This window comes from Bos mutus, chromosome 7 (genome assembly GCF_027580195.1).
Source record: "Bos mutus isolate GX-2022 chromosome 7, NWIPB_WYAK_1.1, whole genome shotgun sequence".
NCBI lineage: Eukaryota > Metazoa > Chordata > Mammalia > Artiodactyla > Bovidae > Bos > Bos mutus.
The window spans coordinates 39785893-40362608 of NC_091623.1; the positions used below are offsets into that span (position 1 = coordinate 39785893).

Consider the following 576716-nt stretch of genomic DNA (forward strand, 5'->3'; position numbering starts at 1 on the left):
GCACATACAGAAATGCTCAGTCTTTTTCATAATAAACATGGAATGAAAACCATGTTGAGATGTCAATTTCCCTCCAATCATTGGCAAACGCTGGGAAACTTATTAACACTACTTTTAAGAACATGCGAGTATAAAACTAGTACAAACTAGAACAGCAGTTTCTGGAAGGCAGTTTGACAATATCAGAATTACAAATATATGTACCCTTTAAGTAAGCAATTCTATTTCTAAGGATATTAGTATCGGTATTCTCATATGTGGAAAAAGATGCGTCAGCAAACGATGAGTCAGTTATTCAATACATTAGTGTCTGTAAGAGGAAAACATTGGAAACAATCTAAATATGTAGTCAGCAGGTGTCTGGTTCAGTAAATAATGGCGTAAGGTACGGTGAAATATTACTTTTTTTATTGGTGGAATAATTACCAAGATATGCTATGGGGAGATAAGAAAGGTATAGAACAATGTTGTAATTACGCTATTCTATATGTAAAATAAGGGGAAAATAATGTCTGATACTTGTATATGCAGAGGATATCTCTGGATGATGACAGAAGAAAGTAGTAACGTTGATTGCCCTTGAGGTGGGAAGCTGGGTGGCTGAGAGGCAGGAGTGGGAAAGACAGTTTTCACTGCGTGTTCTTTCACAGTTTTTAAATGTCGAATCTCATGACTACATGGCCTACACAAAAGTAAATAACAATAAACAGGAGGCTACAATTCCTGGCCAGGAGATGCGGTTGCCATGGTCACCTGCTGCAGCCGTCACATTGCTGTGGTCACCTAGAGTGACACTGGCTGGTCCTTTCCAACAGCTCTTTTAGGTCAGTGTTTTTAAAACTGTTAGTTGGAAAGTGGGCTATGAGATCAATTTAGTGGGCCCAACTAGCACTCAAAAATAGAAAAAGAAATAGAGTGTAGAATGACAGAATAAAAAACTTCAGACTTCATAAGCAGCAGCGAAGATAAGTCCTATTTTGTGATCTTTGTTTTCTTTTATCTGTATATGTTTGTATGAGTGTGTGTACGTGTTCTGTATATGTGGTCTGATATAACATACCTTTCTTCCTCTGTTCAAAAATGTTACAAAGCCACCATCCTCAGAGGTGACCTTTTTGTAGCTAGTTTAGATTTCCAGTTCTTCCTGAGCAACCACTATGCTCGCAGAGAAGTTCCCCCCATGGGGCAGGATTCTCAGATCGTGGGTGCGGGCTCCGAAGCCGCATAGCCTGGTCCCTCTGTCCGGGTCTCCATCACTGCTGTGCACAGGCTGTTCACGCAGGCGCCAGGCTGTGTGTCTGCTCACACGGAAGCACACCTGCTTTCTTTAGCAGAGCACACCCCACCTCACGAAATGCCGAGCCATCAGCAGGGCTGTTTGGAGTCTACATGGGGTAACTGGGACTGAGATCCAACCTGGAGTTCTTCGTGGAACCGGAGACGGTGACCCTGAAACAACTTCCCATCTCAGAGTGACCCCAGTGCCGCCGCACTCAGCAAGGCGCTTCTCTCCACCTCTGCTCACTCCAGTCTGGTTTCCTTCAAGTCCATGCCCAGAACTACTTCTTCCAAGGGACGGTCTGAATCCCCTCAGTCTAAGGCAGTTTCTCATGTAGCTGCCATGCACTCTTGATGGCAAGTGAATGAAACAGCGGTGTTAAAGAGGGGGAATTAGCTTAGTTAACTGAGAAGTTTAAGAACAGGTTAGGTGCGCAGGCTAAAAAGATACCATCAGGACGCAGTCTCTCAGTCTCTGCCCCTCCACCCCCTGCTTTCCTCTGTTTTTGCTTAATTCTTAAATAGACCCTGCTTTCATGGTGGTGAAATGTCTTTTAGGAGATCAATGGTTTTATCCAACAAGTTGAATTCCAAAAGGAGGAGAAGTCCCTTTTTTTTCATGACCCGCCATGTGTCCCAGGGATGTGGGTTCGATCCCTGGATCAGGAAGATCCCCTGAAGAGGGAAGTGACAACCCACTCCATATTCTTGCCTGGAAAATCGCATGGACGGAGGAGCCTGGTGAGCTACACAGTCCATGGGGTCGCAAAGAGTCGGACACGACTGAGCGGCCTAGCACACGCGCACACACACACACACACACACACGCACCCCCAAGCGTTCCAAGAGTGTGTCTCACTGGCCTAACCCGAGCCATGTGCCCAACACTAAGTTAGTCGTTGCAGCTATGAGATTAGAACCCACTGATTGGCCAATCGAAGATCACTACTCAGCCTGGAGACCAGCCAGCCCAGTTGTGGAGAGCAGCTACACAGAGTTTGGAAAAAGGATGGTTCCTCAAATATATGTCACACTTGCTGTCACCTGAAGGAGAAGACTGACAAGACAGGCAGAAACAATCCATGTCCTTGTCAAACTGGAATCTGTGCAGTGAGAACCCAGCCTCCTAAGCATGCTTTTCTGTGTTAATACCTTTCCTATGTGAGAACGAATCATTTAAGATAAAAACGTCAGGGAGGTGACATTAACATTTCAGTTACTATTGAGCCGAATAAGTTATCTCATTCAATTGTTTTTCATATTTCAGGTTTCTCCGTGAAGTGTTTTCCCTTAGGATTCTATTTAGATTCCCCCACTGACCAATCTATATGAAGAATTGAATAATTCATCAGCTTATAAAATCTATATCAATTATAAAAATATTGAATTTATTGGTTTTTTCCCCGTTAATTCTGTTCAAATATTTTAATCACAATTGAAATTTAAAATTTATAAAAGAAGACCAAAGCTCACTTTGAGGAGCACATATCTCACTTCTGCTTTTGCTCATTCCTTCTCAGGAAACAGAAAATGTTTCTAAAGAGAAACATCTTAACACATCTGGTGTAATTTTCTAGATACCCAGTTTAAGCCAAAAAAAAAAAGTGGTATCATCTGTTTTTTCTTTATAGGTTTTGAAACATGAGTCTCTGAAAGCTATTTCCCAACATATGTCAATTTAACATCTGCCAGTTCCTAACTGATCGCCAGAAACAGCCGCATTGGGAGCCCCGCAATGGTGCCGAGGCACTTCCATTGGAACGGTCTTCACTTCACTTCACTGTTGTCAGCAGCTTCTTTCCTCCGGGGGAAGCCTACTTCCTTAACGTGAAGGAGACATGTGATTGGAAGCACAGAGCAGGAGGAATAACTAGCGTGACGCATTATAGTTCTGTGGGGGTACAGCAGAGAAAGGCTTCAAAAAGAAGTGCTAGATGAGAAAGTCCATGTCACAGGTTACGGGTTAAACAGCCTCTGGCAAAGCATGCTGCACTATGCCACATCTTAATTTCTCCTTGTTATTCAACATCAAGAGGGTTTGCACGCGGAATTAAGATGTGTTAACCATATTTAACGGTACCCAACCATGCCCAAAACTTCTCTTACATTTTTTCTCCTTTTTAATCCTTTGATGGAATTTAATGTGCATCAGTGAGCTTCCATCTCTGTCTGGGAATTCATAATAGAAAGATATTTTGACATTTGTTTTGAAAGAGGGAGCCTAAGGGTCAGTCCTGGGAGAGGTCAGTACTTTTACCTGCTCCAAGATAGTCTGGGGCTGAATCTAGCAGCTCGGCCACGTGCAGACCCAGCAGTTCAGGGCCTCCCAGTGAGCGCCATCATTGTTCTCTTTAGCACGCGTTCCCCACCCGCATAACCTCACTGTACTCGGTCTCACTGGACTCGAAAGGAGAGGCGCCACTGTGGGCTCGTTAAGGTCACGGCTGTCTGTGTTTCAGTACTGCCATATTCTAAGGTCAAAGTCAGTGCTTACACAGTCCGTGTAGAATGAATGGATCAATCCCGTCCTGAAATTCTGAGATCCAACACTTTCTTCTAGAGTCTTCAAATTCAGGCATCTTGAATAGTCTTACATAAATCATAACACCATAACGTTGATTTTGATAAAGAAGAAATAAGTTCTAAGGCTTGGATTTCCACAGGAAAACTTCGATGAGATGTTCTCTCTAAATAAATTTGGGAGCTCACATGTAATCCCCACCAAATACCACTTACAGTAGAGGCCACTCAAAAACATTTCAGTAAACATACTGGTTTTGAATATAAGTGTGGGGGTTGTCGAAAGAGAAGGAGCTTTGGTGACTGATGGAGTTGAAATTCTGGATTCACTCCTTACAAAGTTATTTAACCTAGATTTCCCTATCTTCAAAATGGGCAGAACAATACTACCATGCAAGGCTGTTGTAATAAATTGAGCACAATAATAAAAACATGCTTAGTCAAGTGCATGGTATTTGTGGTAACTCGCAGACAGCTTATTAAAAATCAAAGTCATCATTTTGTTGACAAAGATCTGTCTAGTCAAGGCTGTGGTTTTTCCAGCAGTCATGTATGGATGTGAGAGTTGGACTATAAAGAAGGCTGAGTGCTGAAGAATTGATGCTTTTGAACTGTGGTGTTGGAGAAGACTCTTGAGAGTCCCTTGGACTGCAAGGAGATCCAACCAGTCCACCCTAATGGAAATCAGTCTTGGGTGTTCATTGGAAGGACTGATGCTGAAGCTGAAACTCCAATACTTTGGTCACCTGATGCAAAGAACTGACTCACTGGAAAAGACCCTGTTCCAGGGTCAGAAAATATAAATGTTACATATAAGCCCAAACTTTATAATTTATTAAGTTAAAGACAAACTCTGCCCAGTGCTATGCTCATCGGTGTTGCAGAATGGCAGATGGTGTTCCTTTTTCCATCATATCTTCAGCAGGAGGACCTAGCTAATGGGAGATGGCTAGTTAAAGTCATGCCATGAGACTGGTGTGGCTGCCCAAGGCAACATTAATGGTGGTGGGAGAAGAGGCGTGCTTGTAATTCAAACCATGCCTTCCCTGCTGGAATGACATCTCCCCAGTCTAGGACATATCGTGCTACACATACAAGTTTGTGTTTGCATTTTGTAAATCACAGCAGAGGCTGAGCGGAGCAGTCTCATGTTGTCTCCTAATGAGATGCCGAAGCGGGTCTCCAAGGGAGCCCTCCTTGCCTCTCCCCCTTCATTTCTCCTTTCCTCCTGAAGACTTGCCAGGCACCTTGCGTATAAGGAACACTTACAGTTGGCTGGATAGCAGACAAAAGGGATTCCGGTATTTTTTCTATTTTGAGCTACTTAGGAAAAGACGAAAGCCATTGCATGAAAAGTTAAGTGCTGTAAAAATACACACTCTTGAGTCACTAAAGAAATGCCATGAGTTATGTCTTTACAACTTTTTGATGCATGAAAAGATTAAGCATAAATAATTCAAATTTCAACTTCAGAGTCTATTTACTGAAATCTTTTTAAAATAGTTGCCATAATCCTCCCTTATGAAATGGATGGAATGCAAAAGGAATGAGTTGATAAAAGTTATGTATTCAAAATTATTTAACAGTGTGACCTAAAAGTGGAGAAGGAAATGGCAACCCACTCCAGTGTTCTTGCCTGGAGAATCCCAGGGATGGGGGACCCTGGTGGGCTGCTGTCTCTGGGGTTGCAGAGTCAGACACGACTGAAGTGACTTAGCAGCAGTGACCTAAAAGTAAGTGTAAAATTGTACTTCTACCAAGCTAGTAGGCTCATGCTTTTCCAGCAATAGTTTATCTCCAAATTTATTGATTAAAGTGACAATTTGCTTAGGGGTTTACCTACTTTTAGAGAAAAAAGAGGTCTTCATATGCTACATTGTAAGACTAAATAAAGTGTTTAAATGCAATCTACATATAGCATAATTCTAGCCAACACTTTAAATAGATATATCACTTGTTTATAGATAATATATATTGCTTTATCTGAAATAAAAGAATTCTCCCTTGAGATTTATTTTTGGGATTACACATTCTCATAAAAATGACCTCTTCAGAACACTGATTAGACTTACAAAGTATAGCACAGGGAATTATATTCAACTAACCTTTAATGAAAAAGGACAAAAAATATATAACTAAATCATTTTTCTGTATACCTGAAACTAACACAATATTGTAAATCAACCATACCTCAATAAATAATTTAATAAGACAACAATAATTTATCATTACTTTATGAATGGCTCTCAAATCTGCAACACGGGTAAGACCTAAGAGTGTCAGCTTTTCTCTGCTCCACCTGGTGTCAACTGGCGTGGCTCAGGGCAGTCCGGTCGTGCTGAACATTCAGTCACGCTGCTGGCGCGGGCTGGTGGCTGAAAGCTTAGCTGGGTTGTTGGTTGTTGCGGGGGGCGGGGGTTGCCTTTGTTCCTCTCCATGTGAATCTCTTTGCAGGGTTTCTTGGGTTTCATCACAGCCCAGACACTGAGTACCAAAAAGGATTGTTCCAGGAGACCCAGGAGGAAACTGCAAGACTTTTTATGAGCTGGCCTCACGAGTCTCAGTAAGACACCTCTGCCACATTGATCAAGCAAGGCACTAAGACTTTTGAGATTCAAGGAGAGGCCGGAGTCTCTTAATGGAAGGAGTAACAAAGATTTTGAAGGTACTTTTAATCTACCATGTCCTGTCTCTATCCAAGTTCTGCTGAATCTATTCTGAAGTGTGTTAGTCACTCAGTCGTGTCCTACTCTGTGCAACCCCATGGACTATAGCCCACCAGGCTCCTCTGCCCATGGGCTTCTCCAGGCAAGAATACTGGAGTGGGGTGCCATCTCCTTCTCCAGGGGATCTTCCCGACCCAGAGTCAAACCTGAGTCTCTTACATCTCCTGCATTGGCAGGCCGGTTCTTTACCACTTGCAGCACCTGGGAAGCCCTTTAGGACTATGACCCTCAGTAACGATGCCAATCTTATGAGGGAGAGGGATCTGTGTTAGCACAGAGCCTTATATGGAAAGGTTTCCAGGAACGCACTGTGGACAGGAACAGGGACAGTCTGTACTGTTCCAGGAAGAGAAAACAACACAACTACACATCTGAGGGAACGTCGAGAAGCACCCTGCAGCCAAGCACTGCATAAGGGCACAAGACAAGGGAAGGTTCTAATAGAACTTGGGGAAGAGCGCTAAATGGAGTTTGACATATTGCTCCCTAACTTCCCTTTCTTTACGTCTCTAGATCAAGACCAAGTGAAGTCGTTCAGTCGTGTCCAACTCTTTGCGACCCCATGGACTGTAGCATACCATGCTCCTCCATCCATGGGATTTTCCAGGCAAGAGTACTGGAGTGGATTGCCATTGCCTTCTCCAGAGGACCTTCCTGACCTAGGGATCGAACCCGGGTCTCCTGCATTGTAGGCAGACGCTTTACCGTCTGAGCCACAAGGGAAGTCTTCTAGAGGGGGCTAATTGTTTTCCTCAATCCTGTGACAGAAAGAATTGGAGAGGACAGGAAGGGCAAGAACAATTTGAGTCTTAATTTTCAATAAATGATTACTGAACTTCATCAAGACCAATTGAAGGAGATTGATCAAGAGGGCAGAGTAGGAGGACATGGAACTCACCTCAAAAACAGATCTACTTGTGGAACAATTCTCACTGAAATCTAAACTGGAAACTGGCTGAAACGCTCCTGTACAAACAAGGCTGTAGGAAAGATCCACAAGGCAAAGGGTGGGGAGGGAAGAGAGGTGATCCCGTCAGGACATCTGCCCCAGGAGGGTACTTAGAAGGAAAGTGAAATTACACAGCAGGAGATCCAGCCCAGAGAGGGAGTGGTTTGAGCCAAAGAGTGGGCCCATGATTCCTGGGGTTTCACTGAGGGAAGATGAGTATTTGGAACCCTCCCCTAGGTATTTGGGAGGGTTCTGGGAATAACAGGAGGGCTGGGGGAGGCCTGGACTCTGCCCTGACTTGTCTTTGAGGCAGAGCATACAGGGCAGACTGTGGACTGCTTCAGGGCTGCCGGCGTCCTGTACCAGCCCCAGCACATGCCCCTCCTAAGCTGGGCAAGTGCTCCAGCCCTGCCTACTTCACATCACAGCTCAGCACTGGGCTGAGGGCTATAGCATCTTGGGGGGAGCTTGGCCAGGGGACGCAGAGGTGGCTGAGACCTGGGAAGGCATCGACGGGATGGGGGCAGCCACTGCTGGAGCTGATGCAGGGAGGGCAGATGGCTGCCCTCTCTGCAGGCAGTCCATACCACGTACACGCTGGGAGCCCGTGCAGGGCCCCTGTCCCTCAGCGCAGGGGCAGCAGAGACAAGCTGGGGAAGTGATCCTTCGTGAGCAGCAAAGGAGACTTCAACCTCACGCCGCCGTGTGTGAGCAAGGCAGGGGCAGCCACTGCTGGCACTTGCACGAGTGAAACACTGGAGCCAGTCTGGACCTCTGTCTGCTGTTGGCCCACGACAGCCCTCACCCCTTAATCAGCCAAGAGCGGTACACACCCTTTTCGCTCCAATAACGCTTCCTCAGGGGCAAGGGCACTGGGGGAGGGGAGAGCATGCATTTGAAAGTGTCGGGGGAGTGTGTAATTTCCTCGGTTCTGTCTCATCATGACAAAAATTTGAAGCGATGGACCAGTGTTACAGCTCAGTTTTATTTCAAAAATAAAGGAAAATACATCCTTGAGGTTTGAGGGCATGCTGACCCAAAAGATGCGAAGAGAAGAAAGAGGCCCCGGCCCAACTTTGGCTCCTCTTTTTAGGTTACCACCGCTCCCACCCCCACCCCGGGCCTGCCCTGTGTAGACTGGGCCAGGAGTGCTGTTTACCTGAAGTCCTCACTCTGGTCCTTGTTTGCTCTATTTTCGCAGGCTTTTCCCTTCCTTAACTTTTAGCCACTGCCATTCTGGACTTCTTTTTCCTATTCCAACTACCTAACAAAAGGAACAGAGTTGGGCCGAACCTGACCCTCAGAGATTCTGTTCCATCAAGTTGGGATCAGACCCTACCCCCGGTATAGCAGTCATGACCACCGAGCAGCGGACAAACCCTGATCCACACTTGGCTTCAGCCCTAGCCCATCACCAGCCTCGCCTCCTACCAAGACGACAGATGCCAGTAAGCCCTGACCAAAGACATGACTTATTTTCAAGTCAAATCCAGGTCTCCCACCAAAGGCACTGGGGAGTGAGAAGGGTACAAGGATATTCCCAGATAAAGAGACGCCCTCAAGACCGCAACAGGTAACTGTTTTACCTAAATTCAGAAAGACAGAGAAAGTTAAGCAAAATGAGAAGATGCAGGAACTGATCTCAATTGAAAGCTCAACAGAAAACTCTTGAAAAAAATGAATAATGAAACAGAAATGCACAGTTTACTACATAAAGAATTCAAAGCATTAGTCATAAGGATGCTAAGTAAATTACAGGAGAGACAGGTGAACACAGTGAGAATGGTATCAGGGAAAGAGATATAAAGAACTAGCTTCAGAACTAAGACAAAAGAAGCAGTCAGAGCTAAGAATACAATAAATAAAATAAAAGTACACGCTGAAACAAAAACAAACTAGAAGGTATTAATAGCTGACTGAGGCTTCCCTGATGGCTCAGCAGGTAAAGAACCTGCCTGCAACGCAGGAGACACAGAAGATGTGGGCTCGATCCCTGGGTTGGAAAGATCCCGTAGAGAAGGAAAGGGCAACCCGCTCCAGGATTCTTGCCTGAAAAATCCCATGGACAGAGGAGCCTGGTGGGCTACAGTGCAAAGTCTTGTGAAGCGTCAGATATGACTAAGCACGCAGGCAGGGCAAGTGACACAGAAGAATGCGTGTGATCTGGAAGACAGAATAATGAAAATCACTGAATCAGAATAGCAAAAGAAAAACAAATTAAAAAATAGTTACATTCAAAGCAATCTATGGGATAATAGCAAACACATGAATCTTTGCATTATAGAAATCCTAGAAGAAGAGAGGGAGAAGGTTATCAAACATGCATTTGCCGAACTATGGCTGAAACTCCCCAAATCCGAAGAATCACACACACACACACACAGATACACACACACACACACACACACACACACAGATACACACACACACAGACACACACACACAGAGACACACACAGAGACACACACACACACAGACACACACACAGAGACACACACACAGAGACACACACACACACACAGATGTATATACACATATATATAAAAACCTGCCTGGCTCCTGTATCCATGGAATTCTCCAAGAATACCAAGTTGGTAGCCATTCCCTTCTCCAGAGGATCTTACTGACCCAGCAATCAAACCTGGGTCTTGTGCACTGCAGGCAAATGTTTTACCATCTGAACCACCAAGGAAGCCTGTAAAGATATATACACTTATATACAGATAAAGATATATCTCCAAGTACAAGAAGCACAGAGGATCCCAAACAAGGTGAACACAAACACACCCACAGCAAGATATGTTACAGTTAAAATGACAAGAGTTAAAGAGAATTCTAAAGGCAGCAAGAGAAAAACAAAAAGTCATATACAAGGGACCTCCCATAAGGCTATCAGCTAATTTTTCTGCAGAAACTTTGCAAGAGTAAAGGGACTGTCATGACATATTCAAAGTGCTAACGGGAAGAACATACAGTTTAGGATACTCTACTCAGCAGGATTACAATTGAGAACTGAAAGATGATTCAGAACTTCTCAAGCAAGCAAAAACTAAAAGAGGTCATCGATACTAAACCTACCCTAAAAGAAATGGTAAAGGGTCTTTTATAAGTGGAAAAGAAAAGGCTATAACAAGAAGGAAAAATCTATAGGAAAGTGAAAATTCCACCAGGAAAAGCAAATAAATAGTAAAGGCTAGGCTCAATCACTAAAATAAGCTGGTATGAAAATTAAAATGCAAAAATTGTAGCGGCAACTATAACTACGATAAACAGTGAAGGGATAAACGTGAAGATGTAAAATGTCACGTCAAAAACACAAAATGTGGGGATGGGAGTAAAAAAATGTAGATCTTTCAGAATGTGCTTGAACTTAAATGAAAAAGAAAGGGTATGAGAAAATATTTGAGGAGATTACACATGAAACTGTCTCTAACATGGGAAAGGAAATAGCCACCCAAGTCCAGGAAGCCCAGAGAGTCCCATACAGGATAAACCCAAAAAGAAACATGCCAAGACACACATTAATCAAACTAACAAATATTAAACACAAGGAAAAAATATTAAAAGCAGCAAAGGAAAAGCAACAAATAACACACAAAGGACTCCCCATTAGGTTAACCGCTGATCTTTCAGCAGAAGCTCTGCAGGCCAGAAGGCAGGAGCAGGATATACTGAAAGTGATGAAAGGAAAAAACTTATAACCAAGATTACTCTCTACAGCAAGGATCTCATTCAGATTTGACAGAGAAATCAAAAGCTTCACAGATAAGCAAAAGTTAAGAGAATTCAGCACCACCAAACCAGCTCTACAACAAATGTTAAAGGAACTGCTCTAGACAGGAAACACAAGAGAAAAGACCTACAAAAAAACCCCCAAATCAAAAAGCAAATGGTAGTAAGATCGTGTTGTCATTGTTCAGTCACTGTAAGTCATGTCTGACTCTTTACAGCACCATGAGCTCCAGCACAGCAGGCTTCCCTGTCCTTTACTATCTCCCGGAGTTTGCTCAAACTCATGCCATCCAACCATCTCATCTTCTGCTGCCCCGTTCTTTGCCTACCCTCAATCTTTCCCAGCATCAGGGTCTTTTCCAATGAGTTGGCTCTTCACATCAGGTGGCCAAAGCATTGGAGTTTCAGCTTCAGCATCAGTCCTTCCAATGAATATTTAGGGCTGATTTCCTTTAGGATGGACTGGTTGGGTCTCCTTGCAGTCCAAGGGACTCTCAAGAGTCTTCTCCAACACCACAGTTCAAAAGCATCAGTTCTTTGGCACTCAGCTTTCTTTATAGTCCAACTCTCACATCCATACAGGACAACTGGAAAAACCATAGCTTTGACTGGATTGACTTTTGTCGGCAAAGTAATGTCTCTGCTTTTTAATGTGCTGTCTAGGTTTATCATATCTTTTCTTCCAAGGAGCAAGCATCTTTGAATTTCATGGCTGCAATCACCATCTGTAGTGATTTTGGAGCCCAAGAATAGAAATTATATCACTGTTTCCACTGTTTCCCCATCTATTTGATATGAAGTCATGGGATGGGATGCCATGATCTTAGTTTTTTGAATGTTGAGTTTTAAACCAGCTTTTTCCCTCTCCTCTTTCACCTTCATCAAGAGGATCTTTAGTTCCTCTCCACTTTCTGCCATTAGAGTGGTATCATCTGCATATCTGAGGTTGTTGATCCTTCAGTTCAGTTCAGTCTCTCAGTTGTGTCCGACTCTTTGCGACCCCATGAATCGCAGCACGCCAGGCCTCCCTGTCCAACACCAACTCCCAGAGTTCACTCAAACTCATGTCCATTGAGTCGGTGATGCCATCCAACCATCTCATCCTCTGTCGTCCCCTTCTCCTCCTGCCCCCAATCTCTCCCAGCGTCAGAGTCTTTTCCAATGAGTCAACTCTTCACATGAGGTGGCCAAAGTGCTGGAGTTTCAGCTTTAGCATCAGTCCTTCCAATGAACACCCAGGACTGATCTCCTTTAGGATGGACTGGTTTGGTCTCCTTGCAGTCCAAGGGACTCTCAAGAGTCTTCTCCAACACCACAGTTCAAAAACATCAATTCTTCGGCACTCAGCTTTCTTCACAGTCCAACTCTCACATCTGTACATGACCACTGGAAAAACCATAGCCTTGACTAGACCGACCTTTGTCAGCAAAGTAACGTCTCTGCTTTTTAATGTGCTGTCTAGGTTTGTCATAGCTTTCCTTCCAAGGAGTAAGCATCTTTTAATTCCATGGCTGCAATCACCATCTGCAGTGATTTTGGAGCCCCCAAAAATAAAGTCTGACATATCAATAATTACCTTTAAATGTAAGTTATTAAATGCTCCAACCAAAAAATGCAGACTGGCTGAATGTACACAAAAACAAGACCTCTATATATGCTGTCTACCAGAGACCCACTTCAGACCTAGGGACACATACTGACTGAAAGTGAGGAGCTGGAAAAAGTTATTCCACACACATGGAAATTAGGAAGCAGGAGTAGCAACACTCATATCGGATGAAACAGACTTAAAATAAAGACCATCACAAAAGACTAGGAAGAACACTACCTAGCAATCAAGAGATCAATCCAAGAGGAAGATATAAATATAAATATATATGAACTCAACATAGAAGGACCTCAATACACAAGGCAAATGCTAACAACTGTAAAAAGGGACACTGACCACAACGCAGGAGACTTTAATACTCCCACTGACACCGATGAACGCATCATCCAGACAGAAAATTAATAAGGAAACACAAACTTTAAATGACACACTGGAGGAAGCAGGCCTAATTGTTATCTAGGACATTCCATCCAGAAACACTCTATTTTCTTAAGAGCACAAGGAACATTCTCAGGATAGATCACATCTTGGGTCATAAATCAAGCCTTGGCAAATTTAAGAAAATTGAAGTTGTACTAAGCAGTTTTTCTGACTATAAAGCTGTAAGATTAGATATCAATTATAGGGAGAAAAAAACTATAAAAAACACAAACACCTGGAGGGTAACAATACATTTCTAAATAGCCAAGAGGCCACCGAAGAAATCAAAGAGGAAAGAAAAAGTGCCCGGAAACCAATGACGATGAAGAGACACAGCTCAAAGCCTGCGGGACGCAGAGGATCGTGCCTGGTGTGCATTGCTGCACGGCAGAAACCCACACAACGTTGTCAAGCAATTTTCCACCGATTAAAAAATTCTGAAAAATGCCTTTTGCAAATTAATTTTGTTTGGTGAAGACTGATGACAACGTGAGAGAAGTAGCTCTTGCCATCTGATCCAAGTTCCTGAAGAACTGTGGTTAAGATTTTTTTCTACTTACTCAGTGTATAATTTAATAAGATTATTTGTAAATGGGGTTCAAAATTTACTACATTAAAATGGCAGGTAGTGGTGTGAAAGAGAATGAAGCGTGAGATGGAGGAATCTGGTCAGCAGAACAGATATACAGAACAGATGTTATACAATTATAATTTCTTTATCTTGGCTCTCTTTTTGATTGGGCTAAAGTAGGTGCAAGATGAGTGGCTCTGATAACCAAGCAGATAACAGAAAATATACTGGGTAAAAAGCTTCCAGTGATATTTCAGGGCTCTGGAAACAAAATTTTAATAGGTTGCATGCCTCTAGAGATAGAAAGATATGTTACTGCCTCTCAAAAAGGAAGACCAAAATGAAAGAAAATTTTAGTTCTTGTGAGAAAACGCTGGAAGTAATCATTAAAAAGCAAAAAACAAATAAGGACTTTCCTGGAGGTCCAGTGATTAAGAATGTGGACTTTCACGGCACGGGCATGGGTTTGATCCCGCCCCCAAACCGCCCCCCATCAGGGGGCTTAGAGTGCTCATACTGCATCACTACCACCCCAAAAATAAGCTGGCATTGAAAAGCAACTCTAACTGTAAGATAGCTGAACTGACAGGTCAGAATACTCTTATTCCCTTAAAAATAAAACTTGAATGTTGAAGGAAAATGCTTTGTTTATATTATGATATATTTTAAATATATAAGTGAATAATACCGATGTATTTGTTACCCATCTTATCAAATCTCAACATTTTCCCTATTTGTTTTAATTTTTTTTATAAATGAAATGAAACAGTGGACATTTCTTGTGTCTCCCTTTCCACCCTCCCCAGAAATAACATGATCATGAGCTTAATATTTATTGCTCTGAATTTCTTTATAGTTTTATAAATAAATAACTATCCACAAACAACTGCTTGCTTGTCACATTGCTAAATTCATGTGAACTGTTAAACAGTGTAGCACAATAAAAACCACACTATTTATCCATTCACCTTCCAATAGTACGTTTAGTTTTTTCCAAATTTTTGTTTTTATGAAATACGTTGCTTTTATAATATTCATTTTGAAGTGAAATTGCTGGGTAGTAGAAGATGAGAATCTTGACATTTACTTGATATTCACAAGTTGTCCTAGAAAATAATGACCAAGTTACATCCTACTAGGATGTAAACTGAATGCATAGGAGGTACAGTTTCTACACATTATCACAAAGCTAACAGCTTTTTAAACTTTCACCAGTTTGACAAGCGACTTTCTGTAGTTTTAATTGCGTTTCCTTAACAACAGTGACCCAGGTTTGATCCCTGGGTTGGAGAGATCCCCTGGATAAGGTAATGACAACCCACTCTAGCATTTTGTCTGAGAAATCTCATGGACAGAAGAGCCTGGCAGGCTACAGTCCATGGAGTCACAAACAGTTGGACACAACTTAGCAACGAAACCACAATAACAGTGAATTTAAACATCTTTTCCTAAGTTAATTGGCCATTCAGGTTTCCTACTCTGTAAATTGTCATACTTACATCAGTTCAGTTCAGTTCAGTCACTCAGTCGTGTCCGACTCTGCAACCCCATGAATCGCAGCAGGCCAGGCCTCCCTGTCCATCACCAACTCCCGGAGTTCACTCAGACTCACGTCCATCGACTTAGTGATTCCATCCAGCCATCTCATCCTCTGTCGTCCCCTTCTCCTCCTGCCCCCAGTCCCTCCCAGCATCAGAGTCTTTTCCAATGAGTTGGCTCTTCACATCAGGTGGCCAAAGTACTGGAGTTTCAGCTTTAGCATCATTCCTTCCAAAGAAATCCCAGGGCTGATCTCCTTCAGAATGGACTGGGTGGATCTCCTTGCAGTCCAAGGGACTCTCAAGAGTCTTCTCCAACACCACACTTCAAAAGCATCAATTCTTCGGTGCTCAGCCTTCTTCACAGTCCAACTCTCACATCCATACATGACCACAGGAAAAACCATAGCCTTGACTACACAGACCTTTGTTGGCAAAGTAATGTCTCTGCTTTTGAATATGCTATCTAGGTTGGTCATAACTTTCCTTCCAAGGAGCAAGCGGTCTTTTAATTTCCATCTGCGGTGACTTTGGAGCCCCCAAAAATAAAGTCTGACACTGTTTCCACTGTTTCCCCATCTATTTGCCATGAAGTGATGGGACCGGATGCCATGATCTTTGTTTTCTGAATGTTGAGCTTTAAGCCAACTTTTTCACTCTCCACTTTCACTTTCATCAAGAGGCTTTTGAGTTCCTCTTCACCTTCTGCCATAAGGTTGGTGTCATCTGCATATGTGAGGTTATTGATATTTCTCCCAGCAATCTTGATTCCAGCTTGTGTTTCTTCCAGTCCAGCGTTTCTCATGATGTACTCTGCATATAAGTTAAATAAGCAGGTAGGATTGTTTATTTTTAAAAACTTTACCTGTAGGAAGAATATATGCATTTGTGTATGCAATGTTGCAAATATCTCAGTTCAGGGCTTTCCTTTCCTTTTTCTTTGTGTTATCTTTCAATGCACAGAAGTTAATTTGGGAAAACTTATCACATTTTGTCTTGTGCTTTTTGTATCTTATTTAAAAAAGAATCTTCCTTATCCTAGGTTCTTAGTTGTCCTGGAATTTATCTCACTCATGTAAAATAAGATTTTTATTTTATTTAGATTTACTATTCTCCAGTATGAATTTGCTCTCCTTTGATTCCTGGACGCCACCGTGGGTTTGTTACAATTGGATTTCCACTTTGTTCCACTAGTCACGTAAGGCAAGTTACTCCCATGGGTTCTCTTTCAAATGGAACAGACTATGTATCGAGTCATGTATTATAATATGCAGATTTTGTGTCAGTTTCTTAACTTACACAAGCAACTGTATTAGTATTTTGATTGAAACTGTAATATATTGATGATACGTAGAGCAATCTGTGGAAGCTGACATCTTTATCTTATTTAGTTTTTCCGTCCATGAACATTGTATATCTCATCATTTTTAAGGACTTTTCAATGCTGTTTAATAATGCTTGATACTTTTCTGTGTAAAGGCCTCGCATATCTGTCCTTAGTGTTATTCCTGAGGACTTTATAGTCTTTGTACCTATTGTGAATGGGATTATCTCATGTATAAAGTTTTCCAGCTGGTTATTGTGAATATATATATAACCATGTTAGTGGTTTTTGTATGTTCATCTTAAGATGAAAGATTTTAAAGCCAACTTGTAACATTTACTAGCATAACTTTTTATAAAAGAAATAAATTTGGCATTCATTCCAATTCAGCTAAAATCATGGTTATCTGGAGATGAGTTAGTAATTACCTGCATTGGAGTGCTAAAACATTACACATCTTTTGCTTCAAGATCATTACATTATATTGGACCCAGTTTGGTAAGACTTAATGACCCCATCTAGTGGCAGTTTGAAATTCTAAGTGAACTGGAAAAAGCACTTAAATATTTTATTAGATAGCTATTTTTGTTTAAAGAATTATAATAGCAACAATATCCTTGCTGTAAATGTTAAGAAATAACAAAGATTAATTTGACATCAAAACTAATTATGCTTGTAGTCTTGTATTGCTGATTTTAAGATTAGAATGAGGTAGGCTTACAGAGAAAATTATGCACAACCTCCCATGCTGGAGCCAAATAGTGTATGTGGGGATTTAATTTTCAGGATTGCTCTTCAGGGAGTTATCATAGGTCATATTCACATAATGTTTTAAAAATGACATTACCAACAGCGGGCTAGTGTCAATCCATATGACCTTCATAATAACTTGATCCTCAGAGTCTAACCCATAAAAGGACTATTTTATAGTGAAGGACCCTTTAAAGTGAGGCCTAATTTTATATATCACTAATTAGAATTTTTCCTTTCTGTAGGACATAACAAAATTTTATGCATAATTGTACTCAATTTCAGAAAACACTGGGACAACATGCTAATAATTCAAAAAAGTATTTTAAACTCAAATGAATTCAAGATGTATTTAAAATGAAAACATACACACAATAACATTTTTAAAGTGTAACATTAAAATACTTGTGAAACTAAGTTTGAAGTAGAGAAGACCTTTCTAATGATACAACCTCTACGAGAAAAGGTTGATTAAAACCTTTTATAAGAAAATAAAAAATGAAAACAACACTGTCATATCTCTGGTAAAATCTTTAAAATGATGATTCCCTGTGTTAATACCGGTTAAAGATGAAAACATCAAAAACAGGCTTTCCTTATATTATTAGTGGAGAATATATTTGGAATAAACCTTCTCAAGTGAAATTTGACAAAGCATTAGAAACCTTTACCCCAGAAATTATACTACCCAGAATAATTATAGGCATACAACATAGAAATGATTATAAGAATATTCTTTATAGCAGTATTTAAAATATTTTCAGATTATAAAAAATAAATGTCTGTTAGGTGAATTGAGAAACTAATTAGAATATATACATAAAGTAGAATTTTATGTTACTATTAACCCTAATGCTACAAAATAACATTTGAAGATATTTGAAATATTTTTATATATTTAATTATATAATGACACAAAAGGGGAGATACTCTCAGAATAGTATTAAATGACAAGCAGAGACTTACCAATCATTTTCATTTTCCTCAAACTTTCTTGTTCTTATGGAAAAAAAACCCAGAATTTAAATATTCAACAGGAGTTATATTCTGAACTGTGATGTGTCCCCCCACCTTATGTATCAGTGTGAAAATATTTGGAGATGAGGCCTGTGGGAGGTAATTTAAAGTTAGATGAGGTCACAGGGCAGGCCTCTGGGGTGGTAAGAGGAGACAGCAGGGAGCTTGCTGGTTCTCTCTCTCTGCTCACCTCGTGAGGACACGGAGAGAAGGCAGGCTTCCGCAAGTCAGGAAGAGAGATCTCGCCAGGAGCTGCACTGGCCAGCACCGTGATCTGGGGTCTGCTCACCTCGTGAGGACACGGAGAGAAGGCAGCCTTCCGCAAGTCAGGAAGAGAGATCTCGCCAGGAGCTGCACTGGCCAGCGCCGTGATCTGGGCTGTCAGCTTCCAGAACGACGAGAAAACATTTGTAGTTTAAGTCACCCACGCTTAGCCTAAGCAGATATCAACAACCTCAGATATGCAGATGACACACTCTAATGGCAGAAACTGAAGAGGAACTAAAGAGCCTGTTGATGAAGTGAAAGAGGAGAGTGGAAAAGAGGGCTTAAAACTCAGCATTTAGAAAACGAAGACATGGCATCCGGTTCAGTCACTTCATGGCAAATAGATGGGGAAAAAGTGGAAACAGTGACAGACTTTCTTTTCTTGGGCTCAAAAATCACTGTGGATGGTCTCTGTAGCCATGAAATTCAAAGATGCTTGCTCCTTGGAAGAAAAACTATGACACCTAGACAGCATATTAAAAAGCAGAGACATCACTTTGCCCACAAAGGCTGGTCTAGTCAAAGCTATGGTTTTTCCAGTAGTCGTGTACAGATATGAGAGTTGGACGATAAAGAAGGCTGAGCACTGAAGAATTGATGCTTTTGAACTGTGGTGTTGTAGAAGACTCTTGAGAGTCCCTTGGACTGCAAGGAGATCCAACCAGTCCATTCTAAAGGAGATCAGTCCTGGGTGTTCATTGTAAGGACTGATGCTGAAGCTGAAACTCCAATACTTTGGTCACCTGATGCGAAGAGCTGACTCATTGGAAAAGACCCTGATGCTGGGAAAGATTGGGGGCAGGAGGAGAAGGAGGCGACAGAGGATGAGATGGTTGGATGGTATCACCAACTCAATGCATGTTTGAGTAAACTCCGGGAGTTGGTGATGGACAGAGAGGCCTGGCGTGCTGCAATCCATGGGGTCGCAGAGAGTCAGATACAACTTTAGTGACTCAACAAAAACAAAGCAAATAAGATCACAAGATGAGAAGTTTTCTGGATTTCCCCCCCTTTTTTGCTTATCTATATTTCTAAATTTTCTCTAATAAACATACTATATTTATAATTTTAAAAGACATTATAAAATATATTAAACAGTATTAGAGCATTTTCAGGGCATACAGATGGTTCAGTGAGAAAGTCATCATCAGTAAAATCAGTTCTTCATCTCTTGTTGTTCATATCATATTGACATGTCTTCACGAATTCTCTACATACACAAATTATTTGGCCTACAATTAAACTTAACAAAACAGATTGAATCCTTCTTAGCTACAAATGTCAAAGATTGATAAAGTTTCTAAATATATCACTGAAGGACAGATTTGTTTTCCTCCCATATAACTACTCTATAGTTATTATTTGGAAACATTGACCATATCAGTTACTATTTATCCAATTAGAGTGACTGATTAGCATTCTGCCTGAGGACCACTTGCCTAATAAAGATGGAATTATACATTTTTTGTATTATAAGACAGTTTTTACTTGTCTTACTTATCCACCCTGTTTCCCTCTTATGCCATCACATTTCTAAGAAACAATTTACTCCTGTTTCTTTTGCTACAATTACATATAACTGGATATATATTATATTATCCAACCATGGGCTTCCCTTGTGGCTCAGCTGGTAAAGAATCTGCTTGCAAAGTGGGAGACCTGGGTTCGATCCCTGGGTTCGATCCCTGGGTTGAAGGGAATGGCTACCCACTCCAGTATTCTGGTTGGAGAATTCTATGGACTGCAGAGTCCATGGGGTCACAAAGAGTCGGACATGACTGAGTGACTTTCACTATCCAACCATAGTTATCCACCCACTGGATACACCATAAACCAGAGGGGAGGTCATAAGTCACTACATGGCAGCATGTGATGTCCAATACGTCCACACACACACTTTTTAAAATCAGTTTTATCTTCATCACCACAATATCCTACATGAACACTGAGCACCCCAGTGAGGGAAGGAACGGAGGAAGCAGGGTGCGTGTTTCACGAATGGCACGTTCTGTTTGTGGCAGCAAAGGGTCTGAACCATCCTGGGATCTGAGGAATGTGGAGTCCATCTCCAGAGAGCTGAAAAATACTTGGCAGCGGGGAATTTCTCCCCAGGGACAGAAATCTGCAGTCAGTACATACAGAACACGCAAATGACCGGGCCTGTGATGCATACTCATCACTTGAGCTCCCTGCCGCGTTTAAGTACTTCCTTCATATTACGATAATTTCCTGCATTATATGTCTCACCTTCCCCAGATGAAACCTGCAAGCCTGCAATCCCAGACTCCCCGCATTAGGGGGCAGGCATGACCTAGCTTCCTCTGGCCCAGCTATCCTCGGAGGCAGAGCTGGAGGGAGGTGGTGAGGAGCCAGGTGCACCGAGGAACGTCCGTCTTCCAGCAAGCCAGCAGGTGGGAGGACCCAGCTCTGGGGGCTGGGGAGTCTGGACTCCTGTTCTGAGCATCTCAAGTGCCGAGTGCTAGTGTCTGGTATTTCTGCTCAGACAAGGAGCGACTGGCTACTGTTCATGGATGCTCAGATTTCTAGTTGGATCCTGTGGCCCCACCAGACATCCTGTGAACTGTCTAATATCCTCTCACCAGCTCCTTTTTACTCAAATTTGCAAAAGTGGATTCTGGAGATGACAGTTAAGATCTTTGCCTAATGTATCACCCCAACCATAACACTCCTCTCTGAAAAACAAAACAAGGCCTAACCTGGTAAAGTTCACTGCTCATTGTTTAATTACGACAAAGACCAACCGTATTTATAGATATTAATATGAAAAATTTACATATAAGTCAGGGCTCTTTATTTATTTACAGAGCGTCAGTAATTAAAAAGAAATAACTTTCCGACCAGAGCCCCCCTTTCTACAGTGATCAGTCAAATTCATTCTTCCTGTTTCCCCGGTTTCACAAATAGCAGGAGGATTCAAACAGAACCTGTGAAGTTTGACAACTTCCTCATTAACACATGTTTGATCTCTGAAAAGCCTCTCTGTTCATCTACTGGGTGCTTAACCGCTTATTTCTCTGTTATGCAAACATTCTGAAACTACTTCATATCACATGAAAACACCTAGGGATGAGCCCATGAATATTCTCAATGTAAACCTAAATGCCAGCAGGCGAAAATGTCTGTTAGGAGCCGTGTGTACCCAGCATGAAGGAGGGAAGGGGCGCAGAGGGATGCGGAAATTAACTCATTCCCACATGAAAGAGCTGTCGCTAGAGAGGCCACTGCACTCGGGCAAGGGCTGAGCATCACACTCAAGTGGCTGAAACTGGAATTACTTTTCCAGCTTCACTGATCTATATTTGCCATAAAATTTTGTGCAAGTTTAAGATGTACAACACAATGATTTGATATCCGTTTATGTTACCAAATGTGAAATTGGAATTTAAAGAGACTATGGGTACACAATAAGAATCTGATCATGTGTTAAAGTCGCTGTAGTTCAAAAATAACATTCATTTTCTATTTGATGGGATACCATGCCACTTAAACATTTCTATCTTCTGAAGGTTATTTTTAGTCAAAATGTATTGGACATTTAATAGAGGTCTAGCATTAAGACTTTGCATCCCAGAACACATTTCTTACTCCTGACAATACAAGGCAGATACGGTCAACCCTATTTTAGGGGCAAAGTGATTCCCAGAGAGGTTAATCACCTCAGGTAATGCAATTACTAAATGACAGAGGTAAGATATGCCCCCAGGTCTGTTAGACACCCAAACGCTCTACCCTGAATCGCAAAGGCTGTGCAGCAGCACTGACTTCGTGCTTATGCTTTTAAGTAAATGTCAGAGGGAGCGTAGAAAGCTGTATACACACCATGACGCAACTCTGAAACTCTATACACTCGTGGACAAAGGCTTGGGGGGAGGACACGTCCTGTGCTGCTCATTTCCGTGTCCAAGAAACCAAGAGAATGAGGAACAGAGAGTTCTTAACAGAAAAAAGATTGAGAGCGTGTGTGTGTGTGTGTGTGTATGCACACACCATGGTTTTAAGAAAACAAGTTAGGAAACTTGAACTCCTTTACTAAACACACAGATTACAGAGACAGAACTCACCGACTGTCTTCACTATGCAGTCCCGGACTGGGATTATTGTTTTTCCCATTATTTTTTTCAAATGTTCTTGAAAGCTGTTACATTGTTTTTAAAATTAAAAAAGAGATAAGAACAAGCAATACGCAGAAGGAGAAAGGTCCAGCCTTTCAGCGCCTGAGAAGTGCTGAGCTTGCAAAGGCTGAGGAAGCCAAGGTCAGCCCCACCCCTCTGCCCCAGGGCCACTGGGAGGCTCTGCCCAAAGCTGAAGCCAAGTCTGGATGGAGAGTCCACAAGGTCACTGAGCAAACAGCTTTAAAAGGTCACTGTCTCGCTGACAATCAGAGACCTGCAGGAAGGTAAACATCCCTTCATTCCAGGAGGAGAAACATGTTATCCTAGAATCCTAGGGATGAACCTTTCTGTGACTGTTGAGAAGTTGCTGGTTCTTTCTTGCCAAGTCTGTGATTTGGCAACCTTTTAACCCGTGGGGTTAGGGTCATCATGCCTTGCCAGGTAACAGACCTGATTCTGGGCCTACGTCTTTACAAACTTGTACCAAATGAGCAGCAGGTCGTACCTGCTAACTCACTGAAGGGTAAACAACGGAAAGAGAGAAATCAGGTGAAATGTCAGGGTCGCTTGGAGAAGACAGGAATGAAAGATCAGAGGCAGCGCCCTGAAAGAGCTGTCCCTGAAGTTAGGCCACGAAAAACAAAATGAATCCTTGGAGAAAGGGTGAAAAGCTTTCTAAACGGACAAGAATAAGCAGAGGGCAAAGACCCAGAGGAAAGAAAGTTCAGGCTGGGTTCCTCTGAAGATTCATCTGTTGGTGATAACCAAAATTCCTTTTAATTTCTCAAAAACTAGGATGACGAGCAGATGCTATGCAGTCAGGCACAGACATGTGATTTGAGTTACGGTAGTTAGTGTTTTCCAGTGGACATGCTCGGATTTATTTGGAAGAACAGATAGGAGCCATGAAGTATAAGCGTCTGGGAGAGGGTTTCTGCCACCTGTAGCTTCGCCACTTCTGGACAATCAGCCCATTTTGGGGGTTCTTTGATTCTTCACACAGAACCCCTCCTTCTTTCTGGTTTATTGCAGTAGTCAAGCTAAGCATCCACAAATTCAGCTGTACAAAACCCACAGCTTAAAGCATTCCACAAAGAGAGAATGGTATTAGGAAAAGAGAATGGTAAGTATTAATGCTTCATTTTAAAAACCCAAGTGGGGGAGGAAAGTGGCTTTCTCACCAGCGTTCACGTTTCTGACGCCTCCTCTAGAATTGCACACCTTGGGGCAGCTCCTCACGCTCTGCCCCCTGCGCTTGGCTTTATGCTGGAATGCTTTCGTTTGCTCCACATATAATATCCTCGCACCACTGTTTTCTGTAATTTATACCTCACGCTGTCCACTTTCTTGTACTCTTTTACTTGGTAAAGCACTTTGGATACCAGTTTATATGAAAGATGGTTTTGAAATGAAATTGCATTGCAAGCTCCACTACTGTAATCTCCTCCTTCTTGGGGCCTCCTTCGTCTTACCCTGTTGCCTGATGTTCGATGCAGGGCTGCGATGTAAATGAAGCGTGTTCGGAACTGACGCACACGCGTTACTTACTGTCTGCTGTCAGGGCAGTCCGCTACCCAGCGCTCAGTGCTCAGCGTCTTCCAGGACCTGCTCTGACGTCCCGCCTACTCGTTCCGTGGAGAAAATGCTCCCCGTGTGCACTGTTACAAGTTCAGCAGGAGTGGGCAGATCGTCTGGCTACGAGGAAACGCCTCACAAGGTACAACTTAGTACACCACACGTTGTGGGTCGTAGAGAATTTTGTCAGATCTCACTTATTTAGAGACTAACAGCCTTGATCTTTTGTTTCTGTTTTTTTTTTTTTCCATTCTGCTCTTTGCCTTTTATTCATTCCAATGATTCACTTTAGTACTTTTAAAACTTAAGAGGAAGGAAAATTTGAACGGGTCACTTGAATGACTTTTTGGCAGATCTTGATAAAGACTCAACAAAACAGAAGAAGAGATTACTTTGAAGACAAAGGTGTCTTTTAATTTGGTTTTTATTTTTTAACTTTTATGTTGGAGTATAGCTTATTAACAACGCGGTGCTGGTTTCAGGTTCCCAGCACAGTGACTCGCCATTCATACACGTGTATCAATTCTCCCCCTAACCCTTTCCCGTACAGACTGTCACGTGACGCTGAGCAGAGTTCCTTGTGCTATGCAGTGGGTCCTTGTTGGTTATCCACGTTAAATATAGCAGTGCACAATGTTGATCTCAAACTTCTGATTATCCCTTCCTCCTACCCTCACCCCCGGGAAGCATAGCTAATGCCTGAAGTCTACATATTCTCCTGTATTTGTGATTCTTTCTGGATTTGAATACATGCGCATCACATTTCAGGTATTCAATGAATTTTGCCTAACTTAATTTTGCTAGAAGGGCTATCAGTTCAGTTCAGTCTCTCAGTCGTGTCCGACTCTTTGCGACCCCATGAATCGCAGCACGCCAGGCCTCCCTGTCCATCACCAACTCCCGGAGTTCACTCAGACTCATGTCCATCGAGTTGGTCATGCCATCCAGCCATCTCATCCTCTGTCGTCCCCTTCTCCTCCTGCCCTCAATCCCTCCCAGCATCAGAGTCTTTTCCAATGAGTCAACTCTTTACATGAAGTGGCCAAAGTACTGGAGTTTCAGCTTTAGCATCATTCCTTCCAAAGAAATCCCAGGGCTCATCTCCTTTAGGATGGACTGGTTGGATCTCCTTGCAGTCCAAGGGACTCTCAAGAGTCTTCTCCAACATCACAGTTCAAAAACATCAATTCTTCGGTGCTCAGCCTTCTTCACTGTCCAACTCTCACATCCATACATGACCACTGGAAAAACCATAGCCTTGACTAGACGGACCTTTGTTGGCAAAGTAATGTTTCTGCTTTTGAATATGCTATCTAGGTTGGTCATAACTTTCCTTCCAAGGAGTAAGTGTCTTTTAATTTCATGGCTGCAATCACCATCTGCAATGATTTTGGAGCCCCCCAAAATAAAGTCTGACACTGTTTCCACTGTCTCCCCATCTATTTCCCATGAAGTGATGGGACCGGATGCCATGATATTCGTTTTCTGAATGTTGAGCTTTAAGTCAACTTTTTCACTCTCTTCTTTCACTTTCATCAAGAGACTTTTTAGTTCCTCTTCACTTTCTGCCCTAAGGGTGGTGTCATCTGCATATCTGAGGTTACTGATATTTCTCCCGGCAATCTTGATGCCAGCTTGTGCTTCCTCTAGCCCAGCATTTCTCATGATGTACTCTGCATATAAGTTAAATAAGTAGAGTGACAATATACAGCCTTGATGTACTCCTTTTCCTATTTGGAACCAGTGTGTTTGTTCCATGTCCAGTTCTAACTGTTGCTTCCTGACCTGCATACGGGTTTTTAAGAGGCAGGTCAGGTGGTCTGGTATTCCCATCTCTTTCAGAATTTTCCACAGTTTATTGTGATCTACACAGTCAAAGGCTTTGGCATAGTCAATAAAGCAGAAATAGATGTTTTTCTGGAACTCTCTTGCTTTTTCCATGATCCAGTGGATGTTGGCAATTTGATCTCTGGTTCCTCTGCCTTTTCTAAAACCAGCTTGAACATCAGGAAGTTCACAGTTCACGTACTGCTGAAGCCTGGCTTGGAGAATTTTCAGCATTACTTTACTAGCGTGTGAGATGAGTGGAATTGTGTGGTAGTTTGAGCATTCTTTGGCATTGCCTTTCTTTGGGATTGGAATGAAAACTGACCTTTTCCAGTCCTGTGGCCACTGCTGAGTTTTGCAAATTTGCTATACTGACCATGAATGATAAGAAAGATGACAATATTATTATTATCGTTATCATTTATAAGAAGATACATTCAGCATCTTTCTGGAGAAGAGATATGCTGATAGTGTAGACAGCAGGTAAGATCTCTCTGGGTTACTATTCTTCTGCTTCACTGCTTTAGTCTCTGAGTGTTTAAGCCAATCTTGTGGCTTAAGATTGAAGGTCACCTGCCCAGCCTGACTCTCAGAGCAGTTGTGGAGCCTCTGGCAGTGGATATTTATATATTATGCCCCAAACCAGAGCATGCACTCTGAGGGTGGAGAAAGGTTTTGGTTCATCTTTTATTCTTCCTACCACATGAAACAGGAGGTGTCAGGAAGTACTTTCATATCTAGACTTTTCTTTATTTTTATTCCAGACAGTATACAATTCACCAGTAAAAAGCTATTGATGTGTAGATAACGATAGATTCTCCCAGGCAGTCTTTGAACGGAGGGAAGATAGAAGTGGAAGAGACCTTAGAGAGCAACCGACCCAAGCCCGGGTCCCACAGCTGAAGACCGTGAGTGGAGGCCTACCTCTAGCATTTACTGTCAGCGTGCTGCAGGGCGGACAATTGCCAACTGGAATTTAAATTTCCTCTAGGTTAGAAAAGAGCAATGTTTGCCTCACACAGTTCTGTGAACCCTGAGTGAGATCCTGGATGCAAAAGAGCTTTGTCAGACTTGAAGTGCTCTCTCCTTGTCAGGTTGGGAGACGTTGCTTAGAGCAGTTAAGGGACTACTGCACAGAGGTTTCTTCGGCTGGCGCACAGTCAGGCTTCCGTAGGTGGGGCCGTGTCAGTAAGTGAGAACTGAACTTGGGGTTAGAAGGAAGGCACATTTCAAGCAGACCATGATACTACTTGGAACACACCCAGAATATCCCACTTTGGTTCATGCTAATTAGAAATATGAACAAAGTTGACGGTTTTGAAAAATAAAACTGACTTCAAGAGACTGTCGCTCCTCAGGTGAGCGAGTGGTGAAATGTAGAGGTGATGAGAGCTGCTCTTACCCAGCTTGTGCAGCTTTGTGTCTGTCAAAGGGGATTGTGCGTGTGAACGTGTCTGGTACACAGTAAGGAGCCGTGTAAATGTCATTATTATGGTTTTCTGCGTCCTCTGTACCTTTTTATTGTATTTCTCACATCAGAAAGGAGAAAAAATATTCTCTTGCGAATTTCACCTCAAGTCACTGGAATAGTTTAGTATAACATTTTGGGGCAATAACATTGATTGATTTTTTTTTCCAGAAAAATAAGCCCATTAAATCTTCCTTTGATGATACCCATTCCGATTTTTCAAAAATTCTTTATCTTATTTTCTTATTTTTCCCCCAAAGATTATTACTACATATTTGTCATTGTTTTTTTTTTTTTTATCCTGCCCTGTGTCTCCTACTACTAGTCATTTTGCATCTTTGTTTCTCATCATTAATTCTTTACCATATGCTGTTTTTTTTTTTTTTTCTAGTACCTGAACAACTCTCTCCCTCCCTCTACACTCACCAACCTTAAGGAGTCTTACTAATAAGGGCTCTGAATTAAGGCAAATTTCTTTTAGTTTACCTTTTGGGAAATGGTTGAGATTCTGAGATTGTGTTTCTCTTTAAGAGAATTACTATAAAAAAAATTGTCCTGTATCATAACTCTTACTACTCTCCAATTTGTGGAGCTTGCTCTGCATAAGAAAAGAATCCATACTGAAAGAATCACAAATAAACACCTAATAAAAGGAATTCAGCTCACATTAAAATACTGGAATACCAGATGGTGGAGTTTAAGTATTATTCAACTACTGTTTATCCTACCCAGCGCTCATTTTAAATTCAACATTTTTGAGAATTATTCATGGAGGCATGGTTGTATTTCATGCAGATAACAAGCTTAGTTTGAAGTGAACTACCAGAATGCACCCATAATTTCCATACTTCCTTGGTTATTGTTAATTTGGATTGCAACTATTAGTTAAAGTTGAGAGGCTTTCGAAAGCAAATCGACATCAAGCTATTGTGGACAATGATTTGTTCAGCAATTCGCAGGGAGGGGAAATCATTAAATTTTACAGGGTGGAGGAACTCACCAAAGAATGTGATGTTCCATCTGCCAAAGCTGAAAACACCACTGTTTGACGAGTGTGTTTCCTCCTCTGTAGCAGCCTGCCCACTGAGCAGGCAATTATTCTTGCTTTTATCTAATGGCTGTGGCATAACTTCTAAGTGAGTGTAAAACGCAATTTCATCTTCCAATACCTCTGCACGTGGATGGATAAAAGATCAACAGAGCTGGCTCTGGCACAGCCCAGCTCCCTGTGTAGTCACGGGGCCATGTGAGCTGATCAATGGGGCACACATTATGGAAAATGTAGATTATTGAGCTCCTCCCAACTCTGCCTTCCACCATACATCAGTATTTTATTCACATTGGTTTAGGGAAAATGACAAGCTTTCCTGCTCTGAGTCATTAAAGAAATATTAGGAGACCTTTTACAAGAACAACATTCATTCTAATGCTGAAAGCTAATGCTTTGACAGCTTAAAGAGTTTTCACCCCATGTTTAAAATTAATCTTTCAACAAAAAAAGTTGCATTCAATATGACACATCTCCAGTGCCTGAAAAAGCTTTTACATGGAAAAACAGGACTTAAAAATCTTCTGGTTTTTTTTTGGACAGGAAGTAAGATGCCTTGGTGGGCATAATTAAGGAAGGTCAGCCCGGAGGCTCTCACGAGTGCAGGGCTGTCGTTTGTCCAGAGGCCACGGTCAGGGGGAGTTTGACCCCACAGCCATCTGGGATGAGCTGCTTTGTGGTCACCACGTTTTCTAGTTCGTCCGCATTAAACTTAGTAAATCCCTGGCTCTCGGAGACGGGGCTCTTTCGGCAGCCAGGTAACCTGAGGTTGGCCCCGCGGAGGGCCGCGATCACCGGCTCCTGTCCTGCAGCTCGGTGTGGACGGACAGGATGACTTCGCCAATGCGGACTCTGCCCACTGTGTGCCCGGGGCTGTCCAAGGTCACCGCGCATGCCTGTCTGGAGCCTAGGCTGGGGCCAGCATGTCAGTCATGAATGTCCACTGGAAAGCGGTGTCTCCAAGGCAACCTGTGCAGGCAACAGGCTGCGTGCCCTACCAAGGAGGCCGCTGTTTGCGTCTCCTGCTTTGATTGCTGGATTCTCCCCATTCTGAGAGCAACAGAAGTTAAGAGGACTTTGCTCACACCCATCTCATGAGGCACCGTTATTGCTCTCTGTTGTTGAACACTTAGTGTGTGCCAGGATTCGGTCCTGGGAACCTCACACCATGACTTCATTTAATTGCCACGATGACTCTACAAGGCATTCCTATTTCACAGAGGAGGAAACAGTCTCAGAGGGGTTAGTAACTATTGAGCTAAAATTCCAGCTTGACGCAACCTGACTTCAGGGCTCCAGTTTTTTTCTATTGTGACATACTTTCTCAAGCAAAGTAGGTGTGAAGTTGTATTTGGAAGTTAAGATTTACTTTTTAAGAGTGACATCACAGAGAGGAAGCACAATTTATTTTTCAAAACACCTCCAGAAAATTTACCTTGGGTGCATCTTTACACCCAACCCACTCTTTGAATGGTTCCTTAAATTCACGCAGTCCTTTCTAAGCTTCAGGTTCTTCACATGTGAGCAGAATAACGGTAGCACCTGCATCATCTGCTCAGTTCAGTTCAGTCGCTCAGTCGTGTCCGACTCTGTGACCCCAAGGACTGCAGCACACCAGGCCTCCCTGTCCATCACCAACTCCCAGAGTTTACTTAAACTCATGTCCATCGAGTCGGGGATGCCACCCAACCATCTCATCCTCTGTCAACCCCTTCTGCTCCTGCCTTCAATCTTTCCCAGCATCAGGGTCTTTTCCAATGAGTCGGTTCTTCACAACAGGTGGACAAAGTATTGGAGCTTCAGCTTCAACATCAGTCCTTCCAATGAATATTTGAACTGATTTCCTTTAGGATGGACTGGTTGGATCTCCTTGCAGTCTAAGAGACTCTCAAGAGTCTTCTCCAATACCTCAGTTCAAAAGCATCAATTCTTCTGCACTCAGCTTTCTTTATGGTCTAACTTTTCTACCCATACATGACTCCTGGAAAAACCATAGCTTTGACTAGATGGACCTTTGTTGGCAAAGTAATGTTTCTGCTTTTTAATTTTTCATCATGCTGTGAGATAATTCCTGAACATCCTGCATTTCTACATGTCCCCAAAGTATAGGCACAGAATGCCTTTCTTTGTTCTAGACAAATGGTTCCAGGATGTCTGTACAGTAAATACTCTTAAAAAACAGTGACAGTCCCTCCCTTTGGATCAAAAATAGCCTGCTGTCTGTTTTAAAAGACTCAGGTCTCCTAACTTCAGGGCTCCTCTTCCATGATGCAACCCACTGTGTGTTCTTCATGGTGTCCTGTGGGACTGGGGCTTGGAGAACTGGCCCAGGGAAACGCTGGTACTCTGGGTTTTGCTATTTCTGGGGGTAATAAAGTCCTTTGTCTCTGACCCAAGAGTCTTATGTCTTCCACCAGCATCTATTAAACTATGGGAGGCTGTTTTGTTAATTTCCGAATAGGGTAAAATCTCAAGTTCTTCATAATTTTTGACATCTCATGAAGTGACAATTAAATGAGATAATCCATGTAACTGGATTAGTCACTGGCACATAAAAAGTACTAAATATATATTGGCCATTGATGTTACTATTGAATCAGAAAAAAACAATACACAATTGTTTCTTTAATAATACAGGTATTTTTGTATTTTACATCAATTAGCTTCAAACTGCTTTTTTTTTTTTGGTATGATAAACCATATAATAGCAATGTTCCTTTGTATATGCTAGAGTTAATGCTGTTGGGGCTATTGGAGGGTGAAATCAATTCTACAAAGACAGGATTCAAGAGTTTTTTTGTGTCTTACGACTAGGAAAGTTGATATAGAAATAATTTAGAAGGCATATTTTACAATGTAACTTGAATAAAGATTTTGAAATGTTATAAGAATGCTGAAGGAAAATTAATAAAATAATTTTCAACGAAAAGCATTCAATAGTCTTTCAAAGTTTAAGACTCAGAAACTCCAAAGTCCATGGCTCTTTATGAATTTGATCTAAGGAATACTGGAAATATGATTTTTATTTCATCTGTGAACCATGTAACTTACTGAAAATGAGTTAAGAAATACAAATAAGAATGCACCTCCGAAAACTACGGAATCTGTCTGGAATTCCTCCTATTTCTCTTCACATTTTATCTCTTCATTTTAGCTCTGTCCTTGAATTATTGAAAAGAGAAGTTTTTTGTTTTTTTGGGGGGGTATTAATGGCAAATTCTTTACTCTTTATGCCTTTTTGAGGGTGCTTTGTTTCATATGCTCAGTGGTTAGCATTTCTAAGCTCCTCTAGGATGATCGTAAGGGCCACCAGTCTAGTCTGGCTTTTGATTTCACTTGTAGAGTTCTCCACGTGCCTTTTCTTCAAAAGTGAGTTGCTTAGTGGGTGAAATTTAAGAATAAATAGGACGTTTGAATAATTTAAAAATATATTTTATTATATAAAATACTTGTTAATTATAAAGGGGAAAATAACCTTAAGGTTATTTAAATAACTTTAATAAATAACCTTAACCAAGATAAATCTCGGCAAAAGAAGACACATCCAGATTAGCTACCCCTGGTGTGACACAGCGGTGAGGGGCACCCCACCTCTGTGATGTTCCTTCTAATAATGCATAAACTCAAAGCGTGAGAAAGCATGAAACAAACCCAAACTGAGGGAGAGTCTGCAAAGTAACTGACCAGTGCTTGTCAAAAGCCTAAATTTAATGAGAGACAATAACAGGCGAAGGAACTGTCAGAGACTGGAGCGAGGGATGCCTGAGAAGCATGAGCTAGACCTCGGGACACAGAGAAAAGGACGCTGCAGAAGAACTGAGGCAGTCTGAACAGAAGTTCTTGTTTCACAGCATTGTACCGATGGTAATTTCTTAGTTTAGAGATCAGTACTCTCTATCTCTTCATTTGGGCTTCCTGGGTGACTCAGTGGTAATGAACTTGCAGGAGACATGGGTTTGATCCCTGGGTCAGGAAGATCCCCGGGAGAGGGAAATGGCAACCCACTCCTGTATTTCTGCTGGGAAATCCCATTGCTGGAGGAGCCTGGCAGGCTACAGTCCATGGGGATGCAAAAGACTCAGACACGACTGAGCGACTAAACCAGCAGCACCACCACCACCTCTTTGGTTATGTAAGGTGTCAACATCGAGGGAAGTTGAATGAATAGTGGGAAATCTGTACTATTTTTCAACTCTTCTCTAAGCCTAAAATTACCTAAAATGATAAACCCTAGTTTTATTTCCATACTGGGAAAGAAAGTTAAAAGGTGAAAGAATATAACAGATCAATCTTCATGAGTGAGGATAATTATGTAATATCACGGAGATGCAGGATAAAATGAGGTCATTTATGAGAGACATTCACTTTGCTTTGATCACTTTTAACGTGTAGGTGGGTGAACAGGCATAGTCTGCCACCCAAAATAGACTCTAAGATCTCCTCCGTTTATTTTTCCTCTGCCTGGATTGTATTTTTATGCACGCTAGGAGCTCAGTGGAGGCTTGTTTTGATTGTTGAGGGTGATAACCAGGCGCTCTCAGCCGGCGCGGGTCTCAAGTGTTCCCTTTTGTGGGTGCTGAATACCTGCCCTGGAGACTTGTCAATCACCTATTCAACACAAGTTCTGAGCTACCAATTTTTCTATATAAACTCAGGGAAAAAATGGTTTTTCTTTTCCTTCTAACTCACAATTTCTCTCAGCATTATCAAAACATATACTCAAAGAAGACTATAGAACACATTTTCTTTAACTAGTGACAAGAAAAATGTCTTATTTTCATTACTCAATTATGCTGAGTGTTCATGTCAGTGAGTTAAGGGTTGAAAGGGATAGACATAGTTCTATGTTTATAGTGATAACTTTGAGAGGCTGGAAAAAGATGCAGATTATCCTGACATTCATACAAAAGCATTCTTATTCTGCTATCGTCTCCTTCAAGTGTATTTTTTTCCTTGAAACCCCAACAGTTTTTCATCATTCTCCTCAGAAGATATTTTTCAAGCACGTTTTGTCCATGTCACTGTAACGGAGATGGACAAAAACACATAGTCCCTGACTACAGGATCTGATAGAGTTGAGACTTTAAAGTGTCCCACTAGAAACTCCAGCCTCTTTTCCCAAGACTATAGTCTTAAAATACATCCTGTATCAAACTGTCACTTACCTAGCATTTCATCACTGAAATTTCATCCTATGGTTTCTTCCTACTCAAATGCCACCAAAACTAAAAATTATATTACCCATATATTAATATATATCAATTATTAATTATAATTATTTTATTAAATTAAATTATTAAATAATTAAATTAAATATAAATAAACATTATAAATTATTAAATATAATTATCATATATTAATTATGAATTATAATTAATATATATTACCTATATGTTAAAATGATATCATTAAATTCCTTCTAACATGACAGCAGGTTGAAAATCAGTTTGAATTGAAGAGCTCAGAAAAGAGGGAGCACCAAGAAAGAAATAGAAATGGGGAGAAACCATTAAAAGAGGTTTAAGAATTAATAAGACAGAAGCTTACATTTTGGGTTTGTCATTTACTAACTGGTTAACTTTGGATATATTGCGTCCCGTCTTTTAGGTCCTTTCCTTCATTTGTTAAAGTGGGAGTAGGTAGCAAACCTCCCTGGAATACTGTCAGATTTAAATGAGCTAGGAAGTGGGAACACACCCAGTGTGGCACCTGAGCTGGAATAAATACTGAGGCTCTCTTGGGTTTTTTTATAACTGAGTGAAAACTTTGTCCTCTTCACAATTTTGATGGTGGGACCGAATTTTACTTAATTCAGAGATCTCAACTCTAGCCACAGAGGTTTAAAGATGGTATGGGAAACATCCTTTAAGCCTATCTCTGCATGTTTGAGTGCCGAATTCAAAGCTGAGAGCCAAAGAATTGGTGCTTTTGAACTGTGGTGTTGAAGAAGACTCTTGAGAGTCCTTTGGATTACAAGGAGATCCAACCAGTCCATCCTAAAGGAAATCAGTCCTGAATGTTCATTGGAAGGACTGATGCTGAAACTCCAATCCTTTGGCCACCTGATGTGAAGAACTGACTCATTTGAAAAGACCCTGATGCTGGGAAGGTGTCAGGGGTCTTCAACCCCTGACTGAAGGCGGGAGGAGAAGGGGACGACAGAAGATGAGATGGTTGGATGGCATCACCAACTCAATGGACATGAGTTTGAGTAAACTCTGGGAGTTGGTGATGGACAGGGAAGCCTGGCATGCTGCTGTCCACGGGGTTGCAAAGAGTCAGACACGACTGAGCGACTGAACTGAACTGCATGTTGGTCTTGGAGACGGTTCAGGATGTGCAGGCTGCATTACTCTGCCGGCGCAGAAGGCACGGAAGCAGCCGCTGCCTCCTTTCCACCCAGGTGCGCTCCAATAGTCCCCAGGCAGGCTTGACCCGGGAGGCAGTCGTGTTGGATGAAAGGCAGGAGTTACCAGAGATGGAAGAAGGTCTCTGTGCTTCCCTGCTGAGAGGGAGCACCCCTGCTGAGTCACTAATGATGCCCTTAGTCGGAGAGGCCGCCAAGGTGAAACTCCAGGGCATTTCAGAGGCTGCACAGGTTTCTAGGGAGCAGGGCCCCATTTCCAGTGAGTCTGGGGAGATAATTGGCCTTTTACACGGAGACCTGATGTAGGTCATCTGTAGCAGCTGTGTCTGACTTCCAACTACCTCCTCCCTGGGCTGGAAAGGTGTCACTCAAGTGTAGTTTGTCCTGCCGACATGCCAACGCTGTGAATACCCCTCTCTGTGTTGAGAACAATTTTTGAATAGCACTTTTAGACAGCAGTTGAAGGAAGCTCTTCTTGCAAGCTACTTTTAGAATCCAGTTGGGCTGTTTTTCAATAAAGGAGAACTTACAACAACAGCAAAATTCATCCTTATTTTTCCCTGAGGCTGTTCACTGAGGTTTACTTTATTCATCTGTTTATGTATTTACTTCAATTTTGTCTCATTAGTGTCTGAAATGGCGCTAACCGGCACGCACTTCTGTCACCATCTGCGGGCTCTATTCTTTGGGGATTTCTTTTAATGAGTGTCACCTCTGGATAATCTGAGAAAATAACCATCAGTTCGAAGAAGCCATCAGAGAAAATAGATAAACCCCACGTATCTGCCATTTGTCTTCTGTGACAGGGGTTCTCTGTGCTTGTGAATGAGGGTATAGCTGTGCTTCAAAGCCTGTTGGCAATACACACAATCAGCGTTGTTGCTTCATAGCCATATTGCTATGACTCAAACAGCACCACCCAGTTTAATGACTGACCTTATTTACTGGGTATTAATACAAAACTACTTTTTCTTGAAGTTTCAGAGGATATAATAAAAGATGAACTTTTGCAAAGTGGTCTCCAAGCTCAAAGAGATTATAATCTATGGGAGGAAGCATGATGCCTGGTGAGGAGTCTACTTTCAAAAGTCAGGGTTTGTCAATTTTGAGTGCATTCAAAAATATGAAATGTGGACTGCTGGTTACAGTGTCAGCTGAAGAGAAACTAGGTAGTAATGAGTTTTAAAAAAACATATTCTCATTTTTTCCCAGAAATTCTACCTCTAGAAATTAAAATAACTTCTAGGAATTAAAATTCTACCCCCACTGTAATAAATGTGCACAAAATTCATGTACAAGGTTACTCATTACAGTGTTATTTATAAAAACAAAGTATGGAAAACGTTAGATAAACCTGGCAATAAATTGCTGTACATCTGTTGAACGCTATGAAGCCATTAAAATGATAATGACAATAATATTTTAATGGTGAGGGGAAATGTTTATAAAATATTAATTGAAAAAATCAGGTTATAAAACATAGAGAGTGTTTCCAAATTTTTAAAACTTGTATATGGATATATAGATTTTAAAAACCTGGATTATATACCCAAACTTTTATGATTATTTTTAAGTGGCAGGATTAACGATTCTGTATATGTTTCTGTATTTTTCAAAGTTTTCAGTAAAAAGCATGGATGTCTATACTATTAGTAACACATTTTTTTAAAAGTATTTTGGCTTTTGAAGGTGATTACAGATAAATTTAAAAAGCGTTTTGGCTATATTTGGGTTATTATGTAAAAAGCTTCATGAGATGATGATTACTTGGCACTATCTCCACGTCTTATCAGTTTCCAAACAGATCATTCTACAAAAATGTATTTTATGTATTTGTTTAAATATAGGGAATATTTACCCAAAGAAAATAGCAGTCCGAACAATCTATAAAGAAGCATCTGGGCGCTTATTCTGCAGAAATCCCTCTGCTACATGTGGAGAAGAGTACAAAATGAATGAGCAACAGCTGGGCTGTCAGCGCTTGCAGAGTTTAGCTGACTTGTCCAAGGTCACCCCTCCATGTAGAGGCAGAGTCTAGAATTGACGAACGAGGCATGTCTGGAGGCCAAGAACGCTTCAGTCCACTGATGACCCCTACTGCGTCACATGCCTCCACTCTCCATGTGGTCATTGCACTCCTCGCTTCCCAGCGCGACCAGGCTGGAGACACAGAGATGCGCTGGGCGTCGCTCACCCCGACCGCGTTCCCCTGTGTGTGTTGCTCCCGAGGCCCGTCACTGCCTCCGCCCTTGCCCCCTCCCCCTTTTCTGTTTGTTGTTTAGTCGCCAAGTCGTGTCTGACTCTTCGTGACCCCACAGACTGCCGCACGCCAGACTTCCCTGTCCCTCACCGTCTCCCGGAGTTTGCCTGAGTTCACATTCATTGCATCGGCCATGCCATCTGACTGTCTCATCCTCTGTTGCCCTCTTCTCCTCCGCCTTCCGTCTTCCCTTTTAGGTTTCATGTTTATTGAGGTTGATCATATACAACATCTAAAGATTCCCGTAGTTGACAAGATTTGCTATGAAATACAGCGTTGCTCCAGTCCTTGTCAACTTTCTGTGCCCCCCAGAATTAATCACTTTCATCTCATTATGTGGTCAGAGCTTCGTGACTCTCAGGAGCATTCTTGCTGATTCCTGATCTTCCCGTCTCTGACAATGTTCACGGGCTTCTCACTGTGAAGTTCAGACTCGCATCTCCCTCTCTCTCTCCTCCCCTCTCTACATGTGCACATAGTCTTTCCATTTCCTTTTCTTCCAGTAGATTTATACAGTAATTTTGGTTAAATTACTGTTGTATATTCACACATTATTATGACTATGTAAATTCTATTTTTAGAATTTATTTTTAGCTGAGACATGTAGTAAATAATGAGCATCATTCCTTTCTTGAACAACTTTGTGTTTTACCCAGAGTTAAAATTGTTCTCATTTGCTTCATTTTTTTATTGGTTTCATCACCATTTGACTGCTCACTCCTCAACAATTATCTGAATTTTCTCTCTAGTCTTCTGAAAACTCTGAGTTTTCATCTTTAGCTATAATATTTTTCATTTGTAAATGCTCTTCTTAGCAGACTATTTCTCTAGTATCCTGTTCTTGGTTTTGGTTGCGGGATCACTCATCTCTCTGTAGATACTAATGCTGTTTTGTTCTCATTTTTCAGGTTTTCTCTTTCCTGCATAGTCTGTTGTCTCCAAGTTGCTTTAAATCTGTTTGTTTTGGACTCTGTCTGTCATGGCTTCCCTGGTGGCTCAGACAGTAAAGCGTCTGCCTGCAACGTGGGAAACCCGCGTTTGATTCCTGGGTCAGGAAGATCCCCTGGAGAAGGAAATGGCAATCCACTCTGGCACTCTTGCCTGGAAAATCCCACGGACGGAGGAGCCTAATAGGCTACTGTCCATGGGGTCGCAAAGAGTTGGACACGACTGAGCAACTGACTTCACTTCACTTCACTTCTGTCTTTCAAATTATATGCTGACTTCCAATATATGAGGACATTTGTCTTCCCATACTTTATAGTATTATTGTCTTCTCATATGTTTGAATATTTTATAAATAATTATGTATGCATATATATTGTCTGCTCATGTTTGACATATATGATCTTTTCATACTTTGTAGTATTTTAAACAGTTCACTGGCCACTGTGAGTGCATTAACAGGCCCTATGATTATGAATTTCATTTAGGGTGATCTGGTTGTGCTATTTACTTAATAACTTTGATGTCAGCATCTTTGGAACTTCCTGTTGAGTTGGTATAGGATTTCCAGAGACTTTTCATCTCTTCCCTGGATGGTTAAGGCCTGGCTACCAGCATATGGCATACCAGCATATACCACCCTTATGGCAGAAAGCAAAGAACTAAAGAGCCTCTTAATGAAAGTGAAAGAGGAGAGTGGAAAAAGTTGGCTTAAAGCTCAACATTCAGAAAGCTAAGATCATGGCATCTGGTCCCATCACTTCGTGGTAAATAGGTGGGGAAACAATGGAAACACCGACAGACTTTATCTTTTTGGGCTCCAAAATCACTGCAGGTAGTGACTGCAGCCATGAAATTAAAAGATGCTTACTCTTTGGGAGAAAAGTTATGACCAACCTAGACAGCATATTAAAAAGTAGAGACATTACTTTGCCAACAAAGGTCCGTCTAGCCAAGGCTATGGTTTTTCCAGTGGTCATGTATGCACGTGAGAGTTGGACCATAAAGAAAGCTGAGCACCAAAGAATTGATGCTTTTGAACTGTGGTGTTGGAAAAGACTCTTGGGAGTCCCTTGAACTGCAAGGAGATCCAACCAATCCGTCCTGAAGGAGATCAGTACTGGGTGTTCATTGGAAGGACTGATGCTGAAGCTGAAACTTCAATCCTTTGGCCACCTGATGCGAAGAACTGACTCATTGGAAAAGACCCTGATGCTGGGAAAGACTGAAGGTGGGAGAAGGGAATGACAGAGGATGAGATGGTTGGATGGTATCACCAACTCCATGGACATGAGTTTGAGTAAACTCAAGGAGTTGGTGATGGACAGGGAGGCCTGGCGTGCTGCAGTTCATGGGGTCGCAAAGAGTCAGACACGACTGAGAGACTAAGCTGAACTGAATCAGCATATGGAGAGTGGAGTGGAAGAATCGCTAAATTTACATAATTCTTCAGTTTTCAATATAGTACTCACACCTTCAGTTTTGTCCTTTTGCTCCCAGATCAAAAAACAAAACTCCAATACTCAGTAAATATAACTGAGATGGATTCAGAAATATTAAAAAAGATCAGAGTTTGTCCAAGCATGTCTGTCTACAAATCTTGTAACATTTTAAGAAAAACTGTGGCTTAGAATTCCTGAGGATCCAATAATAGTTTAATAAAAATAACATAAAAAATTAGATCAGATCAGTCGCTCAGTCGTGTCCGACTCTTTGCGACCCCATGAATCGAAGCACACCAGGCCTCCCTGTCCATCACCAACTCCCGGAGTTCACCCAGACTCACGTCCATCGAGTCAGTGATGCCATCCAGCCATCTCATCCTCTGTCGTCCCCTTCTCCTCTTGCCCCGAATCCCTCCCAGCATCAGAGTCTTTTCCAATGAGTCAACTCTTTGCATGAGGTGGCCAAAGTACTGGAGTTTCAGCTTTAGCATCATTCCTTCCAAAGAAATCCCAGGGCTGATCTCCTTCAGAATGGACTGATTGGACCTCCTTGCAGTCCAAGGGACTCTCAAGAGTCCTCTCCAACACCACAGTTCAAAAGCATCAATTCTCTGGCGCTCAGCCTTCTTCACAGTCCAACTCTCACATCCATACATGACCACAGGAAAAACCATAGCCTTGACTAGACGAACCTTTGTTGGCAAGGTAATGTCTCTGCTTTTGAATATGCTATCTAGGTTGGTCATAACTTTCCTTCCAAGGAGTAAGCGTCTTTTAATTTCATGGCTGCAGTCACCATCTGTAGTGATTTTGGAGCCCAGAAAAAGAAAGTCTGACACTGTTTCCACTGTTTCTCCATCTATTTCCCATGAAGTGATGGGACCAGATGCCATGATCTTCATTTTCTGAATGTTGAGCTTTAAGCCAACTTTTTCACTCTCCACTTTCACTTTCATCAAGAGGCTTTTTAGTTCCTCTCCACTTTCTGCCCTAAGGGTGGTATCATCTGCATATCTGAGGTTACTGATATTTCTCCCGGCAATCTTGATTCCAGCTTGTGTTTCTTCCAGTCCAGCGTTTCTCATGATGTACTCTGCATATAAATTAAATAAACAGGGTGACAATATACAGCCTTGCCGAACTCCTTTTCCTATTTGGAACCAGTCTGTTGTTTCATGTCCAGTTCTAACTGTTGCTTCCTGACCTGCATACAAATTTCTCAAGAGGCAGATCAGGTGATCTGGTATTCCTATCTCTTTCAGAATTTTCCACAGTTTATTGTGATCCACACAGTCAAAGGCTTTGGCATAGTCAATAAAGCAGAAATAGATGCTTTTCTGGAACTCTCTTGCTTTTTCCATGATCCAGCGGATGTTGGCAATTTGATCTCTGGTTCCTCTGCCTTTTCTAAAACCAGCTTGAACATCAGGCAGTTCACAGTTCACATATTGCTGAAGCCTGGCTTGGAGAATTTTGAGCATGACTTTACTAGCATGTAAATACAGAGCATCAACTAGACACATCAATTGTGATGGCTTGTATTCCAGACATATATGTGTGAGCAGCCAACTTCACATTAGATGGAAGTGATTACAGGTATTGAAGTTCTTGCTTTCTCAGTTCGTGACCCTGAGCATCCCATCCTCTCACAAGAAGCTGGCCCGGCAGGACACGTCACTCAAGGGAAACCTGTCAGTGAAATCGTATTAAACAGTGTGCACGAGCAGCATGCTCCTGCCCGTCACTCTAGGAAACTAAGAACGCCTTTTCCGACTACGGGTCTGAGATCAAGGTGAACTTTAAGTGTGAGAGTACACGTTTGTTTCTGACTCTAAAATAACATTTAATCTCTGGCATTTTTGTATCGTGGCCAAGTCCCTAAAGCATTCTGATCAACAGAACCTACCTATCCTAGAGCCCTATTTGGAAAGTAAAGACATCACAGAGTTGAGGAACAAAACATTTCTTTTCAACTACAGTATCGGGACTTCCTTCACGTTTTGAAAGATCTTTACTTTCATTTGAATTTGAATATGGTTTCCTTTCTGATGATATCCGACATTCAAACAGGTCTTGTTAATAAAATCTAGGCCACCTTCCACTTGACTAATTAGGCATGATTAGTTCCATCAATCAGCCTTTCTAACATTTTTCCCCATAAATTAAGCTTTGGAGCTTTGAAAAATACGAAACAATCAAATTACTGTTATTTGAAATAGATATAGTGTGTTGCGCTGCAGTTTGGTTTATAATGGGAGCTCATTACCATCCTCATTACTGTGAATTATGGGAGTTTCCTGGCTGGCCTTCATTAACCATCTGGCTTTAAACATTGATTTGTGGTTATGCATGTTATTTTTAGAAACGAGCACCTGAACATCTAGTGAAAACATTTGTTTCATCTTGTTCTACATATTTTTAAAGGCCATGAATCTCACTGTTGTGAAAATCTCGTACATTCTGGTGTGTCTTCATCTTTGAGTTATGTTCATGTATTATTTAGCCAATGGAAAGGCTAGCCAGGTCATCATGTCTTGATCCTATAAGCTACTCGAGAAACTTCCTAGCAAGTGTGATAGGGAAATAGAAGACAGACAAATCTAACCTTACAGATTTTCATTCCAATTTTATATATTTGAAAGTACATGAAGACGTTGATGTTGGAGTGCTTTAAACAAGATGATACTAAAAAAATCATTCACTGGTTTAGTCATCAATATCTAATGAGCAGTTTTTAAGGAATAGAGACTAGTCCAGGTGCAGGAGATGTTGGGCAAGGCTCCTACCGCATGGAGTTGGAAAACAAAGGAGAGGACCAATAATCAAGATATGAGTATGAAGGACATAAACTGTATTTCATAACAGAGAAAAAGTGGGGAAGGAATGCCTTTAGAAAAAGTAGGATAAGTCTCCCTGAGGGTGTCACGAGGATGACCGTGCGAACAACCCGTGAAAGAAGCTTCTCGGGAGAAGATGCCGTGAATCCAAACGGCACCAGTCTGCAAAGAGCCGGATGCGTCGTGAGACGTAAGATCTGAATCGAGAGCACAGGGCAGCAGGCTGAGGCGGGAGATGAGCTTGGAAGAGCTGGAAGGACCCAGGCCCTACCGAGTCTAAAGGAGTCTAAAGGTCGAAAATCTAAATTTAGTTGCATTGTGACTTACATTTAAAACCATTGTGGCCCTGGTGTAGAAAAATGCCTCCAGGAAGGCAAGAGGTGGGAGATGGTGGCCTCGCAGAAGGCAGCCCTGACAGCCAGTGATAGCTAATGATGACCGATGCTATGGTCAGGACAGAAGGGACGTGAGGAACAGACAGGGGTGGTTTTGGAGATGGAGCCAACATTACGCATCTATGCACCGAATGTGAATAACCCGGGAGCGAGGGCACAATCTTCAGTGGTTTATCATAAAATAGGCTTCGTGTTAGATGATTCTGTCCACCTGTAGGCTAACGTAAGTGTTCTGAGCACAGTTAGGGTTAGGTTGAGCTGTGATGCTCAGTACATTAGGTGTATTACATGAGTCTTCAAGGTACAATATTTTCAGGTTTTGGTGGGTTTATTGGGAGAAAATCCTATCACAAAGGAAGATCCCTGGCACTGTACATATGGTCTTGCACATGAGTGTGAATATATCTGCAAGAAGAGTCCTAGAGATGTGTGTGCCTTACGAATCTTTCTGTGTTCATTTTACATTTTGGTAGATGGCTCCAAATAGATTTCCAAGAATTTAGTTTCCAAAGAATATAGTTTAATTTAACTTAATTTAAGAATTTAATTTCCAAGAATATAGTTCCAAAGACTTTTATCAGTTTTGATTCCCATCAACAACAGCACTTTTGCCCTCGTGCACCCAATAAGCCACAGGAGTCTGAGTTCTGCTCGGTCTGCCATATGAACATGGTACATCACTATGGTTTTGTCTCTTCTTTGTCAGAGAGGTCCAGTTCCCTTTCAAGTGTTTAAAAGCACTTGCTTCTCGAGTGCATGTGAACTCTCAGCTCCTGTCCTTTGCCCACTCGCATTGGACTGCTGAGCTTCTTTCTGTAACGAGTTAATTACTGCTTGTCCTCTCCAGCAAACCCTCAGAGCCAGTGATGCTGCTCACGAATGGGAAGGAGCAGGGAAGACACCCATCTCTCGCCCCGCAGTAGACTCTTACTGATAGCTCTGCTGCCAGTTTAGAGACTGCAGCGGTAACCGTGGTTTCTCCCTTGCACTCTGCACTGGGAAGTTGACACAAAATGTTTTCAGTGGGGGGAAACCGAGAATCAGTCTCTATTCTCCCTCTGCCTCCAGATCCTAAACCCTTGGCACAGGGCTGAGAAACATCCTCTCCTTACCATACCTTGGATTTTCAGAGAAAATCCAAATGCGAGCATGGTGAGAGACTTCTTTTTAGTTTCATGTACTGTTTTGCTTGACACAAACTGCAGAGGTTCTTGTGGAAATCTGTTTCATGCTGTACTTGTGGCTGGATGAACGTGTGAGAATGTGTCTATGACACAGTCTGTGGAGTTACAGCTGCGAGTAATGGAATCCTGCTGCTGCTGCTGCTGAGTCGCTCAGTCGTGTCCGACTCTGTGCGACCCCATAGACGGCAGCCCCCCAGGCTCAGCCATCCATGGGATTCTCCAGGCAAGAACACGGGAGTGGGTTGCCATTTCCTTCTCCAGTGCATGAAAGTGAAAGGTGAAAGTGAAGTCGCTCAGTCGTGTCTGACTCTTAGCGACCCCATAGACAGCAGCCCACCAGGCTCCCCCGTCCCTGGGATGCTCCAGGCAAGAACACTGGAGCGGGTTGCCATTTCCTTCTCCAATGCATGAAAGTGAAAAGTGAAAGGGAAGTCGCTCAGTCGTGTCCGACTCTTAGCGACCCCATGGACTGCAGCCCACCAGGCTCCTCCGTCCATGGGAGTTTCCAGGCAAGAATACTGGAGTGGGGTGCCATAATGGAACACAGACATGCGTAATCAGGAGAAGAATACAACAGAGTACCTCTCTCAAAGTCATCCTGCAGCCCCCCCCTCCCTTGGCAATATTTAGTCACCCATTCAAACACTTATATACAATTATATATATATATGAAGCAGTGTTTGCCATGATTGTAAAATAGGAATCAGAGAGCATTTTTCCTTACTGCAAATGATTAAACAAAGAGAGTAAATGAAGATGAAATATAAACTTTAGAGTACATAATTCTGGAGACCACACAATCACACATATGGAATATTTTTTCATAGCAAAGCCCCTCCCCACCCCAGTTGCCATCATTGTAAATAAGCAGAACAGTCTCGGGTTTACCTAAATCCATTCCCATTTTCCTAAACTTACTGACTGTATATGCTCTATCAGATAAATTTGTGGAGAGACTCCGAATGGGGTTGGAAAGAATGTTTATAAAAAGGAAAAAAGTCACCTCCAGGCATTTCAAAGGTTTTCTTTAGAAATACTGTAAATAACCAAGGGTATCTGCAATAAGACAGCCATCCTATAAAATTTAGAGGATTACTAAGTGTTAATTATCTTACAAGCTCTCCATTTTACTTCTTGCCCATGTCTTGCTTTTAATTAATGTTTCTCTTTGAGCTAGGAGAGCAATAATTTTCTTGGCTGTTTCTTCACTGAGAGATTTGCTATTCTTCCCAAATCTTGATATGTAGCCTTATTTTCTACTAGGAGAAGCCCAGGAGAAAAACAACACACAGCATCAAAGATAGGGATTCTAACTAAGCTTCGAGATGTTGTTAAAATATTGTTTAATCACAGAACTTTTCTGAGCCAGTGCTGAACAATGTTTTTCTATCTCTCTGTATCCCATGGCTATCATTCATTCATTGATTCTTCTATTTGATCATTTGTCTATAGATTTATCTGTTTATGCAACATTGGTTGAGTATACTTTGACTTCCAGGCACAGTTAGGCTCTGAAACTCACAAAGTTGAACAAGACTCAGCCTGTGGGTGTTTCACTTATAGAAGAGACACAGGAATAAATGATAAATAAGTGTAATATAAGTCCTTTATTCCATTTGAACCTCAAACTGGCCCTGTAAGTTAGTGCTACTGTCTGAAAGTCTGTGTCCCTCCAAAAGTCAAATGTGGAAATTCCTACCTTTTTTATTGGTCTGGCGTGTGAGAGGTGATTAGGTCAGGAGGGTGGCGCCCTCCTAAATGAGATCAGTCCTCTTATAAAAGAGGGTCCAGAGCTCCTTCTTTCCTTCCTCCATGTGGGAATACAAGGAAGTCTGAGACACGGAAGAGGGCCCTCGTCCAACCATCGTGCTCCTAGACAGTCAGTCTCTGCAACCATAAGAAATAAATCTCTGTTGTTGATGAGCTGCCTATCCATGGCATTGTGTTGTAGCAGCCTGAATGAACTAAGACAGTTCAGTGGGATGGTTGTTGATAGTCTCGCATTATAGGTGAAGAAATGGAGGCTTAAATGGCAGTTAAGTAAATTATCCAGGGCCTACAAATGTAGGACCAGGACTTAACTTCAGTTCTAATTCCAAAGCCACATTCTTCTGCCGTGCTACACGGCGCTGAAGTCCTTCCTTGAGACGCTCCTGGAGACAGCACTCAGCACGGCTGGGAAACAAGCTCCTTTTCCTCCGTGATGCGGCCACTTTACTGACCCTTGCCACCTGAGCCATGAATCATGAAGTATGCCCTCAAGCTGACAAGTTCACTAAATAAACAAGGACTTTATTCCTTTTGTCTGTTGATAACAGAAAGACAAGCTTGTACTACGCACCCACGTTTCCCACATCTGTCCTTCAGCAAGAGCAAACTTAAAATCCAATTAAGACCCAGGCATGGAGGAATGAGACTCGTCCCTGAAAGCAAACTAACACATCTTCCCGGTGATGTTATCGACAGACATTTTCCTTTCCTGCAACAAGTCAAATTATCATGGTGTTCCCTGCAGAGCCAAATTATAATATATAGCAAGCTATGTTGCGATAAGCGTAAGAAAGAGATAAAGCTAGGTGTGTGTCACTGGCATAAAACAAGCTGACTGTCTACTTCGGAACGATTTGTCCAAAAGCAGAATTGAAACATGAATGGTAGGGAGGTGGGCCTGGACTTAGAAGAAACACATTGCTACAGTGATTGTAAATAAATAAGGTCAGGTTTGGTAAGACTTCGCTGGCCCACGTACCCCTCCTGGATGTTCAGATCGCTCCTGGGGTGACGAATGATATGACCCAAAACTGTCCCAAAAGAGGCTTCTGTGTCCTGGCTGTCACTGGTCACATGACCCTAGCCAGACCACTAAGACTCAATTTGTGGATTTCTGTTGGGACAACAGGACGCTCCTTTTTCTCCCTCCCTCCCTCCTTCTTCCTTTTTTTTTTGTTTTTGTTTGATTGGAAGCTGGGAGTATATAAGTCTCCACAGAGCTTATAAGGGGCAGAAGATGGAAAGAGCCTGTCTGAGAGTCAAGCCAACACAGAGAAAACTTGACTTAAAACATGAAGGAAAAGTGAGTCCGAACGGTATCGTCTCGACCAAGCACACACCACGCCTGAACTGAGAGCTGCCCCCGCGCTGCTCTGGTCATTAAACCTACAGATTCCTTTGGGTTTCCTGTCTCCCCTCTCCCTTGCTGTTTCTTGCTCTCCCTTTTTCTTCTTAGGCCAGTTTGATACTTATTTCTGGTACTTACTACTAAGTTCTAACTGAGGGAAACAGCAAGCAACAATTCTTCCCAGTGATTCTGTATTTCTTTGTCTGAAAAGCTGTAGATTATTAGAGACAGCAGCCATTCAGCCCCACAAATCCTTTGCTGTGCAGTCCACAAGATTCAGCCTTGTCCCTTTTCTTGATTTTTAGTGAGCAACCGAAATAGGTTTTGTAAAAATATAGCCTTAGAATGATTAAAAAAAAAATTTTTTTTAATTGAAGTATAGTTGATTTATGGGGCTTCCCTCGTGGCTCAGACAATAAAGAATCTGCTTGCCATGAGGGAGAACTGGTTTCGATCTGGTCAGGAAGATCCCCTGGAGAAGGGAATGGCAACCCACTCCAGTATTATTGCCTAGAGAATTCCACGGACAGAGGAGCCTGGCGGGTTACAGTCCATGGGGTCACAAAGGGCCCTACACGCCTGAGCAACTAACACACACACACACGAAGTTAATTTACACTATTGTGATAGTTTCAGGTGTACAGCGAAGTGATTCAGGTTTTTGCAGATTATGTTCTACTATAGGTTATCTAAAATATTGAATGCAATTCCCTGTGCTATGCATTAAGTTCTTCTTGCTTATCTGTTTTATGTGTAGTAATTTGCATCTGTTAATCCCATACTGCTGACTTGCCTCTTCCCCCCTCTCCTTGATAACCATGAGTTTGTTTTCTCTGTCAGTGAATCTGCTGTATACAGATTCATTTTTAATATTTTTAAAGATTCCACATATAAGTAATATCACGTAGTATTTATCTTTCCCTGTCTGACATAATACTTTATTTGTTAATGGAAAGCTAATTTTATTATGAAATCCTGAGACCAGAAACAGTTCAATGCTTGCATGGTTAATGACATTTTCTGTTGGTATAATAAAATGCAATCTTTTATTTTAAAGATAATAGCCATTTAAAATGATCCGATAAACATGGTACACTGAGTTCATCATAAGGCTTTTTCTCTAGTTCCTTTCTCATTATCTCTTTAATCCTGCCAGATCCCTCTGAAAAAAACACCTTGGTTTCCATGAGATTCCATAAGCACATAGTTTTGTATGGTTTCTGTAAGCTGAAAAAATAAGAATGGTTTCTAAAAGTAAAGATCTCTGGGGCCCTCCATCTGAAATCCCCATGGCAGACATCATGTCTCAGTAGGTTTTCCTTCCTCTATTTATTCCTCATTCAACAACAACCATGACAGCACATGAGTCCTGAGGAACTGAAGACTTTGTACACACAGACTAGCAAGACACATTCTCGCTGTCTGGGGTGGAGAGGGAAAGGAAAACTCGTACGGAGCTTTCTGTTTCCTTTTTTCTAAAAATCACTGTACTACTTTAATGCTTTTATTTGAAAAGTCTAGGCCCCCAAAGGGAGAAGGCAGTGGCACCCACTCCAGTGCTCTTGATGGGAGAAGGCAGTGGCACCCCACTCCAGCACTCTTGCCTGGAAAATCCCATGGACGGAGGAGCCTGGTGGGCTGCAGTCCATGGGGTCGCTAAGAGTCGGACACGACTGAGCGACGTCCCTTTCACTTTTCACTTTCATGCATTGGAGAAGGAAATGGCACCCCACTCCAGTGTTCTTGCCTGGAGAATCCTAGGGACGGGGGAGCCTGGTGGGCTGCCGTCTATGGGGTCACACAGAGTCGGACACGACTGAAGTGACTTAGCAGTAGCAGTAGCAGACCCCCAAAATTAGATTGAATTTTTTAAAAGGATAATTAAAAAATGTTTAATTGAAGGACAATTGCTTTACAATGTTGTGTTGTCAGAAACCATAACAAGCAACCCTTGTTGAGTTTCTGCTGTACAACAACATGAATCAACGATAGATATCGCACGCCTCCTTCTTGAACCGCCGTCCCACCCTGCACCCCTTCCCAGCTCTCCCCGTTGTCACAGAACACGGGCTCCGTGTGTCATAAAGCGCCTTCCCGCTGGCCGGCTGCACTGCTCACGGTAGTGGGTGTGTTTCAACACTGCCCTCTCTAACAGCCCCGCCTTCTCCTTCCCCTGTTGTTTCCCCAAGTCTGTGCTCCGTGCTTGCATCTCTATTCCTGCTCTGCAAATAGGTTCATCAGCGCCATTTTTTCTGCATTCCACATGTATGCATTAATATATGATATTTGTTTTTCTCTTTCTGACTTAATTCACTCTATATAAGAGGCTCTGGTTTCCTCACCCCAGTAGAACTGACTCACATTTGTTCGTTTTTAAGGCTGAGTATATTTCATTGTATATATGTACCACAGCTTCTTTATCCATTCACATAAATTGGATTTTGAGTAAACAGTTTAAACTTGAAACTAGTTTATCAGGCAAATATGTTGACTTGTCTGGTTTTGGTACCATATATAAACACAAATACATTATATGGGCCTGGGGGTGGGCTAAGGTTTAAAATAAAACATGAAATAAAACATAAAATAAAAGCATAAAATAAGCCATAAAATAAAACATGAAAACAACTTTAATACTTCCAATAAAAGTGAGTGTGTGTGTGTGCACGCTCAAACATGTCTGACTCTTTGCGACCTCATGGACTGTAGATGCCAGCCTCCTCTGTCCGTGGGATTTCCCAGGCACGGATACTGGAGGGGGTTGCCATTTCCCTTTCCAGCAGATCTTCCCGACCCAGAGATTGAACCCAGGCCTCCTGCATTGGTAAGCAGGTTCTTTACCACTGAGATATCAGGGAACCCAAAAGTCAGTGTGTAACCGACGGCAAACGCTGAAAGAGGTTGTAAAGAAACTAACACTCATTCTGCTCTAACGTGATAAGCACTTTTATAATAAGTTTTCTCAGTTACTTCTCAGAACCTCCTATGCGGCTGGCACTATCATCCCTGGGGATCATTCTGCCCTGCCTCCTCCCGGCAGGTGCCGTCCTCCAAGAAGGTTGGAAAGGCTGGGAGAGCCCTCCGGGCAGGCCTGGGTACACCAGCCTCTGCAAGCAGGCACCAGGGGGGTGGGCATGGGCCATTCCCAGGCCTAGGGCTCCCGATTCCGGCGGTTCCCTTCCCAGCAGCAGTCTGATTAGACTAAGCAGTGCAGTGCAGATGTGTAACTGTACCCGACTGATGATCACCTCTGACTCACCCAAGTCAGCTCCGAGGAGCAGCAGGTCCTCCATAGCAGATGCTCTCCGAGGTCAGGCAGGAGGTGACCCTTTCCTGCACAATCATATTCTCTGTTGTAACAGGAAGTTTTGGCTGTCACCTAATCCCCTTTCAAACTACCTCCCAGATAATTCTTAAGGAAACATTTATTCAATTACAAGGAATGGTTTTCTTTGTAATGTTATTATGTTAAAGCACAGATCCTATCATCAGGGCAACCTCATGTAGGGCATAATTATGTCGTTTTGACAGAGACCTTTGTTCCTACCTTGCCAGAGTCCTTTGCTCCCTAGATCCCCACCCTATGGTTACAGGAACGAAAATCCTGTCATTGTTCTGCCTCCTTCTCACCTCATCCTGCAGTTTTCTCTCCCTACGCTGTGGTTGATCTTCACAGTCCCTCCTCTTTCTTAGATCAATTTCTGCTTTTTCTACTTGTCATTGTTCAGTTGTTCAGTCATGACCAACTCTTTGCAACCCCATGGACTGCAGCACGCCAGGTTCCCTGTCCTTCACCATCTCCCAGAGCCTGCTCAAACTCATGTCCATCAAGTCGGTGATGCCATCCAACCATCTTATCCTCTGTCGTCCCCTTCTCCTTCCACCTTCAATCTTTCCCAGCTTCAGGGTCTTTTCCAAGGAGTTGGCTCTTTGCATCAGGAGACCAAAGTATTGGAGTTTCAGCTTCAGCATCAGTCCTTCCAATGAACACCCAGGACTGATCCCCTTTAGGATGTACTGGTTGGATCTCCTTGCAGTCCAAGAGACTCTCAAGAGTCTTCTCCAACACCACAGTTCAAAAGCCTCAGTTCTTCAGTGCTCAGCTTTCTTTATGGTCCAACTCTCACATCCATACACGACTACTGGAAAAACCATAGCTTTGACTAGATAGACCTTTGTGGGCAAAGTGATGTCTCTGCTTTTTGATATGCTGTCTAGGTTGGTCATAGCTTTGGAAGCAAGGAGCAATGTCTTTTAGTTTCATGGCTGCAGTCACCATCTGCAGTGATTTTGGAGCCCAAGGTAAATAAAGTCAATCACTGCTTCCACTGTTTCCCCATTTATTTGCCATGAAGTGATGGCACCGGATGTCACGATCTTAGTTTTTTGAATGTTGGGTTTTAAGCCAACTTTTTCACTCTCCTCTTTCACTTTCATCAAGAGGCTCTTTGGTTCTTCTTCACTTTCTGCCTTAAGGGTGATGTTATCTGCATATCTGAGGTTACTGATATTTCTCCCGGCAATCTTGATTTCAGCTTATGCTTCATCCAGCCTGGCATTTGGCATGATGTGCTCTGCATATAAGTTAAATAAGCAGGGTGAAAATATACAGCCTTGAAGTATTCCTTTCCCAATTTGGAACCAGTCTGTTATTCCATGTCTGGTTCTAACTGTTGCTCCTTGACCTGCATCAGGTTTCTCAGGAGATGGGTAAGGTGGTCTGGTATTCCCTTCTTTTTAAGAATTTTCCAGTTTGTTGTGATCCACAGAGTCAAAGGCTTTGGCATAGTCAATAAAGCAGAAGTAGATGTTCTTTTGGAACTCTCTTGCTTTTTCGATGATCCAACAGATGTTGGCAGTTTGATCTCCGGTTCTTCTGCCTTTTCTGAATCCAGTTTGAACATCTGGGGGTTCTCAGTTCACACAGTGTTGAAGCCTGACTTGGAGAATTTGGGGCATTGCTTTGCTAGTGTGTGAAGTGAGTGTTGTTGTGCGGTAGTTTGAACATTCTTTGGTATTGCCCTTCTTTGGGATCGAAATGAAAACTGACCTTTATCTACTAGTTAACCCTCATTATCCTCCTGGACTGCAGATGACTCCTCTGAGGTCTCTCAATAACTTTCATTTTAAATTCAGACGATGAGGTTCAGAAAAGTCAGTTACATTACTGGTAACACTAGAGCAAAGATTTGAATTCAAAGCCCACATGCTTTACTCTGGTTCTTCTCACAATTGCTTCATTTGTGTTGATTTAGAAAATTAAATAGTAACAGAGTAGAGTTTTTGGAGTATTTAACATGAATCATCCCCTATGGCCAATTATCCTGCTGTTGAACATTTTCAACAACACATAAATAAAATGTGTATGTTCACACATTATAATATTTTTAGTATTACTTTTTCACCCAAGGACATTCTAAAATTGATTTTTATCCAGATTTTTAGTAATAATTGATTGTATCCTATAACCTTGCACTTTTAAAGAAAATTATATTGCTTTTACCTAAAGCTCTTGTGAAAAGATATTCTTCAAAGGAAAAAAATGAAATAAATAATATATAAAGTTAAGTTTAGTTTCCTCAAAATTGCCCTTGGTTGGATTTGTAATGCCAATCTTGTTGGTGTTGGTATGTGTAAAGATAACTGTTGATGAAGTTCCTGTGCCAAGTTCCAAATGGCCGATCATTATAGTTAGTCCAGGAAGTTGAAAATATTTCCAAGGTTATCTATACTTTGAAGTTTTGCTTGTGGTACATTTTATGCAAAGTTCTTCTTACCTGATGGGTAAGATTTTATTTTTTTTGAGGGTTTTTAGGGCAATGTAATCTCATAAATAATTATTATTTTGGACTGTAAAATAGAATATATCCTTGAGATTCTGTTTCTTTTAGATATAAATTATTGATTGCTTGGGCTTCCCTCGTGGCTCAGTGGTAAAGAATCTTCCTGCCAATGCAGAAGCTGCAGGAGATGCAGGTTCACTCTCTGGTCTGGGATGATCCCCTGGAGAAGGAAATGGCAATCCACTCCAGTATTCTTCCTGGGAAATCCAGGGCCAGAGGAGCCTGGAGGGCTACAGTCCATGGGTCGAAAAAGAGTTAGACACAACTCAGCATCTAAACAACGATTGATTGCTCATGTTTCTAAAAGTAATACCATGTATGAATGTTGGTTATTGGCAATAACTTCCACAGTCTTGTTTTACTTCTGTCTTATGCATTTAACCAGCTTAATCTGCTAACGAGCCAGACTATGAAAGGACTTTGAGACAATCATTTATTCACTCACTCATTTAAACAAATGGTTTGAGTGGATGCTGAGGGTCAGGCACTGTGCTGGATCCTGAGTGAAGTATCACGCAGGACAAGACCTCTGCCCTCCAGAGTCTAGTTGGGAAGACAGACGGCCGACCAGTGAGCAAGTATCTCACCTGTGACACACCTTGTCGGGGCTACAGAGGAGAACGTGAAATCAGAACCTGGCAAAAGCAAAGGCGGAGAGCAGGAAGCTACACTGTCCAGGTCTGATTGATTCACGCTTCAGAAATATTTCCTTGGCTACATATTCCTATATATTTCTGAATCTTGACCATAGTATTTTTGCTGTGCTGCCAGAGTAACACTGTCTTCCTCAAGAGAGTGGTAAACTTGAACTAGTGAAGATCAGGAAGCAGGTAAAATCGGCTCTACTTCTTTATTTACTTAGCCACCCACTCCACTAAACATGCATTTCATTCTGTTAGCTTCTTCTTTAAAAAATTAAAGTACGGGTGGTTTATATATTTTATAAGTTTTTTTATAAGTTTTTATAGACTTTCCTCCATTTAAGGTCATTATAAACTCCTGGCTCTCCTCCCTGTGCTGCCCAGTGTAGTCTCACGGTTCATTTGTTTTATACTCAGTAGCTCCTACCTCTCGATCCCCGACTCCTGTCTTGCTCTTACCCCACCCTCTTCCTACTGGTAACTACTGGTGTGTTTGCCATATCTGTGAGTGTGTTTCTGTTTTGTTATATATTTTAGATTCTACGTATAAGTGATACTAAACAGTATTTGTCTTTTTCTGAATTATCTTGCTAAGCATGATATCCTCCAAACTCATCCAAGTTGCTGCAAGTGGCTAAACGTCCTTCTTTTTAACAGCCAAGTAACATTGCGCTGTGTGTGTGTCTGTGTGTGTGTGTGTGTGTCTGTGTGTGTCTGCGTGTGTGTGTAGAACACACATTCTTTATCTGTCATCTGTTGATAGTCGCTGAGGTTGTTTCCTGTATCTTGGCCGTTGTTAAAAAGTAAACCCGCTGTGATGTTGGGTACAGGTAGCTTTCAAACCAGTGTCTTCACTTTCACTGTATATCTACCTGGGAGCGGAATCGTTGGATCGTGTGGTAGTTTTATTACTAATTTCTGAGGAACTTACATACTGTTTTCCATTCGGCTGCAGTGTAAATATATCACTCGACTCCCTTCTAGCCTACAGGGTTTCTGCAGAGAAGGCAGCCGATTGCTGTGTGCGGCTCCCTTGTTTGTGATGCTTTGTTTTTCTCTTGCTGTTTAAAATTCTGTCTTTAAACTTGGCCATTTTAATTATTATATATCTTGGTATGGATTTCTTTGGGTTCATCATCTTTAACAGTCTCTGTGCTCTCTGTGGCTGAAAATCTGTTTCCTTCTTCAGCTTCAGGGAGTATTTCAACCAAAATTTGATCAAATACTTTTTGACCTGTTTCTCTCTATTCTTCTGGGACCCGTATAATGTGAATGTTGGACGCCTGATGTTGTCCTAGAGGTTCCTTAAAATATATTAATTAAAAAAAATTTTTTTTAATGTGGACCATTTTTAAAGTCTTTAGTGAGCTTGTTACAATATGGTTTCTGTTTTTTGTTTTGGTTTTTTGGCTGCGAGACATGTGGGATCTTAGCCCACATGTATTTAACCAAACACGGATTGAACTTGCACCTCCTTCGTTGGAAGGTCAGGTCTTTACTGGAGCATCAGGGAAGTCCCAAAGCATCCTTATCTCTTTAAGTTTGTGTTTCTTCTTCTTGTACTGATTCCACAGTTTCCATTACTTTGTCTTCTAGATCACCCGTGCATCCCTCTCTGTCGTCTCATCTGCTGTCAGTTCCCTCCAATCATATTTCTCGTTTGTTGTATTCTTCAGTTCTGACCACTTCGGTTTTTATATTTTCTAGTTCCTTGTTAAAATTCTTATGTTTATCTGTTCTTTCCCCAAGGTCAGTTAGCAGTTTTGTTAGTAATGTTAGGAGATATTTATCTGGTAAATTATCTGTTTCATTAGGCTTTTCTTCTTTTCTTCTTTCATCTGAAACAAATTCCTCTGTCTTTCCATTTTGTTTAGCTTTCTGTCTCTCTGAAATTAGGCGATGCAGCTATGGATCCAAGTCTCACAGGGGTGCGCTTGGTGGGGAGCGTCCCTATGGCACCAGGTATGCCAAGTGGCTTTGGTGGAGAGCTGGAGCCAAGGCGAGCAGGGTCGCCTCCTCGCCCCGGGTGTTTGGCAGCTGTCACCCTGGTGCGCAGGGCTGCAGATGGCGGGCGGAGCCAGGCCCTGTGTGAGCAGGGGCTTCTCCTGCTCAGGGGTCGCTGCCCCCGTCCGGGCGGGCCTGAGGTCCAGGGCGCTGGAGCAGACCGCCCGAGGGTCGGGTCAGAGCAGGCTCTGTTCCCTCCCAGTGTGTGCCCTCCCCACCCCGACGGGCACTTTGCTCTAATGGCGAGAATACCAGAGCAAGAGGGTCTCCAGTGGTGCCCGGCGCGAGTCTAACGTGTGCTTGGCGTGCGCTGGGATGGTCCCGCCAGCCGGTGGGAGCCCGCGCAGTGGCCCGCCCAGCGCCTCTGCGCCCTTTCTGGTGACAGACGCCCCGCTCCGCTCTGAGGCCGAGCCGGCGCTCAGCTGACTCGGCTTCTTCCTGTTGCATGCATCCCCCTCGACAGGCAGTGGCCTCTTCTCCCTGGCGGAGAGCAGGGTCAGGTGAGTGGCTGGCGCAGGGGTGAGTGGGGGCCGGGGATCCGCTGGGGGGTCTCGCGCACCCCCAGCTCCAGGCCTCAGGGCGACGGCCGCCTTCCTCTTGCTCGGCCGCAGGGCTGCTCCGGGCTGGCCCGGCTCCACGCGTGTGCGCTCCTTGGCACCGGCAGCCAGCCTCCACCCTGGTGCAGAGTGGAGCCACTGCAAGAGGACCTGGAGCGGGCACCCGGTTCAGGCCAGGCTTTACGCGTGGCGGTCACGGGACCGGCCAGGGCCCCCGGGCTGTTTCCAGTTTACTTGTCCGCCTTGTTTCGGGAGCAATCAAGCATGCTCGGTTCTCTTCTCCATCTGAGTCTCGGCTCCTTTTAGCCTCTGGGAAGCTCCATTGGTTTTCAAACCAAATGCGAAGACCTGAATCCTGGTGTTGGATCCCCAGCGCCGGGGCGCCTAACACGTGGCTGGGACTTCCCCCCCAGGAAGGATCGGTAGGTCTGTGATACCCTCTCTTCTCCTGTGCCCCCTGTTGGACGTGCGGTCCCTACCTGATCGCATCTCCTCCTTCCCTTCCTGACTCTGTGTGGATCTTGTTTTACAGCCTTGGTTCGGGAAGAGCCTTTCTGCCAGTCTCCAGTTTGTTCTTGGTGAGACTTGCTCCATATTTAGATGATTTTTGATGTGCTTGTGGAGGGTGGTAATCTCTATGTGCTTCTACTCTACCAGCTTTATCTCCTTCCACTTCTGTTAGATTTTCCTGGAAGGCCAGAGTTGTAAAGATGCAAAATATGTGGAGGAGGGCTTCTGCTTCTGAGCAGGACCTGATAGGCCACTACTCTTACTTGAATAACACAATATTACAGAAGTCATTTTCAAATCATTAGAGAGCTGTGAAAGCAATGAAGACCAAAGGAGTCAAACTTCTAGAGAGGGAACAACTCTGAGATTACCTCAAATGGTTGGTATTTTTCTCTTGGGGCGTTTGTCAGTCTTAGAGATGGAATGATACCTGGGTTGGACACATGTGCAGGGACTTTGCTGGAAGAAGAGAAACCAGCAAAGCTTTTATAATCTTCTGCAGCACTGGTAGGCTGCAGTCCATGGGGTCGCTAAAAGTGGGACATGACTGAGTGACTTCACTTTAACTTTTCACTTTCATGCATTGGAGAAGGAAATGGCAACCCACTCTAGTATTCTTGCCTGGAGAATCCCAGGGACAGAGGAGCCTGTTGGGTGCCGTCTATGGGGTCGCACAGAGTCGGACACGACTGAAGCGACTTAGCAGCAGCAGGAGCACTGGAAACTTGAAGAGCCTCAAATGAATGCCTGAATCTCCGCATTGTATTGAAATCTCCCACGGTCTCACAGAGCCTAGAAGCAAATTCTCATTAAGAAGAGATCTGTCTCAAATACATGGCCAGTCTCCCACTTTGGACATTTGTCAAATCTTGAAGTTGCATGGGACGGGAAGCCAAAAAGTAAGCTTAAAACTTCTGAAGGGCAGAAATGTGTCTTTGCAGGCTTTCAGTAATGAAAAGGCAAAGAATCACCATGCCTGAAATGAAAATAGTTATGGGATAGTTATGAACAAGGACAGTGATTAAGCCAGAAATAAACTGAATCTTACTAAAACTTTATGCCAGTCCAGTTCCTGGTTGGATTTAAGTGATTAGCCCGCATTCTTCTGCCCAGTAGTGGTGTATTAGTCAGCCTGGGGGCTGGACTGCCCTGGCAGTCCAGTGGCTAATACTCTGTGCACCCAATGCAGGGGACCTGGGTTCAAATCCCAGTCAGGGAACTAGATCCTACAAATAAATATAAATAAATATTGGGCTTTCCTGATTGTTCAGACAGTAAAGAATCTGCCTGCAATGCAGGAGACCCGGATTTGATCCCCGGGGTTGGGAAGATTCCCTGGAGAAGGGAATGGCAACCCACTTCAGTATTCTTGGCTGGAAAATTCCATGGACAGAGGAGCCTGGTGACCTACAGTCCATGGGGTTGCAAAGAGTTGGATACGACTGAGCGACTAACACACACTTCAGTCAGCTTGGGCTGCCGTTACAACATACTACTGGTTGGTTTAAACACTGCAAACTTTATTTGTCTCAGCTCTGGAGCCTGGGAAAGCCAAGATCGAGGTTTCAGCTGATCTGTTTCTGTTTGAGTCTTTTCCTGGTTTGCTGACGGTGGCCTTTTAGCTGTGCCCTCTCCTGGCCTGTCCTCCGTGTGTGAGAACGGTGAGGGGTGCAGGTGGTAAGCACGGCCACTGATCCTGACAGATGAGGGTCCTACTCACGGGATTTCATTGAATCTTAATTACTTCCTTGACGGTCCCATGTCCAAATATGGTCACATTGGGAGTTAGAGCTTCAGTATAAGAATTTTGGGAGGACACAATTCATCCACAGCAAGAAGACACAGAAAACTTTTTTCTTATGGAAAATAGTAATTGGAACTTCTCTGGGTCTTTTGTACAAAACATCCTATCTGCAATCAAGGATTACTAGACATGTGAGGAGGCAAGTTCATATGACTAGCAATCAAGAGGAACAATCAACAATCAAAAATCAAAATCAACAAAGGCAAACAGATGATCCATGTAATTGAAGTTAGCAGGTAAGAACTTCAAAATAGCTGTTACTGGGGCCTTCTGGGTAGCTGAAGACAGCGACAGCTGCCTAGCTACTCACCTCCTGATATTTCTTCCTCAAAGGATCAAGCAACAAGACAGGATATCCAAATCTGTATAGAACCATGCCTTCAAGATAACTTCAAGACAGAGAATGCCAAGACTTTAAAAACGACTGTGAATTAAAAGAGAAAAATCACCACGTCCCAGCGCGCGGTCTCTTGTACTTGCTGACGCCTGTGTGACCGGAAGACTCTAGTGGGTAAAGGCAAACCGAGAAAACCCAGCAAAGTAAGAAAGGGAAGCTGGCAGAGAGGCCTGAGCTCACCCCAAACCACCGTCTTCAAGTCTGAAATCGCCTTCCGTGTGAAAATGCTATCACAGTATCCAGGCAGAGGATAGCATGGAAAGGGCAGTCCTCGCCCTGTGGAAGCAGTTATTTAAAGGGCGTCGTTCAAAACACTACTTCAGAAGACAGAGAAGGAAAGGAGAGGACAAACATCCTTTGTAATTGGGTCATGAAGAGAAAATGAAAGAAAAGATAGAAGTTTTAGGGTCCTATAAGGTCAAAGAGAAAGAAAACATTGTGTGGCTTACATTTCTTCCCCCTGCTACTAAAAAAATGAACACAATAACCCCTAAAAACACATGGATCTTATAAATTCCTGAAAGATGTATCCATTAAGTCAGGAACCTTACAAAACACTACAATACCATAAAAATAAAAAGAAATGTCAACAAATTCATATAAAGTTGTTTCAAAAACAATCAGGAAATTTTTTTTTATATATATCAACTGAGTAACAACCTACCTCCCATGAGAAGCAGAAGAAAATTGTAAGTCAACACTCCAAACAGAATCATATATACTCATCAAAGCATTTGAAGGTATAAAAAAACAACCTCTGAATCAGAAATTTAAAAAAATAAAGGAACATAAAAGGATAAAAACTTGAAGAAATACACAGAGTTAATTGAATTCTGGAAAGAAATGGATTAAAAAGACAAAAAATATGATAAATAACAAGAATATAAGGTGCCCAAGGGAAGAAAAGACATAAAAATCTCATAGGCATATAAGAAAGGCAAGAAAATAAATAAGAGAATAAGGTAAAAGAAAATAAAAACACAAAGAGAAAGTAGAGGAAGAGAAGAAAGGCAAAGAACAATACAAAAAAGAAAACTACTAACCAACATCCTCTTGGTATTGATGCAAACACACTAAATAAATATTAGCAAGTGGAATCCACATTAAGAAATACACCACAACCAAGTGGAATTTATTCAAGGAACACAAGATTTGTTAAATATTAGGAAAAGCATGAATATCATATACTATCTCAACTGTGCTAAAGAAAAAAAATCACATGAGTATCTATATGGATGCTGAAAAGACCTATGACAAAATTAAAACCCCATGCACAATAAAAACACTAACAAATAAGAATTATGAAATAAACAAATGGGACCTAATCCAATTGAAAAAAATTTTTATAGCAAAGGAAACCATAAACAAAATGAAAAGGCAAACTATGGGCTGGGAGAAAATATTTGTAAATGACGTGACTGGCAAGGGGTTAATTTATAAAATATACAAACAGCTCATATAATTCAATAACAAAAAAACCCAATCAAAAAATGAACTGAAGACCTAAATAATAATTTCTAAAAAGAAGACAGATGGCCAACAGGCATATAAAAAGATACTCAATATTGCTAATTATTAGAGAAATGCAAATAAAAATTACAATGAGGTACCACCTCACAGCAGTCAGAATGGCCATCATCAAAAGCCTCCAAGTAAAACATGTTGGAGAAAGTATGGGGAAAGGGAACTCTCCTGCGCTGTTGGTGGGAATATAAACTGGTGCAACCACCATGGAAAACAGCATGGAGACTCCACAAAAACTAGAGTTCTGTATGGTCCTGCAGTCCTACCTCTAGGCGCATATCCAGGGGAAACTCAATTCAGAAGGACACACGCAGCCCAGTCTTCACTGCGGCAGCACTTACCACAGCCAAAACATGGAGCAAGTGCAGCGCTCGGTGGCAGGTGAGAGGATGAAGCAGATGTGTTACACTTACACAACAGAACACCACTGGGCCCTAAAAGAGTGGGGTGGAATACTGCCATCTGCAGCAACAGGGGTGGATCTAGACATGACCAGACTAGGTGAAGCAGTAGGAAAGAGAAAGACAAATGCCATTTGACATCACTTATATGTGGAACCTAAAATATGATACAGGTGGACAGGCACAGACACAGGCAACAGATTTGTGCTTGCCATGGGTGGGGGTAGGGAGGTGGATTAGGAGTTTGGGATTAGCAGATGCATATTATTACATATGCATATAATATATGTATATAATTGGCTATATAAAAAGGCAAAAAGATATGACACGGAAACATAAACTCCTCAGGTCGGTAGGTGCCCAATATGCCTCGGGAGAAGAGTGGTGAAATAACTCCAGAAAGAATGAAGAGACGGAGCCAAAGCAAAAGCAACTCCCAGTTGTGGATGTGACTGGTGATGGAAGTCTGATGCTATAAAGAGTAATATTGCGTAGGAACCTGGACTTTTAAGTCCATGAGTCAAGGTAAATTAGAAGTGGTCAAACAGGAGATGGCAAGAATGAACATTGACATTTTATGATTCAGTGAACTAAAAGGGACTGGAATGGATGAATTTAACTCAGATGACCATTTTATCTACTACTGTGGGCAGGAATCCTTTAGAAGAAATGGAGTAGCCCTCATAGTCAACAAGAGAGTCTGAAATTCCGTTCTGTTCAGTTCAGTTCAGTTGCTCAGTCGTGTTCTACTCTTTGTGACCCCATGAACTGCAGCACACCAGGCCTCCCTGTCCATCACCAACTCCCGAAGCTTGCTCAAATTCATGTCCACTGAGTCAGTGATGCTATCCAACCATCTCATCCTCTGTCATCCCCTTCTCCTCCCACCTTCAGTCTTTCCCAGAATCACAGTCTTTTCTAATGAGTCAGTTTTTCCCATCAGGTGGCCACAGTATTGGAACTTCAGCTTCAGCATCAGTTCTTCTAATGAATATTCAGGACTGATCTCCTTTAGGATGAACTGGTTGGATCTCCTTGCTGTCCAAGGGACTCTCAAGAGTCCTCTCTAACCCCACAGTTCAAAAGCACCAATTCTTTGGCACCCAGCTTTCTTGATGGTCCATTTCTCCCATCCACACATGACTACTGGAAAAACCATAGTCTTGACTAGACTGACATTTGTTGCAAAGTAATGTCTTTGCTTTTTCATATACTGTCTAGGTTGGTCATAGCTTTTCTAAGGAGCAAGCCTTTTTTTAATTTCATGGCTGCAGTCACCATCTGCAGTGATTTTTGAGTCCAAGAAAATAAAGCCTCTCCTCACTGTTTCCACTGTTTCCCCATCTATTTGCTATGAAGTGCTGGGACTGGATGCCATGATCTTAGTTTTTTTAATGTTTTTAAGCCAGCTTTTTCACTCTCCTCTTTCACTTTCATCAAGAGGCTCTTTAGTTCTTCTTCACTTTCTGCCATAAGGGTGGTGCAGTCTGGATATCTGAGGTTATTGATATTTCTCCCGGCAATCTTGATTCCACCTTGTGCTTCACCCAGCCTGGCATTTCTCATGATGTACTCTGCATATAAGTTAAATAAGCAGGGTGACAATATACAGTCTTGACGTACTCCTTATCCTATTTGGAACCAGTCTGTTGTTCCATGTTCAGTTCTAACTGTTGCTTCCTGACCTGCATAGAGATTTCTCAGGAGGCAGGTCAGGTGGTCTGGTGGTCTTCATCTGTTGAAGAATTTTCCACAGTTTGTTGTGATCCACACAGTCCAAGGTTTTGGTGTAGTCAGTGAAACAGAAATAAATGTTTTTCTGGAACTCTCTTGTTTTTCTATGATTCATCTGATGTTGACAATTTGATCTCTGGTTCCTCTGCCTTTTCTAAATCCAGCTTGAACATCTGGAAGTTCTCAGTTCATGTACTGTTGAAGCCTAGCTTTGGGAATTTTGAACATTACTTTGGTAGTGTGTGAGATGAGTGCAATTGTGCAGTAGTTTGAGCATTCTTTGGCATTGCCTTTCTCTGGGATCGGAATGAAAACTGACCTTTTCCAGTCCTGTGGCCACTGCTGGCATATTGAGTGCAGCACTTTCACAGCATCGTCTTTTACGATTTGAAACAGCTCAGCTGGAATTCTATCCCTTCCACTAGCTCTGTTCGTAGTGATGCTTCCTAAGGCCCACTTGACTTCACACTCCAGGATGTCCAGCTCTAGGTGAGTGATCCCACCATCATAGTTATTAAGATCTTTTCTGTACAGTTCTTCTGTGTATTGTTGCTACGTCTTCTTAATATCTTCTGCTTCTGTTAGGTCCATACCATTTCTGACCTTTATCAAGCCCATCTTTGCATGAAATGTTCCCTTGGTATCTCTAATTTTCTTGAAGAGATCTCTAGTCTCTCCCATTCTATTGTTTCCTCTATTTCTTTGCATTGATCACTGAGGAAAACTTTCTTATCTCTCCTAGGTATTCTTTGGAACTTTGCATTCAGATGGATATATCTTTCCTTTTCTCCTTTGCCTTTCACTTCTCGTCTTTTCTCAGCTATTTGTAAGGCTTCCTCAGACAGCCATTTTCCTTTTTGCATTTCTTTTTCTTGGGGATGGTCTTGATCACTGCCTCCTGTACAATGTTAGAAACCTCTGAGCATAGTTCTTCAGGCACTCTGTCTATCAGATCTAGTCCCTTGAATATATTTGTTACTTCCACCGTATATTCGTAAGGGATTTGATTTAGGTCATGCCTGAATGGCCTAGTGGTTTTCAGTCGTGTCTGACTCTTTGTGAGCCCATGGACTCCACAGTCCAGGGGGTTCTCCAGGCCAGAATACTGGAGTGGGTAGCCTTTCCCTTCTCCAAGGGATCTTCTGAACCTAGGGATCGAACCCAGGTCTCCTGCATTGCAGGTGGATTCTTTACCAGCTGAGCCACAAGGGAAGTCTGGTTTTCCCTACTTTCTTCAATTTAAGTCTGAATTTGGCAATAAGGAGTTCATAACCTGAGCCAGAGTCAGCTCCCAGTCTTATTTTTGCTGACTGTATAGAGCCTCTCCATCTTCACCTGCAAAGAATATAATCAATCTGATTTTAGTATTGGACAAACCTACACAGTGTTTTAAAAAGCAGAGATATTATTTTGCCAAGAAAGGTCCATAGAGTCAAAGCTGTGGTTTTTCCAGTAGTCATGTATGGATGTGAGAGTTGGACCATAAAGAAGGCTGAGCACCAAAGAATGGATGCTTTTGAGTTTTGGTGTTGGAGAAGACTCTTGAGAGTCCCTTGGACTGCAAGGAGACCAACCAGTCAATCCCAAAGGAAATCAGTCCTGAATATTCAATTGGAAGGACTGACGCTGAAGTTCAAGATCCAGTACTTTGGCCACCTGATGCAAAGAGCCATGTGATTGTAAATGACCCTGATGCTGGGTTAGATTGAAGGCAGGAGGAGAACAGGATGACAGAGGATGAGATGCTTTAATGGCATCACTGACTCAATGGCCATGAGTCTGAGCAAGCTCCTGGAGATGGTGATGGACAGGGACGTCTGGTGTGCTGCAGTCCACGGGGTTGCAAAGAGTCGGACACGACTGAGCTAGTGAACAACAGCAACCAATACATGCATGCCCATCCAGGTGTGTATATCAGCACACATTCCACACACATGCTGTGCTGCGTTGGGCCAGTCTTAATCGTGTCTGACTTTTTACAGCCGCATGGACTGCAGCCCTGAAGGCTCTCTGCTCTTGGAATTTTCCAGGCAAGAATAACGGTGTAGGGTGCCATTTGTACACTTCACATGTATAATAAGCTCCCTGTCCTGTAAGAAAGAAGGGCATGAGAAAATCTGCTTATTTGTGCAAAAAGAAGGAAGTATAATCCTAACGTTGAGGCTTCCCTTGTGGCTCAGCTGGTGAAGAATCCACCTGCGATGTGGGAGACCCGGGTTTGATCCCTGGGTTGGGAAGGTCCGGAAAGGCTCCCGGGCCTGGAAGGGATACTGGAAGGCAAGGCTCCCGGTCCAGTGCTCCGGCTTGGCTGCAAAGAGTCGGACGCGACTGAGCGACTTTCACTCGTACTAGTGCCAGCACTATAATCCTAACGTTAAAGAACTGGTTCCCTGTGGGGTGGGGCGGGGTGGGAAGGGGTACAAAGAGCAGAGAAATGAGGAAGGAATAGGGTGAGAAGAACGTGACACCAAGTCCCCTCAGTGTTGCTGTTAATATCTGAACCCGTGGGCTTCCCTGGTGGCTCAGCGGTAAAGAACCCACCTGTTGGATAGGACCGCAGGGTCGGGAAGATCCGCTGGAGGGGGGCGTGGCATGCAGTCCAGGGTCTTGCCTGGAGAATCCCATGGACAGAGGGGCCTGGGGGGCTGTCCATGGGGTCACAAACAGTCGGACACGACTGAGCAACTCAGCACATTTGAGTCCATGGTCTGCCAGTTGGTTAAGCATAGAGGCCAGGGGCCAGGGTTTTTTCAGAATTGGACACAGGAGGCCAGCAGAGATATTCATTCCTTTACTTTTGTGCTTTTTACATTAACTATATTGCTTTCTGTACAAACAGCACATCATTCTTTGTTTAGATTTTTTAACCTTAAACTAACACTCCGTTTAGAGCAATGGTTAAAAGCAAGATCAAATAGCAAAGAGATAATTTTATTTCTGTCAATTATGCAGCAACCACTGTCTTTTTTTGACAGCCACAGGGTACCCTAGGCAATTTTCACTACTCTGGACAATCAAAATCTTAGCTGGCTGGCTTTACACAGGGGTCAATTATCTCCTTAACACATTCCTCTGTCTCTCTCAGCACTAACCGCTCTTCACTACCTTCCGTTTGTGATGAGATAACTGGAGACGATCAGGGGAAGACTGGGAACTCTGGTTTTTTCATTTTGTGTGTGGGTGAAGTAAGAGTTACTCAAGCAATTACTAAGCCGGTTCAGAAGCCTTTTCTTTTCACCCACCATAGCTCACATTTGCTACAAGAACACGGGGTCACCATAAACCATATGTCCTGATTATTTTGATGTAACTCTATTTAAATCTGCACTTTTTAATTTAAGGTGCTACTGTTCCTTAGCTTGTTTCCTTTCCGTAGGATAAAGAATTAGCATTGAATTTGAATTCTGACTCCTGTTTACCGACGTCAGGCAAATCTTTCTGAGTTTGTTTCTTCTATTTGTGAAGTTGTAGTAATAATAACTGTATGTAGTGAGACCTAAACCACAGCACCAGTTACTAGTAACGCTCAGATAACCGTAGCTTAATCTATTTAAAAAATTAATCTCCCTTCTGTAATCAGCACGGACTCATTTTCTACCACTATTTCTGAAAGCAACGCAGAACAGTGTTTCCCCAGGTCATTTGTTTCAGTCAGGGTTTGATTTGTGATCGCACACAAGAGAAATAACGCTGGCTGGTTTGAGCAGGAAGTTATTTAATTAAAGGCTTTGGATAGATCACAGAACCTCCAGGAGAGTTTGGGAATCAGGCTGGGAGGCCACGTCACTGGGGAAGGAGCCGCACGCCGCGCAGGACTCTCCGGAGCCACAGCCCTGCAGCTGCGGTGGGCGCAGGCGGGCAGCGCTGCCCCCAGCGCCGCAGCCCCTGGAGCAGGGATGAGCCACGGGACCGCAGAGCCCGCGGCTGCCCTGCTCGTGGCCTTGCCAGACTGCGTCCTCGCAGCCCCGGATTCGACTCGTCACCGCCTTTGGAATCGTGTCTGGGGCAGGCTGGTCAGACCGGACAGGCTTAAGTCTTGTGTCTGTGCAGTGACCACAGGGGAGACTGGGAAAACGTCTCTTAGGTGTCTTCCTCTTCAAGGGGGAGGTTGAGTTTATACCCTGGTTTATACCCTGGGGGTGCCCCCAAAGAGGAAAGGGGTTCAGGTACTGGTTGGTCAAAAAAATGACAAATGTGCACCAGAGGATTTGAGGAGATGCAGCAAGCACTTAGGAGAAAACGAGGGCAAGTCCTGCACACCGACAAAGCAGGGGATGCCCTTCCTCGTCTCTCTTCCCCCTCCCTACCCCCGGTTTTTACCTTCACGGCACAAAAACTTGCCTCATTTCTTAGGCAACTTCTCTCTCTCACCCAAGAGTGTGTGTGAGATCTTAGGAAGGGGCAATGACATTGGGCTCAGGATAATCTTGAATCCTCTCTAGTTTAATAAGGAGAAAGTGAAGTGAAAGTCGCTCAGTGGTGTCAACTCTTTGCGACCCCATGGACTCTACAGTCCATGGAATTCTCCAGAATACTGGAGTGGGTAGCCTTTCACTTCTCCGGGGAAATCTTCCCAACCCAGGGATTGAACCGAGGTCTCCCTCATTGCAGGAGGATGCTTTACCAGTTGAGCTATGAAGGAAGCCCAGTATTAAGGAGAAAAGGGGAATTGATTCTGAAGTTTGGCATTTATTATTATTAGCAAATATAGTAGACTACGGTGGATTTTGATACATTATGAGTCATGACATTATGACTAAAGCACGGTTTAGGCAAAACAGTATCAGAAAAACATGCTGATCAAAATGTGCAGGTTTGGAGCTTGCTCTGTGATCAACATTAATTTTCAGCCAAAACTCTCCTGGGCTTTGCTCCGTCCCCTCCATTTCTTTACTTTCTATTGTGTACAGCATGGTATGCTGTTGCTAATGTTACTTTGTTGTGGTGTCCACTTAAGCTTCCTGTATCTTTCCACATAATCTGCAGTCGATTCTCAATAATTACAAATTTAAATAAAACCGTGTAACCAGCCAACACATTAACTGCTGCTTTCTTCAGTTACAAGGCTTCCCAAACAATTAAGTCCACAGGCTAGTTAATGTACAGTGCTTTCAACCCTAGCCAATTATGTCAATCACAAACCATTTTGTGGCGTATGGGAGTGTTGATTTGTGAGTTGCACCATCACCTTATTGAACTTTTATCCTGTTAATGACCCTTCTGCCACAATCCTCACATCATTCAATATAAATTAGCTGTGTCTCCATGCTCATGAATGGAGAAGAATGTGTGTGTGTGTTTGTATCTGTATATGTGTTTCTCTTCAGAAAAAAATCTACTGTTTTGTTAATAGCCCAAATGTATCTTACTCAATGATCAAGTTGAGGGTATTGCCAGCGACTGATCAGCGCCTTTAATGCCTTGAGGGAAATCCCACTGTATGAAAATCATCATTGGCCCTCACCTCTAGAGAGACATTTATCTAAATTTAGCACAGAAGTCCCACGAGGCATCCTATTCTCTTCAATCCAGCCTGTTTCCTCTGGTTTTGTCTTTCATCCCCTTCTGTAGTTTAAATTTCTCCTTCTTACTGGAACGGTTCTTGGTATCTCACTCTGAGCCCCCGTTCCCAGTCACCTCCTTCCTCAGGACTCTCCTTGGGTTTTGGATGAAATGAACACCAAGTCTAACCTCCCAGCTACTGTCTTGGGATGTTCTGGACCTTGCGTGTTCCCGGCATTCATTACCCGTGACGGGAGACGTGCATGTCTGTCCTGGGATGTTCTGGACCTTGCGTGTTCCCAGCGTTCATTACCCGTGACGGGAGACGTGCATGTCTGTCCTGGGACGTTCTGGACCTTGTGTGTTCCCAGCGTTCATTACCCGTGACGGGAGACATACATGTCAAGACACCGCTCATTCCACTGACAGTGCTGGTCTGGGGAAATGCGAAATGATCCACCTCTATCTTTTCCAGTCTTCCTCTGACAGTGTTTCGAAAGTATAAGAAATGAAGAAAAGGGAATCAATAGGAGAGAAGAAGTTGGAAATTGCTTGTATAATCCATAGACTACATGTTTCAAATTCCAGATACACAAAGGATGGCTTAGAGACATATTTATAAACCTTAAATTGTTCCAACTTGTTTTTAAAACCTTAAAATTTATCACCTTTCAATATGTCAGGCACAGTGCTAGGTTATATTTGAATATACAACATAATGTGTTGTAATGTAATATATTGCCAAGTAACATAAGTTATATATGATATTATTAATAATATATAAACATACACACATAATTTACTTCTTACAACAACCCCATGGCACAAGGATTATGGGAAATAGTAATTATCTGGTTCAAGGCAATCAATTTGCCTATCTGAAAAATTGGTCATAATTTGTATTTGATGCTTGTGTCTGAATTACTGCTATAGGTTTTATTCTTCGAGATCCCCTAAAGGAATTAAATAATGTTAGGTGACCTCCTAGAACGGCAGTTCTGCTTCTACTAGCAGAAAATTAGGCTAGAATCCTCCGGAGATTTGCCGGCAAAATTAGCAGCAGAGGGTATAAAAGCAGCAACTAATTCTGCTAGAAAATGAACAGAAGGGAAGTCACTAATCTTATTAGCAGCTGTGTCATTAGTCAAAACAGCAAGTATATAGGAATGAAGTTTTGAAGACTAGTTTCTTTTAAGAGTTCTATTTAAGAGTCCCTGTTCTTATTTCAAGACCAGTGAAGGATAAAGAATAATGGTAACAAGATAAATTTCATAGAGGTGAAAAAGTAGAGTTCTGCTGCATACTTCTGCAAAACCTGGACAGGGCTTAAGAGGGCCTTCGGGCAGCACAGCGCTGACTGCTCAGACGCTGCACACCACAGTTGTCAGCGTGCTCCAAGAATACTGAAAGCTTTGCAAACAGAGTCCCTTGGTGGAGGGTTAGCCTGAGCGGGTTGGAGAAGGCAATGGCATCCCACTCCAGTACTCTTGCCTGGAAAATCCCCTAGACAGAGGAGCCTGGTGGGTTGCAGTCCATGGGGTCGCTACTAGCCGGACACGACTGAGCGACTTCACTTTCACTTTTCACCTCATGCATCAGAGAAGGCAATGGCAACCCACTCCAGTGTTCTTGCCTGGAAAGTCCCAGGGACAGCGGAGCTTGGTGGGCTGCCGTCTATGGGGTTGCACAGAGTTGGACATGACTGAAGCAACTTAGCAGCAGCAGCAGCAGCAGCCTGAGTGGGTAGGCTAACTGGATTCAACTGTGAAGGACATGCACCAGGCCCAGGTATTCCTCACAGAAGACAGGCTGCCTTGGGCTGTCCCAGCCCCCAGTCCAGAGGCCGTAAGGATGGGCACAGACCGTAGCGGTGTGTTCTGTTCACTGACTTCTAACCACAGAGCCTACACGATTGTGCACGTGGCCCATCAGTTGGGGGCCCATCAGTTCTCCTTTTATTCAGTGTAAAGTTACAAGTCAACAAAAGGGTTTGATAAGAAACCTACATTTCTCAAAGAAAAAGGACCCAGAAACTATATAAGAACAAAGACGGTCTCACATGTGACCAGCACGATAGACCTCATCTTAGATGACGACTAGATACTCAAGCTTGCTTGTCTACATAGAACTTTTTCCCCTGATGTGACTGACCTGAATTTTATCCCTAGCTTTCAGGGTCTCTGGTCTCTAACCAGTAAATTCTCCAAGTCTTCATCTAGTGTTAACACTCAAATTTTGCAACTGGTCAAGTCAGACTCATGACAACAGGGACAGTTAAACATGTAGACACAAGTGTTAACATGAAGTCTTGTGAGGACATCAAAATACGACTAGATACTCAAGCTTGCTTGTCTACATAGAACTTTTTCCCCTGATGTGACTGACCTGAATTTTATCCCTAGCTTTCAGGGTCTCTGGTCTCTAACCAGTAAATTCTCCATGTCTTCATCCAGTGTTAACACTCAAATTTTGCAACTGGTCAAGTCAGACTCATGACAACAGGGACAGTTAAACATGTAGACACAAGTGTTAACATGAAGTCTTGTGAGGACATCAAAATATGGGACTTCTGAGTCACCAAATCTCAGGAATTCACCTAATTTCCACCCAGACACAATTTCTGGTAATGTGAAATAGGACCAATATGAAGTTAAAAATATAATTACTTTCCTATTTCCATATTCATTGTTGAATTGATAAAATATTCATTTTTAAAACCCTATCTGACTGTTGATTTTTCCTGAACATAATTAAGGGTATCAGTATAGTAATTCAGGCTGAATGACATACAATCTCATGTGATAACTTTCAAAGGAAACTGTGGTAAAGTCACAAGTAGTGCTGCAGAGGTGAGTAAACCACCCCTGGCTCTTGTTTCTGGTACTAGAGAGCTCACAAATGTCACTTCTCATCCCTGCTCCATACTGTCTGGTTTCCCCCTATGGTTTTCTAGGACACTCCATAGCGCCGTCCTGCTGGGGAAGCTGGCCTGTTTTCCAGCTGAAGGGTGGAGCCTGGGCTCCCACATTGGCATGCTGTTGGTTTCTGTCTTCCCACCTCTACTCTTATTTTTTTTTCAGTAGTACCTTAATTTTCTTTTGGGAGCCATTCTTTCACGACTTTCAGCCTATGAGATTTAGGTGGCTGCTGTTAGAATGGACCCGTACCTGGCTAACCAGCAAATTCAAACACAGAGATTCATTCTTACCTCAGGTTACCTGGAACTCATCTGTCATTGAACTTATTGGTGATGTTACAAATTCCACTTCTTAAAAGCCAAAAGAATTCTAGCCTTCTTATCTCAGAGCAAAGTCCTTTGCTCTCCACACAGGCAAATTCTGTTTGTGTGGCCACGGTGCCAGTAAGGTCAGGACATTTTTCATAGACAATGACAGCCCCATATTCACCTACTGTTTTGATTTTCTGAGCTCTGCTCAGGATAAGACATTATTGATTTTGAAGGTCAAAAAGGCTAATTCTTAGAAAAGAATACCAAGAAATATGCAGTTAGGGCAGAGCTAATAGTGAGTGAGTGGAATGTAGGAACAACCTTTGTTTTTTCCCCCTCCAAATAAGGGCAGTGAGCTTTTCCAAGGAGAAAGAAGACAAAAAAGCTTATTCATCTATAAAAGCCCACAAGAGTGCGGGGAAACGGAAATCAATGGCTGTTGTCATTGTGTACATCACAATCAGTGAAGGAGAGAAAGAGCGCTGAGTGGCAGACAGATGTCTTTCTCGAGCTTTTGACTCTTACGAGAGGTCGCGCAGCTAAGGTCATGAATTTCGGGGGGTCAAGTCGCCCGGCCCCAAATCCCATCATGGTCATTTAGTAGGTGTGCCGAGTCAAGGAGCCTGTGCCTCCTCTGTGCCTTACTTTCTTCATCAGCACAGTGGAGATGAAAGCCATCACACAGGTTTTTGTTCTAAGGAATCAGTGCATACTGAAGACTTAGAGCATTGCCAGGCCTACGGTAAATGCTGTGATGCCCTGTTCTTGGCAGGTAGCCCTGCACTGTCCTGTTATCGTCTGCTGTTTATACTCTCAAAGTTCAGGATTGCTTCCCAGCTCTTTGACCTGTATCTCCATCTCACCAAATCTCAGAGCCTCTCCTCAACTACCGTATTTCGGAAAGAACTGTCTCCATTCTGGTCTAAACCCAAAGCTTTGGATAGTCTCAAGCACTCCTCCCAATGTGGTGGATCCCAGAGGGGTAACTGTACCAGATTCCAGCCAAGGCCCAAACAGGTACGCCTCCCATCACAGCCGACGGCGTGACTTGGCAAACGTGCCTGTGCGCCTCCCTTCTGTAACACGGATGAAACGGCTCCTGTGGAACCTACGCAGGGCTGATGCTGCAGTCACCGCCAGGCCCTACAGGCAGCCCTGCCGGTCTGGGGGAGGCCAGCCTGCGTTAGTGGGTCCCTGGACGCGGAGCTCCCTGGACTGAGTGCACGCCACACCCTCCTGTGCATGGTACCCCCGGTTCCGCCAGGGCCTGATACTGAAATACACATTTGTTAAATAAGCAAGGGGTTTAGAGATGAGAGCAGCTTCAGCTCTAGGGAAGACAGCTGTGTTATTGCCTCAAGATGAGTCACTCACGGATTACTCCCAAGAACCACATTTTCAGTGGGCAAAAATTTAGGCCATACTGTGTTTTTTAACTCAATTTTTATTTTAGATTGGAGTATAGCTGATTTATAAGTTGCAGATGAACAGCAGAGTGATTCGGTCATACATACACATAGAGCCATTCTTTTTCAGATTCTTTTCCCATACAGATTATTACAGAATATTGAGTAGAGTTCCCTGGGCTGTAGAGTGGGTCCTTGTTGATTATCTGTCATATATATAGTCATGTGTATATGTTAATACCAAACTCTTAATTTATCATGTTGGTTTATGGGTCTATAAAACTGCTAATCCTAGTTACTCAATTGTCCTAACTGAAAGCTACACTTTATGTGTTTATAATAAGGTTTTCTTTGTTTTAGTCCGGCAGGCTTTTTTTATGTCATGGATCAGAGCTGCACAAAGACATATGCTTTTTTGTTTGTTTTAAAAATTTATTTATTTTTAATTGAAAGATAATCGTTTCACAGTATTGTGTTGGTTTCTGCCAAACATCAACATGAATCAGCTGTAGATACACATATGTCCCCTCCCTCCCCATCCCACCCCTCTATTTCTTTTCATAGAAGTTCATGTAAAAAAAAGGTAAAAAATAAAGTTGCTTGAACATGGTTCAGTAGCGAACCATGACATCTTTTGGGGGGCACCCTATGAGTACTTTGATAATAGTTCTTGTGCAGTCACGTTAAGGAAAACATATTGGCTTTATGTGTTACTCTTTCTTTGCTTTTAATCTGTTGGAAAATTTAGAACCACCTTTGGCAATCATAGGTTGTATATATAAAGCTAGACTGAGGCTTCATTAATCACTGTATCATGAATTTATATAAGGTTTAGGAAATCTTGCGAACATTTATAACATTTAGTTTTTCATTAACTTGCTAGAAGGAAGTTCGTGAATAATTTGTTAGTTGAGACATCTGTGAAAACAGATTCGGTTAATTTTTTAAGGAAGTAGTTGCTACAGTCTCTCAGAGCAAAACCTTCTTCCCGGCTGCATTTACTGAGCTCTACCCCTACTATGTGAACCTGAGAACTAGGCCACTTAAGACCAGAATTAGAAAAGACTGTGGCAACAAACTGGACATTCGTATGGGCATTCATTTTCTCCAGCATTAACTTTTAATGGCAGACACTTGTTAACTTTGCTCACTTTCTATAACTCTTAGAAGTAAATCCAGTTTTATTCAGGGCAAGAGCTGATGCAGCTGGAGGGAGGATTTTCTTCGTAAGTTACAGAGGGGCTAAGAGAGATGCTGGGGTGTGCTTGCTGTCATTCCAGGGGGGATTCTGCCTCTGAAGCAGCTCATGGCATGAGACAAGCCATCTCATATATAGTGGCTTGTCATAAATTAAGTTGACCTCGGGACAAAAAAATATTTTTGGAGAACTTTTCTCTAAGAACAAGGCCTCTGGCTTATCAGATAGTTAACAAAAGTAACTCTTTTAATAAGTCTTGGCATCTCAAATTCAGTTTGGTTTCAAGCAATCCAGAGAAGAGCTCTGTTTACTGTATATCTGTGCCTAAGCGCAGTGCCACAAAGCAGACAAGGAACTGCAAAATGCTCTCGTGAGTTTCACTGTGAATAATGAACAACATAAACACAACTAAGAAAGGCACCCTGTCCATCCCCTGAGCAAATAGTAAATGTGAACTCAGAGCTTCCCCATCCATCCACTGAGCAAATATTAAATGTGAACTCAGAGCTTCCCATCTCTGCAAAACATGGAAGAAAATGCAGGAACCAGAATGGCTGATGTTATGGAGCCCCAGTCTGATTTGCTACTGGTTACATAATTAAAGTCCAATGTAGGCAAAACACAGTGGGACTCATTCATTCACCTGACACGTATTTTCACTCTTACCATAAGAAAAAGCACTGAAGTGAGGGCCTGACAAGACCCAATGCCTATCCTCAAGTTATAGAGCAACTACCTGGTGTAGAAAAACCATGCAGATGCCTGAAATGAACAGTTTTATTCCACAAACCTGAAGACCAGATCACTGCATCCCCACTTGCCCCTTCTGCTGCACGTGGTCCGAGTGGTAAAAGCCCCTGCAGGGGGCGGCAGTGTGCCCGATTACGTACTGGGGCCATTCACGTTCAGCGCAGTTTACCCGGCTTCCCAACGCAGTGCGCCTGCCCTGCTGGGGTCCCCCAGGGTCTGCCCAAGTGAAGTGAAGTGAAGCCGCTCAGTCGTGTCCGACTCTTTGCGACCCCATGGCCTTTACCCCGCCAGGCTCCTCCATCAGTGGGATTTTTCCAGGCAAGAATACTGGAGTGGGTTGCCATTTCCTTCTCCAGGGGATCTTCCCAACCCAGGGATCGAACCCGGGTCTCCCTCATTCCAGGCAGACTCTTTACCCTCTAAGCCACCAGGGAATCCTTGGAGGGTCTGCCTAAGAAGAGCTCAAATGCATTTAAAAAAATAGACTTCAGTCTCCAAGAAGCCTGTTCAGCCGGTCGTAGAGGCGGAAATCCTAGCCATGGACTGTGGCTTTGGTCACACTCCTGAACACTGGCCTCTGGGCTCCTGTGCACTCAGCCACAGCTTATGAGCCATATCAGCTGCTTCCTGCTTTCTTTCCGGTCCTGACTAGCCCTGGCAAGGAGCCGACACTGAGTTCTGTACCATCGCACCAGAGGCCACAGCACATCTGCCCTTAGCTCAGCCCCATCGGCTGTCCTAACACGGGGCTCGGGAAGGCGGGCTAGGACGGGCTTGCTCTGGGCCTCAGATGAGCATTCTGACCCCTCTTCTCTGCTTACAGAAGTGCGAGGTCTTGGACAAAATAGTTAACCCTCCTAGACTCTAAGACGTCTACTTCAAGGCAGAACATAGTTTTTAACCTCCTCTGTTAGGAGGATTAAATGAGATACTGCAGGTAAAGTGCTCAGCACGTGACTGTGCTAAGAAGGGGAGGGCTAGCACTTCTCTCTCAGACCCTCACTTTAAGGAGCCAGCCTCCACTCGTGCCTGACCTAATATTAGCCAGCTTAGCTCTTGAGTGTTCATTCCCCACATTTGGCAGCCTGTCTTATCCAGGCCCTCCATGGAGAGCCCAGGTCCCTTGCCCACTGCCAGGCAAGGAAGGGGACAATCCCCCTCATCAGCAGATGCTGCAGTGTCTGTGAAACATGGGGTTCCCACAGACAGTTCATGCCTCACCTGCGCACAGTGATGCTTCAGATAAAGAGATGCTGAGTACGGGAGTGAAGGGCTGAGCTGGGGCCAAGCCCCGTTACTCCTCGGGAGAATCCCGGGGAAGGTCAAGGGGAGGGAAGAGGCTGTCCTTATTTCTTTTGGGTCCCTGTCCTATTCCTCACACCCAGGAGCGAGCGTGACGTTGTGTTTGAAGGCTGCCAGAAATCCTAGGGCCAGACTGCCTGGGTTCAAGTCTTGATTCTACCATTCGCTAGCTGATGACCTAGAGGGAGTTCCTTAACCTCACACCTCGGTTTCCTCAACCACAAGGCAAGGACAGTACCTACCCGATAGGGTTGTTCCAGGAGTCACTGAGTTCAGTCCTGGGAACTGCTTAGAACAAGGCTTGGGACCCAGTAAACCCGATCCAAGTGTTTTTAAAACAGAGCACATCTACAATGCCAGGTGTTGAACCTGTCCCTGAACCTTGAAGGGCGCATGCACGCACCAGCTCTTCCCTTTTGCCTCAGTCACACGCGGGAGAGCTCTAGTGAGGCCGCCGATGAAAACCCTGTGGGTGCTGCTGTTGCCACGTTTGCTCAAAAAGCTAGAAACGCAGCCTCAATGCGCTCCACCCTTTCTTCCATCAGAAAGTGAAGGATGTGGGCTTCGTGAAATTAGACGAAGTGATTGCCCTTGAATGGGTTATCCAAGGCTTCTATTTGACTAAAAAAATAATGCTCTTTGTATATAAAATTTGAAAAAAAAATCTCTGGAGTAAACATGCCACTTAACGTTGGGGCAAGCTGGATGGCTTTTAATGGTAAAGGTCATACATGCTCGGACCTCTGATTGCTTCCTGTCTCCCCCTGAAGAGTGCATCATGTCACATTTGTGTCCCCAAAGCGCTCCACTCAGCTTCACGCTGCCACGCTGCCTGCCCTCGTCTCTGGAACGGGGGAGCCCGCTCCTGCTCAGCTTATCTTGTCCCCTTTTGCTTGATACCCTGACTGAGCACTCACCAGGTCCTGAGTGACACGGACGAACAAGAAACACGTGGGATAGGTGGTCCTGGGACTTCCGATTTTGAGAATAAGAACTGAGTTTTTCTTGTTTTGTGACTCTGTCTAAACAACTGGTAAAATGGTTTTCACTTACATGGACATTTGATTAACTTAGACTCCAGGAGCAGTTAGCAGAGAGACAGGAGAATAGGACTCTGTTAGAAATAAGGCTGTGTTTTCTTGGATAATGACTTCCATGTCTGGAGTTTCTGATCCCTTAACTGTGCGATGTTAGGGTTGGCCTGCCTTGTCTTCAAAGGCTCCTGCCTCCTCTGAATGTCACTAAATTGCGTTTGTGAAATGTTAAGATAACTGCAGGTGGATACCCTAGTGTTAGCTGCCTTTTAAGTGAGGGGGTTGGAATTTAAAAATAAGATAAATTACCAAAACATCTGTGAAAGAAGCATGAAAGTTTCTAAGATCAGTTTCATAGGTTGCTTTTGAGTTATTATAACATCACTATTTAAGACAGCTACTGGGGAGCTGCTGTACGTCAGCACCCTGTGATGGCTTAGAGGGGCGGGATGGGGCTTGGGAGGGAGGTTTAGAGGGAAGGGATATATGTATTCATATAGCTGTATAGCAGAAGCTAATACAACAGTGTAAAGCAATTATACCCCAATTACAAAATTTAAAAAATAGCCTCACTATTTAGATTTTTGTTTCAAACTAGAAATATAATAATAAAAAGAGAATTAAGGTGATACTAGGTAAAGGATGGAGTTAGCACTGTATCTTTTAAAACAATTGACAGGAAATTTTAGTTTCAACATAACTGGTGATAAAGTCTCTTTTCTCCTTGAGGGAGGTAAGTATCTACTTATCCAAAAGTGACTGCACAGGGGGTGAAATTATCCACAAAACTTAGCTCAGTGTGAGTCTGAAGTAATGACTTCCATGGGCAATTAGGCTTATGAATCCAGGTTCTCTGCAAATTGTATGTACTTGTATTTACAGTTTGATCTGTATACATTAAATGACTGATGATTAAGAGGAAAGAAAAGTTATACAATCCATACTTCTCTGATTTTTTAAAAAGCAGCCTGAATACCACGATAGTAAATTTTACTGAATGTGAAATGTCAGGGAAAACATAAGTCCAGTACTTCCTTATATCAATAATTAATGTTGGGTTATACTCATACAGGCCTCTAAGATCCTAAAAGATGATTCATTCAGAATCTGCCATTTTGCAGAAGCCTAGGGAAAGTGATCTTCCCAAGGTCACTCCATGAATTAACAGCAGAGCTGGAAATCTAACCTTTCCTTTGTGGATTAACCCCACAGACTCTGTCCTCTGTGTGTGGAGCAAATGGACACAGATGACATCTGCTACCTATCTTTTAAAGATGCTCAGTTTAGAAGGCTCAGAACATCCTTACAAGTCTGTTTTAGCTGTTTATCTTAGTCCAGTTGCTTATTATTAAGCTAAACCTCTCGTTTATCCTTATAACATAAACATTTCTTTTAAGAGTCCCCCATTTTCTCCTTCTTCTTCTTCTGGTTCTGTATTTTGTATAAAAGGGTTTCCCAGTGGCACAGTGGTAAAGAATCTGCCTGTAATGCAGGAGATTTGGGTTCAATCCCTGGGTGGGGAAGATCCCCTGGAGTAGGAAATGGCAAGCTCTCCAGTATTCTTGCCCGGGAAGTTCTATGGACAGAGGAGCCTGGCGAGCTACAGTCCATGGGGTCGAAAAGAGTCAGACACAACTGAGCGACTGAGCACACACACACACACACACACACATTTTGTATAAGCTTACCTTCGCTTGCTTTACCTGTAATCTCACTCAACTGGGTCTAACCGTTGGTGCAGCCCTTGAAAAGCTCTATAGCTTTTCCATTTAGGATCCTTAGAAGGATTTTACTTTCAATTTTGAAAGCTGGCACATACACATTTATATCTGGTATTTCTTGTATTTCAGTTATTTTTGAGCTGCTTATCGAAGATTTAATGTTGACTATGTATGCTTTCTCTCATCTGACTTTGAAGATAACTTCCTTCATCCTGGGTCATCCTAGGGAACCACACCATTAAGTCCTGGATAGAATGCTAACTATTACTTGACCCGTATGTTTGCTGTGGTAACCCATTAGAGGGCACAGCGGGTGGGGCAATCAACATAAAATGGATGAAGGAGGAGTTAAGTTTCGGTGCTACTTAGGCAAAGAAATTGTTATATCAAGTTTGCACAGGTGGTTAAGTCATCAGCTTCTTTCATTCTAAGCTGGTAAAACACATTTTCCCGGAAACACTGGAGAGAGAATCCCTCTTCTTCACCTCTGCTTCTATAGGGAAAGAAAGTCATTTCCCACATCTATGCGAACCTATATACTTATAATGTCTTAGCTTCCAGTATAGACTAATTGCTAGAAAGGAAACTTAATCTCTGAGACTGAGTTAATATGATGCTTCTAAAATTGTCAGTGTGAAAAACTGATGGTGAGGAATTCTGCTTTTGATTATGTCAGACTAGCTTATATATCAGACCAAACCTCTCATTGACTAAAATCATGAAAGCTGCATAAGGAAAACACCTGAAGCCATCCAGGGGCTTCCAAGAACCTTTCCTTTGTGCTTGAGGAGCTGCGATGCTGAAGAAAAGGGAAGCCAGGGGGAGCCTGACATTTGGTCGAACGTTTCTCCTGAGCCATTTGCTGATTTGTCAACAACAGATGAAGCGAATAAAAACTAAGCAGAATTTCTGGCAGGTTCACAAGGCTGATGAGACAAAAATTTGAGTTTAAGCCCCATCAGAGATGAGGGCTGATAAAAACTCTATACTTTCAATGAGCCCCTATGAAGGCTTCAAGTGGAAGTGAAAGTTGCTCAGTTGTGTCCGACTCTTTGCGACCCCAAGAACTATACAGTCCATGGAATTGTCCAGGCCAGAATACTGGAGTGGGTAATCTTTCCCTTCTCCAGTGGATCTTCCCAACCCAGGGATTGAACCCAGGTCTCCCACATAGTGGGCAGATTCTTTACCAACTGAGCCACAAGGGAAGCCCAAGAATACTGGAGTGGGTAGCCTATCCCTTCTCCAGAGGATCTTCCTGACCCAGGAATCGAATAGGGGTCTCCTGCGTTGCAGGTGGATTCTTTACCAACTGAGCTATCAGGGAAGCCCACGAAGGCTTAAACTTTAGGGCAAGAGGGAACATACCTGCCCTCACAAAAGTCGAAACCATGGTTTGAGTTATCTCAAACCCCAATTAGATTAAAATAGTCTGCTCTAACCTAATTGCCTAACAGAAGCTGAAGTATATTCTCTCGAGGAGGAAGATGACATCACCCAGAGCCTCAAATTATATCTACAATCTTTCAAAAACAAGGTCTGGAATTTAATTTTTAAATTACCAGGAAAAAATAGAAGAAAGTCTTTGTGAACTTAGGTTAGGCACAAATTCCTTAGCCATGGTAGCAAAAGCTCAATCTATCAAGGAATAAATTGATATATTAGACTTTCTCAAAACTGAAACCTCCTATTCTTTGAAAGACACTTTCAGGAGAACAAAAAGAGAAGCTATAGAATGATGGGAAATATTTGTAAATTATATTTCTGATAAAGGACTTGAATCCAGAGTATGTAAAGATCTCTCAAAACACCCAATAATAAGAGAACATATCATTCAATTAAAAATGAACAAAAGAGTTGAAAGGAGACTTCACCAAAAACAACATACACATGACAATTGAGTGCATGAAAAATACTCAACATCCTTAGTTATTAAGGATGTGAAAATGTAAGTTAAAGTCACAATGAGATGCTACACATTCTAGTCGTAATGATGAAAGAAAGAGACAAAACCAAATACTTGCAAAGATGTACTAAAAGTCGCTGGCGTTCATATATTTCTGGTGGGAATGGAAAGTGGTACAGTCAATTTGGGAAATAAAAGGGTTTCTATTTCTTATAAGATTAAACATCCATTTAAACTAAGACCTAGCAATCCTACTCCTATTTATTTTCCCAAGACAAATAAAAATTTACGTTCACACAAAACCCGTATATGAATGTTCAAAGTCACTTTATTTGTCATCACCTCAAACTAGAGACAGTCACAGAGGGCGGTTCAGTTACGTCTCTCAGTAACAGACGGAAGAGGCATGCACACTTCAGCTAGAATATAGATAATTTAACAACATGGTTTACAAAATGGAACTTATTGGTATATCTAGGAAACTGTACCCAAAACTTCAGAATATGAATAATATTCTAGTGCTTTTGAATTATTTACAGATTGAGCTACACTGGACCATAAAACATGTCTCTACACATTTCAAATGACATAATAGTGAGCATATTCTCTGGCCACAGCGAAATGAAGCTAAAAATCTATCTAAAAAGTAGGAAGCCACCAAATGCCCCCAAATTTGGAGTTTAAACAACTAAAATCTGTTGTTTAAAGAGGAGAGATCAATAAAAGTTATAATATATTTTGGACTGAAGTGTAAAAATAGAATATATCAAATAAATTCTAAATATATTCTAAATATATAGATATATTCTAGATATATTCTAAATATGTCAAATAGAATATATCAAATCTTGTAGAAGACAACTTGTAGAAGACAACTTACATTAAAAGGGAAATTTATAGCTTTTAGTGCATATATTTCAAAGAAGGAAAGACAAAATCAATTATCTAAGCATTTGCCCCAAAAGGTAAAGAAAAGAAAACATCAGTAGAATTACCAAAAGTAGAAGGAAAAAATAATATATAAAAGTTCAAAAAAACAATGAAATAGCATTAAATCCAATAATGAGAATAAACAAATGTAAAAACTAGTCCCTTTAAAAGTATAAGAAAGATAAACCCCTGACAATAATGATGGGAGAGAAAGAGAATTCCTAACACCACTTGTAGAAATGATGACATCACATAAATTCTTCATCTGTTACAAAACATAGCAGGATAGTATTAACTTTTTGCCAACAAACTGAAAAGTCAAATAAAATAGGCAAGTTGATTGAAAAAACACAACCTTTTTCAAAAAATGATATAAGAAGAAATAACATATGTCTATCACTAAATATTGCTGAGTCGGACACGACTGAATGACTGATCTGATCACTAAATATAAGTAATCAAATTTCTATTTAAAACTCATCCCATAAAAAATTCCAGACCAAAATGACACCATTAATGAATTCTCCTAAACATTAAAGGACAAAATAATATTAGTCTTATACAAACACTTCCAGAGAACAGAAAACAACAGTCAGCTTGTTTTTTGAGGCCACCATAATCTTGAGAACAAAAGCCTATATGAATATTACAGAAAAAAAATTATAGTCAATCTCTTTCATGAACATAGATGTAAAATAATCCCAGACAAAATGCTAGCAAGCCAATCCAGTGATATGCAAAAAAGAAACATGCAGCATGGTTAGTGATGTACGTTTGGCTTAGTTATACAAGAAACAATCAGTATAATTCATTGCATTAAAAGAACGAAGAAAACATCATATCTCATAGAAGTGTTTAAACATTTGATGAAATTTAATACCCATTCAAAAAAACAAAAACAAAAAACCTCTCAGCAAAACAGAAATAGAAGGAAACCGCCTTATTTGACCAACTCTATTAGAAAGATCAAAACAGAAATAGAAGGAAACCGCCTTATTTGACCAACTCTATTAGAAAGATCAAAACAGAAATAGAAGGAAACCGCCTTATTTGACCAACTCTATTAGAAAGATCAAAACAGAAATAGAAGGAAACCGCCTTATTTGACCAACTCTGTTAGAAGGATTTCTCTGTTGGTTCAGCAATAAAGAACCCACCTGCAATGCAGGAGACGTGGGTTCCATCCTTGGCTTGGGAAGATCCCCTGGAGAAGGGAATGGCAAGCCACTGCAGTATTCTCGCCTGGGAAATCCCATGGACAGAGGAGCCTGGCGGGCCACGTCCACGGGGTTGCAGAAGAGAGGGACACGACTTGGTGCCTAAGCAACAGCAAATATAAGAGGACTAATGCTTCGCAAGTTGTTGAATGTAAACAAATAACCAGTTAAATACGTATAACTAACAGTAATTTTCTGAAATTTTTTCGTTAACCCTTTTATCACACTTATTTCATTCTTTATTTAAATCTTCTCTTGAGATTTATTTTGTGTTCATAGTCCTACATAGTCCAAAGAGTCGGGCGTGACTTAGAATAAACAGCAACAACACCATCTATTTAAAAAGCCTGTAGCTAGCTTCAGAACAAATAGTGAAAGAAAGAAAGCACTGCCTGGAGGTTGGGAATGAGACCAGGACACGTGCAACCTCTACTGTTATTTGACACTGTCTCAGAGGTTCTAGGCTGGGCAATAAGTCAAGAAAAATAAGAAAAAGATGTCAGGATTGGAAAAGGTACTGCCATTATCCACAGTCATAATAGTCCAAACTTGGAGACAACTCACAAGCCCATCAACAGAGGAATGGATGAATGCATTGTGGTATTTTCATATAAAGAAACAGTATGCCGTAGTAACAGAGAGCAGAGGGCTGACGCACGTGAAAACGTGGATTAATCTCACAGATGTTTACGTTAAGGGACAAAAAAACAAAAACCAAGTAGTATATAATTCCATTCATACAAAACTGAAAAACATTTAGGACGAATGTGTGGTATCAGTGTGAATGGTGGTCACCTTTAGGGTCTGCAGTGTTGGCGTCTGGCAGCGTTCCTTCTCTTGTGCAGTGAACGTTCTGTCTCTTGACTTCTGTGGTGACTACAAAGCCATATTCATATAACAGAATTAATCAATCAGAACAATTACGGTTTTTACATGTTTGCATAGACGTGTATTACATCCATAAAATTTTGTTTGAGTAGAACTAATGGGGATCAGACAGAAGCACTTCCCACTTAAAGGGATTGCAGAACAAGATTGTTTTCCATTTCCAATTTTTTAACCCCAAATAATAAATAGCATAATTCTGACAGAATTAAATAATGGAAACAGACAACTTTGTATGTTTGTATTTCTTTCATCAGAAAGGCAGGGTGTAAGCTAATAGCATGTTATAGGAAAATACTTCATCATATTCACATTTCCTTTGCTCTTTATCGAGTTTCTTAAATGTATATTCAAGGAGGCTGTGACTATTTCCTTGGGAATACTATATTCTTAAAAGGAAGCAAGGAAGTATTTCTGGTTCAGTCACATTTGTGATGCTACTGAAGAGTGTCCAGTAGATAAAAATTCATATGCCATGGAGATAAAAGCATTTGGTTTGCTGTAAAACAAGCAAACGAGAAATGCATCATTTTAGAATTAGGATTTAAATGTCCCTGAAACTAGCAGGAGCTTTCTAAAACTGGTTAAAAATGGATAGCAAGAACTGAATGATAGGAATGAGGCAGGTGAAAGGCTTGAGCAAGCATGAAACACAAAAAGAACGAAGAAGAGACGCTTTCTTTCTCCAAAAATGAAAAAGAATACAATTTTGGGACAGAGAATGTAGATGGTATACAAAGGAATAGAAAGAAAACAAAAATCATCTACGGTCCCCCCACCCAGAGGTCAGCACCTACCTATTGTTAGAACTCACTCTCTCGGTTTTATTCAGCAGGCTCTGCTGCGTCGTGACAAGCTTTCCACTTCATCTTCGCGCTCGGAACACATCCCCACGTTGTTCGATGCTGCCCTCTACTTAATGGCTTTAAGTTCTTCACACAATGAATCGCCTGTGTGGATTTTAAAAATAGAGCTACCTGGATCTTACTCCCAACCTACTGATTCGGTTCTTTCCTTCCAGAGACCTAGACGTGGGCCTTTTTAGAAAGGTTCCCACTAGATCTCAATTCAGAACCAGGATTGAGACCATTCTTTGTCTCCTCTTTTTCTTTTCTTAACTGGAATATGGTTGCTTTACAGTGTTGAGTGTTTCTGCTGTACGACACTGAGCATCAGCCGCGTGTACACATCTGTCCCCTCCCTCCCTCCCCCTGCCCCCCAGGTCATCACGGAGCGCCGAGCTGAGCCCCGTCCACGCAGCAGCTCCCCACTAGCTGTCTGTTTCACACGTGGTGCTGAATACGTGGCAACACTACGTTCTCATTTCGTCCCTCCCTGCTTCCCACTCTGCGTCCACAAGTCCACTCTCTACATCTGTGTCTCTAACCTGCCCTGCAAATAGGTTCTTCTGTACCATTTTTCTAGATTCCACATATATGCATTAATAGACTCTTTTTCTCTTAATAGATGCATAGATTTCTATCATATGAATGTACCATATTTTAACTTGTTCTCATTATTATTAGACATTTATGGTCCCCTCTTTTTGGATATTAGAATACTGTAGCAAGTATCTATGGCTACATCTCTGATTATTTTCTGTGATTAAATTCCTAGAAGTAACCTGCTGGTTTGTTTTAACTGAGGGCTTTTCATTGCCAAATCATCCTGCAGAAATGTATTGCCAAAGTATTCTAACATCAGCATGTAATGAGATTCCCTGCTTCTTTGCATCATAACTAAATATTTGTAAATATTATAATTTTAAAATATTTTGGCTAATTTTATTATTTGGTGTATGCATTTCTTTGATTATCAGTCAGGTTGAACAGTTTTTCATCAGCAAATTGCTTCTTTATATCAGAAGCAATTCTTACATGGGAGAAGACTTAAGGAAAAGCTGAAAATTTCAGTGTAGAAATGAAAATGACTTGGTGTGTTCAATGTTCTAAATCAGGAACTAAAGCAAAATTTGAAGAGTTTTTATGGAGAAATCTAAAGGTAATGTTTCTTCTTTAAAGTTAATAGAAAAAACTAAAGACCTCGAGGAAAGATTGGTTGGTGTTTATATCTCCCTAGAGTCCTACTGACCCTGAATCAATGTCTATGGAATAATGTTTATTATCCATAAAAAAAATAGATCCAAATGCATATCTGGACCATCATTCCGTCTCACTTTCTATTTAAACACTTACTGAACTTTGTATCAACTGGAGTTCCAACAGGAAATAGACAGTTGGCACACATTGGCATAATCTGAGGAGGGTTTATTCACAAAGGACGGATTACAAAGACGGGGGCGTGGTAACGGAGGGCTCAGGAATCACAGCTCTCCAGCCTCGATCCTGGGGGAAGACAGAGTTAACTGTATCAGGTAGACCGCTCTGAGAGATCGGGGATCTTTGACAGAAAAACCCAGCCACTTTATAATCATTTCACAAGGAAGGTGCCAATGAACAAATCCCCCGAGAACAGCGTCTTACAGGACCTCAGCTGGACTCCCCAGCCTTATCTCCTACCATTTTCCTCACATCTCTGCAGCCGAAATTCCTTCACTTCAGCTTGCTATCTCCCTGAAGGTCGCCTCACCAGGGAGGACTTCCCTGGCAGGGCAAGTGGCCAGCAGAGGCTGGCCTGCCTCCTCCAGCTCGCCACTCTGCTTCACCTCAGCTTATAAACATTAGTGCTGCCAGCTATGCCCTTTCCCCTTACTGCACTGGTCGCCCCCATCTTCAGAAAGCAGGCTTTGCCAGGGCCCGGGCCGTGTCTCTGCCACGCCGTCGGTGTCTTCAGTCTCTGCCAGGGCCTGGGCTGTGTCTCTGCCGCACCATTGGTATCTTCAGGCCCGATGAGGGCCTGGGCCGTGTTTCTGCCGTGCGGTCAGTATCTTCAGTGCCTAAAACAGTGTCTGGCTCATAGCAGGTGCTCAGTATTTTTCATCTTTGAGAAAATGCTTAGTAAACGTCCAGGTACCATGGAAACATGAAATGGCATCTATTATAAATTGCATATAACACCACGTAAATACACACTTTTTTGGATTATCTCATTTTCATCCACGTACCTTTATTAGCACAAATGACAACTTTTGTATCCACTTATACTCCCTTAGAGTCTACCTCCAGTACGTATCTCTAGCCTATCCACCTCTCTCCATCTTTACTGACATCTTTCAAGACGAAACTACCACCTCTCACTTGAACAAATACGATAGCCAACTGGTCTCCAAGCTCTGTTCTTTCCTGTTTCAATCTTCCCACACCCAGAAGCCAAAGCTGGCTTTTAAGCACCTGGTATCCCTTTCCTGCTTAAAAATCTTCAAAGGCTTCATTTCACTCTCCTGAAAGCATGTAATCCTTTCAGCCTACTGCAGAGGAGCCTACACCATCTAATCTACCTGCCCCTCCACTCAATCCTGTCCTCTCCCATCAACTCCGCGGCCCTTCCAGCTCACTCTGTTTCTCCAACACCCCAGGGCGCCCCTGCCCGAGGGGAGCCACACAGCTCTCCTCCACCTGGATGTTCTTCTGCTGGCCTTTCCTGTCTAACTCCTGCTCGGTGTCACACCGCAGTGTACGGGGACTTCCTCACTCAGGGCTTCCCTGACCTGCTCATCTCAATAGGGGTCCTGGGGCCTCAGTGCTGAGCACCTGTGTGTGCTAAGTCACTTCAGTCATGTTGACTCTTGCAACCCCACGGATTGTAGCCCTCCAGGCTCCTCTGTCCATGGGACTCTCCAGGAAAGAACGCTGGAGTGGTTGCCATTTCCTTCTCCAGGGGATCTTCCGGATCCAGGGGTCGAACGGGCGTCTCCTGCATTGCGGGCAGATTCTCTGCCATCCGAGCCACCAGGGAAGCCCCAGGTGCTTAGAGCACTCCGCAAGCCACCAGGGAAGCCCCAGGTGCTTAGAGCACTCCGCAATTCCAGTTCCCACAGTTTTTACAGTAGCTGTGTCATTATTTGTGTGACCACTCGTGGAGTCTGTCTTCCCCACTAGACTACAAGCTCCAAGGAGGTGGAACTGCACTTGTTTCGATCCTGTTATCTCCAACAGTTACGGTGATGTCTCAAGCGTAGTGACTTAATTTCAGTGTTGAATGAGTAATAGAGTTCATGTCTTTAAAATCCTCACCTTTAACATTTCAAAATGCATTGTCCTTGTGTGTGAAAATGGCATCCAAAACTCAATTCCGTGCACAGCTGCTTCTTTTTCCTATCAGGGCGATGAACACTGTTGGAGAGTCCATGAACGTGCCTGAATGAGAGGCGCACTCCTGTTGTCTAGCTGGAGTCTTAGCTCCCCAGGTTAAAGGTGATGGCACGCGGCCCGGGTTGTTGGATGGAGCCACACAGTTTTTTTCTGATGGCATTCTTGTGCCATCCCAATGTCGAATGGTGGGATGACACAGCTTTCCTGGCTGAAATGGGGTTCTGAATGAGACAGGTTGTGAGAAATGACGCCAGGGGTGCGGCTAACTCAGGTAACTCATTGGTAGCTTTGAAAAATGTCCCCCTTCCTCAGGATACTTTGCTTCTGTTTGCAATTGTCATAACGTATTGCTGATTTTGTTGGAATCTTACTGCCAAACTCTTCTAATCATTACACAAGTCTGCAACATCCACCCCGTGAGTGGCATCCCTCGGTGGTGTCACGGTACCCACACAAAGGTCACGGTAGCCTTGGGAGGCACAACAGTTACAGAATATAATACCGAAAAGTGCCACCCACTGGGTACTTGGGCCGTGGTTTTTCTTCACTAGTATAGTAAGGATAGTAAGTGTCAAAAATCTTTCTTTATGCTCATTGGATTTTTCTGAAGCAAGACTGTAACCTCATAGATAGGCCTTAAATATTAGACTTTCCTGCTCTCATTTCTTCCTCGCAAACCCTATCGGTTTTGCTTGATTCCATTTTGCCCATGTCACTCTGACTGACCTCTTACTTCACTTGTGTGATAGACCTTTAAATTCACTCTTTAAATACATCCCAGGGGGCAGCGTCCTTCCTGCCTTGAGGAAACAACAACCAGCAACTCAGGCGGTCTGCCGGAAAGCTTAGAGGGAGACGCAATTAAATTTTAAAGTAGCTGTTATGTTGGCATGGATTTTCGCATTTGGAATGAATTTCACTCTCTCATCCTACATTTTCTAAAGTGGTGTTCTGTAGGATGCTAAGCAGGGTTGGGAGGAAAGGTATCCTATACTGTAAAAACCAGGGGACCTCTGGCTTGTCACAGTTAATACATTTTGTAAGTTTTTCTAATGGTTTGGGTTTTGATAGTTTTCACCTAGATCTTTAAGTCAATGCATATTTGAATTTAAGGTGTTTTGCAGTTTAACCATAAACTCTCAGCAGCACCAGTTAATAAACCCTGGAAAAGGTTCTGCAGAATATAGGTTTGGGAAACCTGTATTGCTTTATTGATGAGTTCATCTGTGTGTGCTCTTAGGAAGAATCCTCCTGAAGAGGAAAGGCATTGACTAACAATGAGTAGACCTAGTTTCTAAGCCTTCTTTCTATGAAGTAGTTATATACCTTGGGCAACGAACTAAATATTTCTATGTCTAGTTTTCCTCTCATTGAATATTTGTTAAAAAATATGTCAAGTCAAAATGTGGTCAAGACAGCAGAGTAAGAAGACCCTGAATTCACCTCCCCCCACAGACACACTATAATTACAACTGTTTAAAACAGTTTTCTTAGCAACTACCTATGAAAACGGGCTGAAGACTATCAGAAAGGGTTTTCCCACGACTGAAGACATGAGGACTCCCAGTGATGAGAAGGAAAGGCAGAGAGGCGGTATAGACAAGACCTGTGCCCCTAGGCAGGTGGCCCATCAACGGGAAGAGCGTCAGAGCATCGTAAGTGCAGAGATGCTCCTGAAGGGGAGGCGGTCCCGGCCCACCCTCGTCTCCCTTGCCCGGGGGTCTTGCAGGCTAGACTGATTCTGAAGGCCGGTGGGGCTTTCGCTGGTGGCCTGCATACAGAAGAGCTCAACATCTGCAGGAAACAGAGACTCTCTTCTTAAACGACGCACACAACATCTCACGTGCTCCGAGTCCCAGCACAGGGGCAGTAATTTGGAAGAAGCCAGGGTCAAACCCACTTGCTGGTCTTGGAGAGCATCAGGCAAGGCGGGAGGCAGCGAGGACTCACTCTGGGGACACAGACGTTGGTGAGAGCCTCTTGGGGAGCTCGGTCCACCAGGAGGCCCCTGGTGCTGGCGAGCTCCATTGGGATCCTCCCTCTGGCCTCCTAGCATCAGGGGATTGCTGCCTGCCAGCGGGCAGCACCTGTCCTGGGACTTCCCTGCTCCTCTGCCAGCCCTGACCTTCCCACCAGGGCCGGCCACCAGCCCTGAGCACCACCAGGCCCCGCAGCCTGTTACCACCTGGCCGGAACTCAGGCCAGGGCATGTCCGCCTGCAGGAGCCCCCGCAGGCATTGGCTCTGACTCAATAGAGGGGCCCAATGAGCCACAGGGTGAGCCCTCCCAGAGTGAGTCCAGCTGGTGACCGACGGGAGTCTGCTGATCGGCCCCACTGAATATCCCTACAGAAGGCTGCTTCTCTAAGATGTGAAAAGATGACCAAACCATCTCAGACATCAAAAGAAAAGCAGAGAATTGGGAAGAATGGGAAGACAGGGATATGTTCCAAATGAAGGAACAAAACCAAACCCCAGAAGAAGAGCTAAGCAAAGTGGAAGTAAGCAGTCTACCAGGAGGAGCTCAGGGCGGTGATTGTAAAGGTGCACAGTGAGCTTGGAAGGATGGGTGAACAGCAGGATTTCAGCAGAGTGACCAAGTGTAAAGAAGAGCCAAAGAGAGCTGAGGAACACAATAGCTGGAAGAAGAAGAAAAACACTAGAAGAAATCTATGGTAGATCAGTTGATGCAGAGGAACAGATGTGCACAGATTCCTGCGGGAAATCACCCAGGCTGAACAGAAAAAGAGGGAAACAGTTACAGAAAGGAGGACTGTATAGGGGACCTCTAGGACAACATCGATTCACGTTACAGAGGCCCCAGAAGGGGTGGGGACAGAAACCTTACTTGAAGAAATAATGGTTGAAAACTTTCCTAACTTGTGGAAGGGAACAGATATCCAGGAAGCACAGTCTCAAACCAGACGAATCCAAACAGGTCCATGCCAAGATACATTACGATTAAAATGGCAAAAATTAAAGATAAAATAGGGAATCTTAAAAACTGCAAGAGAAAACCACTGAGTTACATGCAAAGGAATGCCCATATGAGTACCACCTAACTTTTAGAAGAAACTTTGCAGGAGTGGCGTGATACATTCAAAGTGATGAAGGGAAGAAAGCCTACAATCAAGAACACTCTACCTGACAATTCAGTCCAGTCACTCGGTCGTGTCCTACCCTTTGCGACCCCATGGACCGCAGCACGCCAGGCCGCCCTGTCCATCACCAACTCCCGGAGTTTACTCAAACCCATGTCCATCAAGTTGGTGATGCCATCCAACCATCTCATCCTCTGTCGTCCCCTTCTCCTCCTGCCCCCAGTCCCTCCCAGCATCAGGGTCTTTTCCAGTGAGTCAGTTCTTCCCATCAGGTGGCCAAAGTATTGGAGTTTCAGCTTCAGCATCAGTCCTTCCAATGAACACCCAGGAATGACCTCCTTTAGGATGGACTGGTTGGATCTTCTTGCAGCCCAAGGGACTCTCAAGAGTCTTCTCCAACACCTCAATTCAAAAGCAAGGCTATCCTTTAAATTTGAAGGAAAGATAAAGTTTTTACAGACTTTAAGCAAAAGTTAAAGGAGTTTATTACCACTAAGCAGCTTTATAATAGATTTTAAAGGGATTTCTATTAGTAGAAAAGGAAAGACCACAACTAAATATGAAAATTACAAAAGGAAAGCTCTCATTGGTAAAGGCAAATATACAGTAAAGGTAGTAGGTCAAACACTTATGAAGATAGGAAGGGTAAAAGACAGAAGTGCTACATGTCCACAATAAGTAGTTTTCATGGATACCGAAACAAAAGAGATGTAAAGTATGCTGTCAATACAGATGGCTAACAGCACATGAAAAGGTGCTCCATGTCACTAGTCATTAGGGGAAGGCGAATCAAAGAGACACCGTCCACACCTATCAGAAAAGCTGCATCAAAAAGACAAGAAGTAACGAGTGTTGGTGAGGATACGGAGAAAGCGGAACCCTTGTGTACTGTCAGTGAGAACACGAATTTTACAGCCAGTATGGAGAACTGCATGCGGGTTCCTCAAAAACTGAAAGTAGAGCCTCCACACTCCAGTATTTCTCTGGAGAAAACAGAATCACTTATTTGAGAGATGCATTCACTCCCATGTTCACTTCAGCATTATTTACAACCAAGGTATGGGAACAGCCTGTGAGCCCATAATGGATAAAGAAGTGGTATGTATACACGACGGAATATTACTCAACCGTAACAAGAATGAAATATTGCCATTTGTGCGAACATCGATAGACCTACAGGGTATTATGCTAGATGAGATGGATCAGAGAAGAACAAATAGACCACAGGGTATTATGCTAGATGAAACGGATCAGAGAAGAACAAATACTGTACAATTTCGCTTATATGTGGAATCTGAAAAACAAATAAATAAACATAAAACAAAAACAGAATCACAGACACAAAGGACAGTCTGGGGGCTGCCAGTGTGGAGAGGGACCGGATGAGTGGCAGGCGTGAGGGAGACTGAGAGGTTAGAAAGCACACAGCTCATGGGGATGTAGTTCAGTGCACAGGGAATGAGGTTATTAATACTAACTAAATTTATAAGGTGACACGTGGTAACTAGACTTGTGATAACTGTAATGTACAAAGATACTGAATCACTATATCGGGCACTTGAAGCTAACACAGTATCATGTGTCAATTACACTTCAATTTTTTTAAAATGTGGCAAGTCAATATTCTTATTAGTTAGCCATGTATTAGGCTGCTGTAACAAAATATCAAAAACCAGGTGACCTAAAACAATAGAGACTTTCTGTCTCGAAGCTCTGGGGGCGAGAGGTCTGGATTTACGGCTCTGGCAGGGCCGTGCCCTGTGACGGCCCTGGGGAAGGACCCCGCCTGGCCTGCTTCTGGTGTTTGCTGGCAGCCTCGGTGCTTGCTGGCTGACAGACGGACTGCTCCTGCCACACGGCCGCCTTCTCTGTGTTTGTTGCACACCATGCATGTCTATCTTGTGTCTGGATTTTCCCTTTTTATCAGGACACTAGTCATATTGGATTAGATCTCATCCAAATGACCTCATTTGAACTTGATAACCGTGGTAAAGACCCTATTTCCAAATACAGTCACATTCTGAGTTGATAGGGGTTAGGATTTTGACAGTATCTTTTTGGAGGGCAATTCAAATTGTACAACAAGCAGCCACCATCAGAGTGTGCTTTTTCAGCTGAAACACAGTAAATTCGCAGACTGCCTCGGCTAGGAGCTATACTGCCCCCTGGTCCTCTGCTCCCCACTCCAGCTAGCTTTCTAGTTACCTGCTTTGCCTCTTTCTGAGTTGGCCTGAGACTCTGCTGCATAACACACGATCCCTGTACCAGCAGCATCAGTATCATCCAGAAGTTTGCCAGAAATGGAAACCCTAGGTCTCATCTCAGAGCTCCTGAATCAGAATCTGCATCGTAAAAGACCCTCAGGGGATTCATATGCGCCGTGTTGAAGAATGAGCTCCCCTGAGAACATGGAGTCCTGAAACTGAAGTAGGAAACTGCCTCTTCCCTTAACCTTGTTTGACCCTGGGAAAGACTCAGGTGTTCTCTGCAGGCTGCCTCCTGCTTTCTCGTCGCCTGTCCCCCGACTTGTCCTGACCGTGAGCGCTCTGTCGCATCATCTGGTCTGACTCACCCCTTGGTGTCTGTCTTCCTCATGAGTCCTCCCTAAGTCCTTCTCCTTTCCTGGACACCCACCTTGGGCTTCTGTTCTGCCGCTGCTGCCTAAGCCCCAGCGTGCTATAAATAATTGTAAGTCCCACTGCACCTGGAGTGTGAGGAGTTACAACAAAGCAAGTCAAAGACCATCGAGCAGATGTGTTATCATCTCCTCAAACGACACCAGAACGTTGGGTTCATTAGTGTATCACAGTGTGTATGATAGCGCTTTTCTCCGTTACTAATGTAATCCACAAAGCTAAAACAGAAGCTGCCCACCAGCTGGCAAAGTGTATGATGTAAAGCAAAATCAAAATATTGTGATGTTGGAGTTATAAATGTACATATTAATTATGCTGGCCCTACCTTGCATTGGACTCTCTCTGAGGCAGAAAATTAAATCGCTTTCATTTGATGAAAAGGTAAAATTCCATTTATACAGGATACCATTTGTTGCAGAAGTTCATTTAGATGAAAAAAAAGTGACTGGCAGAAAAGCAATCAATAAACTATAGGAGACATGTCATTTTTATTCTATATGTAAATTTTAGTTCACTAGTACGAGGGGAAAAGGAATACTAAATGTATTATATTTCATCGTTGTTACTTTTAATAAAATTTTAGGCTCAATTACCAATTTTTCTTTTTTAGAAAATTACTTTGGATCATCTTGATCACTACTGACTGCATTAAGATAGGATATTACTAACCACTTATGAAAAGGATGCATTTTTTCTATTGCTATTTACATATGAATTTTTATGTCTCATAGAGCTGACTTTTTTAAACCAGGAATACATATTCCCCATTTTTTTTATCCAGTCTTTAGTAGAAAGCCAAATAATGTCTTACATTTAATGGTATGTTACCACTATCCACATGCAATATATGAAATTAGCTTTATTTTTAAAATCTATATACGGTTCCTTTTCTTAAGGCAATTTTTAAAAAATGTGATTAAATGTTTTAAATGGAGTTGTTTGCCTGAAACTTGATCAGTAACAATTCTTATTGATGCCATCCAGTTAGATTGAGATGCTAGGATTCAAATGGAAAATATTCAAGAACAAATGCTATCTTCCTTATACAGGACATGTCAAGCTCTTCTAGGAAATGTGTTTTTGGTTGGGCATCCTAGAAAGAAAACATTTATGACCAGGAAAGTGCATGCACTGAAAAACGAAGCAGGTCGGACAGAGACTGACATTTCTCACGGAGAAAGGCGACGATCGGCTCGGACGAGACAGAATCGGATCGTGTTTCTTGCTCTGCTAGTAAATCACTTCCATGGCTCTGGGCACTCAATTAACCTCCCCGGCCCTCATTTTCTGTCTATACAGGTAGGCCTCTCCTTACTGCAGAAAGGCGCTTTTGAGATGAAAAATGGAAATAAGCTAAACAGAAACAACCTGAGTAAAACTACTTTCCTGTTCAATAGTCATTAAACAAACAGCTTGAAGCCCTATTTACAGGCGACATCGCTGACTTGAGGAGCTGACTCGTGATCTAAGGAATGTATCACATGCAGAATCGAGCGCATGGATAGTGCTGCAACAGAAGCAGGATCTATCTGCTTGCTACACGGGCAGAGTCAGGCTTCTGCGTCCGCAGAGCGGTGCGGGGTTGTACAGATGTGCCCTTACTGACTCTGCCGGGCCTGGACGGGTGTCCCGCTAGAGGGGCAGAGCTGCCAGTGCGGTGCAGAGGAGGGATGGGGACGGGATGAGGTCCCGTGGGAGAGGGTAGAGGAGCGACCCGATCTGACGATGACCGCGTGCGAGCGGCGCCACCTCTCCGCCCCGCGGTTCGGCCTCCGCGGTCTCTAGGGGTCATTCAGAGGAGGCTATGAAGTGACAGGTCCGCACTGAGCACAGTGCCCGCTACACAGGACGCGCCCTGCAAGGCAGCCATTCTACTCTATCATCATCGCCCCGTCACCGTCTTATTCTTTCTTCCTTTCTCCAGGATCAGCGCCTCTGGGACTGCTCGCTTCCAGAACTCTACAGTCAAAGCTACGCCTGTAGCCAGGGTTTCCTGGCTGACAGGATGATGGCTTTAATTAATGTTCTGTATCTCTCAAAGATAATCTCATGTTGTTCGTTATCTACTGAGTCTCTCAGGCTCTCTCAGCTTTTCCCCCTCTGTTATAAGGGGAAACGTGGCCATATTTTGCTCTGTACCCGCCATTAAAAAATATTTTCGATTTGTGACTCAGCTTCCCCTGTTATTGTGTCTATTGCATGATTTTCAGGACTTTTACCTTCTCAGTCTTGTCACGATTGTATCTTCTTGATCTGAATTTCTTTTGGAATCATTCTTCAATCAGCTCCAGATATTGTCTTTGGAACAGTTAAATACAAGAAAGTGCAGCTTTTGTGTTATAATTTTAACATTTAGAAAAAGATGCTTCTTGTAAAAGCTAGTGATTTAATAAAACATTTTCATTTTATTTAAATAGTATTTGTCTATGCCATACTTCGGAGAAGGCAATGGCACCCCACTCCAGTACTCTTGCCTGGAAAATCCATGGACAGAGGAGCCTGGTAGGCTGCAGTCCATGGGGTTGCTAAGAGTTGGGCATGACTGAGCGACTTCCCTTTCACTTTTCACTTTCCTGCATTGGAGGAGGAAATGGCAACCCACTCCAGTGTTCTTGCCTAGAGAATCCCAGGGACGGGGAAGCCTGGTGGGCTGCCGTCTATGGGGTCGCACAGAGTCGGACACGACTGAAGCGACTTAGCAGCAGCAGCAGCATGCCATACTTGTGTACTTTAACTGTTAAGGGTTGATTATGAACATTTTCATTATTATTTTATTAATATAGAAAATAGCCTATGTTCTCTTTATCTTTCTGTCCCTGCTAGAGTAAGCAGCAAAAATTTGAGTGAATAAATAAGTAAAGGACTTTTATGCAGGAAAAGGATTTCAGTAGTTATGTTTATTTATGGTAGAGAACTTATGAAAAAGTAAAGTGAAGCTGTATCAAAGAAAAATCTAAGCAAAAAAGTCAGAGATTAATCTTTACATCATAATTATGACTTAAACACTGATACATCCAGTGGCCTTATCTGAAAGTGTGAGTACTGTTTTCTGCAGATAAGGTGCCTGTAACAAACAAGAATATTTATTCTGCTACAGAATTCTGCAGTTCAAATGCAAAAAAAAAAAAAAAAATCAGGTATAATAACTTTCCTTCCAGAATCTTTTGCTCACAGGATATTTAGAGATAATTCTCTAAAAATAGTAAAGTTATACGCAAAGAAGAATAAAATACTAAACTGCTGAGGAAAGACACCCCATTGAGGAAACATTTGTGAGGGTCTTGGCTCACATTTCTCAGTGACTCAGTATTCTTATCGTAGCTATCATTCACTTGTATACTATAACTTTAAAACTCCCCCCAAGTGCAGCCAGTTCAGTTCAGTTCAGTCGCTCAGTCGTGTCCAACTCTTTGCAAATCCATGGATCGCAGCACACCAGGCCTCCCTGTCCATCACCAACTCCCAGAGTTTACTCAAACTCATGTCCATCGAGTCAGTGATGCCATCCAGCCATCTCATCCTCTGTCATCCCCTTCTCCTCCTGCCCCCAATCCCTCCCAGCATCAGGATCTTTTCCAATGAGTCAACTCTTCGCATGAGGTGGCCAAAGTATTGGAGTTTCAGCTTTAGCATCAGTCCTTCCAATGAACACCCAGGGCTGATCTCCTTTAGAATGGACTGGTTGGATCTCCTTGCAGTCCAAGGGACTCTCAAGAGTCTTCTCTGAACTGAACTGAACTGAACTGGCTGCACTTGGGGGAAAGTTTTAAAGTTATAGTATACAAGTGAATGATAGCTACGATAAGAATACTGAGTCACTGAGAAATGTGAGCTAAAGACAGGGAGGTTTACTGGAGTTATTTACTGAAATCAGTATCACGTACATAGTCTTGAACACTAAGATAACCCAGGATTTGTTTACCAGGTTACAGATCATAGGATTCTGTGATTGAAAGTATTTTTTGTATAGTGATGGCATTAGTAGTAACAATATTCATTACAAAAACTTAGAAGGTAGTATAACTAGTTTTCAAGATACTATTTTCTATCATTCTGAAGGAATTAGGAAATTATATTATAGTCAAAATTTTCCAGAAAGAATCATGGAAACTCTCCCAAATTCAAGTAAAAGGATTACTTATCACCCAAAATAAGAAAGGGAAGAAGTAGACAGAGGATGCTTGCAATCCAGTCAGTAAATAATGAAAATAGCCAACAACTGCTTAGAGCCTATTACATGATGAAGACTGATGGACCCTCACAAGAATCCCACCAGGTAAGCACTATTCAGTTCAGTTCAGTCGCTCAGTCATGTCTCTTTGCAACCCCATGGACCACAGCACGCCAGACCTCCCTGTCCATCACCAACTCCCGGAGTCCACCCAAACCCATGTCCATCGAGTTGGTGATGCCATCCAACCATCTCATCCTCTGTCATCCCCATCTCCTCCTCCCCTTCAATCTTACCCAGCATTAGGGTCTTTTCAAATGAGTCAGCTCCTTGCATCAGGTGGCCTAATATTGGAGCTTCAGCTTTAGCATCAGTCCTTCCAATGAACATCCAGGACTGATCTCCTTTAGGATGGACTGGTTGGATCTCTTTGCAGTCCATGGGACTCTCAAGAGTCTTCTCCAACACCACAGTTTAAAAGCTTCAATTCTTTGGCACTCAGCTTTCTTTATAGTCCAACTCTCACATCCATACATGACCACTGGAAAAACCATAGCTTTGACTAGACAGACCTTTGTTGGCAAAGTAATGTCTCTGCTTTTTAATATGCTGTCAGGTTGGTCATAACTTTCCTTCCAAGGAGTAAGTGTCTTTTAATTTCATGGCTGCGGTCACCATCTACAGTGATTTTGGAGCCCAGAAAAATAAAGTCAGCCACTTTTTCCACTGTTTCCACATCTATTTGCCATGAAGTGATGGGACCGGATGCCATGATCTTCATTTTCTGAATGTTGAGCTTTAAGCCAACTTCTTCACTTTCTGCCATAAGGGTGGTGTCATCTGCATGTCTGAGGTTATTGATATTTCTCCCAGCAATCTTGATTCCAGCTTGTGCTTCATCCAGCCCAGTGTTTCTCATGATGTACTCTGCATATAAGTTAAATAAGCAGAGTGACAATATACAGCCTTGACGTACTCCTTTTCCATTTGGAACCAGTCTGTTGTTCCATGTCCAGTTCTAATTGTTGCTTCCTGACCTGCATATAGGTTTCTCAAGAGGCAGGTCAGGTTGTCTGGTAGTCCCATGTCTTTCAGAATTTTCCACAGTTTATTGTGATCCACACAGTCAAAGACTTTGGCATAGTCAATAAAGCAGAGATGTTTTTCTGGAACTCTCTTGCTTTTTCAATGATCCAGCGGATGTTGGCAATTTGATCTCTGGTTCCTCTGCCTTTTCTAATACCAGCTTGAACATCTGGAAGTTCATGTATTGCTATTATTGTATCCATTTTACAGGTGGGGAAATTGGAGCACAGAGACATGTTGTAAATTGCTCCATGTCACACATTTGGTTAGTGAGACATATGCAAGTTGAATTCTGGCAGCCTGCACTCAGAAACCAGACTCCTATATTCTGCACAATACTGTTTTCCAGAGAGCAAAACCCCAAAGTACTCTTCATTCTGAAAAAGATACATGTTTAGATCTTGGTGCACACATAAAGCATTTTCCACAACATAACTCAATTCAGTTAACAGCATTAACAGTCTTATTTTAAGAAATCCAAATTCACATAAATTAGGTTTGGTTTTTCAATTTGTCTTTGTTAAAGGTCTCCAGCCTGGGGGTCACACTATGAATTTTGTGTACACAGTCATGAATGTTCAGGCCACCTGGGAGAGAAACAAGATGCAGGGAAGTTTTCAGGCCTTGCCTAGGAGGAATCTCCCAATATTGCCTGGGACCCAGTGGCCCCAGATGGCAACTAAACTCCTACTCCTATGCTTCCAAATAGGGCCAAATCCCCCCTGAGATCAGGAAACTATGCAGTTACTATACCTTTAGCTGACTCAGCTTCACTTAAATAATTAACAAAAAATTTTTTTCTGGCTTAACAAGAAGCCCAAATGTAGGGATCAGTTCAGTTCCGTCGCTCAGTCATGTCTGACTGTTTAAGACCCCATGGACGGCAGCACACTAGGCCTCCCTGTCCATCACCAACTCCTGGAGTTTATTCAAACTCACGTCCATCAAGTTGGTGATGCCATCCAACCATCTCATCCTCTGTCATCCCCTTCTCCTCTTGCCTTCAATCTTTCCCAGCATCAGGGTCTTTCCCAATGAGTCAGCTCTTCCCATCAGGTGGCCAAAGTATTGCAGTTTCAGCTTCAGTGTCAGTCCTTCCAATGAATATTCAGGACTGATTTGCTTTAGGATGGACTGGTTGGATCTCCTTGCAGTCCAAGGGGTCTCAAGAGTCTTCCCCAACACCACAGTTCAAAAGCATCAATTCTTCGGCCGTCGGCTTTCTTTATGGTCCAACTCTCACATCCACACATGATTACTGGAAAAACCATAGCTTTGACCAGACAGACAAAAGATAGGGATACTCCAAGATTAAATTCAGTGGCTCAAGATTATCAAGAAGGATCCAGGCTCTTTCCATTGTCACTCTGCCATTCACAGTGAAGTGGATTCGTCCTGTCATAAGCTAGGAGGTGGGGCTTTGCCAGTGGCTCAACGGTAAAGAACTCGCCTGCCGATACAGTAGACATAAAAGACGTGAGCTCAATCCCTGGGTCAGGAAGATCTCCTGGAGGAGGGCATGGCAACCCACTCCAGTCTTCTTGCCTGGAGAAACCTATGGACAGAGGAGCCTGGAAGGCCACAGGCCATGGGGCTGCAGAGAGTCAGACACGACTGAAATGACTGGGCATGGCAAGCTCGGAGTTAGTGTCTAAAGTCCATGGTGGAAACCATGTTTGCTAGACCGTTTCTCATGGCTTGTTACCAGCTCACGTTCCCACCCTGGGCCCACACTGGCGAGGGGAATGGAGCTGCTGTGACTGGTTGACCGTGGCCTTACAGAGGGGACAGGTTCCCTTTCTTTAGGCATTTGGAAGAAGGATAGAACCCCAGATACCTTGCTCTGCCAACATGGTAAAGGAGAAAAGGTTGGGGATGGCCTCCAACTGTGTGCACTGTAGGAGGATCACTGCTCATTTTGAGACTGTTCACCTTTAAGATAAAAAGGGAAAGAAAAAAAAAACTACCTTCAATTTCAAAAGCTATACTTATAATATTGTCCATCTTTCTGGTTATGAGCAAGGTTCATTGTGTTTTGTACACTCAGAGACATTTTTCATATTCCTAGCTCTAATTTAATTTTAACTTTGCAGGGAAAATATTATGCAAATAAGACACTTAGAGACAGCAAAAGCACGACACACTGTCTAATACTTTGGTTGTTGAAGAGTGAGAGAAGAACCTGAATTCACTTAGTAGACGGATCAGATAACCCTGTATTGGACTGTCTTTCTTTCCTATGAAAGTTTGCATTTTTATCCCAGCTAGGGGATGGGCGAACGGTGGGAGAAGCTCAGAGAATTTAGGATTTCTCGTACTTAAGTCCTGGCCTGCATCCAGTGTGCTCTCAACTGGCACTAATTTCTCTCTCTCCGTTGGTAAAACGGGGGTATTAAAAATCTACTACAGGTTTACCATGGAGCTCAAATCAGATACTGTCTATAAAAGCATATCATCAGTTAGAAATACTTTCAGCTACAAGGAATAGGAAATTAAAATTCTAGTACTTGAAACAAAAAGAAATTTATTTTGTGCTTGTAACAAGACATTTGCAGGTGGATTGGCAGGTATAGCAGCTTGATGATATCACAGCGTCTCAGGACCCGTTTATCTTAACATTCCAACTTCCTTAGCAAAGTGGGCATTACACTTGAGGCTCAGAGCCTGACTGCTGGGTCTCTAGATGGTCCCAAGTGACCCAAGAAGTGTGAGTGAGTTTTGTCTGTACCTGTCTTCTCAGAGCCCTCTCGGCAGACTTCACTTATATTTTATAGTCTCTAGAACTAAGGACTAGAAGGATTGGAAGGACTGATGCTGAAGCTGAAACTCCAGTACTTTGGCCACCTGATGTAAAGAGCTGACTCATTTGAAAAGACCCTGATGCTGGGAAAGATTGAGGGCAGGAGGAGAAAGGGACGACAGAGGATGAGATGGTTGGATGGCATCACCCACTCAATGGACATGGGTTTGGGTGGACTCCGGGAGTTGGTGATGGACAGGGAGGCCTGGCGTGCTGCGGTTCATGGGGTCACAAAGAGTCAGACACGACTGAGCGACTGAACTGAACTGAGCTGAGAACTAAATGGCACAGCCACATCTACACCGGGAAGGCTAAGCAAGTACTTGGTGTTCAGCCTCTACAGCGGGAGAGAGCTGGGCAGAGAAGGAGGTTGGATAAGATCATCAAGTGTCTGCCGCGAGCATCTTGTCAAGTGCTGACTCTGGGCCAATGTTAGTTACGAGTGTCCTAGGTGAAAGCTTCCTGAGAGTAAACGGTCACTGAGTAGATGGTAGACGAGAAGTAGGAAAATATATAAGAAGAAGAGAAAGTTCAAAGCTCACTCATTTAGTAAGCCTGGTTTCGTCTTTATCTCTGTGGTAAACCCCGCAAGGTCACCCCTGTTAGCTTTCTTACAGGAAGGTGTGTGCAAAACAGGCCTCCCAGTGAAGGCTGCAGAAGGCTGGATAGACTGGGCACCATCTCCTCCTCTCACCGTCATGTTTACAAGCAGATGAAATAATCGGTGCCCTTTCCCAGCCCCCTTTCAGCGCTTGTCAGTAGAATGGAGCCTCGAAAGGACTTACAACGCCTGAAACATTCAGGAATTACAACAGTGTGCCGTAGTGCCGTGACCTTTGCAACAGGCCGGATCTGCAATTGTTCAGCCATTCCTCTCGTTCACCTCAAGTAGGGAGTGCTCACAGTAGCAAAACAGCACGTCATTAAACCAACCTGGAGGCAACCCCGCACTGTGTCAGTGGCGGGGAACAAAAGCGGGGAACTCCGTTCACAAGCCTGGGGCAAGGACGCAGAAGCGGCCTCACCGAGCTTCCCCCAGCGCGCTCTGCAGGCACCCTGGTCTGCACGCAGACGTCGCTGAGGGATCAGTGTGTGACCAAAACCGGCCACACCCCCTGATGGCACTGCCGTTCCGCCTCTCTGAAGGGAAATAGCTGCTTCTGCGTCATGACAGCCCCGCGACATCCATTGGGAGCAGCCTGGCAGGGACCTCCAAGCCCCTCCTCCAGGTTTCCTGGCGCCCGGATGTGTCGCCGCGTAGGTATCACGACGTGCAACTGCAAGTGTCCATTTACCCACTGGTTTGTCAGGTAAGCGTGATTTCCTGGGCACCTCGCACACGCCTGGGACACGGGAGGAACTCACACGCTGTGGCCTAATGAATGCACCCTGTGCCCCGGAGCGGAACACACCTGCCTTCCCTGCCGCTAGCCAGAGCCATCTCTGCCCAGACCCGGGGAAACACGAGGCCCATGGGATGTGTGAGACCGACCCACGTGCCCCAGCTTACCCCAGAGGTGACTCGGTGTGGCTCTCCCAACTCTATCGAATTAGGCTGCCGGAGAATCCCGCAGATTAAGCAGCTATGAAGCCATTCAGCTACTTTCTGACAAGAGACAGAAAGTGTCCTCTAGAAGAGGAGACAGGTATCACTTTTAGGTAATAACGATCATTTCAGAAATCAAAATAAAATGTAAAACCCCAGTGCCTCACCCTTGCATTTTAACCCTTCTCCTTTCTGGCTTCATTCCCCAGAGGTGAGGAGCTTTAGGAACAGAAGGATGGCTGGGGGTGATGGGGAAGAGCTAATCTCACACACGGGTATCTGCTCCTGCACACAGGTAGCTGTCTGCACAGGGCAGGGGCCGGCGCATGGGACGGTATGTACAGCAAGGGAAACCGTTCTGCTAATGCTGTTAAAAAGGCTGGGATGGGAAACATGTAACACGTGTAACAGCGAGTGATAAAGTGTGTTCTTGGTCAAGGGGGAGGCCACTGGTGGGAAGGATGGAGGTTCAAACCCCAGGCTGCCACTCTGCAGCTGTGTGCCTTGGTTACTTAACTTCTCCAGTCTTTATTTTCCACCTGTGAAGCGTGAAGCTAGAATGGGGATAATGCTAGTGTCTGCATCTCACGGCGCTGTCGGAAGAATGAGCCGGATGCTCTTTGTGTGTCCTCTGAGAGCATTAGCTGTGAAAGTGGGCTACTGCTATGCGGCAGTGCCTACCGTTGCTCTTCTAGGAGGCTGAACGCCTGCAGCAGAGCAAGTACAGGGGTCAGAAGACTGAGCTGTAGGCTCAGCTCTGTGACAGCTCACAGACGCCATGCGGGGCAGGTTGTGGGACCTTGGGTTACTCGTCTCAGAAGGAGGAGGTTTTGGATGAATCACTTCCTACCTGATTGTTCTGAAAACTCTGGATTCTATGATATAACCAGTACAAAACGATCTAAAGACTTAGTTCTGAGTGTTTCCTGCAAGTTTGGCTACAGCAAAGGGGGAGGGCTCCCACATAATTGCAAGCAATTCTCAGACACCAGCAGCGCGTCCAAGAATTCAACTCCATGCTGACACCATCTTCCCAGAGATAGCATCAGATTCTACAGGTTAAGGGCTCGGTCTTGTAAGATGTGACTCGCTTCTATTCCCAAGCTCAGGTTGTCATCTGTATTTGGACACGGCCACACATCAGAGTTTCTGTTCACTCTCTTCTCAGGTTCGATCATTTGTTTGAGAGGCTCACAGAACTCAGGGAAACGCACCTACGCTCATCAGTTCAGTAAGGATATGATAAAGAACACAGATGAACATCCAGTGGAAGAGATGCGAGGGATTTTGGGAGGGCTGCAGAGTCTGCATGCCCTCTCTAGGCCCCCTGGAAGCTCTCCCAACCCAAGTCTCTTTTTATAGAGATTTCATTACACAGGCAGGGTTGATTAAAATATTGATCATTGGCAACTGATTCAACCTCCAACCCCTCTCTCCCATCCAAGAAGTTAAGGTTGGGACTGCAAGTTCCAACCTTTTAATCACACATTGTTTCCTGGTAAATCAGCCCTCATCCTTAGGTGCTTCCTAAAAGTCACATTAATTTTGTTACGTCATTAACATAACAAAAGATTCTTTTGCTGTTCTCAAGTTGCAAGAGTTTTAGAAGCTCTAGGCGAGAAGCAGGAAACGTGAAAGTGAGCGAAAGTCGTTCCGTTGTGTCCAACCCTTTGTGGCCCCATGGACTGTGGCTTTCCAGCTCCTCTGTCCGTGGAGTTCTCCAGGCAAGAATACTGGAGTGGGTAGCCATTCTCTTCTTCAGGGAATCTTCCTGACCTAGGGATAGAACCCCAGTCTCCCGCATTGCAGGCAGATTCTTTACCATCTGAGCCACCAGGGAGAAAGACTAAATACTAGGTATATTTCTTATTATAAATCACAATATCACAGCTACCTAAGTCCTCCCAGGCTGAAATGCCTATTTTCCTTGCCCAAGGACACCTTCTGCTGCTGCTGCTGCTGTTGAGTAGCTTCAGTCGTGTCCGACTCTGTGCGACCCCATAGACGGCAGCCCACAAGGCTCCCGCGTCCCTGGGATTCTCCAGGCAAGAACACTGGAGTGGGTTGCCATTTCCTTCTCCAATGCATGAAAGTGAAAAGTGAAAGTGAAGTCTCTCAGTCGTGTCCGACTCTTAGCAACCTCATGGACTGCAGCCCACCAGGCTCCCCCATCCCTGGGATTCTCCAGGCAAGAGCACTGGAGCGGGTGCCATCGCCTGCTCTGAGGACACCTTCTAGTTATGCTTTAGCCTCTAACTCTGGTTCTAACGGGCCTCCCTTGTGACCCAGGTGGTAAGAATCCTCCTGCAATGCAGGACGCCTGTGTTTGATCCCTGGGTTGGGAAGATCCCCTGGAGTTTTCTGGCCTGGAGAATTCCATGGACTGTATAGTCCACGGGGTTGCAAAGAGTCAGACACGACTGAGTGACTCTCACTTTCGTTCCGTCAGTGCTTTGCTGGTATGCCTGCTCCAATCCCCTGTTCCTCTGCCACCAAACTCTCCTTCAACGCTTTACAGCTCCTTTTCCATGGCCAAATCATAACCTACGTCCTCAACTTCTTCAAGCGGCCTTCCTTCAGTCTTTGCCCCTGCACAGACGTTTGGCTATCACCCTATGAAAGCCCTGGGCCTGCAAGCGTCTCGAGTGGAGGCTGTGTCTCCTCCTCCACACGTTGTGTAGATCAACACCGCAAGTAGCGTGTGCAGCCCATTACTCTGGCTCTCGTGTCTGATAAAGGAAAGCTTCGGTCTCTGAAGCGCGTGACCAGGGACCACTGGACGAATCCTCACCCTGACTAGCTCCCTTGTCTCCCTCCCCAGCCCCTGCGGCTGTCCTACAGCACTCAAACGTCCACGGCCAGCCTGCCCAGCGCTCAGCCTCCTGGGCCTGTGGCTGCTGTCTGTTCAAACATCTTCTCTCCCGCTGTCAGCCGGTGCCGTGTTAGCATCCTGTACCCTGTCATGACCTGAAACCTCGCCACGTCCAAATCTCTGATTACACCATCCTACGCTTCAATCACAGCTCCTGTTTTTGAAGACTGACTATTCATTTACTTTCTCTATAATTGATCATCCATATTGTAAAATAGCAGAAGTTGACCCCTCTACGTTCTCTTCACTCATGGGCCTTCTCCAGCTTGACCCCCTCCTAATTAAGCTTAGATATCATAGTCCACAGTTTTGTAGCCACCCGACAAAACCTCAACCCTGGATGAATTCACTCCCTGGTTTTCACGCCTATACTTGAGCTGCTGAGACAGCTGTAGAAAGAGAAATGACATAATCTGACAAACCAATATCAGTATAAGCCCATGCTTTCTACCAGCCAGGATAGACCAGGTCATGTTGCAGTAACAACCAACATGAAACGAGATGAAGCAAAGCAAAACATAAACAACAAATCTCAAACATCGATGGCTTGATATAACTTTGTGGTGGAGGTGGTTTAGCACTAAGTCATGTCTGGCTCTTGTGACCCCATGGACTGTAGCCCGCCAGGCTCCTGTGTCCATGGGGATTCTCCAGGCAAGAATACTGGAGTGGGTTGCCATTCCCTTCTCCAGGGGATCTTCCCCATCCCTGAATGACAACCCACTCCACTATTCTTGCCTGGAAAATTCCATGGACAGAGGAGCCCGGTGGGCTTCAGTTCATGGGGTCACAAAGAGTCAGATGCGACTCAGGGACTAACAACAACAGCAACAACCTGAGTTCAAGGCTGAAGTGCAATCTTGCCATGTGCCAGGAAGGATGAGAAACAAGCGTGAGCCTTTATGAACAGCCAGTGGCTGCCGCGGTTACCAACTGCAGCCACTCTGGCATCCTTAACGTCCTTCCAGTCAGCTTCCTCTCTCCCTGGTGTTGATGCTGAAGTTCTTCTACCCCGTTCAGCCTCTGACTCTGCCTTATTCTTGTGCTCACACCGCTGTGCACTTTGCAGAGACGCGAGACGAGCCCTCCGACAGTGGCTGTGAGACCTATCATCCAGTCTCCCCATCTGTAACACGGAGGTGGTAACCTCTGCCAAGCTTATTTCAAGGCCAAGGGAGTGTAAAAATTAACTTGCATTATATCTGAAAGTACTTTGAAAAGTCAAAGACTATATTTTATAAAAGTAAATTAGTATTATAATTATTATTTATTTCAGAATATCTAACATGCAAAAGAATACAAAATTGGGCCATTAGTGTTGCAATGGTGCAGAATTTCAGCTCCACGTGGACTGACGTTTCTGTCTGGTCACTGAGATATTCTCAATGCACACAGTGTCCAACACACGAGAGGCACTCAGTAAACACTAGTGAGTGAAGCTTTTAAAAATATGTGGTCTGATTTATAAGATAGCATCACTACTGTGAGGTGTTAAATACTTTGATCTAAGTTCATATACTAGGAACTATTACCTAGTTCTATACAACAATCGAATATTTTCTTGTTTATCCAGTATAAAATTAGGACAGTGGGTTGGGAAGTGTAGGTGGCTGATTATCTCAAAAAAATAAAAGCAAAATCCTATCTAAAAGCCCTATCTAATTAAAGCAGAGACATTACTTTGCCAACAAAGGTTCGTCTAGTCAAGGCTATGGTTTTTCCTGTGGTCATGTATGGATGTGAGAGCTGGACTGTGAAGAAGGCTGAGCGCCGAAGAATTGATGCTTTTGAACTGTGGTGTTGGAAAAGACTCTTGAGAGTCCCTTGGACTGCAAGGAGATCCACCCAGTCCATTCTGAAGGAGATCAGCCCTGGGATTTCTTTGGAGGGAATGATGCTGAAGCTGAAACTCCAGTACTTTGGCCACCTCATGCGAAGAGATGACTCATTGGAAAACACTCTGATGCTGGGAGGGATTGGGGGCAGGAGGAGAAGGGGATGACAGAGGATGAGATGGCTGGATGGCACCACTGACTCGATGGGCTGAGTCTGAGTGAACTCCAGGAGTTGGTGATGGACAGGGAGGACTGGCATGCTGCAATTCATGGGGTCGCAAAGAGTCAGACACGGCTGAGTGACTGAACTGAACTGAACTGAAGGGCATTTTGAAAGAAAAGTTTTGCTTGCTAACTTATCCATATTCTAAATGCTATTCAAATTCATATGAGTTTTATATAAGCATAATTAAATATTATCATTATCATAAATTTAAAGTGCATTATTTAACATATGTGGCAAATGTTTGCCAAAAAATGTTTTAATTATATACTAGACAAGACAAATACATCACTTAAATTATGGCATGATAATTTAACAGGAAACATTCACAATTGATCTTTTTTCTAAGCAAGTTGGACGCAAGTCAATATTTACTCAACAAATTATCAGTCATTTTTTAAGTTTATATAAAATAGTTCTTGTCTTCATTTTTTTAAAGTTACATTTTATAGCAGTAGTATACATGAGTAGATATGCAGTTACTATTTATTTGGTTTCCCTTATAAATGCACTGCTTACTAATATTTGTAAAAACAACTATTTTGCAGTTCTTAATCTTTGAAAACATTTATAACTTTGAACATTTTTTCTCAAGTTGCAAAATTCAAAAAGCAAGTCTGTTTCTTTAGCCTTTTATTCAAAGCTTTCTTTCACATACTATGCTTCTTTTTCAGAGTGGACATTTCAGTGATGTTTAAGGTGGCCCCCGTAGGGGAGGAGCCTTTCTGAGAGTGGCCTCCAGCAGGGACAGTCCAACAGTTGCTTGGTGTTGCCCAAGCAGAGCCCTGGGCCTTGCTGTGACCCTGAGCCACAGATATCGGAGGAGCCTTCCTGAGAGTGGCCTCCAGCAGGGACAGCCCCACACCTGCTCGGTATTGCCCAAGCAGAGCCCTGGGCCTTGCTGTGACCCTGAGCCACAGATATCAAGCAAGCCAGGTTTACTGTGTTACCAAACGCCCAGACACTCAGGGTTCTCCCACACCCCTATTCTTGCTCAGAAAGTGAGCTGCTCCACTGAACCTCTGAGGGCAACATTGATAATCTCTTTTGACCCAATTTCCTTATTAAAATCATGTCTTAATGTTCTCTACCTTTAAGTCTTAGGTGATATGTTGCCACATATCTAATAAGAGAAACAAACTAAACTCTTCATGAACACTTGACGTATCTCCCTCCAACAACTCAAATCATGTTTGAACATCTATTATGTACAAGTGATATGATAGGCTCTGCTTGTTTATGAAAAGAGTTGGGGAAAAAATCTCAAGCGTAGGCAATAAATCTGACATAAATCATATCCATGTTTTCTTAGGTCAGTCTCCCAAGGCAATAGAAATAAAAAATAAATAGATAACTGGGCCCTAATCAAACTTATGAGTTTTTGCACAGGAAACCATAAAGAAAACAAACCCATAGAATGGGAGAAAGTATTTGCAAATGACACAACTAACAAAGGCTTAATTTCCAAAATATACAGACAGATCATACAACTCAGCAACAATAGAAAAAATTCCAATCTAAAAATGGGCAGAAGACCTTACTAGACATTTCTCCAAAGAAGAGATACAGGTGGCCAATAGGCACATGAAAAGATGCTCAATGTCATTAATTATTCAGTTCAGTTCAGTCGCTCTGTCGTGTCTGACTCTTTGCGACCCCATGAATCGCAGCACGCCAGGCCTCCCTGTCCATCACCAACTCCTGGAGTTCACTCAGACTCACGCCCATCGAGTCAGTGGTGCCATCCAGCCATCTCATCCTCTGTCATCCCCTTCTCCTCCTGCCCCCAATCCCTCCCAGCATCAGAGTGTTTTCCAATGAGTCATCTCTTCGCATGAGGTGGCCAAAGTACTGGAGTTTCAGCTTTAGCATCAGTCTTTCCAAAGAAATCCCAGGGCTGATCTCCTTCAGAATGGACTGGGTGGATCTCCTTGAAGTCCAAGGGACTCTCAAGAGTCTTCTCCAACACCACAGTTCAAAAGCATCAATTCTCCGGCGCTCAGCCTTCTTCACAGTCCAGCTCTCACATCCATACATGACCACAGGAAAAACCATAGCCTTGACTAGACGAACCTTTGTTGGCAAAGTAATGTCTCTGCTTTTGAATATGCGATCTAGGTTGGTCATAACTTTCCTTCCAAGGAGTAAGTGTCTTTTAATTTCATGGCTGCAGTCATCATCTGCAGTAATTTTGGAGCCCCCCAAAATAAAGTCTGACACTGTTTCCACTGTTTCCCCATCTATTCACCATGAAGTGATGGGACCAGATGCCATGATCTTAGTTTTCTGAATGTGGAGCTTTAAGCCAACTTTTTCACTCTCCTCTTTCACTTTCATCAAGAGGCTCTTTAGTTCGTCTTCACTTTCTGCCATAAGGGTGGTGTCATCTGCATATCTGAGGTTATTGATATTTCTCCCAGCAATCTTGATTCCAGCTTGTGCTTCTTCCAGCCCAGCGTTTCTCATGATGTACTCTGCATATAAGTTAAATACGCAGGGTGACAATATACAGCCTTGACGTACTCCTTTTCCTATTTGGAACCAGTCTGTTGTTCCACAAATGCAAATCAAAACCACAATGAGGTACCATTTCACACAATTGTCAGAATGGCAATTATTAAAAAGTCTACAAATAGCAAAATGTTGGAGAGGGTGTGGAAAAAAGGGCAGGCACCCTTCCACACCATTGGTGGAGAACGGAAGTTGGTACAGCCATTATGGAAAATAGTATGGTGGTTCCTCAGGAAACTAAAAATAGAATTACCATCTGGTCTAATCCCACTTCTGGGTGTATATCCAGACAAGAACTGTAAGTCAAAAAGATACATGCACGTCTATGTTCACAGCAGTGCTGTTCAGGATAGCTGAGATGTGGAGACAACCCAAATGCCCACTGGCAGGTGATGGACAAAGATGTGGCACATGCACAGTGGAATGCTGCTGAGCCACGAGAAAGAATGCGGTAACGCCATTCGCTGCGTGGATGGACCAGAGATCGTCATACCCAGTGAAGTAAGTCAGAGAGAGACAGACAAATGTCATATGACATTCTTATGTGTGGAATCTAAAAACAGGATACAGATGAACTTCTCTACACAACAGGAACAGAGCTACAGATACAGGAACAAAGTTGTGGTTTCTGGGGGTTGGGGGAGGGATAAACTGGGAGATTGGTGCTGACGTACACACACTAGTGTATATGAAAGACAGAGCTTATAACAACGTCCCACGGAGCACAGGGAGCTCCACTCAGCGCTAGTGGCCTGCATGGGAGAAGACTCTGAGAGAGTAGGTGTGTGTGTGACCGAGCCACTTGCTGAACAGCTGAAACTAATGCCACACTGTAAATCAGCTATACTCCAATAAAACTTAAAGAAAAAGATCTCTTTAAGGATTTCTATCTACAGAATTAGCCAATACACAACTGTATTAGATTGTTTACATCTAAGTCAAGCTAACCAAAACTTAAATGAGAAGGTGTTGCAGGCCAGTCACTGTGCTGGGCTATGTCCATAGATTTCTCCCACGCCCTCAGGGAATTCACTGTACCGGAGGGCAGAGCTTGCAAATTGCTGCCTGCAGGCCCACTCCGGCAAACTGCTGTAGCAGCTCTGAGACTAAACTTGAAATGGTGAGACTTAGTGTAAAAACCTCACTTTGCAGTTTCTAGAGTAAGATCGTGACGCCGGGCACTACTAGTCCGCCTTCCTGGTTGGTCCGACCCCCTGGCCCTGAACGGCAGCCTCCTCGTCTCATCAGGGTGTGAGCTTTCCAGTTTGCCGTGGTCTTCACCAGTCCCTCTTTCTTCCTGACACTAAGGGTGAGTCTTAGTGCCCATTTACCAACGAGCTTGAAAAAAACACTAGGGAAAATTTTTTGTGGTCGAAACGATCCCATTTTAAGAAAAATAGAGGAGACAGTGTCCCACTAGAGAAGTGAAAATAACCCAATGCATTTAATATGCAACTGGTAGACCTTCAGCATTCATTTAAGTCATCTGCTTCACCTCTTTGAGCATGTGAATGTGGGGCCCCTGTTTTAGGGGATGTTGGTGTAAACTGGGAGGAACAGATAGAAGAAATTGCATGGGGTGATAAGACACAGGAAGAGAGTAATGATAACAGAGAATCTGAAAGGGCTTCAATGCCTTGGCGGCACTGTGGGCAGCGTAGAAAAGGTCACTGAGAGGAAAGTGTCGTCTTGGACCAAGTCCTGGAGGGGAGAGCGTTTAGTGAGTACGAATGAAGTAGGCGGCAGAGTGAGGTGCTGTGAGGGCAGGGGTGAGTGGGTGGTAATACTGAAGTTGCAACCTCCGATGTGTAAAGTATCGTGCTTTATCTGGGCTTCAGGAAGACTGATATGTGGATGCAAAGAGCTGATGCGAAGACTAGTATGCGGATGCCACCTGATGGGAAGAGCTGACTCACTGGAAAAGACCCTGATGCTGGGAAAGATTGAAGGCGGGAGGAGAAGGGAGCAACAGAGGATGAGATGGCTGGATGGCATCACCCACTCAGTGGACATGAGTTTGAGTAAGCTCCAGGAGTTGGTGATGGACAGGGAGGCCTGGCGTGCTGCAGTCAATGGGGTCACAGAGTCAGACACGACTGAGCGACTGAACTGACTGAACTGAATACGAGGACCTCTATCTCACCCTTTTGGTGGCTCCTTCTAACAGCCACGGTAGACCCTTTTCATCCTACTTCTCCAGGCTGCCCCTGAACATTAAGGTGAAAATGTAGCACCACCCCAGTTCTGGATTGTGCCAGTAGGCCTTGCAGAATCCTCTCAAAATTAGGCCCAGTTGTGGGCGTTTATCAGCCGGATGATCTCGGGGCAATGCCATCAAGGACTGCACGTGTGGGTCAAGGCAGAGCTAACAAAGACACCGGAGGAGAAGCCACAAGAAGCTGAGCCAGCTGCTCACACAGCTTTTCCGTCTTCGAGCCTCGGGGAGCGTGGTCTCGTTCATAAACTTCCACTCGATTCTGGAGCGATGCCGCCCTATGCCCACTGTGGCTCAGTGAACTCAGCAACTTCCAGCTCATGACCGGCAGCTCAAGCCGTGCCGTTGCGTGAATGCTGTGTCATTCAGTCTTTACTTGGATCCAGACTTATTCCAAGAGCTATTTCTCAAAAGAGGAATTGTCTGTCGAAGAGAGCATGTTTCGCTCGAAAACCCCGACGGTTGCACTGTAATTCTCTTATCTGGCTTTGTCAGAGGCTTAATACAGAATTTCCATTTGCCGCGAGTGGCCTTCGTGCACTGGTGCAGAGAAGAAAGCCTTTGCCAGATCAGTAGCGGCATAACTGGATGCCAGAGGATGTGTTAATTTGCTCCAGAGAAGATAGAACGTTTGAGGCAGGAGTTGTAATTAGTGTCACAACCTGATTAAGTTTATGATAATGTACTGTTTTTCTCCAAACTTCATCTTTCTTCTGCACAAACAGGAGAGATTTATTGGAATGCGATAGGAATCATCACCCCTGCATCTTTCAAGCCTTTGGTGATCATATTAATCTCTAAAGGTTCCCCAGGGTTGTAGCACTATTAATTTACTACTTTTAGAAAGGGGACAGTTCCAGGGGCTTCCTCTTGGCCCTTCCCATCATAATCACCCTCGAGTGAACAGCCAGGAAGTGAGAGTTTGACCAGTTGCCAAATATGCTTTTGGAAACTTGGGAAATAACCACAAGGCTGGGTTTACAGACCCTCTGAGCTCTCGGGAGAAAACCTCAAGCTCCACTTCCATTCATTATCAGCATTCCTAAGTCCCCACACTCACTGCTGGAACCTAAAATTCAGGGGTCATTTCAGAGCCAGTGTCCAAAATTCTGCAATATCTGGAGATCTTCCTTTCTCCAGAGTATATAATCACCCTGATAAATGAATGCATTTCCTTTTGGGAAAAGTTAGCAGAAAATTTTACAATTTTATGTTTTTGTTACAATTGCACTGGGTTCTTCCTCAAAGGCCCCAGCCTCCTCTTCTTTTAAGGGACCTTGTAAACTAGCTTAGGTCTGAGGACTAAGTCCATGACTCTCTACTGTGAATATTTAAATCAGATACCTGGTCAACTAGATTTAATTTTTTTACATTTTGCAAATGAACTAAGGATTTATTAGCCTGGCAATCCATTTTGGTCCCAGGGACACTATGATCAAAAGTCACTGCCAAAGATCTCTGTGGATAAAGTCCTTCAGGTTAGAACTTTGGCCTGCTGTCCAGCACAATGATCTTGTTATTTCTCTGGCGGCTAAGTGCTGTGTCAACGGCCTCTGCAATTCCCAGTAATCCTTTTGTTATTATTACACTTTCATGTCTAATCTGAAAAGGGACAAACATCCTTGAGATGTTCAAGGATGCTGGTGCTTCCCTTACTAATATACTTTTCAATAATTTCACGATGGAATTGTCCTCTGGACTCTACTCAGGACTCTGGAAAGGGGTGGATGAGCCAGTGAAAAATGGAATACCAGTAGTTCACAGAAAGCAGTGGCAAAATAACTATAGTTTTCTGGAATGAAGTGTTTGTTTTGAAGAAAAAACCTTCAAGAGACTACTAACTGCTACAAGATGATTTTTAGAAGGAATAAAGGATATGGGCTGGACTGTAAGGAGATCCAACCAGTCCATCCTAAAGGAGATCAGTCTTCAATATTCATTGGAAGGACTGATGCTGAAGCTGAAACTCCAGTACTTGGCCACCTGATGCGAAGAGCTGACTCATTTGAAAAGACCCTGATGTTGGGAAAGATTGGGGGCAGGAGGAGAAGGGGATGACAGAGGATGAGATGGTTGGATGGCATCACTGACTCAATGGACATGGGTTTGGGTAAACTCTGGGAGTTGGTGATGGACAGGGAGGCCTGGCATGCTGCAGTCTGTGGGGTTGCAAAGAGTCGGACACGACTAAGTGACTGAACTGAACTGAGCTGAACTGAAGGACTAGTTTCTTCTAAATAAAAGGGTAGGACTTCAGATTCTCAGTTCAAGGCACAGAGAACCAGAGATCTAAGATGGCCCTAAAAATATCTCATAGCCGTGTGGCTAGTGTATAAATATTTTTTATTCTGTAGGTTGCACAATTATAACCCAAATAGAATTCACAGACCTGCCAGGGGTCTTATGTAAAAGTTTGGGGATTGATTGAGAAGGAGCAAAAAATGAGGACATTTGGGGACACTGGGTGGATTCCAGTGACTCTGAGACCCACCAGCTACTAAGTCCCACTGAGCTGCCCTTCCTCCCCAGCCTAAAGGTACTGATGATGCACCTTTACCAGGGATCCAGATTCTCTTCCTGGCCCAGCTCCACTGGTCCTTTATAACGAGGGTCGGAGCCCAGCAGATCCTGGGAGGATCTCAGAAACCTGAAAAACATTACTGGGAATAGGAACTAATTAACGGTTTTAGATACGAGATGGAGAAAGGTCATTCTGAGTGCAGGCAAGTGTATTAGCACGTGTGTAATTACCACAGTACCAACTGACCGTGGTACCAATAGTACCATAGCTAGTCTAGATTCATGGTTTAGTTTGAGTGACTGCGAAGAGCTCTAAAAAGAGTTCACCTTACTGGTTAACTGAAGTAAGGACCCAACAGTGGTCTTCATTAAAGAGAATTTGTATAAGAAGAAATTCAAAGAATTAAGAAGATAAAATTGTTGGCATGGATTAATCATCAGTCCTTATTCCCTCTAAACATCCTATTGTAACAGCAGTCTCTTGAAGCATTTTCTGCAAAAAGCACTTCATTCCAGAAAACTACAGATAATTATTTTACCACTGATTTCTATAGACTACTGGTATTCCATTTTTCATGGGCAATGAAGTCTTAACTGCTTTCTAATCTAAGGAAGTCAGAGAACTAATCCAAGATTCCTGTCTTTGGGGTTCTGCATCTGGGAACTCAGAAACCAAACCCTGCTTTATCAGTCAAGTTTCTGCCAGGGAAGCACTTACCTCTTCAGTTTACAGAAGAAGGCATGATTTAATATAAAGGGAATCACAAACTTACAACATTTCTGGGAGAACTACAGGGCTCATGGAAACACACTGATGGCTTTAAGGAAATTTGGAAATCCGGGTATGACAGTAAGTGACTGGTGATTACAGCCCCATGAAGTATCCAGATAGAAAATTCACAAGAGCTCACCCAGAAGCATCTGTAAAGTTCATATCCACTTTACAGCCTCTCAGGGGGGAGAATAATGGCTGTCTCCTCTTTCACCTTCCAAATTTTATGCAAGATGCCTTTTATTGGCAGAATCTAAAGGAGGCAGCGAGGGAGCTTAAGCATTGTGTTGTCCAGACTTCCAGGCATTTTAATAAAGGGAAGACTTTGGATGGATGGAGATCATGCTGAGTATAAACAGTCAGTATTTAACACAACGTATAACCACCAGCTTCTCAAAAAGACTTTAAATGTGGCAACAAAAATCAGCATATGAACTTTCAACTTTTACAACTGCCTTTCCAATAAACAGAGGATTATAGCTTTCCAGTGATCTGTTTCTTCTTTCTCCTCACATTTCTGAACCAGTTATTTTGAGCCTTTAGGATGAGTCTAAGTAGGTAAGAGGTAGATAGAGAAGGATTAAAGGATCACGGGCAGTTACCGGGGAGGGAGACTTCGGGAGGTTGGAGAGGAAGGCTCCAAAGTAGCAGCAATATGAGAGCTTGGGGTGGAAGGAGAAAAGGATCTTTAGAAGCATTTAGTGGAATATATGTGCATTTCGCAACTTAAGTATTTTAATCATTCTGAGATTCCTCTGTCTGCTGCATTTTGTTTCTATGCTTGTTTACCGCAGAGACTCTCCAAGTGAGGTCCACAGACCCCTGAAGTTCCCCAAGAGCTTTTCAGCGTTATTTTTGTAATGACACCAAAACATTGTTTGGATTTTTCACCATGATGAAATTTCTACAGATGTGCAAAAGCAACGGTGGGTAAAACTGCTGGCAATGCAGCAAGATTCAAAGCAGGGCACCAAGCTGTTCTTGTCTGAGTCAGTATATTCTTCACCACCATGTACCCACATTCTAAAAATGAAATTCAAATGCCACTTTCACTTAATAACGTCCTTGATGAGGTAATAAAAATGTTAATTTATTAAATATTAATCCTTGCATATATATCATTTTCTTATGCTGTGCAACAAAATGCCAAGTGCATCTGGAAAGTGCTTCTGCTGCACAGAGAAGCATGATGCTGTCTCGAGGAAAAGCGCTTCTGTCACTGACGGTGAGCTGAGCTAACCAGCGTTTTACACAGAACATCATTTTTACTTGAAAGAATGACTGACAGACCTTCATTATTCAGACTTGAGTGTTTGGCGGATATGATCTCCAAAATGAACAAAATGAGCCTGTCACTTCAAGAAGAACAATTTACACTGTATGCTGCCAATGACAAAAATTCAAGGCTTTATGTAACAAATAACACTTTGAAAATCTTTACTCTAAACCATGAACTTGGTAGTTTCCCAATATGTATTTAAAGACTTTTCTAATGTAATTGGTTGGGGGAAAAAAAAAACTAAAAAACAGGTAGGGAAAACCACTAGACCATTCAGGTACAACCTAAATCAAATTGCTTATGATTATACAGTGGAAGTGAGAAATAGATTTAAGGGACTAGATCTGATAGACTGCCTGAAGAACTATGGACAGAGGTTTGTGATATTGTACAGGAGACAGTGAGCAAGACCATCCTCAAGAAAAAGAAATGCAAAAAAAGCAAAATGGCTGTCTGAGGAGGTCTTACAAATAGCTGTGAAAAGAAGTGAAAAGCAAAGGAGAAAAAGAAAGATATACCCAGTTGAATGCAGAGTTCCAAAGAATAGCAAGGAGACATAAGAAAGCCTTCCTCAATGATCAATGCAAAGAAATAGAGAAAAACAACAGAATGGGAAAGACTAGAGATCTCTTCAAGAAAATTACAGATACCAAGGGAACATTTCTTGCGCAGATAGGCACAATAAAGGACAGAAATGGTATGGACCTAACAGAAGCAGAAGACATTAAGAATAGGTGGCAAGAATATGCAGAACTGTACAAAAGATCTTCATGACCCAGATAATCACGGTGGTGTGATCACTCATCCTGGAATGTGAAGTCAAGTGGGCCTTAGGAAGCATTACTACAAGCAAAGCTAGTGGAGGTGATGGAATTCCAGTTGAGCTATTTCAAATCCTGAAGGATGATGCTGTGAAAGTGCTGTGCTCAATATGCCAGCAAATTTGGAAAACTCAGCAGTGGCCACAGGACTGGAAAAGGTCAGTTTTCATTCCAATCCCAAAGAAAGGCAATGCCAAAGAATGCTCAAACTACCGCACAATTGCACTCATCTCACACGCTAGTAAAGTAATGCTCAAAATTCTCCAAGCCAGGTTTCAGCAATAGGTGAACCGTGAACTTCCAGATGTTCAAGCTGGTTTTAGAAAAGGCAGAGGAACCAGAGATCAAATTGCCAACATCCGCTGGATCATGGAAAAAGCAAGAGAGTTCCAGAAAAACATCTATTTCTGCTTTATTGCCTATGCCAAAGCCTTTGACTGTGTGGATCACAATAAACTGTGGAAAATTCTGAAAGACATGGGAATACCAGACCACCTGACCTGCCTCTTGAGAAACCTGTATGCAGGTCAGAAAGGAACAGCTAGAACTGGACATGGAACAATGACTGGTTCCAAATAGGAAAAGGAGTATGTCAAGGCTGTATATTGTCACCCTTATTTAACTTATATGCAGAGTACATCATGAGAAACACTGGGCTGGAGGAAGCACAGGCTGGAATCAAGATTGCTGGGAGAAATATAATAATCTCAGATATGCAGATGACACCATCCTTATGGCAGAAACTGAAGAAGAACTAAAGAGCCTCTTGATGAAGGTGAAAGAGGACAGTGAAAAAGTTGGCTTAAAGCTCAACGTTCAGAAAACTAAGATCATGGCATTCAGTCCCATCACTTCATGGGAAATAGATGGGGAAACAGTGGAAACAGAGGCTGACTTTATTTTTCTGGGCTCTAAAATCACTGAAGATGGTGATTGCAGCCATGAAATTAAAAGACGCTTACTCCTTGGAAGGAAAGTTATGACCAACCTAGACAGCATATTAAAAAGCAGAGACGTTTCTTTGTCAACAAAGGTCTGTCTAGTCAAGGCTATGGTTTTTCCAGTGGTCATGTATGGATGTGAGAGTTGAACTATAAAGAAAGCTGAGCGCTGAAGAATTGATGCTTTTGAACTGTGGTGTTGGAAAAGACTCTTGAGAGTCCCTTGGACTGCAAGGAGATCCAACCAGTCCATCCTAAAGGAGATCAGCCCTGGGTGTTCATTGGAAGGACTGATGTTGAAGGTGAAACTCTAATACTTTGGCCACATGATGCGAAGAGCTGACTCATTGGAAAAGACCCTGATGCTGGAAAAGATTGAGGGTAGGAGGAGAAGGGGCGACAGAGGATGAGGTGGTTAGATGGCATCACCAACTCAATGGACATGGATGGACTCCAGGAGGTGGTGATGGGCAGGGAGGCCTGGCGTGATGCAGTTCATGGGGTCGCAAAGAGTCGGACACGACTGAGTGACTGAACTGAACTGATTGTGTACTTTTATACTCATACTTTTTCTTAACCTCTTAATTTTAATTTCCTTATTGTAGAATAGAAATAATGATACAGATATATGGGAATTAATATGTTTAAGCAGAATTATGCTTAGGCTAACATGCTTAAGAGTGTGATAAAAATTATAGGAGTTCAAACAAGATGAGTTTGTTTCTATCTCTGTTAAAAGTCTAGTTGGTCCAAAATAACTAGATATTTCTGTCCAACACAGAGAGTCAGGAGCCCAGATAATTTTCATTGTGCTGCTTCTGCATTCCCTGGGTTCTTGTTCCATATGTGTGGCCAAGCTCATTTATGGACACATCTGTATGTCATCCAGCAGGAAAAGGGCAAGAGTGAGACAACAAAGGATAAGAATATTTTATTTAAGTGATGCAGAAATTCCACATTGCACTGCTCACATTCTTATAAAAAAAGAACTTAGTTTCATGGCCACCTACCTTGCTTAAGGTAGGCTGAGAAATATTCTCAAGGTGGTGTCTGTGCTTGTCTGAAACTTCATTACTATTGAAGAAGGAGAGAATACACTAGAAACCAACTATCAGTTTGCAGAGGCTAATTTTTGTTAAATACCAAGTATAGCACCTGGTAATTCAGAGGTGCTCAGCAGTTAGTGTCGATCTTATTATAAGAATAATAGTATAAATAAATATTAATAAGTTAAAAGATCTCAAAGAGCTTTCCAGCAAAGCCTTAAGCAGAAACAGAACTTGGCATAAATATACATTTCTTGTCTTAATATGAAGATTCATAGCTTTAGGTTGCGCTTCTTGCATTCTCTTGCAATGTTTGAAAATTTTGCCATTGGGGTCTAATTTCTTTGAATACATGGGGAGTGAGCATTACAATGTTATTATGAGCTATTACCATCTTTTGCCTGTCCCACTCCCTGCCCTCTTTCCCTGTATTCTTATAAAAGTCCAAAAGAATATATATGGAGAAGCAAGAATTTCCCACTTGGTAGGAGAAGTGAGGAAAGTAAGTACAGAAGGCCAGGACCCTCTTTATCAACTCAAGGCGGGCACCTGTCAGAACAAGACAGGAGTGAGTCTTAGTGGGAAGCGGGGAGACTGTGTGGCTCTGAGCCATGGCTCAGCCCTTAGAGGGTATGTTTTAGCGAAACTACATGAGTGTTAGGCACAAATGGCTAATTGGCACATGAAAAGATGCTCAACATCACTAATCATCGGGGAAATGCAAATCAAAACCACAATGAAATACCACCTCACCCCTGTCAGGATGGCGATTACCAAAAAGGAAACACATGAAAGTGTTGTAGAGGAGGTGGAGAAAAGGGAACTCTCGTGCAGAGTTGATAGGAATGCAAATCGCTGCAGCTACTATGGAAAACAGTATGAAGTTTCCTCAAAAAATTAAAACTAGAACTACCATATGATCCAGCATTTCCTACTTCTGGATATTTATCCAAAGAAAACGAAAATGCTAATCTAAAAAGATATGTGCACCTCCATGTTCATTGTAGATTATTTATGAAAGTCAAGATACAGAAACAATTCAAGTGTCAACTGCCGGATGAATGCATGGATAAGACGTGGTGTGCACACACACAGCGGAATATTGCTCATCTACAAACGGAGAATGAAATCTTGCCATTTGCGACAACACGGGTGTACCCTGAGGGTATCATGCTAAGTGAAATAAGTCAGACAGAGAAAGGCAAATACCGTATAATTTCATTCATGTGCAGAATCTAAGAAACAAAACAAATTTACAATCAAAACAAAACGCACAGACACAGAAAACAGAACGGCGGTTGCCAGGGGACTGAAGATGTTAGCGGGCAGGAGAAGAGGGTGAGGGGGGCAGGACGTGTAAACGGATGATAAAGCAAAGGTCCTGAGGACGCAGCACACAGCACGGCGACTGCAGTCATTACACTGCACCGCCTTACTTTCAAGTTGCTCAGACAGCGAATCTTAAATGTCCTCATCACAAGAGAAAAAATAGTTTTTATAACTGTATGGTGATGGACAGTAACGAGACACTGTGGTGGTTTTAGCTATGTGTATATATATGTGTGTGTGTGTGTGTGTGTGTCTATGTATATATAAATAATCATTATGTGGTACACCTAAAAGTAATATAATGTTATACGTCAATTATACCTCAATTAAGAAAAAGAACGTCAGGGGCTCCTGAGGGGAGAGAAGGCAACAAAAGGGGATCCTAGAGGTGCTGAAATCAAAGTAGCTATTTCACGACTTTTTCCCCAGAGACGGTCATACCTCAGAGGCTTTGCTGTAGCTACATTTAACTAGAGACAAATAAGGTATATGAAAGCTCCCAGGGCTTCGAGCTCTTAAAAAGCTTGTGTATTTTCGGGTTCTGCAGTTATTTAATTATGGCAAGCAAGAGGGTTATAAATTCAACAACTTTGTGATTGAGATTAATGTGCTTAGAAGTTAACCCTTGCCTTCACAAGCAACTGCAAAGTGAACAGCAGACATTCAACACTCTCTAAATTAATCTGCCTGTGTGGTGGCCTAGAACAGAACATGGATCCTAGAATTTAACCTTTCCAATGGCTGATGCCAGAGCCAGATTAAGCGGTGGCCAGTTAGGATATTATCTAAGAGTTGAAATCTGTAAAGGGTGGTAAATCATTAGCAATAATGCAACAAAATGGGCAAACATGATTTTGCATTTAAGCAAAATTTCTTTCAGGAAGGTTATTTGGTTATTACAAGGAATAATTTGAATATGCTATGGAGGGTTGATGTCAATGCCAAAGACTTTGCTCAGAAGTCTTTCTGTCTTCATTTAAACTGATGCTTCAAAAACTGAGACTAAAGCAACAGGCTGCAGGTTTCAAGCTGTGTCCAAAATAAAGCACTAAGCCTGCGTGTAAAGAAGGCCGACCAGTGTTGCAGACAGGCACGCATGTGGGGATATGAGCAAGTCTGGTGAAGATGCTGGGGAAGGGCTGCTGTGGTGGGAGAGTCGTTGGAGCCCTAGGGCCTCGTATTCAGTCATGCTGGGCTGCACCGCTCCTCTACCTCAAGAAAGAACTTCAGGAAAACTACTTAAAAGTTTAACTTATATCCTGAGGTTTGCCAGGAACAGAGACTGGAAAAGTATAAAGATGAGAGAGTGTGGCTGGCTTGTTACTGTCCAGCAGTTAAGCAGTCTCCGGGTAGTGGCAGGTGGGCAGGAGCCCTAGGGTAACCATGGAAACTGCTAGATTGGCTTCCACACTTCTGAAGATTTGGCTGGTAATGTGACAGTGAGCCCCAGTGGACTCAGGTATATAGATTCTGATTGCACAGCAAAGTCAGGGCCACCATGGTGTCGGTTCTCCATTCCTCTCTCCCGCAGGACAGGTGGGAGATGATACCAAACAAGAAGGGTGGTGTAGGTAGTGGCGTCTAATGCTAAGGAGCCAACGCTGAACCATAGCCAATCAGTGTTATGGACTAACACAGGAGAGTGAAAAGGCTGGCTTAAAACTCAACATTCAAAAACTAAGATCATGGCATCTGGTTCCATGACTTCATATCAAATCGATGGGGAAACAATGGAAACAGTGAGAGACCTTATTCTCTTGGGCTCCAAAATCACTGCAGATGGTGACTGCAGCCATGAAATTAAAAGACACTTACTCCTTGGAAGAAAAGCTATGAGGAACCTACACAGCATATTAAAAAGCAGAGACATTACTTTGCGGCAAAGGTCTGTCTAGTCAAGGCTATGGTTTTTCCATTAGTCATCTATGGATAAGAGAGTTGGACTATAAAGAAAGCTGAGTGCTGAAGAATTGATGCTTTTGAACTGTGGTGTTGGAGAAGACTCTTGAGAGTCCCTTGGACTGCAAGGAGATCCAACCAGCCCATCCTAAAGGAAATTAATCCTAAATATTCATTGGAAGGACTAATGTGGAAGCTGAAACTCCAATACTTTGGCCATCTGATGCAAAGAACTGACTCATTTGAAAAGACCTTGATGCTGGGAAAGGTTGAAGGCAGGAGAAGAAGGAGATGACAGAGGATGCTATGTTGGATGGCATCACTGACTTGATGGATATGAGTTTGAGCAAGCTCCGGGAGTTGGTGATGGACAGGGAGGCCTGGCATGCTGCAAAGAGTCAGACATGACTGAGCAGCTGAATTGAAGGAGGGAGAAGAGAAGTGGGTAGAAAGCACCAGGCTTGGCTGAAATCAGGATGAGAAACAGTCTCATGGAAGTTTCTCACAAGATAGGAAGGCAGATGAAGAAATGAGTTGGACGGGTCTTCACATGACTGTTTATCTCCCCTTTTTCTGGGAACCACAGGGCATTCAGCCAAAACTTGGATAAGACTGTGATCAAGCCTTGCCCATGCGGCCCACGTGAAGAACAGGCCGTCAGGGTGCTGAAGCGAAGCTTACCCAAGTGTGCCTTGGTATGACACATATAAGAAGGCTGCTTTGGGAACTTCTTGGATTTTGCCTAAAAAGACAGCTTGGAGGATGGATGAGAGTCCCAAGAGTGGAGATTAACTATGTGAAAATGACCAGGAATCATGAGATGCAAGTAGGAAGAGACTCATCCCCAAATTAAATGAATAGGCAGTTGGATATTTTCAGTATGTAAATATCAGAAAAGCATTCAGAAGCACCCAGCAGGGGAAAAGTCAGCTCTGAGCATGAAGGAAGCCCAGAGACCACACAACATCTTATCAGAACAGCAGCAGCACAGACCTTCGCTACCGCCTCGTGTTTTTGTCTAACCCCACCCCCAGAGCAGAAGTCAGAGCCAGGCTGACTGAATTGGAAAGCTTTAAAATAAGAATAAGTCAGAGAATAAAGAGACTGATCAGGCATGCATTTTACCACCATCGGCATTCAGCTGGAAGGAGCCCAATATACAGAGGAAGAGAAGCTTTCCATTTGATTGAAGTTTTCAGCTTTGACTACTATACTGGAATAAACATTTTAATTACTGATATTGTGCTTTGACTAGAAGTTCCTGGAGAACTTTTAAAACATTGTCTTCAAGCGAACATAAAAGCCAAGATTTCATCCACTGATAGGGAAAGAACTAATGCATACAAAGGGTTTAAGGGAACTTGAGGGGAAAAAAAACACTGTTTTCTCTTCATGTCTTATTGGGTTCTACCTGTTTTAGCTTCAAGGCTATATCCAAGAGAATGCCTGAGTAACAGCAGATGGTGCAAAGTTGACTTTAATACAAGATAGGTGTCCTTTTGCAGAGTTGGGTGTGTAAGTTTGGGCAGGGATTGAATTGCCTAGGGAGACTGAGGAAGAGCTGAGTCTGCCCCCAGCCCAACCTTGTCCACCTTTCCCCCAGTAATCTTCAAACAAAGAGGAAAATGATATGTAAGAAATACAGATTTGATCAAAACTACAATGAGATGTCATCTCATACCAGCCAGAATGGCTATCATCAAAAAATCCGCAAACAATAAATGCTGGAGAGGGTGTGGAAATAAGGGAGGCCTCCTACTCTGTTGCTGGGAATGTAGCTTGGTGCAGCCACTATGGAGAACAGTATGGAGGTTCCTTAAAACACAAAAAACAGGTACCATACGACCCTGAAGTCCCACTCCTAGGCTTGTATCTAGAGAAAACATGATCTGAAAGGACACATGGCCAATATTCAGTGCAGCGCTGTGTACAGTAGTCAAGACGACGAGGCAACCTAGATGTCCGTTGACACAGGAATGAATAAAGAACACGTGGTAAGTATATACAGTGGGATATCACACGGCCATTAAAGAGAATGAAAGATGCCATGTGCGCGAATGTGGATGGACTAGAGAGAATCACGCTGAGCGAGGTGGGTCAGACAGAGAAGGAGGAATGTTGCACGACGCCCCGTATGTGCGGAGTCTAGAGAGAAACGGTACACGTGAACCTACTCGCGGGACGGAGACAGGCTCACAGCCTTAGGCGGCGAGCCAAGGCTTCCGGGGGAGGGTGGGGGAGGGGTAGTTAGGGCTGTGGGGGTGGAGAGGACACGCTGCTGTATTTAAGGTGGATAACCAGCAAGGGCCTGCTGTACGGGACATGGAACTCTGCTCAGTGTTTGTGGTAGCCCGGATGAGAGAGGAGTCTGGGGGAGAGTGGATACATGGATGGCTGTCCCTTCACTGTTCTCCTGGAACTGTGGCTTCCTTTGTTCGTCAGCTGTACCCCAAGACAATATTCAAAGTATGAGAAAAGAAACACAGATTTGAAGGAGCGCCAGGTTGTTAGTTTGTCAGCTGCAGCACGTAAACTGGTCCAGCACGGGACCAGGACTTTTCCTCCGAGCTAGGCTGAGAATCTGGTGGCTACGTGGAATAAGAGCCAGAGCCCGTCCTTGTGCAAACCTTGCTGCCTCTATGAACAAGTCACCCGGGCTTTCAGACACGCAGTGACTAGTGCTCTCCCTTGGCAGGCCGCAGCTCCGTAGAGAGACGGTGTATTATATGGGCACATGGTGTCCTGCAGGTTTCGGTGCTTTTAAGAATATGAAACAGCTGTTACACACAGCTTCAGGTCTCACATAGAGATATGGTTGACTGCTCTGAAAAGACTATTTGTTTAAACTTAGAGAACCATTTGTTATAATCAGGCATCATTTAATGGCTCTTAGCTCTGGAAAAACTTGTGCCTAGGTAAACACTGATAGGTGTTTCATGGCTGAATGAAAACCTTTTTTTTAAGTTCTGAAATCTATTTTTAGGTCACTAAAATAGTGTTTACAAGTCTCAAAAGATCTTATCATTGTCAGCATGCTTTTCTCTTCATCCCGTATAACCAATATAACTATTCAACATTCATTTTCTAAATGCCAAGACTAATATACCTCAAATAAAATAGAAGCTAAATATTGACACAAATTTATTAGAATATTAGAACTACAAAGAGACTTGACTCATTTGTTTGGTTCATGCAAGTGAATGCCCCAGACCAGGAATTTTCATTTATTTTTGTGACATCCATTTAATTGAGGGAATCACAAGGGGATTTCAGAATATACTCTAATTTAATTAACTTTAAAGAGACATGCCTTAACACACTGTTAGCAGAATGCTTTGGTATAATGAAGTAACGCAAACAGAGAAGCATCTACAGTCCAAGAGTTGGATCTTAGTGTCCAAAACCTGCCAAGGTGGAAAGTTATCTCCTATGGTTTCCAGAAGACTAGAGCCAAGAGGTTCCTTCAGTAGCCCCTGCTCGTGATTCATCAAGTGCCCACTGGAAAAGCAGGTAGCCCCCGCAGTGGGTGCTTTGTCGAGTCTCCCAAGTTCTGCCCAGAGGAAAGTGCATATACTCCATACAAATACAGTGGGGCCAGGCAGACTCCTGTTTAGGGTGTAATAACTCAGGGCCACCACCGCCCTTCTAAGTGAGGATGGAGGGGCGTGGCGGCGACGGCTGGACAGGAGGTGCGTAGAAGGGTCCCCAAAACTTGTGTTCACAAAGGTAGCGGTTTGGACACGAGACAGGCTGGGAGCTGGGAGCTGGGACCCCTCACTGGAGCACTCCTACCTAAACAAATGCCTACGTGAGCAACAGAATAAAAAGAAACTGTGAGACACTAAAATAAGACACAGAATGCCAGAAAGCAGGGTAGACCCCTGCACACAGCACCGCCAAGAGGGCGGCCCTGCCGTTCTCCCGCCGTCAGCCCATTCGGGGACCCGGCGGCCTTCCCCGGGGAGGGGCAAGGGAGACCCCGTGTGTTTGCTCCCTCGTGTTACAGCACGAGTCCCAGTAAAGCCTCGCCTGATTCCTCATCAGTTTATACAGATTAAAGGATCCAAGGACCCACGTCAGTAACAAACACACAACACCCATCTACTACCAGAGTGAACCCCAGGAGACCCCATCCTAACGTCAGATCCTGCTTACATTCGTTCAGACGTGTCCTTGATGTTAATACGACTGTTACTGTGTGAACACTGTTTAGGCCCTGAGTCCCTGGATATTGGTTCTGGATCGGGACTCACTTGGATCACTCTGGACCTCTTCCTACCTGGAAACAATTACAAGGAAAGAAACATAATCACCTAAACTCTCCCCAAATTCAGGGTCTTTCTCCTTGTTACTGGAAGGCAATTGTAACTCACCTAACGCCTTATCACCATATTCGCAGAATCCACACAGTCCCAACTGTATCTCTCTAGGAATCCTCTGAATTTCCCTTCGGAATCCTCGTTGGATGTTTATACTCTGCTTGCTGCACCAAACCGTCACAGAGCCACTTCTTTCTGACTTCTGCAAACCCACCCAGTATGTGATGATTCGGGGGGGTTTCCTGAAGACCCGTGGGCCCTGAGGAGAGAACCATACTCACAGCTGGGGCCATCCCACGCCCTGCACAGCCCCCGCCCTGCTTGGTCAGCTTTTTCTGAGATTCTCCTCTAGCTGTCACTCCCAAAGCCCGCCTTCCTTCCGGGACACACTCCCTCCTGCATGGAGCCCGGGACTAGCTCTAGAGTCCTCCACGCCCGTTCTGACTCCTTATTCTCCGTGGCCCTCTCTTGTAGTAATAGTGCCTCTGTCTCCCTTCCCGCACCCACTGCAGGCCAGTTCAGGCCAGCCGTCCATCACGGCGCCCTGGAGGCCCTGGGCGGAGAGCCTCGGAGCTCGGCCGGCCCTTCAGCCACCCTCCTCCGGTGTCTCAGGCGGCTGGAGCGCCTCCTCTGGAGCTGCAAACCCGAGAAATCGCCCGTGAGGGGCTCTCCTTCCTTTCCTTTCTAATGCGTTTCCCCCGCATTCTCTCAGCTCCCCATTGACTCCCTTTCTACTTAAGTCACTAGTAAGTCAGTAAGACTCCAACCGAAGGAACCTGGGCGATACCAAAGCAGTCTCTACTCTCTTGCCTCACTCAGATGCCTGGCAAAAGCATTTTCTCTGGAATTCTGTCAACTTTTTTTTTTTTTTTTCACTGAAGTATAGTTAATTTACAGGCTTCCCTGATGGTTCAGTGGTAAAGAATCCACCTGTCAAGCAGGAGATGCGAGTTTGATCCCTGGGTCAGGAAGATCCCCTGGAGCAGGAAGTGGCAACCGGCTCCAGTAATCTTGCCTGGAAATCCCATGGACGGAGGAGCCTGGCGGGCTCATGGGGTGCAGGGAGTCAGGCACAACTTAGCAACCAAGCAACAACAGCAACATAGTTAATTTACAACATTAAGTTCTGCCGTGGAGCAAAGTGCCTCCGTTATGCATATAAATATATATTCTTTTTTCATACTCTTTCCGTTATGGTTTATCACAGGGTATTGAACACAGTTTCCTGTACAGTAGGGACCTTGCTGTGTATCCATTCTATATATAATAGTTTACATATGCTAACCCCACACTCCCAGGGAGTTTTGGGAGTCTGACAAATATTTTTTTCATCTTGTTATATAAATATCAGGAAAATTATCACAGTTCTCAAAATTAGCAGGTCTTTTTCTTAAAGAAGGATAAGAGGAGAAAAATCCCTCAACTATTATTTATGAGCTTTCAGGGGAGAGGGAAGGAGTAAAAGCTGGTATACAAACTACAGGCAAATATGTTTAAAGTTGCCCACAGGACTTTAGTATTTGTCCAAGGTGGGCAGATACGCAACTGACAGGTACCCTAAAGACATGATTCACTGAACGATGGAAAGATTTTCCTGGAAGTTAAACAGTGGTTTGAACATAATTGTTCTTTTCTACTTGAGGCCTCAGCCCGCAGGCCCCCATTACTCTGAACAGCCTTCCTTTTTGTCATGAGATTAATCCGAACAACTTAATTGCACCTTCCTCTCAGCCAGGAAAGTGCATTGTTAATATGTTAATGACTTCATTGTCCTCGATATCTCTCTCTGTAACTAGATTTCTGAGTAGAAATTATCAATCAGGTTAACAGAAAATTGTGTTCAAAGAAAATATTATGCAACTCTCATCAAAAGATCATCCACTTTTCTTGCAAGAGTTCTAATACTAAAGCCAGGTTTTCATTTGGTCTTGCATAAAAATACACTGAGGAACTTAACAGAATTCCAAAATTTTGTCCTGGCAAGTGTCATCAAGGAAATATTTCCAAGAAAAAGAAATGTTTAAGCAATATTTATCCATGAGATGTGGTTGTGCATAAGTGGTGAGATGGCAGTTGAAGATGAAGCAAGTTATTTGTGTTTTCACATAAGGTGAAAGGTGTACTATGAAGAGAAATTATTAAAGTATGATATACTCAATAAAAATGGAAATTGGCTTGACTTATACTTCAAGGTGGTCTAATACTGTGATTGATTATCTTGACTGTAACAGAACTGAGTCTTATGGAGTTAAGGCATACTAAAGCAGTCTATACGTTGCCATGGAAACTCACCAAAATATATTCCAACACTACTTGGGGGCATTTCCGTTCTTCCAATTGACAAGTGCCTGATAGAGAAAGACTGTTTAGTCAGTGGCTTACCAAAGTAGTTTTGGATTGGACCTCAGAAGAAAAGATAATTAAGAATGTATATGTTACTTGCATTTTTCAAACTATTTAAGACACTCAAGTTTGACATTCTTCAAAAAACTTATGAAGTAGGTCAATACTATGACTGACCTCTTTATTTAGCTGAGAAAACATGGAAAAAATAGAATTGTGTGGCTAGAAAGCATTTTCAGGCCATGGTCCTTAGGCAAGATTATAATTAAGTCATCAGCAATAAACCATCCGGCATTTTATTCTGAGAAATTTCTAGCTTATTCACAACATCCTAATTAAAAAGAATTGTCCTTAATTATTCAGTCTGTATCTTTCCAAGTAAAATGTAAGCACATTTGTTAACAACAATAAAGGTAAATAATAGAATTTCCGTGTTCTGAGCGCTGTGGATGTGTTAAATAACCTGCTACACCCTTCCTCCGTTGTATTACGTTTGTCTTACAGAGTTCTGCGGAGCAGGCCTTGTTACTGCCGTTTATGGAAGCGAAATCAGACACAGAGAGGGTAACTAATTTGCCCAAGTTCACGATTAAGTGAAAGAAGCAAATTTGAAACCAGATCTGATCGGCTCCTAAGCCTCCTGAGAATTTAATCATTTTGCCCCATTTTCTGTTGCCATTTTATAGTTTCATTGGAAACGCACTTGCTCTGCATCGCACAGTTACAGGCAACACATGTATAACGTCTTCTGAAAGAGCAGCGGGCTGAATACAAAGGCGCTGGGGTGAGAGCGCTCTGGGTTCAAACCCAGACAGAAACCAGTTTGTACTTATCGCTCGCTGATTACGGGAAGGATTTCATAAAAGGAAACAATGAGGTCAGCCTCAGGGCTTAGTGTAGGGACTCGGAACAGGTGAGTGGTCAGCCATCCTCCCCAACTCTCACATCCCCTAAGCCACTCTTGGCCCTTCAAGTAGTAAGCCAGCCCAAAATGCAAACCGTCATTCATGCATTCGTTCCTTCATTCAGCAACGCTTACTGAAGTCTTACTGCCGGACACTGCCCTAGGCGCTGCTGATGTGATAGTCAACAGCTCAGACCAAACTCTAGCTCTTCCAGGGCCGTTTCCCTGCTAGAAACTTTCCAGGGCTCCACCTCACCTACAGGATAATACTTGCGTCCATCAGCAGGGAACAGTGAGTCATTCCTGACTAGGGCTCTGGAATGCAGAGATTTACAATAAAGCCCATCACTGACTCGATGCGCATGAGTCTGGGTGAACTCCAGGAGTTGGTGATGGACAGGGAGGCCTGGCGTGCTGCGGTCCATGGGGTCGCAAAGGGTAGGACACGACCGAATGACTGGACTGAACTGAACTGAACAATGAAGTCTGGGGAACGTGGAATGTCGGGAGGAGGTAGGTAGCACATGAGAGAACCAGAAGAAACGCAGGCGTCTGCACGGCTTGGCAGGACCGCGGGCTGGGCTGAGGAAGTGGACTTCCGGCCCCCGCAGCGAGCTCCGCCAGCCCTCCCCTTCCGGCCCAGGCTCCCTACACGCCGCCAGCGCCAAGGGAAAGGACGGCGCCGTGCACCCTCACCGGTGCCCCTAGGCCCGACCCAGGCCCGCACATAGGAAGCGGGTCATAGACCTTCCGGCACAACAGTCCAAAGGATCTGTGCAAACTTAAGCTTCTAAGTCCAGTTTGGGTCAGGTTTTTCTCCTTTGGAAATGGGGTCATCTAGATTCTTGCAACACCAGATATGCCCAGAGATAGGCAGCACTGGCTACCTCTTGTTCAAAATAAAGACTCCCAGGTCTCACCCAGAACAACTGACTCAGAGTCTGCGTTCTAACAAGATTCTCAGGTGATATATAAGCACATTAAGGTCTGAGATGTGCTGGCCCAGATCATGTTTATAACTGATTATAATTTTAAGACAAAACAGAAGCAACTCTATAACATTACACTCCAGTAGTGCCCACTGTTTTCCATAAATATCAGGGGATAAATACAAGGCCAGGGCCTTCCAAAAGCTGCAACAGGGTAGATTCTGAAATCCTGTAAACCTCCTCGGAAATATTGGCACCCAAGAGGGAAGGACTTTATAGCTCCTGACAAAGTTAGGAGGCTGTAGACAGAACATATTGCATTTGTCAACCTGGAAACATTAAAGAAAGTTTGTTCTTTTGTGCAATCATTTAGCAATAAGGTAAGGCTTGCCAGCTAGATTTATTGGGATATTGGATTTTATGTTTCTTGTAGCGAATAATATTTTTTACATTGTTTATGTCTAAATAAATCTGTCTTCTATTTTACATTGCCCTATTGTATTGCTGCCTACAGATAAAGGGTTCAGGGAGCATAATTTGCTCTGCCCTTGGGACATGCAGCCGTACATTAAAACCCAGTCACATGGCGACTGCAGCAGAGAATTTCAATGTGCTCTGAAAAGTTGCACAGAGATAGTGAGGGAATAAACCTCAGTGAGAAGATGTGGTTTCTGATCTTGTCTATCTAGTCTGTGCCTGGCAGACACTGATTATCAGCAATATTCACATACAAACATGATCATTTTAAAGTAAAATGCAAATGTGCTAAAAACTGCACTTACGATCTAATCCTCGAAGCAGCTGCTTTGTGACATCCATGGCTGTATGACCATCAGTACCTCTGTGGTTTTGACTTTTTTTTTTTGGTATATATACATGAATTGAACCAGTAAGCAACTGTGAACATTAAAAAAAATATCAGATTAGAGCTTTAAAATTACTTAGGATATTGCAAGAGAAGTCATGACTATTGTGAGGCAAATTAATGTAGGCCCTTCTTTGTGCTCATAAAAGAAATAGAAATATGCTCTCATCGTGAACAGACAGGATAAAATATGTCCATTTGTGTTATAGTCTTTATCCGTTAGTCTGCTTTATGATTTGATTTCATGTTTTCATTGTTCCAGAGCAATTTTCCAGATTGAATCTTAAAAGGATTATAAACCACAAAAGTCACTTTAAATTCCACGTGGACTTAATACACCTACTGCAATTCTGTGCATTTGTCTTTTAAATTTTATTAAAAATTTGTTGACACTTTCCCTTTCACTTGTTTCTTACAATCCATTTTGTGTAAAAAATCGTCAAACACTGATGGCTGTCTTATTTATATGTTTAAAAATACATGCCAATCAGCGCAATTTCAAATGTCAAATATGCTAGAGTTTTACATTTTTTCTATATTAAAATACTACCCCAAATTGAAATCATTTGGTTTTGCAACAGAAATAAACAAAAGCCTAAGTTCAGAAAATGGTGTCTAGAGGATTCTTTTTTCTCTCCAAAGTCTCCTTCTGACGAAAGGATGGCTGTGTCTTTCTTTCCCATTCTAAAGTAGAGCCACTGTTGACAGCACTGGGGAATTTAATGGACCGGTCTTCTTGGGCCCCTCTGAAAGACAGTCTATGTTTGAGCTGGAAGGGGAAAACTAAGAGTAATGAATTCTTCCATCTGGAGAAATAAGAGCAGGTATAATAGCTTTTCAACAGACGTAGAACATTTAAGCAAGTTGGCTAAGAGGTGCACTAATTTTTAAACTAAAAACTTAGCCTTTTCAAAATAAACTGAATAACCAGTATTTCCCTCAATTATTCTCCTCTCCAGAATTCAGGCACAGGAATTCATGACTCAGTTACTCGCCTGTTCTTACCGTGTGGCTGAGTCCCCAGTATAAGAGTCCAGGCCGGGATACCTGGGGGGCTCAGCCACGTCCAGGAGGCGGGTGGGCTTTCCAGAGGAAGTACCGGAGCCTCTGGGGGCTAACTTAGTTGTGAACGGACAACGGTAGAACCTTCATGCGGAGGACTCTGCGGGAGTCAGCCCTGGGAGCACACGTTGCCGCTGAAGACAAGTCTCACAGGAAACGGCACACGTGCGTGCACCATTGAGCCTGTTCTCTTGCCGTTCCGACACTGGCCTCCAGCCCTGTGTCTTCCCGAGGTTTATCCAAGGCTCCAGGAGGACACAGCCCTCGGGAGGATGAGGGAGCTGTGCCTCCAGCTGTGGTGCGGAGGAGCACCCAAACGGGAGCAGGGCATTTTATTCTCTCCAGGTAAGCCGGTGTTGGAGGGTGGTGACGGACAAAGCAGAACACTGGCCGTGAGTTCAAAGTAGCAACAAGCTAGGTCTTTTTTAAAGAAAGCCCTTTGAATGTTTATTTATTGGCTGTGCTGGGTTTTCGTTGTCGCTCAGGCTTGTCTCTAGCTGCCGTGCACAAACCTCTCGTGGCGATGGCTTCACGTGCTGCAGAGCTCAGGTCCTAGAGTGCAGGCTCACGAGATGCGGCGCACAGGCTTAGCTACCTCCTGGCACGCGGGATCTTCCCAGAGCAGGCATCGAATCCGCGTGTCCTGCGCTGGCAGGCAGATTCTCTACCACTGAGCCACTAGGGAAGCCCAAGCTGTGTCTCTGTAGTGGCCGAAGGTCCACGGAGCCAGTGTCAGAGACAGAAGCGGCCCGTTGAGCTTCCGTCTCATTTTAGAGCTGTAGATTTACATCTCTTACTTGCTAGCTTGTTGAACACAAAAATGCAGTAAAGCCAGGTATTCAGTCTGCACGCTGCAGTTCTCAAAGCCAGTATCTTTATAGGGAATAGGTGGGCTAGTCCACTGTGGATTCTGTTACCCTTGGGGAAGAAAAAAATCCTTCAGGAATAGTGTTAGTTTATTTGTGACTTTATTGGCCTGTATTCAGCCTTCGGTGCAGAAGACAGCAGATGGTTTTTTAAGTATAATGTAGAAGCTTGATTATTGATACAACATCTGCATATTAACACTGCTCTGAGAGTCAGAGTTGGTAATAACCTGTTATATAAAACAAAAATTTCCAGTAGAGGAAAATACACGTGTGTTCTGTTCTTCTGTCTCATCTTCCTTTTAATTTTTAAACACCCTGTTTGCACGGATTCTTGCAGGCCATGTAAGAGGATGCAGCACTTCTCTGATCTTGGGAAGAGACAGTCATCAGCCTCCAAACTGATACCCCAGTTGACACATGCCAGAAGCTGGCTTTCGTTCTGTGTTGGACGGGATCATTCCAATTTTTCCAGCCCCCTTGATGGACATTTTTCTCACCAGTGCTACTTGTTGTTGTTCAGTCGCTAAGTCACGTCTGATTCTCTGCGACTTCATGGACTGCAGCACGCCAGGCTTCCCTGTCCTTCACTGTCTCCCAGAGTGTGCTCAGACTCATGTCCATTGAGATGGTGATGCCATCTAACCATCTCATCCTCTGCCACCAGTGCTTCTACTGGTGTCCAAATAAGTCCCAGCAGATTTCGCAACTGAGGCGATACTGTCTGGGATAGGATTATGCAATAAGTGTTTTCATTTGATGAAGAATTTATCAAATAAGCAAAAATCAGAGCTTATTTTGTACTTTGAATTTGTACCTACTAATAAATACATTGTTTTTCTCAGATACTAGAGACATTTTTTCTGTTTTAAAATAAAATTTAAAATTAGAGCAGTTGTAGGAGTAACCTTTTTGCTATGTTTTCACAAAAGATAAGATTTTTCTAAAAATATGAAAAGCACAGTCAAAATATTGAACTCACTACTCACGTTCTTATACTCCCACACTGTTCCACATGTGTTCAGCCCTTAAATTTGCCCTTTCTCCACAGGACCGAACTGGGGGCACTCCTTTGCACATGGTTGGCACGGATGATGAGGGGACCAAACGCGAGGCTCTGCTGGGACAGGCAACTGCCTCCAGCTGGCACACCTCACTGCCACCCCCACTGCCGGATACCAGGGTGAGAGCTGGCACTCGCCAGCATCACAGCCCCAGGACCACTGGGAGGCCAGCCTCTGTGCATGTGGGAGATGATGAAAAGTGTTTTTCATCCACAATTAGACACTCAGGAGAGCGTGTGGTTGGTGCTTCCTGCACAGTTAGGAGACTTGAGGTCGCCCTGCTTTAAAGGCGGGCTGTAAGAGGAAGCCGCTTCACTTAATGTAAGAAAGTCATTCTTCACCAATTAGCAATGATCTCATTTTGTTTAATGTCTGAGGACAAGACTGTGAATATTTTCCAGGAAGCAGAATCATCTCCTACAGAGTTTCCATGGTAGAAACTGTAAGAATAGACATCAATCTGACTGTCCAGCTCCCAGAGGCACCATCATGCCGCAGCCTTTTCCAAGGGAGATGGCTCTCAAAAAAGGACCTTAGTATAGGTAGCATTTTAAAGCTAGGGCGAGAAGGATCTTACAGCTTATCCAGTCTTATCCCTTATTTTACATCTGAAGAAACTGAAGTAGTATAGATGATCAAATAAGGTAATTCATGTAGATTGCTTACCATCCTAACATGTGCTCAACCAATATTAGCTATATAATTATTATATTGGTCTGCAATTTGCTCTCTCTTTAAATATATATCCTTAAGAATACATATCATGGACTTTTTTTGATCTATTTCATTTACTTATATGAATGCATCACCATTTTCTAAAGTAGTTCTTAACTGATGAGCATTTATGTTATTTCTGATGTTTTAAATTTCAAACAATGTGTAATGAGCATCCTTAAAGCAGTATCTCTCCATACCCATGTATCACTTCTGCAGGCTAGATACCTAGAGGTGGGATTCCATAATGTGTGTACTTAAGGTTTTAAAATTATTGCCAAATATTTCTCTAGGGCTATTGTTACTTTCTCTTCCATCAACCATGTGTAGGAAGAATCCACCACAACCCTACTTGCACTGGATATAATCAGTCAGCCATTTAAACTTTTTTTTTTTTTCAATCCATGGCTAAAAAAATGATGTTGCTTTAATTTGTATTTCTACCATTATTCCTAAGATTGAGCCTCTTTCCATGTATTTGCAGACAGTGCTTTTCCTGTGTGTTTCCTACCCTACCCTTTGCTTATTTTTCTGAGGCATGGACAGAGGAGCCTGATGCACTACAGTCCACAGGGTCACAAAGAGTCAGACACGACTGAGCGACTGAGCACAAGCTCACACGTCCTTTTCTTATTCGTTTGTAGAAGCTATGTATTCAATAAATACGTATTGGGCATCTGTATGTGCCGAATACCCTTGTACTGGGGAACAGGAACAATGAGTACCATACCCTGAACACTTACTGTACACCAGACAATGCTCGGTGACTCTCAGAGAAGTGCTGTGAACTCAGTACTCCTGCCATCCCCACCGTGAACTCAGTACTGCTGGCATCCCCACTGTGAGCTCAGTGCTGCTGGCATCCCCACTGTGAGCTCAGTACTGCTGGCATCCCCACTGTGAGCTCAGTACTCCTGCCATCCCCACTGTGAGCTCAGTACTGCTGGCATCCCCACTGTGAACTCAGTACTCCTGCCATCCCCACTGTGAGCTCAGTACTCCTGCCATCCACACTGTGAGCTCAGTACTGCTGCCATCCCCGCCATGAATTCAGTACTACTGGCATCCCCGCTGTGAACTCAGTGCTCCTGCCATCCCCGCCATGAACTCAGTACTCCTGCCATCCCCACTGTGAGCTCAGTACTCCTGCCATCCCTGCCGTGAGCTCAGTACTGCTGGCATCCCCACTGTGAACTCAGTACTGCTGGCATCCCCACCATGAGCTCAGTACTCCTGCCATCCCCACTGTGAACTCAGTACTGCTGGTATCCCCACTGTGAGCTAAGTACTGCTGGCATCCCCACTGTGAGCTCAGTACTGCTGGCATCCCCGCCGTGAGCTCAGTACTCCTACCATCCCCGCCATGAGCTCAGTACTGCTGCCATCCCCACCGTGAACTCAGTACTACTGGCATCCCCGCTGTGAACTCAGTACTCCTGCCATCCCTGCTGTGAGCTCAGTACTTCTGGCATCCCCACTGTGAGCTCAGTACTCCTACCATCCCCGCTGTGAGCTCAGTACTCTTGCCATCCCTGCTGTGAGCTCAGTACTGCTGGCATCCCCACTGTGAGCTCAGTACTCCTGCCATGCCCACTGTGAACTCAGTACTCCTGCCATGCCCACTGTGAGCTCAGTACTCCTGCCATACCTGCTGTGAGCTCAGTACTGCTGGCATCCCCACTGTGAGCTCAGTACTCCTGCCATGCCCACTGTGAACTCAGTACTCCTGCCATGCCCACTGTGAGCTCAGTACTCCTGCCATCCCCACTGTGAGCTCAGTACTCCTGCCATCCCTGCTCTGAGCTCAGTACTCCTGCCATCCCTGCTCTGAGCTCAGTACTCCTGCCATCCCTGCTCTGAGCTCAGTACTCTTGCCATCCCTGCTGTGAGCTCAGTACTCCTGCCATGCCCACTGTGAACTCAGCACTCCTGCCATCCCCGCTGTGAGCTCAGTACTCCTGGAATCCCACTGTGAGCTCAGTACTGCTGCCATCCCCGCTGTGCTCTTACCCTGAGACACGGAGAGGCTGCAGGACATGCCCAGAGTCATGTAGCTTGTGAATAGCAGAACCAGAGCTTCCGCCCAGACCTTGTTAACACTCTTCACAGTCCCAGGAACTCTGGATGCAGACAGACTCAGGAACTTAAGAAGGGCTGGTGGCTTGAGGGAAAGCATTCTCCATGGTAAGGGCCTCAGTTTGAAACTGATGCTGAGGGCCATGAGGGAGTAAAGCGGAGCACAGTCCAAGTAAGAACATTAACTCCTTGTTAACAATGGCCACAAATATTTCCTCCCAGCTGTGCTGTTTCAGCAGTTTGGGGGGAATTTTTGGATTATTTTTGGTAAAGATGTAAATTAAAAAATTGTATCATCATATCTATCAGTTATTTTCATTTACGGTTTCCAGATTTTGCTTCTTTGAAGAGCATCTCCCAAATTCAGATTTTAAAAATTTACCTAATTTCATTTTGATACTCTGTTACTTTTTTATGCATAGATATTTAATTCATATGGCATTTATTTGGGGGATGACTCCAGAGAATCCAAATAAACATTTTTCTAAGTGGAAATGAGTTCCGTCTCATTCACTGCCTTTATTACTTGTAGTTGCTAAGTTATTTGCTGCTTAAAGAATTTAAGGTTGAAAGAAAGGCATTGGTAAAAAATTCTACCTCAAAGAATTTTGATATTGCAGTTTCTTTGAGAAGATTTTGATATGTCTTTCTACAGCTGGGCATACTACTGAATACATGTAGGAAAGTCTAGAGATCAGCAACCAGTTGATTTCTTCTTGGGCCAATATGTTGAAGAAAACAAATTTGGACTTTGGAATCAGACAACTGAGTCCCTTGGACTGCAAGGAAATCCAACCAGTTCATCCTAAAAGACATCAGTTCTGGGTGTTCATTGGAAGGACTGATGCTGAAGCTGAAAGTCCAATACTTTGGCCACCTGATGCAAAGAGCTGACTCATTGGAAAAGACCCTGATGCTGGGAAAGATTGAAGGCAGGAGGAGAAGGGGACGACAGAGGATGAGATGGTTGGATGGCATCACCAACTCAATGGATATGAGTTTGAGTAAACTCCGAGAGTTGGTGATAGACAGGGAGGCCTGACATGCTGCAGTCCCTGGGGTCGCAAAGAGTTGGACACAACTGAGAGACTGAACTGAACTGAACTTGAGTTTAAATCCTGGCTACAGAAGCCTGGAGTGCTGCAGTTCATGTGGTGGCAAAGAGTCAGACACAACTGAGCGACTGAACAGCAACATTACTTATTGGCCAAATGACTTCTAGGAATTATTTAACCTTTGTGTGCATGTGGGCTCAGTCGCCTCACTCATGTCTGACTCTGTGTGACCCTATGGACTATAGCCCGCCAGCCTCCTCTCTTCATGGGATTCTCCAAGGCAAGAATATTGGAATGGGTTGCCATGCCCTTCTCCAAGAGATCGTCCCAATCCAGGGATCGAACCGGTGGAGTCTCCTACATCTTCTGGATCACAGGCAGATTCTTTACCACTGAGCCACCTGGGAAGCCCAGAAACTCAATTTCCTGGCCTTCAAAAATAAGGTGGGGGATATCTACTTTATGAGATAAAGATAATTAAGATAATGTGGAGGAAAAAAAAAAACAGTTCAGTACTTAGGCAATAACAAGCCCCTCAATAAACATTTGTTTGGTTATATGTTGATTATTAGTTTGACAAAGTTGATTGTCATATTACATATAATACAGAAATATTTGTCTCCTAATCCACTCAAATGTTTTTGTCGATTAGACAAGGACATTGGCTATTACACACTTAATCAAATAAATGATTCCACACACATATATCTTATTTAAGTGATAAAAAAAATCAATACCAACTTAAAAGCTCTGGTGCTATAAACAATTAGCCTAGTTGACACATATATAACAAATGTGAGGGGGAACCCATTGGAAGAGAGGCGTCAGCTAAGTGGTGAAGTAAGGAAACCAAGACCTTAGGGAAATAAAACACATTCCAAGTCATATTGTTAATGTCTAAAGTAACTCCCAGGGATTCATACAAAAGCTAGATACAAATGACCATATCTCAGGCTTTCAACAAACTGTACTCAAGGGTGAAGGGCTAGGTAATCTGTCAATTAAACGAAAATAATCAGAGTAGATTTAAAAAGAAATGGTAAAGGCTTCCACTTTCACCCAAGATAGACTAACAGAGACCAGAGTTACTCTCCACATTAAACAACCAAAAAAGGGACAAAATAAATGAGAGAGTGGGTTGAAAGACTCTGGATGTACGGTAACCAAGGACAGCAATCCTTGAGAGATGGGAAGCAGATAGGCGAGCCCTGCAGCTGCCCCAGCTTACTGCCAGGAGGGTGTTTCCAGGCTGTGGCACAAGAAGGGGGCCCCAGTGAGACTCCAGGGGCTTCCTGGAGTTGAAGAGATGGAGCTGGGAGTCCGGAGGCATCAAGGTGATCAGTGGGTGTAGGAGAGTGTGCCCGAGGAGAGTTGCACAGGTGGAAAGTCCAGAGATGTGGAGAGGATCTGCCTCAGAGGAGGTTTGAGCAGGGCATGCTTGTGCAGAACTGCTTGAGTGAAGAGAACTATTCAAAAAGATTAGAAGAGACAGTGTCTGGCACTCATGTAGATGTGAAATAGTGTCTGTTCTTATTAGCCAGATTGGAAAACCTCAGAATTCATGGAGAACTAAACACAATACACAAGAAAGCCTTGCCTCAGTAGTGGGGAACAAATATCCCTGGAGTGGACATACTCTAGTTCTGTCTAATAAATCTTAAGAGCAAGATAAGAAAGGATCAAACAATTGCCAAACAACTACATTCCAGAATAAAGTTCAAGTATTCTTATAAGTATCCAAAAATATCCAGTACCCAAAAAGATAAGTCATGAGATCTGGCATATATACAAAACTTCCAGGCATAAAAAAACAAAAACAAACAAACAAACAAAACAGAAAAATACTATCCATATACTATCCATAATACAGAGAAAAATCAATCCCCCTAAACTGACACAGATATTAGAATTAGCAGATGGGAACATTAAAACAGGTATAATTCTATTCCATATGTTCAAAAAGTTAAGATACAAAAAAGACCCAAATCTAATTTCTGGAGATTATACTACAATGTATAAGTTAGGAAATACACTGGCTAGGGTTACTGGCAGATTAGACATCAAAGAAGAAAAGATTAGTGAACCGAAAGATCTAACAATAGAAACTATCCAAAATGAAACCCAGAGAAAAAGGATAATTTTTTTTTTAAATGAGCAGAGCATCACTGAGCTATGGAATAACTTCAAACAGAGTGATATTTGTATAATTGGAATCTTGAAGGTGGAGGTGGAAACACAAAAATATTTGAGGAAATAAGGGTTGGAAGTTTTCTAAATTTAATGAAAATTACAGATCCAAGAAGTTCAATGGACCTCAGATGAAAGAAACATGAAGAACATGATACCAGGACACATCATTAGGGATTTGCTCAAAAGCAGTGATAATGAGAAAATATTAAAAGCGGCCAGAAGAGAAGGTACATTATGTAGAGTGGAACAAAGACAAAGATAATAGAGTTCTCATTGGAAATAATCAACTGAGAAAACAGGGGAGCCACATATGCAAAGTACTGAAGGGAAAAGAAGAAACCATCAACTTAGAATTCTATACTCAGTGAAAAAATCTCTCGAAAGCAAAGGCAAATATTATTATTATACTACATACAAAAGCTAAAAGTATAATATTAACCTGCAGACATACCCTGAAAGAAAATTTAAAGATAAAGTTCAGGCAGAAAGCAAATGATATAACAGACCCATCACAAGCACGGAAATTGAAACTGTAATCAGAAATCTTGTAGCAAACAAAAGCCCAGGTCCAGACGGCTTCACAGCTGAATTCTACCAAAAATTTAGAGAAGAGATAACACCTATCCTACTCAAACTCTTCCAGAAAATTGCAGAGGAAGGTAAACTTCCAAACTCATTCTATGAGGCCACCATCACCCTAATACCAAAACCTGACAAAGATCCCACAAAAAAAGAAAACTACAGGCCAATATCACTGATGAACATAGATGCAAAAATCCTTAACAAAATTCTAGCAAACAGAATCCAACAACACATTAAAAAGATCATACACCATGACCAAGTGGGCTTTATCCCAGGGATGCAAGGATTCTTCAATATCTGCAAATCAATCAATATAATACACCACATTAACAAATTGAAAAATAAAAACCATATGATTATCTCAATAGATGCAGAGAAAGCCTTTGACAAAATTCAACACCCATTTATGATAAAAACTCTCCAGAAAGCAGGAATAGAAGGAACATACCTCAACATAATAAAAGCTATATATGACAAACCCACAGCAAACAGTATCCTCAATGGTGAAAAATTGAAAGCATTTCCTCTAAAGTCAGGAACAAGACAAGGGTGCCCACTTTCACCATTACTATTCAACATAGTTTTGGAAGTTTTGGCCACAGCAATCAGAGCAGAAAAAGAAATACAAGGAATCCAAATTGGAAAAGAAGAAGTAAAACTCTCACTGTTTGCAGATGACATGATCCTCTACATAGAAAACCCTAAAGACTCCACCAGAAAATTACTAGAACTAATCAATGATTATAGTAAAGTTGCAGGATATAAAATCAACACACAGAAATCCCTTGCATTCCTATACACTAATAATGAGAAAACAGAAAGAGAAATTAAGGAAACAATTCCATTCACCATTGCAATGGAAAGAATAAAATACTTAGGAATATATCTACCTAAAGAAACTAAAGACCTATATATAGAAAACTATAAAACACTGGTGAAAGAAATCAGAGGACACTAATAGATGGAGAAATATACCATGTTCATGGATTGGAAGAATCAATATAGTGAAAATGACTATACTACCCAAAGCAATTTATAGATTCAATGCAATCCCTATCAAGCTACTAACGGTATTCTTCACAGAGCTAGAACAAATAATTTCACAATTTATATGGAAATACAAAAAACCTCGAATAGCCAAAGCCCTCTTGAGAAAGAAGAATGGAACTGGAGGAATCAACCTACCTGACTTCAGGCTCTACTACAAAGCCACAGTCATCAAGACAGTATGGTACTGGCACAAAGACAGAAATATAGATCAGTGGAATAAAATAGAAAGCCCAGAGATAAATCCACGGACATATGGACACCTTATCTTTGACAAAAGAGGCAAAAATATACAATGGATTAAAGACAATCTCTTTAACAAGTGGTGCTGGGAAAACTGGTCAACCACTTGTAAAAGAATGAAACTAGAGCACTTTCTAACACCATACACAAAAATAAACTCAAAATGGATTAAAGATCTAAACGTAAGACCAGAAACTATAAAACTCCTAGAGGAGAACATAGGCAAAACACTCTCCAACATACATCACAGCAGGATCCTCTATGACCCACCTCCCAGAATTTTGGAAATAAAAGCAAAAATAAACAAATGGGACCTAATTAAACTTAAAAGCTTCTGCACAACAAAGGAAACTATTAGCAAGGTGAAAAGACAGCCTTCAGAATGGGAGAAAATAATAGTAAATGAAGCAACTGACAAACAACTAATCTCAAAAATATACAAGCAACTCCTACAGCTCAACTCCAGAAAAATAAATGACCCAATCAAAAAATGGGCCAAAGAACTAAATAGACATTTCTCCAAAGAAGACATACAGATGGCTAACAAACACATGAAAAGATGCTCAACATCACTCATTATCAGAGAAATGCAAATCAAAACCACTATGAGGTACCATTTCACGCCAGTCAGAATGGCTGTGATCCAAAAGTCTACAAATAATAAATGCTGGAGAGGGTGTGGAGAAAAGGGAACCCTCTTACACTGTTGGTGGGAATGCAAACTAGTACAGCCACTATGGAGAACAGTGTGGAGATTCCTTAAAAAACTGGAAATAGAACTGCCTTATGATCTAGCAATCCCACTGCTGGGCATACACACTGAGGAAACCAGAAGGGAAAGAGACACGTGTACCCCAATGTTCATCACAGCACTGTTTATAATAGCCAGGACATGGAAGCAACCTAGATGTCCATCAGCAGATGAATGGATAAGAAAGCAGTGGTACATATACACAATGGAGTATTACTCAGCCATTAAAAAGAATACATTTGAATCAGTTCTAATGAGGTAGATGAAACTGGAGCCTATTATACAGAGTGAAATAAGCCAGAAAGAAAAACACCAATACAATATACTAACGCATATATATGGAATTTAGAAAGGTGGTAACAATAACCCTGTGTATGAGACAGCAAAAGAGACACTGATGTATAGAACAGTCTTTTGGACTCTGTGGGAGAGGGAGAGGGTGGGATGATTTGGGAGAATGGCATTGAAATATGTATAATATCATATATGGAACGAGTCGCCAGTCCAGGTTCGATGCACGATACTGGATGCTTGGGGCTGGTGCACTGCGATGACCCAGAGGGATGGTATGGGGAGGGAGGAGGGAGGAGGGTTCAGGATGGGGAACACATGTATACCTGTGGCGGATTCATTTCAATATTTGGCAAAATCAATACAATATTGTAAAGTTTAAAAATAAAATAAAATTAAAAAAAAAAAAGAAAGCAAATGATAATGGATGGAAGTACAGATGTACAGAAAGGAAGCAAGAACACCAGAAATGATAATTATGTGGGTAAATATAGAATTTATTTCCTTATTTATATTTCTTTAAAAGATAAATACTTAAACAAAAATAATTACAATATATTGTGTAGCTTATACAAGAAATAAAATGTGTGCCAACCAAAGCACAGGGACCAGAGGGGAGAAACGGAAGTGTGCTGCTTAAAGGTTCTCATGCAGTCTATGAACTGGAACAATGTCAGTTGCCAGTAGACTGTGACAAGTCCAAGACGGGCACTATAAACCCCAAGCCAACCACTAAAATGACAGAATAGAGCTATAGCTAAGAATGTGACTAAGGAGACAAGTCAAAATCATAAAAAAACTTAATAATCTACCCTAAGGCAAAAAAGAAGGAAAAAGAGAACAAGAAGAGATGGTAAAAATAGAACACAAATTACAAGATGATGTACGTGAACCTAGCCATGTCAACAATCACATTAAATACTCCAGTTAAACGGCAACGATTGTTGTACCTAAATAAGTGTTACCTTACAGGAAACTTACCTTAAATATAAAGACATGCATGAGTTAAACTTAAAAGGACAGGAAAAGATATACCAAGATTAAAGCTATACACAGAAAAGTTGGAGTAACAACCATCTACTATACTATATTACTATCAAGTGAGGTGGATGTCAGAGCAGCAAAACGCTACTTGGCATACTACTAAGCTCAGTTTGTAATTATAAAGAGATCAATTTATTCAGATGACACAACCATCCTAAACATGAATGAACCTAATTACAGAGCATCAAAATACATGGAGCAAAAACTGATAAAATTTCAAGCCAAAATAGAAAAATCCAGTTATAGTGGTCATTTCAATATCCATCTTCCAGTAATTGATGGAACAAGATGACAAAGTATTCAAAATATTTGAAAACAGTATTAACCAACTTGACCTACTGACCTTTGTAAAGTGCCAGAAAACATATTCAGGACTTGTAGGCTATATTCTGGGTCATAAAACAAGTCTCAGTAAAGTTAAAAATGATCCAGTTATACAAAATATGACAGAATATTTCTGGAAATTCATCCCAAAATTTGGAAATTAAGTAAAAACAGTTCCAAATAACTATGGGCCAAAGAAGAAATCAAAAGGAAAATTAGGAAGCATTTTGAACTGAATAAAAAAAGAAAAACTACAGTTTAATCTATGTAATTTCACTTCTGGGAAATTTATGGCATTAATCATCTATATTATAAAAGAGGAAGTGTAAGGTGATGAATATTAAGTAGACTTGTTGGGTGATCATTTTGCAATGTATGTGTGTGTGTGAAATTCACTCAGCCGGGTCTGACTCTTTGTGACCCCATGGTCTATACAGTCCATGGAATTCTCCAGGCCAGAATACTGGAGAGAGTAGCCTTTCCCTTCTCTAGGGGATCTTCCCAACCCAGGTCTCCTGCATTGCAGGCAGATTCTTTACCAGCTGAGGCACAAGGGAAGTCCAAGAACACTGGAGTGGGTGGTCTATCCCTTCTCCAGGGGATCCTCCTGACACAGGAAATGAGCCAGGGTCTCCTGTGTTCCAGGCAGACTCTTTACCAGCTGAGCGATCATTCTGTAATGTATACAAATATGAAACGACCATGCTGTATACATGAAGCTAGTACAATGTTATGTATCAATTATATATCGACTTTACTTCTAAAAATAAATAAAGGGATACACAAAGAGGGAAAAGGGGGTATAAATTCAAGGATCAGTGTATAGGGTAAGCTAGTTAAAAAACATAAAAATGCATGTATTTGTTAATGAGCCAGATTGTCTCCAGTGCCTAAGTAACCCTCTAATAGGAAGTTAGGTGTACAGGGCTGAAAATCATCTTTTTCTGGCCATCAGAGTCCCATTTAGGGACTCTCTAGAAACCCGGCCATAACTGCAGTGATGCACTAACTGCCCAGAGTGAAGCCAGTGACTCCCTGGGGATTCAGCACAGCTCCCAGGGTATCCGATGCTCAACCAGAGGTTTCAGCAGCCTGCGGAGAGAGTGACCTGGAATCCTCAATGCTCTGTCCCAGGGAGACCCTGTCCTATCTAAAAAACATGACCAATTTCCCAGGTTCCCCACCTGTGTCCTGGGCTATCTCTAAGCCTGCCCACTAGGCAGAGTGAGTGACAGAGAGGGGCGTGGTGACAGGCCCGCACTGCCCAGCGTGTACTGAGCACCTGTCCCGTCCCAGCTGCGCGCGCACAGCTCAGAGCACAGCCTCTTCTGAGCAGGTGTGGGGCCGCAGGTGACCACCTCTGCCGCGACCCCCCAGGCGGAGCAGACCCCTCGTCACAGTGTGGTGTGCTGAGACAGACCCTGGCTCCAGGCACCTTGTGACTCTTTTCTTAGCCAAGTCTTTCTCAAGGTTACAATACAGAAATGTCTTAATACTGAGCTTATCTCCTTGTCTCAATCTATCCTGCCCATTAAAATGACTTTGTCGCTGTGTGTGTGCAATTTGGATATCATCTATTGAGTTTTTTCATGAGTCAGACACCATCTTGAAAACATAATGTGGATTAACACATTTAATCCACATAGGAACTCTATGGAATAGTATCAGTAGTAGTATTGTCCCCATTTAAAACGAGGAAATTGAGGCATAAAGGGGCAAAGTAATCTGTCCAACTTTGCAGATTTGGTAAGAAATGATGGAGACAGGGTCTGGATCTAGGTGTTATAACTCAGGAGCCCACACGCAGCGCATCAGAAGACCAATGACACTGGACAGGGCTGAGGACATGACTGGCCGAGAGCCAGTTGACTTTGCCAAGTGAGAAATAGTCTGTTTTGTGGGCACAGAGTCCTTAAAATGTTTGTTTATTGGTGACAAGCGGTATCAAGTCAAGGAGATAGAATGGTTCGTTGTAAAGCTGTTCTGATGGCTTGAAAAATAGCCCCCAACTCAGTGAGTCCCAGCGGCGCCAGCTCACCCAGAGCACCTGAGTGGTCTTCCCTCTCATCTCTGCCAAAGTCTGCTCCAGTTTGGAGAGGGGGCTGCAGAGTCATTGAGAAGGGTGGGCACTGGAGCAGAACCGCTGCCCGATGCCGGAAGCAGACAGAGAAAATAGAGACATCTCCGAGCCTCGCTCTCAGAGACTCTGCAGGAGAGAAACATAGCAGTCAGGTTTCAAAGTGTAGTGAGAAAGAAACAGAAGGAAACACTAATATTCTAAAAGCCCGTGTCTCTAGTTGGGGGTGTTAGCCTTGTTATGAATTTTTCCTCTTTATGGATCTATCAGATCAGATCAGATCAGATCAGTCACTCAGTCGTGTCCGACTCTTTGTGACCCCATGAATTGCAGCACCCCAGGCCTCCCTGTCCATCACCAACTCCCGGAGTTCACTCAAACTCACGTCCATTGCGTCGGTGATGCCATCCAGCCATCTCATCCTCTGTGGTCCTTTTCTACCAAAAAACCTACAGTTCGTGTCATAGCCTTTAAAATGATACATGGTAGAAAAACATAAGTAAGGATTTACTGGCAGAGTTGCCAAAGGATAGAGTAGTCTAGAAATATCTGTAGCAGGACTTAGGAAGCACACTGACACATATGCTGTTAACCAGGAGGGATAAAGTTTGAATGGGCCTCATCAGAGGCGAAGAGATTCCTTTCACAGAAGATAATTGAGTAGGGGTCAGACAGCCGTTTGATGGAATACCGCAGAGAAGACCGATGCATCTGCTGGGGAGCCAGGCTCGGACTCTGCTGCTCAGGTGTGGCCCGTGAACCGGTGGCACAGCAGTTAGGACTGAAGACCCTCCGGGCTCCACCCCAAGCCAGAAGAGTCCCCTGAGAAGTATTTAAACGCCTGGTCTGCCTCCAACCTGGGCGCTTATTCAGTAGTGCTAGGCCAGGGGCCAGGAGTGGGGACCCTTGGGCTCCAGGACCCTTCAGAGCCGCTGGTGGGTCTGAGCATCTCAGCTTTCCAGCCCTGGGGTCACCCCTGAGAGGCAGGGGCTCCCTCCTCCCGCAGCTGTCCGCGTTCCGCCAGGCCAGCCACGCCGGGCATCCTCTGCTCTTGGGGATACTTCCTGACCTTGACCCTCACCACACGAGACACCAGCCTCCGCAGTCGGCGCCGCGTTCAGGTCTCGTCAGCATCCTCTGCTGTCCTCACCACACCCACACCCGGGGCCCACGACAACCTCCCTTTGGTTCCGGGTCCACCGCCGGCCCGCCCTGTTGGAGCGGGTATAAGAGTTACTCTCTCAACCCCAAGGTCTGAGGGAAGGAGGCATTCATGTCTAAACGTCCCACCTAATTCACCACATGGAGGGGTCAGTCTGCCGTTCAACAGAGGGTCCTGGGGTGACCTATGAATATTTGTGCTGCCCACCCCCACCCCGCCCGGAGTGCAGAAAGTGCTACCCTCCTTTCTCTCACATTAGCCCAAGTGACTCTCTTGGGCCCAGGTGTGATTGATTTCTCTTCCTTTTATTCCCCAGAATCTCTCCAGAACCTGAAGGAAATGAGCCAGTCATATTTGTGCATCTATTCAGTTAGTTCAGTCGCTCAGTCGTGTCCGACTCTTTGTGACCCCATGAACCGCAGCACGCCAGGCCTCCCTGTCCATCACCAACCCCTGGAGTTCACTCAGACTCACGTCCATCGAGTCAGTGATGCCATCCAACCCTCTCATCCTCTGTTGTCCCCTTCTCCCCCCGCCTTCAATCTTTACTGAGCTGGAAACTTTGTTGTCACATTTGAAATTTACCCTCTTATTAAAAGGATGTTCCTAATGGCTCCACTTTTCAGATGAGGAAAATGAAGCCCTAGAAAGAGTAAGGAACATGGTCAAGGCCACACAACAAGCAAGAGGAAGAGAGATCTGACCCCAGAGCTGGCTGACACCAATTTCTACATTCACCCCATTGTCCTCTCCATCATCCTAACTTTCCAGCTGGAAGACCTGCCAAGTCCTGGCTCCACAGAACGGAAGAATCCTGTGTAACAAGGTGGAGATACTTATGCTGCCAAGATTCTAAGCTGGAGGATTGTGAAAGACAGAGGAAACTGGAGAGGCCGTGGTAGTCACACAGCAGAGCACAGGCGTCAGAGGGCTGCAGAGCGTGACAGAGCGGCCTTAGCAGAAGAGGCGTGTGGGATGGCTAGGGAACCAGAAGGTGGCAGGCGGGCACAGCCTCCACGGAGTTTCTCTCTCTCATCAGATGGGAACCTCTAGAAAGCCAAACTGTCCTATTCACTGCTGTATCTAAAAAACACAGTAGACGCTCAATAAACAGGTAGATGTGATTGCCCACTGCCCTTGGTCCCAACAATTATTCAATAACACTACAAAACTTGTGATGTACTCTGTGTGATTCTGTGCCTGATGAATGCTGATAAGGGGTTGGGGGCATTGCACCTGAGTTAGACCTTTGGTTTGACAAGGACCTATTAATTCATTGTAAAATGGATGCAGGAGAGGAGATAGAGAATAAAAACAAGCCTGGAAATTAATAGCAGTTGCGCTGAGTCCTCAGTAACCTCCAGTCATGAGCATGGAGATTTGAGGAAAGTTTACCAAAATCTCAGAGGGTAGAGAAACTCTCAGGTGACTCCTGGAAGACCTCAAAGAGACCGTGAACTATATTCTTCTTCATTTTATTATTTTTTTTTGAGTTGCTCATATAAATACTTTATTGAAGATTCTTGAATCTAAATCCCCACATGCTTATTATTTACTTGAGATAAATTCCTACAAGTAGAATTGCCAGATCCAAGGGTATATACATTTGTAGGCTTCAGATACATATTTTCAAAATCCTTTCCAGAAAATTTAAACAAATTTACCCTTTTACTGACAGTGATTCAAAGTATCTTTCCTTTTTAAAATCAATATCCCAGAGTCAAATATAAATTTTTGTTTGCAGTTTACATCATTGCTTTGCTCTATTAACATCAGTAACCACAATGAGGGGCTTCCATGGTGCCTCAGTGGTAAAGAAGCCGCCTGCCAATGCAGGACTGTGCGATCTTTTTTTTTTTTTTTTACAGTCATGAAAAGTTACAGGACAGGACGATGGACAAGATCAGGGCACTGCCAGGGAGGTTGGCCATGAGCTGGACACCTATGGTCTTGGATGGGTCAGTTAATATCTGCAGGAGTCCACGTGAAAAGCCAGAGTGAGAGGCAGGGGCTGGGTCTTCAGTGATGGTTGGAAGCATGCTGTGGCAACAGGGAGTAGGAAACTGGTCCATTCATCTGGCTGGAAAGAGAAACTCCAGATTCTCCTAACTGGTTCATCAGGCTTCCAGGGATAAATTTTGATGGGGGACAGGGGCAGGGAATCACCTTAATTTTCCTCAAAAAGACAGAGCAAACCAGTGCCCCCGTTCACTTCTTGGATGCATAATCCAGCCCTTCAGGAGTCTCCCTCAGGATTTCAGATCTCCCATCTGTAGCATTTCATTCAAGTCTTCTCCCTAGAAAAGGGTTGCAGAAAATTTTCTGATGATAGACCAGCCACACAAGCTAGTGTGAGAGACAGCAAGACAACCCAGATGAACTACAGGAGAGAAGGGTGGCTAAGGCGTTATAGGATATGGCTGACTTTTTTTTAACTATCTGCAATCAGAGGTTCATGCTCAGTTTTCCTCTTCTTCATTTTAAAATACCAACCCAAATCCTTGCCCTGCATGTGCACTGGACCAAGATCAGGAGTTTCCAGTCCTAGGACTAACACTGCTTTTTCCTGGGTTTTAGGCATCAGTTTCCCTGACTCCCACACTGGTGTTCATTCTCCAGAAGAGCAAATTCGGTCCAATCGCTGTCTAACTCTGATCCACAGGGTTGTGTATTCAAATCCATATTGTTTCCTAGTGACCCACATGTCTTGAGCCCAAAGAATCCAGGACTATGACACAAATCCTCATTCTTCTCTAGCTTTTGTCTTGGCTCCAGCAACCCTAATCGAAGGTCTCTGTGCCTTATCTTTCGCTGCCCACAGCCTGGTTCCAAGCTCTCCTAGGACTCGGGGGCAGGGGCTGCAGAACTCTGCTCGGTTGCCCTCATCGCATGTCATGATCATCGCTGCGACAGGCACGGCCTTCCCGTGCCTGCGAGCAGCCCCCGGCTGGCACTTCCTTTTCACATTCCTCACACTTTCTGTGCGCACACACAGCATGTTCTTGATAAACATGGCTGACCAAGGAGATGTTTGATCACTCTGACTTTCCAAGTCCTGTAGGAAAGTAGTGGTTTTCATATAACTTGACTCTACGTAGGGGGATCCTGAAGGGAGGGTAGAAGATGTACATTGCCTTAGTTAGGCCGCAAAATAACTTTCGTGCTATCAAGTTTTTTTTTCCTGTACCAAAGATTCCACTTTCACTTGAATTCAGTGAGACCTTCATAAAAAGCAAGGCAGAGAGATACATTCCAGAGAAGCCCAGAAACATAGCCTGTGACTTTGAAAAGGGAAAGTGAAGTCATTATCTATTTTCTTCTTATGTTCTGTAGAGTAAGTCCACAGTGATGATAAGCAATAGCAATGTTAGTGAGATTAGGTGTAAACAATGAACTATTATGGACGACCATCATGGTTACTGTGACTTGCCTGATTTTACAGTTGATATCTAGTAATTAAGAGAGTCATACTCAACTGTAAGGTACTGAGTATTAAGGGGAAAAAATCACATAGAGGAAAGCAGGAAAGAGCAACTCGCTTTTCAAATAGTGGAGGGTCTTTGAACAGGTGTGCTTTGAACAGCTAACGAGCTATGCAGCACTTGCACAGTGAGCAACATAGAAATGGGAAATAGACAGGGAAACAGTGGAAACAGCGTCAGACTTTATTTTTGGGGCTCCAAAATCACTGCAGATGGTGACTGCAGCCATGAAATTAAAAGATGCTTACTCCTTGGAAGGAAAGTTATGACCAACCTAGATAGCATATTGAAAAGCAGAGACATTACTTTTCCAACAAAGGTTCGTCTAGTCAAGGCTATGGTTTTTCCTGTGGTCATGTATGGATGTGAGAGTTGGACTGTGAAGAAAGCTGAGCACCAAAGAATTGATGCTTTTGAACTGTGGTGTTGGAGAAGACTCTTGAGAGTCCCTTGGACTGCAAGGAGAGCCAACCAGTCCATTCTGAAGGAGATCAGCCCCAGGATTTCTTTGGAAGGAATGATGCTAAAGCTGAAACTCCAGTACTTTGGCCACCTCATGCGAAGAATTGACTCATTGGAAAAGACTCTGATGCTGGGAGGGATTAGGGGCAGGAGGAGAAAGGGACGACAGAGGATGAGATGGCTGGATGGCATCATCGACTCGATGGAGGTGAGTTTGAGTGAACTCTGGGAGATGCTGATGGACAGGGAGGCCTGGTGTGCTGCGATTCATGGGGTCACAAAGAGTCAGACACGACTGAGCAACTGAACTGAACTGAATAGAAGATAGAAAAGGTACCTGTTTTCAAGGCTTTTGCGGGATTCCAGGTAGAGTGACAAAGTGGCAGAGGTCTTGGGGTGATACACTGCAGACTGCATGGAACCCTGTTCTTCCCATATTGAGGGGCACAGTGGGAGGCCTCTGTCTTCAGCCCACATGTCTGGTATCCTGTGACCACCCTGAGATGCTCTCACTCCAGTTTGCCTTTTTCTCTTCGAATCTCTGCCTCCCTACCCGTTCCCCTGCCTCCTTCCCTTTCTTTCATCCTTGAGACACAGCTGCTCTCCACACTGTTCTGCTCAGCCCTCTGCCCTTTTCTTTCTGTATCTTCCCTCGGAGACCTTACTCACTGCCAAGAGGTCAACCACCACTTCTAAGCTGTTAACTTCTAAATCTTTATTTCTTCTCCTAGCCCCTCTTTCAGCCAAGGACATATATTACCTACCCGATTTCATATTTTATTTCCAAATGCTCTGTCACTTAAAGCTCAGGATGCTCCAAATTGAACTCCGCTCAAACCAGCTCCTTTCCTAAAGTCTCTAAGTAAGCATCTCTATTCCCTTAATTCCCAGCTGTCCCTCACCCTCCATATCTAATCAGTCCTCAAGTTACATGCCCCTGATCTTCACAATTCTCTCGTATACTCCACATACCCATGACCATTTGCCACTGCCAGAGTTCAGCATCCTTACTTGGACTATCCAAGTAGTCTCTTAATTAATCTTCCTGCCCTTAATTTCATACTGCCTCCTTCTATCTTAGAATCTGCTGTCAAACTAACTTTTTTTTTTTACTACCCCATTAGAATTCATCTCCTTACTCAAAAATCTTATAGTTCCTCATTATCCACTGACTAAAGAACAGCCCACTCCAGTACTCCTGCCTGGAGAATTCCATGGACAGAGAAGCCTGGCAGGCTACAGTCCATGGAGTCAAAAAGAGTCAGACACAACTGAAATGACTGATGCACAAATATAAAGAAATGTTCCAAAACAGTAGAATTAAGAAACTCTAACAAACCCATGGCTTATTGGGCTTCCCTGGTAGCTCAGCTGGTGAAGAATCCCCCTGCAATGCAGGAGACCCGGGTTCGATTCCTGAGTCAGGAAGATCCCTTGGAGAAGGGACAGGCTACCCACTCCAGTGTTCTTGGGTTTCCCTGGTGGCTCAGATGGTAAAGAATCTGCCTGCAATGCGGGAGACATGGGTCCAGTCACTGGGTTGGGAAGATCCCCTGGAGGAGGGCATGGCAGCCCACTCCTGTATCCTTGCCTGGAGAATCCCATGGACAAAGGAGCCTGGCCGGTTAAAGTCCATGGGGTCGCAAAGAGTTGGACATGACTGAGTGACTAAGCATAGCAAAATAAATCCATATTCTATCTCAGAGCTATTCAAACTTTATTTTTCAGCTCCTTGAAAATAATACCTGCATTTTCCACCGTATAAAGCACAAAGGCAGGGCTGGGCTGGTCAAACCAGGGAGAGGAGGTCAGGGAGTCCCCTGCTCAGTGTTTTTGCCTCTGAAAGGCACAGATCCTGCACCTCCATCCCCCATCTCCACTCACTGAGCCCCGAGACCTCTGGGAACCCCCTAATGCTTCCAGGGCATGATTTAATAATGCATAGTCTTCCCTAACCTACAGCAAGTGTAAATCAATTCAGGCTTTGAGGCCACTGCCGTAGGGCTTACAGAAAAGAGGTGGCCAGACTGCTCATGGGCCAGAGTTTCTGAGATCCTGTCGGCACCCACCTTTGTTTAGCCAACTCCCCCTTTCCCTCTGAGCCTCAAATCCAGCGCCACTTATTCCTGCAAACTTCTGCTGGCCCCAGGCCTGGCTGAGCCTCTTCCGCTTTACAGTTTGCACATCACTCTGCACTTTCCTGACCAGAGCGCGCCAGGGTGTCTGCCTTTTTCTTGGTAAAGTAGCAGCAGCCCTCCAGCGTTTTGTGAGCTCCATGAGATCAGCAGTGCACCCATCTTGTTCACCCCAAAAGCCCCAGGGCCAACAATGCATGCCTCTAGGTAGATGCTCTGGTATCTGTTGAACAGATGGACAGACAGATGGATTAAGAAAGGCAAGGAGCAACACGGGACAGGAGAAGACAAGGAGCAGGGCCTTGCCAGCCAGAGCCCGCCTGCAAGCACCCTGATGCCAAGTAGGCAGTGAGCAACCTGCTGTGCTCAGGACCGTTGTTGAGGGCCCTTCATACCTATTTTTCTTTCCTTCTGAACTAAAAGCTTATTGGGAGGTTCAATTAAAGCTTACATCCAAACCCCTTTGGGGAATATTTAATGTTCTCTACCTAGTATTCATCTCCTTTTAACAGCCCTTTTTGGCAAGTATTTTTGGCATCCCTCATCTAGGTGCTGTCAACACACTGACCATACTTCCAACTCCAGTGTGCTAAGTCGTTTCAGTCATGTCTGACTCTTTGCGACCCTGTAGACTGTAGCCCACAAGGCTCCTCTGTCCATGTGACTCTCTAGACAAGAATAATGGAGTGGGTTGCATTTCCTTTTCCAGGGGATCTTCCTGACCCAGGGGTCGAACCCCGGTCTCCTGTGCCTTTCCCATTGGCAAGTAGGTTCTTAACCACTAGCACCACCAGTTCCAGTTCAGTTCAGTCTCTCAGTTGTGTCTGACTCTGCAACCCCATGTACTGCAGCACGCCAGGCCTCCCTGTCCATCACCAACTCTCGGAGTTCACTCAGACTCACGTCCATTGAGTCAGTGATGCCATCCAGCCATCTCATCCTCTGTCCTCCCCTTCTCCTCCTGCCCCCAATCTCTCCCAGCATTGGGTTTTTTCCAATGAGTCAACTCTTTGCATGAGGTGGCCAAAGTATTGGAGTTACAGCTTCAACATCACTCCTTCCAATGAACACCCAGGACTGATCTCCTTTAGGATGGACTGGTTGGATCTCCTTGCAGTCCAAGGGACTCTCAAGAGTCTTCTCCAACACCACAGTTCAAAAGCAGTAATTCTTCAGCATTCAGCTTCCTTCACGGTCCAACTCTCACATCTATACATGACCACTGGAAAAACCATAGCCTTGACTAGATGGACCTTTGTTGGCAGTGATGTCTCTGCTTTTTAATATGCCATCTAGGTTGGTCACAATCTTTCTTCCAAGGAGTACGATGCTGTACATCTTAAATATATACAAGAAGGAAAAAAGAAAATTAAAGAAAGGTGCCTAACACACAGATCAACAGATAGTAGCTGCTGTTGTTCCCATTGCTGTCTTTTTTGTTATAGCTCCACAGGTCTTGGGTCTGTAGAGGTACACAGCTTTGGGCTGCAGCCATCAAACCAAGGGGTCTGCTCCCCTCTGTTAGTTCTGCTTGTGCTGAATCATTTAACCTTCATTACGACCTCTAAGATAGTATCTATGACAGGTTTATCCCTTTTGTATGGATGTAGAAACCGAGGCTTAGAAGAATTAAATGATCTGTCCAAGGTCTAGACCTAGTTAGGGCTGGATTTGAACCCTCCACCTTCTCACACAAAAGCCAGTGTTATTTTTACCATGCCGTCTACTGCTCCTCAAGGGAGGAAGAAGAGAATGGCCTCCAAAGGACAAATGCTCCATATTTAGGTACTTGAAAAAAAAAGGGGGGGGGGTTCAATTCAGCACTTCTTGATTTTCATCTCTTCTTGATATCATGTAGTGAGACTCGATCCCAGGGACAAGGGCTAGTTAGCAACCGCATGTTTAGAGGATCAATACTCTAATTTTACAAAGGGGCATCAATTCCATACTCACATTTTTTAGGCTGCAGATCTCAGTTTTTTAGAGCTACTCTAACCTGGCTAAGCATTAAAAATGGACAAGTTTGTGAAATTGGTGTGCAGAGGGTTTTTTCTTGTCTTTTCTTTTTCCCTTTCCTACTTTCTAACCCCAGGCTCTAGATGGATGACAATTGTAATTAGGAAATGACTTCCTTTCAATTAATTGTAGATGGCCACAGTTATACTACAGGCTATAATCCACAGCTCAATACATGTACCTTGGGCCAAAATTTTATGTCCACAAATGTTCCTGTGGTGAATTTTGATTGTCCTGTTTTTAATAGCTATTGCCCTCCTGCTCTCTGTAGAATCAACCTTTTGTGAATCTACTTACAAACTTTTAACAGGAAATTTTAATTGTGAAGAAAATTATACGGATTCTGGGCTACTTCCTGACATCCACTCTGCACACACCATTCTCTGTATGGTGGGGCAGAGCCCGCAATGGGGCTCAAAGCTCTCACCGCACAGCGGGGTGAAGGCTGCCGGTGATCCAAAGGGAAGTTTGTGGTCATCCTAACCCTCCCGTGAAGGGTCTGTAGGATTTTTGCCACTACTATTTTGCAATTCATTATTCCTCATGTCACTGGAATGTTTCATTTTTGCAAAAGCAGGAGTTGCAAAGTACTCATCCGTTGCTAGGGTAAGTTCTTTCCCCTATGATACCCCAAGTGAAGAAAAGACTAAAGCTGCTTTCTGAAATGCAAATATCATAAAAGAAAGCACAAAGGTAATTTTTAAAATAATAATTTATAAAACAGAGTATTGATAAGTGCAACTTTCCAAGAATGTATACATAATTCTTTCAGCACACCTTCTCTAAGTATGATATTGATTTGATCTACGCTTGTAGTTTTAAAGAATTAATTTTGTATAAAAAGGCAATAGGAGAGGAAGAACCCTTTCCCTGTGGTCACTTTGGGGCTTTTATTTGAAGATAAGTTGGATAATACTTTTAGCAACCACTTAATATACACTTTTTGACTATAATGAGAATTCTTTCCTACTCTGATACACACCTGTGAAAGCTTATCCGGCAGCGTTTGCGGAAATGGAAACTTGCTGGAGAGGGTTCTCAGGACACTTTACGTCATTTTCTCGTCCAGAGTTTAGGACAAAAATGTCACTTCACGGTGGAGCCTTGGGAAGAGGGAGACCCGAGGAACTGTAGGCCTTCTCCCTTCTCTTCTAATGCTTATACCTGGGGGGTTGCATATTGAAAGAAGCATCACATTTAGGATGAAATTCTAACACAAAAAGTGGAACGATTTTAGCATCATCAGCTGTTTGTCCACTGAATGCCAGCCTGCTGTGCAAACTGTAGAGAAAGGTCTGGGGCCATATGTCAGGAAAGGCAACAGAAGTGCATTTGTTGAGCTGCGTTCCCTGTGGCTGTGGGCATCCCTCAGCAGGGCAGCTGCTGCCTGTCGCACACCTGACACTGAGCGAGCGGCCGCATCTCTGCAGCCAGGGCCCGCCGGCCCAGCCAAGGCAGGAAGCAGGTGGGGTGGGCAGAGGGCCTTTCTTACTGGCCCATGGACGGGTGGACCCTTTATGTCTGGTGCTGACTTCCTCCACCTTCCACTCTGGAAGAGCTGAGTGCGTCTGTAGACCAGGCATGGGGTGTAGTAATAGAGCAGAGTGGCGCGTCCCCAGGCAAATGTTGCCAAGACTCCTTAGAGCGATTCTTGGTTCTGCACCTTAGATTAAAGTAATATCGCCGCCTGGACAGAATCCACGGCGCGGCGTCTCTGGTCTAACTCATTTCCATGTCTCATCAACAGGAATGGGGACACGTACCTAGGTTTTCGGGGAGCTGTACTCATCTACCCTGATAATCGTCGACAGATTCTCACACCTGTCCCCACTCCACCCGAAGCGTCTGGCTCGCCCTCCTGCTTCACTTTTCAGCATAAGGTCCAGTCAGTCTCAACACAAGCAGGGAGACACATAGACGGTGGAGCCTGGAGGCTGCGGTGGTGGGTCATCAAGTGGTCTGACCCGAGGCTGAAATCTCTTTCTAAAAACCTTACTTACACTGCGAATGTTACACAGCCTTCTGTTTTTTCCCCAGAGGCTCGCCGGCTGTTTTAGCTGAACTGTATGTATCTGTGCCTGTCCAATTAACAGGGACCGTCTTTGCATGTTTCTGCTGCCCTTCTGTAAGTGTTCCTATCTATTTTCATTTGTAGCTGTCCCATTTTCTGGCCTGTGTATTTTATTCCTTCCATTAGACTTCAAACTCCTAAAAGGAAGGGGCCATGCCTTCTATTTCATTTTAATTCCCTAAATTCTCTACAAATAGGGCTTAATGGGAGCTCTTGGCTGCCTGATACGCCTTAACAAATAGCTTTGATTCTGCCGGTGCCCTGAGCTTTTCACAGGAAGCTTGTCACGTGAAGGTGTCCCTTTTGACCTTGAGCAAAGCTCTTAAATCCTAGTCAGCTGCATGTTTTCCTTTCCTCCTAAAATTGCTGCCAAGGAGTTGTGGCCCAACATGGACCCAGGAACCAGACCCCAGGTTCGACCCCACTGTTGATACTGAGGACTGCGAGTCATCCCCTGGACCCTGGTTTTCCGGCTCTAGGGAAAACGTGGGTCATGAATGGCTCTGCGGATGTAAATTCAACCACTCCCTTCCTCTGAAAAGAGAACAGTGTGCCTGACAGGTTTGTAAAGAGATTCTTTTTGTCCCTTTCTTGTCTTCTAAAAAATAAAAAACAAGGCCATCCGCAGAATAATGACATCAAAATAATACTAGGCTTGTGAATGAGCATAATGAGCGCGGAGGAAACTGCAGGCAACCCAGGCTGAACCCTTGGCGGTCTTTCCAGGCACAGCAGCGTCTTCCCCAGACTGTTTTCCTCCTCCTCCATCCTGCCCAGGGTTTTGAGGGCATTTAGACATGTGGTCATTTCAGCCCCTGTTCTGATTCTTCCTCGTTGTTTGCTGAGTTTGTTGTTTGCTCTTCTAGTGTTCAGACTTGGTTCATGAACTGGGATTTTCAAGGAGGAAGCTGAGGGATCAAACGGAGGGCCACGTTTGACAAGCTCCTATGGGGACAGATAGCCATGACTCTGGTGAGGCGGGAAACGGAAAGAACGGACACTGAGCCCGGGGCCTGAGGAAGACCAGCGTTCAAGGCTCACAGCAGGAAGCTGAGGTCCTTCGGTCAGGCGCTCAGCGACCTGACGTGGGTTGCCGTCCGTGCTGGTGATGAGGGCCACAGGTCAGGACACAGACGGCCTCCTGTCTGACGAGGGGATGCTGGAGCTGCAGCCTATATTTGGACCGATTATGCTTTGTTACCAGCACGGTAAATGATGGGCTTGATTGGCTACCGCGTGACTCTGCTCTAAGAAAGCAGGACACAGCACTCCTGTGCCTCCGACTTCGTCTTCAGGTCAATCTCCTGAGCTTCATTAGCTGTTAATCCAGTGAAAGGTGAGGGATACCCCAAATTTTAATTTTCGTATTTCTTCAGAAGAGCATTGCCTTCTCTCTGCACCTGACTTTCAAATTCTCCTTTTCATTTCATTGTAATTATCTCTCCCTTGCATGTGTGCTGAGTTGCTTCAGTCGTATCTGACTCTGTGACCTTATGGACTGTAGCCCACCAGGCTCCTTTGTTCATTGGGTTCTTCAGGCAAGAATACTGCAATGGGTCGCTATTTCCGCCTCCAAGGGATTTTCCTGAACTAGGGATTGAACTCACTTCTCTTGTGTCTCCTGTATTGGCAGGTGGGCTCTTTACCACTACAGCCACTTACGTACAGTCTCGAAAGGAAATTCTATATATATTTATGAGAATCAGTTCTCCTATAAGGAGGAAATTCATGCTTCAGTTCAGTTCAGTCACTCAGTTGTGTCTGACTCTTTGTGACCCCATGAATCACAGCACGCCAGGCCTCCCTGTCCATCACCAACTCCTGGAGTTCACTCAAACTCACGTCCATCGAGTCAGTGATGCCATCCAGCCATCTCATCCTCTGTCGTCCCCTTCTCCTCCTGCCCCCAACCCCTCCCAGCATCAGAGTCTTTCCAATGAGTCAACTCTTCGCATGAGGTGGCCAAAGTACTGGAGTTTCAGCTTTAGTATCATTCCTTCCAAAGAAATCCCAGGGCTCATCTCCTTCAGAATGGACTGGTTGGATCTCCTTGCAGTCCCAGGGACTCTCAAGAGTCTTTTCCAACACCACAGTTCAAAAGCATCAATTCTTTGGTGCTCAGCTTTCTTCAGAGTCCAACTCTCACATCCATACATGACCACAGGAAAAACCATAGCCTTGACTAGACGAACCTTTGTTGGAGAAGTAATGTCTCTGCTTTTGAATATGCTATCTAGGTTGTTGTAAGTTTTCTTCCAAGTAGTAAGCGTCTTTTAATTTCATGGCTGCAGTCACCATCTGCAGTGATTTTGGAGCCCCAAAAAATAAAGTCTGACACTGTTTCCCCATTTATTTCCCATGAAGTGATGGGACCAGATGCCATGATCTTCGTTTTCTGAATGTTGAGCTTTAAGCCAACTTTTTCACTCTCTTCTTTCACTTTCATCAAGAGGCCCTTTAGTTCTTCTTCACTTTCTGCCATAAGGGTGGTGTCATCTGCATATCTGAGGTTATTGATATTTCTCCCAGCAATCTTGATTCCAGCTTGTGCTTCTTCCAGCCTAGCATTTCTCATGATATACTCTGCATATAAGTTAAATAAACAGGGTGACAATATACAGCCTTGACGAACTCCTTTTCCTATTTGGAACCAGTCTGTTGTTTCATGTCCAGTTCTAACTGTTGCTTCCTGACCTGCATATAGGTTTCTCAAGAGGCAGGTCAGGTGGTCTGATTTTCCTATCTGTTTCAGAATTTTCTACAGTTTGTTGTGATCCACACAGTCAAAGGCTTTGGCATAGGCAATAAAGCAGAAGCAGATGTTTTTCTGGAATTCTCTCGCTTTTTTGATGATCCAGCAGATGTTGGCAACTTGATCTCTGGTTCCTTGCCTTTTCTAAAACCAGCTTGAACATCTGGAAGTTCACGGTTCATGTATTGCTAAAGCCTGGTTTGAAGAATTTTGAGCATTACTTTACTAGCGTGTGAGATGAGTGCATTTGTGCGGTAGTTTGAGCATTCTTTGGCATTGCCTTTCTTTGGGATTGGAATGAAAACTGACCTTTTCCAGTCCTGTGGCCACTGCTGAGTTTTCCAAATTTGCTGGCATACTGAGTGCAGCACTTTCACAGCATCGTCTTTCAGGATTTGAAATAGTTCAACTAGAATTCCATCACCTCCACTAGCTTTGTTCGTAGTGATGCTTTCTAAGGCCCCCTTGACTTCACATTCCAGGATGTCTGGCTCTAGGTCAGTGATCACACCATTGTGATTACCTGGGTCATGAAGATCTTTTTTGTACACTTCTTCTGTGTATTCTTGCCATTTCTTCTTAATATCTTCTGCTTCTGTTAGGTCCATACCATTTCTGTCCTTTATTGAGACCATCTTTGCATGAAATGTTCCCTTGGTATGTCTAATTTTCTTGAAGAGATCTCTAGTCTTTCCCATTCTGTTGTTTTCCTCTACTTCTTTGCACTGATGGCTGAGGAAGGCTTTCTTATCTCTTCTTGCTATTCTTTGGAACTCTGCATTCAGATGCTTATATCTTTCCTTTTCTCCTTTGCTTTTTGCTTCTCTTCTTGTCACAGCTATATGTAAGGCCTCCTCAGACAGCCATTTTGCTTTTTTGCATTTCTTTTCCATGGGGATGGTCTTGATCCCTGTCTCCTGTATAATGTCACAAATTCAAGCTTGCTCTGTGTTATTCCAGACCAGGGAGAAGGAGTTCCTTTAAAGACTAACTTTGAATCTACTTCCTCCCTCATCGCTGTTTTTGCAATGTATGCTGACACTCCTCAGCCTATCTTGAATTATCTTTTTGTTTCCAGGCCTTTTTGCCCTTGCCTGCTTTGACATGAAGACCCATGGTTTAGCTTTCTTTTGATGCCCCTAATGCTTAAAATCATGCTGAGAATCTTTCTAATTTAATAAACAGAGAAGTATGATGTATTTACCTTTATACCTGTAGCCACGCAGGTCTGTGTCACAAAGCAAATTAACTCGTCTCTGAAGTTCAGGGCTTCCCAGCTGCTTCAAAGCCACGCACTCTTCTGCACTGACGTGAACGTGCACATATACACCCAGGGCTTCAGCAATGAAGTCCCTTGTGTGCTGTGCAGCTGGGACCTGGGACTGGTGAAAACGCAGCTGGGAATCCTTTTCAACTCATAATGGGCTCTGCTCCAAGTTTCAGCCGTCACACTGCCTGTTTCAAAACACTGATTCAGCTTCCAGGGAACATACAAATTCCTGCAGGAGGGAGTGGGGAAGAAGGTACAGTCCTCCCATGGTGCAGAGGATACCTGCCACCGCCTCACGGGACGAGTGAGAGCAGAGCAGAGAGTCGGCACCTTCTTCATTTATTCTGCGCTTACCCTCTGGCAGTAGCAAAAGTCAACATCAAAAATTGATGGAAAGTAAAGCCGAGGAAAGCGTACAGTGACCCTCCATATCTTCGGGCTCTGTATCTTTGGAATTAACAAACCAGGGACTGAAAATCCTTTTTAAAAATTCCAGAAAGTTCCAAGAAGCAAAACTTGAATGTGCTGTATGAATGCAACTACTTGGGCTTCCCAGGTGGGTCAGTGGTAAAGAATCTGCCTGTCATTGCAGGAGACACGAGTTTGATCCCTGGCTTAGGAAGATCCCCTGGAGGAGGGAATGGCAGCCCACTCCAGTAACCCTGCCTGGGAAATCCCACGGACAGAGGAGCCTGGCGGGCTACAGTCCATGAGGTCACAAAGAGTTGGACACGACACAACAACTGAATGACAACAACAAAACAAAAGCAAGTACTTACGTAGCAGCTGCATTGCATTTACGACTGTTTACATAGCATTTGTACTGTGTTAGGTGTTATAAATAATCTGAAGATGACTGAAAGCATACGGGATGATGTGCTTAGGTTGTCAGCAAATACTGTACAGTTTTATACAAGGGACAGGAGAGCGTCCAGATTTTATCAGAGGCGGCTGTGGAACCAGTCCCCCATGAATACCAAGAGACCAATGTAAAGCTGGTTGAAAGAAAGCTAGCTCTGATATTCATAAAGACATCCCTAATCTCTTCCACTGCATTTCCATTGCAAAGACAGGTCAACCAAGAAAGGACAATTGGGTTAGTTTAAAAAGTTCCCTTCTAAGGGAACACAAATTTCAAAGACATGAGATGTAAGCAAATTCCATTCTTAAATTGCAGCACCAAAGCAAGGCTTTTGAACTAACTCCTGTTCTTGGGAATATTCTCAGCAGAGCAAAGGACTCATCCACAAAGTGTTCTTCCTCTCCCTAATACATCTGGTTTGATTTTATTTTTTTTTAATTTTATTTTATTTTTAACTTTACATAATTGTATTAGTTTTGCCAAATATCAAAATGAATCCACCACAGGTATACGTGTGTTCCCCATCCTGAACCCTCCTCCCTCCCCATACCATCCCTCTGGGTCGTCCCAGTGCACTAGCCCCAAGCATCCAGTATCGTGCATCGAACCTGGACTGGCAACTTGTTTCTTACATGATATTTTACATGCTTCAATGCCATTCTCCCAAATCTTCCCACCCTCTCCCTCTCCAACAGAGTCCATAAGACTGTTCTATACATCAGTGTCTCTCTTGCTGTCTCATACACCGGGTTAGATTTTAGAGGGAGATGTCAGAAAGGGCTTACGAATGCTAATTTGCTCTGGGTACTATAACGTTCATCTGCCTAGGTTCCTCTGTTTTTCTGGCCGTGCCTCAAGTCACTGGTCAGGCAAACGCTAAGCAGGTTTTTAAGGAACAGCAGCCGAAATGGGAAGGGTGCATGTGTGTACAAACGTAAAATCCAAACATTATTGTCAGCACTGAAGTTTGAAAGCCTGAGAAGCCGGCTCCGTGCCCTGTCATGATCTGCAGTCGGTCTGCTGATGCATAAGCTTTGGTTGGAGGAAAATGAGTCCTCTCACAATAATTCTAAACATTAATTTATGTGCTCTCTCATCGATTTATTAAACTCCCCCAAAATACCATGCTTCAAATTAATGATACATTTGTTTGAAAACAATGGATACAAAAGTCGTGAGAATGATACTCAAACTATCAGCTCACAGACAGCATTCCTGGTTACCTGTCTAGGGTACCCTGGGAATGAGGGGAAGAGTGTACACCAACGTCACTGTAAACTTTCTTCACCCCAGAATCAGAGAAATGCAAGTGCCTGAATCAAGGTATCAGATCAGATCAGTCACTCAGTCGTGTCTGACTCCTTGCAACCCCATGAATCGCAGCACGCCAGGCCTCCCTGTCCATCACCAACTCCCAGAGTTCACCCAGACTCACGTCCAAAGAGTCAGTGATGCCATCCAGCCATGTCATCCTCTGTCGTCCCCTTCTCCTCCTGCCCACAATCCCTCCCAGCATCAGAGACTTTTCCAATGAGTCAACTCTTCACATGAGGTGGCCAAAGTACTGGAGTTTCAGCTTTAGTATCATTCCTTCCAAAGAAATCCCAGGGCTCATCTCCTTCAGAATGGACTGGTTGGATCTCCTTGCAGTCCAAGGGACTCTCAAGAGTCTTTTCCAACACCACAGTTCAAAAGCATCAATTCTTCGGTGCTCAGCCTTCTTCACAGTCCAACTCTCACATCCATACATGACCACAGGAAAAACCATAGCCTTGACTAGACAAACCTTTGTTGGCAAAGTAATGTCTCTGCTTTTGAATATGCTATCTAGGTTGGTCATAACTTTCCTTCCAAGGAGTAAGCGTCTTTTAATTTCATGGCTGCAGTCACCATCTGTAGTGATTTTGGAGCCCAGAAAGATAAGGTCTGACACTGTTTCCATTGTTTCCCCATCTATTTCCCATGAAGTGGTGGGACCGGATGCCATGATCTTAGTTTTCTGAATGTTGAGCTTTAAGCCAACTTTTTCACTCTCCACTTTCACTTTCATCAAGAGGCTTTTGAGTTCTTCTTCACTTTCTGCCATAAGGGTGGTGTCATCTGCATATCTGAGGTTATTGATATTTCTCCCAGCAATCTTGATTCCAGTTAGTGTTTCTTCCAGTCCAGCATTTCTCATGATGTACTGTGCATATAAGTTAAATAAACAGAGTGACAATATACAGCCTTGACGAACTCCTTTTCCTATTTGGAACCAGTCTGTTGTTCCATGTCCAGTTCTAACTGTTGTTTCCTGACATGCATACAAATTTCTCAAGAGGCAGATCAGGTGGTCTGGTATTCCCATCTCTTTCAGAATTTTCCACAGTTTATTGTGATCCACACAGTCAAAGGCTTTGGCATAGGCAATAAAGCAGAAATAGATGTTTTTCTGGAACTCTCTTGCTTTTTCTATGATCCAGCGGATGTTGGCAATTTGATCTCTGGTTCCTCTGCCTTTTCTAAAACCAGCTTGAACATCAGGAAGTTCACGGTTCACATATTGCTGAAGCCTGGCTTGGAGAATTTTGAGCATTACTTTACTAGCGTGTGAGATGAGTGCAATTGTGCGGTAGTTTGAGCATTCTTTGGCATTGCCTTTCTTTGGGATTAGAATGAAAACTGACCTTTTCCAGTCCTGTGGCCACTGCTGAGTTTTCCAGATTTGCTGGCATATTGAGTGCAGCACTTTCACAGCATCATCTTTCAGGATTTGGAATAGTTCAACTGGAATTCCATCACCTCCACTAGCTTTGTTCGTAGTGATGCTTCCTAAGGCCCCCTTGACTTCACATTCCAGGATGTCTGGCTCTAGGTCAGTGATCACACCATTGTGATTATCTGGGTCATGAAGATCTATTTTGTACAGTACTTCTGTGTATTCTTGCCATCTCTTCTTAATATCTTCTGCTTCTGTTAGGTCCATACCATTTCTGTCCTTTATCGAGCTCATCTTTGCATGAAATGTTCCTTTGGTATCTCTGATTTTCTTGAATCAAGGTATATGGTGACACTTTTTAAAACATATAAGAAAGACATACTTAAAGTTACTTTCTGGTAAACTTACATAATAATGGCTTTACAGGGTTTATTTTATTTTTTGAGAAATTCAGCACCTTCCCACCTATTCTCCGTGCTCTCCCAAAATAAATGAGAGATGAGAGAATGGCTTTATTATCCTGGTTTAGGACTGACCCTCAATGGGTATCCCTGGTGGCACAGAGGGTAAAGAACCTGCCTGCAGTGCAGGAGACCCAGGTTCGATCCCTGGGTTTGAAGGAACCCCTGGTGAAGGAAAGGGTTGCCCACTCCAATATTCTCACCTGGAGAATCTCATGGACAGAGGAGCCTGGCAGGCTAAAGTCCATGGGGTCGCAAAGAGTCAGACACGACTTAGCGACTAACACATACACACATTCAGGGACAAAAATGCCCCTCATTCTTTCATTTAACAAATATTTATTGACTGCAAGTCACTGGGAAAGTTCCGGGACAGATGTTAAGGACACAACAGAGAGTGAGTAAAAGATCCTGTCTTTGCCCCTTAAAGAATTTAGAGTCCTGGGAGGAAAAGACAGGCGAGCAGATTACTACAATCTAGAAGGACTCAGATCATTATCATGGTGAATAAGGGATGCTTCCATGCTCAGTTGCTTAGTCACATCCAACTCTTCATGACCTGTGGACTGTAACCACCAGGCTCCCCTGTCCATGGGATTCTCCAGGCAAGAATACTGGAGTGGGTTGTCCTGCTTTCCTCCAGGGGAGCTTCCCAACACAGGATCGAACCTGGGTCTCCTGCACTGCGGGTGGATTCTTTATCCACTGGACTGCCTGGGAATCCCTTAATAAGGGGGGACTTGGGAACAAATGGGAAGGAAACCCAGCCCAGTGTGTTCGAGGAAGAGGTCAGGGAATATTCTCTGGAAGAAGAGATGTGTAGGCTAAGACCAGAAGAATCAGGAGTTAGGTGGGAAGAGTGGTAAGCTGAGGTATGTGGGAGACTTTTCAGGAAAACAGTGGGTTCAGCTCTGCTGCAGTGAGGGAGGGGTGAGCTCCCCACTGACAGAGCAGACAAGCTGCGATCGCGGCCTTTGCCCGCATTCTCCAGTGTCGGAGCGGTCAGCAGTGAGTATTTCTACAGAGCTGGTCAGCATGCAGAGCAACCCGGCACCGCACTTGTCCCCACGGAGGCAGAAGGCACGCCGGCAAGCCATCTAGCCTTAAGACGGGGTTTAAATGTCACAGGCATCTATATTTGCCCAAATTTGATACTACAAACACTTCTGCAGCAGTCACATTATACATTTCTGTAGGTTAAATTTTTAGAAGGTAATCGACTGGTATGTGATTGTTAGATATTGATACCTTGTCTTCCAAAGGTGTCAATTTGCAATTCCACTGGTATTGTATGAGTACCTGTTTCCCTGTATTCTGTATACTTTTTGGATCTTTACCAGTCTTAAATTTACTTCAATTTGCATTTTCTTATAAGAGAAGTTGATCATTGTCCATCTTTTCTATTAACAAAGAGTCATTTTGTGAACTGTCTGTGCATAACCTTTGGCCCCATTTCTAATATGTTCGACTTTCTCTTATTGGTTTGAAGGAACTCTTTGTATAGGCAGTATATGCATGAACAATAGTTTTGGTTTTTTTTAATATTCTGCTGTGTGTGTGCTAAGTCGCTTCAGTCATGTTGAACTCTGTGTGACCCCATGGACTGTTGCCCGCCAGGCTCCTTTGTCCATGGGATTCTCCAGGCAAGAACACTGGAGTGGGTTGCCTTGCCCTCCTCCAGGGGATCTTCCCAACCAAGGGATCAAACCCATGTCTCCTGCAGCTCCTGCATTGCAGGCAGAATCTTTACCACGGAGTGAAAAAGTTGGCTTAAAGCTCAACATTCAGAAAACGAAGATCATGGCATCCAGTCCCATTACTTCACGGGAAATAGATGGGGAAACAGTGGAAACAGTGTCAGACTTTATTTTTGGGGGCTCCAAAATCACTGCAGATGGTGACCACAGCCATGAAATTAAAAGATGCTTACTCCTTGGAAGGAAAGTTATGACCAACCTAGATAGCATATTCAAAAGCAGAGACATTACTTTGCCAACAAAGGTCCGTCTAGTAAAGGCTATGGTTTTTCCCGTGGTCATGTATGGATGTGAGAGTTGGACTGTGAAGAAGGCTGAGTGCCAAAGAATTGATGCTTTTGAACTGTGGTGTTGGAGAAGACTCTTGAGAGTCCCTTGGACTGCAAGGAGATCCACCCAGTCCATTCTGAAGGAGATCAGCCCTGGGATTTCTTTGGAAGGAATGATGCTAAAACTGAAACTCCAGTACTTTGGCCACCTCATGTGAAGAGTTGACTCATTGGAAAAGACTCTGATGCTGGGAGGGATTGTGGGCAGGAGGAGAAGGGGACGACAGAGGATGAGATGGCTGGATGGCATCACTGACTCTTTGGACATGAGTCTGGGTGAACTCCGGGAGTTGGTGATGGACAGGGAGGCCTGGTGTGCTGCGATTCATGGGGTTGCAGTCGGACACGACTGAGCGACTGAACTGAACTAAACTGAACTGAAATAGTTTTGAGGTCCAAACTTATTTTAGCTTACTCTTCAGTGTGGAAAATGGCGTCTCAAGCATTGGTTCAAGTGCTAAAGGAAATGCAGAACAGCTTCCTGAGAAATATCTTGATTTGGATTTCAAATATCCCTGACCTTCCACATAGAGGAAAATCTGCCTAAACACATTATTGACCAGGAGATTTTTCCTGAAACCAGTGCCTGTGACCATAATAAGTTTGGTTATTTATAGAAATGAAGTTAGAGGAAAGCTTGACACCAAAGAAAATCTGAAACAGCTGGGATTTCAGTTGATACAAAGGGTAGAAGAAAGTGAACTTCAAGGTGCCAGAGTAGCCCACTAAATGAAATGAGATGTGGAGGCTCATGTTTGGAGAGGGTAAAGAGAAGGAACCCATTTTAAAAACCTAGGTTGAAATAACATCTGATGTACTTATGGAACCTATAATTCTGCTAGCTTATGATTAATGATGAATTTGATAAAGGACTTCTTCTGGGCATATCTCAGAAATGCGCTAAGAGAAACTTGGGAGACGGGTGGAATCGGTGCTTGGACGTAGGACAGGCATTTCCTCTCCTGATGTGAGGGAACAGGCCTCTGTGACCAGTCCAGTTCAGGTCAGTCGCTCAGTCCTGTCCGACTCTTCACGACCCCATGAATCGCAGCACGCCAGGCCTCCCTGTCCATCACCAACTCCTGGAGTTCACCCAGACTCACGTCCAAAGAGTCAGTGATGCCATCCGGCCATCTCATCCTCTGTCGTCCCCTTCTCCTCCTGCCCACAATCCCTCCCAGCATCAGAGACTTTTCCAGTGAGTCAACTTTTCACATGAGGTGGCCAAAGTACTGGAGTTTCAGTTTTAGCATCATTCCTTCCAAAGAAATCCCAGGGCTTATCTCCTTCAGAATGGACTGGGTGGATCTCCTTGCAGTTCAAGGGACTCTCAAGAGTCTTCTCCAACACCACAGTTCAAAAGCATCAATTCTTCGGCGCTCAGCCTTCTTCACAGTCCAGCTCTCACATCCATACATGACCACGGGAAAAACCATAGCCTTGACTAGACGAACCTTTGTTGGCAAAGTAATGTCTCTGCTTTTGAATATGTTATGTAGGTTGGTCATAACTTTCCTTCCAAGGAGTAAGCGTCTTTTAATTAGGAAACACTGATTCTGAAAGGGCAAGGCCAGGACCAGGGCCAGGTCAAAGGTCTTAGATCTGTCAGCTCCTGTGCTTTGGTACTCGTTTGCTCTTGACTTTGTTTTCCAGTGAAAAATTCTTTTTGGAAAGGAAAAATGGATCTTGGGTTTCGGTGGCCCCGTGGCCGAGGGGCTGGCTGGGCCCCCCTTGGCCCACGGGCGGGGTGCGAGGTCCTGCTTGAGATGCACGCGGCCCTAGCGGCAGCGGCGGTGGAGCTCAGCCTGACCCGGAGCCTGGGGCACACCCACAGGGTGGGCAGAGACCGGCCTGGGGCGCTGGCCTCTCCCCCGGGGGCAGCTTCGGCCAGGGGCCCAGCGCTGCGCCCACCTGGGCTCAGACACGGGGTGGCTTCAGAGAGGCAGGTAGACGGGGTGAGATCCGCAGAGCGCTTTGCCAGGGGCTTGATGCTGACTCGAGGGGAAGGGGCCGGGGAGCCGCTGCGCAGGAGGAAAGGGAAGTCAGGGAGGGGGCGGCCCTCCGGCGGCAGCATGGACCTTATGGAGCCCGCTTCTAGGACAAGCGTGCAAATCCTGTGAACAGCCGCGGGAGCCAGGCTGCGCTAGCTCCAGCCTGCGCGTTGTCCGTGTCACTGTAATTAGGTAAACCATGCCCCATTCCGGGACACTCGGAGGGAAAATGCAGTATACTTCCAGCAATGGTAAGGGACACCGCGGGTTTCAACAAAATGAAGCCCGCTCGCTGTAGATACGAGGCTCCATCTTCCCTGCAAGTGGCTTTATAGCATATAAAACCAGCCTTCCTTTCTGCAATTAAATCAGCACGGGATGAATGTGTCTCATTCCCTGACGGAAAGGCCTTGAGGTACCGCAGGAGAAGGACTCTAATAAACGTTTATCTCAGATGCTGACCACACCTGAGCGCTGGCTGCACTGAGAATGGTGAGCCACGGCCCCAGGCCTTCAGCCTGACCCAGAAAGAAACCTCGGTGTCCAAACTCCGCGATGAAGAGGTCGGGATGAGACCTGCCGGGATGGGAGAAACGTGATTACGGCCGGACCGAGCCCCTCACCTCACCATCTCAGAGAAGGCATTTCTGACCTCTCCTCTAGAGGTCTCCAGAGGCCTCCTGCACCCCGTCAGCCCGCCCACAGTGGTTGGAAGATGAAGAGCAGGGTCTGCAGCCTCTCTCTCCTATGAGAGTCATGCGATAGAACGGGGCACCACTATTTCTCAAGCTGCAACCCAGCTCTTTAAAAGTAACCCCCCTTTTAATCTCTAAAAGAAGGGAAATGGAAGTCTTTGAGCAGCCATAAAGAAAATCCTAAGATGTGCTCAGAGAGAAAAGTACTCCTAAGAAACGCAGCTCTCAGCACCAAAACAGCACTTTCAACGTGGATGGAAAGGTGAGTGGCATTTCCTCGCACGGTGCCCCAGGAATCATGATGTTTCCAGCCTCACCTCCCGTGACACCTGCATCCCACAAACGTCAGGCCCAGTTCACACACATCCACCGCTTCTCAACCCTGCCCCTTCTGCGGGGGACTAGGGATTGACCGATTCTTATTTCAGCTGGTACAGTCAGGGGACACGATGGTGCTTGAGATTCAGAAACGAACCCCAAAGGAAGCTAGGAAACTGGGATGTACGGGGTAGTCACCTTCGTGTCCACAAAGATTACTTGGTATCTTTAGTTGTATTTAACCAGAAGCAGAGTTTACACTGAAATGCAGCCGTCAAAACTGGCATTTGATCACTAAATTTACTTCCTGTTGTTCACCTTTGGTTGGAAATTCCACCTCGCACCAGTGCTGTGATCTGATCAGAGTGCTGGGAAACGCCAAGCTTGTTTACACAACAGCTGCTGTTCTTGGCCTTTGGGAACTCATCTGGCCTTAAGTCACTGCCCTCACTTTCAAGTGAGCCCCCATTTGAGTAGGTGTCAGTTTGGATGTCTGTCTCACAAGCTCCTGTTACACGGCCGAGGGTGAGGTATACCCTTCCCAGCTGCTCAGTTGTTTCATCCGAAAAAGGAAGCTACTTCATAAGTGTGTTGAGAGGAGAAATTCAGATAAGGTTTACAGGTGCTTGTGGGTTTGCCTGGTGACTCAGATGGTAAACAATCTGCCTGCAATGCAGGAGACCAGGGTTTGGTCCCTGGAGAAAGGAATGGCAACCCAGTCCCGTATTCTTGCCTGGAGACTCCCAAGGATGGAGGAACCTGGTGGGCTACAGTCCATGGGGTCGCAGAGAGTCAGACACAACTGAGTGACTACACACACACAGGTGGTGGTATCAGATACGGGTGAGTGCTCCGCAGGTGGCAGGTGTTAGCAGTCGTGGTATAAGAGCATTGCTGTTGTTCAGTTTCTCTGGCTAAGGGTGTGTAAACCAGGCAGAAGAGACCGGGGCGGGCACAGTCAATGTGTCTTCAGTTTTGATTTGCTTGTTGCCCTCTCTGGCAATGAAAGGCCATCAGTGAGGCTTTTGAGAGAGTGGATCCAATTTTTTTTTTTTTCTATATTCAACTGGTGCCCTCTTTGTTTGGTCATGGACACACTGCCTGATGAACAATGAAAATTCTATAATGTTTCCACACAACTCCTGCCTCTTGGTAGCCACGGCAGACTTGCCCTGCCGCTGTCATTTACAACACGGCCCCCAGCCCATCACTTGCAGCCACGCTGCTGTGGGGGCAGCTGCTCAAAGGCGTTTCAAGTGGGAAGAAAGTGGCCGAGCCAGGCGCTACCAGGTGCTGCCCTCCACGCTGTTGGGGCTCTGGGAAACAGTAACCACCCCCCAAAGGGTGGAGACTTCTGCTTCCAACCCAGGCCAAGCAGCTAAACACAGGATCTTCCTGAGATTTATTAATTACAACAAAGGCCCAGGTAATTCACAGCACTTGGAGACCTGCATAGCTAGGAGGAAACCAGTGCAGCACAATGATGCAGTTCCAAGCAAAGGTGATCTGTTAGGACAATCCTTCAAACCTTTCTCGTAGGAGTGAAGAATTTCTCAATGCAATTACGTGGTGTCAATGCATAATGCATAGCTGGGACTTATATACAACCCTGTCAAATATAGAATACAGTATCTCCTTAAAGACTCCAAATTCAATAACCTATCTGGGAAATCTGAGAATTCTTCCTCCACCAGAATGGGAAAGATGTTCAGAAAAGGATCTTCCCACAGGTGGTTTTAGAAATGCTAGTTTCTTGGACTGTCAATAGGTTTTACACAAAAGGTATATCTAAATTCATCTGAATCAAAATAATAAGATAAATAATTTATAAGTTAAATAATTGAATAAAATTAAATAAGATTCTCTACCCCCCAACACTCAGAGCTTCTAATATGTTGATCTTCACTTTTCACTTTCATGCATTGTAGAAGGAAATGGCAACCCACTCCAGTATTCCTGCCTGGAGAATCCCAGGGACGGGGGAGCCTGGTGGGCTGCCGTCTATGGGGTCGCACAGAGTCGGACATGACTGAAGTGACTTAGCAACCCCATGTATAGCATTTTCCAAATATGCTTAGTCAGAGAGAGAGAGACTTAGAGACAGAGGGGAGTCAGGTGACTGCAGGAGCGTGTTTTCTCGGGACACACTTGGGGAAAAGCTCTGGAGACATAAGCATCCTGAGGACAGGGACACTGTAGTTCTCTGTGTTGCTCCCAGACCTCCAGCATAGTGCCTGGAATGGAATAGGTATTTGATAAATCATTAATTAAATGAATAAATGAACACTAAAGCAGTTCTTCAGATTTATTGATAAATTCTCATTCAGCAAGAAAACAGTTTCTGGTCAGGCCAAAAGAATGGTTGCTGAGATATCTCACTTGCTGCTGCTGCTGCTGCTAAGTCACTTCAGTCGTGTCCGACTCTGTGCGACCCCATAGACGGCAGCCCACCAGGCTCCCCCGTCCCTGGGACTCTCCAGGCAAGAACATTGGAGTGGGTTGCCATTTCCTTCTCCACTCACTTGCTAAAGGGCACAATCAATTTCATGGTAAAATTTAGAATAATTCAGAAAATAAGAAAGAAACGGATATTTCAGGGAATGAAAACATATCACATATCTAGAAAAAGAAATTATTTGAATACAGGAAATTCAGTGAATGATGCTTTTGCAAATGACCTCTACAGGATACTGTCTTTATCTGCTCATGCGCTGTGACCTAAAGGCCGGCCTGGCCCCAGGCACTTCCGTTTGTCTTCAGCAGCAGCGCACCAGGGGGATGAGGGGCGTGCTGTGTGACTCCCTCATCGCCTCTAGTGAATAGGTGCTGGCGGGAGGGAAGGGAGCCGGACGAAGGAGGAGCGCTTCTCCATCTGGAGCCTTCTCCAGCCCCGACCACAGCGCGCCCCACCCCGCACACCTGGCCGCCGCGGCCCTGGCTCCAGCCTTCGTGACCCACACAGCGCTGTGCAGACCATCTGGACCTCTGCCTGAGGGCAGCGTGGGTAACGAGGGCCCCGCTGAGGAGCTGCAGACGCCGTGAGGAACCGCACATCGGCGCCAGGAGGCCCGTTGTCAGGCCTGGGCCCTGTCCCCGAGGAGACTTACAGGGTGCCAGAGGGGGGAGCTGGGGCCCTCCACGCCTGGCAGGGTAGCGATACAGGGAAGTACAGCATTTCAGCTGTTAGGGAGGAAGAGATCAGACAGTTTGATAACCACTTACGTTTACTCATTTATGTATTCTGAGAAGACTAGGCTGGTGAAGAATTTTTGGGAGACCAGCAAATTATTAGCATTCTCTGTTGAAGGCAAAGAAGGTGTTACTATCTAAAGTAAGATGATTAAGTTGCGATTCTTCAGTGTACAAAAATACTTTTAAATCTCTAGCAGAATATCTACAATCAAGCAAAGGCTCTGCTTCCTATGCCAGCAGCTGCTACATTTTAAGTGCTTTCCTAGGAATTCTATGTTGCCAAAAATACAATTATTATATTTTTCAGTTACTTCAGAAAACTTTATGACAAACTGTTGCAAAATGTCAGAATCTGAAATAAGAATCTGCAAAGAAACTTGTTTCAATCACATTCATTTTGGCTGTGAGGTACAAGCTTGGTGATCCCATCTTGATAGATCAGGTTTCATTGGCCTTGTAAGCACTGTGTAATTTACTTCTACAGTTGAATTCTATCACTGGAAATCTGAGCTCTGAGGGACTGGCTGTCAGGCTGTTTTCTGCGTGTAAGGAAGATCTAGGCTGTGTCTTCTGGGTGAAGCTACTGTTCTGTTAGATCAGCTGCACATCGGCAGTAAGGACAGTCATCTCCAAACTGATCTCATGTAATTCAGAGTAACAGGGGGCATTAGGGACTTCTAGACTTTAGACTGCCTTTAACTTCTACTTGCTATGACGATTTTAAAATTAGAAGACTAAAGCCTAAATGTTAACAGTTTTCAAAAAAAACAGCTGTTTTTCAGTCGATAAGTTACGTTCAACTTTGACTCCATGGAATGCAGCATGCCGGGCTTCCCTGTCCTTCACTATCTCCAACAGTTTCTTCAAATTCACGTCCGTTGAGTTGGTGGTGCTATCTAATCATCTTATCCTCTGCTGGCCCCCTTCTCCTTTTGCTTCTAGTTTTTCCCAGCATCAGGGTCTTTTCCAATTAGTTATCCCTTCATATCAGGTGGCCAAAGTATTGGAACTTTAGCTTCAGCATCAGTCCTTCCAATGAATATTCAGGGTTGATCTCCTTTAGGGCTGATTGGTTTGATCTCCTTACTGTCCGAGGGACTCTCAAGAGTTCTCCGGCACCACAGTTTGAAAGTATCAATTCTTCAGTGCTCAGTCTTCTTCATGGTCCAACTCTCACATCCAAACATGATTACTGGAAAAACCATAGCTTTGAGTATGTGGACCTTTGACAGCAAAGTGGTGTCTCTGCTTTTTAATAAAACAGAAGGCTGTGCTTAAACAACTGGACTATGCCAGGGCCTTAGCTGATCTCTGGAAAGGAGAGGAAAACTCTGACTGAAGGAGTGCCTACTGTATGCAATTAACTCTACTTCAAATGATCACATCTATGGTCTTATTTACACTTGATCTTAGCCAAAAGGCCGAGAAGCGATCTCTATGGTCTTATTTAATAGTCACAAATCCCTGCTATGTTATTTTCCCATGTTCCAAGAAGGGATGCTCAGATACTAAGAAATTCATTCAGGCAACTTAGGTCCTGTAACCCATGAATTATGTGGTAGAGCCAGCATTTGAAACCATATCTGTCTAAAACCAAAGTTCAGGCTCTTTCCACCAAATAATCAGAAAACATTACATTAAGTTGGTCAGTGTATTAAGATAATATTTGAAATGTTCTTGAACTACTCTGTCCATCAGGAAGTTATCAGAACAGTTTATCAACTCTCTTATTATCAGTTCAGTTCAGTCGCTCAGTTATGCAACTCTTTGGGACCCCATGGACTGCAGCACTCCAGGCCTCCCAATCCATCAACTCCTGGAGTTTACTCAAATTCATGTCCGTCGAGTCAGTGATGCCATCCAACCGTCTCGTCCTCTGTCGTCCCCTTCTCCTCCTGCCTTCAATCTTCCCAGCATCAGGGTCTTTTCCAATGAGACAGTTCTTTGCATCAAGTGGCCAAAGTATTGGAGTTTCAGCTTCAGCGTCAGTCCTTTCAATGAATATTCAGGACTGATTTCCTTTTGAATGGACTAGTTGGATCTCCTTGCAGTCCAGGGGACTCTCAAGAGTCTTTTCCAACATCACAGTTCAAAAGCATCAATTCTGTCATTCATAGCCAATGACCAGTCACTTCCTGAGATTTTAGATCATGGAAAGCATTCCCCAAATACTAACATTTTCTGTAATCTGAGAGACTCCAAGGTATCATGGGACAATTTGGTGTTTTTATTTAAACCAATTGGGCAACTAATTAAAATTATGTCACTTAGTACATAGGTGAATATAGGTAAATTATGTACTATGTTAGGTTGATTTCTAATCATGACAATGAGTATAAAAGTATCTTTTAGAGAGCGGATAGATTTAAATGATGTGTGTGGATATGGTAATTCAGTTTAAATCATATTGTAGGTATGCAACATTTTTTTCTGATTTTATAATAAAGCTGTATTATATTAAATGCCCAAGAATGTGAGATTTCTTTTTTTTTTTTTTTTTAGAATGTGAGATTTCTTTCAAATCTGGGAACATTGTTATTAGAATTTTATTATATGTAAAAGTTAAAAAAAAAAAAAAAGCATCAATTCTTTGGTATTCAGCTTTCTTTATACTCTAACTCTCACATCCATACATGACTACTGGAAAAACCATAGCTTTGACTAGATGGACTTTGTTGGCAAGTAATGTCTCTGCTTTTGAATATGCTGTCTAGGTTGGTCATAGCTTTTCTTTCAAGGAGCAAGCGTCTTTTAATTTCATGGTTGCAGTCACCATCTGCAGTGATTTTGGAGCCCCCCAAAATAAAGTCTCTCACTGTTTCCATTGTTTCCCCATTTATTTGCCACGAAGTGATGGGACTGGATGCCATGATCTTAGTTTTCTGAATGTTGAGTTTTAAGCCAACTTTTTCACTCTCCTCTTTCACTTTCATCAAGAGACTCTTTAGTTCCTTTTCGCTTTCTGCCATAAGGGTGGTGTCATCGGCATATCCAAGGCTATTGATATTTCTCCCGGTGCTCTTGATTCCAGCTTATGCTTCATCCAGCCTGGTATTTCTCATGATGTTCTCTGCATATAAGTTAAATAAGCAGGGTGACAATATACAGCCTTGACATACTCCTTTCCCAATTTGGAACCAGTCTGTTGTTCCATGTCCAGTTCTCACTGTTGCTTCTTGACCTGCATATAGATTTCTCAGGAAGCAGGTAAGGTGATCTGGTATTCCCATCTCTTTCAGAATTTTCCACAGTTTATTGTGACCCACAGAGTCAAAGGCTTTGGTATAGTCAATAAAGCAGGAGCAGATGTTTTTCTGGAACTCTCTTGCTTTTTCCATGATCCAACAGATGTTGGCAATTTGATCTCTGGTTCCTCTGCCTTTTCTAAAACCAGCTTGAATATCTAGAAGTTCATGGTTCACACACTGTTGAAGCCTGGCTTAGAGAATTTTGAGCATTACTTTACTAGCGTGTGAGATGAGTGCAATTATGTGGTAGTTTGAGCATTCTTTGGCATTGCCTTTCTTTGGGATTAGAATGAAAACTGACCTTTTCCAGTCCTGTGGCCACTGCTGAGTTTTCCAAATTTGCTGGCATATTGAGTGCAGCACTTTCACAGCATCATCTTTCCAGATTTGAAACAGCTCAACTGGAATTCCATCACCTCCACTTGCTTTGTTCTTGATGATGCTTTCTAAGGCCCACTTGACTTCACATTCCAGGATGTCTGGCTCTAGGTCAATAATCACACCATCGTGATTATCTGGGTCATGAAGATCTTTTTTTGTATAGTTCTGTATATTCTTGCCACCTCTTCTTAATATCTTCTGCTTCTGTTAGGTCTATACCATTTCTGTCCTTTATTGAGCCCACCTTTGCATGAAATGTTTCCTTGCTATCTCTAATTTTCTTGAAGAAATCTCTAGTCTTTCCCATTCTATTGTGGATGTTAGTGGCAAATAGATGCTGATAAATTATTGTATTGAAATATTGACACCATTAGTGTCACAGTGAAACTTCACTTTCCTTTGTTTTACCCCCATCTTTTCAGCTTCTGTTATAGATATGGGATCATCCTGGAGGGGATCAGGCTGCAATCCAATAACATCCATGTTTTGGGTTTTTTTTTGGGGGGAGGGGGTCATTGTTTATCAAGTAAACATCTTAAACTACTGAATCTTATAGTCTGTATTAAAAAGAATTAAATATATTGTCATTACTAACTCATTTGACCAATTTATTCGTTATGAATTTACAACACTTTCTGATTACTAAACACCTCAGGCATTACATAAACAGTTTCCAGTTGAGCATGTCTTCAGGTATTCTGATATAGTACCAAATATCACTTGTAATGATTTTCTTCCTTAGATGGGAAAAAGTGTTGTAGTATTACTGAAAAGCAATCTGAAGACTCACGTTACTGCATCTAGAAAGAATTGTCTCATACCACGGTTAAAAAAATAATACATAAATGCACAAAATGCAGAGCATTTCCGTGAGTCATTTCTCAGATGCTGCTAAGTACTGCAGAGTATTGCCAAGAGTGGCCTTTAATCTCTGTGGGGGCCGTAACCGCCGTAAATTCTTATTTGCTGTCAAATGTCTTTTGCAAGGGTATTAGAAAAGATAGGAGGTAGGAAATCCTTCCAAGATACCTTACTTTATTTTTTGACCTGATTTGATTATCGTTACCACTTTATGTCTGTTGATAGCTCAGAATGTGCACATTTTACCCGCCCCAGGCAGAATCACAAAGCGGGCTTCATGACGCCTCGGTGTTTGCCCACTCTGCTTTCCAGGGTCTCTCACACTCCCTCCTAGCAAGTTTCATGCCCCCTGAGCCAACCCCTGCTCTCTGTCCAAAACACTTTTTAACGACTTTAAGGTTATATTCTCAGCAAAACGCAGACCAGCACGATCTACTGATCCACATTCATGGATCACTGTGTGACATCTCACAGCTAAAGATCTTCCACGAGAAACTGGGCCTGAACGAGTAAAGCTAAGGCGTGGAGAAAGCAGACTTCCTGAAGGGGTCCCCCTCCCGTCGTGGGCGTGCCCTCCGGGGTCCTTTGCGGCTCCGAGTGTGCGCGGCTTTTGTTTCTGAGCCCACAGGCGTGCTTGGTAGGGTGGCTTGACTGCCCTGCCCTCACTTCTGTCGCTCTGGGCAGAAAACCAAACTAGGCCACAGTTTCCCAACCTTGGCGCCACTGTCCCGGTGCTGGAAACACACTCCTAGTTTTAAAACCTTCCAGAATTTGTGCATGTGCGAGGAATCTGTGTCTCAGCTGGGTCTGACTCTTTGTGACCCCATGGACTGTGGCCCTCCAGGCTCCTCTGTCCGTGGGATTTCCCAGGCAGGAATACTGGAGTGGGTTGCCATTTCCTCCTCCAGGGAACCTTCTCCACCCAGGGATTGAGCCTGCGTCTCCTGCATTCGCAGGCAGATCCTTTACCACTGAGCCACCTCAGAATTTGTGAGGAGTAGTAATCCATGCTGTTAACCATGTTAGGGAAGGGTGGATAAAATGGGAGGTAGATTTGGTGCTGTGCTGAGCCTGGAGAACTGAATATCAAATTTTCAGGAATTTTGTGAGTCAACCGACATTACCTTGGCAACTTAATATCAGTCACAGGTGGGAATGACTCAGACAAACGTACACACAATAGCTGCCCCGCTTTCGCCGCTAGCTGCTCTGGGCAGAGCCGGGACTGGGATGTGGTTGCGTTTCCCGCAACACCAGAAGCTGTGTCCAGCCCTCCTGCATCGCTCTGGGGAGAGCCGGGACTGGGATGTGGTTGCGTTTCCCGCAACACCAGAAGCTGTGTCCAGCCCTCCTGCATCGCTCTGGGGAGAGCCGGGACTGGGATGTGGGTGCGTTTCCCGCAACACCGGAAGCTCTGTGTCCAGCCCTCCTGCATCTACGTGTTCACTTTCATATCCCTTGGTCTGGTGCGTTCCACACGCACTTGGTGTGTGTTGAATAAATGAATAAGCTGGAGACAGAAGAGATGTTTTACACAGTATGTAAAATTTGTTTTGGTCTTTACTGAAATGTCAAAAAAAAAAAACCCAAAAAGATGCAGGTCTATTTCCTCCTGGCCCCTCTTTGCCTGCCTGTTAGTAGTAGCTGCCTCCCAGCTTCTCATTCTGTGACTTTAATTCCTATAGCTGGAGGTCACTATTTGCTCAACTCCTGTCTCACACGCATAACCTCATCCATTTAGTTCTGTCAGATAGGTTCATGAATATCCTACAGAATATATTCTTAAAAAGTTAGGGGGAAACAAATAAAGAACTTCAAGTGTCTATTTGGGCTGCTATAATATATTACCATAGACTGAGTGCTTAGAAACGACAGAAACAGATGTCTCCTGGTTCTCCAGACTAAGTACCCAGTCAAGGCGCCAGCAGACACGGTGTCTCAGGGGAGCCCGCTTCCTGGTCCATAGCCTGCCACCTTCTCTCTGTCCTCACATTGGCAAAAGCAGCGAGGGAACTCTCTTGGGAGTCTCTTTTATGAGGGCACTAACTTTACCCATGAGGGTCCCACCCTCATGACGTCGGCACCTCCCAAAGGCGCCATCTCCTAGAACCACCACATTCAGGGTTAGATTTCAACATACGAATTTGGGCAGAAGAAACATTTACTTCACAACATTAACTTTTTAGAAAACTTGGCTTCCGGGACCATTTAGCCACACGATTCCTGTGTTGTTTCAGGAGAACATGCAACTCCCAGGTTATCTAGAGTCTTCATGTGTAAGCAAAACTGTTACTCGTGCTGTGCCTCCCTCAGGGAGTTCATGAAGAATCAAAGAAGGTAACACAAGCACTTTTCCAACCACAGCAGTAGGAGACTAGGACTCGGTTATAGGAAGAAGAATAGGAAAGCTCAAACCTGTGGGAACCAAACAACATTTCAGCAAGAAACTTAAAGGGTCAATGAAGAAATCAGAAAATACCTGAGACAAATGAAAACAAAAACACAACTTTTCAAAATCATAACAAAAGCATTCCCAGAGGAAAGTTTACAATGATACAGGCCTTCCTCAAGAAACAAGAAAAATCTCAAATAAACACCTAACCTACTACCTAAAGGAACTAGAAAAAAAGAAAAAACAAAGCCCAAAGTCAGCATAAGGAAGGAAATAATAAAGATCAGAGAGAAACAAATAAAATAGAGACCACAAAATAATAAAGATCAATGAAAGCAAAAGCTGGCTTTTGGGAGAGATAAACAAACTGATAAGCTTTCAGCCAGGCTCATCAAGAAAGAAAGAAAAGACCCAAATAAACAAAATAAGAAATGAGAGAGGAGAAATAACAACTGATATCACAGAGACATAAAAATCATGAGAATATTATAAACAGTTATATGCAAACAAATTGGACAACTGAGAAAAAACAGAAAATTTTCTAGAATGATACAATCTTCTAAGACTGAATCAGGAAGAAATAGACAATCTGAACTGACCACTCACTAGTAGTGAAAAGGAATTTATTAAAACAACAACAAAACACCCAGCTAACAAGAGTCCAGGACCAGGCATTGTCACAGAGGAATTCTACCAAACATATAAATAAAAGTTAATACCTATCATTCTCCAATTATTCCAAAATATTGAAGAGTAGGAAACACTTCTAAATTCATTCTGCCAGGTAAGCATTACTCTGATACCAAAGCCAGATAAAGATACTACAAGAAAAGAAAACTATGGGCCAAGATACTGGTGAAGCTAGATATAAAAATTCTCAAGAAAATGCTAGCAAACCAAATTGAATAGCACATTAAAAGACTCATATCCCACAGTCAAGTGGAACTTATCCCTAGGATACAAAAGATGATTCAACACACACAAATCAATAAATGTAATATACTATATCAACAGAATGAAAGATTAAAACTATGGTATTTTCAGCTCTATCCTGGGATATTTATATCCCGAATATAACTGGGAATGTTGTCCACTCTATATCAAATTCAAAATGCTAGTTTCTGTTAGGAGGTATATTTGACCAGCTGCTTCAAATTCTGTATAAAAAAAGGTCCTAGAAAGTTTAATAAAGAACCAAATGGAATGAAAAAAAAATTTGCTTATTTTTAGTAACCAGTTAAGAATTTAAAATCTGAGCTGCCAAAAACTGGCTCCAGAAATTAGGCTTTAGTGTGTCATCAGTTCTCCCAGAAAGGATGCCAGAAATGAACATCAGAGAGTAAAGTCGTATCTTGCATGTTTAAGTGTTTCCATGTTTACCAAGTCACTATTTTTCAAACTGATAGAATTCCTGATCCTCTCTCTTATCAGCGTTTCAGAATCAGTTTGAATCATGATAAGGAAAACTGAACAAAATTCCTGGCTGTGTTTGTCCTTCTTTCATGCCCTTTTGCATTTGACGTTTGGTATTCTCTAGGATTTTTGTCACACAGAGTATCTTACTCTTGGAAGCACGACACCAGATGAGTCTTTTCCCTTCAGATGGGCCGGTGCTGGTAGAATTCCTATGCTCCTTACACATACTCTCCACACATAATAACAGGACCAAGGAAGGGGCTCTATTATAGCTCTGGGGACCAGATCGTACAACCAGGAGCAACTGTCTGCACTCATTCTTCTGATGCAGCCCTTTCCCTCTATAGCAGGACTTGAGTTCATATCAGAGGTGGATTTCAAGGGGAAAGATCTGGCTGCATGGTCTTCTCAGAGTTCACTGATGGGCACCATTAATTTGAGGTTCTATATACTCAAAAAGGGCATCACCGACTCGATGGACATGAGTTTGAGTGAACTCTGGGAGTTGGTGATGGACAGGGAGGCCTGGCGTGCTGCAATTCATGGGGTCACAAAGAGTTGGACACGACTGAGCAACTGAACTGAACTGATACTCAAAAAAAATTTTTTTTAAGTATATATTGTGACTCTTTTCAAACTGTACCTTCTGAGTAAATGTAGCCCAAAATATATTTTAAAGGTAATTTTAATAACCATCTTCATTTCTACTAGGTCTGAATTTCTTCTAGCCCTATAGGTTTTCAATGTGCCACATGAAGGTCAAAGATTGTACATCTCTGAATTTTATGGCATCTCAATTTTAAGAACTAAATTTCCACACAACAATGCTAAACTAAAAATCTGCATGTGCTCCCCTCTATAAATTAAACTCAATTTTTACAATAGGAAAAAAAAATCTCAGAGCAATTAATTCAGGAGCTGGTGGCAGTAGGGCCTGGATCTGGGTATTTTTCTTTTCAAAACTTTTGAGGCAATTTTAATGTCCAATGAGAACTTCCATATGTTCACACTAGATTTAGAAAAATCAAAGGAACCAGAGATTAAATTGCCAACATCTGTTTGATCATCGACAAAGCAAGAGAGTTCCAGAAAAACACCTGCTTCTGCTTTATTGACTACGCCAAAGCTTTTGACTGTGCAGATCGCAACAAACTGTGGAAAATTCTTCAAGAGATCGGAATACCAGATCACCTTACCTGCTTCCTGAGAAATCTGCATACAGGTCAGGAAGGAATAGTTACAACCGGGCATGGTACAGCAGACTGGTTCCAAACTGGGAAAGGAGTACGTCAAGGCTATTGTCATCCTGTTTATTTAACTTATACACAGAGTACATCATGAGAAACGCTGGGCTGGAAGAAGCACAAACTGCAATCAATATTGCCGGGAGAAATATCAATAACCTCAGACATGCAGATGACACCACCCTTATGGCAGAAAGTGAAGAAGAACTAAAGAGTCTCTAGATGAAAGTGAAAGAGGAGAGTGAAAAAGTTGGCTTAAAGCTCAACATTCAGAAAACGAAGATCATGGCATCTGGTCCCATCATTTCATGGCAAATAGATGGGGAAACAATGGAAACAGTGACAGACTTCATTTTCTTAGGCTCCAAAATCACTGCAGATGGTGACTGCAACCATGAAATTAAAAGACACTTGCTCCTTGGAAGAAAAGCTATGACCAACCTAGACAGCATATTCAAAAGCAGAGATATTACTTTGTCAACAAAGCTCTGTCTCATCAAGGCTATGGTTTTTGCAGTGGTCATGTACATATATGAGAGTTGGACTATAAAGAAAGCTGAGCGCCGAAGAATTGATGTTTTGAACTGTGGTGTTGGAGAAGACTCTTGAGAGTCCCTTGGACTGCAAGGAGATCCAACCAGTCCATCCTAAAGGAGATCAGTCCTGAATATTCATTGGAAGAATTGATGATGAAGCTGAAACTCCAATACTTTGGCCCCTGATGAAAAGAGCTGACCTATTTGAAAAGACCCTGATGCTGGGAAAGATTGAAGGAGGGAGGAGAAGGGGATGACAGAGGATGAGACGGTTTGGTGGCATCACCAACTTGATGGACATGAGTTTGAGTAAACTCCAGGAGTTGGTGATGGACAGGGAGGCCTGGTGTGCTGCAGTCCATGGCGTTGCAAAGAGCCAGACACAACTGAGAGACTGGACTGCACTGGTAGGACAATCAAAGGTAGTTGAGGTGTGGGGTTTGGGCACTCCTACAATATCTGGGCACATCTCTGTCTGCAGTACTCCTACACTCAACCTCTAATCATATGCTACAGAAGCTTCGATAATTCTATGCTGTTTTAAGCTCTCGATTCCTGCCCACCTAGACCTACTAAAACTTTGGTGACATATGTATTTTTGAAAGGTATTTATGAAGTTGCCATGACCTCAGAATCTCTTCTCTCACTCATCCCCTCCAATGAAATTTTGCCTTATTGTGAGATTAAAAAAAATGCACACAAAGCTGAGCTTAGTTTTGTCCTTAATTTTTTTTAATATTTATTTTTAATTGGAGGATAATTGCTTTACTAGTCCTGCCCTTTAAGCAGAGAGTAAGATCATTATTTTCACTGCAGTGTAATTAGTTTAAATCTCCTCTTTTTCTTGCTTCACTGTCAGCCACAGAAGTACTTCTTCGTGACACACTTAGAACTAAGAAGGAAGTGTGCATCTCACACAGGAAGAAGTGAGTGTGTTCACAGACCACAAAAAGCATAACTGGCGGTTTCCTGGGCCAAGCCAGAAGTGTGGCTTGCAGTGGGAATGAAAGAATAGCTTGCATCTCTTCCCTCTGAACCCTAGTGGCAGAATGCTTTTCTGAAAGATGACACTGATCATCTCATGTCCTTACTCACAATTTTCCAGTGGTCTTCTGGATACAGGAGACAGGCAGCCTCCGCAGCCCACCACTAAAGAGCCTTACCCCTCACGCCCAGAGCTGCTAGTTCCAGCCTCCTGTTCCACTACTTATCAGCACTGCTACGTGGAGGTCCCCCAGGGAATCCTTCCCTTCCTGCGTCACACCTTTCACTGTGCTTTATCCCTGGAGCATCCTCTGTCCCATACAACCAAAATTTGAAATGACCTTTTCCTTTCCAGAAAGTATAAAGCTGTGTTCCTACTAGAATAACTATGGGCTTTGGACTCAGACAGATTCACTTTAAAATTCCATGACCTTCAGCAATTTTTTCACTTTTTTAGCCAAAAAAAAGCAATGATAGTAATACTCTTTGGGGAGGATGGTCATAAGAATTGTGAATGCATTTAGATGATCAATACATATTTCCTTTCCTTTATCACTGAAATAGCATTGCTCTCTATTGTGGGTTTTTGAGAGCAGGTCTTACTGTTTCTGTAAGATGATAGGGTCCTTGAAAGCAAGGAAGGGTCTTTTCTTAAGTATGTTCTTTAAACATTCTCTAACACGAAGAAGAGTGTCTTGCACTTAGAAAAGTAAAAATGAAAGTGTCAGTCACTCAGTTGTATCCAACTCTTTGCGACCCATGGACAATAACCTCCAGGATCCTCTAGCCACAGAATTTCCCAGGCAAGAATACTGCCGTGGCTTGCCATTTCCTTCTCCCTTGCTAAATTCTGACCCAGGGATCAAACCCATGTCTCCTGCTTGGCAGGAAGATTCTGTACCACAGAGCCATCTGGCAAGCCCAGTGCACATAGAAAGTCATCCATAAACATATTTGATGGCCGAATAAATAAATAAAATTTCTGGTCCTCTGTTGGATAAAAGATAATGGCTTCGAGGAAAATGGGGCCTACAGGATGGTGGAGTAGAAGGACAGACGCTCATCTCGAGGAAAATGGGGCCTACAGGATGGTGGAGTAGAAGGACAGACGCTCATCTGAATGCAGAGTTCCAGAGAGTAGGAAGGAGAGACAAGAAGGCCTTCCTCAGTGACCAGTGCAAAGAAATAGAGGGAAACAATAGGATGGGAAAGACTAGGGATCTCTTCAAGAAAATTAGAGATACCAAGGGAACATTTCATGCAAAGATGGGCTCGAGAAAGGACAGAAATGGTATGGACCTAAAGAAGGAGAAGATATTAAGAAGAGGTGGCAAGAATACACAGAAGAACTGTACAAGAAACATCTTTATGACCCAGATAATTACGATGGTGTGATCACTCACCTAGAGCCAGACATCCTGGAATGTGAAGTCAAGTGCTAAGGAAGCATCACTCGAAACAAAGCTAGTGGAGGTGATGGAATTCCAGTTGAGCTATTTCAAATCCTGAAAGATGATGCTGTGAAAGTGCTGCACTCAATATGCCAGCAAATTTGGAAAACTCAGCAGTGGCCACAGGACTGGAAAAGGTCAGTTTTCATTCCTATCCCGAAGAAAGGCAATGCCAAAGAATGCTCAAACAACCACACAGTTGCACTTATCTCACACGCTAGTAAAGTAATGCTCAAAATTCCCCAAGCCAGGCTTCAACAGTATGTGAACTGTGAACTTCCAGATGTTCAAACTGGATTTAGAAAAGGCAGAGGAACCAGAGATCAAATTGCCAACATCCATTGGATCATTGAAAAAGCAAAAGAGTTCCAGAAAAACATCTGCTTCTGCTTTATTGACTATGCCAAAGCCTTTGACAGTGTGGATCACAACAAACTGTAGAAAATTCTGAAAGAGATGGGAATACCAGATCACCTTACCTGTCTCCTGAGAAATCTGTATGCAGGTCAAGAAGCAACAGTGAGAACTGGACATGCAACAACAGACTGGTTCCATATCGGGAAAGGAGTACATCAAGAGTGCATACTGTCACCGTGGTTATTTAGCTTATATGCAGAGTACATCATGAGCAATGCTGGGTTGGATAAAGCACAAGCTGGAATCAAGATGGCTAGGAGCAATATCAATAACCTCAGATATGCAGATGATACAAGCCTTATGGCAGAAAGTGAAGAGGAACTAGAGTCTCTTGGTAAAAATGAAAGACGAGAGTGAAAAAGTTGGCTATAACTCAACATTCAAAAAACTATCATCATGGCATCTGGTCCCATCACTTCATGAAAATAGATGGGGAAACAATGGAAACAGTGACAGACTTCATTTTCTTGGGCTCCAAAATCACTGCAGATGGTGACCACAGCCATGAAATTAAGACACTTGCTCCTTGGAAGAAAAGCTATGACCAACCTAGACAGCATATTAAAAAACAGAGACAACACTTTGCCAACAAAGGTCCATCTAGTCAAAGCTATGGTCTTTCCAGTGGTCAAGTACAGATATGAGAGTTGGACTATAAAGAAAGCTGAGCACCAAAGAATTGATGCTTTTGAACTGTGGTGCTGGAGAAGACTCTTGAGAGTCCCTTGGACTGCAAGGAGATCCAACCAGCCCATCCTAAAGGAAATCAGTCCTGAATATTCACTGGAAAGACTGATGCTGAACCTGAAACTTCAGTACTTTGGCCACCTGATGCGAAGAACTGACTCATTTTACTCATTTCCCTGATGCTGGGAAAGATTGAAGGCCGGAGAAGAAGGGGATGACAGAGGATGAGATGGTTGGATGGGATCACCGAAGCAATGGACATGAGTTTGATCAAGCTCTGGGAGATGGTGATGGACAGGGAGGCCTGGCGTGGTGCAGTTCAAGGGGTTGCAAAAAGTCGGGACATGATTGAGTGACTGAACTGAACTGAACTGAATAGAGTTATTTCACAAAACGTTGCCATGACCAGCATTAATGATAATTATGGAAAATGCATTCAATAACTTATCCAGTGGTAGCCTAGCCTGTCTAGAGTTCCTGGGCATGGACATGAGAATTTCCACTTCACAGAAAAATTGTTGGGCTTATGTTCTGCACAAAAAGGGACCAAGAATCACAGAAAAATTAATTCATTGACATTTGATATCCTTACATTTGCAATGTGAAGAATTAAATAGGCGCTTACAGTTTCCTGTTTAAAATTCTCTTTAATAAACTCCCAGTCCTGTGGAGTGCAGATGGTTGCTTAGTGTGTCAGTGAAAAGGATGCTTCAAATTCCACGAGAACAGGAAGGTGCACACGAAAGGGACGTGCTACGGACAGCCCAGGTGGGACACAGTGTCTCTCCCACAACAGGGACAGAAAATCACACTGTACTTGAAACTGAGGTTCAGCGTATAGAGGCTGGTGCTTCCTCAGGAGCAGAGCTGTTTGACAGAGAAGATGCTGGAGGAGTTTCTGTTGCCTCGGAGGAGACGTCTCCGTCCTCGCTCGAGAGAGAAAGAAGAGAGAAGTGGCTGTGATGCTTTCGAGTGTTTACTGCTAAAACTGCTAAAAAGCAGTCATAGTCTTATTAATGATGTAAGAGCAGGCTCAGTTTTATATTGCAAGGGAGGAATGAACACTTGTTGATGTTTAAGATCCATCAGGACTTGCAGGTAAATTGAGACTCTTGACAGACGACCTTGAAACAGAGCAGTGCAGCGTGATATTTCTCTACCACCAGAAAGAAAAGACAGTTTTGACAGCTGAGAAATGGGGACTAGATCTTGAAGTCATTTTTTTTCCTCTTAAAGGAATTTGAAATATAAAACTTGGGACAGAGGTCACATCTTGGTTAGGATGCTCAGTTTAGGGTAATATTAAGAAGGCACACTGACTTCTAATTACTAAGTTTCTGAGGGAAACAAGTGATGTGATTCAGTGAGAATTGATTTAGAGCGTAGTTTAACAATGCTTCATAACTTCACAAGGACAGATACTTATTCAGTTGGACCTTTATTGCTGTATATAATATTGATGGAAAAATACAGGTTAACATAAAAACTCTTTGATGTAAATGCATGATAACAGTAGCATGTTTATTTCTCCAGCTTATTCTCTTTGGGGCAATAAATATGATGCAAATTAAACAATGGTGCATTTTATTAGCACATTCAAGACTTTTTATAATCTGGATTATTTTTTCAGCTCTTATAAAACCGTTTTAAAAGAATGAAAATCACTTTTCACTTTAATGATTGACTTAATAGTTAGTGGATAATCAATGACACAAGATTGTTTTTCTGAAAATCTAGAAATAAAGTAGAAGGTAAAACTGAAGGGAAACAAAATAATGAAATTCTAGGATCTATCACTGCCACAAGATACAAAACACTTAACAAGAATCAGGTTACCAGCGGTAACGTTACTGTTACTCTCATTTACCAAATATGACTGTTAACACTAGAGACTTTTTTCAGTTTCTTTCTGACCTAAGTCTATAAATAAAGAAAAATATCTTACAATTACTTATTATCTTGTTGAAGGGCAGCTCTTGCTGACACCATTTCTAAGATGGACTCCCTTTTTGCAGCCTAAGCTATATTTCTAAGTTTTACCTTACGATGTGTAAATATAACAGACTTAGTGAAAAGACAGAATACAAAACGGGAGCTCATGTTTTAAGGTGTGCTCTTCTTTATATTTTCCTTCAGTCACATAGCTGATACAAGGCCATAATGTTTCCCTAACCAATGAAAACAGAGATGGAAGGATTTTCAAAAACTTGTTCTCCCTGGAACTGATCAAAATGTATTAGTCTTTATTTCAGCCAAATTATCCCCAATAAACACCTTTGTGTTTGGTCTAGAAGTTTTTTTTCTTTATCTCCCAGGTATTCTCTCTTAATTGCTTCCACACTGTAAAGAATGTGAATGTCGTCATGACAACTAAGAGGAAATTTTGCCACCAGAAGTTACTCAGAACACAATGAGATACTAACTGTCAGGCCTTCCAGTGTTGGCTGAAATGATAAAAATGTTCTCTGTGACTCCCACTTCAATCAAGACCAAAGTATTTTGGATTAATCTGTCTGCTTACATCAGGAAAAAGAAGCGTTTGCTTTTATTTTTTGTGTGGGCTTAGCTGAATACATTTTATAGTAGTGGTGCATTGAAAAAAAATGCTTACAACCTAATTACTTTTCATGGACGGGGAAAGCAGTGAATACTCAGTGGGAGGAGCATGTAGCCCGTCTTAAAGCACATGTAGCTTCAGAAAGGTGCACCAAATTAAACACGAATGGGCAGGGCTAAGAACTATAGGGTGTGGTGTACTTTTGGGTGACAGAACTGTGAAGCAAAGCGTTCAGGAGGTAATTATGAAGTTAGCCGTTGCTTTTGAGGGACAGGACAGATGATGTTGGGACAACTCATGTGGAGAAGGTTTTGTGGTGACCGGTGAGGAGGTCACAAGGATGTTAGCTTCATAATAATTCATTAAGCTGTACATTTATTTAGTTTTCTGTGTTTCATTTTATAATAAGTAGTTAAAAAATTTTAAGAATATATAGCTTTAGGTTATGAGCATAACTCTGTAAACTATAATCTGGGGGCATAGTTTCTTGGACTTTAAGCAATGCCTTTCCCTTTATTTGTCTCAATATTGTACAGAAAGGCTTAGGGACCAAAGAGACAGATCAAGAAGAAATGCCAGCAAGCAGGGAAAAACCAAATACTTGAAAATAAAATTTTACTTTAAAATTGCCTTTAAATACTTATTATTCAGGGTAGTAATGGTATTTTCCCAAAAGGCTACATGCTGAAGCATTTATAAACACAATATCTGAGAGCTGCCTCAGAAATAATCCAGTGGGGGGTGAGATATGTGGAAGGTGGGGTTACAGGTGAAACCAGCGTGCCCATATGCTGTGTGACTGGTGTACAGGAGGTCATTATACAATACTGTCTACTTTTGTGTATGTTTGAACACTTTCATAATACAAAAGTCTTACAAGTAAAACGTATTCTAAAGTAAAAAAGAGTATATATATTTTATGAAATGCCTTAGGATACTGTAGTCTTTATGATGTTTGTAGCATTCCAATCAATGTATGTACCTGAATATGACTATTTGTAAAAATTCTAACAGAACTATCTTAGAGATGAGCCCTTCATTTGGGACTAGTTCAATTACAAATTAATAGCTTAAAATAATTACAATCGCAAGGTCTTGTAACTGAAATAAGACAAGTCTAGCGTGTAAGCAAGTGGGGAGTTTGCTGCTCTGGCCTCAGAGAGTTTCTCCTTATCTCTAACTCACAGTGAGGAGAGGAAGGGAGACTTGACCAAAGTGGACTCTGAACAGCCACAATGGAGCAGAAAACTGAATTTATTCCTTACACAACTCAGGGGAAAGTGCCAGAGGACAAAGAAGGCTTCTAAGGAAGCAATGGAATTCTTTTTTTTTTTTCCCTCAAGGTACCATACCTGTTCTCTGGAAAGTAAAGTAGTTTGTTTTCTCTTACACATTGTCATTTATTTAAAGTAAAATGTTAAAGCTATACATAAATTTGTTATAACTTACAATCTCATATTCTTCCCATTAGAATTTTATTCATTCTTAAGCTAACAACTTATCAGTGTAAGAAAAAAATTTCTTCTCCTGGATCAAAATAGTGCTCATAATCAGCTTCTTTAGCTGCTTTCCTACTTACTGCCATCTTCTTTAAGATCAGTGTCCTCTAAAAGACAGAAAAACAGTTTACTCAGACCAATTCTTAAATAGGAAATCCCTTTTCAGATGAAAAAGCCCTTTACTTAAAGTATCTTAAGTATAAGAAACATATATAAGTCCCAGCAAACAAACAAAAAAACCTACTCTTTTTATTTGGAAAGAATTTCAATGTATACAAAGATACAAGAATATTACAGAAAAAACCCAACATTAACTTTACTCAGATTCACCTACAGTTAGCATTTTACTCCATGCTTTGTTTTTGCTTCCTTTCCATCTATCTGTCCCTCTATCCATCCATCCATCTTGTGAATATACACATATATGTATGTATGAGTATATATGTATATAGTATTTTCATCACCAACTTGAAGGTAGCAAGTAACCATCACCTTCTTTATCCCTAAATACTTCAGCATATTAATATGTTTCACAATATTAGGGACATTCTTTTACATAAATAACCACAATAGTTTCCAACTTCAGTAAATATACAATGAAACAACATTTGAAAAAATTTACCATCCATATGTCAATTTTACCTATTAACAAAATAACATCTTCATAGCATTTTTTCCCTCCAGCATGTGATCCAGTACAGAACCAAATATTGCATTTATGTATCAGCCTTTCAACGGGACATTGAAACAGGCTTCGTCTTTCATGTTATTGATTTTTTTTTGAAGTATATAAGAATATACAGCAATATCTCTCATTTAGGGTTGTCTGGTATCTCCTCTGATTTGATTCAGGTTATACACTATTGACCAGAACATCACATAAGCAATGTTGTGTCCTTTTCAATGGATTGTGTCTAGAAGGGATGGTGTCTATTTGCCCTTCACTGGTGATGTTAATTTTGATTATGTGGAAAAGGTGTTGTACTATTTTTTAATATAAATTTAAATTGGAGGCTAATTAGTTCACAATATTGTATTGGTTTTGCCATACACTGACATGAATCCACCACGGGTGTACACGTGTTCCCCATCCTGAGCCCCCCTCCCACCTCCCTCCCCACACCATCCCTCTGGGTCATCCCAGTGCACCAGCCCAGAGCACCCTGTCTCATGCATCGAACCTGGACTGGCGATTCGTTTCACATATGATATTATACATGTTTCAATGCCATTCTCCCCAATCATCCTATCCTCGCCCACAGAGTCCAAAAGACCGTTCCATACATCTGTGTCTCTTTTGCTGTCTTGCATACAGGGTTATTGTTACCATCTTTCTAAATTCCATGTATATGCGTTACTGCTGCTGCTGCTGCTAAGTCACTTCAGTCATGTCGGACTCTGTGTGACCCCACAGACTGCAGCCCACCAGGCTCCCCCATCCCTGGGATTCTCCAGGCAAGAACACTGGAGTGGGTTGCCATTTCCTTCTCCAATGCATGAAAGTGAAAAGTGAAAGTGAAGTCACTCAGTCGTGTCCGACCCTCAGTGACCCCATGGACTGCAGCCTACCAGGCTCCTCCGTCCATGGGATTTTCCAGGCAAGAGTACTGGAGTGGGGTGCCATTGCCTTCTCCGATACGCGTTACTAGAGAGTCATTATTTTTCACCTTGTAACTATTAAGCAACCTATGAGGATTTCTTGAAGACCATGCAAATATCCTGCTCCCCTTCAAAATTACCCCTATATTCAGCATCTGCTGGTGACTCTGTCCTGGGACAATCTTCGGGAATTAATATTTATCCCGCTTCAGTTCCCCTCCGTGTTTGCCACTCTATACTCAGCGCTCTACTATAAGCAAGAGCCGTCCTTCTCCCCTCGATTTATCCACCTATTATCAGTATGAACACATATCTTATAATTGGTTTATAATTCATCACTGTACTCAGTTATTTTGGCATGAAAATTGTACCATGTTTGGCTGGTGTTACCACCTTCCAACTGATCTCTATTATTTTTTAAATCACTTCCTTTACTTCTGGCATGACAAAATGTTATCGGTTCATCTTGCACCTCTTCTGCTTCTGTCCTGCAAACAGCCCTTTCTCTAAGAAGCCCTGATCCTCACACTAAGGGATGTCAGTGATGAGAACTTTTCCCGGCTTCAGTGTAGTCACGGTATGCGTTTGAAACACAATTATTTGTTTACGGCAGGTGGTTTTCCATTATAGTCTTTTCCCCCTTTTCATCTTGGTGAGATAATTTTATTTTCAATTTGTAGCACACTAAATGGCAACCCACTCCAGTGTTCTTGCCTGGAGAATCCCAGGGACGGCAGAGCCTGGTGGGCTGCCGTCTATGGGGTCGCACAGAGTCGGACACGACTGACGCGACTTAGCAGCAGCAGCAGCAGCAGTGTGCTTCCAAAAGCCAAACCTGTGCTTGGTGAAAGGTATGAGAGCCGTGGAGCGCCTTTCGTCTCTCCCCTCCCCTACTTACTGTCCGCATTGTAGGTGACCAGGTTCGCCGTTCTCTGGTTCATCCTTCAGCTTTAGTTTGGGAGAGTTGCCATAACAAGACACAACGGGCTGTCTGGCTTAAATCACAGAAGTTTCTTTTCTCACAGATCTGGAGGGTGGCAGTCCAAGACCAAGGAGCCAGCGATGCTGCCCTCCTCCGAGGCCTCCAGGCCCGGCTGCCTGGCTGCTGCTCTGTATGGACAGCCGGGGGTCCTGGCGTCTCTGCGTGTCCTGACACCCTCCTCCTAAGGACACCGGTCAGACTCTTATTTGCTGTTGTTGTCTGGTCGCCAAGTCTTACCTGACTCTTTGCGACCCAGTGCACTGTAGCCCGCCAGGCTCCTCCGTCCATGGGGTTCTCCAGGCAAGAACGCTGGAGCGGGTTGCCATTTCCTCCTCCAGGGATCTTCCTTACCCAGGATCGCACCCGCATCTCCTGCACTGGTAGGCAGATTCTTTACCACTGAGCCACCAGGGACGCCCAGCTGGTACTCTACATCAACCCGAAGAAATTCTTACAACAAATGACAAGAATGCCAGCAAAACACAAAGGGAGCCTCACAACTCCAAACACGGGCTGGAACCCCGGCTCCTGTTGGGCAGCACTTACTGCACCCGAGTTTATAGCCCTTCATCAACCTGTCGACCCGACCCGAGAGCCTTCCGACAGGGCCCTCAGGGAAAACAGCTTTCACCAACCCTTGCAAGTCCTTCTCTGCTCAGATGCTTAACCCACTGCATTTCTCATGTCTCAGAGGGGACGCACTCCCTCAGTACCCCTGCTGTTATCTGGCACTCCGTGTGGTCAGCAGTCGCTGGGAACCAAATGTGAATCACCTTCAGTAACTGCCTGGAATGAGCCTTTGCCAAAAGCTTGCTGCTGCTCTGTCTCAGTGCAGCACCAGCCCAGAACTCGCCCAAAAGGAGCAAAGCGTGGGTGACGGGTTTTGATTTTTTGACCTTGCCACATTGTGATGGATATGATAAACAGTGCATTTCTACTAATCTGAAAACCAATGGTATTTGTTCTTAATCAGATGGTTCAGCTCTGATGGTTACTGTTCTTAATCAGATGGTTCAGCTCTGATGGTTACTCTGCAAGCCATGTGATATTGTGCTTTTGATAGTGAAGTGCTCGATCTGGAGTGCTGTGCAGGTCCTTTGATTTTAGGTCAAGCCGTATACCAAGAACATTTCCCCCACTAAAGCACCGCCATTTATCTGAATGGATTTATAAATCCACTCTGGGTTAGGGTCCACCCTGGTGGTCTCATTTTAACTCAGTTACCTCCTTAAAGGTCTTATCTCCAAATACAGTTACATTCTTAGATACTGGGGATTAGTACTGCAGCATATGAATTTTAAGGGGACACAATTCAATCAATAATACATACCTATGCATGAGTCTGAGTGAACTCCGGGAGTTGGCTGGTGATAGACAGGGAGGCCTGGCATGCTGTGATTCATGGGATCGCAAAGAGTCGGACATGACTGAGCGACTGAACTGAACTGATGCTTATTTTTGAGGAGAAAAGTAGATACATAAACGCTTTCTTATTTCCCTTGTTTTCTACACGAATGGTAGCATAGCATTTATATTTCTTTGCGCTTTTCTGGCTTATTTTTTTTCAGAGGCCTTTTGCTAAATATAGTTTTGAATTTTAGTATCCCTGGAGAAGGGAATGGCTACCCACTCCCGTATTCTTGCCTGGAGAACTCCATGGACAGAGAAGCCTGGTGGGCTACAGTCCATGGGGTCACAAAGAGTTGGACACGACTGAGTGACTAACACACACACACACACACACACACTCACACATCCATCATGTACCATCTGCTGTGTATGTCCAATAGACTTTCAAGATTCAAGAATTTTTACTGTGAGTAATGACTGCATGAGTCTTAGCCTCATAGAAATTATGTTTGGACTAGACGCTGAGGAGTCATTTTGGATTTCTGGCTTACCAAGGGGTCCTGAAAAATAGTAATTTCTAGGTACAGTAACTTAATCCATTGAGGTGGATATGAAATAATTAAATAGCAAAAATTCACATGGCTAGCTAGGAGGCATTTGATGTGCGAGATAAGAAAAATAACTCCTGACAAGAATAAGAAATTTTTTTAAAGTATGAATTAATATTTTCTCCAGAAAGCAGGGTGGTCTGAATAATCCCTCCCACTATCACAGCAAGCAAAGAGAAAAGGCATAGAAATACAAAAGATATCTCTCAAATGCCTCTCCTTCAATCCCAATACCTAAAAGCAACTGCACTGTAGATTACATTGTTGTTCTTTAGTTGATAAATCTTACCCGGCTCTTTGCAACCCCATGGACTACAGCATGCCAGGCTCCTCAGATCTCCACTATCTCCCAGAGTTTGCTCAAATTCATGTCCACTGAGTCCGTGCCGTTATCTAACCATCTCATCCTCTGTCATCCCCTTCTCGTCTTGACTGCAATCTTTCCCAGCATCAGGGTCTTTTCCAATGAGTCAGCTCTTCGCATCAGGTGGCCAAAGTATTGGAGATTCAGCTTCAGCATCAGTCCCTCCAATGAATACTCAGGCTTAATTTCCTTTAGGGCTACAGTCCATGGGGTTGCGGGAGTCAGAGACGACTTGGTGACTAAACCAACATTTGCCACAAAATGATGGAACCGGATGCCATGATCTTGGTTTGTGAATCTTGAGTTTTAAGCCAGCTTTTTCCCTCTCCTCTTTCACTTTCATCAAGAGGCTTGCTAGTTCCTCTTTGCTTTCTGCCATCCGAATGGTATCATCTGCATATCTGGGGTTGTTGATATTTCTCCCCAGCAACCTGGATTCCAGCTGGTGCTTCGTCCAGCCCAGCATTTAGTATGGCACACTGCACTGAAGTTAAAGAAACAGGGTGAAAATACACAGTCTGATGTCCTCCTTTACCAATTTGGAACCAGCCTGTTCTGGTTGTTCCATGTCCAGTTCTAGCTGTTGATTCTTGACCTGCATACAGATTTCTCAGGAGACAAGGAGGGGGGCCTGGTATTCCCATCTCTTCAAGAATTTTCAGTTTATAGTGATCCACACGGTCAGAGGCTTTAGCGTAGTCAGTGAGGCAGACATAGATCTTTTTCTGGAATTCTCTTGCTTTTCCTATGATCCAACAGATGTTGGCAATTTGATCTCTGGTTCTTCTGCTTTTTGTAAATCCAGCTTGAGCATCTGAGAATTCTCATTTCCCATACGGTTGAAGCCTAGGTTTAAGGATTTTGAGCAGTACCTTGCTAGCATATGTAATGACCACAATCGTGCAGTAGCTTGAACATTCTCTGGAATTACCTTTCTTTGGGATTGGAATGAAAAACTAAGTTTCCAGTCCTGTGGCCACTGCTGAGTTTTCCAAATTTGCTGGCATATTGAGAGCAGCACTTTCACAGCATCGTCTTTTAGGATTTGAAATAGCTCAACTGGAATTCCATCACCTCCACTCCACCTGCAGCTTTGTTCATCATGATGCTTCCTAAGGCCCACTTGACTTCATATTCCAGGATGTCTGGCTCTAAGTGAGTGATCACACCATCGTGATTATCTGGGTCATGAAGATCTTTTTTGTACAGTTCTTCTCTGTATTCTTGCCACCTGTTCTTAATATCTTCTGCTTCTGTTAGGTGCCTACCATTTCTGTCCTTTATCGAGCTCATCTTTGCATGAAATATTCCCTGGGTATCTCTAATTTTTTTGAAGAGTTCTCTAGTCTTTCCCAGTCTATTGTTTTCCTCTATTTGTTTGCATTGATCACTGAAAAGGCTTTCTTATCTCTCCTTGCTTTTCTCTGGAAATCTGCATTCAGTTGGATTTCTCTTTCCCTTTCTTCTTTGCCTTTAGTTTCTCTTCTTCTCTCAGCTATTTGTAAGGCCTCCTCAGACAACCATTTTGCCTTTTTGCATTTCTTTTTCTTGGGGATGGTTTTGGTCACTGCCTCCGGTACAGTGTTACAAACCTCCATCCACAGTTCATCAGACACTCTGTTCACCAGACCTGATCCCTTGAGTCTATCTGCCACCTTCACTGTGTAATCATACGAGGTTTGATTTAGGTCATATCTGAATGGTCTAGTGGTTTTCCCCACTTTCTTCAATTAAAGTCTGAATTTGGCAATAAGGAGTTCATGATCGGAGCCACAGTCAGCTCCTGGTCTTGTTTTTACTAGCTATATAGAGCTTCTCCATCTTTTTCTGCAAAGAATATAATCAATCTGATTTTGGTATTGACCATCTGGTGATGTCCATGTGTAGAGTCTTCTCTTGTGTTGTTGGAAGAGGGTGTTTGCTATGCCCAGTGAGTTCCCTTGGCAAAACATTGTTAGCCTTTGCCCTACTTCATTCTGTACTCCAAGGCCATACTTGCCTATTACTCAAGGTATCTCCTGACTTTCTACTTCTGCATTCCAATCCCCTACAATCATCAGATCAGATCAGATCAGTCGCTCAGTCGTGTCCGACTCTTTGCGACCCCATGAATTGCAGCACGCCAGGCCTCCCTGTCCATCACCAACTCCTGGAGTTCACTCAGACTCATGTCCATCGAGTCAGTGATGCCATCCAGCCATCTCATCCTCTGTCGTCCCCTTCTCCTCTTGCCCCCAATCCCTCCCAGCATCAGAGTCTTTTCCAATGAGTCAACCCTTCGCATGACATGGCCAAAGTACTGGAGTTTCAGCTTCAGCATCATTCCTTCCAAAGAAATCCCAGGGCTGATCTCCTTCAGAATGGACTGGTTGGATCTCCTTGCAGTCCAAGGGACTCTCAAGAGTCTTCTCCAACACCACAGTTCAAAAGCATCAATTCTTTGGCGCTCAGCCTTCTTCACAGTCCAACTCTCACATCCATACATGACCACAGGAAAAACCATAGCCTTGACTAGATGAACCTTTGTTGGCAAAGTAATGTCTCTGCTTTTGAATATGCTATCTAGGTTGGTCATAACTTTCCTTCCAAGTAGTAAGCGTCTTTTAATTTCATGGCTGCAGTCACCATCTGCAGTGATTTTGGAGCCCAGAAAAATAAAGTCTGACACTGTTTCCACTGTTTCCCCATCTATTTCCCATGAAGTGATGGGACCGGATGCCATGATCTTCGTTTTCTGAATGTTGAGCTTTAAGCCAACTTTTTCACTCTCCACTTTCACTTTCATCAAGAGGCTTTTTAGTTCCTTTTCACTTTCTTCCATAAGGGTGGTGTCATCTGCATATCTGAGGTTACTGATATTTCTCCTGGCAATCTTGATTCCAGTTAGTGTTTCTTCCAGTCCAGCATTTCTCATGATGTACTCTGCATATAAGTTAAATAAACAGGGTGACAATATACAGCCTTGACGTACTCCTTTTCCTATTTGGAACCAGTCTGTTGTTCCATGTCCAGTTCTAACTGTTGCTTCCTGACCTGCATACAAATTTCTCAAGAGGCAGATAAGTAGACCTTTTTTGGTGTTATTTCTCAAAGGTGCTAATTCTAGAAGCAGATTAGGTTTGGTCTGTACAATAGCAAATTAGGAACTTTGATGGCTAATTCAACAGACATAAACTTGCTCAGGACTCCATCGCTGAACCCTGAATATACCTTATTGAAACAGAGACCAAATTTCTTGGCAGAAATTGTCTAACTGTGAAAAGTTTGCACAGGTTTCAGAATCAGACATCTGCATTTTTGTCAAGTGTCTCGTGCCATCCTGCCAAATCACTTTTTCATGTTTGAAGAATCTGCTACTGTATGTATAGGTCAAGTGGAAGTCAGGATCTAGATTCCCATGATGGAAGAAAAAATAAGAAGCTGGTTTACTGTTACTGACTGAATTGTGTGCCAACAGTATTCATGTGCTGACATCCTAAATCCAGTGTAACTGTAATTGGAGATACAGTCTTTAGGAGGTAATTAAGGTTAAATGAAATCATGGGGTAGGGCTCTAATTTAATAAGAGTAGTGGTGTTATGAGAGGAGAAGGATAGAGAGTGGCAGGAGAGGGGGAAAGAGAAAGAGAAATCTCTGGCAGCACACTAAGAAAAGGTCGTGTAAGGATACTCTGAGTTTCAGGCCATTTGCAAGCCAAAGAGAGGGCACTCACAGAAGCTGACTTGGCCAAGTCCCGACCGTCGACTCACAGTCTCTGAACTAACAGAAGCAGACTTCTGTTTTCTGTTGTTTAAGCCACGCAGCCTGTGGTAGTTTGTTACACAGCTGTGCTGACTGATACACTTGCCCAGACCCAAGCAGATGCTTTCCTTCCTTAGATCCTCTCCTTCTGGAGCCAGGAATCCAGAAAAGGTTCAGATGCAGAGAACTCACGTTCAGGATGACAGCAGCAGTTCCAGAGTCCTAACCAGACTCTTCATTAGCATTTAAAGAATCCTTTATCACATGCATTACAGAAACATGACTTCACATACATGCAGAAATGTAATTATATACGTGTGGTGTATCTTTTCAGGTTTCTTTCTTTGCCTTTTCTGCTTGATTCCATTAACTCTCATCCAGCACACCCTCCCAGCCTTTTCCCGCCTCAGCCGGTCACTTCTGGTACAAGTACTTTTCTGCAACTTGCTTTTCTCATTTAGCAATTGCTCATGAAAATCTATCCACGGTACCAGGGAGAGCATTATTCATGTTAATTAGTGACTGCATTATATTCAATTAATTCCATCATAATTTATTCAGCCATTCTCCTTGATGGCCATTCTCTGTCTCTGCATCTTTTTCTATTATGAACAAGTGGCATGACTTGGGCTGAGCTTGAGAATCTCCTAGCCTCCCCCTTGACCCTCTACTTAGTTCTGAGCCTATTTCTCTGCATAATATTGTACTTTTATGAAAGGGGAAACACACACACACACATATATATAAAATTTCTGGAAAGATACACACAGATGTTGTGAGGTCTTTGATATTCTTTCAATGAACTACCCTTTTACTTTATGTTAACCAGAATCAGAATTACTGTGTTTGCAACCCAGAACCCTAAGTGGTACACCAGGGTTCCCATCTTAGCTTCTACAGTTTTTAGCTGGGTGTCCTCTCTGAGCTCACACTTCCTGGTGGAATTATAAGAGACTGGAAAATATATACAATGTGGTTGGCTCAGAGCTTGACACATGCTAGGTTCCCAATATATGGTGACAAGAATCATCCTTAATAACAGTAGTTACTGATAACAGTTAAAGGACATGGATGAGAATCAGTGGAAGACATGAAAGAAAGTGGGCATCCAAATGGGACCAGGCTCAAGACATCATCTGTCCTTCGATGAGAAAGATCTGGGGTTACTGACAGGACCAAGTAGTATTTGTATGCCTAATTATTTATGACCCCATATTTCCATTCCCCAATGTGGATTCAGGCCTTCTTATTTTGGCCCTTCCACTGTCATCACAAAATTCCACATTACAAGAATCCCTTGTGATATTAACATGAATACTGAAAGGAGAGAAGTAGTAGAAGCATCTGATATCAAGTATTGGCCCAGAATAAGTAAAGCAAGGAGACAGCTCCTCCCACCCCAAAACCTACCCTTTCCAAGCGCCACGTTTAAAGTGCCATTTGATGCACTCCAAAAATGTGTATATCCCTTTGAATTTGCCTTTACCACGTAAGGGTATGGTCACAGCAGTTATTCCAATGAAAGGAATGTCTACATTTAGATGCCGATATTTTAAGTGGGTCATGAAATTGAATTTCCCTTCAGTAGTGAGCATCTGTTGACAGGGATGGCAGAACTTTGAGTGAGTGTAGTTAGGAAGGAGGGAAGAAGCCTTCTGTCTTTCAGATGCATATTCATGGGGAGACTCATAAAGCTCTTTGAGAAAAGTTTCATTTATATATTTGATTCTTGATAATTAAAGCAACTGACTGAAAGGGAACCATTAGCTTCACAGTTTTGTTGGTAACTTAGTACTGTTAACACATGGCAACTAATGTGTTTACCATATTGTTCAGCATTTATTTTCTGTTTGTTTTTAGAATTATGAGATAAATTTATTTCCATTGAAAATTATCTACCTCACTTTTCTGACCAGATGATTTCCCTTTATTAAGTTTTCAGTTTTTCTTTGATATAGTTGATATTTGCCATTAACTGTCTTTACAATTTTTTAGTAAATTTGTCTCAGTTTTTAACTAGTTTGCCTATGGTAATTAATTCATTCTCATAGCTAAAACTTTAAAGAATATGAATGTATATACTCTGAAAAGCACAAATATACCTCTCACCACAGTTTATCTCCTAGAGGTAGTCACTGTTCACAATCTCTTGTGTATCCTTCCAGAAATAATTATATTTAGATATGAATTTTCCCTTTAAAAAGGTATATATACGATCTAGTATATAACTAGAATTATTTTTTACTTAATAGTTATCTTGAATACTTCTCTATATCTTGAGTACATCTACATCTTATCTATCCATGCTAATTATGAGATTCCTGTAAAATATTGAAATATATGTATATTTGTATACATGTTATTTTAATAGCTGATCAATACTGCATTGCCCTGGATGTACTATAATTTTCAGTCTTCAATTTATCAACATTTAAGATATTTAGAAGTTCTTTGGTAGATTACTATTTTATTGAAGTATATTTGATTTAAAGTATTAATTTCTGGTGTACCATAGAGCAATTCATATATATATATATATCTGTATAAAATCTTCAGTATTATATATATATTCAGTTATATATAATTCAGCTATATATAACCTTTCCAGATTCTTTTCCATTATAGTTTATTATAAGTATTGAATATAGTTCCCTGTGCCATAGAGTAGGACCTTGTGTTTTTATATATAGTAGCTTTTATCTACTAATCCAAAACACTTAATTTATCCCTCCCTGACCTTTCTTTTTCTGTAACAATGAGTTTGTTTTCTATGTCTGTGAGTCTATTTATGTTTTGTAAACAAGTTCATTTGTATCATTTTTTAATTTCACAAATAAGAGATATCATATTTGTCTTTCTCTGTCTGACTTACTTTACTTAGTATGATAATCTCCAGGTTTATCCATGTCGCTACAAATGGCATTATTTAATTCTTTATTTCTGAGTAACAGACATCTTCTTTATCCATTCATCTGTTGATAGACATCTAGATTGCTTCCATCTCTTGGCTATTGTAAACATTGCTGCTATAGACACTGGAGTGCATGTATCTTTTCAAATTAATTTTCTCCAGATATATGCCCAGGAGTGGGATTGTTAGATCTTATGGTAACTATTTTTTTTTTAAGTTTTAAAAATATTTTTATTTTTTTGAGGAACCCCCATACTATTTCCCCATAGTGGCTACACCAATTGATATTCCCACCAACAGTGTAGGAGGGGTTGCCTTTTCTCCACACTCTCTCCAGCATTTATTATTTGTAGACTTTTTGATGACAGCCATTCTGACTGCTGTGAGGTGGTACCTCACGGTAGTTTTGATTTGCATTTCTCTAATGCTGAGCATCTTTTCACGCATCTGTTGGTGATCTGCATACCTTCTTTGAAGGAATGTCTTTTTAGGTCTTGCCCACTTTTTGACTGGGTTTGTTTTGTTATTGAGTTGTATGAGCTGTTTGTATATGTTGGAAATTAAGCCCCTGTTGGTTGCATCATTTGCAAATATATTCTCCTAGTCTGTAGGTTTCCTTTTCATTTTGTTTATTGTTTCCTTTCCTATGCAAAAGCTTATAAGTTTGATTAGATTCCATTTTCTTATTTTTTTCAACTGCCCTGGGAGATGGACCTAAGAAAATACTCCTGCAACGTATGTCAGAGAATGTTCTGCTAGCGTTCTCCACTATGGCCTCGTAGTTAAGTCTTTAGGCCACTTGCGTTTGTTTTTGTGTATGATACGAGGGAGTGTTCTAACTTCATCGATTTATATGTGGCTGTCCTGCTTTCCCAACACCACTTGTAACGATATTTGTCCTTTCTCTGTTGTATGCTCGCTTTCCCAACGCCACTTGTAACGATATTTGTCTTTTCTCTGTTGTATGCTCTTGCCTCCTTTGGCTGTTCTGCTTTCCCAACGCCACTTGTAACGATATTTGTCCTTTCTCTGTTGTATGCTCTTGCCTCCTTGTCAAAGGTTAATTGGTGTTAGGTGTGTGGCTTTATCTCTGGGCCATCTGTTCGGCGCCATTGATCCGCAAGTCTGACTCTGAGCTGAAACCGAGCGGCATTGACTGCTGGAGCTTTGTAGTCTTGTCTGAAGTCTGCAAGGGTTATGACTCCAGGGTTGTTCTTTTTCCTCAGGATTGGTTTGATGGTTCTGGGTCTTTCATGGTTCCATATAAATTTTACAATCATTTGTTCTAACTCTGTGAAAAATGTCATGGATAATTTGATAGGGATCGTATTAAATTCGTAGATTGCTTTGACAGTCTGGCTATTTTAACAATATTAATTCTTCCAATCCAAAGCATGGGATATGCTAGATTACTTTTTAATAAAATGATGGATATCAATTAAACTATCCATCCTGTAATTGAGTAATGGTTATCAATTGACCAGAGGAGAGACTTGAAATTCACCAATATCCAACCCACGCCAGCCTCTGTCCCAATAACAATTCATACTCTGCTTCTCTACGAGTGCTCGATAAACCAGTTAACTAAAACAACAGCCTTCTGAGCATCACTACTCTTGTCAGTAAAATATACTTATGCTTTTGTTTCTAGTTAGAGTTTGCTATGATTTAGGAAAACTGATTATTTTGATGGCCGTTAGATAATTTTCTTTTGGATGACAATGAATGCTCACCAGAAAGGCCGTGGATCAGTAAGATCTCAGCTTAGCCTGTGTACATTGCATAACTGTCTGTGTGATTCCCATACGAAATGCAATAATAGCAGCGAGATAATTCAAAGTGAAAAAGAGGATTCAAAAAATCTCCTGCAAAATGCTCCAAATGCCTCCCACTTATCTCATTTATTTTTGTAGAGTTTTTGGGTTTTGTTGCTTTTGAGTGTTATACAATTTTTTAAAATGGAAATTGACTTCTTACCTTTCTATTAATGGATAGATTTCTCATTTTTGGTTGGCATTCCCTTATTTTGTTGTATTTACTAGCATAAAACTAATAGTGAATATGAACAATTTTATCTTTAAGTTTTCATCTCTTCCATTTTCTTAATGGCATAGATCTCATAAATAGTCTCTTTTCATTCTTTTATTAACTGCTTTTATTTATTTCTTGAGTCATCCATATTGCAGATACCCCAAGATACATGTGTTACATGAACTTACTTTCACCTTTCCTATTACATAAATAATTCCCAGTGCAGGACATTCCTGTACCTCTTAGAATGGGCTCGGCCGTCACACATCGATGGATTAGGCATTCTCCAGCCACTTCTTTATTTTACTACCAGCTCTGAAATCAACATTATCTTCAGCTTCTTGACTCTTCCTCCATTCCTCTGTGGCAACATGTGAAAACTCTTATGCTTCAGAAAAAAATACACTACCAGAATAAAAACCAATATTTTAATTAGATTGGCTGTCAGTTTTCAAGGTGTATTCTTCTCCGTGTTCTCAGTACCTTAGAACAGTGGCCCTTAGTAGACGGTTGGTAACTGCCTGTCAGGGGGTTTATTTGCTTTTTTGAAAGGATCTCAACTGCTATATGTGCAACTGCAAAATTATGCTTGATGATGGACAAATTTGAAAAAGAACATAGAAAAATAACGACTGATTTGTTAGGGTGAGGAGGAGTAGTAGGTACTTTGCTACCCTTTATCACTAGGTATGATTGTACTACTGACTGAATAATAAAAGTTCTGTGAGAGTTCAACTGGTACAGGCCTGTGCCTAAATTCAGAATTGCCTCTTCTTATACTAACAGCTTAGGAGAAGGCAATGGCACCCCACTCCGGTACTGTTGCCCGGAAAATCCCATGGATGGAGGAGCCTGGTGGGCTGCAGTCCATGGGGTCGCTAAGAGTTGGACACGACTGAGCAACTTCTTTCACTTTCCACTTTCATGCATTGGAGAAGGAAATGTCAGTCCACTCCAGTGTTCTTGCCTGGAGAATCCCAGGGACGGGGGAGCCTGGTGGGCTGCCGTCCATGGGGTCGCACAGAGTCGGACACAACTGAAGCAACTTAGCAGCAGCAGCAGCAGCATACTAACAGCTTACTCCTTAGAAGACGCTTACTCCTTGGAAGAAAAGTTATGACCATCCTAGACAGCATATTAAAAAGCAGAGACATTACTTTGCCAACAAAGGTCCATCTAGTTAAAGCTATGGTTTTTCCGGTAGTCCTGTATGGATGTGAGAGTTGGACTATAAAGAAAGCTGAGTGCTGAAGAATTGATGCTTTTGAACTGTGGAGAAGACTCTTGAGACCCCTTGGACTGCAAGGAGATCCAACCAGTCCATCCTAAAGGAAATCAGTCCTGAATATTCATTGGAAGGACTGATGTTGAAGCTGAAACTCCAATGCTTTGGACACCTGATGTGAAGAACTGACTCATTGGAAAAGACCCTGATGCTGGAAAAGATTGAAGGCGGGAGGAGAAGGGGACGACAGAGGATGAGATGGTTGGATGGCATCACCGACTCGATGGACATGAGTTTGAGTGAGCTCCGGGAGTTGGTGATAGACAAGAAGGCCTGGCGTGCTGCAGTCCATGGGGTCGCAGAGTCGGGCACAACTGAGTGACTGTACTGCACTGAACTGAACTGTACTAACAGCAGAGTGTATTGTGGTCTTCCTCTGACTTACCTCAAACACTTTTTGACATAGTAAAATTCAACTGAAAAGAGCATTAAGATCAGGATTAAGGAAAATGATTAAAAATTAAAGCTCAGATTGCTCATCCACAGTATTTAGCACCTTGCTGTAGCACCACATTTAACCCTCCTGACATCATCAGGAGGTAGGATTACTATTGTTTCTATTTTAGAGATAAGGAATCAAAGACTCTGAGAAGTTAAATAACTTATTTGGGAAGGCCCACTAGCTGGAGTGTGTCTCCCAAGTCCTTATAACCGTAATGGAGCCCGGATAAACAGTTCAGAATGGGGAGCTGGCAGGTGCATCTCTTTTGTTCCAGCAGGATTAATGGGCTGATTGACCGTTATTCTTTGTTCAAGGGCTGTCACTTTTGCCTCAGCTTTGTTTACCCAAGACTTAGCTAAATCAGAATATAACTGAAGAACAAATAGGGTGGATCCATCAGGGGAATTATTTGTATGAAAGATAAAGACATAGGCTGTGGAAGGGAAAAAAAAATAGGGAAAGCAACAATAAAAACCATGTTCTCATTCTTCATAAGGTAACAGTCAAGACTGCAGGTCTGATCTAAGGCTAATCACTCAGGACCAGAGAAGCCATCTGTTCGGACCCATAACAATCCCTGGGTCTGGGGCCAAAGGTGTTTCAAGCGAGATCACCAAGGGACTATTTCTCACTGTCTCTCTGAGGCTTTGGGACCACCACTTTCTAAGCCACATAACAAACCACATATGGACCAAGGGGGAGCGTGTGGGATGAGAGACACTTTACAGTGCAGCCTTAAGGGTCTTGGGTGCAGGAAGCCACAGCAAACACTTAAACAAAAACCCCAGAAACGACTCTCCTCATGAGCTCATGTGAAACAGCCCTTACGTCCGTCCTTGGCTCACAGAACCTTCTTTTCCTCCCTGGCCTTTGGACTTAGTCCCACTGGCTAAGAGTCATCGGTACCAGAATTCACCAGGAGAATTTACAAGGGAAAGCAACCTTGTGTCGTTTTTGTTATCAAATACTGTTGTTCCAAAAAGGTGGTGAGCTCTTCAAGGGCAAAGATAATACTATTTTTGCCACTCTAGTAGGACTCAGGACAATGTTGGGCATAGCACAAGCAAGTTGATAATTCCTCATTAACCTGACATGAGTTTATTCAACAAGTTTGATCTTACTGTTAGCAACTCAAAAGATGGCACAAAGATTGCTGAGAGGTATAAATGAGAAGCACCCCTCCTTCCTGGCTATCACCCAGGACAGCACTGTTTGGAGAAGATTGAAATGCTTTCTGTCTCTACCTACCAACTCCCTGGGAAGCCAAGCCGAGCCTGGAACGCTGCTTAACAATGTTAATGTGCGTCTGTAGGCGGACAGGCAACTCTGAGGCTTGCTTTCCGCCTTCCCCCACTTCCTTAGATAGAACTCTTCTGATTTTCAGACAGCGAGGGAGACTCAGGGCTGGGGGCTGGAGAACAGAGAGACGTATTTACAGTGATGCAGACTCCACTTGGTGTACACATATCCTACAGGAGTGTAGAAAGCACTGAACTTTGTAACGAGACAAAGTTCTTTGCTTAACCCTGTCTACCACATCAGAGTAAACTAGGAGCCAAGAACCGAGAAGAGACGGGATGCTGTAGGCAATTTAGAGGCCTTCTCACTGAAGCAAGTAAGGTTTCATATCAAAAATAGCCACAGCCTCTAGATCTCAGTGACGATGGGAAGAATAAAATACCACAACATGCCTGACAGATTAGTCTTTCAGCTCTGCTGTTTATTTATACTTCACCACATACTTTCTTGACTAACAGACCCTGTTTCTCTAAAAAATGTTATTTCCAGACTTAACCCGCTGCCAGGTTTTTCTGCTGATGACTAGGTGTTTAAGAATTTGCTTGCCCTCTGACAGAAATTAAGTGGTGGGATGACTTGTGGTTACAACGAAGTCTGATAAAGCACACTTATCCAGTGCAGGCAAGAACCGACACTGGTGCAGGCTAATCAATAACGTTCAGCCTAATTCCTTACTGAACCTCCGCGAGAATCTCGTCTCTTTGAGCCCCATTTTATTCTTATAAATGAGCAGCTTGGACTAGCTGCTTTAAAGGATCCTCCGCCACCCTCAGGTTCTATGCTCTCATCTAGGAGAGAGCTCTGTACGACAGAGAGGTCCAACTGCAAACCGGAAGACGAGGCTTAAGGTCCCCCCCTCGCCATCTAACAACCCATCAAACTTTCCTGAGCCCAGACTTCTTTCATCTACAAGATCCATTCAAGTTCTACATTCTACGATATTTTATGACATTACTTACTGAGTCTGAAAATATCACAAACATAAGGTCTCAGAAATTACCTTTGAGATTGTCATACTACACAGATTGCATCCTATAAACAATCTAATTTGATAATCAACCACCAGCATTTATTGTGCAAGCAAATCACTTATCTGCACAACTGTGCAGGGATGAGAGGATGCATATTTTACAAACATCACTCAGCAGTGACGATTTTATTTGCCTGATCTTAACTGAATTTTGATCACTTAATATTCAGCACTAACTACCATCCACGATTGGAGGCTCCTCCAATATTCGTGCCTGGAGGAGCCTATGGACAGAGGAGGCTGGTAGGCTATACAGTTCACAGTGTGGCAAAGAGTCAGACACAACTGAAGCGCCTTAGCACGCACGCGTGCACCACCCATGATGCGTGGTTTTCGTGAGGGTAAACACTGTTGAGTCGCTGAATTCTATATTTGTAACAGTCTCGGTTGTCTGCTTTCTACAGAATGCCCCTGGAAAATGGACAAACAAGTGCAGACTGGAACCTTCACCCAGTTGGCCACTGCAAAACTGCATTCTGAGGTGCTTCTGTAGTCTGCTTCCTGTAGTAGCTTCCGCTTCGTGGTTTGACCAAGTCAACTCCTTCCTTTCTTGGGGAATAAAGTGCCGTTTTTGTACCAGCTTGATTGGGAGTAGGCTGCTGTCTGAGGTCTGAGAGGGCACCGAGTGAAGAATGGCCGTTTCTGAAGACAGAACCTGTCAGGCGCAGAGGCGGCCTGCACTGCTCTGGGGGGCTAACCGTGTGCTCATTGTTGTCCAGACTGGCTGGCTTTCCTCTAAAAGAAAGAAGTGCTGGCTGCCATAGATGGTCTCAACCCTTGTCTGGCAGCCGCCAAAGTCAAAGAGGGAAGAAAAGAGGTGGGAAATAACATTCGCTGAGCACCTCTTGTGGCAGCAGATGCTGCTGACCTCACGCAGTGCTCACGAGCTGGTATCAGACGTGAAGCAGCCCCGGGCCCGGCAGTGAGGGCAGGCCTCCGTCTCCGTGCTCCAGTTCTGCTCTTCTTCCCCGACTGTCCCCACAGAGGCTCTTCCCGCTCGGCAGCGAGATGACACCAGTACCATCCTCACGTCCTCCTGGCTCAGCGAGCCCACGGAGGGAAGACTTCTCCTTCCCAGGTGTGCACAGCGATCCCAAGCAGGGTTCCGTTTGGGACACGCTCCGCATGTCACATGTTTATGACTGAACCAGTTTCCCACTCCCCTTACCCAGGCATGGCGAGTGTGTGCAAGAGTCAGGGTGGCACAGTCCCAGTACGGAGGTGGGTGGGGAGTTTCTTTAAAAAACCAAAAAAAGAAGGGAACCACCCTTGCTAGAGAGACAAAACCTCTGTGTGTCCAAATGGCTACCTCAGTTCAATGCAATGAGCAACTTACAAATAATGCTGATGTGAGATGTTAGTTCAGATGTTTCCTCAAGCAGAATGGAACTGAGAATGCAAAAGGGGAAGGTAAGGGCAGTTTACCAAACACCAATGGACATATACATTAACACACATTTATCAGACAAGCAACATAAATCTGTCTTCTTTCATCTTTTGATGAGTCTTGTGCAGAAATGGCAGCTAGCTTTCTCTTGGATACGTATGCAGTCATCTGATTTAAAGGCATATGGTCTATCTTGGATCGCTTACAGTTTGCAAGATGGCTCTGGAGCCAAACTTGCTGCTTATTTCATGCCCTGCACATTTAATTACTGCTTGATGTGAATGAAGCGTTTTATCCGAAGCCATGCGCTACTGAAATTTTAGATGGGTTGAGTCATAAAACAGTTTTCAACAGATTGAGGGAATCTTAGAGGGAAGTTTGTGAAGAAAGTTGGCTTGATCTATCTCACTGTATCTCATAAATGTTTGAGTCAGTCTGAAGATTGCTGGATAAGATGACAAATACAGGTGTTCCTAGTTTAAGGCTTTTCTGGAAAATTTTAAACCACAACTCTTCTATTGGAGTTAATCAGTATTGGTAACTGGCTAATCATTATTAGGAGTTAGTTCTGAAAGAGAGAGGCGTTTCCCCTAGTCACGTGTTTCTTTCGGCGTGGGGGGTGTTGTTCTTTACTTTTAGTCTGGTGCAAACTAATTTCTCTGCAGCAGAGCTTTTCTTGGTTTCACCTTGGCTCAGCTTCCGTGCCTTCACATCAGTTCAATCCTTCCTCTAGCCGGGCATCTCAGGGGTGTACTAGCCTGGGGCAGGGAAGAGGCAGGAACTGGGGAGCCTCTGCAGCCTGGTATCTTAGCAAATAAATAAAGAGCTTATGAGTCCTGCTGTTCTGTCTCATGGGTTGCTCTACCAATTTCAAATTATGTAAATGAAGTAAACAGCTCGGTTTACGATGAGGATTGAGGAAACAATGCTAGCGAACTGCCCGGCGAGGTGTCTGGCACGCGGCCCTCATCGAGAGCGCCAGGCCTGGTTCTCATCGCCAGGCTCCGCCCACACCGGCTCCTCACACCGGAGCGCCTCCGCCGCGTTGGAGGTGGGACAGCCCCTCCTCACCCCAGGCCCTGCAAGGCTGCTCTGAGCTGCCCCTCGCCTTTTCTTTCTTTACTGCCCTCCCTTTGTGCCAAATAACTCTGACTTTACAAAAAAAAAATTTTTTTTTCTTCCTTTTTTAATTCAAGCTCTGATCCTAAGAGACAGAATAGAGAAAGCAATTTTACTGACTTGTTTAAACTCCTCCGGAGCATGGCACCCTGTCTCCCCGTCAAGAGTCTTCACACAGGCTGTTCCTTTGATCTTTTCCTCTTGTGTTTGTGCCTTCAGCTTGCTCACAATCAAGGCCTTAGTTTCGATTCCTGTCTCCTCCAGAAAGCCTTCCCGGACACTTGACCCCACATCTCCTGGGTTTTCTATGTCCCCTGGCACATCAGACCTTCCCTCTCACTGCAGGGCTCATCCTGGTGACTGGCTCAGACAGACTGTGAGTTCCAGACAGGGCAGAGACGGTGTTTGGCTCATCGGTCTGTATGGATCATTGCGCCCTCAGCATCTAGCACCCAGCAGGCACTTGATAAATGTGCTTCCTTGGAAACACACGTCAGCTCCTTTTCTAGAAGGGCCCCAAGGATCATTTACTCTTTTGTGTCTCCTCAATTATCCGTCTCCTGGGGCAGTACTGCTCTGATGGTGGAAACGTCCCTGAGCTGCACCGGCTGGCAGAGTAGACACTAGACGCATGCCGCTACTGAGCCTTTGAAATGCGGCTGGTGCAACTAGGGGCCTTAGGTTAATTTAATCTGAATTCAATGTTAGTAGCCACTTGCTATCACATTGGCTGGCACAGTCCAAGAGTGTGAGTTTTAGAAGTTTGTTTCGAGGAGCTGTGATTCTCAGAAATTTAACTTTTCCAGGGGATAGAATTGTCACAAAATTCATAAGTTTGTCATTAACAACCAAGTTTAGTTAACGTTTGGAAGTGAGTTCCCAAAGAACACACATGTTGCATCATTTTGGGGGGCTGTGTGGGGCATCTCAATTTTAGGCAAAGAAATGCTGTGCTTGGGTTAGCATGCCTGTGCTGATACCTTCTGCTGTGTGACCCTGAGCAAGTCACTTAACTTCTCTGTGTCTCAGCTTCCTTACCGAGAAAATGGAGCTAACAGTTTCTAACTCAAATTGTGTTAAATGAGAATGTGCTGCTGCTGCTGCTAAGTCGCTTCGGTTGTGTCCGACTCTGTGCGACCCCACAGACGGCAGCCCACCAGGCTGCCCCGTCCCTGGGATTCTCCAGGCAAGAACACTGGAGTGGGTTGCCATTTCCTTCTCCAATGCGTGGAAGTGAAAAGTGAAAGGGAAGTCGCTCAGTCGTGTCCGACTCTTAGTGACCCCATGGGCTGCAGCCCACCAGGCTCCTCCATCCATGGGATTTTCCAGGCAAGAGCACTGGAGTGGGGCGCCACTGCCTTCTTCGAATGAGAATGTGAGTGTGTGTTTATGTGTGTGTGTGTGAATGAGAGAGAACAGTCCCTGGCTCATATCATATTCTCAAAAATGCTAATCACTGTAGCTGTTTCATTCTTCCACGTTTCTAGACCGACACGGCATTTGGATATGTGTGTGCGTGTGTGTGTGCACACACACCCCACCAGAGCCACTAAACCTGCTTCATAATCTTTGATCAGACAGAACAAGAATGTGAGTGTGAAGTGCTATGTGAGGGTTAGAGGACAGGTATGTCAGAATGTTACACTGGATCATTATTAGGGAAGGTAACTCATTTTAGAAGGGTAAAATATCTTCAAATGTTATTTTAAAAGAGCAGCAGTACCCCAAGTAGGGAGGAGAATTTTGGCTCGCAGGAAGATTTCTGCAAACATTTCTATTTTCTTCTCCACTGTTGTCACCCGACAGGTTGCCCTTTTGCCATCCTCTCAACAGGCAAAATGCTCAGTGGGCGGCTGCCACATACCATGTGCCAAGGGGACGGAAATGAGCTGATGCAGTGAGTCGAACATCCACCCATTCAAGTTTTACTGTTCGAATCAGTGTGCTCTACAAAGTCTGTATATCCTCTGTGGGCCCGAAGCCCCATTAGAAACCGTGAGAGGAAGGGCAGGAGACAGGGAGATGGGTCCCGGAGTCAGTAGCTGATTTGCAAGCCTTAGGAGTTTGCATGAAAGGCAGCAGTAAAAGTCAGTCATCAGCTGTGATATTCACAGTGAGAGGGAAGAAAGAAAGACGAGAAAGCCATGAAATGTTACTAGGAACTCAGGCAAGTAGAGAGAGCCACCCAACATCACTCATACCTTATTACCAGTTCTTCGTTTTTTATGTGAAGTTTTTTTTATGTGTGATGCATGTGTGGGGTCTTTTTTAAGAAACAGAAACAGGAGTCCTCCTCCCTCTGGTCAATGGTGTGTGATAAGCTGCTATGTTCTTTCACACAAGAAATGGAAATGAACTAACCACAAATGCAGGAAGATAAGGTCTACAAAGCAATATAAAGTTTTTACTTCCTCTGTTTTTCTTATGTTAGAAATTGGGGAATCATTCTGAATTTCAAATAATCTGCCTGGTCCCAATACCAAACTGTTGCATATTTTTGCAAACTTAGATGCATTTAAAAAACGTTTTGTAAAATAAATCTTATATAGAGAAGAAAACATATAAGAAGTAATTCTCACATGGTATTAGAATATCTACTGAATTGTAAATAAGGAAGCATTAATTTTATTGTCAATATAAATACAGAGCAATAATAGGGAGTCGCAGATGCTTTGAACACTGTTGGAGCTACTGAAATGACACAGATTAGAGTTTTAGATTTGGGAGAATGGCATTGAAGCATGTATAATATCATGTATGAAACGAGTTGCCAGTCCAGGTTCGATGCACGATACTGGATGCTTGGAGCTAGTGCACTGGGACGACCCAGAGGGATGGTATGGGGAGGGAGGAGGGAGGAGGGTTCAGGATGGGGAACACATGTATACCTGTGGTGGATTCATTTTGATATTTGGCAAAACTAATGCAATTTGTAAAGTTTAAAAATAAAATAAAATTAAAAAAAATAAAGTGAGGTTGATACATTGATGACATAAAAAAAAATTAGGGTTTTAACATGCCCTTATGAACTGTCACTATTTTAAGTGCAGAAATATCTGGACTCATCACTTGTTTTTGTATCTTTGATTTATTATTATCCTGGGGAGATTAGACTATAGTGCTTGGAGTTCTAATTGACCCTCCATACTTGAAATTATTCCCTTCTACCACCTAGCAACTAGAAAATAGGCAAGCATTTAGGGGGAAAATATGCTTAAATATACAGTAAACTGAAAAACACACATGTAGGAGTGAGACACGACTTAGCAACTGAGCAACAGCAGCCCTTTCTTTAAATGTCTTCCTGGGTCTTTGAAAAGCATTCATTTTAGCACAAAATTGCTTCTTGGATTAGAATTAGGACCCTTTGGGAAGGCTTATAAAAGCATTCACTTTTGGAAGGCTACTGGGTTTCCAGGGTGATGAGTGAACCAGATCAGCAGTAACCATAAAATGTTAGGTTCTGAGGTCAGAGAAGCTCTGTCCACCCCTTATTTTGTATCTGAGAAGGCCGAAATCACAGAGGCTGATGGCCTTGCCCAGGCCACACATGTCAGGGTAAGCCTATTCCTAGAATGGCACCTCTTGACCTCATCTGGTTGCTCCTTTGACCATAGCACGCACCCTGGAATTCAATAGCACCCAGCATCCCCTCCAATGCCTGGCAGTTAGTGGGCTCACAATAGATGTGTACTGACTGAGTGGCCTAAGAGCCTCAATAATTTAAAATACCATTTAAAATTAGTTACAAACACTGAAATTTTCAGACAGGCTAGCCAATTGCAACAAGATCATTTTGAACAAGAAGAGGGACTGCTGAATAATATAAACAGGAGGAAAGAATTCAACCATAGCTTGTAGTAACCAGCTAAAATGTCCCATAATGAGGGGCTGGAAGAGCTGGTCACCCGTGACCATATCAGGAGCATGAAAGCATCCTTGGCGATGATGGAGTGAAACACAGAATGAGATTCCTTTGCTTTCTGCAGCTGTTCAAACAGCAGGTGAATGTTCAGAATGGCTCCTTTAGAGAAAACAGGGTGACATTTTGACATCCAAAGGTCTTGAGATAACCACAGTAATGAAAATGACCACTGAGGGAAGACCATCCTTCTCTTATACTGAGTTAGAATATAGCTATTTTGAGCATTATTATTCAAAAAAATGGAAATTTTGCTTAATTTCCATTTATCCTATTCTAAGTCTACCAGCGTTGCAAAGCAGAGGCACGATTGATCTTAAAATGTCAATCTTGCACCTAAGGAGAGGAAGAAAAGATTTATTTAAAGAATAAAATGTCATAGGGGTTCTTGAGAAAAGCTCCTGGGTTTGGATTTTCTTTGACAGCCAGGCTTCCAAATGAGTAATTTCCCCCTCTGTACATTTTGTGGCAGATCCCCAGATGGCTATGAGTGAAGACCTACAGACTGGCAAATGCTTCCATGTTTCAAAGTCCCGTTTGGCAATTAATCTCGCTGGGTGCCGACTTTCAGTATAGAGTTCTTGGGACTGAACGAAAATCTCTTCAGGACTTTGGGGTGATGATAAAATTCTATGCCTAGACACACTGATCCCAGTGAAAATGCATCCACGAGGCTGGGGTTGGCGATGAAGCAGCTGGCATTTAATGCTTTTGGTTTAGTGCTAGGGGCTCAGGGAGGCAAGTGAAACCCACAATTTGGATAGCTCACCTGACTCTGTTTTAAAGTATGAGTGGGTACAGAAAAATGTGAGTGGATTCATCAGAGAGCCTGAAGAATTCTCAGCATCTATATGCAGACTTCACACTGAAGATTTAATATGCACATTATTCTATATTTCCAGCATCTATAACAGTGTCTGCCTAGCACGAAGTAGGCATTTGATGATTATTTGTGAAAATGTTTCAGTGTTAAAATTAGAGGAAATCTCCCACTGTTTAGATGCAGAAGGAAATTTATATTATTTATGAAAATGTATCATTATTTTATGACCTTTTCAGTTAAAAAAAAATGAGTTTAAAGACACCTTGGATTTTACCTAAATTGGCCTCATGTTTCAGAAAGAATCTTCCTCAAATCACCCTGGATTAATGAATTCTATTTCTAAAGACATTTAGGTGGAGAATGGCTATGTATAAAGTCCTGTGACTGCCATATTGGCCTTTTTGTGCGAGGATGAATAATTCCTCTTCTTCAGGTATTCTTTACTTTCCAGAGGGTGGGCAAGGTTAATGGTGCCTGTTGCCATTGCTCTGAGCTAGCTGAAAAGACCCCTAGTCATCCTGACAATCTGGAAAACCAGGTCCCTCTTTTTACCCTTGCAGTCATTACAGAGGGACAAAAGGCCAACAGGAGAACCACTGTCATTGCTGAGCACTGGACCAGGAAAGAACCACTCCAAAGGCAGGAGTTTGCGACCCCCTCTCACTCCTGGGGAGCATGGGCAGGGAGCCAGTCTCTCCAGGGACCAGCAGGCCGCCAGAGCTGAAGAACCTGCCATGTCTTCCTAGTGGAGGGACAGGGCAGAGGTGTGAACACAGCTGTAGCTGGCCGCAGTGACTGCTTCAGAGCACGGCCCCAGAGAGAGAAGGGAGGGGCTGTAATGGCCTGGGCATGTCACTTCAACACAATTTATATTTTTATGTCCTAACCCTTATGGCAGAAAGTGAAGAAGAACTAAAGAGCCTCTTGATGAAAGTGAAAGAGGAAAGTGAAAAAGTTAGCTTAAAGCTCAACATTCAGAAAACTAAGATCATGGCATCCGGTCCCATCCGGTCCCATTCATGGCAAATAGATCGGGAAACAATGGAAAAAGTGGCTGACTTTATTTTATTTGGCTCCAAAATCACTGCAGACGGTGAGTGCAGCCATGAAATTAAAAGACGCTTATTCCTTGGAAAGAAAGTTATGACCAACCTAGACAGCATATTAAAAAGCAGAGACATTACTTTGCCAACAAAGGTCCATCTAGTCAAGGCTATGGTTTTTCCTGGTCATGTATTGATGTGAGAGTTGGACTATAAAGAAAGCTGAGCACCAAAGAATTGATGCTTTTGAACTGTGGTGTTGGAGAAGACTCTTGAGAGTCCCTTGGACTGCGAGGAGATCCAACCAGTCCATCCTAAAGGAAATCAGTCCTGGGTGTTCATTGGAAGGACTGATGTGGAAGCTGAAACTCCAATACTTTGACCACCTGATGGGAAGAGCTGACTCATTTGAAAAGACCCTGATGCTGGGAAAGATTGAAGGCTGGAGAAGGGGACGACAGAGGAAGAGATGGTTGGATGGCATCACGGACTCAATGGACATGGGTTTGGTGGACTCTGAGAGTTGGTGATGGACAGGGAGGCCTGGTGTGCTGTGGTTCATGGTGTCACAGAGAGTCAGACACAACTGAGCGACTGAACTGAACTGAACTGAACCCCCTAAAGGTGACGGACTAGGAACGGGACCTTTGGAAGGTGCTTGAGTCGTGAGGTTAGAGCCTTCAAGAACAGGATTAGGGCTCCAAGGAAAGAGATCCCACAGAGTTCCCTAGCCTCTTCTGACACTCAGGGGCTCAGTGAGAAGCTTGCCTCAGCATGGGCCCTCACCCGACCATGCTGAGCTCAGACCTCCAGCCTCCAAATTTGTGAGCGATAGGTTCTGCTGTTTATGAGCTACCCAGTCTATATCGTTATAGACACTTGAGCTGACTAGGACAGGACCAGACCAAAAATGTCATTATTGTTGCTTAGTTGCTCAGTCGTGTCTGACTCTCTGTGACCCCACGGACTGTACCCCGCCAGGCTCCTCTGTCCATGGGATTCTCCAGGCCAGAATACTACAGTGGGTAGCTGTTCCCTTCTCCAGGGGATCTTCCCAACCTACGAATTGAACCTGGGTCTCTCGCACTGCAGGCAGATTCTTTACCATCTGAGCCACCAGGGAAGCCAAACTAAGAATGTTCCCAGTAAATTTTCTAAAAAAATAAATCCACCAGGAAGCTACCTAGTCCTGGTTTCCAGATAATACAAAGTTTGTTCATTTATTTATTCATTCAACAAATAGAGCATCTCAGACCAATATTATGGATTGGCTTAGTAAATATCTCTGCTTCTCAGCAGAGAATCAAGCAAGAAACTTATATGTGACTTTGGAGTATCCTTCTAAATAATTTCTATAGGTTACATAGTTACATGCTTATGGTCAAACATACCAAGGATAAAGGGAATATGATGTAAATAAGATCACCGTTCAAAAATTGCTTAAAAGGTCTGAAAATTTTTAAATTGAAGAGACAGTCACATGAAGTCAGGGTCTGAACGTTCAGACCCTGTTGAACCAGCAATATCAGAACTGCTATATCTTAGCAAATTTCACCTGAGGGGTAGCATAATATATGAAACCAAAAATGCACAGGTATTTGGTTTCCCAGTGGCTGTAGGGTAATACTCTCATTTATTTGGAATCTGTCAAGGAAACAGTTTACCTCTCATTTATGTCTCAATTTATGTTTTTGAACTTTTAATAAGTTTTATTGATTTTTCTTGACCATTTTTATGTGACACACCGAGGAAAGTAAATGAAGTGTGTTAGAATATTCTCTCTAAATGCCTTCCATAAAACGTGATGATATTGCTTTTCATTTGAAGAGATCTTGGATTTTCTCCCCTGCCTTGTGTCAATGATAACATCACGGGAATAAAAGCGTTCCTACCCGTTCCTGACTTGGTATCTATATGGCTGTGAGCGAAGACATGGGCTTTACCCACAAACTGCTAGGGTCAGATTGCTGCAGACACGAATTAATAACTGCAGAACCAATATATGGCTGTTACCAGGAACCAGAGAGTTAAATCCAGGATCCCAGACAACACCTGGAACCAAGAGTGGCAGGAATTTGTATTTGAATCGTGGTGGGGTTCTGAGGTGTAAGAGGGAGGGTGAGATGGAGAGATGCAGAAAGCCTCATCACAGCACGCAGTGGTTTCTCCTTAGGAGAGCCTGGTGGCTCATTGTGCCTGTCAAGTAGGCTAATGTGCCTGTAAATTTCCTCTGACAGAAAACACATCACAGCAACAGCAGCACCAGAAAACAACACAGCCAAACTGTGGAAGACTGAAAGCCCAGCGCTTTCCAGGGTGATCAGAATGTAACAGAGTTAAAAAAAATACAAGGCACTGAAAATAAACAAAGAAAGGCTAGGAAGAAATGAGATCACTTTCTAAGAAAAACGCATTTATCATTTATAGGCCAAAGGAAATGCTTCTTCCACAGCCATTTTTTTTTTTTAGATATATTTGGCAGTCTCAGTTCAAGGTCAAAAAATATCAGAGGGCAAAAGGAACATGACTCAAGATTTAAGATTTGTCGTGACTGGCTTTGTAATTGCATAAATATTAAATATGTAGAAATAATTGTATGCACATTATCTCCACATCTCCACTCGTTGCTTTAATTTTTAATGTAATCTTTTATCCGCCTTTTCCTGATCTGGCTGTGGGTCTGTGATTTGCATAGCTAGAATGATCTGGTGCCATCAATTTGGTAATGAAGTCCCTCACTGAACAGAAGAGGCTTCTGAAGGATTACACAAAGCTGCAGGAAAGAAGGGCGTGGAAATGGAGTTTTATATTTCAGGTAAACGGGAAGTTTATTTTACAGCACATTTTCCCATTATAAATTTAATATGGCTACTTTAAAATAAATTTGGAAAACAGAGAGGCAAAAACACACCTGCATTTTCATCATCCTAACAGTGCTTTATACTCTGGTCTTTCTATACCAAAGCGTGCATATTTTTAATATGAATGCAGTCGTGTTCCGTGCGTGTGTGCATGCGTGTGTACAATTCTGCACCTATATTTTTCCTCTTATCAATATGATTTTCATAACTATAGCTTTTATGACTGTAAAACAGTAACAATAAAGGGGTCCATAACTAGACTCATCCATCAGACTTCCCTGGTGGCTCAGACGGTAAAGCGTCTGCCTACAATGCAGGAGACCCGGGTTCAATCCCTGGGTTGGGAAGAGCTCCTGGAGAAGGAAATGGCAACCCACTCCAGTATTCTTGCCTGGAAAATCCCATGGACAGAGAAGCCTGGTAGACAACAGTCCATGGGGTCGCAGAGAGTCGGACACGACTGAGGGACTTCACTATCAGATTTCTTGTGGCTAGCAATAGCAGAGTAGTGAAGCGTCTGACACTGGGGCCAGGCAAATCAAACAGCAGCTCTGCTACCTGACTTTGTGGATTTGGACAGATTAGTGAGGACTACACCTCAGTTTCCTCAGATATGAAGTGGGCATGATAATAGTGCCTCTACTAGAGTGTTCTTGTGAGAGTTAAATGAAATAATCTGTGGAAAGCACTTAGCCTGCCTCTTTCATACAGTAAGTACTAAAACTAAGTGTTATTAAAGTCAAAAAAGTCAAAAAACATTACACTGGGGTTTAAAAAAGCTTAAGTTCTACAAAACTGAGTTTCCTGAGACATTGTCAACATCCTAGAAATCTCCACATGCCTTTTTCCAGTAACAACTCCCCGCCTCCACCACTAATCAGATATGATGGTTAACCCTTGCTTGCTTTGCCTCATAGTTAAATATCTAAGTATACTACTCTAAGAGTACAGCTTCATTTCGCTTATATTAAACTTGATATAAATGGAATCTCTCTCTCTCTCTACCTGTACCACCCGCCGCTTAAATATCATTCTATATAAGAAGCACACAGAAACTTCCCTGGTGCTCAGGTGGCTAAGACTCTGAGCTCGCAATGCAGAGGGCCAGGTTCCATCCCTAGTCAGGGAACCCCATCCCACACACCACAACTAAGAGCTTGCATGCCGCAACTAAAGATCCCGCCTGCTGCAAATGAGATCTGGCATAGTCAAATAAAAAAAAAATAGTTAAAAAAAAAAAAGCACACAATCTAAGGCTTGGTTAGGTTGTGATTAAAAAAAGCTTTGGACAGGGAGCCAGAGAACTTGGCTTCTGGTCTAGTTTCCATAAGATCCTGAGCACATTTTTTTTTGCTTCTCTGGGGCCTCCATGTGAAAATGTTTGGATGTGCTAAGTGTCTTTGAAGACTTAGAGTACTAAACTGCTAAGCCCTTCCTCTTTGAGTATTGTGTTGGCATATGAAAAGTCAGAGCCAGGAAGAATCCAGAGAAAGGCCTCGGGCTTGCTGGAAATAAGCCTCCTCTTCTCAAAATTCAAGCCAATAACAGTGCCAGCAAACAAAAGGCTACAGAAAAATGAAAGTGATGATCCCACATTGCAAATAATTTTCTCATCTCTGATACGTGTACATTTAGAGATGTAATTGGCCTTAACGTGCACAGGGACTATTTTCCCAGGACAAATCATAGTCATTAAGAGCACGTTAGGAGTTTGGAGTTCAAATAAATAATCACATCATATAAGCTTTCCAGGCCAGAGACAGTTTTGAACATTTTAACCCATTCTCCCCGTGGAAGTATTTTTTTTCTCCAAATGCTGCCTGGGGTAAGGACTGCAGGCTGGCTCAGTGTCCAGTCGACCGTCCTGTTACGGCGGCTTTCGTAATGCAAAGACTGGAAGCTTAAAACACGTCCTAGACTTTCTGTACCAAGAGCTATGGATATGAATTAGGTCTGTCAGTTAAACACACTTACACAAGATTTAGAAAACACAAGGGAAGTTGAGGTAAGACTCTTGACTTACGACTGTATTTCTCTTATAATTAGGTTAATGGAAACATTCTTCTAGAGCAACGTTCCATAGCTCAGTACTCACCTCCCAGCCTCCTGGAAGACAAGAGGCAGTTTACGGCAGCTATGAGGGCAGTAGCTTTTTGGCTCCACCTTCTATCACAGGGTGATGTTCTTGAACCCCATGTTCTGGTCATTCTCAGCAGTAATAGCTCCACTGACAGGCCAACTCTGTATGTGCTGAAATTGTTCATTCTTACAGGCCTCGTCTGTTAACTCGCTTCTCCAACCCTGACATGGATTTTTGTGAGCACCCTTTATTAAATACCTCCCTGCTTAAAACATTTAGAATTGTATCTGCTTGCACCAAACCCTGACTGATACACATCCTAGATATTATTTTGGAAAATCTATTCACTGTAATACAAGATGCAAAGTATTATAACTTTATAGAATGCTACAGCAAATAGGGGAGGGGTTTTGAAACCAGGAAAAAAATAAAGCTATATCATTTAGTAGCTATCTATCCTAAAGCAAGTTATATAACTTTTTTTGTATCTAAGTTCCTATATATTCATATATATACACATACATATACATATATATATATATATCAGTATACTAACCTTTCGGAGAAGGCAATGGCACCCCACTCCAGTACTCTTGCCTGGAAAATCCCATGGATGGAGGAGCCTGGTGGGCTGCAGTCCATGGGGTCGCTAAGAGTCGGACACGACTGAGCGACTTCCCTTTCACTTTTCACTTTCATGCATTGGAGAAGGAAATGCCAACCCACTCCAGTGTTCTTGCCTGGAGAATCCCAGGGACAGAGGAGTCTGCTGGGCTGCCGTGTATGGGGTCGCACAGAGTCGGACACGACTGCAGTGACTTAGCAGCAACAGCAGCATACTAATCTTGTAGAGTTATGAGAATTAAATGAGGCAACAGAAGCAAAGTATCTATGACCTTAGTACCTAGCACCGAACTGTCACTCACTTTGTAGAGTTCATTTCTTTCTTTCCCCATGTTGGATGTCCTTTAGTGATTGAGGTGATTATAAAATAATTTGGGGGGCAATTCCTCTCAAAGGACTTTTTAAAAAACCTTGCAAGAACACAAAGATTTGGCACGAATTCACAGAGGCAAGACGAATAGGTTTGAACTCAGCTCAAGAGCAGACTTCTGAGTACTACTGATTTACCCCAACTGGTGGCTCAGGGCTCAGATAACTGGCTAATTATTTCAACAAATACTTGTCAAGCCTCAACATTCCAAGACATCACTCATTAAGGTATAGTGATAAATCAAAAGGTTCCTGAATTCCAAGAGATTGCATTCTACTGGGAGAGATGGACACAAAATAACTCAATACCTAATTACAAACAATGAGAAGGACTATGAAAAACAGACATTATTCCTTTAACTCTCTTTCTCTTACCTTCTCATGACTCATCCCTTCTTTCAGCTTCCTTCCGTGAGAGGAAAGGCACAGGGAGGTGGAGTTACGCCAATAATGCTGAGATTCTTAGATAGGTGAGTAGTTTCAGGACACGTGAAGGGACTGGAGCCTGTTACTCTTTCATGGACGCCAACAGAAAACAGAATATGCCTGTGTGAGAGACAAAGGAATGCGTCAAAGCGGCCTCAGCATGCTGACCCAAACCCCTGCGGTCTAAGGGGAGGGGGCCAGCTGGGTGCTGCAGATACCGCGGTTTTCTGTCCCAACCAATAAGTACTGAACTGCTTTCGTAGTGTTTGGCAAGCAATCCAGCTTCTTGTTTGGGAGAAGATGTTCCTTGGTGGCTCAGTGCTGCTCGCTGCAAATCCAGCTCTGAAACTGACCCGAGTGAAGGCTGGTTTGGGCCCCACACCCTTGGTGTGCCCAGGAACAGTGTGTAGAGACGCTCAGGACCCTCTGCAGGTTGCTTTTCTCAACAGGTAGAGGGAGTACAATAATGGGATCCTGCATCCTTTATACTTTTGTGCAATCATTAATATTTTCTAAGGTTCTAGAACTTTGTCCATGGGAGGGCAGAGGAGAAGAGGGCGTCACTGGGTAAGATGACTGGATGGCATCACTGATGCAATGGACATGAACTTGGGCAAGCTTTGGGAGACGGTGGGGGACAGGAAGGCCTGGCATCCTGCAGCCCAGGGGTTGTGAACAGTCGGACACGACGGGCAACTGAGCAAAGACAAAGAACTTTGTTTCTGCTGCCTTCCAAACTCTCTCCCCAGATGTAATGTCTTTAGGCAACTGAAGACCTCAGACAGATTACAGAAGCAGTTGCCAGACTGAGAGAGATACTCTCCAGTTACTACCAAATGTCACCTGAGGCTTCTGTTAGGATATACAGCCTCTCACTTCCGGAAGCATGGAGCTAGACCTTCTTGAAACTTCACCCTGTGTCTTTTCCTATTCAAGATGTCACTGAGTGTTCATCTTAACAAACCTCCACTGCAAACATATATTTACATGGGTAGAGAAAACAGGAAAAGGGCAGAACATATGTTCACGCCCCAAACAACAGCCTTGACGATTGCGCTTGAATCCTGGGAGAAAGGGTCATTTGCATGTCCTTCTCAGGGTCCACTTTCCTTCAGCATCAAGCCAGGGAGAGAAAATTGTAGACTTGCTCCACAACAAACCAGTGTTGTCCAATGATCTATGTGGACTCCACTCTCCACCTCCCACAGTGGTAATTTCAGACGTTCTCTACCCCATTCAGCCCTTATGGAATCCATTTTCCCCTTTCCCAGAGAAGGCATCTGGGGAATGTTCTCCTAACACGTCCTGTGCTATCTCTTGAGTCCTGCAGCAAACGCTGAAAAATAGCTATTATTATCTCAATGTGATACATTAGAAAATGGTGTTTTGGAGAATTTATGTAACTTTCTCAAAGTGACAAAAGCTGTGTTTCCTGGAGAAGGAATCAGAAGAAGCCTTTATGACATGGGACCTTCCTCCTGTAGGCTTCTGGAAACAGGAGGAGCTCAGTTGGTAAAGAATCTGCCTGCAGTGCAGGAGACCTGGGTTTGATCCCTGGGTCATGAAGATCCCCTGGAGAAGGAAATGGCAACCCACTCCAGTATCCTTGCCTGGAAAATTCCATGGATGGAGGAGCCTGGTGGGCTGCAGTCCATGGGGTAGCAGAGTTGGGCACAACTGAGTGACTAACACACACACATTTTTAATTTTTTGTTTTCCTATGAGGTTCCAGCCTCCTAAGCCACAGAAATGTATGCAGTATAGAGACTATTTTCTTTCACTTTTTTCTAGATACATTCTCTCATACTATAAGGGTTAGATCTGTAGCGGCCTCTTTTTCTAATGATAGACTAACTGCTATAATCCAAAGGGTTAATAAAACCTCTTATCTTCCCCAAAGCAAAAAATTATATCCTGGGAAAGGACCCTAGCCTGGTTCTGAAGGTGCTGGGGAGCCTGGAGGGTCATCTCTCTAGTTATTTAAATGTCAGCTAGGATGAGGCCCTGGGGCTGAAGACATCTGGACTAAGAAGGAGACCCTCTCAGGAAAGGGAGGGGGACAGCTAACCTCCTTACCTTCATAAGCAGATAAAAATTACTTTTCCCTGTCCCTTGTCTACAGAGTATCTGGCCACTTACGAAAGAAAATCTCCATTGGCTTTCTTCACTTTGTCCCGGGGTAAGGCCCAGGGCAACCTGGGAAAGGGTAGCATGCAGCTCTTACTTACTGTGGGGTCATAAGGAATCTGCCTCTGATCCAGAACACCTCGTGTGCTCACTGGGGGTCAAATGAATAAAGACGGATATGAAAAACCCACCACTAGACAACTCAGAGGAGGGATAAGAACATATTTCCAGATCATGAGATGAGTAGCTACTAAAAAATACCTGGTCATAGTTGAAGAGATAGAGAGATAGTGTTTGAGTTTCCTTACATAGCATGAGCAGGAATTTGCCGGTGGACAAGTTGGCTGAAAGACGTTCTAAACAAAAAGAATTAAGACAAGGATTTGCGGCACACCTTTGTTCAAGTTTTTATAAAACTGACCCTTTCTTCAAGGTGGTGCTTAACTTCTGTTTGCCACAACACTGTCATATTAACTTTAATAGAGTAAGACAGCTTTACTGCCATCTTCCAGAAAGTAGTTCTAGTAACCATACAGGTTGACAGTATTAGTAGGTGCATGGCACTCCTTGGCAATGGTAAATGTGTGGTATGTGCAGCCATACATAGACCATTCTGCCTACCCGTTAGAGACAAGTTGTTCAACAGAACTCGAGTGAAGACTGTATGTGAAGGTATGATAGGAGATAAGCTGGATAGAAAGGCAGAGGTCAGACTCCCGGGCTTATATCCAAAAAAAACCAAAACACTAATTCTAAAAGAAACATGGACCTCAATGTGCATAGCAGCATTATTTACAATAGCCAAGGTATGGAAGTAACCTAAATGTCTACCAACAGATGAATGGATAAAGAAGATGTCTCACACACACACACACACAGTGAAGCAGTACTCAGCCATAAAAAAGAATGAAAATTTGCCATTTGCAGCAACATGGATGGATTTGGAGGGCACTGTGCTAAGTGAAATAAGTCAGACAGAGAAAGACAATTACTGTATGGCATCATTCATATGTGGAATATAAAAATACAACATACTAGTGAGTAAAACAGAAGAGAGGATACAGAGAACAAACTAATGGTGCGGGAGGGGGGCGTGGGAGGTGCAAGCTACCGGGTGTAAGACGAGCTCGAGGGTGCATGCACAGCACTACACGCGGAGAATACACGCAGTATTTTGAAGTAACTGTAAATGGAAAGCAACCTTTAAAAATAGCATTCATTTTTAACAAGAAAAATAAACAAAGGCAGAGGTCAGAACTCGAAGGAACCTATGGTCCATACTACTGTGATCAGCATCAAATGTGATGGCACTGGGAAACTACTGATGGATTTTAGGCAATACTATGAGATTGAAATTTTAAAAATTTCACAAACAGGGGATATTGGAAAAGTCATGATAGTAAGAGAAGGCAGGAGACCTGGTAAGAGATGGGTGGGAAGACAGCAGGAGTGCATGATAGAAAAGGATGGGGAAGAGGCTTCTCGGGTGGCTTCCTGTTGGGAGTGAGCCTCTCTACCAGCCCTACCAGTGATCCCCATCACTGTATCTTCTTCTCTATTATCTCGACATTTTACTTAACTCTTCTTTTTCCTGTGTCTTCAATCTATCTCCACTTCACCCCTATGGCCTTCAGTTGCCCCAATATATCAAAGACTTGCTTCTGCTCACCCCTAGTTTTTCACATGAGTATTTTCCCCTGAGTTATAGTGGCTTAATTCCCTCTTCGGACTGGGGAAATCCTATCCTTCTAACAGTGGCTGAGCTGCTCCTAAGTAACACTGCAATAGCTAACAGAGCCATAAGGGCCACAACCGAAGCTTCTAGGTTGGCTTACCACACTTTGAGAGATGCAGCCATTAACGTGACCACAGGCTAAACTGGATTCAGACAATTTATTACTTGCACAGCAAAAACAATATCAACATAGCACTATCTCTGCACATCTCTATCCCACTGAAGGACACTAGACTGGAGGGACCCAGTGATGGAGACAGGAGCAATGGTTGATCTGCTACTGAGAAGCCATCTCAACCATAGCCGGGCGGTTTCTAGACCTACACAGCTTAGAGCTGTATTTGCAGGAAGGTGCAATTAAATGGAATCAAAGTAATCAACTTAAATGAGGGAGATGGATGAGAAATGGTTTGATGGCAGCTCCTCATAAGAAGCTTAACTGCCCTGGCCGAGAAGGAACTGCAGGGCATTCCACCAAGACTCTGGTCAGACTCGGCTGTCTGGTCTACGTAAAGCTATGTAGCATCAAGTGGTAGCAGAGCTGTCTCTTAGTAACTACAACCCTGACTTTTCATGCATCCAAGAAAGAATTATTTATTATTTTCAGGAATTTAGGCCTCCCATTACCTAATTAACTCTACTGATTAACTGCAGGGGCTTGAACCAAACATTTTCTATTTGTCTTAGACTACTTCAGATAAGAGTGACCAAGACTTTGACTCCTGGCAGGATGAGCAGACCGACTTGAAAGCTAAACGGCAAACAAGACTCCCAGCCAGAGCTAAGCCAGCTAAGCACATCTCAGTACTCCTGAGACAGACCTTGCATGCATGTGCAGTCACTTGTCGGGTCTGACGCTCTGCGACCTTATGGACCGGCTCCTCTGTCCATGAATACTGGAGTGGGTTGCTATGCTCTCCTCCAGGGGATCTTCCTTATCCAGAGATCGAACTTGTGCCTGTGTCTCCTGCATTAGCAGACAGAATCTTTACTCACTGAGTCACCTGGGAAGCCCCAGAAAGACCTTTGCTAGTTGCTAAGTCACTTCAGTCGTGTCCGACTCTGTGCGACCCCATACACGGCAGCCCACCAGGCTTCCCTGTCCCTGGGATTCTCCAGGCAAGAACACTGGAATGGGTTGCCATTTCCTTCTCCAATGCATGAAAGTGAAAAGTGAAAGTGAAGTCGCTCAGTCGTGTCCGACCCTCAGCGACCCCATGGACTGCAGCCTTCCAGGCTCCTCCATCCATGGGATTTTCCAGGCAGGAGTACTGGAGTGGGGTGCCATTGCCTTCTCCGCAGACAGACCTTAGAGAGCCACTATAATGCAGGAGATACATCGCTCCACCTGCCCTGACTTATTCCTCTCAACGCAGCAACGGTGCTGGCATTTGAATGTACTTCACTTTGATCTGTCAGGAGTGATGTGATTGTCTATAACCAGTTGTGTTAGATAGTTTATACTGGTTTTTGTCAGGCAAGTATAAGTCTGATGTCCACACTGAGAAGTAGTGTCCTGCATGCATGCGTGCTAAGTCACTTCAGTCACACCCGACTCTTTGTGACTCTACGGACTGTAGCCTGCCATGCTCCTCTGTCCTTGGGATACTCCAGTCAAGAATACTGGAGTGGGTATGCCTGCCTTACTAGGGGCATAAAATGTATTAGGAGTGTTTTCTAGTCATTTATCAGGGTGAGTCAATTTGGTGTCCCTTGTGATGGACAAATCCCTTGGTTAAACCTAAATAATTCCTGCAGGGCAGGGTGCAGTGCTTCTGAGGAGAACAATCTGCCTATCACAGCCAACCAGCCTAGTCTTTACAGCAAGAACTGCTCCAGGTAAACTAGATTCTGCTAATAGGTTTGTAGTCCAGCAACAATGTTTTGTTGACATGGGGGTCAAGGTTTGATTTTTCAGTGTCCAAATCTGAACATCTGTTCAGTATTTGGCAGTAGGGTCAGGAGACAGTGATAGATACAACAGTCAAATTCAGAGCAGTAGCTACAGTCTGGGGAAAGTATAGAAGAGAATTTTCTCTTAGCTAGTAAACAGAGAGCACATGGGACTGAATAATCTCAGGCTGGGCAACCGTATTAATGTTCAGAAAACTAATCTTGTCCTGTCATCGTTGGTGGAAGTCATCCATCCAAAAGGTCAACAGTCTTGAGTGTGAGCTCTGAGGACCAAGGAGCTGTGTCCTAAGGTCTTCGGGTCTAGGATCTAAGTTAAGAATGGGTATTCAACTACCAAAGCATCCTGAGACACCAGGCCAGGTAGTCTACAGGTAAGAGCTGAGGGGTCAGTGAGTCTCCCCCCAGTTCTCAGCTTCCTGGGGCTTCAGGCTCCCCTCCTCTGCCGGCTGTGCTGTTGCCTTCCTTCCACAGCCACACGAGGGGCACAATCCAAGTCTGCAGCACCCACTTCCCTGTTTCTTCCAATCCTATAATTTCTAACCAACATCATCTGCTTGAATTTCTCTCTCACTGTCTTTTCCCTAGTATAGCTTGTACCATCCTAGAAGCTATCCCGCCCCTGAGGTGTGGGTCTTGCCAGGAACATTTTGGAGTTGCCATCTCTTGTTCTTAATTATCCGATGCCCTCTAGTTCAGATAGATCTTATGAAGGTGTGCTTCATACTTGCTGCTTCCTGCTTATTATCTCCAGTCAGCCTACTGTTGTCATTATGAACAACCAAAATGAACCTGTGTGATATTCCGTGGAATGTCAAGATGATCAACGTTTCTGTAGGCTATAGTAAGGAGGATGGTGAGGTATACTTGTAATAGGAAGAAGCAATCTGGCTCCATAGTTCATCTGTTTCTTTTACTTTAACCTTTGTATTCTATTGCTTTTGCTACGACAATGATGCCCATAGCCTGAAATAAACAAGACAGTCCATTCTCAAGATTCTCATCTTTAACAGTATAACACTTTTCCATTCACATAGAAAAAAAGCTGCAGAACAGAGAATAACATTTTCTTCTTGGGTGTTTATAAGAATATTGTGATAGAATCTACATGGACAGCTGTAAGAACAAAGGATTCTAACACCAAGAAGTCTGCTATAACCAACCGCACCTCCCCTTTTAGTATGAAAGAAGCCTGAATTCTAGAGAAAGATGGTTCTTTGGGACACTAATCCACCATCTTCTAAATCTACTGGCTTTCTGAATAAGGTTACTATTCCTTGTTCTAATCATTTGTCTCTTGATTCATTGGTCTGTTGAGCAGTGAGCAGTTCTAGCCTGGACTCAGTAACATGCTGTTGGCCCTGATAGGTACAAGCCAGCTTTTGATGGTTTTTACAAATAAGTATAGAGAAGACAGTATTACTCACATCAGTAGCTATACCAAGTGCCAGGTACTGTGCTGATTTGCTCCAGTAAAAATACTGCACCTGAGGATAGCAGCCACAATTAGAATTACCTCCTGGCTAAGTTTATAATAGTCCATGGTCAATTTTTAAGATCTACTTCTGCACTGGCCAAACTGGTGAGTTAAATGAGAATAAGATAGATATCAGCACCTGTGCTTTTTTTCAAGTCTTTTATGGTGACACTGAACAGGGAAGAACAAAGCTGACTCTATACTGGGTCTACTTCTTTTGCTTTAACCTTTGTATTCTATTACTTTCGATGTAGGTTAATTACTTAAGGGCTGTTGCCTATAGTTTAAAGTATACATAATGGCCCATCTCAGGGAGCCCAGCCTCCCTTGACTGATATTAAGCTAAAATACCGTTTTTAGCTCACAAGAAACATCCTGACCAGGCTCACCCATAAAGATCTGCAGGAAAGAAGAAATTAAAATATTTCCTCCAGAGTCTGGCCAGAACTCAGAAATATTTGCAAAAACGCATCCTCCATTTTTACTCTATCTCCTCATCTCCTCCTCTTGCTCTGTCAAAAAGACCAATATCCAAATCTAGGCAAGATAGTTCACTGGGACACTAATCCACCATTCTCTAGGTCTGTTGGCTTTCTGATAAAGCCACTAATTCCTTGTCCCAACACAGTCTTTTGATTTATTGGCTTGTTGTGAAGCAAGCAGCACGAGCTTGGGCTTGGTTAATAATACTAATTGCTTTAGTGTCTTGGAAGAGAGTGAAATTTCCAGGAGCATCCTCTTAGCTCTTCCTACTCTAATGGCCCTCATCCCAGGGATAAGAAAGCCAAAATGGGGATATAATCTGTTCTAGACCTCAGAAAATAATTACGCAGTTGGTTGGTGTGTGGATGAAGTGACCTAATGACCAACTGTGAGCTGGACATGAGCTAAGGCTTCATCTATCAACTGACCAAGATAAATTCCAGCTTTAGTTGAAGTGTCACAGTGGTGTTGTGTGTCCCTAGGAATTAGCATCAATTCAGATCCAAGATCCAGAAAACTTCAGAAGATCTATTTCCTTTTTTCCATACCACTCTAGTATATGGCCACACATTTTGGGGGGACAAGGTTGAGGGATCATTTACAACATGTACTGTGGCAATGAAACTGAAGTCCCGTCTGACTCTTTCCGACCCCTTGGACTATAGCCCACCAGGCTCCTCCATCCATGTGATTTTCCAGGCAAGAATACTGGAGTGCATTGCCATTTCCTTCTCCAGGAGATTTTCCCGACCCAGGGATTGAACCCGGGTCTCCCGCATTGTAGGCAGACCCTTTACCATCTGAGCCACCGTGGCAATGGTGCAAGGTAATTCCTAAAGAGTACACAGACTCTCCTTCAATCAAGGGGTTCTGGGTCTGTGACTTGATACAGGTCTAAAAACTGAGAGAATCCACTGTGGTGACTCAGGTTGGATTTTGGCTACCTCATTTAGAGCTTTTCTTGTTAATAAATATCAAGTAGTATTCACTTAGGGGGTTTCCCTGAGGTCTCAGGTGCTAAAGAATCCAAATGTGCAATGCAGAAGGTTCAGTCCCTGGATTGGGAAGGTCTCCTGGAGGAGGGTATGGCAACCCACTCCAGCATTCTTGCCTGGAAAATCCCATGGACAGAGGAGCCTGGTGGGCTACAACCTATGGGGTTGCAAAGAGTTGGACACGACTGAAGCGACTGAGCACACGTAGTATTTTATTAGGTTGCCTTTCTTTTTCCAAGGGCCTCTCTGGGGACAAAGGCATTCTGATTGCCTGAACACACCTGCTGCCCTTTCATAATGCAGATGTAGTCCCATCATCGGTGGTAGTCTGTGCTAATTTGGGGTTTGTTATCCCCATCATTATCAATGAGTCCACCTTAATAGTGGCATCACTGACAGTCATACGTGGCTACAGAGGGAAACATCCACAGACATTTTCAGAGATGCATGTCTTCCTCTCACGAATGTATGTCTCAATTTTTCAGTGAGGGGAGTGTCTTCTGGGCCTTTGGGGGATGGGTATCCAGATTAAATGCCCTAAGTCCAAGGTAACATTTCCCTCAACTTTGGATTCCCTGCTGCACATTATGCCAGGGAAGCTTGGTGTTTCAACCTCACAAATTTCAGGCAACCAGTGAGTCTAAGTTTCCATCAATCAACCGAGTAAAGTACTACAACATCTCTAACCACATGAGTTAACACATATAGTAAAAAGCATATTAATAAACTTGGCTCAGCACACTATTACATTCCATCATTCATGGTCTAACACCTCAGAATCCATACAAACACACGTTCTCCAGGTTTCTGCCTATATATTAGAAAAGTCTTGTCATTCCTTTCCGTGTCAGTTACTTCTTCCTCCATCACAGTGTGCACCTACATCCCCAGGAACTTGCTGTAAATTGATTTTAGTTGTGATAACACTGGTAGGAGAAGGTGATTACCATGGTTTTTGAGGAGAATGTGAATTTCCTCTTAAGGCACCTGCCCCAGGTGAATTTTCAAGCAGAGGAAGCCTACCTCTTCAGAAACTGGAGGGCAACCTACTTCCACTAGTGAGAGGGGCTCAGACTGACACGTGGGTGCAAGATTGCCCGTTTTCTCTGGGTCTTACGCACTCCAAGTTTGGGATCCTGTTATTCAATAGCACTCTAACTTTTACATGAGAAACTTAGCATATCCGTGAATTTGACAGAAGTTGTAATGCAGTAACATGAAAACGAAAATGTGTTTGATTTTCAGCAATATCATTTTGTCACTACAATCAATGAGCTTCCTTTAGAATTGTACGAAATCTCTCTGGTTCCCTTACTGTAATTTGGAACTGTGCTTATTATTTCTCTTTTTAAGCATTCAAAGGAACTTAAAAGAATACATCTCACACCACAATCCTTACAGTTACCTCACAGCCGTAACAGTCCAGTGTAACTGCCACTTGGGGCCCCAAGGCACTTGGTAGTCCGTCACATTCAGCCACAGGTGGCTGGTTAATTGAGATGCCCCCAGCACCACAAAGTCCTAGCCTCTTAATTCTGTCAAGGAACTCAGCACCCAGCTCAAGCCCAAGTGTCCAACCAAACTGAACTATCCCTTGGGACTATCTCTTAATAAAAAGAATTATGAACTACCACAGGGTTTTGGACTAATGAGAGACTCACTACTAAGATGAGTGAAAATACAGAAATAGCCACTATAGGGAGTCAGTCTTATAAATAATCGTGGGGTTAGGAGACAGAGTTGTTAAAGACAGCTCTCCCTGTCCTTCCCAGGGCTAAGACCCAGACCTGACTGCAGAGGGCACGGCCTGGCCCACTGAGTGGCAAAGACAGCACTTGCGGTGGCATTCCTCGTGAAAAATCCGCCGTCTGGAGCTTGCTATGAATCTTGCCTCCAGGGTGCTCATTAAGTTATTAAGGACGTCAAGTCTGTTTTTAGCCCCTCTACTACGAAAATGGTTGGAAGGCATCACTGACTAGATAGACATGAGTTTGAGTAAACTCGGGGAGTTGGTGATGGAGAGGGAGGCCTGGCGAGTCCATGGGGTCGCAAAGAGTCGGACACGAGTGAGTGACTGAACTGACTGAACTACAAAAACAGAATTGGAGAAGTGCGCGCAAACTGTTGGTCCCTGAGCAACACAGGAGCGCGGCACGGGGAGAGCCGGGTATGCTGCCAGAGCCTGCCCGCCGATATACCAAAACCTGGCAGAAAACGCAGTTCTTCCCCGCCTCTGCTGGCAGAGGAACTCTCACTTCACAAGGCCCAGATCTATTTCCCCAGTGCAGCCAAAAAGGGTGAGCTGGGCTGAGACGCAATGGAGACACCGCCGGCACAGGCCGGTTTCCCTCAGGTTTTGTGGCCTGGTGTCTACACCTGCCGGGGGGCTCCTGCCCTCAGGTTTGACCAGAAGTCAGGTAGGCAACGGAGGCAAGGGAGAGTCTGAGCACAACGCGCAGCCCCCTTCTCCTCAACGAGTTTCTGCCCACGGCCCCTCAAGCCTGGGCCTCGAGGCCAGGAGACCCGGGCGACGAAAGGGAGGTGGGGAGACAGAGCGGCGGAGCCGGAGCCTCGGCGTCTGTCCTCCCGCGCGGCCGCCCTCCCGCCGCGGCGCTCCCGAGGCCTGAGCGGGGCGGGCCCGGCGGGCGGCGCGCGCTGATTGGCCGCCGGGGCGCCCGCCCCCCCGCCCGCGCGTCGGGGGGCGGGGCCTGACGCCGCCTTGGCGCCGGGGCCGCGGGCGCCCACTGACCGCGCGGCGCTGCTCCGCCGCTGTCTCTGCGGGCTCGCGGCGGCCGGCGCGCGGGCGCCGAGGGGCGCTGCAGAGCCGGCGTTGCCTTTCGCGGCGACCGCCGCCATCGCCGCGCGTGCGGGGCGGGCGGGGACTCGCGGCTGCGGCTGGAGCGGGCTTCTCCAGGGGAGGCTCCCCTCCTGGCCCCGTCGCCCTCCCCCGCGCGCCGCCGCCGCCCGCCCCCGGCGCCCCCCCGGCGCTGTCCTGTCCCCGAGAGCCCGAAGGCCGGGGCGGCGGGGGCGGGAGGCCGGCCGGCGGGCGCGCACTCTGAGGAAAGTCCTGTCAGAGCCGGGCGCGCCCCGGCCCGGCGGCGGCGGCGGCGGCGGCGGCGGCGGCAGCGGCAGGAAGGGGCTCCGCCGGCGGGCGGGGGCGGCGCCTCGGGGCGGGCCCGGCCGTCCCGGCGCTAAGTTGTGGGGCCCGGCCCCTCCCTCCTGATTTCCTTCCGCGCGGCTCCGCGGACCTGGTCCCTCTGCGCGGAGCTGCAGTGCCCGCACTCCTGGGCGGAGAGAACGCGCCGGCCCGGCTCGAGAAAACTTTTCCTGCCGACCCGGTGCTCGCGACGGCGGTAGCAAGTCCGCGCGGCGACCCTGCCTGCGCCTGCCCCGCGCGCCCCGCCGGCGGCCGGCGCGGAGATCCGCGGCCAGGGCGAGCGGGCCCCTTCCGGGCGTGAGGCGTCCCGCCCCGGGGAGGGCGGCGGGCCGGGCCGAGGGCCGAGGGCGCGTGGGGGCGCCGGAGACGAGGTGAGGAGCGCCGCCCGGACCCGCGCCCGCGGCGGAGAGGAGCGCGCGCAGGGCGAAAGCCCAGGAGCCGGGAGCCTCCGGCCGCCGCTTCCCGGAGTCCGCGCTCCGCCGGCTCCGAGCGGGGACCGTGCTCGGGCGCCGGGTCTATCGAGGAAACATGAAGTTGAGCCGGCAGTTCACCGTTTTCGGCAGCGCTATCTTCTGCGTGGTGATCTTCTCGCTCTACCTGATGCTGGACCGGGGTCACTTGGACTACCCCAAGAGCCCGCGCCGCGAGGGCTCCTTCCCGCAGGTGAGCCCCGGGGAGTGGGGCCGCGGGGCTCCGGGAGGGTGCGGGCGGAGCCGGTAGTTACCCGCTGCTCCGCCGAGGCTCCGCGCTCGGGCAGGGCGAGGCCCAACTGGACGGGGGAGGCTCGGATCCTCCTCCCACCCGGGCGCCGCGGCGTTCGGACGGCGATGGCCGCGACCCGGGAAGCCGCGGCTTCCCGGGGCGCGCGGAGTTAGCAAAGTACCCGGCGGCCTGAGGTGGCGGGATCACGCCCCGGGGCCCGGGCCTGCGGGGGCGCTCACCTGCCGGCCGGGTCGCCCGGCGCGTTGTGCGGCTTGCTCGCGCGCAGCGCCCCCTGACAGCTGTTTGGGGAGCCCCTGGCCCGCACAGGGTTAAGCCGCCGCAGACCCCCTGCGCGACCTCGGTCGCGGAAACCGATAGAGCAGACCCCATCTGGGTGTTTTATTTGTTTTCTAACTCCACTGTCTCCGGAGACATAAAAGTTTATTTGGTGTTGCAGACCTCCAGAATGAAAATCTGTAGGGTTGATTTTGGTGTCGTCATTCTTCAGCTGTTACCTCGGGTTTGTTGGGCGCAGTCGGGAGAACCTGGGGAAGCGCGTGTCATTCTCCAGCCGGAAGCTGTGGGGCGCTCCGTCCCGGGCCACGATCACACTGTCAAAGGAACTGGGAAAACGACCCATCTTCAGTCTTTTATTTAAAGTTACTAAAAATAAGCTAACGGAACAATCGGTTCCTATTTGGGAAGATACCGCGCCGCCTGTGCGTTTTGTTTCGTTATTTGCCAATGATCTGTAATATCTAGAAATTTTAGTGAAACTGGGTAATGTGTAGTATCCCCTGCAATGAATGAACCTGAAGAACCCCAAACCCCGACAAGCTGATACATCAGCTACTTAACAGCAGAGAAACGTAGGATGTGAACAAGTTGGCGTTTTTTGTTTTGTTTTCTATCTTTTGTGTGACACTGTAAATAACCAGCGAATATTTTTGCCTTTTGTTCCGGTGATACACTGGGACAAAAGGCTTGAATTTAATGAAATTAGACTAATTTTACCTGAATTATTATGAAAGTGAAAAAAGACCATGTGACACCATTGTGAATGGTGTCATCAATATACTTCACTCAAAATGCTTTGCAGATGAAAGATATTAATAATCTGATTGTAAACAGATGTATCAAAAAATTTTAAAGCTTTTGCTTTTGTTATTGAAAACGCAAATTGTGTGTCTGATGCACAGTGAGGCCAACAATACTAAAACGTTGGGGTCTGGAACAGAGGCAGGTTTATTGAGAGTCATACAAGGAAATGGGTGGCTCATGTCTTAAGAGCCCCAAATGTACTCAAAGCTTTCGTGAAAGCCCTTTTAAAAGCAAAAGGTGAGAGAGGGGCATGGTTAATTGTTGCAGACTTCTTGGTGTCAAACCCTTTATTCTTGAAGTCAAGTCATGGTAAGGTAAGGACGTTCCTGTAAATCTCTATGTAACGAATATTATTCTCTGTCCTGACAAAAGAAGGGCAAGATCCCAAGGCACAACTTTCCCCACCGAGGTCCGGGTCCTGGCTAAGAGGTGGCGGTCTCAGCTGCGGCTCCCTCAGGGCCAGGGCCCCAGACCCTACCCTGGCCATCGCTGAGGAGCCTGGCCCCGAACCCAGCTGGCCCGCACGCTCCTCAGGCTCCGGCCGGCGGGCCCAGGGGCCCAGGGGCCCAGGCTGTGTCCGTGCAGATGGCTGCTGCCATCAGGTCGCAGAGGCAGGGATGTAGGCAAGGGTCACCGCCGCCTCCAGGCTTGGGCCAAGGGGTGCTGTGCTGGGCTTAGTCGCTCAGTCATGTCCAACACTCTGTGACCCACTGGACTATAGCCTGCCAGGCTCCTGTGTCCGTGGGGATTCCCCAGGCAGGAACACTGGTTGCCAGGCCCTCCTCCAGGGGATCTTCCCGACTCAGGGATCAAACCCAGGGCTCCTGCGTTGCAGGCGGATTCTTGACTGCCTGAGCCACCAGGGAAGTCCAAGAATACGAAAGCGGGTAGCCTGTCCCTTCTCCAGGGAACTTCCCCACCCAGGAACCGAACCGGGGTCTCCTGCACTGCAGGCGGGTTCTTTACCAGCCGAGCTGCCCGGGAAGCCCCAGGCCAAGGCTGGCGGTGACTTTGGGGAGGGCTCTGAAGCCCGGCAGGACACGGCTCTCAGCCTGTTCCCTGGGACCCGCAGCTCATCCACTTGCCCAAGGCCAGAGAACAGGCTGGAGGGGTTGGGGAGAAGGTCAGGATCCGCCTCTTGGCCTTACTCTCTACGTGATGACCTCCACCCTACAACTGTGGGCTGAAACTCCCATTGACCGTTGGTTGCCAGTGGGCGGGGCCCACTGCAGTGCCAACCAATGGCTGAGCAGCACCACTAACGGTCTCTCATTGACCGTTGGTTGCCAGTGGGCGGTGCCAACCAATGGCTGAGCAGGACCTTTTACCTGGTAATAGCGTAGTGATGTGCAACAATGGCTCTGTTCTGAGGGCTGCAGTCGCCTTGCTCTCTACACTTTTAGGTAGTATTATAGAGAAAATGGAGAAGGCAATGGCAACCCACTCCAGTACTCTTGCCTGGAAAATCCTATGGATGGAGGAGCCTGGTGGACTGCAGTCCATGGGGTCGCTAAGAGTCAGACAGGACTGAGCGACTTCACTTTCACTTTTCACTTTCATGCATTGGAGAAGGAAATGGCAACCCACTCCAGTGTTCCTGCTTGGAGAATCCCAGGGATGGCGGAGCCTGGTGGGCTGCCGTCTATGGGGTCCCACAGAGTTGGACACTACTGAAGCGACTTAGCAGCAGCAGCATAGAGAAAATACGGTGGGATGAGCACTATGGGGTATCATTAAATACGGAGTTTAGAGTTTGTCCAGTGCTTGTTGATAAGATTGGATAAAATAGTTAAAAAAAAGTGGGGGGAGGGGTGACACCCTGGTGTTTTAAGCCTTTCTAAAATATGTTGTATAATTTTGGGGCTTAACTTGCTGTGATTTTTGCCCCAATAGTCCCACTTTCAGAATTTTCTCCATTAACAGGAAAAACCATAAAAACTGATCTTACTCAGAATGTTATCTTGAGTAATATCTTTTGGGCTTGACTTGATGATCACTTGGAAATGATTTATGCAAACATCTGAGGTTGGGTTCTCTGGCAACCTTGGCATTTGACTATTTCTAAAGAAGTGAGTGACTCATTTGGTCTCTGGAAAGTCTTAGGTGAAGTTAATTCCAATATTTTAGCATCCAGCCCTAGTTCTCATGAAGGGACTGGAGTCCTGCTTAGAACATAAAGCATTAATGGAAAGTGACAGTAGCTGCTGGAAGAGAAGGCCGTCTGCTTATTTTGTTTTTGGACACGACTAAGCGACTTCACTTTCACTTTAATGCATTGGAGGAGGAAATGGCAACCCTTTCCAGTATTCTTGCCTGGAGAATCCCAGGGACAGCGGAGCCTGGTGGGCTACTGTCTATGGGGTTGCACAGAGTCTCACACGACTGAAGCGACTTAGCAGCAGCAGCAGCAGCAAGGGGAGAGGGTTTGAAAAGTGGAACTTTTTATACTTAAGTTTGTCTTTTCTGAGATTTTCATACTGGATTTTCAGTGCAAAAGACACCTTTGATTTAGTTTTAAAGAGCCACTGAATCCCCAGGCAGGTGGACTGGATAAACATTCTTATAGCCTTGTATGTCTGATACTAGCCGATGTGTTTTAGTCTTACTTGATAAACTGCATTCACACAGTCACCACCAAGTAGGTGAGGAAGCTCAGGCATGAAGAGAGTAACTTGCCCAAAGTCACACAGCTAAAAGCTGAGATTTCAACAGGCAGCCTTTGGAGTCTAAGCTCTCAGCCACTATGCTGTACTGCCCCTAGTGATCCTTTGCCTACTGTTTAGGCTCCAGCTTCCTTGTAGAAAAAAAGAGCATGTTGCTCTTTGGCTTCTTAGTGTATGAATTTTTTTAAAGGAATTTTTAATATGAAGCCCTAATGAATGTGCTGCTGCTGATTTTTTTTTCTTTGATGCTTTTAAAAAATTTGTCAATTTTGAAATAATTATGGGGTCACATGCAAGTATAAGTAATAATACAAAGAGATAACATGTATCCTTTAACAGTTTCCCCCAGTGGTAACATCTTCCAAAACTGTAGGGTAACACCCTGGATATTGGTATCTTGATATAATGAAGATACAGGATATTCCCGTTGCCACAAGTGCCCCTTACATTGCCCTTCTATAGCCATGACCACTTCCTTCCTATCCCTTCCCCTTCTAGCCCCTGGCAACTACTCATGTGTTCCTCAATTTCTATAATTTTGTCATTTCGGGAATGACAAGTGAAACCGCGTAGTGCGCAGCCTTTGGGGATCGGCTTTTTGCATTCGGTGTAACCCTCTGGAGAGACTTGGTACACGCCTGTCCTTATGGTCCCGTTGCTGCTGTTGTCTTCTCGTTTTTATTTTGCTCCTTGTTATTAGTGCCCACAGGCAGAGCGTAGCTTGTGCGACCGTCCACCCAGTTCAAAGACATCTGGATTGTTTCCAGTTTGGGGTAGCTTATTTTGAATAAAGCTGCTATGGACATTACAAACATTCACATACAGTTTTTGTGTGAACACATGTCCTGATTTCTCTGTGAAAAATGCCCAGAAATATAATCGCTGGGGCATATGGTACAGGCATAGAGTTTCCCACGTAGTTCAGTGGTTAAGAATCCGCCTGCCAATGCAGGAGCTGCAGGAGATGCAGGTTCAATCCCTGGGTCAGGAAGATCCCCTGGAGGAGGAAATGGCAACCCACTCCAGTATTCTTGCCTGAAGAATCCCCACGGAAAGAGGAGCCCGGCGGGCTACAGTCCACGGGGTCGCAAAGAGTTGGACTCGACTGAGCATGCACACACACGTACTACACACATACGCACACACACATACTACACACGTACGCACACACACACACTACACACATACGCACACACACACTACACACATAAACACATACACACATATGCGCACACACACTACACACACACACATACTACACACATGCACACACATACTACACACACACACACACACACACACACTACAGACATACACACACACACACACACATTGTACAGGCATTCCTCAGAGATGTTGTGGGCTCAGTTCTAGACCACTGAATGTGCTCCTTTTTATGAAACATTTAATGCTTGAGATTTGTACCTCTCCTACAATATCTTCCAACTCACTTGAGAGCTAAATGTTATAGTGGAAACCATTATGCAGCATAGCATCCCAGCATTTGAGTTGATGTTTATTTTTTTCACTCCTTCTAACACCTAAGTAAACCTTAATCTGATGAGAACACCAAACAGTGAAACTAGGTGGCACTAAATTATATTTCTTTGATGAGTTTGGGTATTGAATTCTTTAAGGTGGTCAGTCGGTCCCTGTAAACCACTTTTGGTGTCTAGTGGAATGGTTTTTCTAGAAAGGGATTGATTTGCTCTGAATTGTCCATTTTAGTTTCTTCCAGTTAACATGGAGCCCTAGGTGGTCCATCATGTAAGCAAGATATGTTTTAAAACTGTCTTCAGTTGAGAGCAGTCTATTTGCTTTCGTTCTTTTCCCTCCTCCCACAAGTCTGTGTTTGCCACCGCCTGGCCAGACTCTGGTGGAAGTAAGCCCAACTCTGGGTGCTCCACTTTCTCCACCCTGCATATAGTCCTTAAAAGGCTTTCCTCTCTGTTTCTTGGAGGAATTGCTTTGAAGCCTTGAGGCAACAGTGGCTTTTGTGTGTCTATTTCAGGGTTAATAAATCTCAGCTAGAAAAATTAATAAAAATTCCACTCTGAATGAGAGGTTGACCAGGGTCTAATGGCCTGAATATGCTTTGAGGTAATGTAAGAATTCAAGCAAATGGAAAGGAGAAACATTGTTAAGGTGTTCCCGAAATTCTTTATTACTTTTCACAAGCAGATTTCACCAGTTGCTTACTATCTACATTGTGCTTAAGCAGATGGCGTATTAATGTCTTATATTTGGGTCTGGAGAATTAATGACTCAGGTTGTGTATAACAAAGTATCGATCTTTAGTATAGCATATGATATAGGGGTTAATTTTACCTCTTGAAAGATCAGAGATTGAGATTGATGGCAAATGTAAAATTGAAGTTCAGATTTTATCTTTGTGCCCAGATAACATTTATCAAGTGACAAAGCGGGAATGTCTTTAAGTATCTGATAGAAAGGCACTGGTAGAGGGAGACTTTTCTGCCCTTTTTGTTTTTTTGACTTTGACTATGAAAGTATAATACACCTATAAAAATATGCTAGAACACTTTACATCTGTACTACTTTCTTAAGAGTTAACATAGTATATGTTTAATAAAAGTTGACCTGAGTTCCCACTTGTTTTTTCTTGTTTTTAAAATCTGTGACTCTTAAGAGTAATAAATAGAAAAATGTGATCTTTTCTGCTTCTCCACACTTGAGTGCGCTCCGTTTATAAATTGTAGCACTTGTTGCTGGGGTTTTGCAGGTGTGTATCAGAGAGTTTGTTTCATTTCCTGAGGTCTGCTGTTTGAGATCTGTGACTTCTGGGAAGTGATGGAACTATGACCATGGTGGCGTCCAGGGATTTCAGAGAAACGAGTAAAACAACAGGAAAGGCCCGAAAGAGAGGTGGTTCCTGTTCCTCTTCCTCTTCCTGCGTCCAGCATCCTTAACTGTTTCTCTCACCTGCGTGTTTCACTAGGACTCGAGGGTCTTCCTACAGACAGACACTCCGGACTGCACCTGGCATGAAGGCTTAAGTTTATTAATTTTTAAGTTGAATTCAATGCTTTATTTTCAGATCAGCACTGCTATTAGGACTTAACCAAATACTTTTGCTTGGGAGATGTTGCAATCCTATTTATCTAAAGGAGATTTTTTCTGTGACTCATTAATTGGCATTAAGGGATATCTGGGCTATGGATAAAACACATTAAAATTACCACTTTTACTTGTTGTTTTTAAGTCAGCTATTGCTGTTGGTGATAGCTGTTAAAAGTTTGGCTTTTTTTTTTTTTTAACAGACTGGACTAAGTGTTTAGATTTCCTAAAAGGAGTAGTTCAGTAGCTGCTGCTGATTCCCTGCTTTGCTCTTAGTTTTCCCTTGTTGTTCACTCATTTCCATGGCGGTCTTTAAGAAAACAGGAGGCTATTCAACAACTAGGATTCAATCTCCAGCTGCTGGATTGGACCTTCTGTCCTGGTAGCATCATCTCTTACAGTAAATGGAGAACTCAGAAGAGGAGGAGGAACTCAAGAGCAAATTTTGCTTCTGTTCGTAGTTGTGATTAGTAAGTTGATCAGGAGAGGAGGTAGACCATTTTAGCTAAAACAGGTTTCTGTTTCAGTAATAGGTGTTAGTAGCAAAACTGCTATTTTTAAGGTCGAAACCATGTTCAGGTTCAAACAGGTTTGAGGGTCGATTGTACTGAAATGGAATTCAGACCTAGTGCTTGGGTATTGCTAAATGTGCTTTATGATAGGGAAGGATTAAATAATTTGAATTGAGTGAATTCAGTCTCTTGAGGTTACAATGTAGTTTTTCTGTGAGACAGTGTATTTAAGTTTAAGGTAACGTTATTTATACTTTGATGCCAACCGGTGCATAGTTGGTAGCCGGTAAATATTTTATGTTAAATTTGTAAACTTAACTATTTCTAAAGAAGGACTCCCCGGTGCACCCTGGTTTATGTGTGTGCTCCTCCCCTGGCGCCTCGCTGCCTTTGCTGCTGCCATCTGTGACTGCCATCCTCAGGGTGGGGAGCTGTCCTGGGATCCGTACGCACCCTACGATGTGTCGCAGCATCCCTGTCTTTACCACGGGATGCCAGAAACGCCTTTGTCCTACTGGGAGCTACCAAAAATGTCTCCAGACATTGCTAAATGGCCTCCTGAGGAAAAATCAACCCTTTGAAAACCTCTTTGACTTCACTCTTGCCAAAGACATGTTCTTTATGCTGATCGCACTATGTTGGAATTTTGCATTTTAGGAAAAAGTGATTAAAGGCTCAATTCTTTATTTTTTAATTAGAGTTGATCTACAACATTATGCTAGTTTCTGGGGTACTGCAAAGTCTGTGTAGTTACACACGCGTGTGTGTGCTTTTACGTATTCTCTCCCGTTGTGGTTTAGTACAGGATAGCGAATGCAGCCCCCCGGGCTGTTTGTCCATCTCTCTGTGTGGTTTGCGTCTGCTAGTCCCAGTCCAACCCTGCCCCCTGCGCCTTGGAAGCCACGAGTCTCCCTATGTCTGTGAGTCCATTTCCGGCTCATGGTGAGTTTATGCGTGTCATGCTTCAGATTGCACGCGTGCGCGATGTCATACAGTGTTTGCTTTCTGTTTCTGACTCGCTCTGTTTAGTATGATCATCTCTAGGTCTGTCCATGTAGCTTCAAATGGCATTATTTCATTCTGGTTTTTTATTTCTGAGTACTACTCCATTGTGTGTGTGTGTGTGTGTCTGTGTGTGTCTGTGTGTGTGTGTGTGTCTGTGTGTGTCTGTGTGTGTGCGCGCGCGCGCCACATCTTCTTTATCTGTTCATCTGTAGAGGGACATTTAGATTTCCCCTCTGTCTTACCTATTGTAAATAGTGCTGCTGTGAACATAGGGGGCTACCCTGGTGGCTCAGTGGTAAAGAATCTGCCTGCAATGCAGGAGACCCAGGTTTGATTCCTGGGTCAGGAAGATCCCCTGGAGAAGGGAATGGCAACCCACTCCAGTATTCCTGTTTGAGAATTCCATGCACAGAGGAGTCTGGTGGGCTACCGTCCGTGGGGTTGCAAAGAGTTGGACATGACTAAGCAACTAACTTAGTATGAAGATAGGAGTATATGCATCTTTTCGAATTACAGTTTTGTCTGAATATATACCCAGGAGTGGGATTTCAGGATGGCAACTCCATTTTTAGTTGTTTGAGAACCTTCCTCCTGTTCTCCATTCGGGATGCACCAATTTTCATTTCTAACAGCAGTGTAGGAGGGCTCCGTTTTTTTCACACTCTGTCCAGCATTTCTTGTTTGTAGACTTTTAAACGACGGCCATTTTGACCCGTGTGAGTGGTGCCTCTTGTAGTTCTGATTCACATTTCTCTAGTAATTGAGAAGGGGAGCATCTCTTCTCATGTGCTTATTGGCCATCTGTGTGTCTTCTTGGAGGAAGTGTCTATTTAGGTCTTCTGTTCATTTTCTGACTGTGTTTTTTTGCTGTGTGAACTGTCTGTATATTTTGAAAATCAAGCCCTGTCGGTCTCATTGTTTGCACATCATTTCTCCCAGCCTGTAGGTCGTCTTTTTGTCTATGGAACTCTCCGTTGCGCAGAAGCTTGTACGTGTGAGTAGGCCCCTTTGTGTGTTTGTGCCTGCATCTCTTCTGCCGCCTTGGGGCTCAGGGAGCACCGGCGCAGTGCATGTCACAGGGTGTTTTGCCTGTGCTCTCTTCTGGGAGCTTTATGTCGTGTCTTATAGTTAGATCAAAAGGCTTAATGCTAATATTCAGGGATAACTAGCTTTTTTTTTTTTCATGACTGAAATGTGTCCTTTAACTAGATGCGCAAAATTCACTTGCATTTTTAGGATTCCTCATTACAATATGTTACAGAAAATACAAGCGTAGATTATGTTCATATGGAAGTTAAAAACGGAATATTATTATACTGAAACAATGAAAAAAAATTGGGCAAACTTTTTATTCTGAGAAAAGCATTTGATCAAATGATAGTAAATAAGCCATCTTTTCGTTTATGCAAACTTAAAGGTTTAGATTTATTCCCCTTGCCTTTTAGCACAGGAAGATAAGATATATTGATTAGTAATAAGGTAGTATGAAAGGCATATGCAAAAATAATTTGAGAGATCTGAAACTTTCTCAGGCAAGCTGTTTACTCTCTTCAGAGTATTACTTGTTTTATTTCTTCTAATTATGATGACTTTGGTTACTGCATTTTTTAATTCCTTCTTGAGATCAGAAAAAGCTGGGAAGGAAACTAGAAAGTCGCTGATGGAGACTTCCTTCCCGTTCATTTCATTTTGTCCTAACTAGGCTTTTTAAAGAAGGGGGTGGAGATGGGGTGGGACAAGAGTGACGGAAGTTCCGGGCAAGCGCTCTCCTTCCTTTTGCCTGGGGCTCTGGGCTTCAACTCAGGGGAAGTCAGGTAACTCAGCCCAGTGGGGCCTGCCGCCTGTTGTTGTAGGACCACAATGGGAGACTGGAGCTTCCATTTGTAAATGGTTAAATAATTCACGACGTGGTCACGCTTGTTCCTGTGTGAATCCAATCGTCTCTGGCTGTTTTTGTGTTATAAGGGCAGAGAGGAGTAGTTGGGACAAAAACAGCATAGCGCACAAAGCCTAAGTTACTGTCTGGCTCTTTGCAGAAGTTCGCCAACCCCTGCTTTAAACTGTATTTCTCTGTTATTAACATTGGAAGCAAACAGTGTGGTTAGATCTGTTGAAGCAGACGTAGGCTAATTAAAAACAAACAAAATTCTTGTAAGCTGGTTATTAGGTTAGCATTACTCAAACTTAGTTTGTGTTTTGAGAGTATGGTTTAAAACTCCTGTTGTCTGCATGTTTCATAGATTTTTTCAGATGTCCTTCGGGAACTTCTGTGTTATAGCACTGATATGCTTGACATATTTAATTTGTTTCTCTTCTCCCACCTAAAGATTTCTTACTCTGGGACTGCTCTGGGATGGAGGGTTCTGGGGCACGAAGTGTACAAAATTGATCCATAGTCTTGAGATGCAAACCGTGACTTTGTTGCATTTTAGATGTGTTGTAATTCACAGGTGGGCTGAGTCCTGAGTCTGATCTGACTGCTTGGATTGCCCAAGTCCAGGTATCTTCTTCCTAAGCCAGAGATCCAGGCCAGAACTCGGCAGTCATCTCTGGGACCCCGAGGACTGGGCAGCTTGGAGGCGAAGAACCGACTTCCAGGACGTCCACAGGGCCCTGTGCTAGTCTGTTTATCCAGGAGTAATTAATTCCCGTTAGTTTCGAACCTTCTTCATGCTTCTCAAAGATTATGTATGATTTTCATCATTCCTTGTGGCACAGGCCATTCTCCCATTTACATCCTCAGAGACTTCGCTGTCACCATTAAAATGCAGTACATTTCACATGAACAAAACGGGTGTAATGCATCTCATTGAGTAATGCAACTTTAAAGTTTTTTCCCTCATTTTAAAATATATTCATTTTTCATATGTAAATAGATTTCCACACTGGCTTCCTATGCATGTCGTCGCCTTCATAAGTCGAGAGAAACGAATTCCTTTTGGAGAGTCAGAGCAGGTCTCAAGTGAGGCCTGATCCTACCAGTGAACCTCACTGTCCTGAATCAGGGGTCTGGAGAGCCAGGGGACCTGCAGTGGTCGTTTTCTTCTAAATACATGTTTTGTCCAGATCTGCCGGTGTTTGGTTTTGTGGTGGGAGGCGGGGAGCTCTTCCTCTCCAGAGTGAAGCTGCGCTTTGGGCTGATGACGTACTTTGCAGCGTTTGCCCTCTGTTCCCTGCCGCAGGTGTGGAGGAACGTGGAACATGGACTCTATTGGTCTTGGCCTTTGTGGCAACATTTTTACCCTTGGAGCATTAGAGGATGGAAGCCTGACAGTATGAATCATTCTCAGAATTCTTTTCTGCATAAAATAATCCTGAATGTGCATTTTTTAAAATCCAGTGAGGTAGTCATTCTCTTAGCAGTCATCAGAATCTCAGAAAAGTCATGAAAACGTCACGGAAGTCTTGGAGTTGGGCAGGCCCTTCCAGGGTTGGTAATTTAGTATTTGATTTTTCAGATAAGGACACATACGTGTAAACTGGACCTCAGCAGTTTTTTTTCTTTTTTTGATCTGTGTCCCGTTCCTTGTCACAGCATCCTTGGGACATGCTTGCTGTCCCATAATTCGGGGAGCTTCCTGTTGTCCTGTCGCCAGCACCATTTGCTGGCTCGCTGTGTGTTACGTACTGTGCAAATTGTGGCCGACGTACCAAATATGTTCCTTGCTTTGGTAGAGCTTCTTAGTTGTGGAGACACAACTGCCATTTGTGAGACAGCTAGAGACAGTTGAGCGTTTAGTTATTCTTTAAAAGAGTTAATTTTGAGAAGTTGGAAGACTTCCTGGCACATAGCAAATGCTCAGTAAATGCTAGTTGTTACTGATGAACAGCTTAAAATAGTACACGTTAGGTGCCAGGCACTGTTGTAGGTTCCGGGAGCATAGGAACTAAGAGTAAAACAAGAGTCCAAGATCTTAGTTGGTGTTTTTTCAGTATAAGGGCGAGGGCCTTAGAGTTAGAACTAGGTTCATGTAGTGGCCTAGCCCAAACTGACCATGACACAGCACAGGGCTAGGCTTTTCTGATCGGGTAGGACTTTGAGGGGAGAAAGAACATTCCTGTGTGAAGCATGACACCTCCAAAGGCTTGGAGTCCCAGTGGAGCCTGGCCGCGTGAGAAGGGGTGAGGGGATTGGTTTGATTTATGACCTTTGAACTTCTAGAGTCCCTGGGGAAACACAGTAGGTCGTTTGGGATCCGTTGTGAATTGCCCTGTGAGCCAGTGCGGGGAATTATGGGGTGAGCCATTCAGAATTGTTGGATATGTCAGGAGGCTGCTTGAGAGAACCAGTGTTGGAGAATTAATTTCATAGAAAATTTTAGGCCTGGAAGGGAGCTAAGAGAATATTCAGTCTGAATTATTCTGGTAACAGTGTGTAGGAAGACTCAGAAGCAGGAAGGCAGCTGAGAATCTGTTTGAGGTAATACAGACATGAGGCAGTAAATCCCTGTACCAGTATTGAATTGGCTGGAATCAAGAGGCAGAGGGGAAATGTGGAGATGTTTTGTGAAAAGAAGCATCCGGGTTTCCTCACAGATTTGATAAAGGGTAAGGATAGGTGGCTTGAGTTAAAACAAGTTCTCCCACCTTTATCCTTTGGAGCATTTGGAGACTGCTTGCTGTACTGTTTGCAGAAGGGGGTAGTTGGAAGGATAAGCTGGTTTGGGAAGCCAAGTTCAGTTTGGTTTGTGATGAGGTGGTTGTGCCTGGAAATAGCCAAGTGTGCTGGCTTGCCAGAGGGAGAGAAGGGGAGGGAGACGCGAGTGAGGAGCCTCGCACGGGCGGGTGGGGCATGCACTTGGGACTTGGCTTTGTGAATGGAGAGCCAAGCGCCAAGCAGCGCTCCTTACATCCAGAGCCCACGCGCCTTAGGTTGAGAGTACTGTGTAGCAGATGTTAATAAAAGGCAGCAGCTTGTATTCAGATTTTCAGAAACCAGCTTATTGATGAGCATATCTCAGAACAGATAATGCTATCATAAGGAAGGATTTCAAAGAAGCATTTTGGTAGGAAATGAAAAAAGGCCCATCTCATCTTTGGCCCTAATTCTGGTCCGGAATTATTTCTTCTAGGTTATAAGAATGAAAGTAGATTATGTGTGCAGGTTTGTGTTGGAGGCTGGAGGAGGGAGAGGGGGAGAGAGAGGAGATTAAAGGGCCTCACAGCTCAAGGTCGGTCTGAGCATCTCGGACATCTGCGAACACCCCCAGTAAAGGAGAGCCTCCCCCATCTGACTGGTGAGTGGCCCTCACGCCACTCTCATCCCAAACTGAAGAAGTGTGTTGGTCCTCAGGGCAGTTCTTGAAAATTTTCAGGCCCGAATGACAGCACTCAAGATGCAAGGTACTTCCTGTGACTTTCGGGGGAGAGTAAACTAGTAATTGTTTAAAAAAATGAAGAACCCAAGAAATGTACATCTCTAGCTCTATGGTAGCCGACAGTATGGTATTTAGCAGGTCGCTGTGTTGTGTTTCTGCGTGTGAAATCCGTGCACTTCACTGTCACACTTGTTGTGCCCACGCGAGCATCATGCCCCTTTGCACCCTGGAGAGCAGCTGATTCAGACTCTTTTTTTAAAAAACAATTATTTTATTGGGGTATAGTTGATATACAGTGTTGTGTTAATTTCTGCTGTACAGCAAAGTGATTCAGTTATACACATATCTAATGTTCGCACAGTCCCTTTCATGCTTTTCCATGGCGGCTTGGCGCAGCATGCTGAGTGTAGCTCTCTGTCTACGCAGTAGGACCTTCTTGTTTATGTGTGATAGTTTACACCTGCTCATCCCAAACTCCTCATCCATCCCCCATCGCGCAACCACAAGTCTGTTTGCTATCATACCGATTTTTATAAAGTCTCTAGGAAAGGATCAGTGGCAACCCCCTCCAGTACTCTTGCCTGGAAAATCCCATGGGCGGAGGAGCCTGGTGGGTTGCAGTCCATGGGGTGGCACAGAGTCGGACACGACTGAAGTGACTTAGCAGCAGCAGCAGCAGGAAAGGATTGGTAAAACTTTAGAATATTTGATGCTTGTAAATAAAAGTAAGGAAATTCAGAATTTATTATAATTAAGATGGGGCTTGTCTAAACACCTGACTCTTGTGAGTAAGGAACAGAGGGGCTTATTCAGGAAACGGTTAGTATGAATAAGACTAAAGGTAAGCTGACTACTTACCTACTACAGTCCTGCCTTCAGGAGGTTCCCCTGAACAATTTCTGTGTGAAAAACTGTCTTAGACATGACACTTGCCTTTATTTTAATAGGCTAATGCTGTTCAGGTTGATTTGCTTTTTCCATTATTGGCAGTTACTCTCTTTTTACATTAAAATCATGTTTCTTAAGACTACTTGTGAAAATTATGTCGATAGAACTTTTATTAGGAGAACCTAAAATATAATATATGCCTTTCCTTCATGGAAAATGAGTTTAGGTAGTATAAATAGATCATGCATAATAACCCTGTGTACAAAGACAGGCATATGTCAAAAAATATGAGACAGATTAACAACATAGAGCAGAAGTCTGATGAGATGAATACATGACATATAACCCTGGTTCTCTGGGAATTTTTGCATTCTGAAAGTGCGTCTCATGAACTTTTGTGCAAGTTCTTGAGTGGGATACAATGTTGACATTATTTCAGAGTGCTATATTTCAGAATAGAAATTCCATTAAAATATGAAATGTTTTAGAAGAAAAATCAGTGTGGTTTTTTAAAATGTTGCAAAATATAAAGAAAAGTAATATTCCTTAGAACAGTTTGCAAAGTGTGGAATTAAAGAAAGAATTCTATTAGTCAACACCTAATTTGTTAGTGTCAATCGCAGTTATTAAGTGTATTTGAAAGTAATAAAGTTGCACTGTATGAAAATATTTTATAGCTGAAACATTTTGTGCTGTCTACAAGCCCTCATTCTCATAATCATTTTTAAAAAGATGCCCGTTTTGCAGAACTTAGCTTTGTATGGTGCCTGTGTGCCTCTAGGTTGCCTCAACAGGAGGTGGTTTCCGTGCAGCTGCGTTGGGTTAGTGTGGGTGGGCACGGCTGGGTTCTGATCTCCGTGAGCGCTGGACACCCACAGAGGGGAGGAGAGCCTGCAGGCCGCTGCCGGCAGCTGCAGTGCTGCCCGTGCTTAGGGACGTGGGGAGGACAGGGTCACAAGGACGGGGCCTGCTGTTTTTCTGGGTCTGGGCCGGACCCTTTGCAGGGATTCCAGCAGCTGCAGAGTGGTTGTCTACATGCGGCCATGGCTCTTTCGGGCCCCCTGCAGGAAGAAGGGCTGGTGGACATGGAGGCCCAGCTCGCCCCTTCAGGGCAACTCGTGCTCCACCACAGTTCTTTGGTGACTGTCGCGCCTCGGCAGGTGCGTGATCCATGAGGGACGATTTCCGGGGCCCAGAGTGCCTTGGCCCCTGTGTTTTGACAGGGTAGTATGTAATTAAGTATTCTTTGTGCTCACATCATGAGGGCGTTTATTTCCTTGGATGGACAAGTAGAAGCACAAAGACAGTACCTTGGAAGAGCTTCAGGCACGAAAAGTTCTAGATTTGGGAAGTCATTGAGAGGTCATTAGTAATTGGTTTGGGGCTTGTTGATAGAGTTACATACATAACTGTGGCCACAGCTTTAGTTCACATGCTCTCTGGCCTCAGCAGTGCACATCTTAAGGGGTGAGTGGTCACTTGGGTGACTTGTCATTCAATCAAACCAAAATGCTTCCTGTTAAGAGCCTGAGATCTGATTAAATAGGGTTTTTCTGAATAGTTGAACAGCAGCTAACTGCCCTGGGCTATGGTGGTACTGGTGACACCCCTGCTGGAAGTACGGGCTCTCTTTTACCAAATCACTGTTCCTATATTTAGCTTTAGTGCAGTGGTTCTTAACTGGGAATGTGTGAGAATTGCCTGGTGAGCCTTTTACAAAATGGTAAAAGGCAGATCTATGCACTCTGTCTCTGGGTGATCCCACTTGTCCCCACTGCTTTAAATTCACATTGGTACTGGCCGCTCAAGTTTACACGTTCTCCTGCTGTAGACGTGCCTCTCTGTGTGACACCACCGTTGAGCTGTCTGATGGCCCCAGGACGGAACCTTTGCCCCTCTTGGTTCCTCCCCAGCGTGTCCTCTTTTCTCAGGATGCCACCCCACCCTCTCAGTTCCCCAGCTGCCTGAGCAAAACTAAGGGGCCGCTTTTCTCTCTTTCCTGGTGCCTCACGCCGCCCCCCTCCGCTGCCCCGGCTCACTTGTCCTGGCAGAGCCTCTCACATTCCTCCACCTTGGCCTCCGTGGCCCTGGTTACCCTGGCATTTACCTGTAAGCTGCAGCCACCTCTTACTCCACTGCTGCACTACAGTTCCAGAGGAGCTTTAACACGCATTTTGTTCTTTGATCCCAAAGTGTCAGCGGTGATGATATGGGTGTTTCTTTCCTGGTAAAATATGTTCAACCATGTCTTTTCCTGCCTCCTTCATGTAAAGATAATATATAATCTTGTTAGATCGCAGCACCCCTGGGAAAGTAGCGGATAAAGTCACGTGGTCTAACCTTCCTTGCTCCATGGTACAAGCTCTCAGCTTCTTAGGCTCCCAGCCCTCCACCCCTTCTACGTGCATTTGGACAGACTTCCTTACGCTGCAAGGGTAAGGATGCTTGCTGAGCTTCGTATAGGTCAGCTCTCTGCCAGCTGTGTTATTGTTGTTCAGTCACTCAGTCGTGTCCGACTCTTTGCGACCTCATGGACTGCAGCATGGCAGGCCTCCATGTCCATCACCAACTCCCGACGCTACTCAAACCCATGTCCATTGAGTCAGTGATGCCATCCAACTGTCTCATCCTCCGTCGTCCCCTTCTCCTTCTGCCCTCAATCTTTCCCAGCATCAGGGTCTTTTCCAATGAGTCAACTCTTCTCATGAGGTGGCCAAAGTATTGGAGTTTCAGCTTCAACATCAATGCTTCCAATGAATACCCAGGACTAATCGTCATTAGGATGGACTGGTTGTATCTCCTTGCAGTCCAAGGGACTCTCAAGAGTCTTCTTGAGCACCCCAGTTCAAAAGCATCAATTCTTCAGTGCTCAGCCTTCTTTATAGTCCATCTCTCATATCTGTACATGACTACTGGAAAAACCATAGCTTTGACTATACGAAAGCTTTGACTATACAGACTTTGTAGGCAAAGTAATGTCTCTGCTTTTTAATTTGCTGTCTAGGTTTGTCATTGCTTTTCTTCCAAGGAGAAAATGTCTTTTAATTTCATGACTGCAATCACCATCTGCAGTGATTTTGGAGCCCAAGAAAATAAAGTCTGTCACTGTTTCCATTGTTTCCCCATCTATTTGCCATGAAGTGATGGGACTGGATGCCATGATCTTTTTCTGAATGTTGAGTTTTAAGGCAGCTTTTTCACTCTCCTCTTTCACTTTCATCAAGAGGCTTTTTAGTTCGTCTTCACTTTCTGCCATAAGGGTGGTGTCATCTGCATATCTGAGGTTATTGAGATTTCTCCCAGCAATCCTGATTCCAGCTTGTGCTTCTTCCAGTCCAGCGTTTCTCATGATGTACTCTGCATATAAGTTAAATAAGCAGGGTGACAATATACAGCCTTGACGTACTCCTTTTCCTGTTTGGAACCAGTCGGTTGTTCCATGTCCAGTTCTAACTGTTGCTTCCTGACCTGCATACAATTTTCTTAGGAGGCAGATATGGGTCTGGTATTCCCATCTCTTTCAGAATTTTCCACATTTTTTTGTGATCCTCACAGTCAAAGGCTTTAGTGTAGTCAATGAAGGTGTATTAGTTTCCTAATAAATCACAATAAACAGTGGCTTATACAAGAAAAAATGTATTATCCTATAGTTCTTCAGGTCAGAAGTTTGAAATAGGTCTTACTTGACTAAAATCAAGATGTTGGCAGGGCTGCCTCTTTTGGGAGGCTTTACGAGAGAATATTTCCTCACCTTTCAGTCTCTGGAGTCTGCGAGTGTTCACTGGCTCTGAGGTCCCCTTCCAACTCAGTGTCGCTCAGACTTCCTGTTCTGTCTCTGTGTCTCCTCTGATTCTGATGCATCTGTCACCTTCTTTTCCATTATATGTGATTATGTTTGGACTTCCTGAATATTCTAGGACAGTCTCCCCATCTCAAAAATCTTAAGTTAATCACATCAGCAAAGTCCTTTTTGCCATGTAAAGTAGCAGACTCACAGATGTCAGGGATTAGGGCATGGACATCTTTGAGGGCCATTCTGCTACCACACCAGGTGCTGTCTAACCTGGTTTGTGTGTGAAAGCTGACTTAACACTTCATAACTGTGCTGTGAGTTAGTTCTTACATGTGATCCCTGTTTTACAGATGAGGAAGACTGAAGCTGAGGAATTATGTAATTTACCCGAGGTTATAGAGCCATTTATAGTGGAACCATAATTCAAATTTGGCTTGGCTTTATTTTTATTCTGTTTTTTTTTCAGCTTTATTGAGAAATAATTGACATACAGCACATAAGCTTAAGGTGTACGGGTGATCATTTGATACATATATAGTGAAATAATGTTAGTTGACATATCCGTCACCTCACATAGTCACAGTTTCTTTTTTATGGTGAGAAAACATACATATACAGTGTCTTTAACTGTGATCGTCATGCTGTACATTAGACCCCAGAGTGTGCTCATCCTCCAGCTGGTGGTTTACCCCCTTTTATCCGCATCTCCCCATTTTCTCCTCTGCCAGGCCCCGAGTGACTGCCACTCTACTCTGTGTTTCTGTGATTGTTTAGACTCCACATGTAAATGATACTACATATTACATGTATTTCTTTGACTTACTGCACGTAGCATAATGCCCTCAGAGTTCATCTGTGTTACCATAGATAGAGGACTTCCTTCTGGCTCTTATGACTGAGGGTGTGTGTGTGTGTCTGTGTACAGCACATTTTCTGTATCTGCTGATGGGCACCTAGGTTGCTCTGTTGTCTTGGCTGTTGTCGGTAATGCTGCAGTGAATGTGGGGATGCAGGCATTTCTTTGAGATCCTGTTTTCATTTCCTTTTTGTACATACCCAGAAGTGGCATCGTTGGATCCCGTAGCGGTTCTGTGTTTAATTTTTTGAGGAAACGCCGTGCTGTTTTCCGTAGTGACTACACAGTTTACATTCCCACGGAGAGTGCACAAGGCTCTCTTTTCTCTGCACCCTCACCGACGCTCGTCACCTCGTCTTGTTGGTAGCACTTTGCCCGTTGTGAGGTGACGCTGCTGCTCTGACGTGTGTTTCCCTGGTGATAGTGGGCTGAGCACCTGTTTATGTGCTTCTTGGCCATCATATGTCATCTTTGGAAAAATCTGTTCCTCTGCCCAATTTTTAATCAGATTTTTTTTAAACTATTGAATTGTATGAGTTCTTCATATATTGGGTATTTATCCCATATTAGATATATGTTTGCAGGTGTTTTGTTTTTATTCCATAGGTGACTTTTTGTTTTGTTGTTTGCTTCTTTTGCTGTGCAGAAACTTTTAGTTTGATATAGGCTAATTTATTGATTTCGCTTTTGCTGTTTGTGCATTTGGGGTCATATCCAAAAAATTGTTGCCCAGATCAATGTCAAACATTTTCCTTATGTTTTCTTCTAGGGGTTTTATAGTTGCAGTTCTCATGTTTGAGTCCGTTTCAGTGGTATAATTTGGGTTCTAATTCAGTTCTTCTGCTTGTGGTTTCTCATTATTCTCAACATCATTTATGGAAGAGAATGTCTTTTCCCCATTGAATATTTTTGCCTCTTTTGTTAAATATTCTTGGACCAGATACGGGAGGATTTATTTCTGAGCTTCTGATTCTGCTCCACTGCCTCTGGGTCACTTTTTATGCCGGTACCATACTGTTTCGATTGCTGTAACTTTGTAGTACAGCTTGAAGTCAGGAAATGCCAGCTTTATTCTTTCTCAAGATTGCTTTGGCTTTTTGAGGTCTTTTATCATTCTATACAGATTGCAAGATTGTTCTTTCTATTTCTGTCAAAAATGCCATTGGAATTTTGATAGAGATTGCATTCAATTTTGATAGGGGTGGCATTGGGTAATATGGACATTTTAATAATAATTGTTCTTTTAACTTATGAACAAGGAAGATCTTTCCATTTCTTTCTGCTGCTGCTGCTGCTGCTAAGTCGCTTCAGTTGTGTCTGACTCTGTGCGACCCCATAGACGGCAGCCCATCAGGCTCCCTGTCCCTGGGATTCTCCAGGCAAGAACACTGCAGTGGGTTGCCATTTCCTTCTCCAATGCATGAAAGTGAAAAGAGAAAGTGAAGTCGCTCAGTCATGTCCGACTCCTAGCGACCCCATGGACTGCAGCCTACCAGGCTCCTCCGTCCATGGGATTCTCCAGGCAAGAGTACTGGAGTGGGGTGCCATTGCCTTCTCCATTTCTGCTCTAATATATGTTAATTCCTTCTGCTAGCTTTGGGCTTAGTTTATTTCTGTTTCTCTATTCCTTGAGTTGTTAAGTTGTGTGAGATCTTTCTTTTTCTTAATGTGGGCATTTATCACTATAAATTTCTCTTTTAGACTTGCTTTTTTCAGCATTTCCTGGGTTTTTGTATGCTGTGTTTCCATTTTCATTTGTGTAAAGGTATTTTTAGATTTCCCTTTGGTTTCTTCTTTGACCCATCAGTTATTCAGAAGTGTGTTATATAATTTCCACATATTTTTGAATATTCCACTATTCTTCCTGTTAGTTTATTTCTAGTTAGTTTCCAGTTAGAGTCCATTCTGCTGGAAAAGGATACTTGATGAGCTTTCAGTATTCTTAAATTTGCTTGCTGCCTTGCTTTGTGGCCTATCCTATCATCTGTGCTGGAGAGTGTTCCTTGTGTGCTGAGAAAGAATGTGTGTTCTGCTACTCTTGGATGGAACGTTTTATATGTGTCTGTCAATCTGTTTTCCTAAAGTATGGCTCAAGACCAGTGTCTCCTTGTTGATTTTCTGTCTGGATGATCTATCAGTTGTTGAAAGTGGGATATTAAAGTCCTGTCAGTTCAGTACAGTTCAGTTACTCAGTCGTGTACCCCAAGCACTGTAGCATGCAAGGCTTCCCTGTGCATCACCAACTCCCAGAGCTTACTCAAACTTGTGTTCATCGCATTGGTGATGCCATCCAACCATCTCATCCTCTGTCGTCCCCTTCTCCTCCTGCCCTCAATCTTTCCCAGCACCAGGGTCTTTTCCAATGAATCAGCTTTTTGCATCAGGTGCGAAGTATTGGAGTTTCAGCTTCATCATCAGTCCTTCCAATAAATATTCAGGACTGATTTCCTTTAGGATGGGCTGGTTGGATCTCCTTTCTGTCCAAGAGACTCTCAAGAGTCTTCTCCAGCACCACAGTTCACAAGCATCAATTCTTCGGTGCTCAGCTTTCTTTATGGTCCAACTCTCACATCCATACATGACTACTGGAAAAACCATAGCTTTGACTAGACAGATCTTTGTTGGCAAAGTAATTAATGTCTCTACTTTTTAATATGCTGTCTAGGTTGATCATAGCTTTCCTTCCAAGGACCAAGCGTCTTTTAATTTCATGGCTGCAGTGACCATCTGCAGTGATTTTGGAGCCCAAAAAGATAAAGTCTCTCACTGCTTTCATTGTTTCCCCATCTATCTGCCATGAAGTGATGGCACCAGATGCCATGATCTTACTTTTCTGAACGTTGAGTTTTAAGCCAGATTTTTCACTGTCCTCTTAAACTTTCATCAACAGGCTCTTTAGTTCTTTTTCACTTTCTGCCATAAGGGTGGTGTCATCTGCATATCTGAGGTTATTGATATTTCCCCCAGGAATCTTGATTCCAGCTGGTGCTTCTTCCAGCCCAGCATTTCTCATGATGTACTCTGCATAGAAGTTAAATAAGCAGGGTGACAATATACAGCCTTGACATACTCCTTTTCCTATTTGGAACCAGTCTGTTGTTCCATGTCCAGTTCTAACTGTTGCTTCTTGCATACAGATTTCTCAGGAGGCAGGTCAGGTAGTCTGGTGTTCCCATCTCTTTAAGATTTTTCCATGGTTTGTTGTGATTCTCACAGTCAAAGGCTTTGGTGTACTCAATAAAGCGGAAGTAGATGTTTTTCTGGAACTCTTTTGCTTTTTTGATGATCCAATGTATATTGGCAATCAAGCTTGAACAGTAGTCTCCTACTGTTACTATATTATCTGTTTTTCCTGTGGGTCTGTTAATAATTGCTTAATATATTTTGGTGCTCCAATGTTGGGCACATATATATTTAAGATTGTTATATCTTGTTGATGAATTGATTACTCTGTCCATATATAGTGACTTTTTTGTTTCTTTTTACCATTTTTGGCTTAAAGTCTATTTTGTTTGATAGAATTATACTTCAGTTTTGGTTTTTATTTGAACAGAGTATCTTTTTTTCAAAAATATTGCTAGTTTATTTATTTATTTGCCTGAGTTGCACAGCTTGTCGGAGAAGGCAATAGCAACCCACTCCAGTACTGTTGCCTGGAAAATCCCATGGATGGAGGAGCCTGGTAGGCTGCAGTCCATGGGGTCGCTAAGAGTCGGACACGACTGAGCGACTTCACTTTCACTTTTCACTTTCATGCATTGGAGAAGGAAATGGAAACCCACTCCAGTGTTCTTGCCTGGAGAATCCCAGGGACGGGGGAGCCTGGTGGGCTGCCGTCTGTGGGGTCGTACAGAGTCGGACACGACTGAAGTGATTTAGCACAGCAGCACAGCAGGGAAGATCATACTTCCCCAGCCATGGATCCAACCTGGGTCCTGACAGTGAAATCACTGAGTCCCAACCACAGGACCACCAGGGAATTCTCCTGAATGTCTTTTTTCTACCCCTTCACTTTAAATCCTTGTGCCTCCTTAAAGCAGAAGTGAGTGTTGTGTAGGCAGTATATAGTTAGTCTTGCTTTTTGTCCATCCAGCCACTCTGTTTTTTTATCTGCAAATTAAATCCATTTCCATTTAGAGTAATTACTAATTGGTAAGAGCTTACTAATGTCATTTTGTCATCTGGCTGTTTTGCAGTTCCCTTGTTCTTTATTCCTTTGTAACTTGATTTTTCTGTAGCATTATGCTTTGATTCTCTTTATCTTTTGTGAATCTGCTGTAGCATTTTGCTTTGTGGTTAGCATGAGGATGAGGCTCACATGAAACATTCTGTAGTTCAGTCAGTTCAGTTCAGTCTCTCAGTCGTGTCCAACTTTTTGTGACCCCATGAATCGCAGCACTCCAGGCCTCCCTCTTCATCACCAACTCCCAGAGTCCACCCAAACCCATGTCCATCGAGTCGGTGACGCCATCGAACCATCTCATCCTCTGTTGTCCCCTTCTCCTTTTGTCCTCAATTTTCCCAGCATTAGGGTCTTTTCTAATGAGTCAGCTCTTCTCATCAGGTTGCCAGAGTATTGGAGTTTCAGCTTCAACATCAGTCCTTCCAATGAACACCCAGAACTGATCTTTAGGATGGACTGGTTGGATCTCCTTGCAGTTCAAGGGACTCTCAAGAGTCTTCTCCAAAACCACAGTTCAAAAGCTTCAATTCTTTGGCACTTAGCTTTCTTTATAGTCCAGCTCTCACATCCATACATGACTACCTGAAAAACCATAGCCTTGACTAGACAGACCTTTGTTGACAAAGTAATGTCTCTGCTTTTTAATATGCTGTCATAGGTTGGTCATAATTTTCCTTCCAAGAAGTAAGCGTCTTTTAATTTCATGGCTGTAATCACCATCTGCAGTGATTTTGGAGCCCAGAAAAATAAAGACTGACACTGTTTCCCCATCTATTTCCCATGAAGTGATGGGACCGGATGCCATGATCTTAGTTTTCTGAATGTTGAGCTTTAAGCCAGCTTTTTCATGCTCCTCTTTCACCTTCATCAAGAGGCTCTTTAGTTCTTCTTTACTTTCTGCCATAAGGGTGGTCATCTGCATATATGAGGTTATTGATATTTCTCCCGGCAATCTTGATTCCAGCTTGTGCTTCCTCCAGCCCAGCGTTTCTCTTGATGTCCTCTGCATAGAAGTTAAATAAGCAGGGTGACAATATACAGCCTTGATGTACTCCTTTTCCTATTTGGAAGCAGTCTGTTGTTCCATGTCCAGTTCTAACTCTTTCTTCCTGTATACAGGTTTCTCAAGAGGCAGATCAGGTGGTCTGATATTCCATCTCTTGAAGAATTTTCCACAGTTTATTGTGATCCACACAGTCAAAGGCTTTGGCATAGTCAATAACGCAGAAATAGATGTTTTTCTGGAACTCTCTTGCTTTTATGATGATCCAGCGGATGTTGGCAATTTGATCTCTGGTTCCTCTGCCTTGTCTAAAACCAGCTTGAACATCAGGAAGTTCATGGTTCACATACTGTTGAAGCCTGACTTGGAGAATTTTGAGCATGACTTTACTAGCGTGTGAGATGAGTGCAATTGTGCGGTAGTTTGAGCATTCTTTGGCATTGCCTTTCTTTGGGATTGGAATGAAAACTGACCTTTTCCAGTCCTGTGGCCTGCCATATTGAGTGCAGCACTTTCACAGCATCATCTTTGAGGATTTGAAGTAGCTCAACTGGAATTCCATCACCTCCAGTAGCTTTGTTCGTAGTGATGCTTCCTAAGGCCCACTTGACTTCACTTTCCAGGATGTCTGGCTCTAGGTGAGTGATCACACCATTGTGATTATCTGGGTCATGAAGATCTTTTTTGTACAGTTCTTCTGTGTATTCTTGCCACCTCTTGTTAATATCTTCTGCTTCTGTTAGGTCCGTACCATTTCTGTCCTTTCTTGAGCCCATCTTTGCATTAAATATTCCCTTGGTATCTCTAATGTTCTTGAAGAGATCTCTAGTCTTTCCCTATCTCTAGTCTTTCCCGTTCTGTTGTTTTCCTCTATTTCTTTGCATTGATCGCTGAGGAAGGCTTTCTTATCCCTCCTTACTATTCTGCAGTTATAACAGTCTGTTTTACCATGATAACAAGTTACCCTCGATCATAGACAAAAATTTTACCCTTTTACTCCCCCTTTTGATGTTTTGATATCATGATTTACCTCTTTTTATATTGTGTATCCACTGACAAATTACTGTAGCTAATAGTTATTTTAATGCTCTTATTCTTTAACTTTTTTTTTTTAATTAGAGGTAACACTACAGGCTACCATATTACAGTATTAGAGTATTCTGAATTTGACTATATACTTACCTTTAGCAGTGTTTTTGCATTTTCTATGTTTTTGTGTTACTAATAAATATGTTTTCAGCTTGCAGATTTTTTTTACAGAATTTCTCATAAGACAGTTGTTGTGGTAGTAAGTTCCCTTAACTTTTGTTTGTCTAGGAGAGTTTTTATCTCCTCTTCATTTCTGAAAGACAGCTGTGCCAGGTAAGGTATCCTTGGTTGGCATTATTCTTCTTTCAGCACTTTATCATTCCAGTCTTTCCTGCCCTGTAAGGTATCTAAGATTCCTGCTTAGAAGTCCACCAGTAGCCTAATGGGGGATTCCCATAAAATTTACAGGTTTTTTTTTTTCCTCTTCCAGCTTTTTAGATTTTTGTCTTTGACTTTTGTCAGTTTTAATATACTGTGTCTTGGTGTGGATCTCTTTAAGTTTATTTGGTGACCTATTAGCTTCATGAACCTGTTATCCAAATCTCTCCTTAGTTTGGGAAAGTTCTCTGCCGTTATTTCATTCAATAAGCTTTCTGCATCCTACTCCTCAAACTCCAATAATTTGCAGACTGGGCCTTTTACTGGTATACCACAGAACATGTAGGCTTCTAAAATCCTTTCTCATTCCTTTTTTCTCCTCTGATGCGATGATTTCGATTGATCTGTCTGAGCGCACACGTTCTTTTTTCTGCTTGGTCAAGTCTGATGTTAGAACTTCTATTGATCATTGTATTCTTCAGCTCAAAATTTCTTGTTTGCGTCTTGCATGTATTTTCCTTCTCTTCATTGAACTTCTCATTTTGTTGTTATATTGTGTTCCTGATATTCTTATATTCCTTATCTGTGTTCTCTTGTATCTCTGAGCACCTTTTCAACAAGTATTTTGAATTATTTGTTGGGCAATCCCTATATCTTCTTTTGTTTGGGACTAGTACTAGGGGTTTACTGTATTCCTTTGGTGGAGTCATGCTTCTTTGCCTAGTAAAGGTACCTGCATTTGAAGAAGCAGTGTCCTCTCCCAAACTCCGTGGCTGAAGCCTCTCCCCTGTGCGTGGGGCATGCTGGAGCGTGCTGCGACCCCAGGTCGGGTGGGTCAGGGTCTCAGTGCAGCCACGCGTGGCTGCGTCAGCTTTGGGGGTAGTGTGGTGTCTTTTGGCTCAGGCCCCTGCATTCCGTAGCGTTGATGTGTGTGGTTTCTGGCGAGTGCTGCAGGTGTTTGCAGAGGGCTCCAGGGCTGTTTGAGTCCTCAGGAGCCCTCCTGGGTTCAGCAGCTATGCATCAGACCATATGGCATGATGGCCAGCATGGGTGTGGACACTCTGGCTGCAGGGGCCAGCTGCAGGGACCAGGGTGGTGGCCAGGCTGGTTGCAGACGTGCATGGAGCTGTGGGGCTCCAAGTCGGGCAGCAAAGCTGGAGCCAGCTGTGGGTGCGCAGGTGGTTGCAGGCGTCCTGCTTGTTGGTGTGTTCTGGTGACGGCTCAGTCCCACCGTGGGCGTGCAGTGGCGCGCTGGGGACAGGCACTCAGGTGTCGCGCAGGTGACAGCTGGCGGGCTGTGCCAGCGGGCACAGTGGTGCCTGCAATGACAGCAGACGGGACCTCATCCTGGCCGACACGCCGCTGTGGGGCCTGGCTGCAGGCCTGCCTTCCCGGGCTGCACAGTGTCATGCGAGGAGGCAGTGGAGGTTGCTGACAGGCATCAGGTTGGCAGCATCTTGCAATGCCTGGCTGGCTGCCCCAGAGGCCTGAAGCGGCTGCTGGTGTGGCTCCCGGGCTCCAGAGAGGCTGGGTGGGGAGAACAGGAAGAGGCTCGGGGGCTGGTGTTAAGGAGCGTGCCCGTCTGCGGATGGGAACTGGGTGGGGTCTGCGGGGCTCCCGTGGCTGCTGTGCTGGCCCTGGGCTCCTTCGGGGGCAACAGCTGAGGCTCTCTCTGGGAGACAGGCCTCGGAGCCTCTCCCACTGCGGCCCAGTGGCTGCTCCCCGGAGCCCGCTGACCCCATGTCTTGCGGCCTCTGTGTGTCTTTCCACGCAGTACTCCAGAGCATTGAGGACGTTGGCCCCTTACCCTGCTTCCTTTCCCAGAAAGAGGAACTCTTTCCAGCTGTGGAGTTCCCCCTTGGCACTGAGCAGCGCCAGCTTGGGGGATGGGACGAGCAGGCAAAGTGAAGCTGCCGCCCTTCTTTCTGTGTGTGGTATTCTCGAGGGTTTTTTGTTCCACTGTGTTGCTGAAATTCTGTAAGTAGCCTCCAGAGCTCTCCCAGAACAATTTTGTTTGTGGATAACTGTCTAATTGTTGATCTTTGTAGGAAGATGGAGGTGAGGGTCTTCCATGCTGCTGTTTTGGTGACGCCACTCGTTTGACTTGGTTTAGAGTCTGCTCTTAATCACAATTGTTGTTCCTTCAATGTAGTTTTAGAAAGCCGAACCTTTGCTACAGCAGTAGCAGCAGTGATGTCTTCTGGAGTGTTTACTTGTTGGCAAAGGTGAAAGTGTTAGTCACTCAGTCGTGTCTGACTCTTTGTGACCCCATGGACTGTAGCCCGGCAGACCCCTCTGTCCATGGAATTCTCCAGGCCAGAATACTGGAGTGGGTAGCCCTTCCCTTCTCTAGGGAATCTTCCTGACCCAGGGATCAAACCTGTGTCTCTTGTGTCTCCTGCGTTGCAGGCAGATTCTTTACTGTCTGAGCCACCAGGGAAGCCCTTCCGTTGGTGGCAGACTCAGTGCTAATTCATTTATAACCATTGCAAGCAGTGGGTATTAGCACCACATTTTGCCTCTAATGAAACTGAGGCTTCTGAAAGTTAAGCTGCTTTCTCAAGGTCACAGTGCTGGTAAGTGCTGAAACTAGGATTAGAACCCAAGTAGTGTGATCCAGAACCCATCTACTTGAACTTTTTAGCTAAACTGGTTTTACCTTTATTTGGTAAAAAGAATCATTAAAAAGAAAAATAATCATCATTTGCTGGTATTAAAAATAAAAATGTGATCTCCTGCCACAGGAACACAAGATGGGTGAGAATTACTGTCCCATTTAAACGGAGGATCAGATGGTGCAGGTCTGGGAATTCACACCACCCTGTGGGGAGCTGAGCGATGATTTGCCAAGTAGTTGACTGTGTGCTGCATCCTCTTAGGCAGCAGCCTCCAATCTTTTTGGCACCAGGGGTTGGTTTTGTGGAGGACAGTCCCCACTGGCCGAGGCTGGGCGGTAAGGTTCGGGATGCTTCGGGCGCCTCGCATATCTTGTGCCCTTTGTTATCACTGCATCAGCTCCACCTCAGACCATCAGGCGTTAGATTCTGGAGTTTGGGGCCCTGCTGTCTCACTGAGATGCATGACTTCAGAGACACAGGTCCCAAACCTAAATGATCACCAGAGTCACCTGTGGAGCATAAACATTGCAGTTTCTGGGGCCCTACGTGACATTCCAGGGTGGATTCCAGGGATTTGTACTTTTGAGCAGCCTTTACAATGAGTCTTGATGGTCACTGTTGGAGCCTGTTCACCCAACTACACTCACTACACGAAGGGCACTTAAGTGACAGAATCCAAATGCAGAAAAATCCTGATGTGATGGACTGATAGCTGACTCTAACCAAATTAGATTTAAAGGGGAAGAAGCATCAGGTATACACACAAGCATACAATGAGGTCAAGCTTTTTTCGTTAGAATGCTGCCTCTTTAGAATGCTGGTTATATACATGTAATGTTATTTCCTCTGGAGTTCCCTTAATTATAAGTTTGATTTGGCTGCATGAAGATTTCATATCACTAACATGGTAGGAAGGATTCTAGAATTGTCTCAGGGTTCAGACGCCCTCAGTCACCCTCGTCAGCTGAAAATCATAGCTCATTGAGCCACGGTTGGTGACGGTTGTGAAACCTGAAGACATTTGATTGGACTGTACAGAATCCATAATCTTTGCTTTAGAAAGGAAGCCACATTTTTTGCTCTACTCACGAGGTCATGATGGTCACCCTGTGGCTGAATATGGATCGGTTTCTCTCTCATTTCCCAGACAGTCCATAAAGATCATCCTATTTATTTAGGACTCCTCATTCTTTTCTTACCTACATTTCGGGTTACAGTGAAGATTTTATCTTTCTTTAAAAATTGTTAGTTTCATTTGTATTTGTACTATAGGTGTATGTGCCACAAAATGACAGTTACTGCTTCTTTGTCTTAGAAAAAAATGTTGCACACTTTTTTCTTTAAAGTAAATATTTTCAGTTCTGTTTTGTGCCAGGCGTTGTGCTCGGCATCAGAATGCAGTGGGTACAGTGGTGAGTAAACAGCTGTAGTGCCTGTTCTAAATATAGTGATTCATTTAGTGATGAAGATTGGGAAAAAATACATGAATAAAATAGGCAAAAATACTGTGGAAGAATCAAAACAATAAGCTGACAAGAAGTGTGACACGAGGAGGCCTATTTTAGAGAGGACGCCTGGAGAAGACCGGGCAGAGGGGCGTCTGGGAAGCGGCGAAGCGCTGTTTACAGAGAGGGCCCCCGCAGGACCTGGGTGAGGCGGGGGAGCTGGCCGAGGGCAGGGACGAGACAAGGGGTGGGCCGCCGTGCCGGCGCAGACGGTAAGGACCCACCTGCAGCCTGGGAGACCTGGCTTCAGACGCCTGAGCGTCTAAGAGCAGCACAGCACAGGAGAAGGGTGTGGCTACGTAGAAAGCGAAGAAGAACTGAAGAGCCTCTTGATGGAAGCGGAAGAGGAGAGTGAAAAAGTTGGCTTAAAGCTCAACATTCAGAAAACTAAGATCATGGCATCTGGTCCCATCACTTCATAGCAAATAGATGGGGAAACAGTGGAAACAGTGGCTGACTTTATTTTTTGGGGGCTCCAAAATCACTGCAGATGGTTATTGCAGCCATGAAATTAAAAGACACTTGCTCCTTGGAAGAAAAGTTATGACCAAGCTAGACAGCATATTAAAAAGCAGAGACATTACTTTGTCAACTAAGGTCTATCTAGTCAAGGCTATGGTTTTTCCAGTGGTCATGTATGGATGTGAGAATTGGACTATAAAGAAAGCTGAGTGCCGAAGAATTGATGCTTTTGAAGTGTGGTATTGGACAAGACTCTTGAGAGTCCCTTGGACTGCAAAGAGATCCAACCAGTCCATCCTAAAGGAAATCAGTCCTGGGTGTTCACTGGAAGGACTGATGTTGAAGCTGAAACTCCAGTACTTTGGCCACCTGATGCGAAGAGCTGACTCATCTGAAAAGACCCTGATGCTGGGAAGGATTGAAGGCGAGAGGAGAAGGGGACGACAGAGGATGAGATGGTTGGATGGCATCACTGACTCAATGAACTTGAGTTTGAGTAAACTCTGGGAGTTGGTGATGGACAGGGAGGCCTGGCGTGCTGCGGTTCATGGGGTCGCAAAGAGTCAGACAGGACTGAGGGACTGAACGGAAGTTGGAGGAGAGAAAGAACGCGGTGGGGAGGTAGATATGCAGGTCCTTGTTGAGTCTAGTGTGAGGTGTTTCAGTTTTTTTTAAGTACCATGAGAAACTACCACTGGATTGATTAAAGGTGTTCCATCTTAGGAGGGCGTGGTTGAACCTGTGGATCTAGAAAATTCCTTAAGCGGCTGCTTGGACTGTAACGGAGGGCAGCCAGGGGCGGCCGGTAGCACAGCCACTGCCCTGTGCCCTTACCCTCCGCCTCCGAGCAGGCAGGAGTCGCTGGCCCTTCGAGGTCCTGCTCTGCCTTCGGTCTGGGTGGGCCCCTCCTGCATGCCAGCAGTCCTTGAGTGAGCTCGGTGCTCTCACTGCGCAGAGGGTGGTCCTCGGGTGGAGAGTGAGGTCAGAGGTCACAGGCAGCCCCCTTTCTCCTCGGGGCGCCCAGCTCTTTGGCCTCTGAGTAGCCGCCAGGCTGGAGGCCCGGGAGCAGGCAGGTGGCCTCCGAGGGCTCCCGTCTCCCCACAGCCCAGGCCTGGGGGTGGCGGGGACCCTCCCCTGTGCACCTCTGCCACCCGTTGGCAGCGGCCCTGTGCAGGGACGCAGCCTGGGCCCCTGGGCCCGCCCTCCCAGTGCCTGCGGAGCCTGCGGGCCACTTGGGCTCCTCAGATGACTGGGGCAGGGTCTGGGCCCTGGCCCTGAGGGGGCTGCCACTGAGACCGCCTCCTCTTAGCCGGGACCGGACTCGCCCTTTCTTGTGAGAACAGAGAAAAACATCCCTTAGAGAGAGATTACAGGATCACGGTTACCTGACCATAACCTGACCTCTAGGACAAAGGATCTGACAACATGACGTCTGTATCAGCTAACTGCATCCCTCCTGCACCTTTCTAGAAGAGGGCTGTGCTGAAACTTTCAGTAACTTGGGGCTCTTAGGGCCTGAGCCTAATGAGCCTGTCTGTGTTCCAAACGCGAGCGTTCACTATTGTTTGGCCTCGCTCTGCAGGGGCTCACGGACTGGTGTTTTTGGTAATGGGTAGGCCCTTGAAGGGAATGGCGGGGCTGAGGGAAACACCAGAGGTTGTTTTTTGGATGGGTTGTAGTATTAAGTTGAACCCTGAGAAACTGGTGACATTTGACTATTTCCAGCTTAAGAGAATGGTAATTTCATATTCTTTGACCTAATTTAATCACGATGGTGTAATCACTCACCTAGAGCCAGACATCCTGGAATGTGAAGTCAAGTGGGCCTTAGAAAGCATCACGATGAACAAAGCTAATGGAGGTGATGGAATTCCAGTTGAGCTATTTCAAATCCTGAAGGATGATGCTGTGAAAGTGCTGCACTCAATATGCCACCAAATTTGGAAAACACATCAGTGGCCACAGGACTGGAAAAGGTCAGTTTTCATTCCAATCCCAAAGAAAGGCAATGCCAAAGAATGCTCAAACTACCACACAATTGCACTCATCTCACACGCTAGTAAAGTAATGCTCAAAATTCTCCAAGCCAGGCTTCAGCAATACGTGAACCGTGAACTTCCTGATGTTCAAGCTGGTTCTAGAAAAGGCAGAGGAACCAGAGATCAAATTGCCAACATCCGCTGGATCATGGAAAAAGCAAGAGAGTTCCAGAAAAACATCTATTTCGCTTTACGGACTATGCCAAAGCCTTTGTGTGGATCACAATAAACTGTGGAAAATCCTAAAAGAGATGGGCATACAAGACCACCTGACCCGCCTCTTGAGAAACCTATATGCAGGTCAGGAAGCAACAGTTAGAACTGTACTTGGAACAACAGACTGGTTCCAAACAGGAAAAGTAGTACGTCAAGGCTGTATATTGTCACCCTGCTTATTTAACTTCTGTGCAGAGGACATCATAAGAAATGCTGGACTGGAAGAAGCACAAGCTGGAATCAAGATTGTTGGGAGAAATATCAATAACCTCAGATATGCAGATGACACCACCCTTATGGCAGAAAGTGAAGAGGAACTAAAGAGCCTCTTGATGAAAGTGAAAGAGGTGAGTGAATAAGCTGCCTTAAAACTCAACATTCAGAAAAAGATCATGGCATCCAGTCCCATCACTTCATGGCAAATAGATGGGGAAACAATGGAAACAGTGACAGACTTTATTTTTTTGGGCTCCAAAATCACTGCAGATGGTGATTGCAGTCATGAAATTAAAAGACGCGTACTCCTTGGAAGGAAAGTTATGACCAACCTAGACAGCATATTAAAAAGCAGAGATATTACTTTGCCAACAAAGGTCCGTCTAGTCAAGGCTATGGTTTTTCCAATGGTCATGTATGGATGTGAGAGTTGGACTACAAAGAAAGCTGAGTGCCGAAGAATTGATGCTTTTGAACTGTGGTGTTGGAGAAGACTTTTGAGAGTCCCTTGGACTGCAAGGAGATCCAACCAGTCTGTCCTAAAGGAGATCAGTCCTGAGTGTTCATTGGAAGGACTGATGGTAAAGCTGTAACTCCAATACTTTGGCCACCTGATGTGAAGAGTTGACTCATTGGAAAAGACCCTGATACTGGGAGGGATTGGGGGCAGGAGGAGAAGGGGACGACAGAGGATAAGATGGCTGGATGGCATCACTTACTTGATGCACATGAGTTTAGGTGAACTCCGGGAATTGGTGATGGACAGGGAGGCCTGGCGTTTTGCGATTCATGGGGTCGCAAAGTGTCGGACATGACTGAGCGACTGAACTGACCTGAACTGACTGTTATACTATTGAGGAGGCCTTACCTTTAGAAGGGGAATTTGATGAGGCAGTGTTGAGGGAATGTAGCCAAAAAGAACATCTTTGAGCCATTGAGAGGTGGGTGTAGAGATCGCCAGTGGAGTGTTGGCCTTTGAAGCAGAGAGACAGGAGGGCACATACTCTTTTCAGTTGTAACAGGAAGGAAGAATGATGTGCAGATACAGCCGTGCTCGAGTGGTCATAGTTATGCCAATCCCAACAGCAAGTGTCTTATACGGGGCAAGTAATTGCATAATTAATGTTTAAATGTAGCGGTAGATGTGTATAGATTGACTCTGTTCACAGGACAGTATGAGTACCGATCCTGATTTGCTGGTAGTAGGCTCTAAATTTTCTCTCAAAAGTCTTTGCTATCAGTGATTTTTTTTCCATTTACTCAGTTATTCTCTTTCACCAAAACCAGAATAAATGAAGTATCGTGACCTTCTTTCCCACTCCGTGGCAGTCAACACTGTGACCTTCCTTTAGAACTGATTAGCAAATCAAAGAATAAAGTGGGTTTCTCACAAGTGATTTTCTTGCCCTACAGAAAATTGTCTTTTTCAATATTACTATCAGTGTTCTTTGACTTGTCAGCATAGTTGAAACATTATCTATGATTTCTGTTACTTTAATGCAGACTGCAAGTGTATCTTTTTAAAGTCATATCACTCTTCTCTGACATGTATACAGATTTTGCTTATGGAAGTATGTGTATTTCAGGAACTTTAGATGTTTGGAGCAAGACTTTATTCTACCGCATAATATAGTTTAAAAAATGATTCTCACTAGACCGTTATGCTAACGTATCCCCAGGCCATGATTTTCTCTATGGACTTACTATTTAGCACAGAGTCCCAGGTACTGATCACTCATTGTATCTTTAAAGCTACAGTGAACTTAAAAGTCATCGTAAGTGCCTGCTGGATCCTTTTTCACGGAGCACCGATCACCTGTAATGTTAATTTGCATAGTACTCTCATCCATGGGTTATGGGACTGGGGCCACAGTGAGCACATTCCCAAAAGAACTGAATTAACTCTTTTTCAGTGTGTTCTTTTAAGCTGCAAGTAACTTTGCAATGTGTACGGCTCCAAAATTATCTTTTCCTGAAAGTACAGAAAGATCTGGAGAAACATAGCACCCATGAATTAATTTATACATTATAAATGCCTGGTAAAACACATGGCATCTTTAAAAGCTCTGGAACGGTGGCGTTATAGACTAAGGTTTTATTTTATGGGTGTGTAGCTTTTACTGCAGTCCAGACAAATCAACATGTTCTAATTCTGCTTGGAATCAGAGGAACTTGATTTACTGTTGTTACCTGCTGTGGTAGAAATTCTAAGTATCACTGAAGTAGGCTTGTGTCTTTGGTGCTGGAAATATTCAACAGAACTCATCAGAAGTGATTTCAAAAAGCCTCAGTCTGGGGTATTGTGATGATGAGTGAAGAAACATTTTCTCCTGTTTCAGACACAGCCTTTGACAGTGCATTCAGTTCAGTTCAGTCACTCCGGCGTGTCCGACTCTCTGCGACCCCATGGACCACAGCACGCCAGGCCTCCCTTCCATCACCAGCTCCCGGAGTTCACTCAAACTCATGTCCATTGAGTCGGTGATGCCATCCAACCATCTCATCCTCTGTCGTCCCCTTCTCCTCCTGCCTTCCATCTTTCCCAGCATCAGGGTCTTTTCCAATGAGTCAATTCTTCACATCAGGTGGCCAAAGTATTGGAATTTCAGCTTCAGCATCAGTCCTTCCTATGAGTATTCAGGACTGATCTCCTTTAGGATGGACTGGTTGGCTCTCCTCGCAGTCCAAGGGACTCTCAAGAGTCTTCTCTAACACCATAGTTCAGAAGCATCAATTCTTCAGTGCTAAGCTTTCTTTATAGTTCAACTCTCATATCCATACCTGACTACTGGAAAAACCAGAGCCTTGACTAGACAGACCTTTGTTGGTGCATTTAGGAAAATATATATAGATTAGACAACTATCTACCTAGCTCTGAAATATTTTTCGCTTCCTTGGGTGGACTCTGGGTTATGCCAAGGGATTGCCTTTGACCTTTCCACAGAGAACCAGTCAGCCAATATGGATGTGTGTGTAAAGATTTCTTCTGTAATGTTGCTCAACTGCTGACCTGCAGCCTCCACAGTTCAGCTAGCTTCTCTTCGGCCCTGACCTAGTGCTGCACCAGTCCACCAGGTTTCCTCTGCTTTGCCGTTTCTAGTCAAGGATTGATCCATAGTCAGTCTCTCTTTTCACTAGGAGAAGTGGGGCTTGTCCTGCAGGGTGAGTTCTTTGCTAAGACCTTGCACTTCCTGCTTCTCTCTCCCCTGATGAACAGGCTTGAGTTCTCCCTTGTGGAGACATGGCACCCCACCCTAGAGGTGACTCCTGCCTTAAAGGGCTACAGTTCTGACCTGTAGGGGGCTATTTCTGTCCTATATGTCTAAGTAGAGGGGCTCCCCTGGTGGCTCAGTCCGTAAAGAACCCACGGGCAGTGCAAGAGACTGCATGCAACGTGATAGACCAGGGTTCAGTCCCTGGGTCAGGAAGATCCCCTCAAGGTGGAAATGGCAACCCACTGCAGTGTTCTTCCTGGGGAATCCCATGGGCGGAGGAGCCTGGCGGGTACAGTGCGTGGGGTTGCAAGGGTCGGCCACGGCGGAGCAGCCCTGCCACCCGCCCTGGCGCGTGTTTGCATGGGGAGGCCGTGTGGGCCCCTCTCAGGGGCCGGGGCTCTGCTGCCATCGCGTGCTCCTCGTCTCTCCGCAGGCAGAGCTCCGGACACTCCTCCCCAGCGTTATCTCTGCCCTGCTTGTGAAGGTCCTTGCCTGCTGGATTGCTTCCCCTTTTGTTTACCTTTTTCTTATTCTGAAACATTTCCCCTAGTCCCTTCGGACTTCTGTGAGCTCTCACACAGTTTGCTGAAGCGATCTTCTCTTGGTAGATAGCACTCTGTTGATCTTTTTTCCCTCCTGTTGTTGAACTGGCCAATACCTGGGACTAGAATTATTCTTTCTCTTGGCTTCCCATTATAAAATCCACAACCACTCATAAGAGACTAAAGAAAGTATAAGTACCTGTAACCAGTTTTACCGTCTTGATTACAGCTTTCTGTATGTCAGTTCAGTTCAGTCACTCAATCTTGTCTGACTCTTTGCGAGCCCATGGACTGCAGCACACCAGGCCTCCCTGTCCATCATCAACTCCTGGAATTCACTTAAACTCATGTCTGTGGAGTTGGTGATGCCATCCAGCCATCTCATCCTCTGTCATCCCCTTCTCCTCCTGCCTTCAATCTTTCCCAACCTCAGAGTCTTTTCAAATGAGTCAGCTCTTTGCATCAGGTGGCCAAAGTATTGGAGTTTCAGCTTCAGCATCAGTCCTTCCAATGAACATTCAGGTCTCATTTCCTTTAGAATGGACTGGTTGGCTCTCTTCGCAGTCCAAGGGACTCTCAAGGGTCTTCTCCAACACCACAGTTCAAAAGCATCAACTCTTTGGTGCTCAGCTTTCTTTATAGTCCAACTCTCACATCCATACATGATTACTGGAAAAACTATGGCTTTGACTAGACAGACCTTTGTTGGCCAAGTAATGTCTCTGCTTTTTAATATGCTGTCTAGGTTGGTCATATCTTTCCTTCCAAGGAGTAAGAGTCTTTGTATTTCATCGCTGCAGTCACCATCTACAGACCAGACCACCTGATCTGCCTCTTGAGAAACCTGTATGCAGGTCAGGAAGCAACAGTTAGAACTGGTCATGGAACAACAGACTGGTTCCAAATAGGAAAAGGAGTACGTCAAGGCTGTATATTGTCAACCTACTTATTTATTTCTATATGTATCTTTTATTAAAAAGGCGAGTAATCATGTCATACATACAGTTTTAAAACTGTGTTTTCATCACTTTATCTTCTGAAAATGGTTTCTCAATTTTTAAAATTGTATTTCTAAGTTTTTACTGACTAAAAACTATTCATTATGATTTGATTTTTCTCCCTTTGTTTCTTGATGAGTCTGGCTAATGGTTTATCAATTTTATTTATCCTTTCAAAGAACCAGCTTTTGGCTTTGTTGATTTTTGCTATGGTCTCTTTTGTTTCTTTTGCATTTATTTCTGCTCTAATTTTTAAGATTTCTTTCCTTCTACTAACCCTGGGGTTCTTCATTTCTTCCTTTTCTAGTTGCTTTAGGTGTAGAGTTAGGTTATTTATTTGACTTTTTTCTTGTTTCTTGAGGTGTGCCTGTATTGCTATGAACTTTCCCCTTAGGACTGCTTTTACCGTGTCCCACAGGTTTTGGGTTGTTGTGTTTTCATTTTCATTCGTTTCTATGCAAATTTTGTTTTCTTTTTTGATTTCTTCTGTGATTTGTTGGTTATTCAGCAGGGTGTTGTTCATCCTCCATATGTTGGAATTTTTAATCATTTTTCTCCTGTAATTGAGATCTAATCTTACTGCATTGTGGTCAGAAAAGATGCTTGGAATGATTTCTATTTTTTTGAATTTACCAAGGCTAGCTTTATGGCCCAGGATGTGATCTATCCTGGAGAAGGTTCCATGTGCGCTTGAGAAAAAGGTGAAGTTCATTGTTTTGGGATGAAATGTCCTATAGATATCAATTAGGTCTAACTGATCTATTGTATGGTTTAAAGTTTGTGTTTCCTTGTTAATTTTCTGTTTAGTTGATCTATCCATAGGTGTGAGTGGGGTATTAAAGTCTCCCACTATTATTGTGTTATTGTTAATTTCTCCTTTCATACTTGTTAGCATTTGTCTTACATACTGCGGTGCTCCCGTGTTGGGTGCATATATATTTATAATTGTTATATCTTCTTCTTGGATTGATCCTTTGATCATTATGTAGTGACCTTCTTTGTCTCTTTTCACAGCCTTTGTTTTAAAGTCTATTTTATCTGATATGAGTATTGCTACTCCTGCTTTTTCACGCCAGTCAGAATGGCTGCGATCCAAAAGTCTACAAGCAATAAATGCTGGAGAGGGTGTGGAGAAAAGGGAACCCTCTTACACTGTTGGTGGGAATGCAAACTAGTACAGCCACTATGGAGAACAGTGTGGAGATTCCTTAAAAAACTGGAAATAGAACTGCCTTATGATCCAGCAATCCCACTGCTGGGCATACACAGTGAGGAAACCAGAAGGGAAAGAGACACGTGTACCCCAATGTTCATCGCAGCACTGTTTATAATAGCCAGGACATGGAAACAACCTAGATGTCCATCAGCAGATGAATGGATAAGAAAGCTGTGGTACATATACACAATGGAGTATTACTCAGCCATTAAAAAGAATATATTTGAATCAGTTCTAATGAGGTGGATGAAACTGGAGCCTATTATACAGAGTGAAGTAAGCCAGAAGGACAAACACCAGTACAGTATACTAACGCATATATATGGAATTTAGAAAGATGGTAACGATAACCCTGTATACGAGACAGCAAAAGAGACACTGATGTATAGAACAGGCTTATGGACTCTGTGGGAGAGGGAGAGGGTGGGAAGATTTGGGAGAATGGCATTGAAACATGTGAAATGTCATGTATGAAACGAGATGCCAGTCCAGGTTCAATGCACGATGCTGGATGCTTGGGGCTGGTGCACTGGGACGACCCAGAGGGATGGTATGGGGAGGGAGGAGGGAGGAGGGTTCAGGATGGGGAACACATGTATAATTTTTTTTTAATTAAAATTGAAAAAAAAAAAAAACTATTCATTATGTTAGTTATATTGTTTGACTAGTCCTTCACTTTGGGACATATAGATGTTTTTTCTTTTCTCCTTTCTGTCTTTCTGTTATTTACTGGTGAGAGGAATTTCGTTTCTGGGCGTCCACATTTGTTTTGCTTTCTACGCGTTTATTTTGTTACACCTTAATGTGGCCTTTTTGCAGCCGTGGGGCAGGCTGTTGCTATGGCACGAACACAGTGTGGCCTGGTTTGCTCCATGTGGGGAACCATGTCTAATGCTCGTCTGTCTTTCTGGCATGTAGCACTGCACCTGTGCAGAGGGTGTTCACTCAAGCATTCTTGTTGCATGGAAGAAGTGTAGAGAGCTCTGTGACAAGCATTGAAGTACTGTGTCCTGGGACCCAGGGTATCGGAGTGAACAAGACGAAGATTGGGACTGAAGTGGGTTGCCATTTCCTGCTCCTGGGAGCCCTCCCGACCCTGGGATTGAACCCTGGTCTGTCGCATTGTAGGCAGTCTCCTGCACTGCATGAGCTCTTGACTGACTGAACTGCCAGAGAAAGCCCTTTACTTAGACATGTGTGACAGAAATAGCAGCCTCCTGCAGATCAGAGGCTGAAGGCTTATTCTGTAAAGGAAAGTTTGTGTTTAGAGGTGGCAAGCCTCTACGTGTGAGGATCACTTAAAAGAAACAAAAGTACGCAGTAGAGTAGAAGCCATCTAAATGACTTAAGTGCAGTTGCTGGAGGAAGGTTCACGCCAGGCTTTTCACAATACAGCTCATTAAAAGAGTTGACCAGATTTTTCTGTTGATGGTAGTTCTTGTTTAGGATTGTTCACTAGTGTTACTGACTGAAATGGAATGGTCGTTTTCAAGTTCATACTTTTTTGTTCTTTTAAGTAACTGGACTCATTTGTACCTCAATTTAAAATGTCATACCTGAACATAATATGGTATTGCACTTAGTGATTTTAGAGACCTGAAGGTCTTTTAGGACTGGGTTTGGGGTAATAGGAAATATAGGCCCCAGTCTTCTTGGTCTGTGTTTTGCACGTTTTAAAATATGACTAAACAAAGGTTGCAGCCACGGAGAAGGTTTTCTGCTGTACTCGGGCGTCTAACCCTGCCAGCCGCTCACGCTCCCACTGACCCCACGTGTAAAAGAGAAGAGTGGAGGCTGAGTGGCTACCGTCTTGGTCAGGCACATAGTTTCAAAAAAAATGCTGTCTGTCTCAGTAAAGCTGTCTTAGAGTTTCATATAGCTGTCTTTTTCTTTTTTATTATAGGGTCAGCTTTCAATGTTGCAAGAAAAAATAGACCATTTGGAACGTTTGCTAGCTGAGAATAATGAAATCATCTCAAATATTAGAGACTCAGTCATCAATTTGAGTGAATCTGTGGAGGATGGTACGAAAAACTCAAAAGGCAATTTCAGCCATGATGCTGGCTCTCCTCTTCTGCCATCAAAACGTTTGTCCCTCACAGTTGACCCTGCAGACTGTCTGTTTGCTTCACAAAGTGGAAGTCAGAGTTCAGATGTGCAGGTAATGTATGCGTTCATTAAGAATCACTGGGCTTTGATTTGCTTTTGTCTTTTTAGATTTGATCTGGTACCTGTTTATAGTTGCTAAATTCTTCGGATTACAGTTTCTATTTTTGTAAAACCATTTAATTGGTCACATGATCATTGATGTTCTTTTTAGTGATAAAATTATGTAATTCTATGTTTCTCCTAGTTTTTCTTTCTTTTATACTATGTGACTATGGCCTTTTCTGTGTGCTTCTTAGGTTTTATTTTCTATATCAGTTGAAGACCTTTAGAGGTTTAAATCTTGGCAAAGAGATATTTTCCCCCTTCCTTTAGAGAATACGAGAAAAGCCCTGCTCTTTCTGTGTATCTGTTATACATAAGAAGTTTCACACAGTGTGATGTCAGCTTCTCTTTACTGAATATGCCTCTGTGAGAGGGGAAGGGAAGAGCTCTAGAACTGTCCAGGATGAAGGTTTTTGTCCACCTGTGGTTAAGGAGCACGCCAAGTGTGGCGAGTCTGAGTTGAGATATGCACTGATATCCACACAAAGTGTTGAAGATTTATTGTGTAAAGAAGAATGTAAAATATCTTGCTTATTTTATTTTGATTATATATTGGGATGGTAATATTTTGAATATATTGGGTTAAAATATATCATCAAAATTAATTTCACCTATTTTTTGGTTTAGTCAGAGCTGTATTTTAAAAATTAGTTGTGCAGTTGTTTAAAAGGAAGTTGAAATATATTTCCCTAAACATGATCAGTTTTACCATTTTCATTTAGTAGGAGACATTCTCATTCTCTTTATGATCTATAAGGCTATTCATTTTTCTGATTGATTTCCTTTCTTATAAAGGGTTTATTTATGAATTTTTAGCTTGATCCTGTTTTTATTTCTAGTATTTTTAGTTTGTTGCCCGGTAATATTTAAGGCTACTTTCAGGTAGTAACTATTGGGTTTTAATTTTGAGGTATTATATTTTGGATTTCAAATAACTTGTATCTTTCATTTATTTATTTGTTTATTTTTTCCTATCTAGGTAGTATGATTTTATTTTCTTTACACTTTGGCATTTATTTACAGAGACCTTCCTCTGCCCTGGATTCTTTTTTTTTTCCCTAATGAAATAAAGATGAATATTTTTAATGATAATTCACAAAGAAGATAGATGATGTAAATTATTAGACACCTTAACAATAAAGAAACAAAGATATATAAAGGAGAAACCAGAAGAAATATGAGGGAAAAGAAAAATATAGAATCATAATGAGATGTATTAACATTTCTCTGAGAATATCAAGTGCAGAAAAAATAATAGGAGCATCTTGAATGATGTCATTAATAATTTAAATATAATTGATTTATATTTAATTCAGTTCAGTTGCTTAGTCATGTCCAACTCTTTGCAACCTCATGGACTGCAGCACGCCAGGCCTCCATGTCCATCATCAACTCCCAGAGTTTACTCAAACTCATGTCCATTGAGTTGGTGATGCCATCCAGCCATCTCATCCTCTGTCGTCCCCTTCTCCTCCTATCTTCAATCTTTCCCAGAATGAGGGTTTTTTCAAATGAGTCAGTTCTTTGCATCAGGTGGCCAAAGCATTGGAGTTTCAGCTTCAACATCAGTCCTTCCGATGAATACCCAGGACTGATCTCCTTTAGGATGGACTGGTTGGATCTCCTTGTAGTCCAAGGGACTCTCAAGAGTCTTCTCCAACACCACAGTTCAAAAGCATCAATTCTTTGGCACTCAGCTTTCTTTGTAGTCCAACTCTCACATCCATACATGACCACTGGAAAAACCATAGCCTTGACTAGATGGACCTTTGTTGGCAAAGTAATGTCTCTCCTTTTTCATATGCTGTCTAGGTTGGTCATAACTTTCCTTCCAAGGAGTAAGCGTCTTTTAATTTCATGGCTGCAATCACCATCTGCAGCGATTTAATTAATTTATATTAATCATGTCCTACACAAATACATTTAATATTTTGTACTTCATACATTGTTTTTAGATGTGCATAGGATATTTAGAAAAGCTGGCAAAAAGGTAGACATAACTAAATTTCAGAAAGTAGAATTCTTTTTGTGTGTGTGTGTGTGATTCAGTTATACACATATGTTATTTGTGAAATTATTTTCCATTATAGGTTATTAGAAGATACTGACTATAGTTCCCTGTGTTATACAGAAAACCTTTGTTGCTTATTGCATATCTATTTTTTAAAATTAGAAATCTAGAATTCTATTCATACTAAGTCAAACAAGTGGAATCAAAAGGTCATAAACTTTTTAGTTAGGCAAAGATTCATAAGTTTTCTAAAATATATGCATATTATTTATATAAATGTATACAAAAGCTTTTTTAATATGCTTGATAAAGGCTTGAGAAAGAACAAAAAAAACACCAAAATTGATGGAGAAATTGGAAAACATAAACTAAATGAAATGGAAACACTGAATATGAAATAGAAAAAGTGAAACAAGCTAGATAAAAGTAAAAGATTCTCATACAGTCTGGTTGCTTTTAAACATGACTGCTCATTAGAAACATATCTGGACCTCTGTCAAAAAAGCAATACCTGGGCATTTGTATTTTTTAAAAAATACCAAAATAATTCTGCTATGCATCTAGATTTCAAAAAGTGATTACAGGTTTTTCTATTAAATGGTAGTTTTGGTGATATAGAATTCTATCTATGATTTTCTGTTGACCAATCATGATACAATGATATTAAGTGAGTAATAGTTACATCATCACAATAGTAAAAGATGTTTATTAGTTTTCACCATCAATAGCCAGACAAAAAATAAAATCTATACAAAAAATTGTATAGATTACAATTGTAAGGTATAATGGGAACTTGATTAATCTAACAATATAAAATAATTACATGCAGTTTAGGGGGTCAAGCAGAGTGATGTGGTAAGTGAAAATACATACATACACATGTTTTCATCTGCTAAGCCAGGCTATGTCTTGGTTGGTGCATTTACTCCATTTGCGTTTAAGGTAATTATTGATATGTAGACCAGAATTCGATCCCTGGGTTGGACAATCCCCTGGAGGAGAGCATGGCAACCTACTCCAGTATTCTTGCCTGGAGAATCTCCTGGACAGAGGAGCTGGTGAGACACAGTCCATAGGGTCACAGAGTTGGACACAACGGAAGCAGGTTAGCACGCCTGCTCACATGATCCTGTTACCTTTTTCTTAATTGTTTTGGGTTTATTTTCTGTAGGTAGGGCTTTTCCTTCTCTTGTTTTCTGCCTAGAGAAGTTCCTTTAGCATTTGTTGTAAAGTTGATTTGAGGATGCTGAATTCTCTTAACTTTGCTTGTCTAGAACGCTTTTGATTTCTCCATTAAATCTGAGGGAGAGTCTTGGTGGGTAGAGTATTCTTGGTTGTGGGTTCTTCCCTTTCATCACTGTAAATATGGCATGCCGTTCCCTTCTGGCTTGTAGAGTTTCTGCTGAGAAATCAGCTGGTATCCTGATGAGAGTTCCCTTGTGTGTTATTTGTCCTTTTCCCCTTGTTGCTTTTAATATTTTATTTCTGTCTTTAATTTTTGTCAGTTTGATTACTGTGTATCTTGTTGAGTTCTTCCTTGGGTTTATCCTGCCTGGGACTCTCTGTGCTTCCTGGACTTGGTTGATTCCCATATTAGGGAAGTTTTCAACTATTATCTCTTCAAATATTTTCTCAGGCCCTTTCTTTCTCTCTCCTCCTTCTGGGATCCCTATAATGTGAACTTTGGTGCATTAAATGTTGTCCAGAGGTCTCTTAGGCTGTCTTCATTTCCTTTCATTCTTTTTTCTGTATTCTGTTCTGCAGCAGTGATTTCCACCATTCTGTCCTCCAGGTCATTTACCTGTGCTTCTGCCCCAGTTATTCTTCTCTGTTTGTTCTTTAGTTCTTGTGGGTCTCTCAGTTCAGTTCAGTCGCTCAGTCGTGTCCTACTCTTTGCGACCCCAGGGATTGCAGCACGCCAGGCCTCCCTGTCCATCACCAACTCCTGGACTCCACCCAAAACGTGTCCACTGTAGGTCTTTGGTATACACTGTTTGCATCTTCTCAATCTTTGCCTCCATTCTTTTTCCGAGATCCTGAATTATATTCACTATCATTATTCTGAATTCTTTTTCTGGAAGGTTGCCTATTTCCACTTCATTTAGTTATTTTTCTGGGGTTTTTGTCTTGTCCCTTCATCTGGGACATAACTTTCAGCTTTTTCATGGTGATTTTGTTTTAGTCGCTGTGGGATTGTGGTTCTTCTTGCTACTTCTGTCTGCCCTCTGATGGAGGAGGCTAAGAGCCTTGTGTAAGCTTCCTGATGGGAGGGACTGGTGGTGGAAAAATCTGGGTCTTGCTCTGGTAGGCAGTGCCTTTCTCAGTAAAGCTTTAATCCAATTATCTGCTGGATTTGCACTCCCGCCCTGGTAGTCTTTTGGCCTGAGGCCAGCCAGCCCTTGGGTCTACTGGCTCTGTGGTTGGGTTATTGGGGACCTTCCCAGACAGCTGCTAGCAGTCCCCGGCCCCTGTGGCGAGCTCTGCTGACCCACGCCTGCGCAGGAGGCCCTCCAGCACTAGCGGGCGGGCCGTGCTGACCCACGCCTGCGCAGGAGGCCCTCCAGCACTAGCGGGCGGCTCTGCTCCTGTGGAGGCGCTGCTCCTTCCCTCTGAGTCTGGTGCCTGCAAGGTTTTGTTTTTGTCCTCCAAGACTGAAATCTTTGTTTCCCCCAATCCTGTGGAAGTCTTGTAATCAAATCCTGCTGGCCTTCAAGGTCAGATACCCTGGGGATTCCCATCCCTTTGTTGGGTCGCCAGTCTGGGAAGCATGACGTGGGGTTCTGAACCTTCCCAAGAGTGGGAAAACTTCTTCACTGTTGTTGCTTTCCAGTATGTGGGTCACCTACCCCGATAACTTCCCTGGTGGCTCAAATGGTAAAGCGTCTGCCTGCAATGCGGGAGACCCAGATTCGATCCCTGGGTTGGGAAGATCCCCTGGAGAAGGAAATGGCAACCTACTCCAGTTATTCTTGCCTGGAGAATCCCATGGACAGAGGAGCCTGGTGAGACACAGTCCATAGGGTCACAGAGACTTGGATACAACTGAGCGACTTCACTTTTCACCCCGATAGGTACGGGATTTGATTTTATCGTGCTTGTGCCCCTGCTACATCTTGCTCGTCTTCTTTATCTTTGGACACGGAGTATCTTCTTTGTTAGGCTCCAGTGTCCTCCTGTCGGTGGTTGTTCAGCAGGTAGTTGTGATTTTGGTGCTTCGGCAGGAGATTAGCGCATCTTCTGCTCCACCGTCTTGAACTGGAGGTTACCGATTTCAGTATTAGAGAAATTTAAATTATGTATTTAGCTTGCAATATATTGGTTTGCCAAAATGTTTGTTTGGATGTTTTGTAATAGCTTAGAAAACACTCGAACAAACATTTTGGCCAATGCAGTTTTTTCCTCCAGTAGCACTGTTCTTAGAGGGTAGTGGTGTTGAGAACTAAGGAAAGAAAGGACTTCTGCCTTTCTTAAACTTTGAGTGTGTCACTCACATTTATTCTGTTCTACAAATTGACAGAGAGCTATTTTAACGTTGTACCTTGGATGGGAAACTGGATCTTGGTGCAGACCCTAAGGAGTGAATATTTTAAAGTTGGACAAGAGGAGTTGGCTCTGGCCTTGCTTCAGTGTGGAAGCTTTCACTGACTCTTGGGGACAGAGAGCATTATATGCTCTCGAGGCCGTGGCCCGCTTGTTAAGCCGGAAGCTGGGGACAGTGGGATTGGCTCTGTGCTCCAGCCTCATCGGCTAGTGTGTGGCCAGGTTCAGATAGGATCAAGATCCTGGGCTTTGAAGAGGTATCTGTTTCTCTGAGGCTTGGCTGTGTTTAGGTTTTAATTAAGTACCTTTAAAGGGAAACAATAAAATCTTTTTAGGGGTGGTCCTAAATCTGGGCCGGCTAGAAAGGAGTTGCAGAGCAGTCATGGAGCTCAGGCAGAGCGAGGCCGCAGGGTCCTGGGAGCTGCAGGGCCTGAGAAGGACCCGCAGGGCCAGTGGCAGCTGTTCTGTCTCCTCTTCCTGCTGCTTCACAGACAGCCCTTCTTATCTTTGGGACATTTTATTTATATTGTAAGTTTCCAAGTAAAAGGTATGTTATTTTCTTAAAATATTTTGTGTTCACTTTCGTATAATTTGCTTGTTATCTTAAAAAACTGTTTTGTAACCAATATATGTATTAATTAGGATGTAATTTCTCAAGTAGTTTAAATTTTACCAAAGGAGGGTTGTGTTCTTTGTCATACTTAGCATCACAGAGAGTATGAAAAATAAGTCTTTAGGTTTGTTTGACTTTGTTTTCTTGTAATATTTTTTTCTCTTTTTTCCCCAAATGGATTATTATTTAGAAGAAATACTACTTTGGAACTTAGCAAACTTAGCAAACATTAATATTTTTTTCTCTTTTTTCCCCAAATGGATTATTATTTAGAAGAAATACTACTTTGGAACTTAGCAAACTTAGCAAACATTAATATTTTTTTCTCTTTTTTCCCCAAATGGATTATTATTTAGAAGAAATACTACTTTGGAACTTAGCAAACATTTGAACACTTAAAAGCTAAATCTCAATTAAAAAAAAATTATTTTAAACCTAGCTAACCCTGTTATAGTTTTATTTTTAGGATAAAAAAGGTAAACATACATAAGCTAAATTAAAGAATATCTATAGATCCATTTCCATTCAGATATAGAATTTAAAATATAGGAGATTGGTTATAAAATAAAGACAAATTATAAAATAATTTTCAGTACTTTGTTTGAAAATGCTAAAAATATTTGATCATAATGAAATTTTTTGTTAGCTCTTCAGTTCCCATCCTTTTCTATTAAATTGTATTGGAAGTAAAGTAGGGGAAGGGGAATTGAATGAAGTTATTTTATATTAGGAACAAAAGATGAACGGGGTTATTTATCAGGTTTATTATGGAGCACAATTTTAACCTTTATTTTAACTCTCTGAATGATGGTTAAGTGTGTTCTGCCTTAACCTCTTTAGTTAAGGTCTACAGAAATAGTTTCATTTTTTTTTTAATATATATACAGAGTACAGCAACAAGTAGTTTTGAGCAAATATTCCCAACATGAAGTTTAAATTAATAATGGTTATACATGATTAACTGGAGAAGGGAACAGCAACCCACTCCAGTAATCTTGCCTGGAGAATTCCATGGACAGAGGAGCCTGCCAAACTACAGTCCATGGGGTCATAAAGAGCTGGACACGACTTACTAACACACACATGCATACATGATTAAACTTAACTTCTTTTGTCTTTCTATTGTAGATGTTGGATGTTTACAGTCTAATTCCTTTTGACAATCCCGATGGTGGAGTTTGGAAGCAAGGATTTGACATCACTTATAAGCCTGATGAGTGGGACACTAAGCCCCTTCACGTCTTCGTAGTGCCTCACTCCCATAATGACCCAGGTAAAATCTGCACTTCAAAAATCTGGAAGTTATTAAGGCCTTGTAGGCCCAAAGTATTTTAATGAGAATCAGGTAAACCTACTTTTCAAATTTTGGGGATGTTATTCTCTGACTTTTAACATATTTTGTATGTTACAGTGTTCTCATTTTATCAATTTATGGGCCATTCAAGGATAATACTTGTGCAGTATCAAATAGGAATAAACACAAGAAGGTCTCAGCTTTGGGAGATGAAAAGTTACATGCATATAAGGTAGTGATAGTTCATTTTAGTTACTTCTTAAATATTGTGTGAGAGAATTATTTCATGTCCATAAACTCTGCATTAGAAAATTCAGAATGCTCATGGTAAGGTTTGTATCTTTAAAATATAGAAACAGCATAAAGTGGTTAAGAGCCTTGGTTTCAAGCATGCATGAGTGTGAGTCCCAACCCCAACAGTGTTAGACAACTTTAGGCCAGAGTAAGTTTTTTCCCAGGTAGAGACAGGATAAAGTGTTCACTTCATAGAGTGAAAGGTTCAAGGCATGTTGCACTGCGCAAGAATAACTGCTGTCATTGCCATTAATGCTGATATTTGTTCATGTGACACCTTGTGGTATTTACTGGGGCCAGAGATTTTTCCACCCCAGGTAAAGGAAAGTTGCTAAAATGATAATGGGAAATGTAACTCAATGTTTATCTTTATTAGTGTGAGGACACAGGTAATGAGTAAATGACCCATGAATTAAGTTGCAGGATTTTTTGGAATGTACTTCCAAAGACTTTTGAAGGACTGACTTACCTATGCTTCTGTTTTTTATTTTTCTCAATTTCATTGTTACTATCAGAGGCACCATATTCATTTACTACTTTGCATGTTTTTGCTCTCAGCATTTGATTTTGTCATATTCTTTTCCACTAGTTTATTTTTATGTGTTTCTTTCTCAGACAGTAGAGCTTGTTGCTTTACGTCTGGACGCATGCTTTGGTGAAGCCCTGCCTGTGTGTGTTTGCCCACGCATGCTGCTTTTAGCTGTGAAAGATAGTCTCCAAGACAGAGCTTGGGTGCTGAAGCGTTCGAATCTCTAGTGTACTTCAGTATTTAGTATGAGAAGAAGGACTATATATATATGAAATCAATATTCTGAAAATTTGTGATGAGCAGTTACTACACATCAGCTTCTGATTTGGTTTCCTTGTCTTTGGTCTTAATGTCTTCATCTAGCTCTATTTGTCTCATTGATGTTTCCTCTTATGTGTTTTAAGTTGTCACCTCAGCAGGTAAAGAATCTGCCTGCAATGCAGGAGACAAAGGTTCTATCCCTCAGTTGGGAAGATCCCCTGGAGAAGGAAATGGCAACCCACTCCAGTATTCTTGCCTGAAAAATCCCGTGGACAGAGGAGCCTGGTGGGCTACAGTACCAAGGGTCACAAAAAGTCAGACACGACTGAGCGGCTGAGCATGCAAGAAAACCTTCACCGTGTAGGGCTGCCGAGCGAGATTCGGGGCCAGCCTGAGTGAGGCAGACCTCCAGCTGTCCTGGGGCTTGTTTATTTGTCTATCTATGAAATGGAGGTCATGTAGGTGGAGCAGCATTGTAAGTGAGATTGAGTTATAAAGTAAATGTAGAAGGTGATGAAAATCATACCTAATCGAAATTTATTTTGCTGTTTATTTACCCACGTGAGCACCAGATTAAATAGTACATTTGCATTTAGGAGATACATATGAAAGACATACTATCTTCATTTATATTTGGATTCACTCACTCAAGTGAGGTGCTCACACTTCACGTACGGGATCTGAGACCGTAGGATGGCAGATTTTTTTTTTTCCCCCTATAAATCTCATTTACTCTGAAATATCCCTTCATTGAGTGAGATAGTGGCCAAGCTGGTTTTATTATTTATATTGTTCTCTCCTCTTCTTTTCCCTGCCAATCTTAGTTTAATTCTTATCACTTAATTGGGTTTGTGATGTGATTCCATTATGTTTCCATAATTCCAAATCCGTAATAGGAGTTCCAAGGAATTCCTTATAGGTTTATAAAATACACTTAACCAGTGTGTTTCACAAGACCTCCTCATGTGAACACAACTCTCCTTCCTTTTTTATCTTTTAGAGACCTTTATTATCCTTTCCTCTTTTCTGCCATCCTCAATTTCCACTGATCTCATTTCTTGTTATTCTGTAACATGGGCTCTTAACTGAAATAATAAAATTTGTAGTTTACCAGGCAGTGTGCCAGATGTTTTATAAACAGCTAATGCTGACAATAACTTTGGAAGGTTAGTGCCACTATTCATGATGAAGGTGATACCAACTTGCCAAGGTTACACAGGCAGTAAGTGGCACCAGAGTACTTCCCTGTTGGTGTACCTGGATCGGCAGAGCGGCAGAGAACATGGGTCTCTTGTTACACGCTGTCCTCATTGCCTAGCCCAACAGTTGGCATATAGTCTTCGCTAAATATGTGTAAAGGCTTCACTAACTTGCCTCCATGCCCCTTCACAACTTTTTCACACTGTGTACACACACACACACTTCATGCTTGCATATCAGCACAGATACAAACTTTTTATTGGTCTTCTTACTGGAGTGTAAGCTCAATGAGGGCTTGAACTTTGTCTTATTAACCACTGGGTTGTTAATACTCAAACAGTAACCAGCACATAGTACAGACTGAATCAGTTAAATAAGCTAATGAACAAAGGAATATGGAACAGCTGACTTACTCTTTGGCCTATACTCTTAACTGCCCTCTTTCTTGTTGTCTACTTATTTCCATTCCTTTAAAAAATAGCTTCTTTAAAGTGCACTGTATAATTTTGAATACCAATAACAAATAATGTTAAGCTCTTAAAGGGCAGGGACTGTCTCTGCCTTTTAAACTTTGTTTGCATTAAGCTTCCTGTTGCAGTTAGTGTGTTGTTCTGTGAGAAGGCATTCTGAATAATTGTCCCTGACTAATAAATGAATCTGTCTGTTGGTATCCTAGCAACCACAGTTGAATCTTTTTGTCTTAGTGAAAGAGGTTAATAACCTTTACCCTCAGGCCCTTCTCCACTTGAGTCAAAAGTAATGGTCAGAAACAGACTTTTTAAAACTAAAGCAATTTTTTGCTATCAAGCAAAATGCTAGAGAAAAGAACCTCCTGACTTAATTTTCATTGCTCCTTAACAAAAATAGAATTTAGATAACTAAATTATTCTGTAAAAAATGGAATCATTCAGATCATGAAAAACCACTCTTCAGTAGAGGAAAAGAGATGAGTATGTACACATACATTCCAAGTTAAAATTCACTCTGTGATAGGAAATATTTGTATAATACTCCTAAATGAACGTGCAGTTTACTTGTAAGTGAAATTTATAGAGAGCTTTTCCTTTTCTGCAGCAACAATTTAAAACAAACTTTAGCCCAGTAGTTGATTTCATCAGTGGAGTTTTGTCTGTTGGGGCTAGAAATATTTGAAATAAATTTTTAGGAAATTCCTATATTAAGTCACCATACTTAAAAAATTATGTTCCTGCATTTTTGTGTGTGGAGATATTTTTCTTTTTGGGTTGAATTGAAAAGGTACATTTCAAATTATATTTATATATTAATAAAATTTCTAACTATGTCTTTTTCTAGTACATAAGGACATGTAACCATTATCATGTAATATTTTATATGGTTTACATGAGTTAAAACAAACTTGGAAAGAAATTAAGTAAATGCTGATAATTGTGTACTGTTACGCTTTTGAAAAGTTTTGAATCATAGACCATGAAATTAAATGTTAGTTGATTGATACATGTTCATGTTGTATTTAATAAGCTGATTAAAACACCATTACAGCACCTTTATATCTACAATCTTAATTCTTTGCTTCCTGCTAGTTAACTGTGGAAATAGTTAATTTTCCTTCCAAGGAAAAAAGTGTGTAGAGAGAAGATAAGGTATACTAAATGAAAAATTGGACAGCATATTGTTAGTCAAGCAATTTGTAAAATGAACATTAGAAAATAATCCCCCCATGTGGTGTGACTCCAAAACAGAAGGAAGATCTGGGCCCAAGAGTCACATTGGAAAATAATTCTTTCATGAGTTTTCAGTTCTTTTGCAGAATTTTTGACTCAAGAGTGTTTAGGATTTTCAGCCTTTTTTTTTGAAAATTAAGAGAACAATTTTTGCATTTTGTATTATATAATTTGAAATGAGTTTGCTTATGTATCCTTATTCTTAAAAAGTCAGTGGAAAAGAGAAATGTGAGGACGTCACAGGGGGAATGTTATTTCCCAGCTCTTCTGTTCAAATACTGTTAAGCACAGTCCGGAGAGAACATTTCTGGTTCTGCATGGGTGAGTGAACGTCCGTGCAGGCGAAAGGCCGTGGGGACAGAGCTCAGGCTGCCGGAGGAGACCGCCAGGTGGAAGGAGGCAGTCGGGAGAAGGCGAGCTTTGTCTATGGCAACAGTGGGGACTGCATATGTTTTTCTGGTTAGTTTCTGTGGGGTAAAGTGAGTTCTTTGGTTTTGGCTACTGTACAGGAAATTTGAGTTTCTGGAGCTAAGACACTGTGACCTTCATTGCCTGTGTGGCCTCAGGGAGTGTTGGGTGTGCGTTATTTAGTGTAACCTGTCCTGCAATCCTGAAAAGTGGTAAATTCAAATCCCATTTACCAGGAGAGGACAGTGGGGCTAGAGTAAGTGTAGTTGTTTTTTCAAAGTTAAACAGTTATAAAGTGGCCGAGGATGGTGAATTGGAGCTCAGATTTGCCTGATGCTAAGCCCCATATTCTTTCCATTTACTATACTGTCTCTTAGGATACTTTGTTTAGTTCAAATGACGCTGGTATTTCTTTTCTTCTTGCTTTATGGGCATTGGCTAATTTAGCACATTTATCTGAACTTTGGTTTGTTAATAGAGTTGCCAGATTTAGCTGGGGAAAAAAGAAAACAACAACAGGCTGCTCATTTACATTTTAACTTCCTATAAACAATGTATACTTTTTTACATGTGCTGCAAATATCATATGGTACACACTTACACTAAACATTTATTATTTATCTGAAGCTCAAATTTAACCTGTCATCCTGTATTTTATCTGGCACTCTTAAATGTTAAAAAATTTTGGCACTTGTTTTTAAGAGATCTCTAGAATTGGTATATTGATATTCCTTTTTAGAGGGAAAAAAGTCTGATTGGGCTCTCACTAGACTGTATTCCTTAGGAGCACAAATGTCAAGTAGCGCCTGAAATGTAGGTAATCATTAAACATCTTCCAGTTACCCTATTTTGATTACTTTTGTCTGTCTTCAATCCTGGGTGCTTCAGAGCTCACCACTGTGCTGGCTATACAACTAACTGCTGGTACAGTGGAAACTTACCGTGTTCCAGGCACTGTTCTAGGTATTGTATGTGTGTGTGCGTGTGCGTGTGCGAGTCGTGTCTGACTCTTGTGACCCCATGCGCTGTAGCCCTCTAGGCTCCTCTGTCCATGGGATTCTCCAGGCAAGTCTACTGGAGTGGGTTGCCATTTCCTGCTCCGGGAATCTTCCCTGACCCAGGGATGAACCCAGATCTCCTGCACTGCAGGCAGATGCTTTATTGTCTGAGCCATGTTTTGAATCCATCCATCCTGTCAGCGACTTTATGATAAAAATCGTGTTTTCACCCTCATTTCACAGATGAAAAAACAAAACAAACTGAGACAGAACAGAGGATGAGTGCTGGGTCTGTGGCAGGGCTGGGTGTGAACCCGAGTCATCTGGGTCTGGAATCAAAATCCATAACTACTTTTAATATTGCCTCTTGCAGGTAATGCTTGTAAAACCACATAAAGAGCTTCTAGGAAGAATGTCTTTAAGGTTTTCTAAGCCAAATGTCATCTACTTTCATATTAATCGTATAAAACATCTTAGTGACCGCTGCTAAAGTAGACACCTCACTACACTGTACGCTATCCTTTTCTTTTCTTCTGTCCTTACTGAGACAGATGGCTTAGTCCTTAAATACTGCATTAGTACATGAAATGGTGAGTGGTTTTTCTCATTGCTACATATTGTACGATTGGAAAGTGATTGATAAGCAGTATTTTCCAGCTTTTAAATGATTTCTTCTAGAAACTTAGATAATTTGCCCAGTATTGGCTTGCTCATAAGGCTAAGTTAGTAGACTCCTCACATATCCTAAGAGTAATGCCCTCAAAGGAATATGCATGTCTCTCATAGATACTTTTCAATATTTCAACTGACCAAACTTTGTTTGGACACGACTTACTAGTCTGGAAGTATCCTCATTTGGTTCAGATAAATACTCAGGGATGAAATTCTTAACACGGGAGGGAAGTAACACAGGGAAGCACAGATTTAGAAAATATTTTGGAGGGTGATCTTACAATTGCAGGTGTCAGGTATCAAGGTATGCAGGTCTTTTAAAGGGCATTTAGAAAAGCAATACAGAAAGAGGTCACATTTGGTCATTATACAGCTGCAGTGTGAACCAAATCCAGCTGTCCTGATCGTAATGCAAATGGATTCTTGTGGTGCTGGATAGAATTTCAAGTGACAATATCTTACATAGGTTAAAAAAAATGCTGTATCTCAAACAAGTTAATGGAAGTGAAGCTGATATGTTTTAAAAACTATTAGATGATACTGAATCACCTGGCAAAAAGGTTGGGTTCTTTTGGATATCTGAGTTCAAAAGCATTTAGAGGAATCAGCAGGTTTCTAAGTTTTCAAAGACTCATCTTCATTTTTGACTCTGCTTCTACTCTCTGCTGAAAATTTACTCAATTCCCTTCACTGTGCCTTCTTGGCCTCTATTTCCCTGTATTTGTTTCCACTGAGATCCATCACCATATTTAGCAGAATAATTGCAGTGGCCTCATGTCTTGTTTATCTCCTATTTTTACCTTGTTCAATTCAGTTCATTTGCTCAGTCGTGTCTGACTCTTTGCGACCCCATGAATCGCAGCACGCCAGGCCTCCCTGTCCATTACCAACTCCCAGACTTCACCCAAACTCTTGTGCATAGAGTTGGTGATACCATCCAGCCATCTCATCCTCTGTTGTCCCCTTCTCCTCCTGCCCCCAATCGCTCCCAGCATCAGGGTCTTTTCCAATGAGTCAACTCTTCGCATGAGGTGGCCAAAGTATTGGAGTTTCAGGCTCAACATCAGTCCTTCCAATGAACATCCAGGACTGGTCTCATTTAGGATAGACTGGTTGGATCTCCTTGCAGTCCAAGGGACTCTCAAGAGTCTTCTCCAGCACCACAGTTCAAAAACATCAATTCTTCAGCGCTCAGCTTTCTTCACAGTCCAACTCTCACATCCATACATGACCACTGGAAAAATCATAGCCTTGGCTAGACGGACCTTTGTTGGCAAAGTAATGTCTCTGCTTTTCAATATGCTATCTAGGTTGGTCATAACTTTCCTTCCAAGGTGTAGGCGTCTTTTAATTTCATGGCTGCAGTCGCCATCTGCAGTGGTTTTGGAGCCCAGAAAAATAAAGTCAGCTACTGTTTCCACTGTTTCTCCATCTATTTCCCATGAAGTGATGGGACTGAATGCCATGATCTTAGTTTTCTGAAAGTTGAGTTTTAAGCCAACTTTTTCACTCTCCTCTTTCACTTTCATCAAGAGGCTGTTCAGTCCTTCTTCACTTTCTGCAATAAGGATGGTGTCATCTGCATATCTGAGGTTATTGATATTTCTCCCAACAATCTTGATTCCAGCTTGTGCTTTTTCCAGCCCAGCGTTTCTCATGATTTACTCTGCATAGAAGTTAAATAAGTAGGGTGACAATATACAGCCTTGACGTACTCCTTTTCCTGTTTGGAACCAGTCTATTGTTCCATGTCCAGTTCTAACTATTGCTTCCTGACCTGCATATAGGTTTCTCAAGAGGCAGGTCAGGTGGTCTGGTATTCCCATCTCTTGAAGAATTTTCCACAGTTTATTGTGATCTACACAGTCAAAGGCTTTGGCATAGTCAGCAAAGCAGAAATAGATGTTTTTCTGGAACTCTGTTGCTTTTTCCATGATCCAGCAGATGTTGGCAATTTGATCTCTGGTTCTTCTGCCTTTTCTAATACCAGCTTGAACATCAGGAAGTTCACGGTTCACGTATTGCTGAAGCCTGGCTTGGAGAATTTTGAGCATGACTTTACTAGCGTGTGAGATGAGTGCAATTGTACGGTAGTTTAAGCATTCTTTGGCATTGCCTTTGGGATTGGAATGAAAACTGACCTTTTCCAGTCCTGTGGCCACTGCTGAGTTTTCCAAATTTGCTGGCATATTGAGCGCAGCACTTTCACAGCATCATCTTTCAGGATTTGAAACAGCTCATCTGGGATTCCATCACCTCCACTAGCTTTGTTCATTGTGATGCTTTCTAAGGCCCCCTTGACTTCACATTCCAGGATGTCTGGCTCTAGGTCAGTGATCACATCATCGTGATTATCCGAGTCGTGAAGATCTTTTTTGTACAGTTCTTCTGTGTATTCTTGCCACCTCTTTTTAATATCTTCTGCTACTGTTAGGTCCATACCATTTCTGTCCTTTATCAAGCCCATCTTTGCATGAAATGTTCCCTTGGTATCTCTAATTTTCTTGAAGAGATCTCTAGTCTTTCCCATTCTGTTGTTTTCCTCTATTTCTTTGCATTGATCACTGAGGAAGGCTTTCTTATCTCTCCTTGCTGTTCTCTGGAGCTCTGCATTCATATGCTTATATCTTTCCTTTTCTCCTTTGCTTTTTGCTTTGCTTCCTTTCACAGCTATATGTAAGGCCTCCCCAGACAGCCATTTTGCTTTTTTGCATTTCTTTTCCATGGGAATGGCTTGATCCCTGTCTCCTGTACAATGTCACGAACCTCCGTCCATAGTTCACCAGGTACTCTGTCTATCAGATCTAGTCCCTTAAATCTATTTCTCACTTCCACTGTATAATCATAAGGGATTTGATTTAGGTCATACCTGCATGGTCTAATGATCTTCCCTACTTTCTTCAATTTCAGTCTGAATTTGGCAATAAGGAGTTCATGATCTGAACCACAGTCAGCTCCCGGTCTTGTTTTTGCTGACTGTATAGAGTTCTCCCCTCCAGTACTCTTCTCTGGAAAATCCCATGGACAGAGGAGCCTGGTAGACTGCAGTCCATGGGCTCGCTAAGAGTCAGACACAACTGAGCGACTTCACTTTCACTTTTCACTTTCATGCAGTGGAGAATGAAATGGCAACCCACTCCAGTGTTCTTGCCTGGAGAGTCCCAGGGAAGGGGGAGCCTGGTGGGCTGCTGTCTATGGGGTCACACAGAGTTGGACACGACTGAAATGACTTAGCATAGCATAGCATAGCATAGAGTTCTCCATCTTTGGCTGCAAAGAATATAATCAATCTGATTTCGGTGTTGACCATATGGTGAGGTCCCTGTGTAGAGTCTTCTCTTGTGTTGTTGGAAGAGGGTGTTTGCTGTGACCAGTGCGTTCTCTTGGCAACACTCTATTAGCCTTTGCCCTGCTTCATTCCGTACTCCAAGGCCAAATTTGCCTGTTAATCCAGGTGTTTCTTGACTTCCTACTTTTGCATTCCAGCCCCCTATAAGGAAAAGGACATCTTTTTTGGGTGTTAGTTCTAAAAGGTCTTGTAGGTCTTCATAGAACCTTCAACTTCAGCTTCTTCAGCGTTACTGGTTGGGGCATAAGCTTGGATCACCGTGATATTAAATGGTTTGCCTTGGAAATGAACGGAGATCATTCTGTTGTTTTTGAGATTGCATCCAAGTACTGCATTTCAGACTGCATTTCTATTGTTGACCATGATGGCTACTCCATTTCTTCTAAGGGATTGCTGTCCACAGTAGTAGATATAATGGTCATCTGAGTTATATTCACCCATTCCCGTCCATTTTAGTTCGCTGATTCCTAGAATATTGTCGTTCACTCTTGCCATCTCCTGTTTGACCACTTCCAATTTGCTTTGATTAAATGCCTAAGATTCCAGGTTCCTATGCAATATTGTTTTTTATACCATCGGACTTTGCCTCTATCACCAGTCACATCCACACCTGGGTATTGTTTTTGCTTTGGCTCCATCCCTTCATTCTTTTTGGAGTTATTTCTCCACTGATCTCCAGTAGCATGTTGGGCATGTACTGACTTGGGAAGTTCCTCTTTCAGTATCCTATTGTTTTGCCTTTTCATACTGTTCATGGGTTCTCAAGGCAAGAACACTGAAGTGGTTTGCCATTCCCTTCTCCAGTGGACCACATTCTTTCAGACCTTTCCACCATGACCCGCCCGTCTTGGGTGGCCCCACAGGGCATAGCTTAGTTTCATTGAGTTAGACAAGGCTTTGGTCCATGTGATCAGATTGGCTAGTGTTCTGTGAGTATGGTTTCAGTGTGTCTGCCCTCTGATGCCCTCTCGCAACACCTACCGTCTTACTTGGGTTTCTCTTACCTTGATCGTGGGGTGTCTCTTCACGGCTGCTCCAGCAAAATGCAGCCTGTGCTCCTTACCTTGGACGAGGTTGCCCTTCCTGACCTTGAACATCGGGTTGCTCCTCTTGGCCTCCGCCCCTGACCTCGGATGTGGCGTAGCTCCTCTCGGCGGCTGCCCCAGACCTCGGTCATGGGGTAGCTCGTCTTGCCCGCCACCCCTGACCTCGGGCATGGGGTAGCTCCTCTTGGCCGCACTTCTGCGCAGTCCGTCACAGCCAGAGTGCCTCTACACGGTCTGTTTTACCTTTTAGTTTATTCTTTACCTGGTGGCTCAGACGGTAAAGCGTCTGTCTGCAATGGAGGAGACCCGGGTTCGATCCCTGGGTTGGGAAGATCCCCTGGAGAAGGAAATGGCAGCCCACTCCAGTATTCTTGCCTGGAAAATCCCATGGACAGCGGAGCCTGGTAGGCTACTGTCCATGGGGTCGCAAAGAGTCCGACACGACTGAGTGACTTCATTTTCTTTCACTTTACACTCACAGTACAGATAGTTTTGAAAACCCAGCTCAGAAAACCTTAACGTACTTCCTTCTAAGTTTTGGATGAGAAGCAAGGATGGTTTAGATTTTCAGTGATGTGATCTCACTTCTGTTTATTCAGTATCTTACTATATTCCCACTGTGTAAGGTGCAGTGAGGCCATACCCAAGTGCCTTGTGCTCCCTGAAATTGATACATCATTTCCTGGCTTGATGTCTTTTCCGGCGCCTCTCGCCTCTGTTGGAGCGCCCCCTTTGTCTCTAACCACATGGCGTCTAATCCAAGACTCTCTCTTCCATTCTTCTAGTGGGAACTTACCATTTCTTTATCCTCGCAGCGTTGTGTTTATGTGTTCACTGTAAAATGTGTCCATTGAACTTAGCTTTATTGCTTTGTCATTGTTGGATGCTTGGATTGTGTTTGAATGAATAAACCAGAACAGAAAGTTAATTAAAACTCTTTCACAGTTTATCAGGGGGAAAAGTAAGGTTATTTTATACTAGAAATATTGGAATTAAAATTAATCAGCATGTGAGTTATGGTAACATCAGTTAAAGTTGTTTGTAACCCCTTAAGTGTAGGATTGGATGTTGCAGTTGAACATTGAAAGGTTTGACAAGTGATGTAAGAAACTTGTTAATCATTTGTTAATATAGAATAACTTAATTACTAAAATAAAGGAGATTTCTTTTTTAATGAACTCTACTTATATTTTTCAATTTGAAAATATTATGTTAAAATGGAAATTACTTGAAGCATGTTGGATTTTTTTCAGTGTTTATTATCTGGATATATCTCAGAATCTTTTTATGTTTTCTTAACAGTTGGTACCTATTTGAGTGGAATTAATGTACTCATTAAAAAGTCATTATTGTAGCAATTAAAACCATAACAGTGTAACATTGATTTGAGGGGCATGCCTTCTTCCGGATGTGTGTGTTTTAAATCATCTTAGGGCTGACAGATCCTTTATAAATATAAAATAGAAACTTAGAGATATTGTTCAAAGATTATTAGGTTAGTATCAGGACCATGAACATAATAGAGCTAAAAGTATGTGGTGTCTTTGACCTTTGGTTTAATTTTCAGTTGAAGTAGTAAATTTGCATTTTTTACTCCACATGCATTTTTTTCCAGTCCTTTTGGCCATACAGTTCACTCATCTGTCAAGTACTTACTGACCTTTTGCTGTTGTGGACTGTACCAGGTGCTAGAGTCATGAGAATTGACTTGTTTGAAGTTCAGCTTGCAGTGTTTATCTAGGCTCACTTCTAAAACTTGCATGACCTGGGGCAAAAGTACATGGAGGCCCTCAAACACTATGTCTAAACATTTAAAGGTTATAAATCAAACTAATACATTGCTAAATAAAATAGATCTTTTCCTGTTGCCTTAGGATATAATAGCTCAGTGATCTGGAAGGCCAAGTAAGGATTTAGAGTGCCTGGGCTGCACTTCCGCATTGGCTGTGCTGCTGCTGTGGGGAGCGTTAGCCTCTGGGCAGCCCGGCCTCGCCTGAACCCAGGATGGTGCTTCTTGCAGACACCCCAGCCCTCTTCCCACACCCCTGCAAACTGCACCTCCTGGCTACTGCCAGGCTAGTGGCCACCTGCAAGTTCATCTGTCCTGGCAGGGGCGGCCTAGTAGAGGCCCTGGGAGGCTCAAGAAGCTGGCTGTGGGATGATCAGATGCGGATATCCAAGCCCCGGGGACTGAGAAGGGCACCACACAGCCAGTGGGTGGGCATGGCCTTTGCCTGGTGGGTTTGTCTTGTGGAAAGGGTGGGCTCAGAGGAGGAGCAGGGAGACCCCTGGGGTCCAGTGCGCAGGGCAGGCGCTCCTGCCCAGGCCCCTGGGTGGTCCTGTATGTACCCTCTACCAGACAGATGAAGCGCTCCTCAGACCTCAGATCCCACAAAGCCTGCAGACTTTAAGCTAGATCACAAGTCCACAATTTAAAAAATAAATTGTGTTTTGTTAGTGAACAGTTATTAGGTGTGTATTTATTTATGATGAAGAATAAGCAATAGTTTTCAACTGTGTTATTTTTATATTTTAGAAATTAAAAATTTTTCTGATAAAATAGTGATAGTGACTTTGGAATTATGGCTGAATACAACTTCTAATTGTGTACTCTTTGTTTTTAACATTTCCCCACTTATTTAAAATAGTGATTAGCTGTTTTATGGGTGATGGTGTTGTTAGAATGAAAAAGGATAAATTGAAAGGTATTCTTAATGCTGTTCTAGCCCTGTTTCAATTTCTAAGTATATTCAAGGGAAAGAAAAAGGCTGTGAATTGACCATTTAAGTAAATCAGTTTGCATCTGAATGTCCCAAGATTATTAAATCTCGACATAGGAATGTAATTTTATATCACAAAAATTCATCCCATACAAGTTTTTTAAAATGCTATCTTTGTGATTGGTCTCATGTTAATATACAGTTGAAGTTTTACAGTAATTTAGAGAAGAAAGAGTCAATTCAGTGTAAAAGGGAATACTTGATTACTCTATTGTATAAGAGCAATAAAAGCTAATTTACTGTTATATTACTCAGTATTGAAAACTGCAAGAGGCTATCTTTCTGTTCATTCTACATTAATTGTGCTGCATTGTAGTGATATTCATATCTATTATAGATGAGTTTTATGGAAGCCTTTTAAGTTGACATCTCTGAGCTTGTCTTGTAGCTCACGTAAATATCTTTGACATATTGTCTGCATGATTGTTGAAGGGCGAATGAAGTGTTGAAGGCAAGATGGATTAATCAGTCACTGAGATTCCTCTATGAACACTCCCCTGATAAACTATTCTTTGAAATGGCCTGAGTTCATCACAAAGTATAACCTATGAAAATAAGTAGTTGTATTTTTAAAAAGCCTTTAACTTATTAAACTTCATAAAGACTATTTCTTCTAAATTTGCCTCTTATGCTTGTATTTTATTATAAAATTAATTTCAGAGTCATTTCACTGTTAGTAGTTCTTTTCTTTAATTGAGTTTATAAGTCAAATAATTGGGATTAATTTTAACTTTTGTTAAAATTTAGGTAGAAAGTGGTGTCTTTGTTGTTCAGTTGCTCAGTCATGTCTGACTCCTTGCAACCCCATGGACTGCAGCATGCCAGGCTTCCCTGTCCTTCATCATCTCCCAGAGTTTGCTCAAATTCATGTCCATTGAGTTGATGATAAAACCCAACCATCTCATCCTTTGTCGTCCCCTTCTCCTCCTGCCTTCAGTCTTGCCCAGCATCAATGTCTTTTCCAATGAGTTGGCTGTTTGCATCAGGTGGCCAAAGTATTGGAGCTGCAGCTTCAGCATCTGTCCTTCCAATGAATATTCGGGGTTGTTTCCTTTAGAATTGACTGGTTTGATCTCCTTGCAGTCCAAGGGTCTCTCAAGGGTCTTCTGGAGTCTTAACCACTGGACCACCAGGGAAATCCCTTTGGGCTCCACTGTTAATTCCACCACATTTACAGTGACTTCCTCTGCTAAAGTCTTGAACCCCTGAAATTATCCATGAAGACTGGAGTCAATACGTTCCAAAATCCTGTTGCGTTGATATTTTGACCTCTTCCCATGAATTGCAGGTGTTAATAATGGCATCTAAAATGGTCAGTTTTTTCCAGAAGTTTTTCAGTTGACTTGGCTCTGACCCATCAGAGAAATCGCCATCTATGACAGCTGTAGAGTCTTAGGAAAGGTATTTCTTAAAGCATAAGACTTGAAAGTCGAAATCAGTACTTGGTCCAAAGCCAATGTGAACGTTGTTGTGTGTCTTCATCAGAGGTCCTGCGTGACCAGCTGACCGTTGCTGAGAAGCAGGACTGTTTTGAAAGGAATCTCATTTTCTGAGTGGAAGATTTCGGTAATGGGCTTAAAGCACTCAGTGCGTCCTGTGCTGAACACGCGTGCTGTCACCCCAGCTTGCTCTTTCATTTATAGAGCACACACAGAGCGCGTTTGCACAGTTCTTAAGGGCCCTTGAGGTTTTGGAGTGGTGAATGAGCACTGGCTTTAACTCCAAGTCACCAGCTGCGTTATCCCCTTACAAGTCAGCCTGTCCTGTGGGGCTTTGCAGTCAGGCATTGACTTCTCTTTTCTAGCTAACAAAGTCTGAGATAGCATCTCCTCCAAAGAATGCTCTTTGATCTACATTGCAAATGTCTTGTTTACTGTAGCCACCTTTGTTCATGATCTTAGCTAGATTTTTCTGGACAACTTGCTGCAGCTTCTACATTAGCACTTGCTGTTGCCCTTGCTGTTGCACTTGAATGTTACGGAGATGGCTTCTTTCTTTGAACCTCATGAACCAGCCTCTACTAGCTTCAGACTTTTCTTCTTTATCTTCCTCAACTCTTTCAGCCACCACAGAACTGGAGAGAGTTAGGCCTTGGCCTAGGTTTGGCTTTTACTTAAGAGAATGTGTTACTGGTTTGATCTTCTATCCAGAGCACCAAAACTCTCCATATCAGCAATAGGGCTGTTTAGCTTTTTATCGTTCATGTGTTCATTGGAGTAGCAGTTTTCATTTCCTTTAAGAACTTTTCCATTGCATTCATCGCGTGGCTATTTCAGGGCAATTCATCTAGCTTTTGGCCATCTTGGCTTTCAACAAACCTTCTTTACTAAGGTTAATCATTTCTAGCTTCTGATTAAAAGTGAGGGACATGGGACTCTTCCTTTCACTTGAACATTAAGAGGTCATTGTAGGGCTATTAACTGGTCTACTTTCGATTTTATTTTGTCTCAGGGAATAGGGAGGCTGGAGGAGAGGGGGCGATGAAGAATGGCCTTTAAAGCAGTCAGAACATTCAGTTCACTGTCTTATACAGGTGTGGTTCGTGGAGCCCCAGAGCAATTGCAGGTGTAACATCAAGATCGCTGCTTACAGTTCATGGTAACAAATATGATCACAGTTAAAAACTTTAAAATAGGAGAATTACTGAAATGTGACAGACACATAAAGTGAGCAAATGCTGTTGGAATGATGGCACTGATCTATTTGTTTGACAGAGGGTTGCCACAAACCTTGTATTTATAAAAAATGCAACATCTGTGAAGCAAAATAAAGCAAAGCGCGATAAAGCAAGTTATGCCTGTACTGGATTAGGCTCCATTCTCATGACATCATTTTATCTTCATCATCTCTTTGGAGACAAGGGAAGTTGCTCAGTCATGTGTGACTCTTTGCCAGTCCCATGGACTGTAGCCTACCGGGCTCCTCTGTACATGGAATTTTCCTGGCAAGAATACTAGACTGGGTTGCCATTTCCTTCTCCAGAAAATCTTCCTGACCTGGGGATCAAACCAAGGTCTCCTGCATTGCAGGCAGACGCTTTACCTTCTGAGCTACCAGGGAAATCCCTCTTTGGCAACATTATGTCCAAATACAGTCATATTCTGAAGTTACTGGCTGTTAGGACTTCAATGTATGCATTTCAAGAGGACAAATCCAGCCTATTAAAGGGACATAGAATGAGTTCTATGCTAACGTATTGGGTAACCAATATGTTTAAGATGTGGAGCAGTTTATTTAATTTGTAAATAAATTGTATACTTTTCAAAATTGGATGTTAGGAATATCTTTTATTTCTCCTTTGACCTGGTTTGATTGTAGAGATGTGAAAAGGGTAATTAAAGGCTGATGATGATTATAATAATAACAGCAGCCGCAGCCACGTCATCAAGGGCTGTAGTGTGTCCTGGGCTTGGGTAGTTAAAGGCTGCTGCTGCTGCTAAGTCTCTTCAGTCGTGTCCAACTCTGTGTAACCCCATAGACAGCAGCCCACCAGGCTCTCCGGTCCCTGGGATTCTCCAGGCAAGAACACTGGAGTGGGTTGCCATTTCCTTCTCCAATGAAAGTGAAAAGTGAAAGTGAAGTCGCTCAGTCGTGTCCGACTCTTAGTGACCCCATAGACTGCAGCCTACCAGGCTCCCCCGTCCATGGGATTTTCCAGGTAAGAACACTGGAGTTAAAGGCTGATGACGGTTATAACAACAGCAGCAGCAGCCACGTCATCAAGTGCTGTAGCTGTAGCATGGAAAAGTTGAATTATTCAGGTAGTGTTCTTTGGTGACAAACTAGCTTAAAAATGTCCCAGATCAAGAAAGTTCTTTAAAGAATATTTTAAACTATATCCTATCTGGCTCATAGCTCCAATACCCTTCACTTTGTGGGTGCTCAATAAATAATTGTAGAATGAATAGATTTCAGTTAAAGCCAAAGGGAGAAATACAGTCATAGTGGCAGTGCCCATTAGAATCTCATGTTTGCATTGTCAAGAGTATATTGCCTGCTCAGCCCTTGCAAGTTTTTGTTATTTGTCAGCAAATACAGTATGCGTTGACTATTCGCTTGATTGTAGACAGACAAGAGAACTAACTTGCTGGACCCTTTGTGTTTTAGACCTCCCACATGTGTGAGACTTGGAAACAATAGAACAGCGGTTTTGCCTGTCTGTATAGAAACTCCCCTTCCTGTAAGATGCCGCAGATAAGAGGTGATTCTCACAGAGGACATTTTATCTCCCACCAGTAGGTGGGATTGACGGCTGTGTGTGTTTTGCCTCAGTTTCTTGTTGTGTTGCTTTATTACTTGGCTGGATGGGGCTGCATTTGGAACTATAGATCTTGTTAAAAATGTTTCTTAATAGTCAAATTGTAAATGTCTTTAGATAAAATTTTCAGGATATTTGAGAAGTAGTAGGAAAAGGCAAAGAACTGAGTTGTTGCAGTTCTTTTTTGAAAACAACTTTATATGGATGTGTATACATTTGTTGTTTGATTATTGTCAATTTGTTCTTCAAAAAAGTAGAATAATGAGCAGCCTTTTGGGAACTCATGGCTATTTTTGGCAGAATTCTTCTTGTTAGTATTCATAATATTTCTGTAATTACCTTATTGCTCTGTTTCTAGGCTTTTGATATAGTTTGTACTTGTGATTTTCTTTTTCTTAGTTTTGGGTACTTAATGAAGAAGAAATTTTAGATGTGGTATGAGAGAATAAATGGACTTCACTGGTGGCTCAGTGGTCAAGAATCTGCCTGCAATGCAGGAGACCAGAGTTCAAGCCCTGGGTTGGGAAGGTCCCCTGGAGGAGGGCATGGCAGCCCACGCCAGTGTTCTTGCCTGGAGAATCGCACGGACAGAGGAGCCTGGTGGGCTGCGGTCCCTGGGTCACAGAGTTGGACGGGCCTGAGCAACTGAGCAGCAGCAGCAGAGAGAATAAAATTTTGATTCTGTATTAAAAGAATATTACGTCCAACTTGCTAATGTTGTTTGGGTTTTTTTAATTAAAAAAAATTCCTTAAATTAGAGATAAATTATAAGTAGTTGAATTAGATACTGTAATTGTTAAGTACGAATAAATGTTTTTCAACTTTCTCATTTTTCTCACTGATATCTGAATTTGTACAGTTTTCAAAGTCTTTTTATCATTTCAGTATTAGTGGCTTTTTGAGTCTCATGTCCATTCAGTGGAATTTCATTAACTGAAAATATTTGCTAAATTTTTAGTTGTCTTTGTATGAATGAAACCCCTAAGGTTATACAAAATGCAATTGAGTGTGACTGAGTTTACGTCAGACCTTTGTGATATTTTTTGTGTCTTAATTTAGGTTGGTTGAAGACCTTTGATGACTACTTTAGAGAGAAGACTCAGTATATTTTTAATAATATGGTTGTCAAGTTGAAAGAAGACCCACGGAGAAAATTTATATGGTCTGAGATCTCTTACCTTTCGAAGTGGTGGGAAGCTATAGATGTTCAGAAGAAGGATGCTGTTAAAAGGTTTGTTGTTTAAAACTATTGCTTTTTGAAATTAGGTAATATTAAATACATTAATTTTGCAGTGAAACATGTGTTGACTTTTCAGAAGGTGAAAATTCTTAGCTTTATAAATGAAACTTAAAATATTTCTCCATGTCCTTTTATTACCTTGATTCTGGTTCATTTCTGAAAAAGTGACCTGAAACTTCTCCATTGAAATTCTTATGTTCCAGCTTTGTCCTTGCAATGGAATTACTATGTCAAAGGGGCTTAATGTTTTAAAGATTTTTTTGAAGCATATAAATCGAAGTGATCCCTGTAAAGGTGGTTTCAGTGTGTTCTTCATTTAGAAATGTACCGATTTCTCTGCATATTAGCAGATGAAATTCTCTGCATATTTGCAATGTAATTTTTTTCTAAAACATATCAATTTAAGTATTGGAAAATTTGCTTAGTGATAAAATTTTGATTAGTGATAGTGTTACATGTTTTCTCATGTATGCAGGCAGAACTTTCTGTGAACTGCTTGATCCTGTACTTTGCTTAGTGATTTCTAAGAGTGCTTATGCACACATATGAATCCTTATTTTTTCTGAAGCTTTAAATTTCTTCTTAATTCTTAGTGTTTGACACATAGACTTCAAAAGTTTTTATGTAGTCTAATGTATTAATCTGTTTTCTTGATATTGGCTTTTCTGTCATACCCAAGTCTTAGCCTAAGAGGAGATCTTTCCCCCGCCTCTTTAGTGTTTTTACTGCTCCCTTTTATAAACCTTCCGGTTTACTCTTTAATGTGGTGTGATGGGGGCTTTTGCTCTGCTGTCTCCCTGCTCCCGCCACCCGCCCTGCTTCCGGGAGTTTAAGGTTTGTCTTAGCATAAACTACTTTTTTTACTTATTTAGTGTCACATGTGCACCACTTACTGTATCACTTCCTGTGTTAAGTACCTTACAAATGATAACTGATAATCTTTGCAGTAATCCTGGGCAGTGAGTCCAGTGAGTGTCTTGATTGTACAGATGGGGTCACCCAGCTGGACATGCCACACTGCTTACCGTCCAGGCCAGCCTCAGCCCCATAAGCTCTTCCCTTACACATTCTTTCTTTCCACTGACTTGAAGTGCCATCTTTATTGTATTTAAATAAGCATTGATTTCTGGGCTTTCTGACCTCTTTCTTTTTTTTTTTTTTTTAGTACCAATAAGTTTTTATTCATTGTATATTCCCAAGGAAAACAAAGGAAAGGGAAAAGGGTCAGCGTGTGTGTTACAAAATGATAGCAAATGGGAAAGGAAGTACCTGGCACAGTAAAATCAGCCATCAAATAAACACTGCCCAGATGGGGTCGCCAAAGCCCAAGGGGCTATGTCTCCTGCAGTTCAGGAATGAGAAGGGATGAGGAAAAGAACAGATGGGTACATGCTTTTCTACCCTCCCTCCCTCCCTCCCCATTAAATTCAAGATTTCATACAAAGCTTTGGTTTCTAGCAGTAAACATGGAGTTACATTCGTCTGTCTGCTATTAAACAATCTTGTGGCTACTTTGACGTAAGTTTCTTGCACCTGCATAAAAGTTCCTGAGTGACTTGGATATACATTCATCTTTCCTTTCGTGGTCTCCCAGCCCCACCTTCTACATGGAAGGCCCCCTTCATTGCTCCTCTCTACCCTTGGAGTTGGTCTTAATCCAACCAAATACATCAGTCCGTTTAGCATGAATCACATCAAGGAATGGACAGGACTCGAAATTGGGAACGAGGGATGGAGCAATCTTAGCCTTTTCAGGATTTTTGCACAAATCACTTAATCACAGATACCCCACAAATTAAATGTATAGGTATATGGTCTATTTCGGGGGGGCACAAAGGTGGAAAGAAGAGGGAATAGGAATCTAGTTTTCAGGACAGATCTTGTTTGAAATAGGAAATAGAGGAAGGGGAACACAAAAGAAAGTGTAGTTCAAGACCCCCCCAACTTCAAGAGGGGCCCCCAAGCTTACGTTTCAGATTTCTTTGCCTGGTGCAGAACATTTTGTCAAAGATGCTTTGGCTATTTTTCTCAATATAAAAAGAAGTTTGTAAACAATAAAACCCCAAAAGAACATGGAGAAGACCAACACATTATATTTACACAAACTAGGCCACCTAGCAATCACCAAATCAGCTACTTGTGAAGTCCTACAAAGCCCAGACAAATATAATAACTAGAGGGGGGTAGCAGCTGGGGGAGACAAGGATCAGACACACATCACCCAATGCCTTCTATTGCATTTGCCCCGTGACAACACAGTGAGGTAGGTCTGCAGGGATCTCACAGCTTGTAAACGAACCCGCCGCCCCCACCGCCCTTTCTCCTTTAGCTGCCATGATACTAATCACTGCTGCAGCAGAGTAGGACCCTGGCTCTGGGAACCACAAAGAAGCCATTGCTGATGGTCTCTCCAGAAGCCAAGAAGGAAAAGCCCAGAATCGTTAAAGATCTTGTCCTTGCTTCACATATCCATCCCTGGGCAGCTCAAGATGGGTACAGAGGCATTGTTCTTAAAAACCTCTCCTTACCAACTTCCATTTCTTATAAAAACACACACACCCTGTTGTGCAGGGTTGGCCTAGCCCAGTCAGGTGGAGGATGGATCTGGTATATAAAGCGAGTCCTGTGCCCTAGGATTATAGATCTGGAACAGGAATCCTTTGCCACACATACAGACGACCTTTGCCTAATCTTGGCTTCCCCTCTCTGCACTTCTTACCTGGCCCAGCCTCTCCTAACTTCTCTGCACCATGTTTTCCTGTTCAGAACAATTTCCAATCTTTCAGTAGGAAGGAGACCAAGTCATGGGGCAACCCAGTTAAAACCTAGTCTCTCATGAAACGCTGAAGGGATTTCAGGAGGACACCATGGCAGAAGAGCCAGCTGTAATTGGCAAAAATGAGGTAGTTCAATAGGCTATACACTCCAAATAGTTGTTCTCTCTGATGATACAGCAACAAAAAGCATTCCTGCTGTGCAGACCCGGAGCTGCTGCTGACTTATCCCTGAGATTGCTAACGTACCTGAGAACACAGTGCAGGAATGAGGGTCTTAGATTAAAATACACAAAGATACAAAACCAGAATATTTATATTATGAAAAAAAAAAAGTTAAAATGCACAAGATATGTCATTTGCACACTAGTGCAGTTGGCATCCTGGAGAAAGTGGGACCCAAGGTACAGTCAGCCAAGGCAGCAAATAAATAAAATTGAGTTGGCCCAGAATGGGGTGAGAGTGAGCTTAGAAGCAGCAAGTTTGCAGCTGTTCCCTCAATTACCCCTTTACCTGTCATCATAACCCATTACTTGGGACAGTTCTTGGCATTCTGTCCCAAGAGGGGGTTATGAGGAGAGAAGACGAGGAAAACCCTGCCGCCCCCCTGAGATGTTTCCTCCCGTGGAATGTAGTGGCTTGTTGGTTGGGTCCATCAATCTGTTCTCCTCTTAATCTTTACACTCTGATATGGGAAATATGATTCCACAATCTTCTTTAAGAGTAAAACAACTTCCCTACCCAGGCCACTTTCAAAAGCTGGAGATTCTGGGGGTGGAGACTCAGATGAAGCATGCAGGGAGGGTTAACCCTCAAAGCCCTCATATGCATTTGGAAAGAGCTAATTGGAGTTTCTTTGCCTCACCCCTTCTTCCCACCAAGAGGGAAGAGGGGGTGATGCTGTGGACTCCAGCCTCAGATATATGGCAGTGCCAGCTGCCCCCTACCCACCCTGTCCCCACTTTCTCCACTCTGCCGATTGATGCCTGCTCCTCAAAGCTTTCTGATCACAAAATGATAGCCCCCACCCACTGTGGCTTCAATTCTGGGCCTCTGGGAGCATGGCAGAGCTATGGATCTCTTCTTCCTCCTCCCGAAAGTAGGCTGGCTTTCCCTGGGAGCTGGGAGCTTGCTGGGCCTTCAGTGGGCATGAGGCTACCATATGGTTGATGCTCTGGCAGAAATGGCACTTCTTGGGCTGCGGTGGCAGTTTGCATTCCTTGGCGTGATGGTCTAGACCTGCACAGTTGTAGCACCTGGCTCCCTTTGATCTGCGTTTCTGCATATTCTTCCCTTTAGGCCGCCTTTCACTCCCAATACAGAACACCCCCCCCAGGGCCGGTGACTCGGATAGATTCCAGGCCCTTGGCGGACTTCTTAAAGGTGAACTCCACGGCCTCCCCCTCCTTCAGGCTCCCGAAGCCCTCCATGTGCAGCTTACTCTGGTGCACAAAGACGTCCACCGGGGGGTCGAGCGCGACCCCTGCGCTGGCGGTCATGGACAGGAAGCCGAACCCCATGCGCACGTTGAACCACTTACGGACGCCGGCACCCCGGCACCGTGCAGCAGCTGCGGCTCCTCTGCCGCGCGGGCCGCGTCCTCCGGCGCCTTAGCGCAGCCACCTGCGACCTGCTCGTGGGACACAGAGCCCATGGTAGTCGGCTGAGCCCGCGGCCCCGGGCCCCTGCTTGGGCGGCTGCTGGCCCCAGAGAAGTCCGGAGGCCCTGACCTCTTTCATAGACTTTTCCGTGTAACTGTAATTGTTGCAAGCTTATGAGGTGTTTCATTAACAGACAGTTTAAATCTTCCTTTATTTTTCTTTATTGAAAAGTTCTTTCAATGAGTGACTGCTTAATTTTCCCAGAGAGCTTTGGGATTAATTCTTCCTACTCGATCCCCCAAAAAAGAGGGGGAAGATTTTGAGAGGTATTGAGCTAAATGTTTAAAGGTATTTTCGGGAGAATTAACTTTCCATTATTATCTATCAGACATTTTTTCTTCCCTGATAGCATCCTTAAAATGCTTACAAGAGTGGTTAGAAGATGTCAGAAGTGAGGGCTGTAGGCTCTGAGAGTCCTGCACTCACCAGGAGTAACTGTGGCACCCAGAGGCCGACCCCCTCTTCCTCGCTTGCAGTGTGTGGCCACAGGAGATGGTTGTCAGCACAGTCTTCCGGTCAGTCACGGCAAGCTGGGATTCCAAGACACTACATAACATGTATTGACTTTTTAAGTTGAAATGTTAGCAGCTAATTTATATTAACATGCACACATACACATCCTTAATTAAAATCAAGCTATCCACTGGTTTGCAACTTTTCAAAAATTAAGAACTGCCCTGTAATGCTCTATGGAATTGGTGCTTGTCAGATATGTAAGTTTTTTTTTAACTAAGTTTAAAGACAAATTTTTCTGTCTGTCTAGGTCTTATGTTGCTCCTTGAATATAAATAATGCTTATAGTTTCTTAAATTATTATTTTATAGCGTTTTACTTAGATTGTGCAGATTTTAAGATTTTATTCCATCTGTAGGTTTTTTTCCTTATTATTTGGTGGGACCTGATTATTTTTTTATCTTGATTAGATTGGCTGAAGCTCTTACTAGTTTCGTTGGTTTTTGTACCCCCACTTGTTTCCTAAAAAACTTTTTGCATTGTACTGATATTTACTCTTGACTTTTCTGTTTTTATTTAATTCCTTCTGCCTTTTTTTAAACGAATGCTAAATGGGCCAGTTGATTTACTTGAACAAGAAGTATTTCTCTCTCTGTATTTGCCTTTTAGCACTGCTCTTAACCAGCATTCACATTTTTATGTGTTATTTTGTTAATATGATATTTTTTCCTAAATCATCTGTAACTGTATTATTGTTTTCTTTTGCCATATATCTGGGTATGTATAACTTATTACTAAATTTTTCATCTATCAGTTCAAATACTTTTCATCTTATCTGTTTTGCTCTTACTAATTAGTTTTATTTCATTTCCTTATAATTCAGTTATCTAGTTGTTTCTGGTCTCTCTTTGGCATATGCTTTTTAATTTTTTTGTTATATTTACTGTATTTTATGTGATTTTTTTCAAGGTTTTTTCTTCCCACTTCACATTCAGTTATTGGTCATGTAGAGCCTGTTCTTTTCTGGCTTCAAATGCATGGTTTTAACTATGCTTTTTAATTACCCTTTAGTTCTGGATTCTTTATATTGTTGTTTATGTGTCCAGACATTTTCTCTTCTTTTTTTAAACCCATCCCATGAGGAATAACATGTATCCACACCTGGAATTTGTTTCAAAACAGAGAGTGTGACTTCAATCACATCCCTTCCTTTTCTGACCGGATGCTGCTTGCATCTCATTCACCTGGTTTCCTTTTAGGAAATGGTCTCCAAACACAGAAGTCACATCTTTGATTTTCCTGCCCCAGGTCAGGCAGGTCAGCTGTTATCTGAGCTCAGCCAGTCAGTATATTATTTCCCAGGATTTTCAGTCCTTGGAGAGTGACGTGAAGGTAGACAGCTGAAAGGAAGGGAACAGGACGGAGGGGAGGTTGGGATCATCCCTTGGAGCACTGGTGTGTTCACAAGAGGCTTCCTGCTCTGTGGCAGAGCCCCTGTTGTGCCTGTGGCATGCCTTCTCATTGTTTCCAGTCCTCTGTTTAGCCTGGACTTGTAGCTTGCCCTCAGTCCTGTGTGCCCACGACAGCCTCCCGAATACATTCCCCATTCAGAGTCAGTCAGTGTTGCTTGTGGGGAAGAAAGCTAGCTGATATGTTGTTGTTTGGAGAAGGCAATGGCACCCCACTCCAGTACTCTTGCCTGGAAAATCCCATGGATGGAGGAGCCTGGTAGGCTGCAGTCCATGGGGTCACTAAGAGTCGGACACGACTGAGTGACTTCACTTGCATTTTTCACTTTCATGCATTGGAGAAGGAAATGGCAGCCCACTCCAGTGTTCTTGCCTGGAGAATGCCAGGGACGGGGGAGCCTGGTGGGCTGCCGTCTCTGGGGTCACACAGAGTCGGACACGACTGAAGCGACTCAGCAGCAGCATGTTGTTGTTATTCAGTCACTCAGCTGTCCCTGCTCTTTATGACCCCAGAAACTGCAGCACACCAGGCTTCCCTGGCCTTCAGCATCTCCTGAGTTTTCTCAAGCTCGTGTCCACTGAGTCAGTGATGCTATCTGACCCCCGCACCCTCTGTCACTCCTTCTCCTCTTGTCCTCAAACTTTCCCAGCATCAGAGTCTTTTCCAGAGTTGGCTTTTTGAATCAGGTGGCCAAAGTATTGGAGCTTCAGCTTCAGAACCAGTCCTTTCAGTGAATATTCAGGGTTGATTTCCTTTAGGATTGACTGGTTTCACCTCTTTGCAGTCCAAGGGACTCTCAAGAGTCTTCTCCAGCACCACAGTTTGAAAGCATCAGTTCTTTGGTGCTCAGCTTTCTTTATAGTCCAACTCTCACGTCCATACATGACAGCTGGAAAAACCATAGCTTTGACTAGACGGACCTTTGTTGGCAAAGTGATATTTCTGCTTTTTAATACACTGTCGAGATTTGTCATAGCTGTTCTTCCAAGAAGCAAGTGTCTTTTGATTTTGTGGCTGCAGTCACCATCCACAGTGATTTTGGAGTCCCAAGAAAATGAAATCTGACACTGTTTCCACATTTTCTCCATCTATTTGCCAAGAAGTGATGGGACCGGATGCCATTATCTTTGTTTTTTGAACGTTGAGTTTTAAGAAAGCTGTTTCACTCTCCTTCACTTTCATCAAGAGGCTCCTTAGTTCTTCTTCACTTTCTGCCGTAAGGGTGGTGTCATCTGCATATCTAAGGTTATTGATATTTCTCCCAGCTATCTTGATTCCAGCTTGTGCTTCCTCCAGCCCAGCATTTCACTTGATGTGCTCTGCATAGACGTTAAATAAGCAGGGTGACAACATACAGCCTTGGCATACTCCTTTCCCACTTTTGAACTAGTCCGTTGTTCCATGTCCAGTTCTAACTGTTGCTTCTTGACCTTTATACAGGTTTCTCAGGAGGCAGGTCAGGTGGTCTTAACAAGGTCCCATCTTGTTAAGAGTTTTCCACAGTTTGTGGTGATCTACACAGTCAAAGGCTTTATCATAGTCAATGAAGCAGAAGTAGATGTTTTAGCTGAAATATTTCTCCTCAAATCCTTTGTTGGAGAGCAGGGTTCCAGAAAGGAAAAAAAAAAGACACATACGTTTGTTCCCATTTTTTTAAATTCTGAGCTTATACTATTAACATTACTGACATCTATAACATTATTAACATCTAGTGACATTACTGATAGAATTTTGTTTTGACTGCTAGTGTAATGGTTATGCAATGGTTTGTTTTTCCCTTTTTGAAGATGAATCTATGGATTAAATGTCTGTAGCTAAATTTGCAAGCTAGCTGTTGCAGAGAAGAACCTGTTAATTCTAGCAGAGTTCTCTGTAAGCTTTTATTGTCCCTGAAGAATACCAATTGATTATGGGAATTTAACAGAAACATAGCTCAAGTGATCTTCATAATCTATGCTAGCAATGACTTGTTTGATTCTTCCCCCTGTGGTAGCAGTATTCAGCTCTATAAGCTTTTTAAAATGAAAAATCTAGTTAACTAAAAGGAGATTCATGCAGACAACATCTACCTTCTTTATTTTATGTGACTCAATCAAGTATAGTCATGGTTCCTACTTGTAACACATAGACAGTGGATTTAACAGAAACTGCCTTGTTATCATCAGCCCATTTTCTGTCTACTCTTGTTTTATTTTGAAAATAACTGGTATGTTAACATTCTTTTTACTTTTTAAACTTCATATTTGAATATTTTTTAGCTAAATTCAGTTTAAATACTATGTGATATTTATAATACATAGAAATGTGAACCCTTATTCAAACAGCTGAAACGTTATTAGCCTTAGCATTTCCTTTGACTGTCACCCAGCATATTACATATTCATTTTCCCTCTGGGCTCTGAGATATTGAAGGGGTTTTTACATAGCATTTGCTTCTGCTACTGAGACCAGTGTTGAAGTAAGAAGCCCATTGAACTGTTGGAACCTAGAACAGTTTATGTGTTTGCCAGTATCTTGACCAGCTTCTCTGTGTGGACCTCTGATATGAAACAAGGCTCCAAATGTATGTGTTAGATATTGTCTTGACCAGGCTTCTGGATTACATTGCTTTGCCAGGCCTGCAGTCTTTCATCCTTCTACCATTCCCTTACATCTTTTTTTCCTAGGTTTATAGTTTAGTAAACCTTCCACCCTGTCCTAATAACTATCTCTGCTTATTGAAATCAGAGGAATGTTTGAGGTTGCTTTCTTAAATAATACAATTGCAAACATATTGCAAACTTACATACATTCTATATCTTGAGTTCACTAGGAAAAATAACCTTTAAAGTTCTTACACTAGCTAATTTATTATACATTTTATACAGGTCAGATTTTATGGTATTTAACGAAAGGCTGCTATAAAATTTGCAGAGCAATGAGAAGTTACAGTGTGTCTTGTGATGTTCAGAGTAAATTGCAGGTTTGGATCGAATTTAGAGCCTAAAGATACATAGCGTTTCATCAAAGGAGTCAAAGCAGTGCCCGGTGTCTCAGATGACTTTGATTCTAGTAGTGAAGCAGAGGTGTAGGTTTATTTCAGAAAGTACGTACTCCATCCCGGCGCCCGCCCTCCAGTCCTGGCTCGTCCCTCCCCCTCTCATTCAGTTCATCACTGGCTTCCGCTGCATCAGATAGGGGCAAAAGCCTGGAGCGCTGATGAGCTGCTATGTCTGTGGGTACTCTTCAGTCCTCCTAGGGGATTTCTTAGCAGTGTTGACACTAACCACTCCATTCGCCTTGAAATTCTTTCCTTTTTTGGTCTTCTGTGGCCCAGAGCTCTTCTCCTGGCCCCAGGCGTGTATGGCTGAACAGTGCTTTTTCTTCCCCTTCGTGACTCCCTCCTCTGCCCCTTCCTACACATTCCAGCTCTCACCCGTGTGCAGCTGCTGCTTCTCCTCTTCAGTCTGCGGGTGATTCCACACCGCTGTTTTAATTTCCAAGTGTGCAGGCTAAAGTTCCAACCTCACTTCTTCTTCCCTAGTCAAGGGTAAGAGTAACACCTAACACTGAGTGGTTACTCTACTCAGTGTAGAAGGCATATTCTCAACAGTGCTATGTATTCATTCAGCTGGTCCTAGGTCATTCCTGCATGCTGAGATCCTGCATTTTCCTCATTCTCCTTCTGGGGAGACCAGACAGAGGGGGTCAGGAGTGTGCCTCGGGTCCCGGTGTATGAGCCTGCCCGTGTCTTCTTGGCTTCAGATGCCTCAGTGACATCCAGCGCGTCCACAGGCCCAGTGCGGCCCCTCCACTGGGCACATCCTTGCTTGGCCCGGTTCCCGCTCACCTGTCTGCCCTTCCCTCCATCACTTCTCCCCTCACACACCTCTTTAAGCCCCGCTGAACCACGTGGATGTCCTCAGTCACAGTTATTCTCTCCTTCTTAGGAATTTGCTCATGAGTTTAGCTGAGAATTTTTTTTTTCCTTTTGTGCATTGGATAATCTCAATGCTGTTTATTCTTTAAGACTCAACTGAAATATTGCCTCAGCTCTGAAGCCTTCCCTTATTTTCTCCTTCGTCTATTCAGCAAGTATTTACTGTGCTAGACTCCAGGGATACAAGAAGTGAATTAGAGATACCTGGTCCCAGCCCTCAGGGCAGGGAAGGGAAAACAATGTAATTAACACAGTATCACAATAAAGTCTTTCCTTCTATGGAAACAAGGGGGTCTTGGAAAGCTTCCTGAAGCAAGTGGTATTCATGTTGAAATTGGAAAGCTATTAGAATAGCCAATAGCAGAGGGTGGGGAAAGGATTCCAGGTTATGAGAGGAGAATTGTGATTATGGGCCAGGGATTCGGAAGAACGTGGCCTGTTCAGACGCCTGAAAGAAGTTTATTAGGCTGCAGCAGAGCAGGGGAGGGTGTGTGTGCAGGGCTGAGCACAGTGCAGTGCTCAGGGAGGTGCAGATTAAAACTGCTTCCAGGTGCTATCTAGAGCCCCTGAAAGGGGACACAGAAGGACTGAAAGCTCCAGGGCTTGGGAAGGGTGCGGTGACTGTAGCTCTCTGACACTGCTAGTGGGAATATAAAATGAGAAATTACTTCCTGAAAGGCTGCCTGAGTTTTCCAAAGTTAAGTATTCATCAACTTTCCAAGACCTTCTTGTTCCCATAGAAGGAACCTGCTTTACTGTGATACAGTTTTCATTCCATTGTCTTCCCTCCCCTGCCGTGAGGGCTGGGACCAGGTAAGTCTAGTTCCTGGGGGCTCCCTCCTAGGAATTTATCCAAGAAAAATAAAAACATGTTCATAAAAAAGACTTACATAGACATTTTCATAGCAGAATCTTTTATAATGACTTCAAACTGGAAATAGTTCAAATATCCATCAACAGAATAATGAATTAAAATTTTGTGCCGTATTTAAACAATGAATTATCACTCGGCCATGAAAAGTAATGTTACTGAAATATACAGAAATATGGATGAATCTAACAAACATGTTAGCAAAAGAGTCCTGATAGCAAAGCACATTGTACGACTCTGCTTTGTGACGTCTGAGAGTAGCTCATCTGTTGGGATAGGAATCGCAAGGTAAGGATGTCACTTTCTGGTTGTTATTGTTGGGGGGAATTGATTGGAAAAGGGCAGAAGGGACATCTCTGAATAGCTTATGTCTTATTTTCGGTAGTAACAGGTACAATTTTGGGCAGTAACGGGTATAAACAGTTGTCAAAATACATCAAACTGAACACATGTATATTATGTGTTGCTATATCTCAATTATAAATACTTTAGCAAAAATGGTCAGCCATAACATAATGATATATGTCTATTTATTGACATGGAAAGATGTTTATGGTAGATCAGATCAGATCAGTTGCTCAGTCGTGTCCGACTCTTTGCGACCCCATGAATCGCGGCACGCTGGGCCTCCCTGTCCATCACCAACTCCCGGAGTTCACTGAGACTCACGTCCATCGAGTCAGTGATGTCATTCAGCCATCTCATCCTCTGTCGTCCCCTTCTCCTCCTGCCCCCAATCCCTCCCAGCATCAGAGTCTTTTCCAATGAGTCTACTCTTCGCATGAGGTGGCCAAAGTATAGTATTAAGTAAAATAAACTGGTTAAAAACTATGTCTACCATAACCCTTTATGTCTTTATAGAAGGACATTAAGAGTGAAATTTTCAATTTTATTCTTCAACTTCATGTATTTTCTGATTTATTTGAATGAGAATTTTATTGCTTTTATTTTTAAAAAATGAGAAAATGAAATACTATTTATTATACAATGAAATATTTAAAGTATATCTTATTGAAATTTTACAGAAGCTATTAGTTAAACCATCTAATATGATAAATATTCTTAAATGAAATTTCATGATTATTTTATGCTATAGTTTTGTTTGTTTTTAGTGCTTAAAAGAAATCAGGGTAGTATGGCATTTATAGTTTAGAGAACAGTTTAATTCATATTTTAACATAAGTCTGAACATATAAAGGGTACACAGTGAAAGGTAAGGTGCTGACGACTCCTGTTTCTTTGTCATCTAACTTCACAGGAGGCAGCTATTGTGATCAGATATATATAATTTATACAGAAATAGGAAAAGATACGTTCATGTACATATATGCAAAGACACGTTCTTATGCATTATGCAAATGACAGCATGCCCCGCACATTGTGCTTTTTTTGAGTGCATCTTTTTTATTGTAGTGTAATGTATATAACCCAAAATTTATCATTTTAATGTTTCTCTGTGTGACATTCGCTGGCATTACATATATTCACATTGTTTTGCAACATACCCATCGCCCATCTCCAGAACTTTTTCATCATCTTAGATTGAAATGCTGCACCTGTTACACAGTAACTCCCCAGGCCCCTTCAGTCTGGCCTGGCAATCACCATTCTGCCTCTGTCTCTGTCAGTTTCACCCTGCAGGTGAAATCATACAATGCTTGTTTTTTTGTGTCTGCCTTATTTCAGTTACCATAATGTGTTTGAGGTTCATTCATATTGAAGCATGTGTCAATTCCCTCCTTTTCCAGGGCTGCATCGTGTTCCGTTGCATGAATATGCTGTGTTTTGTTTGTTCATTCGTCCATCAGTGGGCGTTTGGATTGTTTCTACCTTTGGGCAAAAATGCTGCGATGAGCATGAGTATGTAAATGCCAGTTTGAGTCCTTCCTTTCGTTCTTCTGTGTGTATACCCAGAAGTGGAATTGCTGGGTCCTGTGACAGTTCTAAGTTTAAGTGTTCGCAGAGCCCCCACACAGGTCCCCGCACAAGCTGCGTCGCTTCACGTCGCCACTAGTAGTGCTGGCGGTTTCCAGCTTCTCTGCATTTCTTATCAACACCTGGTTCCTGTTTTTCTTTTCTTTTTTTTTATAATAGCCATCCTAATGAGTTTTGTACCATGCTTTTTAAACTTAATTTATCTCAGAGAATCTTTCAGGAATCTTTCTTTTTTAAAGACTGTATAAAAGTCTTTGTTATGAGTGGGCCTTAATTTAACTTCTCCTGATTAATGGCCCTATATTTTCTTTTACGGTCTCTTGTGAATGCATGGAGTATATCTTTATATTTAGTGTATACAGTCGACCCTTGATAATCCTCAGAGGATTGGTTGCAGAGCCTGCCTCGGATACCAAAATCCTTACATGAAATTGAGTAATATTTGCATTTAACCTACACACATTTCTCCTGCATACTTGAAACCATCTCCAGATTACTTATAATATTTAATACAATGTAAATGTTATGTTGATCAGTTCAGTTCAGTTCAGTCGCTCAGTCGTGTCCAACTTTTTGCAGCCCCTTGAACCATAGCACGCCAGGCCTCCCTGTCCATCACCAACTCCCAGAGTCCACCCAAACCCATGTCCATTGAGTTGGTGATGCCATCCAACCATCTCATCCTCTGTCGTCCCCTTCTCCTCCTGGCCCTCAATTTTTCCCAGCATCAGGGTCTTTTCAAATGAGTCAGCTCTTCGTATCAGGTGGCCAAAGTACTGGAGTTTCAGCTTCAACATCAGTCCTTCCAGTGAACACCCAGGGCTGATCTCCTTTAGAATGGACTGGTTGGATCTCCTTGCAGTCCAAGGGACTCTCAAGAGTCTTCTCCAACACCACAGTTCAAAAGCATCAATTCTTCGGCACTCAGCCTTCTTCACAGTCCAACTTTCACATCCATACATGACCACTGGAAAAAACCATAGCCTTGACTAGATGGATCTTTCTTGTCAAAGTAATGTCTCTGCTTCTTAATATTCTGTCTAGGTTGGTCATAACTTTCCTTCCAAGGAGTAAGCGTCTTTTAATTTCATGGCTGCAATGACCATCTGCAGTGAATTTGGAGCCCAGAAAAATAAAGTCTGACACTGTTTCCACTGTTTCCCCGTCTATTTGCCATGAAGTGTTAATAGTTGTCAGTGTAATGTCAGTGCTGTGTAAATAGTGGCTAGTGTGCGGCAAATTCAATTTTGTTTTTGGGACTTCCTGGAAGCTTTTTCTTTTTAAAATTTTCCTTCAGAAGTTGGTTCAGTGTGCGGACACAGAGCCTGCAGATATGTAGGGCTGACTGTACAGTGCTTTTGTTTATTTTTATCTATTTTCTGACTTCATTTTAATGAGCATAGATAAAAGTATATATGCATTTTAAAATTTGATAGTTATTGCTAGTCTTAAGTAACAATACCTTTTTCTAAACATCCTTGACATCACAGTGTGTTGTACAACTTTTTGATCTCATTGAAGTTTTAATTTGCATTTCCTTATGAGTGACATTAAACTTCTTTTCATTTTTAGCAGCTAGTTATTTCTGAAATATCTGCTTCATATTTTTTGTTTGCATTTCTTTGGGGTTGTTGGTATTCTTTTCTAATAGGAACACCGAGATTTAAATGGTTAGCAAAACAGATATGATTCCTGCCTTTGTGAGCTGGTAGTCTGCTGGGGGACAAAGACCGTGAACATGAAAATGTGTTATTAAATTTTGTGAAAAGTGCCATGAAGAAAACTTTTGGGTTTTATGCAAGATAACAATTTAGGTGGGGTTTGGGTGGAGTGTGTGTTGGCCAGAGAGGCTCCTAATGGATGCATTATGAGCCAGTGAGGCAAATATTGGGAGAGGATCCTCCAGACAGAGAGAGCATAGACTGCAAACTCAGAGAGAGGATATGGTTGGAGTGAAGTGAGGAGGAGATGAGGACAGATGACTCACTGGCTGTTTGCCCCTCATATATCCTCTAAAGGTGGGCATCGACAATACTCAGAAGAATACGGTGAGTTTCCCGATTTATTATCTGAGGAGTTTTAAGAGAAAACTTATTTTTACTCTCTTATTAAATACTTCTCATGAAAGGCATATAAATCTGATGAGCAAATGTTCTTAAATTATTAATTGATTCATTGGGAGCCTCCATCTTTTTAAATTTTCCATTTAACTAGTTTTTTATTTAAGAATGAATCCCTGTGTATCATCATGTGTTATTTCATATTTCCCTAGATGTATGATTACAAATTCAACTCTTTTTATCATGTGAAATTAATTTGTGATTCTTTGATGCTGGCAAAATGATGCATTGTTTGCTACTAAGTTATCTGTAACAGTTTCCCCGTTTGGGGAAGAAAGCTCTTGACGTCTGTCCTTCTGTGTGTGACCAAAGTCTGAATGTGTGATGTGTCTACACGGGGGAGAGGGACTCTCAGAGAAAAGGGCTTGCCGCTTCCTGTGCTTGGCGAGTAGATTCACTCTTCACAGCACAGTGAGCTTGACAGAGATGCTCAGCTTACTTTTGATCAGTATCTTCTAAAGCTTTTTATATCAAGCTTTCAAGCAGAGAAATTGTAGAAACAGAGAAGTGCATAGTGGCTTACAGATCAGCTATTTCAAAAAGTAAAATAAGGGTGTTGTTAATTGTGAAAGTTAGTGCCTGGCTTCCTATTTTCTGGACTTGCTGCATGTACGTACTCCTTTCTCTCCGTCTCTTTCCTTGTCTTTTCATTTGTTTCTAGGTCTCTTGTTTATTAGGAAATGTTAGGAAGGGCATTCATGCAAAAAATTAACCAGAAACCAGAGAGTGTCTTGGCAGAAATTAAACAATAAGACCCTATGAGATGAGCGCGGCATTTTTGATTGTGCATTTCCTTGTTTTTTTTTTCAAAGTGATAATAGTGGTTGTTACTGGGGAGTTAGATCTGGGTAACTTTGTTTACAGTTTCTTCATCCTTTAAGTTTATCATTAGCACAGTAGGCATCGCTCTCCTAAAAGCAGTGTACGGAGCTTGCTTGCTTGTTTTTCAGAAAGCACCTCTTACTGGAGTGTCGTTGATTTGCAGTGTTGTGTTAGTTCCAGGTACATAGCAGTGATTCAGGTACGCGTATATTTGTATATGAATACGTATATGCTTTTTCAGATTCTTCTTCATTTCAGGTTATTGTGAGATATGTGTTTCCCTGTGCCGTACAGTAGGTCCTTATTGCTGTACTGCCCTGACAGTTGCAGGGAAATGGCTCAATTCATGCTTGTTGAGTGCTAAGTGAATGGAAATATTACTTGGGAACACCTGTATTTGCTCTAAGTAGCTTCTTCTCTGTTTCCCGTTACTTTCATAAAAAATTATGAAAGTGTCCAATGTACAGCTTGCAGTCTGTCTTAACTTTATTTTGTTTCGTAACAATGGCAGTTTTAAATATGGTGCTTTTTGTAGGATAGCATGGCCTTTCTGCTATTGCTTATAAATATTTTTCCTGGTTAGTTCCTGGAGTGTTACTTCTGCGAGACTGTCAGGACCGCGTTTTGTCCCCATCACTACACGATGCTGACGGCTGCTGTGCTTCATTAGGTCGATGTCTGCATGTTTATTTGGACCGTTTTGTTTTGTCATTCCTCAGATGCTTCCTAAGCGCTTATTGCATATGTCCTAGAAATCAGGGGTGTACGTGGCGAGTTTGTGCACTGCTGCAATTTTTATGTGTTCATGGGTCTTTTTTTTAAACTGGTCAAGTGGCAGTTTTGCTTAACACAGTGAGTATATTTTATTAAGCCTGACCTTCCTGCCTGTGAGACTGTCTGGTTTATAATCCGGTTCTCAGCATTCCTATGTGTGGACTAGAGAGTGAAATAGTACTCACTAACCTGGTTATCTGGCCAGGTGTCCGTCTTAAATTATGCTGTCTATCCTCTCCCATTCTGTTCTACGGGTTAGAGAAACTGTGCTGAGAAAAGCTAAAACCTGTGTTCTTCCTGGCTTGCTGTTATGACACCACTTATGCCTCTTGTGACTGCCTGATGTAGTTTTTGTTAAAAATCTGTTTGAGCCACTGCACATGTCAGCTGTTTGTCTTCCATGACAGAGCATCTTGGCTTTCTTACGAGCTTGTTTCAAATCACTCTGAAGATTTGAAAAACCAACTGTAATCCATGCTTCCCCAGTACGTTAATAGCTATTTTAATAATATAAATATTTGTAAAATTTATTTCTCAACTTTATATTCTGACCCACTGATGTGTCTGTTTCTAAGTTGCAGTTATATGGTAGCTTTTTAAGCTGTAAAAATGCCTTTTACCAAGCAGAGGTGCGGGTTGCTCTTGATGACTCTCTCCTAGGTGGTTTCAGGATATAGTTGCAGATTTATTTTTATCTCTAACATTTCTTATTGCCTCAGTTTCCTCTTACACTTTCCTTCTACTTGTTCCTTAACTCTCCTTTGACTGTTTTCTCCAAATTCCCTATCCTTTTCTATTTCCTCTTTGTGCCGTTTCTTCAAGATGTAATCTGTATATTGGCCTTTTCCCCTAAACTTAGTTTTCTTTTTTGTTAGTTTCTTTTGACTGCCTCATTGTCACATCAAATAGCCTTATCCAAATTTATATGTATCACATTGTAAATTGTAAAATGACTCCCTTCTCAGCTGAGCTGCACTGTGTGAGCAGCACCAGTCTCTGAGACACCTGGAATCCAATCCCGTGTCAGACGTGCTTTAGTGCTCGCTCTTATTTCAGGCGTTTCTTGATTCCCGCTGATGCTTCCTCAAGCGTCTCCTCTTTCTCCTTCCTCGTTCATTTCTCATACATAAGCCACATTCCAGATCGTGTCACTTCATACCTACATTATTCACCCCTTTTTAGCTGACCCTTCCCTGTCCAATTTATTTGCCTATGTCTTTGCACTTCAGCCAATCAAAAGCTTTATGTTAATACTGATTTTAAACTGAGAATCTCATTCATGGATTCCCTATTCATCTAGCAACAGAGTGCCCATTATATGCCACGTAAGTTTCTCAGTGCTGGCCTGGAGAAGTGAACAAAGCAGCACGTCCTGGTCCCTTCTGTCCTGGAGCTGATATTGTAGCGGTTGGTAGGACAAGGAAGGATGGGTATCCTGGAGGCTTCTGTGGGTGGGTTTATTTGATCTGAGAAAGGAAAGACAGGAGAAAATAGCTAAGAAAATTATGAAAAGCAGTTAAATGAGCAGGGGCTTTCACGCCTCCCCTGTGTTACAGATGGGATAGTCTTTAACCACTGTGTACAGATGAGAATTCAGTCTCTAATCTCAGTAGTATCTTAGGCGTCATGGGGAGGGAAAGGGTAAAGTATTTACAAATGGAGTTGAAGAAATTTAATATGCATGATTATTTGCTGGCTTGGCTGTTTCTTGGAGCCTATTTATGCTTATGGGACAGGAAATATGTAGCAAAATAAAACTGGCAGAAATAGGTGAAAAATTCCATTGAGTGATTTTTTTTTCCCATTTAATCTTAATAGTATTCAGATTAGTTACTTTATAGTTTCTATTCTCTGTTCAGGAGAAGCACAGAATTTGTTTTGGCCAGTTTATTTGTGATGTTTTCCAAAAGATCTGTTTACTGAAATACTGAGCTAAGGTGGCTAGAAATTAAACTCCAAATCTTTCCTGACATCTCAGGCTTCCAAGTACTGGCCATAGGTATAAGGGGCTGGGGCTGCCGTGGCCTCTAGAGTGTGGCTAAAGCAGGCAATCAACAGAAAGAGAAGAGGAAGAAGGAACCTTAAATGAAGTCCTGTTGGCAGGAAAAGTGGGACAAAATCGCCTTGGGTTTTGTTGTGTTCTTAAAGAGATACAGTTGTTAGGAATTCCCATCTTCTTTCTTGTAAGTCTGATGTGGGCCTGTGAGAAGCTGAGAATCTGAGATTTGACTGGGTTTCTTTAATACAATAATGAACCATCATATTCTCCGTGGGAGATTGCATTAGTTGGTGATCCCCATGGTGACACAGATGTAATTAATACCTTTTCATTTTACACAAGGAAATCATTCATTCATTCACTTTTAGAAATTGTGTCCTTATCCATTCTGTCATTGGTTCTGTGTTTGAAAAAATCAGATGTTTTGTTAATGCTACAGCTTGTGTTATATGCCTTGTATAAAATTATTCTTTATGCTTCTGCTCTGTTTTAGTTAAATTTGGCTTGATACTTGGCTGTTAAGTTATAGGTGTTCAGTGATGTTTATCCTTATTAAAACTGCTTTTCCTTCTGAAATTTTACAGCATTTTCAAAACCACCTTGTCACAAACTCAGAAGTCTGTAGCACTTAAGATGTTTGCTAAAGTTCTTGACATTTATACTTCCTCATGTAGTTTTTCAGATTTTTTATTAGTTGATTATTTTTTTCTTTCTCTGAGAAAGATGTAACACTTTGTATGGTGTTATGTAAAGGAGAACCCAATGAACAGATGATGATAATGTTAGACCTTTTCACTCAATAATGAAAGATAAACTTTATAGCCTATGTTATAACTGACTCCAGAGCAGGGTGCTCTATAATGTCTTCTGTGTTCCCAGAAGCATGTGATACTATTAGATTTACCTTTATTATCATTACTTTTATAGTTTGCATGATTAACTTATTAATGTCAGAAGTACTAAAGTAAGTATGATAAAACAAATGCTGTGCTTAAAATGACTGTCCACCAGTAGACACTCCTCAAGCATACACTCTGAGTAAAGCACTTTGCCAGGTGCTCAGCAAGATCCAGAAATAAATGAGACATGGTTGCTGACTTCAGGAAGCTATGTGGGAGAGCATATCCTTTATGAAATAGATCTCCCAGAGTCACCTGTGTGGCTTTGTCTTTAGGACAGGTCACCTCAGATACTGTGCCATGCATGCTTCATCACCAGTGTCCCAAAGTGGAAATTCATGCACTGTGTTGTTTTTTTTTTAATTACTGTAAATACATTTAAAGGCTATACCTAATGTTTATGATGTCTTACTTTTTTATTTCAACTTTTCTTATATATGTTAATGTAAATTCTTATGTTATTTTCTCCTTAGTTTGCTAGAAAACGGTCAGTTTGAAATTGTGACAGGTGGCTGGGTAATGCCTGATGAAGCTGGTGCACATTATTTTGCCATAATTGACCAACTAATTGAAGGACATCAGTGGCTGGAGAAGAATCTAGGTACGTATGGGTATCTTTCTCTTCCGTGCGGACTGTGCTGTGCTGTGCTTCATCACTCAGTCGCGTCCGACTCTTTGCGACCCCATGGACTATGGCCCGCCAGGCTTCTCTGTCCTTGGGGATTCTCCAGGCAAGAACACTGGAGTGGGCTGCCATGCCCCCTGCCAGGGGATCTTCCTAATCCAGGGGTCGAACCCAGGTCTCCCATGTTGCAGGCAGTTTCTTTACTATCTGAGCCACCAGGGAAGCCCAAAATTACTGGAGTGGGTAGCCTGTCCCTTCTCCAGGGGGTCTTCCCGACCCAGGAATCGAATCAGGGTCTCTTGTGTTGCAGGCAGATTCTTTATCAGCTGAGCTCCCAGGTAAGCCCTGGTAGCTCATGTGGACTACTTTGGGCAGTTCATTTTGGGAGAGGTGAGATGGGGTCTTTTCTTTTTTTAATAATTAATTTTTCTAGGACTGATTATTATTGAGTAACTTATTTTTCATCGATCTATGTCTTTTGGATCATAAACTCTGTTATACAGGTATAATGCGGTCACTTTAAGGATCATCTACCTTGTTTCACCTATTTTATCAATTTTGTTTATTAATTTTAGTATTTTCTCCTAAAAATATCCCACTGGAATTTTAATCATATATTAGTTAAGACTCTTGATCATAAAAGGCAAACACCTAATTGCCAGAGATGGGGCAGCGCCAGGGCAGACTGGGCCCAGAGGACTTGGACTGTGCTGCCTGGGTGCTGTCTCTTGGGCCTGCTCACTCTTGCATCTCCTCCTGGGGAGTGTGATAGCCGGAGACAGCCAGGACTCTGGTCTTCCTAGCCCAACAGGAGGAGTCTGCAATTAATACCTTACCTAACTGGCCCGCTTTGGGTTAGATGGTTATTTCCGAGTCAGTTTTTTGTGGCCATAGCTATAGGAGCTGAAATCACTGCGACCTGGTTAGTTTGATGCAAATGGTCTCAAGGAAAGAGAGATTTGAGGCAGGGTCAGCCCCACTTGAACCAGGTGAATGGGTCCTGTAAGGGGAAGAGGATCCTGAACTGATAAAATCAGTTCATACAACTCATAAGAACATGGGACTAATTGAAATCTTTGTGATATATGATATTTGCATTGTGCATCACGGTAAATGGGGCTTCCCTGGTGGCTCAGTAGTAAAAAATCTGCCTGCCAATACAGGAGATGTGGGCTCGATCCCTGGGACAGGAAGATCCCCTGAAGTAGGAAATGGCAGCAGACTGCAGTATTCTTGCCTGGGAAATCCCATGGATAGAGGAGTCTGGCAGGCTACAGTCCATGGGCTCACAAAAGGCTTAATGACTAAAACAACGGCAAACAGCGTGTGTGTAATTATGCTCACATATTTTTCAGTACAGTTTTGTAGTTTATAGTAAATATACATTTGCAATTGAAATTATTTATATTTTATTATTTTAAAATATTTTAAAATATTCTGTTAGAAATGACACCCTCCCACCCCATTAATAGTGACTTTTTATTTTGGAATAATTTCAAATACAAGCATTCTAAGAGTACTACAAAGAACTCCCATAAAGCCCCCAATCACACTCACCAGTTATTAACATTTTGACACATTTGCTTTACTTTTTTCTCTTTCCATATTATTATTGTTGTGATTCTCGTAGAGTAAGTTGCGGATAACATACCTGTACCGAAAAGAGTTAGCATGGCAGGTCAGATGTTATCCTTAGAAAGGTCTTGCTTGCAGAGTTGTTCTTTGGTGGGTGTCTGAGGAGTTGAATTCTTCAATGATGAGTAACTCACTGTGTTTAAACTGCTTGTAAACCCAATGTAGTATATGTTAAACACTTGTTTTCCTTCTGGGAGTCGAATCGTGTTATGAACTAGACAGTGAGTACCCACATGCCCAGAGCCCAGTGAAAGGCCTGGGTACAGTCTCGAGGGAGCGGTTTGGCTGGCCGCCTTTCAGTGTTGTCTGCATTCACTGGTGCAGTGGTTGACTCCGTCTGGGTAATCCGGCAGAGAGAGCTCTTAGAAGCCTGGGCCTGGTTCCTGTGGGCTCTGCCCTGTGTGCCTTTTGTTTCTGCTAATTTTTCTTTGTATCTTTTCACTGTAATAAATCATAGCTGTAAGTTTGACTTTATGTTGGGTGCTATAAGTTTTCTTAAATAAAGAAGTCTGGGGGGTGGACTTAGGGACCCCCTACTTAGTGTCACGTTTCTTGAATACTGAGTTGGCCAAAAATTTCCTTCAGTTTTTAAGTAAAAATAAAAGACACTTTTTCCCCCCCATCAGGAACTTTATTGAACAAAGTATTCACCATTTTGTTCCACTACCTTCTGCCATTTTTCAGGCAACTTTATAATTCCGTTTTCCCAAAACTTTTTGTTTTTTTGAGCAAAGAACTGTTCCAGGTGCTTTTTTATAGTCTTCCAGGGAATTGGAACTTTTTCCATTAAGAGAATTTTGTAAAGACTCCAGTAAGTGGATTTTGTAGATTTTTTTCTTTATGGATGTGTAATTTACATGTAGTGCAACATGTAAGTCGTAACTGTGGAGTTCTTACAGATGTATATACCCACATAACCCCGTTTTCATCATTCTAGAAAGTCCCCTCATTCCCTCACCCCCCGAGTTTCTCCCTGCAGCCGAGTGCTCTGCGTTGCTGTCACTGCAGATCGTTTGCACTGATTTCAGGGCTGCCGCTTTGGGTCTGCCTTCATTTGCTCAGCATAGATGTTTTCCTTGCTGTACGTGAGTGACCATCATTTTGCTGCCGTGAGATCCTCCCAGGCAAAGGGCGCAGTAGTGCTTGGTGTTGTCACAGCGTTGTGTGCCGTGACTACCATCTGTGTTAGAGCCTTATCAGCATCCCCAAAAGGACCCTCTGGTCCACTGATAGTCACACCCCTTTCTGACTCCTTCCTTCTGTGTCCTGGGCTCAGGTGACCACTAGTCTCCTTAGTGGAACACACACACACACACGCAGATTTGACTGGTCTGGACATCTCACATGAATGGCATCATACAACGTGGCCTTTTGGGACTAGCTTTTTTACCTGGCATAATGCTTTCATGGTGTATCCATAGCATGTATCAGGGGTTTATTCCTTTTTAATGACTGAATAATATCCTCTTGTATGGATATACCATATTTGTTTATCCATTGTTTTCCACCTTCAGCTAATGGGCATTTAGATTGCCCTCCTTTTTAGCTACTCTGGGTAATGCTGCTGTGCACGTTTGTGTAAGTTTTTGTGAGGGCAAAAGTTTTCATTTTTTTGGATGTATACCTAAGAGTAGAGTTTAATGAACACATTTGAGAATATTAATTTCTTTCTTGTACCTTTGACTATAGTGAGAACACTTGTAGTGTTCTCAGTTTTGTTTGCTAAACAGTTTGGAGCAGCTTGTTTTGGACACTGTTTTTACATTTGATTTGGGGATACTTTTTAAATTAAAATAATTATTTAAATAATTTTAGTTAATAAATAATTATTAATAAACGATTATTTAAATAATTTAAAATAACTAATTATAGTTCCCTGATGGCTCAGATGATGAAGCATCTGCCTACAATGTGGGAGACCCAGGTTCGATCCCTGGGTTGGGAAGATCCTCTGGAGAAGGAAATAGCACCCCACTCCAGCACTCTTGCCTGGAAAATCCCATGGATGGAGGAACCTGATAGGCTACAGTCCATGGGGTTGCAAAGAGTCGGACATGACTGAGTGACTTCATTTCACTCCACTTCACTTTAAAATTATTTAGTCTTTGGTTGTTAATTTCTGTTTTTATACATTTTATTATATAAAACCGACCATTAGAAACTTTAAATTTGAGTTTTTAAGGTTATCTTTTGCCTAAAATATGCATTTTGTAATGTTCTCTCTGACTCGTCTTAAGTTCTAATATTGTATTTGAAATGATCCAATTTTATTATGTTATTCATATTGCTCATGTTTTGATTTTAAGTCTATTAAATTTGCCATCACTTAAGTGGTATGTATGTTTTACTCTTTTTAATGATTATTTCCTGTAACTTTTCTTGCTTTTACTTTTATATATTTTAACGATCTTATTCTTACATGAAAACACAAAATCTTTCCTGGTTTTATTGGCACACATGCCCTCTTTTTAAATTTTGGATTTGTCTTATATGCATTTTCCCTTACATTTGTCACTTAACCCCCTTTTAAAAATATTTACTTACACCAAGGAAAATCCTGGCGGGATGCTGGGTTTCCCTCTAAGTCTCTGTGTAGCTTTCACCTCCTTTCATATCAGTTTTTAAAAATTCACTCTTTTCTCTGTCATTACACCCCAGGGATTCTTTAATTTGTTGCAGCTAGGTTGCTCTGTCCTGTGTATCAGGTGATTTTGATCGAAAAAGATCACTGGTAATGATAAAATCTCAGACATCACTGTAACTTTTCATGTTGGATTTTACTTTTGTTTGTAAGCTTATTCTGCCCTTGTTATTCTGGACAATATATGAAGAAGTGAAGTCGCTCAGTCGTGTCTAACTCTTTGCAATCCCATGGACTCTAGCCCACCAGGCTCCTCTGTCCATGGGATTTCCCAGGCAAGAATCCTGGAGGGGCAGCCATTCCCTTCTCCAGGGGCTCTTCCTGACCCAGGGACTGAACCCGCATCTCCTGCACTGCAGGCGAGCTCTTTACAACTGAGCTGCAAAGGAAGCCGACTCACTGGAAAAGGCCTGATCCTGGGAAAGACGGAAGCAAAAGGGAAGGGGCAGCAGAGATGAGATGGTCAGGCAGCATCGCTGACTCGATGGGCGCGAATTTGAGCAAACGCGGGAGAGAGCGCAGGACAGAGGCTCCTGGCGCACAGCAGTCCCTCGGGTTGCAAACGACCAGGCATAACTGAGCAGCAGCATCGCATTCCTAGTGCTTGTTTATCTTGTAGCTGGAAGCGTGTACCTTGTGACCACCCTCATTCAGTTCCTTCTTGTCCTACTCCTGCCTTTGGTGACCACAGGTCTGATCTCTCTGAGTTTGCTGCTTTTGAAGTATAATTGATCTACAACATATGTCCCTGATACACAACACTGTGACTCTGTGTTTCCATACATTTCAAATATGGAATCACATGGCTTATTTTGCAGCTGGAAGTTTGTGCCTCTTAATCTCCCTCACCTCTTTCTTTCTTCTTGCCAGTCTCCTCCCTTCTGGAAACCACCTGTTTGTTCTCTGTGTCTGTGGCTCTTTTCTGTTTTGTTGTTCATGTGTTTTCTAGCTTACGTGTCAGTGACATCATACGTGGTTTGTCTTTTTCTGTCTGACTTACTTCATAGAGCAGATTGCCTCAGCCTGGTAAATGTTGTCAAAAATGTTCTTTTATATGCCTGAATACGGTTCTGTTGTATATTTGTATGTATACATGCACATATGTATGTGTGTATATGTACATGTGTGGGTATGTATGTATGTCCACCCATCCACTTATGGACACTTAGGTTGCTTCTGTATCTTGACTACTGTAAATAATGCTGCTGTGAATGTGGGGGTCCGTGTATCTTTTCAAATTAGTGTTTTTGTTTTCTTTAGATTAATTCCCAAGTGTGGAATCGCTGGGTCATATGGTAGTTCTCTTTAATTTTTCAAGAATTTTCTGTACTGCTTACTATAGTGACTATACCAACTTACATTCCCACCAGCAGTGCAGGGGTTCTCTTTTCTCTACATATAGTTTCTTTTAACTGAAGTATGTACAGTTTTTTAGACATAATGCTCTTGTACACTTAATAGACTATGTAAACATAACTTTTATATGTACTGGGTAACATTTTATTGTGATATTCTCTTTATGGCAGTGGTCTGAAAGTAAACCCTCAATATCTCCGAGGTATGCCTATATGCAATAGGATGTGTGTAGGTTATATGAAAATATAATACCATTTTATATAAGGAACTTGACATCCAAGGATTTTGGTTTTTTCAGGCGTCCTGGAAGCAATCTCCCTTGGATACCAAGGGATGACTGTAGTTAGATTCACATGCATGTTTTTTTGAACCATTTGAGAAGAAGTGGGAGACATCTTGTCCCTTCAGTGTTACTTCCTAAGAAACAGAGATGTTTGCTTAGATAAGCAGAAGATGTCAAATCAGGAGTTTTAGCAATGATGCCACAATCTAGTTCACAATATATTCAAACCTTGTCACTTGTCTTAGTAATGTTATTCAGTAAAAGCCGCTGTTTTCCCTCTTCCAGTCCAGGGTCACGTGTGGCATCTAGCTGTCACGTCTTTTTGTCTCCTTAACCTGGAGCACTCCCTCAGCCGTTCTCTGGGTTTCTTAACCTTGGATTTTTGAGGAAGTCAGACTTCTGTTGTAAAACGTCTCTCAGTTTGAGTGGTTCCCCTTATCCTTAGCTTCGGCTCACGCTGTCTGGTCTGTCTATTTTCCTGGGATGTCTCCACGGGTCTTTCCTGTGGGCTCAGTGTGTCTCATCAGGAAGTGCGCGCCGCCTCTCTGTTCCCATGCTAGTGGCGTTGTCCGTGACCAGGCACGGCTTACATTTCTTCTCTGTGCTTTACGTTTACCCGCTTTGTGGGAGACACGTTGAGAACAGGTAAAATTCCTCATCAAACTTGAGTATTTTAGTTTTAGGATCTGTTGATGAGTTTCTAACTCCACCATTCCTTCCGTAACTATTGGTTTTGCTGTTGTTTAGTTGCTTTGTCTGACTCTTGGGACCCCATGGACTGTAGTCTGCCAGGCTCCTCTGTCTGTGGGATTTCCCAGCAGAGAATACTGGAGTGGGTTGCCATTTCCTTCTCCAAGGGATCTTCCTAACCCCGGGGTCAAACCCACATCTCCTGCATTAGCAGGCGATTCTTTACTGCTGAGCCACCAGGGAAGACCTAATTATTTGTTAGCATTTTTTACTAAAAGGAAGAGGTTTCTTTTTTATTTTGTATTTGTGAGCTTGTGGGTTTTATTTTATTCAGTGGGTTCTAGTCCAGTGCTACTGTTCTTTATTTTGATGCCCCAGTTGTCCCACATTCGGCCAATGGAAGCCCCTTCAAGCTATCTCCCAGTTTATTTTTATATAATACGTTTCCATGACTCTTTGGCCATTTCTTTACTTTATGCCCCAAATACTCTGTTCTAGGGTTATCTTGTACTTTCGCAGTCTCAGCCCTGAAATAAGCTGTTTCTCTGAGGTTATTATAGAGCATAGCATTTAGAGGTCAGAATCTAGGAGCGAAGTTCAGCTAATTGATCCTGAAGTGCTCCTGCATCTAGGCCTCCCTAGTGCAGTGAGCTAGGAAGTGAGCTCGTGCACACACACACACACACACACACACACACATATGTAGTTTGTTTAAATATATATGTATGTTTGTGTGTTTATTTGTACATTTATTCATAAGTTAGTACTGCTGTCTCCTATTTCAGCTCAGTACCATAGGCTCCATTCTACTCGCACATTTATAGGAACTGGTTTGCAGTTCCTTCTCTCAAAATATAAAACCTGGCTGCTTTACCTAACTAGTTTGCTCAGTCTTGGAATTCATGAAAGTTTCAGAATTGCTAAACCTATGCTACCACAAAAAAACCCAAAGTACTAAATAGGTTCAAGATTTCTTTATAATTTTTTGGAGGTAAATCCCATATGTGAAATGGGCAAACTTTATATGGCAACTTCTTTGAATTTTGACATATACTGTTGGTTCTCTGACAGTTCAACTTTTCCTTTTCAGTCTGCTTTGCTGGCTTCATCTTCAGTGTTCTGCAGCGTTCTCTCTGTTTTCTTTTCTGTTTTTCTCTGTGAACACCTTGCATGGTAATCTTTACAGCTATAATCAGGATCAAGATTAACTCATTTGTGTAATCCTAAGCCAATGTAATCCTTTCTTCAGTTCAGTTCAGTTCAGTCGCTCAGTCGTGTCTGACTCTTTGTGACCCCATGAATCGCAGCACACCAGGCCTCCCTGTCCATCACCGACTCCCGGAGTTCACTCAGACTCACATCCATCGAGTCGGTGATGCCATCCAGCCATCTCATCCTCTGTCGTCCCCTTCTCCTCCTGCCCCCAATCCCTCCCAGCATCAGAGTCTTTTCTCCAAAACCCCAGTTCAAAAGCATGAATTCTTCGGCACGCAGCTTTCTTCACAGTCCAACTTTCACATCCATACATGACCACTGGAAAAACCATAGCGTTGACTAGACGGACCTTTGTTGGCAAAGTAATGTCTCTGCATTTCAATATGCTATCTAGGTTGGTCATAACTTTTCTTCCAAGGAGTAAGCGTCTTTTAATTTCATGGCTACAGTCACCAACTGCAGTGATTTTGGAGCCCCCAAAAAATAAAGTCTGACACTGTTTCCACTGTTTCCTCATCTATTTCCCAGGAAATGATGGGACCACATGCCATGATCTTCGTTTTCTGAATGTTGAGCTTTAAGCCCGCCTTTTCACTCTCCTCTTTCACTTTCATCAAGAGGCTTTTGAGTTCCTCACTTTCTACCATAAAGATGGTGTCATCTGCATATCTGAGGTTATTGATATTTCTCCTGGCAATCTTGATTCCAGCTTGTGCTTCTTCCAGCCCAGCGTTTCTCATGATGTACTCTGCATAGACGTTAAATAGGCAGGGTGACAATATACAGCCTTGATGTACTCCTTTTCCTGTTTGGAACCAGTCTGTGTATGGAAAGTGCTAAATAGATGTTTGAGTGAAAAAAATGCAGTTAGATTACTTATGTCTATGTATATGTAGCATATAGAAGCCTTCTTTAAGAATCCTGAATAAATATTTGCATACTGCCCAATGAATAATCTTATTTCATTAATTCTAACCTGTGTGTTTATTATGTTGGTTTTTCATGTTATCCTCTGTGAAATTGAGGTGTATCTTTAGTTCTTTACCAGAATTGGTGTGAGTCAGGTGTGAAAAATTCTATTGATTCCTTCTTGATAGCAAGTACCAGCATCAGAATGTCTTAAGATTTATAAGGACATAACAGCATAGTTATTTTGGCCAGTTCTGCTACTGTGTTATATGATGATTTAGCACTGTTGTACGGTATAAAAGAGAGCCTAAAATCCCTTAATGTTGGGATTGGAGAGTACAAGTTGAAATGACTTGGATTAGTTTTCTGTGTTGTATAAGAGCGAGTTGCAGGCTTTTGCAGCTCCACAGAAGAGAGGACTGTTAGCTCCTAGAGGGCAGTGGCTTGGTCCTGTGTGTTTCTCGGGCTCCACTGACTGCAGCAGCTTTCCAATATCTATCAGATGACAGAGTGCTCACTTTAGCTCCAGCCGATTCACTTCCAGTGTGAGTCACCCTGCCTGGGAGGACGGCCGGGGCAGAGTCCTCCTTCTCTCGGGGGTCTTGCAGGGAGTCTCACTAAGGGTGCTCTGGGCAGCCCTTTATTTTGGAATCCAGAAGACCAGGGAGCTCGGGTGGGTCTGAATGTGTTGTGACTTTTTCTTTTTCATTTATCAATTAAAAAAATAACACTTATTCTCTTTATCAACAGGAGTGAAACCTCGGTCTGGTTGGGCTATCGACCCGTTTGGACATTCACCAACAATGGCATATCTTCTAAAACGTGCTGGATTTTCTCACATGCTTATTCAGAGAGTTCATTATGCAGTTAAAAAACACTTTGCATTGCATAAAACACTGGAGTTTTTTTGGAGACAAAATTGGGGTATGTAGGGTTAGATGAAAGTAGATCTTACTTGACCTAGATATTATTTCACAGGGGTTATGACCTCTTGCTGTTATGGGTTTTATTCAACATGTCTTTCTTGAGAATCAGGTTGCTTAAAGATACACATAATTATTTTTTCAATATAATTGTGTCAGGAGTCTTTTAAGCATTGGTAAAAATATTTATCTATAGAACATGGTAGATTCTTTTAAGCCTAAAGGAAGTAAACAAAATAAGAAATTAGTCTTTTGCAACTAATGCTTTCATTTGATTCTATTTTAAAATGTACCCATTTTACCACAAAGTTGATCGCATTAGAACTGATGTTTGTTTAGTCACTAAGTCATGTCCGACTTTTTTGCGAACCCAGGGACTGTGGCTCTTTGGACTCCTCTGTCTGTGGAATTTTCCAGGCAAGAGTCCTGGTGTGCATTGCCATTTCCTTCTCCAGGGGATCTTCCCGACCCAGGGATGGAACCCGGGGCTCTGCTGCGTCTCCTGCGTAGCCAGCTGACCCTTTACCACTGAGTTCCTGGGGAATCCCCGCCAGTGTTCCTTCCTTCTGCCTCTCCTGTCTCTGTAGCTAGTTGGAATTGCCTTTTAACACCTTCCTCTTGCCCTCCTGGAACAGCTGTCCTGTTTCCTTTGTCACTTGTTTTCACACTCTTCTTGGTACCCCGGGGATCCACGGATGCACGCCTCCAGGGGATCCACGGATGCACGCCTCCAGCTCTGCGCTGGAGGAGGGGTGGCAAGGTTCAGCCCTCCTGAGGGGCCTCTGCCTTTCCCACCCCCAGGCCATTGTCTGCTTACATATTTTTACTTAGTGAGTCCTTATTATGGGACATGCATTGTGTTACATGCTTTATATTCACTCTCTCATTGAACCTTTGTAATTATTGCCAAGTTGGGTTCTATTATTATAGGACCTCTTAAATGGTGAAAAGGTGAGGCCCTTTGCCAAATCTCATACAGGTGCTAGGTACAAAGCCTGGATCTAAACCCAGTTCTGTGCTCTTCCGAGGCCTAGGCCCCCTGACCTCTAGCATCTGCTGCCAGCTGTATCAAGTTGTCAGTAAAATGTCATCTGAAAAAGGATTTCATTATTAAGACTGTTCAGCCATCACTGCATTACATCATACTTGTTCTTTGGGTAATCTAGACCCTCATTAAGTGTTTCAGCAGCATCATTTGTAAATTTAGACAGTATCTTTCTCATGGGCACTGTTGTTTTTTCAAAAGGAAACAAATTAACTGTATAACTTATTATCCTGGAAAACTGAACCTGTAGGGCAAACAAGAGCTTCTGGGGGGTTGCATCCTATATAATTTTATCAGATGCTTAGGAGCATATTAATTTTTGTTGAAAAGGGATCATTTATTTGAGGAAGCCCTACTTAAATTATTGCTTACATTCAAATTGCTTATAAATATCAGTTGGCATAAAATTAATACTTTTATGCACTTAATACTGTGCTAAGAAGAAATATAGAAAACATTGTTGCCTGTAAAATTATAGTCTTAATTTGATAAAAGACTAACACCACCAAATGCAGCAGGTGAATTGAAATGTGTAAATGTGCTGCTAAATAGTATGGTGGACCTACCTGCTGTCTTTGGACATGTTGCTTGAAAATGATGTTTTGGAATTAAGGTGAGCTTCTTTGTTTGTTCTGGTTGTTAATGAAGCAGTTGTTTTCAAATTTTTTAAATGTATATGGTGCTTGTTTCTTTTTTCTTGTTGTCTGTCTGTATTATAAAAGCAATACATTGCTGAGAATTGGAGATCTGTATGTAGAGAGGAAGAGATATTTACAGGTCAGAATTAAACAAAAAATAGCCATTTTTTAACTCTTATTAAAGTCCTCCAATCTTACTTTGTGGGAGGCATCTTACCTCTCAAGGGCAATGATGCCAGCACATACTGGCATTGAGGTTTCAATTAAAAACAATTCTGTGTCGGGAAGCAGTACTCGTTTTCTGTATCTTTATTGTTTGCTTTGTTTTGATTCTTCTCTTTGGTTTTGAAAATTATTTTTACTTTTTCTCTGCCTCCAAGGAGAACAGTCAGACTGGCCCTTCACTGGTAAGGGGCCCTCTACAAACTCTGCTGCGGAGAAGGCAATGGCACGCCACTCCAATACTCTTGCCTGGAGAATCCCATGGACGGAGGAGCCTGGTGGGCTGCAGTCCATGGGGTTGCTGGGAGTCGGACACGACTGAGCGACTTCACTTTCACTTTTCACTTTCATGCATTGGAGAAGGAAATGGCAACCCACTCCAGTGTCCTTGCCTGGAGAATCCCAGGGACGGGGGAGCCTGGTGGGCTGCCGTCTATGGGGTCGCACAGGGTCGGACATGACTGAAGTGACTTAGCAGCAGCAGCACAAACTCTGCTGAGTGCGCTTATTTCTTGTCACTGAAGACGAGTATTTCCCCAGTATTTTCACAGGCCCTTCCCTCTCCGGCTCTTATTCTCCCAGTCCCCTGTTCTGCTGCCTTCGTGTCTTCTTCACACCTGGCCTCCGCAGCTAATGGTCCCTCTCAGAGTCCCTGCTCCCCAAGGCAGGCGCAGATGTGGCAGGCGCTGGCAGCCAGGGGTGGCCGTAACTTTGGATGAGCTGGCTGTAACTTCTGTTCATTTATATCCTTCCAGGTCAGCAGATGCTGCTTTAGGATGGGGCCTTTCTGTTTCAGTTAAGTTTGGACAGAAGATGCAGGCAGACACTGAGATACAAGTGTCGTCCTTCTGGCTGGTGGCCGTTGAATGCTGCTGGGGTGTGTGTATTAGTAGTTAGAGGGGTTGTTGCTTTAGGATGGAACTTGCACTGTGTATGTGTAAAGCGGTGGCGTTTTGAAAGTTTGGGGATGAAATCTGTAAATTTACACAGGTCTCTCTATTGCTGTTTGTTGTAGATCTGGGATCTGTCACAGACATTTTTTGCCATATGATGCCCTTCTACAGCTACGACATCCCCCACACTTGTGGGCCTGATCCTAAAATATGCTGCCAGTTTGATTTTAAACGGCTTCCTGGAGGCAGATACGGTTGTCCCTGGGGAGTCCCCCCAGAAACAATATATCCTGGAAATCTCCAGAACAGGTATGAAAATATGCATTTTATAAGTCAGCATCTTTAACAAGTAAGTATTAGTGGCTTGTTGCTGAAGAGTTATATAAATGGTCTTTGGTAGCCAATATTATCCTTACTCAAAGCATTCATTCAAACGAGATTTAAAGCAGCTGAAAAATGCCAAAGCCTTGTCTGTCTGCCTTCTGTGTTACAACTTAATGGAAAGTGAACAACAGTAGATCAATGTATGGTGGATAACCTGTTATACACTGTTACTATGCTCTCCTTTGCCTTTATTATAAAAGCCTCCTACTGTGTTTGATTGATTTCATATACTTTTGTTGATAATAAAACTTATGGTCTCTATGGTATAAATTGGTAAGAGAAGCAACCCAATTGCAAAAACATGTTTATTGAAATGGATCACATAAAGAGCATAATTATCTGTTCCCTTAATAACAATCAGTAATAGTGAACACTGCCCAGCTCTGATGAATACATGTCTTTGCATCTTTCTGAAGTTTTTGACTTACCGAAAACTTTAATTAGGAATATTTATTCTGAAGAATTGTTAACTAAAAATCAGGAAATGAATTACTTGTTTTTTCTTAGAAGAAAACTGTCCTAAAGATGGAAGCATCTCATTAAATCAAGCTACCTATACTTCTAATTCTGGTGCTTTTAAAAGTTTAATTTCTTCACTGTAAAATTAATGGTATGTAATACACTAAAATAAAACACTGTGTTGTAATATAAGACACTCAACTCTGCTAGAAAAATAATATAGCCTTTTAAATAAAGTAAGATGGTTGCTCTGTGCTCAATAAAATCTATTTTTAAAAAAGTGTGTGTGAGGATGAAGGTATGATTTGGGTCTCCTTGCACTGATTGAGCCCTTGTGGCGATAAAGGAGATATTGCAGTGTGAGCCTCTCACTGTGGCAGACATAAGAGTATCTCAGCAAGGTCGTCTTCTTAAAGTTGTGGATCCTTTATGTATATCAAAATCTGGCTTCACTTCAAAAGAAGTGTCCCAAGATTTGGGATCTGTTTGGTTTCTTTTTTTGGTTCTTGGAGCAGTGAAGAACCTGAACAGTCTGCTAGGGCCAGGCTGCTTCGACATAAGCGGGTAATTCAGTACAGTTGTTGCAGAGGTGCAGCGGGAAGGTGGTGGTGGCTTGGTCAGGGTCGGGGGATCCTTGCCTGCCTTCTTGGGAGAACACTTAGCTGTTTGCCGCTAAGTGGGGTTTGCACGCCTCCTCTTACTCCAGTGGTCAGGGGCTCCGGGAGACTTCTTGCAGGCTAGCTCAGGGAATCCCCGAGCACCCACAGATGGTGCGAGGCCCCTCTTTTTCTTTCTCGGGTGCTGCTGAGAGTGCCTGAGAGCCATTCTGCGCAATCCTGTTGATGGTCCTGGAACCCTTCAAAGACTACCGGCCCCCCTCCCCAACCCCCCTCAGAACACACCTCGTGTTCAGTCAGTTCCAGTGATTCTGAAAGGGGCTTCCAGGCACCAGGGACATACAGATGAATGAATCTGTATAATGCTTACATAGATTTTTGTTGTTGTTTAGCTTATAAGTCTTGAAGTCTTGGTTCTGCTGGTTATTTCCCATGCAGATGTCACCTTCCTTGTGATGTTCAGAGATCAAGCATGGGCATTCCAGTTTAATGGCACTGGGTTTTTTAACACCCTAAAGAAAATGATTTTTAACTATCATGTACAGGTGATACATTCAGTATGCTTAGTTTATCAGGTTTCTCTACTTTGAAGACAAAGAAACTCCATTCTTTATCAAGTTTGGTTTAGATCTAGTACCATATAATGTGGGCTTCTCTGGTGGCTCACATGGTAAAGAATTTGCCTGCAATGCGGGAGACTGGAGTTCAATCCTTAGGTCAGGAAGATCCCATGGAGAGGGGAATGGCTAACTACTCCAGTGTTCTTGCCTGGAGAATTCCATGGACAGAGGAACCTGGTGGGCTACAGTCCATGGGGTCACAGAGAGTTGGACACGGCTGGACAGCCGATACTCACTCACCGTGTGTTTTACATATGGTAATGGTTTACATGTCAGGTGATGTGACGTCTGTTCCAGTCAAGTTGCCCTTTCCTCCCTGGTAGGATAAGTGCAGAGTGATTGCAGCCGCACGCCTGTGCCTGTGATGTGGCCAAGGCACCTGTCACAGGTTGCCATGTGTAGCGAGTGTCCACTCCCTACCAGCTTGGCAGTGTGGCCCCTTGGCTTTCCCAGCACTGACACTTCCTGAGCAACAGCCTGGGAGTCGGGATGGGTGCTGTGTAGAAAAGGCACTTCATCAAGTCTGTGCTTGCTTTCCTCTTCCGTGTTTCACACATATACATGCAGAGCGTGGTGTATCTAGTAGTGAGCCTTGGGATGCGTTTTTGTGCTGATTGCCTGAAGGATCTAGCTGGATGCTCATTTATACTTTATCTTATGTCTGTGATTCATGTACGTATTTTTCCTCTTGTTTCCTTAGGTCTTAGACATCTTCCTGTGTGATTAATCTCATTGTATGTGTGCTTTATAATTATAAGTAATAATTTAAAATTGTTTTTTGGGAAATATGGAATATTAGTAAATTACTAGTAAAAATTAAGTTCTATATTGAATGGTAATCTCAGGAAACTAGGTATTATATGTTAAGTAAGAATATTATGGTTATATTTTACTCACCAAGTTATTAAATTTTTGCTAATTTAATATTTGCAGAACAATTTCAGAGACCATCAATATAAAAAGAGCATATGAGATTCTAAATTTAGTTCAGTGTTTTTTCATAGTTTCTGTAAAATGCCTCCTTCCATCGTTGATGTTCTTTGAGATTTCTTCATAAATTTTTATATCGTGAATTAGAATCTACTTCTGGATAATCCTTGAAGTGAAAATTGGAATACTGAATAAAAAACCGTATTTGTCATCTATCACTGTTTTTAAGCTTTGGCACTAGACACATGGAGAACTCCTCAGGGTTCATCTGCTTGTTTAATTTCACTTTCAGAAGCTCTTCCTCTTACTTTGTGTTCCCAGGCTTTCTCAAACGGGGCCCCCATTCATCGTTTCCCAAAAGGTTTTCTAGACAGTGTAAGTAAATGAAATACAGAAGCCTATCAGCACGTTGTATTTAGCTGTCCTTTTGAGTCGTGGGTTAGGGCCCAGAGAGAGAGAAACCAGAATAGCTCATGCAGTTCCTTAGCTGTATCTGTTGATCAGTATGAAGGACACTGTGACAGACACTCAGATTATTGATGGAAGAAGTTGACTGAGTTGGTTTTCTTCCTTTAGAAAAGGAAATACGGTTCTATAATTGGCTTCATTCAAAATAATTTTATGTTTAATTAGGCAATTTTATTTTTTTTAATTAGGCAATTTTAGATTAAGTTAGAGAAAGGGATATTAAGTCAAAGCAAGTCAGAGTTCATGTAGATGAGAAATCTATCTTCTTGGACTGAATTATTTTATGGCACAGGCTATCTGGCAGTCAGTGTCTGTGGCTGACCTTTGGGAGGGCACTGATGCCCTCAGGAATTTATGCCAAAGCTGTCATAAGCCTTTATTTCTCTAAGGATATTCCATGGAAAAGCTATGGGGTTTTCCCTCTGATAAGAATTTATCAATATTTTAGAGGGATAGGAAAAATTAGTGCAGTAGTTAGAATAATCTGTCTCGTAAATCGTGCTAAGCGAGAACACAGGCAGAATGCATGATGCTGTTTCACTGCAGCGCGCTTCGTGCGATGGCCCCGCTGTGCTAGTGGTGCTCCCGCTGTGCTAGTGGTGCTCCTTCTCCTTCTGCAGGGCCGAGATGCTCCTGGACCAGTACCGAAAGAAGTCAGAGCTCTTCCGAACCACGGTGGTCCTGGCCCCGCTGGGAGACGATTTCCGCTACACCGAACGCACCGAATGGGATCACCAGTTCAAGAATTACCAGCTGCTTTTTGATTATATGAACTCTCATTCTCAGTATAATGTTAAGGTAATGAGAAATGCTTTATCATGATGCCATATTGGAAGGTGAACCTTCATTATTAAAGGAGGCTGAAACACAACAGCCTTAGTTCCTTCGTCCCACATCCTAGTATTTCTTAGAATATGTAGTTCTTCTGTAAAAGTGTGATTCATGAAGGGGTAAATTATCTTACATTACCGTTCCATTTCTAGAGTTATCCCTTTCTTACCACTCATTGAGGATTAAAGAGGCATTGCTTTGTGTGGTTGAAAACACGTACCTACTAAGTTGTGATGTTCGTTTTCCAGTGATGTCCTGTTTTCCTACTAGCACTGAAAGTTTGCTGTTTCTCTCAATCGCTTCCTGTGATTTAGCAGTGTGACTGGCAGATGCAGACGCATATGTCAAGAATTTTGCAAACACATGTCTTGTGTCAGAGACTACACTTGCATTTTTCTTAGATGAGAAGTCTTCTAAAATTAATCATTCGTCTGTCATTCTTTCTCTTTTTCTCCCCCTCTGGAAAATTTAAAGTGCACCCTGAAGTTTTGAGAATAGCATAAATTGCTCCCTGCTTCCCAGTACCCATGATTCAGCTACAGCACCCATCAGCTCAAGGTCACCCTTGTTTCTGCTGTGCTCCACTGTCATCTCACTCCTCTAGAATTTTGGAGCAAATCTCAGAGGGCATGTATTTTTGTCTATAACCATTTCATTATGTATCTAAATGATAAGGACACTGTGGAAAAATATGATCGTAATACCATTATCCCATCTGAAAGATTAACAGTAATGTCATATACCCAGACACATTCCAATTTACTCAGCTCATCAAAGCGTTTTACAGATGGGTTGCATGAGTGAGGACTTGAGCACGAGTCGTGTGGACCCTGTGTGAGAGGCTGCTCACCCCGCACTGTACTGTGTGCACATCCAGAGCTGTTAGACATGCCACACTGAGAATACAGTAGAGAGGAAGTGGGCTTACCTGTGGGAAGTAAATTCAAGCTTATTAAGGAAAAGCACATAATACTGAATAGATGAATAAGCTTCAATAAAACATCACGGTGATTCGAGGTACTTAAAACCGAATTTCAGCCATGTCATAAACCTTGAGTATGGACCTGTGTGTAGGTCTTCTCTGTGCTTCCCTCCAAGAGGAAGTGCACACAGGGACCGTTGATCGGAGGGGCGCGTGCATACGTCTCAAAAGACACCTTCCTGGGGAATGGTTCTGAGGTCTGCAGAAGGAGCCACTGCATGACTCTGAAGAATTTAATCCTGTCTTTAATATTTTACCCGTTTCCTCCTTTGCCCACTAGAAAAATCTTTAAAGTAATTGGAAAGTTAATGTATCATATACATAGGAGTGCATAGGCCATTAAGTACACAGAGAATATTTTCAATTTTTAAAACACCCGTGTAATATTAAAAAGGATATATATATATGTATAACTGAGTCACTTTGCTGTATAGCAGAGATTGGCATAACATTGTAAACCAAATATACTTTGTTTGAAAGAAGAAAAAATCACCATGTAACCCCTATCCAATATGTAGAACATTTCTAGCCTTCCAAGTCTTTACCAGTTCCTACAAGAGTAACCATTGCTTTCATTTGTATTTTTTAATTGGAGGATAGTTGCTTCACAGTTTTATGCTGGTTTCTGCCGTCCGTCAACGTGAGTTAGCTGTGGGTGTGTGTCTGTCCCCTCTTGCTGAACCCCACTCCCACCTCCTGCCCCACTCCGCTCTTCTGGGTTGTATCTTTGTGATTGGTGTTGCCTGTTTTTGAATTTTATGAGAAGGGACTCTTAAATATGTGTTATTTTGTGTCTCAATTTTTTTTTTTTTGGCTGCACATTATGTTTTTGAAATTCATCTACTGTTATGGGTTACATGTGGCATGTATCATGTGATATTGATGAGCATACCACCATTTATCCATTCTGTTGTTGGTGGACACTTGGATTGTTTTCAGCTTTGGTTAATGACAGGTAACACTGCATTGACTGTTTTGTGCAGTGTGTGTGTATGAGTTTATGGGGTATAAAATGGAGTGGAGTTTGGGGTTATTGGGTATGCACATGTTCAGCTTCAGTAGATATTGTCAAATGAAATTCCAAAGTAGACCCACTGGATGTCACATCCTCTGACAGTTTCAGTGGTTCCTCTTCCTTACTCAGGCTCATCTTATCAGAGCTTTTTTCTCCTTTTATGATGGATGTGATGGTTTTATTTTGTATTTCCAGTAGTTAATGAGGCTGACTCTCTTCTCATAAGTTTATTGCCATTTGGGTATCCTCTTTTGAGCAGTGCTAAGTCTTTTGATGATTATTTTATTAGATTGGGTCGTCTGTCTTTTTCCTAACCATTTATATTTCTCTTATGTATTTTGGATTGAGTCTTTTTTCAGATTAAAGTTATGCAAATGTTATCTCCCACTATGTAGCCTCTGTTTTCTCTCTCAATGCTATCTTTTGAGGAACAGAAATTCTTAATTTTAATGGAATCTTATGGTTAGTGCATGTTATGTTTTGCTTAAAAACTTTTGTTTACCCATGGTCGTGAAAATCTATTCTTTATGAAGCTGTACTCTAGAAGTGCTGTTGTTCTACCTTCAACATGTAGGTCTGTCTACAGTATGTCGGAAATCAGTCAGTTCAGTTCAGTCACTCAGTCGTGTCCGACTCTGCGACCCCATGAACCGCAGCATGCCAGGCCTCCCTGTCCATCACCAACTCTCGGAGCTTACTCAAACTGTCCACCCAGTCAGTGATGCCATCCAACCATCTCATCCTCTGTCGTCCCCTTCTCTTCCTGCCCTCAATCTTTTCCAGCATCGGGGTCTTTTCAAATGAGTCAGCTCTTCACATGAGATGGCCAAAGTATTAGAGTTTTAGCCTCAACATCAGTCCATTCAGTGAATATTCAGGGCTGATTTCCTTCAGGATGGACTGGTTGGATCTCCTTGCAGTCCAAGGGACTCTCAAGTGTCTTCTCCAACATCACAGTTCAAAAGCATCAATTCTTTGGCGCTCAGCTTTCTTTATAGTCCACCTCTCACATTTCATACATGAGCACTGGAAAAACCATAGCCTTGACTAGATGGACCTTTGTTGGCAAAGTAATGTCTCTGCTTTTTAATAATGTTTGGAATAGATTGTTGTATATTGTCTGAGGGGAGGGATCAAGATACATTTTGCCCGTGTGAGTGTCAAGCACCATTTATTGAAAAGACCATAGTTTGCCCATTTCTATGCAGTGTCATCTCTATTATTAATCATGAGTGGAGATGGATTTATGTGTGGGTCTGTGTCTAGACTTTCTACTCACTTTTGTCTGTTTAACTAGTTTCATACTTTGAGCTTCATAGTAGATCTTACTATCTGATAGTGAGTCTTCTAGTTCTGTTCTTCTCTTCAGCACTCTGCCTTCTTTATGGTCCAACCCTCACTTCCGTACATTTACTACTGGAAAAACTGTAGCTTTGACTATATGGACCTTGGTCAGCAGAGTATTACCTCTGCTTTTTAATATGCTGTCTAGGTTTGTAATAGCTTTTCTTCCAAGGAGCAAGCGTCTTTTAGTTTCATGGCTGCAGTCACTGTCTGCCGTGACTTTGGAACCCAAGAAAATGAAGTCTTTTACTCTTTCCATTTTTTCCCCTTCTGTTTGCCTTGAAGATGGGACGGGATGCCATGACCTTCATTTTTTGAATGTTGAGTTTTAAGGCAGCTTTTTCACTCTCCTCTTTCACCTTCATCAAGAGGCTCTTTAGTTGATCTTCACTTTCTGCTGTAAGGGTGGTGTCATCTGCATATCTGAGGTTATTGATTTCCTTTATTTCAAGAATTTTTGTCCTTCAAATCCTGGCTGCTTTGAGGGCCCTTAGATATCTTCAAACATTTTTTTCTGTGTATTAAAACTTGTTTGTCTAGTTGTATCTGTTCTCTGTGAGATGTTTAAAGTTGCTTAATCAAGCTGAAAGTGTTAAGCTTATTTTCTTCTAATGAAGGACAAACAAAAATAAGCAATTGGATTTAGGTGACTGAGAAACTGACGTTGGACTAGCCCAGTCAGCCAGTTTGCCATTGATCACGACTTATTTAGCAATCTATGTAACCTTTCCTTTTATGTCATCCTGGTAGAGGAGTTTAATGTTACATTTAAGATTAAGGTTATGTTTAAGATTATTTGTTGCATTTTAGTGTAAAACATTTAAATATTTTTGTTCAGTTATTTTTTGGTATCCCACATACTTTATTTGAGCTACCAAGAGACTATAGAAAAATTTACTTTAAATTATTTTTTTTTTTGAAACTACTCTAGCATTGCAAGAGGATTATATTTCAGTCCTTTAAGTTTGTAAGAAAGCTCATCAGGTCACTTACATCAACTTTGCTCTGGGATTTTGCCAAGAAGAAAATATTTTCATTCTGGGTAGTACCAAAAATTAACTGAAATATTTTTGAAAGGGTGTACTCTCTTTTTGATATTAACTTTCTAGCATGTCACAGATCCCTAAAATTTGAAACTGAAAGTGATTTTTGTTATCTAATAGTAATCCCTTATGACACAGATGAGGAAGTGAAAGTAAAAGTGCCTCAGTTGTGTTTGACTCTTTGTGACCCCATGGACTATACAATTCACAGAATTCTCCAGGCCAGAATCTGGAGTGGGTAGCCTTTCCCTTCACCAGGGGATCTTCCCAACCCAGGGATTGAACCAAGGTCCTGCATTGCAGGCGGATTCTTTACCACCTGAGCTATCAGGGAAGCCCCATATGGATGAGGAAAGTGAGACTCAAAAATACCTATATCAATGACTGTTTTGCCACTGTTACTACGTATCCTTCTCTGATCTCATCTGTACCTATTGGGTCTGTAGTTAATGCTGTGTCCTGGTATTTGTGACCCTCATTTCTTGTATGTCCACACATAATCTACTTCCTAGTAAGTGTATTCTACTTCCTAGTAATGAGATTGGGGAGTAATACTTAATATTAAATAAACTGAAGTATATTGAGAGATTGATTTGCTATTAACTCTCTAAAGTGCTTTACTTTTTAATTTGTTTATAATTTTATTGAAATATGATTGATATATATCACTGTTTATGTTTAAGGTGTATATTAATAGCATAATGTTTTGACTTACCTATACTGTGGAATGATTACCACAATAAGTTTAGTTGGCAGCCATCATCTTGTATCAGATCAGATCAGATCAGTCTCTCAGTCGTGTCCGACTCTTTGCGACCCCCATGAATCGCAGCACGCCAGGCCTCCCTGTCCATCACCACCTCCCTGAGTTCACTGAGACTCACGTCCATCGAGGCAGTGATGCCATCCAGCCATCTCGTCCTCTGTCGTCCCCTTCTCCTCCTGCCCACAATCCCTCCCAGCATCAGAGTCTTTTCCAATGAGTCAGCTCTTCGCATGAGGTGGCCAAAGTACTGGAGTTTCAGCTTCAGCATCATTCCTTCCAAAGAAATCCCAGGGCTGATCTCCTTCAGAATGGACTGGTTGGATCTCCTTGCAGTCCAAGGGACTCTCAAGAGTCTTCTCTAACACCACAGTTCAAAAGCATCAATTCTACGGCGCTCAGGCTTCTTCACAGTCCAAATCTCACATCCATACATGACCACAGGAAAAACCATAGCCTTGACTAGACGAACCTTTGTTGGCAAAGTAACGTCTCTGCTTTTGAATATGCTATCTAGGTTGGTCATAACTTTCCTTCCAAGGAGTAAGCGTCTTTTAATTTCATGGCTGCAGTCACCATCTGTAGTGATTTTGGAGCCCGGAAAAATAAAGTCCGACACTGTTTCCACTGTTTCCCCATCTATTTCCCATGAAGTGGTGGGACCAGATGCCATGATCTTCGTTTTCTGAATGTTGAGCTTTAAGCCAACTTTTTCACTCTCCTCTTTCCCTTTCATCAAGAGGCTTTTTAGTTCCTCTTCACTTTCTGCCATAAGGGTGGTGTCATCTGTGTATCTGAGGTTATTGATATTTCTCCCGGCAATCTTGATTCCAGCTTGTGTTTCTTCCAGTCCAGCGTTTCTCATGATGTACTCTGCATTTAAGTTAAATAAACAGGGTGACAGTATACAGCCTGGACGAACTCCTTTTCCTATTTGGAACCATTCTGTTGTTCCATGTCCAGTTCTAACTGTTGCTTCCTGACATGCATACAAATTTCTCAAGAGGCAGATCAGGTGGTCTGGTATTCCCATCTCTTTCAGAATTTTCCACAGTTTATTGTGATTCACAGAGTCAAGGGCTTTGGCATAGTCAATGAAGCAGAAATAGATGTTTTTCTGGAATTCTCTTGCTTTTTCCATGATCCAGCAGATGTTGGCAATTTGATCTCTGGTTCCTCTGCCTTTTCTAAAACCAGCTTGAACATCAGGAAGTTCACGGTTCACATATTGCTGAAGCCTGGCTTGGAGAATTTTGAGCATTACTTTACTAGCGTGTGAGATGAGTGCAGTTGTGCGGTAGTTTGAGCATTCTTTGGCATTGCCTTTCTTTGGGATTGGAATGAAAACTGACCTTTTCCAGTCCTGTGGCCACTGCTGAGTTTTCCAAATTTGCTGGAATATTGAGTGCAGCACTTTCCCAGCATCATCTTTCAGGATTTGGAATAGCTCAACTGGAATTCCATCACCTCCACTAGCTTTGTTTGTAGTGATGCTTTCTAAGGCCCACTTGACTTCACATTCCAGGATGTCTGGCTCTAGGTCAGTGATCACACCATCGTGATTATCTGGGTCATGAAGATCTTTTTTGTACAGTTCTTCTGTGTATTCTTGCCATCTCTTCTTAATATCTTCTGCTTCTGTTAGGTGTATACCATTTCTGTCCTTTATCAAGCTCATCTTTGCATGAAATATTCCTTTGCTATCTCTGATTTTCTTGAAGAGATCCCTAGTCTTTCCCATTCTGTTGTTTTCCTCTATTTCTTTGCACTGATCGCTGAAGAAGGCTTTCTTCTCTCTTCTTGGTATTCTTTGGAACTCTGCATTCAGATGTTTGTATCTTTCCTTTTCTCCTTTGCCTTTAGCTTCTCTTCTTTTCACAGCTATTTGTAAGGCCTCCCCAGACAGCCATTTTGCTTTTTTGCATTTCTTTTCTTGTATAGATACAATTAAATAAAAAGAAAAAATTTTTCCTTGCAATGAGAACTGTTAGGATCTGCTCTCTTCACAGCGTTCATACATTTCGTTCAGCAGCGTTAACTGTAGATGTCATGCTGTGTGTATTACAGTCCTGGCACTTACTTCTCTTAGAACTGGAGTTTGTACCTTTCGGCCACCTTTGGCCAGCTTCCTTCCCTGCCCCTACCTCTACTCTCTTTTTCTGAGCTGTTCATTTTTTGTTACATTTCACATGTAAGTGAGGTCATACAGTATTTTTCCTTCTCTTTATCTACTTGGCATAATGTCCTCTAGTACAGTGCTTTGCTTTAACAGTTATTTAATTCTCTGAGCATTTTCTGGTAAGCACATAATTATTCCTATTATATTTTAGGAGACAGGCACAAATAGATTCGCTTGCCCAAGAAAAACTGTATTTGGTGAAGCCAAGATTAGAGTAGATAATGTAGTTTAAAACTGCTTTTTTTAATGGTACTGGTGAACATATTACAGGGGAGAAGTAGAGAGAAAGACGTGGAGAATGGGCTTGTGGATGCAGTGCAGGAAGGAGAGGGTGGGGCAGCTTGAGAGGAGCATTGGCATGAATGCATCGCCACGTGCAAAGTAGACAGCTACTGGGAAGCCGCTGTCCACAGGGAGCCCAGCCAGCTCTGTGATGCGCCGGGGGTGGAGGGGGGACGAGGGTGGGGGTGGGGGGGGGGCGTGTGTGTGCCCACAGGGTTCTACCTCACTGTGCCGCAGAAGCCAGCACAACATGGAAGACGGCTATCCTCCAAGTAAAATGAATGTAAAAAGCTAACTTTGAAAAAGCTGCTTTTCTTTAACGCAAGCATAAGGAATGGAATAATCATCCATTTTGCTGTTACAAAATTCACTATATCACAGATTATGAAAACTTACGTTTGTCTTACTAATATCACTGTGGTGTTTCCAGTTGATATTTTGCCTTTGCAGTGGTGGAGTAACAGCCAAAGCTTATACCTCTATTTGCCAGTCGTATCTCTAAGCATTTTACTTAGAATCCATCAGCTGTACCATGGAGACGTGCAGAAACACTATATAATATGCTCAAAACTAAGTGTTAGATAAGTGGCGGAGAGAGCGTTCAAACCCACGTCGTCGGGATACAGCTTCTGTGCTGCTCTTAGTAACTGCTGGAGGGCCACTAACTGGTTTTGACTACTTTAATTATTTTTCTGCCACACTGAATCAAAATGGCTCTCAGTATCTGGGTGTGTATCTATGTACTGCGTTGGCCAGAAAGGTCTCTTGGGTTTCATTACATCTTATGGAAAAACAAATTAACTCATTGACCATGTATATATGTGTGTGTGTGCATAAGATCAGAAACCAAAAAATTAGCGTCTTTTTAAAAAGAACACATTCCTGTTTAATTGTCTATTTACTTCTAGCAACACCACCTTTCAATATATGTTTATTAGATCTTGTATAATATTTCTTTTTTCCTCTGATTTATAGACTAGTTTGAGATCATAAAAATGGATTTATGTACCGGTAATTTGAGTCATTAGTCAGAAAAACTTTTTCATTTGAGCAGTCAACCTTGCAATTCTCATCCCCTTTTCTGTTTTACTTCTATTGCTCACTGTTACCTACTGGTAGAGAAAGTCCTTTTTTTTTTTTAAATGACCTGGTGTTCTTAAAGTCTCTCCTTTCTCCTTTGTAAGAATACAGACCGGGTAGAGTGGAGGCCAGAGGAGAATATGTGGATATGATATGTGGAAATACTTAATAGCTAACAAAGCTGTTCTTCCAGACTGCTGTAACATGTACTTAAAATACACACCTTTTATTTTTGCTGTTTCCCCTACTTGCCATTCATCTCTGGATTATGCCGTAGCCTAGTCCTTGCACACTTGGAGATTCTAGAAATGTATAAGGAGTTTTCAGATCCACACATTTGTAGCTCTGATTAACTCTTCTAACTGCTTACATGTGCAAGTTTTCTCTTAGTTTTTTGGGACTTGATGCAAGTAAAAGACAATCACTGAGTGCTTTTCCCCCTGCATTTAAGTAAATCTGAGCTATATATTTATCCTAATTTGGAAGCATGCCTTAAATATTTATTAGGAACTTTTCCGTTCAGCACTAAAAGTAATTTTAAGGTACAGATGAATGTGTGAATAAATGAAATGTAACTTTTTTTTTTTTTTTTTCCCCACTAGATACAGTTTGGGACTTTATCAGATTATTTTGATGCACTAGAAAAAGAAGCTTCAGCCAGTAGTAGGAATAGCCAATCAATATTCCCTGTTGTAAGTGGAGATTTTTTCACTTATGCTGACCGAGATGATCATTACTGGAGTGGCTATTTTACATCCAGGCCCTTTTACAAGCGAATGGATAGGATATTGGAATCCCATTTAAGGTACATTTGCCTTTAGAGAGCTGCGTCGACTGCTTCACTTCTCTTGTGTTACCATTGCCTGTCTGTAGAGCTGTGCGCAGTGCGCAGCGTTTATGTCGTATGTGTTAGGGTGTGTTTAATGTAATTGTGAAACTTTAATGCAGTCAGAGCTGTATCTTTGGAAGTAATCAGATTTTTACAAGGGTTTTGCTCTTGAAGGTAAAACAGTTTCTGTAATGGCTTTTCTGGGAGTTGTACTCCACATTCTCTATTTTTCTGACTGGCCCCCTGTGTTACCTGCGCACTGTAGCAGCATTCAGCGGCATCACTGAGTGCCTGCAGGCCGGGAGCCTGGTCAGCCGGGTTACAGAGGCGGGACCAGGGCTCAGAAGGAGCAGACAGGCCCTCAGCCGCCGGGGGCAGGCCTCAAAGACTGTCCTCTGAGACAGCTGTGTTCATAATTGGGAGGACTGGGGACTCCATCACAGCTCTTATTTTAAAACACATTTCTGTAGATACGGTTTTCTGCTTAAAGAAGAAAATTTAAGAGATGGGAACTGATGGAGGCAAAATGATTGGTTGAAAAAATGATTGGTTGAAAAAATAAACTGATATGGAGAAGACAGAAAAAGTCAATAGAAAAAACATAAAAGCACTCTCTACACCTGCATTATCCAGTTCTTTTCGATGACTAGCCAGTAGGCCTTTCTGTAGTGAGAAATGCTCAGTTCTCTGCTGTATGTGCAGCATAGGGGCCACCAGCCATGTGTGACCAGACCACTTGGAATGTGGCCAGCGTGACTGTGGAGCTGAAGTCTCAGTCTTATTTAATTTTAATGTACGTGGCCACATGTGGCCACATGTCACAGTGGAGAGCGCTGCTCTAAACAGCTGAGTCTCACTGTTTTCAGACGCTCAGAAACCTTCCCAAGGCGGTCCTGTGGCTTTTTCTATATGTGTGGCCCAGGAGAGGAACCTTCATGATGAATTCATTGTCCATTCAGTTCAAAATAGGAAATCATGATGAGTAATTTTCATGATGAATCTTGGTATTATAGATAATAAATTATATGAAACCTACCCTCTTCTATGTATTAGTGGATATTAAGTATATATTGGACAGTATTTTTCTAAAAATCATTAATTTCTTTAAGTGTTGTACTTTGGCATAGTGGTATGTGTGTTTATTATTTTTGCCGTTTCTGTGATACTGTTTCCACAAAGTAACAGTAACTTATTAAAAAACCCTAACCTTTGACTGTTTGAGGGGATAGTCATTAATGTGCCAAATGTATGTTTATTATTATATTTATAACAAAAAAATATTTGTATATTATAGATATTTCTGCATCATTAACCAATAGAATATTGGTTATCTGTTACGTTATTCTAAACTATCTATGATAAGAACAGAGCAAGTACTAAATAATGTAGAAATTCTTTGGGGCCACTGCATAATTTTTTTAAGTGTCAAGTATTTTTTGGTGGCAAAAAGTTATGAGTATTAGTTCAGTCTTATTTTATTGAACTTATTTAAGGTGCTACTTGAATATATTACTACTGGTAATGTATTTTGAAAATTCTCCTGCGTTAAAATAAAACAATAAGCCATACAGTAATTTGAATTTCAAAATATAATTAATTTATTTGAAACTAAGTTTATTGTGTGAAAAATTATATTTGATCCTCAACTTATTTGTAAAAATAAGTGTATAAATTAGAAAAGTACAAAAAAGAAAATATTCTTCAAATCCACTTGTTTAATATTTTGGAATATTTATACGTATATGTGCTCTTCAGTGCGTTTGCTCTGGATATGTCTGCCTACATACTTATAGTCTTCTTAATTCCAGGAGAGGGAGTCTCATGCCGTCAAGAAGGCTTGTAATTTTAAGAAGTGGATATTAAATTTTTATCTGTTTTTAAAAAGTAGAGATTATTTAGTGTCTTCAAAAATTCAAAGGAATTCTTTTTTAAAAAGAGCAGTTTAAATCTCTTCTTTTTTCCTGATATCTTGCTACATTTTCATGCTGCCTTGATTTTTCTCTCCATCATCCTAACGTTTGTCATAAAGATCCTTCTTATATTTTTCACTCCATCAAGCTGTGTCTCTTTTTAAAGAACCTTTCAGAAACCTATCCTGAACCATATCCTTGGATGGAAAAATTTAAAGGTGAAAGTTATAAACTCTCATATTCTTGCTCAAAACTATTCTTAAGCTAAAGTATTTTTATTCTTTTTAAAATAAGTGAGGAATGCCAGTGTATGATTTATCACCCTTCAGGTTATATTGCTAAATTCTCTGTAGCTGGCGTGTGTTGTCATTCACCTGTTAGACTGACTCCTGTCCCTGAGCTGTCAGGCCGCCTTCCATTTCCTCTCCTTTGCTGTTAGTCTAATGCTCATGGGGCCACGCATTTCCCCACCGTCTCCTCCACTGTACGTGTGAGAGTCAGTGGCCTTCTGGTGAAGTTCACGGTGTATGTCTGCACTGTGGAGAAGGAAGGACAGACACACTTACCTAGTTCCTGCTGCTTTCATACGTTACACGGAAATGGACGTGTCTTGCTGCCAACAGATACTCACTTCTTCCCCTTGTATCACTGAGACATGGTGTTCTTTGATGCTTAAGAATTTAGATGTATTAGGTGTATACCTTGGTGGTTTTATAGAAATGTTTATTATCAATATTTGTCTTATAAATTGATCATACTGAAATCATGGATTTCTTTTTAAGTTTGAGAATGTATCATTGATACCTCTTTTAGGTAGTAAATTAAAATGTTTGTTTTGAAATAAAAATTAATGACTGTTTTATGCAATTAGGGCTGCTGAAATTCTTTACTATTTCGCCATGAAACAAGCTAAGCAGTACAAGATAAGTAAATTTCTTTCATCATCCCATTATGTGATGCTGACAGAAGCAAGACGAAATTTGGGACTATTTCAACATCATGATGCTATCACAGGAACTGCAAAAGATTGGGTGGTTGTGGATTATGGTACCAGGTAATGTAATTACTGAAAAGTGAACTTAAAATCTTTTAAAATTTGGGGTCATAAGCGTTTATCTTTTGATGAATTTTTTTTATTGTAATACTGAATTTTTATTGAAGGAAAGCACACTAAATCAAACCAATTTCAAAGATACATATGTCATGCCAAGAAACATTTTCAGTTATGCTGACAACCCAAAATGCTTATCTTTGATGAAGATTTTAATAATCACATCTCTTATAAGTGTTGCTATAGAAAAACCATCAGTATTCACAACCATCATTTTTTAAAGAAATCTCTTGACAAAAAGTGCTGGCCTTCCCAGCTTTGCATGGTAGTGCCTTTGTGTAAATGGAGTAGTAAAACATTGTTACAAAACTGACCCCGCTTTTCCCCAAGTAGAGTGTGGTAATTGAGGCTGCCTTCTTGCCCAAGGATTTGGTATCAAGTAAATCACAGCTATAATCCAGGGCCATGCAGAGCTCCATTTCATTATATAGCTATTTAATTCTATCCTATCATATCCATTTACTCTTGGATACCTCATTTTTTAACAGGGGCACTGACAAAAAACACTATGTTTAGAAGAATAGCCAGGAAGTAGAAGAACTGAGAAAGCTTGTCATATTATAGATGATACAAAGAATTGGGGTGATAAGGGATGGTCTGAGTATTGACATCAAAGCCATCTTCAGCTCTTAGATGGTCTGTTAGATGAATGAGGGGGTAGAATTCCATTATTTTCATATTGCAGATCAGAAACAGTGATTACTGGCTTTGGCTCAGAATAGCGGGGCAGTTTGTAAACTGTGCTTCCCAATAAGCGTAACCTTTTGTAATAGTGAGATTTCCATCATCATACCAGAGTTGAGGCTATCATTCGTTAGGATCCATGCAGGTGAGATTCTGACATTGGAGGAGGAGTTTTGCCTATTGTTTCACCGTAGTTTAGTATTTCTTCCAGATTACTCTTTGATAATATTTTAAAATCATTAAAAATCTGATTTTCTTAGATTTAAAAAGTGAATCTCTTTTTATAGATATTCTCATAGGTAGAAAATGTACATAGCACATAAAGTCATTCTTAAAAAACTGTTCTACAGCGGATACTACTAATTGTAATAGTGTTAACTAGATTTGTAGTTATAATATTTTGACTGCCTTTCAGAAAACTTGGTAACAAATATTCTGGAGGTTCCATTAGTTGCCTTAAGTCTTAAAAAATATATTCAAGGTAGTACCTTAAATATCTTCTCAGTTGTCTTGTGGCAGATATACCTGGCATTGTTCTGAGTTTAAGCTGAGCTTAAAGTGGAAGTTACTTACTGGATGATAATGATGTTATTGCTTCCACAGAAAGTGTTTCTGAAAGTAAGGTCAGCTACTCCATTTTTCTTTTCACCTGTTTCTGTTTTCTTGGTTTCTCAAGAGTTTAAAAGTGAATCTGCTGGGAGTCAGGCCAGAGCAGAGCTCCTAGGACGACACGGAGAGTCCTCCTCCTCCACTGACTGCTCTCTCCCTGGCTGCCATACTGAAAGGGATTAGGGTGCAGGTCATGGGGCTTTTGTACAGAATATTTTCTGTCTTATGACCTCTCCAGAAGGCCTGCCGTTAGTTCTTCCATGTATTTGGTGTTGCTTTTAACTTATGAAAGCATTCCAATAGAAAATTGCATCTTAGAGAAAAAAGACACAGTAATTCTCATTGTACTTGACATGTGTAAATCTGCTTTGTCAGCCCTTCATGCTTCATTGAAAAGCCATAAACAATTATCAAGTCATTAGCACACACACTTTTAAATAGGAAATTTCAAAACAAAAGTTACAGAATTATAACTAAAGGAGCAGCTAGTATAGGGTGATTTCTTGTTCTTGGATTGTTGACTCCTGTTTATTCACATGTTGGCGGAGATGTCTCCGTGAGCAAATGTGGGCCCTAGGTGCCGGCTTTGGCTGCTAGTGGTAGTGCCTGGAAACTGAATGCGTCTGCCTCCACGCTTCCAGGCTGTGCTCAGGTGTGGCAGCTCCACAGGGCGTCAGAGCTTCAGGCCGTGGGAGCCCTCTCTTCTGCCTTCCCAGCAGATTGAGTGTTTATGTAATTATAAATTGGAGAGCACGTGTACATCATGGCATATTTGGAGGTTAATTCTAGTTATGGCATAAAAATCATGAAATCAAAAATGAATTAGACTAGGCAGTGTTTTGCTGGATGTTTAGCTTAAAAGTGAATCCTGGGACTGTGTGAAGAAGGGATGGTAGTGAGGTCAGTTACAGAGAGATTAAGAATTCTGCCGATGGCTAAACTGTAATAAAGGTAGGTAGGAGAAATGAATGAACAGAGGGTGAGAACGAGGCTCCTAGCGTGTAGTCTAAACTAGTGAATGACAAACGTGATGACAGCTCTTTAAACAGCAGCAATGGTAACGAACTAAAACGGACTCCTTGGTGACGTTTGCTAAACTTGTTTCATAGTATGAGAAGGGTATATTGGGAAATCAGAGGAAACTTTAATCCCACTTTGATGAAATGTTGAAATGTATAAAATTTTGTTTTCCCCAATTTTCCCCAAACTTATTTACTGGGGTTTAGCTTTATTTTGTTTTTAGCAAAATAGCTTTATACATCTTGAGAAAGTATTTGGGAAATGCACTGTCTTTAGTGGTCATCTCATAAGAAGACTACGTATGTGCCTTCAGGACACAAACATTGATTCATGGCATTTATTCGGTTTAATTAGGACTCTTTAATTAGGACTCTTTAATTAAAACACTAATAGGAATAAGATTTTAGCAGGTGCAGAACATGACTTATTCTGTAGGTTCAGATAACCTCATAAAGATAGCCATGTAGATAATAAAAATAAACTTAGATTGAAGTTGTTGTTTTCGTAACTGAGTTGTGTTCATTCATATATATGGTCTTTTAGTCTTATGAAAACACTATTATTTAGTAAAATATTTGAATAGAATGAGAAATTTAGCTGGATGATTGAACTCCAATCCATAAGATTTTAATACTGTGGTTACAGATTTACTATGTAAATGCACTTAGTTAATAACTTGCTGATTATGATCACTTACATCTTTGAAGTTATCTAATTCTTGTACAGTTATTTGTTGTTGTTGAATATCAACAAAAATATTTTAACACATAGATCCAAAATTGCTTTCTGTGTTGGGGAAGATAATATAATCCCTCTATAAACATCTGAGGGTTGATTGAAAGCATGGCTATAACAGTTTCTCCACCAGCTTCTCCATCATGAGTTTACTTAGGGATACCTGCTCTCTAAATCTTTGAAGAAACAAGATGGGACTTTGGCGGGGGAAGGCACGTTTTTTCCAACGTATAGTGCTTCACCAATAGCTGGTAATGTTCCAAGATTATATTTTAGATTTGAACTTGAATCAGTCGATTCATAAGCATCTCTTTTGTTCCTCAGACAGAAACGCACAGTTTGAATACAGTTAAGAATTTCAGTGACAAAGAAATAGAACAAGAACAAAGACAAGTTTGTTATCTGATCTGTGAGAAACTTTTTTCTAATTTTTTTGAACAAGAACATGAAACTAAATTCAACAAAATATCTATTCTAACTCTTTAGGAGTTTAAATTCTTTGAAGTGTGTATGCTGATTGAATTTTCTTGCGAATGAGAATTAATCTTATGTCTTCTTTTGTTGTTATTTCAGTGCTTGTTAAAGATTTTTCTAAAGTGAAACGTCAGCTCATTGCTGTTGGTAGAATGCTTTAGAGCTATTGGGGTCATCGTGCTGGCTATTGTTATTATTTAGTATGATGTTCATGGAGAATATAAGTAGTGTGGATAAGTTTATGTGTTTCAACTGTATCCAGAAGGTTTGCTACTGAAATGAATCCTTACCAGTGATACCTTCTGATTAACTTTTTCCCCTAAGTACTTCATTCAGAGTAGAGATTCATCATAGTTTATGATAGGTTTTAGTTTGAATACAGGATGAAGATGATGGTGGTTTGGCCATAAATAAAACAACTGAAAATGTTGTGTACAGATTAGTTGATGTACAGTGTGTTAATTTCTACCACATGGCAGTGATTCCGTTATACACGTATTTTTAGTTTTCCTTTCCATTGTGGCGAATCACAGGATACGCTGAGCTGTGCAGTAGGGCCTTGTTCATCTGTCCTGTGTGTAATGGTTTGCCTCCACTAATGCCAGGCTCCCAGTCTGCCCCTCCCCTCTCCCTTGGCAACAAGTCTGATCGCTGTGAAACTACTGTATACTGATGTTTGAATCACTTCTCAGATGAGTAAAATTTTTGGTTCACAGACTCTTTCATTCACTGATGAATTTAAAGAAGATAATTGGACATTCTGCACTGCTGCTTATTTTGAAGGACAAACACTCATACGACTCTTATTCTTCGGATACCTTCCTAGAAATGGTTAGTTAATATCTTCTATTTTCATAATCAAAATGAGTGATTCTTTTCTTCTTGGATTGGGAAAGGGAGTGGGAAGCTTAATAAAAAGAGGCATTGAAATATAATTATTTCTCTGTAAATTATTTGAAATAATTTGTATCGCTTTATATAAATTACCTGTGTTCTTTTTTCCTGTAAATGTGTCTCTTTGATTTATGGTGTGTATTTTCCCACAAAATCTAAGCATGAAAAATAAAATAATGAACTTATTTCAAAGTGTGTGAAAAATTCAGACTTTTAGAACACTTAAGATGATATTGTAAGGTAACTAGACTTTATACTCCTTATTTTCCTTAGCTTTAATAAACAGCTCCTTGATACGTGAACTGCCGTAAATCCTGAACCTGTTCTTGCTGCATTTCCATTTCAATGATCCTAAATTTTCTTCTGATTTCCCAATGAGTCCAAGCAGTGCTCTGGGCAGTGTTGAGACGTAAGAGCAGTGACTGAGGAGCTAAGAGATTAGCTATTAGTCTCACCCCTGCCCCTCTGCAGGGGCTGAGGGCGTTACATCTGTGAGCCCTTGATCCTCTGTAAAACGGAATGATGTATGCCTTAGCTCGCTAGGGTCAGATGAGTAGGTAAAACAGACCATGCCCTGAGAGGAGGAGCTTGGTATCTGCAGCAAGGACCAAGGGTTCAAAAAATTTCTTATTGCAATCCTTTTTACACTTCTACTTAGTAACTCAGATATTTAAAAATTGGTTTTTATTTGTCAAACTTATGTTTCTAAAGATATGAGGCATGTGACACAAAAGGAACATAGTAAAACTTTCTGCAGAATTGTCGCTAGAACTGTGATTTATTTGGTTACTAATTAGAACTACCTGTTATGCACTCTAGTCCCTGTAACATATGCTATGCTTAAAATCTAAATACACAATACATATTCATAGACACAAGGTTTGTTTACTTTGAACTTGGATGGACTTTATGTAGCTGGAAAGAGGCTTGTTTTTTCTTTTCTACTGTGCCCTTTTCATGTTTTCTTCAAGGTATTATTACACAGCTAATTTTGAAACTTTTTTAAAAGTAAAATAAAAACTTCTGTTCATTTTTCTAGGATTTGAAACAAAGAACGCAAAGTTCTCTGCCACAAAAAAATGTAATAAGTCTGAGCGCAGAGCCAAGGTAAATAGCGTTACTTCTCATAAACTTTGACCACTTCTGTGATTTGACTTTTTGGATTTTCATGGTTTTGCTCTGGATCCAGCATATATTTTAAGGCAGTATTTCATTTAATCAGCTTATTAATTTAAAACATCTGTTTGAAGAATGGATTTTTCTCCCATGGCTGTGTCATGCCTGTGTGTACTAAGTTGCTTCAGTCATGACCAACTCTTTGCAACCCCATAAACTGTAGCCTGCCAGGCCCCTCTGTCTGTGAGATTCCCAGGAAAGAATCCTGGAGTGGGTTGCCATGCCCTGCTGCAGGGATCTTCCCCACCCGGGGTGGAACCTGTGTCTCCTGCGTGGCAGGTGAACTTCTGCCCTGGAGCCACCGCGGATGCCGGGTGGTGTCATGTTCAGAGATGACAGCTAACAGTGCTTGGCTGGGACACGGACAGCCACACAACTGTGAGAGTAGCTCTTAGCAGAGGCTTAATGTGGGATGGTAAATATGTAGCTTTATTAAAAAATTACCTTATATTTAAATAATATTGATTATTTTTTAGAGTATATTCTTTCTTAATTAACTTTCTATTTACTTACCTTGTTTTCATTAATCTCTGATCATGTATTTTAAAATGGAAGAAGATATGTAATTACTATTAGAAGAAAAGTGTTCCTACTTAAATTGTTTACTACATAACTATCATTGTGCTTGTAAAACTGCCTCATTTTCACACTGTAGATTTATCTTTAAATGGGAAAGGTGCTCAGTCAACCTAAAAATGGGACGTTTCATTTAGATTTACAAAAAACATTTTATGTTTTTATTGACAATTATTTAACCAAGTTATCTGTTTTTAATTGACCCCAAGTATCAATCAGTCAACCAGATACACGTTATCAGTTCAGTTCAGTTGCTCAGTCGTGTCCGACTCTTTGTGACCCCTTGAGCTGCAGCACGCCAGGCCTCCCTGTCCATCACCAACTCCTGGGGTTTACTCAAACTAATGTCCATTGAGTCAGTGATGCCATCCAACCATCTTCTCCTGCCTTCAATCTTTCCCAGCATCAGGGTCTTTTCAAATGAGTCAGCTCTTCACATCAGGTGGCCAAAGTATTGGAGTTTCAGCTTCAACATCAGTCCTTCCAGTGAAGATTCAGGACTGATTTCCTTTAGGATGGACTTGTTGGATCTCCTTGCAGTCCAAGGGACTCTCAGGAGTCTTCTCCAGCACCGCAGTTCAAAACCATCAGTTCTTCCGTGCTCAGCTTTCTTTATGGTCCAACTCTCACCTCCATACATGACTACTGGAAAAATCATAGCCTTGGCTAGATGGATCTTTGTTGGCAAAGTAATGTCTCTGCTTTTTAATGTGCTATCTAGTTTGATCATAACTGTCTTTTGAAGGAGTAAGTGTCTTTTAATTTCATGGCTGCAGTCACCATCTGCAGTGATTTTGGAGCCCCCAAAAAATAAAGTCTGTCACTGTTTCCATTGTTTCCCCATTATTTGCCATGAAGTGATGGGATTGGATGCCATGATCTTAGTTTTCTGAATGTTGAGCTTTAAGCCAACTTTTTTACTCTCCTCTTTCACTTTCATCAAGAGGCTCTTTAGTTCTGCTTCTCTTTTTGCAATAAGGGTGGTATCATCTGCATATCTGAGGTTATTGATATTTCTCCCAGCAGTCTCGATTCCAGCTTGTGCTTCATCCAGCCCAGCATTTCTCATGATGTACTCTGCATATAAGTTAATAAGCAGGGTGACAATATACAGCCTTGACATCCGCCTTTTCCTATTTTGAACTGGTCTGTTGTTCCATGTCCAGTTCTAACTGTTGCTTCCTGACCTGCATACAGGTTTCTCAAGAGGCAGATCAGGTGGTCTGGTATTCCCATCTCTTTCAGAATTTTCCACAGTTTATTGTGATCCACACAGTCAAAGACTTTGACACAGTCAATGAAGCAGAAATAGATGTTTTTCTGGAATTCTCTTGCTTTTTCCATGATCCAGCGGATGTTGGCAATTTGATCGCTGGTTCCTCTGCCTTTTCTAAAACCTGCTTGAACATCTGGAAGTTCACAGTTCACATATTGCTGAAGCCTGGCTTGGAAAATTTTGAGCATTACTTTGCTAGCGTGTGAGATGAGTGCAATTGTGCGGTAGTTTGAGCATTCTTTGGCATTGCCTTTCTTTGGGATTGGAATGAAAACTGACCTTTTCCAGTCCTGTGGCCACGGCTGAGTTTTCCAAATTTGCTGGCATATTGAGTGCAGAATTTTCACAGTATCGTCTTTTAGGATTTGAAATAGCTCAACTGGAATTCCATCACCTACACTACGAACACTAGCTTTGTTCGTAGTGATGCTCCGCTTAGGCCCACTTCACATTCCAGGATGTCTGGCTCTAGGTGAGTGATCACACCATCATGATCAACTGGGTTGTGAAGATCTTTTTTTTTGTACAGTTCTTCTGTGTATTTTTGCCACCTCATAGTTTGGTAATATAAGTTTTTACTATCTAAATTGAGAAATTGAGTATCACCTCTTATAAGTTTTAGAATAAAAGACTAATTGTGAAGTGTAATGCATTATTTTCACTAGGTACACTTTATTAAAGGTATTTTAAAATAAATAGGATCACAGTGCTTGCAGAAGTTCTACAGTTGCTAGTCAAGCTGAGTTTGGTTACACACAGACTACAGCCTTCGCTGACTACACCTCTTCCGTGCTCAGGGACTCACAGCAGATTTAGGCCACACCGTCAAGCAAGAGTATATTTCAGCAATACTTCAGTTCAGTTCAGTCACTCAGTCGTGTCTGACTCTTCGCGACCCCATGAATTGCAGCACTCCAGGCCTTCCTGTCCATCACCAACTCCCGGAGTTCGCTCAAACTCACATTCATAGAGTAGGTGATGCCATCCAGCCATCTCATCCTCTGTCAACCCCTTCTCCTCCTGCCCCCAATCCCTCCCAGCATCAGAGTCTTTTCCAATGAGTCAACTCTTGGCATGAGGTGGCCAAAGTCCTGGAGTTTCAGCTTTAGCATCAGTCCTTCCAAAGAAATCCCAGGGCTGATCACCTTCAGAATGGACTGGTTGGATCTCCTTGCAGTCCAAGGGACTCTCAAGAGTCTTCTCCAACACCACAGCTCAAAAGCATGAATTCTTTGGTGCTCAGCTTTCTTCACAGTCCAACTCTCACATCCATACATGACTACTGGAAAAACCATAGCCTTGACTAGACAGGCCTTTGTTGGCAAAGTAATGTCTCTGCTTTTGAATATGCTATCTAGGTTGGTCATAACTTTTCTTCCAAGGAGTAAGCGTCTTTTAATTTCATGGCTGCAATCACCATCTGCCATTATTTTGCAGCCCCCCAAAATAAAGTCTGACACTGTTTCCACTGTTTCCCCATCTATTTCCCATGAAGTGATGGGACTAGATGCCGTGATCTTAGTTTTCTGAATGTTGAGCTTTAAGCCCGCCTTTTCACTCTCCTCTTTCACTTTCATCAAGAGGCTTTTTAGCTCTTCTTCACTTTCTGCCATAAGGGTGGTATCATTTACATATCTGAGGTTATTGATATTTCTCCCGGCAATCTTAGATATCACTAAAGTAATACTAAAGAAACTTACCATCTCTTTTGGCTGACAAAAAAAGAAGGGATTAATTTGAAAAGAAAATTTATGTCTTAAGTTTAGTCTTGCTAAAGTCTTAAAAGCTTTCATATAGCCAAGCCATTGTTAGGATGAAACGATAATGATACTGAAAGAAAAATCTATTATAAAATTGTAAAACATTTTCTTTGTCTTAATATAAGTAATGTTTTGATGAATTTGGGATTGTATGGCAATTCTTAATATATTGTGTCCCTAATAAACTGTGGTGTCAGTAAATCTATTTGGCTTTAGGCGTAATCCTCTTATCTGTTACCTTTTTTATCTTTTCCTATTCTGGTGGCGCCAGATCTCCTTTTTTGCTGACTCTAAGAATGACCTGTGTGCTCTTAGGAAGCCGCGCTCCACCCCACCCCTAGTCTTCCTGGGTGCGTGTCAGGGCGGGTGGGCTGTGGTGGGGTTAGAGGGACGGCTGTGCTCTGTGGTGTCTCTTCTCTGTGCAACCCTTGCCTTGGCCAGCTGTGCGTGAGACTCAGCTTTCCTGATGCTAGAGGGAGAAAGGAGACAGAGTCTATTAATTGAGGATGAATATATTTTTGAGCTTTAATAATGAACAGTTTTAATTAAAAATAAGCATAGACTTTTTGAGTCTATTAGGAAAATTGTTGCTTCTTGATATTTCATTTTAAATAGTTTCTGTTTAAATAGTGTTCATTTTAATATTATATCTTCAGAGTTCTTTTCTACCAAATGTCAATGCTACTGTTTCCATAGTTAAGTGTGTTGGAAATACTTAGGATTGTCAGATTCTTATTTTTATCTTTACTGTCCTTTCTGAACTCTAGAACCTCATGAATAAAACCACTTATATTTTTGGTTTTAAATCCACTTTTTACTTGTTAGCCACGAATCACGTGAGTTGGTGCTCTTTGGATAAAATCCCTCAAGAATGGAGGAGTGTTGATGTCCTTTAAAGTGGAAGAGCTTCGTCGTTCTGTTTCGCAGGTGCTGGGAGTTAGCGCTCTTGGCTGCGCTTCTCAGCCTTTAAGTCAGCAGTTTTGAAAAAGCAGCCATGACTCAGGCTTTTCTTCCTCATGAGTCTTCTGAGATGCTCTAAGGCTTAGTTTTATTTTGATTATAGGAACAATTCTAATTTGAACAACATATTATTAGTCTAAATAAAGCGTGCATTCTCAATAGGGAGATGTCTTCCCCAGGAGGGTAATATTGGTTCTTGGGCCCGTGGTGATGTTGGGGTGGGGGATTAAAAAAAAAACAAACATATTCTTTTGGAAATGCAAAGCACAGATACAATACATAATAGTCCCTAGCACATGAGCATTTTATATGCAGTATCAAAATTGTGTGGAGGAATGATTAGGAAAAAATATGTATGAAGAGAATCTTTAAGGAGGTTATAATGACAAAAGGTTGAGAAACATTGGTCTAAACCCATGCAGTTTAAATAATACATGTAAAATGAATTTGATCATGCTTCTCGCAGCATTACTTATAGCTATAACCTGACGTGATTTTGTTTGTGAGTATGTAAAGTAGTCCATGATTTGCTGAAAGTGACCTAGTACTTGCCCGTGTGCCTAAGTGAGTTCACAAGGTTATGCGAGCTGTATAGTAAATACATTCTTAGCCTTTGTATAGATAGCATATGAAATTACAAATTAAAATTTAGGGTACCCTGAACAAGTCGTAAATTGCCTAACCTTAATTCTTAAATACACAGAGATGTTACTGTTTCTCTTTATGTTCACAGTTGCCTAAGGAAACCAGTCGTAAGAACATTTAATACAAAGATTTAACAGGATTAGGGACTGAGGGTACAAGGTGAAAGTCTGAGACAGACAAGGAGATTTCAGTCTCCTTTCAGTATTCTGTCTGCTCAGGCAGGACAGGATTAAATGTTGCTATAGCACAGGTCTGCAAGTCATGTGGCCTGACAGGGTATAAAGTAACTTTTTTTTTTAATGGTGGATACTTTGAAATGCCACCAAGTATGTAATAAAAGGGTTTCCCTGGTGGCTCAGTGGTAAAGAATCCACAGATAGACACAAATATGATCCCTGGGTCAGGGAGATCCCCTTGAAGGAGGAAGTGGCCACCCATTACAGTATTCTTGCCTGGTAGATCCATGAACAGAGGAGCCTGGCAGGCTACAGTTGATGGGTTCACCAAGAGTCAGACAAGCCTGAGTGACTGAACACCAAAGGCACAAATGTAGTCCAAATTATACTGAGATGGCTTCTGTAAATCTGAAAGCTTTAATTTTTTCAAGTAGATGAGTTTTAGTTTGAAATCACTATTACAAATTTACCTTTATATGCTTCTAATTATTAGAAAGGTATTTATTAGTAAGGAGTCCTACATCTTCTTTGGCCAGGAAAAAAAAAAATGAATTAACTAGAATAGATAGCATTAACCATGTGGAGACACAAAGGAAGTCAGTGTTTTCTAGGCTTAGGTTACTTCAGAATATCAGCCAGATTAAAAAGGACGGAACTCCAGAACAGGCACTCAATACCCCACTCACTCGAAATGTTGCCATTCATTTGTTGGAGGACCTTGATTGACAGCATCATTTTCTTTTCAGCTGTCTAGGTTCTGAAGCGCCAGAACCCACATTGACTTCTATTTTTTCTCAATCCTTAATTGTCATCAACTGGAGAGTCTTTTGGATTTTAGCTTTACTCATCCCTGACATCCGTCCTCTCTTCTCTTTCTATTGCTTTTGTTTTAACCAATCCTTGATGTTTTGCGTGAACTGCTGTAATAGTTTACTGTCCCTAGGTCTTTCTCTGTACCTAAGTTATTAACTATAATTCAGCTCTCTGACGAGTCTACCCAAAGCCGCTCTGAAAGAGCCACTTGGGTAGAAATGGCAGGGCTGCAGACCTGGACTCGAAAGCCGAGAAGCCAGGGAGGCACCTGGGGTGTGAGGGGGAGGCGCCTGTAGGGGACGCAGAGGAAAGAAGGGCAGCGGCTTTGGAGAGGACCTCCCACAGCCCACGCGGGCCCTCACAGTTCACGTTTCCCACGTGCAAAACAAAATAAGCGCCCCTCCTCCCAAGGTGCCCAGGGTCTCATCCCGTCACGGTGGTGGCGCCAGTGTTTCGTCTAATCAGGTCCAGTGTAGCTCCGTCGTGTGCCTGGGGGTTGATGCTGGCTGTTTTCGGCCAGTGTAATTGTCTGAAGTGTATCCCACAAGACTATAAACTCCTTGAGGGTTTTTTTTATGTCCACCGCTGTGCCTCTGGTGTGATAGCATGGTAAGAAATTAATAAAGATGTGTTACAACACATTGTATTATTGCTTGAAGAGAAGATTAAACTTCAGATACCACATATGCATAGACTATGGTTCACATTCTGTGTGAAGATGTGGTATCCTGGTATATATTCTCCTCAATGGAATCTTTCATCTGACATTTGGAGGTTGAGTGACAGAAGACTGCCAATCCACTAAATACTAATATAAATAAAAATAAGCAGTAATTCAATATACTTTAAATTTGTTCAGCATTTAGACAGCTGTTCATTTGAGATTTCAGAGTATAATACCATGAGACTTGACAAATTTGGCATTGCATCTCAGCACCACTGCATTCTTAAAGAGTTAATTTTGTTGGGATTGCATTCTTGGGATCTCTAAAGAATGAATGAATTCAAAAGATACACCCATATACCTAAATGAGTTTATTTTGTCATAAGACTTTTGCTATTGTTGTTGACATAGACTATTTGCCTAATTCTACATTTTGTATTTTTTAATTGGAGGAAAATTGATTTATTATAATGTCATATGACATTATATTTTTGATATTGTTATCAGACACGGTTATTCTGATGGTAATTTCCACTAGTGAGATGGGATTCAAGGCTTTGGAGCATTTTCTGATGGGTCATTATGTCATAAAATCAGAATATATCTAAGGAAGTACTTAACATCTCTACCAGTTATTTAAACATAAGTTTTAAGTGAAGAAACCAAGTTCAAAGCCTTATTTTTTTGTTTGGAATGTTGGTTTTTTCTTTGGGGGAGATGGAACAGTGATAATTAGTGTGAGGACTGTGCTTATGGCTCATGGTTTATGATGTTCGAGCTCAAGTCTCATCATGTACTAGAAAGCTAGTGTAGAAATGTCTTCACATTAGTTAGCAGAAAAATAAATGGATACAATCAAGAAGGTTTTTTTTGTTGTTTCTTTTTTCCCCTTGAAAATGGCTGCATTTTATAATTATCACAAGGGAATTCAAGGTGATAATAGAATACACGATTCTCTAGGCTCTGACACTGAACCCTTGCTTAGAAAACTAGTTTATAACTTTTCTTTAATGGAGAAATTGTTAATGACAGTTGTTTGATCGTATCCGATTCTTTCGCAACTCCATAGACTGAAGATTCCTCCCAGGCTCCTCTGTCCATGGGATTTCCTGGCAAGAATACTGGAGTGGGTTGCCATTTCCTTCTTGAGGGTATCTTCCTGACCTAGGGATTGAACCGATGTCTCCTGCATTGGCAGGTGGATTCTTTACCATGGAGCCCCCAGGGGAGCCCTAACCGACAGTACTGGAGACAAATAAGCTGGACTAGTCTAAGTCTATCTGGGTGTTAATTGCATAGTCTGTTTGTAAATTAATATTCACTACTGGACTTGAAGGAGGAGTTCCCAAACTCTGCTCTGAGATACTATTCTGTTTAAGTATTAATTACTTTTGAAGGGTATTTGTGTATTTTTATCTGTGTTCCATCTGAGTTGTGTTTTGTTGACATTGACTGTTTTTAAGACATAGATTGACCAGTTCTCTGATTATCCAGAAACACTTTTCAGCCTGTTTGTTATCTGGAATATTTTAGAGAGGATGTTTTAACCAGAAGACTGAGTGGAATATAGTACATTATTTAAACAACCAAAGTTTCTTAGGGGATTGGAAGAAATGTACCACCTTCCACGTACATTTTGTGTTAAAACTTCTTTGCCTAGTAGTCGGAATGGTTTGGGAACAATCATGTCTGATAAGCAAAATAAAATAACCTTGTCTAGAGTTTGCCATTCGAAATCAGTCATTTACTGGCTTGCTTTTTACCCGACTTGTAAGGGAAGTAGATCTTTGAGGAGAGAAGAGGGGGAAGGACTCCACCTTTCTCACACTGTTCTCCCTGCTCTTACTATTTCTATTTAGTTTATCATATCAGGAATGATGAGTATTAATTCCTGAAATACTCTTTCCATCTCACATTGCCTTAGATGAAGTAACACCTATTATATGTTTCTTAAAAATATTGACAAAATATTGACGCTTCCATTTTATATGGTGACTGACTAGGAACCCTGAAATTGACTCTCAGTTTTTTGTTAAAGCTCAGATGTTGAACAATCAAGGAGCACCAAAACCTTAATTTGACAGTCACCCTATTGCGGCAGTCTAAGATAACTGCAAACTGCAAACTGCAATGCTGGTCAAACTGGACTAAAAAATGCACCTGCTCACTAACCAATGATAAACAGAAATGAAAATAGCATGCAGGTTTCTAAAAGCAGGCGTGGAGACTGATTCCCTTATGTCTACCCACAAGGCTTTGAAGGGGCTTCCCTGTGGCTCAGATGGTAAAGAAGCCACCCGCAGCGTGGGAGACCCAGGTTTGATCCCTGGTCCCCTGGAAAAGGGAATGGCAACCCACTGCAATGTTCTTTCTCGCCTGGAGAATCCCACGGGCAGAGGGGCCTGGCGGGCTGCGGTCCATGGGGCTGCACAGAGTCGGACGCGACTTAGCACACAGCATGAGGCTTTGAAATGGCACAAGAGAAATGGACGAGAGGGTGCCTCTTCCTGCAGCTCAAGAGGCAGCTGTGCTTCCCTTTCACCCTCCTTGCCTCAGATCTCTGTTTACAAATCCCCGTTTAACTGGCCAGCTAGACCGATGGGTGCTCTGTGCCCATGGCACCCGCCCTTGCTGCCGACAGACCGCTAGCTAGCCGGCTGGGGCTTCTCTCCCGCCAGGAGTTCAGTTGAACCGTGCGATTACCTTAAAGCAGTTACTTACTCCCCAGTCAGTTGTTCTTGTTACTGATCTCTCATAATTTGATTTTTATTAAACTGATGAATTAAGGCTGAAGTTTTTTTAATCATAAAGTTGAGTGCTTTGGAAATTTTCAATAACGGTAAGTCGCTGATAAATACCAACAAGATGCCTACAAAAGATTTGGGAAGAAATTGTAAAGATGTAGAAGCACTCTGTGCTCAGATTGCCTAATGTTTTTGAGTATTTAAATTCTTGGTCTTCTTTAGAAAAACTAGGCTAGAAACCACAAATAATTTACCATATGTATGGTTATGCAGAAAGTATGACGCAGAATGCCAATTAGTGGCCCCACAATCCAAGCAGAAGCTTTGCTTTCGCGTCAGTGGACTGGGGCATGACACACGTGTGTGTTTTATGATGAAGCCTTATGGTGAGGCCCTGCAGGGCGGTGACTAGTGGAAGGCGTGCTCAAAGACACACCTATGGCTGATTCTTGCCGACGGAAAGCAACGGAATTCTGTGAAGCCATCATCCTTCAATTAGAAATAAATTAAAAAAAAAGATGTTCTACTTTAATATTTACTTTCAAGTAGGTTCAACCCTTTCAGTTAACAGAGCTATTGCCAGCCTTAATCACATTGACGGTTTTCACTGTGCCTGTATTTTACAACCAATTTGGGGACTGAATCTGCCAGAAATAAAATAGGCAGGAACAAATAGGGGAACCGATGATAGAGCACTGACCTAGCACAGTATCCACTCAGGGAAACTGCTGTTGGTGGCATGGGCCAGGAGAATACCTGATGTTGTTTGTTGAAGGCAGAAGCCCTGGGTTTTTTCCGAGCAGCAGAGCTGGTATAGAAGACCCAGCGCTGTAGACAGTAGCCCCTGGGCAGTAGCCTTTCGGGAACGTCAGACTGCATCTGTGCCTGGGAGCTTATCTTCCACTCATTCTTTTCTCTGTTACTGCATCTTTACATTCTTCAGGCCTTAATAACAAACTGATTATTTCCTTTATTTCTGGTTTTCCATCTCTCTTGCTAAAATGTTAGCTGCGTGAGTGCAGGGAACTTTTATTTTTGAATCCCCTGGCAAATAACTGGTACATTGTAGGTGGTCAACAAATATTTGTGAAATAACTAACTCTAGACTAGAGAGGAACTTGAGCCAGTACTGCAGTGAAGACCACGAGGCACCTTTCTCATACACAGGATCTAGGTAGATGAGTAAATGGGAAATTATCATAGGAGAGCTTGTGAAAAAGCTCTGTAGAATTCTGAACATTGGGGTAACATGAAGACTGAGAAGAACAGTTTATCTTAAAATAGTTTATTACAGAGACCAGGAAAAAGATTTTTTTAAACTCTTTGTAATTCTCAGTTTGAGTCATAGTCCCTGAGGAAAAAGTAACAGTGTCAGGCAACACGGCAAGATGCCGTAGGAAGGGGCGGGGGTGAGGTGGGCAGAGACTGCTGGGGTGACAGGAGCGGAGTCTGCATTAGTGATGTGTGAGAGTGAAGCTGGCACAGTGCAAGAGTGTGTCAGTGACATGAAAAAAATGAGACACTCTTCAAGAATGCAGGCAAAAGGAGGACAGTGTTAGTGATGTGTGAGAGTGAAGCTGGCGCAGTGCAAGAGTGTGTCAGTGACATGAAAAAATGAGACGCTCTTCAAGAATGCAGGCAAAAGGAGGACAGTATTAGTGATGTGTAAGAGTGAAGCTGGCGCAGTGAAAGAGTGTGTCAGTGACATGAAAAAAATGAGATGCTCTTCAAGAATGCAGGCAAAAGGAGGACAGTGATAGGCATGAAGGACAAGAGCTCAACAAAAGAATCATGGGTTTTCTGTAGGGAAAATGTTAGCAGATGCAGTAATCAAAGATACAATGAAAAGTGTTCTGAGCTGAGGAGGCCTTGCTTTGTAGATGAAAAGGGCTAAGTTCTTGGTAATATAAATGAAAGGAGAGTCACCCCTAGTGCATCTTGGTAACTTATTTCAATTAAAAGGAAAAGGACATTTTGTACAAGTACCCAGACAGAGAGACAGATATTGTGTAATATGGCACAAAAGCTAGACTGACTTAGGTTTCTGCTCTATAACAAGTCTGTGGAGTTTTGAAATCATTTTGTCCTCAAAGTTATCTTTCATATGTGAAAGTAACAAAGAGGCATTTTCAAAATTGAAAACATTTATAAAGCATACCACAGATATTCTTTCCTTCTTAAATGTTCCTGCTAAACTTAACTCACCTGACTGATAAGTGCATCAAAATTAAGAAGGCATTGGAAATAATTAGACATAGTGAAAATCCATCACTAAACTGAATTAGAATTTCCCATCTAGTTTTGGCAGAATTTTTATAATGTAAAGGCAGTTTGCTAATGCTAATATTGAGCTATAGTTTCGAATTATGTTAACATCTGAAAGAGGTAGAGAAGCAGAGCATGTAGAGATCTTAGAAAGCAGTCGTGTTGCCTTGGGAAGATGGAAAAGTTAGAAGTTTGTGGTGAGAGCAGTCTTTCCTCCCCATTGCCATCACTTATTGCCACTGCCCCACTGCCTCTAAAAGAAATACACAGCTCTGCTGAGAAGTCCCTGGAGGTCTAGACCCACACGCCGGCGGGCCTTGCGGGCAGCTGCCCTGGGACGACCGCTCACGCCTCTGCCTCCGTGTTTAGATGGAGCTCCTCCCTGCCCGAACTTGTTTTGTGGTCCCAAGCTCTCTGATAAAATTTTCGCATCGTCATCCAGTTCCCCAGGCCAGAAGCCTGGGCCTCAACTTGAAAGTGATCGTGTGCTCTAGATTTTCATTTAGTGTCCCCTTTCACTCTCAAAAGTCTGTTTGTTTGCACAAGAAATCATGGGCTTACTCTGATTATTTTTGTCTCTTCTCTTTCACTTTCAACTTGGATCCGGACGAACACGATGTCTTCTTGTGTTGTTTATTAAATGTATCTCAATTTTGTTCATATTTATTCAGTGCCAGCTTTCTCCCTTGGGTGTGTCCCTGCCGCATACATTTGTTTGAGGAATTAAGTAAGATTATGTATATGAACTTAATTATATGGGATCTAGCACTTAGTAGGCACTCAGCAAGTATTAGCAATGATGTTGTAACTCTTCTGCTCAAAACCCTTCTTTTTCCCATTGCCCTAAAGAAAAATTCCCAGAGTCTTTAACTTGGCTTTTCTGTCTACATTTTGATTTCTCTTGTATCATCTTCCGTATGATACTCTAGCCTACACTATGAGCTCTAACCTTTCAAAAGCTATCAGTTTTTTGACTTGCTATGTTCTGTCTTATTTACAGGTCTTTGCTACCTGGAAAAAAACATAAAACAAAAAAACCCTTTCCACGTTGCCCCCAAACACACACATGCGCACACACACACACACACACACACACACACACACACACACACTTGGCTTGATTAATTCCTGGTTGTCTTTGAGAACTCAGTATTGGTGCTGCATCCTCTGGACCCTTTCCTCATGCCCTTGAGTCGGGGCTGGGTGTCGCTCTGCACGCTCTCACACGAGCGTGTCCTCACTCACTGTTGCTTCTCTTGCCACATGTGTAATCTAAAGAGACTTGCTGAAAGCCTCCTGAAGGCAGAGACTGAGGCTCGCTCAGCATTCTGATCCCAGCGCCTGGCAGTCTCAGGAAAGGCTCTTTGTAGTGTGCGCAGGAGCGTCTGCACTGGGCAGTGTGCTGGGAGAAGTCCACCCTGCGGAAATAGTCATATATAGATGTGAAGAGAATGTTAAAGATTTCAGTGTTCATCAACAGTAACTATCAATGAATTTGTCAGATATTCTATGTTGGGACTTCCCTGATGGCTCAGACAGTAAAAAATCTGCCTGGAATACAGGAGACCTGGGTTCGATCCCTGGGTTGGGAAGATCTCCAGGAGTAGGGGGTGGCAACCCGCTCCAGGATTCTTGCCTGGGGAATTTCATAGACTACAGTCCATGGGGTCACAAAGGGTCAGACATGAAAGCGACTAATGCTTTCACTTTTCTGCTTTTATTTCTGTGTTCATAAAGTTCTGTATGAAGTTTTACAAAGATGCCAGACTTGCTTTTATTTTTTTAATAAAAGCAGAATGGGATTGGTAAATTCTGAGGTTTTCGTTTTATGTTTTTATGAAATCTCTCTTCTGAGTCCCATGGAGGAAAGGAAGATGACTTGTTTGAATGGAAGAAGTTGTGATTAGTTGAGTCAAATAAGGAAAAGTGCTTGGCTTGTAGGACATGTTTGCTGAATTGAAAACTAAAAATGGAAATGGAGGAGGTGACAATTATGAGAAAGAAGTTATGTAGAATATTTGATAGGCAGTTAAGGACTTGTTTAAAAAATAAACAACCCTTTAAGGGAAAGCATGTGTATAGTGATGAATCTTTATGGGGAATTTTCTACTTTAGGAGAATTATCTCTTGCATTCAATGTTACTTTGTTTTTGGTACTAGTTGGCTTCCCTGTGTTACCCAGTATTATTTCTTATGTGTTTAATGAATCACTTTGGGTTGTATTAGACTGCCTACAACAAAAATCGAAGGCAGGTAATTTTTCTTATGTACGAGTTTCGAGGTGGGTAGTCCAGGACTCGTGATGTATCTCATGGGGTCTTTAAAGAATCAGGCGTTTTTTTTTTTACCTTTCAGCTTTCTGCCATCCTAAGCCTATAGCTATTGTTCTTATGGTCTTAAGATTGTTCCTGCTTTTCCAGACATTGCATCTGTTTTCCAGCCAGGAATGGGGAGGAGCAAAGGATGAAAGTTACGCCAATTGAGCCTGCTGATTTTTATTAAATTGGTGATATAATAAATTTCTGGGGTTCTCATGTGGCACAGTGGTAAAGAATCCACCTGTCACTGCAGGAGGCCAAGGGACAGAGGTTCGATCCCTGGGTCCGGAAGGTCCCCTGGAGAAGGGCATGGCAACCCACGCCAGTGTTCTTGCCTGGAGAGTTCCACAGACAGGAGCCTGGTGGGCTACAGTCCATGGGGTCAAAAAGAGTTGAACATGACTGAACCACTGAGCATGTGTGTGCGCGCGCACACACACACACACACACACAGAATAACTTTCTAGGAGTCTCTACCCTGTGTGGCTCAGCTGGTAAAGAATCTTCCTGCAATGCGGGAGACCCAGGTTCAATCCCTGGGTTGGGAAGATCCCCTGGAGAAGGGAAAGGCTACCTACTCCAGTATTCTGGCCTTGAGAATTCCATGGACTATACAGTCCGTGGGATCACAAAGAGTCGGACACACAAAGAGTCGGACACAACTGATTGACTTTCACTTTCACTACTTACTGAATTCCAATTACATTTTTTGTTGGCCAGAACTATGTCACGTGGCCTACCCCAAGCGTGGGAAATCAAATGTTTTGATCTTTTTTTTTAAGCTAGGATTGTTGTCATCCCAAGTAAAATTGGGTTTCTTTTGACAAAGTAGAAAATGAGGATGGCCATGGAGTAACCTAACTGGTAGTGTCTGCTCACTGAGTTTATTAACTAGGCCACGGGGCAGCTACCATATTTTCTGATCATTGGCTTACCCTTTTCCTGCTCCCTTCCACTCAGAGTGGATTTGTGTTTTGTGTATTATAGATACAGATCTGTGCTGAATACATCAGTCCTGGGTATTAAAAGCATCTTAAAAATATGTCCCCAAAACTGTGCTAGCAGTCAGATAGAAAGATCCTATCAGGGACTTCCCTGGTGTTTCAGTGGGTAAGAGTCTGCCTTCCGAGGCAGGGGACACGGGTCAGCCCTGGTGGTGGACTGAGACCCACATTCGTGGGGCAGCTGAGTCCCTGCACCTCAGCTCTGGAGCTCACGTGCTTAGGAGTCCAGGAGCTGCGTCTCAGACCAGACACAGCCAAAAGTAAATATTAAGAAAGGAGAAGTCATATCAATCACAGCTATTAAAGAAACAGAGTTTTCTGTTTATTTCAAAACCGAAACGTAATTGAATATTACACAATTACACATTAGGAAAGAGAGGAAGGGGTGTCTCACAAAAGCAGATGTGTGTCCTGTTGGAATCCGGGGATTTCACATATGAAGAAACTAGAGTGTCCTTAAACCTTCACTGTTTCTTAGTGACCTGTTTAAGACCGGGCTAAAGCGCACGTGTTCTGTAGTTCCGTCAGCTGCCGTTCGCTGCCAGATTTAGTCTGTGTAGCGGGATGGCTGCTCTTCCCCCCTCTTTCACTTGTTGGTTCTTTCTTGCTCAGAATCTGTACAGAATCGACAAGTAGTATGTAACTCACATTACGGTATAGCCTCTAAATACAAGTCCTTAATCCTTTACCTGAAATCTTCAGGGCTAGATATTTATTTGTGGATTTAGAATTTCTAAAATTTTAGGAACCTGATAGGAATACACGGTTGGCGTATTATATAATACTTCAGAGTCTGGGGCAAAACTCATCAAATACTGTAAAAATTCTGAATATTCAGACTAAAAGGAATAAGTAATTATATATAGCTTCATGTCAGTTCAGTTTAAGTTTTGCCATCAAAAGAACTTTGAAAAATCTTGTAAAACTGTAGATCAGTGGTTTGAAGAGGAATGAAATTGTTTGACATAATTAGTGAGTTCCCCCCCAAAAGGTATAGAAGCCACCATGATTCTTCCAAGTGGCATCAGATTATTACCAAGATGTTTGAATGCCTCAACTCTTCTCTGTCTGATTTTATCCCTTTTAAAGATCTCTTGGAAAATGTCTGCCTCTCAGGAAGTCTTTGCACTTTGAGCAGTGCTATCTCTCCACATCTCTGTATCCCATTTCCTGATCACAGACATAGTTAGGTGCTGACTTTTCCAAAAAAACAACATTTCTTATTCCATTCTTGTACCTCCTGAAGTAATAATTTTTATAACTCTTACATTAGCCAGTTTAAAGTTTATGATAGAATGATTGAAATAATTATTTATTATATATACACTTTTGCTGTCACTTATAAGTTTGAAGACAGTGTTTGTCAGTAGGCTACTCTGTCTCACGTATTGTTTCCTAAATGATTTTCCTTAGTGCTTTCAGAGCATGGTATCTTACATCAATCCGTTTATCAATTTTACATAAACTTGAAATGCTCAGACTCTTCCCAGGTCCTTATGATTGGTCTGTTTTCATTTTTGTTCCTAGGTACAAACTATTTTAGATTTATTAGGTTTAGATTTTATTTTGAAAAGTGATTGAACAGACTCTTAAATATTTTAAGGTTTATTTGTTTAAGAGCAATGGCAAAGTAGTTGTGTGCTCAGAGAACATTTGCTAACGTGCTGTGTTTTAATTGCCTTCTTATTGTTCATACTTTAAATCAAACTTTATTAACTAGCTGTGTGGTGCTAGTTTATTGTCGTCAGATTATCATACAGAGAATTAAGTTTACACTTAGGTTGTAGTTGTGTGATTTGTCTAATGAAATTAAAGTGATTTTGCACATTGCATACAACATCTTATAATTACTCCAAGGACCACAGTCAAGAAAGTGCTGAAGATGGAGAGAAGTAACGTGTGCCTCTGTCTGTGTAAAAGTATGATACTATTTTAATACCTTACAATACGAAGGCAGAGTTAGCTTGGGGACTGTCACCTGTATCTAAGAAGGATTATAATAATTTCCAGTTATGATATTTGGAAATAATTTGTAGAATCTAAGAAAAATTTGTAAAGGAGATGAAACTGTGTCAAAGAAGAGCTAGCGTTAGCTTTGGTGTGTCTGCCAGATAATGCCGACTTTGAGTGGCCTGTTCTGCTCCCGCTTGCAGCGCCCAGGCTTCTCCCGCCGTTAGCTGGAGCCCCACACTGTGGAAGTGCTGAGGTAGATTCGATACCTGGCACACGCGTGACTGCTCTGAGCGGTCTGTGTCCGGTCTGAGGACGGGCGCGGGTGCGAGTGTGACTCCTCAGCTGCGTGTGTCTCCTGGCTCTGTGCGCTCTTGGTCCTCTGTCCTCTCGCTCCTCCTCCCAGCGTCCGTTGTGTCTTCTGAAACCGCTAACACAAAGCTCATGATTCAGAGCAGTGCGGAGCATAGGCGGAGGAGATGCGGCAACCGCTAACACAAAGCTCATGATTGAGAGCAGTGCGGAGCATAGGCGGAGGAGATGCGGCAACCGCTAACACAAAGCTCATGATTGAGAGCAGTGCGGAGCATAGGCGGAGGAGATGCGGCAACCGCTAACACAAAGCTCATGATTGAGAGCAGTGCGGAGCATAGGCGGAGGAGATGCGGCAACCGCTAACACAAAGCTCATGATTCAGAGCAGTGCGGAGCATAGGCGGAGGAGGTGCGGCAACCGCTAACACAAAGCTCATGATTCAGAGCAGTGCGGAGCATAGGCGGAGGAGATGCGGCAACCGCTAACACAAAGCTCATGATTGAGAGCAGTGCGGAGCATAGGCGGAGGAGATGCGGCAACCGCTAACACAAAGCTCATGATTGAGAGCAGTGCGGAGCATAGGCGGAGGAGATGCGGCAACCGCTAACACAAAGCTCATGATTGAGAGCAGTGCGGAGCATAGGCGGAGGAGGTGCGGCAACCGCTAACACAAAGCTCATGATTGAGAGCAGTGCGGAGCATAGGCGGAGGAGATGCGGCAACCGCTAACACAAAGCTCATGATTGAGAGCAGTGCGGAGCATAGGCGGAGGAGGTGCGGCAACCGCTAACACAAAGCTCATGATTCAGAGCAGTGCGGAGCATAGGCGGAGGAGGTGCGGCAACCGCTAACACAAAGCTCATGATTGAGAGCAGTGCGGAGCATAGGCGGAGGAGATGCGGCAACCGCTAACACAAAGCTCATGATTGAGAGCAGTGCGGGCATAGGCGGAGGAGATGCGGCAACCGCTAACACAAAGCTCATGATTGAGAGCAGTGCGGAGCATAGGCGGAGGAGGTGCGGCAACCGCTAACACAAAGCTCATGATTCAGAGCAGTGCGGAGCATAGGCGGAGGAGAGGAGATCAACCGCTAACACAAAGCTCATGATTGAGAGCAGTGCGGAGCATAGGCGGAGGAGGTGCGGCAACCGCTAACACAAAGCTCATGATTCAGAGCAGTGCGGAGCATAGGCGGAGGAGGTGCGGCAACCGCTAACACAAAGCTCATGATTGAGAGCAGTGCGGAGCATAGGCGGAGGAGGTGCGGCAACCGCTAACACAAAGCTCATGATTGAGAGCAGTGCGGAGCATAGGCGGAGGAGGTGCGGCAACCGCTAACACAAAGCTCATGATTGAGAGCAGTGCGGAGCATAGGCGGAGGAGATGCGGCAACCGCTAACACAAAGCTCATGATTGAGAGCAGTGCGGAGCATAGGCGGAGGAGGTGCGGCAACCGCTAACACAAAGCTCATGATTCAGAGCAGTGCGGAGCATAGGCGGAGGAGGTGCGGCAACCGCTAACACAAAGCTCATGATTGAGAGCAGTGCGGAGCATAGGCGGAGGAGGTGCGGCAACCGCTAACACAAAGCTCATGATTGAGAGCAGTGCGGAGCATAGGCGGAGGAGATGCGGCAACCGCTAACACAAAGCTCATGATTGAGAGCAGTGCGGAGCATAGGCGGAGGAGATGCGGCAACCGCTAACACAAAGCTCATGATTGAGAGCAGTGCGGAGCATAGGCGGAGGAGGTGCGGCTTATTTCAGTCTTCCACTCTTCTGAACCAGAGTTTTTCCTTCTAAATGCAGATTAATAAACCGTGCACTACCAGAGGAACAAGGAAAAGGGTGTTAGTGAAGGCATCCTGACCCTGACAAGTCAGGGAGGGCTTCAAGCCCACCTCGGACTTCAGAGCACTTCACAGCTTTGTGGTAAAGGAAGCATTTTAAATAGAGCCTTTGGACTTATTTCACCCTTATTTGGAGAGTAGCTTTATTTTATTTTTTAGGCAAGAAAACAAAATGTGAAGTTGAAGTACTTTTTGAACTAAAATGTACTTGGTTTTAGATTTTGATATTTTGTAGGTGCTTAACATATACTCAGAGTACTGTAGGTGTTTGGATGGTGTGAGTGTTTTTCTTAGAAACGTGTTCTTTATCCCTTGTGGCTTGGTGTCTTCTTCACTGTGAGTGACGTTTTCTCTAGTGTTTTGCATCTTCTTCAGTCAGTTCTTGGGATTGTAGAGTTTCTGTCCTAGAACCGATGTTGTGTAAAAGTGTTTTGAAAAGAGAGAGTGCTTTTGTTTTGTTGTTTTCGTATTTTTACCTCTTACAAGGTGGCTCACTAGCATGAAGAGATGTAGCACCAATAAAAAGTTGTTTGCTCTTCACCAGAAAACCTCACACAAGATACATTTTCATTTGTCAACAAGGAGATGCAAAGTGAATACAAACATTTGCCATTTTTGTCTTTAGCAACAAAACAACCTTATTTTACTGCATTAACTTTTAAGGTCTTTTTATTTGTGAAAATCAGCCTGTTTATGTACTGTGCATTCCTCCAAAGTTACGGCATTATAGTCACTGGAGAAATGAAATTTTCTTCTAGTAGATGAAAATTACATTTTGATTGAACATCATTCCTTATGCAGTCACCCATAAATATAATGTCTTTTGCTGTCTTTTCAGAAAATGGCTACAGATGTGATTTCTGAATTGACAAGAAAATAGAACATCTTAATGTTTTAGGTAAAACAGATGGTATTTTTGTTTTAGGCAAAGCTATCTCAGAGTGAAGGGAACTTAATTGGTGACAAGGCTCTTGGGGTCAGCCAAATTACGTACAGTTTTTGTGTCTGTTTCTTTTTATTGCTTTAGTATCAAAATTTTAGAATAGTTGGATAGAAATGTTTATCCTTTTCATTGATTTGCTATTTTCTGTTATACAGTGGGAACAGTTGCAAGATTTTTCAACCTTATTTTGTTTTAAAAAATTATAAAATGAAGTGTTGATTCTACTTTGGTTGTGGTTTTATTTCTGCTTTTAGAAATGCTTTTCTCAGTGTAGGAAAGACTGAAATATGTAGTTGTACTTGTGAGGGTTAAAACTTTATGGTACTGAGTTGCATTTGCAGCTGTGAATCCTGGTAACATTTATGATACTAACTCTGCTCCTATCCTGCTGGGCTTTGGGCAGGGCTCACTGTCTGATGCTTGGAAAGAGCAGAGCTGTGAAGGGAGCGCGGGCTGAGAGTTGGAGGCTCCTTCTGGTCCCACCTCTGTCACCAGCCAGCTCTGTGTTTTTAAACGTTAGTTCTTTTTGCAGTATATCTTGAAGAAGAGAGGGCTGTGGATAATCCCCAGGGTTATGTCCAACTGACATTTAGTTGTCTGTTATATACAAATCATTTATAAAGCATTCACTTGCATAAACACTGGGAAAGGAAGTTTTGAGGTAGAAAACTCTAGAAAATAACCAAGTTGGTTCAATAATTGGGACATAGGAGAAAGAAACTATTTTCCAAAATATCATGAATATTGCAAAATGAAGACCTGTGATATAGCTTGGGCTCCCCTGGTGGCTCAGCTGGTGAAGAATCCGCCTGCAGTGCAGGAGACCCTGGCTTGATTCCTGGGTCAGGAAGACCCCCCTGGAGAAGTGATAGGCTGCCCACTTCCATATTCTTGCGCTTCCCTGGTGGCTCAGACAGTAAAGAATCTGCCTGCAGTGCAGGAGACCTGGGTTCGATATTTTTATTCTTGGTTTCCTGTTGCCTTCCTTCTACAAGTGTATTAGAGAACCATTGGAGACAGAAAACTATGAGATGTTGCTTTTTAGAAATGACTGTGAAAGCTGTTATCACTGCTATACCCTTGAGAGCCTCAGCTCTACGCTTTTTGAAATTTTAGGGAGAGTGAGCCTATAATTTCAAGATACCTTAAATAGCAAAATTTGAACCACATCTTCCAAGTGCCATTCTTCATAAATCTATTTAGAATCAAGCTTAAAAATCACCACCAGCAAATCATTTTCGTAGCCTATATGGCGACTGAACATTCTTCTATTTAATTTTTCAGCACTGCTTTATTATAAGACATAGGTTGCAAAAAATAATAAGCTATGTGTATTGTAAGCTGAAAAGAATGAGAATCATAGAGTAGATCTGCAGCAATCTCTTCTGAGGATGGCAAGAAAAATAGACGTTTCAACTGCGCCTTTAGATTCGCAGTCAGGTTGATGGAAACAAATAGCCCCAGGTCATTCACCTTAAAACCTAAATAAAGAAACAGTTGGCCAACTAGAGGTGTAGAATTGGTATAGAATTGGTGTAGAATTGGTATAGAATTTAAAGGCTCATAGACAGTTTTCTATGACAGTTAACCTGGGGTATCCTCTAATGCACATTAATGAAGTCTCCTTTGTGTACAGTTGGGAAGATCCCCTGGAGGAGGAAATGGCAACCCACTCCAGTATTTTTGCCTAGAGAATCCCATGGACAGTGGAGCCTGGCGGGCTACAGTCCATGGCGTCGCAAAAAGTCGGACACGACTGAGCGACTAATACTTTTACTTTTCCTGGAGGAGGGCCTGGCAACCCACTCCAGTATCCTTGCCTGGAGAATCCCCATGGACAGAGGAGCTGGGCAGGCTACAGTCCATGGGGTCACAGAGAGTCCGACATGACTGGGCGACTAAGCACACGCGCATTCTCACTGCCTCCTACAGAAAGTAAAACTCCTGAGAGAGCAGCTTGTGTGTTGTTCGAGCCATTTAGAGAAGTAGCCTTTGTTTCACCCCCTTAAAGAAAGCCCGTCCACCCCATCCTCCCCCTGCAACTGGTTGGGGGCCATCAGAGTGAGGGCTCTTTGCTGAGGTGCAGTGGCATGGAGCTGCCTGATCAAGGAGCGTTCTGAGAGCCTTGGAGAGCTGGAGCTGGGCTAGACCTCTGCTTCCAGCACGTGCACCCCAAGGCCCTCACCCGCTGGAGAAGGGCGGGCCGCCTGCTCTGCCTCCGAGAGACCTTAGGGTCTGGCTGGTTCATTGTGATTCCTGGCTCTGCATGGTTTTAGGATTTCATAAGCTGGCTGTAAAGCTGCACAGAGTTAAGGAAAGCACATCCTGTATGCTTTAGGCCCTGTTCTAAAGGCTCATCAGTGCTAGCTGTTTGGTATTGTTTTTATTGTTGTTAACATCTGAAAGGTGGGAAGAGAAGGGGATGCCTGAGGATGCGATGGTTGGATGGTATCACCAACTCAGTGGACGTGAGTTTTGGTAAGCTTTGGGAGTTGGTGATGGACAGGGAGGCCTGGCATGCTTCAGTTCATGGGGTCGCAGAGAGTCGGACGTGACTGAGCGACTGAACTGAACTGACTAACATCTGAAAAACTCTGTCACAAGTCAGTTTTACTTTGAATTAAAAGTAGTAAGAATATTCCCTTAAGGGGCAGTTTTTTTTTACAATTTTATTTTGATTTACTGCTTTGCCTATTAGTATTATAAGCAAACTTAATTCTCTACACAAAGTAACATCTTGTAATGTAGAACTTTCTGGAATAGTTACTTAGCAGTTGCCTGTTACTCGTCTCACGTAAGAAGTCTTGTTAGTAATGTCTTACGGACTCTCTGGATTTAGTGAGGCGTCTTCTGAAGCCCAGCGCTTGGTTGGCAGCAGCAGGCTGAGGCGCCGCCGTCGTCACTGGTCCATGAAGCGTCTTCACGCTGGCAGTGTCTTTGTTCACTCCTTCTGGATCTTGTCCTTGGCTGAATGACTCCCATGAGATTAGATGTATAACATTCTTGTCCATGAATTTTAATTTATTTCTCTTAAATGTAGAAAAATTGCTGAAATAAACTTTCATGTGTTAAGAAATTCAGGCTACAATTATGCACTACGTATTCAAGTAAAATCCTAATTTTGATTGCTGAGATGAAAGTGTTCTATTCCTAAGTGTTGAATTGTTTTTCTTCTTAAATGAGGCCAAATAATATATGTTATTGAATCAACTGGAAGCTTCCAGAAAACATTGTGTTTTATTTTTCCTCTTGCTAGTATAAATTCTATATCTGGTCATGGAAGAGAACTGTGATGGTTATTATATAGTTTCTAGGAAAGTTTTTATGGAAAAACCATTAAATATCTAGTTAAGAAGGCCTGTTTTTTAGAAATAGAAGGATTTTTAAACTGAGAGGCCTTGGGACTTATATGAAAAAGTCTTGGGCGTATGTACATTTCTTCAGTGAATGGTGTCTGTGTAAGGTATTCAAAGGTTAAAAAGTAAGTAGAATTTTAAAAGGTTAAAAATAACCACCTTGGTCAGTGTAAGGGACTGTTAATCATTTGATTTTTACGAAATGCAGGGCTGGGAGTTTTCTCCTCTGCTTCTGGGTTTTTGTTAGCTGTGTGCACTTGCTCAGGGACAGTGTAGATCTGGGCTCCTCAGACCTTGTAGCCGGTGGATGAGAAAGCAGGAGGGAGTCCGCCATGGGAGAGGGGTCAGAGCGACACCCTTTAGTCTTTCCTGGGCCCAGCTCCAGGAGCCTGGAGCTCTGCCCACTGCCCTTTGCCCTCCCTGCCTCCTGCTCCTGTTTCCAGCACTCGGGATTTTCTCTTCTGTGTGCAGTGGTCTCTGTGCTGGGAAACCGGAGCTTGGCCCTCGTTTTCAGGAGGAGCAGTATGACCCGGTGTGTTTGTTCCCTAGTGCTGTTTTAACAAATACCCACACAGCCAGTGTCTTGATAAACCACAAATGTATTATCTTAAACATTTAGAAGCCAGAAGTTGAAAATCAGTTTCACTTGGGTGACAAGTGTTGGCAGGGCTTGTCCCTTGTGGAGGCTCTGAGGGACAAACCTGGTCCCTGCCTTTGTCTCTTCTTGCTGTGGTTGTGTCCTGAAGGCGTGTCCGGGTCTTTGTGGCCCTGTGGACCGCAGCCTGCCCCGTTTCCCGTTCCATCAGTTTCTCGTGGTCACCTGCAGTGCTTGGCCTGCGGCCCCTTCCACACGCTGCCCTATCTCTGGCAGGTTCTAAAATCTCGTGTCTTGCTCTACTTTTCAAAAGCTTTCTGTTTAGATTTCTGGGCAGTTCCCAATGTTTGGTACGTGAGCTAATGGGAAAGCCAAGTGTATGCATGAAGCCTCCTGCGTATCCTCCAAGTGCTTTTTAGCCTCTTTGCCCGCGCAGTGAAGCTCCTCTAGGCTTTGTACTGGGCTTTGCATGGAACTCAGCCTTTCCTGTGCTGAGAATTGGCACAACCCAGAGTAGAAAATGGCTCGAGAAGGCAGCTCTCTTCTCTGAAATTCTCTCTTCAGTGATTCTCTGTTGCCTTCAAGCAAATGATTACTGTATTTTATCTGGTTTCCTAGTTGGCCCGTAGAAGTGAGAGCTCTTGTCATCAACTACGTTACCTCTGCTGGAAGTGGAAGCATCATTTATTGTTCATTTTCAATTTGGTGAAAGAAAAATGCTCATTTTCTCCACTTGAGTGTTTATATTTCTATTGACTTTTAAGAACACTTTACAGATTTCCTGAATTTGGTCTCCTTTTATTTTTTCATTCTTTAATCTCACTTTTTAATATAGAAAATGTTCTAAGCATTTTGTTATCAAATCTGTTAGCCTTTTACTTTATTGCTGTATTTTCTATTATGGTTAAAAAGATGTTTTGTACTGCAAACTTTACATTTATTTTTCCTACTTGTTTTGTATCGTTTTTTTCCGTCTTTAAGTTTTTGATTCACTGAGCGTCAATGTTGCATTATGTTTTAGTGCATCTGTTTACCATACGTCTTTCCATCTATTTGAAGAAATATCATAAGATTGTTTTGTTCCCTTTCTCCCAATAAGAGGATTTCAGTGGGATTTTGGTTGGCAGTTGGCATAAATTCATGAAATAATTTTGGGAGAATTGTATATTTTACAGTATTTTAGTTTTCTCACCTAGAAAAGTATATTTCTCTTCATTTTTTATGTCCCTCAATAAAGCTCTGTCAGCCTCTTTGTATACATTTTGCTTATTTTGTGTAAAGTTAATTTCTAGTTTGAATCCTCTCCTGGTTGATTCTTAACCATGCTGCTGCTGCTGCTGCTGCTGCTAAGTCATTCCAGTTGTGTCTGACTCTGTGCGACCCCATAGATGGCAGCCCACCAGGCTCCCCCGTCCCTGGGATTCTCCAGGCAAGAACACTGGAGTGGGTTGCCATTTCCTTCTCCAATGCACGAAAGTGAAAAGTGAAAGTGGAGTCCCTCTGTCGTGCCCGACTCTTCGTGACCCCATGGACTGCAGCCTTCCAGGCTCCTCCATCCATGGGATTTTCCGGGCAAGAGTACAGGAGTGGGGTGCCATCGCCTTCTCTATCCTGACTGCCATCTTTGTGTGTATCGCAGCACACTCTGTACATAGAGTGTACAGAGTCCTTACTACCTCCTCTCTTGTACTGAACTCAGCAATACTCAGCGCAGGGACTGTGCGGCCAGTCACAGGTCTGTGACTGCACGTGGCAGGAGGCGCCCTCCTCTGTCCGTTCTGTGTTGCTTCCTAAAGCAGCCGGCCATCGCGTGGTGACTGCACATGCGTGTGTTCTGTGCACCCGTTTATCTCCACTGCCTCCCCACATCTTATCTGAACTCTTGTTGAAGGTGTCTGTAACATGTGTGGTTTTGTTAATTTCTCTCATTTAGATTTACGTATGCCTTACCTAGAAAAGCATGTGAGGTGGCTCAGAGACCTGGGTTGATTAAAACCTCCATCCCACCATCCATGTGATTTGTATACCAGGGTCCCTGGTCAGGACACCAGGAGGTTCTTGCAGGAGAAAGGAGAGATTTAATTGCTGTTGATATTCTTCTTTGTGTCAGGTCTCAGCCCTGGGATTTTCCAAACATTTTACTATATAACCCTAACTGCAAGCTCGTCTCCTGATTTTATAGATAAGGATCTTAAAGCCTCTCAAATTATATGTATGATTGTTGGCTTTTGAACTTGAATGTATCTGACTCCAGAGCTTAGGAATCACAGAACTGATTGTGATTTTTGAAGGTCTAATGTATCTCAAAAAGGCTTCTTTTTGGTTTTATAATATCTTGATTTTTATTCTGATGGCTATTATGGTAAGCATTATGTTTTAAAACTAGAAAACTAGGTGGACTATATGAATATAAGTTCATATTTAGAAATTGTAGTTTTTGTAAACAGGTAAAGCTATATATTTTCGTATTCAGAATAACTTAATGTAAAGGTTACTACTCTTTATATTATGCTCCACTAATGAGGCTATTTAGAGAAGTTGAATATATTGTTTGAAGTGAATTTTTTAATATGCTGTCATTGATTAATAATCAGACAGACTGAACTCTAGTTTTTGCTTTTATTGTTAACTTTCCCTTTGATCATGAATCTGTCATTGCCCTCATCTTTGCAGAGGGGTTAATTACATAGTTTTTCAATCATATCTTTTGAGGAATTAAAATAATAAAATGAAAATGATTTGATAAAACCATAAAGCTCCGCACTAGTAGGTATTATTCACAAATGATAGTCTCCCCCCTGAGAGCCTTGTTTTAGTCATTCGTCAGCTATTTACTGAATGCTATTCCATGCAAGGTGCTGCACTGGGTGCATGAAGTACCAGCTACTTTTCATATAACCTGGTGTTTGTTTAATTGGTTTTAAACTTTACTAACAGGTGGCATTTTTCGTTTATGTCTTCCTTTCACCTCCATAAATGCATGTAATATTTTTTAATGTTTTTTAAAACTATAGTTAGTTTTTTAATATTTTTTAATATCGTTTGAATAATGTTTTTGACTGTTGTTTGAATATGCAGTAAGGTCATAAGATAAATGACCTTATATACTTTTATATACTTACATGTAAGTATATACTCTTATATACTCTTTGGTATATAAGATTTTCTATTCCATTGTTCTAGTTGATAAGTTTTCTTTCACAAATGTACTGAAATGTAAATAGCTTTTTGTTCATCCTGAGCTTTCTGAAGAGAGAATGTCTGTGGGGATCTTTGGCATCAGTGAAGAATCTGTCTTCACATCTGTGGAGTTTTTCCCAAGTAAATTTGGAGCTAAGGGAATCTCCACAGGAAACCCCATTTGTCAGAATAGTTGTTATAAGCATGTCCTGTGAGTCCAGTGGTTAGGATGGTGAGGGGTGAGGCTGAGTGCTAAGCCCGTTGGCCCCTCTAACCAGTGGAATCTTGCAGCATACCTGACCTCGTGAACCTCAGCTCTCCTGACTGTGCAGTAACGGATGAAACGCTATGTCTTGTAGGTCACAAGTCTTTGGACTGAGCTTGGCGTACAGGAAAGCTCTGTGGGTGGTGCCTCCAGTGGCACTCTCACCAGGGGGCCTCTTCCTTCGTGCTGCCCTGGGTCCAGTCCTGGGAGGAGGTCCGCCTGGCCCTAGTCATTGGTTTATAGCAGGTGTTGGTTAGATCGGCCAAAAAATAGGACCCAGAGGACCACTGTTGCCTTAGCATGACTCGAATCATTTCTACAAAAGAAGTTAGGGACTTTTAAATAGACTCCTCTTCATTAGAATCTTCAAGCACAGAATCACATTTACAGTGGAATTCTAGTTCTTCATAAAATGATTCCCGATCTGACATGAACAAGCAGATGTTTCTCCTGCCCGTTTTCTCTCAGCCGCGATAGATCATAGTCTCTCATTTGATTGGCAGATGACATATGAGTGTTCTGTCTGCATGACGTGAAGGTTGTTCTCTGTATATAGAGACATGAGATAATTGCCTGTAGCCCCAAGTCATGGCGGCTGAGTGTCATAATAAGGACTGGGAAGCTGCTTGGTGACAGGCGGATTGGAAGCCAAGGCAAATGTAGGAGAGACTGGGGGGAAAATAGGTCTGAGTTTCCTATGCAGTTTCTTCCGAGGCAAAATAGAAATTAACTATTCCCCCTTTTCAGGAATATTACTGTTTTCTTTTGTCAGTGTGGATGAAATATTATTTTTTAATAAGTGAGTATGATAGTAGGAAAAAAGGAAAGATATAAGCATCTGAATGCAGAGTTCCAAAGAATAGCAAGAAGAGATAAGAAAGTCTTCTTCAGCAATCAGTGCAAAGAAATAAAGGAAAACAACAGAATGGGAAAGACTAGAGATCTCTTCAAGAAAATTAGAGATACCAAGGAAACATTTCATGCAAAGATGGGCTCGAATAGAAGCAGAAGATATTAAGAAGAGGTGGCAAGAATACACAGAAGAACTGTACAAAAAAGATCTTCACAACCCAGATAATCACGATGGTGTGATCACTCACCTAGAGCCAGACATCCTGGAATGTGAAGTCAAGTGGGCCTTAGAAAACATCACTACGAACAAAGTTAGTGGAGGTGATGGAATTCCAGTTGAGCTATTTCAAATCCTGAAAGATGATGCAAATTTGAAATCCTGGAAGTGAAAGTGCTGCACTCAATATGCCACCAAATTTGGAAAACTCAGCAGTGACCACAGGACTGGAAAAGGTCAGTTTTCATTCCAATCCCAAAGAAAGGCAATGCCAAAGAATGCTCAAACTACCACACAATTGCACTCATCTCACATGCTAGTAAAGTAATGCTCAAAATTCTCCAAGACAGGCTTCAGCAATATGTGAACCATGAACTTCCAGATGTTCAAGCTGGTTTTAGAAAAGGCAGAGGAACCAGAGATCAAATTGCCAACATCCGTTGGATCATGGAAAAAGCAAGAGAGTTCCAGAAAAACATCTGTCTCTGCTTTATTGACTATGCCAAAGACTTTGACTGTGTAGATCACAATAAACTGTGGAAAATTCTGAAAGAGATGGGAATACCAGACCACCTGACCTGCCTCTTGAGAAACCTGTATGCAGGTCAGGAAGCAACAGTTAGAACTGGACATGGAACAACAGACTGGTTCAAAGTAGGAAAAGGAGTACGTCAAGGCTGTATATTGTCACCCTGCTTATTTAACTTATATGCAGAGTACATCATGAGAAACGCTGGGCTGGAAGAAGCACAAGCTGGAATCAAGATTGCCGGGAGAGATATTAATAAGCTCAGATATGCAGATGACACCATCCTTATGGCAGAAAGTGAAGACGAACTAAAGAGTCTCTTGATGAAAGTGAAAGAGGAAAGTGAAAAAGTTGGCTTAAAGCTCAACATTCAGAAAACTAAGATCATGGCATCCAGTCCCATCACTTTCATGGGAAATAGATGGGGAAACTGCTGAGGTCCAGCCCCGGCTGATCCAGGGTATTCTAAGGGGAGACGGCGTTGGCGACCTATTCAAATGTTAATTAGAGATATAAAGAGTAATAGAATGAGGATAGCTCAGTAGGAAAATTCAGTGGAGAAAAGAGGCTGAGTAGCTTGGTTTACACAGAAAATCAGTATAACCCGTGACGCCAGGTTAGCTCTGACCACGGAGGCCGCAGGCGCCCTCTCGAATAGCAGAAGGTGCCCCACCTTAGACACCTTCTCGAGTGGGTCTTAGAAGCCCAGGCAAATAAATGGTCGCAGAGGACCTCCGCGCTCCAGATGGAGACTTCAGCCAGAATGTGAAAAGAAAGAATGACATGGGGAGACCAAGCTCTGGTGAGCAAGGCCCGTAGCTTTATTTTCAATAGGGGCTTTTATACACTAAGTTACACATAGAGGATAATAGGGGATGCAAAGTCAGCAGTTTTTGATCCTTATCAAAAACCAGGGTTTCTTTCCTGCAAATTTATCGTATACAAATGGTTTAGGTGATTTACATCATCTTCTGGCCAGAAGGCCTATTAACATTTTATGACTCTTGACGAAGACTTGTCAACAAAGACTTATTTTCTCTAAGAGTAATTATTTTAAGGTTTGGCGCCATCTTCTGAAAATAAAATTGCATTCCTATAGGGTGGATGTGTAATGGGTTACAACAAAGGAAAGAATTTATTACCTTAAGGGTCTAAGTTACTAACACCAAGGCCACTACTTATTTTTTCTACATACCAACTATATTAATTAATACACATTCAAGGATACAATTCAGGGGATGTGAAAACTTGGCAACAAACATTGGCTCATCAATGAAATCCTTTACTAGTTTATTCTGACAGTTTCTGACTCTCTGAGAGGCTCTAAGCTATTTAAATATCTTAAGCTTCCCGTGCCTCTCGAGGCTGGGAGACTGTAAACAATTGTATGCATACCTGTAGGAGTCCGGGTAAACTTGTCAGGCGAGTTAGAGAGCTATCTGAGGGGTTTGGATTTAAACGTTCCTAATTGCCCAGGAACTTTTATTAATTGGAGCTGTAAGTTAACTCTTTGACAGAGAGAGCGAGATGATGGTAGGGGACAGCCCCCAGTAAAGTCAGAGGTGAGAGCACAAAGCAATAAAGTAGGCAGACTCTGGTTTTTTGGGGGTAGATGCTCGGGAATATCCAGGGGGACTCCTGAGGCTCGATCCCACCTTTGCGTATGCCAAGCCTCCTTCCTCATGACCTTTGTCACGAGTGGAATGCCTCACCGGCTCCCGACAGGAAACAGTGTCAGACTTTATTTTTCTGGGCTCCAAAATCACTGCAGATGGTGATTGCAGTCATGAAATTAAAAGACGCTTACTCCTTGGAAGGAAAGTTATGACCAACCTAGAGAGCATATTGAAAAGCAGAGATATTAGTTTGCCAACAAAGGTCCATCTAGTCAAGGCTATGGTTTTTCCAGTAGTCATGTATGGATGTGAGAGTTGGACTGTGAAGACAGCTGAGCGCTGAAGAATTGATGCTTTTGAACTGTGGTGTTGGAGAAGACTTTTGAGAGTCCCTTGGACTGCAAGGAGATCAGCCCTGGGATTTCTTTGGAAGGAATGATGCTAAAGCTGAAACTCCAGTACTTTGGCCACCTCATTCGAAGAGCTGACTCATTGGAAAAGACTGTGATGCTGGGAGAGATTGGGGGCAGGAGGAGAAGGGGACGACAGAGGGTGAGATAGCTGGATGGCATCACTGACTGGATGGACGTGAGTCTGAGTGAACTCCGGGAGTTGGTGATGGACAGGGACGCCTGGCATGCTGCAGTTCATGGGGTTGCAAAGAGTTGGACAAGACTGAGCGACTGAACTGAACTGAACTGATGATAGTTTAATATGAAACCTGTTGGTTGCATTCATAATTGAAAGGTTTAAAAAGTCTCATGTTTGGAGATACTGACAGTGTAACAAGTGTCTTACTACTGAACACAGTAGTGACAATGAAAATCTGCTTCATTTGTGGTGGTGTACTTATCTGCCCCGAAGCGTAACTCATGTATGATTGTGCTTTCTCTGTACTCTGCTTGAAGCATACATGGATAGGAGTTTGTGTGTCAGGCAACTGTGTGCTGTGATGCTCCTGAACGTGCTGAGAATCTCTAATCATGTGGAAAAAATTGTTTTCTTAGTGCAGCATTATACTCATTATATACTCCATACACTTTGCTTTTGAATAGATTCCTGGCATGATAATTACATAATCATTTAGTACAGTAGAAACATCATTATGGTCAAATACTAATTAGCTACTAACACGAAACGAAACAGAACCTAGTTCACAGCATATTATAAAAATCTATTTATTACCGTACAAAGTGAAATATATGGTTAAAATTATTATTTGCTGAAAGTGTGAATCTCTTTCTTTCTTACCAGAAAGAATCAGTGTTTTGGATGCTTGCTGCCTAAGTCTCTCTGTTGGATGCATTGTATTTTATTATCAGATCCTTTATGACCAGCTCTGTGTAGTGGGGCATCCAGAGATTTGCAGTGGAAATTCTGGACTCCATTCCTAGGTCTTCCTCAGGACTTCTACAGAATTAGGAGGCTGGCCCAAGCCTTCAGCCTACAAACACAGACTACAGAGAGCTCTTCTCATACTGGCGCTGAGCCTCTGGACGTGTGGGGTTCAGTAGTAAGCCACTTGTTTCTGGGACGCTGCTTTGCACGTCTGATGCTGGGCGTGAGCGATCCTTGACCGCCTTCCTGCCCTCGCGCAGCTGAGGGAGGTAGTGCAGTCTAGTTGGTAACACTGAAGCCCCTGGCATTTGTGGCTCTCCAGATGTGAGCGTGGCTGGAGAACCGTCGGGGAAACCTAAGCTCCGGTAGAGGGTGGTGGGCGGGCACTCACGGGCTGGCAGATGCCTTCAGGGGAGTCTGCCCAGCGCGCCTCTCAGGGGCGGTGCTCTCCCTCTCCTTGCTACATGGACACAGTGGGGTTTGGTCTAGGACTTCGGGGCTTCAGTGCGTTACCTAGAGTCTTGCTTTGTTTTGTCTTGTTTTTGACTGCATGCTTCTGATGCTCTTTTCTCAAATATACATGGGGTCTCAGTGAACGCAAATGACGTTACAGCTCGTCACCCTGAGGTATACTGCAAGTCTAAAGGAGCTAAAGACGTTCTTATGTTGTTACCTTTGGTATATTACAATACTGAGTCAATCAAAAGTGCTTCTCCTGATAACGTACGAGTCAACGTTTTATGGGTTTCACGCTACATCCACCTTTTCCTTTATCCTTCACTTTCGTTTCGGTCACTGTATTTATTTCCTAATGAACCATTTGCAATGCAGCTGAAATGTGCAGGACACGTGCTGCTCGACTCTGAGACGCACTGAGCAGACAGTGGTAGCTGGGACCCTGTCTGCTAGAGTACCTACCGGGTTAGAGGGAGGCGTGGTTGGCTGCCTGACTCTGTGCTCCTGAAGTTACGGGAGTGTACAGGAATGTACGTGAAAGTACAGGAAATGCCATGAAAGGGTTCACGAATGAATCAGTTGTATTGTTAGTCAGGTATCCTCTCTGAAATGCTGTTTCTTGTGTTTGAAGATAATATGTTGTAAATATATTATAAAGTAAAATCATAGGTCTTACAAAGAATGCATAATTCCTGAAGTCTGTGACGTGATCTAGAACGTTTCTGCTCACAGGCAAAGCCGTGAAGCGGTGAGGACCTAATGCTATTGAGGAAACCAAGGCTGTTAAGGGCTTCAGCTGACAATTATCTAAATATCAAAGAATCGAGAGAGAACTAACTGTAGGAAAAATGATTAAGACCTTGAATATTCTTAACAAATATAGTTATGTTTAAAACCATCATGTAAAAATTAAATGTTACTTGATGGATGTGTGCTAATATAAGGTGTTATTGGAAAAATTTTGCCAAAACCCCACTTCATTCTAAGAACTGCACTTATTTGCAAATGTTGCCTAAACTTATTTTAATAGTCTTTATTTCCCTTTTCTAGTTAAGTTCCAATCAATTTTTTTACCACTATTTATTATAAGATTTCAGCCTCTTATTTTAAGTGAATTTGCTTCAAATGATCTTTCTTCTGGGACCAACTTTCTGGGATAATAGGGACCCCTGTTTATAAAATACACGTGTGGCTGCATGTACAGCCATATACTTCACTGTGTGTTAGTCCTCTAAAGTGAATGTCAGAATTTTAATTGAAATTAATTGTGACTAAAATGCAAATGTTAAGGGATTCCCTTGTGGCTCAGCTGGTAAAGAATCCACCTGCAATGTGGGAACCTGGGTTTGATCCCCGGCTGGAGAAGGGAAAGGATACCCACTCCAGTATTCTGGCCTGGAGAATTCCATGGACTGTATGTATAGTCCATGGGGTCACAAAGAGTTGGACACAACTGAGCGACTTTCACTTTCACTTTCAAAATGCAAACAGGCAATTTATGTATTTTTGTATTCAGATTAGGCAAGGATCAGGGTATTGTATAGGGCTGCTTACTTCAGATTAATAAGACCATATGTACGTGAGCCATTCCCTAGGACATAGAAATAGCGGTGACCGTCCTGCCGTTGTCTTCTGTTTGTATAACATTCACTCTTAGAAAGCAAGTCAGTGTTTCATTGCCCTTTGTACAATGTGGTGTTTGTTGTGATGAAAATTGCCTGTTCTTTGAAAGTTTTACTGGAATGTTTCTGAAAATTCTTCTCCTTGGGTTGGCTTTATGCTTATCTGTGAGTTGAAATCTTACAAATAATGTGAAAAAAGGACAAATGTTTTGAGACCCCACTAGTAAAGCAGCTGTCTTTTCAGGTATCTCGTGGTCTATAACCCTTCAGAACAAGCTCGAAGCTCTGTAGTCTCAGTCTGTGTGAGCTCATCCGCAGCACAAGTGTCCTCTGCTTCAGGAAAGCCTGTGGAAATCCAAATGAGTGCAGTGTGGGACACAGCAACAACCGTCTCACAGACAGCCTACGAGGTATGTGCACCCCATGCAGCGGAAGGAGGCACAGCCAGGGTATAGTTTGTAATGTTGCTGTTGTTAAGTTGCACAGTCATGCCTGACTCTTTTGGGACCCCATGGACAGTAGACTGCCATTCTCCTGTCCATGGGACTCTCCAGGCAGGAACACTGGAGTGGGGTGTCATTTCCTTCTTCAGGGGATCTTCCCGACCCAGGAATCGAACCCAGATCTCCTGAACTGGCAAGTGAATACTTTACCGCTGACCACCAGGGAAGCCCCCCTCACTGGCCAGTGAAATGACTCTAAAGGAAAATAGATCCTTTGTTTTCCAAAATATTAACATCTTTGTTAGTGTGTATATTACATGTTATTTTTAGTGCACTATGAGTATGTATATTGTTCATTTTTGTAAGTGTGTATATTGTAACTCTTTTCTGATTCCTTGTAAAATTTTGAACTTTTTTGCCTAACTCAATTTAATGAGTTGTAAGTATTGAAAGTGAAAGTGGAGAGTGAAAAAGTTGGCTTAAAGCTCAACATTCAAAAAATGAAGATCATGGCCTCTGGTCCCATCACTTCATGGGAAATAGATGGGGAAACAGTGTCAGACTTTATTTTTTTGGGCTCCAAAATCACTGCAGATGGTGACTGCAGCCATGAAATTAAAAGACGCTTACTCCTTGGAAGAAAAGTTATGACCAACCTAGACAGCATATTCAAAAGCAGAGACATTACTTTGCCAACAAAGGTCCGTCTAGTCAAGGCTATGGTTTTTCCAGTAGTCATGTATGGATGTGAGAATTGGACTGTGAAGACAGCTGAGTGCTGAAGAATTGATGCTTTTGAAGTGTGGTGTTGGAGAAGACTCTTGAGAGTCCCTTGGACTGCAAGGAGATCCAACCAGTCCATTCTGAAGGAGATCAGCACTGGGATTTCTTTGGAAGGAATGATGCTGAAGCTGAAACTCCAGTACTTTGGCCACCTCATGCGCAGAGTTGACTCATTGGAAAAGACCCTGATGCCGGGAGGAATTGGGGGCAGGAGGAGAAGGGGATGACAGAGGATGAGATGACTGGATGGCATCACTGACTCGATGGATGTGAGTCTGAGTGAACTCCGGGAGTTGGTGATGGACAGGGAGGCCTGGCGTGCTGCGATTCATGGGGTCGCAAAGAGTCGGACACAGCTGAGCGACTGAACTGAACTGAAGTATTGAAAAGAAGATAAATACCTCCTTCTAAATAACTGGATACTTCCAACTTTCATTGCAAAGATTACAGTAATATCCCAATAAAGAAAGACTTTTTAAATAAATAAGATGCTTCTTTTCTAAGATATAATTATGAAAAAAATGTGTGGGTTCAAGTCCTAGGTGTTTTGGGAAAATGTCTTGAAGTATGCAGTGTTAAATTGAGCGCCCCCCGTCACCGGAAATGTTGGACTGCTAAAATTCAGAGTATAAACTGTATTTCTGAAGACACAGACAAAAGCTAAGGATTCTAAAAGAGAATTAAAAGGCATTGCTGGCTGCTCTTACGAATTTATTATCCTTTAGAAAGAAAAGAAACTATGATACAGGTTTTGATCAGATTTTACAGGAAACCCCTCGCCTCGAGATTGGAGCAGAAGCTCCTGAAAGGTTGGATCATGTCCCTTGGTGGGTGCCTCCTCCGTGCCTGTTCAGCATCTGCTGGACCTCCCAGGCATTGATGTCTGGTATTGATGAACTAATATGCTTGATGTTTACATTGTTACATTTATCATTTTTCATTTTGAATGTACTGAATTACCATAGTGTTGTACAATGATTCCTAAAATCACTGTCACGGTAAACCCTTACATCATGGAGCATTTCCCCATCTGAGCATCCATTAAGAGCACTGTGGGACAATTGAGGATGGTCACATAATTTCGTATATTGAATAAAAGCCTTAATGTCTTTGATAGTCCTACCCACTTGAATTTACTAGGTTCCCTAGATAAATAGAAATGTGAATACTCCACCCATAAGTTATAAAAACATGGAATAGTATTATATTCTTTCTTAAACATAGTAGTTGCTTATTTGTACTAGAAATATAGTTTCCTTTCAGTAGATTGCATTTCTCTTTAATAACTTCTCTCCTTTATCTTTAAAGATATCTTTTCTAGCAGAGATGCCACCACTGGGACTGAAAGTGTATAAGATTTTGGAAACATCAAGTTCAAATCCACATTTAGCCAAATATGACCTATATAATGGTAATATAGCAAATGAAGGAATTTTTAACATGAATAATATAAAAAGTGCTCAAGAAGCTATAACTCTAGAGAACTCCTTTATTAGGCTGCGCTTTGGTCACTCTGGGCTTATGGAGGTATGTTCCAAGTAGTTCTGAAATTTACAGAAGGCAGGTCACTTTTATTATAACATATGTAGATTACCTATGTAAAGTGGAAAAGGGGACACAGGTGTTCTGGAGGAAAGGATGGAGAGCTGCGTGTACCGTCCCCTTGTGGTCCGCAGCGCCCACCGCTGCTCACAGGTGTGGTCTGTGAGGTGCCGCCCCGGGGACTGGTTGTTACTAGTCCACAAGATGAGTATGCAATTGGTGGCTATTTAGAAATGTTTATGGAAACTTTGAAAGTAATTAGACTGAGTAGATTTATGCCTATTAAATCTAATAAGAAAAAATGAGTTTATATTTGGCATATCACTTTAATTTTTTTTTAATTAATTCACTTTCATTGTACTTCACCAAAATGCTGCTTCATGCATAGTGGAAATAAAAATAAATTCACTCCTTTACTACAGAAAGTTTGAGAAGTACTGGTCTAATGTCTTAATTTGTATATGTCTTTCTTCTTTGGTGAAATGTGTTCTTTTTGTTCTGTTGTGGAAGTTTTCAGTCCTGAGGTTTTAAGTATAAAATTTGGAGTGTTCATCCAAGAATTGTGAATATTACAGGCTGAATGTTAATCACTTATAAATCTATCACAAGGTAATTTTTTAAAAATAGACATATGCATGTAGCTAGACACAGTAAGTTTATGTCTTAATACTAACTTATACTAAAAAAATTTTTTTTTTATCCTTAGGAAATGCTAAATAAAGGAGATGGTAAAAGTCTTGAAGTGAAAGTACAGTTTTCATGGTATGGAACCACAAGTAAAAAGGATAAAAGTGGTGCCTACCTCTTCTTACCCGACGGGGAGGCCAAGGTAAGAGCTGATGCTCGTAGCAGTGACTAAGCACTTACTGAGAGAGTAGTGAGGAGCATACTAAATGCATCTCAATGTTATGGTCATCTATTAGGAATAGATGAATTAGCTCCACTCATATATCATTATTGACACTTAGCAATTTCTAGTTGAGTGTTAGGTGAACAGTAATTTCTCAGTGTTGAAATTCAGTAAGGATGCTACAGGGGACAAGTGCTCTGTATGGAAAGAAGCTAGATTTGATTTGGGATTAGGGTGCTGCTGAGTTGTTACGTACCTCTGTGGCATGGCAGAGATACAAACACAAAATTCCTAGCCGTGTGGGAAAGATAGATTGACCACTGAGCCATTTTTCTTCTTAACATTTAGCACTTTAAAAAACAAACAAAGAAAGTGTTCTATCCTGACTGCACATTTAATGCAGAAAACTGAAGAATAATATTTGCTGGCTATTCTGCTGCTGCTGCTGCTGCTAAGTCGCTTCAGTCGTGTCCAACTCTGTGCAACCCCATAGACGGGAGCCCACCAGGCTCCCCCGTCCCTGGGATTTGCCAGGCAAGAGTACTGGAGTGGGTTGCCATTGCCTCCACCGGCCAGCTGTTCTACAAGCCCATGAAAACCTTTGCCAATGTTGTATTTTTACCATATTTTATTCTGTGTGTATCATGGCAACCCACTCCAGTGTTCTTGCCTGGAGAATCCCAGGGACGGGGGAGCCTGGTGGGCTTCCGTCTATGGGGTCGCACAGAGTCGGACACGACTGAAGCAACTTAGCAGTAGCAGCATGTGAATATGTCTTGGGTTTCATTGTGACAGTGCTCACAATCTCATATGCTCTTGGAAAACACATTTTAATACACACTTCTGTGATTTAGAACTTCAGCTGTAGGGTGAACGCGATCTGAGAGTCTGATGCGTTACATGGTGACTAGCTGATAGCACTGTGTTGGATTATTGATATTTGCTAAAAGAGTAGAACTTAAGTGTCCTCACAGTAAAAAAGTGTGTGTGTATTATATATATATGTGGAAGTAAAGAATTTCCTGTTGTTGCATATGTACATTTTACATTTTCTCCCAATACTTTATTACTGTAAAATTGTGATAAGCTTTCTTTGTACAGTGCTAATTATTTCCTGAGAATAATTTTCTAGAAGAGTCATTTTGTGTGTCTGGAGCCTTTTAAGGCTTTTGACATATAGATACTACTTATCTTCCTTGCCTCTCTAGAAAGATACATATTCATTCCAGCAGTGTGTTTTTGAAAGTAGCTATCTAGCATACTACTCTTAAACTCTGAGAATTAGCCACATTACATACTTAACCTATAATAACAGATGAAAAATATTTTACTGTTATGATTTTTGTGATTATTAGTAAGGTTGAACTGTATAATGCTTTTATTTATCTTTCATATTTCTTTTGTGAGTGTCCTATTTAAGTTCTTGGCCATTTGTCTACTGATATGACTTGTGGATCTGTAAAGATTTTTTTATATATTATAAAATTAATCCTTTTTCCTATTTATTGAAAAATATGTCCTCAGTGTATCACTGAGTTTGTTATTTTATTTTTCTGTTATATTCGTTCTTAATTTTTGTGTAGTCAATTTTGTATTTTTTTCTTTAGAGTTTCTTCCTTTGCTTTTACACTTACACCAACTTTCTCCACTTTAAGATAAATTAAATATTCTGTGTTTTGTTGCCTAGGGTCCTGTCTCCTAAAAAAGTTACTTTTGCTCTAGAAAAGCCTGCTAACCAAAATCAAATATAGATGTTAAGGGATTGTTTAGGTCATGCTCAGAATTCTAGTTATTTGTTGTTTCTGTTTTTTTTAATTATTGAGGAATTAAAGGTAAGCTATAGATCATAGTAGACATTTCAGGATGAGCAGTGGATCCTAAATATAAGCTACATCAGTGTTTTCTCACTTAACAGCTTTTGTCATTACACAGGTATTTTGTTTTGACTGACTTAAAAAAAAAAATAACTATGCTATAGAATATTAAACACAGACAGTTGTAATTACTATTTTAAAAAATTATTTTATGTTTAAATAACTCTAATATTAGATAGTAGGAAAAAGAGAATCATCGTATGTTTACAAAGAAGAAATAAAAGAACACCAGGGAAAGAGACAGCTGGGTGTGCCGGGAAAAGGTGGGGACCCAGACATCCCCATCCTAGTTCCCACCCTCCTCCACGCTTTCTAGCTGTGTGGTGATTAGGTACAAGAGCTTTGTTAACTGTAAAGCATTATAGTAAATTCAGAATATTTTTCCTTAACCAAAGAGGTAAATATGGAAGAAAATTACACAGTACTGAAAATCTTGTGCTGCATTGCAGACTAGCTTTGCATGCTGCTGTTGAGCCTTCTAAGATGTGTAATACTTAAAATTCTTCATAAGTGCTTTAGATTTCATTTCTTTACCTATGTATAAGTTATAAGTTTTATTCCCATAGTTTCTTGATTCTAGATTCTAAATAATGAAAAGTAAACCAGTGGTTGCCATAGTTTTTCCAGGTTTGTAAGTTGGCTTCATATCCGCTTAGTTCTTTGAAGTAACAGGGCAGTGTGCTTTATAGAGCAGTGAGCCTGGCTGGGATTGAGCCGTGTTCTGAAGCCTGCTTCCAGGTTGTTTGAGATGAGTCCCTGTGGTCCTTCCAGCCACATGCTGCAAACCCTGAACATTAGGAGACCGTGGTTATAATGTTTGCCTGGGAAACAAACGTCACTGCTGTAAAAGTATTGCTCTTTCTCATAGATAACATAGGAACCATATAGAAAAATTTTAATTAGAAATTTTTATGGCAGGGAGAAATGTTTGTAGATCTTCTAAACCAATCAAGTTGTAACATTTTTATTTTCTATTTTCAGCAGTTTTTGTCTAATGTAAAACCGTATATTCAATTCTTATAGCATGTGCATAGTCTGATACCTTATAAGGTTTGGTTTTCACTTAATATTACCAATATCACATGATATGTATTTGCCAATTTGGAAACTATAATAAACATCCCTTGGAAAAATTAAAAGCCAAAACATTTTTCTTAAAAATGTTATTTCCTCCTCAGCCTTACGTTTACACAACACCACCCTTTGTCAGAGTGCAGCGTGGAAGGTTTTATTCAGATGTGACTTGCTTTTTTGAACATGTTACCCACAGAGTTCGACTGTACAACATACATGGTAAGAAAACAGAGAAATGCAGTTGTGAAACATGTATACTGATTCTTGAATTCTTGCTTTTCTTGTGTCAGTTTTAATAATTTAGCAATTGGTTTTTGAAGATGACACAATCATCTGTCTAAACTTGACCTCATACTCATCATATGACTTTAAATGCTGGTATTTTCCCTTCAATAATCAAAAATGGTCAAACACTTAACTCCCTACATATACGTGTTTTTTTTTCTTCTGTATATCTTCTTGTTCTAGGGGGTTCCCTGGTGGCTCAGAGGGTAAAGTGTCTGTTTGCAGTGCGGGAGACCTGGGTTTGATCCCTGGAGAAGGAAATGGCAACCCACTCCAGTATTCTTGGCTGGAGAATACCATGGACAGAGAAACCTGGCGGGCTACAGTCCATGGGGTCACAAAGAGTCAGACACGACTGAGCAACTTCACTTTAACTTTTTCTTTCTTATTGCAGTATTTGTCATAAGTTGTGAGCTCTTTTATCAGATCTAAAAACAGTATAGTATTTTTTATTTTAAGAAATAGAAATTATATCAAATGTGGCTTTCAATGAATGGATCACTGACTACCTTTCTCTCTCTCACATACACACAACCTGCCTCAAATACAGAAGTTATTGCCATAGTTAACATTATTAGACTTTAACTTTAGAAGAAAAATATTCTACGCTCATTCTGTTTGTTTACAACTCATTAGCTTGCAGCATATAAAATCAGACAGTTTATTACTTTTAGCACAGTATTGAAGTAGCTTCTTTGTTAATCAAGTGGTAAGAAGTAGGCCTTTGATCTGTTTGGAAACTGAACTGTGACCAGTAGCACTGGTTTTTCCATATGATTTGAATGGACCTATGGTTCCCAGTCTCAGAATTGTATAGTTAGGTTGGTTGATTTTTAATTCACTGTTTTTAGCATGGAGTACCTTTCCAACCACACTTTTAATCCTAGTAACCAGACCATTTACTATTGTATCAAATCTTTTAGTAAAAGACCTCATAAAAATGCCACTTTAAATGTTTTGTTGCTGTAAGCTAAGATGAAAAAATTAGAAAAGGAAAATATTCTTTCCCTGAATCTGTAGACAGGTAGACAAAAAGTGTTTCAAAACAAGTAATAAAATATATGCGCAGGCACTGTTTACTTTTTGGGTATTATGGGGAAGCAAAGGCTACTCTGGGCTTCTGTGGTGGCTCAGCAGTAAAGAATCTGCCTGTCAATGCAGGAGATGCGGGATCCATCCCGGATTTGGGAAGATCCTCTGAAGAAAATGACGACCTCCTCCGGTACTCTTGCCTGGGAGACGCCATGGACAGAGGAGCCTGGCGGGCTACAGCCCATGGGCTGCAAAAGAGTCAGACACGAATTCACAACTGAACAATAACAAAAGCCTACTGTGTTCAGGGAATTTCTTATTTAGCTAAGTTCAGTTTTCAGATTTCAGTGTTTGACTTTGTTTTTAACTTTTTTTTTAACTTAAAATCTCATCAATGCAAAAGTCTAACGTCAGCTCAAGTTTATCCCACGCACTGAGACATCTAGAGGCAATCTAAGGTCTGGGTATTTATGTTTTAATTATTATTTTTGTTTTGGTAATACTCCAAGTACCCAGTAGAATTTCAGATATGAACAGACTTCATTATGTGACTTCTTATGTGATATATTTTCAGGGTAACCCATGATTCATATGTTGAATTAAAAAGTAAAAGTTCTTCTAGATGGCAGGGAAAATCATACTAGACACTAACTTGGTGTCTTTTGCAATTATCTGCAAACACTTTGAAACTACAAGAAAGTCTGTAGTTTTGAAATAATCTTTGAAAGATTTTAAGTCAGAAGCACTGTGTTTGGCCTTCGTTTTGTACCCTTGCATAGGCCATTGTTTAGCATTTGTGAGAGCCCTAAAATTCCATCTTCAGCTATAGCCACAGGTTTCATCTTACGGATATAAAGTAGCATGATCACACAGAAGGTGTGCCTGTCTACTTTTAAATTTGCGTAAAATGACTGTTTTTTGATGGGGAGGTTCTGTCTGGAATCCAGCACGGTGCAGCCTCGGTCCAGACCTGCTTGGTCAAGCGTGGTTTACTGTTGCTTGTCATCAGTTATTTTGAGAAACAGGCAATGTCTCGGAGTGGGCTTCCATGCTGGCTCAGTGGTAAATACAGGAGAGGCAGGTGTGATCCCTGGGTTGGGAAGATCCCCTGGAGAAGGAAATGGCAACCCACTGTGGTATTCTTGCCTGGGAAATCCCATGGCCAGAGGAGCCTGGCGGGCTACAGCCCATGGGGTCGCAGAGTCAGACACGACAGAGCGGCTAAGCAACAACGTGTCTCAGAGTAAATGCTGAAGCAGCTCGTCAGAAAAGTCTAGCTTCATGTTCCAGCAGCTGTGTCTGCTTAACTGCTTTTGCTTTTGTTTAATTGCATTTGTTCACCAGTGCAGCTTCTGAGTTTTCTTCGTTTGTCCACAGGATCTGGGTCTCGTATCAAAGGGCGGTTTCTCTGAACTCAAGGGCCCTCTTCCACTTCTGTGGCTGTAGCTTAGCTTGCTGTCTTGCTTCAGCAGCCAGCTTGGAAGTTATTATGCTCCACCTTGGCCTGTTTGCTTAGCCCAACAGATAGGCACTCCTCAAAACTAAGTAGCTTGTCTTTCCGCCTCTCCTCCCCTCCTGTCCCCCACTGAGAGGTCAGAAAGGCCCAGGGGCTAATGGGCCCTTAGGCAGGAGCAGGGCAAGAGATGTCACCAGCTCCCCACCCGCCTTCCCTGCTCTCCAAGGTGGCAAGGCTGGCTCTGATTAGTCAGTTAAGAAATAGAGGTTGTTTTGAACTGGGCACTTAGAGTATTAGCATAACAAAAATAATAATTAAAAAATAAAAAGAGCTCATATTGCCCCTAGATGTCTCAGTGGGTGGGATAAATTGAGCTGATGTTAGATTTTTGCAGCTTGAAAGCAGGAAGCTTCAGAAATTTGTGTGAAATGACAGATAAGTTAGATAAAATGTGATTTTAAAGTGATTCTCAGATGAGCTTTACTGTACTTGCTTGGACTGAACCTGAAACCAGCATATGTAACTATTTAAAGTCAGATCCATCTTTCTTTTTACGGTTTCAAGCCTAGAGCATTTTCCCCCCAGCAAGACTGTGGAGAAATGGAGATACTATATCACCTGAAGCGCTTTCTTTCAATCTGTACACCCTCCCATGTTTGTATTTGAGACCCTCTCAACGTATTTCTGTCCTGGAAAAAAAAAAGAAAAAGCCCAGTTGTGGAGCTGGAGCCTTTTCCTGGTGGCCTCTGTTATCTATTTCTGTCTATCCTTGTTTCATACACTGCCGCAGGAGGGCACAGGTGGTCTGGATCCTGTCTTCATGGGTTTTAACTGACTCACTCACCCAGGCCTGTGACTGAGATGTGAAATCTTCAGGGAGCTTTCCTCTCCAGGTATTCCCGATACCTGAAGAGCCCTTGGTTATGTGGCGCTCAAGTGTCTGTACTGGGAAACGCTTCTCGACTTGAGCCTCGTGCAGGACTCCGTGTAAGCTGAGCTTCTGAGTAACGGATCAGAATGCGCAGACAGACCGACCTGATGTTTGGTGCTACGAAGACTTCAGCCGACTGCCATGCTTTTGTAAACCGACTTTGGCTTAAAATTTCTTAAGATAACAGAAATATCTATTCTTGAATTTAACTTATGGATCTGTTTTCTGACGTAGACGAATTTCCCCTTTTAAATTGAGAATACAGTTATTTGAATGAGTATTAATGACTACAGCTTGTTTTTAGTACCAAGTTCAGGATCCAAGAACAAATGGGGGCTGAAGGGAAGGAAACTATTAATATTTTATGATTATATATTGTAACTATTAGTTTACTAAACCATTTAATCATACAAAAGATTGTCTTATCTCTCAACAACAAGAGTAAAGAAACAGAAAATGAGTTAATATTATGGATTGTCTTACTGAATATCTGTTATATTAAACCTTTCAAATTCTGTTTACTTGAAACATTCTTTTAAAAACCTAAGGTAATGCAAACCTGAAAAAAATATATTTAAATTCCTCAAAATCTTTTTTTGTTACTCTTTGATTCTTCTCTTCATAAAGTAACTTTTGCCGAAATTAAGCTTTATCAGAAAACAAAGTCAAGGACAAAAGTCAAGCAACACTTCCCAAATTACATAAACTATGTGGTCATTATTGATTTTGACACAAACTGATTTGGGAGGCCTGGGTTCAGCCTGGCTTCTGGTTTGTTCTTGATTTGGTATTTAACTTCTCTATTTGTGTTCGCTCCAGATTCTGAAAATAATAAGCAATACAGTTTAAAGTCTCTCCTTAACATCATTTAAGCTATTAAAAACACTGTGGTTTTATTTTCATTATTGTTCAGACATCATATTCAAAAAGGTTCCTAGAAATATTGAACTAAAAGAAATCTTGTGTTCATGAGCTTTAAAATCTCCAAAAGATCAGAGAAATTTCAGAGATTTCTAATGAGACATCATGCTTTGCCTCATAAAAGGTTAAATAAGAAACCCTTTTCATAGTGACCATAATTTAATGAAATGCCCTTTAAGAGCATTTCATGATTTCTAAAATATTCTTTTGTTTGTAGAAAATAACATTTTTCTGGAGGAACAGGTAAAAGAGGTAGGGATTCATTTTTTATTGTAGTGTAATCATCTTTCATTAAACTGAAACTTTAAGTGTTACCAAATATGCTACTTTAGCTTTTATCATTAAGCTTGGATTAGAAGATAGAATATGATACAAGCCAAAAACCCCCCTGAGTTATAGTAATTTGATACTTTACCGGCACCAAAAAATGCCTGTCTTGCAGCGATGATCAGTGAGTGACACTCACCGGTTTAGTTTCGCTTGTCTTTGGAGCTGTAATTATAGACTTTGGAGCCCTCGTTTTCTGACATCAGCCGCTGCTTTGAAGACTTAGATTGTGGTTGGTTGCCAGTGTGTCATGCACGTAGTCACTGGCACTCGGCTTGGGTCTCAGATCTGTTATAATACACACCCGCAAGGCCTTTCCCTCCCTCAGAACTGTGTTCTTCTAGGCAGCTGATTTGTGAGTGAGTGAGTATGTCAGTGTAAACCATGTTTAAACCCTTAGGAGAAATATCTAAAATGCAATACATTTACCTGTTTTCCACCAATCATATTATAAAAGTGTAGCATGTAATGGATTTTGGCAAAGAAAGTACAGAGTAGCCTGGGGGTAAAATGTAATGAACTGCCATCAAAAAGTATGGAAGAAAAGACTTTCCTTTGGCTGAAATGACTGATAATTTTATTCCATGGGCATATTTGGTAATCAAAGAGAGCTTGCTTAGTTTTCCTTCTGTTTTGAATATATAATCTAAATGGATTCATAACATGACCCTTAACTTTCAGAGAATTGAAATGAACTTTATCCAGTTCAACATGTTGAGAGAGTTCACACTGGGAATTAGAGATCTGAACCTTTAGTTTTGCCTCTAAGCAAACTAGAAAGACTTTGGTTTGCTCTGTAAGTTCTTAAGAGAGAAAGACTGGATGGTCAATTAGGCATCACCATCAAGGTGTCTTCACAAGACTTACTTTCACATGGAGCTTCTTTGGTGCTTGGCTTCTTGCTTCTGAATTCATTTTCTAAGGATGCTTGAATCTGGGGCCTCATCCCTGGAGTCCTTTCACTCACGAACAAGGTCTCAGAGCTTCGCTGAAATTGTTTTTATTTCCATAAAAAGATTCATGAGGATATTAAAATGGTTTGCAATCAATCTCTCATTTTTCCCAGGACTACATTCCATATTTAGCTTGATTTAAGAGTAAAAAGCATTAAGTATGTTATGACTAGGCAAACTTAGGTAATTAAAACGTTTTTGGAATATCATAATATGCAGTTGACTGCTAAGGATTTTTTTTTTCTGTTAATTGGAACTTAAAAAAAAAATGAAATAAGTGGCTATGTGTTGAATCTGATTATTCCCTACAGGCATGAAAGGGAAGGTTATTTTAAGGGACTATACACACATTCTGGTTGCACAAATTCAGAGCTCACAGGTTATCTTGGGGGCTGTTTGACGGCAGCTGCTGCACTGAAGGCATGGCTTCCTAACAGGAAACCTCATCATCCTCCACAAGTGTGTGCCGAGCTCAACGGAGACGGAGGGGCCGGGGCGGGACGCGCAGGGGCGCATGATGGTCAAGAGCCCAGGCCGCAGGGACAGCCAGGGCCCTCCAGTCCAGCCCTCACACCTGCTTCATTTGACCTTGTGCCGGTTATGACCTGCACGGTCTCGGTTTCATTATCCTGCAAACGGTGACAGTAATAGTCTTCCCCAGAGTGTTGGAGATAAACTGAGCTAATGTACACAAAGCCCGGCATATACTGAGTGGTGTATCTCCTTCACAGGTGCAGGCCCAGTTACACAGTAAGTCATGGGAGGTTTGGGGAAGTTGGGGAAGATTTGATTTTAAAAAGTGAGCTTTTGAGAGGCTTGGTCTTGGAGAAATGTCATTTGAATGGATAGAAAGGAGGAAAAGTAGATCACAAAGTGTAAAGTGGATTTGTTGAGATCAAATTCCCTTGTTCTTATAAGAATTTGAAGAATCTGTGTCCTTTACATTTTTGCAAGTTGACATCTAGTTTTTCTTTATACATTTAAATTTTTGCAAAGGATGTTATATTTGGCACATTGTAAATATTGCCATTTTAAAATAAGCATAACCAGTGCATAGCAGTTTGATACTAAATCATGCATTTTTGAAAAGCCTGAACAAGCCCTCCTTAACAGTTAATTTCATATCATTATTTTCTCCTTGAATTCATGTTTCCATTCTACTTCCCCCACCAAATTTTACCTCAATATAATACTTTATACTTAAGAGTCTTATTATTGGTCAACTTTTCATTATTCTTCTGAAAGATATACACACACACACACACACACACATATATATTTTAAGATTCTGTCATCCTAAAACTCAAAAGTATTAAATTTCTTGAGATTGAGTTATAAAATTATTACTAATAGTATGTAATTGATAAAAACATATAATTAATATATATATTAGCATTTTGATAATTTATTTTATAAACTTTAATAGAAATATATATATATTTTAATGATAGCATGCTAATATTTTTTTTTTAATTTAAATTTATTTATTTTAATTGGAGGTAATTACTTTATAATATTGTATTGGTTTTGCCATACATCAACATGAATCCACCATGGGTGTACATGTGTTCCCAATCCTGAACCCCCCTCCCAGCTCCCTCCCTGTACCATCCCTCTGGGTCATCCCAGTGCACCAGCCCCAGGCATCCTGTATCCTGCATCAAACCTGGACTGGCGATTTATTTCTTACATGATATTAAACATGTTTCAATGTCATTCTCCCAAATCATCCCACCCTCTCCCTCTCCCACAGAGTCCAAAAGACTGTTCTATACATCTGTGTCTCTTTTGCTGTCTCCCATACAGGGTTATCATTACCAACTTTCTAAATTCCATATATATGCGTTAGTATACTGTATTGGTGTTTTTCTTTCTGGCTTACTTCACTCTGTATAATTGGCTCCAGTTTCATCCACCTCATTAGAACTGATTCAAATATATGCTTTTTAATGGCTGAGTAACACTCCATTGTGTATATGTACCACAGCTTTCTTATCCATTTGTCTGCTGATGGGCATCTAGGTTGCTTCTATGTCCTGGCTATTATAAACAGTGCTGCGATGAACAGTGGGGTGCATGTGTCTCTTTCAATTCTGGGTTCCTTGGTGTGTATGCCCAGCACTGGGATTGCTGGGTCGTATGGCAGTTCTATTTCCAGTTTTTTAAGGAATCTCCACACTGTTCTCCATAGTGGCTGTGCTAGTTTGCATTCCCACCAACAGTGTAAGAGGGTTCCCTTTTCTCCACACCCTCTCCAGCATTTATTGCTTGTAGACTTTTGGATTGCAGCCATTCTGACTGGCGTGAAATGGTACCTCATTTTGGTTTTGATTTGCATTTCTCTGATAATGAGTGATGTTGAGCATCTTTTCATGTGTTTGTTAGCCATCTTATTGAGATGAATTGTACCTTTTGTATCCTAAATGTTTATGCCTTCATTGGTGAATGTTACTTACTGCTAGAGTGAGATAAGTTTCAGCTTTTATTTTATTCTTATTTTTTGCTCTTATAAATTTAAGGCAAAGGAATGTTGAAAACATAAATAAGTAGGTGGGAATAGAAGGAGTTTAGTTATGGGCATGTTATCTAATTCTTTGAATTCCTTCTGAGTTATGTTCCATAAATCACAGTGATCTATTGCCAAACAGTAATCAATTATTTTTAATGATCTACTGTCTGACAACGTTATTAGGTAACCTTCAATTTTGTTGAAAACCAGCAATTGGAAACCGTGTGTTTTGCAAAAATCTTTGTTCCTAGTCATTAAAGTTCAGTCAGACACCAGTACTTTAATTGTTCAGCTCCACAGGAGTTAGGGTGGGTAAGAGGAATGCGGCTGCCTTTGTTTTTGTGTGTGTGTTTGTTTTTTTTCTTTGGTGGGTGGGGAAAGTTAGGAGAAGGAGTAGTCAAAGTGTGGTTAAAGAGGAAGAATCACATGCCTGCATGGCAGGTTTGTCTCAGTGAAATCTGATTTTCCTCTCTAAAGGCAGCTTGGAAAAGAGCATGTTTGTGAGGACGGGAGGCAGGCCACTCCAGAGTGACTGTCGGTGTGGAGGCAGACAGACCATGAGATTCCTCCAGCATTCCTCCCTGCCTGCACTAGACCAGCCCAAGCCTGTAATGCAGGTCACGAGCTGTTTATGCACCTTCTGGGAGGAAGCCAGGGTTAGTGAGACCAATTCTGTTTGGGATTTGAAAGAATGTTAGTGATGTAGGTGTTATGTTCCTCCAAAATGAGGCTTCCAAGAAAGCGTGTTGTTTTTTAAAATCAATGTTTATTAGAGGGAAAAAAATAAAAAGGACAGCTTCCTAGTTTTGTTGTCTGTGTTTCAGTTATTAGGGCTTTTTCACCCATAGCATACTTAATTGGTATAATCTTTAACCAGAATTTGCAATCTGTGTGATCAAAATGTTGTACCTTTCCTAGTATGCATTTACTTTTTGCATCATTTTGAGAGTTCATGGAACGAAAAGCATAAAATGTATTGACTAGTGCTGAGCTCATGACAAGTTGGTCAGTAAGTAGGGGTAGTTATTTATCTCCTGCTTTATGAATGAAACACAGTGATGCATTGTCACTTTCTTAAGTTTGAGTCTTGGAGTGAAATTTACTAAACTTTGTATTCATGAAAGCAGATGTTAAAATTTTCACTTGTGGAGAAATAATCAGTGTGAACATTTACAGACCTGGAAATCACCAAGTACCTTAGAGGATAAGTTAGATCTTGTAATGGATGATAAGTTGAGTTAGTCAACATGAAGAAAAAGGTCATCTGGTTGTGGGAATTACTACTATTTCTATTCTTGGTACATTCAGATAGGAGTACATTTTTTTTTAGTATAGTAATGATAATATTTGCTTTAAAGAAACATCATCTCCATGCTGACCTGCTAAATTTATCATCATTGTGAGAACTGTCATTTAAATGTGTGTGCCTACCTAAGCAGTATGTATTAGTTATTAGTAATAACCACGTGTCAGTTCCCAGTTAAGTTGGATGCGTGCGTTGAGAAAAACAGTGTCACAAAGTAAGCATACACCAGGAACATTGTTTCAATTCCTGATCACTTAAACATGAAACAGTATTCCCCAGATTGAAGGGGGGCTGTTCAAAATGAGAAGCCCTAGTTTTCCACGACAGCTCTGCCTGTCCTGCTTCTGTTCTGACGTGAGGACCCAGGCCTCTCTGCTGCGGCACAGATTTGAGAGAAGGGCCGAGGACCGCAGATTGATTGCAAAGTTCCATTTTTGCCCCAAAGCCAACATTTTAAGGACAGTCACTGAAGACCTTGCTTCAAGTCTTGGGCGGGTGTCTTTTAGGATGTCTTCTGCGTGATACCCTGTCTGCGTCACATTTCAGTTAAACTTCTCTTTGGTGGTTAGGCGCCTCTCTTGGGGCTCCCATCATCACCTTTTGCTTTTCCAGGTGGGGTGGGCCGGTTGCTGTTTTTCCGTCTGATCTGATGACTTGTCCTCAGCACATACTGAGTGCCACTAAATAAGGGACTGAATCCTTGCTGGACCGGGAGCGAGGCTGTCTCTTGCTCTTTCTCCCACACTGCTGCCTCTCGTTCCTGTAACGGTTTCACTGTCATGAGCGAGCTGTCTGACTATCAGGCATGTTCCTTGGAAGAGTGATTGTGCATTTCAGAATTGCTAGAGTCAGGTGACCCAGACAGGTAGAGAGGGCTGAACTCGGCCATTCTGGGTGGATTTAGAATAATCTGATGAAGAGAGTGTATGTGCTGAGGAGGTATGCCTGGGATTCTCAAAGGTTGCTGTCAGAGCCACAGCCCCGGGCTTTCTGTCTGCACCACCCAGCCATGAGCCCTTCCAGGCTGCTTGCCCCACCTCTTCTTAAGGCCCAGGGGACGCATTGGAAGTGCCATCCAGTCTTTGTCCCCACACACAAAGGACTGCTCTTATTGATTCCTTAAAACCAGTGCTGAGCGACAGAGTCCGCAGGGTGCTGCTTTCTGACCCTTAGCTCTTGCCTACTTAGTTTCATTTTCTCCCAGCCTCAGAAAATGTTCTTTAAAAAAAAAATGCTTAAAATTACTTTTACGTATAAAATGCAAATACATAGTATTTATGTCTGTGTGTGCACACATATTCTTCTGACAAAATTTCACATGCTATAAAAAAGCTGGCTTAAAACTCAACATTCAGAAAACTAAGATCATGGCATCCGGTCCCATCGCTTCTTGGCAAATAGATGGGGAAACAATGGAAACAGTGACAGACTTTACTTTCTTGGGCTCCAAAATCACTGCTGATGGTGACTGCATCCATGAAAGTAATAGATGCTTACTCCTTGGAAGAAAAGCCAAGACCAACCAGGACACCTGATTAAAATGCACAGACTTTACTTTGCCAACAAAGGTCCATCGAGTCAAAGCTATGGTTTTTCCTGTGGTCATGTATGGATGTGAGAGTTGGACTATAAAGAAAGCTGAGCACAGAAGAATTGATGCTTTTGAACTGTGGTGTTGGAGAAGACTCTTGAGAGTCCCTTGGACTGCAAGGAGATCCAACCAGTCCATTCTAAAGGAGATCAGCCCTGGGTGTTCTTTGGAAGGAATGATGCTAAAGCTGAAACTCCAATACTTTGGCCCCCTGATGGGAAGAGCTGACTCATTGGAAAAGACCCTGATGCTGGGAGGGATTGGGGGCAGGAGGAGAAGGGGACGACAGAGGATGAGATGGCTGGATGGCATCACCCACTCAGTGGACATGAGTTTGAGTGAACTCCAGGAGTTGGTGATGGACAGGGAGGCCTGGCGTGCTGCAGTCCATGGGGTCACAAAGAGTTGGACGCGACTGAGCAACTGAGCAACAACAACAGCATAGATATAGCATAAAATCTGTCTGAAAAATATTCCTGTCCTGCGTCCACTACTTAAGACAGCTAATACAGAGATGTGGGCCCTTTCTTTCTCTCTCTTACACACACACACACTCAAAGAAATCTGTAATGTTATATCTGTGTCTGTTTTGAGCATAAAGTGTATCAGACTGTACAGATGCTCTGTTTGCTTTCTCCATCAGCCCCTTCTCTGCCGGGACAGAGAGCTGCCTCATGCTTTTCATTTGCTGCAGAGTGTTCCATAGCATGGATGTGCCCACCTGGTTTTATTGTTCCTTTGCCCGTTGGCGGCATCTAGTGCGTTTCCCCAGATTTCTCCTCTTGGCACCAGTGCACTGTGCATATACTTGTGCCCATGATCGCTGTCCATTCAAGGTAGATAAGAGGTAATTAGAGTGTGCGACTTTAATATTTAATGCATATTACTTTATTGGCTTCTAAAGTGTCTGTGACACTTCAGAAGAGATTCTGAGATTGTTTTAGTGAAATTTTAGGTTTTGACAAGCCTTGTCCCTTAATTTCATTTAATTCAGTAGCTCTTGTAGTATATCAGATCGCAGATCAGTGCCTTCTCTCCTTGTTTAAAAATAATCTGGAGCTCTCTTCTCTGCTTAGAGTTCCTACAAAATATTTCTCAATCCTTGGTCTGAAGGTAATTTCAACATTTTCTAGTAGTTGGTCTGCCATTGAGACATGATGGCTGAGAGGTTTAGTCCTGATTCTGCCAGACCTTGTGGTCTGGGGCAGATGACTCCCTCCTGGGCTTGGGGCCAGAATTGATGGGTTACGAGGTGTGCGCAGTGTGGTCCACACGGAGCACCTGGTACCTGCTGGTTGTGTGCCCCCACACAGCCGCCTCTCTTCACTCAGCTCTTCAGTGCCTCTCGTGTGCTGGGAGCATAAAGATAGATAAGACATGGTCCCTTTACACAGGGAGCTGAGATTGTCACAGGAGTGTGTTTGCTCAAAACGAAAGGATTTCCTCCTCCTCTTTCCATGTGAGCCTTATTTATAGCCCGTCTGCTCTCTCCCCTGCCAGCCAACTGCTGCATGGTAAGGGACAGCCTCTCACATCTTCATTCTTTCTGGCTAACAGTCATTCAGCCCTGAGCATGTGCCCAAAACATGGCTAAAAACTGAAGTGTGAAGGTGTGTGTAGGACAGTCTGTGTCTGTGAGATGCTCACAGGCTGTAGGGAGGAGAAATGAAAGAGCCCCAGGGTTGTGAAAGACTCCTTTGGCTTCTCTGCTACAGCTTTCCACCTGTGAACTGGCTGAATTTTACTTTGCATTGCATGTATTAATAAGGATAAAGAATCTCCATCCTCTCTTCTGCAAGAGCACAGAATATGAGGTGCTATTAATAGTTAAAGGGCACTTAGTTCTCTGTTGAAACCTGGAATGTCCTCACACCAACTCTCACTTCCCTGTGGATTACTTTTGTAAAGTCAGAGGCATTTTCTTTCCCAGTATTGAGCTAAAACTAGAGGGCCTTTAAAACCCCTGGCCATCTAGAGCCGTTGCTCAGGTAGAACCATTTTAGTAAAAGTACCTTTTGCTGCCACATCCTGCAAAGAGACAGCAGGTCACTGGGACCAATGGGCTTGTACCCCTGCTTCCTGGGGACTTTTCCCCTCACTCCAGTGAGCTTCGTTGGGACAGGCGCATCTTCAGACTGTTGACACAGAGTAGGAAATGTTTAGTCGCTCAGTTGTGTCCAACTCTTTGCGACCCCATGGACTGCAGCACACCAGGCCTCCCTGTCCTTCACTGTCTCCTGGAGTTTCCTCAAGCTCGTGTCCAGTGAGTCGATGATACCATCTGACCATCTCATCCTCGGTCGTGCCCTTCTGCCCTCCATCTTTCGCAGGAATAGGTCTTTTCCAGTGAGCTGGCTCTTCCTGTCAGGTGGCCAGAGTATTATAGCTTCAATGTCAGTCCTACCAATGAATATTCAAGGTTAATTTCCATTAGGATGGACTGGTTTCATCTCCTTGCTGTCCAGGGGACTCTTAAGAGTTTTCTCCAACACCACAGTTAGAAAGCATCAATTCTTCAGCTTTCAGTCTTCCTTATAGTCCAACTCTCACATCCATACATGACCACTGGAAAAACCATAGCTTTGACTAGATGGACCTTTGTAGGCAAAGTGATGTCTCTGCTTCTTAATATGCTGTCTAGACTGCAAGGAGATCCAACCAGTCCATCCTAAAGGAGATCAGTCCTGGGTGTTCATTGGAGGGACTGATGCTGAAGCTGAAACTCCAATACTTTGGCCACCTGATGTGAAGAGCTGACTGATTTGGAAAGACCCTGATGCTGGGAAAGATTGAGGGCAAGAGGAGAAGGGGATGACAGAGGATGAGATGGTTGGATGGCCTCACCGACTCAATGGACATGAGTTTGGGTAAACTCTGGGAGTTGGTGATGGACAGGGAGGCCTGGAGTGCTGCAGTTCATGGGGTCATAAAGAGTTGGACATGACTGAGCGACTGAACTGAACTGAACTAGGTTTTTCATAGCTTTTCTTCCAAAAAGCAAGCATCTTTTAATTTCATGGCTGCAGTCACCATTTTCAGTGATTTTGGAGCCCAAGAAATAAAAGTCTTATCACTGTTTCCATTGTTTCCCCATCTATTTGCCATGAAGTGATGGGACCGGATGCCATGATCTTAGTTCTCTGAATGTTGAGCTTTAAGCCAACTTTTTCACTCTCCTCTTTCACTTTCATCAAGAGGCTTTTTAGTTCCTCTTCACTTTCACTTGCCATAAGGGCGGTGTCATCTGCATATCTGAGGTTATTGATATTTCTCCCAGCAATCTTGATTCCAGCTTGTGCTTCATTCAGCCCAGCATTTCTCATGATGTACTCTGCGTATAAGTTAAACAAGCAGGGTGACAATATACAGCCTTGACGTACTCCTTTTGCTATTTGGAACCAGTCTGTTGTTCCATGTCCACTTCTAACTGTTGCTTCCTGACCTGTATATAGGTTTCTCAAGAGGCAGGTTGGGTGGTCTGGTATTCCCATCTCTTTCAGAATTTTCCACAGTTTATTGTGATCTGGATAGTCAAAGGCTTTGGCATAGTCATAAAGCAGAAATAGATGTTTTTCTGGAATTCTCTTGCTTTTTCGATGATCCAACAGATAACTGGCAATTTGATCTCTGGTTCCTCTCCCTTTTCTAAATCCAGCTTGAACATCTGGAAGTTCTCAGTTCACATACTGTTGAAGCCTAGCTTGAAGGATTTTGAACATTACCTTGCTAGCATATGAAATAAGCACAATTATGCAGTAGGTTGAGCATTTTTTGGCATTGCCTTTCTTTGGGATTGGAATGAAAACTGGCCTTTTCCAGTCCTGTGGCCACTGCTGAGTTTTCCAAATTTGTTTGCCTATTGAGTGCAGCACTTTAACAGCATCATCTTTTAGGATTTGAAATAACTTAGCTGGAATTCCATCACTTCCAGTAGCTTTGTTTGTAGTAATTCTTCCTAAGGCCCACTTGACTTCACACCACAGGATATCTGGCTCTAGGTGAGTGATCACACCATCGTGATTATTTGGGTCATTAAGGCCTTTTGTTTTGTACAGTTCTTCTGTGTATTCTTGCCAGTCTTCTTAATCTCTTCTGCTTCAGATAGGTCCTTATCGTTTCTGCCCTTCATTGTGCCCATCTTGCATGAAATGTTCCCTTGGTATCTCTAATTTTCTTGAGGATATTTCTAGTCTTTCCTGTTCTGTTGTTTTCCTCTATTTCTTTGCACTGATCACTGAGGAAGGCTTTCTTATCTCTCCTTGCTGTTCTTTGGAACTCTGCATTCAGATGGGTATATTTTTCCTTTTCTCCTTTTCCTTTCACTTCTCTTCTTTTCTCAGCTATTTGTAACACCTCCTCAGACAACTATTTTGCCTTGTTGCATTTCTTTTTCTTGGGAGTGGTTTTGGTCACCACCTCCTGTACACTGTTAGAAAGCTTCGTCCACAGTTCTTCAGGTGCTGCCTATCAGATCTAATCCCTTGAGTCTGTTTGTCGCTTCTACTCTCTTAATCATAAGGGGTTTGATTCAGGTCATAACTGAATGATCTACTGGTGTTCCGTACTTTTTTCTAGTGAAGTCTGAATTTGGCAATAAGGAGCTGGTGATCTGAGCCACAGTCAGCTCCTGGTCTTGTTTTGCTGACTGTATAGAGCTTCCCCATCTTGGCTGCAAGGAACATAATCAATCTGATTTCAGTATTGACCATCTGGTAATGTCCATGTGTATAGTCATCTCTAGTGTTTTGTTGGAAGAAGATGCTTGCTATGACCAGAGCGTTCTCTTGCCTAAACTCTATTAGCCTTTGCCCTGCTTCATTTTTTAGTCCAAGGTCAAATTTGCCCATTACTCCCAATTTCTCTGACTTCGTACTTTTGCTTTTCAGTCCTCTATGATGAAAAGAACATCTTTTTTTGGTGCTATTTCTAAGGGTCTTACTGGTTTTCATAGAACCGTTTAACTTCTGCTTCTTCGACATAAGTGGTTGGGTCATAGACTTGGATTACTGTGATGTTGAATGGTCTTCCTTGGAAAAGAACTGAGATGATTCTGTCGTTTTTGAGATTGCACCGAAGTATTGCATTTTGGAGTCTTTTGTTGAGTATGAGGGCCACTCCATTTCTTCTAAGGTATTCCTGCCCGCAGTGGTAGATGTAATGGTCATCTGAATTAGATTCACCCATTCCCATCCATTTTAGTCCTCTTTCTCCTCCAAACATTTTCTTCTTTGAAAAATAATAATTTTTCTTTGAGAACTCAGGGATACCTTCTTGCTTTTGTTACCATTACAGGTCTCATTTATTTGGTTTGTTCATAATAAGTATATTAAGTTTGACTTTATTTTAAAACTCTGTCCTGGCACAGAATTTAAATTAATGTCTTATTGAGGTGCGAATGGGCGTGGAGGCTCCTTTTAAAGGAGCTTTAAGCATTTGTTGCCCCAATAGGATCGGAGCATAATAGTATTGAGCTTGAGAAAGATGATTTTCTCAATAGAAATAATTTATCATTGCTCGAGGTAGTGAGAAATTATTAATTTTTTTCTCAGAGCATTTTGTTTTGGTCAGTGTTTTCCGGAGATGCATGACACCCTCCTTTATGAAGACCACTTCATTTTATGTGTTTTGTTGGCCCCTGAGATAATGTTGGTAGGTTTATCTGGTAATGTTGGTAGGTTTATCTGGTAATCCTCAGAAGAAAATGTATGCAGGTATATGCATCATTTAACCAGTAGAGGCTAGTGGTTCACACTGTGGCTGTGTGTGTGCTAGGTCACTTTAGTCACGTCTGTCTCTCTGCAACCCCATGGACTGTAGCCCGCCAGGCTCCTCTGTCCATGGCATTTCCCTGGCAGGAATACTGGAGTGAGCGGCCATTTCCTCCTCCAGGGGATCTTCCCGACCTAGAGATCGAGCCTGTACCCCTTGTGTCTCCTGCGATGGCAGGTGGGTTCTTTACCACTAGCGCCGCTTAGGGAGCCTATAAAGCAGTGGGGAAATGGTATTTCCTTCCTCCACCCGTGAAGATATACTTGTCATGGTGAGACAGTGAGGCTGGCTCTGGGGAGGTTGGTCAATCAGAAGAGCACCACCTACCAGAAGAGAACCTCTGTGAGCATTCTGAATACTATATTAGTGGAAGCTGTGGCCCGTTCAGTACTGTTACCGTGTTGTTATTGTGTACAATTTCCAGTGTAGTTTTCACATAAACCTATAATGCTTAAGCCAGCTGCATTTATGTTTTTTCTACAAATCCTGCATATTCAAACTTCCTTTCTGCTTGCTATCACCTTCTATAAACTCTGGGGTTTCTTCTTAGCTCCTGGAAAAAAGTCTTCCTCACTTTATTTCTCCCCTCCCTGTGTGATGCTAAAGCTGAAACTCCAGTACTTTGGCCACCTCATGCGAAGAGTTGACTCATTGGAAAGGAGTCTGATGCTGGGAGGGATTGGGGGCAGGAGGAGAAGGGGACGACAGAGGATGAGATGGCTGGATGGCATCACCAACTCGATGGACATGAGTTTGAGTGAACTCCAGGAGTTGGGGATGGACAGGGAGGCCTGGCGTGCTGCAATTCATGGGGTCGCGAAGAGTCAGACACGACTGAGCGACTGAACTGAACTGAATTGTGTTTCTGTAGACAGCCCTCTGTGTCTAAAGAGGTGCTGGTTATCAGCGGGCTGACAGGTTATGTGTGAGGAAGGGGAGAGCTGAGTCACTAGTCACAGATGTGGGAAAATGTCTTGGGCTCCAGGAGCCTCAGAAAGCTTCAGCTGTATGTGGCCAGTCTTTCTTCTTTGACCACTTTCCTAATTGCTGTCTTTCTTAGAAGATCCTGCGATATCTTTCTACCCACTTAACTGTATTAAGTGTTCCATTTATTTATAACTCCTCTCCAGCTCTGAAATAGACCCAAGGGTTCACCACAGACCTGAAGATATACTTAGGGTAGCATGACAGATAGAAATTAGTAAATACTTTAGGCTTATCCAAAATAAAAATAAAAATGTCCTACATCTGGGACTTTTTGAAGCTCTCCTCTCTCTGCTTTATATAGCAAAGGGAAAAATGAATCGCTCCATAACAAGGGATCCTAAAAGATACCAGACTCAATTAAAATTGACTGAAGTTCTGGGGAGCTCTCCAGATTATACTCCACAAATACTAATATGGTAGTATCATTTTCAGCCATAAATCATCTCGCTGGATCTCCTGTCTCTTCCTGGAGAGAGATCATGGACAGTAATATACTGTCTCTTGAACCAACACAGTGTAAATTTCACTGCTCATAATTTCCAGTGTGTGGAGAGAGCCTGGTGAAGAAGTAGCCCTGAATGGTTCTGCTGGGGATGGCAGCTCAGCTGAGTGGCAGATGAGCCTGTAGTGGGCTGACCTCCTGTCCTTCAGTGTCCTCTTTCCCGTCTGTGACTTCCTGCAGAATCATTTGCGTATTTCATTTCATGTACATTTATCTCATTCCAGCCTCTTAATCCTTCTGTTGAGTTATATATGATCTGAATAAATGTTTTCTATGGTCTGACTTTAAAAAAAGATGAATTGTGACACCGTTCAGTGTATGAGGGATGGTAAAGATAGAAAGTCGGAAACAGGGGAATGCATGTAACTTTGGAAGGAGTTCTGTATAGTATATTTAAGAAAAGGGGGCAGTTACTTTTATTAATGTATTGTTCAGTTACTAAGACGCGTCTGACTCTTTGCAGCCCCGTGGACTGCAGCGCGCCAGGATTCCCTGTCCTTCACTGTCTCCTGGAGTTTGCTCAAACTCACGTTCATTGAGTCAGTGATGTTATCCAACCGTCTCATCCTCTGGCACCCTGCCCTCATTCTTTCCCAACATCTTAATGTAAATATTGTTTTGAATTTAGGAGTAGAAGGACAGTCTGTGGAGATTTCCAATATTGTAGACATCCGAAAAGAGCATAACTATGAGATTGCAATGAGAATTTCTTCCAGCATCAACAGCCAAAACAGATTTTATACTGACCTAAATGGATACCAGGTAATTTTCCATTAAAATGTTTAAATGATGGTTTTAGTATGTACCTTTTATATATGATAACAGGCAAGTTAATTTTGGATCCTTTGAAAAAATATAAGGTTGCAAATTTCTAAAATAAAATTGAATTTTAACAGACACTTTTTCAAGGATAGAAAAAAATATTTGCAAGATTATTTTGTAAAACATCTATTTGTAAGGATTTGTTTTTTCAAAGGAAAATCTGGGGACCACTATGCATGTTAAATACCTTGATATATATGAATTTTTCTAGTAGAAGGAAATATTAATATTAATTAGGGATTGATAGAGTATACCTTTTATTTCCTCATAAGGAATTGGTCTATCCGTATTTAGTTTGTTCCACATATGTTTTTAAACGTATGCTTTAACAGTGGGCTCTTTTCAATTCCAGGAAATCCTTCTCTACTGATGTATGTGTGTGTGCACATTTATACACATACATATATGTGTACGTAAACACAGACATACAGATAAAAACATCTATCTGTTTAGAAATGTGAATAGCTATATTTAATCAAAGTGTTCATGAAATAGTTTGAAATAGTAATGGGAAAATTGATTGGTAAAATTTTGTTCAGATTTTCATTTCTCTAATTTACTAGAGCGCTTTTGAGTGCTACCTAAATCTATATGCAAAGTATATGTGTGTAACAACATATATTTGAAATAATACTATTAAAAACATGAGCATGTCTCTGAGACATTAGCATTTTAGAAATTTCTGACTATGAATAGAAATAATTTCACAAATGCTATTACTCTGATTTTCAACTGGAATGAGGGAAAGGATTGTGATAATTTTCTCTTCTACAATTTCCTACAAAAGTTAAATTTAAACCTTTGCAAAGCATAAAAATTGCAGCATGCATTTTAAATTAACATGTTAATTCTACTACAGCTGTTTGGCTTTCAGATGAAGCCCTGGCTTTATGGTGATTCATTTTCCTTGTGTACAAAAGAAAGGCGTTTCTAAGCCCTACAGAAGCAATAATTTGTATGTGTGGGTGTATACATGAATGAAAAAACTTAGTACAAATGAAAATGTGAATTTTCTTTACAAAGATAGAGCACGTTAATAAATAGGAAAACATTATTTTTCAGACTGTAAGCTAAATGTTGCTTCTTTTTTAGAATAGGCCATTTCTTATGCTTTGAAAATAATAGTTGCTTTGGCCAAACTAGAAGTCTAGACCCACAAATGGGGAGCGTAACAGCTACACAGTTGCGACAGTTTTAGATGCCTTTTCTTTCAGTATAAACTCAGTTGGAGTAGAAAGATCAGGATTGGCGATTTCGTACTAGCTAGCTTTCGTGCCTTCTTTTTAAAAAACATTTTACAGGGTTGTTTTTTTTTTTTTTCCCCTACCAGGTTGTTAATTTCCTAGGGCTGCGATACAAACTGGGTGACTTAAAACAAAAATGTATTCCCTCATAGTTTTGGACTTCAGAAGCCAGAACGAAGGTGTAGCTAGGCCCCTCCCTCGGTCAGCTCTAGGAAAGGGTGGCCTTGCCTCTTCTGGCTCCTGGGGGGTCGCTGGCAGTGCTTGGCACGCCGTGTGTTGCGAACACATGGCTGCGGCTCCTGCCTCTGCTCTCATGCGGTCTCCTCGTGTCCCTGCGTGTCTGTATGTCCAAATTCCCCGTTTCTTGTGAGGATACCGTTCTTTAGATTATCACCCACCCCAACCCAGTGTAACTTGGTTATCTCTGCAGAGGCCACATTTCAAAATAAAATCACATTCACAGGTTCTGAGTGAACATGAATTTGGGGGCGCTCTATTGAGAACCAGTAAATTGAATGACTGGTGAAGATTAAGATGTTATTTGTGAAATACCCAGTACTGTGCCCGGTGTTCATGGACACTCAGTAGGTGTTAACTATTGTGCTTACATTGTACTTCTCCTGTTCTGAGTTCCATGTTAAAGTTTCATGAGTTTAAAAGAAGACATGACATTTTTATGTGGTGTGAGTAAGATTTCCGATAATAGAGTCTCTGTTTGACATCTCTTCCTGAGGTTTGAGTGACTCTCCTTGACCCAACCAGCTTAGTTCATTATCAGTCTCTCTCAAAAACTAAAGGTAGAGTTGTATTTCATGCATTCAGATAGTAAACCAAGAAAAATTGGAATTTGGAACTGTCTACATTGAAACTAAACAAGAAGAGTAAGCATTGAATAGTTTTTAAATATAAAAATGCATTTGATTATTACAACAGAGTATGTTAGAGGATATGGTGGCAAGATGTGTGGTATTTATTAAAACTGATTCAAGAATTATGAGAGACATTTCTTGAAAGGGGATACGGAGCTATTAAGCTTTGCATTCATTACAAAGCCAGTATGTTAGATTTAGATGAGAAATGAATACTTAATACCTTTATAACTTGTTTTATGCAAATATGGAGAGCTAGAAGACTTTTGTTAAGGATTTTTATTCTGAATTTAAATAGTAATGCCTATTTAAAAAAAAATCTAGATAAGTTCTGCCTTTCTCACTTAAACATTTTCTAAGACGCTCATGATTTTTCTTCATCTTGAAGAATGTTTTAATTTCTAAGTTAGCTGTTCTGTTGGACAAGAAAGGTGCTGTACCTTTTTCTATTTGGGAAAAAAGCCATCTGCAGTCAATAGTAATGTTTTTAAGTACGTTTGTAAATATCACTGGATTTTCTTAACGATAGTTGTTTGGTCTTGCAGATTCAGCCTAGAGTGACGATGAGCAAATTGCCTCTCCAGGCGAACGTCTACCCCATGACTACGATGGCGTACATTCAGGACGCCGAGCGCCGCTTGACTCTGCTCTCAGCTCAGTCTTTGGGTGTTTCGAGTCTGAAGAGTGGTGTGTATTCTGTAGATGCTCATTGCTCTCATTAGTCTCACTCTCTGTTAGTCGTGTGTTGGTTACCTTCCTCAGTCACAAGCTTTTTTCTTTTTAGAACCAGACTGTTAATTTTGAGCTTTGTGAGACTGACATAAAATAATAAATTTCCTCAATCTTCAGATGAAAACAAACGCAAAAGTTCACGGAACTGATGATTTTTGAAGGCAGCACGCCCCTCCCGGTGGCCCACTGTGTGCGGATTCTGTCGTTGCTGTGGCTGAACGGATATGGGAGTTCAGACTCTGACTAAACTAAATTCAGATAATTTGAACTTTAGATATTAATGAATTAGCCAGGGTTGCCAAAGGGGAAAGTTGCAGTTCAAACTTAGGTCCTTTTCTGAGTCACGTCGTCCTAGGATGCTGCCGCCTGAGAGGAAAAAGGGAGCAGAGATGATACGGACGTGGCGATAAAGAGGCGGCAGACACAACCGCATAGACGCCAGACGGACCGCGACGGGGGGAGGAGATGGCAGACGCTGGGTGTCGTCTGGGAAGCTTTCTACTGGGAGACTTGTCCTTCATAATACCTGTTTTTAATTATTTACATGTCAGTTGCCCTTCTTTGCTTACATACTAAGAGTTGCTAAGACAAGTGTGTTACGGAGCTGGGCAGGTAATAAGTGAGAGTAGTTGCCTGGCGTAGTCATTTCATGCTGGGCATATGCATACATTCTGTACGTCCTTACACAGAAAACTTGACTGTCCATCATTTTTCTTTGTGGCCTTCATTACACAAAATCCTGAGATCATGTCACCAAGACATGAATGCAGTTATAAAAATAAAAATGGCCTCACCTCAGGGATGCAGTAGGGAGTGCTGAGATTTGGGTGAGTTGCAGAGCATACCCCCGTGTACAGACCTTGTTGCCGTGGGGAACTGGCCCCGTGTTGTCACCGTCTGCAGCTTTTCACAAAAAGCCCATCTGGAATTTTACAGGAAGTCGCCCATTCTGTAAATGTTGACATGATTTTTTAATAATCAGAATGTAAAACCTGTTGGTGTCAGATACGACTCCTGAGCTACCCATTTTTAAACCCTGCCTAAAATTCCCCAATTTGGGCTCCACACTGGGGTCTCACAGAGTCGGACACGACTGAAGTGGCTTGCAGCATAGGGGACTGGGCCTTAGGCTTCAAGCAGTCATGCATCTAACAGTTGTCTCACTTCTCTGGTAAAGACCCTGCGATAGACACCCAGGCACCCTCGAGTTTGCATAACTCCAGACATAAAAGCAATTTGAGTATAGGCGAGGAGCTTACTATGTGTCACATAGTGTGTGGGCTAATATTTGAAGTCAGGGAGAAGACTTAGAAAGGACCGAGAGGTCGATAGACTGCTTTGGATGTGAAGTGATAGAACTCGAGACAAGCATGGGGACAGTTAGCGCCAGGGCCTGAGGAGCACCTTCTAGACCGAGACAAGCATGGGGACAGTGAGCCCCAGGGCCTGAGGAGCACCTTCTAGACCGAGACAAGCATGGGGACAGTGAGCCCCAGGGCCTGAGGAGCACCTTCTAGACCGCTGTCTTACAAGTGTGGGGAAAGTGACAACAGGACTCTAACCCCCATGGTAACTTTACGTGCTGGCTACCCAGACTGCAAGGCAGGAGCCGCGTTTGGTCTACCTGTGTGAGCATAATAGTTACTAACACAGTCTGTAGATTTTCCTTTTACTCCAAGTGATGGCTCAGTACAATAGCAAATATTAATGGATGGGTAGGTGAATATGTATATTTAAGTGTGTGTGTGTGTGTGTTACTTAGTCGTGTCCGACTCTTTGTTATCTCATGGACTGTAGCCCACCAGGCTCCTCTGCTCATTGAGTTCTCCAGGCAAGAACACTGGAGTGGATTGCCATTTCCTTCTCCAGTATATTTAAGGTAGTATAACTTTAATGGTCTTTTTGTTTTTTTGTATAATCTTAGACATATAAATATGTCTCTGGTGATTTTCTTTTAGTTTGTAATTTCATAACCTAACTATTAGGGTTATAGCCTAAACTAGAGGAGTTACTGAATTACTACATAGCAAATAGAGGAACCAAATATAACAACTTTTTGAGCTAAAGGAGAAAAGACCACTGGGAAATCACTAATAAAGTATCAGAGAGGGAAGCATTTACACAGTGGGTGTCCCCAAATCCTCAGGCTTCAGAGAATCTCCACACGTCAAGTAACCTAAAATGTTACTTCAGATCCTTTTTAGATCTGTCCTTCTGTATTTTTCTTATTACTCCATGTGTGATATATATATTTCTTAATGAACCTCATAAACATTTTTCAGTTCCAAATGCTGTTGCTAAAAATTTGGAGGCCTTTACTCTTTTGATCAATATTTTTAAGTTTTACTTTCATTTTGATCATTTCTATCCCATTTAAATTTCTTATCAGATTTTACAAAATGCTGATGAAGACAAGAAGAAATACAATCCTGTTTTGTGAATTTATGCTAAATGCTCTGAGCTGTTGTCGAAAGGAACCCCGTGGCTTCCCCGACTGGAGGGGAAGCGTACGTCTAGACTCTGCTTTGTATTTGTGAGATTCTCAGTGAATAACCCTGGCCTGTTTGTTTCCTTGTTTGCTAGGTCAGATTGAAGTTATCATGGATCGAAGACTCATGCAAGATGATAATCGTGGCCTTGAGCAAGGTGTCCATGATAACAAGATTACAGCTAATTTATTTCGAATACTACTAGAAAAGAGAAGTGTCGTGAATATGGTAGGAAAGAAGCTCTCATGTTCCAATGTTGACTGTTCTTTGCCATCCAAAAATGTGACCTTATACTTTATTTTTTGCATTTTCTGATATTGAGATGTCTTTGTATTAGATTTAGCCTATATTCACAAGAAAGAGAACTTCAGTTATGTGTATCGTGTAAGATTCATATTTAGGCATTTTATTTTTTGTTTTGCTTATTATGTAGATATAAAATAATGTTAAGCAATCAGTTTGGATAAAATTTCCTGAAATTACTTTGACAGAAGCAAGAGTTCAGTTTAAAGAATAGACCTTAGTCATATACTTAGGAGATTAAGTTTGATCAGTAAAATGTATCTGAAGCTTCAGCGCACTCGTGCTGGTCTTAGGCTCGTCCACTGAAAGCGGGTTACTTGTCTGCTTTCTTGTTCAGTTTTCGTTTCTCAAAGCGAAAGTCCAGCGCTCTGTGCAGAGAGTCTGGCAAAGACGCTGTTGGGCATGAACTCACCTGACAACATACTCCTTGAGAAGGCAGCACCAGTTCCCCCCAGAACCCCCGCAGACTGCAGGCCCCCACCTCAAGGGCCCCGGACGCGGCCCTCCTCCTGGCTCTGTTCTCTGCTCTCTGCGCCAACGTCAGACCTCTCTGCTCTGTGCAGCCGGTGGCCTCCCGTCCGCCTTGCAGATGGAGCAGCTCTAGGGCTCCCGGTCCTGGACCCCGGGCGTCTGCTCCCCGCCTCCCGCTCCCTGTGCTGGCCTCCTCTCCTCCTCGGCCGGTCCTCCGGTCTTCCGCTGTTCTGGAGCCGACCCGTCGCCCTCCCCGGGACCCTTCGTTAGTCATCCTCCCTGCGTCCCCGGCCCTGCCCCTACAGCCTTTCTGCTGGCTTGTAAGCACCATTTGTTTTCTTCTGTTAAACACAAACCCACACGCAGCTGACGCTCAGCCTCTCATCCGCGTCTCCCTGCACCGGCCCCTCCGCGCTGAGGCCGGGCTGCCGGCTGCGTTGGTGCCCTCTCCTCTCGTGCCGCTGTGCTCCAGGCGGGCTTCGGCTCTTCGGCTCCGGGGCCGCTCGCCCCAGCGGGTGTGGTCGGTCGTCATCTTACCTCCTCGCGCAGCAGCATGTGACACTGACCGTTGTCACGTCCTGAAACACTGCCAAGCCAAGGCTCCCGTGGGCCCTGCATACCTGGTTTTCCTCCGGCCTCTGGGACGGTTCTTTCTGTCTCTCCGATAGCTCTGTATTCAGCTTTAAATATTAGAGCCCTCGAGGCTCAGCCCCGGGCCTTCCCCTTTCCTCACTTTGTGTGTTATTCCTCCGCATCAGCTGGAACTGACAGATACAAACCCTCAGCTTCAGTTTCACCTCTCGCCTTGAGACTCACCCATCTGGTTGCTTCCTGGCATTTCTTTGTGTGTTTCTAAGGGCATCTCAAGCCTGACACACTCAGAACCACGGTCCTGATCGCCCCCTTCCAAGTGCCCCCTCTCTGATAACCAGCACTGCTTTCCATGCAGCCCAGACCGCTGAGGGTCGTCCCTGGTGGACGTTCTCCCACACCTGCTCTCTTTGCACAGCAGTCTTCACCTTCACTTAGGCTGTATCGCTGCCTAAATATTTCAAATCTACAAACGTGATTGCTTTGACAACTCTAATTTTAACTAGCATCTTGTGTTTTCTGGAGGTAGGCTATGCGCACCCACCCTGCCGTCTTCTTTCTGCTCTGTCTGCTCTGAACCCAGTGAGCAGCAGCTTTGTTTTTGAAGCCGAGTCTGTCCCACCGTGCCCTGCCTCCCGGCTCTACCTTTGCGTTGCTCCCGACCATGGCTCGCGGAGCCCCGTGCTCGCGGCCCTGCCTGTCCCGCCTTCTCTACTGATGCGTGTTCTCCCTGTTCCCGCAGGCCTCAGCGCTTCCTGTGCGCCCGGCCTTCCCCGCACCTTTGCACACGCCTTTCAGTCTCTACCCAGCGATTCTTCGTAATCAGGTGTTCAGATCTGAGTCTCCTTCAGCAGCTTCTTCGGTTTGACCAGATTCGAACCGCCCTCAGAATCATGCACGTTTCCTGTGTGTGTGGTTGTGTGGTCATTGTCCTTCTCCTCCTGTGGGCTTAAGAGTTGCATCTCCGTCTGCTTCTAGGATGGTTCCCGGCACAGCAGACACCCAGTGTGTGTTGCATGCACGAGCACACAAGAGCTGCAGTGCCTGAGCTGGGAGAGCATGCTGCCCCACTGTACTTACCACAGTCACTGCTGGCTGCCGGTCGCCCTGTGAGCGCTCCGTCCCCCCTGGATTCCAGGGACGTGTCTGCTTCGTCTGCATGTGCCCCCGCCCGGCCTCCTGGCCTGCGGTCGGCATTTTATAGATAAAATACTGGTTGGTTTAGTGAAATGGCAGCAGCTAATTAAGGCAAACAATTCTCTCCGTATTTAGAATCTTTTAGGAAAAAGGTTTTAATATTCACTTTACATGTCAATATTTATACCAGTTCTTGGGACTCATGGTTTAAATCAATTAGTGACAAGATAGCTTAGTTTTAGGACTAAAACGGCATACAAAAATCATTGTCTGGGTGCTGGCGGCTGCTATCTTTTGCTTCTCCTGAAATGTTTCTGGCTCTGATGATTTTTCTCTCCACAGATACTAATTTACAAAACTTCTGTTAACTATAGCAATAAGAATTTTTTTATGTCAGATCTATAAAGCTGTCACTTAGAAGTTAAATAATTTGTTTATTCTCATTCAAAACTCTTTGCATAGTGATTGATTTCAGTTTGATGCAAAGTTTTTATAATCCTGTCTTGGTTAAATTCGTCTTTTGCTCAACTATAGATTCTTGGGCTTAAGTCAATAGTTTCTTTTAAATAAAAAATGAACCAGAGAAGAGAAGATACATTTTAATTTCTAGTGAAATTAATTAAAATGACATTTGATTAAGAAATGTTACAAATCACGTAACTTAAATTTTCTAGAAAGTGTTTTTATTTTCAACCAGACTAATGACTAAAATGTCGATGGTAGAAATTGACATGGGGAGACATTCCCTGGAAAGGAAGGCTTTTTAGTGGGAAGCTTTGAACCTGCTGGATCCTCATGGTGATAATCCTGGATGACTAAATGGAAGCATTGTGTTCTCAAGGCCTTTGCAGAGGCAGTGAGAACAAGATTGGAATGACATATATCACTGGGAGAGGTGTAATGCCCAGCGGAGGACTGCCACTGTGTGAGGTCTTTGACAGTAATGACGCCCAAGGCTCAGCAGAAGAACAAAATAGAAATTATCTCATTAGCTTTGACTTTTTAGGATTTATTTCTTTGACCCCTACTTCCTACCCTTCCTGCTGGCAACTAGAATAATAGTAAAGGGGACAGTGAACTAGAAATCATTGCACTGGAGGTACTCATGTGTTACAGTTGGGTCATTTTGCTTCTGGGTACCAGTTCTTTACATAAAAGGAGAGGAATTTTGGAGCTATCAGGTGACAATCACAAGTGCTGACTGGGCTCCAGGAAATGATAGCAAGAAGGAGGTTGGTCAGGTTTAAGGGAGATGCTTACGTTAGGTGACCAGAGGGGCTGCTGAACATGAGGATGGCTGCCTGGCCCACATCAGAGCCGCAGTGCAGCCCCAGATGGCCATTTCTACTCGAGGTTGGGGGCCCAGTGGGACTTCATTTCCCAGTGCTTGGGGTAAAAAAAAAAAGTATCTGTTTGGATAAGTTTTCATTACTGTAGTCATTTTGATGATTTTAAATATGAAATCTCCTGGTTTTTTTTTTTTTTTTTTCTCTTGAGAGGACTGAGAAACAAACACTGTTTTAATGCCATGTGGAGCTGCCGGAACATGTCTAGTAGGGCCAGTCACTCAGTTGTGTCCAGCTCTTTGCAGCCCCGTGGACTGCAGCACGCCAGGCCTCCCTGTCCACCTCCCAGAGTCCACCCAAACCCCTGTCCGTCAAGTCAGTGATGCCATCCAGCCATCTCATCCTCTGTCGTCCCCTTCTCCTCCTGCCTTCGATCTTTCCCAGCATCAGGGTCTTTTCCAGTGAGTCTGTGCTTCGCATCAGGTGGCCAAACTGTTGTAGCTTCAGTTTAAGCATCAGTTCATCCATTGAGTATTCAGGACTGATTTCCTTTCACATTGATTGGTTTGATCTCTTTGCAGTCCATGGGACTCTCAAGAGTCTTCTCCAACACCACAGTTTACAAGCATCAAATCTTTGGCGCTCAGCCTTCTTTATCGTCCAACTGTCACATTCATACATGACTACTGGAAAAAACATAGCTTTGACTAGATGGACCTTGTCAGGAAAGTAGTATCTCTGCTTTTTAATATGCTGTCTAGGTTTTAATATGCTAACCTAGACAAATAGATTTTCTTCCAAGGAGCAAGTGTCTTTTAATTTCATGGCTGCAGTCACCATCTGCAGTGATGTTGGAGCCCAAGAAAATAAACTCTGTCACTATTTCCATTGTTTCCCCATCTGTCTGTCATGAAGTGATGGGACTGGATGCCATGATCTTAGTCTTAAGCCAGCTTTTTCACTCTTCTCTTTCACCTTCATCAAGAGGCTCTTTAGATCTTCTTCACTTTCTGCCATAAGGGTAGTGTCATCTGCATATCTGAGGTTATTGATATTTCTCCCAGCAATCTTGACTCCAGCTTGTGCTTCATCCAGCCCAGTGTTTTGAATGATGTACTCTGCATATAAGTTAAATAAGCAAGGTGACAATATATAGCCTTGACATACTCCTTTCCCTATTTGGAACCAGTCTGTTGTTCCATGTCCAGTTCTAACTGTTGCTTCCTGACCTGCATACAGATTTCTCAAGAGGTAGGTCAGGTGGTCTGGTATTCCCATCTCTTGAAGAATTTTCCACAGTTTATTGTGATCCACACAGTCAAAGGCTTTGGCATAGTCAATAAAGCAGAAGTAGATGTTTTCCTGGAACTCTCTTGCTTTTTCCATGATCCAGCAGATGTTGGCAATTTGATCTCTGGTTCCTCTGCCTTTTCTAAAACCAGCTTGAACATCAGGAACTTCACAGTTCACATACTGTTGAAGCCGGACTTGGAGAATTTTGAGCATTACTTTACTAGTGTGTGAGATGAGTGCAATTGTGTGGTAGTTTGAGCATTCTTTGGCATTGCCTTTCTTTGGGATTGGAATGAAAACTGACCTTTTCCAGTCCTGTGGCCACTGCTGAGTTTTCCAAATTTGCTGGCATATTGAGTGCAGCACTTTCACAGCATCATCTTTTAGGATTTGAAATAGCTCAACTGAAATTCCATCACCTCCACTAGCTTTGTTTGTAGTGATGCTTCCTAAGGCCCACTTGACTTTGGACTCCAGGATGTCTGGCTCTAGGAGGTGATGACACCATTGTGGTTATCTGGGTCACGAAGATCTTTTTTGTCTAGTTCTTCTGTGTATTCTTGCCACCTCTTCTTAATATCTTCTGCTTCTTTTAGGTCCATACCATTTCTGTCCTTTATCAAGCCTATCTTTGCATGAAATGTTCCCTTGGTATTTCTAATTTTCTTGAAGAGATCTCTCATCTTTCCCATTGTATTGTTTTTCTCTATTTCTTTGATCACTGAGGAAGGCTTTCTTATCTCCTTGCTATTCTTTGCAACTCTGCGTTCAGATCTTTCCTTTTCTCCTTTGCTTTTCACTTCTCTTGTTTTCACAGCTATTTGTAAGGCCTCCTCAGACAACCATTTCGCCTTTGCATTTCTTTTTCTTGGGGATGGTCTTGATCACTGCCTCCTGTACAATGTCATGGACCTCCGTCCGTAGTTCTTCAGGCACTCTGTCTATCAGATCTGATCCCTTGAATCTGTCACTTCTGCTGTTTAATCGTAAGGGATTTTATATAGGTAATATCTGAATGGTCTAAAGTTTTCCCTATTTTCTTCAATTTAAGTCAGAATTTGGCAAGAAGGAGTTCATGATGTGAGCCACAGTCAGCTCCTGGTCTTGTTTTTGCTGATTGTATAGAGTTTCTCCATCTTCGACTGCAAAGAATATAATCAGTGTGATTTTGGTGTTGACCATCTGGTGATGTCTATGTGTAGAGTCATCTCTTGTGTTGTTGGGAGAGGGTGTTTTCTATGTCTAATAGGGTAACTTGGCCCATATATTGCTAGGCTTCAGGTCTACACTAAATCTTACCACTCTGTATATTTTCATTCTTTCTCTCTCCTTCTCCCTGTTTGTCTTTTTACCCCATTCTTTCTCCTATAGTAATTTTCTCTCATTCATTAATATTGCATTGCTTGTTAATATAATAGTTAATAAATTAATTATCAACATTTATCTGGTTCTCATTATGTCGGGTCATTCTGAATAAACAAGGGTGACTAAAAAGAATGATCTCTTTCTTAATAATTTAGCAGGTTTTTATGTAGATGAAATGGAAAGCTTTTATGTTTAGGCAGTGGATAACTCAAGTGGGCTTAATGAGGGACACCAAGGAGCCTGGCAAGAAGTTCTGACTCATGAAATAAGGGCTTAAACCCAGTGGAGAAGATCTCAACCTAATGTGGTTTGCATCAGAATATGCTAGAAATTCTCTTTAATCTCAGGTAGGCTGCGGAGAGAAAGCCAGACCTAGACAGTCTGAAACCTCCCAACCTACAAGAAACCAAATAATGTTTGTAGTAGTAGTGTACCATTTCTTGTAACACTGGTTTATAGGTTACACAAACATGTAAAAAATTCGTATACAAATATATTTTATAAATTTTGAGTTTATCATCAAGGTTATGGTTCAAAGATTACCTGTCTAGGAGGTTAATCAAAGTAGCGATAGCTTCACAGTTAAATATATTGTTGAGCCCTTATTGCTATAAAGCTGTTAAGAAGGTGTGTGAATCTGGTGCTGTGCCTGGGTCTTTGTCTCACCCTGCCTGGCCCGCGTCCAGAGTGTTTGTGTTCTTGGAGCTCTTCTGGCACTGAACCACATCTCTTACATAAACTTCTCTCCCTTCTTGCTTAGGAGAACATAAATAGCACAGCTCTTGAATGCCCAAAGTACTTACATTCACGACAGTGTATTATTTGGCAAGACTTTTCCTTAACGTGCTTCTGAGTCTGCATCTTTTTTTTTTTTTTTATCCTAAACTAGTTAAACGGTAAGGCTTATACTTTTAATTCCAGAGTGAGCGCTGTTTGCTCTGAAAGGTCGGGAGGGTGCTGCGGTGGCTGTTCCTGTATCATACAGGCCAGCAGAGCAGAGTGGGCCTGACTGCGACAGCACATGGGGGCTTTTAACTTGACTTTCCCAGGCCCCTCTCCTTAGAATTCCCATTCAGTAGATTTTGGTTCAGGTCCAAGGACCTAGGTTTCATAAAAGTTTCCCAAGCCACTCTGATGTCTGGTCAATCTGGTCGGGAGAACTGATTTGGGTTTGAAGGAGTACTAGATTTGCACATTATTACTTCTAAGGTATAGATAATCTATCAGTTAGTATCCGACCATCTCACTGAAGTGTCCAAGGATTCCTCCAAGAGCATAGAACAAAGCCAGAGAGCTTTTTCTGAACGTGTCTTGACCTAGAAGGGATTTAATGCCTCTGAATCTGATAAAGCAGGTGTTTTCCTTTCTGTAAGAAGCTTTTATCTTTTATTACTCAAAAGTGGTTTTGTCAGCAGTCCTGACCTAGATTATGAAGTCCTTTGATCTTTGAGTCCATTTAAAGCTTCTTATTGAAAATGTTCCCTCTCTTTTCATGTTACTCTACAAGCTGCGTTAAATTTCAATGTTGTTGAAGAATATTATTTTATATACTTTATTTAATCTTTCCTTAAAAAAGAATGTGGGATGGATAAATTTTTTAACTTAATATTTTTTACCTAATGTTTTTTGTCAGTGTCTTAATATTGCAGTGTCCCTCTGTTGCCTTAATTTTTTTTTCTCTATTCATAGTCTGAATTGTAATGACATCTACAGTTTGCTGCTGGCAAGATATTCACCACTCTTTGCTAACACCCTCTGTTCAGTGCTAATCTGACATTCTGAATTTTAAGCTCTCTATCTTCTATAAATCTTGTCTTTTCAGACAGATAAGTTGTGAGACCTTTTATTTGAGCCATCTATTAAAAAATATGCAAAATCAGAAGATATCAGTGAAATAGTCATTTCCAAACATACGATGCAAAATGGAAATATCCCCAAGTGTTGTTGGTGATCACAAGGCCTTTCTACGTAAATTACGTTTTTTCTTAGTGCTTTTCTGGGTCTGCTTTTACACCTTGGACATTTTTGGTTAAGATTCTACTTAGTCACTGATTTAATTAATTGTGTATGTCATCTACCATATGTATATTCCCCAGTCCTGGTAGATTTACTTAATGTTTGAACGTGCTGAAATGCTTATCTGTAACCACACACCATAGCAAAGACTAAAGTATTTTAAAACTATGCTGAATAATTGTATACCGTGTAAATGTGTGATAACTATTCTGTAACAGATGTAGTAGCTCCAGCTTTTGGAATAAGGTAAAGCAAAACATCTGGCAATGATTTTACCAAATTTAAAGAAAATAGATGATACAGATATGCTACCTGTGTTATTTTAAAGCCTTATTTGTTTTGATTTTTTTTAAAAAATCTTATCATTGGGTAGAACATAACTTTATATATTTTATATATAGAATATGTATATAAAAATTTTCATATAAATTCTATATATAGAACTTATAGAACATTATTTTGGATTGGTACATAACTTCACAGTCTAGTCAAATGTATAAATGAAACCATGAGAATATGATAGATAAAACCTGAGGGAAAAGAGACAACATTTGATGATGTACAAGATATGTGAACATCCTAATCTGTCCACTTTAAGAGTTTTGTGGTAGGCTGAGAAAGAATCTTCATATAAACTAATTCCTTGTCCTCGAATGTTTGTGGAAATGTTCTCGAGACTTCTAGTTTTAAAGTGGTGCAGAGGAGAGGTTTCTACACATGGAAGTTAATGTTAAGTGGGCACTGTTTTCTTCTTTTGCTTAGAACTGAACTTGGTAATCTGCTGTGCATTGTCTAAACTTATTTATACAATATAGTGAAACCAAAGTATTGATATATTTTTATATTTCTTTCCTGTCTGAACCCTGCCTGCTGATTCAGTTAATACTATGAGAATTGCAGATATCTAACTGTTACACATTCTTGTTTTCTCTTGACAGGAAGAAGACCAGAAGGCAGTCAGTTACCCTTCCCTCCTTAGCCACATAACGTCTTCTTTCCTGAATCACCCTGTCTTCCCAATGACAGAAAAGGTCCCCGTGCCCACCCTTCAGCTGCTGGGTGAATTCTCTCCCTTGATGGCACCCTTGCCCTGTGACATTCACCTGGTTAATCTGAGGACAGTGCAGTCGAAGGTATATCCCCAAGTATATCTATGAAAACTGACTTTTTGTATTATACGTGGCATAAGGGGGTGGGAATAAGAAAACTGTGAGTTTTACTCTGCTTCAGGGAGCGATTAAGCGCACTTCACCTGTAGGCAGCATCGTTATACCTTTCGTCTGACTGTTGCTGTATAGTTTAGAGAATGTCCTTAGACTTATTTTATTCTCATAAAAGTCCCGTGTGGTGAGCGGATCGGGAAGAATCGGCTTCTTCGCAGATAAAGAGGCTGAAGCTGGCCTGGGGTCACGTAACGAGTGGGTGGAAGAGCGAGGAGAGCGAGGCCTGAGGGTCGGCGCTGCTGCTGCTCGCCGTTTGCTTCTGCCTCTTAGCCAGTGTTCTCAGGGCTCAGACAGAAGGCACAGTGTTTAATTATTTCTGTACCAGAGGCTTTGTACATTTGTATCTGTTCTCCTAAAAATATAAAAAATCCTAAAATACTCCTAAAACTTAGCATTGAGAAACCAGCTATGTAGGAGAGGTATGAAGATATGTTAGAGGAGGTAGCAAGGGAACATTTTGTTAGGTACGGAGTGTTAACTCAGATTGCTTGGCTTTACCTCTGTGCCTAATTTTAAAGTCAGATTGCATTTGTGGGGAAAAAAAGATGAGAGGTTTGGCATTTTTATGTTTTGTAGAGCTGTTTTGATATTGTGGATTGACATACACTTAGCTGGAAATAGTAAGTGGTTATGGATTCTGTGACAAATATAAAAAAATTACCTGCATGTGAAAAGAAGAGAGTGTTCATGTTCAAAGACAGCATAAGAGGGAAAAAATGTTTAGCTTAAGAATAAAAAACTGAAGCATATCAAATAAAGGAAGGATCAGTATATACAAATTTGGACACTTAGTGCTTTAAAACTGGATGTCCACAATAGGGAACTTACGTCTGAGTGTGTACGAGAATACATGTGACGAGTGATGACGAATACAAGTGGATGTTAGAGGCCTGTGCGTGTACCCCCGTGTCACGGGTGCACAGAAGATCGCACGAGTGAACTGCTATGTGCCAGTTACCACTACAAGCACTAAGGGGCGCAGCCCTGAACCAAGCAGACAAGAGCCCTGCCTTTCTGAAGCTTAGATTCTAGTACGAGGGGAAAACTGAGGATCAGAACTCAGAGAACACACGTTAGATGGTAATAAGCGTTGTTTTGAAGGGGGAAAAGGAGGGAAGAGCACCTTCAGGAGGTGGTTGGAATAGGACAGTTGGAGAAGGCATTGCAGAAAAGGTGATATGGGAGTGAAAATCTGAAGGAAGTCAGGGAATAGGAGACTTTGCAGATTTTTGGGGGTTGAGTCATCGGGAAGAGTTACAAGCACACGGAAGGCCTGAAGGCAGGAGGTGCCGGTCAGAAAGGAGGAGCCGGAGCCGTGAGATTCCTTGCTGTGTCCCCCCTCTGAGAGCAGAATCTGCACCCAGTAGGCACTGTGTAAACCTTTGTTGAACGAGTGCATCTTGAGAGCACTGTCTAGGATTTTGCTGTGGTCTTTGCGGGTCTACTCTGACTCTGGGAAAGAACACACTCGAGACGGGCAGCCTCGCTGAGGTGACCTGTCATTGACTCCTGGGCTCGAGAGAAAGATAGGAGAGAGTGGAGACGCCAGCCTCTGAGCCCCCGGCTGCGCCCTCTGGGCGGGGATGGTGGAGGGCACTAGCAAGCGGAAGGCGCCCAGGGCTCTCGGGTCCATGGTGGCCGCTGTTCCTCAGCCTCCCTTCTCTGGGAGTCTCTCCTGTGACGGCGTTCTGGGAGCAGCCCAGCTGATTCTGGGAGGCTTGTCCCTCTGCAGGGGGAGGTGGGGTGTAGAGTGCAGGGTTTTTCCTCCAGGTGTCGCTTGTTTTCCAGATTACCTCTTTGTCGTGGTGACCTGTTTCTTTCATTCTTCCTGCTGTTGGCTGTCTTCCTGGGATATAGAGCTAATCAGTTTTGTGGTTAAAAATTCCATTGCCAGGACTTGGCCCGTGGTCCAGTGGTTCAGGCTCTGCACTCCCAGTGCGGGGGGCCCGGCTTCAGGCCCTAGTCAGAGCACTGTATCCTGCATGCTGCACCTAAGAGCCTGCACGTGGCAACCAAGACCCCCCAGGCCACAGCCAGCACCGTGCAGCCAAAATAAACCCCACTGCCCACCAGGTTTGGCTTCCCTGGTGGCTCAGACAGGAAAGAAGCTGCCTACAATGTGGGAGACCTGGGTTCGATCCCTGGGTTGGGAAAATCTCCTGGAGAAGGGAATGGCTGCCTACTCCAGTATTTTGGCCTGGAGAATCCCATGAACAGAAGAGCCTGGAGGACCACAGCCCATGGGGTCGCAAAGAGTCAGACACGACTGAGCAACTGATACTTCACTTTCCCCAGCTGGTTTATATCCGTGGACCCTGCAGGCTGGCCCCTACTGGCTGCGGTCACGTGACGTCCCGTTGCCCCTCTCACCTCTGGGCAGACAGACCGCCTGCACCCCCGCTGCATGCCCACTGCGTGCCCACAGACTGCGCTGCCGTGTATGAAATGGGCCTGATGGCAGATACGTCTGCTTCAGGTCTGGTATGAGAAATGGGTGAGATAATGCTGTGAGAGCTTTTGGAAACAGAAGCTCTTTGTAGACATACATTGTTGTCCTGAGGATACTTAGAGTACATGCCAACACAGGTGCAGACCAGGGTTTTAGCAGAGGAAACACAGCGATTTAACAGTCTGACCAGGAAGAATACAGACTGAAATGCCATAGGCGTAAGTTAATGCCTAACCACGTGGTCAGAACGAAATATTTGAGGCTGTTTTGCATTAGATATCAGTTGGTTCCAATTTCTTTGTTAGTCTTTGACTCTTAGCACATATTTCTAACAGTTTAAAAACTTGCCAGGAATCTGAAGGGATTCTTTAAAGAATTGCTCTCCATCCCCTAATCTCTGATAATGGGGAAGTAATCATTAAAGGACGCTGATGTGCGTATTCATTCAAAGAAAACTTAGTACTTAAAAGGTACCCAGAGTAATTCCATGGTTATACTAGAAGAAAGACAAAAGTAACTCAATCCAGAAGGCAGAGCTAGACATTTTGGATTGTGTTCTTGTTTTTGGTGTGTTGGCATCTCCCAGCATGCAATAATGCGCTCTTTGTTTAGAGACTGCAGTGCGTTTTTCCCACTGAAGTAATGTCAAGAGAGATTGGCCTCCAGGCAAGACTGGAGATCTGCCTTGGCCCATCACCTCACAGTATTGCCATGAGCAAAGTGTCTGCAGACTTCAGTAACATAACGGGTGCGTCGCCCTTGCTGCCTGACCCCTCCTTCCGTAGCATGATGGGGGGCCCTCTGCCGGCCTGCGCTCCAGGCCGCTGTCTGCAGGCAGGCTCCCCTTCCAGCCCTGGGCTCCCCGCTCCAGGCTGCTGTCTGCAGGCGGGCTCCCCTTCCAGCCCTGGGCTCCCCACTCAAGGCTGCTGTCTGCAGGCTCCCCTTCCAGCCCTGGGCTCCCTGTTCCAAGCCGCTGTCTGCAGGCTGTCCGTTCCAGCCCTGGGCTCCCTGCTGCAGGTCGCTGTCTGCAGGCTCCCTGCTCCAGCCCTGGGCTCCCACTCCTGGTGGAGGAAGGCTCTGTGTGCTCAAAGCTCAGAGAGCACATGGAGCCTGGGGGGTCTGCTAACCCCCTGAGGTTAGCAGCTTTTCTAGCTAAAGTCCTCAAACTCACTGTGTCCAGGTGATACCAGAGAGATTATAGAAAAGACTTCCACAGATGTCTTCATCTCTGAGATTCTGATTCTGTAGATTTGGGGTGGAGAGCTTAGGAATTAGTAACTTTTAAAAACTCTCCTAGTGATTCTAGAAATTGCTGTTATCTGCATTTACTGAATTGGGAAAGTAAGAGTTAGAATAAATAGTTAAAATTAAATTACCTACCTGTGAATGGCAGAATCAGGAGCCACAACCAGCCCTTCTGAACCTGGGTGCTGACTGTGATTTCAGAGAGTCACATTAAGATTTTAAGATTTACTAAATCTGTCCTCAAAGTCCAGCTTTCCAGAAAAACAAACAAAACAGCAACGAAAAAGGTCCAGTTTTCAAAAATTATTCTATATTGATAGATGAGCTTGTTTTTACATAGACATAGTTTGCTTTTTTAGTTTATAGTTTTGTTTTTTTTTTTTAACTATGTCATAAATTTGTAGTCAGATAAAGAGGAGAACAAACATGTCGTAAAACCCTGCCTCACAGCTGTATGGCCCAGTGTGCTCCAGCCACTGTTAAGGAATTTAAATGTTAGCCTTCTCATCCTGTGTATCTGGTGTCCAACTCTCTTCTCTTCATCACTCCCTTTTCTTGCACTATCAACAGCCTGAGTTATAAAAAGAAGCTTCTGTGAAGGTTTCAAAACTGGGGAATAGGAGTACCACTCAAGTGCACTAACTGGGAAAACCACACCCTCAGGAGAGGGAAGTGATTTAGGGAAAGAGAGCCTTGGGAGAGGGGATGCTGGGAGAATCTCATGGGAGGATGAGCCATGGATCAAGCTAGAATGGAAAGTTCCGTCTAGAATGCTGATTTTCCAGGGATGAGGAGGAACTTGATTAAGCTGTTTAGCTAAGCGTCGTGGAGCCATACTGCCTTGATGCTTTGAGCAGTGATACCTACATCCGCTCTTCTTGCAGATTGTTTTCCCTGCTTTTATATTCAAATATATATTTTTTTCATTTATCCATAGTTGTGAAGTGAAAAGTGTTAGTCACTCAGTTGTGTCCGACTCTTTGTGGCCTAGTGGACTGTAGGCCCCAGGCTCCCCTGTCCATGGAATTCTCCAGATGAGGATCCTGGTGTGGGTGGCCATTTCACCATCCGAGCCCCCAGGGAAGCCCTCATCCCTAGACATCTGTCTGTATATCTCTCCTCTCTATCTGTATGTGTTAAATGTAACTCTTTATTATGTATGGGATTTATTTTGGTTTGGGCTTAACTGTTTCTTATAGAGAGTTAACCAGTCATTTCAATGTCCGCACCACTTACTGAATAAAGTCTTCTCTCTCAACTTGTTTTCACCACCCCCTCCTTTTCTTGTAAGAGGGAGTTTAAGGTTTATACTTTATTTTGCCTTTCTTAAAAGAATTGATTGGTGCTTTATTGATCTCCCTAGTTTCTGGAAAGGTGAAAATTGTTGGGAAAAAATGTTCTTTGTTGTACTTATCTGAGGACACCCATCCACCTTCCCCTTTCTTTCTGTCATGCTCCCTTGTTGGTTAAAACAGGATAACTGTTATTGACATCTTAACAAGTGCCCTGGAAAATGCATTTCTACTGGTTATTTCCCGTCTCAGGACTTGTAACACAGTGTGAGGTTTTCTAGCCTTGCCACCTGCCAGAGTGCACTGAAATATGAGAGGCATTTGGCATCGCCAAAGAATCTGAGCAGCTTGGAGCCGTGGCGTCGTCTGTGCGTGCCTGGCGCGTCCCCGAGGAGGGCGGGGTCAGCGCCTACGTGGAGAGTCCCGCCACAGTCGGGCCCATCTCTTCCTCAGGAGGCAGTGTGTCCACAGGCACCGTGCACAGTTCGCAGCAGTTACGGCTTGTGAACCCCACAGGAGCGGCTCCGCTCTCATATTTGCACAGTTCCCATCCACCGTGGGGAAGGAGCATCTGCCTGTTCCTTTGCTTAGAAGAGACTGTCATATGTGGTGTGATTTTCAGGGTGGCCTTAAATCTTAAAATGGGATGAGTGGATGGCTGGGCAGGTAGTAAATGGGTAGAAATGATAACTTCTAAACCTTTCTTTCTGAATGTGTTAGTAAATCATTATTTTAGCTCTGTTGGAACCATTGATTAAATACTCCCATTTTCCAGCCTGAGATCAGAAGCTGGAAAGTCTCCTTAAGTGATCTCAAGTGATAACCTTTTGTTTTATCAAGTCAAAAGCGATCCTCCTCCTTCCCCTGAAGCCGGTGTCGGTCTGCACCAATCCGCAGCAGAGCAGAGGCAGAGAATGCAGCTGCGCCAGTGCAGGCTTGGGGGCCGGGCCCGCTGGGCCAAGGACACTGCCTCTGCTCGCTGCCCAGCTGTCTCAGAGCAGGCCCTGCGTCCTCCGACGCCAGTGTCCTCGCCGGTGGCCAGGCGGTGGTGAGAGTGTCACCCGAGAGAGGCCCTGTCAGGCTCCAATGAATTGATAGTTGTCAAGCATGTAGAATAGCAGCCGGCACGTAGTAAGCACAAAGTTTTAATAAGGTTCTCAACTGTGATCATTCAGTCATCAGCAGCTTCACCGTTACTAATACTGAAATAAAAATATTGGCACTTTCTTTTTAATTGGAGAAAGCTGAAGTTTATTGCCACAGTAAATTTTGATGTATCTTTGATGTGTATTCCTTATATAGTTTATTGCTGATTTCTTAGATCGCTCCAATACGACGCACCTAAAGCCGCCTCCGTCCCAAGCGTTGCACTGAGTGCTTTCTGTGAGCCTGGTTTAGCTCTCACGGCAGCACGAGGAGAGGAGGCGGCACCTGTGCCCCTTGTGTAGAAGAGGAAACGGGCGGGCCTGGGGCTGCTGGGAAGCCTTCGGGGCCACACAGCCAGGGAGCGGTGATGCTCGGAGGCTGACTCCAGACCCCTGCTCGCTGCCTGGGACTGTGCAGACAGCGCTGGGCAATACCCGGCTTGCTTTCTTCTCGTCTGCTCAGTAATAGTGGAATACTCAGAAGGCTGCATCAACCGTTGGTGAGGGTTCCTGCTGGAGCCAACCCATGCCTCCAGGCTAGCCTTCTCTGAACCTGACGACCTCACTTGTAGTCAGATCTTCTTGCCCAGCCTTCCCCTGTCGCTGGAGAAGTTTTATGAGCCCTGCTTAGTCTAGAAACTCAGTGTTGGTTTTTCCTCTGAGATAAGTTCTACAGTGGATTTTCCTGGCACAGCCTGGGAACATCCACACAGTGATTCAGCCCCAACGGTGATCTGTTCTACAAGGACAGTTTGACACTCATCCAGCACAGCGATGATGCAGTTTCAAATTTATAAGTTTTCTTACCCATGCCCCCCCGCCCTTTTTGAGGTCTGGATTTTATTAATGTGTTAATGAATATAAAAAGAAGTCTTTCAAAAGTTGTTTGCTCTCCTAGAGCGTATGCTGTGACTACTTGAGGGTAACTGGTTTTCCTGCATATGTATTCAAGTTAAAATCACAGTTTCCCTACTTTAAAAAAACAGTTTTCTTGGAAATAAAATGTCTAGACAGACTTTGAAACTGAAAAACTGCTCCTTTGCCTCAGGTATTTTTGCTTGAAAACTGATCCTTTCATGATTATTTGATTTTTAAAAACTTACACAAGATGAATGCCATTTTATTAGTCTTTTAGTCCTTGTGAAAATGATGCAATTTTAGTTTTTAGAGAAAGTAAAACTTTTTTCCCGCAAGTGAAAATTAATTTTTATGACTTTAATCTCCACTTTTGTACTGTTTGTTTAAATCTCTTATCTAAAATTAAGTCTCAGTGGCAGAATCCTGAAAGTGTTTCCCTTCCCACTTTTTTTTTGGTCATCTTCAGTCTGCTAAAGACCTTACACAGTCATTATTCCAAGGACAAATGTTCTACAGGAATTTTCACAATGCCTGCTTATCAGTGTTTTTTTTAATGATGGTCTAGATCTCATGGACGGAGGAGCCTGGTGGGCTGCAGTCCATGGGGTCGCTAAGAGTCGGACACGACTGAGCAACTTCACTTTCACTTTTCACTTTAATGCATTGGAGAAGGAAATGGCAACCCACTCCAGTGTTCTTGCCTGGAGAATCCCAGGGATGGGGGAGCCTGGTGGGCTGCCGTCTATGGGTTTGCACAGAGTCGGACACAACTGAAGCGACTTAGCAGCAGCAGCAGCAGCAGCAGCAGTGAGTTAAAATGGCCAGATGCCAAGGATAATAGTGATAAGTGCTTTTGGAATTTAATTAAGAGGCCATCTAATTCGTGAATTTGAATCAGAACTCTTAGGACTTTGATGTATAGTTGTGGACATATAATTTAGGACTATCCTGACTCCATAGTTACAAAGCTATGATGCCAATAAAATAAATTTGTGAATAAGAAGTTAAAAGAGAATATTGTTTAACTTGTAACTGTTATGGAAATAACCAGTTTATTTGATGGATGATGTTGATATAAATAATAATATATTAAGGTCTTTCTCTGCTCCAGACCCTGGGCTAAGTCCTTATTATGCTACTTCTTTTTATCTCTTTTTTTATGGTAAAGGAAAAACAGTTTTGCTGACATCAGCAGCTAGTAAATTGCAGAAGTAGGCTACAGATCTTAGGCTGTCTGACTCCCAGCCCAGACGGTGGCCCTCTCATGTCTATAGTCTCTGCACTGGCACAACCTGCCCTACGAGCTGGGCTGCCTTACACAGTGTTCTCAGTGCGTTGGCTCACAGCATGACTCTGTGAGGAGAGCAGACTTGTGTTAGCTCCACTTTACAGACGAGGAGACTGGTGCTCAGGAAGAATAAAAGAGTATTCCAGCGTTTCAAAATTGGCATAACTGTTATCCTTCTATACGTACTAAATACAAGATTTTTTTTAATGTGCTATTTTCATGCTATTTAGGGGCTATGAAATTGTTTGAAATTTCATTAGGAATCTTTATCATATTACTTCAACTTGCTATGTGTATTATATGGTCCTGTAATGACTCACAATCCCTAAATGATGTTTTTCTCTTCTTCAAAAAAAATTTTTAGCAGTACCACTGTAAAATACCAGTGTAAAATGTCATAAAACAGGTTATTCCAGCCAAGAGTCTGAGGTGAGGACAGATTTAAATTGTTCAGTCACATTAAAATCAAATCAGTGTTGGGAATGCTGGCAGCTATTCAGAAAAGATGTCTCTGTAGCACATTAAAAAAATTTTATGCCCTAGTAAGGTTGACCACCTCTTCTTAATATCTTCTGCTTCTGTTAGGTCAATACCATTTCTGTCCTTTATCAAACCCATCTTTGCATGAAATGTTCCCTTGGTATCTCTAATTTTCTTGAAGAGATCTCTAGTCTTCCCCATTCTGTTGTTTTGCTCTATTTATTTGCATTGATCTCTGAGAAAGGCTTTCTTATCTCTCCTTGCTTTTCTTTGGAACTCTGCATTCAGATGCTTATATCTTTCCTTTTCTCCTTTGCTTTTCACTTCTCTTCTTTTCACAGCTATTTGTAAGGCCTCCTCAGAGAGCCATTTTGCTTTTTTGCATTTCTTTTCCACGGGGATGGTCTTGATCCCTGTCTCCTGTACAATGTCACAAACCTCCATCCATAGTTCATCAGGCACTCTTATCTATCAGATCTAGTCCCTTAAATCTATTTCTCACTTCCACTGTATAACCATAAGGGATTTGATTTAGGTCATACCTGAATGATCTAGTGGTTTTCCCTACTTTGTTCAATTTAAGTCTGAATTTGGCAATAAGGAGTTCATGATCTGAGCCATAGTCAGCTCCTGGTCTTGTTCTTGTTGACTGTAGAGATGGCAGGAATACATAAAAGAACTGTACAAAAAAGATCTTCATGACCAAGATAATCATGATGGTGTGATCACACCTAGAGCCAGACATCCTGGAATGTGAAGTCAAGTGGGCCTTAGAAAGCATCACTACGAACAAAGCTAGTGGAGGTGATGGAATTCCAGTTGAGCTATTCCAAATCCTGAAAGATGATGCTGTGAAAGTGCTGCACTCAATATGCCAGCAAATTTGGAAAACTCAGCAGTGGCCACAGGACTGGAAAAGGTCAGTTTTCATTCCAATCCCAAAGAAAGGCAATGCCAAAGAATGCTCAAACTACCGCACAATTGCACTCATCTCACATGCTAGTAAAGTAATATTCAAAATTCTCCAAGCCAGGCTTCAGCAGTATGTGAACCATGAAAAGGCAGAGGAACCAGAGATCAAATTGCCAACATCCGCTGGATCATGGAAAAAGCAAGAGAGTTCCAGGAAAACATCTATTTCTGCTCTATTGACTATGCCAAAGCCTTTGACTGTGTGGATCACAATAAACTGGAAAATTCTGAAAGAGATGTGAATAGCAGACCACCTGACCTGCCGCTTGAGAAACCTATATGCAGGTCAGGAAGCAACAGTTAGAAGTGGACATGGAACAACAGACTGGTTCCAAATAGGAAAAGGAGTACGTCAAGGCTGTATATTGTCACCCTGCTTATTTAACTTCTATGCAGAGTACATCATAAGAAACGCTGGGCTGGAAGAAGCAGAAGCTGGAATCAAGATTGCTGGGAAAAATATCAATAACCTCAGATATGCAGATGACACCACCCTTATGGCAGAAAGTGAAGAGAAACTAAAAAGCCTCTTGATGAAAGTGAAAGTGGAGAGTGAAAAAGTTGGTTTAAAGCTCAACATTCAGAAAACTAAGATCATGGCATCTGGTCCCATTACTTCATGGGAAATAGATGGGGAAACAGTGGAAACAGTGTCAAACTTTATTTTTTGGGGCTCCAAAATCACTACAGATGGTGACTGCAGCCATGAAATTAAAAGGCGCTTACTCCTTGGAAGAAAAGTTATGTCCAACCTAGATAGCATATTGAAAAGTAGAGACAGTACTTTGCCAACAAAGGTCCGTCTAGTCAAGGCTATGGTTTTTCCCGTGGTCATGTATGGATGTGAGAGTTGGACTGTGAAGAAGGCTGAGTGCCGAAGAATTTATGCTTTTGAACTGTGGTGTTGGAGAAGACTCTTGAGAGTCCCTTGGTGTGCAAGGAGATCCAACCAGTCCATTCTGATGAAGATCAGCTCTGGGATTTCTTTGGAAGTTATGATGCTAAAGCTGAAACTCCAGTACTTTGGCCACCTCATGCGAAGAGTTGACTCATTGGAAAAGAGTCTGATGCTGGGAGGGATTGAGGGCAGGAGGAGAAGGAAACGACAGAGGATGAGATGGCTGGATGGCATCATGGACTCGATGGATGTAAGTCTGAGTGAACTCCAGGAGTTGGTGATGGATAGGGAGGCCTGGCGTGCTGCGATTCATGGGGTCGCAAACAGTCGGACACGACTGAGCTACTGAACTGACTGAAGGTTGACCAAGGTTTCCCTGGTGGCTCAGACAGTAAAGAATCCACCTAGAATGCGGGAGACCTAGGTTCAGTCCCTCGTTTGGGAAGATCCCCTGGAGAAGGGAATGGCTACCCACTCCAGTATTCTGGCCTGCAAACTTCCACAGACCGTATATAGTCCATGGGATCGCAGAGAGTCAGACACAGCTGAGCCACTTTCACTTTCAAGGTTGATCAAGAACCTCGGCATATTCGTATCTGTGGTCACATTAAAAAAAAGGACGAATACATGTGTCTATACAGTAAGTGTGCATTGCTTAACTTTTCCAAAGATTTTATTAATCCATTTTATTTATCATAAACATTTCCCGGTTTAGAAAATGTAAAATTGATTAAATGGTTATAATTTTAAATGTTCAAGGACTTAAAGCATTCAAGGCATTGTTACTTGAATTGGGTGCAGTTACTTGAATTGGGAGCAGGAAATTTTACTGCAAGAAAGTGTATACTGATCGCTGTAGCTGACTTGTGATTTTTAGTGTTTTCCTTTTTGCCTGAGCAAGAAGAATAGTTTCTGTAATGTGAATGTAAATGATACATCAAGCTAATAAATGTGGCTGGCTTAGCAAGTGATAAGCATAACTAATTCAACTTAAATTTCTCTTATATAAAAATCATGAACCAATACATTAAAGATTAAAAATGTTAATGCAGTTAACAAAAATTAGTATTCAGTGAAGAAGCATATTTCAGTTTTAAGATGGATGATACATCATTCAGTGGCCAGATAAGGACCAAATTCAGGTATCCTTTATTGAGTTGATGGATTTATTAAAAGTAAGTTAAAATGAAACGCTTTATTTGAAGAAACTTTGACAAACCAGTATGTAACATGTGGACAAGATAGCCCGTGTCCTTAGGAACCGTGGAGGAAACCAAGGCCTGAGTGACTTGCCAAGGACTCTCAGAATGTCAGCTGAGCGCCTGGGGAGGGCAGTGTCGCCGGGGAGTAGGCAGGCTGCGCAAGGAGCCTGAATGGGAGTGGGCAGGCCTGAAGTCACTTTAAGATACAAGAGCATTCGTGGTTGGGGACAGGGACGTCGAGGGTGTGCAGTGGGGTCAGAATTCGCTCTCAGCGTCCCCATGGCATCTTGCTGTCTGCTCGTTTACAGGTGGATGGCAAGCATTCCAACGAGGCCGCCTTGATCCTCCACAGGAAGGGGTTTGACTGCCGCTTCTCTAGCAGACACACCGGGCTGCTGTGTTCCACAACCCAGGGAAAGGTGAGCCGAAGGCCTGTTCTTCCTGTTGGTCTAGTGTGATTTGAGATGCTTGCTTTGTGCAGATGATCCTGACAAGGAGATGTCCATTGCCTTTCTGTGGACGCCATCACCTCACCTTCAGGTTTGCTCCAGTTTTCCCTCTTGTGGAGCCCCTGTCCAGTGTTCAGTCTCTTGTCCTTGTTGACATCATGCTGCCCCGGCAGACGGGTGCTGCTTGGAGACAGGGCCTCCTCGAGTCTCAGGCTTTCCGTTTCCAGCCCACAAAGCGGCTGCTTCCCAAGCCCTCTATTCCCACCTCTCTCAGACAGCTCAGGTATGATCCAGTTCAGCGAAGGCAACCCCATGTTCTGCGGGGGCCAAGTAACTGCAGCGGGGGCTTCCGTGGTGGCTCAGTCAGTAAAGAATCCGCCTGCAGTGCAGGAGACCCGGCTTTGATCCCTGGGTGGGGAAGACCCCCTGGAGGAGGGCATGGCAGCCCACTCCAGAATGCTTGCCTGGAAAATACCATGGACAGAGGAGCCTGACAGGCTATAGTCTGTGGAGTCACAAAGAGTCAGACACGACTGAGCGACTGGCACACGCACAGTGGGTGCAGGCTTGTAGTAGGGGTGGCGGGGACATGAGACTGGCCCGTGGGGTGAGTCGGCCGAGGCCCACGGGGCAGCTGGACTCCGCCCCAGGCCGTTGTTTCCCAGGCCCGGATCTTCTGATAAAGCGGGTCTGCGTGAGTCCACCCTGTGCAGCCCAGCAGGTCCTCAGGCTGAGTACTGACCGCTGGGTGCACCTTCCAATTTCTCTTCAAGCTGGCCTTGCTGGTGGTCCTTGTCAGCCAGTCTCAGAGGGAAGGGAACCTCCAGCTTACGCCTCTGGCTCCGACAGGCTGGGGCTGTCTGCAGCATGCGGCAGGCCTCCCACACCAAGTCAGCTGGCTGACCCACTCTTGAAGACCTCGTAGACATGGTGTCGGACAGACTCAAGGGAGTCCGTTCTGTCCTGCACAGTTGGCATGTGCGCAGCAGAGGCTCCAGAAAGAGGGGAGCACGAGAGGCGGTGGAGAGGCCTGAAGCTGCTTGGGCGACGTGTCCGTTCCTTCTGCCCACACTGCATGTCACGGGCGCTCGAGGGAGCACGGGTCTCTGTCGTTGGTTTCATTGTTCTTACTCTCTCCCTTCTCAGTGAGGATCTGAGACACTTGGGTGTGAACGTTTGTATCAGACACTAAGGCGTTGAGTCTTAAGGGGGTTAGATGACCCAGAGAGACAGACTAGGAGAACTGCCAGAAGTGAGAGTAGTTTTTTCCAAGCAGCCTTCCTACCCTGTAAGTGACCCCCTTACATGAGGGCCTTCCTGGGGGGCCTGGGGCCTGTCTCCCAGCTTCCCTGGTTCAGGAGGATGGTGGAGAAGCACCACTGTTGGGGTGAATACTGACTGAAAGCAGGTGTAGCTGTGTTTAAAGCTCTTGGTCTGAGGAGTCCTTTCTTTCATTGAGAAAGGCCCTTGCATACGATACGTTGTTAAGCAGCTGAGAGGGGTCCAGAAGACAGCCTTCTCCTGTTCCTGGGTTCCAGTCTCCCTTCAGAGTTGTCTTCTGTGCTCAAGTGTGTGGAGGTGGACTTAATCTCCATTCCCTGCCCCTGCTTTTTCACTAAAAGACAATTTCAAACGTACTTTTTACTTTTTCTCACACTGAGTATATAGATGCACTACTTACCTTTCTCCAAAGCTATTCTGTACGTGTGATTTTCATCACTCACTTTCAGATCCTGGTCCAGAAGCTCTTCAGCAAGTTCACTGTTGTGAGCATCACACCTTCGTCATTATCCCTGATGCATCCCCCTCCAGACGCCCGAAATATAAGTGAGATCAACTTGAGTCCCATGGAAATCAGCACATTCCGAATCCACTTGAGGTGAACCTGGTTTCAGATTTGGATTGGAAAGCAATGGCTTTTATATACTTCTTGGTTTTATGTGCAATAGAGAAGCACATTATTTTAGCTTCTGGCTACTGTGAGGACATGAATTCTGTGATTCTTCTTCTTAAACCAGTACAGTAGGAGAGAAAAAAAAGCCATGCTTCAAACTAATTTTTTTTTTAAGTTCCTTCCATGAACTGCTATCATCAGTATGAATTGATGCAACAAACGAAGAAATGTCTAAAGACAGCCTCTCAACAGATTGTATCTCAGGTTAAATGTTAACTAATTATATCTATGTTGGGGGTTGTAAAGAGATTGTTCTCAGTATTCACGTTGCTGACCCTTTGTTAGTTTTACAAAAATACCCATTTTTACCAAAATGGGATAAAAAGCTGGTGGGTAATAGCTAATGGCCAAAATGGTTGCAATCATTCATACGTGTTAGAAGAACTTTATGTGTTGAAATATGTGGAAAAGTGCAATCCGTCAACCCCGATGATACATCGTTGCTTTTACATGTTTCTCTACCACTTGGCCCTCCCTTCCTGCCCTCTGTAAGCATTTCCAGAAATACCAGATTTTAATCATTCAATAGTAGACAAAGAGGCATATTTTCATTACTTGACAATGTGGGATAGGTGCAATTTATTCCATTGTCACTAAGCTGGGAGAAGCGATTCCGTAGGTACCATGGCCTCTTCTGGGTACCACAAGGTGTCTTTTTACACAGCTCATTTGAATACAGATGTTCTGAGAAGGGGTTTTCTATTTTAAAATTCTCATATCAGAATAAATGTGCCTTATTTTTTTATAAGTCTTGTTAAATCTTTTGGTGTCCATATTACTGTTGGGGGAAGATGGGGAGTGGCTGGGGGGAGGGGCGGGTACTTTCTATGACACATAAATTGTATAATTTTTGCCTGACAATGCTGGCCACGTTCTGATCTGTTTCATTAAATTTGTGGTGATGTTACTCTAAACATTTTGACTATTTGAATGTACTGAGATGTCAGAAAACAAAACAAGGAAGAAAAATATTGTTAATTAAAATATGCTGCTGCCAAGGAGACTGCAACTTGAAGCTAGGATTTTGTAACAAGCAGAATCCACATACTGTTTTCATTTCACAAGAGTTCACCATTTTGAAGAGAGAATGCTTTAAAATAGGCCGTTTTGAAACCCACTTATATGTAACTCATCATAATTTATCATATTAAAGAATATGTTTGTTCAGTGAACTTCAAACTTTTGTACGTGCTAACCTCAAAATGAAGTTCTAAACCTATGTGCCATTACAGTACTTTAGATCAAATTTATTTGGGATCGTTGTTAACTTGACATTAAAACCAACATTTAGAGTATTCCATTTTAGCATAGAAAGGATTCTTGACTATGTGCACTGCTGAAAATTCTGTGTTAACTAATAGGTTTAGTATTGCCTGGCTTTAAACTTCCATTTTACCTCCTGCCATTCCAGCATCTTCATACAGAAGTAAAACATCATTTCTGTTTTATCATGTAGCCTAGTTATCATCTGTATTACCAGTCGAGATGCAGCTCCTTAGATTATTGTTCCATTAAGTTCACAAACTTCTTTCGCCTTTAATTATTAAGGAAATAATACTAGTGTTGATGAAGATATTACAAGAGAGTAATTTCTTGCAATAAACATGTACTGTAAGTTTCCTTCCTTGTTTTGGGGGGAGGAACAACTAAAACAAAAAACAAGCTTAATTTCTGTGAACATCTACAGACGTTAGGATTGCCAGACACAAAGCCCAGGAATAAGATCAGTATTTTCATTGCATCTTAAGTGTAAAACCTTGCTATAGGAGTTCACTGTGTTCTGTGGTTCAAGTGGTTGTACGTAATCTCTCTGGAATCTCTGATCAGCTGAAATAAAACTCTTGATGCAATAACAGCGGTCTTGCCACCCGTGGTGTCTGAGGTGGGTCTGTCCTGTGCTCCTCGGGGTCTTACTCAGTGCGTGTGGTCACCAGCTGCTCACAGGTAAAGCGGAAATTCTCTTTCACCAGCAAGTTTCTGCTCTTTATTTTTAGAATAAATCATCAGGGAAATGAAGAGAGGATGCTTTGCTTTGGGTTGTGGTCAAGAACTGATTAGATGATTTGGTGTCCCTGGCACACGCTGCGAACCGTGCCCTTCAGTCGTGATCTCAGTGGCATATTTGTTAGCTTAGGTTCTATTACATTCATTATTGCAGAGGTTCAGTTGACCAAGTAGTTCATGACTTTCTCTCTCTTTTTTTAAAATTTAATTTGGAGTTATAACTGCAGTGTTTGAGAACTTAGCATCCTTGTTTTCTGCAAATACTGATTAAAACAAAATGCTGTAAAACGTGTTGTAAAACATTGTACTTGCCTTCCCATGTCTTTGTTGTATTTGTGCTGAAATGTTTTCATATTCCTTTGTCGGGAAGAAAATCTTTGCTTTCATTTTGATTATGTTGCTTTCCTTGAAATCAATAGGTTTTGGTATTTTCTCTTGGAAGATTTTATATCTTTTTGGGAATATGTAATATAAGATATCTAATAAAAGATCAATCTTACCATGTCTGTGGTCCTCTAGAGCAGTTCTTAAATCTGATTTTGTAAGCAAGATATAGTAAATGTTTCGGTGGGTAGAGTGGAGGAGTAAGGGCTTGTTTTGTCTTCTGTCATGAGTGAATTGCTCCTTCTTCAGTCCATTTCCGTTGGGTTGGCCAAAAAGTTTATTCAGTTTTTTCCTCTGAGATAGATGGTTCTAGTAGAGCTTTATCTTTATCTAGTTGTCTTTATCTTCAAAACAATTTTGTTAAATTGTGTTGTGACTACTGTCATATCAGCATGTATTAAAAAAAAATCAATTGGTGAATTGTTGTGTAGCCATTTTAGTAATGAAGATGGAAGAAAAAGCAACATGTTTGGCATATTATGCTTTATTCAAGAAAGGTAAAAATGCAGCTGAAACACACACAGAATATCTATGCAGTGTGTGAAGAAGGTGTGGTGACTGAGCTGACTTTTTAAAGTGGTTTGTGAAGTTTCGTGCTGGTTGTTTCTTGCTGGACGATACTGCACAGCCATGTGCACCAGTTGGCGCTGATGACCATCCAGTGGAGACGTCGAGAGCAGTCATGTGTGCCACAGGGGGGCCACTGCAGTCAGCGTGTGCTGCAGGGAGGCTGATGCAGTCACATGTGCCGCAGGGAGGCCGCTGCAGTCACGTGTGCCGCAGGGAGGCCGCTACAGTCACGTGTGCCGCAGGGAGGCCGCTGCAGTCACGTGTGCCGCAGGGGGGCCGCTGCAGTCAGCGTGTGCCGCAGGGAGGCCGCTGCAGTCACGTGTGCCACAGGGAGGCCGCTGCAGTCACGTGTGCCGCAGGGGGGCCGCTGCCGCACTCGGAATGCCCAGACCAAGCGCTGAGAAGCACTTGTGCCAGCTCGGTTATGTCGATCACTGTGATGTTTGAGTTCCTCATAAGCAAAGAGAAAAACCTTCTCGACCATCTTTCCACATGCAATTCTCCAGTGAAAGGTAATAAAAATGTTCTGTTTTTAAAACAAATCGTATTGGGTGATGAAAAATAGATACTGTACAGTGATGTGGAAGGGAAGAGATTGTGAGGCAAGCAAAATGAACCACCACCAATGACACCTGAAGGCCAGTCTTCATCCAAAGAAGCTGATGTTTTATGTGTGGTGGGATTGGAGTCCTCTTTATGAGCTCTTGCTGGAGTATGATTAATTCCAACAAGTACTGCTCCCAGTTAGACCAGCTGAAAGCAGCAGTCAAGAAAAGCATCTGGACTTGGTCAGCAGAAAGTGCATCATCTCCCCCCAGGATCACACAAGACAACGAGTTTCTCTGATGACCAGGCAAAACCGTTACAGCTTGGCCGGGAATTCTGATTCATCCAGGTATTTCTCTGGACCTTTGGATTTCCATTTATTTTCGTCTTTACAGAATTCTCCTAATGGAAAAAATTTCAGTTTCCTGGAAAACCATAAACACACTTGAAACAGTTCTTTGCTCAAAAAGATAAAAAGTTTTGGGAAGATGAGATTATGAAGTTGCCTGGAAAATAGCAGAACGTAGTAGGGTAAAAAGGCGGTGAATACGTTGTTCAATAAAGTTCTTGATGAAAACGAATAATGGGTCTTTTATTTGTACTTAAAACCGAAGGAACTTTTTGGCCAACCCAGCAGCAGGCGAATGGCAGGCGGGGGATGGTAGCGAATCCACGTCTGGGTTTGGGGGCAGCTTTGAGTTTGGGGTTCAGGAGCCTTCCCAGCAACACTTGTGCCTGTGGAACCTTCTGGTCCAGTAAGGAGGGGGAGGTCATGGTCACAGTCCAGTATTCCAAGATAAGATGAGAGTAAGCCAAGATGTGAAACAGAAGGTCCGTGTGAGCGGATGCGGAAGGTAAGGCGTGTTGGAAGGGTGGGGTCTGAAGATGTCTTCCAGCCTGCCGGCCAGGCCAGCACACAGCTTAGTGGCTTTAGGGGAATTTCCTCAAAGCCAGGAAGTGGGGGAGGGAAAGGGATACATATTCTGGAGATACATATGTGTTAGCCAGGCAAAGAATACGCGCTAACTAGGAAGTTTATACTTGTTTTGGGTGACTTACAACGTGAAGAGACTAATCAATTTATAATATATATACACTGAGCTGTAAAACCCTAGAGAAATATGAATAAAAATACTAATTTCATCATCAGATGATGAAAATTTTTTGGCTCCATATTATTTGATTATCAACATGCCAAATCGTTTTAAAGTTAAAAATGGGTAAAGAAAAATTTCGTTTAGATGGGCATATGCTTACATTGCTCCTGCAAAGCTGTGATGTGAAACCAATTAAGGGCGATTGCTACTGTAAATGGCTCCAGGAGTGGCTGCAGAGCAGCTGTAGTGGGTGAGGCCCCTGCGGTGTACATTGGCTTGAGCAAAAATAAGTGATTTATTGTCCCCAGTACAACATCAAGGGTGGACAGAACTCCAAATACAGCTATAGGGTGATGTCGTCCAGGATGTGGTTTTTTCTCTTTTTTACTTTCCTCTGAGTTGTTCTCATCTCAGGCAAGGGCTGCACGTGTAATGGCAAGAGGGCTCCCAGCAGAGCCAGACCTGCACCCAGCCGGCTTCGTGACCCCACCAGTAAGAGCACCTTCATTTGGACTTTCAGCAAAGGGCCCGGCATCGACAGTACTGGCGGTCATCTTGCTAATATCCTAGTGACAATGACTAGGGGTAGAGTTAAGTTCAACTGAATCACGTGGGCAAAACACGTGAGGAATAGCCCACTCTTAACCCCCCTACCACATAGAAACAGCAGAGAAAAGGGAGTTGGATACTAGGGTGCTTTGGATCCTAAGTAAGCAAAATACAGTAAGAAATACACTGCTGAGAAGAAGCAAACGTGCAGACTTTAGAAAACACACTTAGCTTTAATTTCAGGAAAGGTTCCATGGAAGAGAGAGGCTTGAAATAGTGCCTAAAAGACACATTTGACTTCAGCAGGTAGAAATAATATGCACGTTCTCCATAGAAACCGGAGTAAGGAAAGACGTAACAGCAAGCCTGAAGAACTAACTGGAAATGGTTCCTTGTGTTGAGCGACTGATCTGATCTGATCTGATCTGTCCAGTGAAACGTTTGTGATAGCAGCCGGGTTCTCTCTCCGTGTGCCGTCCCGTATGGGGCCGCTAGCCGCGTGTGGTCCACCAGCGTTGAGGTGTGCTGTGTGCAAGTAAGGAGCTGCATAGCTCATTCGAGTGGAAAAGCAGCGTGTGTCTACAGATTAACACGGTCTAGAGCACGTGGTAACGTATAAGATACCGGTAGGAAAAACAAGTAAAAATCCTCGCAGTTTGCGTTTTTCGTTGATCGGGCACCTTGGGCTACAGTCTTGCCACGGTGTGGCCCTCAAACCGGGAGCATGGGCACACCTGGGAACTTGTCAGGATGCAGGGTCTCAGGCCCACCCCCACACCCACTGAGTCACAGACTACGTTTCCGCAAGACCCCTCCCCAGAAGATTAACATGCATGCTAAAGCACTGGCCCAGAACATTTGTCAGAAGGAAAGCCTCTCACGCCTGTCAGAAGGTCTGTTATCAAAAAGGTAAGAAGAAGTGTTGGCAAGGACGTGGAGAGAAGGGAAGCTTCATACGCTGTTCCTGCTGTTCTTCGGGCTCGGCCCTGTCCCTTCTGCTCCAGTGTTCCTGCTTTCGAGCCTTCCTGTAGCAGGCTCCTTGTTACTCTGCTCCAGTTCGCTGTCACTTTCTCAAGAATCCCCCTGGACCAGCCAATTTACAGTAGTCCTACGCCTACTTCCTCTCCGAGTACTTATTACCCTGCTTCTTTTCTTCTTAACAGAGCCAAGTGTGAAATGTCAGTGTGCCTTCCCCAGTGGAATGTAAGCGCCACTGAGGGCAGGGACCCCAGCTGTTTGTGCAACTTTGTACTTCCACACTTGGAACAGCAGGCGTTCAGCAAATGTGTGTTCAATAAATCGGTGAAAATGTTTATCACCGTTGAATGTTGAGAGACAATTGCAATTTCCAGAATAGGAGGCTGAGAAGTCCTTTACATCTTAATTGTATTGAAAAATATTTGTTCATGGTATTTTCCTACTCAAAAAACCCTCAATAAGTTCCCATTACCCGAAATTAAAGCATAAATGTTTCAAGCTGCATTCCTAATTTCCCTCAAGGATGTGACCTTATGGAAGATACTATACTTGCTTCACAACCAGCCACTGGCCCTCTGGCTTCTTTGCTAATAAAATCCTGATTTTCTTCACATATCGGATAGTCATGAGCCTCAGGAGGTGGGTTGTAATTGGTCTAAATCAGTCACGATTTCTTTCTATAGCCTTGATGCCTGATTTAAGAATTAGTTTGTGACAGTTTTGGCCATCGAACTGTCAGGAGGAGTCAGTTGGGGACTTGCAGGGAGCATCCCTCCATCTTCAAAAGGGGAGAGCACCTCACCCTCATGCAGCCGTGTTCAAAGGCAGTTTTGTGGAGTGTTGATGCTGGAGCTGCTGCAGCCATTTTGCAGCCCTGCAGAGACAAGCCTGGGGACCAAATAAAAACGAGCAGAGCCGGGTGCGTCCCTGTTGGTGCTGAGCTGCTGAGTGAGCCAACTCCCACCTTTTCGTTACAGGAAGTCATGACACGTTAGTATTTCAGCCCCTCGGAGTTCAGTGTTAGGTCACAAAGAACCTAAGGCGTTTAAACGGATGCTCTTCACGGCTGCCTCGGCACCCGACGCTGTTTAGAGTGGTGCGTGTGTGCTTGCCTGGCTAAGCTTGTCAGGGCAGTTTCTCAGAACACAGCCTCTTACTCTGTCCCTATTGCTCCCCCCGCCTTGCACATTTGCTCAGAATATTTAATAAAACTGTTCTTAATGATATTGCGTAGGCACTTTTTTCAAGTATAAGATGAAAAGATAACAAAGGCAAGATGAATGCAGGATGTGTGTCCCAGCAACATGCCCGAAGGGCGCAGAGCCCCTTTGGCCCAGCCCTGAGCGCCAGCCCAGTGCGGCTCGGCCTCTGCGCAGGGAGGTGAGCCCGACAGGTGGGCAGGGCCTGCCCCGGGGTGGGGTAGGTGCCGGGCCGGCCCTCTGTGAAGCGCTCAGCTACCTCTTCAGCTGCTGTAAGAGTTTTTCCAGGAGATTTCTCTCGTTGGAGGGCCGTAAGTGAATTTCTGAATCTCCAAACCAGGCGAAGAAAGGCAGTTGTGACGGTGCGGTTTTTAAGCGCAGATGTTAAGGGTCTTCGTGGAGCCGAGCGTTCTTGGCCCCCATGCCCTGTGTAGCTTTCCAAATCTTGACTCATCACTGTAGTCTTGGGGCCCATTTTCTGATCCCAAATCTAAATGGCAATGCTAGCAAGCAAGATCGGAGAAGGCAATGGCACCCCACTGCAGTACTCTTGCCTGGAAAATCCCATGGATGGAGGAGCCTGGTAGGCTGCAGTCCATGGGGTCATTAAGAGTCGGGCACGACTGAGTGACTTCACTTTCACTTTCCACTTTCATGCATTGGAGAAGGAAATGGCAACCCACTCCAGTGTTCTTGCCTGGAGAATCCCAGGGATGGGGGAGCCTGCTGCGCTGCCATCTATGGGGTCGCACAGAGTTGGACACGACTGGAGCGACTTAGCAGCAGCAGCAAGCAAGATGAGTCTCTAGGGTCTGGATGTATGAAACACTTTTACTAAACCAAATGGAACTTCATTGGTTGGCTTTCAAAGTATGATCTGAAGTTTCAGGGAGGCCTTTGTTTTGATTCAAAACTCGCCCCCCCACCCACCCTCCCAGATCAGATCAGAGCACTTGCCTTCCATGGGATGGATGTCCTTGTCAAATGCAGGACTGAAATCATCTCAGGATGGCTGTATGGAAGGGAGTTTTCACAAAAAGCAATTTGACTCATTTGTTTATTTTGTCTTCCTAAATGGATTTTTAAAGCACAGTTAATATGATTAGTTTGAAGTTTAAATCTATTAAGGAAAATCTACAGATTCCTCTTCACTGAATGCATGGACGCCCTTTAATAGAGCCTGATGGCAATTGGTTTTAGATTTTGCATTGAGTTCCAATAAATGTGACATTTGATCGGGATGCCTGCTCTGCGCTCTGGGGGAGTGGGGTTTTAATCATCTTGCTCTCCTGTCTGGTGAGGGAGAGAGATCCTGCCTGGAGATACGGTGCCGTAAGTTATGGTACCTCACGTCTGGTGGCACAGGTAAGGCCAGAGGCCAGAGGCCCCTTAGTGCAGGCAGCACAGACGTGAGCCCAGGGGAAGGGGACGTGGCTTCCGTCTGGAGTGCTGAGGGGAGGGTGGGCGTGAGCTGAGTGGGAGGACGTGGGGGGCGGTGACCCCAGCACACACGCAAAACAAGAAAGCTCGTGTCTGGGGCAAGTGTGGTGAGGGGAAGTCACTGGAAGTTAGGCTGGACATGATTTTGTATGATTTAAAGGCTCGCCCTGCCCTGTATTTAAGACTTTGAACCTACAGAAGGAAATGGAGATCCGGTGGTACCCGTGTGCATATTGGCTGGTGAGCACAGCTAAGAGGTGGAAGGAAAGAAGTGTGAGTGCCATTTTCCGGAAACCTTAATAACTGTCAGTCGTTGTGAAGAAAAGGAAATGTGCGTCCAAATTAATTTTGTTCGCTGTAGCCATGTGATGTTTGATCAGGGCAGTTATGAAATGTAAGTTTCTTGTGTGTGAGACCGTTGCCTGCAGAGCCCTACAGTGGTTCTATCTGTGAAATAGCAGCCTCACCACCAAGCTTGGGCAGAACCGTGGTCCAGGGGACCGAGTCACTGGCCCCTGCTGTTAGTCCACCGTCGGTCTGCTCTGGGGCTGTCTCTGGGGGTCAGCTTGTCAGCTATAAACTCGGGAGTACTTGTCACCCAGCTAAGAATCAAAGAACTCATGAGACACGTTATTAAAATACTTTGAACTTTAAAGGGGTCTGATATTTTCAAGTTTAGCAGAACCTTGTCGTATGCGGTTTTCTTGGGCCTGTCTCACTGCAGTGTCGTGATGAGGGTTTGTAAGTCAGTAAACCTATGTAAGGTGAAGGCTAGCCATTTAGCCTGAGCCCACCTTTTTGGAGATGAGTGGTGAGTGAGGTTCCAACAGTTGTAGCCCCAGTTCTTTCAGCTTCAACAGTATGACCAAAGCAGAGCCCTTTGGGGACATTTCAGCTTAGAAGGGAACACAAGGGACAAGAGGCCACAGGCACAAACGCCTGGCCTTTAAAACTGTGCACCTGGCTTCATTAACATCTCCAGAAATAGACCATGAAATGAAAGCTTTTCAGTATTTAAACAGAAAGCACCTATCCGAGCACCTGGCATCACAGAGCCAGGGGGCTGCAGGAGCTCCAGCCTTGTCAAAGTTCCAAGCAGAAGGCAAGCCGTCTGTCTCGGGCCTGTGGACTGTGGTGTGGCCATCTGTGGGGCTGTGACAGTCAGCTACCTGACGACGCGCGCAGGGCTGCAGGGGCTTGTGGCAGCCAGCAGATAATGTCAGGGTCAAGGGGAAATAAAGCAGTGCTAAATGTTGACTCCTTTTTCTCTTCCTTTCTCAGAAGGCATGACCAAAAGTAAAAAAAGATGATGATAAAAATAATTGCCAACACTTAATGAGTGTTATGTGCCAGGCACTGTAAACCCATGGTGTATTTCAGATCAGTCGCTAAGTCGTGTCCGACTCTTCGTGACCCCATGAATTGCAGCACACTAGGCCTCCCTGTCCATCGCCAACTCCCGGAGTTCACTCAAACTCATGTCCATCAAGTCAGTGATGCCATCCAGCCATCTCATCCTCTGTCGTCCCCTTCTCCTCCTGCCCCCAATCCCTCCCAGCATGAGAGTCTTTTCCAGTGAGTCAACTCTTCGCATGAGGTGGCCAAAGTACTGGAGTTTCAGCTTTAGAATTATTCCTTCCAAAGAAATCCGAGGGCTGATCTCCTTCAGAATGGACTGGTTGGATCTCCTTGCAGTCCCAGGGGCTCTCAAGAGTCTTCTCCAACACCACAGTTCAGAAGCATCAATTCTTCGGCTCTCAGCTTTCTTCACAGTCCAACTCTCACATCCATACATGACCACTGGAAAAACCATAGCCTTGACTAGACAGACCTTTGTTGGCAAAGTAATATCTCTGCTTTTGAATATGCTATCTAGGTTGGTCATAACTTTCCTTCCAATGTGTAAGTGTCTTTTAATTTCATGGCTGCAATCAACATCTGCAGTGATTTTGGAGCCCAAAAAAATAAAGTCTGACACTGTTTCCACTGTTTCCCCATCTATTTCCCATGAAGTGATAGGACCAGATGCCATGATCTTTGTTTTCTGAATGTTGAGCTTTAAACCAACTTTTTCACTCTCCACTTTCACTTTCATCAAGAGGCTTTTTAGTTCCTCTTCACTTTCTGCCATAAGGGTGGTGTCATCTGCATATCTGAGTTTATTAATATGTCTCCCGGCAATCTTGATTCCAGCTTGTGCTTCTTCCAGCCCAGTGTTTCTCATGATGTACTCTGCATAGAAGTTAAATAAGCAGGATGACAATATACAGCCTTGGCATACTCCTTTTCCTATTTGGAACCAGTCTGTTCCATGTCGAGTTTTAATTTTATTTTATTTTTAAACTTTACATAATTGTATTAGTTTTGCCAAATATCAAAATGAATCCACCACAGGTATACGTGTGTTCCCCATCCTGAATCCTCCTCCCTCCTCCCTCCCCATACCATCCCTCTGGGTCGTCCCAGTGCGCTAGCCCCAAGCATCCAGTATCGTGCATCAAACCTGGACTGGCATCTCGTTTCATATATGATATTTTACATGTTTCAATGCCATTCTCCCAAATCTTCCCTCCCTCTCCCTCTCCCACAGAGTCCATAAGACTGATCTATACATCAGTGTCTCTTTTGCTGTCTCGTACACAGGGTTATTGTTACAATCTTTCTAAATTCCATATATATGCGTTAGTATACTGTATTGGTGTTTTTCCTTCTGGCTTACTTCACTCTGTATAATAGGCTCCAGTTTCATCCACCTCATTAGAACTGACTCAAATGTTTTCTTTTTAATGGCTGAGTAATACTCCATTGTGTATATGTACCACAGCTTTCTTATCCATTCATCTGCTGATGGACATCTAGGTTGCTTCCATGTCCTGGCTATTATAAACAGTGCTGTGATGAACATTGGGGTACACGTGTCTCTTTCCCTTCTGGTTTCCTCAGTGTGTATGCCCAGCAGTGGGATTGCTGGATCATAAGGCAGTTCTATTTCCAGTTTTTAAGGAATCTCACACTGTTCTCCATAGTGGCTGTACTAGTTTGCATTCCACCAACAGTGTAAGAGGGTTCCCTTTTCTCCACACCCTCTCCAGCATTTATTATTTGCAGACTTTTGGATCGCAGCCATTCTGACTGGTGTGAAATGGTACCTCATAGTGGTTTTGATTTGCATTTCTCTGATAATGAGTGATGTTGAGCATCTTTTCATATGTTTGTTAGCCCTCTGTATGTCTTCTTTGGAGAAATGTCTGTTTAGTTCTTTGGCCCATTTTTTGATTGGGTCATTTATTTTTCTGGAGTTGAGCTGTAGGAGTTGCTTATATATTTTTGAGATTAGTTGTTTGTCAGTTGCTTCATTTGCTATTATTTTCTCCCATTCTGAAGGCTGCCTTTTCACCTTGCTAATAGTTTCCTTTGATGTGCAGAAGCTTTTAAGGTTAATTAGGTCCCATTTGTTTATTTTTGCTTTTATTTCCAATATTCTGGGAGGTGGGTCATAGAGGATCCTGCTGTGATGTATGTCAGAGTGTGTTTTCCTATGTTCTCCTCTAGGAGTTTTATAGTTTCTGGTCTTACGTTTAGATCTTTAATCCATTTTGAGTTTATTTTTTTGTGTATGGTGTTAGAAAGTGTTCTAGTTTCATTCTTTTACAAGTGGTTGACCAGTTTTCCCAGCACCATTTGTTAAAGAGATTGTCTTTAATCCACTGTATATTCTTGCCTCCTTTGTCAAAGATAAGGTGTTCATATGTGCGTGGATTTATCTCTGGGCTTTCTATTTTGTTCCATTGATCTATATTTCTGTCTTTGTGCCAGTACCATACTGTCTTGATAACTGTGGCTTTGTAGTAGAGCCTGAAGTCAGGTAGGTTGATTCCTCCAGTTCCATTCTTCTTTCTCAAGATCGCTTTGGCTATTTGAGGTTTTTGTATTTCCATACAAATTGTGAAATTGTTTGTTCTAGCTCTGTGAAGAATACTGTTTGTAGCTTGATAGGGATTGCATTGAATCTATAAATTGCTTTGGGTAGTATACTCATTTTCACTATATTGATTCTTCCGATCCATGAACATGGTATATTTCTCCATCTATTAGTGTCCTCTTTGATTTCTTTCACCAGTGTTTTATAGTTTTCTATATATAGGTCTTTAGTTTCTTTAGGTAGATATATTCCTAAGTATTTTATTCTTTCCGTTGCAATGGTGAATGGAATTGTTTCCTTAATTTCTCTTTCTGTTTTCTCATTATTAGTGTATAGGAATGCAAGGGATTTCTGTGTGTTGAGTTTATATCCTGCAACTTTACTGTAGTCATTGATTAGTTCTAGTAATTTTCTAGTGGAGTCTTTAGGGTTTTCTATGTAGAGGATCATGTCATCTGCAAATAGTGAGAGTTTTACTTCTTCTTTTCCAATTTGGATTCCTTTTATTTCTTTTTCTGCTCTGATTGCTGTGGCCAAAACTTCCAAAACTATGTTGAATAGTAGTGGTGAAAGTGGGCACCCTTGTCTTGTTCCTGACTTTAGGGAAATGCTTTCAATTTTTCACCATTGAGGATAATGTTTGCTGTGGGTTTGTCATATATAGCTTTTATTATGTTGAGGTATGTTCCTTCTATTCCTGCTTTCTGGAGAGTTTTTATCATAAATGGGTGTTGAATTTTGTCAAAGGCTTTCTCTGCATCTATTGAGATAATCATATGGTTTTTATTTTTCAATTTGTTAATGTGGTGTATTACATTGATTGATTTGCAGATATTGAAGAATCCTTGCATCCCTGGGATAAAGCCCACTTGGTCATGGTGTATGATCTTTTTAATGTGTTGTTGGATTCTGATTGCTAGAATTTTGTTAAGGATTTTTGCATCTATGTTCATCAGTGATATTGGCCTGTAGTTTTCTTTTTTTGTGGGATCTGTGTCAGGTTTTGGTATTAGGGTGATGGTGGCCTCATAGAATGAGTTTGGAAGTTTACCTTCCTCTGCAATTTTCTGGAAGAGTTTGAGCAGGATAGGTGTTAGCTCTTCTCTAAATTTTTGGTAGAATTCAGCTGTGAAGCCCGTCTGACCAGCGCTTTTGTTTGCTGGAAGATTTTTGATTACAGTTTCAATTTCCGTGCTTGTGATGGGTCTGTTAAGATTTTCTATTTCTTCCTGGTCCAGTTTTGGAAAGTTGTACTTTTCTAAGAATTTGTCCATTTCTTCCACATTGTCCATTTTATTGGCATATAATTGCTGATAGTAGTCTCTTATGATCCTTTGTATTTCTGTGTTGTCTGTTGTGATCTCTCCATTTTCATTTCTAATTTTATTGATTTGATTTTTCTCCCTTTGTTTTTTGATGAGTCTGGCTAATGGTTTGTCAATTTTATTTATCCTTTCAAAGAACCAGCTTTTGGTTTTGTTGATTTTTGCTATGGTCTCTTTTGTTTCTTTTGCATTTACTTCTGCTCTAATTTTTAAGATTTCTTTCCTTCTACTAACCCTGGGGTTCTTCATTTCTTTCTTTTCTAGTTGCTTTAGGTGTAGAGTTAGGTTATTTATTTGACTTTTTTCTTGTTTCTTGAGGTGTGCCTGTATTGCTATGAACTTTCCCCTTAGGACTGCTTTTACCGTGTCCCACAGGTTTTGGGTTGTTTTGTTTTCATTTTCATTCGTTTCTATGCAAATTTTGATTTCTTTCTTGATTTCTTCTGTGAATTGTTGGTTATTCAGCAGTGTGTTGTTCAGCCTCCATATGTTGGAATTTTTAATAGTTTTTCTCCTGTAGTTGAGATCTAATCTTACTACATTGTGGTCAGAAAAGATGCTTGGAATGATTTCTATTTTTCTGAATTTACCAAGGCTAGCTTTCTGGCCCAGGATGTGATCTATCCTGGAGAAGGTTCCATGTGCGATTGAGAAAAAGGTGAAATTCATTGTTTTGGGATGAAATGTCCTATAGATATCAATTAGGTCTAACTGGTCTATTGTATCATTTAAAGTTTGTGTTTCCTTGTTAATTTTCTGTTTAGTTGATCTATCCATAGGTGTGAGTGGGGTATTAAAGTCTCCCACTATTATTGTGTTATTGTTAATTTCTCCTTTCATACTTGTTAGCCTTTGTCTTACATACTGCGGTGCTCCCGTGTTGGGTGCATATATATTTATAATTGTTATATCTTCTTCTTGGATTGATCCTTTGATCATTATGTAGTGACCATCTTTATCTCTTTTCACAGCCTTTGTTTTAAAGTCTATTTTATCTGATATGAGTATTGCTACTCCTGCTTTCTTTTGGTCCCTATTTGCATGGAAAATCTTTTTCCAGCCCTTCACTTTCAGTCTGTATGTGTCCCCTGTTTTGAGGTGGGTCTCTTGTAGACAACATATGTGGGGGTCTTGTTTTTGTATCCATTCAGCCAGTCTTTGTCTTTTGGTTGGGGCATTCAACCGATTTACGTTTAAGGTAATTACTGATAAGTATGATCCCATTGCCATTTACTTTATTGTTTCGGGTTTGGATTTATACACCGTTTTTGTGTTTCCTGTCTAGAGAATATCCTTTAGTATTTGTTGGAGAGCTGGTTTGGTGGTGCAGAATTCTCTCAGCTTTTGCTTGTCTGAAAAGCTTTTGATTTCTCCTTCATACTTGAATGAGATCCTTGCTGGGTACAATAATCTGGGCTGTAGGTTATTTTCTTTCATCATTTTAAGTATGTCTTGCCATTCCCTCCTGGCTTGAAGAGTTTCTATTGAAAGATCAGCTGTTATCCTTATGGGAATTCCCTTGTGTGTTATTTGTTGTTTTTCCCTTGCTGCTTTTAATATTTGTTCTTTGTGTTTGATCTTTGTTAATTTGATTAATGTGTGTCTTGGGGTGTTTTGCCTTGAGTTTATCCTGTTTGGGACTCTCTGGGTTTCTTGGATTTGGGTGATTATTTCCTTCCCCATTTTAGGGAAGTTTTCAACTATTATCTCCTCAAGTGTTTTCTCATGGTCTTTCTTTTTGTCTTCTTCTTCTGGAACCCCTATGATTAGAATGTTGTAGCGTTTAATATTGTCCTGGAGGTCTCTGAGATTGTCCTCATTTCTTTTAATTTGTTTTTCTTTTATCCTCTCTGATTCATTTATTTCTACCATTCTATCTTCTAATTCACTAATCCTATCTTCTGCCTCTGTTATTCTACTATTTGTTGCCTCCAGAGTGTTTTTAATTTCATTTATTGCATTATTCATTATATATTGACTCTTTTTTTTATTTCTTCTAGGTCCTTGTTAAACCTTGCATCTTCTCAATCCTTGTCTCCAGGCTATTTATCTGTGATTCCATTTTAATTTCAAGATTTTGGATCAATTTCACTATCATTATTCGGAATTCTTTATCAGGTAGATTCCCTATCTCTTCCTCTTTGGTTTGGTTTGGTGGGCATTTATCCTGTTCCTTTATCTGCTGGGTATTCCTCTGTCTCTTCATCTTGTTTAAATTGCTGAGTTTGGGAGTCCTTTCTGTATTCTGGCAGTTTGTGGAGTTCTCTTTATTGTGGCGTTTCCTCGCTGTGTGTGGGTTTGTACAGGTGACTTGTCAAGGTTTCCTGGTTAGGGAAGCTTGTGTCGGTGTTCTGGTGGGTGGAGCTGTATTTCTTCTCTCTGGAGTGCAATGAAATGTCCAGTAATGAGTTATGAGATGTCTATGGTTTTGGGGTGACTTTGGGCAGCCTGTATCTTGAAGCTCAGGGCTGTGTTCCTTTGTTGCTGGAGAATTTGCTTGGTATGCCTCACCCTGGAACTTGTTGGCCATTGTGTGGTGCTTGGTTTCAGTGTCGGTATGGAGGCATTTGATGGGCTCCTGTCAATTAATGTTCCTTGGAGTCAGGAGTTCCCTGGAGTCAGGGTTTGGACTTAAGCCTCCTGCTTCCAGTTATCGGTCTTATTTTTACAGTAGTTTCAAAACTTCTCCTTCTATACAGCACCATTGATAAAACATCTACGTTAAAGATGAAAAGTTTCTCTACTGTGAGGGTCACTCAGAGAGGTTCACAGCGTTACATGGAGAAGAGAAGAGGGAGGAGGGAGTTAGAGGTGACCCAAATGAGATGAGGTGGAATCAATAGTGGAGAGAGTGGGCTAGCCAGTAGTCACTTCCTTATGTGCACTCCACAACTGGACCACTCAGAGATGTTCATGGAGTTATACAGAGAAGAGAAGGAGGAGGAAGGAGACAGAGGTGGCCAGAAGGATAAAAGGGGGGAATGAAAAGGAGGGAGACAGATCCAGCCAGTAATCAGTTCCCTAAGTGTTCTCCACCGTCTGGAACACACAGAAATTCACAGAGTTGGGTAGAGTAGAGAGGGGTTAGGGAGGAGACACAGGCGACCTGGTGGAGAAAAAGGAGAGTCCAAAGGGAGAGAGAGCAGTCAAGCCAGTAATCTCGCTCCCTAGTGAAAAATGGGTCCTGAAGATTGGGTTCTTAAAGGTACAAAATTGGTAACAAATACATAGAAGCAAAAATTAAAAATCTAGAGTAGAGTTTGGAATTTCAAAAATACGATGTTAAAGAAAAGAAGGAAAAGAAAGAGAAAAAACAAACAAACAAAAACAAACAATGTCACAAAAATTATAAAGAAAATACAGGTACAAAATTGATATCAAATACCAAAAAGCATAAATTAAAAATCTAGAGTAGAGTTTGGAATTTCAGATATACAATGTTATATAAAAGAAGAAGAGAAAGAAACAGAAAAAAAAATTCACAGAAATTATAAAAAAACTATAGGTACAAAATTGATAACAGATACCAAAAAGCTAAAATTAGAAATCTAGAGTAGAGTTTGGAATTTCAAAAATACAATGTTAAAGAAAAAAAAAAAAAACAAAAAAATTATAAAATATATATATGAAGTTTGCTGAAGAAGAAAAAAATAGGGTTTTTTTTTTTTTTTTTTGCAAAGTAATAGGTTATAAAAGTGAAAATTAAAGGAACAATAGAGGACTCCTTTCGAAGAGTTGGGTTGCTTTTCTGGGTGCCTGATGTCCTCTGCCGGCATTCAGAAGTTGTTTTGTGGAATCTACTCGACGTTTAAATGCTCTTTTGATTAATTTGTGGGGGAGAAAGTGTTCTCCCTGTCCTACTTCTCTGCCATCTTGGCTCCTCTCCCATGTCCAGTTCTAACTGTTGCTTCCTGACCTGCATACAGGTTTCTCAGGAGGCAGGAGGAAAGCCTTACAGCCATTGTATAAAGGCTGTACTGTTATTATACCCATTTTACAGAAAAGGAAAGTGAAAGCTGATGAAATCGAGTTCCACTCTTGGTCTCTTGAGGATCTGAGAACTATGATCCACAGGTCAAAGCTAACACACTGCCTGTTTGTACAAATGAAGTTTTAATGGAACACAGTCACACCGTTTGTTACATACTTTTTACGGCTACTGTATGGCAGGGTTGAGTAGCTGTGACAGAGACCATATGGCCCACAAAGCTGAAAATATTTACTAATGGTCCATAAGAGAAAAAAGTAGACCTTTTATCTATCTGACTATAGAGTCCACTTGATGTAGAATCCCCACTTTAGTGAATGTTGAGAATATTCTAATCATAAAAGAATGGAAAATGCGGCAGAAGTGCAAGGCACTCTAGACTAGGGAGCCTGACAATCTAGATTCTGGTCTCAATTCTGCAAAAAGTAACATTAGGTCCTTGGAAAAGTCACTCTAAGTCCTAAAAAATCTGTTTTTTCCCCCTGATCTGCTCATCTTCCAAATTAAAAGGTTCCCCAAACACTTTTTCGGGTTTACAAAAAGCTATTTTAACTGATCAAATAAAATGCATTTTTTACCAGTTCTCCATGGCAACGCTCACAGCTCTCACCAAATAACCTTTTGAAGTCCTATTTCTGCATGTTAGGGGTATGGCACCTTTGGGTAGAAAGATGTTTCAGAATGGGAATATAATACCTGTTTAACTTATTTTTGTTCTGTTTTTGTGAATGCCAGGGTTTCCTTCCACCGAAACCACCTGAGCCTGAAGCTTTCTCTGGGAAGACATAAGGCTGAAAGTGAAGAGTAACATAAAAAATCCCCAAAGGAGTGTGTGAACGCCACTGAGCTTCAAGCTGCAAGTCAGCACCAACAGCTCCTACGCGTTGTGGGCTTGGGGTCAGCGCGGACCTGCGGGACGAGGCAGTCTTCCATTGCGGGACGAAGGCGAGAGGCCACTTCAAATCTCAGGGAGTCTTAGTCTTTGGCCCTCTGTGGCTAAAAATCAGTCCTGGGGTAGCTTTACCCTGAAAGATTAAGGGGAAGGATTGCTTAGGAGAAAATACAGGCTGCCTTGTGATAAGTGCCAGAGATCCTGTCTTATGAAAAGGGGATTTGATGAGAAGGTTGGCGATGGGACTTATATCTTGTTCCAATAATGCAGGGCTTCCCTGGTGGCTCAGCTGGTAAAGAATCCACCTGCAATGTGGGAGACCTGGGTGAGAAGAGACCCTGGAGGAGGGCATGGCAACCTGCTCCAGTGTTCTTGCCTGGAGAAGCCCATGGACAGAGGAGCCTGGCGGGCTACAGTCCACGGGGTCACAAAGAGTCAGACACGACTGAGCAACCAAGCGTGCGCACGCACACACACACACACACACACACACACACACACACACACACACACTCTCTCTCCAGTATTCTGGCCTGGAGAATTCCATGGACTGTATAGTCCTTGGGGTCGCAAAGAGTCAGACACGACTGAGTAACTTTCACTTTCCAATAATGCATCAAAGTCGTCTGAAGCAAGGCATGTGTTAATCTGGTAACACCCTTGTGACTCTTTTCTATGTAAAGTGTCAAGATTTAGAGTGGGAGTGGGAAGGAAATAATTAAATGTATATCTTTGAATTTGACCTCAGTCAAGTTTGAATCTGAAAGACGCTCTATGTATATTTTAGAAAGAGAAAGATGTCAGAACTTGATGCCCACTGTTTAGTAATGAACTTCCACTGGGCTAATATCAGCTATAGCCTGTTACTTCTCAAAGTGGTAAAGCCCTGCATCCACTGAGACTGATCTCTTCTGAAGATACAGGCTTCTGTAGTGGGATGAAGAGGGTGTGGGGCGGGGGGAAGGGGCAGGTTGCCGAAAGATTTGTCCATATTCTAACCCCTGGAGCCTGCTAACGTTATCTAAATGGGAAAAGGGTCTTTGAAGATGTAATTAAACAACTCGAGATGAAGTGGATTATTTGGATGGGCCCTAAATCTAATGCAAATATACTCACAAGAGACAGAATGGAAAACATAGCCAGCAGGAAGCCAAGTGACCTTGGAGCAGAGACTGGAGTGAGCGGCCCCAGGCTCAGGAGTGCTGAGGCTCCCGAGGACCAGGAGTCCCAGGGGTTTCCTCCTCCAGATCCTCCAGAAGCAGCGTGACCCCGCTGACACCTATTTCAGACGTCGGCCTCTGCAACCGTGAGAGGATCCATTTCTGTTGTGTTAAGCCACACAGTCCCAGTACTTTGTTACAGAAGCCTCAGAAAAGGAATGGAGTGTTCACAGTCCATCTCTCCCAGCCGTCCTAATCCAGCCTGTCTGGGGATGCCCATGGGGCTTCCCCAGTCTCCCTGGGATCCTGCTCCAGAAGGGAAGGCTGCGGGATTATGCTGATTGGCGGCAGACACAGCGCTTTGCCAAAAAGAGAGGAGCACCAGACTAGACCAGAGCCCCTTCGGCATCTGATTCATTCTGTGGGATTCCTCATCCACTGGCAGCGTAGAGAACGACTGGGAATAAAAGCAGGAAAACGTGTGCAGCGATTTGCCACCATTTACCACAGAAGGTTACCTGTCTATTTCCAATCAATCTAAGTAAATCCTCTCAAGATGAAAGGGTGGGATACTTGTCAATAATAAACAATACGACTGATTTTTACTTCCCAGAAGCTTCATTTGTAAAGTACTTTTAATATGCAGGTTAATTTGCACTCTCTTGTCTCACAATACCTCTGTGAAGAAGGTCAATAGATATGATTATGGATCTTTCAAAGCTGTGCATCTTAAAGCTGGAAAACTAATGAAGGCAGCCTGATTGAAAGGTAATTTTTTCTGATCCAATGCCCTGCTCATTGGCTTACTTGCTAGGGATTTATTGGACTCAAAAGGGACATGATAAATTCACAACATATGTACCTGGCTGTGTCCCTGAATAAGACTAGGAAAAAAAGTTTCAAAGGAGAAAAATAGAGATTTGCCTTATCATCTTATATAGAGTATGATAAGGGTTCCAATTCATGTTGGTGGCAAAGAGGTAGATTATTCAATAAATAGCATGGTCTTTATTTAGAGGAAAATAAAATTGTATATCTACTCAAACACAGACAAGTAATTGTCAGGTTAAAGAGTTAATTGCAAAAGTTAAGACTATACATAAAATACAGATTTAGGATTGAAGAAGGCATGTCTATGCATGGTGAGAACTTGAGAGTTGTAAAGACAATTAGACAAATCTGATTATACAAATTAAAAATGGTGTGGCCAAGATGTCAGAAATAGTTAAAAGAAAAATAATATGTACTGGTAAATATTTGCAATATATATGTTATTAATATACTCAATAGCTCTGGAGCAGTAACTCTGGGCCACACACTGTAGTTGGTGCTGAGAACTAAACATTGAATAAGATAAGAATACACCGTACCTTGTAAAACGTGTGACTGTGTAAGCAAGGAACCACACCGAACAATTTAGAGTAAGAAATGGCACCCCACTCCAGTACTCTTGCCTGGAGAATCCCATGGAGGGAGGAGCCTGGTAGGCTACAGTCCATGGGGTCGCAAAGAGTTGGACACAACTGAGCAATTTCACTTTCTTTCACTTTCTTTAAGCATTATAAAGGTTAAGTCTGGATGCCACAGGAAAGTATGGATGGAGGAGTATCGACAGACAAGAGTTAATATTTACAATGTGTAAGTAACTCGTGGAAATCAATGAGAAAAACATTAACATGGAAAAATCAACAGATGTATACCGTAAATTCACAAATGGAGAAACACGGTTCACCAATAAATAAAAAGAATGTCTATCCTCAGGCGTAGTCAAATATATGTAAACCAAACTTAGTTGTGGTGCTTTATCAGATTATCAAAGAGTGAAATGAGTTGTGATGAAAACTGCTAATGATAAGAGGTAGAGAAATGGGAACTCTCACCTATTTTGGTAGGAGTGTAAATTGCAGAAACTCTGATGATGCATATTAACACTCACAATTTAAAAACCGGTCTCTTTGTTCAGTGTAGTATGAACCAAATGTTTGCATCTCCCCAAAATTTACAATTGAGACCCTAGCCCCCAGTGTGATGACGTGTGGGCATTTGAGAGGTAATTAGTGGTAGATAGGTCACGGGGGTGGAGCCTCCACAATGGGATTAGTGCCCTTAGCGGAGAGCTTGCTTGTTCTCCCTCCACAGACCCACACTGAGGACACATCATCCTATAGAGTATTACTCAGCAAATGGTAGAGTGAATCCTTGCATACAGACATGGGTATATGTCTTAAGATGTTTTAAGTGAGAATTACAGTTCAATATATATAACATGATTCATTTCTGTAAATAACATATATATATGCATATACTTATAAAGTGCTATGACACCACCCTTATGGCAGAAAGTGAAGAGGAACTAAAAAAACCTCTTGATGAAAGTGAAAGAGGAGAGTGAAAAAGTGGGCTTAAAGCTCAACATTCAGAAAACTAAGATCATGGCATCTGGTCCCTCACTTCATGGGAAATATATGGGGAAGCAGTGGAAACAGTGTCAGACTTTATTTTTGGGGGCTCCAAAATCACTGCAGATGGTGACTGCAGCCATGAAATTAAAAGACGCTTACATGTTGGAAGGAAAGTTATGACCAACCTAGATAGCATATTGAAAAGCAGAGACATTACTTTGCCAACAAAGGTTCATCTAGCCAAGGCTATGGCTTTTCCAGTGGTCACGTATGGATGTGAGAGTTGGACTGTGAAAAAGCTGAGCACGGAAGAATTGATGCTTTTGAGCTGTGGTGTTGGAGAAGACTCTTGAGAGTCCCTTGGACTGCAAGGAGATCCAACCAGTCCATTCTAAAGGAGATCAGTCCTGGGTGTTCATTGGAAGGACTGATGCTGAAGCTGAAACTCCAATACTTCGGCTACCTCATGCGAAGAGTTGACTCATTGGAAAAGACTCTGATGCTGGGAGGGATTGGGGACAGGAGGAGAAGGGGACAACAGAGGATGAGATGGCTGGATGGCATCACTGACTCGATGGACGTGAATCTGAGTGAACTCCGGGAGTTGGTAATGAACAAGGAGGCCTGGCATGCTGGGATTCATGGGGTTGCAAAGAGTCGGACACGACTGAGCGACTGATCTGATCTGATGGTCCATAAATGTTCAAAAAGGACAAATGCCAACTTACTATTTTAGATTAGGGATGGGAATCAGAATAGAAATATTAGGGCCTTTAGTATCTTGATATTATTTATTTTACTGGCAATAAGTGATTATTGTTAAAAATTCAAAGGTTTCTCCTATTTGGGAAGAAAAAGAACAAGTGAAGTAATTCCACGACTTTTGCATTATCTATAAAATGATGTTTGCAGTCAATAAATCACTGATACTGTTACATCAATGCAAAATACACTGAAAGCTGTCATATAGGGTACTTTCTTAATTAATTTGTTATCAGAAAACCAATTCAGTTTTAAATGAAGGAAAGAAAGCTTTAATGTCAATTATTTTCCTAGAAAACTTGCAAGAGAAGGAAAACTATACAGTGTCCAAGCTTGGGTTAAGCATGGATTTCCTAAGCTTGAATTATTCAGATGGACATGATTTTCCTGCCTTGTCACTTGCCAGGCATTGTTGCGGCTTAGTAGAAATAGGTTTACATTGAAAGTAAATTCAGTTGAATTAAAGACCTGGATTTAAACCCTAGCCCTGCCTTTTTAACTAGGTAATTAAAAAATTCCTTACCCACTTCAAACTTACTTTCTTCACATTTAAAATAGGGATATTAGTCCCTACTTTTGGGGGTTACACACATTAGATCTTCTAATATATCCAGCACATTGCCAACCACTTTGTTGATGCTTAATAAACATTGGCCGTATCTGTAGAAATACAATTTAAGCTCTCAACTGGAGAGTTAAATTGGTCAACTCAGATTTTTCTGTCCTCAGCTCCACCAGTCCAGAAGGAAGGAGGTTTTCTCCCACTCAGTAACACAGGCCGGCAACAGCACCATCCGGGCTGGGTGTTCATCGCCATGGCAACAACCATCGTCTCCCTGCCTCCTGCTCAGTGTTTCTGCTCCCATTTCCCCTCCTCAGAGCCAGACTCAGCCTCACGGCTCCCCCTCAGATGTCCTTTTGAAAAGAATAGACAAACTGTAGCAAGGATAAATTGGACCTCTCTCTTTTTCCCTCAAAGTAAGATACCACTGTGGTCCAATTTTAAAGCAATGTAACAAAATATTGTGTTTCCATTCTGATAGCAACACAAGATTCTCTTAATTGGTGGAAATATATAAGAAGTAGGCAAGAATTTTGATATTTAGCTCTGGTGGATTTTTGCTCTTTAAAGCCCTAAACTGGGGGGGCAGTCCAATTGAAGTGACTGCAAGAGCAAAGACACAGATGTAGGAGAGCTATTGGTGAATCTGGAGGTGTGTGGGGTAGCTGGCTTTGTTGGAGGAAAAGGCTGACACAGGTGAGGAATAGAGAATATGGCTATCGTGCTAGCTTGTGATCAGGCTGTGATGTAACGGGTACTGCTCATCTCACTGGCCTCCCAGGAGACGTCGTCTCTCATTGTCCCAAATTTCTCTGTAATAATCTCTATGGAGTCCTACAGTCCCTGTGTCTCTGTGATTCTAGCATCTTCAAGTGATCCAAACGTGTAGAAACTCAGCAGTATTTGGTCTTAAGCAGTTTATCCTCTATGACCCTGCGTGCAATGGTAATACTCGCATAAATTATTCTTTTAGCTGACAGTTGCCAACAAGCAGATATGTCTAAATTTTAATTTTTACAGGAATAATATTTTTGTAAACATTAAACTGACTTTTTTTTTTCATTCCCAGAAATCATGTAGCTATGTAGCTCTGTATTTAACAGATCAATGGACTTCACCGTGTCATGGGAGTTTGAAACTGAGAAGTCATTTCTTGGCAGTGAGTGGAAAACCATATTTTAAAAAATTCACAGTGAGATCATAGTGTTGAAATCCAGGCTCTGTTGGGGGAGATGGAGCGGGGGAAGGTGGTTTAAATTTGCCAAAATTCCCATTACAAATCAAATGCTAAGCCTACAGAATCTGGATGACTGTATTTTATCTTAAGTCCTACTGTAGCGAGGACTGATATTTGCTATAAGGGACATTTCCCCCTTAGAGAGACAGGGAAAGCCCTTCCTTTTTTGAGAGGAGGTTGCCAAGAGAAGAAAGCAGAAGAAATACAAGTCATCAGATGTGAATATCGCAGCGGCCTGGGCCCTTGGGGTTTAACTGTTGGAGTACGTAGCACAAACATGTTCCAGAAGAGTGGCTTATCCTAGGGTGTATTTCAGAGCATCTCCACAGCTGGCATGACACTGCATCTAGCCAGTGCCAGGCTGGGTTTTAGAAATGGCTGAGGAAGGTGTCTAGAGGGCTGAGCTTTGGACATCACCCCATTTCTTCATATCCTGCCGTGTGCTATATCGCTGGCAGGGATGGGGGACAGCAGACAGAGGAAGCCTAAGATGAGGAAGAAGATGGCACAGGCGTGACGTTACAACTAAAGCTAAGACCGCACCGGGGAACGCGCACGTCAGTGAGGAGGTTCTGGGAGAATCGACCCACCTGCGGCTACTTTGTCTTAGGAAGTCAATTTCCTGAATTATATGGGAGGCACACAGGGCCCCCAAACAGACCAGTCATCAAATCACAAATGTCACTTCCTTCTGATTTAAGGGTTGACTGAGAAATGCTTCCACATGAGTTCAGTTCAGTTCAGTAGCTCAGTCGTGTCTGACTCTTTGGGACCCCATGGACTGCAGCACACCAGGCCTCCCTGTCCATCATCAACTCCCAGAGTTTACTCAGACTCATGTCCATCGAGTCGGTGATGCCATCCAGCCATCTCATCTTCTGTCGTCCCCTTCTCCTCCTGCCCTCAATCCCTCCCAGCATCAGGGTCTTTTCCAGTGAGTCAACTCTTCGCATGAGGTGGCCGAAGTACTGGAGTTTCAGCTTTAGCATCAGTCCTTCCAATGAGCACCCAGGACTGACCTCCTTTAGGATGGACTGGTTGCTTGTCCACATGCATAGACAATTCTTATTATTTTTTTTTTTTTTTGTGGCCTAACATGTGCTCTATCATGGAGAATGTTCAATGTAACTTGAAAAGATTATGTGTTCTGCTGATTTTGGGTGGAATGATCTACATTTGTTATCTCATTTTATATAATATGTGATTTATGGCCAGTGTTTCCTTATTGATTTTCTTTTTTTTTTTTTTTGTTTTTTTGAAGCTGCATTAATTATTTTTTTTTCTTATGATGAATTCTTATTTCATCTTCCTATAAAAGAGGAAGTTAGGCTTTCAGTCCAGAGATAATTTATCTTTTCATCATTTTTGCTGTAATATTTTACTAAAATGTTTTAAAAAACTTTTAGTGGCGTATAGTTGGTTTACAATGTGTTAGTTTTTGCTGCACAGCAGAATGAATCAGCTATTCATGAGTACATATCTACTCTTGTATAGATTCTTTTCCCAAACAGGTCATTACAGAGCACTGAGAAGTGTCCCCTGCGCTACATGGTGGGTCCGTGTTAGTTGTATATTTTATATACAGCGATGTATGTATGTCAGCCCCAGTCCTCCAGTTTACTCCTCCCCTACTCCCGCTCTGATAACCATTGGTTTTTCTGTCTCTGTGACTCCTTCTCTGTTTTGTAAATAAGCTCATTTGTACCATTTTTTATATTCCGCATACGAGTGACACCACATCACGATTGTCTTTGAGCCGCGTCACTGAGTGTGACAGTCTCTAGGTTCACCCACGTCGCTGCAGCGGCCTTAGTTCATACTATTTATGGCTGAGCGACATCCCGCTGTACATGCACACCACGTCTTCATCCGTCTCCTCTGCTGACGGACGTTTGGGTTGCTTCCACGTCCTGGCTCTTGTGAACTGTGTTGCCGTGGTCATTGGCGTGCACGCATGATTTCAAATTATGGTTTTCTCCAGATACATGTCCAGGAGTGGGACTGCTGGATCATACGGTAGCTCTATTTTTAGTTTCTTAAGGAACCCCACACTGTTCTCCATAATGATTGCACCAATTTATATTCCCACCAACAGTTTCTTTTAAAAGACACTTTCTGTATTCAGAGCCCCTTTAGTTGCATTCCTATGTTTTCCTAAATGCACTGCAGATTTTTCGTTGTATCTCCAGCAGATTTTCAGTCTTTCCTAATTCTACATCTCTTCCATGGAATGTTTTCTCATTTTTAGAGTTATTCTAAAGTTATTGCTTTCACCTATCTGTTTAACTGTTTAGGTACATTTCTATGTTACCATTACAATGAAAAAACAGGTCTTTTAAGGAACAATCATAAAGTAATTTAAAATTTATTTTGTCTTACAACTGGTGCAGCAAACCCACTCCAAGGGTTGGTTCTCTTCTGTCCCCAGATAAAATTGGAGAAATGTACCATTAGCCTTTCTGGTCATAGCTAGAAAATATTTCATCTGTAGAGTAGCCTCAATGTAAACACCTGGATTTCTAGTCAAAACTCCGAATTGTATTCACACCTACAATCTCTCCTTCCTCCAGCTCTGGCCCGTGGCCAATGTGGGAAGGGGAAGGGGCGTGACAGGCTCCATCACTCCCCCAGCCTGCTCTCCTCTGCCCTCAGCTCCTTGACAGGCGGGAGGGGTAGAGGCAGGGCGGCAGGGAGGCGGCGGGGGTCTTCCTTGACTGGCCTCGATCAGTGGTGGACGTCCCAAGCCGGCTTTGCCACAGAACGTTTCCTGGGTTTCCCGGAAGCCTCCCTTTGCTGGCAGTCTCTCACCGACCTTTCCTTTGATGTGGGTGCAAGTTTGTCCCAATCACCGGCTTCCTCTCACCATCCCCGGATATCTTGTGGTGCATTTCCATCTTTGAAAGCAACATCTTCCCCAAACACAGCCCATTTGCCCTTTAACCACCTAGTAGGAATCCTTTCCGACCATAGAAAGAAGAAAGGTCGCTCAGGCGTGTCTGACTCTGCGACCCCATGGACTGTAGCCCATCAGACTCCTCCGCCCATGGGATTCTCCAGGCAAGAGTATTGGAGTGGGGTGCCATTGCCTTCTCCAGGGGATCTTCCTGACTCAGGGATTGAACCCCGGTCTCCCACAATGCGGGCAGACGCTTTGCCATCCGAGGCACCAGGGAATCAACCATTCCCTACCCTTATTTTGAGAAAGTCAAGACTGGGTTTGGGCCGCATGTGTGACAAGCCTCGCAGACGTAGTCCTGCGCATCATTTTGGATGCCTACTGTCTGAGAGCTTCGACCTACGCCAAGCCTGAGATCCCTCCGAGTCTCCTGCACACAGATCGACTGCAGGCTGGCGGGCGGTGCATGTGAGGGTGAGTGCTCCTCTGTCTGCAGGCTGGCGGGCGGTGTGTGTGTGAGGGCGAGTGCTCCTCTGCAGGCTGGCAGGCGGTGTGTGTGTGAGGGTGAGTGCTCCTCTGTCTGCAGGCTGGCGGGCGGTGTGTGTGTGAGGGCGAGTGCTCCTCTGCAGGCTGGCAGGCGGTGTGTGTGTGAGGGTGAGTGCTCCTCTGTCTGCAGGCTGGGCGGGCGGTGTGTGTGAGGGTGAGTGCTCCTCTGTCTGCAGGTTGGCGGGCGGTGCGTGCGTGTGAGGGTGAGTGCTCCTCTGTCTGCAGGCTGGCGGGCGGTGTGTGTGATGAGGGCGAGTGCTCCTCTGCAGGCTGGCAGGTGGTGTGTGTGTGAGGGTGAGTGCTCCTCTGTCTGCAGGTTGGCGGGCGGTGCATGTGAGGGTGAGTGCTCCTCTGTCTGCAGGCTGGCGGGCGGTGTGTGTGTGAGGGCGAGTGCTCCTCTGCAGGCTGGCAGGCGGTGTGTGTGTGAGGGCGAGTGCTCCTCTGCAGGCTGGCGGGCGGTGTGTGTGTGAGGGCGAGTGCTCCTCTGCAGGCTGGCAGGCGGTGTGTGTGTGAGGGTGAGTGCTCCTCTGTCTGCAGGCTGGCGGGCGGTGTGTGTGTGAGGGCGAGTGCTCCTCTGCAGGCTGGCGGGCGGTGTGTGTGCGAGGGCGAGTGCTCCTCTGTCTGCAGGCTGGCGGGCGGTGTGTGTGTGAGGGCGAGTGCTCTTCTGCAGGCTGGCGGGCGGTGTGTGTGCGAGGGCGAGTGCTCCTCTGCAGGCTGGCAGGGTGTGTGTGTGTGAGGGCGAGTGCTCCTCTGTCTGCAGGCTGGCGGGCGGTGTGTGTGTGAGGGCGAGTGCTCTTCTGCAGGCTGGCGGGCGGTGTGTGTGCGAGGGCGAGTGCTCCTCTGTCTGCAGGCTGGCGGGCGGTGTGCGTGTAACGGTGAGTGCGCGTGCGCCTCCGCCTCCTCCTCTCCGGGACTCGGCCTCCTCTTCCGCCTTCCGAGCCTCCTTTCGTGGAGGCGTCCTAGAGCACCTGTTTTGCGCTCTTTTCCATTCTTTGACTCTGTCACTCTCCCCAGTTCATTGTCTCTTTGGTGGCTATTTCCTCACCTCCTAACCTGAAGATTTTTAGTTGCTGTTCCCACTTTCTAGTCAACTCATCGTCCTATCGGAAAGGCGAGGACTGTATGTCTTAGAGAGCAAAGTTTAGGAAGTTTCTTCCATAGCCTGGGCTCTCTGTCCACAGATTCTTATTTGCGCAAGGGAGCTCTGTGTGCTCGTAAGAACAGGAGAGACCCTGTTGTGCGCTGGCCACAAAGGTGAAGCCCCGAGCATGGAAAGAATCGTGTTGTGAACTCTATTCGTTTGTAGTATTTCAGCCTGTGTGTGCTTATTTTGTTCCACTTCTTGTAGTAGAAGAGCAAATAAAAACAAACTTTAAAAAATTACCTTGGTAAAACAACAAGTATGGTTTTTTCAGATAAATATTTAAAAGAAAATAATAGAAATGGGTAAAATGATGTTAACGCATAGATAGGAAGCTGTTAAAATCAGCACACTGTATTTTATTGTGATCAGTGATTTATTTGGCCACATGATAAAGGCTATAAATGCTTTCCACTTTCCTCTGAATCCTAAAAAGAATGTTTCTTGTTCACATTAGACTAATATTCTTTAGAAAATAATTTGAATTTAAGAAGCTAAATATTTAGAAAAATTTTGGTTAGATTGCCTATTAAAGAGGGTTTATATATTCACCATTAGTAATTGCCAGTGAGGAAACTCTGAACAGCTGCCATCTAGAATTCTAAAATATCACTCCTTGTTAAATGTGCGACACAAGCTCCATAGCTCCACAAAATGAAGTGCAGTTTTCTCTCCAGTCAGAGAAAAGAGCAAGTTCAAGATTAGTTATGCATTAAACAGTCCATTTGGGGAGGCTAATTAGAGAGAGAAGACCTTGAAATAGAAGTCATCAGAAAAAGCTAGCAGATGAGTCTTCCCAGAGACTTGATTTGTCCTTTGTCACCAACAGGATCACCTGCGAAAATGCAGGTTGCCCTCATCCGTGTCTGGGTGTGAGGCTCACGAGGCTTGCTGATCCTGAGGGAAGAGCCATGCGGGTTCAGGAGACTGTCTTTAGGGGCCCTGGAGCCTCTGGGTATCAGGTTTCCAAATGAGTAGAGCAGGTGTGAAGAATTAAGTGCCAAAAAAATAGACACGGGCACACAAGAATTTGGATTGTTCTGTTTTCCCCAGGACTTTATTAGTACCAGGAATGAGCAGAACAGACAGCAGTAAGATAGTCACATTTTTAACAGGAAACCCAATATGTGAAAAAAGAGTCTGAATTCTATCCCATTTACATATACTTGGATTAGTGTAATTCTCACTCCAGCCAAATAACAATGCCTCTGGAAACTGGCCTAGTTTAACGTCACGTTATTTTTGGTAACATTTTCATCGAGAATAAGAAAGAAGTAATTCTGTATAAGTTGTATTCACTTTGGTATCAGTAATGTGCATATTTCTAGAATATTAGACAATACATTTAGGCAATACATTTTCTTAACAAACTTGTGTCACTATCAGTATCCAGATTTCTCAATGTTATCTCATAAAAGGGCAAACAAAATGCTTTGGAGAAAAGTATGTGTGAATTGTCCATTATGAATGCTGTCTACCTTATTTATTGACCACTCTCATGAAATATCTCTGGGAAGCCTTCTCTGGGTCTTCTTTGTAAGGAATGGACAAAATGCCTCTGGAGAGAAGACCACAATCATAAAATCACAAATTAAGACTTTTCCTCTTAGAGCCTCTGTTTTCTGAAGGGTTGGCAGCCCAGCCCTGAGACCAGATGGACCGTAAGTTCAACACTTAAACTTTATCAGTGTCAGAAACTCTCAGGTGAGCTATGAAAATCTAAGGCCTTGTAGAGAAACTATTGTGAAAAAACTAGTTCTGTTCTTCACATACAAAATAACAAGACTGAGGAAGGTCAGTTCTGGTGATTACATAATGAGGTTTACTGAAAGGTCGAAGCTGCCCACTCCTCTGACTTGGGATAGGCGGTGATCAAAGGCGAGGAGGGTTGCTTTTAGGTCTTACTATTCAGAAGTCTCTTACCCTTCAAGTATTCCTCTTCAAGTACTCCTCACCTTTTTAGAGGAGATATCTTGGTCCTCTTGACCTGGGTCAGTTACTGCAAGTATATACACACAAAAAAAGTATGTACAAAAAAAAAATCTGCAAATCTCTGCAGTCTGTAATCTCATGGATGTGGACCACCTCATTCATATTTAATTCCCACAACAAGAGATGGTATTCAAAACATTTAACAAACCAATAAGATGGCTTCACAGATGATTCAAAGGGCACCCTCGAACAGACCCGGAAGTCCTTAGTTGGAGGATTATGGAGACGTGTGACCGGGGCCATGGGGAACCCTGCAGACACTCGGGCAGTGATTATTTACCAACTTGCACTGAAAGGTTTTCATATTTTCTCAATCAATACAGCCGAACCGGAGAGTGTTGCCTGGTTGTACGCCCTGCTCACGACCCCGGGAGGAAGAGATGAGCATTTCTCTTTTATAGTTGAGGATGCTGAGCTCAAGGAAGGTAAGCAGTGTTGCTGTCGTCCCTCAACTAGCAGCGGGCAGAGAGGAGGGGAGCCTGGAGCTCACCCTGCTCGGGAGACGCCAAAGCACAGGCTCTTGCCCTGGCAGGCTCCAGGTGGTGTTTTCTCTGGAAAATTCCTCAACACTTGAAAATGTTGCTGTTGTCTTTAAAGTCAACATGCATTCATTGTAGATGACTGAGAAAAAAAATTTCCTTTAAAAATTACTTACATTCTCGCTGCATGTTATTATATTTATTTACATAGTCTTAGAATCATAGTTTTTAGCACTTTAAAGTTATTTTAATACCATTAGTTTTTAAAAAGTTATCAATATATTTGAAAGTTTTATGAGTTTTTTTCCCTATTTGGTTGCATTATATTTGAAATTTATGTGATTATTCCTTTATGGGTGGACACTTAGGGTATTTCCAGTTTTTCAGCATTCTATACAACACTCCATCCAAATCCTAATAACATGAAGCTGACTCACCGCAGGCTGTTTTTTTTCTCAGGGAAAATCCTAAAAACTGAGATTACAGAGACTCAGTGTGGGTGTCTGTTCGTTACCTGAAACAGCTACTTTTCCCGGTCTTCATGGATGCCTGGCACAGGAGGAGACCCCGAGGAGGTGCCACCGAGACTGCGGAGCTCCTGTGCGCGCTGTGCTGAGAGCCCGTGTTCTTCCCTCTCGGCAGCCCTCGGGTGTCTGGGGTGCCCGGGTCCTGGCTGCACAGCCGAGCATACGAGAAGACAGGCCCTTGGGCGGCTGCACGGAGAGCTGGGTAGTTCGATGAGTGACCGACCTCTCTGTCCTCCTCGGGGGACGCCGGAAGCTGGTCCTTACGGCCGTCACCGCCCGCGGAGCTGCAGGGATAAGCCACGCTGGTGCCTGTGCCGGTCAGGACGCCTTGGCCTCGGGAGCTCCAGGGGCCTGCGGGTGCCAGGCCCTCCGCCTGCTGAGACGCTCAGGGGGTGGTGTGCTTTCTGTCAGCCTGCTGAGACCCGCGCGTGCCAGGCCCTCAGCCTGCTGAGACGCCCAGGGGGCGATCGGACTCTAGGGCAGCGCCCAGAAGGCTGGGACTCTGGGCTGCGCTAACTCCTTTGCTGCTTAGGAGCAGCCTGGAGCAGGGGTCCCTCCTGATCGCAGGGTCCTGAGCCAGGAAGGGTAGCAGTAGGAGGGCGTTCTCTCTGTTTTTTGGTCTTGGCATGAGTGGGTTTGCACTTGCTCAGGATGTAGGAGCCGCTCATTAATTTTCCGGCTTGGATCAGGGCCTCTCATTTCACCCTCTTGGGGACATCAGGGAGCCTCAGCCAGCACTGCTAACCTTTCCCTGCAACTATCCAGAGCCCCACACTTAGGGCCAACAATAGGAACTGGAATTTTAAGCTTTATGTTCCCTCTTCCAATCCCAGCCCTGATGGTACACTGTACCTGCGAGTATCAGATTACACCAGGTGATTTGCATGGTCAAAGTGATGGCCGGAATTGCAGGAACAGAATGATTTCCAGTTAATGGTGTGAGGGAAGTAGTTCATAGACTTCGCTGCAACCTCCCCGCTAAGTCCAGCTCACTCACACACTTCAGCGACCCTATAACTTCCTCAAAGGGAACGTTTGGACAGCAGAGGTGGCCAGTTCACTGCTCCTTCGATAAGGGAGCCACTCCCTTGGCTTGCTCTTTTGAGCATAATGTGCTCACGGCACATGTTAGGACTGATCGCGTGTAGAAGAAAAAACGTTAAGGCAACTTAAGCATGAAATGAAACACAGGCAATGGAACTCGTAACTCATGCCACTAAAATGTTCGCGCAAAGCTGAGTCAGAGCATCAGACCACGTCACCAGCGCTCAGCTCCTCTCTGCCCTCATCTCTCAGCTTTGCTCTTCTGTGCTGACAGCGTTCCTAGAAAAGTCCTTTCCACACAGTTGTCCCCAGCAGTTCCCACCTCGTGTTTTCCCGGGTCTTGAGCCTGCTGGCCTTTGCATCAGAAGTGACATCATTGGTTCTTCTGGTTCTTCAATGTGCCAGCTCACCCTGTAGACTTGAGACCTGTGAGTCTCCACAGTAACATGAGCCACGATCCTCTGGTCCCTCTCCGTGGGTGTGGACAGGTCGGTAGAGTCTCCCGGGTCTGTTTCTTTGCAGAGTGCTGACCAGCAGAGCAGGATAAACAGCAGAAACTTCCTTTCTTCTCCCTAAGCCTGTCGTTTCAGGAGGTCTGTTCCGGAGCTCTTTCGTATCCTCTCCTTGGGGGCCTCCCTGAGTTTATTCTTGGAGAACCAGACATCACCTACTTTAGAGTTTCACCGGGCACTGGAATTGTTTTTCAGTTTGCTCGTTCTGTTTCCACATTGACTGCTTTAGTTTCCCTGCCTTTACTGGAGGAAAAGCTCTTTCTTTCTTGGGTCCCTGCTGTGTATAAAATACCATGTCACATGTTTTATGGACAATGGATAGGAAATATTTGTCTCTTTCTCACAAACGGGGGAGACTCAGATAATCATGGTCTTCTCCTCTGCCCTGCTACCCTGGTTCATCTCTAGTTAGACAGCCCACAGTATCTCTATAAACCGGGTTCTGGCCCCACATTGCTGTTAGAGTGGTAATTAGGTTCTGTGACCAGTTGCAGTAAGCCAGGGTGACGACTAGAAAGAGCAGGGAACTTGGCTTGAGTAGCAAATTGGAGCAAGCTGTGCAGGGGCTGGTCCTTCAAGGGGGCAGGGGGCCTGCCAAGTGGGTCATGGCCAGAGACGGCGCGGCTGTGCCCGGCTCGGGAGTGAGGTCCCTTACGACCGAGCAGGGAGAGCCGCCTCTCAGGGGATCTGCCTCGTCTTGCAGAAGCCAGCCTGCAACGTGTAAGCGATCACAGGGCCCGGGGAGCAGACCCAGGGCCTCCTCTGACCTTACGTGAGATCCTGGGGCAGGCCGCTTTGGTGCTCTGGGTTTGTTCCTCCTCCTCGGCTGGAAGATTAGGTGCCTCCAGAAGGCTGGCTTCACGGTTGTACGGGGTCTTTGCCGTCCCTCAGAGCTCCATGGTTTGGCTGTGTTCTGCTTGGCTTGTTTGTTTTTAATATGTATTTACTTGGCCGCCCTGGGTCTTAGTTGCGGCCATAGATCTTCTGTCTTCGCTGTGGCGTGTGCGATCTGGTTCCTGACCAGGGAGAGAACCCGGCGCCCTGCCCTGGGAAAATTCTTGACGATATTTGAGTAAAGAGCCTGGCATTTTCACTTCGCGCCAAGCCCTGCAAATTATTCAGCTGGTCCTGTGGGCCAGGTCAGTGGCTCCCCAGGATCCCTGAGGCTGTTCTATGGACTAAGGGACCCAAAGCCTACAGGTGTGGAAACAGTGGGTTCACTGTGAACAGTATGGAAACAGCTGTGTTAAAAAAAAATCTCCAAGTCTTTAGTGTGCCGATGTGCTTTGTAGCCGTCCAGGAAAGGGGTGTGAGAGTCGTCTCCAAACTTCCTTGGCCACAAACCCCTTTCTTTGTTCAAAAGCATGTAGTATAACAAGTATCACATAGACTGATGCTGGGGGATGATGGCCTTGCTGTTTGCTGAGGTGTCTGTGAACTCTGTGACCTTTACCTTTTATTACAGCGAGTTTATGTGCAGAGTGGAGTTGGGGGGCGGGAAGGAAAGCCGCAGTTAAGAGTGAGGATGGTGCTACTTGCTGACCCAGGACTCTGCTACAAGGAAGACTTAGGCTCCTCCAGGCTCAAGCAAGCCCACACGGACCCCCTGGACCCCCGTTTTCCTCCTCTGAATCTTCGCTTATGTTGCTTTGTCTCCTTACACGCTCTGTGCTACTTCAATCCACTGATTCTTGTCGTTTCTTTTTCTAAAATGTATTCCAAATTTATCTACCCATCTCCCAGCTTCACCCTGCTATAAAGCACGCTACCCCAAAGAGACCGCCGCTGCAGTCTGCTTACCCCCCGAGCTCCAGCCCGTTCTCCACGCGGTGCTCCGTCCCGACTTTCTTTTCAAAGTGTAAACTGGCTTCACACCACCGCTTGGCTTGAAGCCCTTCAGAAGTCTTTCTACAGTTGGGAGAAAATCCAGATTCCTTCTCATGATCAATGCCTTGCAAGCCCACCTACTTGATCAATGCCTTGCAAGCCCACCTACTTCTCCAGCTCCTTCTCAAGCTGCCTGGCGCTTGAGTCCTTCTTGATAATCCCCAATTTTCTCTTTAAGAACTTTTCACTTGGGCCCACAGGATTTTGTTCATTCCAATCCCCACTTTTCAAATGGCTGGTTCTTCCTCGTGCCTCAGATCTCCACTGAAACTCTCGAAGACGTCCCCTGCCTTTTGCCAAAGCAGGACCCTGCCCTGCCCCCAGCGCCACCCAGCCTGGTGATGCAGTCAGCGCCTTCTGCTCTTCAGTCCCCATATCTGTAGCAAGCTGTAAGTAACCTGTTCACTGGCATGTTGTCTACTTGTTTGCAAGAACGCGGGAGCCTGAGGCCCGGGACTGCGTTCCTCTTGTGTCTCCAGTTCTCGGCACGTGCCTGGCACATGCTGTGCGTCCAGTAAATACTTTCTGACTGACTAATTCCTAAAGGTCTGTATCAAATGCTAGCTCCTTGTCCGCGGTGTCTTCTCCTCCCAAGCAGCGGGAACGTCTGCTTTGTCTGCAGTCCCTTAGCCCTCTCTCTGTTCTCCATTATCTCTCTCTCTGTTCTCCATTGTCTCTCTCTGTTCTCCATTATCTCTCTCTGTTCTCCATTATCTCTCTCTGTTCTCCATTATCTCTCTCTCTGTTCTCCATTATCTCTCTCTGTTCTCCATTATCTCTCTCTGTTCTCCATTATCTCTCTCTGTTCTCCGTTATCTCTCTCTGTTCTCCGTTATCTCTCTCTGTTCTCCGTTATCTCTGTCTGTTCTCCATTATCTCTCTCTCTGTTCTCCATTATCTCTCTCTGTTCTCCATTATCTCTCTCTGTTCTCCATTATCTCTCTCCCTGTTCTCCATTATCTCTGTCTGTTCTCCATTATCTCTGTCTGTTCTCCATTATCTCTCTCTGTTCTCCATTATCTCTGTCTGTTCTCCATTATCTCTCTCTGTTCTCCATTATCTCTGTCTGTTCTCCATTATCTCTCTCTGTTCTCCATTATCTCTGTCTGTTCTCCATTATCTCTGTCTCTGTTCTCCATTATCTCTCTCTGTTCTCCATTATCTCTCTCTGTTCTCCATTATCTCTCTCTGTTCTCCATTATCTCTGTCTGTTCTCCATTATCTCTCTCTGTTCTCCATTATCTCTGTCTGTTCTCCATTATCTCTCTCTGTTCTCCATTATCTCTGTCTGTTCTCCATTATCTCTCTCTGTTCTCCATTATCTCTGTCTGTTCTCCATTATCTCTCTCTGTTCTCCATTATCTCTGTCTGTTCTCCATTATCTCTCTCTGTTCTCCATTATCTCTGTCTGTTCTCCATTATCTCTCTCTGTTCTCCATTATCTCTGTCTGTTCTCCATTATCTCTCTCTGTTCTCCATTATCTCTCTCTGTTCTCCATTATCTCTCTCTGTTCTCCATTATCTCTGTCTCTGTTCTCCATTATCTCTCTCTGTTCTCCATTATCTCTGTCTGTTCTCCATTATCTCTGTCTCTGTTCTCCATTATCTCTCTCTGTTCTCCATTATCTCTCTCTGTTCTCCATTATCTCTCTCTCTGTTCTCCATTATCTCTCTCTGTTCTCCATTATCTCTCTCTGTTCTCCATTATCTCTGTCTGTTCTCCATTATCTCTCTCTGTTCTCCATTATCTCTCTCTGTTCTCCATTATCTCTCTCTGTTCTCCATTATCTCTCTCTGTTCTCCATTATCTCTGTCTGTTCTCCATTATCTCTCTCTGTTCTCCATTATCTCTGTCTGTTCTCCATTATCTCTCTCTCTGTTCTCCATTATCTCTCTCTGTTCTCCATTATCTCTCTCTGTTCTCCATTATCTCTCTCTCTGTTCTCCATTATCTCTCTCTGTTCTCCATTATCTCTGTCTGTTCTCCATTATCTCTCTCTCTGTTCTCCATTATCTCTCTCTGTTCTCCATTATCTCTCTCTGTTCTCCATTATCTCTCTCTCTGTTCTCCATTATCTCTCTCTCTGTTCTCCATTATCTCTCTCTGTTCTCCATTATCTCTCTCTCTGTTCTCCATTATCTCTCTCTCTGTTCTCCATTATCTCTGTCTGTTCTCCATTATCTCTCTCTCTGTTCTCCATTATCTCTCTCTGTTCTCCATTATCTCTCTCTGTTCTCCATTATCTCTCTCTGTTCTCCATTATCTCTGTCTGTTCTCCATTATCTCTCTCTCTGTTCTCCATTATCTCTCTCTGTTCTCCATTATCTCTCTCTGTTCTCCATTATCTCTGTCTGTTCTCCATTATCTCTCTCTCTGTTCTCCATTATCTCTCTCTGTTCTCCATTATATCTCTCTCTGTTCTCCATTATCTCTCTCTGTTCTCCATTATCTCTCTCTGTTCTCCATTATCTCTGTCTGTTCTCCATTATCTCTCTCTCTGTTCTCCATTATCTCTCTCTCTGTTCTCCATTATCTCTCTCTGTTCTCCATTATCTCTCTCTGTTCTCCATTATCTCTGTCTGTTCTCCATTATCTCTGTCTGTTCTCCATTATCTCTCTCTGTTCTCCATTATCTCTGTCTGTTCTCCATTATCTCTCTCTGTTCTCCATTATCTCTCTCTGTTCTCCATTATCTCTGTCTGTTCTCCATTATCTCTCTCTGTTCTCCGTTATCTCTCTCTGTTCTCCATTATCTCTGTCTGTTCTCCGTTACAGCTCTCGCCTTTGCCTCTTAGCACTGTTGGCGGGGGTGGTTGCATCCTCCCAGATCCTCAGGTTCCTGTCGTGGTGTCTTAGTGATCTTCTTATACTCCCGTTGTGTCTGGCGCAGAATAGGTGCTCAATGAATGCTGATTGAATTGATTTGAATAATTGAAAGAACTTCCAATAGAAAAGGCAACTAAAAAAAATGTTAGAGAGGTTTATTTAAAAACGAAACCACGGTAAGCGCTGGACTCCTTGCCAACAATGGTCACGTTTCCTGGCTGTCCTAGAGGTCTTGGAGAGCAGCCTAAACACCAATCTCCACTGGTCTGAATCGGCCCCATTAAACGCTCCCCAGGCCTGTGAGACGGTGGATCGGGAGCCAATCTGGATGGCTGGGATTTCCCTCCTCCAGGCCCTCCCGGCCCAGGAACGGCCTGGCCGTGGAGGCTTTCAAGGAGGAGACTCCGCCGTGGCCGTGAGGGCTGGCCGGTGCTGATCCTTCCCGACCTTTCAGAAGTTTCTTCCGACTGAGGAGGAAGCCTGGGGGAGGAGGAATGCTTGGGCGGGACTGCAGCGAAGACTTAGGGCGAAAGGAAGGTCTCTGTCCCAGCCGGGACACTGGCCGGGAGCGACCTTACCACGCTGAGCTCCTTTCGTTGTATCTGTGACACAGTACACATCTCAGAGCGTTGCTGCAAGTGTTAACTAGGGTAATGCATGCCTGAAGTTTATATACTTTTAGTAGGTGGTTAATGCAGGTTAAGCTCCTTCCTCCCATCCCTCCCATGCCAGGTGTGAGCTCCACCTGGACTCTAGGACAGGCCAGCTCTTGCTGCACAGCAAGACTCTGTAGAAAGGAGGAGAGTGGGTGGTGTGTGTGTGTGTCCATGTGGCTCGTGAATGTACGTACGTCATATGAAGGAACATACATTTGCTAAGCGTTCGGATGTAGTAGGTGAACAGAGAAGTGATGCGTAATTAGCTCTGTTACTTCTGCCCCAGAAGAGAATGTGGTGGGAATCCTGATCTCAGTGTGGAGGCCGATGGCTTGCAGGGCCAGTGTCAGTTTGGGGGGAAGAAAAGTTCTGCGCTTTAAGGGGACAAACGAGTGACATTTTCATACACAAGCCGGAGGAGTAAGAATGAATTTAATCAGTGGCAGACTGACAGACAGCACAAAAAATTGGAATTTCGTGTTTAAATCCTGTCCAGTACCCAGAGTGGGGGATTTCTGTTGGTAGACGTGGGCGCCTCTCCAGGTCAGTCTCGGTTCTCGTGAGCAAGGGACGTGGCTTCTAAACGATTATCCGTGTTGGTTTTCCAGGGCTTCCACGACGAAGTGCTACAGACTAGGTGGTAAACCGCAGAGCTGTACTTGCTCGTGGCTCTGGAGGCCGCTGGGACGGCTCCTCCGGGGCTGTGAATGGACGGTCTGTCCCGGCTTCCTTCTTTGACTGGTAGCTGGCCGCCCTCTCCTGTGTCTTTGCCGCCCCCCCATCTCTCTGGACCTGTCTCCAGGGCCCCCGTCACGTTGGAGTAGGGCCCACCCTGTGTCCTCGCCTTACCTTGATTTCTCCTGTAAACATCCAGTCTCCAATTACGGTCACCTTCTGAGGCACCGGCGGTTAGGACTTCAACGTGTGAATTTGAGGTGGGGCTGGGGCTATTACTCAACTGAATTTCATGACAGTTCTGAAATTTGAAAGTGTCTGCCAAACGCTATGTTCCTACCTCAGCAAAAGAGGGGCCGGATGATATTAAGATGGTGACGTCTGCATCCCTGACAGTCAGTTCTGGACCAAGGTTTGGGAACTAGGTTACTTGGATACAGAATGTTTCTAGCAGGAGCTCACCTAAGGTCCAGGATGTACTGGAAACGGTACGATTAATTGCTCCGTGTAACCGTGATGTGACCATTCACCTGTGGGCCAGGTGAAGCCAGTGGAAGAGGCCCATCAAGTCATGCATTTGCTGGAGAATTAGCCCCAGGACAGCCTGACTTCAGTTTTCAGGGAAGGTAGCTTCTGGGTCATAATCTGTGCGCCTTCTGTATCCGACGCAATACCCATGTTCTTTCATTATAAATGGGCAGGAGAGCTCAAAAGAAAATGAGAACTGAAGAACAGACAAACCCGAGGCTCTCAGAGGCTTGTATGTGTGTGTACAGGAATAGTGGCTGACGGCGAGGCATCTTTGTCACGGGGACAGCCGTCATGTAAAATAGCTTGTCTCTAAGGTTTTCTTTAACCGACTTATTTTAAACTGAGTTCTATAAGCATGATGTCTTTTTGCGTTTCTTTTCTAATTATAAGCTATAGAAAATAATACATACATTGGTTTTGCTGTTGATGAAAGCTTATTTTTAAAAGACAATAATGAAGAAGGAGATTCATAGGGCGAAATGGCCATCTGCCCTGACATTCAGCACCATCCAGGCAAACACAGCAGAAGGCTAGAAGTCGAATGCAACGAGTTCCAGGAGGTTAGTATTTCCGAGACTGCTCCCCAGCTGTTCGTTTCCTCGCTGCTGTAAGCCCCTGACAGTTCCTTCAGTGGCACGGTGGCACTAGGGCCATTTATGCGATGAAATAGCGGAATTCATCGGAATGGAGACACACAGTCCTCGAGTGGAGACGCAAGCTGATAATGGGGAGAGCACATTTTTCCACATTTTCCACAGAGGCACATTTTCCACTGGCTGGGTGTGGGTACAGCAGAATGTCAGAATGTGTTTAGTAGAGGGTTTTAGTCCTCTTTCAGCACTTGAGCAGCTCACTTCATGTAAAGACAGGACTGGGCCCTTTAAGATCTTCCCTGAGCCTAACGAATGGATTTGAACAGGCTTATAAAAATGGCTGCAAATATTTTTCTTTGCCTGTTTCAGAGCATGCTAATCAGAAAGGCTCTTTGAAAACAATATTTTTATCTGTAGCTCAAATTCATCCATACCCATTAGCTGCTCAATTAGGCGAAACAGACTTTTAGTTGCATGCCAGGGGCTTAATTTAATTTGCCTGGGATAAGCAGTTGGCCATAACTGTGAAACCCTGTGTTTTTTTAGAAATTAAACCAGAGTAGTGAAGCAAAAGCTCTTGACATGCCGTGTGGAAGCTGAAGTCCGCCGTCGTTTAGATTGTGTGGAAATTCAAAGCGATTTGGTAGGCGGTATGCAGGTGTGTTAGTCACATCTTCCTGCTCCTGTTCGCTTTCCAGTTTCTGCTTGTTTTTGTTTTTTTTCCACTCTAGTCCTGTAGTTTCTAAAGCAGAACAACGCGAGTGGCACCTGTTGGGAAAGACAAAAGAAGCTTTTTATTTGGCTGTGGCAGGATGGGTGTTTAGTTCAAGCAAGAGCAAAATGAAAGTTGTCTTTATAAATCCATAGCCTAATGGAATTTTCTCAGATTCAAAATGTAAATTCTGTGAAATCCCTTTTCATTCATCATCTAATGTACCGAAGTGTTTCTAGATAGTGAAACACATTTAGTCTTAATGCTAAAAGGAAAAAAAAAAAATAACCGTGCAAGAAACTGGTCCTTTGTTTTTATCATTTAAAGCATCCAAACTACCCAGTCCTATAAAGAGGAAAGTTAGAAGGCGGATTCCTTCTGCATTAAAATAAGTGTGTTTAGGTGTGAAGTGCAGCCTGGGAAAACGGGGGAATCCATAGCGGAGTCTGCTTGGATTGCGTCGCCAACCACCCACCACGGGGGAAGCTGGAAGGCCCAGGTGGGGCTGCGGGGGCCCAGGCGGGCTCCTCCTGTGGCCCGATCCTGATGCTGGGCTTGGATCTTATGCTGATAATAGAGCCTGACTTCAGACAGGTCACCTGACCACCTATCTCAGTTTCCCGGTATGTGAAAAGTGGAAATACACACACACACACACATACATACATATATATGTGTGTGTATATCCCCCAGGATTTTCATTTTCAAAGGAAAGGTAAAAGTGATTAATCCGTATTTCAGAGCAGGAGTCCAAGTAAGAGCTGCAAGGTGAAGGAGAAAGAGAAGCGGGTTCAGAGACGGGTGGACCGTGAGAGCAGGGCCGTGTACCGGACTAGACCGAGGATGAGCAGGAGGAAGGGCCTGGGGCGTCTGAGCTCGGGAGGCGGCGTGGGGGCGGCAAGCAGGGAGCAGACCCCGGACCCTCACCCCCGTGCGGGGCGCGCCGCCACTGCTGACGGTGCAGACGGCTCAGAAGCCTGCGGGCGGGGGCCAGGAGGGGGTCGGGGCGGGTAACTGTGCGGATGACCGCGTCCCTGGCCAAGCCTGCTGGGCGGGCCCGTTCCGTGCAGGGGCTGAGTGCAGAGGGCTAATTGAAGAGACAGTGTAGAAGCCGCAACCACACCTGCTGTCCAGTGCCCAGCGCCGCTCGGCGAGCTGAGTGCACCCGACGGGGAGGAGGACCCGGGGGACGTCCACCCCGGGCGGGAAGCCTCCCGGTGAGTCTCAGTTGACGATTTACTGGCTTAGTCGCCGTCCAGGGACAGAGTGCTCACAGGTGAGCTGCCAAACTGAGTAAACCTGAGTTATGCTAAGAAATGAACCAAAGATGGACTTCAGGCAACTTTCTGGAAAAACACAGTCTGGTGATCAGATCCCCTGGACTGTGAAATAGCCTTTCAGTGGGAAGGGGAAGGGTGCACTCACTGAAGATACTTAAAGCAAGAGTAGCAAAAGCATCTGTTAGAATCTCATCCACGACGGAAAATTCCAGACCTGTCAAGAGCTGAGTGAGCTGCTGTCTGGGAGCTCTCACACCTCTCATGAGAGCATTTCACACCTGATGCTAAAAAGTTGTGGTCAAATTCCTGAACATTTTCACAAGCACATCTACGACTGGGACCCGTGTGACTTGACAGTCATTCCCGTGATCTCTGGGATTCAGTGCCAGCTGCGGAATTTCCAGCAGATGTGGCAAAACAGCAAAGAGCACCTTTCAGATTCATATCCTCTTTACCTCTCACTCTGGTCTTATCCTTGAGACAATCTGAGCATATTTTCTTAAAGGACAAGTTAGGTGGTGGTAGGGATGTAAAAAAAGGAAAAAGAAAGTAATCTGTTTAAAAGAGAAAGCTTCCAACCTCCTAATTATACTGAGGCGAGAAGGATCGCAAACACCTGGGTTTCGGTACTATAGGTGGTCTGACCATCACGGGACTGTGCCCGACCCACAGCAACTGTGTGCTGTTAATTATGCATTTGAGTTTTGGTCCCAGCCAGTGTGTGACTGCAGACCATCTTCCTGCTGCTGTCTGGTATGTTTCTGGTCCATTCCCTGTCTATTTGCTAGCAGAACACACTATATCCTTGATAAGCCCGCCATTTGAGAAGAAATACATCTGGAGGAACTGGCAGAAGAGAAGGGGGAGGGGGGCTCCCTTGATAAGTCAGAACAGCCACCTGTCAGCTCTGAGTCTCTGGGCCAGGCTGGTTGGGGAACAGAAGGGTGCAGATCAAAGCTAAGAAACATGCGTCTCGAATTCGTTAAAAGATGACCTTACGTGATTTCCACAAGATGCTAAGCCAGTGGCTTTGACTCATCCTCCCAAGAGTGGCATTTCCACTGCGTCACTGATGCACGTGCTGTGGGAAAAGCAGGAAGAGCCGGGGGTGGGGCCTCAGAGTTCAGAGCCCGAGTCCTGCTCTGATACTGAGAGTCGCTGCTTGACTTCAGACACGTGGCTTAACTATGTTGTCTCAGTTTCCTAGTAAAGAGGAAATAAATAATCCTTATCTTTCATATGTATCTCACAGGGTTGCTTTTTTTAAAGGAGAAAAAAATGGAAGCAATTAGTATATTTATTTGGAGAAAAAAGCACTTAGATTAGAAAAATTTGTCCTATCAAAGCTAACTCCTCGATTCATTTAGAAACTGGAGCTGATCCTCTTTTAATTAAACTCCAGCAATTCTTCATTTTCCATCCTGTATTGTCTTAGTTCAGGTTGTTACAAGAAAAATACCATAGACTGGGTGACTTTTTAAAAAATCATTTATTTTTAATCGAAGGATAATTGCTTTACAGTGTTATGTTGGTTTCTACCAACGTCGACAGGGATCAGCCTTAGGTTGCCGCATGGCCCCTCCCACTTGAAATCCCTCCCACCTCCCTTCCCGTCCCACCCCGCTGGGTTGTTACCAAGCTCCCGGTTGAGTTCCCTGATAGACTGGGTGACTTTAACAACAGGAATTTGCTTCTCACAGTGTGAGGGCTAACCCAGGTGTGGCAGATTCATTTCTTGGAGAGAGCCCTTCTCCCGGTTTGCAGATAGACGCCTTCTTGCTGTATCTCACATGGTGGAGAGACATCAATACTCTGCGTCTCTTACTCAGTTCAGCCGCTCAGTCGTGTCCGACTCTTTGCGACCCCATGGACTGCAGCACGCCAGGCCTCCCTGTCCATCACCAGCTCGCGGAGTTTACTCGTAGTGTCTCTTATTATAAGGGCCCTAATCCTCTTCATGAGTGTTCTGCCCTTATAATTAATCACAACCCAGAGGGTCCACCTCCAAATACCATCACACTAGGGATTAGGGCTTCAGCTTATGATGTTGGGGAGACAGAAACATTCAGCTCCTATGGTATATAGTTCATTTTCTTTTCTCTACTGGATAGTATAAAAATACTCTTAATAATTCCGATCTTAAAACAAGCCACAAGGAAAAAAAGCTTGACCCCAAGTCTCAGGTCTTCCTTCACCTGCAGCCTGTTTTCACCGCTCCTCTGGATGAAGAAGCTCGAATACAGCCGGCTGTCCTCGGCCCCCGCTGCTGGTCTCTGGCTCCCTTTCCAGCTCACCCCACTGAGTTTTGCTCCCGCTGCTCCTGGTCAGGTCCCCAGTCCCTGCCCTGTTGCCAACTCTAGTGACCACCTTACACTTCTCCTCTTTAGTGAACTCTCAGCATGATTTGACACAAATTTTACTGCTTATTTTTGAAACACACTTCACTTCTAGACAATTTTCTGATCTTCATTCTGTATCCTCAACTGCTTCTCAGCCTTCCCGGCTGGACCCACCTCTTCTTTCTGACCATATCTGTGGTACACTGGAGCTCCTAGCTCAGGGCTCTGCCTTCTCTATATCCTAAGATGATTCCATCTAGTTTCATGTCTTTAGATGTCATGTACATCCTACATCTCCAGCCTCATCCCCTCCTCTGAACTGCAAAATCACAGCCTTGTTGAAATCTCCAGTGTCCAATAAATTTCTCAAACTTAGCATGTACCAAAAATCTACTCAGATGTTGAGGTCAAATATTAGGAGCCATCTTTTAATCCTTTGTTGACTTGATATCCTAGATTGTATCCATTTAAAAGTCCTCTGTTTTTCAAGTTATACCTCAAATCTAACTACTCTTCAATTTTGAGATTACTATTCTATTGCGTCACCATCGTCCGTCATTTGGACTCACAAAAGCATCCTTATGACTCATCTTGCTTCTGCCTGAAACTGCCTCAAATCTAATCTCCGCCCAGCAGCCTCAATGGTATTTTTAAAATCTAAGTCCGATCTTGTCACTTGTCATTTGAAATTCTCCACTATGTTCCTATCATAGTCGTGTTGTGCCCGACTCTGTGCGACCCCCTGGACTGCAGCCCGCCAGGCTCCTCTGTCCACAGGATTCTCTAGGCAAGACTACTGGAGTGGGCTGCCATTTTCTCCTCCAGGGATCTTCCCAACCCAGGGATCGAACCTGCGTCTCCTGCATTGATAGGTGGATTCTTTACCACTGGGCCACCTGGAAAGTCCCATGTTCTTATCACACCTATGATACAATCAAAACTTTTATCATGTCCAACAAGTTCCATATACGTTGGCTTTGACCTGTTTCTCTAATCTAATTTTCTATTTTTGTCCTTATTATGTACTCTGTTGGGGTTATAGGATCTTTCTTAGGTTCTTTGAACGTGCCAGGCTTATCTACTCCTCAGGATTCTTGGAGTTACTCTTCCCTGTCTGAGGAGTCTCTTCTAGATCTTTGGAAGAGTTTGCATAAGGACTCCTTCCCTACCCATCAAACCTAAAATAGTCTTTGCCCCACCACTGTTTCACCACGGTCCCTCAATCTGATTATATTTTCTTCAGAGCATTTATTGGTATCTGAAGATACATCTTTTATTGCTTTTACTTTCTTTTCTCAGTATTTCCAAATAAACATAAATTTCCAATAGGCAAGGACCTAAAGTTTACTGTTGGATCTTCAGTGCCCAAAGAAGCCCAGCCTGTAATAGGTATTCTTCTCTGGTCTGAATATCTGTGTTTTCCCCAAATTCAATTACTCATATCCTAAACCCCAAAGGTGATAGTAAGTAGCAGTTGGTTGGGAAGTGATTAGGTCATGAAGGTGGAGTTCTCATAAATGAGATTAGTGTTCTTTTAAAAAACTATTTTATTTTAGAATATGGTTGATTTACAGTGTGGTGTTAGTTTCAGGTATACAGCAAAGTGATTCAGCTACACAGATTCTTTTTTTTTTTTTTCCAGATTCTTTTCCCATATGGGTTATTACAGAATGTTGAGTAGAGTTCCCTGGGCTATACAGTAGGTTGATTATCTATTTTATATATTCTAGTGGATATATGTTTATCAAAAAACCCTAATTTATTCATCCCCCACCTTTTCCCTTTGGTATCCATACGTTTGTTTCCGGAGTCTATGAGCCTGTTTCTGTCTTGTAAATACATTCATTTGCATTATTTTTTAGATTCTACCTACAAGTGATATCATGTGGCATTTGTCTTTCTGTCTGACTGACTTCACTCAGTAGCATAATGTCTGGGTCCATCCACGTTGTTGCAAATGGTGTTCTTGCATCTTTTTACGCCTGAGTAACGCCCACGGCGTTCAGTGCACCGCACCTCCTTTACCCATTCCTCTGCTGACGGGCGTCTAGGTCGCTTCCATGTCTTGGCTGTTGTAAATAGTGCTGTGGTGAACAGCAGGCTGCGTGCATCCTTTCAAACCATCATTTTCTCTGGATATATGCCCAGGAGTGGATTTGCAGGATTGCATGGTAATTCTATTTTTAGTTTTTAAAGGAACATCTGTACTGTTCTTGGAGAAGGCAATGGCAATCCACTCCAGGATTCTTGCCCAGAGAATCCCGTGGACAGAGGAGCCTGTCACAGGTGGGCTACAGTCCATGGGTCACAGAGTCGGACACGACTGAGAGACTGAGCGTGCTCGCACACCTCACTGTTCTCCGTAGTGGTTGTGCCAGTTTACATCGGGAGAGTAGTGTTCTTGTAAAAGAGGTCCCACGGGGCTCCCCCACTCTGTGTGAGGGCGTCACCCAGAGGCGCTGGCTGTGCAGCAGGAGGAGGGCCTAACCAGAAGGTAACCATGCCAGCTCCCCATCTTGGTCCTCCCGGCCTCCAGAACCACCAGCCATAAATTTCTAGTGTTTATATAGGCTACCTAGCCTGGGCTCTTCTGTTACAGAAGCTTGAATAGATTAAGACATGCCACACAGTGATTTTTTTGCATCAATTAGTTCACTACACCTTTTAAATTTCTTTCAAAATCAGTTTGCTGTGTTTAACTCTTGATGCATCAAGAGACCAGGTCTTGTTTACGGGATCAGAAGACATCTGCTGTGTTGGCTAACTGCTGTGTGCTCCTCTTGATTCTCATCATGATGGTGGGTGGCAGTTTATTTAGTGACTGACTCTTTATACCTTCTGTGTTTTTTTCTCCCTAAGCAGTCCTAGATACGTCAGTGTATCATAGATCGCAAGGGAAATTTACCAGTTGGATCTGCTTTGAAATTGGCTTTTTGGTGAAGCTATTAAAAAAAAAAACCCAACTGGGTCCTTCTTGTTTGGTTGCTTTCCCGAAGCCCAGATGCGTCAGCTTGAAGACTGTGGTTTGAAGCAACTGGACTTGAGAATGGAGAATGAGCTGGCCAGATAGGAAGCCAGATCAGGGTGGTTCTGGCACAATGGAGAGAGAAGAACGGATCCCGTGGGCACAGACCCAGGTGCCACCTCCAGGCACAGCAGAGGGGCCAGGGCCTGGGAGGCGGGAGGCTACTGACGGCCCAGGGCAAGGAGAGGCGGGTGAGCGTAGGGTTGAGGCGTGTAAGCAGATGCTAATGTGCAGGGTAGAGGGCGTAGTGATAAAGGAGAGACAAGCTCCCACTCAGTGAGTCCTTCAGATAATTCTTTCTTGAGCGCTAACCAACTCTTCATTCAACTGAATTGATTTTTTAGGAATTTATTAAGTGCCCACGTTTGGCAGTCTTTCTGATAGCTGAAATATCTGTTTTATATCTCAGAGTGCTCACAGTGTGATGTGTTATTTGTCCTCAGTAAACCTGTGGACAGAAGTCTTTGTTAAACCAAACAGATTTGGTTTCATTTTGGAAAGATAAAGGTCAGGGGACTCAAGGAAGGCTCGAGCAGTTAAGGTCAGGGGATGAAACGAAGGGCCAGCAAAGAGGAGACTTGAGGAGGTGAGGTCCCTCCTTGAGAATAAAGGGTTGTCGCTTTGTTCATGATGATTTCAGTATTTATCAGAGGCCTCATCCATGTAACTGGTGCTTCAAAGTCAAAAGACATTTCTCCCTTCCCTCTTTGGCTCACGTAGGCACGGGAGTCTGCGCTATGGGAGAGGAAAGCTTGAAGTCAGATAGAGAGGCACATTATTTCCCGGGGTGTCTGAAAACGTTATACAGGGGGTTTTGAATGTAGGCAAACGTTTATAAAAGCTGTCCTTACCTTCTTCACGCATCTCGTTTCCACTAGGACTGTGTGGAGAAGTGTGTGTGACATTCTGTTTGACGTAAAACCAGCACGTGTCCCAAGGAAATCAGCAGCAGCCGTTTGAAACAGCAGACTGTATCCCTAATACGGCGGTGAAGCGGGAGGAGTTGCGGGCACGCCTGCGCTCCAGAGCACCGCGCCGGGGCGGTGCGTGACGCCGCGGCCGGCGGGGCCCGCGTCGGCGAGGGCCGGGGGCCTTCAACGGGGCAGCTGATCTCCGTGGGGAACTTTGGTGTCGCCTCGGCCGTGGCACCGCCTCTCCGTCTGAGATGGGCCCGTCTGCATCGGAAACTCATATTTCCGTGGTTGAAGCGTTCACCCAGAATCCCGGGGACTTCTCTACACGGACCAGAGATGCGGTTTAAATCGTTTGTCCCCTTCAACAACACTCACTCCAGCTTTCTGAAAAACATCCTGTACCTTCGTCCCTCTGAGAGTTCATGCTATAATATGGTGGGCTAATCGTATTATCTGGCGTCCCTAAGAAGGTTCAGTTCTGTGAAATATGGATTGTTTTCATCTTAGCACAGAGCCAGGCACACTTTCAGTCTCCTGAGTCGCCTGCCGCTGGTTGGGGCTCCTTCGGCAACTCGCGGGGCGCTGTTTGGGGCTTGCATGTCAGGCCTCAGAGAGCAGAGTGGGCACTCCACCTCCAGCGCCTCACCCGCTCCTCTAACAAGGCGGCCCCTGCCGCAAGGCCGCACCCCAGACCTCACCGGGCGCAACCTCCCGCGGCTTCAGAGGGCGCGTCTCGGGGCTTCGGGGTGGGCCTGACCCAGGCGCGGACTCCTCCTGGGAGCCTCTCTCGCCCTGTTTTGCAGGCTTGCCGAGAGGCTTGCTCTTTACGTGACTGAAGCTGTCCCCATTCTCTTGCCTAATGGCTCCCTCCCTGCGGACAGTCCGGGAAATAATGCACCTTCCAACTGACTTCAGGTTTCCTGGTTCATTATATGCGCTCCCATGCATCACTGAGTGCTGTATTATAAGTCTCTGTGACCCCCCTACCCATCAGGCTGGGACCTTCAAAAACCAGAAAACAACGAGGGTTGGCACGATGCAGAGAAGCTGGGACCTTGTGTGCTGTCGGCGGCCGTGTCAGACGGGGTAGTTCCGGGTGAAGGAGGATGGCTGTTCCTCAGGTATGAAGAGGAGAATCAGTTTGTGATCTAATAACTTCACTTCTGGAAACATATACCCCAAGAATTGAAAGTAGGATCTGGAAGAGATACCTGTATGCCCATACTCATTGCAGTATTATTCCATTATACTTGAATATTATATTATAATAATATATAAGATAATGTAAATATAATAATAAAATTATATTATAATTACATTATTCTATTTAGCTATTATACAATAGCTAAAAATGGAAAAATCCAAGTGCCCATCAACAAATGAATGAATATACAAAATGTGGTGTGTATACACAATGTAATATGCTGCAGCGTAGCTCAATCAATAACCTCAGATATGCAGATGACGACACCCTTCCGGCAGAAAGAGAAGAGGAACTAAAGAGGCACCTGATGAAAGTGAAAGTGGACAGTGAAAAAGCTGGATTAAAGCTCAACATTCAGAAAACAAGGAACATGGCATCCAGCCCCATCACTTCATGGTAAATAGATGGGGAAACAGTGTCAGACTTTATTTTTCTGGGCTCCAAAATCACTACAGATGGTGACTGCAGCCATGAAATTAAAAGACACTTACTCCTTGGAAGAAAAGTTATGACCAACCTAGATAGCATATTCAAAAGCAGAGACGTTACTTTGCCAACAAAGGTTCGTCTAGTCAAGGCTATGGTTTTTCCAGTGGTCATGTATGGATGTGAGAGTTGGACTATAAAGAAAGCTGAGCCCTGAAGAATTGATGCTTTTGAACTGTGGTGTTGGGAGAAGACTCTTGAGAGTCCCTTGGACTGCAAGGAGATCCAACCAGTCCATTCTGAAGGAGATCAGCCCTGGGATTTCTTTGGAAGGACTGATTCTAAAGCTGAAACTCCAGTACTTTGCCCACCTCATGCAAAGAGTTGACTCAATGGAAAAGAGTCTGATGCTTGGAGGGATTGGGGGCAGGAGGAGAAGGGGACGACAGAGGATGAGATGGCTGGATGGCATTACTGACTCGATGGACGTGAGTCGGAGTGAACTCCGGGAGCTGGTGATGGACAGGGAGGCCTGGCGTGCTGCAGTTCATGGGGTCTCAAAGAGTCGGACACAACTGAGCGACTTCACTTTCAGTTTCCATTTTCCTGCATTGGAGAAGGAAATGGCAACCCACTCCAGTGTTCTTGCCTGGAGAATCCCAGGGACGACGGAGCCTAGGGGGCTGCTGTCTATGGGGTCGCACAGGGTCGGACATGACTGGATCAGAGTTTTCCCTGCTGCAGGGAAGAGTAAAGTGTTCAGCAATCAGCTGCTCTGGTGGCTGTTCTCTGACGTGCTGGTGTGGCACCAGATGAAATACTTGCAAGGCTCAAGCCTCTCAAGCTGTGGACAGAATTTGAAAAACAAAATCACATATTTATTTTAGAACACTTACTGTTAAAAAGACAGGAGGAAAGCTCGCCAATTTCACTGCCTCTTGAAAGCCTTACAGATAGGTGCAAACCATACCCACCTTCAAGGCACAGCTCAAATGCCAAACCATCCTCTGAGTCCAATATGATCAATAACTTCCCCTTTTGAATTCCCAAAGCATTTTATCTGAAGCTCTCTTAAGACATTTTTACTTTTATCCTGGAATACGGTTATCGACGCTTATCCGTCTTCCGTATAGACTCTGTACTACAAGCTATCTTACTGTGGAGTGTCCCACAATGCTTGTGCATGCATGATGCATATTTGCGGAATAGAAAACACAGAACTCTTTGAAAGAGTTATGCTAACTCTGCAAAAAAAAAAAAAAAAGAATTGAGAATGGCAAAGTTTCTAGCCCTGTAGCTCCTGGTTGGTGCAGATGTCTTTGGACAAGGGCTGTTTCTGGTTCTTCCAGCTCAGCCTCCCTGGGCAGCTGTGACTTGCGGGAAGCCTGACTGCAAGTGTGAAGCTGTTAATGAGACAAAAGCTGATTTTGCCCACAGACCCAGGCCACCATGGGATCTAATTAACAAGCGTGGTCTTGACCAACATGTGAGAATTAGGGTGCACGTGTGTGCTAACATTGCCAGGGAGGCCTTTGGAAGGAGAGAGAAGCCACACCAAGTGGCAAAAGCGGTGGTTTGGTGGCGCATGGGCGGGGAGCTGCGTCCGGCCTAGGAGAACTAGACCAAGCTCCTCACGTGAGCAGCAAAGGACGCGCCTGCCGGCCTCCAGAACACGCTCTGTCTGCGCTGTGCTCCGGCTGACTCCTGCTGAAGGTCAGAGGAAGGACGGACTGCAGATGAAGGGAACAGAGATTGTTACCAACGCTGCTACCTGACCCTGGGAAGCTCATTTCTATTCAGAATCATCTTCACAGAAGAACTTAGAACACACGATAAAATCAACGGAAGCCTCGTCCAGAGTGCTCTTTCTCTGAGAAAGTGGTCTCGACAAACCCTTCATGGCACACTCCGCCCAGCAGGGGGTTCTTGGTCTTCTCTCCTCAAAACTAACGGGTCCTGCTCCCCCTGAACTCTTGGAATCAGCCTCCTCACCCTACCCTTTTACCTAGATTCTCAAGTTATTTTTCAGTGCCTACCAAAACAGTGAACATGGAAACCATGGTGTTTATGCCTTCTGGTTTACTGTGTAATCTGGGGACTTCCCAGGTGGTCAAAAAACTCATGCCGATGCAGGAGGCGGAAGAGCTGCAGGTTCAATCCTTGGGTCAGGAAGATCCCCTGGAGAAGGCTATAGCAACCCACTCCAGTATCCTTGCCTGGAGAATCCCATGGCCAGAGGAGCCTGGTGGGCTAGAGTCCATCGGGTTGCAAAGAGTCAGATGCGACTGAACTGACTTAGCATCAGGCACTGTGTAATCTTGAACAACCGAGGAGTATATGGGTGAACCCCCAAAGCTGGCCGCTCTGAAGACCCCTGCTCTGTGGCCTCCGTATTCCCCCTTTATGAGCTAATGTATGGGACTTACACAGGTACAATTTTCGTTATTACTCAATGTTGGGTGGCAATAATAAGCAAAGTACAGAATGTGTATTTAAGTACATTTCTGCCCATTGGGACGTGCAGGGTAAACGCCAAGAGGGAATGAGGAAAGGCAGGGCTTAGTGGAGGAAGACCAGCTCTGGTACCCCCAGTACCCTCTCTGCAGAGAACCCGGGAGACACCAGCTTCCTTCCCGTGGTCTCTTCCACGGCCCCCCACCCACCAACCCAGCCCCTCTTTTGCTCCCACATCAGAAGTGCGTGTGGACTTGAGGGCTGGCTCTGTCTCTTTGGAATTCCTGAGCCCTCTGTTTTGAAAGGTTCTTGGGCTTTTCTACCAGAGATACTGCCTTACCCTACAGTAAGCTCCCCCGGTTGAGGGTAGAAACACTGATGTTGGAATGCAGTGTCACCTGAGTAGAAACTGCTTGTGTGCTAGTTCAGAGCTAGAGAAGTGTGCCCAGGTATATCCTGGATCTCACGTGTGACGTCTTGGCTTTCTCTGTGGAAAATACAGAGACTTTGGACTAGATTTATGTGGGAGATTCCATTTCCTCCTTTTTAATCCCTTCCCTCTCAAAGTTTGATCTGATTCTGAAAGCAAGATAGTAATCCTGGGATGCTGTACTCATTAATTTGTCTTTCGAGTAGTATTTAAAGAGCATCTACTATGTGTGGATGAGTTTCTCCACAGAAACAGAATAGGGGAAATAGATACCAATATCAATATTGACATAAGTATCGATAAAGACACAGATGAATACATGATTCCAGAGGCCGAGAAGTCCCGTGGCCTGCTGTCTGCAAGCTGGTTGCCCAGGAAAGCCAGTGGTACCCGTCCCAGCCTGAGTCTGAAGGTCTGAGCACCGGGATTGCCTGGTGCTGCAAGTTCCACTGTGCAGACCAGCGTCTCACCTCGCACGTTTGGGCAGAGAGAGTGCATGCGTGTTCTTCTGCCTCTTTGCTCTGTTTGGGCTCTCAGAGGGTGAGCTGATGCCCACCCACTTTGGGGAGACCATCTGCTTTCCTCCAGCTCACCAGTTAAAGTGCTAATTTATTCTGGAAATCCTCTCACAGACACACCCAGAAATAATATTGAACCCAAGATCTGGGCACGTTGTGGCCCTTTCAAGTTGACACATGAAATGAAGCGTCTCAGCATGTCTCTGAGCTGGGTACGTTCATCCATAGGAGCTGGGCCCTAGCCTCCAAGTGCAAAGCTGCTAACACTTTCCCTTCCGGGGCGCCTACGCTGGCCCTTGCTTATCCAGCCCTTGTTTCACCTTCAGCTTTGCTTTCGCTGCTCCTCACCCGGCCGGCCCAGCCTGGGGTCACAGGTGAGCTGGACTCCCAGGCCCTGAGGGCTTAGCACGAGCTATGTCCTCTGGAGGGGATGGCCTCCCCGCATGTGCCTCTCACACATGCTTATGGTTCTGTTTTGAGCTTAAGAGCTACCTCTTCTATTTATAAAGCCTCCCTTGATTTCTTCAGTCAAATCAGAATGCTCCTGCTCTAATATATTCATAGCACTTTGTGTACAGACTCATACGCTTGCTGAGAAGTATGTCCCACCTCAAAACTGTCAGCTCTTTGATTGTGCTTTTTCTGCATGTAGCCCCCCTTCCGTCACCTATAAAAGTTTTGCCACTGGTTGCCAGTGGGGGGAGGTTGGCCTTTGGGCAGGAGGTCACCCCCCCTCCGTTGTTGTTCAGTGGCTAAGTGTGTCCAACTCTTTACAGCCCATGGATTGTAGCACACTAGGCTCCCCATCTGCAAACTTTCCTTTAAAAAAAAACAACTCTAAGCCCTTTGAGGATTCAGTTCAGTTCAGTTCAGTCAATCAGTCATGTCCAACTCTTTGTGTCCTCATGGACTGCAGCACGCCAGGCCTCCCTGTCCATCACCAACTCCCAGAGTTCACCCAAACCCATGTCTATTGAGTCAGTGATGCCATCCAACCATCTCATCCTCTGTCATCCCCTTCTCCTCCTGGCCCCAATCCCTCCCAGCATCAGAGTCTTTTCCAATGAGTCAGCTCTTCTCATGAGGTGGCCAAAGTACTGGAGTTTCAGCTTCAACATCAGTCCTTCTGATGAACACCCAGGACTGATCTCCTTTAGAATGGACTGGTTGGATCTCCTTGTAGTCCAAGGGACTCTCAAGAGTCTTCTTCAACACCACAGTTCAAAAGTATCAATTCTTCGGTGCTCAGCTTTCTTTATACTCCAACTCTCACATCTATACATGACCACTGGAAAACCATAGCCTTGACTAGACGGACCTTTGTTGGCAGAGTAATGGCTCTGCTTTTTAATATGCTGTCTAGGTTGGTCATAGAGACCACATATTTTTATTTCTCTATCCCTTTTACTTTTCCTGGTGGGTTGGTAGGTTCTCAACACATGTTTGATGATGGAATAAACGTATAATTGAAAGTAGAAGATGGTTAAAACCCTAAGAGGGGTTCTGACGAGTGGTGCTGTCATCCACTGAACACTCGCTCTGTATCAGGCACTGTCCTACGCCTCTTTCGTTCATCTCGTCGTTATTTCCTGGGCTGCAGATGAGGAACCTGAATGTGGAGAGGCTAACTGACGGGCCTGGTGTGACAGGGCTGAGCGTGACGGCACGGCGTTGGGGCTCAGGTCTGCCTGCGTGCTCCCAACTGCCGCCCAGCATTATCCTCACTGAGACTGAGCTGACCCAGGAAAGGGAGCCTGTGACTTAGAATGCTTTGCCTCTTTTTAAAAGCAGCAATCAAACCCGTGTGTGTTACTGTAAACGTCTGGCCTGTTACTTCCGAGGCTGCCCTACAGCCTCAGACGATGGTTTTAGGAAGAACAGAACCTTAGAGCTGAGCCAGCCCAGGGCAGGGAGTGCGTCTTCTTCAGGAGCTAGGTCCCTGAGCAGTGCACAGCACTTAACTGACGCCCGATCAAACTCAAATCTCATGTGAACGTGGAAATTGAGGTTCTCCACAGCGAGCTCTGAGCGACTTTGTCAACAGGAGATAACTCTCTTCCCGATAATGACTGAATTTAATCTCACAGAAGCCCGATAACAGGCGAACTTCCTGCCAGCCAGGAGCTGCCTCGCTGTCGTGTGATCCCGAGGGGTGGGGTGAGCTCGGGGGTCCTGGCGTGCGGGATGGGGGGGAGTGCGGGGCGGAGAGCAGGCCATCTGGGAAGGGGCGTCCAGGCCTCTGAGAGCAGACGCAGCTTGGTAAAAGGTACAGCAGTGTGATATTTGCAGTCTCACAGGCGTTTCTGAATGTATTCATTTAAGTTTTTTCATATGCCTAATTGGCATTTTAAAAAATTACTTCATTTTTAATTGGAGGATAATTGCTTTACCATGCTGCGTTGGTTTCTGCTGTACATCAGCATGAACGAGCCTTGGGTATGCACCATCCCTCCCTGTGGAGCCTCCTCCCACCTCCCACTCCACCCCCGGGTGGTCACAGAGTGCTGGGCTGAGCTCCCTGCGTTGTGCAGCAAATCCCCGCTGGCTCTCTATTTTCCATATGGTGATGGATACGTTTCAATGCTACTCTCTCAATTCATCCCATTCTGATGTTTTAACCTCCTTTTTTTTTTTTTTATGCTTATGTTCCTTTCTCAACTCCTGAGAATTGGTTTCTCCTCCTGGACAAGAAAAAAGATATAACATTTCTCTTCATACCCTAGTCAAGAAACACTGGAGACAAAACATTTATTGTCTACAATAGACTGAGTACAGAGAACTCAGCCAATGACTGAGTTCCTAGATCATTCTGAATTGACTTTAATTTTTTTTATTTTAATCTCACATGGACTCTGCTACAAGCTGACTTTGGACAAATTTTCCTTCTTGCGCCTCCTTCTGTACCACTGAGAGCGACCAGGATTTCCAAGGCCCACGAGGGCCCTGTTTGTGGCCCAGGGACTGTGTGGAAGTGGAAGGGAGAACGCTTGGTCAGCCGCAGCCGCGGGCCGTCTTGCGGGTCCTCGAGAGCGGTGTTGATGGGGTTGCTGGCTGCTGTTATGTAGGCCTTTTTACCAGCTTGGTGCCGGGAGAGGGCACACGAGCCAAGACGGCATGGGCAGGCACTCTTGCCCCATGTTCTGTAAACAATGGTTCTGTTACAGCTGAGCTCACTCACAGCTCTGTGCGTGCGTGTCCCAAGGTGACCGCTTGGTCGCGGGATGCTGTGCCCGGTGCCCCTGTGTGAGCTCCCCCAGGAAGGCCCTGGCTGCAACTGGGGCGACACTGTGGTTCTGTGCCTTGAGGTCATGCTGTGGCTCCGTTACGGTTATGTTATAAGAGGTCATGTTATGGCTGCCGTCCCAGCCAGCAGGGAACACACGTGTCTGCAGTTCCTACGGCTCCTCGAGTCTCCTTCCAGCCTCTTCACTCGCACTTACCTGCCCTGGGTTCAGCAAGCAGTGTGGACGGCAAGACAGCTGGCGTCACGAACAGGGTCAGCGAGACAGAGGGTCTACAGGAGCCTTCCCTTAGACAGAGCTTCATTGCAAAGTCTCATTTCCAATTTTCCCAACTCCTCTCTCACCCGGGCCTGGCCCTCCAAGGGCGCCCAGGTTGAAGTAAGCAGGCCGAGCTCTGTTGGTCATTTCAGTGCTGTGGTCCTCTGTGGTCGTCCCTGCAGCTGTAGGAGGCTTACGGTCCTGTCGCTATTCTTGAAGTTGACGGGAGCTGGGTCACGCCCTCGGCTGCCAAGGCAGGGCCCGGAGCTGCTCCCCACCCGGGTCTAAAGGAAGGGTGCTGTAGTCACGGATGGGAAGCGAGCTCCACTTGCACTGCAGACGCCCTCGCTGGGGCAGGGTACGCAGAAATAGACAGCAGCGATGCCCGGACGGTCAGGCTCACCAGACCTCTGTTGCCAACCCCGATCACCCTGCTCTGACCTTTGGAAATTACATGGTGCTGCATGCTCTTGATTCAGGGTACGGATTCCGAGGGAAGATGGCTGAGAAACCGTGGCTTGAGATTCCTTTGTCACCATTTTATTAGCATCTTTCCTTCTAATCAGTCATGCAGTCCAAGAGTGCATTCAAACAGTTTGGGCTGGAGGAGCCCATGACATCAAAGGACGCAATATTAACACAGACACGGTGGCCGAGAACAGCACAGAGGAGTCCAGGACTGCAGAACTGCGTGCAGCCGTCTGGAAGGGCTGTGGGAGGAGACTTGAGGCTGTGGTACGCGGCCAAGATAGGCTCCAAGAAAAAGTCGCTAAAGCTGGGTCTTAGAAAACGTGCCAGATTTGAGCTGGGGAAGGGGAGGACATCCCAGGAGCCAAGAGCAAAGGGAAGGCTGCAGGGAGTTTTGATTCAATGCTAAAGAGACTGGTACAGATCCAAGCCTCGGAAAGGAAGGCGCTGAGCGTCTTTAATCATAGACTGACTTCCTGAGGGCACCCTTGTTCAAGGCAAACCAGCTGTGACTTTCTTATGTCCGGGGTCCCAGGCAACCCTTCGAGGTCACCACACAGCTGTGGTGCCGGAATGCTGGGGTGCGTCCCTGCAGCCACAGGCTCACTGTGCTTCTCTCTTAACCACATGGCATTCCTGCCCCGCTTGTAACCCCTTTGAAGCTGCCAAAACACAGGTGTGCTTTTGTTTTGATTACAAACTCGGAGAGAGCTGTTGGTGGGACTTTTGAATCCTGAGACCTGGCGCTTCTGCAGCTGCTCGGATCCTTCCAAGAGCTGAGGGCTGAGCTGCAGGTAGAAGGGAGGCTTTGACTTCAGAGATTCAGGCGGGGGTGCCTTCTCCACTCTCGCTGCCCCCCACCTTGGAAGCAGAGGCTTCTGGTCTCTTGCAGAGGATCGCCAACGGCCCTGCCGTGCCAAGCGCCGACAGGAGGTCGCGGCTGCTTTCAGCTGAGCATTAGCCCCAGTGGGCTTGGCAGGATTTTACAACAATCAAAACTAAGCAGGTTAAAAGGCTCTGTGGGGGGCGGGACGGGGTGACTGCCTGAGCCCAGATCACAGCATGCGCAGTGCAGCTTGGGCCCGGAACCGCCCCGAGGCCAGACGCCCGGGGTCTGAGCCAGATAGAAATCGGGACTGGCTGCGAGAAAGCAGCCTGCGAGGTGGGCTGAGGAGAGTCTGAACTTGCACGCAGCACCCCGAGGATAAGGTGTCTTGTGTGGTGCTGAGTTCCTCCCGCCAGCTCTGGAGGGTCTGGGGGGAACCTCTCAAGGGAGGGTGGTGGGGAGACGGGCGTGGAGTGGTGCCTGGGTGCGACTGTGCTAGATACGCTCCTCTCTGGGGGGGCTGAGATTTTTCTTTTTAACAAGTAATTTATTTAATGTTTTAGAGATTGAGAAGAGATGAACATAATAAAAGAAAACAGATACAATTGCTGGCAGGGAAGGAGGCTTCAGTGATTGTTGTTTGGTTGGTTGGTGGCGTTAGCTGATTACCGCTGTTGTGGACAAGGGAGGGGCTCACCACACACGTACGTGTGTCCCTTCTCCTCCAAACGCCCCTCCCTTCTTTGGCACCCATTTGGGTCCAGCGTTCAGACACCTAAGAATATGTATTAGAGGTCAGGAAAGACAGAACTTTGACCAGGCCTGGTATAGAGTTTTTAATGAAACTGAAATGACGTATAATGTATCTTTTTCCTTTTTTTCTTTTTTCAGATTTTTAAAAACCTCTTTTATTTTGAGATAATTTTCAACTCAGAAGAGTTGAGAAAACAGCACAGAGAATCCCCACCCACCCAGCTTCTCCTTCTGTTCACGTGTTACCTAACCATGGAACAGTGATCAAAGCTGAGACACTGGCACTGGCGCAGGGCTGTCACTACAGACTTGACTCAGGTCTCCCCTACTTCCCCACTAACGTCATCTTCGTATTCTAGGACCCGCTCCGGGTCCCGCGTTGTATGCGGTCTTCGCCTCCCTTTGGCTTCTCACTCCTTGGCAAGTCTTTGTTTTCTCTTGTGTTTCCTGGTTTGACACCTGGGTGGAGTGCTGGTCCTGGATTTACTGGGAAGCCCCTGAGTTAGCCTTTAGCTCGTGTGGCCTCAGGGTTAGTAAGAGGTGGTGCCTTCTGTGGCAGGCACGCTGTGGGGGCGACCTGTGCGTCTTGGTGATCATATTAGGGGCACGCACGTCAGAACATTTCTGTGTACTGTTTATACAATCTTAGGGGCATTTTCCCTCCGCAATGATCAAGAAGTACTAGCTAGCTTTGCTGTGTTGAACGGCAAAGCCCTGAGCCAGCCAGAGCACCTTCAGGAAAGGACCGCAGCCGTCACTGCGTGGGCACCGGGCGCTGCCCACCTCTCCTCGGGGGAGGACTGTGCCCTGGCCGTGCCGGACCCCCAGCCGCGGGCTGCAGACACCACCGCCACGGCAAGGCAGTCGCTGCGTCCCTGACCCCAGCGGGCTGCAGGCGCCCCAGGACTCCGCCGGGTCCCTGCTGGAGATGCCGCTCGAGGCGGTGGGGTTTGCTCTCCCTTCCGCCAGAGGCCCCCTCGGCATCCCCCGACGTCTCTGCCTTCAGCTCCACGTGCTCCTGGCAAAGACAGAGCATCGCAGAGTCTTCCTAGCGGGCTGGAGGGGCTGCTTCTACAAGCAACAGCGGCTCCCGGGTATGGGGCCTCGCTGGGGGCCTGGATTCGAGCCCCCTTCCTCTGCCAGGGCCTTCCTCGGAGCTCTCTGATTGCACCCAGACTGAACAGAGAGGAGCACCGAGGTTACAAAATGGGGCCGCTGCCTGGAGCTCAAGGGAAGGCTGGCCCGGGCCCGCACCGGTAAGGACCGGCAAGCCGCACCTGTCTCTCCGTCGCCCTCCGGACTCGCAGGCCTTGCCCCTGCGCGGCACTACCTACCCGATTTGTTTTTGTTCTTCCGCCGCACCAGCCTTGGCTGTTTCTCCCAGCACGTGGCAGAAGATGCCGCCCCTTCCACTCCCAACGTTACAAGGATGTTTCTCAAACGTCTGAGTTGGTCCTCTCCGCGTCCATTCCAAAGTCACAGAAAAATATCTGAGCAGTTGAGATGGTCAGAGCGGATTGTCAGACGGAGGATATGGTGATGCCCTGAGTTCCGATTGCAGAAGACGCCTCTCAGCCTGGGCCAAAAGCTTCTCCAAGGATGTATGGACATGAGGCGCCGGGGAAGGTGGTCACAGAGGGTCATAGGATGTAATGACGTAGCTGCCTGGACCCACACCCGTTAGGGCTCAGGGATGTGTGTGTGGTCTTGTGGTTGGACAGAGACATCCCTAAGCGTCTACCACATCAGAGAGATAACCAGAAAGAGGAAAGTTGGAGACACCCTCCATCCAGAAATTTCCTTTCTTGAGGGTACCCGCCTGCTGTTCACTTCAGCAAAGTTCCTCATTAACATGGCCCTGCTGAATCCAGAGATTTGGTCCCAGATTATCTAATCATCCTCTGTCTTCCCTGGAGTGGATAAACTGATATATGCTGGGAAGCTTTGGTGAGTTTACATCTCTTTTAATATGCATTGGGCACAGATGGTTACCAGGTTGTCTGCTATCTGTAAGTCTTCTTTCATCAAAGGCTGATCAAACTTCAGTGCAAGCAGCTTTAAAGGGACAAGCTTCTGGGCTTGGAAATGCACGGATAATACACACGTTGCTGTGGTGGCTCCGTTGTTAATGAAAGAAAAATGATCCACATCCTCTTCCGGGATAACGAAGTCTCTGAATATATTTATTTCAAGATTTAGGGGCTGGGAGGAACTAGCCACAAATCACAGAGCAACCATTAACGAGCCTCTGTCCCTACCTGTTAAGCTTATTAACTGCCTGTTCCCTACAGCGCTATTTCCCACCTGGGGCAACACAATGGCTGCTTCTGCCGTTTCAGCGGTTGAAAAACACAGAAGTTCATCAAAGGCACGGGAGGACCTGGAAATGCAATCAGGAGACGTGTGCCAGCTGAGATTGCTGGGGCAGTGGGAGGTGGCCGGGGGGAAGGATCTGGTGCTGTCTGAGCTGAGATTTAGCTAATTAAATCCGGCTGTCCTTTGCTCTGTCTTCTGACTCCATGCAAGCCAAGGGCATGAAAGTTTCCGTCCCTGCCCTCAAGGAGCCCCTGTGCTCTTCGGGTGGGGAGGCTCCACGGAACTGAACCCATGGATTCTTCTGGGACGCGGGTCGGTGGCAGTGATGCTGCGGCTACACGAGTAAGTGCTAAAGTCACAAAAAGAGTGGAAAGGGCTCTTAGCTGGGGCAGAGGGGACTTCGGTTTTGCTCCCGTTCTACCCTGTGACAGGGGCCGAGCTGTTCATTTTCTTTGTCTCAGTTTTCTTCTGAAGAGTTTGACCTTGGTCATTGCTAAAATAAAATATTCATGAGATGCACTCTTATGTATCCATGAGACGGGTGTAGGGATGGACAATTGCTTCGAGGGAGGAGCCTTCATCTGAGCATTTAGCAAAGTGGAGAGGAGGCAGGAGACCTGGGCTTGGGGGCGGGTGTGCGTCTGCAGAGGGCCTGGCCCGCCCTGGGCCTCCAGCCGAGCGGGAGGAGTGGGCACTGGCCAGAGGCAGGGAGGAGGGTGGACTCAGCTCGGGGGCCGGCGGCGCAGAGAGCCCTGCTGGGCCTCGCGCTGTGCTCCTCAGCCCCCGTGTCTCAGGGGCCTTCTCAGAGGTGATTTTCCCACTTTAAGGTAAGGTTCTTTCTACCAAGAGCAGCGGCAGTCTTTTTAATGTAATTGGAAGGTAAAGATAAACACCGAAAACAAAAAAGCCTTGGCTCTATGATTAATTAACGGAATCATCTCAAATTTAGAAAATTGCTTCAATAAAAGCAGACACGAAATTGCATCAGCGTGCCTCAATATGTTAATTACGGCTATCTTTCCTTGTTTTTCTGCTGCCGCCACAGCCAGGCCCCATCTATCACCTGGTTTCCGGCGTCATGATCAATTGGCTGTACCGTGAACAGCATGTTGCACACGTGGCAAATGATAACATCATTTAACTCGACACAGGGTGAAGCAGTCCCTCGTTTTCATCCTTCCAGCTCCTCAGAAGAGAAGGACAGCCTTGAATTAATTCTTCGCTTATTGAATCAAGCAAGCATTTTTTTTTTTTCCTTTCGGATCCTACCAGGGATCTTCCCCTGGTGGCTCAGAGGGTAAAGCGTCCGCCTACAATGCCGAGTTCAATCCCTGGGTTGCGAAGGTCCCTTGGAGAAGGAAATGGCACCCTACTCTAGTACTCTTGCCTGGGAAATCCCATGGACGGAGGAGCCTGGTAGGCTACAGTCCACGGGGTTGCAAAGAGTCAGACATGACTGAGCGACTTCAGTTTCACCAGGGTGGAGAAGCAGGCCCGGCAGCTCCACCACAGAGCCTGATCTGTGAGGATGGGACTCCGCAAAGGACCATCTGTACCCTGGAACACAGCACAGCGCCGGGCACTTGGTGGGCACTCAACTTTCTGTATGAAACCAAATCACTGCTCCTACTTTTAGTGTCTCTGAAAGGTGATAAATTTCACACATGTGTGCTCAATTGCGTCCGACTTGTCTGCAACCCCATGGACTGTAGCCCGCCAGGCTCCTCTGTCCGAGGGATGTCCCAGGCATGGACACTGCAGTGGGGGCCATTTCCTCCTCCAGGGGACCTTCCTGACTCAGGGATCAAACCCCTGTCTCCTGAGTCTCCAGCACTGCAGGCAGGTTCTGTATTACTGTGCCACCTGGGAAGTCCCAGTATATTTTATAGAGAATTAGCATGCATCAACATACTGGGGCTTTTTCTAGTGGGGCAGCTCTTCGCATCAGGTGGCCAAAGTATTAGAGTTTTAGTTTCAGCATCAGTCCTTCCAGTGAATATTCAGGGTTGATTTCCTTTAGAACTGACTGGTGTTTGATCTCCTTGCTGTCCAAGGGACTCTCAAGAGTCTTCTCCAACACCCCAGTTCAAAAGCATCAATTCTTCAGCACTCAGCCTTCTTTATGGTCCAACTCTCACATCCCTACATGACTACTGGAAAAACCAGAGCTTTGACTATAGCCTGTGTGCTTACCAAGACTCAACTGCGTTTACTTCAAATCCCACCCATCTAGTTATGCTTCAGATTATAATTATAGAATTTAAATACATATTACAAAACTGATGATACATGTGAGGAAAGAGGGTTTTTATTTTCCTATGAAAAATAAATTGAATGTTCTGGAGAAGCTCAATAAAGTCAAGTGCTTAAACAGTCTTTGTAAAATCAGTGGGTTAAGATACCTGTAAATGATTAAAAGAAGTAAACATCTAGAACAAATGCACTTTCAACTTTAAACAAACTAAATCTGGAAATAATTGGTGATGTATGAGTTGTATGAATGTTCTTGATTCAAGGAAAACAACATGTAACTCCAATTGGCAAACACCCACTCACAGAAAGTGCACGCAGTTTCAAGGGAAAAAGAAGTATTTAAGCCATGTATGTGTCATTTTTGAAAATGGTTTGCTGCTTTCATTAACTTTTTGCACTTAACCAGTTACCTATTCTTCCCGATTGGTAGGTAGCATAATAAAGTGAAAGTGAGAGTCGCTCAGTCGTGTCCGATCTTTGTGACCCCATGGACTGTGTCCATGGGATTCTCCAGGCCAGAACACTGGAGTGAGTAGCCATTCCCTCCTCCAGTGAATCCTCCCAACCCAGTAATCGAACCGAGGTCTCCTGCATTTTCAGGCAGATTCTTTACCAACTGAGCTATCAGGCAAGCCCCAGGTAGCATAGCAGGAGTTTTTTTTTTTTTTTTTTTTAAATAGTAAATTCGTCAAATCAGCAGTCTGTCTTTTCCGTGGACTCGTGATTGGTGGTCACATCTTGGGGCCTGCGGTAATACAGGAACCCAGCCCAGCACTGCAGGCGGAGAATGTCGAGGCCAGCCTGCACCCCACAGAAGGGGGTGAATCCTCTGCAGCAAATCCATCCTGCCATCAGCTTGTCGTCTCATACACATCTCTTGCTTTTTCTTTTTTGCTCATGTTTTACAAAATATTTTATTTTGAAAAAACTCTGAAATTTGTAGAAAGATGCAAGTATACTGTAATGAAATTTCCTTATACCATTTACCTAGATTCACCAGTGTTAACTTTTTGCAGTCTTTTCTTTGTTTTTTTCCTTCTATCTGCTCCACCACTCCCATGAGGGCTTCCCTCATAGCTCAGCTTAGTAAAGAGTCTGCCTGCAATGCAGGAGACCCTGGTTTGATTCCTGGGTTGGGAGGATCCGCTAGAGAAGGGATAGGCTACCCACTCCAGTATTCCTGGGCTTCCTTGGTGGCTCAGCTGGTAAAGAATCCGCCTGCAGTATGGGAGACCTGGGTTCGACCTGGGTTGGAAAGATCCCCTGGAGAAAGGAAAGGATACCCACTCCAGTATTCTGGCCGGGAGAATCCACGGACTATACAGTCCATGGGGTCGCAAAGAGGTGGACACGACTAAGTGATTTTCACTTTCACCCCCATTACACACTTCTTTTCCTCCTCTTCCTTGTTATTAAGCTTGTTAAATGATTTGAAATCCCTTGACTTTTACCCCTAAATAATTCTGTGTGTATCCCCTAAAAACAAGAAAAGTTTTTACATATCCGTGATGGAATGGTCCAGTTCCGGAAGCTTAACGCCGACGCAGCAGTGTTCTCTACTCCGAAGTCCGTGTCTAGATCTCAGCTCAGTAATACCTCGCGTGCACATTTTCCGGTTCGCTCGGGGTCAGGTCTTGGCTCGCCTGCTGTGCTCTTTACTCTCCTTACTCTGGAATGGGTCCTCATCCTCAGCTGTCCTCACGGCACTGGCAGTCTGAAAGCGCGCCCGGCCGGCTTGTTCCGTGAACGCCGCTGGCGTGTGTGCGTCTGACTCTTTCCTCACACTTACGTTCAGGGTATGTGTGCTTGGGAGGAACACCACTGAGCAACGCTGTGTCCACCTTAACGCATCGTGTCAGGAGGCGTCGTTTACAAAGGTGACGTTGTTGTCTCTTTGTTGACGACGTGAGCTTGGATTGTGTGGTTATCAAGTCACCACTTTCTTCTTTGTGATTCGTATTTGGAAACTGTGGCCACACGCTGGCTTCCATCAACCCTCTGCCCAGTGGTTTCCCATCCTTCCGTGGGTCTGAGCCAGCTGTTACTATGAGGTTGCCAGATGCTGTCCCTGGCACTCTCTGCCTCCCTGACTCTAAATGGAGGGGCCCAGTGACTTCCCAGAAGTTAGGGCAGGGACGGGAAGAACCCCGTGTGCTCCCTTCCAGCCTGCTTAGCCTGCGAAGGGAACACAGACCCCTTGCTCCGCTCGGTTTGCCCACAGGTTGCCGTCCAGAGGCTCGGGGACCTTGGATGCATGGCTGGCTTTCCCCCATCCCGCCCTAAGGCGCTCCCTGCAGCTTCTCAGTGTTTCTAACCCCTTTGCTTCCCATCCTCCTGTTTCTGCCATTTCCTGTGTCCAGCCTCAAAACACAGAGGTCCGTCATTTCTTGCTCAATCCACTCTCGTTTTGCTGAGTGGAATATGCGTGTTTGGGGGTTGGGGGGGGACGGGGGAGCTGTGAAAGCATTGAGTCGTGAGGGTGAAGATGGGCGGGGAGCAAAGCCCCTCAGAGGTCTGCGCTGAGTGAAATATCTAAAAGCAACCCCAGTCAGATGCTTTGCACGATATAGGTTCATGTCTCGGTAGCTTGGTGTCTCTCTTTATCACCTACGGTGTTAGATGAGTGTGTCTCCCCTCCCCAGGCTTGAGATAGTTCTTTGGCTTTATTTAACGCCTACATGTACCAGTGCCTTCCTTGGTTTATCTCATCTACATCTTGCAGTAACCCAGTGTCACAGGTACTATTGTTAGAGTCTCAGTTCCCACAGGAGGAAGCTGACGCCTAGGAGAGGTTGGCCTCTGACCCCATGGCTGGTCACCAAGGCGGTCCATTTCCAGGGGACATTGCTTTGGCCACCGTATTTGTGAGATGTCAGGAAAATAGGTGGCAGAAAGCTCACGCTCATGCGCACACGCACAGAATTACCTTCCGGCTCTCCAGCTAGAGTTGACTGATTAAATTCTGAACAAAAGCATGCTTCCCAGTGCAGTCATTGGGGATGCGGCTTCCCCCTGACGGTGGTACCTCGTTTCAGGTCATGGTTGATTCTCATGAGAAATGATGGTGGAGGAGCAGACAGATGGAGGCTGGGCAGCCGGGAAGGAGTCGACAGTGGCTCCTGAGTGAGTGCCGAGAGTGCCCGGCGTGTCTCGCCCCGAGAGGCAAGGTGCCCGACACCGACGCCGGAGAAAATCCTTCAAGGTGCTCCAGCAATCTCACTTGACAAAAAATTTACTTTTGTGAATCTGCCCTTTCTCCAAGGTCACGGTGAGGTGGTGGCCTGGGCCCCCCAGGTGGCACTGGCGGTACAGACCCCGCCTGCCAGTGCAGGAGACACGCAAGGCACAGGCTCGGTCCCTGGGCCGGGAAGGTCCCCTGGGGAGGGCATGGCGACCCCCTCCAGTGTCACTGCCTGGAGGGGCCCCTGGACAGAGGAGCCTGGCGGGCTGCAGGCCAGGGGGTCACACAGGGTCGGGCACGAGTGAAGTGACTTAGCACGCACGAAAGGTAGTCCTGGGAAAGTCACTTCACCTCAGCTGCAAAATGAGGAAGCAGAATGCAGTGATCTCTCAAAGATCCCCTCTGGTTTCGTGAACCTAAGCATGAGTTGTTATTGTAATCATCCAAGTTCTAGAATATCAATAACAGTGCTCTTTCTGTGACATGTAAACATGACCTACACTGAAGTTAATCCTGATGTTCAGACCACAGTAAGATTCTTTAAGGCAGGGTTCTCCTAATTGGTTCCTGGAGCAGACCCTTTCGGTGCATAAATTCTCCCAAGACAGGGAAGAGCTCAGATCATTACCATATTCAGAAGACAAACGCCTCACCTCATGAAAATGTTAATGGGCAGCATTAATTGGAAGCAGAGGTTGGGCTGGGAGGTCCCTGCAGATCCTGGGAGCCCGCAGGACTCAGTGGATAGAGCTCATCTTCCTAGGGCTGGGCGCCTCGCCCGCGGGTGCGCGACACCCCGGCCTGTGCCCCGCCGGCCCGTGTTCTCAGCCCACTCCCCCCTCCCTCTGAACTGCGCTCTGCATCCCTTCTACACGTTTCTAGTGTGAGCATCCCAGGGATGGAGGGGCCTGGTACAAAGTGTCGGACGCGACTAAGCAACACACACACACACACACACAGTATGAGCGTTAAGGTTCAGTGAAGCAAACGAAAGAGAACAAGACTGGCAGAAACATGGACTTCCGAGGAAGCGACGACACCTCGACCTGAAAATCCTTCACGAACAAGGCTGCCGCCCATGCCGTGACTGCGTGTCACACATGAGGGGGATCCTGCCCCGTGTCGCTGTCTTGGTGAGGTCAACTCAGCGTAAAAAGGCAGTGAGGATCCTAGCTCAATGTCAGCTCCACCCTTGCTTTGATTTCTTTCGTTCTCACTTGAAAATTATGCTGGTCTCCTGTATTTTACTTATTTTTGTTGGCTGCCTCACATTCTTTATAGAACAAGAGGGATTCAAACAAGTATGAATTTATCTAACGGGGAGAAGCCGTCCACGTGCTTCTCTTATCAGTAATGAGAGTCAGCACTGGCTTGGTGTATAGTATTTGCCAGACACTATGTAACCATTTCACATATACTGACTCAACTCTCAAACTCCAGGCAGGGTTTGATTACCGTGATTACCCCTTCCCCACCTTTTGACAGGGAGGAATTGGAAACCTAGAGAAATTAAGTAACACTAGCAAAGTTATACCAGTGTTCTTGCCTGGAGAATCCCAGGGACGGAGGAGCCTGATAGGCTACAGTCCATGGGGTCGCAGAGTTGGACACAATTGAGCGACTTTACTTCACTTTCAATCATTTCCTCAACTGCAGGAGATCCTTCTAGAGACTCGCGCTTTGCGTGGATGACTGAGTTTGATTTCGCAAAAGGCTTTTCTGCGGTGTCTGTTGGTCTCTCCTGGTGCTCTCCAGTTCTGATGAGAAGTACGCGGCCTCTCTCAGCCTGTCTCGGGCATTTTGGACATCTCTCGTCGTCCTCTATCTCCTGTGGCCATTCCTGGTCACGGCTCCAGCCTTTCCTACCTGATGGGCAGCAGCTTATCTGCATCCACGGCAGTGCCGGCTGAGGTTGTCTCAGCCTCAGACTCGTTTGGCCCTCTGGCTCGAGAGCAAAGCCCACTGGCTCAGAGCCCTGGGTCGGAGCAGTCGCTGCTTCCTGCGTCTCTGAGGACGGCTGCTGAAGAGCTTCCGTGAGATGTCGGTTTACTGAAGAGCCTCTGCACAGGCTAAAAATCTGTGAGTTAAGTTCTGTTCAGGGATTTTACTGAGGACTGCGGCCTGGATGTCCGCCTCTCACGTAGCTCTGAGGAACTGCCCTAAAGAGAGGAGCGGGATATATAGTTTTCTTGCCAGAAAAAAAAACAAAAATAAAAGCATGGAAGTAAAAAGACTGCTGCTGATCACAGAGAGCAGAGACCTCAAGTCGCTGACTTCAGAGCTCTCTGTCTTCCTGCTTCCCGAGTGCCCCTTGGGTGGGGCATCCGTGCTGTGATACCGCCCCCAGCGGTGAAGCTTCGTGTTCGAGGCGTAAGGTCAATGAGCCCGGGGTCTTGTGTCTTCTCATTTGCTGAAAAGCATGAAGTGAGAATGTCCAGGTGGGAGGAAGAGGGGCAAATGTCCCTTCGAAGTTTAGTTGTTGACCTCAAACCCGCCGCGGCTGGGCCAGCTGAGCCAGCAGTGGTTCTCGGCTGTTTGTTAACTGGAACCCTGAGTGCATTTTAGTTACATGTTGGAGACGAAAAGGAAGCACATCAGTGTTGCGTTGGTTTCATGCTGCTTGTACAGAGAGAAGAAGTCTGTTAGCACTTAAATCATAACCAAGAGGTACCTTAAGAGGTAGGGGCCTCCATGTTTGGTGGAAGCCTACTTCTTTGTTTGGAAATCGTGAAGAGTCAACTTTCAATTTTTCTGAGCTTCCATTTCCTCATCCTAGAGAATAGAAATAATAGAATCTCACAGAATTTTTATGAGAATTAACTGGGTCAGCATGTATGAGTGAGAACACCCAGAAGAGTGTGGGAACCTCAACAGGGAGCCCTGAAGTTTGTTTCAGGACAGAGTCTTTCCGCCTGAGCTGGGGGAGGCTGGATTGTACCTAGCTGCCGTTGAAGCAAATTCTTGACAACGAAATAGGGCAGAGAATTAAGTGAAAAAGAGAGCTAGGGGGCAAAGGAGGAAGTGAATGCAAGTAATTCTGCTAGGAGACACAGGAATGCTGAATTCAGAAGGAGCACGGAAATCATTTCCACCTAGGGGGACATCATAATGGCCCCAGGGTCCTCCAGGGCACGTTTGAGGTCTCCCGGTGCATTTCATGTATTGAGGCTTTTGATGCTTTCCTGCGCTCCAGCCCTTCTCTAATGATCTTTTGCAGCAAACTCAGCTTCCTCTGCAAACATGGCATTTTCTGTGGAAAGGCTTGTGAGTTCTCTGGAACTTCAGTCTCCAGTAACAGAAGAAAATTAATGAAAATAAAAAGTGGCAGATTGCCGTGCTGGCAAGACCAGCAGAAAAGTTGGTCCAGACGCAACCGTTCTGAGGCAGTTGGTTTCAGCTGGTTAAACGTGAATTACAATTGAGTGGCCGGTATCCTGCAGACGCAAGGTGTGTAGAGGTCTGGACTCAGCCAGATTCTATTTTTCCCTTTCTCTGCGACCCACTTGCTACTTCGCCCGGAGTGTAAATAACTACAGGAGAAGTCACGTCTTTGACGTGCTTTCGCTTAACCATCCTCCTCATTTTTACTGTGGAAAATATGATCCGTGTCTCTACCATGCAAGTGCACCCCCTGTTCTGGCATGTTCATTCGGTCGTATTTCTCCAGCTTTCTACCCGCCCCACCCTTTTTGGCTCGTAACTGTATCATGTTAAGATTCCATTGGATGAATTTTTCTGAAACCTAACATGATTACTCTCCAAATATTAGAATTCACTTGCTTCAAATTTATGAAATATTAATCTTTGTATGCATCTGGGACTAGTTCTTCTGTATGAAAATTAAGGAAGAGCGGAATTATAGAGTCAAAGGCATGGAGTTTTTAAAGTTATGCAGATTGAAGAGCTAAGAAGCTATTTTAAAATGCTGCAGTTCACAACTGTTGTTTCTTTCCATGATGATTTTAATAATTAGTAAACAGTAAATATTAACAGCACAGTGATCCGTGCCTTACTCTGTAAGATATGCTGGTCTAGCCAGTATATAAATTAATCTGTATTTTTCAGTATAGAACTCCTGCTTTCTTCCATACTCCATACTGTTGGTATAGGCTGACTCTGTTACACTTCAGATTTCTCATGGTCTGATGTTTTCCTGAGAGTCTCGATAGTCCCTTTCCTTGTCCATCATTGTACTCAAATTATTTTGAAGTCTAGGTGGGCAGCAGGCAGGGAGGAAATTTCTTCTTTTAGAAACTCCGTGAGTGGTCTCGGGTGGGCTACATTCTGGTATCCGCAGCGTGTTTCTACACCAGTCGTGGAGAAGATGGTTTCCTTTTAAGAAGAATGATTTTTATATCCCATCAGCTTCTTAGGAAGAGCGTTGTAAGACTGGGCAGAAATCTCTGGGTGGGTTTCCGTGAGTGGGTCTTGAGGAGCCTGGTGCTCTGTGCCTCGGTGGGAAGAGCTCTGGCCTGCCGTGAAGGCTCCCAGGCTCTGTGGTTCTCTCCGAACTCGTCATGGGGGGAGAGAAACCTTGCTCCTGCCGGGAACCGCCTTCCGAATAGTCTTCCTCTTCCTCTGCCGAGTGGAAAAGCACCCGGGCAGGAGAGTAGGCTACCCCAGAAGCGAGCTCTGTGCGCAGACAGGGAGGCACCTCTGAGAACAAGCTGCCCTAAAGCCCAGGTTCCATGCGAGGACCCAGCGGTGCCTGGCCGAATTTTCTCATTTCCTTTGGGAAATGTGCCATTCAAGTTCTTACTCTGTCAGACAGTGAGAGAACAAAGCCAGTTTTGAGCTCGGACAATTTTTGGCCAAGACGGACACGTTTAGAGTTGATTTTGGCGATTTCTGCCGTGTCAATAGCATTTTCACCAACACTGTGAACTTCTCTGGTTTAAACACCCTCAGTTTCTTGATTATTCCAGTAGAGTAACTTCTAGAGTTTTCCCTCTGGTTAGCCTTCCTGCACGTCCTCAGGCCTGTTGGTCTCATCTGGAATGTAGGTAGCGAGCCAACATTTTTATTGACATGCGGTGTCTGCATTAGCGTGATAGTCTGGGTGTCATCTGGCATGGCCAGCCCACCTTCTAACAGTACAGTGAACTCACGAGGCCAGGATGATATTACTGAGAGAGTCCAGGGTCAAATTCCCCCTGACCCCTGACAAGTCCTGCACGCGTGCTCAGTTACTCAGTCGTGTCCAACTCTTTGTGACCCCATAGACTGTCGCCCACCAGGCTCCTCTGTCCATAGAATTTCCAGACAGCAATTCTGGAGTGGGTTGCCATTTCCTGCACCAGGGGATCCTCCTGACCCAGGGATTGAACTCACATCTCATGCGTTGGCAGGTGGATTTTTTACCACCAAGCCACCTTGGGAGCCTGGCACACCATATTATTTGCTTATAATAAATCTGTTGTCTGCTGCGACCTTGGGAGTTACTGCCAAGACAATCTCAGCTCTTTACTCTCAACTTGTAGCATTGCCTTGTCTTTTTTTTATATTTATTTGAGTATAGAACCATACATCTATACTACTTCAAATGAATCTAGTTTAAGTCTAAGGAGGGCTTTATTTAGTATACGATGTCCCCGGAAGGTGCTTACAAGATGCTTGTTAACAAAGTGCTTAGTATACGCTTTTTAAATAATGAGGTGATCACGGAGTCTTTCTGCTGTTGTTGGAAGTGGCTTTAATTCTTCTCACCCTTTTATTTTCCTCTTCACTCTGTTGTAAGTGTCCTGAAGTTGTCAGTGTAGGAATCTATTTCGTCTCCTTACTTGCCTTAACGAAATCCCAGAATTTCTCTCTAATGGACTTAGTGCTACATTTTAAAGGAAAGGATAAAGAAGAGAGTGAAGTGTGCATTGCCCAGTTGAATAATACATGTTTTCTGTTCTCCCCATAGTTTATTATTTAGACACTGGGCTCTCCTATCTTTCCTATAGCAGACAGGAACAGCGTAGGGTAAATAGGAACGATTAGTATGCAAGGGGCCGATTCTGGGATGTTCACCATAGCTTGTCCTTTCAACGTGTCTTCCTTTGACACCTTCACCCTGGGTATCCTGGCAACAGAGCACTTCACAAAAACAAAAGTCCCATAGACCCTGTTTGCCAAATTTCATCAGAATAATAAAAGGACCGTTTTACTGAAGCATTTACGGAAGACAGTAATTTAGAAAAATAGCAAGACGACGACTGAAAAATCCTTGATCCAAATGTGACTGACAGGGAAGGAAACCCCAGACCAAGGATGATGTCTTTGGGTCGTGTAATTTCTCAACCATTTGTAGGAAGACGGGAAAGTGAAAAAGAGATGATTTGTGGGCTAAAATGGGAAGCAAACCAACATGAATGCACTGTAGCAAGAAATCCCTAAACAGGCCCGCGTATGCAACGTGGGGTGCGTGTCTCCATGGAAACCGCGATGCGGCTGCGCTCCTGTGAAGGGACCTCTGCAGGCTCAGATCGCTCTGGTGGAGAAGCGAGAGCAGGGTGCTTAGGGCGGCCTGCTGCCTCTTCCTAGGCCTCTGGGACCCAGGCACTTTGTGCTAATGTGCATGGGCCCTTTCAGGGAGTGGGAGTTCTGATCCGCCTAATGCATTGGGCTGTAGGGGTTCAGCTAAAGCTCTGCCCTCAGCCTCCTGCCCCTTGCTCTAGGCACTGGGGGAGGAGGGCGCAGAGGTCATGTGGTCACATAACCTGTCTCCCTGGTTTTTCAGACTAGTCCTCGGGATGCCGTGTCACCTCTGTGACCGCAGGGCTTACTGCCCTTGGCGCCTGGACTGTCTGCCCTTCCTGAGGGCGAACCTTAGATGATGCTACCTTACTGCAAGGCTGAGACTTTGTTGAACAGAAGTTAAGGCTCACAGGGAGGGGAGGACTTGAGGGGTGAGAAGGTTAAGCTCCTGAAGGAACCGGAATTCAAGCAGGCTTTGCACTAGCAAGGATGAATGCCGATGTGGGCTGTGCCTAGCCGCTCAGCCGTGTCCCACTCTTTGCAGCCCCAGAGCCTGCAGCCTCCAGGCTCCTGTGTCCGGGGATGTGTGCCTGTCCAAGAAGCACCTCTTGTGCCCGCCCTCTCTCCACCCTCCTCCCCCGGTTCTCAGAGGTGCTGCTGACGGCTCTCTGCGTGCTGTAGGATCTCTTCCCAGCCCCCAGTCCCATCTGGACCACAGCTGATTGCACCAGGGGGCCCCTGACCCCACGTGCTCTCACCTGGGAACTTGGAAAGGGAATTCAGTAATGCTGGTCAGTTCAGCTGGCTGTTTGAACTTGGGGCCTTTAGATTTGGAGGCCTGACTTCTGTGGGCATGCGAAAGCAGAGGCAAACCAGACACAGCCGCACAGCAACGCTAGCGGAGAGGCCCTAGAGAGGGAGAGAGAAGCGTCCTGAGTCTTGCTGGCTTCCTAGTTCCAGTTCCTTCTGGAACTTCTATGCACGACCCGAGCACAAGACCCGTTTGGCCTAGAGTAGACTTTAGTAGTGTGTCAGTCACTCAGTCATGTCCGGCTCTTTGTGACCCCTGGGACCGTAGCTCGCCAGGCTCCTCTGTCCACGGGATTCTCCAGGCAAGAACACTGGGGTAGGTAGCCATTTCCTTCTCCAGGGGATCTTCCCGACCCAGGGATAGAACCCGGGTCTCCTGCATTGCAAGCAGATACTTTGCCGTCTGAGCTACAGGAAAGTCCTGGAGTAGATTGTACTTAATTATACATTTTTGAAAAGCCTTGACCAAAACAACCTGATTAACGAAAGGTTTGAAACTGGAGTCCAGGCCTCCTGTCCACAGGTAAGCGTCTTGCCTGTGTTACTAGACCTGTGAGCCGTGCTGCCGGCTGCAGAGGCAGGCTCGCTCTCCTTTGGCGGGTCCCCTTTGTCCTGGTGGGAGCAGGGCCTGAGGGGCCTGCCCTGCAGCCCTTTGGCCCAGACTGGCTGGTGTGCTGGCGCCCAGGCTCATCCTCGGCAGGCTGGAGCAGAAGGCGGTGCTGGGCCCTCTGCACGAGCCGTCCGAGCCGCATGTCTGAGACACCTTGGCCTTCCTGACCCCCGCAGGCCCTCTGAGCGTCTGAGGGTCAGCCCCGGGGGTGCCCCCTCCTGAGAGGCCTCCGGGGGCGCGGATGGTGCCTGAGGCCCCTCCGGAAGGGTCTCTGCAGAGTCACTGGAGGGGAGGAGCCCCAGACAGGCCCTCCCTCGCTGCTCTCAGAGGCCAGCCCCTGTTTGGCTACCGTGCACCCCTAGGCCAGGGCTGAGCTGCCACTCTGAGCGGGGCTAATTGTGGGGGCAGGAGGGACACGGGAGGGAGGCCGAGCTTCTGATCGTGTCTGCAGTTTTGTGTTGCCCCTGCTGCGGGAGGACCCCTCTCTCCAGGACGGGCAGACGGCAGGCTCTTGGCACGAATGAACGCCGCGTAGCAGTCCAGGTGTGATCTCTGCACATCAGAGCTTCCTGTATAATTGACGGCTTCAGAGTGGGCAGTCATACATTTCTGGGCAGAGGGGGAAAAAAAAGCTAACGTGTTCTTGTGAAGCCATGAGCACAATTAGTGGGATAAATGGTGCTTGAGAAGCTCCTGACCATGCCCATACTGATCTGAAACGGTCTAAATGCTACTGATTGTACTTTAAATGTTTTCTCTGGGACCTAAGTTGGCGGCTAAGGTTCAGGGCTGGCAGCCGTCTCTCCTAGGGCAGGACGCCTGGCGAAGACGCAGAGCTCCAGTTCTTCGGTGGCCGCTGTCACAGCGACGCTTTCCCTCCTTCTGAAGGATGGCACCAGATCTGTTGGCAGAGGCCAGTGTGCTGCCAGGGAGAGCCAGGGCACGTCGACATCAGGAGGGTGGGGTCCTTGGCATTATTGTCATCTTTCCTTCTCTGTGCTTCACCTTCCTGACCTCCCTTTCAAAACACATTCAGGCAGACACAGACACGCACTCGTGTTCATTGATCGTACACACGTACCACTGCGGCAGTCCCTGTGAGGAAACACATCTGCAGCTGGTGTTAGGATGAGAAGGAGCTTTCAGGTCTGAGCGTCATCTATTTCTGCACTACACGTTGCCCCCAAGCATAGCAGCTGAAAAGAGCATTGATTATCGAACCATCTGCGGGTCAGGGAACCAGCCTGGCCCAGGGCCTCTGACTCAGCACGTCTCACGGAGCTGCAACCACGGTGTCCGCCGAGGCTGCCAGCATCTCAAGTCAGGGCCAGCTTGAGGCCTCCACGCTTTCCTCAGCCGATTACCGAGAGGGAAAACTTTGAGCGGGACTTTGGATCCTGTGCCTGCTCCCAAACCAGACGAAGGGCGGGGAGTCCTCATCCTCAGCTCGTGCCATCTGCAATCCTCATATCCCCAACCCGGGGACATGTGCCCCTCGGCTCACTCGTGACCTGGTGGCCAGTCTCCTTGCGGGCTGCTCCAGAGACAGCCTTCTGCAGGGCCCCACACAGACGCTCCCAATAAGGCCGGTGGTGGCCCTCGGAGTAAGTGAGCAGGAGCCCAGGAGGTCAAGAGGAGGACATCCAAGGTGGGGCCACCTAAGCTCAGAAGGGACCTCCCGTCGCCTCCACCTCATCCTCTCCTCCAGAAGGGGGTTGCTCCCTCCAGCCCACAGTCATGGGGAGGGGGTCACACGGGGCACAAGTACTAGGGAGCAGGAGTCACCGAAGGGCCTTCTAAAACTGTCTCCTGAGAAGCGGGCCTGTCCAACCCCGGCTCTGCTCTGCTTGACAACCTCTTGCTCAGGAGGCTTCGTCTCTTCTGTGGTAGCCCTTCCTGCTCCACTTCTAGAATTCCTTAGAGTGAGCCTTAGGACTCGAGCTCTTACAGGAGCGTGTTTCGCCTGCAGCTTCCCAGCTTCCCTCTGTGTTCTGGCACTTGCCCATTGGAGGCTCCCTCTTCCTCTACCTTCAGTCTAGCTTTGAAGGGGGCACAGGATCCAGAACTCTGGCCAGAATATTCTCTCGTAATTGGTTAAGGAAAGGGGATAGCGTTAAGCTGACCCTGAGATCTCTCTTTACCATTCCTGTGAACCTTCTCCCCTCTCTACCCTTAAAACTTCAATGTGATTTCAAGGGCTGTTCATAATCATTCTTCTGAGGACCCTTCTCTGGCTGCCCCAGACACTACCTCAACCACAGGGAACTGGAAGTGCCCAGGAGTTTATATTCCTCCTATTTTTATTTTTGACCTGTTAAAAAAACTTTTTTTTGATGGTTAGCATTTTTTAATAATCAAGTATTTTAAAATTGAGGTATGTACGTTGATTTTAGACATAACACCAGTGCACACTTAATAGTCTACAGTATGGTATAAACATAACTTTATATGCATTGGGATGCCAAAAAATTATATGCTTCCTTTAATGTGACATTTGCTTTATTACAGTGGTTTGGAACCAAAGCTGCACTATCTCCGAGGTATGCCCCCGTTGGCGTACTTACATTAGAGAGGTGGGTGAGATTTAACAGATAAAAAAAGACAAGATAGGCCAGAGGCTGCAGTGCTAAAGCTGTAAGCCCAGCAAGCCAAGGGCCATGGCAGCAGCTAGAAGCGGCCCCGGGGAGGGTTCTATTCCAGAGACTCCAAGGGGAATCAGTCCTACTGACACCTTAATTTTGGACTTCCCGCCCTCCAGAATTATGGAGGGTACATTTCTGTTGTTTATGTTGTTTATGGTGAGCTGTTATGGCAGTTCTAGAAAATTAGTATTGAGATATGACTTCACATTGTCTACTCACACGTTCAACTCGGGGGTTTCTAGTGTGCTCACAGGTATGTGCAACTGTCCTCCGTCACACCTGAGGTGCAAACCCTGTATCCTTTGGCTGTTCCTCTCTATCCCACGAATCCCCTCCCCATCCCTGAGCAATTGCTAACCAGCTTTTTGTCTAAGTTTTCCTATTCTGGACTTTTCATATGAGTGGGGTCATATATGGTATCTGGTGACCAGATGCCATCACTCAGCATGAAGCTCTCACGGCTCATCCACGCTGTGCCATTTACCCGTGCTTCGCTCATTTCTGTGCAACAGTAGCCGTCCATCGTGTTGACCATTCGCTCATCAAGTGGTGGGCATTGCGTTGTTTCCACATTTTGTGACAATGAATAGTGCTGTTACAATAATCCACGTGTGTGTTTTTGTTGACATATTTTCATTTCAAGTATATACCTAGGATCAGAATTGACTGGATCACAGGTAACTCTTAACTGTTTGAAGAATGGCAATTTCTTTTCTTTTCCAAACAAAAGAAATACGTTTAGAAACATATTTCCAAAGTGGCTGTATAGTCCACTGTATATTCCCACCATTAGTGTTCAGTTCAGTTCAGTTCAGTTGCTCAGGTGTGTCCGACTCTGCGACCCCATGAATTGCAACACACCATGCCTCCCTGTCTATCACCAACTCCCGGAGTTCACTCAGACTCACGTCCATTGAGTCAGTGATGCCATCCAGCCATCTCATCCTCTATCGTCCCCTTCTCTTCCTGCCCCCAATCCATCCCAGCATCAGAGTCTTTTCCAATGAGTCAACTCTTCACATGAGGTGGCCAAAGTATGGAGTTTCAGCTTTAGCATCATTCCTTCCAAAGAAATCCCAGGGCTGATCTCCTTTAGAATGGACTGGTTGGATCTCCTTGCAGTCCAAGGGACTCTCAAGAGTCTTCTTCAACACCACAGTGTAGGAGGGATCTGATTTCTCTACATCTTCACCAATACTTGTTATCATCACACTTTTTGACTCTAGCCATTCTAGTCAATGTGAAATGGTATCTTCTATGGCTTTAACTTACATTTTCTTGATGATTAATGATGTGCACTAGATGCCAGTGGACACCTGGTCCCATCACTTGATGGCAAATCGATGGGGAAACAGTGGAAACAGTGACAGACCTTATTTTCTTGGGCTCCAAAATCACTGCAGATGGTGATTGCAGCCATGAAATTAAAAGACGCTTGCTCCTTGGAAGAAAACATATGACCAACCTAGAGAACATATTAAAAAACAGAGACATTACTTTGCCAACAAAGGTCCATCTAGTCAAAGCTATGGTTTTTTCTGTGGTCATGTATGGATGTGAGAGTTGGACTATAAAGAAAGCTGAGTGCCGAAGAATTGATGCTTTTGAACTGTGGTGTTGGAGAAGACTGTTTAGAGTCCCTTGGACTGCAAGGAAATCCAACCAGTCCATCCTAAAGGAGGTCAGTCCTGGGTGTTCATTGGAAGGAGTGATGCTAAGGCTGAAACTCCAGTACTTTGGCCACCTGATGTGAAGAGCTGACTCATTTGAAAAGACCCTGATGCTGGGAAAGATTGAAGGCAGGAGGAGAAAGGGATGACAGAGAATGAGATGGTTGGATGGCATCACCAACTCTATGGATGTGAGTTTGAGCAAGCTTCAAGAGTTGGTGATGGACAGGGCGGCCTGGCGCTCTGCAGTCCGTGGGGTCACAGAGTCGGACACGACTGAGCGACTGAACTGAATGATGTGGAACATTTTGTATGTGCTTATTGGCGATTTGCATATCTTCCTTGAATGCTGCTAAGTCACTTCAGTCATGTCCGACTCTGTGTGACCCCATAGACGGCAGCCCACCAGGCTTCCCCGTCCCTGGGATTCTCCAGGCAAGAACACTGGAGTGGGTTGCCATTTCCTTCTTCAATGCATGAGAGTAAAAAGTGAAAGTGAAGTCGCTCAGTCATGTCTGACCCTCAGCGACCCCATGGATTGCAGCCTACCAGGCTCCTCCGTCCATGGGATTTTCCAGGCAAGAGTACTGGAGTGGGATGCCATTGCCTTCTCCGTCTTCCTTGAATAAACGTCCTCATATCCTTTGTTTATCTTTGAATTGGGTTCACCCACCCTGTGGACCAGTGGTTTTTGGTGTGAGAACATGGAAGCTGTGTCCCTTACATTGAGGTACCTTGAGACATGACTCTCCCTTGAGCTCCTCTGCAGAATCAGATAGAAGTCAACACTACCTGGGACTTCAGCCTTCTTCCCCTTCTGATCACACCCCTGTGGTAGAATGAGGTCCTTTGTCTTGAGAACCAGCTGCCTTCAATCCCTTCCCAGGCAGTACGTGTGCACCATTGCTTCACCGCCTCCATCTACTTGAATCTGGGCCAACTTGTGGCTACTTTGTCCAACACAACACAGCAGAAGTGAAGCTGCCTGCTTTTGGACACTTTAGCAAGTTCTGCATTCTCTCAAATGATTAATGTAAGAAACCCAAGTGGTGGTTATAATCTTATCCAGCATTTCAAAGTTTTTCAGACCAGTCTGATTTTACTGTGCTATGAAACGCTTTTTTTCTCATCAAAACCACACTGATGGAAATGTTTCATCATGCACTTGTCCAAACACATAGAACGCACAACGAGAGTGAACCCTAAGGGAAAGCATGGGCTTAGGGTGGCTGTGACTTGTCGATGCGGGGACATCAGTGATAACAGATGCGGCCCTCTGCTGAGGGGTGTTGATGATGGGGAGCTGGGAATGGGTGCGCCAGGGGTTGTAGGCAACGCCTCTGTACCTTGCTTCCAGTTTTGCTGTGAACCTAAAACTTCACCTAAAAATTATCTTGAAAACCAAATATGGTAATAAAAATCACTAATATGCTTCTTAGTGATAAAGACCACTACCATTTTGATCTATATCCTTGCAGTTTTGCCTGGGCTAATAAATCTATATCTAGCCATCATTTGTCTCCCAATCAATTTATCTTTATATAGTTTATAAAGAATGTTTGGCTTGATTTATATATACTTTTCCAAACTCTGTCAAGTTTCTGACCAGGGTAATTATTCTCCTGGTCTCAGAGGCCTAAGACACTGACATAGTATTAGGAGGTGTTGGAGTTTAAGAGGTATAAATTAAGAAAGCCTGGAAAGCAGGGGATTGTGGAAGAGCGAGTGGGGGAAGGTGACATCATTTCCCTCTTCAGTGATATTAAGATCTCTGATTCTTAGAAAACCCAGAGTTTCTACCTTTTAGTTATCAAGACTGGAATTTTTCATCTTCCACAGGCGCATTTTTGTTAAGGGAAAGGAGTGGATGAGGGACAAAGGGCTTCTCCCCATGACAGCAGTTACTGGTGAATGCCCCTTTTCCTAAAACTCTGGGTCTAAACAAACACACAACCAACATGTGTCGCAAGTTTAGATGATGGAACTTTAAGATACTGAGCTCTGCTTCAGGTGGCACAGGCCGAAATAAAACCACAGAAGATGATTCTCAAACAGCGACCGCAAGTCCGAGGGGTTAATTGCACAGGTGGAAATTGGGTCGACATGGACCTCGGTGACTGCTGGACGCCTGGTGAGAGGTCCGCGAAGGCAGCCAGCCAGCCCATCCACAGCACATCCTAAGTGAGGCCCACGAGTCATCTGTAGCTCTGCTGATGCTAAGTCACTTCAGTCGTGTCCGACTGTGCGACCCCATAGATGGCAGCCAACCAAGCTCCCCCATCCCTGGGATTCTCCAGGCAAGAACACTGGAGTGGGTATCTGTAGCTCTAGAGTTACTCAAAATGTTAGATAAACATCTGCTTTGCTAGGATAGTGAGAGTGTGGGCACAAACCAGAGGGAAAGGATATACTGACAAGAGCTAACTTATTGTAACTATGAAGAATCAATGGAAAATTGATTCCAAATACATATGCAGTGGAAATCTACGCAAAATAAAAAAAAATCAGTTTTTCCACTTTCTCGCAATACGATAGATAGCAAATAAATTGAAGGTAAAGAATCATTTGGAAGGCAGTGGTTACCTCCTCCCTCGTGGATGTTGAAAATGTCTCTCGTCGCATAAACGTGGAAGGGTGGGGGCCTGGGGCGCTCCGCGAGGCATCTGTTTTCCTCACTGCTGTCTTCTGGCAGGAGGAGGCTGGCCTCTCCTGGGTGGAGGTCTGCGTGTCGAGGCTTGCCAACACACGCTGCAACGCCATGTCCGCTTGATGGCCGTGTCATATTTCATACGTTCTCACAACTTACTGTGTCCAAGTTCCCTGCCATTACTCACCGAGCCTGCCATCTTCACATTTATGAAATATGCCCTAATGAATTTACATCCACAAAACAGACCCCTTTTCCTGGCTGCTTTAGTGCTGGAAAGGGAATGTATATTTCTGGCAAGTTGTCTGTTCAAACGCAGTTCCACCAAGAAAGAGTAACCATCCTAGTTCTAGTATCGACTTTTTTTTGTTTTTTTTTTTAAGAGTGCTTTTGCAAATCTGCAGTTGTTGGAGCATTGACTTTATTAGGTAGTAACCATTGACCTTGGTTGGCTTTTCAAGCTGAATTAAGGCTGATGACTAGTTGGCAGACTGGGTATTGTGACAAATGCCCCAACCATGCTGGTTTACAAGTAATGTTAGCATTTGGATAAAACAAAGTTTAAAGGGCCCTTACACACAAAGATAACAGATGTGTGTTAGAAAATGGTAAAATGAAGATATTTATTAAATATAAAGCTCTTTCTATAGAATAAATTCCAGTAATATTGGGACTTATTGGTTATAAGCAAGGGGTAATAAAACCCATGGCTGTGTGGTTCTTTACTTCACTGTTCCTATGTGTTCATTTAAATACTCATGAGATGTGTGCCATGCTGTATTAATTACGATAGTTATTAGCAAGGATTATAAAGTCCTAAATAAGGGTGTGGAGACAAAGAGGAGGGGGAAGGTCTGAAGGACATTTCTGATGGAGAATCCCCAGGAAAGTGATTCTATGTAGAGGAGGAGGAAGGAGTTGGCTGACTGTGGGCTTTTGCTTTGGGGAGACATTAGCCGAGTTCTGGGGATGCTTGATTCAAGGTATCTACATGACGTGAATAAAAGGAAAATGGACCACTTAACCCAGCAAGGCCAGTGAATTAGGGTGTCTGTTTGAAGAAGCCTCCTCTCCCCACAGATGAGCAGGAGCCTGCAGCCGGATTGGCTGTGATACCCTAGGGTTTGCCTGGAACTGACCTGCGTCCAAGTAGGTTCACGGGAGAGAGTCTGGGGAAAAGCACGTTGAAAAGCCAGGAGGGTGGTCTAAAGCCACGTGTGAACCCCATTCCAGTAGACTCCTGGGAGGAAAAATACCACTTTTTTGAAGGCCAAGTTGATTTGACACCGAGTGCCCATTTCCTGCTCAACTGGGGGCACATCCCTTCTCTGTCGCTGGAATTCCTCCTTTCTCTTGGGACTGAACCAGCGCCTGGGGTAGAGACAGGCTTATAGGACGTCTGCAAAACCCCCAGAGTCTCTGTGAGTCCACCGTGTCCACTGCTGGCCTCATCACCCCACACTCTCGCCGTCTCTGACATGTGGTGGTTTCCTGTTCCCACACACAGGGCTGCGGGCAGCTCTGATGAAGCCAAGACCATCTGGGGTGAGAGCCCCACCCATGGGTGCTGTGGTCCTCTCTCACTCCGGGGTCTCTGGGCCCCCCGGCACCTCTGTGGAGCGGGACCAGGGGGCTCTCCCGTTCCCCGGGCCCTTGAACTGTCTCCCCTCCCCAGCCCAGGGGAGCCCGCTGTCCTCCCGACTTCTGCGAGCCCCTCCACTTCTCCTGCAGCCCTCTCCTCCACAGGGGTTGGGGGTTAAGGAAACACAAAGCCAGAGTCTGGCAGGCTTCCTGGTCTGTGCTGAGTCGTGCACCTGCCCTGCGGCCATGAACCAGAGAGCCAGCTAGGGCTCTGATGAGGGAGGGAACGGGGAAAGGGCAGGGGGGAAGCTGACTTAACACCTCCACACGTGATGTAGCTGCTTCAGTCCCGAGCCTGAAGGGGCGAGGCACAGAGGGAAAGTCTAGGTTTTGAAGACAGTGTGGTGAAAAGCCTGGTGAGCCTACAGCTTGCAGGCTTGGAGAAGTCAAGGGGAGACGGAGCCTGAAAGAGTCCCTTCTGCTGGGGTGGAAGTGTCTAACTAGCCCGTCTCTTCACTGGATGTTCAGGGCTCTGTGGAAATAGGGGCGTGGAAGCAGCATGAATGTTTCTTTCTGTGTTTCCCTTTGAAAAAGCTAACAGAGGAAAGGTCTCTTCTCAAAAGGAGGTTGAGTTTACCCTACTTTCTGCAGACGATTGATCTGCACTTGCATTTCTGCTTCCTGGTATGCCCTGCCCCTCCCAGGCTCTGGAACTCGACGACCTCCTAACCCGGGGCGAGGCAGAGCTGGAAGGGTGGTCTGAGCAGAAGGGGAATGTCAGTTGATCTGCTGCTGGGCTGGTCTCGGTTATTGATTAACTTACGGAGCACAGCAGACACGGCCGATAGGGCTTTTCAAAATAAATCAGTATTCCGAACACTGAAAGGGACCAGGCGGTATGAGGGAACGCAGAGACAGGCTGAGAGAAGATCAAACCACAGAAGGTCAGGCGCCACCAAGAGGCCTCTGCCAGAAGGAGGGAGCCTTTCTGTGGAAGCACGTAGGCAGCTGGGGAAAGACATCAAAGGAGATGATCTGTTTACAATTCCCTCGTCCGACGCGTCCTGCGTCTTTGAGTCCACCCAGAAAAGATCAAGGAGGAAAGAGCTGGGAGGGGGGACAGCGCGGCTCAGTCGGCCCCGTGAGATGGAGAGACGCCACAAGCATCTGCTGAACCGAGCTGCGGGTACCGCTCTGACAACGTCACTCTGGTGGCTGCACGGTGGCAGGGGTCCCAGGGACAGTGCTTCCTCTAGTAGCATCACCGTGGGTGGGATGCAGGCGTCAGTGTGGCCAGGGCCGCTGGCTGAGTGTGGAGCCAAGAGCAAATGGACTGCTGTTGTGACTGAGAGCACAGGAGAGGAACCAGCCGATCCCAGCAGTCAGTGTTCCTCACGAGGTCATAATTTTCTTCCCCAGGACATGGCGATACACTTATGCATTTGCAAGCATTACATGAGGCCATGCCTGTGTTCATTTATTCACCCGTCTGTTTGTTTTCTGGGTAGTGAGGATATGGGTATAGAAATGAAGTCTCTGCCTCCACGGAGGACAGACAAGGAACGACTCAACGTAGGACTCTAACACTGTCAGCTCCTAGCAGCGGTGGAAGCCAAACGAAGCAGAGAGAGCAGACGGGATGCTGGAAGAGCAGCTTCGGATGGAGCGGTGGGGAAGGCGTCCTGAGGGCCCTCTGAGTAGCCTCCTCCAAGGCCCGGCTGTGTGGCTCCCCGCGATCCAGCTCAAACAGGAGTGCTGAGGGCAGCGCCATCTCTGCACACCGTCTCCCAGACGGAAAAGCCAGGCGCAAGGCCTCTGCACCGATGACCACATGCAGCTGGTGAAGCCCGACAGAAAAGGAGAGAAAAACTTGCGCCTTATTTTATTACCCAAGCTCTACTTTTATTTCCCGAGGATTGTTAATGGTGACAAATCCCTCTTCAGTCTTTTGTCCCGTTCCTCATTCTGAGTGGCTCCAAGGGGTGAGCTTCCTCTTCTGAAACTCTTTCCTGCTGAGTCTGGGAGCCTTCCTGAGCCGGGCAGAGGAGCAGGACTTCTCCCGGCTGCCTGTGAGTGTGGGTGACGTCACCGGGCTGCAGGGCCGGCGGTTCACGCCCCTGAGCGACCACCATTTGCCTAACCTTCTAGGCTTCTCGGGTGGCTTAGATGGTAAAGAGTCTGTCATAAGAAAATCTGCCAGCAATGCAGGAGATGCCGGAGACCTGGGTTCAATCCCTGCGTTGGGAAGATCCCCCGGAGAAGGAAATGGTAACCTGCTCCAGTGTTCTTGCCTGGAAAATCCCATGGACAGAGGAGCCTGGTGGGCTGCAGTGCACGGGACGCAAAGAGCTGGACACGACTGAGTGGCTAACACTTGGGGACAAAGGACCCCAGATAGTTTAGGATGTGTGGCCCCACGTTAGGAGGGGGAAACGGCCATGTGTCAAAGTTCCCTAAACATGAGGGTGTCTGGGCCTTTCGCCGTCGGTGCAAGTGTGCCCTGATGTTGAGGTTCACTTCCTAGGTCAGGTGCCTGGAACAGATTGTGACATGGCTTCTGTATGAGCTTTCCAGGTGGCTCAGTAGTAAACAATCCACCCGCCAATGCAGGAGACTTGGGTTCCATTTCTGGGTCAAGAAGGTCCCCCGGAGAAGGAAGTGACAACCCACTCTGGTGTTCTTGCCTGGAGAATCCCACGGACAGAGGAGCCTGGTGGGGAACAGTCCATGGGGCCACAGAGTCGAACACGACTTGGAGACTAAACAGCAATGCTTTCTATGCAGTAATGCTTCAGGGGCCCGTTTCACTAGGCTTTAGCACCTCACAGGTTTTTACGGCAGCCACTGTCTAAGCGCCTAGCTTGAACTTGAATCGACTTTTGAAGGGATAGACATTCCCTTCCCTAAGAACGCACTAAAGCCTGAACCAGGTGTGGAGACTATATAGTGACTGGCTGGCCAACGTTGACCTTTTAGCCTTCTTTAGCGGGGGTGGGTAGAGAAGGCGATGGCATCCCACTCCAGTACTCTTGCCTGGAAAATCCCATGGACGGAGGAGCCTCGTGGGCTGCAGTCCATGGGGTTGCGAAGAGCTGGACACGACTGAGCGACTTCACTTTCACGCATTGGAGAAGGAAATGGCAACCCCCTCCAGTGTTCTTGCCTGGAGAATCCCAGGGACTTAGCAGCAGCAGCAGCAGCAGCGGGGGTGGGGTGTGTGTGTGTGTGTGTTTTAGCCTCCTTTAGCGGGGGTGTGTGTGTGGCTCAGTTGTGTCTGACTCTTTGCGATGCCGTGAACTGTAGCCTTTCCCTTCTCCAGGGTATCTTCCCAACCGGGGGATTGAACCAGGGTCTCCCGCATTGCACGTGGATTCTGTACCAGCTGAGCCACCGGGGAGGTGTAGGCACAGCCCTTTGGCACCAGAGCCTCTGTCCTGAAACGCTGGGTGTGCCTGGTTTCCACGCCCAGCACCGTGTGAGCCAGTGAAACCCGACCAAACTCCAAGGAAAGAAAGGCTAGACTTTATTACCCAGGTTCCATTTTCATTTTGTGGACTTTGTTACTGGGCTTTGCTGATGTCACATCCATTTAGCGATGGCATGATTGAAGTGTCAGTCAGTCATATCAAAGCGTTCTTAGTTTTTCTTTTCTGTAGATGAAAAGGTTTTGAGTTTTGAAGACTTGCAGGAGAAAGAGAACTCTGACTTATCTTTCATAGTATTTTATATTGCTACCAGTTGCAATTTGTCTTTTCTCATAGGAAGTATTCTAAAAGTTAAGAGGCATCAAAATATTGATTTCTTTCTAGCCTATGTGAGTAATATTTGCATATAAATATTTTAAAATACATAAAATTAAGTGAATACCCATAATTCTTTGATTTAATCATTAATTAAGGTTTCATGCAAACACTGAGTACCTCTGTGAAATGCGTACTGGGCTACAGTCTGGACCCAAAAGATAAATAAGTCAAAGTCCTTTTTCCTAATGAGTTCATAATTCAGTGGGAAAGATAACGTAATTACAAACCAGTTTGACAAATTCTGTGCTGGAAGGAAGCCCAAGGTCTTGAAGTAGCGAGTGAGAAGGGACGCCTGGAGCTGACTAGGGATGTGCAGGAAGCTTTGTGGGTGTCCTGCTGAGATGGAAGCTGCAGAAAGAGCGTGGTCAGAAGTGGTACCCTGCGGAGGAAGCAGTGTGTCAGAGCTGCCAGGGTGCTGGAGGGCGCGGAAGGCTCCAGAGCTGCACACAGAGCCAGGCCAAGTGAGGTGCTGAGAGGGTGCCCCACGGACAGGCAGGGCTCTGTCATCCAGCTCAGGCTTCTCCACACTCACCACACCCCTCCTCCTCTGCACCCCTCCTGCTCCAGCCTCCGCCCTCCTTTCGGGGTTATCCTGCTCACTCCATACTTATTCCAACCTGTGAACCCTATTTTCACAGGCCCCAGTCCTTTCTGCCTTTCCTAGCCTCTCATGGTGTTTGAACTTTTTCTGACTTTTCACTACCTGTCTCCACGACTGCCTCTTCCAAGAAGACCTCTTTACACCTGTTCAGAGACCTTTCCCAGCTCTGAATTGATTTTGTCCTTCAAAGCAACACCCTTAAAAATATAATTACGCTATCTTTCATTTCCTCCAGGTGCTAGATTGGCATTTCCTACTCATTTGTGAATTTGGTAATGGTAGCTGCCCCTTTGTGGTTTTAGTTTGTCAAGCTTAGGGTACGGCGTGATGAGCACTCTTGGTGAGTACAGTAATTTGATAAATATTAGCTGGACACTTGTTTCAAGGCCACTGCTGTGTGCTGATTGTAATTTGGAGTCCCTAGTATCTTGTACCACTTGGTAATAAAATGGGCGATTTTTATTTCTTTTACACGAACTTGTCCTGGACTTTATCCTGGAAATCAAGAAAAATTAATTAGATCTGTGCACATCACGTATATGTCTCCAAAACAGACTATACAGTAGAAAGAGCAACTTCCAGAAGAGTATAGCCTGACGCTGTTCATGTAACTTTAATATGTATATATATACACACATATACTAATACATTTAATAGGCATTTGTGTGTATGTTAAAGAATAAATGGACCAGAAGTATACACTTGTGGCATGTACATGTATACATAACATACATACATATACACTTATAGCATAAAAGCAATTTATGCTAATGGATGTCTCTGCATTGGGAGAAGATGGTCAAAGAAAATCGCAATGTGGTCTATTTTTATTGTACAAAATAAAAAATCCAAAGTGTATGAGATAAAATGCTTAGCAATAGTCAGTGTTGTTGTTCTAACAGTTATTGATTGTTTGCTGTATTCCTTTTATTTTTGTCTTCTTGAACTTTTTTTCTCAAACATCTAAACACACGTGCACACACAGAAGTTGTGTGTGTGTTCAAGAGCCAGAACATTTAGGAGCAAAGGAGACAAGAATGATGGAGAGAGAGCTTGAACAGCTCAGTTACTGTGAGTGGAAAACTTTTCTTGTAAAATATTCAAGGCCCTGCTATTTGCCATTATAGCTCCTTGTAGATCAGGAGACAATTCTAGTAGAAATAAATTCTGTGGCCTTTGCATGGTCTTTGGTTCACTGCAGGCTTCATGCACTGCCCTGGAAGGCTTTGGCTAACTCTCGTAAATGAACTGAAGCTTGGTTTCCGCCTTGTCCGAACTGAATGGTTTCAGGTGAGGTTAATGGACGTTATGCCAGCAGGTGGACTATATGGGCTTGATTTTTAATGCCCGGGCTCTTGCCACTCTAAGGTCAGTACTGACTCAGGAGAGGTGTAAATAGGTAGGCAGCACGAGGGGCTGATGGTTAACATCCCCGTAAAGGCCGGGGGCCAGCAGTGACCTGGAGATGGGGACGGGACACAGCCAATGCACAGGATCCAAATCACGCCCACGTCAGTGGAAAACTGTAAAGGAGCACACTGAGCTGATTCAACGGGGTTGTGCGGCCTTCCCACCAAGTTCAGCCTGAGGAGGTGATAAAGAGACAGTTGATTCTGCAAAGGACAGCCCGGCTGTTTTAATACTAACTCACAGGGAAGCTCCTTTTGAAATCCCTGGTCTGCCTTAGGTTCCTAAGAAGAGGTCTTGGGACAGACATTTTAGAATCCTTTGAAATTATGTACATGTGTATGTACCTACATAAAGAAACACACAGGTATGCATACATGTACACATAAGCATATAGACCCAAATATAGGTGAGTGATTTGTATACACATATCATGATAATATACAAATAAACCTTATATATATATATAAACAATAGGGTGTATGTATGCCGTTCTTATTGTTCAGTCGCTCAGTCGTGTCCGACTCTTTGCGACCCCATGGACTGTAGTATACCAGGCCTCCCCGTCCATCACCAACTCCCAGAGTTCACCCAAACCCATGTCCATTGAATCGGTGATGCCATCCAACCACCTCATCCTCTGTCGTCCCCTTCTCCTCCTGCCTTCAATCTTTCCCAGCATCAGGGTCTTTTCAAACGAGTCAGCTCTTTGCATCAGGTGGCCAAAGTATTGGAGTTTCAGCCTCAACATCAGTCCTTCCAGTGAATATTCAGGACTGATCTCCTTTAGGATGGACTGGTTGGATCTCCTTGCAGTCCAAGGGACTCTCAAGGGTCTTCTCCAACACCACAGTTCAATATAGATGCCAACGAATCAGTAGCTAGGATCAATGTTTAGTGAACTGAGTGAGCAAACTGAATAGGGAAAAAGCAAGATTTTACTCTTAAAGATCTTATTCTTGATGGAGATTTGTTGACCTTCCTGAGCTGCACTGAAGTTTCAGGATGAACAGTACCAGCTGGGCCAGCTGGGCATTTTGGGGTTGAAGGGGAAAGACAGGGAATAAGCCTCCCATGTTTGGGGGTGGGGTCCTACGGTCAGCAGCATGCTCTCTCCTCTCCTGCTGGTGGGAGGTGTGGCTGTTATTCTCAGCTTAAGGCTTCACTGCTGTGTGTGAGGCGCTGTGCCAGGCACTTGCGAAGCTCTGCTCGCCTAACCCTTACACGGAGACCTGCTGGGCACCAACATCCTCGTTTTCAGAACAGTTTAGACCAAGCAGCTTTGCTCAGGGGCTGTAGCTGATAAGTGGCAGAGCGGGGTTTGAACCTGGCTCTGGTGGGCCCAGTGCCTGCTTTACCATCCCCAGAGAGGAGGCTGCTTCTGATCATACTCAGCAGCAGACAGGAGGAGCTTCCTCTCCAGTGAAAGCCTGGGGGCAGCTTGGACTACAAGAAGCAGGTTCCATGAAGATGAGCCCCAGCAGCTGTGAGGACCGTCCGACATGCACCGACCACAGAGACGCTCCCAGACCACTTTCCAGAGGCCACAGCGCGCGCTAGGGGGTCAGCTCTGCGCCGGGTAGAGGACGGCAGAACGTGGGGAAGGAGCCTGGGCCTAGAGTCTGTGGACACACAGTCAAATCCCACACCTGCTGCTGCGCAGCTTCGCAGGCTTGGGAAACTTACTTCCCCTCCCCCACCCTCTTTCTGGAGCTCTAGAACGATGGGTGAGAGCCGTGTCTGCCTCGCAGACTTAGTGCTGCGGTTTAGTCACTAAGTCGTGGCCCACTCTTTTGCGACCCCGTGGACTGTCGCCCACCAGGCTCCTCTGTCCATGGGATTCTCCAGGCAGGAACCCTGGAGTGGATTACCATTCCCTCCTCCAGGGGATCTTCCCGACCCTGGGCTTGGACCCTCGTCTCCTGCATTGGCAGGTGGATGCTTTACCACTGAGCCATCTGGGAAGCCCAGAGCTGGTGTTCGTACTGGAGACAAGCAGCGAGGGACAGTCCTAAGCTGCGGGCAGCAGCCATCACTGACAACATGAGTTACACGGTCTGCTGAACGTTGAACCCAGACAGAAAACAACGCACCGTGAGCGGTCTGGTAGAGGGACAAAACACTGAGAACAGTGTGACTGCATGGCTCCCGGCCAGCACAGGGCCAGCCTGTGGACATGGGCTCCCCTCTGCTGTGGACGGGGCGGTAAGACCCTGGGGCGGACCCCAGCTGCCTCCGCTGCATCTGATGACGTGGGGCACCCCCAGGACCCCGGATGGGGCTTGGACAGGCTGGCGGGCCGCTGCAGGGATGGTGCTCTGGCTCTGGGCTGCCGGCAGCCTGCGGACAGCTCTCCATTTTGGTCCCATCTCTCATGTGTGTGCCAAAGGGGCCCATCCCCTCGTGTGCTGGCATGGTTTTTTTTTTAATGTTCAGCAATACTATTTATGAATACAAAAATAGTAGACATTTCATTGGAGAAGGCAATCGCAACCCACTCCAGTACTCTTGCCTGGAAAATCCCATGGACGAAGGAGCCTGGTAGGCTGCAGTCCATGGGGTCACTAAGAGTCGGACACGACTGAGCGACTTCACTTTCACTTTTTACTTCCATGCATTGGAGAAGGGAATGGCAACCCACTCCAGTGTTCTTGCCTGGAGAATCCCAGGGATGGCAGAGCCTGGTGGGCTGCCGTCTATGGGGTTGCACAGGGTTGGACACGACTGAAGCGACTTAGCAGCAGCAGCAGCAGCAGAAATTTCATACCATGTGCAGGAAAAATATACACAATTGGAGAGTAGTTACTAACTTTATGTTGTAAAGAACGCTTTGTCTTGTGCTGGGGTACAGTCAGTTCACACTGCTGTGAGTTTCAGGTGGACAGCGAGGGGCCTCAGCCAAACGCCCCTCCCATCTAGGCGGCCATGTAACACTGAGCAGAGTTCCCTGTGCTCTACAGGGGGTCCCTGTTAGTGATCTATTTTAAATACACATGCTGGCGTATTTTAAGGACAGAATTTTCTCTCTGAATGAATGGTTTGCTCCTCTTTGAATGAGAATTTTCATTCCCAAGGAAAGCTCATACATACACTTACTAATGTGGATAAGACTTAGAGAAGAAAGACAGCAGAAATGATCAGTTTTAATAGCTAGCGTATATTTAGCAGTTACTTTGTACCAGGCACTGTTTTAAATGCCTTACATGGAGCAGTCTTTAAACGATTTAATTTCTGTAATATCACGGGCTGATACTGGTGTTATCTGTTTATGGCTGAAGAAGCTAGCACCGAGTATTTAGACTTGTTGCCCAAAGTCAGAGTCCTTGAGTGGCCGAGCTTGGATTTAAACTCTGGCAGTCCAGCGCCCAAGGTCTTACACAGCTGGAGGCAATAATCAGTATTTACAGCCCCGCAGGCTTCATATCGTGGTGAGAGTTGTGTACAAAGCAAAACGGCCCCTGGCAGAAAGAGCCCCTCTAACTCAGCGGCTCAAAGGCTTTGCGACCAGAGTTAAAGTCATCCTTCTCAGGACTGTCACTGGTATCTAATTTCAGAGCAGTTAGGTAGCAGCAGGGCTTCTAATCCGTATTTACTGAAATCAAATTAAATGTCTGCTCATTTTGTTGTCTTGGAATATACCCTGCCTTAAGGATATGCTCAGTGGATGCAACGTTGTGGCAGGATCACACAGTTCACCATCTTCATTGGCTACACGTAGGCCTGCCTTTGTGATGTTATTTTATGGGAACTAGTCTTTTTCAGTGTCTGATTTAGGCTCTGATTTCCTTTATGCTCTACACGTTGCTTGTTTTCCTTTCATAAATTTTCCTTGCTTGTAACGGAGAGTATATTTTGGTTCAAATGGGTAGGTAGCCTAAGACTTCGCAGGCCCTGGGAGTTCTGAAATGTTCTAATTCTTTCCAGTTAGAAACAAGTAGCAAGGGAATAAGTACTCGGGAGGACACACAGATACTAAATTTCATTCTGCTTGTTACAATCATCTACCCTCTTGAAACCAGGATCAGGTGATGTCTGGGCATTGGCTCCTTTTTTTCTCATCTCAGATGCCGTGGTAGTACTGGGCTGCATCCTGATGGGCATTGGCTCCTTTTGTTCTCATCTCAGATACCGTGGTAGCCCTGGGCTGCATCCTGAATGCCCGCTGCAGCCTGTGTGTACCAGGGTACATTCGGGGCCCGGGTCCCCAGATCTAACAGTGCCTCTTCACGTAAAGAAATCGCCCCGGCCGTTTCCTGCTGAGTCTCTTCGGGTCTTTGTTACTTCTTCCTCTTTGTCCCTTCTCTGGGGCTCAGTTCCCGGCACTTCGTGGCAGTACCGGTCGTATCACCGCTGCTTTTCTGCTTGCTTCCGGACATCCTGGGCTTGAAGTGAGGACACGGCACTTCTGTCCTCTGAACAGCACTGTACAGCAAGTATACACAAGCACAGCCACGGGCAGAGGGCACGCGTGTGACGTGTACACCAGACACACGGACCAGCTTACGTGGTCGGACATGCAGATCCACGTCCACATCTTTGAAAGTCTGCAGCTTGAAGGTTCGTTTGCAGGGAATTTGCTGCACACCATCTGTTATTAGGCAAATCTGAATCATGGCGCTTCATTCATTTGGATCACACATCGTGAACTTAAGGCCACTGGGCCCGACTTTCCTCACTGGGGAGAAGGCCTTGCTAAATGTAGAGACAAGTCAAGACTTCGGCAAAAGGGTGGTGTCGCTGACTTCTTAGCGTTGCACCTTCCCGGCCCATGCCACCCTTTCCTGCAGCGATGCCACCTCTCTCTGGAATCAAGTCTATGCCTCCACCTTCCTCCTCCCCTCACATTTGGCGCTTGTGAAATATTTTAATAAAATCACTTGCAGTGATATTCAGTTGATTGGTAAGAGTTCATTATTTTTTCATTATATTCTGGGACACTTGCCTTTTAATAGAACTAAAGTCTTTATCCAAAGGACTAAATGCACTCTAGAAGTAAGGAACTGGTCAAGCAAGCATAGTTTTGAAATTGAGTATTTCTTTCTGGTACCCGTGAACACGTAAATGGCCACTTTTACTGCTTATTGGAGGCTTACCTTGCCTATTAAATGTTCACTCGCTGAGAATAATAAACTATGTGCCAAGTCTTTTGTTAACTTTTAAAAGCAAACAGAGCAATTATAAATGGTTTTTAACTACAGTGTATCAGTATGGTCTGATAATACATGTGCTTATAAAGATAAGTAAAACTTATTTTATGTGTAAACTTAATATTAAATGCACAATTCCATAATTTGAATTTTACGCTACTCTGGAGATTAACAATAAGGCTAAAAAGGGCTGTGTAGATCCATGTTTCGAAGTGTGGTTCCTGTATCAGAAGCATTAGCATCACTTAGGACCTTGATATAAAAGTACCTTCTGAGGCCCCTCCTGAGAAGCGCCAAAGCTGGAACCCGGGAGCTGAGCCCAGAAGTCTGTGTTTTAATAGCTTGCTGGATACTTCTGATGCACTCTAAAGTTGGAGAACCAAGGCTGTGGATGATTGTATTTGAACTCATTCTAATTTGTAGACGAGTACATTGAGGCCCAGAAAGATTAAGAGGCTGAGCGGAGCTGCTGATTTTCAGTGCAGTGTTCTTTTAACCAGCCTATGATGAGTCCCTCTGGCTAATCAGTTTGAATGAGTGAGGTTTGCTGCAGCGTCTTTGATTGACAGGGCAGTCAAATCACCGCCTGATTGTGTGACTTTCCTCTCGTAAGGCTCGGGGGTGAGACTTGAACAACTTCAATCTCTTGGAGCCTCTCAGGGATCAGGCTGCTCCATATTCACTCTCTTTAAAAAGATCGGCACTCATTTTCCTTTAAAGTTGGGGTTAGTCTGCCTGAGTTGCATACTAATCGGGAGAATGAATTCATTACCAACAGCTAGATTAGGTTTTGCAGCTGCTGCGCCCGGGGATCTAGTAAAGGGGGCAGCATGAAAATCCTGTGCTGATCAAGGCAGCCTGAAAATGCAGTCCTGCGTGGTGAGCAGCATTCAGAAATGCTGAAATGAAGTGAAAAATGAAAATGGCTTTTGCCTAAACACACCGGGAAGGGGGAAACCCTGGGGCGCCACCAGACAGACAGCGGGGCTGTGGGAGGCACACGCTTCTGTCTTTTCCACCGTCTCACCTCAAGGGGATGGCGCTAGGGGATGCAGGGATGCGAAGTCACGTGCAGGACTTCAGGGCGCGGCGTGAATGTCAGGACCAATACTGATGCTTGTGTCTCTAGCAACCTCGCTTATCCATTTATCTCGAAATCACGACCGCCAAACGATGCGGTGTCTGGGACCTGATTTCCTCTGACCTGCTCTCCGCCGTGCAGAGATGTCGACGTGCGCCTTCATTCGCTCGCCCTCGTGAATGCAGCCATTTATCCTGCCGGTATTTTCAGACTATCTGCTGTGTGCCAGGACTGCTCAGGGAGTGTTGTTCCTCATTTTTTTGGCCTTTTATTCTTGAATGAATGATTTTTGTCTTCCGTTTTCTGCTATACTTATTGGAGAGTAGCACGTTCTGTTTCTTTTGGTGGTTATCCTAGAAATTTCACCAAATACATTTAAATTATTCAAGTCTAAAGTGAACCAACAGCTTGACCCTCTTCCCCGTAGTACAAGTTCCTTTCAAAGTTTGATTCCATTTATCCCCTCTTGACTTTTGTTATTATGGTATATTTTTAAGTCTGCTTAAAAACAAAAACATTATTATTATTGTCTTATGCTATTATATTGATTAATAGTACTTCACTTTATTCCATCCTGCATTTCAGATCTTACATCTAGAATTACTTTCCTTTAGTTTGTTTTAGGTATATAAATGGCTTTATTTTTACTTCATTTTTTTAATTGAAGTGTAATTGACTTAGAAAATTATATCAATTTCAAGAATTTGTTGTTCAATGGCCCAGTCCGGCTCTTTGTGACCCAGTTGCAAGTATACAATGTAGCAATTCAATATACATTAGGAAGTGATCACCATGCTAAATCTAGTTACTTCATTCTTGAAAGATATTTCATAGGGTATAGACTTTCAGGTTGGCAACTGGTTTTTTTTAGTACTTTGAAGGCTTTATTTCACTATTACCAGGATTCAGTTGATGTTTTGAGAAATCAGCTGTCTAGCTTATTCCTTTGCATATGACCTGACTTTTTTCTGGCTTAAATTTTTTTCTCTTTGCCAATTTTCAACAATTTTAATATAATGTACTTTTTAAAGTTTATTTAATTTTATTCTACTTGAGATGCAGTAGGTTTCTTGAATGTCTGGATTACGATCTCTTATTGGCCCCTGAAAAATTTCAGACACAAGCATACTTCATGTTACTGAGCTTTGCTTTATTTTACTTTGCAGGTATTGCATTTTTACAGATTGAAGATACATGGTGACCCTACATTTAGCAAGTTGATTGGAGCCATTTTCCCGGTAGCATCTGCTCACTTTGTGTCTCTGCTACATTTTGGCAGTTCTTACAGTATTTCAAACTTTTTCATTACTGTTGTATTTGTTATGGTGATCTGTGATCAGTGAACTTTGTTACTACTATGATTCATCGAAGTCTTAGATAATGGTTAGCATTTTTTTAGCAAAAAAATTTTTTTTAGTTCAGGCATGTATCCAGTGGTAAAGAATCTACCTGCCAATGCAGGACACACAAGATACATTGGTTTGATCCCTGGGTCAAGAAGCTCCCCTGGAGTAGGAAATGGCACTCTACTCCAGTCTTCTTGCGTGGAAAATCCCATAGGCAGAGGAACCTGACAGTCCAAGGGGCCACAAAGAGTCAGACATGACTGAGCAATGGAGCATGTCACTTTCTTTTTTAAAGACATACTGCTGTTGCATACTTAAAAGACTACAGTATAATATAAACATAACTTTCACAGGCACTGGGAAACCACACAATCTGTGTTACTTGCTTTATTGCAATGTTTGCTTTATTGTGTTGGTCTGGAACTTGGCCCACAGTATCTCCTAGGTATGCCTATATAATCCTTTCAAATGTTGCTCTAACCCGTGCTGCCTCTCCTTTCATTTTAGTTCCTCAGTATTTAGAGCTGGACTGTGAGGAAGGCTGAGCACCGGAGAACTGATGCCTTTGAACTGTGGTGTTGGAGGAGACTCTTGAGAGTCCCTTGGACTGCAAGGAGATCCAACCAGTCCATTCTGAAGGAGATCAGCCCTGGGATTTCTTTGGAGGGAATGATGCTAAAGCTGAAACTCCAGTACTTTGGCCACCTCATGCGAAGAGTTGACTCATTGGAAAAGACTGATGCTGGGAGGGATTGTGGGCAGGAGGAGAAGGGGATGACAGAGGATGAGATGGCTGGATGGCATCACTGACTCCATGGACGTGAGTCTGGGTGAACTCCGGGAGTTGGTGATGGACAGGGAGGCCTGGTGTGCTGCAATTCATGGGGTCGAAAAGAATCGGACACGACTGAACGACTGATCTGATCTGATCTGATTGTATTTCCTCCATCCGTTACCCCCCTTTCTGTATCTTCTGCCTTTTTTTCCCTCGATGCTGAATTCAGAATCATTTATCCTGTCTTGTTTCCCACATATAATGTAGGCATTCAGTGAATCTTAGTTGAATGAAATGAAATATTGAACTTAAGAAAAGTTCTTACTGTATGAGACTAGCTTTCTGTGAGATATACAACATGAAAAAACTTCACCTGATATAAGCCTTTCAGTTTTATGTTACAGAAACCAAGGCCTGCAGGATAGATGACTCAGTCAGGGTCACAGAGCTTGGTAGTAGTATATGTGGCCCCAGAACTCAGATCTGACTTTAAATCCATTCTTCTTGCCACTTCACTGCACAATTTCTCATTCAAATCCAAAATATTGTAATACGCATAATGACGATATGTATACAATATTTTCTCTGTTTTCACTTATGAGAAACTACATTGTTATTTATAAAACAAGTCTGTTTCCTCTCAATGACCAGTGATAAATAAGGAATTTGTAAGTGATGTAGGAAAGGACCAGGAAGTCTTAAGAACTAATCAAAGAGGGTTTTGATAGCTTTAGTAAGATAGTGACTTCCTAGTAGAAAGCCCTCAGGTAAATAAACAGAGCGTCTTCTCGTTCATTAGTTTGGCAAAACCCACCCAGAAGTGTAACAGGAAAAATGGTAGATTACAGTGAAGTCTTGTCTACACCCATGTGATGGAGAATTTTTAGAGAATGATAAGGACTTATGCCTGAATAATTAGCCCTAAGATGTGAGCCTTTTATTACAATTCTAAGAGCACTTGTCTGCTGAAAATAGATGCTTTTACATGAGTGAGAACAAAACTGAATTTGGTTAAACAATATCTATGAATGCAATTTGTGGGGAGGTATAGATTATGGGAAAAAGTGGAAATATGGAGAATATATAAAATAAACCCAAAGACATGCAACAGGGTGTATGTAGGTGAATGAGTGCAGTGGAGATAGAGGAGTGAGGGAGAAATGGATTTTTACCAGTTGTTTTGAAAAACTACAAAACAGTAGTATTTATATATGAATAGATTAATGTAATAGCCAAAAGGACTTTTATGAACATTTGGACTAACTTAAGCTAGTTTCCTAGAGAGTAGTTTTGAGAGATAGTTTGTATCTTTTCGCCTTTGGCTATTTGAATGTTTCTGAAAATTACATTTACTCATATACTTGCTTACTTCTCCCCAGTTGTATCATTTCCAATACAAAATTGCTCTTGTTGTTCAGCCACTGTCATGTCCAACTCTTTGCAACCCCGTGGACTGCAGCACACCAGGATTTCCTGTCCTTCTCTATCATCTGGAGCTTGCTCAAATTCATCTCCATTGAGTCGGTGATGCCATTCAACCATCTCATCCTCTGTCATCCCCTTCTCCTCCTGCCCTCAATCTTTCTCAGCATCAGGGTCTTTTCCAGTGAGTCGGCTCTTTGCATCAGGTGGCCAAAGGACTGGAGCTTCAGCTTCAGCATCAGTCCTTCCAATGAATGCCCAGGACTGATTTCCTTTAGGATGGACTGGTTCAATCTCCTTGCAGTCCAAGGGACTCTCAAGAGTCTTCTCCAACACCACAGTTCAAAAACATCAATTCTTTGCCACTCAGCCTTCTTTGTGGTCCAACTTTTACATCCATACGTAACTATTGAAAAAACCCTAGCTTTGTCTATATGGACCTTTCTCAGCAAAATGATGTCTCTGCTTTTTAGTACAGTATCTTGGTTTGTCATAGCTTTTCTTCCAAGGAGTAAGAATCTTTAAATTTCATGGCTTCAGTCACCATCTGCAGGGATTTTGGAGCCCCAAAAATAAAGTCTGTCACTGTTTCCATGGTTCCCCATCTATTTGCCGTGAAGTGGTGGTACCAAATGCCATGATCTTAATTTTTTGAATGTTGAGTTTTAAGCCAGTTTTTCACTTTCCTCTTTTATTCTCATCAAGAGGCTCTTTGGTTCCTCTTCCTCATCTTCACTTTCTGCCATTAGAGTGGTTTATAGGATGAGAAAGAGAATAAAATATATTAAACTCCTTGTGGTCATTTGGTCACACTTCTCTCCATCCCTGGCTTTGAAGCAATCATCATTTCCACATATCTGTTCTGTTCCTCCCAATTGCCTTTTACAGGAGATTGCTTCACAAATTAATGCATACTTACACGATGGTAGATAAGGAGAGAGACAATTATTTCATGTTCTTCTCCCACCACCCTTATTTTCATCCTTTGTCCCTGTCAGGGTAAACTCACTAGTTCCGAGTCTCAGCATCACATGCCTCTAAGAGCAGCTTTCTAGAGAGGAGGGCTACCCGCTGCGCACAGAGTAAAGGATGACTAAATGGCCTGGGTCTATGGGGAAGGGGACCACAGCCAAGCCTCGGCCACCAACGACTAGCCATGTGCTTCCTGCCTGTGACCTCAAAGCGACAAAGTGAAGGATGCAGACTAATATATTCCCTCCTTCCCTTCACTCCAACAAAGAATGTCATGATATCCGCAAATGATACGATCTGACACATTTTCTGAGACTGTCTCTTTTCAAGCAGCCATCTGCATTCAAGCCATCTGCCCACTCCTCTTGCTTGTTAGTCACGTCCCTGAGAAACCAACTGTAGTATCTGCTGATCCTGAAAGGCTGTGAAATAGTATTGATCAGAAATTGGAAAGGGTGACATTTTGTTGCCCATAGTGTGCACCCTTACAGTGCAAAATAAAGCCCTGAAAATTTAATTTTTATCAGGATAGAAAGTCAAGCAAGAACATTCATCCCTCAATGTGTATTTTTCTTTTTTTTCTGTCTCCTCCTTTTTTTTGTTGTTTTTGTTTTGTTAGTTGGTTGGAATTTAATTTGTTTTGTGTCCTGAAACTGATTAGGGTAAATTTTTTTGTCCTAATTTTTCTTCTTTGCTTGCGTGTCATGACTGATGTGCATAAAGAGGCAATTATTCACCCAAACCATTCAATCCTAATGTTTTTCCAAATTTCAGTTTAAATCCAAGGGGAGTTTTAGAATTAGCAGCATAGAAAGAGCACTGGTTCATTTGTCAGACATCCTAATGCCAGGACTCTAGATCTGAAGTTTGGATAGCTTATTTGACATGATTTACTTTGTTAGATATAACTTAGAGATAACAGTGTCTTTTTTATTGAACTCTAGTTGGTTTGCATTATTAGCTTCAGGTGTACAGCATAGTGATTCAATATTTTTATAAATTATACTCCACTTAAAATCACTACAAAATGATGGCTATAGTGCCCTGCGCTGTGCGGCATACCCTTGTTACTGATTTATTTTACACGTTTGTTCGCGTCTCTTAATTCCCTAACCATATCTCGCCTCTGCTTCCTTCACTCTCCCTGCTGACAACTACTAGTTTGTTCTCTGTATCTGTGAGTCTGTTTCATTTTTGTTTTTACCAATTATTTTAAAAAATGTTTTAGATTCCACAGAAAAGTGGTAACAGAGAATGTTACTTGTCTTTTTCCGTCTGGCTTATTTCACAGAGCATAATATTCTGTAGGTCCGTCAACGTGATTGCAAATGGCAGAATTCCATGGATGAGTAGTATTCTGCTGTATATAAACAGCACACCTTCTTTATCCATTTATCCGTTGATGGCACTTAGACTGCTTCCATATCTTGGCTGTTGTAAATAATGATGCTAACATGGACGTGTGTGTCTTTTCAAATTAGTGTTTTTGTTTCCTTTGAATATACACCCACCAGTAGAGTTGCTGGATCATACGGTAGCTCTGTTTTTGATTTTTTGAAGACCCTGCGTATTGTTTTCCGCAGCGGCTGCACCGGTTTGCATTCCCACCGACGATGCACGAGGGCTGTCTTTTCTCTGCGCCCTCCCGTGCCTGCTACTTGTGGACTCTTTGATGATAGCTATTCGGACAGGTATGCGGTGGTATCTTGAGGTTTTGATTTGCATTTCTGTGATGACTCGTGGTGTTGAGCATTTATTCATGGGCTTGGTGACCATCTGTATATTTTCTCTGGAAAACTGCCTCTTCAGGTCTTCTGCTTGTTTTTTAAGTAGTTTCTTTGTTTTCGATGTTGAGCTGCTTGTATATTTTGGATATTAAGCCTCTATTGGTCATGTCATCTGCAACCATGCAGTAGGCTGCCTTTCATGTCGATGGTTTCCTTTGTTGCGCAAGAGCTTTTCTATTTAAGTCCCATTTGTTTATGCTTTTCTTTGGCCTTAGGACACAGGCCTCCCCCCTGCCCAAATATTGCTGCCATTTAGGTCAGAGTTTTCTGCTTACTTCTCTTCTAGGAGTTTTATGGTTTCAAGTCTTATATTTAGATCTCTAATCTATTTTGAGCTTATTTTTATTTATGGTGTGAGGAAATACTCTAATTGTTTTGCATGTAGCTGTCTAGTTTTCCCAGCATCACTTACCGAAGAGACTATCTTTTCTGCATTGATTACTCTTGCCTCCTTTGCCACAGAGTAATTGACCATAAGTGTGCGGGTGTATTTCTGGGCTCTGTATTCTGTTTCATTGATCTGTCTGTCTTAAAACTAATAATCTGTTAAAAAACAACCAATAAACTTGTTTCAAAAGATTAAATAATTCATTAATTCAGTCATTCAATTATCTCCCTACCCCTCTATCTATCCAACCAATAATCCGTTCTTTTGAAAAATATATATTACAAACCTATACCAGGAAGTGTGAATAAGGCAGCAAATAAAGCAGAAAATGTCTGTCCTCATAAAGCTTAATTTCTAGCAGGGAAAAATAAATAGGTTATAATAACTAAGCCATATAGCAGGTCAGGTGATCATAGGTGTCATGGAGAAGAGCTAGGTGGGGAGGCGGCCATGGTTGGAAACTGAGTGAACAAAAAAGCCTTCACAGAGGAGGTGATATTTGAGCAAAGTCCTCAAGGAGGCGGGAGAGGAAGTCATGCAGGAAGCTGGGGGAAAGGTGTTTCAGCCAAGAAAAGAGCAGGTAGAAAACCCCTGAGCCAGGAATGAGCCTGCTCAGTCAAGGGGAAACCAGAAGCCAGTGTGGCGGAGCATCCTGAGGAGGGGCAGGGGGTGGAAGGTCAGGTCAGAGACCACGGAGCGGCAGCGAGCAAACACGGGGGCTGCACCGGAAGGGGCTGGCTTTCCGTCAGGGTGCTGTGCTCACCAAGAAAACTTGGGGGCAGAGGAGTCAAACGATCTGACTTGGGTTTTGGATTCTGTGTTGAAAGGAAGCTGCCTTGGGGTAGAAAGGACACAGCAGGAAGGGCAGAAAGAGAGACTAGTAGAGACAGGGCCATTATCTGGGCCAGGATTGTAGGAGTCAGGTGGTGAGACTAGTAAAGAGACTAGTAAAGAGGTGGTGTGGTCGTTTGGGCCAGGCTTGTAGGAGTCAGGTGGTGGGACTAGTAAGGAGACTAGTAAAGAGGCAGGGCTATCACCAGGGCTAGGCTCGTAGGAGTAAGGCTGTGAGACTAGTAAAGAGACTAGTAAAGAGACTAGTAAAGAGGCAGTGTGATCATCTGGGCTGGGCTTGTAGGAGTCAGGTGGTGAGACTAGTAAAGAGACTAGTAAAGAGGCGGGGCCATTGTCTGGGCCGGGCTAGTAGGAGTCTGGTGGTGAGACTAGTAAAGAGACTAGTAAAGAGGTGGGGCCATCATGTGGGCTTGGCTCTTAGGAGTAAGGCTGTGAGACTAGTAAAGAGGCTGTGCGATCATCTGGGCTGGGCTTGTAGGAGTCAGGTGGTGAGACTAGTAAGGAGATTAGTAAAGAGGTTAGTAAAGAGGAGGGGCCATCATCTGGGCCAGGATTGTAGGAGTCAGATGGTGAGACTCCTAAGGAGACTAGTAAAGAGATTAGTAAAGAGGCGGGACTATCATATGGGCTTGGCTCATAGGAGTCAGGTGGTGAGAAGTGGTAAATTCTGAGATGTTTTGAGAGCTGAGTCAGATCAATTGGCTTCGTAGGAAGAAAAGAGTGAAATTAAGGATGCAGATTGGATTTGGCCTGAGGAATCTGAACGGTGGAGCTGCTGTATGCTGACATGGTAGGATGGTACCCACTGGGAAGAATCCAGTTTGGCAGGGTTGTTGGGGCGGCGGGAAAGGGATGGGTTTGAAGGAAGCCAACCAGGAGGCAGACCACACTGCGCTCCCGGGGCTGGGAAGGAGGTGATGGGCTGGATGCTGGACAGCCGTCATGGCTGAAAGGTTCTTTCTTCTTATGAGGGCAACGGGCAGGAAGACAGGTGCCCACAGTAGAAGGGACCAGCCTTGGCTGAAGAAACTGCTGTTCTCACTGAGAACTTTCCCGGGATAAAAATAAGCGGTCCTCTGTATGACTCGAACTGGCAGGCACTCACTCAGTCTCGAGACCAGGCACAATCAGTTTCACACCCGTTCGATGACAACCTTTCCTGAACAGCATGAGTGGTGAGACTGGAAGGGACGCCCCGGCCCTGTGCACACTTGAAAACCACGCTTCGCTGGCTCTGTGATTGTATACCTCTTTGAAAAAGATAGTTTCAGGTGAAATCAAGCCCTTTTGCTGACATCCCGGTCCCTCATCTTTTTGCTCTGTACACTTTTGCCTAATTTTTTTGGCCGGAAGCTCGACACTGTGCATGTGAAGCTTTTTCCTCACCACAGTGCTAACAGAGATGAGACGTTCTCTTGCCACCATGCACAATTGTCAGTGATTTGATAAACAGTCCCGTGAATTTTCAGAACAATGTCTTTCAAAACCTGGAAAAGAAATTTAGGGGTATCAGGAAGAACTGTTAAGGCAGTTTAAAATCAATACCTAAGACTAGCGTGAACACCAGTGAGAACTAAAATAATTGTGCTGGGGTGGTAGACTGTAGGCGTTTTCTTGCTGGGGTGGCAGACAGTAGGCGTTTTCTTGCTGGGGTGGCAGACAGTAGGCGTTTTCTTGCTGGGGTGGCAGACAGTAGGCGTTTTCTTGCTGGGGTGGCAGACAGTAGGCGTTTTCTTGCTGGGGTGGCAGACAGTAGGCGTTTTCTTGCTGGGGTGGTAGACAGTAGGCGTTTTCTTTTTTCCCAGTGTTTTTGTTATTCAAAAATATACGGGAAAGAACCATAGTCATAGTTAGTGCTATATTGAATCGATACAGGGTGTGGAAACATTTGATTTTTAAAACATCCTTGTTTTGAGCACATCACGAAGTTAGCACACCGTGTGCTTGTGCTACGAGCAGTTTTTTGCCTTGCAGTACAATTGCTTTAGGAGAAGGCGATGGCACCCCACTCCAGTACTCTTGCCTGGAAAATCCCATGGACGGAGGAGCCTGGTGGGCTACAGTCCATGGGGTCGCAAAGAGTCAGACACCACTGAGTGACTTGACTTTCACTTTTCACTTTCATTCATTGGAGAAGGAAATGGCAACCCACTCCAGTGTTCATGCCTGGAGAATCCCAGGGACGGGGGAGCTTGGTAGGCTGCCGTCTCTGGGGTTGCACAGAGTCGGACACGACTGAAGCGACTTAGCAGCAGCAGCCGCAGTATAATTGCTTATGATTTTGTGTTAGCTTCTGGGGCACAATGAAGTGAACCAGCTATATGTATAGATATATCCCCTCCCTCCCAGACCTCCTTCCACACTCACCCAGATCCCAGCCCCCCAGGTCATCACAGAGCATTGGGCTGAGCTCCCTGTGGTAACAGCAGGCCCACTCGAGCTGAGCCCCCTGTGGTATACAGCAGGCCCCACTAAGGCTGAGCTCCCTATGGTATACAGCAGGCCCACTCGGGCTGAGCTCCCTGTGGTATACAGCAGGCCCACTCGGGCTGAGCTCCCTGTGGTATACAGCAGGCCCACTCAGGTTGAGCTCCCTGCGGTATACGGCAGGCCCACTCGGGCTGAGCTCCCTGCGGTATACGGCAGGCCCACTCGGGCTGAGCTCCGTGTGGTATACAGCAGGCCCACTCGGGCTGAGCTCCCTGTGGTAACAGCAGGCCCACTCAGGCTGAGCCCCCTGTGGTATACAGCAGGCCCACTCGGGCTGAGCTCCCTGTGGTATACAGCAGTCCCCACTCAGGCTGAGCTTCCTGCGGTACACAGCAGGCCCACTTGGGCTGAGCTCCCTGTGGTATACAGCAGTCCCCACTCGGGCTGAGCTCCCTGTGGTATACAGTAGATCCCACTCGGGCTGAGCTCCCTGTGGTATACAGTAGATCCCACTCGGGCTGAGCTCCCTGCGGTATACGGCAGGCCCACTCGGGCTGAGCTCCCTGCGGTACGCAGCAGGCCCACTAGCTGTCTGCTTTGCACCCTGGGGAGTCTGTACTGCGACCCCAGTCTCCGATCCCTCCCAGCCTCCCTTCCCTGCCCCGTGTCCGCGTGTTCATTCTCTGTGTCTGCGTTGCTGTCCCTGCCTTGCACGTACGTTCATCTGCACCGCTTTTCTGGATTCCGCATACTTTCCTTATGACTGTGCCGACTGTTCGGGGACCTGCCGGCGGGCGTGAGAAGAGGGCTGCCTTGTCCTCCCACACTCAGCCTGACCCAACGCCAGCGCTCGGGCTGTTACCTGCTCAGCTCAGCCTCCACGGAGAAGCTTGGGCACACAGGGTGGGGGAGTCTGGGCCAGTCCTTAAAGCAAACGGGAACAGAAGTTTGATAGGGACCACCGAGACTGCAGTGTGAGGGGTCATCTTCCGTACTGGAGTACGGGTTTGGGAAACGCCCTTTCTGAGCAATCATTTCGTTTCCTGAACGCTCCAGGAAGAAGATGAGGAGTGAAACTTGGGCAGGAGGAGGGGTCCAAGTGCCTCTTCTTAGCGGTTCTGGGCCTGAGACTTAGGGGCCTCGCTGTGTCTCCACATGATGCTTAGGCAGGACTTTGGCTTTGCAGGCTTGGAGCACAGCGGGCCGCTGCAGAGACGGACATCGTGGTGCTGGCCAGCCAAGGCCTGCCCCAGGCCCACAGGGAGGGAGGGCGAGGGAGCACACAGCCCTTGTCTGTCTCCATACTGGGTCTCTCCTTTACTCTGCGTGCTCGAGACCCAGTTCCTGGGAAGAGTGGTCCTCCTCCACGCAAAGTGATTTTGTAAGAAATGGCATTCACAGACTCTGTGCCTCTGGCCCAACTGGTGGGCCTGTGAACCGAGCTTATACAATCAGGACTCTTCCCTGAAGCTGGGAGGGAGAATTCTCTATTTCGCCTTGGACCATGAGCTGCAAATACACGACTTCCAAGCTGCCAGGTCCCCCAGAATGTGGAGTACTGCTGAGAGAATGGAGTCGATAAGGACAGAAGCCAAGATGAGAAATGAGCGGACGTGGAGTGGCGGAGAAGGGAGACGTAAGGTACGGCAGAGAGAGGGTAGGCTTTGCCCCGCGTAATCGCTGTGTTCCTGGGCCACTCCGCTCCTGCACGCCTGGGCACTCAAGATCGTCCTTTACAAAAATACAGCTGGCATTTTAAATTGAAGTTTCCTTTGAGTTTGGTTTCTTTCATTGTAAGCCATATAAAATAGACTAGCATGGGGAAACGCCCCCCTTTTCTAAAAGTCGTGTTCCGTGTTTCCAACATTCGCAAGCAGGCAGGTGGGGGAGAGGCAGGGCGTGTGGCTAGAGGTCTCCGCGATGGTTGTTTCTTTTACCGTCCCCCTCCCCCCACGGCCGCCCCCACCACCTTCCCTTCCCTGCCCGCCTGCCCTCTCTCTTTGCCTAAAATTGAGCATAAAGAGGGTAGACGTGGATGAAGAATCAGGAATGGTAATTAACTGAATTAATCACATTTACTGGAATCACTGCCTATTTAGGGTCCAATTTAAGTAGGGATTTAATGTAGTCAAAACAGTTGGGAGAGGAAGACAGCTAATAGGAAACTGTGCTCGTTACATCCTCAGCATGGGAGAGACGCTTTGTCTCTGTTACCTTTTCTAGTACCTGTGAGTGGAGAAGGACATGGCAACCCACTCCAGGATTCTTGCCTAGAGGATTCCGTGGACAGAGGAGCCTGGTGGGCTGCTGTCCATGGGGTTGCACAGAGTCGGACACGACTGAAACAGCTTAGCATGCACGAATGCATTGGAGAAGGCAATGGCAACCCACTCCAGTGTTCTTGCCTGGAGAATCCCTGGGACGGAGGAGCCTGGTGGGCTGCCGTCTATGGGGTCGCACAGAATCGGACACGACTGCAGCGACTCAGCAGCAGCAGCAGAGTCTATGAGAGTCTTTTTAAAGCAGTTGTATACATACATTCCATGTTCCTCATGACCATTCTGAACTGACTGCCATCATCGACTAGGTCCAGGCTGAGCTGTGTTGCTAGGAGGGCCTTGATGGGGTGCTCTAGAGAGGTCATCTGGCCCCATCTCTGAGTCTGACCCCTTGGGTCACGTAACCCCTCCTCCAAAGAAAACCGGGCAGAAGCGCTCCCTGGAGATGTGCGGCTCTCCCTACTCTTTCTGCTCAGCCCCCATCTTTGTTAGGCTTACTCTGAAGACCCTGAAACTGGAGGCTCATATTAAGGTAGCAATCTTGAAAGAGAAAGTCTGTTTCCACACGAGTATAAACAGAAGCCCTGAACGGAGTCTTATTCATTCCATGCAATTGCAAAACCAGTTAAAGATCATACAATAGATCCCTGGAGTCAAACCATGCTGACGCTGCATACTGACCGTGTGATCTCAGATATGTTCGTGACTTCTCTGAACCTCAGAAATGGCCAGCAAAGCCAAAGTCGGGTGACCTTTTTAGCTGGGTCACCAGCTAAAATTTGGTGCCGTGATCTACTATCAGAAAACTAAATTTGTATAGCCTGACTTGTTTACTGTGGTTTTTTAGAGGTCCTAGAAGTTGACACTTTGGTTCAAAAACTGCCATCTGCTTAACTCAGGATACCTAGTGCCTTCACCCTTATGCTTAACTCAGATGGATTCTGGTGTTTTTTATCCTTAAATTGTGTTTGAAACTTGATTTTAGCATGAGCTGAGGCAATCTTATTGAAAAGGAAAGGTTATGGTCACCCGACTTTTGCTTGAAACACATCCCTCTGATGTTTTCTTTCTAAGTAGAAAGAAGCTTTTACTAATTCATTCTAAACTTTTCTCCTTTAATCAAACTCCTGGAATTGTGTAATTATATAGAGTCTCATGAATTGTTTTAACATGGATTTCACATTGTGCACAAGTTTTAAAGAATCACTGACTTTCCTTTCAGCTAAAAACATGTAAAGCGCTGTGCAGAGTTGAGGGAGTGGGAGGTTCAAACAGAAATGGTCTCTAAATCGAATTTGGCTCTCACAGCACCTTGTTGCGACATCTGAAAACAAGCAAAGAGGTGACATGAGGAACGAGTAAGTAGCGACCCTGGTCACAGGTGAGAGCCCAGATGAGAGCTCACGGCCTCTGGGTCAGGCATCACTAACTCTCGTCCTTCGCGCCATGTAAGCCTTGCTCACGAGGTGTGGGTCGACGAATGCTCACTATCCTCACGGCGGGACGGACTCTGAGAGGCATGATGTCCAAGTCTTCTGATTCCCAAGTCCAGTCAGGACGCTTTGTACACCATCATCCGCAGTGCACCGTGCTGGAGGCAGCGAGAGACAGTGGGGTCTGGGAGACCCGAGGTCTTACTCCTACGTCCCCGGCAGGTGAGCTCAGAAGAGCACTTAACCTACCTGAGTCTGAGGTTCTGGGTCTGAGAAAACGAGGAAACCCACAGCTACCTCTTAAGAAACGTGTCGTTTGAATGGAAGGAATATATGAAAGCACCCAGCAAAGGAACTCAGAGGAAATTACTTCCCTGGGTTTTTCTTTAGAATCTTCCCTCTTACTCACCCTAAGTTGATTTTCTAATGAAAAGCATGAGCAATTGTCTGAGTTTATTCAGGAACAACAAAAAAATAAGTGAATAGAAAGTCAAACAAGATCCCGCCACCCTCTTCTCATGAGACTTCCAATCCTGCGCTTACATGCAGGGTCCTTAATGCGGCAGAGAAGGGCTGGGTGGACTTCAGCCAGGGGAGAGGGAAAGTTGATTACTGCGGACATTTCCTCTGGGCCCACAGGCCTGTGCTTTTTGTTGAATAGCCTCACGCCAGGTCCCAAGCTTTACTGAACACATTCCGCTGAACTTTTCCTCTGTCCATACCTAGAGACCATACTCTCTGTGCTTTCTCCCTCTAGCCCAGGATGTGTGAGCCAGCCGTCTGCTGAAACTCCATCCCGAGTGCTCAGCCCACGGGGCTCACATGACTGCCCCCGAGGACACACGGCTTTGGGAGGGCCTTTGGGGAATCTCTCTGTCAGCACAGTGTGTGCTGACGCTTGAGAATTAGCTGACACACACTTCCGACTGTGCTGCCCACCTCTGAAACCCTAAAATCCATTAGCATTAAACAAATGGTCTCAGGAGGTGACAGAGATACTAGTAGCATCTGGCTTATTTGGAGTGTATTCAAGGTAAAAAAAAAATGGACACAGGTTGTCCAGAAATCAGTCCAGTTTTGTAAGCTACTATAACGCCACAGGGTGAGAAACGACAGCAGTCTCGGTCTCGTTGTTAAATACGTCATGTCAGACCTGGAAGCGTGGCCACTTTCCTTCCCGAAGCATGAAACAAGCGTGGACGGTGACACAGAACTCTGCTCCCGTGGTAGAAAGGACCGCCCCTGTCGATGTTTAGTGCAACTTACGGGCTCCAAGGCCACTGTGTGGAAGCTGGGCAGGGACGGAGGTCAAGTTGGGAGGCAGAAAGTCTTAATTACTTTTCTTTCAGTAAAACTAGAGGAGCCTTTATAGAGAAGGTAGATGTGTATAAATCCTTAGAAAATAAAGCTTGGCCAAGAGCTTTTAAAAATTAGAAAAAAATGTTGATGCGATCGTCTTTTGGTACATCTTACAAGAGTCGGGCACGACTTGTTGACTACAGCATCGCCACCGCTGTTGAAAGAAGTTGAAAGAAGATAGGCGTGTCTTAACTGAGCCACTAACAGTAAGCAGAATTCCAGAGACGGCATCTGGCTTCAACTTTGAGAGTTGCTTAAAGTCGAGCGGGAGCCGGTCTCCCTTAATGAGACAGTGCGAGGTCCTCCTTTCCTGATATGACACCTTATGGGTTCTCTGAGCAGAGAACACCTAACCTGGGTACAGACCTCTGTTAACTGAGAAGCCCTGGAAAACTACCACCTCTGAAAGTTTGACCCCACCCATTAAACTAAAGCAGTGCCTAGCCACTATTCTTAAGTTTGATTAAATAGATCCTCCTTTTGCTTTTCTTTCACACAAATTTCATCTCACATTTATAGTTCATTCTGCCTTAATTTCCCCTTTTCTGTCAAAATTTTTCAAATGCTTGTGTCTTAGTTTTCTCTTTAATTTCCCCCATTGCTTCCCTATTACCACGATATTTCTTTTTTTCTCAGATATTGCTCCCATTTGGCACCAGTCTTTTAAAATCTAAGCATAAGAACCTTATATCCACAGGAACAATGATCTGCATTCAAATATCTTCTCATATTTTTACTTCTTTATAAGACTGAAAAAGAAGACAAAATAAATTTTATTTTCTTTGCACTCCCCCATCACAATGCAGATCCACTTCTCATGTGGACAACACAGCCTCTCCCTTAGTTTTTCCAAGTTCAATCAATTGTTTTCAGTCACTCAGTCGTGTCTGACTCTTTGTGACCCCATGGACTGCAGCACGCCAGGCTTCCCTGTCCATCACCAACTCCCAGAGTTTGCTCAAACCCATGTCCATTGAGTCAGTGATGCCATCCAACCATCTCATCCTCTGTCGTCCCCTTCTCCTCCTGCCCTCAATCCCTCCCAGCATCAGGGTCTTTTCACATGAGTCAGCTCTTCACAGCAGGTGGCCAAAGTACTGGAGCTTCAGCTTCAACACCAGTCCTTTCATTGAATATTCAGGGTTAATTTCCTTTTGGATTGACAGGTGTGATCTCCTTGCAGTCCAAGGGACTCTCAAGAGTCTTCTCCAACACCACAGTTCGAAAGCATCACTTCTTTGGTGCTCAGCCTTCTTTATGGTCCAACTCTCACATCTGTACACGAGTAGGAAAAATCCTAACTTTAATTGTATGATCCTTTGTCAGAAAAGTGGTATCTCTGCTTTTAATACACCGTCTATGTTTGTCTTAGCTTTTCTTCCAAGGAACAAGTGTCTTTTAATTTCATGGCTGCAGTCACCAACCACAGTGATTTTGGAGCCCAAGAAAATAAAGTCTGTCACTGTTTCCATTGTTTCCCCATCTATTTGCCATGAAGTGATGGAACCAGATACCTTGATCTTAGTTTTTTGAATGTTGAGTTTTAAGCCAACTTTTCACTCTCCTCTTTCACCTTCATCAAGAAACTCTTTAGTTCTTCACTTTCTGCCATTAGAGTGGTATAATGTGCACATTTGAGGTTGTTGATATTTCTCCCAGCAATCTTGATTCCAGCTTGTGATTCTCTGAGCCTGGCATTTTGCATGATATACTCTGCTTAGAAGTTAAATAAGCAGGGTGACAATATACAGCCTTGAGGTAATCCTTTCCCAGTTTTGAACCAGTTCATTGCTCCATGTCCAGTTCCAACTGTTGCTTCTTGACCTGCATACAGGTTTCTCAGGAGGCAGGTAAGGTGGTCTGGTATTCCCATCTCTTTCAGAACTTTCCACTGTTTGTTGTGATCCACACAGTCAAAGGCTTTAGTGTAGTCAATGAAGCAGAAGTAGGTGTATTTCTGAAATTCTCCTGCATTTAAAACTAGAAAACACAAAGATGAATGGCAAAATCCATCCAATAAGTTGAATTTTTAACATTTAATAAAATGGAAAACAAAATGTCATAACAAGTCAAGAGAGTGTATAAGAAAGAAAGGTTGTATTTTAGTTCCTTCAGTGCCGACTCCTCCCCTTTGAACAAGGGCCTCTCCGCTTCATTTTGCCTGTAAGTTATATACGTGGTCCCGGTTCTGCCTTTAGACACTCATGATGGCTTCTGAGTGATTTGGGCAGAACCCTAGGTGCCGCCGACAGCTTCCTCGGCATCTGTGACGACGAGATGTTCCAGGTTCCTCTTGAGCGTTTCTGTCCCAGGCCTGAGCTCCCACATCCCTCTGAGAAGTTCTGGGTCCTTCCGGCTGAAGTCCGTGCTTGAGGCCACAGTCTGGGCAGTGGAGGCAGGACTGCAGCGTGGGGTCGCCTCCGTATCACGGCGGCGGACGGTCCTAGGAAACACTCCTTTTTCACGGCGGCGGACGGTCCTAGGAAACACTCCTTTTTCTTCGTATTGAGATTTACCCACGTAGCTGCTAGTAGTTGAAGTTTATTGTTGCCATCTCATCTTTTTTTCTGTGGCAACATCAACATGTCTATCTATTCCATCATTGGGAGGCATTCGGACTGTTTCCACTTTTGGCTGTTATATGCAGTGCTGTTGAGAGTATCCTTGCTCTTATCTGTTAGTGGAGTTGTGCCGTTCCTGTTGGGCACGTACTTAGTGGTGCAGTTGGTGGGTATGTTGCTATTTAGCTTTAATAGGCACTAGAACTAATCTCCAAAGGCTTGGGACGCTTAAGCTCCCACCCACAGACACGAGAAGACCAGCACTGTGCCTACGTTCTGCAGCTTGGTGCCTTCTAGCAGCTGCGCTGGGTTCACGTGATATCACGTCGCTGGTGGTAATTTATCCTCCCTGATGGTGAATAAAAAGGAGATTGTTTTACATATTTAGGTATCTCCTTTTGTTGAGTTTACATTTTTAGGTATCTCCTTTTGTTGAGTTCCTCTCTCTCTATCTCCCTCTGTAGGGGAGATAATTCATAAAAGCCTTTTGTATATTCTGGGTATCGGTGCTTTTTGGACTCATGTATGTATGTGTGTTTCATGAATACATGTATGTATCCATCCCAGTGATCTTTTCCCATTCTGTGTGTTGTCTTCATTGTCTTAATTATTTAGGAGAAGTATTTAATTTCAATATGGTCAAATTTTATCATTTTTTCCTCTGGAATTAATGCATTTTGTATCCTATTTTAGGAAATCTTTGATTAGTCATAAATCATGAATATATATTCTTCTATGTTTCCTTGAAAATCTTCTGCTTTTTTCTTCTCATTTAGGTCTGTAATCCATCTGAAATCATTTTTTTCTGTGTGTGTTAAGGTAGGACATAGGGTTCTAGATTTACATTTTAGTATGAATTAATTGACTTAGCGTCACATTTTGAAAGGTAATTCTTTCTCCTCGCACTACAGTGTCATCTTCAGAAGCCTATTGTATTCTGCTAGTCTGTTTGATTTATATGTTTTCATAATTGTGTATTTTTAACATCTTTGAGTCCCCCAGTGCTCATATCCTTCAGGATTGTCTTTATACTGCAGGTTTTTTGCATTTTCATATAAGTTTAGGATGCATATGAAATGTAGAATTTTAAAAGCCTGTTAGTTTGTGCAACTTTTGGGGATTTTGGGGAGGAGAATGCATTTAATCTATAGGCTACTTTTGAGATAATTGACAAATTCACAGTGTTGAAGTCGCCAAACACGCACACAACACACTGGTGTTCGTTTATCTAGAACTTTAACTCGTTAGCGTCATGCGTATGTTTTAGTGCGGATGTCTTCCTGCATTTTTGTTAGATACAATTCTAGGCGTTGGATAATTATTTTAGTTTCACCATGAAGTTTGCTTGCTGTCATATGTTCATTTGAATGGTCAGCAGTTCCTAAGATTTGCTTGCCACACTTTCACAAATCTGATCAGGGAACGGGCCAGAATGGATGTAGAAGGATTATTACTTGGTACAGAAGGGCCTGGCGTGCTGCAGTTCATGGGGTTGCAAAGAGTCGGACACGACTGTGACTGAGCTGAACTGAACATGTTACATCAGTTCTCTCAGCTTCGCCTCCGAAGTTCCGTGGGAGGAGGCCTGGGGCTGTTGCCCACACAGGTCTGTGTGGCAGCTGAGTGGCACTGAGTATTAGAAACTCCTAATCTCGTAAGAGGCTGCTGCAAACCTGCCCACTCTCCCCTCAAGAGAGGGTTTATTAGCCAGGAATGTCAGCAGATGGCTCCAAAGAGGGGAGTCTCTGAATCTCTCCTGAACCACTCGTTCTCTCTTGCTTCTGAGGCCTTTGATATTCAAACTTGCCTCCTGTCTTAGAAAGCCTAGACGTTGCAGAAATGAAAATATAAAAGGAAGATTTTCTTCAAACCTACATAAATTCACTTCAGAATTCTTCAGAATTGTTTTGGATTTTCAGTTAGCTAATTACTTGAGTTTTCTATGTACACAGTCGTGTCTTCTGTGAATAACGGTGGTTTTATTTTTGCTTCCAATCTCTGAATCTTTGATTTCATCTTCTTGCCTTGCTGCATTGCTTGGACCCTCCAATCAGTGTTGGATAAAAACGGTGCTGGGAGTCTTCTGGCTCTTTGCTCACTGCAGGGAGAAAGTGTTCTCCATGGATGCTATCAGACTGCTGGAGACGGTGTAGATGAGGGAAGTTCTCTTCTCTTGCTAATTTGCTAACAGTTTTTAAAAGATAATAAATAGATATTGAATTCTTGTCAAATGCTTTTTTGGCCTCTGTTTACACATAATTGTATGTCTCTTAGTTTCACTTCAGTTCAGTCACTCAGTCATGTCTGACTCTTTGTGACCCCATGAACCACAGCACACGAGGCCTCCCTGTCTATCACCAACTCCAAGAGTCCACCCAAATCCATGTCCATTGAGCCAGTGATGCCATCCAACCATCTCATCCTCTGTCGTCCCCTTCTCCTCCTGCCCTCAATCTTTCCCAGCATCAGGGTCTTTTGAAATCAGTCAGCTCTTCGCACCAGGTGGCCAAACTATTGGAGTTTCAGCTTCAACATTAGTCCTACCAATGAACACCCAGGACTGATCTCCTTTAGGATGGACTGGTTGGATCTCCTTGCAGTCCAAGGGACTCTAAACAGTCTTCTCCAACACCACAGTTCAAAAGCATCAATTCTTCAGTGCTCAGCTTTGTTTATAGTCCAACTCTCACATCCATACATGACCACTGGAAAAACCATAGCCTTGACTAGACAGACTTTTGTTGACAAAGTAATGTCTCTGCTTTTGAATATGTTATTAGGTGGTCATAACTTTCCTTCAAGGAGTAAGCATCTTTTAATTTCACGGCTGCAGTCACCATCTGCAGTGATTTTGGAGCCCAAAAAATAAAGTCTGCCACTGTTCCCACTGTTTCCCCATCTACTTCCCATGAAGTGATGGGACCAGATTCCATGATCTTCGTTTTCTGAATGTTGAGTTTTAAGCCAACTTTTTCACTCTTCACTTTCACTTTCATCAAGAGGCTTTTTAGTTCCTCTTCACTTTCTGCCATAAGGGTGGTGTCATCTGCATATCTGAGGTTATTGATATTTCTCCTGGCAATCTTGATTCCAGCTTGTGCTTCTTCCAGCCCAGTGTTTCTCATGATGTACTCTGCATAGATGTTAAATAAGCAGGGTGACAATATACAGCCTTGATGAACTCCTTTTCCTATTTGGAACCAGTCTGTTGTTCCATGTCCAGTTCTAACTGTTGCTTCTTGACCTGCATACAGATTTCTCAAGAGGCAGATCAGGTGGTCTGGTATTCCCATCTCTTTCAGAATTTTCTACAGTTTATTGTGATCCACACAGTCAAAGGCTTTGGCATAGTCAATAAAGGAGAAATAGATATTTTTCTGGAACTCTCTTGCTTTTTCGATGATCCAGCGGATGTTGGCAATTTGACCTCTGGTTCCTCTCCCTTTTCTAAAACCAGCTTGAACATCTGGAAGTTCATGGTTCATGTATTGCTGAAGCCTGGCTTGGAGAATTTTAAGCATTACTTTGCTAGCATGTGAGATGAGTGCAATTGTGTGGTAGTTTGAGCATTCTTTGGCATTGCCTTTCTTTGGGATTGGAATGAAAACTGACCTTTTCCAGTCCTGTGGCCACTGCTGAGTTTTCCAAATTTGCTGGCATATTGAGTGCAGCACTTTCACAACATCATCTTTCTGGATGTGAAATAGCTCAACTGGAATTCCATCACCTCCACTAGCTTTGTTCATGGTGATGCTTCCTAAGGCCCACTTGACTTCACATTCCAGGATGTCTCGCTCTAGGTGAGTGATCACACCATCATGATTATCTGCATGTAATTACTTCATATGTTTTGTTCAGTTCCTGAGTTTATGGAGAGAGGCAAGGCTGAGGTCAATTTCTCTGTCATGGATGGAAGCAGAAGCATTAGGCAATATAGGTAAAAATTAACTAAGCATTAACTTTCCCTTGAATTTGGGAGAGGAATTCTGTTATTCTGTTATATTCTTCAAGGATACTTAGAATGCATTCCAAATTTGATACAATAATGTATGCAGTTTTATATAACATAAAGGCCAAACTCCTTAATAATGACTCCTTGCATCTAAAAACTTAAAGGACACACAAAAGAGGAATCTCTCTCCAGTGAATGACAGGAAAAACTTTTTTCACAGTCGATCAATTTTTAGCAATAGAATGGTTATCGATTGAACTCACTAAGCATTTTCCTGAGAAAACTATCAAAGAATTGACAAAACTAGAAGCCTGTTAAAAATATACATGTACAACCCAGAGAACAGATGGAATCAATAAGCGGAATTTAGAAATAATTTTTAAAATCCTTGGTGAATGTTTTTGTCAAGTTTCAGGAATGCCAATCATGCTCTCTAAATCACAGTAATATTGAATGTAAAATAAAATCTGGTCTCCGTATCTTTTCTATCTGATGTGACACATTGTAGTTAACGTGCCATTTACAAAAACAAACATACTATTAAATAAATTGGATTAGTCATCCAGAGAGCATTTACCTATTTCCTCACACCCTGAAGTAGAGAAAGAAGAGATAGACGTGAAGCAAGAGCCTGGGTTTTTCTAGATCAGTGTAGAGCCCTCGTGTAATTAAATGTGGATATACCTGTATGCACAGAAGCCTGTCAACAGCTGTTCCTGATTATCCGGCTGACTTTAAGGCTGTTGAGTATTTTCCTCTCTTCACTATTTCCCCCCCAGCCCTGCCAGGGGCTTCCTATCTTACTGAGACTAAGGATTGAAGATGCTTCTTAAACTGACACAATGTTGGTAATTGTTGGAGCTAAGTGGTGGTTTCATGGGGATCCTGTCCTGTCTTCCTCAGTACAAGCCTTTTGGTCTTCCTTTCTCCCCTTTCCCTTGTGGCAACAGCTTTTCAAGGCTCTTTCTTACTGCCCTGAGATGTCCATATCGGATTGTCCTTGTCTCACTTTTCTTTGGTGGAAACCCCTGTTCTCTCATCTCTTCCTCCTTCACTTAATCATTCTGACCTTACCATGGGCTTCTCCACGAGCAACTTGCCCACCCGCAGAGCCCACCCTGTCGTAGCCCTTCCTATGTGGACTCCTGACCTGCCGCTGTTAACAGAGCTGTTAACAGATCTGCCTTCAGACCCCTCCGTCCTGGCCGGGTCCATCTTCAGAGCTGCCTGGTTTTCTTATGTCTGGTCAGTCTTCTGAGGATCAGTGAGGAAGATCTCCATTGTGTCCTACACTCCCCAGTTGGAACCAGATCCTCACCGCTGTTTGGTAGACCAGTTACCCATCTTTTTGACTGGCAACTGCCACCATATACCTTGCCATAGATTCCCTCCTTTACAGAAGATGACTTATCACTCACTTCATTATTTTTTAAAATTTATTTATTTTAATTGGAGGCTAAATATTGTACAATATTGTAGTGGTTTTTGCCATACATTGACATGAATCAGCCATGGGTGTACATGTGTTCCCCATCTTCTCACTTTAAAGATATCAAGATAAACAAACATAAACTCCCCCAGCTTCCCTTTTCCTTTGTGAAATTTTCTCTGTTGTTTTCCATTTTCTGGTCTCTCTGCATGGCTGTGGTAATGGCCCTTCTTGTTTTCAAAGTAAGCCCTCCCTATAAGGCTCGTCTTTGCAATCCTCAACCCCCTCTCTTTTAATCCAGAGCCTGTCTCAAGACTTTCCTCTCTCTGTATCTTTGCTTCTGGAAAATTCGGTGTGTGCAAGAATACTGGAGTGGTTGCCATTTCCTTCTCCAGAGGATCTTCCCAACCCATGAATCAAATCTGGGTCTCCTGCATTGCAGGCAGATTCTTTACTTACTGAGCTGTGAGGGAAGCCCCAAACTTTATCCTTGGCAGCATTTAAATTGAGAGATGTGTTTCTATATATGTGTGCGTCATGATTTTTTTCAACTTATTGTCGGCATTTTTCTGTATTACTTTCGTGTTCTTTGATAGCAATCCCTGTGATTTCCTTATTCAGGTAAGCTTTTCAGTAGCTTAGACACAGTGACCCTGGGGTTCCATTGACTATCATTCTGAACTTGGGTCTGCGTGTGACTGTGCTGTGGTTTGATCAGAGGTAAAGAAAAGAACATTACTCCCAAGTTGACCACATAGATGCACCTCCATTGTTGAGTTTTCAGTCATTCAGCGTTTTCAGGTGAGTCTTTATTTTCTTAGTAGTACTATTACGTTGCTCTGCTACACACCACAATAAATAACTAAATGGCTGTGTCATTGCCCAGGGCTGTCCAGTGGCCCCATTGGGTTATTTTGTGTACTTGTTAATTGTAGTCATTGCTGGTAACGCTGTGGGATCTCCTCTCCCTCTCCCTTACCGTTCCCCCGCATTAATTTGATTACCCAAGGTGGCTTTGTTGAGAGTACTATGTACAAAAAGGTATATTATTAGCAGTCGTTTTAAAAATCATTTGCAAGCAAATTGCTATGTCAATGCCCCATAATCATGTTGACTACTTCTGTTCTTTGCAAAGTCCTCTTTATTCTTTAGAAATGTCACACTATAAAGAACTTTTGGTCTAAATGGAAGTATGAGCTGGTGTGCATCCTAATGGAGCCCCTCCAGGGTAAGAGCATTGCTTCCGTCATAAAGGGGATTGTGCGTTTAATGGTCATGAGAAAAGGGCCCATACTTCATGTCAGAGCTGTTCTACAGTCTTTTTATTTTAAGTCTTTCCTTCTTTCAGGAGAACTGAAGCTGGTTTTGAAACCAGAAAGGCATTTTCAAGGATAATTATTATTATTATTATTTTTTTTTTCAAAAAGAAAATCTTCCCTCGTCTCTACAGGAGCTGCCTCTGTCGGTTTTGCTGTCCTGAGTCTTTGCTGCGTTCGTGTGTCCGCTCTTGTCCTCTCAGTCCCCTTGAAGCGTCTGTCCTTCAAGTCACACAGTTCTGCCCCAAGCCTCCTACCCTTGCGCTCATGTGATAGGGTCAGAAAGCTTGTGGCAGAAGCGTTTTCCTTTCCAGGGTGGTCTTTGGGTATCAGCCCAGAAAGGGCTTCAGTCATGACAATGTATAAAGTGGGGAGGAGCGGGTGAAATTTCCTTTACCACGGCCATTTGGGCAGGGTCTTCAAGAACCGCCGGAGGTGGGAAATTGCCTTCCTCGGTAGTATAGATGAGTGGTCCGTATCGAGTGAAATACATTTCTGTGGTTTTGGAGGGTGGAGACCAAGGGGGTTTTCACTTGTCTCGGGATGGCTAACGGCCTGTCCCTGCTGGGAGTCACAGTCTCGATGCCTTTATAATGATCGCGCGGCGGCTCGAGTTCATCGAACTCCTGTTTTGGTCCAGGTTTATATATAAAAGTGAATTCCGGTCTATAACGCAAATACACAAACATATTTCCTTTTTTACTGAGGTGACAATTCACATATCACAAAATCCACCCTTTGGAAGGGTTCAAGGTGGTGGGTTTTAACATATTCACAAAGTTGTGCAACCTTCACCACGATTTAATTCCAGAAAGTTTCTTCATTCCCTCTGCAAGTCAGATGCCCATTGGCAGCCACCCCTTATTTCCCCCACTCCCCAGACCCTGGTGTCCGCTGTTCTACTTTCTGTCTCTGGATTTGCCGGGTTTAGGTACTTTACATAAATTGATCAAACAATATACGAAATCTTGTGTCTGGCTTCCTTCAATTAGCTTATGTTTATAACATGAGTCATTTATGTTTATACTCATGAATCATTTATGTACTTCATTTTTATGGCCAAATAATATTCCATTGTATGGATATATCACATTTAATTCATTCCCTGGTTAATGGACATTTGGATGGTTTCTGCATTTTGGCTATTACAGATAATGCTGCTATAAAAATGTGCGTACGATTTTTCCAGCATTCATGCTACATATGCTTTCATTTCTCTTGGGTGAAATGGAATTTCCGGGCCATATGGTAACTACGTTATAACTTTTCAAGAAACTGCCAAACTGTTTTCCAAAGCAGCATTTACTTTCTCATCAACAATATGTGAAGGTTCCAATTTTTCCGTGTTCTCAGCAGCACATTATTACCTCTTATATTATAACTATCCTAATGGGTGTGAAATGCGATTTCTCACTGTGGTGATGCTTTGTCTCTTTGCATCTGCAAGTCAGCTTACTTTCTATTTTAAGCTTCCCTCCTGCTAGGCTTGAAGTCAGTGAGTGCTGGTGTTTTCTACCTGAGGTCACGTCAGGATCCTGGGAGACTCACCCAGGACCTGGGTGTTGGTGGGTCAGGAACAGAGCTGACTGCTCCCTGAATGGTCCGCTGCTAAGGCAGCCAGCAGCTTTGTCCACATGGCCAGTGTGTGTACAGGCCACTCCCCTCTCGGTGGGGAGCTGCAGGGCTCCGTCTGCTCAGGGGCACCGTGCAACCGTACGCTCCTCTGCTCCTCTTTGACCCCAGCGTGGGGTTGGGTCTCAGTTCACCTTGCCCACCGGCCTAGGATCTAGCTTCCTTTAGTCCCGAGGCAAATCTTCTTCCCTTCACCTTTCTCCACAGCCCCAAATCTTTCTTTCTTCCACCCTCAACTGTGGGGATTAAATTGTGGACACAAAAGCCATGAAGGCAAATGTTTTACAAGGAAATAAAATGGTTTCCGCCACACTATGTCTTTCCTCCTGGCCAGTATTCACGGAACCTGCTCCTGCCTGTGTGTGGGGAACTGAAAGTTTCGGGATAGGACAGGCCCTCATCTGTCTTCCTTTAAGTGATGCTACGCACACACCGAACCCCTGGAGTGTGGGGAGCGGACAAGGAAAGGTACCATCTCAAGAAGTGCTGAGTCATATGTGCTTTTCCAATTGAACTCTTACAACCTTGGAATAGGGATTATTACCCCCATTTTCAGATGGAGAAGCTGAGGCTCTGAGAGATTAAGTAGTATATCTGCAGATAATAGACACTGGTTGAAATAACTGAACTTACCCAGGATTGTACCGTTGCTAAGTAATAAAACTGGGGCTCGCACTCTAAAATTCAAACTCTCCTCCTGGCCTCACTGTTTGAAGGGAGCTGGTAGTTTGACTCCAAACTGCTACCCGTTGACTGCTTGCAACCCGACACTGAATGTTCCCACTAAATTCCCCAGGCGGAATTACTTCTTTTTTATACTGAAAACAGATAATCAACTGCATTATAAACATGAATCGGAGGCTTCTTGCGTGCTCTGCAAGTCAGGAAAAGTGTAAATGTAAGTATGTGTGTGTAGATGCTGTGGAATGCAGACTTTTAAAAATCTCCTTTGAGCAAACTTTGCCCTGGGGGCTTGATTTGCAGAAGGCTCAGGAGCCTGTGTTAGGAGGCCAAATGCTACCATCAGCTATTCACACCTTCCATCAGTTCAGCTAAATTTTACTGGGAGTGTGTTTGTATTCTGAGAAATTTTTCTTGCATTATGGGGAAATTTTTTTTTCTTCATTAACAAAATTTTAACTTGCATGGAGCTGACTAGCTTACGGGTTGATTTTCTAAAAGTGAAGCTTATGTTGGTCAAAAGATGATTGCTAACATTCACAGAAAACTTCATTCCAAAGTAGGCAAGGACTAATGCTTTGCCTGTATGACCTCATTTAGAATCACGGTAACAGCTCTCAGATGTAGATATTATTATTAAGCAGTTTCACAGGTGAGGCCATGAGGGTTTGCAGTGCTAAGTGACTCTTCCCGGTTTACTTGGTTAATAAGTGGCAGGACTAGAAATTTGACCCAGGAGTTTCTGCTTGTAAAATGCTCTCCAGTTGGCTGCGGACTCCTTTCAAGCTTGCCTTTGAGATCTCAATGACACGTTAGAACACCGCCTCCAGAAACGAGTGCATGTCCCAGCGGATGACTGTGGATGGAGCGGAAGAGGTATGGAATCTTATTGAGAGGAGGTCAGATATGTGCCCATTAGTTATGGAGTAAATGTGCCCTCCCCCACCGCCTCAGTCCCAATTTGCATGTTAAAATCCTAATTGTCTGTGCGATGGCATTAGGAGGTGGAGCCTTCTGAAGGTGCTTTGGTCTAGATGAGGTCGTAGAAAGAAGCCCCCGTGATAGGATTAAAGCCCTGAAAAGTAGAGGCAGAGACTCGAGTGCTGCGTGTTCTCCGTGTGAGGGTACAGGGAGAAGGGAAGCAGGCCGGGAAGCAGACCTCCACCAGGCGTCTCGATCTTAGACGTCCCAGCCTCCAGAAACATTTATAGAAATACATGTTTACTATGTAAGCTGCTCTATCTTGTTACAGCAGCCTTCGCTAAGACAGCACCCTACCTTAAATATCACTGGCCCCAAACTCTTACCTTCCCAAGAAATCTCTTAGGATTATATTCTTTGGGGCCAAAAGGCTTTGGATCCAAGAGTTCAGATTTTCATGCGTATTTGTGTGTGTGTTTATATGGAAGACCATCATGCCTTCAGCCATTTCCAGCCAGTCAGCTTCCACGTGAGCAGGAATGGATTTTTGAACCAGTGCCGAAGAAACAGAACACAGAGGGACTCACCTTCTAGGGCGAGAGGTGGGTGCAGTGAAGGGTGTGCAGGGATCGTGGTAACGTGTGCTCTGCAGGAGGCCCCTCCCTGCTGTTAACTTATCTTTGATGCCGATGGTCACCACGGTATTCTGAGGCCCGAAAGAAATCGGAAAGTTTTACAGATGCGTTGGGAAGAAAGGTCACCCGGCTTGCAGGGATGAAAGTGGCATCTGTCATGACTGCTGAGGTTTAAGCCGCAGCAGAGAGGCAGTTTGGAAAAGGCCGTCTAATTAGGTATCGTTGTCTTGTCAACATTTCCTTGTTTTAGCTTCTTTTCTCACCCACCCCATCAATAGACTTAGTTCTCCAACTTTCAGAAAAATCCTCTGTAAGCTATAGATTTATTTCCCTTTTCTGTAATTCTGAAACGTCCCAGGCATTTGGGTCCTTGTCCCTCTCCTTTCTTCTCTTTGGACTTCTCAGCCCCTTGGGACTGGGCTTCTGCCTTCCCCATGACACTAGGCTGGTTTCACTGGGAACATTAGGAGACGGAGTGCAAGAAAACTGCCAGCTGTCATGTCCAAGGACATGTTCCTGCCAGTGCCCTGAGCCGTCTGTGGCGTTTGGCCCCGAGGATCCCTCCCACTGCAGACGCTGCTGTCATACTCTCTCCCTTCCCCTCTTCTGCACTTTTTCACTAGGGCTGCTGTAACCAGGTGCCACCCGCGGGGCAGCCTAAAGCCCAGAAGTGAACTGTCTCACTGCTCTGGTTGCTGGAAGCCCACACCAATGCGCCCACGTCCCCGGGCCGGCTCCTCCTGAGAGCGGAGGGGAGAATCTGCTCTCCTCAGCTTGTGGGCGGCACATTTGGTTCTGTGTCCCTCCGTGTAGTGTCCTCTCTACGTGTCTCTTGCCCTGTGTCCATGTTTCCCCTTTTTATAAGGACTACAGCCATATGGGATTGGGCTGACCACACACTAACTTGAAGGCCCCTGTAAAGAACCTGTCTCTAAACGAGGCCCCACTCTGGGGCACTGCCATTAGGGCTGCAGCATGTCCTTTTCTGGAGAGATGTAGTTCAGCCCAGAGCACTCAGCACATCTGTTCTAGTTCCTGTCATTCACCTGGCCCTGACCTAGGAGCTGGGAGTTTAGATATGAAAGTACCCAATGCCCACCTTTGGAAGGACTCAGAGTCCAGTGGGTGGACCAGCCCAGCCCTTGACTGTGTCTTGGGCCTGACAAGGTGGGGAGTTAGCACAACCTGCTGGATGGATCCACAGCCCAGCCCTGGAGATTCCCAAGAGTGAAAGCAAAGGACTGAGAAATCCTGGGAGAGGGAGTGTGACTGTGAGAGAGAGAACAGGAGATGACGGGCAAGGGTGGCGAAAGGCCGGGTTCACAGTCAGGACGAGTCCCCTTGTGCATCTGCTGTAATACTGTCGGCAGAAGCTAAGCGGTGCTTCCCCCTCAGTAGAGGGATGGAAAAGCATCTCCCCACCAGCCCCAGTCTGGCGGTGGAGGGGGCTGAGGGCTGATCGCCTGGGAGAGGGTGGGTTTAGGAGCGGGTGACCCTAGAGGCAGGCTGGCCGGCCCAGTCTAAGCACTTTCTTCTTGGGCCTCCTCACACCCTCAGGTCTGGGGAGTTACATCCAAAAGGCAAAAGCTTTCAGAGAAGAGCAGTGTGTGGGCCTGAGGCGTGGGGTAGCTTTCTCAGGCACAGAACCGCTCT

At 43.6% G+C, this 576716-nt stretch overlaps 1 protein-coding gene, 1 long non-coding RNA gene, 1 other non-coding gene and 1 pseudogene across 4 annotated transcripts; 3 read left to right on the plus strand and 1 right to left on the minus strand.

Annotated features, from left to right (window-relative positions):
* Positions 1-23736: 23736 nt before the first annotated feature.
* Positions 23737-38571, plus strand: LOC138988619 (uncharacterized). Its single transcript, XR_011464892.1, has 3 exons — positions 23737-23957; positions 24331-24551; positions 38288-38571. It is a non-coding gene; the product is annotated as an uncharacterized lncRNA (long non-coding RNA).
* Positions 38572-222755: 184184 nt separating this feature from the next.
* TRNAC-ACA (transfer RNA cysteine (anticodon ACA)) lies at positions 222756-222827 on the plus strand. Its single transcript has one exon. It is a non-coding gene; the product is annotated as a tRNA-Cys (tRNA).
* A 15426-nt stretch (positions 222828-238253) lies between these two features.
* On the plus strand, positions 238254-453018 carry MAN2A1 (mannosidase alpha class 2A member 1). 2 transcript variants are annotated; one of them, XM_005907789.3, is made up of 22 exons: positions 238254-238527; positions 279304-279561; positions 286904-287048; positions 305627-305798; positions 325978-326105; positions 335609-335782; positions 338702-338888; positions 342678-342855; positions 352179-352381; positions 355187-355369; positions 359665-359779; positions 360882-360949; positions 395547-395712; positions 397837-398055; positions 398777-398899; positions 401973-402087; positions 421066-421199; positions 423918-424059; positions 426688-426821; positions 435994-436188; positions 448416-448526; positions 450287-453018. In XM_005907789.3, exons 1-22 carry the CDS (start codon positions 238393-238395, stop codon positions 450437-450439), a joined length of 3438 nt encoding a protein of 1145 aa, XP_005907851.2. In that variant the 5' UTR covers positions 238254-238392; the 3' UTR covers positions 450440-453018. The 2 variants fall into 2 exon arrangements, with proteins under 2 accessions (XP_005907851.2, XP_070229308.1); XM_070373207.1 differs by lacking the exons at positions 421066-421199; positions 423918-424059.
* Positions 309341-310235, minus strand: LOC102286239 (protein lin-28 homolog A pseudogene; annotated as a pseudogene).
* Positions 453019-576716: the final 123698 nt, after the last annotated feature.

Bases quoted from the DNA above. Each gene is read 5' to 3' on its own strand.
- MAN2A1 (XM_005907789.3), top strand. From the start codon at position 238,393: ATGAAGTTGAGCCGGCAGTTCACCGTTTTCGGCAGCGCTATCTTCTGC. The intron at 398,056-398,776 runs GTATGTTCCAAG...TTTTATCCTTAG, and splicing joins GTCACTCTGGGCTTATGGAG to GAAATGCTAAATAAAGGAGA. The intron at 426,822-435,993 runs GTAGGAAAGAAG...TTCTCTTGACAG, and splicing joins AGAGAAGTGTCGTGAATATG to GAAGAAGACCAGAAGGCAGT.